Genomic DNA, 455,770 nt, shown 5'->3' on the forward strand with positions numbered 1-455,770 from the left:
CTTATAATGGGAGTGAAATTCACTGTCTTCACAGTCAAGCCCACGCTCAGAGAGGATATTATTTAGGGCATGTACCAGGGAATGGGAATATTGGGGCAATCTCAGAATTCAACATAGTACAGTCTACTCTCCAACCCCCAAGGATTCACTTACAAAATACTCTTACTCCTCCCTTCCAAGTTCCGAAAGTTCTCATCCAATTACAGCATTAATTCAACATCTGAAACATCATCTAAACTTAAAAATCATCAATTAGATGAACCTTAGATTTGTGGGTGTACTCCATTGATTCCTCTATCTGTGGACCTGTGAAACCAAAGAGATAAGTTATTTGCTCCCAACATACAATAGTGGGACAGGCATAAGGTGGCAGCTATAGGCATTCAGGTTCAAAGAATAAGAGAAAGAAAAATAGAGTCACTAATGCCAAACAGTTCTCAGATCAGGGCCCGTACTGGATTATTAGGTTTCAAAACGCAAGAACTACAATCCTCTGTAGTTCTGTGCTCTCCCTTCTGAATCTTTGCTTTGGGCCTCTGAGTTGTTAAATTTTTTCATAGAAGGTAACAGGTTCACAACTAAGTAATCAGTAGAAATTGGGGGGACAGGCTGCTTTTTATTTTGTAACAGGTTCACAACTAAGTAATCAATAGAAATTGGGGGGACAGGCTGCTTTTTATTTTTACAATAGTCTGCCCCTTTTAGTGCAAGCTGGCAGTGTTCCTACTGAAGCAGTTTTCTCAAGAGTTGTGGGGCTGGCATAAATATCCCAGGGATTCACTGTATATTAGAAGTCACACCAACAAATATTTTCAAGGTAATTCTTTCTGGACCCTGTTTTGGTTGAGATCTGTGAGACACACCATTAATCTCTTGAAAAGGGCCCTTTGTGATGCTACTCTGAACTTTTAATCTTTGTAGTTTTAGCAGAATATTGGGCAATCACAGGCTTAGCCTTCTCTCTATGTCAGACTTATGGCAGCCATTTTTGACCTTTAACATTGTATACCATCTGGAGAGGCTGAGAAATTTCAAAGTAACCAAACCTTACTTCCTTGTTATTTAAAGAGGTCTTCCTTCAATTAATCTGTTTCTTCTTGCAATTTAATAGAAGCAGTGATACCATAAAATTATGGCTTTTAATAGTTGTGTCAAGCTATCTGGTGCTATAAGAAGAAATGAGTCTCTCGTGAGAAAATGAGATTTATTACCAGGTGCACATGTAAGAAAGCAGAGGAAATCAGTCCAAGACCAGTTTGAGGTGAGAAAGGCAACACAGGTTTTTATAGCCCAAGGAAATAGAGATGGCAAGAGTCCAGAGGAAAGCAGAAAATAAAAAAGAAAATAATCTGAGTAATAGTCCCAGCATTGAGTAATGATTGCTTCATTCTTGTTTGGTCAGCACATCCTGTTATCTCATAGCCCTGCTCTCTTCACTGACTCTCAAGGCCACTAGATCTTCAAGGCAGACAGGTGCTATTTACTGGTCCATATAGGGTTTCTGGTGCCATCTCATCCTGCTTTAGGATGTTATCTCATTCCTACAAGTAAATCTGAGGAGGGCTGCTCAATGCAACTAGGAGCAGAGAGTAAACTTTTGAGATGAGATCAATAGCAAGCCATTCCATCAAGAGCTTTGAGTCAAAGCTGCTTGAATGAAGACATTATAATAAACATTTTCTAGGTACCAAAGCTAAAGTAAGCATTTTTCAGCTAAAGGGTTTTATCGGGCATCTTTCTGAGTATCCAGTTATCAGCAGCAGAAAGAAACCAGGCAGTATATTCAACACTTTAATTGGAAATCTCCTTAGTTATATCATCAAGAGCATCACTACAAGTTCTGCTCTCCATAAACCTGCAGGAGTCTATTTGCCTATGCTTTTGCCACTATATAGCCAGAACTCCCCTTCATCCAGTCTCCAATAACAGCTTTCTCACAACCTTGTGAGCACTTACAGGCTCTTGTCTTTAACTCCAGATATTTAGTAAGTCTGTGCAAGAAGATTTAAGCTTTCCTAAGATGGTTTAATACAGCCAGGGATGAAATTTTAAGAATTCATGTTTTTAACAAGTTCTCACATGCTGCTGCTGCTGCTGGTGGTGGTGGTTTGGGAGTCACATTTGCAGAACCACTTCTCTGAACATTATCTGTGGCTTCCCCCGACAGCAGTACTTCCAGAGCTCATGCACCTTTCACTTAGTGCCGTATTTGCAGGGGGTTGTAACCATTCTGCAAAGGCAAGATGGACTCCTCTCCCAGAGTTTGGTTTGGATGTTGACACTGATCACACATACGTACCTGCACACACATACACACACACACACTCTCTCCCCCCCCCCCCCCCCTTCTCTCTTCAAGAGAGTCTGGAAAGGTTTATTACATCATGAGGCTTTCTGGGTAAAGCAGTGTGACTTCCAAAGTTGGTCAGAAAATGGCGAGAAAGAGGAGACTGGCTAGGGATCCTAACATGGTTTGGGCATGAGGCTGAGGTGAGGGTTCCAGCACATTGTTTAAACTTTCCCTTGGACATCAAAGCAGGAAGCACCTGGACTTTCTTATCAAGTGCCCAGGTATGGGGCAGAAAGAGAAGATAAATGTGAGGCTTAAAAATTGTCAGCATTGGAGTAGAGATATGAATGAAGCTGTTCTGGATACGACTAAGGTAAATCAGAATACAGGGTAAAGGATGATATTGTCCATATTTAGAGACGTCAACTTCTGTGTGAGACCGAAGGCAGAGATGTTTATTTGGTGCAAAATTTCTCTTTTGAGTAGTGCATTTCCTAATTTAACTTGTATGATGAGTTTAGTCGAACACCATAAGTACATGGAATCTTGAACAAAGTGTGAGATTCTGTTAGTTTGTACCCTGATACAAACTTCTTTTGATGCTCTGATATATCCCAGAGTAATTTGGGCAGTGAATAAAGAAGTATTTGCAGGGTCCCCTTGGGGAACTGGGGAGAGGAGAAAATAATCAACTTCCCTATCTGGGGAATTTCTGATATTCTCACAGGCAGTGAGGACAACCAAATCAATAGGCTGAGCCCCAGATCTTGGAGTTTGCCCTTATGAAACTTATTTCTGCAAAGGATAGGCTAAGCCTACTTGAAATTAAGCCTAAGACTCACCCCCAGAGAACTCCTTTTGTTGCTCAGATGTGGACTCTTTCTAAGCCAGTTTAGCAGGTTCACTCAATGCCCTCCCCCCTACATGGGACGTGACTCCCAGGGGTGTAAATCTCCCTAGCAACTTGGGACATGAGTCCCAGGATGAACCAGGCCTCAGCATCATGGGCTTGAGAAAGCCTTCTTGACCAAAAAGGGGAAGAGAGAAATGAGACAAAATAAAGTTTCAGGGGCTGAGAAATTTCAGAGTCTAGAAGTCATCCTGGAGGTTATTCTTATGCATTATATAGATAGCCCTTTTTAGTTTATTCTGTATTGGAGTGGCTGGAGGGAAGCATCTGAAACTTGAGCTGTGTTCCAGTAGCCTTGATTCTTGAAGACAATTGTATAAAAATAAAACTTTTACAATGTGACTGTGTGAAAATATCTAGTAATCAAGGATCTAGGGGATTCACATGAGAATAAGTTTAAAAACAAAAATAGAAGGGATTAAATTTATGTTGGGGAAAATGAACTTTTCTTCTAAAACTGGAGAAAAGGAAGTAAGGGTTGGGTGGAAAGATAACTCATATGACAGCAAAAAAGGCATTGGTAATCATCTGACATAAGGAACAAGTGATGCTGGAGCAGAGACTTAAGAATGTAAAGGTGGGAGACAGCTGTTATGGGGAATGAGAGAACATGTAAAAGGACTGCCAAAGGAGGAAGAAACCTTAGCTGGGACAAGAAAATCAAATCTGTCCTGACTCTTAACGGTCCTCTGATGGTTGGATGCAGGTGTCAACTTGGCAAGGTGATGGTTCCCAGTTATTTGGTCAGGCAAGCACTGGCCTAACTGTTACTGCAAGGATATTTTGTGGCTGGTTGATAAACCAGAAGGCTGGTTTATTAAATCATCAGTCAGTTTATTTCATCTGTGACTTACTACACCTACAATCAACTAAGAGTATGTCTTCCACAAATGAAAGACTCCAATCAGTTGAAGACTTTTAAAGGAGAAGAGAGAATTTTCACTTTCTTCTCCAGCCAGCGAGCCTCTCTTGTGGAATTTGAGACCCTTCATCGGAGTTGCCAGCCTTGCAGCCTGCCCTATGGATTTTGGACTCTTGTGTCTGCACGGTTGCCTGAGACACTTTTATAAATCTCATATTTACATATATCTCCTGCTGGCTTGTTTCTGTTGAGACCTCTGACTAATACAGGTCTAATTTGTATAAATTCCTGAAAATATGTTTAGCATCCAGGAAAGAGCAGCAGACAGTGATACTGAGCCCAAACTGGATATTTTCAGGTCAGGTCTGGAACAATGAGGGGATAAGGACATTGAATGTTGCAAGAGTGAGAGAAATAATGCACTAAGAGATTGTAGTGAGACTTCCGGAGAAGATGGCGGCTTAGTAAGACGTGCGGGTCTTAGTTCTTCCTCCAGAAAAGCAACTAAAGAAACAGAAACAATACGAAACAGCTCCCGGAGTCACGACAGAGACCAAAAAGACAGCGTACCCCATTCTGGAACGGCTGAATATGGCAGGGAGAATCCACTGCGGTGAGATACCCGAGGGGCGCACGTTTTCCCGGCCGGGGCGGCTGGCAACTGGGGTCCCCTCCACGCACGTGGCTCCCCGGTCTGACTGGGAACATTGGATAGCGGGGCCCTCCCGTCACACTTGGCGTCTCGGGCCAGCTGGGCAATTTGGACCGGCACTCTCCCAAACCGCGGCGGCCAGCGACCCCTGCCTCCATGCACGGTTTCCCGGGCCGACTGCCCCGCAGACAAACGACCGCCACGAGCGCCACCTACTGGGCAGGAAAAGAAAAACAGAGCCCAGAGATTCCAGAGAAAAACCTTTCAACCAGCTGGGTCCCACACCCAGGGAAATCTGATCAAATGCCCAGACACCAGCAGAAAATAATGGATGACGCTCGGAAAATTGAAGATATGGCCCAGTCAAAGGAACAAACCAATAGTTCAAATGAGATACAGGAGCTGAGACAACTAATGCTGAATATACGAACAGAAATGGAAAAACTCTTCAAAAATCAAATCAATAAATTGAGGGAGGACATGAAGAAGACATGGGCTGAACAAAAAGAAGAAATAGAAAATCTGAGAAAACAAATCGCAGAACTTATGGGAGTGAAGGACAAAGAAGAAAAAATGGAAAAAACAATGGATACCTACAATGGTAGATCTAAAGAGACAGAAGCTACAATTAGTGAACTGGAGGATGGAACATCTGAAATCCAAAAAGAAACAGAAACTATAGGGAAAAGAATGGAAAAACTTGAGCAGGGGATCAGGGAACTGAACGACAATATGAAGCGCACAAATATACGTGTTGTGGGTGTCCCAGAAGGAGAAGAGAAGGGAAAAGGAGGAGAAAAACTAATGGAAGAAATTATCACTGAAAATTTCCCAACTCTTATGAAAGACCTAAATTTGCAGATCCAAGAAGTGCAGCGCACCCCAAAGAGAATAGACCCAAATAGGCGTTCTCCAAGACACTTACTAGTTAGAATGTCAGAGGTCAAAGAGAAAGAGAGGATCTTGAAAGCAGCAAGAGAAAAACAATCTGTCACATACAAGGGAAACCCAATAAGACTATGTGTAGATTTCTCAGCAGAAACCATGGAAGCTAGAAGACAGTGGGATGATATATTTAAATTACTAAAAGAGAAAAACTGCCAACCAAGACTCCTATATCCAGCAAAATTGTCCTTCAAAAATGAAGGAGAAATTAAAACATTTATAGACAAAAAGTCACTGAGAGAATTTGTGACCAAGAGACCAGCTCTGCAAGAAATACTAAAGGGAGCCTAGAGTCAGATACGAAAAGACAGAAGAGAGAGGTATGGAGTAAAGTGTAGAAAGAAGGAAAATCAGATATGATATATATAATACAAAAGCCAAAATGGTAGAGGAAAATATTATCCAAACAGTAATAATACTAAAAGTTAATGGACTGAATTTCCCAATCAAAAGACATAGAATGGCAGAATGGATTACGACCCAGCAATACCACTGCTAGGTATCTACTCAAAGGACTTAAGGGCAAAGACACAGACGGACATTTGCACACCAGTGTTTATAGCAGCATTATCTACAATTGCAAAGAGATGGAAACAGCCAAAATGTTCATCAACAGACGAGTGGCTAAACAAACTGTGGCGTATACCTACGATGGAATATTATGCAGCTTTAAGACAGACTAAACTTATGAAGCATGTAATAACATAGATGGACCTAGAGAACATTATGCTGAGTGAGTCTAGCCCAAAACTAAAGGACAAATACTGTATGGTCCCACTGATGTGAACCGACATTTGAGAATCAGCTTGGAATATATCATTGGTAACAGAGACCAGCAGGAGTTAGAAACAGGATAAGATAATGGGTAATTGGAGCTGAAGGGATACAGACTGTGCAACAGGACTAGATACAAAAACTCAAAAATGGACAGCACAATAATACCTAAGTGTAATGTAACTAGGTTGGAACACTGAATGAAGTTGCACCTGAAATATGGTTTTTTGTTTGTTTGTGTGTTTGTATCGTTTTTGTTTTTTTCTTTTTCCTTTATATATATATATATTTTATTAGTATAATTATTTTAATTCTCTTCTCTATATTAACATTCTATATCTTTTTCTGCTGTGTTGCTAGTTCTTTTCCTAAATCGATGCAAATGTACTAAGAAATGATGATCATACATCTATGTGATGATACTAAGAATTACTGAGTGCATTTGTAGAATGGAATGATTTCTAAATGTTGTGTTAATTTCTTTTCTTTTTTTTGATTAATAAAAAAAATTTAAAAAAAAAAAAAAAAAAGAGATTGTAGTGGTTTGAAACTCTGTACCCCCCAAAAATCGTGTTCTTAAAGCTAATCCATTCCTGTGAGTGTAAACCTATCATAAGTAGGTTTCATGAGGTTACTTCAGTTAAGGCATGGCCCAGGGTTGGTCTTCTTACTGTAATCTTTTGTAAGAGAGTAAAATTCAGATAGAGAGAAAAACCACAGAAGCAAGAAGTTGAAAGCACTGAAGCTCAGAAGAGAAGGGAAAGACTAGCACATGCTGCCGTGTGACAGAGGCGTCTAGAGTAGCCAGCAGCCAGTCTTCAGGAAAAAAAGCATCGTCTTGATGGTGTTTGCAATGGACATTTTCATGGCCTCAAACTGTAAGCTTGTAAACCAGAAACTCTCATTGTTAAAATCCAACCAATTTCATGGTGTGCTGGTTTGAAAGGATATATGCCCCCTAAGAAAAGCCATGTTTTAATATAAATCCCATTTCTTAAAGGTAGAATAATCCCTACTCAGTACTGTATATTTGAAACTGTAATGAGATCATCTCCCTAGTTGATGTGATTTAGTTAAGAATGGTTGTTAAACTGGATTAGGGGGATGACATGTTGCCACCCATTTGAGTGGGTCTTGATTGGTTTCTGGAGTCCTATAAAAGAGGAAACATTTTGGAGAGAGAGACTCAGAGAGAGCAGAGAATGCTGCAGCACCACGAAGCAGAGAGTCCACCAGACAGCGACCTTTGGAGATGAAGAAGGAAAACGCCTCCCGGGGAGCTTCATGAAACAGGAAGCCAGGAGACAAAGCTAGCAGATGACACCATATTCGCCATGTGCCCTTCCAGCCGAGAGAGAAGCCCTGACTGTGTTCACCATGTGCCATCTCACTTGAGAGAGAGAGCCTGAACTTCATCGGCCTTCTTGAACCAAGGTATCTTTCCCTGGATGCCTTTGATTGGACATTTCTATAGACTTGTTTTAATTGGGACATTTTCTCGGCCTTAGAACTGTAAACTTGCAACTTATTAAATTCCCCTTGTTAAAAGCCATTCCGTTTCTGGTATATTGCATTCCAGCAGCTAGCAAACTAGAACACATGGTATATGCTTTCAGTAGCCTAGCAAACTAAAACAGTTTTCACCTGGCCAAGTTGACGCATCAACCTAACCATCACAAAGGTTTAAATTGGCTAGGGAAGGACGTGAAGATATGTGAAAGGTACTCTACTGGGGAAACGGAAAGGGTGCAGGGTTGGTAGTCACAATGAAATCCAAGATTAGAAAGATTGGGATAAGGTACTGGAAAAATAAGATTATCATACTGGGGTTTAAGATTTCATAAGTAAGCCATGATAAATTCCAGGGCCTGGCCATTACATTCACAGCAGTATGAACCATGTGGTTCAGTAAAGTCCCAATATGAAATGTTCTAGATTCAATTTATCAGTCAGATCAGAAATTCAAGAAGTCCCATCTCATCAGTCTATTCACTTTGCGTGTTTAGGGCTCCGCAAGTGTTCATGAAGATTTTGAGGCTGATGAGTCCAATGATTTTCAGTTCAATTTTGGTGTTCTGACAACAACGGAAAGGCACCACTGCTGACCAGAAATTCATTTGGTAGGTTATCAACCACAGCGTTGGAAGCTGGTTCAAGATTCCCAAGAGTACTAGTATCTCTAGCTCTGGCTGGAACAGCTCCCCTAGAATAGCTTTTCCAATTCCCTGGATTATATTTGGTGTAAGGGGCTTCAAATCAAATTAAAACTATTTTGGAGAGGCGGGGCAAGATAGTAGCATAGGGAGGTGTGCAATTCATACAGGAAGTTTGTCCTGAAGGGCAGCTAGTAAATAGCCAGGAACAAAAATGTTGCCCCTCCCCCACTGGCATGGCAGGCTGTTTTGGAATCACATCACCCAGAGTAAATGAAGTAGTCTCTACTAGGAGCAAGGGAAGTAAAGCTCACGCAAGCTCCAATTGTGGATTTAATTAACAAACTCGGAATGCTGAATACAAGCACTGAGCACAGATAAACCCAGAACAAGCAAGAAAGAAACCCAGAAGTCTCCCCTGGCAGAGAGGAGGTAGGACCGACAATCAAAACAAAACAATCAGAGGTCTCTGGAGCTGAGCTCAAAAATACAGGAAAAGTACACATAGAGCAGGGTACCAACTGTGGCCCTTGATTGGTAAACCCAAGGAGATGGGGACTGGCTCTAAAAAGGATTATTTTTTTCTTCCTTTTCTTTCCATTCTTTCCCCTTCCTTTTCCTTCCTTACCTCCTCCTTTCCCTACTTTTCTCTTCCTTCCCTTCCCTTTTTTTTTTTTTGGAAGGGCAGGCACTGGGAACCAAACCCAGGTCTCTTGCATGGCAGGCGAGAACTCTGCTGCTGAGCCACCATGGCCAGCCCATCTTTCCTTATTTCTTAACAGCCCATTATAGAAAGTAGGCATTTTCAATTGTCATTACTGCCCCCAGGCAAGGGCAGAGTTAAGGTATGTGTGAGAGACAAGGTAACTAGTCAGGTGAAGGAGATAATTCCCTAAGGGGCATATCTTCCCCTAGAAAATGGGGAGGAAGGACCCAGCACAAGTGGTGGATCTTATTCAGAGAATTCAGAGCTCAGAGGCTGGAAAACAGAAACCACTTAAGCCCACCTTCCACCCCAGCCTCTGTCTCAGCCCAGCCCTGGCAGGGAGGGTCTGCTGAGAGTTAAAGGCTCTGCATCACTCTGCACCAGTGGGGCGCTACAGGCTAATGAGCGCCACCTGCTGGGCAGGACAGGGGACGCAGAGCCCAGAGGCTCCACAGAAAAGTCAGACGACCTGCTGGGCTCACCTGCAGGGAAGCTGATCCTCATCACACCCTCCTCCAGAGACCTGGGCCTGTCTGGTCTGGGAAAACTCATTGGGGTCAATCATATCTGGAAGTCAAAAAACTTCCACATAGGCAGAACAAGAACCAAGAAAACAGAGCTGAAAATTCTGATCAGTTAAACAGAACCTATGCTAGAGGTCTAGAATAAGTTGAACTGAAGTCAAAGAACAGATAGAGAACAAAGCCATCCAGCAAGAAAACCCTGGTAAAAGAGTGAAAATGACCTCCAGAAAAAAATAATCAAGGAAATCAGATGCCTAGACTCCAGCAAAAAATAACAAGTCATACTAGGAAAATCAAAGATATGGCCTAATCAAAGGAATAGACCAACATTTCAAATGAGATACAGGAGTTGAAACAACTAATTAAAGATGAACATACAAATCTTCTAAATCAAGGTTAAAGCTATTTTGAGCTCCAAAAATTAAGTTGCACTTCTAAGCAGTCATTTCCACCATGTGCTAGCCATACTGAATTGGTCAGATTGGGCCACATGCCAGTTGCCCAGAGGTGTGCAGCAGCAGTGATTCAGGCTGCAGTGAAGCAATGCTATTAGACGCCCAAGCATCACTCACAAGTGGCTGCACAAGTAACACTTATACATTTGAACCTCTCCAGAAAAAGGTGTGCTGGCAAGGGGGTGACATACCACACCTGGAGTGGGGCCTCAGGAGTGTGGGTGAGTCTTTGGCAGCATATGCACTCCTACTCAGATGTATAACCACCAAGCCAGGGGTGATGCTAGAGAGCTGCTTTCTTTCCAAAGTCCTGTAGTTTGTTGTTTTTTAAGAAAGGAAATCCCCATGTATTAACCTCACCCAAGAGGATCTTATGCCTCAATAGTCTGAAGCACCAGCTTCTTCAGTGTGTATATATATATATATATAACCTGTTTCTAGTAGCTGCCAACCTCACAGACTCAAACCATCATTTCCCATTCTCTTCCTGAATCAATGCCAGCACTAGCCCATCATGAATCAGATTTCCTTCAGTGAAACCTTATTTCAGAAGTTCCTTTGCCACTCTCTGTCACTGGGCCTAAACTCCTAACACTGTAGGAGTTTAGGCAGTAGGTTTCCTTCACTCCAAATCTTGGGCTAAGCCACTTAAAACAATTAAACAAAGAAAAAACACCAAAATGTTCTGATACGTAATCCTGGAACAATGAGGCCTTGCGACTGTCTGTACATGTGCTGTGATAAGAGACCCTCATAGAATCAAGAAATGCAGCTTCTTGCATTTTAAAATAAGCCATACTCCACCACAAGGGACACTCCAAAAATTCTTAATCTGATTTATTTGGAAAGCCTTAAAGATTAGAAAGACTTGTAAGGAGGTACTCTAGGACCTACTAGAACTAGGGATTCTCTCTCCTGTTGCCAAGAAAGTCTGTCCTTGTATTCTTTCAATTGTAAAGAGATGGGACTTAAAGGATTTCAGACAAAAGTGTTGCATGATTGTTTTCTTATAAGAGTAATACCCGGGTACTATCAGTGTGGTGGTATGTGGAAAATCACCTTGATACAATGGTGGCCTCCAGTTACAATTCCAGACAAACTACTCCAGAAGTCATGGAAAGAAAGGCTAAAATATGCCTAGGGAACTAAGTGGGGAAGAAAATGAACACACTGAAATTAGCATGCTTAGGAGAGGGGATAAGTGGGGTGGAGAGAGCCATGATCTAAACCCTGTGGCATGCAGTGTCCTGTGTCCTGTCTCTCTTTTGGCCACAGCAGGCTTCCTGTTGACAGTGGTAATTAGGACGAGAGTTCAGGATTGAGCAAGGGGCCCAGAGAAGGGAGGGGCCCCAAGCCAAGGGCAGTGGAGAGGCAGGGGCAAAAACACCCAACCATGGCTGCAGCTTGCCAATGATCTTGCTCAGCTGGTATGAGCTTAGCAATTGTTGGGCAGGACACATGGGGCCAGTATGAACGTGCCCATTGGGTGGCAAAATTAAGATGCATGAATGTTATATGTCACATATATTTCATGTGTCATGAATATAGAGGGCTTAATGAATACTAAGTGCCTTTTGTATATTTAGCACCACAGAAATATTAGATATCACTTGGTCCTTCCAGCCTGTTCTTATCTAAGTAGAGCATATGCTCTACTTACTTTATCTTACAGGTCTCATTCATTAGTAATTGAGTTGTATGTGCTTAACATATCCACTCTAGTCCTTTCTATTCTTCTTGATAAAAATGAATATTCTGAAACAATATAGTCCTGGGCTTCAGAGCTGGTGTGGTGCCCATGGTGGGTGGCAGTTTGCTCACAGAGCAGGAACGTTTCTTTTTTTTTTTTATTTAATTTATTTTATATTATCAAACCAAAACAAATACAAACATGGACATTCTTAACATACAAACATTCCATGTATGGTGTACAATCAATGGCTCACAATATCATCACATAGTAGTATATTCATCCCCAAGATCATTTTTTAGAACATTTGCATCACTCCAGAAAAATAAATAAAAAAAACTCACACATATGCTACCCCTTATCCCTCTCTCTTGTTGACAACTATTATTTCCATCTACTCAATAGATTTTAACCTTTGTTCCCCCTATTTTTTTCTGTACCCCTTACCTCTGCCTTTCATTGTTCACTAGCATTTCAATCTATTCAATTTATTTTAACTTTTGTTTCCCCTATTGTTTATTTATTTTTAATCCATATATTTTACTCATCTATCCATACCGAGAATAAAAGAAGCATCAGACACAAGGCTTTCATAATCACACAGTCACATTGCAAATGCTACATCATTATCCAATCATCTTCAAGAAACATGGCTACTGGAACACAGCTCTACAGTTTCAGGCACTTCTCTCTAGCCTCTCTAATACAGCACAAACTAAAAAGGGGATATCTGTAAAATTCATAAGAACAACATTCAAGATAACTTCTCAACTCTCTTTGAAATCTCTCAGCCACTAACATTTTGTCTCATTTCTTTCTTCCTCCTTTTTATCGAGAAGATTCTCTCAATTCCTTGATGCTGAGTCCCAGCTCATTCTAGGATTTCTGTCTCACATTGCAAGGGAAGTTTACATCCCAGGGAGTCGTGTCCCATGTAGAGAGGGGGAGGGCAGTGAGTTTGCTTGCTATGGTGGCTGAGAGAGAGATAGGCCACATCTGAGCAACAAAAGAGGTTCTCTTGGGGGTGACTCTTAGGCCTGAATTTAAGTAGGCAAAGCCTATCCTGTGTGGGGATAAGTTTCATATGAACAAACCCCAAGACTGAGGGCTCAGTCTATTGATTTGGTTGTCCCCACTGCTTGTGAGAATATCAGGACTTCTCCAAATGGAAAAGTTGAATTTTCCCCCTTTCTCGCCATTCCCCCCAAGGGGATTGTGCCGATTGAAAGGATGTATGTACCCTAGAAAAGCCATAATTTAATCGTAATATCATTTTGTAAAGGCAGCTGTTTCTTCTAATCCCTATTCAGCACTGTGTATTTGAAACTTTAATTACATCATCTCCCTGGAGATGTGACTCAATCAAGAGTGGTTGTGAAACTGGAGTAGGTGGAGATGTGTCTCTGCCCATTCCAGGTGGGTCTTGATTAGTTTACCGGAATCCTATAAAGGAGGAAACATTTTGGAGAAAGGAGGAGATTCAGAGAGGAGAAGGACAGCCATGAGAAAGCTACAATAGAGAAGGCAGCAGAACCACGAAGCAGAGAGCCCACCAGCCAGCGACTTTGGGAGATGAAGAAGGAAAACGCCTCCCAGGGAGCTGGAGAGGAATCTGGCAGATGAAGCCATGTTCACCATGTGCCCTTCCAGCTGAGAGAGAAACCCTGACCGTGTTTGTGATATGCCCCTCCATTCAGAGAGAGAAACGCTTAACTTCATCGGCCTTCTTGAGACAAGGTATCTTTCCCTGCCTGGATGCCTTAGATTGGACATTTCCAGAGACTTGTTTTAGTTTGGACATTTTTATAGGCCTAAAAACTGTAACTTGTGACTTATTAAATTCCCCCTTTTTAAAAAGCCATTCCATTTCTGGTATATTGTATTCCAGCAGCTAGCAAACTAGGACAGGGACTTCGCATGTATTTTTTTATTCAGTGCTCAAATCACTGTGGGATTTATTGGGGCATCACTCTGGACAAACCTACAAAATCTCATGCCCTATTCAAGGTTCCATGTACTTATGGTGTTCAATTAACCTGTCCATATAAGTTATACTAGAAAGTGCACTAGTCAAAATATAAATTTTGCACTAAACATTTTTTTATTTAATCTCATGCATAAGTTAAAGTTTTAAAATATGTATTACCATCTATTTTCAACACCCTGCAATGTTGACATTCTTTTGTTCTTCCTCATGAAAAAATATTTTGTAATTTGTACATTTGGTCACTATCATTGTACCCTCTAGGCATTCCTAAATTATACCATCTGGGTTGTTAACATCTATCTTTCCTTCTGGTTTCATTTGTGCCCCCAGCCCTCCTCCCTCTATCATTCTCACATTCAGCTTCATTCAGTGTACTAACATTATTGTGCTATAATTAGGTAGTATTGTGCTATCCATTTCTGAATTTTTACATCAGTCCTGGTGTACAATCTGTATCCCTTCAGCTCCAATTCCCCAAAATCTTCCCTATTTCTATCTCTTGATAGCCTCTGTTCTTTTTTTTAATTAGAATTTTTTTTTTAAACATAACATACAAACACGAACATTCTTGCCATATGATCATTCCATTCATGGTATATAAATCAATAACTCACAGTATCATCACCATGATCATTTGTTGGAACATTTGCATCAATTCAGAAAAATAAATAAAAAGAAAAAACTCATACATACCATATCCCAACCCCTCGCTCTCATTGACTGCTAAATTTCCATCTACCCAATATATTTTAGCCTTTGTTTCCCCTATTTTTTTCTATACCCCTTACCACTTCCTTTCATTGATCACTAGCATTTCAATCTACTAAATTAATTTTAACATTTGTTCCCCATTATTTATTTATTTTTAATACATATGTTTTACTCATCTGTCCATACCATACATAAAAGGAGGATCAGATGCAAAAGCTATCACACAGTCACATTGCAAAAGCTGTATCATTATCCAGTCATCTTCAAGAAACATGACTACTGGAACCTGATGGCCTCTGTTCTTAACTGAAATTCTCCAAGTTCATTCATTAATGTTAGTTCATATCAGTGAGACCATACAGTTTTTGTCCTTTTATTTCTGGCTAATCTCACTCAGCATAATGTCCTCAAGGTCCATCCATGTTGTTATATGCTTTATGCTTTTATTCTGTCTTACAGCTGCATTATATTCCATCATATGTATATACTACACCTTGTTTAGCCACTCATCTGTTAATGGACATTTGGGCTGTTTCCATCTCTTGGCAATTGTAAATAATGCTGCTAAAAACATTGGTGTGCAAATGTCCGTTTGTGTCCTTGCCCTCATGTTCTCTGAATAGATATCTAACAATGGTATTGCCAGATTATATGGCAATTTTATACTTAGTTTCCTGAGGAACCACCTAACTGCCTTACACAGCTGTTGTACCATTTTACATTCCCACCAACAGTGGATAAGTGTGCCTCTTTCTCCACATCCTCTCCAGCACCTGTCGTTTACTGTTTTACTGATAATGGATTTTCTGGTGGGTGTGAGATGATATCTCATTGTGGTTTTGATTTGCACTTCTCTAATAGCTAGGGAAGTTAAGCATCTTTTCATGTGCCTTTTGGCCATTTGTATTTCCTCTTCTGAGAAGTGTCTGTTCATGCCTTTAGCCAATTTTGTAATTGGGTTGTTTGTCTTTCTGTTGTTGAGTTGAACAATCTCTTTATATATTCTGGATACTGGACCTTTATTTGATATATCATCTCCAAATGTTGTCTCCCATTGTGTAGGCTACCTTTTTACTTTCTTGACAGAGTTCTTTGATGTACAAAAACGCATCAGTTCCCAATTATCTATTTCTTTCTTCAATACTGATTGTGGTAGTTAGGTTTAGGTGTCAAGTTGGCCAGGTAAAGATGCTAAGTTCTATTGCTGTGGACAGGAGCCAATGGCATGTGAACTTCATCTATGGCTGATTACATCTGCAGTTGGCTAGGAGGCATGCCTGCTGCAATGAATGTTTGATTTAATTGTCTGGAAGTTTAAATGAGAGAGCTTAATAGCACAGCCCAAGAAACTCAGAATACCTCATTTTAGCACTCACAGCTCAGCCCAGGCCTTTGGAGATGCAGAAAGGCATCACCCAAGGGAAAGTTGTTGGAACCCAGAGGCCTGGAAAGAAGGCCAGCAGAGATCACCCTGTGTCTTCCTGTGTAAGAAAGAATTTCAGTTGAAAGTTAGCTGTCTTTCCTCTGAATAACTACCCATTTTTAACTAAATAAACCCCCTCTCATTAAAAGCCAATCTATCTCTGGTGTGTTGCATTCCAGCAGCTAGCAAACCAGAAAACTCATGCTTTGGGTGTAAGATCTAGGAAACCACCTCCTATTAGAAGATTTATAAGGTATTTCCCTACATTTTCTTCTATAAGTTTTATGGTCTTATCTCTAATGTTTAGGTCTATGATCCATTTTGAGTTAATTTTTGTATAAAGTGTAGATATGGATCCTCTTTCATTCTTTCACATGTAGATATCCAGTTCTCCAAGCACCATTTATTGAACAGGTTCCTGTGTCCCAGGTGAGTTTCTTGACTGCCTGATCAAAGAATAATTGTCCATAGATGAGAAGGTCTATGTCTGAACACTTTATTTGATTCCGTTGATCAGTATATCTATCTTTATGCCAGTACCATGCTGTTTTGACATTGTAGCTTTGGAATATGCCTTAAAGTCAGGTAGTATAAGACCTCCCTCTGACTTCATTTTTCTTTCTCAGAATATTTTTAGCTATTAAGGGCACCCTGCCCTTTCAGATAAATTTGGTTATTGGCTTTCTATTTCTGAAAAGTAAGTTTTTTTGGATTTTAATTGGTATTGCATTGAATCTGTAAATCAACTTAGGTAGAATTGACATCTTATCTATATTTAGTCTTCCAGTCCATGAACACAGTGTGCCCTTCCATTTATTTAGGTCTTCTGTGATTTCTTTTAGCAATTTCTTGTAGTTTTCTTTCTAGAGGACTTTTATATCCTTAGTTAAATTTATTCCTAAATATTGTATTCTTTTGGTTGCAATTGTAAATGGAATTTTTTTCTTGATTCCCCCACCCCCAGATTGTTCATTACTAGTGCATAGAAACACTACAGATTTTTGAGTGTTGACCTTGTAACATGCCACTCTGCTACACTCATTTATTAGCTCTAGTAGTTTTGCTGTGGATATTTCAGAGTTTTCCACATATAGTAAGATATCTGCAAACAGGAAGTTTTACTTCTTCCTTTCCAATTTGATGCCTTGTATTTCTTTTTTCTTGTCTAATTGCTCTGACCAGAACTTCTAACACACTGTTAAATAACAAAAAAAAAGCAGACATCCTTGTCTTGTCTCTGATCTTACAGGGAAAGTTTACAGTTTTTCCTCATTGAGAATGATGTTAGCTGTAGGTTTTTTATATATTCCCTTTATCATGTTGAGAAACTTCCCTTCTATTACTATATTTTGATGTGTTGTCAACAAGAAAGGATGTTGAATTTTGTCAAATGGCTTTTCTGCATCAATCGAAATGATCATGTGGTTTTTCTGCCTTGATTTGTTGATGTAGTGTATTACATTAATTGATTTTCTTATGTTGAACCATTCATGCATATCTGGGCTGAATCCTACTTGGTCATGGTGTATAATTTTTTTAATGTGCTGCTGGATTTGATTTGCAAGAATTTTGTTGAGGATTTTTGCATCTATATTCATTAGAGAGATTGGTCTGTAATCTTCTTTTCTTCTAGTATCTTTGTCTGGCTTTGTTATGAGAATGACATTGGCTTAATAGAATGAGTTAGGTAGCCTTTCCTCTACAATTTTTTTGAAGACTTTGAGCAGGATTGGTACTAATTCTTTCTTGAATGTTTAGTAGAATTCACATGTAAAGCCATCTAGACCTGGACTTTTATGTTTTGGGAGCTTCTTACTGACTAATTCAATTTCTTTACTTGTCATTCATTTGTTGAGGCCATCTATTTCTTCTTGAGTCAATGTTGGTTGTTCATGCCTTTCTAGGAAGTGGTCCATTTCATATATGTTGTCTAGTTCATTAGCGTAAAGCTGTTCATAGTACCCTCTCATTACCGCCTTTATTTCTGCAGGGTCAGTAGTTATGTCTCCACTTCCATTTCTGACTGTATTTATGTGCATCCCCTCTCTTCTTCTTTTTGTTAACCTTACTAAGGGTCCATCAATATTATTTTCTCATAAACCAACTTCTGGTTTTGTTGATTTTCTCAATTGTTTTCGTGTTCTCAATTTCATTTATTACTGCTCTAATTTTCATTATTTCTATCCTTTGTTTTGCTTTGAGGTTAGTTTGCTGTTGTTTCTCTAGTTCTTCCAAGTGAACAATTAATTTCTTGATTTTTGCTCTTTCTTCTTTTTTGATATAGGCATTTAGGGCAATAAATTTCCCTCTTTGCACTGCTTTTGCTGCACCCCATTAAATTTTTAAAAATTTTTTTTCATTTTTTAAATTTTTTTTTATTAATTGACGGAAAAAAAGAAATTAACCCAACATTTAGAAATCATACCATTCTACATATGCAATCAGTAATTCTTAACATCAACACATAGATGCATGATCATCGTTTCTTAGTACATTTGCATCGGTTTAGAAGAACTAGCAACACAACCGAAAAAGATATAGAATGTTAATATAGAGAAAAAAAATAAAAGTAATAATAGTAAGAACAAAACAAAACAAAACAAAACAAAAACCTATAGCTCGGATGCAGCTTCATTCAGTGTTTTAACATGATTACTTTACAATTAGGTATTATTGTGCTGTCCATTTTTGAGTTTTTGTATCTAGTCCTGTTGCACAGTCTGTATCCCATCAGCTCCAATTACCCATTATCTTACCCTGTTTCTAACTCCTGCTGAACTCTGTTACCAATGACATATTTCAAGTTTATTCTCGAATGTCGATTCACATCATTGGGACCATACAGTATTTGTCTTTCAGTTTTTGGCTAGACTCACTCAGCATAATATTCTCTAGGTCCATCCATGTTATTACATGCTTCATAATTTTATCCTGTCTTAAAGCTGCATAATATTCCATCGTATGTATATACCACAGTTTGTTTAGCCACTCTTCTGTTGATGGACATTTTGGCTGTTTCCATCTCTTTGCAATTGTAAATAACGCTGCTATAAACATTGGTGCCTTTGCTGCGTCCCATAAGTTTTGATATGTTGTGTTTTCATTTTCATTCGCCTCGAGGTATTTACTAATTTCTCTTGCAATTTCTTCTTTGACCCACTTGTTGTTTAAGAGTGTGTTGTTGAGCCTCCACATATTTGTGAATTTTCTGGCACTCCACCTATTATTGATTTCCAACTTCATTCCTTTATGATCCGAGAAAGTGTTGTGTATGATTTCAATCTTTTTGAATTTGTTAAGACTTGCTTTGTGACCCAGCATATGGTCTATCTTTGAGAATGATCCATGAGCACTTAAGAAAAAGGTGTATCCTGCTGTTGTGGGATGTAATGTCCTATAAATGTCTGTTAAGTCTAGCTCATTTATAGTAATATTCAGATTCTCTATTTCTTTATTGATCCTCTGTCTAGATGTTCTGTCCATTGATGAGAGTGGTGAGTTGAAGTCTCCAACTATTATGGTATATGAGTCTATTTCCCTTTTCAGTGTTTGCAGTATATTCCTCACGTATTTTGGGGCATTCTGGTTCGGTGCATAAATATTTATGATTGTTATGTCTTCTTGTTTAATTGTTCCTTTTACTAGTAGATAGTGTCCTTCTTTGTCTCTTTTAACTGTTTTACATTTGAAGTCTAATTTGTTGGATATTAGTATAGCCACTCCTGCTCTTTTCTGGTTGTTATTTGCATGAAATATCTTTTCCCAACCTTTCACTTTCAACCTATGTTTATCTTTGGGTCTAAGATGTGTTTCCTGTAGACAGCATATAGAAGGATCCTGTTTTTTAATCCATTCTGCCAATCTATGTCTTTTGATTGGGGAATTCAGTCCATTGACATTTAGTGTTATTACTGTTTGGATAATATTTTCCTCTACCATTTTGCCTTTTGTATTATATATATCGTATCTGATTTTCCTTCTTTCTACACTCTTCTCCATACCTCTCTCTTCTGTCTTTTTGTATCTGACTCTAGTGCTCCCTTTAGTATTTCTTGCAGAGCTGGTCTCTTGGTCACAAATTCTCTCAGTGACTTTTTGTCTGAGAATGTTTAAATTTCTCCCTCATTTTTGAAGGATAATTTTGCTGGATATAGGAGTCTTGGTTGGCAGTTTCTCTCTTTTAGTAATTTAAATATATCATCCCACTGTCTTCTAGCTTCCATGGTTTCTGCTGAGAAATCTACACATAGTCTTATTGGGTTTCCCTGGTATGTGATGAATTGTTTTTCTCTTGCTGCTTTCAAGATCCTCTCTTTCTCTTTGACCTCTGGCATTCTAACTAGTAAGTGTCTTGGAGAACGCCTATTTGGGTCTAATCTTTTTGGGGTGTGCTGCACTTCTTGGATCTGTAATTTTAGGTCTTTCATAAGAGTTGGGAAATTTTCAGTGATAATTTCTTCCATTAGTTTTTCTCCTCCTTTTCCCTTCTCCTCTCCTTCTGGGACACCCACAACACGTATATTTGTGTGGTTCATATTGTCCTTGAGTTCCCTGATACCCTGTTCAAATTTTTCCATTCTTTTCCTTTTAGTTTCTGTTTCTTTTTGGAATTCAGATGTTCCATCCTCCAAATCACTAATTCTGTCTTCTATCTCTTTAAATCTATCATTATAGGTATCCATTGTTTTTTCCATCTTTTCTACTTTATCCTTCACTTCCATAAGTTCTGTGATTTGTTTTTTCAGTTTTTCTATTTCTTCTTTATGTTCAGCCCATGTCTTCTTCATGTCCTCCCTCAATTTATCGATTTCATTTTTGAAGAGGTTTTCCATTTCTGTTTGTATATTCAGCATTAGTTGTCTCAACTCCTGTATCTCATTTGAACTATTGGTTTGTTCCTTTGGCTGGGCTATATTCTCAATCTTCTGATCATGGACCGTTATCTTCTGCTGCTGGCGTCTGGGCATTTAGTCAGATTTCCCTGGGTGTCGGACCCAACAAGGTTGTTAGATTTTTCTGTGAAATCTCTGGGTTCTGTTTTTCTTATCCTGCCCAGTAGGTGGCGCTCGTGGCACACGTTTGTCTCACATGTTTGGAAGGGATCCCCCCGGTCACCGATCTCCGCAGCCTGGGGATTTCCGATCCAATTCTCTCCGTTGGTTCAGGGGCTGCACGTGGTGGGGGCGTCAGCCTCCGCGGCTTGAGGGGACCCTGTGGCTGGTCGCCAGCCACAGCGGGCCCCAGGAATTCGCCACCGGACCAGGAAGTCGCCCGCGGGGTAGGTGCTTTGGTCACCGGCCGCCGCGGCCTGGGAATTCCCCACCAGACCAGGAAGCCGCCCGCAGGGGAGGGCTGCTGCGGCTTGGGTAGCCCTCTGATCCGAGACTCGTAGCCCGACCAGGAAGCCGCCCGCAAAAGAGGGGCGCCGGCCGCCTCGGCTTGGGAAACTTGCCTCTCCGAGACTCTCAGCTGGCCCGGGAAGGAGGGAGGGAGGAGCTCCGGCCGCCACAGCTGCCGCTGCTCGGGAAATCGCACGCCGTTCGGGAATCTCACCGCAGCCGAGTCTCGCAGTCAGACTAGCCAGTCCAGACTGGGGTACGCTGTGTGTCCATTCCCTGCCGTGGCCCCGGGAGCTGTTCTGCACTGTTTCAGTTCACCTAGTAGTTGCTTTGGAGGAGGAACTAAGATGCACGTACCTTACTAAGCCACCATCTTGGCCTTTTTTTTCATTTTTGAATTAAAAAAATATATGACAGGAAAGAAACACAAACATTCTTAACATGATCATTCCGTTCTCCATATATAATCAGTAATTCACAGTATCATCATTTAGATGCATATTCATCATCATGATCATTTCCTAGAACATTTGCATCAATTTAGAAAAAGAAATAAAAAGACAACAGAAAAATAAAACGAAAACAGAAAAAAATTGATAAATACCATACCCCTTACCCCTCCCTTTCATTAATCACTAGCATTTCAAACTAAATTTATTTTAACATTTGGTCCCTCTATTTTTTATTTTTATTCCATATGTTCTACACACCTGTCGACAAGGTAGATAAAAGGAGCATCAGACACAAGGTATTCACAATCACACAGTCACTTTGGGAAAGTTATATCATTATACAATCATCATCAAGAAGTATGGGTACTGGAACACAGCTCTACATTTTCAGGCATTTCCCTCCAGCCTGTCCATTACATCTTGGATAACAAGATGATATCTACTTCATGCATAAGAATAACCTCCAGGATAACCTCTCGACTTTGTTTGGACTCTCTCAACCATTGACACTTTGTCTCATTTTACTCTTCCTCCTTTTGGTCGAGAAGGTTTTCTTTATCCCTTGATGCTGGGTTTCAGCTCATTCTAGAGTTTTTCTCAATCCCTTGATTCTGAGTCTCAGCTCATTCCAGGATTTCTGTCCCATGTTGCCAAGAAGGTCCACACCCCTGGGAGTCATATCCGACATAGACAGGGGGAGAGTGGTAAATTTGCTTGCTGTGTTGGCTGGAGAGAGAGGCCACATCTGAGCAACAAAAGAGGTTCTCTTGGGGGTGACTATTAGGCCTAATTTTAAGTAGGCTTGACGTATCTTTTGTGGGGTTAAGTTTCATATGAACAAACCCCAAGGCTGGGGGCTCAGCCTATAGCTTTGGTTGTCCACACTCTTTGTGAGAATATCAAGAATTCAACTTGGGGAGGTTGAATTTTCCCCTGTCCTCACCATTCCCCAAAGGGGACTTTGCAAATACTTTTCCACTCACTGATCAAATCACTCTGGGACTCATCAGGGCATCACTCTGGAGAATCCAAAAAAAATCTCATATCCTATCCAAAGTTCCATGTACTTATGTTGTTCAAACAACTATCTACATAAGTTATATTAGGAAATGAACTAGTCAAAATATAAATTTTGTACCAAATAAACAGTTTTTGCTTTAGTCTCACACATAAGTTGAAATTTTAAAATATTAATTACCGTCTATTTTCAGCACCCTGTAGTAATGACATTCCTTTGTTCTTCCTCATGCAAAACCATTTTTTAAATTTGTACATTTAGTCACTATCATTATACACTCTAGGAATTCCTAGATTATACCATCTCAATCTTTATCATCTATCTTTCTTTCTGATTTCATTTATGCCCCAAACCCTCCTCCCTCTATCATTCTCACATTCAGCTTCATTCAGTGTTTTAACGTAATTGTATTACAGTTAGATAGTATTGTGCTGTCCATTTCTGAGTTTTTATATTCAGTCCTGTTGCACAATCTGTATCCCTTCAGCTCCAGTTACCCAATATCTTACCCTATTTCTATCTCCTGATGGTCTCTGTCACCAATGAAATTCTTCAAGTTTATTCACTAGTGCCAGTTCGTTTCAGTGAGACCACACAGTATTTGTCCTTTTGTTTCTGGCTAATCTCATTCAGCATAATGTCCTTAAGGTGCATCCATGTTGTTACTTACTTCATAACTTTATTCTGTCTTACAGCTGCATAATATTCCATAGTATATATATGCCACAATTTGTTTAGCCACCCGTCTATTGATGGACATTTTGGCTATTTCCATCTCTTGGTAATTGTAAATAATGCTGCTATAAACAGTGATGTGCAAATGTCCATTTGTGTCCTAGCCCTCATGTCCTTTGAGTAGAAACAGCATATGGATGGGTCCTGTTTTTTAATCCATTCTGCCAGTCTATGTCTTTTGATTGGGAAGTTTAATCCATTAACATTTAGTGTTATTACTGCACAAGTAGTACTTTCTCCTACCATGTCACCTTTTGGATTTTATATGTCATATCTAATTTTCCTTCTTTTTTACCTTTACTGATAGTCTTCCTTTCTACACTCTTCTCCACACCTCTCTCTTCTGTTTTTTCGTATCTGTCTCTAGTGCTCCCTTAAGTATTTCTTGCAGAGCCAGTCTCTTGGTCACAAATTCTCTCAGTGATTTTTTTTGTCTTAAAATGTTTTAATTTCTCCTTCATTTTTGAAGGACAGTTTTGCTGGATATAGAATTCTTGGTTGGCAGTTTTTCTCTTTTAGTAATTTAAATATATCATCCCACTGTCTTCTTATCTCCATGGTTTCTGCTGAGAAATCTATGCATAGTCTTATTGGGCTTCCCTTTTATGTGATGGATTGCTTTTCTCTTGCTGCTTTCAAGATTCTCTCTTTCTCTTTGACCTCTGACATTCTGATTAGTAAATGTCTTGGAGTATGTCTATTTTGATCTATTCTGTTTGGGGTATGCTGCACTTCTTGGATCTGTAATTTTAAGTCTTTCATAAGAGTTGGGAAATTTTCAGTGATAAATTCCTCCATTAATTTCTCTCCTCCTTTTCCCTTCTCTTCTCCTTCTGGGACACCCACCACACGTATATTCATGCACTTCATATTGTCATTCAATTCCCTGAGTCTCTGCTCATATTTTCCCATTTTTTTACCTATATTTTCTTTTGCTTGTTGGATTTCAGATGTTCCATCCTCCAATTCATTAATCCTACCTTCTGCTTCTCGAAATCTAGCATTGTAGGTTTCCATTATTTTTTTCATCTCTTCTACTGTGCCTTTCATTCGCATAAGTTCTGTGATTTGTTTTTTTAGACTTTCCATTTCTTCTTTTTGTTCATTCCTTGCGTTCTTTATATCGTCCCTCAACTCATTGATTTCGTTTTTGATGAGGTTTTCCATTTCTGTTTGTATATTCTGAATTAGTTGTTTCAGCTCCTATATCTCATTTGAAATGTTGGTCTGTTCCTTTGACTGGGCCGTATCTTCAATTTTCCTAGTGTGATTTGTTATTTTTTGCTGGCATCTAGGCATTTAATTACCTTAATTATTTTATTCTGGGAATTGCTTTCAATTCTTTTACCTAGGGTTTTCTTGCTGGATGAATTTGTTGTCCATCTGTTCTTTGACATTCACTTCAGCTTTTTCTGAACCTCTAGCTTAGGTTTTGTTTAACAGAGGAGAATTTTTCAGTTCTTGTTTTCTTGTTTCTTGCCATGCTTGTATAGTGCCTTTCCCCCCCACACCCTTAGGAGGTCTACTTAGGTATTATAGACCCCAGCCAGATTTTCCCAGACCAAACTGGCCTCCTATCGGGAGGAAAGAGTCACCTGTGTCCGTTTTCCCTGAGGGTGAGACCCAGGAGGTTGAAAGACTTTCCTGTGAAGCCTCTGGGCTCTGTTTTTCTTATCTTGCTCAGTATGTGGTGCTTGTCTGCCTGCAGGTCCCACCAGCATAAGATGATGTGGTACCTTTAACTTTGGCAGACTCTCCTTGCTGGGGTGTGGTGGAGACACTGGAGAGGTTGTAGGCTGGTTTTAATGGCTTCAAATGACCAAACCCTCATGTCTGAATTCCACCTGATTGGGCTTCACCCCTCCCCTGGGGAAGGCATAGGCTCCAGACAAGCCCTCAGATGAGCTTGTTTCTGCCTATGCCTGGGGCAGTTGCAGCCTGAGAAGCTCTGCTGCTGTATCCAAAGGCAGTCAAGCCTTTCTAGAAACAGCCACAAAAACCTCTGTTTCCTTTTTCTTTTTTCTTTTTCTGTCAGCCCTGCCCCCTTGGCACCAGGGCAAAAATTAGCGACCTCCATTTTGACCAGGTTCACCTGAGCTGGGGGCCTATTTTTAGTAGTTAGAGTTTGTTAATTAAGTCCTCAATTGGTGTTTGATTGGGCTCAGCCCCTGCTGCTGGTAAAGTCTCTTTCTTTCCCCTCTGGGAAGCAGCCTGTGGGGGTGGGGTGCCGGCCACCACGGCTTGGGGAACTCACAATTCTTGAGGGGCTCGTGGCCGGTCCAGCTGGTCCAGACTGGGGTACGCTGTGTGTCTGGTCACTATCGTGGCTCCGGGAGCTGTTCTGTTCTGTTTCTGGTTATTTAGTAGTTGTTCTGGAGGACGAACTAAAACGTTTACGTTGCTTAGCCATCATCTTCTGCATACCATAAATTTTTATATGTTGTATTTTCATTTTCATTTGCCTTGAGATATTTATTGATTTCTCTTGTAATCTATTCCTTGACCCACTTGTTGTTTGAGAATGTGTTGTGGAGCCTACATCTATTTGTGAATTTTCTGGCCCTCTGCCTATTATTGATGTCCAACTTCATTCCTTTATGATCCAAGAAAGTGTTTTGTATGATTTCTGTCTTTCTAAATTTATTGAGACTTGCTTTGTGACCCAGCATATGGACTATCCTTGAGAATGATCAAAGAGTACTTGAGAAAAAGGTGTATCCTGCTGTTGTGGGGTGTAATGTTCTATAAATATCTGTTAAGTCTGGTTTGTTTATTGTAATATTAAAATTCTCTGTTTCTTTATTGATCCTCTGTCTAGCCATTCTGTCCATTGATGAGAGCAGGGAATTGAAGTCTCCAACAATTATGGCAGATGTGTCTATTTCTCTTTTCAGTGTTTGCCTCATGTATTTTGGAGCACTCTGGCTTGGTGCATAAATATTTATGATTTTTATGTCTTCTTGTTGAATTGTCCCTTTTATTAATACATAGTATCCTTGTCTCTTTTAATTGTTTTACATTTGAAGTCCAATTTGTTGGATAATAGTATAGGTATTCCTGCTCTTTTCTGATTGTTGTTTGCATGAAATATTTTTTCCCAACCTTTCACTTTCAACCGATGTTTATTCTTGGGTCTAAGATGCATCTCCTGTAAACAGCATATAGATAGGTCCTTTTTAAAATACATTCTGCCAATCTATGTCTTTTGATTGGGGAGTTTAATCCGTTAACATTTAGTGTTATTGCTGTAAGGGCAGTACTTTCTTCTACCATTTTGCCTTTTGGATTTTATATGTCATATCTAATTTTTCTTCTTTTTACCTTTACTGATAGTCTTCATTTCTACACTGTTCTCCACACCTCTCTCTCCTGTCTTTTCCTATCTGTCTCTAGTGCTCCCTTTAGTATTTCTTGCAGAGCCGGTCTCTTGGTCACAAATTCTCTCAGTGATTTTTTGCCTGAAAATGTTTTCATTTCCCCCTCATTTTTAAAGAACAGTTTTGCTGGATATAGAATTCTTTACTGGCAGTTTTTCTCTTTTAGTATCTTAAATATATCATCCCACTGTCCTCTCACCTCCATAGTTTCTGCTAAGAGATCTACGCATAGTCGTATTAGGCTTCCTTGAATGTGATGGATTGCTTTTCTCTTGCTGCTTTCAAAATTCTCTTTCTCTTTGACATCTGACATTCTGATTAGTAAGTGTCTTGGAGCATGTCTATTTGGATCTATTCTGTTTGGGGTATGCTGCACTTCTTGGATCTGTAATTTTAAGTCTTCCATAAGAGTTGGGAAATTTTCCATGATAATTTCCTCCATTAGTTTTTCTCCTCATTTTCCCTTCTCTTCTCCTTCCAGAACACCCAAAACATGTATATTCATGTGTTTCATGTTGTCATTCAATTCCCTGAATCCCTGTTCATACTTTTCCATTCTTTCCCCTATATTTTCTTTTGCTTTTTGGATTTCAGATGTTCCATCCTCCAATTCACTAATCCTATCTTCTGCTTCTCGAAATCTACATTGTAGGTTTCCATTTTTTTTCCCTCTCCTCTACTGTGTCTTTCATTTCCATAAGTTCTGTGATTTGGTTTTTTTTTTAGACTTTTGATTTTTTTTTTGTCTGTCTCTTACCTTCTTTATATCCTCTCTCAATTCATTGATTTGAGTTTTGATGAGATTTTCCATGTCTGTTCGTATATTCTGAATTAATTGTCTCAGCTCCTGTATCTCATTTAAATTGTTGGTTTATTCCTTTGACTGGGCCATATCTTCAATTTTCTTAGTACGATTTGTTATTTTTTGCTGGTGTTTAGACATTTAATTTCCTTAATTAGTTTATTCTGGTGATTATTTTCACTTTTTTATCTAGGATTTTCTTGCTGGATAACTTTGTTGTCTATCTGTTCTTTGACATTCAGTTCAACTTATTCTAGACCTGTAGCTTAGGTTTTGTTTAACAGATCAGAATTTTTCTGTTCTTGGTTTCTTGTTTCTTGCCCTGCCTGTATGGTGCCTTTTTTTTTCCCTTGTGGGGGTCTAGTAGGTATTATTGACCCCAGTCAAGTTTTCACAGACCAGACTGGCCTCCTCTCAGGAGGAAAGAGTCACCTACATCAGTTTTTCCCTGAGGGTGGGACCCAGCAGGTTGACAGATTTTCCCGTGAAGCCTCTAGACTCTCTTTTTCTTATCTTGCCAGTATGTGGTGCTTGTCTGCCTGAGACTTCTCACCAGTGTAAAGTGATGTGGTGCCTTTTGCTTCAGCAGACTCTCCCTTCTGGCCAGGCATGGTTGAGACAGAGGAGAGGTTGTAGGCTGGCTTTAAGTGCTTCAATTTTCCAGTCCCTAGGGTCTGAATTCCTTGAGGGAGGGATTCCACCTGAGCTGGGCCCCACCCCTCTCCTGGGAAAGGCATAGCCTCCAGGGAATTAACTCCTTTCACCAGACCAGCCTCTTTACCTCTCAGACAAGCTTAATTCCACCCTTGCCTGGGGTAGTTGGAGCCTGAGAAGCCTTGCAGTCATATGCAAAGAGCAGTCAAGCTGTAGAAACACAGCCACAAAAAAAAAAAAAAAAGAAAAGCAAAAAAAATCCTTTTCAAAGCAGGAAAACTTTCAGAGTACCGTTTAAGTTGGTATGTTGCTCTGCGTATCTCCAGGTCCTATGTGCCCCCTCCTTTCCTTCAGGGCCCAGACATTTTCAAGTATTTTTTGCTGTCAAATCTGAAAAAAACTTTGTTTTTTCACCGTCAACCCTGTCCCCTCTGCACCAGGGCAAAACCCAGTAACCTCTAGGGTCAGGTTGACCCTGAGCTGGGGGTCTATCTTTAGTAGTCAGAATTTGTTAAGTAATCCCACAATTGGAGTGTCGTTGCGCTCAGCCCCTGCTATCTGGTAAAGTCCATTTCCTTTCCCCCCTTGGAAGCAGCCTTTAGGGGAGGGGCACCGACCTCTGGGCTTGGGGGACTGATGGTGGTGGGGGCACTTGCAGCGGGTCCTACTTGTCCAGACTGGAGTACGTTGTGTGTCTGGTCACTGATGTGGCCCCAGCAGTGGTTCTGTCCTGTTCCTGGCTATTTACTAGCTGCTCTGGAGGATGAACTAAATCCCACTCATTGCTATTCTGCCATCTTGGACCCATCTCCGCGCTGACGTTTCTTATGGCCTCTTTCATTACTTTCATCATCTGTGCAACCAAGTGGTAGCCAGGCACACTTTTCTTTTTTCCATCAAACTCCATTTTATTTGGATTTCATCAGTTTGCCCATTGTTTTGGTTTGGTAAATATGCTGGAATGCAATATACCAAAAAACAAAATGGCTTTTATAAAGGGAATTTATTAAGTTGCAAGTTTACAGTTCTAGGGCCATAGAAATGTTCAAATTAAGGCATCCAGATACAGACACCTTAACTCCAAAGAAGGGCTGATGGGTCCAGAACACCTTTGCAGCTGGGAAAGAACATGGCTGGCATCTGCTGGGGTCTTTGGCTTCTTGTTTCATGAAGCTCCCCCACAGGCATTTTTCTGCTACACCTCCAAAGATTTCTGGCTGCATGGGCTCTAAAGCTTTTTCCAAAATGGTTCCCTCTAAAGGGCTCCAGTAAGCAACTCCACCTTGAATGGGTGGAGACACATCTCCATGGAAACCACCCAGTCAAAAGGTCCCATCCACAATGGGGTGGATCACATGTCCAACGGAAACAACTTAAAGCGCTCCCACCCAGCAATATTGACAAGATTAAAGAGCACGGCTTTCCTGGGTACGCAGCAGTTTCACACCGGCATGCCCATTAACGTCCTCTTGCTGTCTCAGGGCCCAGTCCCAGGGGCCACATGGGATTCAGAGGCCAGGTCTCCACAGTCTGCTCCAGCCTGCGGCAGTTTCTCCATCTTGCCTGATTGTTCATGACCTTGAGAGGCTCTCATCAGGTGTGCTACAGAATGTGCTTCCACATGGGTCTGCCTGGTGTGGTCTCGTGCTTGGGGGTTTTGGTGGAGAATGCCGCAGGTTAGAGGCCTCAGCACATCACGTCAGGGGTCCCCACCATCCGCCTGGTATCACAGCGATGTCAATGTCACCCCAATTAGGGTCATGTCTGCCGGTTTTGCAACTGCAGAGCTCCTGCTTTCCGCTCTCCACGTAGCTGGTTTGACCGCCAGTCACTAAGCTCGTGGGGGTGGGGTGGGAATGGTGCACCACCTCCTGGAGGGAACAGTAACTGCACACATAGATGACCTATAAGGCAGAGCTGTCTCTTCCACTCATGTGCCCATTCCATCATTTATATCAGCGTGGACCCAAGGACATTTCTTTTATACTTCATGCTGTAACCCAGTCCTAGGCCATTTGTTGTGTTGCTCAGTACTCCAGCTGTGGTCACTGGTAGCTTTTCCTATTGGCTCCTGTGTCCTGTGGCAGTTGATTTTTAAAAAAGCAACCCTGAGATATATTGTATACACCATGAAACTCAAACACATTATATAACCAGTGTTCACTGTATCATCATATGGTTGTGCATTCATTGCCACTATCAATTTTAGAACATTTTTAAACAAACAAAAAAAAATACATTTTCTTCTAGGAGTTTTATAGTACTGGTTCTTATATTTAGGTCTTTTATCCACTTTGAGTTAAATTTTGAATAGGGTATGAGAGAGTGGTCCTCATTCATTCTTTTCATTATGGATAGCCAGTCCTCCCAACACCATTTATTTAAGTCTATTTTGTCTGATATTAGTATAGGTACCCCAGCTTTCTTTTGGTTGCAGTTTGCATGGTCTTCCCACCCTTTTATGTACACCTTTTTGCATCTTTGGTTCTAAGATGAGTCTCTTGTAAATAACATATAGAGGGATCATATTTTTAAATCCATTCCTCCAATCTGCCTCTTTTGATTGGAGAGTTTAATCCATTAACATTCAAAGTTATTACTGTAAAAGCAGTTTTTTAAAAGCATTTTTTATTGTGAAATATAACATAGGCAAAAAAAGCAATAAATTTCCAAGTATACTTTAATAAGTAGTTATAGAACATATTTTAAAGTTTGGTATGGGCTACAGTTCCACAATTTTTCATTTTTTCTTGTAGCTTTCCAAGACACTGGAGATCAAAAGAAATACCAATATAATGATCCAGCAGTCGTACTCATTTCTTAAATCCTATCTTCTCTGTTATACTCCTCCTTCTCTTCTCTTTTCTTTTTTTTTTTGTGAAAAATAAAATATGTACAAAAAATCCCCACTAAATTTCAAAGTACATCACAACAGTTAATTGTAGAATAGATATCAGAGTTTGGTATGGGTTATAATTCCACAATTTTAGGTTTTTACTTCTAGCTGCTCTAAGGTACTGGAGACTAAAAGAAACATCAATATAATGATTCAGTACTCATACTCATTTGTTAAACCCTACCTTCCCTGTGTAACTCCACCATCACCTTTGATCTTTCTCCCACTCTCTAGGGGTCTTTAGGCTATGCCCATTCTAACTTTTTCATGTTGGAAGGGGCTGTCAGTAATATGGGGTAAAGGGATGGAACTAGCTGATATTCTGGAGAGACTGGCCCCTCTGCATTTCAGGACTTATCTGGAGAACCATCTGGAGGTTCTCCGTTTCTGGAAAGTTACCCTAGTGCATGGAACCTTTGTAGAATCTTATATAATATCCTAGGTATTCTTTAGGGTTGGTAGGAATGATTTTGGTTGGATTTTGGCAAGTTATGATAGGTAGCAATGTCTACCTGAAGCTTGCATAAGAGTGACCTCCAGAGTAGCCTCTCTCGACTCTATTTGAACTCTCTCAGCCACTGATACCTTATTTGTTATACTTCTTTTCCCCTTTTGGTCAAAATGGCATTGTTGATCCCATGGTGCCAGGGCCAAGCTCATCCCTGGGAGTCATCTTCCACACCGCCAGGGAGACTGCCTTTTCACCCTTGGATGTCATGTCCCACGAAGAGGGGAGGGCAATGGTTTCACTTGCAGATGTGGGCTGAGAGAGTGAGGCCACATCTGAAAAACAACAGAGGTCCTCCAGAGTTAACTCTTAGGCTATCTATAGGTAGGCTAAGCTTCTCCACTACATATATAAGCTTCACAAGAACAAGCCTCAAGATCAAGAGCTTGGCCTGTAGATTTGGGTGTCCTTAATGCTTGACATAGTATCAAGGGTTTTCCTGGTAGTAAAGTTTAATAGTTCCATATTTTTTCTCCTATCCCTCAAGGGACTTTGCCAATATTTTTGATAATCTGTGAAAAGGCAGCCTTGATTCAACCATCTTATCCTTTGGTTTTTATTTGTCTGGCCTATTTTTCCTCTCTCTCTTTTAATCCTTTAAGTTACTCTTACTAATATTCTTTAATTCTGTACCCTCCTCCAGACTTCTCTCTCCTGTCTTCTTTTCATCCAGAAGGAATCCCTTTAATAGTTCTCCTAGGCCCAGTCTCTTATTAACAAATCTCTCAGCTCCTGTTTATCTGTGAATATTTTAAACTCCCTCAAATTTTAAATTTCCCTCATTATTGAAGGACAGCTTTGCTGAACAGATAATCCTTGGCTGGCAATTCCTCTCTTTCAGTTTCTTATACTGCCTTTTCGCCTTCATGGTGTCTGATGGTAAATCAATACTTAGTCTTATTTGGCCTCCCTTGTATGTGGTGAATCACTTTTTTCTTTCTTCATTCAGAATTTTCTTCTTCTTTTCCACATTTGACAGTCTAATTACTATGTGTCTTGGATTGGGTTGATTCAGATTTACACAGTTTGGAGTATGTTGGGCTTCTTGGATTTGCATATATAAGTCTTTTATCAGGGTTGGGAAATTTCCAGCCATTATTTCTTGGATTGTTCTTCCTGGCCCTTTTTCCTTCTCTTCTCCTTCTGAGACACCTACGATGTATATACTTCTGCACTTTGTGTTGTCAATCATTTCCCTGAGACCCTGCTCAATTTTTTTTCATTTTTTCTCTATTTATTCTTTTGTCTGTTCAAATTTGGTTGATCTGTTTTCTAACTTGTTGATTCTTCTTCCTGCCTCTTCAGATTTGCTGTTGTTTGTCTCCAGTATATTTTTTATTTCATCTACAATATCTCTTATTTCCATATCTGTTGTTTCTCTATGTAGTCCTTCAAATTCTTCTAGTGTCTTCTTAATTTCCTTTATCTCTTTATACACATTTTCCTTCATTTCTTTAAATTGATTCAAAATATTTGCACATCTTTGATTAGTTGTTCCAAATTCTGTATTTCCTCTGACTTTTTGATCTGTTCCTTCGACTGGGCCATTTCTTCCTTGTGATTATTTTTCTAATATATGGTCATCTGATTATCTTTTTTTTTTTACTGTTTTTTATAAATTATTTTATTTTATTTTTTTAAATATGAGAAAACACCTAACAAACGCAAATATTCCTATTTTGATCATTCCATTCTACATATATAGTCAGTAATTCACAATAACATCACATAGTTGCATATTCATCATCATGATCATTTCTTGGGACATTTGCATGTCATATTCAAAAAAAGGAATAAAACGAAAACTCATCTGATTATCTTTTTTTTTTTTTTTTTTTTTAAGAGAGAGGGAGGAAAGGAAGGAAAGACAGAGAAGGAAGGAAGGATGGAAGGAAGGAAGGAAGAAAGGGAAACATTTTTAAACATTTTCTTGTTTTATTATATTTTGTTTTTGTTTGTTTTTTACATGGGCTGGGGCCGGGAATCGAACCGGGGTCCTCCGGCACGGCAGGCAAGCACTCTTGCCCGCTGAGCCACCGCAGCCCGCCTCATCTGATTATCTTGATGGGTCTTTTCTGAAGGTTGATTTCTCCCTGTTGTCTAGAGTGTAGTTGTTGCCTGGGTTTGTATTAGGGCACCTCTTTGACATTTGGGTCTTCAGTATTTTTCAGTCCAAACAGAGCCAGGTTCCTGTGCGGGGTGTAGACCAGGTCCGGTGGGCCTGGGTCCAGTAGGCCTGGGACAGGGTCTGGGGACGCTCTGAAAAGCCCTCAGTTCCCTGCACTTTCCAGCCTGCCCAGCAGATGGTGCTTTTCAGTGACCCAATTGTCATCAGAAGCCCTCCCCTGCTGGAGCCCAGGCAGCACCTGACCAGGTGGGGCTGAAATTGGGGGTTCTCCACTTTATTTGGGGAGCAGGACTCTCCCAACTCCCCGGCCTGCAGCTGTTCCCCAGGCAAAGACCAGGCCTTAAGTGGCTGTTTCCCTCAAGGTGGGGAAGGGGCCCTGGGACCCAGGGCTAAAGACAGTCTGTCCACATTTTCTTGGACTCTTCATCCCTTAGGTCCTGACCTGGGCCTTGAAATGTCCTCCTTGTACCCAAACAGTTGATTTAGGTAGTGTCAGCCCAGCTGTCTGCTGCTTTTAGGGACTATTCTGTAGTTCCCTCCCTGATCCTCTATTTTCGAGCTGCCCTTTTGTTTTCCACCCCCTGCCCCCAGCTTATATCCTGCCGTGGGTCCCCATGGGTCCCTGTGGGCTCGGGGCTCTGTGTCTGGATTTAGGGGGGCCTGTCTCACTGCTGTGAGGGATTTGATAGTCTGTGTCACCAGTGGGAGGCAGGAGGGGTCCCGGCTGCTGCCTCTGGGCACTTTCCAAGCTGTGTGGGACCCAGTGAGGAGCAGGGAGAGGACGGCAGGTCAGGGACGGAAGTTTCCTACCTGATGTTTTTGTCTTTCTTTGAGTCAGCATTTGTGGGCTCCTTCTCCAGTCTTTACCTTCCTCTAGAGTTCTGAGCAAGTGAGAATACTCCTTTTATTTGCTGAATCTCTGGGGAGAGGTTTTCAGCAGCTGTTTATGTCACCAGGTTGAGGATGTCACTCTTGTAATATCATTTTTCCATTATGCTCTCCCTTAATCCTACACAAGGACTTCTTTATTTTAAATGCAGGGTTTCTGACATACATAATCATCATACTAATGGTTCTCAACCTTCACTTTGTATCAGAAACATCTAGAGCTTTATAAAATACCCTTGCTTGAGCACCACTTCCAGAAATCTGGATTATTCCAAGATTGGACCTGAATGTCTGTACTTTTAATTCTTTTCAGGTGTCCCAATGTGTAGCCAAGGCTCAGGCAGAACCACTGCATTCTACCTGGGGCAATCTATTTAAACATCTCATGTGATAGGTTGGTAGATAAATTCAATCATTTTCACCTTGAAAAGACTTTCCTACGTAATTCACCTGGAATAATGTAATTTTGTCAAGGAAACTGGTGGTGTTAAACTGCATCTTCAGTATACTTGGATGGAAGGGATCACAGGGTCAGGACCATAACCGGGTCCCTGGGATGTTTTCTATATATGCCCTGATGGAAGAATTCTCAGTGCCTTCTCTTGTCTCAGCTCCTTCTTACCAAGTGTCGCAGGAGGATCCTGTTTGATCTTAGCAAATCTCTTCCTTCAACAGGGTGACCAAGAAGAAGCTTCATGGGGTGAGATAATTCTCAGTAAGGAGTTTTTTCAGATCTTGCTGTGGGCTTTTCCCACTAAATACGCCTAATTTGCCAGGCAGCCTGATCTCCATACTTTTAACAGCCGCTCCTGAAACCTTAAGGGGATAGTTATCAGTATTAGTTTCCTATTGCTGCTATAATAAGTTACCACAAACATCATGGCTTAAGAGGACATAGATTTGTTATGTCCTGTTCTGTAGGTTAGAAGTCCAACATGTTTATTACTAGCTAAAATCAAGGTATTAGTAGGGCTTTAGAGGAAAATCTACTTTCATGCCCTTTGGCAGCTTCTAGAGATCACAAAATAGGTTTGAAATTCTTGGTTCATTGGTCCTTCTCTCCACCTTCAAAGGCAGCAATGGTGGATTGAGTCCTTCTCATATCACATCACTCCTCCCTTCTTCCATAGTCACATCTCACCATGACTTTCACGCTCTTGCCTCCTTGTTTTCTCTCCCCCCTTTCACTTGTAAGGCTCCTTGTGATTACATTGGCCCCACTGGATAATCCAAGATAATCTCCCTAATTTAAGGTCGGCTGATTAGCAATTTTAATTCCATCTACAACCTTAATTCTCCTTTGCGATGTCACCTAATATATTCACAGGTTCCAGGGATTAGGTCATGCAGCATGGATACCTTTTTTTTTTTTTTTTTTTGGCAGGGGTTGCATTATTTTGCCTAAACACAGGGTGCTTAATTCATATTTTGACTACAAGTCTTAGGATACACTTTACGAAGCCCTCAGACCACAGGGAGTATTTGGGGGCATAGAAAATAAATCGTATGAATACAGACAGAGTCTTCTAAGTAAATGAGTTCTTTTGTGAGAACTGAGTTGAAGCAGTAACACTCTCATACACAATATTCAAATGAGCTTTGCTCTTCACCCCACTAACTTAATAGCAACCCACCCACCAGCCAGCCTGAAGTCCTCAAGGAAAGGGGAAAAAGAAGAAAAAAGCAAAGGGGATTAACCCAGAAAAAGGCAAAGGTGTTAGCCCACAGCGGTGAGAGTTCACGTGTTGCCATCAGGTGTAGGGCAGCTTGTTCAGCTGGCATGCGCAGACACAGAAACTATCCGCTGCCGGGGAGAGGAGGTGCTTTCTGCCTTTCCCTTCTGGCAGCACTTCCGCGGCTCTGGGAGTGGGAGGTCATGTAATGCCATTTTTAGTACTGCAAAAGAGCGTTGGGCATCAGATCTCATTTTCTTCCAGATTCTGGCTGGCACCAGTCAGGCTGCTGTGAGTTTTCCTTGAAGCAAAAAGTCTAAAGATAGGATTATTTACTGTAACAGCAAAAACTACATTCAAAAGAGTTCCACGGAAAAATAAGGAAATGAGTGCGTCTGCACAGCTCTGCTTTATGTATCTGTGAGTTGTTTCAAAATAGAACTTTGATCTTATCACATGTTTCTTACACATGGGTAAGACAGAGTGAGAAGGATTAAGATGTTTTACTAGGTAAATAGTGGCAGGAATGTAGTCTAGAGATAGCCCTGATCCCACTAGCATCAGGGAGATAGTTGGAAATGACCTTTTCTTGTCCTTTCCCTAAGAGAGAACATGAATTTATCTTGAATAGGTTTGAACTCCTGGTTACGTTTAAAAATTTTTATTGTGGCAACATATATACAACATAAAATTTCCCATTTAACCACTTCCGAGTATACAATTCAGTGCTCTTAATTACATTCACAATGTAATTGTGAAGTCTTTGAAATGGCCATCTTCTGATTTTCCTGCAATTCTTTCATATAAAACTCCTGCCTAACCATCAGTGAAACTTGTTACACTGTGACTATTTCAATTCAGTATCTTGAAGCAACTCCTTTCTCAGGCTCTGCACAGCTAATGCTCAATGTTCTGTTTTATTATTCCTAGAAATAGATTATGATCACCTTTTTTGGAGAGCTGACTCTCCTATCAACCCTTGAGGTGACCCAATCTAGAAAGCCAGAAATTCAAATTCCTGCTAGGTAGGTTTTATATATGTATATTGAGCTGGGCCTATCAGATTAAGATCCAGAAATTTAGAAAGTTGCTACAGTTTTATTTAAATCTAAACTGCAAATAACTAATAGTAAATTCAAGCTACATAGGCGAACTAGAGTAGATTTTGAAGAGCATGGCTTAAAACTAAACATTCCTCTCCCAGAATGTAGCAGGAAGGCACCTAAATGCAAAGACACTGACTTGTTAATTCCCTTGGACTTGAATATTATATATTATATATTCAAGTGGTCTGTGTGTTCTTCATATTTAAGGTTTTAGGCATTCCTTTCTTCCATCATAAAATGTTACTTGTATGTCAGGGCAGTTTGATCAAACACATATTTCTACACAAATAAGTGGTTTTTCAATAAAATTATCATTTACATAATTTAACTTTACAGACAGAAATATTCAGTGCAATTCTGCTACCAACTATTTGGTCTAGCTTGCTATCCTCTAATTGGCTTCAGCTTGCTGTCTGCTTTCTAGAAAGAACTAATGACAAAATCATCTAACATGGGAATGAATTAAAGCATATTTTTCTGAAAATTTTCTAGTAGAAAAACACTTTAGGAATACTGCTAGTCCCTTTCCGTTTGCCCTATTTACTACCATCATAATAAAGGTTTAAGAAATTTCGTTTGTTTAGACTAAAAAAAAGCACATAATATAACTTTATAACCTTCTTTAGTATCTGTGCTGAGGTGAAACTGTGCACACCTGAAAAGCCATGTCCTTTAATCCTGTTTCAATATTGCTGGGTGGGAGCTTTCTGATTAAGTTGTTTCCATGGAGATGTGTCTCCACCCATTCAAAGTGGGTCATTGACTGGAACTCTTTAAGAGGGAACCGTTTTGGAAAAAGCTGCAGAGCCAACAGGAGACCCAGGTGTTTGGGGGTGCAAAAAGAAAACGCCCCCAGGGAAGCTGTCTGAAACCAGAAGCCAAAGACCCAACAGATGCTAGCCAGGAGCTGTCCCAGCTGACAGAGGTATTCTGGACCCATCAGCCTTCCTTAAGTCAAGGTCTCTTTCTCTGGATGCCTTAGTTTGGATATTTTTACAGCCTTAGAACTGTAAACTTGTAATTTAATTAATCCCCTTTTTAAATGCCAACCCATTTCTGGTCTATCTGGCAGCATTAACAAATGAAAACAGTATCCAAGTTCTTTTTATAATCATCATGATAAAAAAATTAATTTAGTGTTGGCATTTCTTTTTTCAAACTGGAAATATTGTTACAGTATTCCCTGATTATAAAAACAAAGTGGTTTTTTTCCAATTGGGACTAGTAATGAGAAGAGACAAATAGGTAAATGGAAGAGAAATCCAGAAATAGATACAAATATATATGGTGAACTTAATATATGATAAAGGTCATATTTCAAATTTGTGGAAAAGGGAACCATATTTATTAAATGGCTCTCGCATTAGTGACTTTCCTCCCAAAGAAAACAAAATTAGTGTCCCTACAGTTAATAATATAAAAATATTTTGAAATACATTAAAGATATAAGGGCAAACACTTAGTTAAAACCTGTGCACATTTAGGTTATTTGGATAACTTTGGGGGTGAAGGAATATCTGCTTGGCAAGACTAGAAACATGAATGGCAAAAAAAGAAAAAGACTGGCAGATTTGACTGGATATAAACTTACACATTTTTCAGTGGATAAAGACACCATAACACAAGTCAAAATATGAGTGACAGAAAACACTTGTCCACAATATAACAGGTTAACATTTATATTTTACAAATTGAGAAGAACCTAACAGAAACTGGACAGAGAATGTGAAAGGCTGGCAAGTCAGAGAGGAGGAAACTCACATGACTAATGCGAAAAGTTGCAACATCATATTGGCAAAATTAAGAGTGAAACATCCAGTACTGGTGGAACTGGAAACTTTTCATACAAAGGTGTTGGGAATGTGAATTTCTTAAACTTCTGAAGAGTAATCCAGGATGTGGTAAGTAGTCTCCAAAGCTGACCCCCGTTGATTCACTCCCTTCTTGTAAGTCTTGCCTGACTTGTGACTTCTTTTGACCAAGAATGTGGCCTACATGATGCTTATATGTGAATCAGGCCCGTCTTTGAAAGGGACTGGCAGCTTCTACTTCTCCCCTACATGAAGCCAGCCATCATCTAGGGGTATGACTGCCTCATAGTGTCGTGAGCAAGCCCAAATCAGCCATACAGGAAGAGAGACCACGTGCAAGAGTGCCAAGGCAACCATCACGTGAGGGCCCCCTCTTTGACTGTCCAGTCCAGCACAGCTGCGAGCTGAAAGGAAGCTGAGTGAGCCCAGCAGACGCCGCGTGGAGCAAACGAACCACCTAGCAGAGCCTTGCCTGATTCCTGAACAAACAATTGTGAGAAATGATAAACTGTTGTTGTTTTGGGCCATTAAGTGTTAGGGTTATTTGTTATGCAACAATAAGTAACTAGAACACAGGAATATCTATTAAAATAAAAAAAAAAAACAGCATACCTTTGACCCAGCAAACTCACTTTTTAGGAATCTATACTTGAAAAATAACAATACCTTTGGAAACAATCTCTATGTTTATTAAGTGGGGGATGGTTGAATAGATACTGATACCTTCAGACCATGTGTGTTAGTTTGAAAGCTGTCAGAACCGTGACATACTAGAACTGCAATAGCTTTTAAAAAGAAGAATTTAATAAGTTACAAGTGTATAGTTCTAAGCCTATAAAAATGTCCAAACTAAGGCACCAACAAGAGGTTACCTTCACTCAAGAAAGGCCAATGGGTCAGGAACTCCTTTGTCAGCTGGGTAGTCACATGGTTGGTCCCTTGCTCCTGGGCTCTGTTATTTTCAGCTTCTGTGCTTGTGGGGGTTCCTCACTTTGCTTCTCCAGGGCTGGCTTTCATCTATTGGCTCCCCTTTGCTCTCTCCACATTCTGGCTTGCTTAACATCTCATGACAACGTCTCCCAGGCTCCAAGCATCTCCAAGCATTCGTGTCTCTGTTTTCCAAGTGTCAGCATCTGTGTCAGCTCTGCTCTGGAGGTTCTGTCACTTCTGACTCTCTCCAAAATGTTCCCTCTTTTAAAGGATTCCAATAAACTAATCAAGACCTACCTGAAATGGGTGGGCCACATCTCCATCTAACCAAACGTTTACACCCACAATTGGGTTTGTCACATCTCCATACAGATAATCTAATTAGTTTCCAACCTACAGTACTGAATTAGGATTAAAAGAAATGGCTGCTCCCACAAGATTGGATCAGGAGCAAAACATGGCTTTTTGGGGGCACATAATCTTTTCAAAGTGGCACACCATGGAATGCTAATATCATTAAAAAGAATTAGTTGATTCCTGGAGATGTGTTCATGACATATTGTTAAATTAAAAAAATGCAAGTTGCAAAATAATGCATAGACATGCTTATTTATGCTTTTATGAGCTTAGAGAAAAATGTTGATGGTTATTCGTGGGACTGTTACTATAGGTTTCAGGCAGGAATGAGTGCAGGGGAAGTATCAGGGGAGTCTGCAGCCCTTAGCTTTGTATGCCTGTGTCACTAGGCTGTTATAAGTAGCGAAGTCTATTTTTGTTGTTTAAAAGACAAATATAATAAAATATTTAAAGAAAGGGAATAAAAGAAATGTAAGAACATTCCTTTAAAATTAAGGAAAAAAAAATGATATCGAAGTATACAAGCCAGAAAGCGAAAGACTCAGGTAATCCTTTTAATCCAGGTTAAACTGCTTTATTTACTCAACTACATATCATGGGCATCTTTGTACATCAACAAATACAGATCCCTCTCACCCTTTTTAACATCATCAGGCTATTCCATGTTTGATATACTATAGTCCATTTAATCAATTCATATTGTAAAACATTTATATTTTTTCTAATATTTAATCAATTCATATAATTAAAATTTACATTGTTTCTAACTTTTTGGTTATAAACAACGTTTATCTATCTATCTATCTATCTATATAAAAATATATATCTTCCCACTTGTCCCCCAAGTGAAATTGCTGACTCAAAGGGTAGTCTCATTGCTAGCATGCCTTCTAGAAGGACCGTAGCAGCTAATATTCCCACCAACAGTTTATGACAGAAATCTAAAGAATTAGCTACAGAGGTCGATTAACCTTTCTGCATGCAAACAGCATAAAATAATTTGCTTAGATTAGCACTTGGCAATATTTTTATGTTGCTTTGCTGAACAGAGGGAAGTGGGTACAACGAGAGTGATTGTGCATTCAGATACCAAATTCCTATGGCTAACTGGGGGTGAGAGAGGTCGCAGGCAGTTGGCCTAGAAGTGGGAAGAATGGGGAAAATAGGCCTTCTGTTGCTGCATGGAAATTGAAGGGATAAACCAAGGCGGATTTCCTCCAGTTTGCAAGTTATCCAAGTTGGAAAACTTGCAGCGCCACCTTCTGGCCAAGAAGCCAAAAACATTGAATTTCCATGCAAGTAATAAAGTATTTCCTACACACAAAACTAAACCAGACTGGCGTGAGAAGATGGTCTTGGGTGTGTGGTTTGTTAGAAAGAGGAGGTGGGAGAAGAGGGTGGATTTCATTTGATCTCTGAGATCTCCGGCAGAACCTGTGATGTTTATACCACAGCTGCGTACTACAACACCTGTACAACACAAATAAATGGAGCACAACTACAGCAGCATAAAGCCACCGACCTCCAGTAGTTTCAGGTTTGGATGCCCCAGCGTCTTGGCTACTCTGGGTAAGGCAACCTCTCCTAAGGACCACTCAGGACCACAGCTGAGCTCCTCTCTTATTGCAGCTTCTGGGAATCTGATCCTAACTATCTCCAGAAGTCCTGCAGTGAAGACTCCTTTAAGCTGTAACACACTGCAAGATACATGAGCAAGTAATTTATACCCATGTGAGATGTAAAGGTATAGAAAACATTATGCCTTTCAATTTTTTTTTTTAATTTCAAGGCTTAAAATATTTCCTTGTTTTGTGAATAAAAAAGTATTTGCAAAGTCTCCTTGGGAGAACGTTGAGAAAGGAGGAAAATTCAACTTCCCCAAGCGGAGAATTACTCTCACAAGCAGTGGGGACAACCAAAGCAATAGGCCGAGTCCCCAGTGTTGGGGTTTGTTGATATGAAACTTAACCCTGCAAAGGATAGGTCAAGCCTACTTAAAATTAGGCCTAAGAGTCACCTCCAAGAGAACCTCTTCTGTTGCTCAGATGTGGCCTCTCTCTCTCAGCCAACACGACAAGCAAACTCACCGCCCTCCTACGTGGGACATGACTCCCAGGGGTGTGGACCTTCCTGGCAACATGGGACAGAAATCCTAGAATGAGCTGAGACGCAACACTAAGGGATTGAGAAAACCTTCTCGACCGAAAGGGGGAAGAGAGAAATGAGACAAAATAAAGTGTCAATGGCTGAGACATTCCAAACAGAGTTCAGAGGTTATCCTGGAGGTTGTTCTTACGCATTATATAGATATCACCTTTTTAGTTAAGATGTAACAGAGAAGCTGGAGGGAACTGCCTGAAAATGTAGAGCTGTGTTCCTGTAGCCATGTTTCTTGAAGATGATTGTATAATGATACAGCTTTCACAATGTGACTGTGTGATCGTGGAAAAAAAATTCTTTGTTTTAATCATCCAAGTATACTAGAGAAAAAGCTTACTTTTTAAGCACAATTAATTTAAAAGTTTGGCATCTCTAAGTAATTTGTCATAAGGTGGAGAAAAAAGGCCCCTTTCTCTGTGGAATATCTGTAGGACAACTTTTTTTTCGAAAAGTTAAAAATTCTTTAATTTTTTTTCCTGGTAGCGCTACCACAATTTACAGGGCAACACAACTGATGCAATGAAAAGAAAAAGCCAAAGTTACAACAGATAAAAGAGCTCAGGAATATGCATCTAAGTGGACTTCAGGGCACTGGTCAGTGCACTTTCTGCACCCTGTGGCTGTGACGGTCGTGAAGGAGGGTTTTCCTGCTCCCGCGGGGGCCCCTTTGCTGACTGCGGAGCGCCGTGCCTCCAGCGGCAGATTCTTACAGCTCCTTTAAAGCATTTGGGACGACTCTCTCAAAGGAACCTGCAGCTGTCTTGACGGCTCCCCGCTGTCCTGCTAGGAACTGTAGCCACTTTCTGTCGCTTTTAGGACCTTCTGCTACCGTATTGTGTGGGACAGAACTATAATACGCTTTTACAAATCAGCTTCTTTCAGTACGCTCTCGCCTTCAGCTCGGCCCTACGCTTTCCACCTTCACACGGCTCTCCTGCCTTGGCCTCTCCTCCCGGGATTCCTCGGTCTCGCCCGTGGCTCCTCCAGCCCACAGAGCCCCGGTCCCGCTCTCGCCCCGGTCCTCCCTCCGAGCCCCGCCCTCCCCGCCCCATCCCGCCGAGCCCCGCCCCCACCCCGCCTCATGCCGCCGAACCCCGCCCAGCAGAGCCCTCCCGTCTCGCCCTCACCCCGCCCAGCAGAGCCCTCCCGTCCCGCCCTCACCCCGCCCCATCCTGCAGAGACCCGCCCAGCAGAGACCGCGCCCCATCCCGCCGAGCCCCGCCCAGCAGAGCCCTCCTGTCTCGCCCTCACCCCGCCTCATGCCGCCGAACCCCGCCCAGCAGAGCCCTCCCGTCCCGCCCTCACCCCGCCCCATCCTGCAGAGACCCGCCCAGCAGAGACCGCGCCCCATCCCGCCGAGCCCCGCCCAGCAGAGCCCTCCTGTCTCGCCCTCACCCCGCCCCATCCTGCCGAGCCCCGCCAGCAGAGCCCGCGCCCCGCCCCATCCCGCCGAGCCCCGCCCAGCAGAGCCCTCCCGCCCCGCCGAGCCCCGCCCAGCAGAGCCCTCACGCCCCGCCCTCACCCCGCCCCATCCTGCCGAGCCCCGCCCAGCAGAGCCCGCGCCCCGCCCCATTCCGCCGAGCCCCGCCCAGCAGAGCCCTCCCGCCCTGCTGAGCCCTGCCCAGCAGAGCCCTCCCGTCTCGCCCTCACCCCGCCCAGCAGAGCCCTCCCGCCCCGCCCGCGCCCCGCCCCATCCCGCCGAGCCCCGCCCAGCAGAACCCTCCCGCCCCGCCGAGCCCCGCCCAAGAGCCCTCACGCCCCGCCGAGCCCCGCCCCATCCTGCCAAGCCCCGCCCAGCAGAGCCCGCGCCCGGCGCCCCATTCCGCCGAGCCCCGCCCAGCAGAGCCCTCCCGCCCTGCTGAGCCCTGCCCAACAGAGCCCTCCCGCCCCGCCCTCACCCCGCCCCATCCTGCCGAGCCCCGCCCAGCAGAGCCCGCGCCCCGCCCCATCCCGCCGAGCCCCGCCCAGCAGAGCCCTCCCGCCCATCCCCGTCCCGCCCTCACCCCGTCCCATTCCGACAAGCCCCGCCCCACCCCTCCGAGTCTCCCGGCCTCCCCCGCAGGCGCGCCGGCTTCCACGCGCTGACGTCACACGCCGGCGCTAGTGACGTGTCTACCGTTCCCCCTTCTTCTGCCCTCGCTGCAGTTCTTGGGCGCGGGCTGTGGGGTCCTCAGCGTGGAGTCCGAACCCTTCCCCGGTGTCCCGGGAGTTCCGGAGCCGGCGCTGCGAGGCCGGAGGACGTGGCAGGCGGGAGCCGTCCCGCCTCAGCGGCCGCAGCGACCACACTCGGAGGCTGGGAGGTGGCGCCCGCGGTTGCCCGGGGCGCGGGACGCGTGGTTCCCGCCGGAGGACACGCCTGCCTCCCTTCCCCGACTGGTTGCGCAGCCCCGCCGGAGCCCGAGGGTGGCTCGCCGAGACTGAGGTTCTTCGTCGCCCCGTGGCCGGTGAGTGGTCCGTGTGGGGCGGTGGCCGCGGTAGGGCGAGGAGACCTGGTTTGGACGCGCTGAGGAGAGGGTGTCGCGCTCGGCTCGGACGCGCCTTCCCCGCGGCGCTGTGGTCCCCCGGCAGCCGGCGCGCTCCGGAGCCTCCTTTGGCAGTGTCTTCAAGGGTCCTGGGGAGGCTGGGCTAAAGCGGTAATGGAAGTCCAGGTGTGGATGAGCGGTCGTTTAAGGTGCTTCCTTGTTATTGCTCCTGATCTTGAATTGCACACGCATTTTAAGAAGGGAGAAAAACTAAGAGGGTCCCCTAAAATCTTGGATTTTCACTTCCAGAGTTTGACAGTTTCCATACTAAAAATTTCACATCCAGGGTTCGTCATAACTCATTTTGTTATTTCTCTTTGCTTGTACAGCCCTATTTTTTTGCTTCTCTAATGTAAGATTCACGCCAAGGAGGGGACATTTTTTCCTTTAATTGCCTTGCTGAGTAACATTAGGAATGTTTGTCAGCATTGAAAGTAGTAACCAACATCAGCTAACCAGGGTTTTACTTCTGATGCTGTCACATAGCAGAGAGGATGGAGGGGAGCTGGATAGAGGGAAAACGAGCCCTTTGTTTCTGCTTCACATCTGCCTGATATTAGAGAGATGCAAATCTGCTTCATTTAAATCGTCCGTTATTCTAGGTGAGAAGTAAGGAGCCTATTTTGTGGGAGAACAGGCATTTGCACAGCAGCAGTCCACCTCTAGGAGTTTAGTAAAGACATGGGAGTTGGCCACAGGAGTTCTTTTCAGGTTAGGTTACTTGACGTTGTATTCCAGTAAAGCTTACACTGTGAAGACTTCTGCCTTCTCGTCTAACTGGTGAACACGACGCCTTTTGACAAATATTAATTCTGTATTTTCATGTTGCTAGTCTCTACTACAGAAGCTGTTAATCATCTGACTGGATTAACAGAGAAGGAAAATAACAGTCTGAAAAGTCTAATAGGAATCCCATTTCTGCTTTCTGCTTTTTCAAGTAATGAGAAATAAGGCAGGGACTTTCATCATTAAGAAGATAAATGGAACTGCCCCCATAGTTTACGTTAGTATTTATGCATTCTAAGACAACTGTATGTATCCTTAATAGCTGCTGCTTTTTTCTATCAGCATTTATTATTATTTTTTAAATTTAATTTATTGTATTTAATAGAGAAAACATACAGTTCAAAATTCAGAAGGTACAAATATTGAAAATCCCTTCCCTACATGCAGTCAGTATTACCAGTTTATTATATATTCCTCCAGAGATACTATTTGCATGCATGTATGTATTTATATATAAATAAATGTAAATATAAATACTCCTATATATATACACATATATTTCCTTTTAATATGCAGGTGGTAGTAAGATATAAATATTCTGGTCCTTTTTTTTCTTAATCTAACAGTATACCTTAGAAATTAATCCATATCAAGTTCCCTCTGATTATTTATAGATATCTTTGTTTTGCCACTACAAACAGTCCTGCAGAAAATAGCCTTGCTTGTGCATCCCCATACATATTTTTTGAAAGTATTCCAAAATACTTTAATAAATTTGGAAGTATTTATGGGGTAAATACCTAGAAATGGAATTGCTGGATAAAAGTGGTTGCTCATTTATACTTTTGGTAAATATTGTCAAAAAATACAAATGGACTATTCTTGTCGTTACCTAGCTATTAAAAACTTCTTATTATAAAACTTAGTATTTGTTCCAGTCTTTTGAAACAAATTCTTTTCCCCTTCAACACATTATTTTACTGTCCTGAGGGATGAACAATGCTGTCTTTTATGCTTTTAAATTGTATTCCTTTTTATGGGAGATTGTATATCTTTGCATTTTTAAAAAATATTTTTATTGAGAAATATCCACACATGTACATTCCGATCATATTATACTACAGTGGCTCACAATATCATCTTACAGTTGTGTATTCGTCACCATGATCATTTTTAGAACTTTGGCATCACTCCAGAAAAATAAAGAAAAAAATGAATGTATACATCCCAGACACCTTACCCTCCCTCTCATTGACCCACAGTATTTCAGTATACTCAATTTTTACCGTTTCCCCGCATTATATATTTATTTTTAAATTTAAAAAATAGTTTGTCATTAAGAAGAAATAATCCATTATACTAACATTTTTATGAAAGTTATTGAGAAAAGTGGCAGTGTTTTACATTTTTGAAAATCTCTTTCAAATAACTGGGTTCTCACATCTTCATTCTGTCTTGTGATATCACATGTCATGTAGGACTCTACGCTTGTAAGAAAATGAAAGTGAAAAACTGAAAATACCTTCATAGTATTACTATGATGACAATTTTGGTCTCACAGATGTCTTGAAAGGGTCTTGGGGACACTGAGGGTTCTCCAGACCACCCTTTGAGAACTGCTGCCTTTCAAATCTGTCTTTCTTTAGAACATACGTAGTAAATTCTTGTTGACCTTGCTCACTACCTTTCCCTAAAGTCATTTCTGCAGATAGTTGGGACGTTGGCTGTTGATAATTTTACCTTAAGTAGCCGATGGGCATATCGGCTATACTTCTTTGTTCTTGTAGCATTTTATATCCAGGCAAGGATCCTGGACTTTAATTTACATTATTCCCAGGAATCAGCCACGAGCTCACAATACCTACTTGAATTATTGATACATTAAGCTAAGTTCCCAGAAGTTTCTTCTTATAGGAGCATAAACCTTTCTTCTTTGCAATGTTACATGTGTCAGGAACCAGCTGTTATCTTTGCGAACTTGCTAGTTAAGGTATTCCTGAACTAAGGAGTATTTATAAAGCTTTTTGGTAGCTTTTTTTTTTGGTATATCCTAAAAATAACAGATGTCAGAGTGACTCAGAATAGTGGTCCTCAGAGGCTCTTTTTATTTTTCCTCTGAGAGCAGGGTTGTCAGGTTGGCTTACGGAGGAAATCAGTGTTATGTGGTGAGTGCTTGCAGTTCATGGGCCACCACCGGGCGTGTCAGCTGTAGCCCAAGGCCAGTTGCCAGCTTCCCACACCCAAGGAAAACCTAGAGTTCTTCAGTAGAACATATGCCCCCCCACCTGTGCTTTTTTTAAAATCAAATATATAGAGTTAGCTTTAGTAGTTTAACTTTTCCCTCAAAAGTAAAACAATGTATAAGAGATATGAAAGATTAAAGAAAGAAAAGCTTCTAAGTACAAATGAACTATTCTTCTCATTACATAGCTATTAAAAACTTATTCTAAATATTTTCTCTTCAAACTGCTTTTGCCTTTAATATAAAAACACCCTTTTATATGTCATTTTTTTGCCACATGACCTTTTTAAAAAATATTTTTATTGAGAAGTCTTCACATGCATACAGTTCACACATGATGTACAATCAGTGGTGCACAGTATCATCACATAGTTGGGTATTCCTCACCATGACCATTTTCAGAACATTTGCATCACTCCAGAAAAAGATAAATAGAAAAAGAAAAAACTCATAAATTTCATACCACTTATTCCTCCTTCTCATTGACCTTTAGTATTTCAATCCAATTTATTTTACCCCTTATCCCCCTAATATTTATGTTTTTTTTACTCATCTGTCCATACCCTGGATAAAAGGAGCATCAGACACAGGGTTCTTACAATCACACAGTCCCATTGTAAAAGCTCTATAGTGGAGAGAGTGCCAGGATGGCAGCACTCTCTAGGTGTGGGACGAACTAGGTGTGGGATCTAGTTCGTCCTCCAGAACAGCTACTGAATAGCCAGGAACAGTATAGAACAACTGCTGGGGCCACACCAGTGACCAGAAACACAGTATACCCCAGTGTGGACCAGCTGGACTGGCTGCAACCCCACCCCAGAACTGTGAGTTCCCCAAGCCGCGGTGGCCGGCGCCCCTCTCCCACAGAGGGGAAAACAGCAGGGGCTGCTGGGCAACTAAGCTCCAATTGTGGAATTAATTCACAAACTCGGACTAAAAATAAGCTCCTAGCTCACCTGAACCTCGTCAAACTGGAGGTTGCTGATTTTTACCCTGAGGGGGCAGGGCTGACAGAAAAACTAGAAAGAAAAAAAGAAACAGAGGCTTTTTGTATCGGATAGCACATAATACTTGAAAGGGTCTGGGCCCTGAAAGAAAGGAAGGGGCACATAGAACCTGAAGGTACAAAGCAACATACCAACTTATGCTCTTGGTTGGCAAACCTGAGGAATAGGGGTCCTGCCTGAGAAGGATATTTCTCTTTCTTTTTTGTGGCTGTATTTCTACAAAGGCTTGACTGCCTTTGGATACAGCGGCAGGGCTTCTCAGGCTGCAACTGCCCCAGCCATAGGCAGAAACAAGCTTGTTTGAGAGCTTTTCTGGAGCCTGTGCCTTCTCGAGGAGAGGGGTGGAGCCCAGCTCAGGTCAATTCCCTCCCTCAGGAAATTCAGACCTTGGGGATTGGAAAATTGAGCAATTAAAGCCAGCCTACAACCTCTCCTCTGTCTCCACCACACCCCAGCAGGGAGAGTCTGCTGAAGTTAAAGGTACCTCCTCACCTTATGCTGGTGTGACCTGCAGGCAGACGAGTGCCACATACTAGGCAGGATAAGAAAAACAGAGCCCAGAGACTTCATAGGAAAGTCTTTTAACCTGCTGGGTCTCACCCTCAGGAAAACTGACGCAGGGTACTCTTTCCTCCTGACAGGAGGCTGGTTTGGTCTGGGAAATCTGGCTGGGGTCTATAATATCTAAGTAGACCCTTCTAAGGGTGGGGGGGAAAAGGTACCATACAGGCAGGGCAAGAAACAAGAAAACAAGAACTGAAAAATTCTGCTCTGTTAAACAGAACCTAAGGCAGTGGTCCAGAATAAGCTGAACAGAATGTCAAAGAACAGATAGACAACAAAGTCATCCAGCAAGAAAATCCTAGGCAAAAGAAGTGAAAACAATCTCCAGAATAAACTGATTAAAGTATTTAAATGCCTAGATGCCAGCAAAAAAATAATGAATCATGCTAGAAGAATTGAAGATACGGCCCAGTCAAAGGAACAGACCAACAATTCAAACAAGATACAGGAGTTGAAACAATTAATTCAAAATGTTCGAACAGACCTGGAAAATCTCATAAAAAATCAAATCAATGCATTGAGGAAGGATATAAAGAAGGCAAGGAATGAACAAAAAGAAGAATTCGAAAGTCTGAAAAAACAAATCACAGAACTTATGGGAATGAAAGGCACAGTGGAAGAAATGGAAAAAACAGTGGAAACTATAATGTCAGATTTCAAAAGGCAGAAGATAGGGTTAGTGAACTGGAGGATGGGACATCTGAAATCCAACAAGCAAAAGAAAATATAGGGAAAAGGATGGAAAAATGTCAGCAGGGACTCAGGGAATTGAATGCCAACATGAAGTGCATGAATATATGTGTTGTGGGTGTCCCAGAAGGGAAAGAGAAGGGAAAAGGAGGAGAAAAACTAATGCAGGAAATTATCACTGAAAATTTCCCAACTCTTATGAAAGACTTAAAATTACAGATCCAAGAAGTATAGCATATCCCAAGGAGAATAGATCCAAATAGACGTACTCCAAGACACTTATTAATCAGAATCTCAGATGTCAAAGAGAAAGAGAGAATCTTGAAAGCAGCAAGATACACATACAAGGGAAGCCCAATAAGACTATGCATAGATTTCGCAGTAGAAACCATGGAGGTGAGAAGACAGTGGATGGATATATTTAAATTACTAAAAGAGAAAAACTGCCAACCAAGAATTCTATATCCAGCAAAATTGTCCTTCAAAAATAAGGGAGAAATTAAAACATTTTCAGACAAAAAAATCACTGAGAGAATTTGTGACCAAGAGAGCAGCTCTGCAAGAAATACTAAAGGGAGCAGTAGAGGCAGATATGAAAAGACAGAAGAGAGAGGTGTGGAGAAGAGTGTAGGAATGAAGACTATCAGTAAAGGTAAAAAGAAGAAAAATTAGATATAGGACATATAAAATCCAAAAGGCAAAATGATAGAAGAAATTACTACCTGTACAATAATAACACTAAATGTTAATGGATTAAACTCCCCAATCAAAAGACATAGACTGGCAGAATGGATTAAAAAACAGGACCCATCATCTATATGCTGCCTACAGGAAACACATCTTAGACCCAAGGATGAACATAAGTTGAAAGTGAAATGTTAGGAAAAGATATTTCATGCAAATAACAATCACAAAAGAGCAGGAGTAGCTATACTGATATCCAACAAATTAGACTTCAAATAAAATAGTTAAAAAAGACAAAGAAGAGCACTATGTATTGATAAAAGGAACAATTCAACAAGAAGACATAACAATCATAAATATTTATGGATTGAGCCAGAATGCTCCAAAATACATGAGGCAAACACTGAAAAGAGAAATAGACACATCTACCATAATAGTTGGAGACTTAATTCCCCATGCTTATCAATGGACAGAACATCTAGACAGAGGATCAGTAAAGAAACAGAATTTGAATAATAGAATAAACGAACTAGACTTAACAGACATTTATAGAATATTACATTCCACAACAGCAGGATACACCTATTTCTCAAGTGCTCATGAATCATTCTCAAAGATAGACCATATGCTGGGTCACAAAGCAAGTCTCAAGAAGTTTAAAAAGATTGAAATCATACAAAACACTTTCTCAGATCATAAAGAAATGAAATTGGAAATCAATAATAGGCAGAGTGCCAGAAAATTCACCAATGTATGGAGGCTCAACAACACACTCTTAGTAGGTCAAGGAAGAAATTACAAGAGAAATCAGTAAATATCTCGAGGCAAATGACAATGAAAACACAACATATCAAAGCTTATGGGATGCAGCAAAGGCAGTGCTAAGAGGGAAATTTATTGTCCTAAATGCCTATATCAAAAAAGAAGATAGGGCAAAAATCAAGAAATTAACTGTCCACTTGGAAGAACTGGAGAAAGAACAGCAAACTAACCCCAAAGCAAGCAAGGGGAAAGGAATAATGAAGATTAGAGCAGAAATAAATGAAATTGAGAACATGAAAACAATTGAGAAAATCAACAAAACCAGAAGTTGGTTCTATGAGAAAATCATTAAGATTGATGGACTCTTAGCGAGGGTGACAAAAAGAACAGAGAGAATGCAAATAAATAAGATCAGAAATGGAAGAGGAGACATAACCACTGACTCCACAGAAATAAAGGAAGTAATGAGAGGATACTATGAACAACTGTATACTAGTAAACTCCACAACATAGATGAAATGGACAGCTTTCTAGAAAGGCATGAACAACCAACATTGACTCAAGATGAAATAGACGACCTCAACAAACCAATCACAAGTAAAGAAATTGAAATCAGTCATTAAGAAGCTCCCCAAAAAGAAAAGTCCAGGACCAGATATCTTTACATGTGAATTCTACCAAACATTGCAGAAATAATTAGTACCAATCCTACTCAAACTCTTCAAAAAAATTGAAGAGGAGGGAAAGTTACCTAACTCATTCTACGAAGCCAACATCATCCTCATACCAAAGCCAGACAAAGGTATTACAAAAAATGAAAACTACAGACCAATCTCTAATGAATATAGATGCAAGAATCCTCAACAAAATTCTAGCAAATCGTATCCAGCAGCACATTAAAAGAATTATACACCATGACCAAGTAGGATTCATCCCAGGTATGCAAGAATTGTTCAACATAAAATCAATTAATGTAATACACTATATCAACAAATCAAAGCAGAAAAAACCACATGATCATCTCGAGTGATGCAGAAAAGGCATTTGACAAAATTCAACATCCTTTCCTGTTGAAAACACTTGAAAGGATAGGAGTAGAAGGGAACTTCCTCAGTAGGATAAAAGGGAATATGTATAAAAAACCCACAGGTAATATCATCCTCAATGGGGAAAAACTGAAAACTTTCCCCCTAAGATCAAGAACAAGACAAGGATGTCTACTATTACCACTGTTATTCAACAGTGTGTTGGAAGTTCTAGCCAGAGCAGTTAGACAAGAAAAAGAAAACAAGGCATCAAAATTGGAAAGGAAGAAGTAAAACTCTGACTGTTGGCAGATGATATAATACTATATGTCGAAAACCCCCCAAAATTCACAGCCTAACTACTAGAGCTAATAAATGAGTACAGCACAGTGGTGGGTTACAAGATCAACACTCAGAAATCTGTAGTGTTTCTATACACTAGTAATGAACAATCTGAGGGGGAAATCAAGAAAAAAAATTCCATTTTGTTGCTGACAGGGTGATATGAGAATTAAGACAGACGCAGATTTCTGAAAATGGAAGCGGGGCACTCTTGAACTTCTACAGCCAAGAGCCCTTTGCTAGTTTTGCTCCAGCTGTTTATTAGTGGTTACTTCCAAAGGCAGGAGGAAATAGCATCAAGTTAATCTTTAATGTTAAGTATAATTATGCCAATATGTAAAATACAAGAAAATGCAAAACTTTTTAAGCTAGATTGTTTATCTGTGAAATCTCTTCAAAGAATAGCGCATTCCAGCCCCCAGCCCTTTTATCCTTCAAAGCTTCCTTGTAGGAGATGAGCCACTTGCAGTGTTTTGCAAGAGCTAAGTGACCCAGTGTTCCGGGTCACTGTCTCAAGGTTTAGCCTGAAGGTCAAAAGATCTGTTTCCCACAAGGCCCCCTTTTTGTTTTTGTTTGTATAATTCTTGTAGAATCATGTAGGCTTGCATTTGTTCTTTCATAGCGATGATGTTTTGTCTTGCGCATCTGAGGACTAGAAAGAATAGAATGACTTAAGCATATTATTCCAGTAGCCTTAACATAAAATGTTTCTGTTTGTAAAATTTAATGTGTAAAGTTTGATTATTGATGTTCATGTATAGTCTGTTCCGTAATAATGTACTTTTTAGGTTCAGTGGAATTTTCCAAATAGAATCCTGTAACGTCATATGATTTAAGGATGGCCGTTTTGAGCTGAATTTTCCCCTTCCGATGAATAGATGTATTACTAGAGGTTTGAATTGAATGCTTGGTTCCATCAGCATTATTTTTTATAGTCCATAATTGTTTTGTATCACATACTTTACTGGAGTTGCATTTACCGACTGCATGACCCTTAGGGGACCAGTCAGTTGCAGTTCCATAGGAACCATTAAGTAGCAACTCCCCAAAAGATAATTGACATTTCCTCCAAAAATTCTTTTCTTTCATGTCAGTTCGTCTGGGAGAACAATAGGGCAAATGTGGAGCCCCAGTAACTATAATTGTGTGCATCTACCATGGGAATTAGTATATTCACTGCGACTGTTATAACTGTGATCATGGCTGTCATTAAATTAGGGCCATTAATTGGAAGCCCTTGCTGTTGTACTTGATTTCCTGCTTCTTCACCCAGTTTCTTGAGTTGTCCCCAGGTGGGAAGGGTTGCTTCTCCTGTTCTCAGAGTTGGCCCACAAGCTGTTGTTTTCAGGCTCAAATTTTGCATTTGAATTACAGGAGTATCATCTTCGCACTGGAATTTTCGTTTCTTTTTTGAAGTCATGATATGGTTTTATTTTCCTTGCAGGAATCCAAATGGGTGGGTGCCTTTCCATTACCTGGGGAAACAAGCATATCCTCGTCCCCATATTAGTAACTCTCCCATTGCCCATTCATTAGTTAACAAGTCCTTCCACCAAACAGGTGGCTTTTGTGGATTGCTATGAAAATGATGTTTTGTTAACTTTTCGGCAGGAAAATGTTTCTCTGCCACTATTCCTCCTATTTTATCATAAAAATTTAAAAAATTTAAGGTAAATAATGTTTTTGTTAACTTTTCATGTGGCGACATATGATGTGTGTCTCCCCCCCCTTTTTTTTGTTTCTGTAACATGTTTTTTAAAGTAGCATGGGATTGTTCCACTATTGCTTGCCTTTGGGGATTATACAGTATGCCAGTAGAATTTATGTTCCATTGAGAAAAGAAAGATGCTGATTTTTTAGAGGTATTTTCAGGTGCATTGTCTGTTTTTGTTGCTTTTGGTAGGCCCATAGATGCAAAGCAAGCATGTAAGTGTATATGAACATGATGAAAAGCTTCACCTGTTTGAGCAGTGGTAGCCCAGATAAAACCAGAAAAGGTATCAATACACACATGTACATAAAATAATTTACCAAAAGAAGGAACATGAGTTACATCCATTTGCCATAATTCATTAGGCAACAGGCCACGTGGGTTAACCCCTTGTTGAAGAGGCATCACAGAAATAGTTTGACAAGATGGACATGTAGATATTAATTTTTTAGCAGCTGTATGAGAGATGGAAAAATGTGACATCAATCCTTTTACATTAATGTGAGTAAGATTATGAAAATGACAGGCTTTCGTAAGGACAGGAAATGTCATTTTATCTGCAGCCTCGTTACCTGCTGTAAGAGGACAGGGTAGATTAGTATGGGATAGAATATGGGTAGTATAGAAAGGGGGAAATTCTTCAATGAATAGCTTGCTGTGAATTAGAAAATAAAATATATAACATCTGAGGAAGATTTGTTTTAATTTGAGCTGTTTCTATTAATAAAATTACATGAACTACACATTTAGAGTCTGAGAGAATATTAATTGGAGTTGTAACGTCCTGCAAAGCTGCAGTTACAGTGGCTAATTCAACCTGTTGTACTGAATAGCCTGGAAGATCTATTATTTTATCTTTTGGCCCAATATATGCAGCATGTCCTTTAGATGAACTGTCAATGAAGACTATTGGAGCATTAATTGATGGAGTGGAAGGTGTTATTTTTGGAAGTATCCATTGCATTCATTTTATGAATTGTAGTATTTCTGATTTTGGGTAATGATTATCAAATTGTCCGACTAAATTTGCTAATGCTATTTGTCAGGGTAAATGTTTTTGATATAAGGTGTTAATTTCTTTGAATGTTAATGAAAGAGTAATTGAATTTAAATCAAAACCATTTAATTGCTTAGCTCTTTTTCGGGCTAATGGTGGTAAGTAAAGCTATGAGATCTACTTGTAAAGTAATTGATTTCGAAGATGTGTTTGGTAAAAATAACCATTCTACGATAAGTAAATTTTACATTAAAATACAGTGGGAGATGGCAAATGGATAATTATGAGAGATAATGGATAATAGGGGTTAATTCTAGAAGTTTAGGCTTTATGAATTTTCTGTTCAATTAAATTGAGCCTCTTTTGAGCCTCAGAAGTTAATGAGCGAGGACTATTAAGATCAGAATCTCCTCAGAGAAGTGCAGAGAGATGGGATCATTCATAACTGGCTATGCCAATTTTAGGACGGAGCCAATTTATACTCCTAACAATTTTTGTAACTCATTTAAAGTTTTTGTGGTATCTAGCCGTAATTAAACTTTTTGAGGATGAATAATCAATTGTTCTATTGAATAACCTAAATAATTGACTGGCATTTGCTGGTGAACTTTATCTTTCGTTATTGTTAAAGAGCCTAGAGCGAGGAATTGTTGTAAGTCCTCAAATAGAGAATTAAGCTGGTCTTCAGTAGGGAGAGCACATAAAATTTCATCCATATAATGGATTATATAGGCCTTGGGATATTTTTTATAGCTAGGTTGTAAAGCCCGTTTCACATAATATTGACAAATGATTGGACTATTTAGCATTCCTTTGAGGCAACACAGTCCATTGATACTGAATAGAAGGAGACTTATAGAAAATAACATGAAAGCGAATTTTTCTTTGTCTGAATCTGCTAGAGGAATAGAGAAGAAACAGTCTTGTATGTCTATAACTACTAAAGCCCAATTGGCTGGAATCATATTAGGAGATGGAAGACCTGGCTGTTAAGGGCCCATAGATTGTATAACTGCATTAATGGCTCATAAATCAGTTAACACCTGACAATTTCCTGATTTCTTTTTTATTGGAAATACTGGAGAATTCCAAGGACTAAAAGATTCTTCAAGATGTCCTAAACTGAGTTGTTCCTGAACTAAAGAATGTAGTGCCTATAATTTTTCTTAAGTCAAAGGCCACTGCTGAATCCATACAGGCTTGCTAGGTAAGCCATTTTAAAGGCACTGGTGAATGTGGTTGTGCTTGAACAGTTTTATTTAATTTTGGAGAAATTTGTGCTATTTCTTTATTACCCTGCTGTTTAACGCCTAAACCCCTTTTTGGATCATATCCCATTTGTCGCATTATATTTTGACTTTGACTTTGAATTCCTTTGTACACAAGGAATTATATATTCCTTGTGTCAATTTTGGAATTGTTATTATAGATGCCCACTGTCCTAATATGTCTCTTCCCCATAAATTAAGAGGAATTGGTGCTATCAGTGGCCGAATTGTAGCCTTTTGTCCTTTTGGGCCTCCACAGGGTAATGTATGAACACTTTGCATGAAATGTTGTGGAGTTCCCAGTCCAACCACAATGCTGTCAGCTGGTTGTAGGGGCCATTTTGTAGGCCAGTGCTAGCGACTAATAATTGTTACATCAGCTTCAGTATCAATTAAGGCAATAAATTTATGTCCTTGAATAATAATTTCACACATAGGGCGTGGCTCTTTAAGATGTTCTGTGAGAAAAATTCCAGTTTGTCCTGTACTACCAAATCCAACAGTTCTTCTGACACGTTTAGAATTTCCTATGGTGACATATGGTAATAGTAATAATTGAACAATTCTATCACCTTTATGGGCAGTCCATGGCACTGTGGCGGACATAACTACTTGTATTTTGCCTTCATAATCAGGCTCTGTTACTCCAGTATGAACCTGAATACCATTTAAATTTAAACTACTATGTCCTAATAAAAGACCTCTAGTACTGTGGGGAAGAGGACCAAATAAACCTGTTGGAATTTTTGTAGGGGCTGTGTTGGGTTGTAAATAAATTTCCACAGCCGAGGTAATGTCTACAGCTGCACTGCCACTAGTAGATGGGGAAAGATCTAATGTGGAGCATCTGAGAGGGGTGGAGGAGGCACAGCTAGGTAAGACTGAGTTTTTATGGGATATGCTCCCTTTTCTGTCGGGGCTAGGAGCTTGCCCCTTTGACAGTTTCCCGTCAGTGCGGATCCATCTTTATGAAATGGGGAGCGACCTTGGTTTGCCTAGTGCCGTCCTTTTTGACATTTTGGACAAAGTCCTGGTTGTTTGGTAACAGAGTATGTAGGAGTCATTTTACTACATTCTTTTTGAGTATGTCCTGGTTTCCACATGAATAACATTTTCCAGGAGGGTAAACTTCCAGCCCTGTCATAGCTTGAGCCATCATTTCTGCTTTATATCCTTCGGTACCAATATCCTGACCCAGTCTGATATATCCAGAAAGATCTGTTTTTCTTTTAAATGCAGCTATAGCTCACTGACAATTTTTATTGGCATTTTCATAAGCCAGTAATTGTAATAAGGTATCAGAGGCATCTGGACTACTAACCTTTTAATAGCATCTTGTAAATGAGCTGTGAAATCAGGATATGGCTCTTTAGGTCCTTGTTGGATTTTTTGAAAATATTGTTCAGATTCCCCCTTTACTTTCAATTTGTTCCCAAGCTCGAAGACAACATCTTTGTAATTGATCAATGGCTTGGTCATTCATGGTAGATTGATTAATAACAGAGGAATAAGAACCACCACCCATAAGTTGTTCATAAGAAGTATCATAAGAAATATTAACATGCTCTTGCCTATTTCTATTAGCCTGAATCTCAACATGCTCCATCCAAGAAGTATGAAACTGTAAATATTCTTCTTGTCCTAATACCGCTGGGTTAGTGTAGTCCAATCAATAGGAATTAATCTAGAACCACCTGCAAGTCCTTGTACAATCCCCTGAGTAAAAGGAGAATGTATCCTATAAGATTGGATAGATTTTTTTAGTTCCTTTATTATATTAAATGGTATTGGCTCGTTTATATAAGTATATACTCCATTTGGGTGAGCAGCATCCTGCCCAGGAGGTAATTCCTCCGTTGCAAAAGGAACATCAGTCACTTCAGGATCTCCTTGCTGTCTAGCTTTTGCGATTCCTTGCTGTACTCCTGACAGGGGAACAGATTGAGCTATTTGTATATCTTTTAGGAATGAATTTGTATTATGACTTGGTAAAGGAGGAACTGACAGTTTTACTGATGAAGGCACAATAGGAGCATTCGAAAAGAAAGTTTTTTTCTTCAAATTTAAATGCATCATTTTCTGGTATTGAAAATTTATTAGGGAACTCCTCATTTTCTTCATATTGTTCATTATCAGAATCATCCATTTGTAAAGGTTCAAGAACAGATTTTATCAACGTCCATGTAGACCAAATAGTAATGGGTAAAGAAGCCCCTTTCAAATGTAATTGTTTTAATTCTTTCCCTACTCTGTCCCAATCCTACAATTCTAATGATCTTAAAGTTAAGAAACCATGGACAATGTTGATAAAAGGTCTTTAAAAGTTCTAAAATTTTTTTATTCATCCACTTTAGCTCCTCCAACTCACAATAGTGTCGAAGGAGACTAATATAAGGTCTGTATTTATGTGTACCTTTTGTATTACCCATGTAACCCTGCTTATATTCCTCAAGGGTGTTTCATACAGAAACCACTTACTCACCAATACAGAAACCACTTACTCACCAACTCGAGTTCCCATGACACTGGAAATTCCCTTTACTTCATTCAAGCAACTCTTCTGTCAGGAGCTGTAGCAGCAGTTTTCAAGCCCCATGTTGGCCACCAAGTATTGCTGACAGGGCGATATGAGAACTAAGACGGACACAGATTTGTGAAAATGGGAGCAGGGAACTCTTGAACTTCTACAGCCAAGTGCCCTTTGCTAGTTTTGCTCCAGCTGTTTATTAATAGTTACTTCCAAAGGCAGGAGGAAATAACATCAAATTAATCTTTAATGTTAATTACAATTATGCCAATATGTAAAATACAAGAAAATGCAAACCCTTTTAAGCTAAGTTGTTTATTTGTGAAATCTCTTCAAAGAACAGCACATTGCAGCCCCCAGCATTTTTATCCTTCAAAGCTTCCTTGTAGAAGAGAGCCACCTGTGGTGTTCTGCAAGACCTTGGGTCATTGTCTCAAGGTTTAGCCTGAAGGTCAAAAGATCTGTTTCCCACACATTTACAATTGCAACCAAAAGATAAAATATTTAGGAATAAATTTAACTAAAGAGACAAAAGGCCTATACAAAGAAAACTACAAGAAGTTGTTAAAAGAAATCACAGAATACCTAAATAAATGGAAGGGCATACCATGTTCATAGATTGGAAGACTAAATATAGTTAAGATGTTGATTCTACCTTAATTGATTTACAGATTCAATGCAATACCAATTAAAATCCCCAGAACTTAACTTTTCAGAAATAGAAAAACCAATAACCAAATTATCTGGAAGGGCAGGGTGCCCCAAATAGCTAAAAGTATCCTGAGAAAGAAAAATGAAATCGGAGGTCTCACACTACCTGACTTTAAGGTATGTGTTATTTATTATGAAGCTGCAGTGGTCAATACAGCATGGTACTGGCATAAAGACAGATATACTGACCAATGGAATAGAATAGAGTGTTCAGATATAGACCCTCTCATCTATGGACAATTGATCATTGATAAGGCAGTCAAACCAACTCACCTGGGACAGAACAGTCTCTTCAATAAATGGTGCCTAGAGAACTGGATATCCACATGCAAAAGAATGAAAGAGGATCCATATCTCACACCCTATACAAAAATTAGCTTAAAATGGATCAAAGACCTAAACATTAGCTCTAAGACCATAAAACTGTTAGAAGAAAATGAAGGGAAATATCTTATAAATCTAATAATAGGAGGCGGTTTCCTAGACCTAATACCCAAAGCACAAGCATTGAAGGAAGAAAGAAAGAAATGGGAACTCCTCAAAATTAAACACTTTTCTGCATCAAAGAACTTCGTGAAGAAAGTAAATAGATAGTCTACACAATGGGAGACAATATTTGGAAACAGTATATCTGATAAAGGTATAGTATCCAGAATATATAAAGCGATTGTTCAACTCAACAGCAAAAAGACAGACAACCCAATTACAAAATGGGCAAAAGTCTTGGACAGACACCTACCAGAAGAGGAAATACAAATGGCCAACAGGCACATGGAAAGATGCTCAACTTCCGTGACTATTAGGGAAATGCAAATCAAAACTACAATGAGATATCGTCTCACATCCACCAGAATGGCCATTATCAATAAAACAAAACGACAAGTGCTGGAGAGGATGTGGAGAAAGAGGCACACTTATCCACTGTTGGTGGGAATGTCAGATGGTACAACCACTGTGGAAGTCAGTTTGGTGGTTCCTCAGGAAACTAAGTATAGAATTGCTATATGACCCAGCAATACCATTACCAGATGTCTACTCAGAGGACATGAGGGCAAGGACACAAACGGACATTTGCACACCAATGTTTATAGCAGCATTATTTACAGTTGCCAAGAGATGGAAATAGCCAAAATGTCCATGAACAGATGAGTGGCTAAACAAGCTGTGATATTTACATAAGATGGAATATTATGCAGCGTAAGACAGAATAAAGTTATGAAGTATGTGACAACATGAATGGACCTTAAGGACATTATGCTGAGTGTGATTAGCCAGAAACAAAAGGACAAATACTGTATGGTCTCACTGATATGAACTGACATTAGTGAATAAACTTGGAGAATTTCATTAGTAGCAGAGTCCATCAGGAAATAGAAATAGGGTAAGATATTGGGTAATTGGAGCTGAAGGGATACAGATTGTGCAACAGGACTGAATGTAAAAACTCAGAAATGGGCAGCATAATACTACCTAACTGTAATACAATCTTAGAACACTGAAGCTGAACGTGCGAATGATAGAGGGAGGAGAGCTGGGGGCACAAATGAAATCAGAAAGAAAGATGGATGGTAAAGACTGAGATGGTATAATCTAGGAATGCCTTGAGTATATAATAATAGTGACTAAATGTACAAATTTAAAAATGTTTTTGCATGAGGAAGAACAAAGGAATGTCATTACTGCAGGGTGTTGAAAATAGATGGTAATTTATATTTTAAAATTTTAACTTGTGTGAGACTAAAGCAAAAACTGTTTATTTGGTAGAAATTTTATATTTTGACTAGTGCAGTTCCTAATATAACTTATGTGGACAGCTTAATTAACACCATAAGTACATGGAACCTTGAGTAGGGCCTAAGATTTTGTAGGTTTGTCCACAGTGATGCCCCAGTAAATCCCATAGTGATTTGAACAGTGAGTAAAAAAGTATTTGCAAAGTCTGGTGAGAAAGGGGGAAAACTCAACTCCCCCAAGTGGAGAATTCTTGATAGTCTCACAAGCAGTGTGGACAACCAAAGCAATAGGCTGAGCCCCCAATCTTGGGGTTTGTTGATATGAAACTTAACCCTGCAAAGGATAGGCTAAGCCTACTTAAAATTAGGCCTAAGAGTCACCCCCAAGAGAACCTTTTTTGTTGCTCAGATATGGCCTCAGCCAACACGACAAGTAAACTCACTACCCTCTCCCTCTCTACGTGGGACATGACTCCCAATGGCGTGGACCTTCCTGACAACATGGGACAGAAATCCTAGAATGAGCTGTGACTCAACACTAAGGGATTGAGGAAACCTTCTCGACCTAAATGGGGAAGAGCGAAATGAGACAAAATAAAGTGTCAATGGCTGAGAGATTCCAAACAGAGTCAAGAGGTTATCCTGGAGGTTATTCTTATGCATTATATAGATATCACCTTGTTATCCAAGATGTAATGGAGAGCTGGCGGGAACTGCCTGAAAATGCAGAGCTGTGTTCCAGTAGCCATGTTTCTTGAAGATGATTGTATAATGATATAACTTTCACAGTGTGATTGTGTGATTGTGAAAACCTTGTGTCTGATGCTCCTTTTATCTACCTTATCAATAGATGAGTAAAACATATGACATAAAAATAAATAATAGACTTCCGGGTCAAGATGGAGGCTTAAGAACATGCGCATTTTAGTTCGTCCTCCAGAACAACTACTAAATAATCAGAAACAGTACAGAACAGCTCCCAGAGCCACGATAGTGACCGGTCACACAGCATACCCCAGTCTGGACCAGCTGGACTGGCTGCGAGCACCCCCCAGAACCGTGAGTTCCCAAAGCTGTGGTGGCCAGCGCCCCTCCCCCACAGGCTGCTTCCCAGAGGGGAAAGGAAAGGACTTTACCAGCAGCAGGGACTGAGCACAATCAAACGCCAATTGTGGAACTAATTAACAAATTCTGACTACTAAAAATAGGCCCCCAACTTAGGTGAACTTGATCAAAGCGGAGGTTGCTCATTTTTGCCGCGGCGCCAAGGGGGCAGGACTGACAGAAAAAGGGGGAAAAAAAAAGAAGGAAACAGAGGTTTTTGTGGCTCTGTATCTACCAAGGCTTGACTGCCTCTGGATACAGCGGCAGAACTTTTCAGGCTGCAACTGCCCCAGGCATAGGCAGAAGTGAGCTCTTTTGTGGACTTATCTGAGGTTGTGCCTTCCCCAGGGGAGGGGTGAAGCCCCATCCAGGTGGAATCACTCCATCAAGGAATTCAGACACCAGGCCTTGGTAATTTGAAGCCATTAAAACCAGGCTACAACGTCTCCTCTGTCTCCACCATGCCCCCGGGAGGGAGAGTCCGCCAAAGTTAAAAGTACCGCATCATCTTATACTGGTGGGACCTGCAGTCAGACAAGCGCCACACACAGGGCAGGATAAGAAAAACAGAGCCCAGAGACTTCACAGGAAAGTCTTTCAATCTGCTGGGTCTCACCCTCAGGGAAAACTGACACAGGTGACTCTTTCCTCCTGACAGGAGGCCAGTTTAGTCTGGGAAGATCTGGCTGGGGTATATAATATCTAAGTAGACCCTCCTAAGTGTGTGTGTGGGAAAGGTACCACACAAGCAGGGCAAGAAACAAGAAAACAAGAACTGAAAAATTCTCTGTTAAACAAAACTTAAGCTAAAGGTCCAGATAAAGCTGAACGGAATGTCAAAGAACAGATAGACAACAAATTCATCCAGCAAGAAAACACTAGATAAATGAAGTGAAAGCAATCTCCAGAATAAACTAATTAAGGTAATTAAATTCCTAGAAGCCAGCAAAAAATAACATATCACACTAGGAAAATTGAAGAAATGGCCCAGTCAAAGGAGCAAACCAACAATTCAAATGACATACAGGAGCTGAAACAATTAATTCAGAATGTACGAACAGACATGGAAAACCTCATCAAAAACCAGTTCAATGAATTGAGGGAGGATATAAAGGCAAGGAAAGAACAAAAAGAAGAAACTGAAAGTCTGAAAAAACAAATCAGAGACCTTATGGGAATGAAAGACACAGTAGAAGAGATGAAAAAACAATGGAAACCTACAATGGTAGATTTCAAGAGACAGAAGAACATAGGATTTCTGAACTGGAGGATGGAACATCTGAAATCTGACAAGAAACAGAAACTATAGGGGAAAAAAAATGGAAAAATATGAGCAGGGACTCAGGGAATTGAAAGACAACATGAAGCGCACGAATATACGTGTTGTGGGTATCCCAGAAGGAGAAGAGAAGGGAAAAGAAGGGGAAAAACTAATGGAGGAAATTATCACTGAAAATTTCCCGACTCCTATGAAAGAATTAAAATTACAGATCCAAGAAGTGCAGCGAACCCCAAAAAGAATAGATCCAAATAGACATACTCCAAGACATTTAATAATCAGAACGTCAGAGGTCAAAGAGAAAGAGAGGATCTTGAAAGCAGCAAGAGAAAAGCAATCCATCACATACAAGGGAAGCCCAATAAGACTATGCGCAGATCTCTCAGTGGAAACCAAGGAGGCGAGAAGACATTGGGATAATATATTTAAATTATTAAAAGAGAAAAACTGCCAAGCAAGAATTCTATATCCAGCAAAATTGTCCGTCAAAAATGAGGGAGAAATTTTCAGACAAAAAATCACTGAGAGAATTTGTGACCAAGAGACTGGCTCCGCAAGAAATACTAAAGGGAACACTAGAGACAGATACGAAGGCAGAAGAGAGAGGTGTGGAGAAGAGTGTAGAAAGGGAGACTATGAGTAAAGGTAAAAAGAAGGAAAATTAGATATGACATATAAAATCCAAAAGGCAAAATAGTAGAAGAAAGTACTACCCATGCAGTAATAACACTGAATGTTAATGGATTAAACTCTCCAATCAAAAGACATAGTCTGGCAGAATGGACTAAAAAACAGGACCCATCTATATGCTGTCTCTGCTCAAAGGACACAAGGCCAAGGACACAAATGAACATGTACACACCAGTGTTTATAGCAGCATTATTAACAATTACCAAGAGATGGAAACAGCCAAAATGTCCATCAACAGACAGTTGGCTAAACAAACTGTGACATTTACATAAGATGTAATATTATGCAGCGTAAGACAGAATAAAGTTATGAAGTATGTAACAACATGAATGGACCTTAAGGACATTATGCTGAGTGTGATTAGCCAGAAACAAAAGGACAAATACTGTATGGTCTCACTGATATGAACTGACATTAGTGAATAAACTTGGAATATTTCTTGGTAACAGAGATCATCAGGAGATAGAAATAGGGTAAGATATTGGGTAATTGGAGCTGAAGGGATGCAGATTGTGCTACAGGACTGAATATAAAAACTCAGAAATGGACAGCACAATACTACCTAACTGTAATACAATTATGTTAAAACACTGAATGAAGCTACATATGAGAATGATAGAGGAGGAGGGCTGGGGCATAAGTGAAATCACAAAGAAAGAAAGACGATGAAGATTGAGATGGTATAATCTAGGAATGCCTAGAGTGTATAGTGATAGTGACTAAATGTGCAAATTTAAAAAATGTTTTTGCATGAGGAAGAACAAAAGAATGTCATTACTGCAGGGTGTTGAAAATAGATGGTACTTAATATTTAAAAATTTCAACTAAAAAATAAATAATAGGGGGAACAAATGTTAAAATAAATTTAGTAAATTGAAATGTTAGTGATCAGTGTGAGGGGGTAAGGGGTATGGTATGTGTGAATTTTTTTCTGTTTTTTTTATTTATTTTTCTGAATTCATGGACATGTTCCAAGAAATGATCATGATGATGAATATGCAACTATGTGATAATATTGTGAATTACTGATTATATATGTAGGATGGAATAATCATATGTCAAGAAAAATTAAAAATTTAATTTAAAAAATGCTGTATAGCTATACAGTCTTCTACAAGAGTGAAGGCTACTGGAACACAGTTCAGCAGTTTCAGGTGATTCCCTCTAGCCCCTCCAATGTACCAAAAACTGAAAAGGAAGAGTAATCTCCATAATAACCTCCAGAGTCTGTTGGAAATATCTCAGCCACTGAAACTTTATTTTGTCTCATTTCTCTTTCCTTCTTTTTGGTCACAAAGTCTTTCTCATTCCATGATGCTAGGTTCCAGCTCATCCTGGGAGTTTTGTCACATGTTGCTAGGGATATTTACATCTCTGGGAGTAATGTCCCACATAGGGGGGATGGCTGTGAGTTCACTTGCCAGGTTCACTTAGAGAGGCCATGTCTGAGCAACAAGAGAGGCTCTCAGGGGTGACTCTTAGGCATAATTATCAGTAGGCATTAGCCTCTCCTTTGTAGGACTAAACTTCACTGAGGCATCCCCAAGATTGAGGGCTCTCTTTCTGAATTTGTTGTCCACACTGTTTGCCAGAGTATCAGGGATTCCCCACATGGGGAACTTGAATATTTTCTCCTTTCTCCCCTGGGCTCCAAGGGGACATTGCAAATACTTTTTTTTCTCTGCCCAAATTACTCTGGGATATATCAGGGCATCACACTAACCTGTACAAACCAACAAGATCTCACACCCTATTCCAGATTCCCTGTAATTATAGTTTTCAAGCAAATTGACCATACCAATTAAATATGATAATGTGCTAAACAAAATATAAACTTTGCACCAAATAAACATCTTTCCCTTTGGTCTTGCACAGAGGTTGAAGTTTGAAAACATGGGCCATATCACCCTTTACCCAGTATTCTGATTTTCCTTAGTCCTGTCCAGATCACCTTTATTCATATCTCTAGGTGAAGTGTGATCATTTTTTCAACTTTTAAAACAGTTGCTGAATGGGGTAATGCTGACTTTCATAGCTTCAGTGCTCTAACTCTGAGTCTCAGATGTCACATAAATACCCAAAGTTTCAGGAAACGACCAGGTTATATACAAATAGCTCAATATCTCAGAATTAGAAATACCAGTTACAACTCTAACTGCTAAATATTTGTGACTGCTCTAAGAACTTACAATCTAGGAACCTTTACATTAGGTCCCAACCTGATAGCCCATGTTCTTACATCTTATAGTTCATCCGTAGAAGTGAGGCGTGATCATTGTCTTTCTGTTATTGACATTGTTGCAGTTTGCAAGCTGCTGGAACACAATATACCAGAAACAGAATGGCTTTTCAAAAGGAAAATTTAATAAGTTACTAGTCTACACTTCTAAGGCTGAGAAAATGTCTTCGTTAAAAGAAGTCTATAGAAATGTCCAAATCCAAGGCATCCAGGGAGAGATACCTTGGTTCAAGAAGGCTGATGAAGTTCAGGGTTCCTCTCTCATCTGGAAGGGCACATGGCGAACATGGTGTCATCTGCTGCTTCTTCTCCTGGCTTCCTGTTTCGTGAAGCTCCCTGGGAGGCATTTTCCTTCTTCATCTCCGAAGGTCACTGGCTGGTAAACTCTGCTTCTTGTGGCTATGTTGTTCTCTGCTCTCTCAGAAATCTCTCAAATCTCCAAAATGTTTCCTCTTTTATAGGGCTCCAGAAACTTATCAAGACCCACCCAAATGGGTGGAGACATTTGTCACTTAATCCAGTTTAACAACCGCTCTTGATTAAATCACATCTCCAGGGAGATGATCTGATTATAGTTTCAAACATGCAGTATTGAATAGGGCTTATTCTGCCATTACGAAATGGGATTTAGATTAAAACATGACTTTTCTAGGGGACATACATCCTTTCAAAGCAGCACAGACGTTTTATTCAGCACACTGTTCTTAAGGTTCATTTGCCTAGTTGCATGCCTCACAAGTTCATTCCTTCTTGAGGCCACTGAATCAGTCATCTGTTGTATGTAAACACCACAGTTCCCCCTTCCATTCCTCAGTCCTTGTACCCTTGGGCCAACTCCATCCATTGTGAATTCTGAACACTACCACCATAAACACCACTGTGTAATTGTTCATTCCTGTCCCCACTCTCAATTCCTCCAGGTATATACCTAACAGTAGAGTTGCAAAATCATAATGGCAACCCCACCCCTAGTCTCCTGTGGAATGACCACACTGCCCTCCAAGGGGCTGCGCCTCTCAATTTCCCTACCAACAATGAATGAGGTACGTCTTTCTCCACATTTTCTTTAGCATTTATTTCTCTCTGTTTTTTGTTTTTGTATGCTGTATTGCAGGGTCACATTTCATTCTTTTTCCATGTGAGCATCCCATTATTGAAGTACCATTTGTTGAATTTTTTGTTTGTTTTTGTTGGTTTCTTTGGGAAGTGCATGGGCCAGAAATTGAACCCAGCTCTCCCTCATGGCAGGCGAGAATTCTACCACTGAACTACCCTCACACTCCTCTCTGTTCTTTTTTTTTTTTATTTTATCTTTTTTATTGTATAACATAACATATATACAAAGCAGAGAAAGAAAAAAGCAGTAGTTTTTAAAGCACTCTTCAACAAGTAGTTACAGGACGGATCCCTGAGTTTGTCATGGGCTGCCATAACATCATCTCAGATTTTTCCTTCTAGCTGCTCCAGAATATGAGACTAGAAGGAAGAAATTTTTTTTATCACTGCAATTGACTTTTTTTTTTTTTTTGTGAAAAATAACATATATACAAAACAATAAATTTCAAAGCATAGGAGGACCACAATTAGTTGTAGAACATATTTCAGAGTTTGGCATGGGTTACAGTTTCACAGTTTTAGGTTTTTATTTCTAACTGCTCTACAATACTGGAGACTAAAAGAGAGATCAGTTGAATGACTCAGCAATCATTTTCATTTGTTAAATCCTGTCTTCTCTGTATAACTCCACCATCACCTTTGATCTTCCTATCCCTTTCTGCACCCCCTCTGTTCATTTTTTTTTTCAGAATTTCCTAAATTTTATTCCTTACGTATTCATTGATACTATGTCATGCACAATATGATTTTTTACAAATTTTTATTAATACAAATAATATACTTAGAACCACCAAAAATGTGTATCTTTGCTTAAACATAGGCACATTTAAATAAAGTATCCATATAATCATTATAAAGCCTGTGTTTGCACAGTAAGTTTTATAAACTAATTTAAAATTAAGGCAACTAGGAAAAAAATCTAAATATTGGGATAACAGAGTTCTTAAATTTGAATAAAAACTACTATAGATACCATTTGATCAGCTGTCAAAACTGTGAATGTTCTCCAAATATCAAGTAGAAAGTTTTTATAAATATCTGTATTGCTATAGTAATGATCTGTGTTACTAAATATTTTCCTGATTTCAGGAAAACATGAAGATACAAATATTTTTACAATTAACATGGAAATCTTGACCATATAAAATGAATACCTTAGTTAGCTTATCTATAGGCCTATAAAAAATATATTTAAGTAATCATTATAAAGCTTGTTTGTACAATATGTTTCATAAGCCAATTTAAAATTAAAGTAAAGGGCTGGTGCGATGGTGGCTTAGTGGCAGAACCCTCGCCTGCCTTGCCAGAGACCTGGGTTTGACTCCCAGTGCCTGCCCATGCAAAAAAAAAAAATTTAAGGAAGGAAAAAATCTATAAATACAGATACCAGAGTTACTTGAACGCTAAGTATTAAACATTATCTTAAATACCATTTGATTAAGTATCAAAACTGTATTCTTTCTCAAAATATTAAGTAAGTTATTACACATATCAACTTTGTTATAGTAGTGAGCTATGTTACTAAATATTTTCACATTTTTTATTTCAGGAATTTATTTTATCTAGTATTACTATAACAGCCTACAGCTTTTTTTAACAACCTTTTTATAATTGTATAGTATAACATATATACAAAGCAAAGACATAAAAAAGCAATAATTTTCAAAGCACTCTTCAACAAGTGGTTACAGGAAAGATCCCAGAGTTTGTCATGGGTTACCATACGATCCTCTAATATTTTTCCTTCTAGCTGCTCCAGAATTTAGGAGGCTCCCTCTGTTCATTTTTAAACAATTTTATTCTCATATCATACAATCCAACCTAGACAGACATGCCTTTACCACCATAATCTATATGGAGACATTTCCTTTCTTCTGCATAGAATCCATACCCTTACCCGGTGCCCCCCACTAGTTGAAATTTAGTTTTCACATAATGCCTTTGTTATATTCAGGGGAAGCATATTACAATGTTACTGTTGATATAGACTCTAGCTTGCACTGATTGAACCCTTTCCTGTATACCATCCATTTTCAGTCCCTTCTAATGTTGACATTCATTTGTTCTCCATCGTGCAAAAATGTTTTTATATTTGTGCATTTAATAATCATCGTTGTCCACTCTAGGCATTCCTAAGTTATACTGTCTCAGTTTTATCCTGTGTGTGTGTGTTTTTTTAAACTTTTTTTTATTAATTAAAAAAAATTAACAAGCAAAACATTTAGATATCATTCCATTCTACATATACAATCAGTAATTCTTAATATCATCACATAGTTGCTTATTCATCATTTCTTAGTACATTTGCATTGATTTAGAAAAAGAAATAAAAAGACAACAGAAAAAGAAATAAAATAATAATAGAGAAAAAAAAGACTATGCATACCATACCCCTTACCCCTCGCTTTCATGTACCACTAGCATTTCAAGCTGAATTTATTTTAACATTTGTTCCCCCTATTATTTATTTTTATTCCGTATGTTCTACTCTTCTGTTGATATAGTGGTTAAAAGGAGCATGAGACATAAAGTTTTCACATTCACTACATTTTCACGCAATTCCCTCCAGCCTCTCCAATACATCTTGAACAACAAGGTGATATCTACTTAATGCGTAAGAATAACCTCCAGAATAACCTCTTCATTATTATTTTTTTATTTTTTAAACCTTTTTTTATTGTATAGTATAACATATATAGAAAGCAAAGAAATAAAAAAGCAATAGTTTTCAATGCACTCTTCAACAAGTAGTTACAGGACAGGCCCCAGAGTTTGTCATGGGCTATGATACCATCCTCTCAGATTTTTCCTTCTAGCTGCTCCAGAACACAGGAGGCTAGAAGGCTTAAATACTTTATCATCAGACTCGACTTTTTCTCCTTTTTTTGGTGAAAAATAACATACATACAAAAAAGCTACAAATTTCCAAGCACAGCACCACAATTAATTGCAGAACATATTTCAGACTTCGACATGGGTTACAATTTCACAATTTTAGGTTTTTACTTCTAACTGCTCTAAAATACTGGAGACTAAAAGAGATATCAATTTAATGGTTCAGCAATCATACTTATTTAATTCCTACCATCTCCACTGTCACCTTTGATCTTTCCATCCCTCTTGTATTAGTTAGATTCAGTTGTCAACTTGGCCAGGTGAGCATACCTAGTCTTGTTGCTGCAGACATAAGCCAATGGTAGGTGAACCGTGTCTGCTGCAATGAGTGACATTTGACTTAATTGTCTGGTGCTTAAATGAGAGATCAACGTAGCATAGCTAAGCAGCTCGGCATTCCTCACTTCAGCACTCGCAGCTCAGCCCAGGCCTTTGGAGATGCAGAAAGAAGTCACCCCGGGGAAAGTTGTTGGAACCCAGGGGCCTGGAGAGAAGACCAGCAGAGACCATCCTGTGCCTTCCACGTAAGAAAGAACCTCAGTGGAAAGTTAGCTGCCTTTCCTCTGAAGAACCGACAAAATAAATCCCCTTTTATTAAAAGCCAATCCATCTCTGGTGTGTTGCATTCCAGCAGCTAGCAAACTAGAACACCTCTCTTTTTTTTTTTTTTTTTTTTTAACTTTTTTTATTAATTAAAAAAATTAACAAAACATTTAGGTATCATTCCATTCTACATATACAATCAGTAATTCTTAGTATCATCACATAGTTGCATATTCATCATTTCTTAGTACATTTGCATTGATTTAGAAAAAGAAATAAAAAGACAACAGAAAAAGAAATAAAATGATAATAGAGAAAAAAAAAAACTATACATACCATACCCCTTACCCCTCGCTTTCATTTACCACTATTTCAAACTGAATTTATTTTAACATTTGTTCCCCCTGTTATTTATTTTTATTCCATATGTTCTACTCTTCTGTTGATATAGTAGCTAAAGGGAGCATCAGACATAGGTTTTCACATTCACAGAGTCTCATTGTGAAAGCTATATCATTGTTCAGTCATCATCAAGGAACATGGCTACTGGAATTCAGCACTACATTTTCAGGCAATTCCCTCCAGCCTCTCCACTACATCTTGAACAACAAGGTGATACCTACTTAATGCGTAAGAATAACCTCCAGGATAACCTCTCGACTCTGGAATCTCTCAGCCATTGACACTGACTCATTTTACTCTTCCCCCTTTTGGTCGAGAAGTTTCTCTCAATCCCTTGATGTTAATTCTTAGCTCATTCTAGGGTTTTTCTCAGTCCCTTGATGCTGAGTCTCAGCTCATTCCAGGATCTCTGTCCCATGTTGCCAGGAAGGTCCACACCCCTGGGAGTCATGTCCCATGCAGAGAGTCCCCCATCAGTTTTTTTTAATTTTTTGAAATTAACCCAACATTTAGAAACCATACCATTCTACATATGCAACCAGTAATTCTTAACATCATCACATAGATGCATGATCATCGTTTCTTAGTATATTTGCATCGGTTTAGAAGAACTAGCAACACAACAGAAAAAGATATAGAATGTTAATATAGAGAAAAAAAAAATAAAAGTAATAACAATAGTAAAAAAAAAAGACAAACAAATAACCAGACAGACAAAAACAAAAAAAACAAAAAAACCCAACCAAACAAACAAAAGAAACAAAAAACAAAAACCTATAGCTCAGATGCAGCTTCATTCAGTGTTTTAACATGATTACTTTACAATTAGGTATTATTGTGCTGTTCATTTTTGAGTTTTTGTATCTAGTCCTGTTGCACAGTCTGTATCCCTTCAGCTCCAATTACCCATTATCTTACCCTGTTTCTAACTCCTGCTGGACTCTGTTACCAATGACATATTCCAAGTTTATTCTCAAATGTTGGTTCACATCAGTGGGACCATACAGTATTTGTCCTTTAGTTTTTGGCTAGACTCACTCAGCATAATGTTCTCTAGGTCCATCCATGTTATTACATGCTTCATGAGTTTATCCTGTCTTAAAGCTGCATAATATTCCATCGTATGTATATACCACAGTTTGTTTAGCCACTCGTCTGTTGATGGACATTTTGGCTGTTTCCATCTCTTTGCAATTGTAAATAACGCTGCTATAAACATTGGTGTGCAAATGTCCGTTTGTGTCTTTGCCCTTAAGTCCTTTGGGTAGATTCCCAGCAATGGTATTGCTGGGTCATATGGCAATTCTATATTCAGCTTTTTGAGGAACCACCAAACTGCCTTCCACAGTGGTTGCACCATTTGACATTCCCACCAACAGTGGATAAGTGTGCCTCTTTCTCCACATCCTCTCCAGCACTTGTCATTTTCTGTTTTGTTGATAATGGCCATTCTGGTGGGTGTGAGATGATATCTCATTGTGGTTTTGATTTGCATTTCTTTAATGGCCAGGGACATTGAGCATCTCTTCATGTGCCTTTTGGCCATTTGTATTTCCTCTTCTGGTAGGTGTCTGTCCAAGACTTTTGCCCATTTTGTAATTGGGTTGGCTGTCTTTTTGTTGTTGAGTTGAACAATCTCTTTATAAATTCTGAATACTAGACCTTTATCTGATATGTCATTTCCAAATATTGTCTCCTATTGTGTAGGCTGTCGTTCTACTTTCTTGATGAAGTTCTTTGATGCACAAAAGTGTTTAATTTTGAGGAGCTCCCATTTATTTATTTCCTTCTTCAGTGCTCTTGCTTTAGGTTTAAGGTCCATAAAACCGCCTCCAATTGTAAGTTTCATAAGATATCTCCCTACATTTTCCTCTAAGTGTTTTATGGTCTTAGACCTAATGTTTAGATCTTTGATCCATTTTGAGTTAACTTTTGTATAGGGTGTGAGATATGGGTCTTCTTTCATTCTTTTGCATATGGATATCCAGTTCTCTAGGCACCATTTATTGAAGAGACTGTTCTGTCCCAGGTGAGTTGGCTTGACTGCCTTATCAAAGATCAAATGTCCATAGATGAGAGGGTCTATATCTGAGCACTCTATTTGATTCCATTGGTCGATATATCTATCTTTATGCCAATACCATGCTGTTTTGACCACTGTGGCTTCATAATATGCCTTAAAGTCCGGCAGCGCGAGACCTCCAGCTTCGTTTTTTTTCCTCAAGATGTTTTTAGCAATTCGGGGCACCCTGCCCTTCCAGATAAATTTGCTTATTGGTTTTTCTATTTCTGAAAAATAAGTTGTTGGGATTTTGATCAGTATTGCATTGAATCTGTAAATCAATTTAGGTAGGATTGACATCTTAACTATATTTAGTCTTCCAATCCATGAGCACGGTATGCCCTTCCATCTATTTAGGTCTTCTGTGATTTCTTTTAACAGTTTTTTGTAGTTTTCTTTATATAGGTTTTTTGTCTCTTCAGTTAAATTTATTCCTAAGTATTTTATTCTTTTAGTTGCAATTGTAAATGGGATTCGTTTCTTGATTTCCCCCTCAGCTTGTTCATTGCTCATGTATAGAAATGCTACAGATTTTTGAATGTTGAACTTGTAACCTGCTCCTTTGCTGTACTCATTTATTAGCTCTAGTAGTTTTGTTGTGGATTTTTGCGGGTTTTCGACGTATAGTATCATATCGTCTGCAAACAGTGATAGTTTTACTTCTTCCTTTCCAATTTTGATGCCTTGTATTTCTTTTTCTTGTCTAATTGCTCTGGCTAGAACTTCCAACACAATGTTGAATAATAGTGGTGATAGTGGACATCCTTGTCTTGTTCCTGATCTTAGGGGGAAAGTTTTCAATTTTTCCCCATTGAGGATGATATTAGCTGTGGGTTTTTCATATATACCCTCTATCATTTTAAGGAAGTTCCCTTGTATTCCTATCTTTGAAGTGTTTTCAACAGGAAAGGATGTTGAATCTTGTCAAATGTCTTCTCTGCATCAATTGAGATGCTCATGTGATTTTTCTGCTTTGATTTGTTGATGTGGTGTATTACATTAATTGATTTTCTTATGTTGAACCATCCTTGCATACCTGGGATGAATCCTACTTGGTCATGATGTATAATTCTTTTAATGTGTTGTTGGATACGATTTGCTAGAATTTTATTGAGGATTTTTGCATCTATATTCATTAGAGAGATTGGTCTGTAGTTTTCTTTTTTTGTAATATCTTTGCCTGTTTTTGGTATGAGGGTGATGTTGGCTTCATAGAATGAATTAGTTAGTTTTCCCTCCACTTCGATTTTTTTGAAGAGTTTGAGGAGAGTTGGTACTAATTCTTTCTTGAATGTTTGATAGAATTCACATGTGAAGCCGTCTGGTCCTGGACTTTTCTTTTTAGGAAGCTTTTGAATGACTAATTCAATTTCTTTACTTGTGATTGGTTTGTTGAGGTCATCTATTTCTTCTTGAGTCAAAGTTGGTAGTTCATGTCTTCCCAGGAACCCGTCCATTTCATCTAAATTGTTGTATTTATTAGCGTAAAGTTGTTCATAGTATCCTGTTATTACCTCCTTTATTTCTGTGATTTCAGTAGTTATGTCTCCTCTTCCATTTCTGATATTATTTATTTGCATCCTCTCTCTTTTTCTTTTTTTCAATCTTGCTAAGGGCCCATCAATCTTATTGATTTTCTCATAGAACCAACTTCTGGTGTTATTGATTTTCTCTATCGTTTTCATGTTTTCAATTTCATTTGTTTCTGCTCTGATCTTTGTTATTTCTTTCCTTTTGCTTGCTTTGGGATTAGTTTGCTGTTCTTTCTCCAGTTCTTCCAAGTGGACAGTTAATTCCTGCATTTTTGCCTTTTCTTCTTTTCTGATATAGACATTTAGGGCAATAAATTTCCCGCTTAGCACTGCCTTTGTTGCGTCCCATAAGTGTTGGTATGTTGTGTTTTCATTTTCATTCGCCTCGAGATATTTACTAATTTCTCTTGTAATTTCTTCCTTGACCCACTGGTTGTTTAAGAGTGTGTTGTTGAGCGTCCACATATTTGTGAATTTTCTGGCACTCTGCCTATTATTCATTTCCAACTTCATTCCTTTATTATATGAGAAAGTGGTGTGTATGATTTCAGTCTTTTTAAATTTGTTGAGACTTGCTTTGTGACCCAGCATATGGTCTATCTTTGAGAATGATCCATGAGCACTTGAGAAATAGGTATATCCTGCTGTTGTGCGGTGTAGTGTCCTATAAATGTCTGTTAAGTCCAGCTCATTTATTGTAATATTCAAATTCTCTGTTTCTTTATTGATCCTCTGTCTAGATGTTCAGCCCATTGATGAGAGTGTCGAATTGATGTCTCCAGCTATTATTGTAGATGTGTCCGTTTCCTTTTTCAGTATTTTCAGTGTTTGCCTCACGTATTTTGAGGCATTCTGGTTCGGTGCATAAATATTTATGATTGTGATGTCTTCTTGTTGAATTGTTCCTTTTATTAGTAGATAGTATCCTTTGTCTCTTTTAACTGTTTTACATTTGAAGTCTAATTTGTTGGATATTAGTATAGCTACTCCTGCTCTTTTCTGGTTGTTAGTTGCATGAAATATCTTCCCAACCTTTCACTTTCAACCTATGTTTATCTTTGGGTCTAAAATGTGTTTCCTGTAGACGGCATATAGAAGGATCCTGTTTTTTAATCCATTCTGCCAGTCTGTGTCTTTTGATTGGGGGGGTCAGTCCATTAACATTTAGTGTTATTACTGTTTGGGTAGTACTTTCCTCTACCATTTTGCCTTTTGTATTTTATATGTCATATCTAAATTTCCCTTCTTTCTACACTGTTCTCCACACCTCTTTATTCTGTCTTTTCGTATCTGTCTCTAGTGCTTCCTTTAGTATTTCTTGCAGAGCTGGTCTCTTGGTCACCAATTCTGTCAGTGACTTTTTGTCTGAAAATGTTTTAATTTCTCCCTCATTTTTGAAGGACAATTTTGCTGGATATAGAATTCTTGGTTGGCAGTTTTTCTTTTAGTAATTTTAATATATCATCCCACTGTCTTCTCGCCTCCATGTTTTCTGCTGAGAAATCTACACATAGTTTTATTGGGTTTCCGTTGTATGTGATGTATTGCTTTTTTCTTGCTGCTTTCAAGATCTTCTCTTTCTCTTTGACCTCTGACATTCTGACTAGTAAGTGTCTTGGAGAATGTCTATTTGGATGTATTCTCTTTGGAGTGCGCTGCACTTGTTGGATCTGTAATTTTAGGTCTTTCATAAGAGTTGGGAAATTTTCAGTGATAATTTCTTCTATTGGTTTTTCTCCTCCTTTTCCCTTCTCTTCTGCTTCTGGGACACCCACAACACGTATATTTGTGCACTTCATAGTATCATTCAGTTCCCTGAGCCCCTGCTCATATTTTTCCATTCTTTTCCCTATAGTTTCTGTTTCTTTTTGGATTTCAGATGTTCCATCCTCCAGTTCACTAATCCTAACCTCTGTCTCTTGAAATCTACCATTGTAGGTTTCCATTGTTTTTTTCATCTCTTCTACTGTATCTTTCATTCCCATAAATTCTGTGATTTGTTTTTTTAGACTTTCCATTTCTTCTTTTTGTTCCTTCCTTGCCTTCTTCATGTCCTCCCTCAGTTCATTGATTTGGTTTTTGATGAGGTTTTCCATTTCTGTTCGTATATTCTGAATTGGTTGTTTCAGCTCCTGTATCTCATTTGAACTATTGGTTTGTTCCTTTGACTGGGCCATATCTTCAATTTTCCTAGTGTGATTTGTTATTTTTTGCTGGTATCTAGACATTTAATTACCTTAATTAGTTTATTCTGGAGATTGCTTTCACTTATCTGACCTAGGGTTTTTCTTGTTTGATGTGTTTGTTGTCTGTCTGTTCTTTGACCTTCAGTTCAGCTTTTTCTGGACCTCTAGCTTAAGTTTAGTTTAACGGAGGGTAATTTTTCAGTTCTTGTTTTCTTGTTTCTTGTCCTGCTTGTAAGGTGCCTATTCCCTCCCCACCCTTAGGAGGGTCTACGTAGGTATTACAGACTCCAGCCGGGTTTTCCCGGACTTTAGGCCTCCTTTTGGGGGGAAGGAGTCACCTGTGTCAGTTTTCCCTGAGGGTGAGACCCAGCAGGTTGAAAGACTTTCCTGTGAAGTCTCTGGGCTCTGTTTTTCTTATCCCGCCCAGTATGTGGTGCTTGTCTGTCTGCGGGTCCCACCAGCAAAAGATGTTGTGGCTCCTTCAACTTTGGGAGACTCTCCCTGCTGGGGGCATGGTGGAGACAGAGGAAAGGTTGTAGGCTGGTTTTAATGGCTTCAAATTGCCAAGCCCTGGGGTCTGAATTGCTTGAGAGAGGAATTCCACCTGAGTTGGGCTTCATCCCTCCCCTGGGGAAGGCTCAGGTGGGAAGCAGCCCTGAAAGCAGCCTGTTTCTGCGTATGCCTGGGGCAGTTGCAGCCTGTGTAGTCCCACCACTGAATCCAGAGGCAGCCACGCCTCCTTAGAAACAGCCACGAAAACCTGTTTCATCCCTTTTCCTCTTTTTCAGTTAGCCCAATAAGTGACCTCCGCCTTGACCAGTTTCACCTGAGCTGGGGGCCTATTTTTAGTGGTCAGAATTTGTTTGTTAATGCCACAATTGGTGTTTGGTTGGACTCAGTCCCTGCTGCTGTTAGAGTCTCTTTCCTTTCCCTCCGGGAAGCCACCTGTGGGGGAGGGGCACCGGGCACCAGCCGCCATGGCTTGGGGAACTCACAGTTCCGGAGACTCACAGCCGGTCCAGGTGGTCCGGACTGGGGTACGCTGTGTGTCTGGTCACTATCGTGGTTCCGGGAGCTGTTCTGTACTGTTTCTTGTTATTTAGTAGTTGTTCCGGAGGACGAACTAAAACGCGCACATTGCTAAGCCGCCATCTTGGCCCCTCCTACTTTGCTGAATTCTATCATGTGTGTTTTCTTCTGATTTTGTACATGCCCCCATCCCTTTACCCTCAACCATACTCACATTCGGCTTCTTTCAGTTTCACTGTACTTATATTATTGTGCTACCATCAGGTAGTATTGTGCTATCCATTTCTGAATTTTTACAATCAATCCTGTTGTACAGTCTGTATTCCTTCAGCACCAAATGCCTAACCTTGACCCTCTTTCTATCTCCTGATAACCTGTGTTCTTAATTTTAACTCTCAGAGTTCACTTATTAATTTTAGTTTATGTTAGTGACACAATACAGTATTTGTCCTTTTGTTTCTGGATGATTTCACTCAGCATGATGTCCTCAAGGTTCATCCATATTGTTATATGCTTCATGATTTTATTTTGTCTTACAGCTGTGTAATATTCCATATTATGGATATATTACAGCTTGTTTAGCACTTGTCTGTTGATTAATGTTTGGGCTATTTCTATCTCTTAGCAATTGTAAATAATGCTGCTGTAAACATCTATGTGCAGATGTCCATTTGTGTTCTTCCCTTTAATTCCTCTGAATATATACCTAGTAATGGGTTGCTGGTTCATATGGCAGTTCTATACTTAGCTTCCTGAGGAACCACTAGAATGCTTTCCAGAGCAGTTGCACCACTTTAAATTCCCACCATCAGTGGATGTGCCTCTTTCCCCAGATCTTCTTCTGCACTTGTCATTTTCTGTTTTGTTTTTTATGTTTGTTTTGATTATGGCCATTCTAATGGGTGTGAGATGATATCTCATTGTGGTCTTGATTTGCATTTCCCTAATAGCTGGTGAAGATGAGCATCTTTTCATGTGCCTTTTAGCCATTAGTATTTCCACTTCTGAAAAGTGTCTGTTCATGTCTTTTGCCCATTTTTTAATTGGGTTGTCTTTTTGTTGCTGAGTTGAAGAATCTATATATTCTGGATACTAAACCCTTATGTGGTTTCCAAATATTGTCTCCCATTGTGTAGACTGGTGTTTACTCTCTGGACATAGTTCTTTGATACACAAAGGTGTTTAATTTTGAGGAGATCCCATTTATCTGTTTCCTTTTTTCAGTGCTTATGCTTTGGGTTTAAGGTCTAGGAAACACCTGCTATTAGAAGATTTGTAAGATATTTCCCTACATTTTTTTTTGTAACAGTTTTATGGTCTTAACTCTGATGTTTAGGTCTTTGACCCATTTTGAGTTAATTTTCGTATAAGGTGTGGGATATGGATCCTTTTTCATATGAATATCCAGATCTCCAAATACCATGTTTTGAAGAAGCCACTCTGTCCCAGGTGCATTGGCTTGACCACCTTATCAAAGATAAGTTATCTATAGATGAAAGGGTCTGTTCTGAACACTCATTAGATTCCATAAAGATATATCTATCTTTATGTCAATACCATGTGGTTTTAACCACTGTAACTTTGTATTAGGCTTTAAAGTCAGGTAGTGTGAGACCTCCCACTTCATTTTTTATTCTCAAGGTATTTTTAGCTATTCAGGGCACTATGAATAAATTTGGTTATTGGTTTTTCTATTTCTGCACAGTAAGTTGCTGGTATTTTAGTTGGTATTGAATTGTATCTAGAAATCAATTTTGGTAGCATTGACATCTTAATTAAATTTAGTCTTCCAGTCCATGAACACAGTATACCCTCCCACTTATTTGTGTCTTCCAGGATTTCTTTTAGTATTTTTTTGTGGGTTTTCTGTGTATGGGTCTTTTGGATCCTTAGTTAAATTTATTCCTAAATATTGATGCTTTCAATTGCTATTGTAAAGGAAATTTTTTTTCTTGCTTTCCTCCTCGTATTGCTTATCACTAGTGTATAGAAATACTGCTGATTTTGAGGTGTTGATCTTGTGCTCTGTCACTTTGCTGTACTCACTTATTAGCTGTAGTAACTTTGCTGTAGATTTTTGGGGGGCTTCAACATATAATATCATGTCATCTGCAAACAATGAGAGTTTTTCTTCTTCCTTTGCAATTTAGATGCCTTTTATTTCTTTTTCTTGTCTAATTGCTCTGGCTAGAACTTCCAGCACAGTGTCAATTAACAGTGATGATAGTGGATATCCTTGTCTTGTTCCTGATCTTAGAGAAAAAGCTTTCAGTGTTTTCCCAACTGTGAGGTTTTCATATATTCCCTTTATCATGTTAAGGAAGCTCCCTTCTATTCCTCTCCTTTGAAGTGTTTTCATCAAGAAAGGATGTTTAATTTTGTCATATGCCTTTTCTGCATCAATCTAGATGACTTATTGATACAGTATATTACTTTAATTGATTTTCTTGTGTTGAACCAGTCTTGCATACCTGGAATAAATCTACTTGATTATGGTATATAATTCTTTTAATGTGCTGCTGGATTTGATTTGCAAATTTTTCGTTGAGAATTTTTGCATCTATATTCATTAAAGAAATTGGTCTATAACTTTCTTTTCTTGTAGTATCTTTCGCTTTGATATTAAGGTGATGCTAACTTAATAGAGTGAGTTCAGCAGCTTTGCCTCTTGTTCAGTTTTTTTGAAGTGTGTGAGGGATTGGTACTAATTCTTTCTTGAATGCTTGGTAGAATTCACATTTGAAGCCATCTGTCCTGAACTTTTCATTTTGGGGAGCTTCATAATGACCGATTCAATCTTTTTACCTGTGATTGGTTTGTTGAGGTTGTCTGTTTCTTCTCAAGTCAGTGTTGGTTTTTCATGCCTTTTGAGGAAGTTGTCCATATCATCTGTGTTGTTTAGTTTGTTAGCATAAAGTTGCTCATAGTATCCTCTCATTACCTCTGTGTGGTCACTGGTTATGTCCTCTATTCCATTTCTGATTTTATTTGCATCCTTTTTTTTTTGTCAGCCTTATAAGCTAAGCTAAAAAATCATTATTTTGATTTTCTCAAAGAATCAACTTCTGATTTAGTTGATTTTCTCAATTGTTTTCATATTCTCAACTTTCATTTATTTCTGCTCTGATCTTTGTAATTTCTTTCTTTTTGCTTGCTTTGGGGTTAGTTTGCTGTTCTTTCTCTAGTTCTTCTAAGTGAACAGTTGATTCCTTGATTTTTGCTGCTGCTTCTTTTTTAACATAGGCATTTAAGGTAATAACATTTCTCTCTCAGAACTGCCTTTGCTGCGTCCTATAACTTTGGATATATTGTGCTTTCATTTTCATTTGCCTCGAGATATTTACTGATTTCTCTTGTAATTTCTTCCTTGACCCACTGGTTGTTTAAAAGTGTGTTGTTTAGCTTCCATATATTGGTGAATTTTCCAGCCTTCTGCCTGCTATTGATTTCCAGCTTCATTCCATTATAATCCAGTAAAGTGTTTTGTATGATTTCAATCTTTTTAAATTATTGAGACTTGCTTTGTGACCCAGCATATCTGGGCCACAGTGGCTCAGCAGGCAGAATTCTCGCCTGCCATGCCAGAGACCTGGCTTCGATTCCCAGTGCCTGCCCATGCAAAAAAAAAAAAAGCACATCCTCTTGCTGCGGGGATATGATGTTCTGTAAATGTCTGTTAAGTCTAGTTCATTTATAGTATTATTCAAAAAATTTCATCTCGTTTATGTCATTTGAAGTGCTGGCAACTACATTTTGCGACAAGACCAAATGTCTAATTTTGTTTTTCTCTTTTGGCAAAATGTCACAAGACATAGATGGCTGTGACATAACCTCACTACGTGGTTATTATTTCATATAATTTATGAAATTTAATTTTCTGAGTTTAACCTGGCTTGTTGTAAGTAGTGTATTAATATAATGTATTATACTTTCATGTCCTGGAGAAATCATTAAATTCTGACTCTCTAGATAGGTATTGTAGTATGTCAGTTGAAAAACCTTGGACTTAAAAATGTGTTTGGAATGACTTGTCTTCTTTAACTTACCAGTAATGCTATAGTGCTATGATAATAGTTTATTTCTGGTTTCTCTGAACTAAAGCATTCTCACTTCCTACAGAAATATTGTAATGGTAATGGTTATAATATTTTCTAAGGTAGTGAAAGCCTTTTTTTTCTCCCAAATTTCATAAATCTCATTGATTTTACCATTGACTGGGTTCTGGACTTCATTGTGCAGGCACAGAATATTTATATGTATTTTGTCATTTAAGATTGGACCCTTTTTTTAAGAGGCAAAGTCATAATAAACAAGTAAGGTATTGTTGGACGCAAATTTTTTATTTACAATGAGATATATGGTAAAGTATGATAGGAATTTTAAGTTAGTCTTCATGACAAGTTCATTTTCTTCTTTTTTTAAAAAACATTTTTATTGAGATATCTTATCTTCATGTACCATACAGTCCATCCAAAGTATGCAATCAACAACTCACAGTATCATCATGTAGTTGTGTATTTTTCATTATGATCATTTTAGAACATTTACATCACTCCAGGAAAAAAATTAAAAGACAAAACAAAAAACTCATACCCCTTACCCTTCCCTCTCAGTGATCACCAGTATTTCAATCTGCCCTATTTTACCCCTTAACCCCCCTATTATTTGTTTATTTTTTGTCCTCATTTTTTTACTCATTTGTCCATAACCTGGATAAAAAGAGTATCAGACGCAAGGTTTTCACAATCACACGGTCACATTGTAAAAGCTGTATAGTTATACGGTTGTCTTCAAGAATCAAGGCTACTGGATCACAGTTCAACATTTTCAGATAATTCACTCTAGCTACTCCAATACACCATAAACTAAAAAGGAATATCCAAATAATGCATAAGAACAACCTCCAGGATAACCTCTTTGCTCTATTTGATATCTCTCAGCTACTGAAACTTTATTTTGACTGATTTCTTGCTTCCCACTTACAGTCATGAAGGCTTTCTCAATCCCTTGATGCCGGGTCGTGGCTCATCCCTGGGAGTCAGGTCCCTCCCCACGTTGCCAGGGAGATTTACATCCCTTCCTGTCATGTCCCATGTAGGGGGAGAAGGTAGTGAGTTCACCTATAGATTTGGCTGAGAGAGAGAGGTCACATTTGAGCAACAAAAGAGGTTCTCTGGGGGTGACTCTTAGGTCTAATTATAAGTAGACTTAGCCTCTCCTTTGTAGGAATAAGCTTCATATGGTGAACCCCAAGATTGAGGACTTAGCCTGTTGAATTGGTTTTCCCCACTGCTGTGAGAATATCTGGAATTCCTCAGATGGGGAAGTTTACTATTTCTACCTTTCTCTCCCCAAGGGGACTTTGCAAGTACTCTTTTGTTCTTTACCCAGATTATTCTGGGTTGTATTGAGGCATTCCACTAACCCGTACAAACCAACAAGTTCTCATGCCCTATTCAAGACTCCATGTAATTATTTATGGTGTTTGAATAAACTGACCATACATGTTAAATTAGGTAATGCACTAACCAAAATATAAATTTTACATGAAATAAACAAGTCTTCCTTTGGTCTCACACAGAAGTTGAAGTTTTAAAATAAAGACCATATCATCCTTTGCCCTCTGTTCTGATTGACCTTAGTCTTGTCCAGATCAGCTTCATTCATATCCCTACTTGAAGTCTGATTACTTTTTCACCTTTTTTTTTTTACAGAATCCAAGAGCTTTAATAAATTGCCCTGGGATTCTTGGTGCTGTAGTGTGCCTTTTTTCACCTTTTTAAACAGCTGCTGAATGGGGTAATGTTGCCTTTCATAGCTTCAGAGCACTAACTCTGAGTCTCAAGTGTTGCACAAACTCTTGAAGTTCCAGGAAACAACTAGGTTATACACAAATAGCTCAGCATCTCAGAATTTAGAAAATACAATTACAATGCTGGAATAGATGTGACTGCTGTAAAAGTTTACAATCTAGCATCCCTTATAATAGGCCCCAATCTGATAATCCATGCTCTCAACTTGAGTTCTCTGAGCTTGTATATTATAGTTAGTCCATATGAGTGAGGCATGATAATATTTGTCTTTTTGTTTCTGACATTTCATTTGGCATACTGACCTCAGGTTTCATTCACCTAGTTGCATGTCTCACAACTTGTCCTTCTTGCAGCTCAGTATACACCACAGTTCACCCTTCCATTCCTCAATCAGTGTATCCTTAGGCTACCTCCATCTGTTGCAAAATGCCAACATTACTGCCATAAAAACCAGTGTGCAAGTGTTCATTTGTGTTACCGCTCCCAGTTCTTCCAAGTACATACCTAGCAATGGGATTGCAGGATCATGTGGCAACCCCACCCCTAGCCTCCAGTGGAACCACCACACTGCCCTCCAAGGGCCTGCACCACTCTTCTTCCCTACCAACAGTGAATAGGTTCATCTCTCTCTCCACATTTTCCTCAACACTTTTTCTCTCTGTTCAGTTTTAGTTTTATTCACACATCATACAATCCAACCTAAGTAAAAACTTAATGGTCCTGGTATAAGCATATAGCCATGCCTTCACCCCCACAGTCCATATAAGGGCATTTCCTTTTCTTCTCCCAAGAATCCCATATCCTTCCCCCATAACCCCCACTAATTGACATTTAGTTTTGGCATGTTGCTTTTGTTACATTCAGTGGAAGCATATACACCATTTTCTTCTAAAAGGGAATTATATGTTGGAAGCCTGCTTGCTATGACTGGAAATAGAAAACAGTAAGTTAGGTGAATTTAAAGTTTACTTATTTCAGATCATAAATTCATGTATCTCCATAAGAAGATTGATTTTGCCAATAAGCAGTGCTAATGATTACTTTTGTGATAATCAGTGTTAATGAGGTTACCAAGGAGCAGGCACTTTTATACATTGTTGGCAGGAATATAAATCAGACATTTCTGTAGGACAGTTAAGCCATATGTTTGACATATTCTTTAACATGCTTATCTTTTGAACTCTAAGCAAATCCTTATCATAAGAATGTAGCAGGGTACATGGGTGGTTCCGTGGTAGAATGCTCACCTTTCATGCTGGAGACCCTGGTTCGATTCCCAGACCATGCAACCCCCACCTCAAAAAAAGAACGTGGGTGGGCCCTGGTGGCTCAGGTAGAATTCTCACCTGCAGTGCGAGAAATCTGGATTCGATTCCCAGTAACTGCCCATGTGAAAAAAAGAAACAAAAAACAAAGAATGTAGAAATGTGCATACAGAGATTTTTATCTGAGATTGTTTTATAGTAGCAAATGTAAGCAATTTAAATGTCTAATAAGGGAATTAGTTAAATAACTTTGGGAAGATTTAAATGTCTAATAAGGGAATTAGTTAAATAACTTTGGGAATATCTTAATAAGCTTGTATTCTTATTGGAGATAAAGTATAACTAACTACTAATTAATTTATATAGGAAAAAGTTTGCTTTTCCCTCCATACATTAAGTATGCACAATATTTGGCTTTTTAAACCATTCTTAGAAAATTGAGTTGTCACTGTTTGGTTTTCTCTTTTTAACCGTAATTAGATTGCATGAGTAAAATTGAGATAAAGTTTATTTAACTATCAGCAGAAAGTTTAAATATCCTTTTAAAGATAGCAAATCCCAAAGGGATAAGAATGTGAATTAAACATTATAATTGTCAGAGAAGAATTTTCAGAGAAGAGAAAAACCTTATCTCTTTTAAGGTTTACTTTTTTTGTCTCGCAGATCTGTAAGAATGCCTTAGAAAAAGAACCATGGAGAAGTATGTTAAATTACAAAAGATTGGAGAAGGTTCCTTTGGAAAAGCCATTCTTGTTAAATCTAAAGAAGATGACAGACAGTATGTTATCAAGGAAATTAACATCTCAAGAGTAAGTATATTTTTAGTCTGGTTGCACAAGTAATAATCTTGTTACAATAGAGCTCATTGTTAAATAATTAAAAAAAAAAAATACAGCAATGTATAACCTAAAGTGAAAGACAGCCATAATCCCAGAAAAAACCACTAATTATAGAATAGTGTCTGTATCCTTCAGATTTTTTCTTTGGTGTGTGCTTGTGTGCATGCATTTACAAAAATTCAGTACCACCTATTTTGTACCCTGATCTAGTTAGGACACCTTAAAATGTTTATCCTGGTAGAGTCAACTCATTCTTAACTTCTTTCTATGTTTTGTTACATGGATTGTATTTTATTGGTACTATTGTTTTTTTTTTTTTTTAATATTTTTATTGTAAAAACTTAACATACAAATGTATAAACGTTCTTGACATATAAACATTCCATGCATGCTGTACAATCAGTGGCTCATAATATATCACATAGTTGTGTATTCATCACCATGATCATTTTTTTGAACATTTGCATCATTGATTTCCTACCACTTTTTTTTTTTTTATTAATTAACGGAAAAAATGAAATTAACCCAACATTTAGAAATCACACCACTCTACACATGCAATCAGCAATTCTCAACATCATCACATAGATGTATGATCATCATTTCTTAGTACATTTGCATCGGTTTAGAAGAACTAGCAACACAACAGAAAAAGATATAGAGTGTTAATATAGAGAAAAGAAATAAAAATAATAATAGTAAAAAACAAACAAACAAAAAACTATAGCTCAGATGCAGTTTCATTCAGTGTTTTAACATGATTACTTTACAATTAGATATTATTGTGCTGTCCATTTTTGAGTTTTTGTATCTAGTCCTGTTGCACAGTCTGTATCCCTTCAGCTCCAATTACCCATTATCTTACCCTGTTTCTAACTCCTGCTGGACTCTGTTACCAATGACATATTCCAAGTTTATTCTCGAATGTCCGTTCACATCAGTGGGACCATACAGTATTTGTCCTTTAGTTTTTGGCTGGACTCACTCAGCATAATGTTCTCTACGTCCATCCATGTTATTACATGCTTCGTAAGTTTATCCTGTCTTAAAGCTGCATAATATTCCATCGTATGTATATACCACAGTTTGTTTAGCCATTCTTCTGTTGATGGGCATTTTGGCTGTTTCCATCTCTTTGCAATTGTAAATAACGCTGCTATAAACATTGGTGTGTAAATGTCCGTTTGTGTCTTTGCCCTTAAGTTCTTTGAGTAGATACCCAGCAATGGTATTGCTGGGTCGTATGGCAATTCTATATTCAGCTTTTTGAGGAACCGCCAAACTGCCTTCCATAGTGGTTGCACCATTTGACGTTCCCACCAACAGTGGATAAGTGTGCCTCTTTCTCCGCATCCTCTCCAGCACTTGTCATTTTCTGTTTTGTTGATAATGGCCATTCTGGTGGGTGTAAGATGATATCTCATTGTGGTTTTGATTTGCATTTCTCTAATGGCCAGGGACATTGAGCATCTCTTCATGTGCCTTTTGGCCATTTGTATTTCCTCTTCTGGTAGGTGTCTGTCCAAGACTTTTGCCCATTTTGTAATTGGGTTGGCTGTCTTTTTGTTGTTGAGTTGAACAATCTCTTTATAAATTCTGGATGCTAGACCTTTATCTGATATGTCATTTCCAAATATTATCTCCCATTGTGTAGGCTGTCTTTCTACTTTCTTGATGAAGTTCTTTGATGCACAAAAGTGTTTAATTTTGAGGAGCTCCCATTTATTTATTTCCTTCTTCAGTGCTCTTGCTTTAGGTTTAAGGTCCATAAAACCGCCTCCAATTGTAAGTTTCATAAGATATCTCCCTACATTTTCCTCTAAGTATTTTATGGTCTTAGACCTAATGTTTAGATCTTTGATCCATTTTGAGTTAACTTTTGTATAAGGTGTGAGATATGGGTCTTCTTTCATTCTTTTGCATATGGAGATCCAGTTCTCTAGGCACCATTTATTGAAGAGACTGTTCTGTCCCAGGTGAGTTGGCTTGACTGCCTTATCAAAGATCAAATGTCCATAGATGAGAGGGTCTATATCTGAGCACTCTATTCGATTCCATTGGTCGATATATCTATCTTTATGCCAATACCATGCTGTTTTGACCACTGTGGCTTCATAATATGCCTTAAAGTCTGGCAGCGTGAGACCTCCAGCTTCGTTTTTTTTCCTCAAGATGTTTTTAGCAATTCGGAGCACCCTGCCCTTCCAGATAAATTTGCTTATTGGTTTTTCTATTTCTGAAAAATAAGTTGTTGGGAATTTGATTGGTATTGCATTGAATCTGTAGATCAATTTAGGTAGGATTGACATCTTAACTATATTTAGTCTTCCAATCCATGAACCCAGTATGCCCTTCCATGTATTTAGGTCTTCTGTGATTTCGTTTAGCAGTTTTTTGTAGTTTTCTTTATGTAGGTTTTTTGTCTTTTTAGTTAAATTTATTCCTAGGTATTTTATTCTTTTAGTTGCGATTGTAAATGGGATTCGTTTCTTGATTTCCCCCTCAGCTTGTTCATTGCTCATGTATAGAAATGCTACAGATTTCTGAATGTTGAACTTGTAACCTGCTCCTTTGCTGTAGTCATTTATTAGCTCTAGTAGTTTTGTTGTGGATTTTTGCGGGTTTTCGACGTATAGTATCATATCGTCTGCAAACAGTGATAGTTTTACTTCTTCCTTTCCAATTTTGATGCCTTGTATTTCTTTTTCTTGTCTAATTGCTGTGGCTAGAACCTCCAACACAGTGTTGAATAATAGTGGTGATAGTGGACATCCTTGTCTTGTTCCTGATCTTAGGGGGAAAGTTTTCAATTTTTCCCCATTGAGGATGATACTAGCTGTGGGTTTTTCATATATTCCCTCTATCATTTTAAGGAAGTTCCCTTGTATTCCTATCTTTTGAAGTGTTTTCAACAGGAAAGGATGTTGAATCTTGTCAAATGCCTTCTCTGGATCAACTGAGATGATCATGTGATTTTTCTGCTTTAATTTGTTGATATGTTGTATTACATTAATTGATTTTCTTATGTTGAACCATCCTTGCATACCTGGGATGAATCCTACTTGGACATGATGTATAATTCTTTTAATGTGTTGTTGGATACAATTTGCTAGAATTTTATTGAGGATTTTTGCTTCTATATTCATTAGAGAGATTGGTCTATAGTTTTCTTGTTTTGTAATATCTTTGCCTGGTTTTGGTATGAGGGTGATGTTGGCTTCATAGAATGAATTAGTTAGTTTTCCCTCCACTTCGAGTTTTTTGAAGAGTTTGAGGAGAGTTGGTACTTATTCTTTCTGGAATGTTTAGTAGAATTCACATGTGAAGCCGTCTGGTCCTGGACTTTTCTTTTTAGGAAGCTTTTGAATGACTAATTCAATTTCTTTACTTGTGATTGGTTTGTTGAGGTCATCTATTTCTTCTTGAGTCAAAGTTGGTAGTTCATGTCTTTCCAGGAACCCGTCCATTTCATCTAAATTGTTGTATTTATTAGCGTAAAGTTGTTCATAGTATCCTGTTATTACCTCCTTTATTTCTGTGAGGTCAGTAGTTATGTCTCCTCTTCCATTTCTGATCTTATTTATTTGCATCCTCTCTCTTCTTCTTTTTTTCAATCTTGCTAAGGGCCCATCAATCTTATTGATTTTCTCATAGAACCAACTTCTGGTGTTATTGATTTTCTCTATCGTTTTCATGTTTTCAATTTCATTTGTTTCTGCTCTGATCTTTGTTATTTCTTTGCTTTTGCTTGCTTTGGGATTAGTTTGCTGTTCTTTCTCCAGTTCTTCCAAGTGGACAGTTAATTCCTGCATTTTTGCCTTTTCTTCTTTTCTGATATAGGCATTTAGGGCAATAAATTTCCCTCTTAGCATTGCCTTTGCTGCGTCCCATAGGTTTTGATATGTTGTGTTTTCATTTTCATTCGCCTCGAGGTATTTACTAATTTCTCTTGCAATTTCTTCTTTGACCCACTCGTTGTTTAAGAGTGTGTTGTTGAGCCTCCACGTATTTGTGAATTTTCTGGCACTCCATCTATTATCATTTCCAACTTCATTCCTTTATGATCTGAGAAAGTGTTGTGTATGATTTCAGTCTTTTTAAATTTGTTAAGACTTGCTTTGTGACCTAGCATATGGTCTATCTTTGAGAATAATCCATGAGCACTTGAGAAAAAGGTGTATCCTGCTGTTGTAGGATGTAATGTCCTATAAATGTCTGTTAAGTCTAGCTCATTTATAGTAATATTCAGATTCTCTATTTCTTTATTGATCCTCTGTCTAGATGATCTGTCCATTGATGAGAGTGGGGAATTGAAGTCTCCAACTATTATGGTATATGAGTCTATTTCCCTTTTCAGTGTTTGCAGTGTATTCCTCACGTATGTTGGGGCATTCTAGTTCGGTGCATAAATATTTATGATTGTTATGTCTTCTTGTTTAATTGTTCCTTTTATTAGTAGATAGTGTCCTTCTTTGCTTCTTTTAACTGTTTTACATTTGAAGTCTAATTTGTTGGATATTAGTATAGCCACTCCTGCTCTTTTCTGGTTGTTATTTGCATGAAATTTCTTTTCCCAACCTTTCACTTTCAACCTATATTTATCTTTGGGTCTAAGATGTGTTTCCTGTAGACAGCATATAGAAGGATCCTGTTTTTTAATCCATTCTGCCAGTCTATGTCTTTTGATTGGGGAATTCAGTCCATTAACATTTAGCGTTATTACTGTTTGGATAATATTTTCCTCTACCATTTTTCCTTTTGTATTATATATATCATATCTGGCTTTCCTTCCTTCTATACTCTTCCCCATACCTCTCTCTTCTGTCTTTTCGGTTCTGACTCTAGTGCTCCCTTTAGTATTTCTTGCAGAGCTGGTCTCTTGGTCACAAATTCTCTCAGTGACTTTTTGTCTGAGAATATTTAAATTTCTCCCTCATTTTTGAAGGACAATTTTGCTGGATATAGGAGTCTTGGTTGGCAGTTTTTCTCTTTTAGTAATTTAAATATATCATCCCACTGTCTTCTAGCTTCCATGGTTTCTGCTGAGAAATCTACACATAGTCTTATTGGGTTTCCCTTGTATGTGATGGATTGTTTTTCTCTCGCTGCTTTCAAGATCCTCTTTTTCTCTTTGACCTCTGACATTTTAACTAGTAAGTGTCTTGGGGAACACCTATTTGGGTCTAATCTCTTTGGGGTGCGCTGTACTTCTTGGATGTGTAATTTTAGGTCTTTCATAAGAGTTGGGAAATTTACAGTGATAATTTCTTCCATTAATTTTTCTCCTCCTTTTCCCTTCTCCTCTCCTTCTGGGACACCCACAACACGTATATTTGTGCGGTTCATATTGTCCTTGAGTTCCCTGATACCCTGTTCAAATTTTTCCATTCTTTTCCCGATAGTTTCTGTTTCTTTTTGGAATTCAGATGTTCCATCCTCCAATTCACTAATTCTATCATCTGTCTCTTTAAATCTATCATTGTAGGTATCCATTGTTTTTTCCATCTTTTCTACTTTATCCTTCACTTCCATAAGTTCTGCGATTTGTTTTTTCAGTTTTTCTATTTCTTCTTTCTGTTCAGCCCATGTCTTCTTCGTGTCCTCCCTCAATTTATCGATTTCGGTTTTGAAGAGGTTTTCCATTTCTGTTTGTATATTCAGCATTAGTTGTCTCAGCTCCTGTATCACATTTGAACTATTGGTTTGTTCCCTTGACTGGGCCATATTTTCAATTTTTTGAGCGTGATCCGTTATCTTTTGCTGGCGTCTGGCCATTTAGACAAATTTCCCTGGGTGTTGGATCCAACAGTTTGGAAGATTTTTCTGTGAAATCTCTGGGTTCTGTTTTTCTTATCCTGCCCAGTAGGTGGCGCTCATGGCACATGTTTGTCTGCGGGTCCCACCAGTAAAAGGTGCTGTGGGTCCTTTAACTTTGAAAAATTCTCTCCGTTGGGGAGGTTCGCCAGCTGAAGCAGCTTGGAAGAGTGCCAGCTGGCCCGGGGTCTGAGCGCGGGGAGGGTCGCCGGCCGCCGCAGCCCGGGAGAGCACCCGTCCGAATTTTCTAGTTGGCCCGGGGCGCCAAGTGTGACGGGAGCGCGTCAGCTGCCGCGGCCCTGGAGAGTGCACCGTTCCCAAGGAGTCACGTGTTTGAAAGGGGCCCCCCCACCCCGTCACTGTTCTCCGCGGCCTGGGGATTTCCGATCCAATTCTCTCAGTTGGTCCGGGGAGCCGCTCGTGTTGTGGGCGCCAGCCACCTCGGTTTCAGGGGACAGCCTGTCCAATTCTCCCAGCCAGCCCGGGAAGGGGGAAGGGAGTGGCTCCGGCCGCTTGCCACCCCGCCCGGTGAAGCCCACGCCCCTCGGCGATCTCACCGGAGCGGGTTCTCAGCCAGTCAGCCATTCCAGGATGGGGTATGCTGTCTTTTTGATCTCTGTCGTGGCTTTGGGAGCTGTTCTGTATCGTTTCTACTCCCCTAGTACCTGTTCTGGAGGAGGAACTAAGATCCGCACGTCTTACTAAGCCCCCATCTTCTACGGAAGTCTCTGGGTTCTGTTTTTCTTATCCTGCCCAGTAGGTGGCGCTCGTGGCACACGTTTTTCTGCGGGTTCCTCCAGTAAAAGGTGCTGTGCGTCCTTTAACTTTGGAAGACTCTCGCCGTGGGGGAGGTTCGCCAGCCGAAGTGGCTTTGAAGAGTGCCAGCTGGCCTGGACGTCCGAACGCGGGGAGGGTTGCCGGCCGCTGCAGCCTGGGAGAGCGCCCGACCGAATTTCCTAGTTGGCCCGGGGCGCCAAGCGTGGCGGCAGGGCACCAGCCGCCGCAGCCCGGGATAGTGTATGTTCCCAGGCGGACCGGGGAGTCACGTGTTTGGAAGGGACCTCCCCCGGTCACCGTCCTCCGCGGTCTGGGGATTTCCGACCCAACTCTATCAGTTGGTCTGGGTGGCCTTGCGTAGTGGGGGCGCCAGCCGCCGCGGCCTGAGGGGACCGCCTGCCCAATTATGCCAGCTGGCCTGGGAAGGAGGAAGGGAGGGACTCCGGCCACTTCCCGTCCCGCCTGGGAAAGCCCACCCCCCTCGGTGATCTCTCCGGAGCTGGTTCTCCCAGACAGTCAGCTGTTCCAGGATGGGGTACGCCGTGCCTTTGATCTCCGTCGTGGCTCCGGGAGCTCCTCTGTATCATCTCCACTCCCCCAGTAGCTGCTCTGGAGGAGGAAAGGTGAGGGTTGCAAGGCTGTCGAGGCTGGTGGCGGAGGAGCCGGTGAAGGCGGAAGAGGGCATGGTGGTGGTTGGAGAGCCACTGGAGCAGGAGGAGAAAGGGAAGGATAAGATGGCGGATGGAGTGCCGCTGGAGCAGAAGGGGAAAGAGGAGGGCAAGATGGCGGCAGTAGCGCCGTTGGAGGAGAACGGGGAGGAGGAGGGCTGGCTGGTGGCGGGAGCGCCGCCGGAGCAGAAGGGGGAAGAGGAGGGCTGGCTGGGGGCGGGAGCGCCGCGGGCGGAGAAGGGGAAAGAGGAGGGCTGGCTCGGTACTATTGTTTTTTTAACCACGCTTTTGTTTATGAACTTTTAGGTTGTTTCTTGAAGGTGTATTTTAATGTCTTTTTTCCCTCTTGTTTAAGATGTCCAGTAAAGAAAGGGAAGAATCAAGGAGAGAAGTTGCAGTGCTGGCCAACATGAAGCATCCAAATATTGTCCAGTATAGAGAATCATTTGAAGGTCAGTTCAGTTTTGCAAGAGAGTTCAAAAGAAATCCTAAGAAATATAATATGGAATAATTTCCATATAAAGAATCTTTTTGTGAATGTAGTCTCAGGAAGAAATCCTAAGCAATATAACTATGGAATAATTTCCATATAAAGAATCTTTTTATATGGAAGAAAAGTATATCATTTTTGCTTCAATATCATATGTGTTGGGTATCAGCTTGATTCTAGTATAGTACTGACACCACACTATCCCTGTCTAGTTTAAGACTAGCACATTGTTATTGTCATTGTTTGTGGGAAATGAAAAAATTTGGGACAAGGTAGCAGTAATGGAAATCTTTCTAAACTCCCTTTAAGTGATGCCACCACTACTACCAAGAAAATATTCTAATACTGAAAAGTATACTGCTCATTAGTATGCTGCTCTATACCTCATTATTATAATACTGAGGCATATGTTCTTAAAATGTTATAGTTATAATTCCTTTTTGGGGGGGAAGATATGGTAATGCAGGCACTAACTAAGCCAGGTCAAGATGCCTATTTTTTTTTTATTAATTAAAAAAATTAACAAACAAAACATTTAGAAATCATTCCATTCTACATATATAATCAGTAATTCTTAATATCATCACATAGTTGCATATTCATCATTTCTTAGTACATTTGCATCTATTTAGAAAAAGAAATAAAAAGACAACGGAAAAAGAAATAAAATGATAATAGAGAAAAAAAAACTATACGTACCATACACCTTACCCCTCGCTTTCATTTACCACTATTTCAAACTGAATTTATTTTAACGATTGTTCCCCCTTTTATTTATTTTTATTCCATATATTCTACTCTTCTGTTGATATAGTAGCTAAAAGGAGCATCAGAGATAAGGTTTTCACATTCACAGAGTCTCATTGTGAAAGCTCTATCATTGTTCAGTCATCATCAAGAAACATGGCTACTGGAACACAGCACTACATTTTCAGGCAATTCCCTCTAGCCTCTCCACTACATCTTGAACAACAAGTGATATCTGCTTAATGCCTAAGAGTAACCTCCAGGATAACCTCTCAACTCTGTTTGGAATCTCTCAGCCATTGACACTTTGCCTCATTTTACTCTTCCCCCTTTTGGTCGAGAAGGTTCTCTCAGTCTCTTGATGTTAATTCTCAGCTCATTCTAGGGTTTTTCTCAGTCCTTTGATGCTGAGTCCCAGTTCATTCCAGAATCTTTGTCCCATGTTCCCAGGAAGGTCCACAGCCCTGGGAGTCATGTCCCACGCAGAGAGGGGGAGGGTGGTGATACTGCTCATCATATTGGCTGGAGAGAGAGGCCACAAGATGCCTATTTTTGATAGGGTCCTATCAAATATCTGAAAGATATTATTACGATGAAAATAGAAGTAGTTTAAATAACTTTCAGGGTCATATCACAGACTGATTTCAGAATCTGAATTATAACTATTTCCAGGTGAATTCAGTATCTATTAAAATGCTGATTTTTTCTTTTAAATGATATATTTCAATTAAGGAATTATGTCATAAGGTACTCAATTTATTATTTTTTTATGATGACAGTGAAATGAGGATATATGCCTAATATAAAACAGTACAGTGTTAATCAGTTCTTTCACCACAAGGCTTTGAATTTCCCTTATTCGTCTTTCCCCTAGCCTCTATTCTTTAGTTTCTTCTTTCATCGTCAAGACTTTAATATTTCAAGTTAAAAGGTTTTGAATTCTTAGTTAACAAATATTTCTGCAGCCATTTTATGTTTTTGTTGATGGTTACACTTAAAACTGAGTGTAGATATCCGAATGATTCGAAAGAGGTGGCACATTCTTTTTTATCTTATTTTCTTTCTTTCTTGATTTTTTTATTGGGAAAGTTGTAGGTTTACAGAAGAGTCATGCAGAAAGTACAGGGTGCCCATGTACCCCTCGCACACGCAGTTTTCTGTGTCATGAATACTTTCTCTTAGTATGGTGGCTTTGTTACATTGATGAAACATATTTATAAAGTACAGTCCATAGGTAACATTAGAGCTTTTTAAAAATATTTTTATTATAAAACTGTAATAAATAATAACAAAAAATGTAACAAACAAACATACAAACATTCTTGACATGCAAACTTTTCTATACGTGGTGTACAATCATTGGCTCACAGTATCATCACACAGTTGTGTATTCATCACCATGATCATTTTTTTTGAACATTTGCGTCACTCCAGAAAAAGAAATAAAAGGAAAAATCTCATACATACCATACTCCTTCTCTTCCCTCTCATTGACCACTAGTATTTCATTCTAGTCAACTTATTTCAACCTTTGTTCCCCTATTATTTGTTTATTTTTATCCATATTTTTTATTCATCTGTCCATACCCTAGAGAAAAGGAGGATCAGACGCAAGGTTTTCATAATCACACAGTCACATTGTAAAAGCTATATCATTATACAGTATCTTCAAGAAACATGGCTGTCATATGGCTTTTAAAACATTTTTATTCTGGTAACATATATAACCTAAAATTTCTCATTTTAACCACTTTGAAATATGTAATTCAGTGCTGATAATTACATTCACAGTGTAGTGCTGCCATCACCACCATTCATTACCAAACGATTTCCATCACCACAAACAGAAACAGCACCAATCAAACATCAACCCCCCATTCCCTACCTCCACCCCACCCCAGGACGCCTGTAGTCTAGTTTCTGACTCTGTGTATTTGCTCATTTTAATTATTTCAGGTGGCACATGGATACTAAAACCTTCTTTTAATAAGGTTTTATTGTTAGTTACTTAATTTTAAAGGAATACAGGCTCATGGTAAACATACTGAAAAAGCAGACGTGCATGAACTAAAAGTTAAGTTCTCTATTCGTCCCACTCCACCCTCATTCCCATCCCCATTCCCTAGGGGAAAGTATTAGCAACAGTTTGGAGTTTATCCTTTACTGTAGTTTCTAAGCCTAGATGAAATACACATATAAATATAAATTTGGAAGTTTAAAAACAAATGGGGTCATGTCTGGGTATTGCTGCACCTTGTTCTGTTCACTTTATATCTCATGATATTTTTCCATGTCAGTATGTGTTGACATGCCTTGTTCTTTGCACATGTCTTGTAAAAACTGCTCTGCATGCATTGTATAGCTCTATCGTGGTGTGTTTAGCCAGTATTCTATTATGGCCACTTAGGTGGTTTTTATTTTCTCACTATTCCAAATAATGTTACACTGAACATTCTCTCACAGGTTTCTTTGTGTACTTGAGTAGTACCTCTGTAGGGGTGGAATTATTAGACTAAAGGGGATTGATGGATGTTTTTGTGACTCACAGGTTCTCCAAACCTAGGGTATAAGTTCATTCTAAAATTATATGGTATAGCTTTGTTTGGTGATTCTATGTCTTCGTTCACTGTCCCTGTTTCTGCCTTACCTGAATAACTTATCATTTTATTCTCTGCAGCCGTTTTAATTTTTCTTTAGTTTTTCATGGAGCTTTAGGGAACTCAAACACAAATACTTAATTAGTCCCTGGAATGATTAAAATAATTTAGTCACATATCAAAAATAAACAAGTCGGTTTAAAAATTTGCCAGCTTTGACAGTATTTGAATGTCTGCCATGAAAGATGAAAAAGGTGGTTTTATAGTTCATCTCCAATGAATTATTTTTGTTAACCTTGACATGGCAAAAAAAAAATTTTTTTGTTCTGAAACCATAATTCTTAGGATTTGTTTAGCCTTGGTTCTATATTTAAACAGATTCAATTGTTATTTTTAGTTCCTTTGTACCTGAGCTTCTCTATTCCTGAATTATCTGAATTCATCTCTTGGTTGGTTGGATTTCATCTTTTCTTTTTTTTTTTTTCACAAAGAGCTTATAGATGCTATATTTTCTCTATGCAATTAATATTTGCATTTCTGAGTATCAAAATGATGCCTTTATATGTGACTAAATCACAGATGACAACACATTTCCCCTTAGAAGCCCATTTTTTTTCTTCTGATAGTGAATGTTTCTTTAGAAAAGTAAGAATTTGATGTTTTCTTTATCTTTCCTTATTATCCAAAGGACCCTTTTATTTATCTTTTTGTAAGATTTGAAATGCGCCAGAATATGACTTAGTAGTAATAATTCTGAATCTCTTTCCTTTGGAACATTTTGACCTTTCTGTCTCATATTCTTTTTTTCTTTATTGCATGAAAGTTTTATTTCATTAAAAAAAAATCTGTATGTACCTTAATATAAGTTAAAATTTCTTCAAAATTGTTTGCCAGGGAGTTGCCTTTCCTTGTGAAGTAATTCCTTATGAAATCTCTCATTTCAGGGCATATTCTCAAACACTTTTTAATATATTAGATAACAGAATGCTTTTGTGGGGTAAGACTTCACTGAGTGTTAGTTTTGGAAGCTTATAGAAGTGTTCAGGCAAAATCAGTTTTAATTAAGGGGATGTCAAAGAAATTCAATAATGATGTCATAATTAGAGATACTAAACACCATTTTAAGTAAGCCTTCTAAAGGTCACTTAAAGTAGTATGGGTGGAGACACTTCTCCATGGAAACCGCCTAATCAACAGGTACCACCCACAGTTGAGTGGGTCACATTTCCATGGAAACAATAAAAAAGATCCCATCCAAAAATATTGAATTAGGATTAAAGAACATGGCTTTCCTGTGGTACACAACAGTTTCAAACTGGCACACTCTCCAATCAAAGACATCGACAGTCTGAGTGGAGTAAAAAACAGATTCCATCTATATGCTGTCTATAAGAGACTCACATTAGACTCAAGCACAAAAATAGATTGAATGTGAAAGCCTGGGAAAAGATTATTTCATGCAAACGATAATCAAAAAAGAGTTAGGGTAGACAAAGAAGAACACTATATATTAATAAAAGGAGCACTTCATCAAAAAGACATAACAATCATCAGTATTTATTATCCAAGCCAGAGTGCCCCAAAATACATTAGGAACACACTAACTAGACAACGCTGAAGGGAGAGGTAGACATCTCTGCAATAGTAGCTGGAGACTTCAATACACTGCTCTCATCAATGGATAAAACATCTAGACAAAAGATCAATAAGGAAACATTTTGAATAATGCGATAAATGAACTAGACTTAACAGACATTTACAGAACATTACTCCCCACAATAACAGGGTACACATTTTTCTCAAGTGTTCATGGATCGTTCTTCTGGATTGACCACATTTTGGGTCACAAAGCAAACCTCAATAAATTAAAAAAAAATGATTGAAATTTTGCAAAATTCTATCTTGGATCATAATGGAATAAATTTGTAAATCAATGCCAGGCAGAAGGATGGAAAATTCAAAATAAGTGGCAGCTGAACAACACACTCTTAAACAATCACTTGATCAAGAAAGAAATTACAGGAGAAATCAGTAAATATCTCAAGGCAACTGAAAATGAAGGCACAACATATCAAAATTTACGGGATGCAGCAAAGGTGTTGAGAGAGAAATTATTACTCTAAATGCCTATATTAAAGAAAAAAGAGCAAAACTCGAGGAATTAACTGTATACTTCGAGGAACTAGAGAAAGAACAGTAAATGAACCCCATAGCAAACAGAAGGAAAGAAATCAAGATTAGATCAGAAATAAATGAAATTGAGAACATGAAAACAATAGAATCAACAAAACCAGAAGTTGGTTCTTTGAGAAAATCAGTGGAGCCTTAGCTAGGCTGACAAAAAAAAAAAAAAAGAGAGAGAGAGAGGATGCAATTAAAATCAGAAATGCAAGAGGGGACATAACTACTGACCATGTAGAAATAAAGGACATAATGAGAGGATACTGTGAGCAACTGTATGCTAATAAACTAGACAACATAGGTGAAATGGATAATTTCCTAGAAAGGGATGAACAGCCAACATTGACTGGAGAAGAAATAGACACCCTCAACAAGCCAATCACAAGTGAAGAGATTGAATCAGTCACCAAAAAGCTCCCACAAATGAAAAGTCCAGGACCAGATGGCTTCACATCTGAATTTTACCTGGCGTTAGAGAAAGACTACCAATCCTGCTTAAACTCTTCAAAAAAGTTGAAGAGGAGGGAAAGCTGCGTAACTCCTTCTGTGAAGCCAACATCACCCTTAATAACAAAGCCAAAGATACTAGAGGAAAAGAAAATTACAGTCCAGTCTGTTCATGAATATAGGCACAGAAATCCTGAACAGAATGCTCGCATAGCACATCCAGCTGAGCACATTATTATACACCATGACCAAGTGGAATTTATTCCAGGTATGCAAGGCATTTCAATACAAGGAAATCAGTTAATGTAATAACCACATCAATAAATCAAAACGGAAAAACCACATGATCATCTTGATTGATGCAGAAAAGGCATTTGACAAAATTAAACATCCTTTCTTGATGAAAACCCTTCAAAGGAGAGGAATAGAAGGGAGCTTCCGCAACGTGATAAATGGAATATATGAAAAACCCACAGCTAACATCATCCTTAATGGGGAAAGTTTGAAAGATTGGGTAAAGGGCTATTGTAAACATTCCTAGTTTATAAGCTCTTACAGCAATCATATCTTCCCTTCCTGTGTGTTCTGATCTGTCTTAGTTCTATACAGATCAGCTGCCTTCATATTTCTAGTTGCGATCTGATCCCTTTTTCAACTTTTAAACACTTCATGTATGGGTACTGCTGACTTTCATAACTTCAGCACAGTTCTTTTGAATCTGTCCTTTTAATGAGAAAAGCAAATGCTTTCTCAGAAGCCACACTCCACATTTCTTCTCATGTGTAATTGACCAGAAATGCATCAGATGATCACTTCTAACTGTAGGGGAGAATAGGAGGTAGAAAATAAAGTTTTTTTTCAGCTTCTAAAGTGAGAGAAGGAAGAGGTGAATGGAGAAAAGTACTGAAAACAGCTGTTGGATTAACGAACCAACAGTGCATGCTTTTCTGTGCGATCTTATCTTAAATTCTCATATTTCTCTTAAATGCTTGGTCATTCTTTGATATGCATGGAGGCTTTGTCACTTGGCTTACAGTCATTTTGCTCTAACTTCAAACAATTTCTAGGTAGTTGTTTTGAATGATCTTTCTCCATTAGTATTTTATACCTTGTGGTAGTTAGATTCAGGTGTCAACTTGGCCAGCTGAAGGTGCCTAGTTCTGTTGCTGTGGACATGAGCCAATGCCATGCGAACCTCATCTGTTCCTGATTATATCTGCAGTCAGCTGGGAGGCGTCCCTGCTGCAATGAATGATGTTTGATTTAATTGGCTGGTGCTTAAATGAGAGAGCTCAACATAGCACAGACCAAGCAGTTCAGCATGCCTTATCTCGGCACTGGCAGCTCAGCCCAGGCCTTTGGAGATACAGAAAGGAATCACCCCAGGGAAAGTTGTTGGAACCCAGAGGCCTGGAGAGAAGGCCAGCAGAGATTGCCCTGTGCCTTCCCACATAAGAAAGTTAGCTGCATTTCCTCTGAAGAACTATATGTTAACTAAATAAATCCCCTTTTATTGAAAGCCAATCTGTCTCTGATGTGTTATATTCCAGCAGCTAGCAAACTAGAACACCCCTTTTGTGATAAAGATGTCTTATAATTCTGTATCCCTGGCATCTTTTGCAAAGTGCCTGACATATAATTGATACTCAGATGTTTGAATGAATGAAGAATGGCAAAGCAGATTAGTATTTCCTCATGGAGACAGACTTTTCTTTTAACCTTATACTTTAAATATGGATTTATCCCAAAGGATAAACAAAAAATATCTAAGCAGCAGAAAATACTACAAAGCTCATGTGCTAAAGGTCAAACATTTTACTTCTAGGACTGCTGCTTCATCCGTTTCTCAGGTCCTGTTAAATCTCCTCTCTCACTCTGTTTCCTTTCTCTCTCTCACATACCCACACATTTTTAGTTTTTATCTTGTGATAGTTTTAATAGTTCGATGTTTTGATAGATGCACATGGTTCAAAATTTTAAAATTACAAAAAAATAAATAGTAAAAAGTGCGTTTCCTATTCCTATATTTGATCTGCTCATTTTCCTTTCTTGGCCTTAACCACTGTTCCCACTGTTTCGTGTTTCCTTACAGAAAGATTTTAAGCATTTTTAACAAGCATTCATAAATGATAGCATACTTTATGTAATTTTTTGCTTTTTGGCTTATACTACATAAATAATGACATCTTGTACATATTTTTTTATAAATAGTGTATTGTACGTTTCTGTGGGGCTTTTCTTCTGTTTTCCTAACATGGTAATTGATATATTTGGGCAGTCTTTCTATTTTAGTCATGAAGAGATATACACTTTCCTAATTAGCTTAACATATACATTCCCAGTTCATTGCACATTAGAGGTAGTACATCAAGTGGAACGTGAGGATTTTAAGTGAAAGGAACACCATCAGAAAGAGCCAGAAATAAGTGCTGGTGAAAATAAGGAAGGAAGGAAGGGACATGAACACTAGGAGTAAAAGAAGTGAAAACTGGGAGAACTGGCCTGTGAGTTATAACAGTGTTACTAATAAATAGCAGTTCTAAATATTAAAAGTGATGTTTGTTGTTGTTTTCTTGAGGAGTAAGGCATGGAGGGGGGCAGTCAGAGTTGTCCTAGTTTTACTGACCCAGAGGTAAGAGGCAGAACTCCCTTTCTCCATGGACTGGGACATAAAGGTGACGAGGATAGTCGCCCACCTTTGTGTTTGTTCACAGATTATATCCAGTTTTAAAAGAGGGTAAAATAAAAGAAAGTTTTAAGAGGGTAAAAACTTTTATCTTTTTCACAGTTGAATCCTGAGTTTATCACAACACCTATTAATGTAGCTGTTTAGTAAGTAAATGATGTCAAAGATAATCAAATTGTACACTATGTATAGTTTATTGTATGTTATACCTCAGTAAAGCTGTTTTTTTTTAAATAAGTAATTGAGTGGATAAAATAAGCTGAAAATTGATTGTCATTTAGAAACTAAGATGACTCATCTCTGATAAATTGGTAAAAATACATGATCTTATAGAGGTTTTTGAAAGAAATATATCTGCTGAATGAAAGAAAGGATATCTGTCTGTGTTTCTATTTATATTCCAGAGATGTTTAGGTCAATGTAGATACCACTATGTAATAAGATGGTGCATTTTTGTTAGAAAAATCATTAGTGATGGAGCTGCCTGTTAGCTCAAGCTGTTGTATAATCTGTATGGCCAGTGTATCTTGGCTTTGCACCTGAATTCTTTTGAGCATGTTTTTATGTTATTTTTAGCTGCTTTCTAAAAGTAAATCTTTAAATACTTTTAATTTAGGTGTGTTTTGATATACATTTTTAAAAATGAAATGGAATATTTATATTTTGTAGAAAATGGTGCTCTCTACATAGTGATGGATTACTGTGAAGGAGGGGATTTGTTTAAACGAATAAATGCTCAGAAAGGCATCTTATTTCAAGAAGATCAGGTAAGTTATCATGAGATTGACTCTTACTCTATAATGTTAAGAGTATAACTGTTTACTGTGTAATGTTTTTGAGAAGTAGTTCAAAATAAAACTCATTGAAAGTTTGTTTATTTATGTATGCATTAATTTTTAACTCCAAATGATAATTATATTACTAGGGCAGTTTGGTATTACATGTATTAGCTTATCAGTTATATTTTTTGTCTCATTAGCTTCCACCTTTGTTCAGTTCCTCATCTCATTTAAAGTCTGTAATAATATTGTTGTATGTGTAATATCGTTATATCCTGTCTGTGTCTGTGTGTATACTCATTACAAATGATCAATTGTTCTATATCCTGTTAATCTGGCTTACTAATTCCTGATCATATCTTTCTAAAATGTGGCATTTTCCGGCTAACTCCAGCTCTGGAAGCTTTACACTGGCAACAGTATTAAGTCTCATCGCCTCTGTTTTGCTTTCAAGGATCTCTAAAATATGGCAGCCTTATTTTTTTCCTATTGCTCCCTGATATATGTTCCCTTTTCTCATTTATTTGGCAGATCTTTATTGAATGTGTTTGTATTAAGCACTTAGCCAGTGTTTCTTTGTACTTCTCATTGTCCTAAATTTTTGTGTTTATTCTGATTATTTCTTCAATTTTGTTAATGTGTTCCCTTTAAAACTCTTTGCTAATAATATTCGTCCATTTTCGTTAAAGCTCGGTTCAAATCCCGGCTCCTTGAAATTTTCCGTAACTATTCCAGTCATCCGTGTTCTCTTTCTTCACATCACTATTAAATTTCTTGTTATCACAGATTCTTCATTTTAATTGTGTGCTTTTACATGTTGCAGTGCAGTTCTAGGAGTGTTGTATTTGTTATGTCCTTTAATTTTTATAATCCATGGATTAGCAATTTTGTCTATTTAATAAATGACCATCTAAGAGTGGTTATATAGCTTGCCTAAAATTGTATAGTTAGTGTTTGAATCTAGTTCTGTATAACTCTAAAATTTGTGAAGTTTTCTTTTTACAAATTTAAAGCAAATTAAAAACTAGAAAGTTCAGAAATAAAATTCTTCTTTCTCTGCCATTCCATCCCTGAGATTATCATTGTTTTTTTGTGTGTGTATTCTTCCAAACATTCTCCCAAAAACATGTATTTTTGCATATGGCTGTCATTGTTTTGTATACCTGTGTTTTAAATGTGTGCATGTTATTGCATTATATTTCCTCAGTTTTACTTTTTTCCTAAGTACTGTGTTTTCTGATCCATCTATTTTGCCCTTTATACATTTGTTGCTTCTAACTGCTATATGATGCTCCATATTGCATTGTGTTCTTCTAAAAGAAATGATCAAGTCCTAAACCTCTCCCCACGCCCCATTACCTCTTCACATGACTTTTTTGGAAATAGGGCCTTAGTAGATGTAATGAGTTAAAATGAGGGCCTACTAGATTAGGATGGGCCCTCTGCTGGTTTGAGAGGATTATGTACTCTAGAAAAGCCATGTTTTAATCCTGATCCATCTTGTGGAGGCAGCTGTTTCTTTTAATCCCTGTTCAGCACTGCAGTTTGGAAACTTGATTAGATTATCTCCACAGAGGTGTGGCTCCATCCATTTCCGATGGGTCTTGTTAATTTAGTGAAATCCTTTAAAAGAGGAAATGTTTTGGAGAACACGAGAGAGCCACAAGAACCATGAGAGCCCGCGTAGCTAGAGACTTTTGGAAGTGAAGAAGGAATAATGCCCTCGTGGGAGCCTCATGAAACGAGAAGCCTGAAAAGAAAACTAGTAGATTTTGCCATGTTTGCCATGTGCCTTTCCAGTTGAGAGAAAAACCTGAACATCATTGGCCTTCTTGAACCAAGATATCTGTCCCTGGATGCCTTAGATTGGACATTTCTATAGCTTTAATTGGGACGTCTTCATGGCCTTAGAACCGTAAACTTAAAACTTAATAAATTCCCTCTTTTAAAAGCTGTTCTTTTTCTGATATATTGCATTCTGGCAGCTAGCAAACTAGAAGAGGCTCTAATCCAGTTATGACTGGTGTCCTTTGAAGAAGAGGGCAATTTGGATATACATACAGTTACAGGTAGAAGACAAATTATGCGAGGATGGAGGTGGAGATTGGAGTTATGCTGCCACAAGCCAAGGAACCCCTGGAACCACCAGAAGCTGGAAGAGGCAAAGAAGGGTCCTCATTCAGAGGCTTTGGAGCCACCATGTCCTTGCCAACACCTTGATTTCAGATTTCTAGTCTCCAGAACTGTGGGGGAATAAATTTCCATTGCTATAAGCCATCCAGTTTGTGGTGATTTGTTATAGTAGCCCTAGGAAATTAGGGCAGTTTTCATCTAAGCCAAAACTTATTTCACCTGTATCATGCACTCTCCTGAATGAATGCTGAATAATTTTACATTAGAATTGTTTTTCCAACTGGGTTATAATTTACTGTAGAGATAACTGTTTTTACAATGACCCCTGAAAGCGTACTTAGCAGAAGCTGGGTCTGTGGTAGTAACCAAGTTGGCACCACTTATTGCTGGGAACTTATAGGTTCTTGGCAGTAACTGGAAAATATGATAAAGTGAGATCATGAGTTATGTTTTAATTAAGTATTCTGGTGTAAAGTCATGTTTTTCAAGCTTTATCTCCTTCAAATCCGCTGGAAAGAGCATAAGCTACTGGAAAGAGCATAGAACTTAGAGTGAAAAGATTTGGGTTTGAGTCCTTGCTATCCTCAATCGTTAATAGGCATGTATGTACCATGTGGCCTACCTCCCTGTGACTGTGAAGGTCAGATAGTAATACATGTCAGTGTTTAAGGTGCTGTTTTTATTAGAACTCTATCAGATATGTTCCATTGCTTGTGCTTGTTTTCATCCATCTGTCTCTATTGAGCATTAAAAACTTTGCTACTAAATGCCAATACATTTCGCTATAAATTATATTGATATTCTGTAGATTTGGTTCTACAATAGGACATATATGTATACACACATAATGAATGTGCATATGTGTGTATATGTATATATGTGTCTTGTCATCATAGAAATTATTATGAAGATCTGATCTTTAGCTTTTTTATCTCTGAGATTATGATGATAGAAATTTGGCAAATCTTTTAAATTTATAGTATTTTTCTACCCTTCTGAATACAAATTTTGTTAGCATAAATAAGGGATATTATTTATTTTAAACTGTTTGAAATAGGAAGAGGTCATTTAAACAAAATATCCTATTTTAAGAGCTTTGAAGCAGGAAAACTTATAGGCCATAGGCCAGCTTTGTTTTAGACTTTAGGGTAGCATCTGTCTGAATAGTTCCATCCATTTTTAGGATGGAGATGGAAAACAAAGATATGTGAAATAAGATGGTCCTTATTTCACAAGCCATTCTCTTCAGTAATGTTTCTTTGTTTATATATCTACATGTCAAAAATCTAAAAGTTAGAAAAGTTAGGACTTTTCTGACTTTTAATCATTAAACCATGAGATGAACTAACTAGATCACCCTAGATAATCCTTGGATGGCCTTTGCCGGTGTATAATATTGAAAATATTTGCCAACAACTCTTTTTGTCCTATTTCTAAGTTTCATATAAATTTCTGATAGTCTCCTTGTGATCATAAATAATTTCCAAGTATATATTGATCTAAAGAAAGGCTGGTCTCATTAGGGTTGGCCCTAATATTTAGGTGCAGCAGGCGTGTCAATTGAACATAAGACCTTTTGGGATTTGCTCTGGAAGTCTGGAGCCTTAGAGTATTGAACAGCTCATTAATGCCATAGAATTATGTTTGGAAGTTTTCATAAAGAATCTTGGGTTAGATTTCTAAAAACACTCTATTTGCTCTGATATCCCATGGCCAGGAAACCAAACCCAAGATATTTTCCACCACATTTTACCTGCAAATTCCTTTCTTCTTAAAGGTCTCCAGATTTGCCAGGGTTCTTGGCTGCCAGAGAGTGACCTTACCAACTGAGGCACTGGGACACTGTACGTCAACCAGGCTCGTTTCCTGGCAGGGCTATGTAGGAATTGACTCCATATTTATTTCTTAGTAGTGGGCATCTTATATTTGATTAAATGAAAATCATTCTCAAATATGGGACTCTAGGTATGGCCTGGTTGCATAATCATTTATTCAGTTTTATCCTTGTAAAAAGGTGGATAGATCTCTTACTGAACCAATGAAAATGTCAGTATTCCCCTACAAAGTAAGGAGATGCCGTAAAACTACATGTTTCTGAATAATGAGGAGGTCATTGAGAATCATATCATTTAAAGGTGTTTCATTTTAGTCTACACAGGCATAATTTGTATCAAGGATTAGGAGTTAGAGATAGCTTAAGAAGAAAGAAAAAAGACTTCCTCATGCATTCTTTAAATATAGAACATTAAAAATAATACTAACCATATTCCAAACAAATAACTACAATTCTATTTTTCTATTCAGTTCCTTCAGTTCTAGTAATTCTTGTTTTCCTGGATCTTGGGTCACGTAGTCTGTTTTCATAATGTATATCTCCTGGATTGAAAAAGTTTTAGAAATCCTTATCGATCCATTGTTCAGTCTCAGTGATGTCAGCATAAAACCTGTACACGTGAGTCTGTTCTTAAAAATGTCAGCAGATCAGAGTTCCTGTTACAGTTCTTTCACAGAACCTTCAGGGAAACAGCAAAAAGCACAGACCTGTTTGAAAATGAGGCTGAAAAAATATTGTTAATTTATTATAGTAACCAATAACTTCAGAATAAAATTCTCTATTGGGGTATAGTACAAAGTATTTTATAAGGTTTGGTAAATGTTTTCCTTGAGGGTGAAAATGGGCAGCAATGCCATTGACAGATCTCTCAGACCTTCCCATAAAGCTTGTACTTTTTTTTAGGGAGAGTAAAGTTATTTAAGTCATGCACATTATGTGAGTTAGTGCAAATCGTGTAATCTGTACTCCAGAAATTCTATCATACTTTATGTCTTTACAAAATAGATTTAAAACAATTATTTACTTAAAAAAATGTAATTCCGAAGTTAAGAATTCAGAACAATATTTGCAATACCGTATATATAAGAGGTACTGGGTACCACTGGCATGTTAGCATTCGGTGGTACAGTGGCTTCTTGCAACAGAAAATGATGAACTATATGACAATATTTTCTAAAGCATGTACTTTTTTTTTTTCGCATGGGCAGGCACCAGGAACCGAACCTGGGTCTCCGGCATGGCAGGTGAGAACTCTGCCTGCTGAGCCACTGTGGCCTACCCTAAAGCATGTACTTTTAAAAGTATTTATATTAATAACATTTTACCTATACATACTTAACCAAGGAATGGCCGAATGTCTTTTCTGATTTGATAGTTCTTTCCATGCAGCTCTTAAAATACTGTTAAGCTAATTATATTTAATAGACATAGCAAGAGGTATCCTGAAATTTTTATTTTAATTTTTCTAAATTTAAGATCTGATCTTTGGGGGCGGTATGTCTGGTTTGATTCCTTTTAGCCTCCCCATGCAAAAAAAAACAAAAAACAAAAAAAAACAAAGATCCAATCTTTGGAAGGCAAAACCAAACCAAAAGAGTTGTTAGAGATTTGGTCACTTAAGATCATCGGTGCCTGAAAATCGTACTTGGTTTAATCAAAGTGACAAAATATTTTAAAATAAATACAGATGAAAGTAATACAGCTGTAAGGATCCTTAGCTCTCCCATAGGTGAGGAACCTTTGTTTAAAAAAAAAAAAAAAAAATTAAATGGTAAAGTCACCCCAAAGCAGAGAAAGTTATTCTGGTGGACATGGAATATATGCTGTGTAAGCAAATTACACAGACAGTAAATAGTGAGCTCTTTTTATATCTGTTAAGAGCTGCCAGCTTACCTATCTAATAGAAAGCCAAATCTTTTTTTTTTATTAGTAGAATATTTAGCAATAAATTTTCTCCAGCTTTTTAAAAAAATGAATAAACTCATTAAAAACCTATGAATTTTACATACTTTAGCAAAGTTTTAACACATTTAATTGCACCAGAAACCTGAGTTTTGGAGCAGATAAGGTAGATTGTGGGATTGTTTTAGTGCTCTAAGGCAATCTGCATTTTGAATTTGCAACCCTTTTTTTTTTTTTTTGGTGATTATCTTTTATTTTGATATTAGTTTAGAATGAAAAATGACATCCTTAAAATAAAAAATATGAACTAGAACTATTAAATTATTTACATTAAGATAATTCAAATAGAAAAATAAAAGATTATTTCCAAATAAATGTTTGGTGTTTCTGAATCTCTTACTTTTGGCTTATCGGTTACATCTTACAGTAGCATAAGTCATGTGGAATTATTCTCCCAGAAAAACTAGGATTTTCTATTTTAGATAGTTTTGTAACTTTGAAAATTTCATCATTTGGTTTGTATAGCAGTTAGAAAACTATGCCAAAATCGCAGAGGTTTAATACAACATAGTTTTATTTCTCGCTCATTACAACCATGTACCCATCACTAGTTGAGGGGTTTTCGGCTCCTTGTAAACCTAGGGCTCTCAGGCTGACGGACTTCAGGAACAGGCTTCCAGGATGACAAGAGCAGTTAGAAATGAAAGGACACATCACACACTTGTTGAGTTTGAAAACCTTTTGAGCAAATGAATACCATTATCCAGACAGTTTTTTGTAAATATTAACATGTAACTCATGTATAGTGATGCAAGAAGGAGAGATTCGAGGCGGAGTTGTAATTTAAGTCCTTCTTCCTAACTCCCCTCTCTTCCCCCAGCCGATTAAACTCTAACATAATAAGAGTCTGTACTGGGGTAGAAGGAATGGAAATGTAGCATTTCTCTTTATTCTTGTGCACTCCCTGCTTTCCTCCTCTGTTTGTTTTATACCTTCCATCAAGACTTAGCTCAGGAACCATCTCTTCTGTGAAGGTTTAACACCTTCAGGACAAGCTGGCCCTTGGTGCTCTGTCAGTGCTCAGAGTACTACCTCTGGAATTGCTTGCGTACTTAACTCTTCTCCCTCAATAATCTTTGATATAGGAGTCAGCAAGCAAACAGACTCTGGACCAAATTCAGCCTGCTGTCAGTTTTTTAAAATGAAATTCTAAGCTCATTTGTTCGTGGCTAACAATCTGCTTTTCTTTTAGAATAGCCAATTGAGTTGAAATAAGAGCCTGTAGAGCCTGCGAAGTCATTAACTATCCGACTCTTAGCAGAATAAATTGTCTGACCCCGATCTATGAGCTCTTTATGGATAAAGTCTCTTGCATTAGTTTATATCTCTGATTCCTGCACATATCAGACACATCATTGGTACTGAATAAATTTTTATGGAATTATAGAGAAGTGCAGGCATGGAAAATACAGTAATGGAAGAACCCTTGCTGTAAAATAGGCACAGCTGATTTCTAAGGTGTCTTGTGGCTCTACATGGACTTTATAACAGTGAGACTCAGCTGATTTTTATCTTCTTTTTGTACTTTTTCTCATCACCCCCCCTCCAGTTGACTAAGTTATCCCCTCATTATACATATCTTTGTTATAAAACTTATACATTTTTTTTGTGTGGGGGGGATTTCCATGGTCTGGGAACCAAACCTGGGTCTCCCGCATGGCAGGTGAGACTTCTACCACTGAACTACCCTTGTACCACCAGCTTATGCATTTTTGATAGCTATTTGTTTATGAGTGTATTTCTACTATTGTATGAACTCTTTGACTATAGAGAACTGTATTTCATTTTTCTCCTCATAATGCATTGCACAAATATGGAAAGGAACTTAAAAATTTGTCTACCTTCTGTAAAAATTTATTGACCTCAGCTGATAGGTTTGTTTGTTTAAGGAATGTTAATTAAAAAGATTTTTAGATTATTTTAAATATAATATTAATTCTTATAAAAAATACTGAAGAGTATGAAATGAAAAGGAAAATTTGACACCTTTTGTTCTGTTCCCTGCAAATCCACTTTCCTGAAGTAAATACTCTTAAATGGTAGATATCTGTACTTCCTTCCTTTCTACCTTCATTCCCTACTACACATGTACATACACACATTGCATACGTGCACATGCAAAAACTCAGAATTATATAGTATTCATGTATGCAATATATATAAATATACTTTTAGAAGAGTAAATAGGATTATGCTATGCATACTGTTCTACAACTTTCCTTTTTTACTTAGTGTATAAACAATATATAGAAGTGCTTTATTGTTTTCATTGGCTGCCAAATATTTTTAGTATAATGATATAATAATTTCTTTAACCAGACCCTTAATAGACATTTAGGTTGTTTCTGTTTGTTTTTTTTTTTTGCTCCACCAAAAAGTGCTGCAGTAAACATCTTTGCACATATTTTTGTCTATTTGTGTTGCTATTATCTGGAGGATAATATTTTAAAGTGACGTTCCTGGCTCAGTGGTACATAAATTAAATTTTTTTATATACTCTGCCAAATTACTGTACTTAACCTTCCCATTAACAGGCTTATTTCTCCATGTCTGACCAGTATTGTATATTATTTCATTCTAGTTGCATTAAAATTATTATTATTTTTAATTTTAAAGGAGGTTATATTTTGTGTATGTATTTATTGACCTTTTCCCCCCATGCCATCTACCTTTCCATTCTTTATCCATCTTACTTGGGTTGCGAATATTTTTTTCAATGATTTGAAAGAACTTTGTGCATATTAGAGAATTAGTAATGTATCAATTGTGTCACAGTTATTTTCTCACATTGTCATTAAACTTAATTATATACTTTGCCATACAGGTGGTTCAAGTTTGTCAGTCTTTTTCTGGTGACTTGTGGGTTTTGCATCGTGTTTGGAAAGCCTCACTTTAACCCAAGATTGTAGAAAATTAACCTGTGTTTTCTTTAGTCATTTCATGGTTTAATTTCTTTTTTTTTGAAAATCTGATTAATTTGAAATTATTTTGGTGTTGGGAATGAAGTAAAAATCGAATTGTTTTACATCCAAATGGCCAGCTCCAGAGATTGAGTTTGTATATGGTGATTGTGTGGAAAGAGAAAAAAGTCAGATATGCCTTCCAAATTTTTAGCCAGATTTTTCCCTTTTGTGATTTTTATTTATATTTAAAAAGCATATAGAAAATTGACATATGGAGAAACAAGTCACCCACCTTCATACTGTTCTAAAATATAAATTATTTTCATTTTCACTGTTCTCTTGAAGTTCCTCTCCATATGTATTCTGATTTATGAGATGTTTCCATAGCAATCTCTTATATTTTTAGAGTTAATATGTGCCCTGCACATTTTGTGTGCCAGTTGGTTTGAGTATCTAATATCAGTATTACAAATTAATAAGTAAATTATAGTCTAAAAATATGTTTAAGGGCTTAGTTCCCCTCAACCCCAAATTTTCCTGAATCCTTTTAATGGTTTAAAGAAATACTGCTTTACAGTGAAATGTAAATTTTAAAAAGAATGACAAGTTTGATTTTTACTCTTAGATTTTGGACTGGTTTGTACAGATTTGTTTGGCCCTGAAACATGTACATGATAGAAAAATTCTTCATCGAGACATAAAATCACAGGTATGTCTATCTCATCGCTAGTAAACTTCTAAATAGATAAGGACATGTGAGCTGTGTTGTCTTGGGCTCCAGATTTTTGACCCTGATGCACTGTTACCTGGACTATCTGGGTTCTTCCTTCTCTGCTCTCCCTTTGGTAGAATCCCAGAAATCCTTTTTATCTGCATCCTTTGTAGCGCTCCTGCTCAATTCCCATAGCTTCATCTTTCTTGGTTTACTCCTTCTTTGTGATGGAACAAATCCTAGAAATAGCTGTATGGAAGGTGTGTTTTATATTTTACATGTCTGAAGTTGTTTTTATTCCTTTCAATGGAATGATAATTTGAATATAAATTTCTAGGTTGGAAGTTGTTTACAGAATTTTAAGATATTCCTCATTTGCCTTCTGGTTTCTAGTTTGTGGTTTAGAAATCTATAGCCATTATAATTTACTATCCTTGTTTCTTCTGTCTAGAAGATTCTAGGATATTATTTTTGTCCCCATTGTTAAGAAGTCCCACAGTTTGCACTCCATTTACACTCCTTATGCTTTTGATCACTTTTGATCTAAGAATATATGCTTCCTTATTTCTGGAAAGTGTTCAGCTGTGTCTTTTCACATGTTGCTTCTCTGTGAGTAGCTGTGGACTTCTAGACCTTCTTTTAGACATATGTTGGAGCTTTTTAGTCTATTCATTCAAGTATCTTATTTGTTGTTTCATATTTTATCTTAGACACCTTTTGTCTTCTAAGTGAATACTTCAATCTGCCTTCCAGTTCACTTAATCTCTTGAACTTTCTGTAGACTGGTATTTTTAAAGATTTTGTTGGACTGTTTCATAAGGTTAATTTTTTTTTTTTTTTGCATAGGCAGGCACCGGGAATCGAACCCGGGTCTCTGGCATGCAGGTGAGAAATCTGCCTGCTGAACCATCCCGCCCTTCATAAAGTTAATTTTATCTGGAGCAAATTCTTCAATTCTTCTTCTGATTGTTGATTTATTGGCTCTTTTCTTTGCAATAGAGTTCTTCATGTGTTTTGAAACTTTTTCAGGGCTTCTCTGTGGGAGGTATTTTGCCCCACAGATCACTGTTACTTGCATAGTGGTTTTGTGGTTGCCTCAGTGGCCCTCTCGGTTACCAGAGTGGAAGGGTAGAGGGGGTTCAGCTCATGTCAAGGCCATGTGCCAGTCTTCTTAAGTTCCAGTAGGCCTATAAGAGGATAAACCTAGGATTAAAAAAAGTCATAAATCTCAGATGAGGAATGAGAAGGAAGTCTCCGGATTTATATGGAGTTTAGTTCCTGTTACCCTACAAACTTCTGGCTTCCATTGTTTCGTAGAACACTAGAGTTCTGTATTTATGAATGCAGAATAGTTTGGTATATTATTAGGAAATTTTAAGGTTGATCTGTTACATTTAGTCTAGTTAGGATTTTTAGGAAGTTTTTATGGGGGTTGTTTTAATTTCTTAGAGTGTTGAAGCAAACACCATGAAATTGATAGCTTCAACAATGGGAATTCATTAGTTTACAGTGTTGAGGCTGGGAAAATGTACAAATCAAGACATCTTCTAGGTGATGCTTTCTTCCTATGACTGTGACATTCTGGAACTGGTTGTTGGCGACCCTTGGTCCTTAACTTATCACATGGCCAGGCACATGGAGGGGTTTCCTGGTCTCTCCTTCGCTTATGGGTTCTATTTCACTTCTTGCTTGCTGTGGCTTTCTCTCACATCTGAATTCATTCCGTTTGTAAATGACACCAGGAATAGGATTAAGACCCATCCTGATTGAGGTGGGCTACGCTTTAGCTGAAGTCACCTCATCAAAAGGTCCTACTTCAAATGGGTTTATACCCATAGGAATAGGTTAGATTTAAGAACATGTTTTTCTGAGGTGTGTATTGCTTCAGACTACCACAGGGAGGTATTTAGTTTGTTTTTTTTTAACTGCAAATTTTATTCAGATGTATTCACACACCGTATAATCCATCCAAAGTATACTGTCAGTCTCACAGTATCGTCACCTACTCATGCAGTCATCATCACAATCAAGTTTAGAACATTTTCATTACTCCAAAAACGAAAATAACAAATAAAAATGAAAACCTGAAATACCTCATACCCCTTATTTCCCTCTATTATTGTCCCGTAGGGAGGATTTTGAGGGCAGTTTTTTAGATTCAGTTTTTAAGTCTTCATTGAAATATATTTCACATATCATAAAATGTACCTATTTGTACAATTCACTGATTTTTTAATATATTCAGAGTTGTGAAGCCATTACCATTATCTAATTGCAGAATATTTTTGAACTTATTTTGAAATAATATCAAAGTTATAGAACAGTTGCAAAAAACATTACAAACTACACCCAGATATCCAAGGTAACCCCACCCCCTTATACCCACTTCCACCAGTTTTAACATTTTTCCACCTTTACCATTTCTCTCTCTCTCCCTTTCCTTCTTTCTCTCCTTCTCCTTCCCTCCCACCCTTCCTTCCTCCCTCCCTTCTTTCCTTTCAGCTTCCATTCCCCTCCCCTCCCCTCTGTTCCCTTCCCTTCCCTTTCTTCCTTCTATATATTTTAATCTATTTTCTGGACTTCTGAAAGCAGACTGCACAGATCATAATTCTTGAACACATAAAACCTCCATGTACATTTACTAAGAACAAAGATACTTATATAATCACCTTAAGTTCAGTTATCAAGTTCAAGAAATTTGATGTTACATAAAGCTTACATTCTATATTCCACTATTTTCTATGTCCCAATAATGCCTTTTTGAGCCTTTTGTCTTATTCTTAGATCCCATCCAGTATCGTGTATTGCATTTAATTATCACTGTCTCTTTAGTTGCTCTTTCTTTTTTTAATTGTGGAAACATAGATAACTTAAATCTTCCCATCCCAATTCGTCTTAAGCATACCATTCAGTGGTGTTAATCACTCTCACAGTGAGAGTGCAGTACCCTCACTACTGTCCATCACTAGAACTTTCCCTTCACCCCAAAGAGAAACTTTACACTCATTTTGCATCAACTCCCCACTGCCCCTACCCCGACCCTGGTAATCTGTACTCTACTTTCTACCTGTTTGAGTTTGTATATTCTCACATTTTCTTTGTGGTTACCTTGAGACTTATTTTTTTTTTTCCTTGTGTGTGTGTGTGTGTGTGTGTGTGTGTGTTTTAATTGACATCTTCACACACATACAATCTATACATGGTGTACAATCATTGGCTCACGATATCATCACGTATTTGTGTATTTATCACCGTGATCATTTTTTAGAACATTTACATCTCTCCAGCAAAAGAAATAAATAGAAAAAAGAAAAAACTCACCCATCCCATACATCCTAAGGGACTTAATTTTAACATCCTAAATCTATGCCAGTCTCATTTGTTTTGATTCCGATTTAGCTTCAATAGCATACATAAAATTCCAGCTCAGCTTCAGTAGCGAATATAAACTATGTTCCTATACCCTCCATCTTCCCACCTTTTGTAGTTGTCACAAATTTATACAGTATTAGTTCAAAGCTATTGATTTATTACTACACTGTATGTATTTGCATTTTTGATCCTATGGGAAGTACAAAGCGGAGTTACAAACCAAAAATACATTAGTGTTGGTATTTATAGTTATCCATGCCATTATCTTTACCAGAGATCCTTATTTCTTCATGTGGCTTCAGTCAATTGTCTGTTGTCCTTTCCTTTCAACCTGCAGAACTCTCTTTAGCATTTGTTATAGGATTGGTGTAATGGTGACGAAGTCCCTTAGCTTTTATTTACCTAGGTAGGTCATCACCCCTCCCTTATTTCTGAAGAACAGTTTTGTTGGATACTGCATTCTTGATTATCTTTCTGCAGTCTCCTTGCCCCCAGGATTTCTGATTAGGTATTAGCACTTAATCTTATTGAGGCTTCTTTGTATGAGACATACTCTCTTGTGACTTTCAGAATTCTCACTTTGTCTTTAGCACTTGACAGTTTGATTATAACATGTTGCAGTGTGGGTCTCTCTGGGTTTATCCTGTTTGTACTTCTTTGAGCATTTTGGATATGAATATTCATGTCTTTCTAAGTTTGGGAATGTTTCAGCCATTATTTTTTTAGACATACTCCTGCTCCTCTCTCTTTTCTCCTCCTAGAACTTGCACAGTATGCATATTGATACTGTGATGGTGTCCTACAGGTTCCTCAGGCTCTGTTCACTTTTCTTCATTCTTTCTTCTGTTCTCCAGATGGGATGTTTTCAATTGTCTTATCTTCACGTTCTCTGATCTTTCTTCTTTCACTTCAGATCTGCTGTTGAACGCCTCTAGGGATTTTTTAGTTTTGTTACTGTGTTCTTCAGTTCCATTTGGTTCCTTTTCATTTCAGTTTCTTTGTTGATATTCTTTTTGTATTCATTTCTCATTTTCTGGATTTTCTTTAGTTCTTTGTCCATGTTTCCCTTTAGCTCTTTGAGCATATTTAAGAAATTCCTATCTGCTATATCTATGTCTGTTCTTCTTTATTGGTGGTTCCTACTGCTTGAATCTTCTTTGTCTGGGTCATCACTTACTGTTTCTTTATATGTTTTGTAATCTTTCTTGAAAGATTAGTGCATATTCACTGAAATTTAAACTTTGAGATGTCTGTTTCTTAAGCTGGTATCCAATTAGTGTATGACAGAGCTTTCCTTGAATGCCAGGAGCCAACAAATAGAAAGAGGGAAAGAAAAACAACTTTCTCATTCTCTACAGATTGACCTTTGTGCCTGTTCTTAAGAGCTTGTCCGTACAATGAGTTTGGAGAATAGCTTCAGGTCAAAGCATAGGGGCCTCACTGATCTTTTCTGTTCTGTGAATGCATCTTGTCTTGCTTAGGTCATGTGATGGAATTCCCCCATTTACACAAATGTTCCCTCTTCCCCCTAGAAAACATTTTTTTCATGGTCTCGACTGCATTGTATGTCCTATAGCTAGCAGTCCCTTGCGCCAGGAATCCACTTGACTCTTCTGCAGTGTTCTGTCGGAGACCTCTGAGGACTGTACCATATGCAGTGCAAGTTCTGGGACAGTGAGTTCCTCAGGCCACCACCAGGCAGGTTGTGCCAGACACACCTGCCTCTGCCTCTGGGGACATAGGCTGCCTTTGCTGGGCTGATGAAGGTGGGGGGGGCCTATCCAAGGTGTCAGGAGATATGATCACTTCTGAGTGGCCTTTTCCTTGATGTGGTTCTGTGTGTTGCTCTGTAGCACTCGCTGCATTACACTTGATAACAGCTTTCTGGAGCTTTGACAGAGATGTTTCTGCCTGGATTTGCAGGTCATTCAAAGCTTCTCTGGGTGGATGGAGCCCCAAAACTTCTCATTCTGCCATATTTTAAAAATATTTTTATTGAAAATCTTCACATACGTACAGTCCATTCATGGTGTACAATCAGTGTCATTGTGCCATCTTTATTTGGGCCGTAAAGGTCTAATTCCAGATTGTTTTCACCTTTCTAAAAGAAACCCATTAGCAGTTACTCCCCAAATTTCTTATACCCCTGAACTTGATTATTACTAGTTTACATTCTGACTCGAGGTTTGCCTATTCTGGGCATTGTTTATGAAAGAAATTGTACAATATGTCCCTTTGCCTATTTTAAATTAGATTATTGGTTTTGTAATTGTTGAATTATGACAGTTCTTTATAGATTCTGAGTACAAGTCCTTTGTCAGCTTTATGAATTGCAAATGTTTTCTCCCATCCTTTTCACTTTATTGATGATGGTGTCTTTTGGTGCACAAAATATTAGATTTTTATGAAGATTGATTTTTTTTTTTTTGTCACTGCTGCTTTGGTGCCATTTCTGAGAAACCATTGCCTGACACAAGGACATGGAGATTTACTCCTGTGTTTTCTTCTAGAACATTTATAGTTTTACTTTGTACATTTGTGTCTAGAATCCATTTTGAGTTAATTTTGTGTATGCTGTGAGATGGGGGTCCACATTCATTTTTTTTATATGTAGTAAGTTGTTGACTGAAAACCAGACTGTAACAGTATTTCCTTTTTTTTTTTTTACTGTCTTTTCCAGAACATATTTTTAACCAAAGATGGGACAGTACAACTTGGAGATTTTGGAATTGCTAGAGTTCTTAATAGGTAATATGGTAATATATCTATCTATTTTAAACTTTGATTTGATATAATTTCTTCAGTGAAATTTGTATCCGTGATGATGTATACATAATTGTTCATAATATCTCTAAGTATTTTAAGCTTCTCCAATAATTCTCTCTCTGTTCTAGCACTGTAGAGCTGGCCCGAACTTGCATTGGCACCCCATACTACTTGTCACCTGAAATCTGTGAAAACAGACCTTATAATAATAAAAGGTATAAAGTGACATTCATTATGTAATGTATTTCCATGAAATTTTTCTCTCATACACTTTATTTATTTAACCCAAAGAATATTATTCTAGAGTCAATAATGTACATAGTGTGTATATAGATATGTAATATATATATTAATGTATGTTGAGGGAAGTAGTAAAAAAGCTATTTCAGTATCTTGCTGAAGATATTAAGTTATGATTGGAAAAAAGGTGCTCTCTTTGAGCTTTCTCTTTGTTATGGTAATTTCCTAGTGAATTATAATACCTAATACTTACTGTAGTATTTCCCAAGACCTGTTTTTAATGGTTTTTAAGTGTAACTCTTTAATCCTCACAGTATTCTTGTGAATTGAAAGTATTAATGATTCCTCCTTTCACTATAAGGAAGCCAAATGCGGCGAAAGGTAAGGTAACTTCCTGAAACCCCTCGCCCGAGTAAGTAGTGGAGCAAGTGTCTAAACTACAGGGTCTGGCTCCCAAGCCTGCTATCGAAATCACTCAGCTATTCTGTGGCTGGCAGGTAGTGCAACGTGTGAGTGCTGAAAGGAATCCTGCCATTGGATTCCAGTTACCCTTTATTTTCTCTCCCTTTCTAATTGTAATATCCAACCAGGAAAAAATTGGTCTTAATTTTGAATGTACCAATAGAAGCTAAAAGAAACAAGTAGCTGGTAATAATGCAAATATGCATGGTTGTTATCGCTTCTTATTTTGGGGTGTGGAGTAAGGAAGGAGGTTTGTGTGAATAGGAAGAGTTGTATTTCAAACCTTAGCAGTACAGGCTTATTTTAGATGTAATTTTAGTGAATTAGTAATTTAGTAAATTAGTATTTTCTCCATGTTATTAATGAGGTATTTTGCTTCTATAATTTTTTTTGAGTTATGGCCTTAAGCAAATAATTGAATTCAGCAATTTGACTTTGCTAAATAAAAATAATGAAATGAAATATACATAAAATTTATTGATTTGTTCTTTTAAAAATTAAATTTTTTTAAATGAAATTTTAAAATAATTGCTGAGACCATTATTTTTCTAATCTGGGACCCTGGCTTTTGTTATTTGGTTATGGTTGAGATTTGTATGGAACATTTTTATGCTGCTTTTGTTTAAAAACTTTTACGTAAATCTGACATTTAGAGGAAATTTGTCATTTTTCTTTTCTCTAGTGATATTTGGGCTCTGGGTTGTGTCCTTTATGAGATGTGCACACTTAAGCATGCAGTAAGTAAAAGTTTTTGAAATATTTGAAAATTATGCCAGACAGTAACTATAATATTTTTATTATTTTTAATCATATATTATCTTTCAAATGAATCTTTAGTACTAGAAGTTTTTCTCTGTTAGTTTTTAAATTTCTCATCTCTTTTCTGGAATCTATACTAAAATTTTTCCTTAACATGTATCCATATGTTACATATTTATTATTGTAATACTTAAATTTTGCTATCCTAATGTTAATTTGACTTACTATTAACTTTTTTTATTCAAAATTATTAACTGGTTTTAGATGAGCAAATTTTATTAGTTTCATTTTAGTGATTTCTCTCAGAACACCCAAATCATTTGAGTTTGAAATAGAAATTCTGTAAAGAATTTTCTTCAGTGTATTTATTGAGGGGTCTTATCAGTTTAAGTACTTTTTAATTCAGAGTAAATAAAATGTTCACTTTTGAGACTACTTTGAGATCACTGATGACACACCCAAAAGTAAGAATCTAGCCTCAGTAGGTTGAATGTAAATCACTTTCCATTTCAAAATCCTGCTTTTAAAAATATAATGTTTCCCTCACTGATTACACAGCAGTTTATTTTCAGTACAGAAAATTTTAGGAAGAATGTGAAAATATAAGAAGTTAATAAAAGTCATAAATACTTTTTCCAGCTGATATTGATTACTTATAATATGTTGTTGTTTCCTTTTAGGTTTTATTCTAAATTTACTTATAAAATATGTTCCTACTCCCTTCTCCCCAAATTTGATTATACTGTATAGACAGGTTTATAGCCGGTTTTTGTTGATCTTAGTTGGAGAATATGTTTTTCTTTTTCATGCTTTTCACTAGTCGCATACTCTTCTAAGTATTACCTTCTATTTTATTTTTCTCTCTTAAGGATAAAGGTGTAGACTCCCAAAGTGATACATGGTGGTGATTTGAGGGAATTGGGCAACTTTATTGTGGCACAGTCTCTTAGGTCAAAAACCAGTACATCTTTTTTTTTTTTTAATCTTTTTACCTATGTTGTTCTGTCACCATTGCTTCTGTAGTTTGGAGTTGATTACTTTTAAGTGGACGTATTAAATTACATAATTCACTAACCTTTATTTATGAAAATCTTGTCAACTGAAAGATAAATGAAAAGTCATCAGAGTGAAGGAAGAGAGAACCATATCTCTTCTGCATTTAGGATTCTTTTTTAGATGCCTAGTTATTTCTAGAAGATTGAACTGTATTCAGATTTCTGTAAGCTGAATTGTATATTTAGATGTGCTAGGAGAGCTCAACATTTAACAGAACTCTTATTATTGGTATGATTGCTGATACCTAATTTATAGTTTATTTTGTTTTCTTAAAGTAATGTACAGCTTTTCTGTACTATTTTGACAGAACCAAAAGCTTAATTTTATCTTTCAAAATGAAATCTTATTTTGATTCAAAATTGCCCCACCTTTGTTTTCTTTTGACTTCAGTTAATTGCAAATATATTGTGTTTAATCCTAAACTATATATTCCTGTTGATATGGCTTATATTCCTCTAGGAAGATTAGCCCCATTGCTGATTCCATGGCTTTTGGGAACATTGCACCCAAAAATAATAATACTGAGTGTTTGAAATGGAAATAATTTAAAGAATTACTGCTTTACTATATTTTTTTCTGCTTACTTTATTCTTAGTAGGCAGAACTGATTTCTTGTTCAGGTCATTCCATCAGGGACATAGGAGAGCAGGTTTTAAATGAGACCTACTAGTTTTTTTTCCTTTGGTTCTGTGGCCCTGATTTTTTTTTTCCCTTGGAAACATGTTTGTTTATTGGTTTTTATATCTGCAGTTATCTTCACAGGATATATTCTTTTTTCTTTTTTTACAAGATTTTTATTGATGTCTATACATGGTGTACAATCAGTGGCTCACAATATCATCATGTAATTGTGTATTCATCACCATGATCATTCTTTAGAACATTTGCATCACTCTAGGGAAAAAAATTAAGAAACTCATGCATACCATACGTACCCCTTCCTCTTATTGACCACTAGTATTTCCATCTACCCAATTTATTTTGCCCTTTGTCCCTCCTATTATTTATTTATTTTTTTAATCCATATTCTTTTACTCATCTGTCCATACCCTGGATAAAATGAGCATCAGACACAAGGTTTTCACAATCACAGTCACATTGCAAACGCTGTACTTTTATTCAATCGTGTTCAAGCATAAAGGCTACTGGAACACAGCCCAAATGTTTCAGGTGCTTCTCTCTACCTACTCCAATGCACCATAAACTAAAAAGGGATATCTATTTAATGTAATAGAATACCCTCCAGGATAACCTCCTGACTCTGTTTGAAATCTCTCAGTCACTGAAACTTTATTTTATCTTATTTCTCTCTTTCCCTTTTTGGTCAGAAGGGCTTTTTCAACACCTTTGTGCTGGTCCTGGCTCTCCCGCATTTGCAGGGAAATTTACACCCCTGGGAGTCATGTCCCATGTAGGAGGGAGAGCAGTGTGTTCACCTGCAGAGTTGGCTTAGAGAGATGTGTCCCTGATTTTGCTACTTATAGGATAAATTCTTTCACCATTTTGATGATTTTCATTATTCTTAAAAATCTAACACATATTCCATCTTACTGTATTTTGAATAACTAAGTTAATCTTATAGTGAGTTAATATCATTTTACTTTATGAGGGCTCATATTCTCTTTGAAAAGTTTGTAGATAAGCAAATAAATCTTGCTCTAGTGAACATATATTAATCAAATATTTGAAAGAGGGTTGCATTCCTCTTCTATTTTGGTAGGAAAGTAACTATTTATCATTGCTCATATTCCCACCTTCAATTTATGTATGTTTCATATATGTTAATTTTTTTCCTGGCCTTTAGTTTGAAGCTGGAAACATGAAAAACCTGGTCCTGAATATCATATCTGGATCTTTTCCACCTGTGTCTCTGCATTATTCCTATGATCTCCGCAATTTGCTGTCTCAGTTATTTAAAAGAAATCCTAAGGCTAGACCATCAGTCAACTCCATATTGGAGAAAGGTTTTATAGCCAAACGCATTGAAAAATTTCTCTCGCCCCAGGTATGTTTTTACTATATAATTAAAATTAAACTGCAGGGTTATGGTGCTTAATAGGAGATGTCCTCCCTTTTGGAGGAGAACATACCAGAACCTTGGTGGAATAAGGTATTCCCTTTTCAGACTATACTGGGGTCACCTTCCTTTCCATTCTGATGTTATTGTTTCACTTTCTTATTGACTTTCCACTTGTGAATCATTCCTCTGTCTTTTGGGATAAAAACTGTTCTTTCCTCACCTGTGAGCAGTGGAAGATTATAAACGTATCTGCATTGTGAGGTTGTTATATGAAAAGTGAAAATGCATATACAGTGCTTAATGTCCAGCACATAATGAGTGCTCAGTCAGTATACTCAATATATTAAATACTATCAGTATTTTAATTTTTTATACTAGCACAAATATTTTATAATGATAATTTATATGATTTTAGTATACTCTAATAGAAAATGTCTGGGAACCATCATTCTGTAAGCATTTATCTATATGTATATAATAGATTACCAATTCATGATTTTTTTCTGAAGTACTTGCATATACGTGCATAATAAATATTTGCTGAGTTGAATTTTAAGTTAATAGGATTTATTAGAAATCTATCAACTCATTAACCCAAGTTATTCATATAAGTGTAATCACCTGACATTGGAATTATTTTATGTTTCTGGTTAGTATAGCCTTTGTTAATTTAAATGAGCACTATTAAACTTTTCTATAAATACAATATATAGCAAAATCATATTTTTTACTTTCACATTCTTATGAGAGAAAAGAGAACTATCATATAAGTTCTAGGCATAACAGAAATTTCATGTGGACAAATACAGAAAACAGAGGGGATTTAAATTACTTCTGGAAGAACACATTAGTAAAACAGTCAATCAGTGTTTGGAAGTTAAAGGTTTATTGTATAGAACACAGCAACAATCTCTGATATGTGGGAGTCTTTTACAACTCCATTGTTAGAGCTAACATTTGTGAGGGCGCTTCTGTGATGCTGTATCTTACTGCTTTTTGGTAGCTCTGGAGAAGAAAGAATGGTTGCCCTTTATCTTGCTGAGGTGTTTGTTTTTTTTGTCGCCTCCTTACCAGCAGCTAGAACATACAGTCTCAAGACCGAAGCACTGGAATTCGATTAGTGAGCAGTGAAAGAGAAAAAAAATTGAAGTCTGAGATGTTTAAAACTTGCAATATGGGACACAAAAGGGGCAGTTTATTATTATTAACAAATGGAGTATTTGACATTACATCTTTACGTGTTTATTATATCCATATCCCTACCTTGTTACTTTTTTTTAAATGTTTTTTTATCGTATAATATAACATATATACAAAGCAAAGAAAGAAAAAAAGCAGTACTTTTCAAGCACACTTCAACAAGTAGTTTCAGAACAGATCCCAGAATTTATCATGGGTTACGATTCTATCATCTTAGATTTTTCTTTCTAGCTGCTCCCAAACCTGAAGGCTACAAGGAATTTTAATATAGTGATTAAGCAGCCATACTCCTTTGTAAATCCCATTTTCTCTTTTATACTTCCTCCTTCTTTAATCCTTTTCCCAAAATACAGAGATCTTTGGGGAATGCCTTTTCTGACTTTATCATGTTGAGAAGGGGTGTCCACACTAAAAGATAGGGGGATGTAATTAATTGATGATTCTGGAGAGGTTAGTCCCTCTGGGTTACAAGATTGATCTGACCTAGGAACCCTCTGGGAATTACATATTCCAGGAAGGCAAACTTAGTGCATGAAACCTTTATAGAATCTCAGTTCTATCTCTAGGTGTTCTTAAGAGTCAACAGAAGTGAGGTTGTTTGGGGTTTAGCAAACTACGGCAATTAGCACTATCTAACAGAAGTTTGCGTAAGAGCCCCTCCAGAACAGCCTCTTAACTCCATTTGCTCTTTCTTGGCCACTGATGCCTTACTTTATTACACTTCTTTTCCTCCTTTGGTGAGGAAGATGTTGATCCCACAGTTCCAGGGCCAGACTCGTCCCTGGGAGTCATGCCCCATGTTGTCAAGGAAATTCTCACACTGGATGGCTCCTACCTTGGTACTTTTTAAGCATCACTTAGATTTTATTCTTCTTAAAAAATATCTTATGTTTTGTTCTTTACATTTATTTTCTGTCATATATCACATATATTGTTCAGGATACAGCTAAGAAAGTGTGTGATACATTTTTTTTTTAAGCTAAATTTTAGAACAGCATGAGTTTTACTGCAACATATTAACTGTTATTTCCTTTATCACCATAATACTTTGTACTGTTCTTTTACCCATTTCTCAGTGCAATTTGCCAAGGTTGATGGGACAGTTCTCAGTTTCACACACCTTGGCAACTTCTTCCTTGATGTCTTTTGAAGCTCTGATTTATTAGAAATATAGGTAGAGCATTTCTTATCATTGAGGGAAAACACCCCTTATTTTGTGTCCAAGGAAATATCTAGAACCATGTGATTCTACAAGCTCACAATTTTAATGTCACTCATTCCAATAGTGCAATTTAGATACATGGTCATGTCGTTATTTTCTGTTCCAGAAATCTCTAATAGAAGGTGAAATTTCTATATGATGGGTATGTTATTGCCCCATACTGTTGTTTTCAGTAGTCCTGTGTGTGTTGTGAACCTCTCACCTCGGAAAGATTGAGAGCTGATGCAAGGTAGAGATGATATCTATATAGCAAGAGCCAGACCAGTTGTGTGACAGTGGCTTCCACAAATGAAATAGGTGCCTTTGTAAGTTAGTATGGCTTCTTCATAAAAGCAACAAATGTCACCCAGAAGCAAAGTATCATTCTACTCCGGGAGAACCAGTGACTGCAAATTTCACCCTGAAAAATCTGGCATTATATTCTGCAAAGATCAAAAACTTACTGTAGCTTAAGTTATGATTATATATACCAATTTCTTAGGTTCCAGAACCATTGTAGTTCATAGAATCATCTAGCAGTGTCAGTTAAATGCAGATGGTATATCTCTGTTTTCTCCCACTGTGAAACAGGGATGTATCAGCTCTGCAAGCTTAGATCAATTCCATACCCTGAACATTTGGGGTGGTTCTTCCCTCCAACTGTGTAACTGCTGCACATATTATTCCAAGTGAAAGACTCTATTAATTATTGAGTATTATCTCCCTTAGTGCTTGGTTCATGTGGAAACAGAGTCAGCTAGAAATAGTTAAGTTTTTCAAACTTTAGTATCAAAAGAATGTATCTCTGGGCTCATATTCAAGTGCAAAATTACAGGAGTTAGGTTAAGGCCCTTCATTTCTGGCGAGCTCATTTCTACTCCCCATTGAGGTTCAGTGGGCTGTGCAGAGTGTTAAGTAAGAAGAGTATTTAACAGCTGTCAGGATGCTTGCTTTATTCCCTGCAGTGTCCTATGGTTCTAAGTGGTTGTTAGGCCAATCACTGTCTTCAGAAAACAGAAGTTTAGCAATCCTGCTAGCTTTCTTTGTGATGTGACAGATACTAGGGGGTGAGAAGAAAAATTTTCAGGTTATTATTTTTATGTTCTCTGGTTCTATGACCAAGGCTGACTGAACCTTGGTTCATTAGAGTTAAAGTATGGCTGTACTTAGTAGAGACAAATGATTAGTTAAGAACATCCAACTGATGACCATCCCACTGGAGATGCTCTCGAATAACATCAGTTTGGCCAAGTTGTTCGACAAAACTCAAACATAGGTTAAATTTCTACAGACTGGAGGTAGTGTAAAAAAAAATCTGCTGACAGGTAGTTTCAGTTTGCTAATGGAAGCTTTCTGTAAAATTTCTGTGCCTCAGGTAAGAAGTCACTGGCATATGCTATGAAAACACCAGATGCTGTTTTACATATGGGAGGTATGGGTTCAAGACAGGGCTTGTTTTTTTTTTTTTTAGCTTCTTTTATTGTGTAATATAACATATATATATAAAGCAAAGAAAGAAAGAAGCAATAGTTTTCAAAGCACTCTTTAACAAGTTACAGGACGGATTCCACAGTTCGTCATGGGCCACCATGTCAGCATCTGATTTTTCCTTCTAGCTACTCCAGAATATAGGAGACTAGAAGGAATAAATTTTTTTTATCATTACAGTTGACTTTTTTTTTCTTTTTTATGAAAAATAACATATATACAAAAAAAGCAGGGGGTACAAGGGTAGTTCAGTGGTAGAGTTCTCACCTGCTATGCAGGAGACTTAGCTTCAATTCCCAGCCTGTGCACTTCCTAGAAAACAAGCAAACAAACAATAAAAAATGAACAAACAAAAATTTAACAAATGGTGCTGCAATAGTAGGATACTCACTTGGAAAAATAATGAAATGTGGCCCCGCCCTACAGCATGCAAAAAAAAAAAACAATAAATTTCAAAGCACAGCACGACAGTTAGTTGTAGAACGTATTTCAGAATTTGGTATGAGTTACAGTTCCATAATTTTAGGTTTTTGCTTCTAGCTGCTCTAAGATACTAGAGACTAAAAGAAATACCAATTTAATGATTCAGCAATCATACTCGTTTGTTAAAACCTACCTTCTCTGTATAATTCCACTATTACCTTTGATCTTTCTCCCACTCTTTAGGGGTAGTAGGGCTATGGCCATTCCAACTTTTTCATGTTGAAAGGGGCTATCAGTAATATGGGGTAGGAAGATGTTACTAGCTGATGTTCTGGGGAGGCTAGGCCCTCTAGGTTTCAGGACTTATCTGGTTCTAAGTTTCGGGAAAGTTACCCTAGTGCATGGAACCTTTGTAGAATCTTATATATTGTCCTAGGTGTTCTTTAACATTGGCTGAAATGGTTTTGGGGTTTGGCAAGTTATGATAGATAGCAATGTCTAACTGAAGTTTGCGTAACAGCAACCCCCAGAGTAGCCTCTCTACTCTATTTGACCTCTCTCAGCCCCTGATACCTTATTTGATACACTTCTTTCCCCCCTTTTGGTCAGAGTGTAATTGTTGATCCCACGGTGCCAGGGCCAGACCCATCCCTGGGAGTCATCTCCCATGTCTCCAGGGAAACTTTCACCCCTGGACGTCATGTCCCATGTAGGGGAGAGGGCAATGATTTCACTTGCACAGTTGGGCTTAGAGAGAGTGAGGCCACATCTGAGCAACAAAAGAGGTCCCCCAGAGGTGACTCTTAGATACACCTATAGGTATTCTAAGCTTTTCCACTACCTACATAAGCTTCACAAGAGCAAGCCTCGAGATCAAGGGCTTGGTGTATAGAGTTGGGTGTCCCTAATGTTTGACTCAGTGTAATGGGTTTCCTTAGTAGTCAAGTTTAATGGTTCTGTATTTTTCCCCCATCCCTCATTGCACTTTGCCAATACTTTTTTTTAAACATTTTTATCATATACTGTAACATATATACAAAGGAAAGAAATAAAAAAGCAAAGTTTTCGAAGCACCTGTCAAGTAGTTACAGGACAGATCCCACAGCGTGTCATGGGCTACCACATGATCCTTTCAGATTTTTCTTTAGGATTTCCTAGGAAAAATCTGCTAAGGCTAGTAGGCCTATATATTTTTTTATTACCACAACTGACTTTCTTTCCTTTTTGTGAAAAAAAGTGATAAATTTCAAAGCCAGCACAACAATTAATTGTGGAATATTTTTCAGAGTTTGACATAGGTTACAATTCCTCAATTTTAGGTTTTTACTTTTAGCTGCACTAAGATACTAGAGAGTAAAAGAGATATCAGTTTAATGATTCAGCAGTCATATTCATTTGTTAAATTGTGTCTTCTCTGTATTACATCACCATCACCTTTGATCTTTCCATCCTTTTCTTTAGGGGTGTTTGTGCTTTGGCCATTCTAACTTTTGCATGTTGGAAGGGTCTGTCAGTAATACGGGATAGAGAGATGGAACCATCTAGATGTTCTGGAGAGGCTGGACCCTCTAGTTTTCAGGGCTTATCTGGTCTGGGGACCCAGATAAGTTGTAGTTTCTGGAAAGTTACTCTAGTGCCTGGAACCCTTGTGGAATCTTTTCTCTTGCCCTAGGTGTTCTTTAGGATTGCCTGGAATAGTCCTGGTTGGGACTTAGCAGGTTATGATAGGTATCAATGTTTAACTGAAACTTGCTTAAGAGCAACCTCCAGAGTAGCCTCTCTACTCTATTTCAACTCTCTCTGCCACTGATACTTCATTAGTTACACTTCTTTTCTACCTTTTGGTGAGGATGGAATTGTTGATCCCATGGTACCAGGGCCGGATTCATCCTTGGGAGTCATCTCTCATGCTGTCAGAAGACTTTCACTCCTGGACGTCATGTCCCACATAGGGAAGGGCAATGATATCACTTGCAAAGTTGCACTTAGAGAGAGCGAGGCCATACCTGAGCAACAAAAGAGGTGCTCCGGAGGTGACTCTTAGGCAAACCTATAGGTAGGCTAAGCTTCTCTGCTACCTCCATAAGCTTCACAAGAGCAAACTTCAAGATCAAGGGCTTGGCATATAGATTTGGGTGTCCCTATGTCTGACATCAGGGATTTCCCCAGTGGTAGAGTTCCATATTTTTTTCCCATTCCTCAAGGAATGGGCCCCCTGTGTTTTGATTGTTTAAATGAGCTCTCTGGACAAGTTGAGTTAGATTTTGTACTACAGAAATTTTAAGTTCTAGACAAAATAAACCTGAGGTTATAAGATATAGACAATGTCTTCCTTACTCCTGTGTTCTGAATTATCTCATTCCCGACTTGATCAGCTTATTCTTATCTCTATATTTCAGGTTATAGATGTATAAAACAGCTTCTAAAAATCCAGGAATATTAATTACCACTTTGGACTAAATGTGACTGCTATAAGAGCTTACAATGTAGGACCCTGCTTCTTTATAAGTATTTTCTAAAGGAGATCATGTAATAATTGCTCTTTCATTTCTGGCATATTTTGCCTACCAAATGTCCCACAGGTTCACTCACCATGTTGCATGCCTCACAACTTTGTTCCTTTTTGTTGTAGAGAGCTTATTTTGATGATGAAGTGTTTCTTCAGAGTTGTGAAGTAAATGAGGGCATGTGGGGGTCCATAGAATATTGAGGTCATTCCAGATAGGAGGTAGTTAAATTAAATCTCTGGGATAAGTATTAGATGTGTAGTGCATGTGGGACTATATGGTGCATTAGATTAATTTGAGCTGAAAGCCTAGAAATGAATTGGTCAGATTAGGAGGGAATAGCATGAGAGGAATTTGGTGAATGGTTTCCTTGGTTTAAAGTGGTCGTTTATTTGGTAGTAGAATTGTGACTGAAAGAGGAAAAGATTGGAAGAGGAATATAAATGTTCTGTTTAATGAGGGCCTTTTTTTGTTTTGGAAATTTAACATCTTTTATTTTTTTCCCCTTTCACTAAAGCTTATTGCAGAAGAATTTTGCCTAAAAGCATTTCAAAAGTGTGGAGCTCAGCCTGTACCAGGTAAATGAAATTTAATATGAGGTCTTCTTTTACCTGTTTACAATGACTAAACATAATTTTACTAAGACATGTGTAGATGTAATAATTTTGGATAATTGTGAGATAAACTTAATACAGAGGAAATGCACCTTTAAATTAATTATAATATATGGCAATATACAACATTTTCTGATAAAATAATATAAAATTTCTGTTTCATATCTACCTTATATAAATGAAATCTGTCCTGTGTTTTTCAAATACTTAGTTGATATTCTGAGAACATTGTTGTAGAATGTTTTAAAGTATCCTAGTTAACTGCAAAATTTATGCAAAATATTTTGGGGGAAATACTACATATTCTAAAATGTTTAAGAAGAAAATTAACTTGAAATTGGACATCTTATGAAGGGTACATTTTCTTTGAAATTTGGCCAGTGGTATTAGAATATTTACAGTTGTGCATATGGTTATATAATATACGTATTTATATGCCTATGTCTGTGTGAGAGGGAAATTATATATATTTTTCCTACATATGATGCTTTTAAAATGAATTTATCAAGTCAGTGGAAATTACTTAAGACTTAAGGACTGTATTATCTTTCAAATCTAATGCTTTACATGTTCTACTCTAATTTGTGTTTGAGTAAATTAGTATGATAAATGCCATATATACCGTAACACAGAAGTGAGTCCATATACATTTGAAGTGGTATGGCCATGTTCTAGGGAGGCTAGCAGAACCTGACACTTTTTAAAGACCATTGTAGCATCCTCTCAGTGTGCCAAGTCAGACCCTGGGAAATCCACTCACTCTAAACAGAATTCAGAAGAGACTGATATATACAGTAGAATCAATCTGCTCTTTTCTGGTAGTCAGTCTTTATGAGAGAGCAAATCTTACTTAAAAGCCTCATTGGCAGAAGGCCAGAAACACCCAGTGTCAGCACATATTTTCCACATGGAATTAGAAAGTTATTTCGTCAAGTGTCGAATCAGACTAAGAGGAATTGGATGAATGAAAAGTTTAATAGCACTGGACAAAAACAAGAGTGGTGTTGCTGATAGTTCCAGAAATACTTTGTGGTCTCCAGTCCTTAACTTTAAGCTTTGTGCTAGGAATAGCCTGTCAGTTGACTTAGAAATGATCAAAAATCAGATAATTCCTTCTCTTCTCTGGAAAGTAGAAGGGAACTTTTCACATCTGTCTCTTGGGAATCATTATCTTCTGTGCATTCTGTTTTTCCTGGCATACAGATTTTTCCTTAGCTATCTTGGTACATTTAGCCAGGTTACCGTGCCGTTACTATGCTCTGATTGTGATACTACATTTGAACTCTTAAAAGGTAGCCTTTTAATCTCACATTTCCCAGTTCCAAGCCAAATGAGTTAGAGTATGTGTTTGGGAAAACTTACCCACTGCCCTCTCGTCACGCATGGTCAGCACTGATTACTTATACATATCTAGAATGCCAGCCGAGTGCTGATGTTAAGTTTTATGAGTGTACTAAACTAAACGAATAAAATATGTTTGTTATATACATTTAAAAGAAAATGAAAATTGTCCCGAATCTCAACACCAAATATCATATTTGGCATATATATTTTCTGTGATACCATAAGCATAAACATATATTGAAATTGTCTTATAAACAAAGTTCTTTTTTTTTAATTCAATATTGTATGCTGAGCATTTTCTAATACAATTAAATATTCTTTGAAGAATGGAGTTTCTTCAAATTTCATTGTGAACTACCAGTTACATTTTTTCCTTCTAAAAAAGGAAGAATATTTGTTTGAAGAGATAGATATAAACTGATTTAGCAGATAATAAAATCCTGAGACAGAGGATGGGCTGGAAGAGGAAGAAAGAAAGCTCTACTCAGGTGGTCGGGGAGTTTGAGCAGGAGGGCTGCCTAGCAAATGTGGAAAAGAGGAGAGGAGAGAGGATTTGGGGAAGGGTTGATATAGACCATACTTTTTGACCTTCTTTAATAACCTTTCAGAGATGTGGATAAATAGTAGAATTTCCTTTTAATTACTTCAGTTCAGTTGTTTTTCTGAACTTAGCATTGATTTAGAAACGGAACCTCATCTAGGCTTCAGTAAGGTTAACCAGGTTAAATGAAGCTGCTGACTTCATTCTTGTGCATAATTTTTTGTGTTTCTCTGATTATTTCTTTAAAATCAATAAATGGTCTTCATATAAACTGCCCTCCAAAAAGTTTGACTAATTTATAGTGCTGTTAGCAGTGTAGAAGGGTACTCTTTTCGTAGGATACTTTGCTATAGTAATTGTTTTAAAGAGGTTGTTCTTCAACAAGTCAGCATTCAGAGTATGGCAGAGTAGCTTTAACATACTGCTAAAACAGAATAATGTTATTGAGGTTATGTTCTTATTTTGAAAGTAGTTTCCAAAATTGTGAATTTTTTACTCAGCTTTATTGAGATTAATTTACATAGCACACAATTTACCTATTTAAAGCCTGCAATTCAATGATTTTTATTATATTCATATATGTGTGCAACTATCACCATAGTCAGTATTAGGAATGTTCTTTTTTATATGAAAAATTACAACATTTTAAAAGAATATAGCTTTTTGCTTCTTTCAAAAAGTGACTTTAGTGTAAAATGGTTATAATGAAGGCATTGCATATATTTGCTAAGAAACATTTGATGAAAAGTTTGAGGTTAAATTCTGTCAATCATGAAAACAAGAAACTGCTATTTTGAAATTAATGATTTAATATAAAGAAGAACTACTGGAAAAATTCTTTGTATCTTTCCATGTAGCCAAAAGACCAGCTTCAGGACAAGGCATGGCTTCTGTTGTGCCTGCTCAAAAAATTACAAAGCCTGCTGCTAAATATGGAGTACCTTTAACAAATAAGAAATATGGAGATGTACCAAAAAAATTACATGAAAAGAAACCACTTCAAAAACATAAACAGGTATGATCATGTTACAAACTGTGTTAATAGCAAATTAAATTTGACCTTGTTTTATTGCAGCTTAATTCAATTATCTTGATATTCATAGGATTGTTACTAAAAAACATTGCTGTTCTCTACTTCAAAAAAATAAGAATGTAGAAACATAAGTAAATATTTTAAGTAAAATAGATGGTGCAGTATAATAAAATGACATTATAAATGAAATAAATTTTAACTTTAGCAGAGTCATTTGATTTTGTGTGTAAAAGATATAAATACCTATTATATTTTTAATAAAAATCTGGAAAATTTTATATTTGGGAATTCACAAATAAATTAATCAAAATCATAGAGCTGAGAGGGGATGTGTTCCTATTCTCTACTCTGTCATATTTCAGATTAAAAAGTTACAGCCTGTAGCGTTTATGTGATGCCCGAGAACATATAGAGTATTAGTTTTAGGAATTTGGAATTTTTCTTCATGTCAGTAGTTGTATGCTTTGGTATATGGGACCTGTGTACAGATACAAAAATACATGCACACATACTTAAATATATATACATATTGCTCTAAGATAAACTTCACAGTCATAATGAACACTTACTTTGGTTAAAATCTTTTATAGAGTAGTTAAAAATGACTACTGTAAATCAGTCTTCAAGCAGTTCTATCGGTCAGCATCCAGTTAGGTGACAGAAACCATGTCACGATTTATACAGGGTAAGTTTAATGTAGGTAATTATTATCAATTTTTAGAAGGTTAACCTTTAAGGGGTAAGGAGAACTCTGAAAAAATACAGGAATAGCAGATAAGGAAGCAGTCACTATTCCTACTTTTGAGGCAGTTTACCCAAAGAAGAGAAAAATTTTGCAAGATTCAGATCTTATTGGGGATGGTATGGTTGGAGCCCATTGGGATGATGGGGTTCACGGAGGTGCCATGTTCACAAGCTGAGGATGACTAACAGGCTGATAAAACTTACCAGGATGGTGGAATTTGCTGTGAAGCTGCCTGAGCTACTGCTGAAGCTCTCTGGAAGCTCCTGGAATGCCAGTAGAATGTAATACCAGGAAGCCAGTCTGGGGGCCATTCAGTCCACTGGGCAGCCTGCTGAGGTGCTGGTGGAACTTCCTGGGAAGTGGGCTGTGGAGTTGCTGCTGAACTCTTGGCTGCTGCCTGGAATGCTGTCTGAAGCTCCGGCAGAACTTGGTGGGAAGTTGGCCACCAAGGGGCACTTGGAGAACACTCCTCAGAGCTGCCCACAACGATGAGGACATCTTGTATCCCACACGCTGCAGCAGCAAGGAGAAAGGAAGGCACACCGTCATTAGGAAGAGAAACCCTTTTCTTGTCCATTGTTCCTCACCCCCCCGAAAAACACTCATACACATGTCATCTCCTGGCAAAGCATAACATCATGCTATCATGATAGCAAAGGAAAAATAGTTGCTTTACCAGTTCCAATAGCACAAGCAGGACAATGAAAGAAATTTGGAATTCAGAGGCAGCAAATTGATAATTGGCTAATCCTGTCTCTCTTTTTTTGGTATTTAGTTATTCATTTAGTCCTAAATGGACTAATTCCATCATACCCCTTTTATCCTTATTTACTTTAGTCACTTCAGGAAGCCTAAGACTTTAGGATTTCCTTCCTTATCTGGACTGTCATTGTCATAAGGCTCTGGTCCTACCATAATCTGCCCCCGTCCTTCTGCATAGCTCTGTGAACTCTTCCACAAAGTCACCGTTTTAGTTTGCTAACACTGCCAGAATGCAGTAAACCAGAGATGGACTGGCTTTTGTAATGGGTCTTTATTTAGCTACAAATTTACTAACTTGGGAAGGCACACGGCTTAAGGCACACAGCAACGTCTGCTCGGCTTCTCTGGCTTCTGGTTCAGATGGCTTTTCCTGGGGAGGTTCCTCTCCAAATTTCTGGGTCTGAGCTGGCTCTGAACTCTGAGCTGGGTTGAACTGGGTTGTGCTGAGCTCCTTGGAGCTGTATTGAGCTATTTCTTTTTCTTCTGATCTCTCCTTTTTGCCTTATTTATTATGAAAGGCACTCCCCATAGCCTACTGCAGATGTAATCAGCCATAGATGAATATCACATGCAAAGTTCACGGCAACAGAACAACTGGGCACCATTGCCTGGCCAAGTTGACACCTGAACATTTTGCATTCATCTTATAGTACATTATCAGCAGAACATCTGTGTTCTAAACTTATAAAGATTGTCTTCAGGTTTTTGCTTTCAAACTTGGCTCATTCCTAAACACACTGTACTCCAGCTCTCTTAAATGGTGGCTTTTTTCTTTCTAATCCCTTTATGTCACTGGGTCTCAAAGTAAGATGAGGAATATATTCTCCTTTCTTCTCATTGCTGGACTCTCCCTGCTCTCTAGAACACCACAGCTTTGAGGCTTTTGCTATCAGATTGTATGAACAGCTGCTCCTCCATGGTAGAGTCATGTTTAGATTCTCTATTGTTAGAGTTTAACACCTGAGTCACTGTCACTCTTCCCAACACTGAAACAATTCTTGGTGATTTCAGTATCCAAAAAAGATGATCCTCCCAATAATTCATGAACTTTTATTTTCTTAATCACTCTCTCTTAATGATCTTGTTTCAGAACTCACAGAATTCTCATCTATGGTCATGCTATTGACTTTGTCATTGTCAACAACAGCAACTTTTCCATAGTCTCAAGTATAAGCATCACACTCCCTGACCACAGTTTCCTGTTTCCAGCACATTCCCTTAACACTCTGATTCTAAAATTTGGCCCCCTTTAGATCCATTTATTATTCTACTTTTTTCATTGCTCTTCTCCCAATTCTTGTTTTAATTTTCCTTATCTGGCTTAAATTCCATTTTCTATCCCTGTAATAATTCCTAAAACCTCAACTATTTTGCCCCTTTCTTCCTATTTTTACAAATCATCCAGCATAAACCTACCGTAGTGAAATCCAACTCTCTACCTTCTTTATGTTTGAACCTGAGCTGTAGAATGTAGCTGGAGAAAGTATAAAATAGTGCTGACTCATCTCACTTTTAACTTGTTACCAAGAATGTCAGGTGAGCACCTTGTAGCCACCCTGTTATATTACCTCAGTCCATTTCCCCACTTTCTAGGTGATTATTTCGTTCCTTCTCCTTGCTCGTCAACCTTAGGGTAATGACCTTGCTTCCTGTTTCACGGAGAAAATAGAATCAACCAGGAGAAAACTTTCCCACACTCTAACTACTACTTCTGCTAATCAGTCACGTCTGGCTGAATTGTCTGTTTTCACCTAGGGTCAAACCCACCATTTGTATGCTATCTACTTTTCTTTTTTGCCTACTAATAGACTTTGTTCACTCTCCTACTTTGTTGTATTTTTCTCTCTCTACTGAATCATTCCCGTTGGCAAATATGCTGTATCTTCACCTTATAAAAAAACCCTTCCTGGGTGGGCCATTGTGGCTCAGCAGGCAGAGTTCTTGCCTACCATGCCGGAAACTCAGGTTCGATTCCCATGGAAAAAAAAAAAAAAGAAAAAGAAACCTTCCTTTATTTCCCATATCTCCTTCAAGCTACTTCCATTCCTCTACTCCCCTTAATAACAAAACTTCTTCAAAGCGTTGTCTGTACTGTTTCAGTCCTCTTCCCGTTTTCTCTTGAATTCACTCTTCTCAGGACTTTCTTTCCTGCAGCTCTTAAGAAACCACTTTTGTCAAGGACATCAATGACCTCCATGTTGCGAAAAATCAAGGGACAATTTTTCTTCTTCCTTGACCTCAGTTATTTACTTGATTACCCACTCCTTTAAACATGTCTTCACTCGAGTCTAAATATTGCATTCTCCTGATTCTCCTCCTACCTCATTGACTCCATCTTCTCAGCCTTCTTTGCAAGTTCCTCCTTATTACCCTGGCTTCTGAGTGCTAGGGTAGGTACCTAATGACTTAGTCTGTGGATGGCTTCCTTCTCCCACCCATATTCACTTTTATCTTTAACCTGTTGATGTGATAGATTACATTAATTTCAAATGATGAACCAGCCTTCATCTGAGCTAAATCCCACTTAGTTGTGGTGTATAATTCATTTTTTTGGATTCAATTTTCTAATATTATGATGAGTTTTTTTGCATTTCTGTTCATGAGGGTTGGGAAGTATTATTTTCTGCAAGAAATTGAAGAGAATTGGTCTAATTTCTTCTTTAAATGAGTGGTAGAACTCACCAGTGCAACCATTTAGCATGGTGCTTTTTGTTTTGGAAGGTTATTAATTGTTGATTCAGATACAGGCCTATTCATATGATCTGTTTCTCCTTATGTTAGTTTTGGTAGGCTGTATCTTCCAAAGAATAGGTTCGTTTCAGCTAAGTTATCAAATTTGTGGGCATGAAGTTATTCATAATATTCTCTTTTGTTCCTCTTAATGTCTGTAGAATCATATGTGATAATCCCTCTTTATTTTTTTTTATCTGATGGAGTGGCAACCCCGCCCTTTCCAAGGACTTGTGCAGTAGCCAGGCTCTCTGGGAACACTGGGGTGAAGACCCTACCCTCTCTGAGCATCAGAATGGTGGTTGGTCAGGCTCTCTGTGAACAGGAGGGCACGGGCCCCACTATCTTCAAGACTGAAATGGGAGCACTCTCCTTGAGGGCATAAAGCCCGTGCCCTACAACATCAGAGAAGATGGACTGCCTCCTCCGAGCACAGGGGCAGACCGCATGCACAGCTGGGCTCATTCTCTTGGCATGAGATCTTTTTGGTCCAGACCTTTGTTTCCATGGATCTGCCCTTGAAGTCATTTTTCCATTAATGTGTCCATTCTCTATCCTTTCTGTCCAGGTGATCGGTGGTAGTGCTCATACATAGTTTGCAAAAACCTTTTTGGCTTTGTGTGACGTTCAGGCAGATCCAAACAATCAGACAATAGAACCTCTCATAGATCCTACCTGGATAAACTGCATTTCCAATCCTGACTTTCACTGAAATGGTTGACTGAATCTGTGTTCAGCTACATCTTCTTTAGCAGGAAGTTGTTCTGTTAAACCCTTGTATGTCATTCATTTTGTGAGCTGTGGAAACTCACTTCACAGCTACTTCTGGCCCTGGTCTCAGTGCACACTATCTGGATAGAATGAAAAATTTCCAAATTATTAATTGCTGGTTTCCTTGTGCTTAAAAGCTTAAGCCTCAGTTTATCTTTTTCCTCTTTCATTTCACTGTAAGCTGCAATGAGAAATCAGGCTTCCAGATTTAGCTTGGTGATCTCCTCAGATAAATATCCAAGCTCATCTCTTTCAAGTTCTTTCTTTTTTTCTTGGTTAGCTAGCTGGGGGGTTATCAATTTTTTCACAGAATCACATTTTGGTTTCATTGATTTTTCTCTGTTTCCTGTTTTCAGTTTCATTGATTTCTACTTTGATTTTCATTTTATTTCTTCAGCTTATTTTGGATATCATTTGTTCTTTTTGAGGGTTTCCTAAGGTGACAGCATAGATTATTGATTTTAGGTCTTCTTTTCTAATATATACATTTAATTCTAAATTTCCCTCTTAGCATTGCTTTCATTGCATCTCCATATTTTGAATAAGGTGTATTTTCAGTTTCATTTAGTTCAAATTAAAAAATTCTCTTGAGTCTTCTTCTTTGAATCTTTTATATTTAGAAGTATGTTGCTTAATCTCCAAACATTTTTGGTTTTCTAACTCACTTTCTGTTATTGATTTCTAGTTTAATTCCATTGTAACCTGAGAGCATATTTTATATAATTTCTGTTCTTTTAAATTTGTTCAGGTTTATTTTGTGGACCATCATGTTGAATTTCCATGTAAGCTTCAGAAGAATGTATATTCTGCCATTGTTGGATGGAGAATCCCATAAATGTCAACTAAATCCGATTGATTCATGTTACCACTCAGTTCACCTATATCCTTGCTGATTTTCAGCCTGCTGGATTGGTTTAAATACTGATTAAGGAATTGTTGAAATCTCCAAGAAAAATAGTGGATTTGCCCATTTTTCCTTTAAGTTCTGTCTGCTTTTACCTCAGGTATTTTGATGCTCTGTTGTTAGTACATAAGTATTTCAGATTTTGATGTTTTCTTAGAGAACTGAACCCTTTATCATTTTGTAATGCCCTGTTTATCCCTGTTCTGGTTTGCTAGCTGCTGGAATGCAACACACCAGAGACGGATTGGCTTTTAATAAAAGGGGATTTATTTTGTTGGTTCTTCAGAGGAAAGGCAGCTAACTTTCCACTGAGGCTCTTTTCTTACGTGGAAGGCACAGGATGGTCTCTGCTGGTCTTCTCTCCAGGCCCCTGGGTTCCAACAACTTTCCCCGGGGTGACTTCTCCAAAGGCCTGGACTGAGCTGCGAGTGCTGAGATGAGGAATGCTGAGCTGCTAGGCTGTGCTACATTGCGTTCTCTCATTTAAGCACAAGCCAATTAAGTTAAACGTCACTCATTGCAGCAGACACGCCTCCTAGCCAACTGCAGATGTAATTAGCAACAGATGAGATTCACCTACCATTGGCTCATGTCCACAGCAACAGAACTAGGTGCTTTCACCTGGCCAAGTTGACAACTGAATCTAACTACCACAATCCCTGATAAATTTTCCTTGTCCTGAAGTATATGCTGTCTGAAATTAATCTAGCTACTCCTGCTTTCTTTGGAATAGTGTTAAAGTATACCTTTCTCAATCCCTTCACATTTTTTTAAAACAGAAAAGTTGTAGGTTTACATAACAATCATGTATAAAACACAGGAAAGCCTGTGTTAGTGTGGTACATTTGTTAATTTGGTAATAATACATTTTTATAATTATGCTATTAATTATAGCCTGTGATTTACCTTAGCATTCTCTGTTTATGTTGTACCATCCCGTGGATTTTTTAAAAATAATTTTTGTTGTGAAATATACCAAAAAAAGCAATAATTTTCTAAATGCATTTTAATAAACAGTTGCAGAACAGATTTCAAAGTTTGATATAGGTTACCATTATTCCCAAACATTGGAAGCTAAAGGAAATATCATTATAGTGATGCAGCAGTCATACTCGTTTGTTAAAACCTATCTGCTCTGTTATAACTCCTCCTCCTTTGACCCTACTCCCAATCTATAGGGGTCATGGAGCTATGTCCATTCTAACTTTTTCATGTTGAAAGGGCTGGAGCAATATAGGATGGGGGAATGGAATGAGTTGATGTTCTTGGAAAGGCTGGTGCCTCTGGGTGTCAGGACTTACCTGGCTTAAGAACTCACCTGGAGGTTGTAGGTTTCAGGAAAGTAAACTTAGTACATGAAACTTTTATGGAGTCTCAGTTAGAGCCCTAGGTTTACTTTAGGGTTAACAGAAATAACGTTGATTGGGGTTTAGCAAACCACGGCAGTTAGCAATATCTAGCTGAAGCTTGCATAAGAGTAACCTCCAGAATAGCCTCTCATCTCCATTTGAACTCTCTTAGCAACTGACACCTTATTTTGTTATATTTCTTCTCCCCGTTTTGGTACGGTAGTCACTGTCAATCCCATGATGCCAGGAACAAGCTCATCCCTGGTAGTCATGTCCCACATTGCCAGGGAGAGTTACACCTCTGGAAGTCATGTTCCATGTAGCAGGCAGAGTAATGAGCTTATTTGCTGTGTTTGGTTTAGAGAGAGAGAGAGCAAGAGAGAGAGCGGCCACATCTGAGTGACAAAAGAAGTTTTATGGACACAACTCTTTGGAACATTTATAAGTAGTCTTAGCTTCACTATAGAAATGAGTTTTGTATGGGCAAGGATTTGGCCTATTTTCTTGGGAGACTGTGATGTTTGAGAGAGTACCAGAGGGAAATGTAATAGTTCCATTTTTTTCTACAGTTCCACAAAGGACTCTGCCAGTATTTTTGAATTATTGGCCTACCATGGTCTGGGATGTGTCTGGGTGTTACATTAAGCCATACTGAATTACCAGGTTTCCTTCCCATTCTGGATTCCATGTGTTTAGGTTGTTAAAATGAGCTATCCAGGCAGGTTGATGTAGATTGGTGTTCTAGCTTGCTAGGTGCTGGAATGCAATATAGCAGAAATTGAATGGCTTTTAAAAAGGGGAGTTTAATGAGTTTCAAGTTTACAATTCTAAGACCAAGAAAAATGTCCCAATTAAAACAAGTCTATGGAAATGTCCAACCTAAGGCATCCAGGTAAAGATACCTTGGTTCAAGAAGGCTGATGAAGTTCAGGGTTTCTCTCTCAAGTGGAAAGGCACATGGTGAACACAGCATCATCTGCTGGCTTTCTCTCCTGGCTTCCTGTTTCACAAAACTCCCTGGGAGGCATTTTCCTTCTTCATCTCCAAAGGTTACTGGCTGATGGACTCTCTGCTTCTCATGGCTATGTCATTCTCTGCTCTCTCTGAATCTCTTGGCTTTCTCTCTTATCATTCTCTTTTATAGAGACGCATCTGAATGGGTGGAGACACATCTCTACCTAATCCAGCACAATGTCTCAGGATCTAGAATTAACTTAAAACTACAGAATAAGTGAAGTTTCCTTTGATTCTTTTGAAGTATTTTTATCAGAAAAAGTGCTGATTTTGGTCTAATGTTTTTTCATCATCTGTTGATAATGGTCATGTGATTTTTCCCTTTCAATTTGTTAATGTACTGTATTACATTGATTGATTTTATGGTAAACCACCTTTGCATTTCTAGTTTAAACCCCACTTGGTCATAATGTATAATTCTTTCAATGTGTCATTAAATTCAATTTGCTAGTATTTTTTTCTTTTTGAGAATTTTTGCATCTGTGCTCATTAGGGAGATTGGTCTGTAGTTTTCCTTTCTTGTAGCATTTTAATCTGATTTTGGTGTTAGAGTGATCTTAGCTTCATAAAATGAATTAGGTCGCATTCCTTTCTCCTCGGTTTTTTGGAAGAGTTTAAGCAGGATTGGTGTTAGTTCTTTTTGGAATGTTTAAATTCCCCTGTGAGGCCTTCGGGCCCTGGGCTTTTCTTTGTAGGAAATTTTTTGATGACCAGTTGAATCTCTTTACTTGTACTTGGCTTGATGAGTTCTTCTATTTCCTCTCCAGTCAGTTTAGGTAGTTTGTGCCTTCTAGGAATTTCTCCATTTCTTCTAAGTTGTCTAGTTTGTTGGCATGTAGTTGTTCATATTATCCTCTTATGATTTTTAACGTTTCTTTAGGATCCATGATAACAACCTGTGGTAGCTAGCTAGGTTCAGGTGTCAACTTGGCCAGGTGATGGTGCCTAGTTCTGTTGCTGTGGACGTGAGCCAATGGTGTGTGAAGCTCATCCGTCACTGATTACATCTGTGGTCAGCTAGGAGGAGTGTCTTCTGCAATGAATGATGCTTGATTTAATGGCTGGATGCTTAAATGAGAGAGGTCAATGCAACAGCAACCCAAGCATCTCAGCATACCTCATCTCAGCATTCACATCTCAGCCCAGGCCTTTGGTGATGCAGAAAAGAATCACCCCAGGGAAAGTTTTTGGAACCCAGAACCCTGGAGAGAAAGCCACCAGAGATCACTTTGTGCCTTCCCATATGAGAAAGAACCTTAGATGAAAGTTAGCTAACATTCCTCTGAAGAACTGTATGGGTTTTTTTGTTTGTTTGTTTTGTTTTTTTTTTTGCATGGGCAGGCACTGGGAATTGAACCCAGGTCTCCGGCATGACAGGCAAGAACTCTGCCTGCTGAGCCACCGTGGCCCGCCCAACTGTATGTTTTTAACTGAATAAATCCCCTTTTATTAAAAGCCAATCCATCTCTGGTGTGTTGTATTCTGGCAGCTTTGGCACACTAAAACAGATTTGGTACCAGGAGTGGAGTGTTGCTTCAGTTTACACCTCTTTCATTTCTTATTTTGTTTATTTGTGCCCTCTCTCTTTTCTCTTTCTCAACCTAGCTATGGTCCATCAGTTTTACTGATTTTCTGAAAGAACCAACTTCTGATTTTGTTGATTCTATTGTTTTTTTCTTTTTTTATTCTTCAGTTCATTTATTTCTGCGTTGTTATTTCTCTTTTTCTGTTTACTGTTTTTGGTGCCCATCAGGGCTGGTGTGCTCTGCCCCCAGCACAGTGGCTCTTCCTGGCACCAGTGTGGCAGCTGCTCATGGTGCCTGGCAGAGCAGATGGTCCCAGCAGGCGACATGGGGCTTCTCATTCCCTTGGGGAACCAGCCTGCCATGCCCTTGAGGGAGGGGCACAGCTTGACAAACTTACATTTCTAAGTGAGCTCTTGTCATCCCTCCATTTCAAACTAGTGTAAGGTATGTGTCCAGTCACAGAGTTCCCCAACATTTGTTCCATCAAGTTTCTAGGTATTTATTAGCTGCCCTCGAGGACAAACTAAATTCTGCTCCTCACTATGCCACCATCTTGTTCCACCTCTCATTATTTCTTTATGCATTTCCATTTTAGCACCTGTAGGACGTAAGAAGTGAAGTTATATACCAAACAATACAATAGGATAATATGGGCATTTAAACTTACCTGAAAGTCCACTGTCCACTTTGATCCACTGTCTATAAATTGTCCTTTCTTTAAATCTGAAGAACTGATGTTAAAATTGCTTAGAGTATAAGTCTTTTGAACTTCTTCAGCTTTTGTGTACCTAGGAATACCTTATCTCTCCCAGTATTTGAAAGGAAATTTTGCTCTACATAAAATTCTTGGTTTACAGTTTTTTTCTTTCATCACTTTAAGTATTTCAACCCACTGCCTTCTTTGTCTCCAAAGTTTCTAATGAGAAGTCAGGACTTAATGTAATAGGGACTCCCTTTACATAACACGTTGCTTTTCTCTTGCAACTATCAGAGCTCTCTCCTTGTCCTTGGCATTCACTAGTGTGGTCAGTATGTGATGGGGTGTATTTTTGTACATGTTTATTCTGTTTTGTGTTCTCTGGGCTTTCTGGGTGTGCGTAATTCTTATCTTTTGGTAAGCTTGGGAAGTTCTGTCATTATTTCTCTGAATCTTCTACCCCTTTCTCTCTGTGCTTGTTTGAAATTAATGTGTACCCCCAAAAAAGCCATGTGCTGTAATCATGATTCAGTATTATAGAGTGGCAACCCTTAATTAGTTTGTTTCCATGGGAATTGACTCCACCCATTCAAGATGGGTCTTGATTAGTTTACTGGAGTTTTTTTAACAGGAGAAACATTTTCAAGGAAGCTCAGATGCTTGGAGGATGGTTGCTTCAGAGCTGACAGAGATGTGGTTATTTGGAGATGCTCAGAGTGCCAACAGAGAGAGCAGGTGCCTAGACATGGATGTTTGAAGATGGAGAGTCCAGCAGACGTTGCCACGTACCTTTCCATGAGATGCTAAGCTAAAAGATGAAACCCAGAGCAACTAAGTCAGGACCCACAGATGCTTAGAGAGGAAGCCACTGGAATCAAGCTGGAAGCAACAGAACCAGAAACAAAGACCAGCAGATGCCAAGCCATGTGCCTTCCCATGTGACACATCAACTTTTCTTGAGTCAAGGTATCCTTCTCTGGATGGCTTAGTTGGGACATTTTTATGACTTCAGAACTGTAAACTTGTCACTTAATAAATTTCCTTTTTAGAAGCCGTTCCATTTCTGGTATATTACATTCTGGCCGCATTTAGCTAACCAAAATCCTTTCTTCTCCCTCAGGGACTCCCATAATGTGTAACTGGTACACTTGATGGGATCCCAGAGATGTCTCCAGCTGCTTTCATATCTTCTCATTGTCTTGTATGTGTGCTTCTCATCCTCTCTCATTTCAGTTGATTTATCTTTGAGTTCGCTGATTAGTTCTTCTGCCAGGTGCAATCTGCTGTTGAAACCCTGCTGGGTATTTTTCATTCCAGTTATTGTGTTCTTCAGGTAGTTCTGTTTTTTTTTGTTTTTTGTTTTTTTTTGAATTGCCATCTCTTTACTGAGATTCTCGTATAGTTCATTCATTGTTTTCCTGGTATCCTACAGTTCTTTTTCTGTATTTTCTTTTATCTACTTTAGCATTTTTAAGATCATGTTAAAAAAAATCTTTATTTAGTATGTGCACAACCTGGTCATCTTCATTGGTGTTTTCTCTTTCACCGTTTTACTTTGGATGGTCCATTTTTTCCTGTTTCTTCATTTTGTACAATTTTCTTGCATGTTGTACATTTTAATGTTTCAAAATGTTAATTCTGGGATTTATTACCTGAGATGTTTGTTGATTTTTTTAACTAGCTGTTGATAATACAGAAATTTTCTTAATTTTAAATCCTCCTATCAAGACTATCTCCTGAAGGCAAATGCAGTGTGCAGGGTCCTCCCTCTCTTGCTCTGGGCTTATTTATTATTTTGGAGTTCTCTGTTAACAGGAGTTTGAATACCCGTCTACCTCCCAGGAGATAAACCTTCCTTTCCCAACTGTTTAAAGCTGGTAGTCCTTTGTCCCAGATGGTCTGCCTGTGTAGTTTCTCCTATATAGCTTCCATTGTCCCAAGCCAGCTTTTGCCTGGAGGGACATTTCTGGGAGGGAGGCACCCTGGAAATGAGTTTCCCACATCAGTTGATCTCAGCTGATACAGGGCCCGGGACCCATGAACAGGGCTCCACAGTGTTGTGGGGAGAGGATCAGGAAGGGTAGCAAGAAATTCTTCCATGGCTCCTCAAAGCTGGGCTTTCTTGACCTTCCTAGTGAATGTAGCCCTTCAACTAACTGTCCCCTGCAGCCCTTGGAAAGTAGAGTCTGTAAGTCTTCTAAGCTGCTGCCTTTGTCCAGGACACTTTGAAACAGTGGCTGCCTTATCTCCCTGCTGCCAGTGAACTGAATTCACTAATCAGAAGCCATTATCAGCAATTGACCATGCCAATCCCTGGTCTTGGGAAAGAGGATTTTTATTTCTCTTTATGCCTCCAGGTTGCTCACTAGGGACTGGACCATATGGCCACCTGCTGCCTAAGTGGGGAATGGGTGCTGGTAATCACTTTATGGAGAGAGCAGTTTACTGGTTTTTACAGAAATTTACCAGCTTCTTTCTCCTGCTCTTCCCTGGATGCTGTACACTGTTCTGCTGGTCTACAGAGTTTAAAAATAGTTTGCACAGACAGTCCTTACCTGTTGTTCTGCTGGAAGGACTGAGTCCTGAGGCTCCCTTCCTTGCCGTCTTCCCACAGTCCTTGCTGTAGTCTTCTAATATTATTTTATTTTTGGCAATTTTATATGATAAAAGCAGAGAACATCATGTTTCCATCTATCTGAACAGTGTACTTAATTTTTCTGTGAACCCTCCCCATTTTTATTCATATATGCATGGCTTGTATTTTTAATGTAACTCTGATAGTTTTCAGATAATTTTGCCTTCTCATGCTTTTATTTAAAATCACAATATACATTTTCTATATTTTTTTATTTATTGTTATCAATAGTTGCATTATATCTCATTGATATGAAATCAGTATTTTTCCATTCTTATGAATATGTTTTCTTAAAAAATCATGCCCTGGATCAAAATTTCTTTGGAAATATTTCATATAATGGAGGTCAGTGAAATATGGATTCCAAGTAAAGATATTTTATAGATAATTTTTGAGATGTTCATATATTCCTAAATAGTGTTTTTAAATGCAGTCCATTTTAAATTTAAAATATACACATGCAGGATCAATCTCTAAGTCCTACCAGGGAATGACATTGTTGTGGGGGTTAGACTGTTTTTATCCTTATGCCATTTGATTAACACGGAATTTTCACACCTGTGAAAATAGTTTTGTCTTATCTCTTAGCCGAGGTGTTTTTTTTTTTTTTACATTTTTATTGTGAAATACAACATATATGCAGAACAGTGATAAATTTCAAAGTACAGTTCATTTCACAGTAAAACTAGTTGATGCCCTAGAAAGGCCGGCCCCTTTGTGTTTCAGGACTTATCTGGCCTAGGAACTCATATGGAGGTTGTAGGTTTCTAGAAGTAATCCTAGTGCATTGTTGATCCCGTGGTCAAATATGATCTTTTTAAACTGACGTAAAATTTTTTGGTCTTTGCTTTCTAGAAGCCCACCATTTTTTAAATTTCAAATTCATAATTGTTTGTTGAAACTTCTTATTTTCAACTTTCTGTTGAGCTTGAATATAAGAAAATGTATGTGGAAAACCATAATCACTTATTGGTAGTACCAATTAAGTTTCACAGTTTTTAAGATAACAGATACTCTGTTATATTACTCAGCATATTAAAAATATTTACATGACATAAATCCTTTCTTTGTTCCAGTTTCTACAATAATCACAGTCATTTTTTAAAGACTTCTGTTCGCACAAGCAAATGGTATTAAACCACCAGAGGGAGTTCTATGACTACATTTCAGTATTTTGGCTCCTATTTTTAAAAATGAATACAAAACAATTCTTACAGTATTGATGTTCTATTTTATCATAGTCTTCTCTTCTGTGTTGAAATTTTGTTCTGAAAAATATCTGTGTGCTATCATAGGAAGAACTTGGTATTTTTATTTGACAAATACTTGAGTATCTTATGTATGAGGCAATATGGGATATCAGGATGGCTACAGTCTCTCGTGTAATTTACCTGATGCTGTGTTCAGCATTCTAGTTCTTGCTCAGCAACCATTGTGTCAAACAATTTGGTTTTGTGGTTCCCATTGTTTGGGACTGGTGCTAGAATGGCTGCATTAGAGTAACTTCTATGACTTGTGAAAACATAGAATTCAGGGATTTATGTTCAGAGATTATGATTTAGCAGCTCTTGGGAATACGTATTTTCTGATAAAAAAGTTTTCTCGAGATATAATTTACAACCCATACAGTTCACCCATTTGAGATGTACAATTTTTCATTTATTGACAGAGCTGTGCCACCATTACCATAATCAATTTTAGAACATTTCCCTTAACCCAGAAAGAGAGTTCTCATTAGCATTCACTCCCTGGTTCCCCTTGGCTCTCAACGCCATGTAGCCCTAGGTAAACCCAATCTATTTTCTCTATATATAGATTTGGCTATTCTGAACATTTCATGCAAATGGAATCATGTAGTATGTGGTCTTTTGTGATTGGCTTTTTTACTTGCCATGTGTTTTCAAGGCTGATCTATGCTGTATACATGTTATGCATGCTAATGTATCAATACTTTATTCCTTTATTCCCTTTTATTGCCAATATTAATCATTCCTTTGTATAGAAGAAATATGTATTTTTACGAAGCTTCCCTGCTAATTTAATTTCAGTATACTTAGAACATATCTTGAAATTTATTCTCTGTTATACTAAGAAGAGTATCATATACAATTGTATTTTTTTCTTGTACTTCAACAATAGTGCTTGCAGAACTCTCTTGAGTGTTTAAAGCAAACGGCTTGCCAACTGTTAGTGTGGCAAAATCATTTTAATGGGTTAAAAATCAGGGATTTTTAAAAAAGTGATAGAATAGAAAGTAGCAGACTCCACTACACATAATAGAGGTATTTTATGAAACGTGTGTGTGCGCGTGTCTTTACTGGGTTCAAATGTGAAAATTACTGTAGGTTGCTTGTGGGAAAATTTGAAAACTACTATGCTTTAAATATTTTAGTATACTCTTTATCTCATCAGGTAAGTGGTGAGAAATGATTAGCTTAAGTGAGAGTTGAATTGAAAGAACTAGCCAAAACTAGAGCTTAAGGATTGGGAACTAATAATGCAGGGAGGGATGGGGGTGTGGGATGGGCCTGGAGTCCTGGGAGCCACACTGCCGTGGGCGTTTAGTTAGGAAATTAGGTCACCATTCAGTTATCTTTCCTGAAAGAACCAACTCTGAGATTTAACACCGCTTATCATGTTGCTGATAACACTGTTGACTTAAAGCGTGGCATCAATAAAATTGATGTAGTTTAATTAAAATGCCCAAGGCATATTATAAGAAAATAATTATTCTCGCTGTAACTTCGTCAACTCATGGGATGGTATTACATATTCTAAGTAATAACATTTCATTGAACTCAAGTAATGTATGCACTAAAGTAAAATAGTTACATTTCCTAAGAAGGAAGTATACAGTTTAATAAAGTTATATATTGTGCTCTTTTTAAAGTAAGCAGAAGCTTTAAATATCTCTCTGAAATTTTTTCAGTAGAAATAAACTTACGTCTTCTTTTCTAAGAGTTCTTTTTCATATATGGTGAGTGAAATAATATTTAACAGTGACATATTTCTGAAATAAATTCCACTGATTTTATGTTGTTTGGGAATCATGCTGATTCTTTGATACTCTGAATTTGTTTCTCAAGTTCAAAATTTTAGTGTTTATCTTTTATGGTCAGTCTACAAAATCTAGAAAATGAGGTAATGATTAGTATGTAAGAGTAATTTTGTAATGCTGATTTTCTCTAAAATATAGTTACTCTTGAAATGAATTGTTACTGGAGACCTCTTTATAATTCATTCAGATGCTAGCTTATTTTAATAATAATGTAAATGATCATCAAAGTAATTTTTTTAAGTAGCAGCTGCTTCCTTTTGTATTGAAACCCCACTTACATGATTAATTTTGTACAGTGTTCCTTTAAAACTGATTAAAAATTGGGTGAGATAAAAAAGAAACAAAAACCACAGGTCAGTTTTACTTATGAGCTTACATGTAGAAATCATAAAAAGCAATTTTATTTTAAAATGTAAATCAGATTAAAAGTATGTCAAAAGAATAATTTAATAATTATCAAGTAGGGTTCATTCCAGGAATATAGGAATGTTCAGCAGTGGGGAACTGATAACTGCATTTTACTCTATTAACAGTTAATAGATTAGAGGAGAAAATGATATATAAATCGTCTCAGCAGATGCAGAGTAATAAAATTTAATACCAATTCTTGTTTTAAAATCTTCTTGATTCCAGATATAAAGGGAAGAGTTTTTAATTTGATACAGTATATGTACCAGAGACCTGTGGTAGATATTATGCATAATGATGCAAAATTGGAAGCATTACTGTGAAAAACAGGAACATGACAAAGATGTTTGGTATCATTGCTATCATTTCCTCTTTCTTATCTTGGAGATCCTGGTCAGTACAATTAAAAAGAGAAAGAATTAAGGAACATAAATATTGAGACAGAAGAGAAAACATAGACATTATTTATAGATTGCAGGGTTACCTACCTAGAGGATCCTAGTAAGCACCAGCAAACTGTTAATGAATTCATAAAGTGGCCTGATAGATTAACATGCAAAAATGAGTAATGAGCTAGAAAATGAAATAGAAAAAAAAATAGCAACAAAACTCCCAGAATATTACAGAACAGCTGTAATAAGAAAAGTGTAAGATCACTGTCATGAACCAGTATCCGTGGAATACTGTGCATGTATCAGTGAAAAGCAGGTGCGGCTCTTAACAACACGTCCAGGTCTCACAATCACGGTGCTGAGCAAAAGAAGCAAGGCGCAAAAGAGTATATATTGTACAATTCCAATAATACAAATCTCATAAACAGAAAAAATACCAAACTAGTTAGTTTAGAAGACATAAATGTGGTAGAGCCATAAAGAAAAGTGGGAGGAAGATTGTCCCTAGAGTCAGGGCAGTGGTTCCTCTTTGGAGGACGTGGGTGTCTGTGGGTTTGGAGGGGCGCACGGAAGACTCCGGGTGTTGGGTGTCTGTGGGTTTGGAGGGGCGCACGGAAGACTCCAGGTGTTGACCGTGTTCTCTTTCTTTTTTTTTTTTTTTTTTTTTTTTTAAAGGAAAGACAGATAGAAGGAAGGAAGGAAGGAAGAAAGGAAGGAAGGAAGAAAGGGAAACATCTTTAAACATTTTCTTGTTTTATTGTATTTTGTTTTTCCGTTTTTTGTTACATGGGCTGGGGCCGGGAATCGAACCGAGGTCCTCCGGCATAGCAGGCAAGCACTTTGCCCGCTGAGCCACCGCGGCCCGCCCCGTGTTCTCTTTCTTGACCTGGTTGGTGTTTGCATTGGGTGTAAACTCTGTGTGTGTTTCATCTGCTTTTCTGTAGGTGACCTTATTTAAAAGTTTAAGAAAGGATGGGTGGGGTGAAGCAGAGATGGCTAAGTAGCATAGAACTGGGAGTTGAGAAACTGACCTACTGTTGGGGCTGGGAGAATTATTGTATTATAAGTGAAGCAATTCATATTCAAATGAATGGAAAAAAAGATATATCAGCCAATAAATGCTTATGACATAGATTGTCTAGAGAAAAATTAAATTAGGTCCTTAACTCATTCAATAAACAAAAATATATTCCAGTAAAGATTAAAATTTAAAAATGAAAATGTTATTGAGTTCTAGAATGTCTTCCTAAAGAAGATGGTATATGCAAATACCATAAAGGAAAAGATTTATATTTAACTGTATACAGTTCAAACTCCTGTGCAGTGAAAGATACAATAAACAACAATCAAAAATAAAAGACAAACTCAGAAAAAATATTTACGACATGTATAACAGGCCCGGTCTAATTTTCCAGTATACAAAGAGCTCCTAAATTTGAACAACCTATTATGTGAACAATTAGAATAAATAAGAAATATAACTACCTAATAAATTGAAAAATATTTTTAACCTTTACGAGAAGTAGAAATTCAAGATAATCTAATAACACCCAGTATTTATGAGAATGTGGGGAAAATGGGTCCTTTGGTGTGAGCATTATTGGTGCAACCACTTGGAAAGGCAGTTTCTTTCAACATTTAATTTGTATTTTTACCCTGTAATTCCATGTCTAAAAACTTGCCTTTCTTGAAAAGCAATAAAAGGAGGTTCTTCATAGTCTGTGGAGTAGGAAAACATTGAAACTAACCCTATGTCTGTCCTTAGAGATATGGTTAAATTAGTCTTATCTATAATATTGAATGTTATAGTTAATTTGCTTGCTATCGTGTATAAACACAAGGACACCTTATTAAGAAAACGTTTGTTTTTTTGGTCAAATAACACATTGTCATTTTATGTAAAAAGCATAAAAAGTTAAGATTCTGTATGTATTTACATAATGTATATAAATGCATTAAACAACATCTGGAAGGATACTCGTGAAAACGTTAACAGTGGTCACCATAGAAGGTGAAGATTGAAGTAAGGCTATAATTTTTACACTTACTTGAATTTTATATAGTGAACATATATTGTGCAACTAATTTTTTAAATAAATTCTCTTCATTGGTTGGCTTTTAAAATGAAATTATATTTTCATAATATTAGAAAATGTTAAAAATCAGATCTACATCTGAGCCCAAAGCTGTTTAATTGACGATTGGAGAAGAACCTTCCGCAAGTTTTCTTTGACTCTAATGTTTCTCTGTGTTTAACAGACAACATATACAGCGTAGTGGTTCTTTATTTTTAGGGATAATATGTTTTGAAGGAGAGTTACAGCAGTCGTAGTTTTACCTTTTTTCTTTTTAACTCTCCATGAATTAGGAATTTTCAGGTTGTACCTTAGAATTAATCTAATTTATGGTTTCACTTTTTATCCAGGTCTATCAAACTCCAGTGAAGAAAATGAATCCTGGGGAAGAAAGGAGGAAAATGTTTGAGGTATAAAGACATCTGTCTCTTATTTTAAGGTTTTGCAAAAATAATTATAAAATAAAAAGCAGAATTTTATAATATAAAACCTCCAAACCTTTGTGCCTTATTTCTTTCAACCAAATGTCCCCAACTTGTTTTCTTTTTTTTTCAACCTCCCTGGGCATACCTTTGTCTTGATGTACTAATTTTTCTGATAAGACTAGAAAAAGTGGAATTATTATTGATAAAAATGTTATTATTTTTATTTAAGGAAGGAACAAGAAAGAGAAGGTTGGAAACTAATGAAAAAGAAAGGAAACAAAAGGATCAGGTAGTTTTTGTTCCTATTTTTGTTCATTTCCAAGTTGTAGATAATAATAGTTTTAAGAGTTCTAAGAAGTTTATCTTTAAAATTGTTACAGATTAGTTTAATGAAGGCTGAACAGGTGAAAAGGCAAGAAAAGGAAAGGGTAAGAGGATAATCCATTTTTCCATAATGGATTCTTCACTCTTCTCCCACACTTTTTTAAAAGAAATATTCTAATTTCCTTTTTGTTGCTAAATGTATTTCATATTAAATATGTGAAGTGGTGTTTTGTTTCTTTTTCTCAAAGTTGGAGAAAATAAACAGGGCCAGGGAACAAGGATGGAGAAATGTTCTAAGTGCTGGTGGAAGTGGAGAAGTAAAGGTAGGCATTTGATGCCGGTGCAGCTAAAGTGATGCTCCGTTTTTCTCCAGTTTCCCCTTGCCCTTCAAAATGTATGGAACTGGTTGTGTGTGTAAAATATTATAGGTAATTTTTTGCACACAAATTCTCCAGCATCTGTTAGAAATTTGTGCCTTTCCTGCATGTATTTGATATATAATGTGTATTGATAACAAATACGTGACATTATTGAAATTGCCCAAAAAACTTGATATGAAGGCCAGGATACACCATTCCTGCCAGAGGGATCTTTTAAAAATCAAATAAAATTTATCGTGTGTCAACCTGAAATCCTTTTGTACCTCCATAGCTTTTATGGAGGCTTAAGGTCTTTATAAAAACCCTTCTTGGGAGCGCCACGGTGGCTCAGCAGGCAAGAATGCTTGCCTGCCATGCCCAAGGACCCGGGTTCGATTCCCGGTGCCTGCCCATGTAAAAAAAAAAAAAAAAACCCTTCTTAATCTGGCCCCTCCCAGTCTCACCAGGCTCATCTCTGTCCATTCCTACCATGCGCTGTAGGTCATCATGCTGAACTAAAAACCGTGCTCACTATTTCCTTATGCTCTGAAGCCTGCTGGATCTTTATCATTCTTTGCACCTTTGTTTGAAACAACCTCTCCCTCTTTAACTGCACATCCGCACATTTACCCGATATGTTAATTCATATATCTCCTTTTGATGGATACAGACTTATATCCTTGGCACGTTTCATAACTTTTCAGAGCTTGGGCTTCTTCATCTTAAAAAGAAAATATGAAAAGTTCTGAGAACAGTGCCTGGAACTTGACTAGCAAGGACTCACTTTTTTTTCAACTGCTGTATTGCAGTGGTGCTCTTTTTTCAGCTTCCTGCGAGACCTCATTTGTTTTAGGGCACTCCTTATAACAGTTGGGTCGTGTTTGTTTCTCAGCCAAAACCCCAGCAGGTTCTCATGCAGATTCCAGACCTGCTCCTGTCGGTGTGAAATAGTTTTCTGGGTGGTCTTTGAAAAAGCCCTTCAATTCTCTTGTCTCTTGTACTTGCCTGTCAGGCGGTATTCTCTGGTTATTTACTCGTCCTCGGAGCTGTGGGTTCTAGAGCATGGGCTGCACCTCCCAGCTCAGGCTGACTGCCTGGCTCCTCTTCCCTCTCTTTGCCAGTCAAAATCCAGCTCAGTATGGGGCTGTGTCCTCCACTTTATCTGTGGCTGAATACACCCCTAGCTGTCTACTCTTTAACTCCCCACAGCAGGGATGAGGTCTCTCGCTGCCATTTCTCACCGGGGTGCAGGAGAACTTTCCAACCCAGGGCTGAAAACATAGCTTCGGTCCACAGTTTCTTAAACTCTCTGTCACTGACCTGGGCTTGAAATGCCTCCTAAGGGTCAGGGTCTGTCCCACTGCTGTGAAAGAATACGTATTCTGCGTCTCCCTTGGGAGGGGGAAGGAGAGGACCAGTCAGTCCAGGATGGAAATTCCCTACCTGATAGTCTTCTTCAGTTCGGGATTTATATGGTCCCTCCCCAGTCCATGTCCTCCTCCAGATTTCCAAACAGTTCAGAATTTTTCTCTTTTAATGCTGAATCTCCGAGGAGATATTTTCAGTAGCTGTTTACCTCATCATGTGGATAGCATCCAAAGACTTTTTACTTTTCCATTCTTTGTTCTGCCAGTCTGAGTCATGTATTTCCTCTTTTGCTCCTACGGCATATCTCTGTCGTTGGTAGGCAGAACTCTAAGAAGGTCTCAGAGATTCCCGACTCCTGTGTACACACCTTGTGTTATTCCCTGTCCGTGAGTGTGAGTGGGAACTATGAATGTGAATATGATGGTGTAACTGCCTTGATTAGGTTATTTCATATGGCAAATGGTGATGGAATAGCCTTTAGACTTTTTAGACTTTTTTAGATTTTTTAGACTCTTGAGAAGCAGAAGTTTTTCCTATCACATAACAATAATTCATTGTAGACTTAAAGAAATTTTAGTAATTTAATTTTATCATGATATTCAATACATGATATTAAAACCTCTTGAATGTTAAAAAACGACTGGGACAGCATTTAACCCATCCTAAAATAACTAACCCCAGGTGGGCAACGGTGGCTCAGTGGCAGAATTCTTATCTGCCATGCTGAAGACCTGGTTTCGGTTCCCAATGCCTGCCCATGTGAAAAAAAAAAGAGAGATTATATAATAACTAACCCCAAATTTTGCCTGTTTGGAAAATACAAACTTATCAAAGTGTAAGCCATCCGATTTTATTTTATTTTTATTTTTATTGACAAAAAATAACAACATACAAACACGAACATTCTTAACATATGAACATTCCATTCTTGGTATATAATCAGTGACTCACAATATCATCACATAGTTGTATTTATCACCATGATCATTTCTTAGAACATTTGCATCACTCCAGAAAAAGAAATAAAAAGAAAGAACTCATATATACCATACCCCTTTCCCCTCCTTCTCATTGATTGCTAGTGTTTCCATCTACCATATATATATACACATCTGCCATATATATATATATATATGGTGTAATATAGATATATACACACACACACATACATACACACACATACACACACATTTTTTTTTGGCATGGGCAGGCACTGGAAATTGAACCCAGGTCTCCAGCATGGCAGGCAAGAATAGGCAAGAATACCCAATGTATTTTAACCTTTGTTCTATTTTTTTTCTATACCCCTTACCACTCCCTTTTATTGATCACTAGTATTTCAATCTACTCAATTTATTTTAATGTTTGTTCCCCCTATTATTTATTTATTTTTAATCTATATGTTTTACTCATCTGACCATACCGAGGATAAAAGAAGCATCAAATGAAAGGTTTTCACAATCATGCAGTCACATTGCAAAAGCTGTATCATTATACAATCATCTTCAAGAAACATGACTACTGGGAACACAGCTCTACAGTTTCAGGCACTTCCCTCTAACCTCTCTAATACACCTTAAACTAAAAAGGGGGTATCTGTATAATACCTAAGAATCACCTCCAGGATGACCTCTTGACTCTGTTTGAAATCTCTTAGCAACTGACACTTTGTTTTGGCTCATTTCTCTTCCCCCCCTTTCGGTCGAGAAGGTTTTCTCAATTGCTTGATGCTGAGTCCCAGCTCATTCTAGGATTTCTGTCCCATGTGGCCAGGGAGGTTTATACCTCTGGAAGTCATGTCCCATGTAGAGAGGAGGAGGGCAGTGAGTTTGCTTGCCATGTTGGCTGAGGGAGAGATAGGCCACATTTGAGCAACAAAAGAGGTTCTCTGGGGGTGACTCTCAGGACGGTTTTAAGTAGGCTTGGCCTGTCCTTTGTGGGGATAAGTTTCATATGAACAAACCCCAAGACTGAGGCTCGTAGGCCATCAGATTTTATCATATACTTTCTGTTAATTGGAATTTGATTATTTGTTCTTCTCCCTTTATGTCTTCTTATATGCAATCACATTATCTTTTCCAGTGTTTTTTGAGAACTGAGATTATTTTTCAAATTAGATATTATGTGTTTAATATATTTCTGATTCACTTATAAACTTCTGTAATTTATTATAACACATGATTATAATTTATAAACTTCTGTAGTGTTTTCATAGATGGTTAAGAATTTGTTTTCCATGATTAGAACAGTTTCTGTATTTCTGTACTTACTCCTCAAGGATTTGAAATAGTTGACTTGTGCTGTTTTATTTTTGTACAGTTGATAAGGACCTAGAAGCTCAGTATAATGTCAGTCAAATTAAGGAAATTCTCGAAATGAAGGGATCTATTTTATGCCTCTAAATATTAGACATAGTTCACAGTATAAAAAAAATTACATGTGTTTGATTATTTAGCTCTGCCAGATTTGGAACTGTTTAGTTTTATCCATTTTTATGAATTTGTATTTTCAGAAAAATTGTTATGTATTCCACAGATATAATTTGCTCACATGGTGTTTATAATATGTAAGAGGTATATCTCTTGTTTCCAAATATATTGAAATACTGTTCAGCAGTAGAAGGGAGTAATCTATTTATGCATACAACAACATACATCAACTCAACAATATACAGAGTGAAAGAAGTCAGATATACTTGCACATTGTGTGGCGGAAAGCAGATCAGTGGTTGTTGGGGTCAGAGGCACTGAGGGAAGTTTGGCATTTGGGATAAGATATTAGCAACAGATTAAATAAGTGTAGCCAGTTTTATAGGAAATTTGACCACCTCTTACCAGAATTTTGTTCTGGTTCTGAATCTGAGATATACATTTTAAGAATGTATGTGAGCATTTCCTTGATGGAGCTTCTTGCCTAATTTGTTGTCATCTCTATTTCTAGCAACTTTCATTTCCTTTTATTTAAATATCTGTAATCGTTCATCAGTGTTTATCTTCCAGTGTGTGTGTGTGTGTGTGTGTGTGTGTGTGTGTGTGTTTTAAAGCATATTACAAATGGACTGTGATCAAAAGAGCATGGTCCAGTGATGTTTTTAAATGCTTTTTATTGTGAAATATGTATAAAAAAAAGAAAAAGCAATACCTTTCAAAGTACACTCCAAGAAGCAGCTACAGAACAAATTTCAGAATTTGATGTAGGTTACCATTCCACAGATTCAGGTTTTTCCTTCTAACTGCTTCAAAACACTGGAGACTAAAAGATATATCAGTGTAGTGTTTCAGCAGTCATATGCGTATGTTAAATCCAATCTTCTCTGTTATAACTCCTCCTCCTTTGATCCTTCTCCCACACTATAAGGATATTAGGGCTGTGCCCTTTCTAACTTTTTCAAGTTGGAAAGGAATATCAAAAATATAGGATAGAGGGATGGATTGGTTGATATTCTTGGAGAGACTGGCCCCACTGGTTTCAGGGCTTATCTAGCCTAGGCATCTTATGGAGGTGATGGGTTTCAGGAAATTAAACTTAAGGCGTGAACAGAGCCCTAGGTGTTATTTAGGCATGATATTTGTTGGGGTTTGGCAAACCATGGCAGGTAGCAATATCTAGCTGAAGCTTGCATAAGGGTAATCTCCAGAGAAGCCTCTCGACTTATTTGAACTCTCTTAGTTACTGATATCTTGTTTTGTTACTGGTCTTTTCCCCCTTTTGGTCAAGAAGACATTATTGATCCCATGGTGCCAGGGCCAGCCTAATCCCTAATATGTCCCTACATTATCAGGGAAACTTTCACCCCTGTGTGTCATGTCCCACGTAGGGGACAGGGTAATAATTTTCCTTGCAGAGTTGAGCATAGAGAGAGGCTACATCTGAGCAATGAATTCCTAGAAACAACTCTTAGGCATAATTATAGGTAGTTTTAGCTTCTCCACTACAAAAATAAGTTTCATAAGGGCAAGCCTCAAGATGAAGGGCTTAGCCTATTGACTTGGGAGTACCTAATGTTTGAGAGAGCACCAGGGGTTTCCCAGATGGTAAAGTTTTTTCTCTAATCCTTCAAGGGACTCTACCAATGCTTTTTAATTATTAGCCCACCACAGTCTGAGATGTATCCTAGTATTATATTAAGATATACAGAGTTATAAGGCCTCATTCCCATTCTGGGCTCCATGTGTTTGGGTTGTTTTAATAAGCTATCCAGACAGGTTGATTTGGATTGTGTGTTACAGAAAATTTAGGTTCTAGACATAATAGACCTCTGTGCCTTTGGTCTCATACAGTAGGTGAAGCTCTAGGGTACATACGTTGTCATCTTTTGCCCTGTATTCTGAGTTACCTTAGTCTCAACCAGATCAGCTTCATTATCATCTCTTGTTGAAGGCTGATCTCTTTTTTGGGTACTTTACTGTATGTAGCAAGGCTGATTTTCAGAGCTGCAGAACTCCAGCTCTGAGTCTTAGGTGTCACCGAGGTACTCAGAGTTCCAGGGAATTGCCAGCCATAGCTCAGTCTTTCAGAACCTAGAAATACACTTACAACTTTGGACTAATTATAGTTGCTATAAGAGCTTACAGTCTAGTCTCAAATTTCTTATAAGTATTTTCTGAAAGAGAATATAGTGTATTTATTCTTTTGTCTCTGTCTTACTTTGCACAACACACTGTCCCCAAGGTTCATTCAGTTCCTTGCATGCCTCATGACATCATTCCTTTTTGTAGCCATATATATATATGGCAACTATGATATATACGTGTGTATATATATCATATATATATACATATATAAAGGCAAACTATGATATATATGTGTGTATATATATATATATCATAGTTTGCCTTTTGCTTCTCAGTCTTCCAGTGATTTTTTAAAAATCTTGGTGCCCTATAAAACTGTAACAACTTTCTGTGTCAGGACGTTAAAACAAATTCTGTCTCATTGGGTTGTACTCAAGTTTCTTTTTACTTTTTGTGGTTCTAATATTTTTCTTTGTATCTTTTGTTAGCCAAAGTTTTTTCTTTATCACCTAGAAGCTCTTCCTCCTTTAATGTCTGGCTTTTATTCTCATCATTTCACACTCACAAAAGGGATGTTTTGTTCTATTATTATTATTTTTGGACGTTTTAAAGTCTTGCAGTCAACCTTAGTCATATTAAAATGTTTGTCTTATTTTCAGTACTATTTGACTTCTACATTTGAGGTTATTAATTTCCTCTTCTTAATGAGATTCTTCCACAGTGTCTTGTGCAGTATTACACACTTTTTATTTACTTTTAACTCTTATACTTTCTGACATCTGTTTTCTAACTTTTTTTTTTATTAGAGAAGTTTTGAGTTTACAAAACAATCCTGCATAAAAAACAGAATTCCTGTGTACCACCTCACCACCAACACCTTGCATTGGTATGGAACATTTGTTACTATTGATGATAGCACGTACATATATATATATATGGATAGAATATATATAATTGTCCTATATATTTTAATTAGTAGTTACTTTTGTTACAATTGATGAAAGATTATTAAAATAGTTCTACCATCCATTACTTACCTTAGGTGTATTTTTTCCCACAAAAACCCTATTTTTACCACTTTGTATTAGTATATATATTTGTTATAATTCATGAAAGAACCTTCTTATACTATCATCTGTAATCCATCATCTTCAGTAGGGTTCACTGTGTTGTACAGTCCTGTTTTATCTTTTTATTTTTTATTGTAGTGTCCTATATATGCTGAAGTTTCTTCTTTTAACCACTTTCACCTATACGGTTCAGTCTTGTTAATTATACTCAAATAATCTGCTACCATCACCACCATTCTTTCCAAACGTTTACCATCAGCCTAAATAGAGAATCTGTACAAAGTATCAACTCCCCATTCTTTAACTCTAATCTCGTTGTAAGCTATATTCTAGATTCTCACTCTAAGAGTTTGCTTATTATACTAGTTCATAACAGTGAAATCAGACAGTAGTTGTCCTTGTGCATCTGGCTTATTTCACTCAGTGTCCTCAGGGTTCATCTATGTTGTTGCATGCATAAGGACTTCATTCCTTTTTACAGCTGTATAATATTTCATTTTATGTTATGTATATACCACATTATGTTTATTCATTCATCGGCTGATGTGTACTTGGGTATTTCTGTCTTTTGGCAGTTGCGAATATTGCTGCTATTAAATTGGCATGCATATCTGTTCAAGTCCCTGCTTTTATATCTTCTGGGGATATACCTAGTAGCGGGGTTGCTGGATCATGTGGTAATCCTGTACAGCTTCCTGGGGGACTGTCACACTGTCTTCCACAGCAGCTGCACCATTTTGCTTTCCCAGCAGCGATGAATGAGTGTTTCTATCGCTCCACATCCTTCCCAACACTTGTCATTTTGTGTTGTTTTTAATATAGTGGCCATTCTAGTAGTTTTGAAATATCTCGTGATTTGATTGGCATTTCCCTAACAGCACATGATGTTGAGTATCTTTTCATTTTTTAGCTGTTTGTATTTCATCTCTGGAGAAATGTCTAGTCAAGTCTTTTGCCCATTTTAAAATTGGTTTGTTTGTCTTTTTATTGTTGAGTTGTAATATTTCATTATATTTTTTGGATATTAAACCCTTTATCAAAAATGTGGTTTCCAGATATTTTCCCATTAGGTAGGGTTGTCTTTTCACTTTCTTAACAAAATCCTTTGATGTGCAAAAGTTTTTAATTTTGTGGAGGTCCCATTTATCTAATTTTTCTTTCCTTACTTGTACTTTGGGTATAAAGTCTAAGAAAACATTAACTGCAACAAGATCTTGAAGATGCTTCCCTTCATTTTCTTCTAGGAATTTTATAGTCCTGGTTTTTATATTAGATCTCTGATCCATTTTGAATTGATTTTTGGTTATATTGTGAGATACGGATCCTCTTTCATTCTTTTGCATATGGATAGTCCATTCTTCCAGCACCATTTCTGTCCCAGTTGAGTGGGCTTGTCAGCTGTGTTGGTTTGAAACTGTCTTGTACCCCTGAAAAACCATATTCTATTAAGCCAGCCTTGTGGGGTAGACCTGTTTTGGGGTGGGACCTTTTTGCTTAGGTTAGTTCTATGGAGAGGTGGCCCTGCCCATTCAGGGTGGGTCTTAATCCACTTTCTCTGAAGTCCTGTAAGACGGGGACATTTTGGAGAAAGTACAGACACAGACACTTGACGACAAAAAATGCCCTTGCGGGCAGGCCATGATGATTCAGCAGACAGAGTTCTCACCTGCCATGCTGGAAACCGGTTTCAATTCCCGGTGCCTGCCCATATGAAAAAAAGCAGAGGCCAGAACAACTCAGTGAGCAGAGAGAGACATTTTGGAAACCAACCAAGGAGAAAAGGGCCAGCCAACATGGCCATGTGCCTTCCCATGTGACAGAGAAGCCCTGGACATGATGGGCCTTTCTTGAATGAAGGTATCCTCTTGTTGATGCCTTAATTTGGACATTTTCATGGCCTTAAAACCATGAAATTTATAATGTAAATAAATTTATAACGTAAATTTATAATGTAGTTAATCCCCTTTATAAAAGCCAATCCATTTCTGGTATATTGCATTCCAGCAGCTTTAGCAAACCAAACCAGCAGCCTTGTCAAAAATATTTTGCAGAAGAGAAATAAAGAAGAAACTGCCACACCCATGCTCTTTATCTCCCCATATGATTAACTCATAGCATTGGTATGGTGCTTTTGTTACTGTTGATGGAAGGGGATTGAAATATTACTGTTAACTGCAGTCCATAGTTTGCAATATGTGTGTTTTTCCAATATGCCCCTTGATTATTAATTGCTTGTAATAAGTACAAGGAGCAAATGTACATTTGCTCTAGTTCATGAAAGAACTTTTTTTTTTAGTACAGTTAATCATGGAATTGTCCACCATGATAGTCACTGTGACACATATTTTCACCTTCAATTTCTGGTGACATCCAAGACTCTAAACTTCCCTTTTCCACCACACTCACGCACCATTCAGCAATGTTAATTCTCATAATAATGTGCTAATATTATTCTGTCCATTTCCAGATGTTTAAGTTCACCCTTGTTAAACATCTGCACATATTAAGCAACCTCTCCCCATTCTTTGAAATTCTCCTCATTCTATACCCTGGTAACCTATATTTGGGTCTGTGAGTTTACATATTATTTACAGTTCATATTAGTGAGATCATAAAATATTTGTCCTTTTGTGTCTGAATTATTTCACTTAACAAAATGGTCTCAAGATTTGTTTATGTTGTCAAATGCTTCAGGACTTCATTCCTACTTATTGCTGAATAATATGCCATCGTATGTATATAGAGCATTTTGTTTATCCATTCGTCTGTTGATGGACGCTTGGATTGTTTCCATCTTTTGGCAATTGTTATTCTTTATTAGTATCAGTAACAAAATGTACTACTTTTCAGTTGTTAATGGTTATAACATAGTAGGAAAACATTTTGATTTAAATTGCATATGTATTAATATATTCATTTTAGGTAATTGCTTTTTCAAAGTAAGGTGTTGAAGTTTACTTTTTTCTTTTGAGGACAGTTACAAGTCTTTTTGGCCTTATGAGATAAACATGTGAGAGCTCTTTGTTTAATTCCTAGGCTCCCTTTTGTGGCGTTGGAGGGGCATTGACTCCATCATCTTTTTCTCGAGGACAGTATGAGCATTACCATGCTATTTTTGATCAAATGCAGCAACAAAGAGCAGCAGATAGTGAAGCTAAATGGAGAGGAGAAATGAATATTCGAGGACTTCCAGAAAGGTATGGCTGTGTTCTGCAGAAGTTGTTTATGCTTTGCTTCAGAAAAAGTAATGAAAGTCACTATGCATATTTATCTACAGAGGAATTCCACCTGGAGTACGTCCAGGATTTCCTAATGGGGCTGCAGGTCATCACCATTTCCTTGATGCTGATGCTATTAGAAAAACTTTGAAAAGATTGAAGGCCGTGTCTAAACAAGCCAATGCAAACAGGTTGGACTGTGACAATCCATGAATTCATCTTTGTGTGTAATTCTGTCTCATGCCACGTGTAGTTTAGGATCTACACTTTGTAGATTTTTCCACCATTGATTATGTAAAATATTTTGCCTTCTGGGTACAATAATTTTCCCAGCTGCATATTTGCCACTTAATTACATTGTGGCAATCATGTAGCTTTTCACTTCAGCCAGAATTTTGTGGCTTATTTATGTCCCACAGGATGAACATAATGTTTGTAGGAATATGTGGTAACTTACAACAAACATGTATTTATAACTATTTCATCTACTTCCTTTAAATGAATCAGAATATACATTTAAATGGAATCACACTTTATGCAGAATTCCAAAGCGTGTTTTTTTGTCTTTGTTTTCCTCATAAGTTAGTATCCCACTTTTCTTTGTTGTCTTAGCATGTTTTCTGTTCACATTCATTTTAGATTTAGAGTTCTGTCTGATTCTTATATCAGAGGTTTCCTTTTCTGCCTTTGAATTAAATTTATTAATACTGTCAATGGTTTTAATTGGCTTGGTACCTGTTTTCTTAAACATGCATATGGGTTTTCTTAAATATTCTCATTTTTTGTATACAGCATTGTGGTGGGTTATGGAAGTGCATATGGCATTTAGTGAAAATTTAGGTACATTACCTTTTCATTGTGATTTTAAGTAGAATAATTCTGAATGTTATAAAAATGTTTATAATACCCACCGATGATAAAAGATTATTAAAATGTAGTTGATGGGGAACTGTGGGACGTTGGTGGAATGGAAGCCTTCAGGAATCAGTCCTTCCACCAGAACAATTATTAAAAAGGCAGAAACTGTCTAAGTCAACTATTCCAAAACTGTGAAGTCCGATAGAAAAACACTGTTGGCATCCAGGGAAGAGCGGGAGGAAGAGGCCGGTGAAGTGTGGTAAAAAATAGTAAGTTGTTCTCTCCATGGCTGGGTTACTGGTGCCCACTTGTGCTCTCCCTTCTGGCATCAGTGTGGCGCAGCCCCTGGTGTAAACTTGCTTCTGCCAGAAAGGCACATAAAATTCCACATCCCCAAATTTGGTAGAACTGATTGGGCCATTGATGATCACGGCTTTTGATGACTTCGGATCGCATGGGGCCTGGGGCTCTGAGGGTGGCTGTTGTTCCACCCTGTCCTAGGCAAAGGCTGCGGGATAGGGTGGAAGATGGTGGGCGTCCTCGGCACTGAGGAGCGCGTGAAGGCTACTCCAGCTGCTCAGGAGCTGAGTTGAGAAAGTGCAGCTTTGGGGAGTTGGGGAAGCAGCTCCTGGCGCTCTTCCTGGCCACACCCGGGCAGTTCAGAGCTGTCCTGTGCTCTCTTTCAGGGTCCCTGGTCTGGTTTCAGCCTGGAAAGACTGAGTTGATAAACTCCTCTCCAGTGTACCTCCCCTCCCAGAATTTGCCCTATGCAAAATCAGTTTGAGAGAAAATAATTTTGAGAAACAGTGAGTTGGATTGCCTGCAGCAAAGGCTTACTTTTTTGAGTCCTGTAGTGGCAAACCCAGGGGAGGAAGGAGATCTGTTTCTGGGGAAACAAAGGAGACTTTCAAAAACCTGTACATAGGGAAACCCCTAAGGCCACTAGCAAACACATGACCAGGAAGAGACACAGGCTGAGAAAAAACTGAGACGACCCTCTACTTTGAATTTCCCTTGGGCTCACCTGCCTGAGAGGAAGGTTGAATTCTGAGCAATGTGTTATGTAAAGGGAGACTCTATTAAATTAAGTCCCAGTTTCTTATCAGGAACCATGAAGGCAAGAAGGCAGTGGGTTGAAATATTTAATGGATATTTAATATTTAAATACTTAAATATTAATATTTAGTAGTTAATTTAATTATTTAAATATAAATATTATTTAAATTTAAATATTAAATATAAATATTTAAAAATATTTTTAAAAAACCTGTGAACCAAGAATTTTATATCTGGCAAGACTTCCTTTCAAAAACTGGGAAAGATTAAGATAGTCCCATGTAAACAAAAGCTGAGAAAGTTCATCACCAATGGACTTACCCTATTAGGAGTTCTAAAGGGAGTTCTTCGGACTGAAATATAAGGACATTAGAGAATGGATCAAAATGGCATAAAAAAATAAAGACCTCTGGTGAAGGGCAATTATGAATGCCAGTAGTATTTATCTTGTTTGGTATATAACTCTACTTCTTACTCTCCCTACAAGGGCTAAAATATAAATGCATAAAAATTCAGATAAATCTATGGTCTTAGTCATACAGTATATAAAGTTATACAATTTATAACAAGTACAAAAAAAGGGGTATGGAGGGGGTATAGGAAGACTGTCTGTGTATGCCATTGAATTTAGGTTGGTATCAAATTAAATGACTGTTATATATTTGGGGTGTTGACTTTTAACCCCATGGTAACTACAAGAAAAGTATATGAAAAATATATACAGAAAGGGGTTCAATATGGTACATTACACAAAAGTAAATATGGAAATATGCATTAATGGAAGAAATAAGACATAAAAATTAAATAACAATATGGCCAAAGAATGTCCTACATTATTAATAATGACTTTAAATGTAAATGGATTAAACTCTCCAGTCAAAAGGCAAAGATTGGCAGAACGTATTAAAAACTATGACCCAAAGATATACTGTGTACAGGAGACTCACCTTAAATTAAAAAACATGGGTAGGTTGAAAGGGAATAGATGGAAAAACATATACCATGCAAGTAGTGACCAAAATAGAGCTGGAGTAACCATGTTAATATGAGATAAAATAGACTGTAAGTCAAAAACAGTTACAAGGGACAAACGTAGTCATTATATATTGATATAGTATATATTATATATGAGGGACAAACTTCTGTCATTTCAACAAGAAGATGAGACAATTATAAATATATATGCATATGAACATATGAAGCACTTACAGATTTGAAGGAAAAAATTGATGGTTCTGCATTAATAGTAGGGGACTTTAATGTAGTGTCTTCAATAATGGATAGGTCATCTAGACAGAAGATTAATAAGGAAATTGAAGACTTGAATGATACCCTAACCTAACTAGACCTAACCAGTCATAATACACATTAAGTGCATTTGGATCATTCTCATGACAGACCATATGTTAGGTCACAAAACAAATCTTGCTGAAATAAACAGTATTGAGATGATACAGTGTATCTTCTCTGACCACAATGGAATTAACAAAAAATCAATAACAGGGAGAAATGGAAAATTCAGAAATATGTGGAAATTTAAAAATGTATTTTTAACAGCCATTAAGTTAAAGAGGGAATCACAAGGGAAATTAGGAAATATCTTGTGGTGAATGAAAATGAAATATAGCATATTATGGGAGGCAGCAAAGGTGATTAAAGAGAAATTTATACCTCTAAATGCTTAATTAAAAAAGATTTCAAATCAGACACCTAACTTCAAAATTGGAGAACTAGAGAAAGAAAAGCAAACTAAAACCAAATTGAGCAAAAGGAAGAAAATAACAAAGTTAGAGTAGAGATAAATGAAATAGAGAGTTGAAAAAAAACAATAGGGAGCATTGACAAAGTCAGAAGTTACTTCTTCGAAAAGATCAATAACATTGAAAAACCTTTAGCTGCAATAAGAAAAAAAGGAAAGAGGAATAAAAATGGGGACATTACTGCTGACCCCACCAAACTAAAAAGGAGTATAAAAGTAGGTACCACAACTGCATGCCAACACATTACATAACCTAAATGAAATGGAAATACTCCTAGAAACACGCATGCTCCCTTCACTGACTTGAGAAGAAATAGAATACCTAAACAAACCAATAACTAGTAAATAACCTCCTAATAAAGAAAAGCCCAGAAACACATGACTTTACCAGGGGGCATTTTTTTTTTAATTGCATAAAAATAAAAGCTAAGGTTTATTTTTTTCAGTTTGAGTATATCACTACAATAGAGTTTAATCACGTAGAAAGCTGATATAACAGTTGTGGTTTAGCAAAAGAATAAGAGATGCGAACCCTGTAGACTTTGGAGAGAGTTATCTATATTAACTCTTTTTTAAAAAAATATTTTTATTGAGAAATCTTAACACCACTTGCAGTCCTATACATGGTGTATAATCAGTGGCTCTCGGTATCATCACATACTTGTGTATTCATCATCATGATCATTTTTAGAACATTTACATCACTCCAGAAAAATAAATAAAAAAGAAAAATCTCATACCCTTTAACCCTCCCTCTCCTTGACCACCAGTATTTCAGGCTACCCAATTTTTTAACCCTTTATGTCCTCTATTTATTTTTTATCCTTATGTTTATACTCATCTGTCCATACTACAGGGTGAGTTTTATCAAGCATTCCTGGAAAGCTTACCACCAATCCTGCTCAACCTCTTCTGAAAAACCGAACAGTTGGGCACACTATAATCGTTCTACTAGACCATCATCATCATCTCACCAAAACCAGATACAGATATCTCAGGAAAGGGAAAAGCATTGACCTTATTCCGTATGAATATAAGGACAGAAATCCTCTACAAAATACTAGCAAACTGATTGCAGCAGCACATTAGAAGAATTATATACCATGATCAAGTGGAATTTATCTTTGATATGGAATTGTGGTTTAAATTAAGAAAATTGATTAATGTAATACACCACATTAACGGATGGAAGGAAAAAAACACATGATCACTTCAACTAAGTCAGAAGACGCATTTGTAAAAATTCAGCACCTCTTCTTGTTGAAACACTTAGAAAAATAGGAATAGAAAGACATGTCCTCAACATGATAAAGGGCATGTATGAAAAACCCACAGCAAACATAATACTTAATGGTGAACGACTGACAGTTTCTCCTCTAAGATCAGGAACAAGACAAGGATACCCTCTGTCACCACTGATAGCCAATATTGTACTTCAATTTCTACCATGCAATTTGGCAAGAAAAAGAAATAAAAGGCATCCAAAATAGATTGTAAGGAGTAAAACTTTCCCTGTTTGCAAATGACTTGACTCTGTGTACACAACATCCTGCAAAATCCTAAGCAGAGGTCCTAGAACAAATCAGTAAACTCAGAAAATAGTGGTGGATGACAAAATTAGCACCCCCAAATCAGTAGTACTTGTATATACTAGTAATGAACAATCAGAAGAGCAAATCAAGAAAGCAAATTCAATTTACAATGGCAACTAAAAGAATGAAGTATCTAGTAATAAATCTAACTGAGGTTCTAAAGGACCTGTATGTGAAAAACTACAAAACAGTGCTAAAAGAAATCAAAGAGGGCATAAATAGGTGGAAGGACATTTTATTTTCATGAATTAGAAGACTAAATATTGTCAAGATGTTAATTCTACCCAAAGCAATTTATAGATTCAACACAATCCTAATAAAAATTCTGACAACCTTGGTAGAAATGGAAAAGCCAGTTATCAAATTTTTATAGCAGGGTAAGGGTCCCTGAATAGCCAGAGCCATCTTGGTAAAGAACAAAGTTGAAGGGCTCACACGACCCAACCTTAAACTTATTACAAAGCCTCTCCAATCAAAAGAGCATGGTACTGGCACAAAGACAGACATATAAACCAATGGAATCAGATTGAGAGCTGAGAAATCAATCCTCACATTATGACCAACTGATATTTGATAAGGGGGCAAAGGCCGCTTGGGAAAGAACAGTCTTTTCAACAAATGGTGCTGGGAAAACTGGATCTCTATTTGGACAAGAATGAATGTGGATCCCTACTTCACACCATATACAAAAACCACTCAAAATGAATCAGAGACCTAAATGTAAGAGTCAGAACTATCAAACTCCTAGTAGAAAATGTAGGGAACATGTTCATGTCCTTGTGTTAGGAAATGGTTTTTATATTTTATACCCAAAGCACAAGGCATACACAAAAAATTGTATCAGTAGGATCTCATCAAAATTTAGAACTTCTGTGAGTGCAGGACTTTATCATCAAAGTCAAAAGACATCCTACTCAATGGGAGAATATATTTGGATACCACATATCTGATGAAGGTTTAAAATTCAGAATTTATAAGGAAAATCTTCAGCTCAGCAAAAAGATAACCCAATTTAAAAATGGAAAAACTTAAATAGATATATTTCCAAAGAAGATATACAAATGGTCAAAAAGCACATGCAAAGTTGCTCAACCTTATTAGCTATTAAGGAAATGCAAAGTAAAACCACAATGAGATACCATTTCATTAAAAAAACATGAAAATTACAAGAGTTTGAGGATATGGAAAGAAAGGAACACTGATTCATTGTTGGTGGGAATGTACAATGGTGTGCAGCCTCTGTGGAAGACAGATTGACTGTTCTCAGAAAGCTAAGTGTAGAATTAGCATATGATCTGGCAATCCCACTACTCTGTAGACCCAAAAGTATTGAAAGCTGGAACTTGAACAGGTATTTGCACACCAGTGTTCATAGGAGCATTATTCACGGTTGTTAAAAAATGGAAGCAAGTCAAATATCTTTAAATCAGTGAATGATTAAAGAAAGAGTGGTATATACACACAAGGGAATAACAGCTATAAAATGGAATGAACTTATACTTGCAACAACATGGTTGTGTCTTGAGGACATTGTATTGAGTGAAATAAACCAGACACAAAAGAACAAATCTTGTATGAACTCACTGATATCAAATAATTAGAATAGGACTTCCGGAGAAGAGGGCGACTTAATAAGACGTGTGGGTCTTAGTTCCTCCTCCAGAAAAGCAACTGAAGAAACAGAAACAATACGAAACAGCTCCCGGAGTCACGACAGAGACCAAAAAGACAGCGTACCCCATTCTGGAATGGCTGAACGGGCAGGGAGAATCCGCTGCGGTGAGATACCAGAGGGGCGCACGTTTTCCTGGCCGGGGCGGCTGGCGACTGGGGTCCCCTCCACGCACGTGGCTCCCCGGTCTGACCGGGAACGTTGGATAGCGGGGCCCTCCCGTCACGCTTGGCGTCTCGGGCCAGCTGGGCAATTTGGACCGGCACTCCCCCAAGCCGCGGCCAGCGACCCCTGCCCCCACGCACGGTTTCCCGGGCCAACTGCCCCGCAGACAGACGACCGCCACGAGCGCCACCTACTGGGCAGGAAAAGAAAAACAGAGCCCAGAGATTCCACAGAAAAACCTTTCAACCAGCTGGGTCCCACACCCAGGGAAATCTGATCAAATGCCCATACACCAGCAGAAAATAATGGATGACGCTCGGAAAATTGAAGATATGGCCCAGTCAAAAGAACAAACCAATAGTTCAAATGAGATACAGGAGCTGAGACAACTAATGCTGAATATACGAACAGAAATGGAAAAACTCTTCAAAAACCAAATCAATAAATTGAGGGAGGACATGAAGAAGACATGGGCTGAACAAAAAGAAGAAATAGAAAATCTGAAAAAACAAATCACAGAACTTATGGGAGTGAAGGACAAAGAAGAAAAAATGGAAAAAACAATGGATACCTACAATGGTAGATCTAAAGAGACAGAAGCTACAATTAGTGAACTGGAGGATGGAACATCTGAATTCCAAAAAGAAACAGAAACTATAGGGAAAAGAATGGAAAAACTTGAGCAGGGAATCAGGGAACTGAATGACAATATGAAGCGCACAAATATACGTGTTGTGCGTGTCCCAGAAGGAGAAGAGAAGGGAAAAGGAGGAGAAAAACTAATGGAAGAAATTATCACTGAAAATTTCCCAACTCTTATGAAAGACCTAAATATACAGATCCAAGAAGTGCAGCGCACCCCAAAGAGATTAGACCCAAATAGGCGTTCTCCAAGACACTTACTAGTTAGCATGTCAGAGGTCAAAGAGAAAGAGAGGATCTTGAAAGCAGCAAGAGAAAAACAATCTGTCACATACAAGGGAAACCCAATAAGACTATGTGTAGATTTCTCAGCAGAAACCATGGAAGCTAGAAGACAGTGGGATGATATATTTAAACTACTAAAAGAGAAAAACTGCCAACCAAGACTCCTATATCCAGCAAAATTGTCCTTCAAAAATGAAGGAGAAATTAAAACATTCTCAGACAAAAAGTCACTGAGAGAATTTGTGACCAAGAGACCAGCTCTGCAAGAAATACTAAAGGGAGCACTACAGTCAGATACGAAAAGACCGAAGAGAGAGAGGTATGGAGTAAAGTGTATAAAGAAGGAAAATCAGATATGATATATATAATACAAAAGCCAAAATGGTAGAGGAAAATATTATCCAAACAGTAATAACACTAAAAGTTAATGGACTGAATTTCCCAATCAAAAGACATAGAATGGCAGAATGGATTACGACCCAGCAATACCACTGCTAGGTATCTACTCAAAGGACTTAAGGGCGAAGACACAGACGGACATTTGCACACCAGTGTTTATAGCAGCATTATCTACAATTGCAAAGAGATGGAAACAGCCAAAATGTTCATCAACAGACGAGTGGCTAAACAAACTGTGGCGTATACCTACAATGGAATATTATGCAGCTTTAAGACAGACTAAACTTATGAAGCATGTAATAACATGGATGGACCTAGAGAACATTATGCTGAGTGAGTCTAGCTCAAAACTAAAGGACAAATACTGTATGGTCCCACTGATGTGAACCGACATTCGAGAATCATTTTGGAATATATCATTGGTAACAGAGACCAGCAGGAGTTAGAAACAGGCTAAGATAATGGGTAATTGGAGCTGAAGGGATACAGACCGTGCAACAGGACTAGATAGAAAAACTCAAAAATGGACAGCACAATAATACCTAAGTGTAATGTAACTAGGTTGGAACACTGAATGAAGCTGCACCTGAAATATGGTTTTTTGTTTGTTTGTGTGTTTGTATCTTTTGTTTTTGCTTTTTTCTTTTTCCTTTATATGTATATATATATATATATATATTAGTAGTATTATTATTTTAATTCTCTTCTCTATATTAACATTCTATATCTTTTTCTGCTGTTTTGCTAGTTCTTTTCCTAAATCGATGCAAATGTACTAAGAAATGATGATCATACATCTATGTGATGATACTAAGAATTACTGAGTGCACGTGTAGAATGGAATGATTTCTAAATGTTGTGTTAATTTCTTTTCTTTTTTTTGATTAATAAAAAAAATAATAATTAGAATAAGCAATTCAAGTCAAAATCTAGAAGTTAGGTTACAAAGGTATGGGGTGGGGTAGGAAATCAGGACTTAAACCTTTTTTTTTGCGTGGGCAGGCTCCGGGAATTGAACCTGGGTCTCCGGCATGGCAGGCAAGAATTCTCTGCCTGCTAAGCCACTGTGGCCCACCCTGGAGTTAAATCTTAACGTGTAATAGAGTTTCTCTTTGTGATGATGAAAGAAATTTTTGGTTATGGGATGGTGATGATGATCATATGATGTTGTGATATAATTAACAGCACTGAATTATATGTTTGAAAATGGTTAAAAGGGGAAACATGGAAACATTAGGTTGATTTTGTGGTTAACGGTATAGAAAGTTTTTTTAAAAATCCATGGAACTGTACTACATAAGCAGTGAACCTTAAGTTAAACCATGGACATAGTTAATAGTACAGTTATAAAAATATGCTCTCATCAACTGTAGCAGATTTTCACACCAAAGCAAGAAGTTAATAATAAGTGGTGTTTTAGTGTCATAGGTTGCTTAAAGCAGATACTGTAAAATGCATTGACTTAAACAATGAGAATTTATTAGCTTACAGTTTGAGGGTGAGAAAATGTCCTAATCAAGTCTTCATCAAGGCAATGCTTTCTTCCCAAGGACTGGTTGGCAGTGATCCTTGACTCTTCTGCCACATGGCAAGGTACATGGTAGCTTTTGTTGGTCTCTCCCTTCTTTTCCGGGTTTCACTGCTTTCAGTTTCTTGCTTCCATGGCATTCCTCTCTGTATTTATTCCATTTAAAAGGACTCCAGTAGTAGGGTTGAGACCCTGAATGAAGGAGGTCATATCTTAAATGAAGTAGCTTCTTCAAAAGGTTCTACTTAGAATGGCTCCACACCCATAGGAATGGATTAGATTTGAGAACATGTTTTTCCTGGGTACATACAGCTTCAAACTACAACAGCTGGTAAATGAGAATTCTGTATTTTATGCATTATTTGCCTGTAAGACCACAAATTCTCTAATTAAAAAAAACATGTGGCTGAAGGGAGGGAAATAGTTGAGGAAAATATTAATTAACTTTATGATTTCATTATGTATTATATACACTGGCCTGGGATGTTAAGCTAATTGTAGGTTCTGCTCATTTTTGAGGAAAAAAGGCTACATACTCACATAGATGCGTATTTTATAAAATGGCAAGTTAAATTTTATATGAGGCTTTTATCTTCTGTTATTGCTCTTTCTAGTATTTATTTTGTTTGGCTTTAGATTTTAATTAGAATCTTCTAAAATAAATGGATTTAATATAAAGAAATTGGGGAAATTATTGTATACTTCTTCAGTCTGTAATCCTCCAGAATGTTTTTTAGTTCTTCGCAATTGAAATGTGTGTTAGTACATTGAAATGTGTGTTTCTCTAGAGAAACAGAACTAACAGGAGAGATCTGTAATTACGAGATTTATAAGAATGTTTCACATAACCGTGGAAATGGAAGAATCCAAAATCTGTAAGGCAGGCTGTGAAGCTGGCAGCTCTGATGAAGGGTCTGGACAAACTACACAGAGGAGGCTTGCTGCCTGAAGAAGTAGTGGAAAAATACCTCTGTTCTTCCTTAAAAGTTTTCAACTAATTGGTTTATTTGTGCAAACCATGCCTTTAGTTGAACGCAATTGTAATCAGCCACAGATGCAATCAGTTGACTGCTGATTTAATGTACCATCCAGACATCTGGTTTATCAGCCAGCCGTGAGGTATCCTTGCAGCAACTGTCAGGCCAGTGCTTGCCTGACCAGACAACTGGACATCATCACTTTGCCAAGTTGATACCAGAACCTATCCATCACAGCACACCTCTGTCAACTTACCAGCTATAGACATCACCTTGAAACAGGCTTAATTTCCAAATAGAACACAATAACATCTAACAGTGTTTAGCTGTCGTGTATACAACCAGAAATGCACTCTATCTTTCCAAAATAGGGTGTAAGTCCTTAGGTAATATTCATTCTTTTTTTTAACTTTTTTATTGTATAGTATAAAATATATACAAAGTAAAGAAATAAAAAAGCAGCAGTTTTCAAAGCACTCTTCAACAAGTAGTTACAGGACAGATCCCAGAGTTTGTCATGGGCTACCATACAATCCTCTCAGATTTTTCCTCCTAGCTGCTTTTTTATTTAGATGGCTTAAATAATTTTTTATCACCACAATCGATTCTTTTTCTTTCTTTTTGGTGAAAAATAGTATATATACAAAAAAGCAATAAATTTCAAAGCACAGCATCACAATTAGTTGTAGAACATATTTCAGAGTTGTTATATAGCCCAAACACCACTAAAGAGAGGAATAGAAAGATCAAAGGTGAAGGTGGAATTATACAGAGAAGATAGGATTTAACAAATGAATACGATTGCTGAATCACTGATATCTCTTAGTCTCCATTGTCTTAGAGAAAGAAGCTTGAAGTAAAACCTAAAAGTGTGAAATACCATGTAGCATTCACTCTTAAACTTCGTATCCTGTGACTTAAATACTATAACATGAACAGTACAACTTAAGTCATATGATAAAAGGAAAACAAGATATTTTCATATGTACAAATGCAAACATACTCAAAACAGGGAGGAAATATTCATACAGTTACAATCCTCCTTTCTATAACTGGTCACGTGGTCATAGTCCATATTTATAACTACTTTCTTCTACTACCCGTTCCATGTTCCCTTTACTGTTGGCAAGTACTTCAGCTGGTACTTATTTTGTCAGTGGTGTTAACCAAACCTTCATTCCTGAAGTTTCTGGGCAATTGGTAGTCCGGTCTGGATTGGGTTGTTGCGGTTTTCCATTGACTTTAATCACAGGGCATGGTAGTAGCAAGCGATGCCCTAGGGGATCTCCTATATTCCAGGAAAACCCTTTACCACCATTGTGTAGTTGCAGTCCTATTTCCCTTTGATAGTCAGGATCAATCACTCCAGACAGAACAGTAATCCCCTTTCATGCCCATTGATTCAGTGGTATGAGAAGCCCAAAGTGGCCAGATGACAGTTTTAACTTCCAGTTCAGTGGAATCATTGTTGTGTCTCCTTGCAGAAGCACTTCTCCATTTGGAACTAAGACCTGTAGACCAGCAGAGCTTAAGGTTTCAGGGACAGGAAGCAAAGCTTTTCTTTGTGCATCACTAGGGATAGTAGTGAGTGGTGCCACTCCCATTTCCATCCCTTTATTCCTGGACCCATGAATCCTGGCTGTGGGAGAAACAGCTCCCACGCAATGGATGCTGATTCAGAACATACACAGCCTCCTGGAGAATACTACCCCAACCCTAAAGGTATTGCCACCTAGCTGGCACCATAATGAGTCTTCAAAAGGCCATTCCACCATTCTATCAACCTAGCTGCCTCTGGATGATGGAAAACCTGGGAAGACCAGATTTCCGTGAGCATGTACCCATTCCCCCACTTCATTTGCTATGAAGTGGGTTCCTTGATCAGAAGCAGTGCTGTGGAGAGTACCATGATGGTGGATAAAGCAGACTTTTTGAATAAGCATTACATGGAAGGAAGGCAAACCCATATCCGGAGTGTGTTAGGGTTCTCTAGAGAAGCAGAAGCAACGGGATATTTGTAAATGTAAGATTTATAACGATGTCTTACACAACTGTGGAAATGGAAGAGTCTAAAATCTATAAGGCAGGCTGTGAAGCTGGCAGGTCTGATGCAGGGTCTGGACGAACTACACAGGAGAGACTTGCTGGCTGAAGAAGCAGTGAAAAAGTCTCTCCTCTTAAAAGTCTTCAGCTGACGGGATTATTGTGCTAAATGTGCCTTTAATTGATCACAGATATAATCAACTGCAGATGTAATCAGCCACAGATACAATCAACTGACTGATGGTTTAATGTCCCAGACTTCCGGTTGATCAGCCAGCCATGAAATATCCTTGCAGCCACCATCAGGCCAGTGTGCGCCTGACCAGACACATAGATATCATCACTTTGCCAAGTTGACACCAGAACCCAACATCACAGAATGACTTATAATCGGCTACATTGGATTATTTGTATTAAACTTAAAATGTTTGTATATATTTATAGTTGTTGCAAATTGACTTTAATGACTCTCATTTCTGTCTTCTACTGTTCCATCCATTCTATTCAATCTTTTTCAAAATCCACAGTCCACAACACTCTAAATTTTAGATAATTTCGTTGTTCCCAAGAGAAAGATAACCAATAAACATACCCCCGCCAAATAGGAATTCTAAACCTCCCCTTAATTCTTTCCCTCCCCCCCCCCATTTTTCACCCCTACTGTTTTGCAGGGGTACTGCTGATGTTTTCCTGCTAATTACACCCCACAGCATGCAACAGCAGCCACCCTCCCCACACCTGCACCCCAGACCCAAATACTCCCCGTCACACCCTTGAAACAGTTTCTGCAAGGACCCATTTATATTTCTAGTGTCAATCAGAGGAACACGTAGGGTCTATACAACCCCTTTCAATCTTGTTCACCTTCAATATGGTAATATTAGTTATAGACATACTAGAGAACTGCCTTCACTTCTATCCCCTTTCATCTGAGCTCAGCCTCATTAGCTAACTGTTCATCTATCTCTAGCTTCTATGTATCTCTAAGTCCCCTCTATTCTGTATTATAAGCCTCCGATTGGACCTTTACTATGGTCATAAAAGTAGAGTCATACAGTATCTATCCTTTTGTATCTGGCTTATTTTACTCAGCATTATGTCCTCAAGGCTCATTCATCTTGTCATGTGCTTCAGGATGTCATTTAATCTTGTTTGCTGCTTAATATTCCATGGTATGTATATACCACATTTTGTTAATCCACTTGTCTGTGATAGGCATTTAGATTGTTCCCGTCTTTTGACGATTGTGGATAGTGCTGCTATGAGCTTCGGTGTGCAAATGTCTGTTTGTATTCACTGCTGTCAGCTCTTCTGGGTGTATACCGAGCAGTGCTATTACTGGGTCATAGGACAACTCACCAAGGTCTTCCATAGCGGTTGTACCATAATACATTCCCACTAGCAGTGCATAAATGTCCCAATATCTCCACATACTCTCCAACATTTATACTTTCCTGTTTGTTTGTTAGCAGCCATTCTTATAGGGGTGGGGTGGTGTCTCATTGTACTCTTGAGCTGCATTTCCCTTACAGCCTGTGAAAATAAGCATTTCTTCATGTGCTTTTGAGCCATCTGTATTTGCTCTTCAGAAAAATGCCTGTTCATATCTTTAGCCCATTTTATGATTGGGTTGTTTTTTTGTTATTGAGTTGTATGATTTCTTTATATATACAGGATATCATACCTTTGTCCGATATGTGATTTCCAAATATTTTGTCCCCTTGAATTGACTGCCTCTTCACATTTTTTTTATTAATTAAAGAAAAAAAAGAAATCAACACAACATTTAGAAATCATTCCATTCTACATATGCAATCAGTAATTCTTAACATCATCACATAGATGCATGATCATCATTTCTTAGTACATTTGCATCGATTTAAGAAAAGAACTAGCAAAACAACAGAAAAAGATATAGAATGCTAATATAAAGAAAAAAAGAATAATAATAGTAAAAAATAAAAAGAAAAGGAAAAAGAAAAAGAAAAAAAAGAGAAACAAACACAGACAAAAAAAAAACCTATAGCTCAGATGCAGCTTCATTCAGTGTTTTTTTTTTGTTTTTTTTTAATTAACGGAAAGAAAAAAAAGAAATTAACACAACATTTAGAAATCATACCATTCTACATATGCACTCAGTAATTCTTAACATCATCACATAGATGCATGATCATCGTTTCTTAGTACATTTGCATCGGTTTAGAGGAACTAGCAACACAACAGAAAAAGATATAAAATGTTAATACAGAGAAAAGAAATAAAAGTAGTAATAATAGTAAAAAAAACAAACAAACAAACAAAATAAAAACAAAAAAACCCCTATAGCTCAGATGCAGCTTCATTCAGTGTTTTAACATGATTAATTTACAATTAGGTATTACTGTGCTGTCCATTTTTGAGTTTTTGTATCTAGCCCTGTTGCACAGTCTGTATCCCTTCAGCTCCAATTACCCATTATCTTACCCTGTTTCTAACTCCTGCTGGACTCTGTTACCAATGACATATTCCAAGTTTATTCTCGAATGTCCGTTCACATCAGTGGGACCATACAGTATTTGTCCTTTAATTTTTGGCTGGACTCACTCAGCATAATGTTCTCTAGGTCCATCCATGTTATTACAAGTTTCATAAGTTTATCTTGTCTTAAAGCTGCATAATATTCCATCGTACGTATATACCACAGTTTGTTTAGCCATTCTTCTGTTGATGGACATTTTGGCTGTTTCCATCTCTTTGCAATTGTAAATAACGCTGCTATAAACATTGGTGTGCAAATGTCCGTTTGTGTCTTTGCCCTTAAGTCTTTTGAGTAGATACCTAGCAATGGTATTGCTGGGTCGTATGGCAATTCTATATTCAGCTTTTTGAGGAACCGCCAAACTGCCTTCCACAGTGGTTGTACCATTAGACATTCCCACCAACAGTGGATAAGTGTGCCTCTTTCTCCGCATCCTCTCCAGCACTTGTCATTTTCTGTTTTGTTGATAATGGCCATTCTGGTGGGTGTGAGATGATATGTCATTGTGGTTTTGATTTGCATTTCTCTAATGGCCAGGGACATTGAGCATCTCTTCATGTGCCTCTTGGCCATCTGTATTTCCTCTTCTGGTAGGTGTCTATTCAAGTCTTTTTCCCATTTTGTAATTGGGTTGGCTGTCTTTTTTTTTTTTTTTTTTTTAATTAATCAAAAAAAAGAAAAGAAATTAACACAACATTTAGAAATCATTCCATTCTACACATGCACTCAGTAATTCTTAGTATCATCACATAGATGTATGATCATCATTTCTTAGTACATTTGCATCGATTTAGGAAAAGAACTAGCAAAACAGCAGAAAAAGATATAGAATGTTAATATAGAGAAGAGAATTAAAATAATAATATTAATAAAAAAAATATATATATAAAAGGAAAAAGAAAAAAAACAAAAACAAAAGATAAAAACAAACAAACAAAAAACTATATTTCAGGTGCAGCTTCGTTCAGTGTCCCAACATAGTTACATTACACTTAGGTATTATTGTGCTGTCCATTTTTGAGTTTTTGTATCTAGTCCTGTTACACAGTCTGTATCCCTTCAGCTCCAATTACCCATTATCTTAGCCTGTTTCTAACTCCTGCTGGTCTCTGTTACCAATGATATATTCCAAGCTGATTCTCGAATGTCGGTTCACATCAGTGGGACCATACAGTATTTGTCCTTTAGTTTTTGGGTAGATTCACTCAGCATAATGTTCTCTAGGTCCATCCATGTTATTACATGCTTCATAAGTTTAGTCTGTCTTAAAGCTGCATAATATTCCATTGTAGGTATACGCCACAGTTTGTTTAGCCACTCGTCTGTTGATGAACATTTTGGCTGTTTCCATCTCTTTGCAATTGTAGATAATGCTGCTATAAACACTGGTGTGCAAATGTCCGTCTGTGTCTTTGCCCTTAAGTCCTTTGAGTAGATACCTAGCAGTGGTATTGCTGGGTCGTAATCCATTCTGCCATTCTATGTCTTTTGATTGGGAAATTCAGTCCATTAACTTTTAGTGTTATTACTGTTTGGATAATATTTTCCTCTACCATTTTGGCTTTTGTATTATATATATCATATCTGATTTTCCTTCTTTATACACTTTACTCCATACCTCTCTCTCTTCGGTCTTTTCGTATCTGACTGTAGTGCTCCCTTTAGTATTTCTTGCAGAGCTGGTCTCTTGGTCACAAATTCTCTCAGTGACTTTTTGTCTGAGAATGTTTTAATTTCTCCTTCTTTTTTTTTTTTTTTTTTTTTTTTTTTTAGGGAGGAAAGGAAGGAAAGACAGAGAAGGAAGGAAGGATGGAAGGAAGGAAGGGAGGAAGAAAGGGAAACATTTTTAAACATTTTCTTGTTTTATTATATTTTGTTTGTTTGTTTGTTTTTTACATGGGCTGGGGCCGGGAATCGAACCGGGGTCCTCCGGCACGGCAGGCAAGCACTCTTGCCCGCTGAGCCACCGCGGCCCGCCCCAAATTTCTCCTTCATTTTTGAAGGACAATTTTGCTGGATATAGGAGTCTTGGTTGGCAGTTTTTCTCTTTTAGTAGTTTAAATATATCATCCCACTGTCTTCTAGCTTCCATGGTTTCTGCTGAGAAATCTACACATAGTCTTATTGGGTTTCCCTTGTATGTGACAGATTGTTTTTCTCTTGCTGCTTTCAAGATCCTCTCTTTCTCTTTGACCTCTGACATGCTAACTAGTAAGTGTCTTGGAGAACGCCTATTTGGGTCTAATCTCTTTGGGGTGCGCTGCACTTCTTGGATCTGTATATTTAGGTCTTTCATAAGAGTTGGGAAATTTTCAGTGATAATTTCTTCCATTAGTTTTTCTCCTCCTTTTCCCTTCTCTTCTCCTTCTGGGACACGCACAACACGTATATTTGTGCGCTTCATATTGTCATTCAGTTCCCTGATTCCCTGCTCAAGTTTTTCCATTCTTTTCCCTATAGTTTCTGTTTCTTTTTGGAATTCAGATGTTCCATCCTCCAGTTCACTAATTGTAGCTTCTGTCTCTTTAGATCTACCATTGTAGGTATCCATTGTTTTTTCCATTTTTTCTTCTTTGTCCTTCACTCCCATAAGTTCTGTGATTTGTTTTTTCAGATTTTCTATTTCTTCTTTTTGTTCAGCCCATGTCTTCTTCATGTCCTCCCTCAATTTATTGATTTGGTTTTTGAAGAGTTTTTCCATTTCTGTTCATATATTCAGCATTAGTTGTCTCAGCTCCTGTATCTCATTTGAATTATTGGTTTGTCCCTTTGACTGGGCCATATCTTCAATTTTCTGAGCGTCATCCACTATTTTCTACTGGTGTCTGGGCATTTGATCAGATTTCCCTGGGTGTGGGACCCAGCTGGTTGAAAGGTTTTTCTGTGAAATCTCTGGGCTCTGTTTTTCTTTTCCTGCCCAGTAGGTGGCGCTCGTGGCGCTCATCTGTCTGCGGGTCCCACCAGTAAAAGGTGCTGTGGCTCCTTTAACTTGCCAATCCGAATATCGCAGTCGGCCCAGGAAACCGCGCGTGGAGGGGGGTTCGCCGGCCGCCGCGGCTTGGGGGAGTGCCGGTCCAAATTGCCCAGCTGGCCCGAGATACCAAGCGTGGCGGGAGGACCCCGCTATCCAACGTTCCCAGTCAGACCGGGGACCCACGTGCGTGGAGGGGACCCCAGTCACCAGCCTCCCCGGCCGGGAAAACGTGCGCCCTCGGGTATCTCACCGCAGCGGATTCTCCCTGCCCGTTCAGCCGTTCCAGAATGGGGTACGTTGTCTTTTTGGTCTCTGTCGTGGCTCCGGGAGCTGTTTCGTATTGTTTCTGTTTCTTTAGTGGCTTTTCTGGAGGAGGAACTAAGACCCGCACATCTTACTAAGCCGCCATCTTCTCCGGAAGTCCTGGGTTGACTGTCTTTTTGTTGTTGAGTTGAACAATCTCTTTATAAATTCTGGATACTAGACCTTTATCTGATATGTCATTTCCAAATATTGTCTCCCATTGTGTAGGCTGTCTTTCTACTTTCTTGATGAAGTTCTTCGATGCACAAAAGTGTTTAATTTTGAGGAGCTCCCATTTCTTTCTTTCTTTCTTCAGTGCTCTTGCTTTAGGTTTAAGGTCCATAAAACCGCCTCCATTTGTAAGATTCATAAGCTATCTCCCTACATTTTCCTCTAACTGTTTTATGGTCTTAGACCTAATGTTTAGATCTTTGATCCATTTTGAGTTAACTTTTGTATAAGGTGTGAGATACGGGTCTTCTTTCATTCTTTTGCATATGGAGATCCAGTTCTCTAGGCACCATTTATTGAAGAGACTGTTCTGTCCCAGGTGAGTTGGCTTGACTGCCTTATCAAAGATCAAATGTCCATAGATGAGAGGGTCTATATCTGAGCACTCTATTCGATTCCATTGGTCGATATATCTATCTTTATGCCAATACCATGCTGTTTTGACCACTGTGGCTTCATAATATGCCTTAAAGTCCGGCATCGCTAGACCTCCAGCTTCGCTTTTTTTCCTCAAGATGTTTTTTAGCAATTCGGGGCAGCCTGCCCTTCCTGATAAATTTGCTTATTGGTTTTTCTATTTCTGAAAAATAAGTTGTTGGGATTTTGATTGGTATTGCATTGAATCTGTAGATCAGTTTAGGTAGGATTGACATCTTAACTGTATTTAGTCTTCCAGTCCATGAGCACGGTATGCCCTTCCATCTATTTAGGTCTTCTGTGATTTCTTTTAACAGTTTTTTGTAGTTTTCTTTATATAGGTTTTTTGTCTCTTTAGTTAAATTTATTCCTAGGTATTTTATTCTTTTAGTTGCAATTGTAAATGGGATTCATTTCTTGATTTCCCCCTCAGCTTGTTCATAACTAGTGTATAGAAATGCTACAGATTTTTGAATGTTGATTTTGTAACCTGCTACTTTGCTGTACTCATTTATTAGCTCTAGTAGTTTTTTTGTGGATTTTTCCGGGTTTTCAACGTATAGTATCTTATCGTCTGCAAACAGTGATAGTGTTACTTCTTCCTTTCCAATTTTGATGCCTTGTATTTCTTTTTCTTGTCTAATTACTCTGGCTAGAACCTCCAGCACAATGTTGAATAATAGTGGTGATAATGGACATCCTTGTCTTGTTCCTGATCTTAGGGGGAAGGTTTTCAATTTTTCCCCATTGAGGATGATATTAACTGTGGGTTTTTCATATATTCCCTCTATCATTTTAAGGAAGTTCCCTTGTATTCCTATCTTCTGAAGTATTTTCAACAGGAAAGGATGTTGAATCTTGTCAAATGCCTTCTCTGGATCAACTGAGATGATCATGTGATTTTTCTGCTTTGATTTGTTGATGTGTTGTATTACATTAATTGATTTTCTTATGTTGAACCATCCTTGCATACCTGGGATGAATCCTACTTGGTCATGATGTATAATTCTTTTAATGTGTTGTTGATACGATTTGCTAGAATTTTATTGAGAATTTTTGCATCTATATTCATTAGAGAGATTGGTCTGTAGTGTTCTTTTTTTGTAATGTGTTTGCCTGATTTTGGTATGAGGGTGATGTTGGCTTCATAGAATGAATTAGGTAGTTTTCCCTCCACTTCGATTATGTTGAAGAGTTTGAGGAGAGTTGGTACTAATTCTTTCTGGAATGTTTGATAGAATTCACATGTGAAGCCGTCTGGTCCTGGACTTTTCTTTTTAGGAAGGTTTTGAATGACTGATTCAATTTCTTTACTTGTGATTGGTTTGTTGAGGTCATCTATTTCTTCTTGAGTCAAAGTTGGTTGTCCATGTCTTTCCAGGAACCCGTCCATTTCATCTAAATTGTTCTATTTATTAGCGTAAAGTTGTTCATAGTATCCTGATATTACCTCCTTTATTTCTGTGAGGTCAGTAGTTATGTCTCCTCTTCCATTTCTGATCTTATTTATTTGCATCCTCTCTCTTCTTCTTTTTGTCAATCTTGCTAAGGGCCCATCAATCTTATTGATTTTCTCATAGAACCAACTTCTGGTCTTATTGATTTTCTCTATTGTTTTCATGTTTTCAATTTCACTTATTTCTGCTCTAATCTTTATTTCTTTCCTTTTGCTTACTTTGGGATTAGTTTGCTGTTCTTTCTCTTGTTCTTCCAAGTGGACAGTTAATTCCTGCATTTTTGCCTTTTCTTCTTTTCTGATATAGGCATTTAGGGCAATAAATTTCCCTCTTAGCACTGCCTTTGCTGTGTCCCAGAAGTTTTGATATGTTGTGTTTTCATTTTCATTCGCCTCGAGGTATTTACTAATTTCTCTTTCAATTTTTTCTTTGACCCACTTGTTGTTTAAGAGTGTGTTGTTGAGCCTCCACGTATTTGTGAATTTTCTGGCACTCCGCCTATTATTAATTTCCAACTTCATTCCTTTATGATCCGAGAAAGTGTTGTGTATGATTTCAATCTTTTTAAATTTGTTAAGACTTGCTTTGTGACCCAGCATATGGTCTATCTTTGAGAATGATCCATGAGCACTTGAGAAAAAGGTGTATCCTGCTGTTGTGGGATGTAATGTCCTATAAATGTCTGTTAAGTCTAGGTCATTTATAGTAATATTCAGATTCTCTATTTCTTTATTGATCCTCTGTCTAGATGTTCTGTCCATTGATGAGAGTGGTGAATTGAAGTCTCCAACTATTATGGTATATGTGTCTATTTCCCTTTTCAGTGTTTGCAGTGTATTCCTCACGTATTTTGGGGCATTCTGGTTCGGTGCATAAATATTTATGATTGTTATGTCTTCTTGTTTAATTGTTCCTTTTGTTTGTATATAGTGTCCTTTTTTGTCTCTTTTAACTGTTTTACATTTGAAGTCTAATTTGTTGGATATTAGTATAGCCACTCCTGCTCTTTTCTGGTTGTTATTTGCATGAAATATCTTTTCCCAACCTTTCACTTTCAACCTATATTTATCTTTGGGTCGAAGATGTGTTTCCTGTAGACAGCATATAGAAGGATCCTGTTTTTTAATCCATTCTGCCAGTCTATGTCTTTTGATTGGGGAATTCAGTCCATTAACATTTAGTGTTATTACTGTTTGGATAATATTTTCGTCTACCATTTTGGCTTTTGTATTGTATATATCATATCTGACTTTCCTTCTTTCTACACTCTTCTTCATACCTCTCTCTTCTGTCTTTTTGTATCTGACTCTGGTGCTCCCTTTAGTATTTCTTGCAGAGCTGGTCTCTTGGTCACAAATTCTCTCAGTGACTTTTTGTCTGAGAATGTTTTAATTTCTCCCTCATTTTTGAAGGACAATTTTGCTGGATATGGAAGTCTTGGTTGACAGTTTTTCTCTTTTAGTAATTTAAATATATCATCCCACTGTCTTCTAGCTCCATGGTTTCTGCTGAGAACCATAGTCTTATTGGGTTTCCCTTGTATGTGACAGATTGTTTTTCTCTTGCTGCTTTCAAGATCCTCTCTTTCTCTTTGACCTCTGACATTCTAACTAGTAAGTGTCTTGAAGAACGCCTATTTGGGTCTAATCTCTTTGGGGTGCGCTGCACTTCTTGGATCTGTAATTTTAGGTCTTTCATAAGAGTTGGGAAATTTTCAGTGATAATTTCTTCCATTAGTTTTTCTCCTCCTTTTCCCTTCTCTTCTCCTTCTGGGTCACCCACAACATGTATATTTTTGCGCTTCATATTGTCCTTCAGTTCCCCGATCCCCTGTTCAAATTTTTCCATTCTTTTCCCTATAGTTTCTGTTTCTTTTTGGAATTCAGATGTTCCATCCTCCAAATCACTAATTCTATCTTCTGTCTCTTTAAATCTATCATTGTAGGTATCCATTATTTTTTCCATCTTCCATATGTTCTGTGATTTGTTTTTTCAGTTTTTCTATGTCTTCTTTATGTTCAGCCCATGTCTTCTTCATGTCCTCCCTCAATTTTTCAATTTCGTTTTTGAAGAGGTTTTCCATTTCTGTTCATATATTCAGCATTGGTTGTCTCAGCTCCTGTATCTCATTTGAACTATTGGTTTGTTCCTTTGACTGGGCCATATTTTCAATTTTCTGAGCGTAATCTGTTATCTCTGCTGACGTCTGGGCATTTAGTCAGATTTCCCTGGGTGTTGGACCCAACAGGTTGTAATATTTTTCTGTGAAATCTCTGGGTTCTGTTTTTCTCATCCTGCCCAGTAGGTGGCGCTCGTGGCACTCGTTTGTCTGCGGTTCCCACCAGAAAAGGTGCTGTGGGTCCTTTAACTTTGGAAAACTCTCGCCATGGGGGAGGTTCGCCAGCCGAATCGGCTTGGAAGAGTGCCAATCCGAATCTCCCAACCGGCCCAGGGATCCAAACGCAGGGAGGGTCGCCGGCCGCTGCAGCCCGGGAGAGCGCCCGTCCGAAACTCCTAGCTGACCCCGGGCGCCAAGCATGGTGGGAGGGTGCCAGCCGCCGCGGTCCAGGGGAGTGCACCGTTCCCAGCCGGACCGGGAAGCCACGTGTTTGGAAGGGACCCCGGTCACCATTCTCCATTGCCTGAAAATCTCCAATCCAATTCTCCCAGCTGGTCTGTTGGGCTGCGCGTGGGGGTGGGGCCCCAGCCGCTGCGGCCTGAGGGGACCGCCTGTCCAATTCTCCCAGCCTTCCCGGGAAGGAGGGAGGGAGGGACTCTGGCCACGTGCCGCCCCGGCGAAGCCTGCGCCCCTCAGTGATGTCACCGGAGCGGGTTCTCCCAGCCAGTCAGCCATTCCAGAATGGGGTACACTGTCTTCTTGATCTCTGTTGTGGCTCCGGGAGCTGTTCTGTATCGTTTCTACTCCCCTAGTAGCTGTTCTGAAGGAGGAACTAAGACCCGCGCGTCTTCCTAAGGCGCCATCTTCTCCGGAAGTCCTCTTCACATTTTTGACCAAGTCTTTTGAGGTGCAGAAGCTTTGATTTTGAGAAGTTCCCATTTATTTTTTTCTTTTGTTTCTTGTGCTTTGGGTGTAAAGTTTAGGAAGCCACCTCCTACAACTAGGTCTTGAAGATGTTTCCCTACATTTTCTTTTAGAAGCTTTGTTTTCTTTGTTCTCATATTTAGGTGTTTGATCCACTTTGAGTTCATTTTTGTATAGGGTGTAAGGTAAGGGTCCTCTTTCGTTCAGTTGGCTGTTGATATCCAGTTCTCCCATGCCCATTTATTGAAAAGACTATTTTATCCTAGTTCAGTGGATTTGGGGGTCTTATCAAAAATCAGCTGACCATAGACTTGGTGGTCTATTTATACACTCTTGATTTGATTCTATACTTCTGTCTTCATGCCAGTACCATGCTGTTTTGACCACTGTGGTTTTATAATGTTTTTTTAAAATATTTACTGTAAACAACAAGTGAACATACAAACATTTTTGACATACATTCTTGATATAGTAGCAATCAGTGGCTCACAATACCATCACATTCTTGTATTTTCTTTACTCACTCTCTGCTCATGTAATTAACGTGTTCTTTTCCTTTATTTATTTGTTTTTTTCCTTTATTATTTCTTAAAGCTTTCTCCAGTAAGCCTTTCTTTACTCCTCTTAAATATTTCCTTTTGCACATCTGTTCCACAGCTCTTACCATATGTTTTTTTCTGATTGTTTTTTAAATATCTTTATTGAAGCATATTTTATATTGCATATTCTCCACCCATTTCAAATGTAAAACTCAATGATGTTTTCAGGTTGTTCCATCTGTGTACCCCATATTATTAACAGACTCTTCCAACATGAAAAAATTAGATTGGCCAGAGCCCAAACACCCCTAAAGAGAAGGATAGTCAGATGAACGCTGATGGTGGATTTAGACAGAGAAAATGTGATTTAACAAATGAGTATGATTGCTGAATCATTAAATTGATGTCTCTTTTATTCTGTAGTATCTTAGAGCAGCTAGAAGTAAAAATCTAAAATTAAGAAATTGTAACCACACCAAACTCTGAAATATGTTCAACAACTAATTGTGGTGCTGTGCTTTGAAGTTTATTGCTTTTTGTATATATTGTATTTTTCACAAAAAAGAAATAAAAACATCTAATGTGATGATAGAAAATATGTATTCCTTCTAGCCTCTTATATTCTGAAGCAGCTAGAAGGGAAAATCTGAGAGGATCGTATGGTAGCCCATGACAAACTGTGGGATCTGTTCTATGACTGCTTGTTGAAGAGTGCTTTGGAAACTATTGTTTTTTCTTTCTTTGCTTTATATATATGTTATATTATACAATAAAAAAGTTTTTAAAGATTCAATACTGTTTTAGTAAATTTCCCATGTTGTGTATCATCATAAATCAATTTAAAACATTTTTATTACCCCCATAAGATCTCTTGAGCATTTACTCTTAATTTCTGCCTTGGGCAACCACTAATCTACTTTCTCTGTATAGATTTTCCTAGTAATGGACGTTTTATGTACATATGATAATACAGTATGTATTCTTTCCTGACTTCCTTTACCAGGCACGTTTTTTAAGTTCATCCATGTTGTAGTATGTATCTGTAATATGTTTCTTTTTATTGCTGAATAATATGTGATTGTATGGGTATAACCTTATCATATATTCTTAAAAATATCTGTTTTTGTAGCTAGGCCAAGTAGAAACTTTATTTGTCTGTGTATGTTCAATGATAGATATAAGGCTGGCAAATAGTTGACATTCAATAAATATTTGTTTTTTTATATGAGTGGAAAAAAGAATTATACTGAACAAATATTACTCCAGGATTTAAGTTAGTGATTGAAAGAGCCAGTTATAAAAATGATTATTTAAACTGGCCTAGAAGACTTTTCAATGAAGCAAAACTTATAAATTATAAAAATAAATAGAGCAGTTCTTATTATTTATACGCAAATTGTACAAATCCTCCATGAAAATCTGTAAATCAAAGCAGTTACTCATATAACCAGGTTTTTAGTAAAATCATTTTGTGCAACTGCTGTATTGGCTTGTGTGAATTGAGGTTCCCACAAACACTGGACAAACACAAAATTTTAGGATGGGAAATGAAACAGTTTTATTTAAAGTTAGAGAAGGAAGTCAATGTAATCAAGATACACAGCAGAGAGATCAGTTTTATCCTGTTGCAGATGGAACTGAAAGCTTCCAGGATTCCCCCAAGGAGTGTTAGTTACCATTAGTATACAGTTCTAAAAAATATGCCTGAGGGTCTTATCAAACCTTCAGAAAGTTCATCTGCCTTCTTCAGGTCCAGCTGTATATAAATGAGGCCACAGCAGATCAGAATGCAGCTGTCCCTGTGTATATACTAGAGATATGTTGCGTCTGGAACAGTTGTACTTTACTAATCTCAGAGTTATATACTGCATAATCTGATGACTAGAGAATGGTACGTATGTAATGCAGTCATACTATGCCCAGCATTCTCAATTAACATGTCTTGGATAAAGTGAAGACCTGGATTTGATGGCCTGAAACTAGTTTACGATTTAGCTATGAAGCTTTATCTGTGAGTCACCTATAGAGATTATCTAATCCTAGAAGATTCCAGTTGTGAGAAGTTCACAAGAAGCACTTAAAGTGATTTTAAGGTGCTTAAAAACCTTAGACCACTATCATTCAGAGTTTTGGGGGAAAACAGGTTTTAAGTTTTTAAATCTTAATTTCATATTTAAAATATTTGCATGTTTCAGTAGCAGTCTTAAATGTAAAGGAAATAATCATTTGGGGTGTGAAAATCAGAAGTGCTCCAATCTTACTGAAAACCAAGGAAGGCATCATTTCATAAATTTTTTAATCTTAGCATAACTCACTTATATCTCCTAAGAGAAGCTGTAGGAAGTCTGTGTGCCTTGTGGCCAAAATCCAAGTAAAATCACAGTCCAATAAGTTACTCATCTTTCTTCTGCAACTCTAAAATGAACTTCAGTTGATACTGTACTGTGAGTTACCTGATTATTGTTGCTGTGTTATATTTATTTATCTATCTCCAGAACTTAACACTGTATCTGTTATGTGTGTATATATGTGTGTATATGCACACACATACGTATATATAATATATATTATTAATAATAGATGTTACAATAATAAAAATAATACATGTTGGTTACACATATTTTATATGTATTCTAAGTGCAACATATTTAAATTCTTTCATAATCAGAGGAAAACACAGAAATAAAAATGGAAGAAATTAGAACAAATAACTGTGTTTTTAATTTTTTCTCTAGCCTGTCCATTTCTCTTAAATGTATGTGATGTTCAAGGAATTCTGACATAGTTTTTTATGTTTTCAAAAACTCATCCTTAAAAATTAAACATTCTATTCTTTTCTTTTTTTATGTTGCTACAATTCTGTTTTAATTTGGCTTCAATACATTTGAAACAAAGTTCTGAAATGAGCTTAACTACCTGGGAACTTACTAAGGTCCAATCTAAAATAATTTTATGTCTATAAGTAGAATAGATTAAATAAATGTAAGAGAAGCCTTTTTGTGAAAGTTTGGAGCATAAATGTTACAGATTTTATTTCTATTTAAAATATTACAAAATGTGATATAGGAAATAGATGCCAATATATACGTATGGAGCTATTTCTTCATTCCAGAAAGGCTTATTTCATATAAGCTAAGCCTTTCTCTGTATTCTGAACCCCTCCCAAAAAAATTTAGATGAAGTATTGTTTTTCAGTTTTTGTAGTATTTGGAATTAACTTCTTGGAATCAATGTGGTTGACTTTATTTGTCTGAATTACTCAGGCAAAAAGGACAGCTAGCCATGGAAAGAGCTAAACAAGTAGAAGAGTTCCTACAGCGAAAACAAGAAGCTATGCAGAATAAAGCTCGAGCTGAAGGACATATGGTATGATATTTTTTTGAGATTTTGAACATGTTAGTATTCAGAATGAAGGTTTGGAATAAGGTAAGTATAAATGAAAAGAATTATAATCTAACAACCTTATACATAAACTAAGAAATACTGAAGAGTCATTGCCAAGTATATAAAACTATATATCTGGTTTCAGTCTCTCTTCTATTTGTTTTACATCAAGAGTAAATTTCTCTTGTTGCTTTCGTTAATTGGGAATAACTTTATGGTTATATCCTTCCTATGAAAAGAGTAGAAAATCTAGGTATAGCAGTGCGCATATTCATATTAAAGAAATGCATTCTGACACAGCTGGGTTCCTCTTCCCCCAATATATGTTTGATTTTAAATACTACTAAGTGGCAATACATTTTGGAAGCTAAATGGGAAATTAATATTTGAGTAGATATAGGGGTTACTATGCATTTGCTCAAAAGCAAGTTGAAACAAAATTCTATTAAAATCTCCAATTATGCCATGTAACCAGATTATTAAACCATTTATCAGTTTTCTTCTGTTGAATAGGCTAACAGAAGAATCTCTTAATTGTATAATAAATGAAGAAGGAGTATTATTTCTCTTGAGAAGTGCTGCTATTTTAACTCACATTGTCATACCATATTTATTTGTACTAATACAAAAATGCCTGCAGTTAAAAATTAAACACTTTATTCTGTATTCATAGATTCTTTTTAATGATAAACACTCATTTATTGACTGTGATATATTAAATTCTATGCTACCAGGAGAATATAGGAAAAACAGTAAGGGAGATAGACAAACCAACAAGTAAGTAATGATAACTGTTTTTTTTTTTTTTTTTTTTTTTTTTTTTTTTTTTTAAAGGAAAGACAGAGAGAAGGAAGGAAGGAAGGAAGAAAGGGAAACATTTTCTTGTTTTATTGTATTCTGTTTCTCCGTTTTTTGTTACATGGGCTGGGGCCGGGAATCGAACCGAGGTCCTCCGGCATAGCAGGCAAGCACTTTGCCCGCTGAGCCACCGCGGCCCGCCCAGATAACTGTTTTTTTAAAGATCACTATGCCAGGCATTATGTTGAGCAGTTTGTATGCATTATCTCTTTTAGTTTTCACCAAAATCTGAACTTTGATGTAATGGTCATTTCATAGGATATATTACAGTGTAAAAAAACCTAAGTATGAGGGCAATATATAAGATTCTACAAAGGTTTCATGTACTAGGGTAACTTTGCAGAAACCTACAGACTTCAGATGGATTCCTGGGCCAGATAAGCCCTGAAACCTTGAGGGGCCAGCCTCTCCAGAACATCAGCTAGTTCCATCTCCCTACCCCATATTATTGACAGACCATTCCAGCATGAAAAAGTTAGAATGGCCATGGCCCAGATACCCCTGGAGAGTGGGATAGAAGAATCAAGGGTGATGATGGAGTTGTAGGGTTTGACAGACCAGTATGATTACTGAATCAGTATGTTTGTATTTTTTTTAATTTCCAATATCGTAGAGCAGCTAAAAGTAAAAACCTAAAGTTGTTGAATTGTAACCCATACCAAACTCTGAAATCTGTTCTACAACTAATTGTTGTGCTGTGCTTTGAAATTTGTTTCTTTTTATATATATATATATGTTATTTATCACAAAAAGAAAAAAAAAAGTCTATTGTAATGATAAAAAAAAATTACTTCTGGCCTCCTATATTCTGAAGCCGCTAGAAGGTAAAATCTGAGAGGATGGTATGGTGGCCCCGACAAACTCTGGGATCTGTCCTGTAACTGCTTGTTGAAGAATATTCTGAAAATTATTGTTTTTTTCTTTCTTTCTTTGCTTTGTATTTATGTTATATTATACAATAAAAAAAGTTTTGTTTTGTTTTAAAAAATCTCACTATGAAAAAATAACTTCTGCTCAGTTTTGGAATGATGGGATAAACTCACTTTGCCCAGCTCTTTCCCTCTAAATACAACTAATATTTGATGGCTAATATAATAGAATTCTAAAAAGCTAGAAAGAAGAAGGCTAACTAGCCAGGGACCTCAGGACTTCAGGAATGAGAACATGGTTTGTTTTGCTTTGCTAATGCTGCCAGAATGCAATATACTAGAAGTGGATTGGTTTTCACAAAGGGGATTTATTAACTTACAAATTTACAGTTCTAAGACCATGAAAATGTCCAAATTAAGCCATCAGCAAGAGAATACCTTTCACTCAGGAATGGTCAATCGGGTCTGGGGCTTCTCTGTCACATTGGAAGGCACTGGCAACAACTGCTGGCCCTTCTCTCCTGGTGTGCTAGTTTCCTAGCTGCCAGAATGCAATATACCAGAAATGGAACAGCTTTTAAAAAGGGGAATTTATTAAGTGACACATTTGCATGTTCTAGGGCCATGAAACTGTCCAAATTAAAACAAGGCTATAGAAAGTTCCAATCTGAGGTATCCAGGGAAAGATACCTTTGTTCAAGAAGGCCAGTGATGTTCAGGGTTTCTCTCTCACCTGGAAAGGCACATGGCGAACATGGCAATGTCTGCTAGCTTTCTCTCCAGGCTTCTTATTTCATGAAGCACCCCCTGGGGTGTTTTCCTTCTTTATCTCTAAAGCTCTCTGGCTGTGTGGGCACTGTGTCTTTTTCCAAAATGGTTCCCTCTTAAAGGTGGGCCACATCTCTATGAATAATCAAAAAGCTCCCACCTAGCAATATTGAATGAAGATTAAAGGACATGGCTTTTCTGGGGTACACAACAAATCAAACTGGCACATTCTACACTTTGGACCCCCAAAAGACATCTTTTTCCAAATGCAAAATCCATTCATTCCATCGCAGTATCAGAAAGCCTTAAACAATTTCAGAAACAATACAAATGCAATACAAAGTCAGAAACAGTACAAAATCTCATCAGTCACCTACATGCATGGTTTTTCCTAAGGCAAAATTCTCTTCTGGCTCTTAATATATAAAACTCAGAATGAGTTATTTACTGCCAGCATATAAAGGAGGGACAGTCATAGGGTACATATTCCCATTTCCATAGGGAGAAATTGGGAGGAACATAGGGGTCACAGGACTCAAACAGTTTTGAAAACCTGCAGGGGAAACTCCATTAGACTTCAAAGTCTGAGAGTCATTTATCTTTAGGGCTTTTGAAAGCAGCAGTCCCACCCTTTGCAAGGGCCTGCATAGCAGCCCGCCTTTTCTCAACCCCACGCTCTCCAAGCATGGGGCCGCACCTGGGCTCCCTGCCATCTCTGGGGCACATGCTTACTTAACCCCTCCATGTGGTGGCAACCAGGCTCTCCCCAAACCCCAAGGAATGTGCTCCATCCTCTCCAAGGCCTGAGGCAGTACAACTCAATTTTTAAAAAGAAAAATTAACAAATTGTATACACCTTTTTTCCCTCAGAAAATGGAAAAGGAGAGAGTATTTTCCATTAATTTTATGTGGCCAGTATTATCTCAATACCAGAACTAGGCAAAGAAAGACGGCACATGAAAGACTACTATAGACTGTATCTCTCGTGAGTTTAGATGCAGAAGTCCTGAACAAAATTTTAACAAATCGAATCCAGCCATAATGAAATAGAATATTATGTAGGAATGCAAGTCTGTTTCAGTATTTGAAATCAAGTCTTATGTGCCATACAAACAGGATAAAGAAGAGAAATCACACATCATGTTATTTGATGTGGAATTTGCTCAGTTGATGTAGAAAAATCATTTGACAAAATTTCAACAGCCATTATAATAAAAATTATCAGTACAGTAAAAATAGAGAGGAGTTTTCTCAAACTCATAATAAGCAGCTACAAAAACTCAACGTCTAAAATTGTAACTGTAGATTGAAGACAATGCCTTCCCTCTATGATAAGGAAGAAGGCATGGATTTTTCCTTGTCATGCTCTTATATGTTGTATGGTACTGGAAATTCTAGCTGTTGCAATAAGAAAGAAAAAGAAGTAAGAGATAGGCAGATTTGAAAAGAATAAAACTTTATTTCCAGTTGACGTGATTATTTATCCAGAAATTCCCACGAAATATAAAAAAACTTAAAGCTAAAATGTAAATTCAGTATAATCGCAAGATACAAGGTCAATACATACAAATTTGTTGCATGTCTACATACTGACAATAAACAAGTAGAAACTGACTTTAAAAAAAGTACTCTTTGTAGGGGGTGCAAGGGTAGTTCAGTGGTAGAATTTTTGCTTGCCATGTGGGAAATCTGGATTCGATTCCCAGCCCTTGCAATCCCCCCACCGTTGCACCCCCCCCAAAAAAATCAACAAATGGTGCTACTATAATGGAATAGCCACATCGAAAAAGAATAAAATGTGACCCCCACCATACATTTATGGTGTATGGGCTATCTCTTACTTCTTTTTCTTTCTTATTGCAACAGCTAGAATTTCCAGTACCATATAACATAAGAGCATGACAAGGAAAAATCCATGCTTTTTTCCTTATCATAGAAGGAAGGCATTGTCTTCAATCTACAGTTACGATTTTAGACATAAAAATATATATACTGTTTGTAGTTGCTCCTAAGAAAATAAGAACATGTATACCATCTACATGATTCAGATGACAAAATACCAGTGAAAGAAACGAAATAAGACATATTCTTAGATTGGGAGATTCAACTTGTTTCCCACTCATCTTAAATTGATCTAAGTTTAACACAATTTCTATCAAAATCTCAGCAGTTTTTTATAGACATAACAAGCTTATTTTAAAATTTATAAGGAAAAAGAAAGGCCTTAGAACACCTAAAACAGTTATGAACTAAGGAAAATGGCAGGAATAACTTCCTAATGCTAAGGCTTACTTACAGCTACTTAATCAAGACAAAATAGTCCTGGCTGAGGAATACACATAGAACAACAGAGCAGCATATAGTACCCCAACGTAGATCCACAAAAGATTATGTCCAGTTAATTTTTGTCAAGGAAGAAAAAACAGTTAAATGGTGAAGGGATAGCCTTTTCACTAAATAGTTCCAGAGGAATTGGACAACCATAGGTTGAAAACAAGAGAAGCTCAACCTCATATAATACCTCAAAATGAATCATTTATGTAAAACATAAATCTATAAAACTTCTAGAAGAAAAGTTTGAAAAAAATAAAAGTACTGTCCATTTAAGGAAAAACTGATACAATGAACTTCATCAAATTAAAAACTTTGGTCTGTGAATGATTTAGTTAATTGGAAGAAATTTCAAATTATAGACTTGGAGAAAGTATCCAAGAAAGCACATGTATCCAGAACATGTAAAGAACCATCAAAACTCAGTATTTAAGCATACACACACACACACTCACACACACACACACACTCACACAGCTCAGTTAGACAAAAGGCAAACAACATGCCAGACATTTCATGCAGGAGGGTGTATAGATGGTAAGCACATGAAAAGATGTTCAGTATCATTATTAGACATTAGAGAAATGCAAATGAAAACCGCAATTGCAATATGACTACACACCTTTCACAATGGCTAAGATTACAAAATAGCAATGAAGCCAAATGCTGATGTGGATGTGGAAAAAGGACATGCATTACTGGTGGGAATGGAAAGTGATAAGGCCACTCTGGAAGACAGTTTGGTAATTCCTTTTAAACCTACAACTAGACTTACTGTAAGACCCAGCTATTGCATTCTTGGGCATGTATTCCAGAAAAGTTTTCATAGTACCTGTATTCATAAAAGCTAAAAACTTGAAACTACCCAAATGTCCTTCAGTAGGTGAATGGATGAACAAACTGTGATATATCCAGCAATTAAAAAGATTGAACTACTAATGTATGCAACTACTTACGTGGACCTCAAGGAAATTTACTTAGTGAAAGCAGTTAATCTCAAAAAAATGTGAACTGTATGATTTCATGTATAAGACATTAATGAATTAGTAAAGTTATAGAGATGGAGAACAGATCAGTGACTCACAGGTGTTTTAGGATTTGACAGAGAGGTGACTATAACAATGAAATCTTATGGTGGTAGTACAGTTAAATTTCTTGGTTTTTAGTGGTAATTTCATGAAGCTATGCGTGGTGAAGTTGTATAGTTACACAGACGTGCAAATGTGTGCATTTATAACTGGTGAAATCCCTTCGGTTTTTACCTGATTTTGATAGCATGTTATAGTTATGCGATCTGATAAACTTGGGAGAGGCTGGGTGAAGAGCTCCTCCCCCACTACCTACATGTCTTTTTCTTTTTGTAAATCTATAGTTCTTTCAAACTTAAAAGTGTTTCTTTTAATAACTTCAAAAAAAAAATCTATTCTTTACTTATTTTTTTCAGACACCATGAGGGGAAGATATAGTCTATATAGCTGTCCTTAAAATACTCAGTTCTTTGCCGCCCATTCTCCTGGTAACTCTGTAGCTATTCCCATGTCTTTTCAGAACTTACCCTACATCTCTTTGCCTAGCTCTGCCTATTTCCTATCTTCCTTCAGTTCTCCCACTCTCTGACCTTGTATTACAAAAGTTAAAAAACCGATTAGAAAATGCCAGGACCTCCTTGAAGAAGAGAAGAAACTAAATGGCAAAGTTTCCTATCAGGGTGGAACATGGAAAGGCTCATAAAATAATGCTTTTTGTTCTGGCACACCCAATGAAGTAGGTGGTATTATCATGCCCAGACTTAGAGCTCATTTAAGTAACTTTGCTTAAGGTCAACAGTTTTTATGTGGCACTGACAAATACCTGGTCTGGCCTGAGTCCAAAGTGCATGTTCTTACTTCTCATACCCGACTGCCCTTCCACCATGACAGTACCATGTGATGATTACTACTGCGAGAGGCCCTCATAAGGAACAGGCTGTAGGTCAGAAGAGACTCACCTAACTCAAGAGAAAAGGCTGGGCAAGGCTTTTCAGAGGGAATTTATTTGATTTAAGTTTTGAAAAACAAGTAGAGTTAGCCATTTCAAGATAGATGAAATCATGGCAAAGTCCACAAATGAGTAGAATCTGTCATATATGATCGAACAGAGGCAGAGAAGAGGCTAAAGATGACTAAATCACAAATGGCCTTACCTGCCATTTTGGATTAAACTTTGAAGTTAATGGGAACCAATGAAAGATTTAAGTGTAAACTGATGTAAAAGAGAGTTTCAGAAAGGTTACTCTGACTGCATTTTAGAGCATATACTGGAAGATAGATAGGAGACTAGAGGTCAGACGATAAATTAGATCTTTGGGAAATTCGAGAGTCAAAAGAAGAACTCCTGTGTTAAGGCAAAAACTAAAAGGATGAGTTATAGAGTTACTAGTGATAGAATTGGAAATTTAGCAGTCATTTGTATGTGGCAGGTGAGAGAGAGGAAACAAAGATAATTCTCAGGTTATTGACTTGGGTGGCCGATTGTGATCAATAAGTGAAATAGGAATAAGATCATTTGGTAAAGGGAATGATAATGTCATGTTTATAGATTATTTGAGGTACCTTTGTTACGTAAAATTGCGGTTGTCCCGATGTTGGTTAAACACTGAAGTCTAGTTCATGACAAAGGGCTGCAGTGTTCCCTTAGATTCAGGAATTGGCAGCACATGTTAAAGCCTGGGGAATGAGAAAAGGAGGAGGTCAAAAAAGAAACTCCAGAGAATATTCACATTTCTTTCCAAGAAAGAAAGGAATCTGTGGATAAAACTGGAGATTAGAAAAACCCAAGAGAGTGCTGTTATAAATACTGAAGAAGAGAGGTTTTTAATTTATGTGTAAATTATGAAATACGTATTTTATAGTGGAATATTGTGGAAATTATAGCCAGTGAAAATGATGAATACAAAAGGACTTTCAGCAAGAGAATATCAGAGCAGTAGACAGGGAAATGGAACTGAGAGGATGTTGTAAATTAGGAGAAACTTGAAGAATACTTATGTGCTGAAAGAAGAGAAGGATAATTTACAATCTGATACTTCTTTTGAAGACTATTAATTCTTTGTAGTAAGGAAATGGTTCCATGATTGTAATAAACTGTGCTCAGAAAATGGATCCATTGTGATTGGGTATGATCATTTGCAGTATAGCAACAGAATCTGCCTGAATGCAAAGAGTTTGATTTACATTTTAATATACAGTACATTTGCTCAATTCAGAAGTAGTGAGCACAAATATATTATTTTGTGTGTGTGTTGTTGTTGTTTTCCTTTGCATGGGCAGGGTCTGGGAATTGAACCCAGGTCTCCAGCTCAGCAGGCAAGAATTCTTGGCGCTGAACCACTGTTGTACTGCCCTGTGTGTATTTTTAGTACATAGACGTGTATTGAAATGGATTGGTCCTTTGTGGAGGAAAAATTTGATTTGGAATTTAGCTAATCTCCAAGGCAGTTTTTAAAATCTTAGTTTACTTAAATGGCTAATAAAAATGTAATTGTTTTGTGTTTTGAATAATTATGTTTTAGGTTTAATTGCTTCATTCTCTTCTTACTGAATATATTTGTTAAGCTGATGGAGGAAAATGCGAGAGTTTGTTATCAGGGTTTATGAGCTAGAAATGATCAGTATTGCCAAAAGAAATAAATTGGCACCTGGATATTCCTAGATGAAATTATGATGTAGCTTTAGTCATTCTTAAACTTCGTACATTAAATAATAAACAGGGAATCCTGCAAAACCTGGCAGCTATGTATGGAGGCAGGTCCAGCTCTTCAAGAGGAGGGAAGCCAAGAAACAAAGAGGAAGAGGTATGCTTCCGCATGTTTGCTTACCTCCGTCACATAGCCATTTTTGAGTTGATTGCCTTCTTTCTTTGCATGGTTTAAATTCTTAACAATTATTTGAGGATTTTGTAAGTCTGTTGATACCTATTAATATATTTCGACTGACAAACTGTGTGTCATAATTTTGCTTCATAATTGTTATTCGTTATTCTCAGTTGAATTTCTTTTCTTTTGATAAAATTAAAAAATTGTAGTTATAATTTACTTCCTTTCAGAAATAAATTGATCGAAATTAAACATGTGAAAGCTAATATTTCATTTCCATTAACCATATTTCAAAACTTTTATTTTTGTGTTCAGATTAACATTTTTTCTTAAATTGAGTTTTTTTTTTACCAGTAAAAATGTGAATAGTTTTTCTTTTAAATTAAGTTGCTGGGTTTTTTTTTTCTCTGTGTAGGTTTATCTGGCAAGGCTGAGACAAATAAGACTACAGAATTTCAATGAGCGTCTACAGATTAAAGCCAAACTTCGTGGTGAAAAGGTATGTTGAAAATAAATTAAAAAAAAAGTAATTGGATAGAGTGGGTGCAAGGGTAGTTCAGTGGTAGAATTCTTGCCTGCCATGTGGGAGACCTGGGTTCAATTCCCGATCCATGTACTTCCCAAAAAACAAACAATATACAGATTCAACAAATGATTCTACAATAATGGGATATTCACATGGAAAAATAATGAAATGTGACTTAGCCATATAGCACCCACACACAAAAAGTAATTGGATAAAGAGAGATGGTGCTGAGGGTAGTTCAGTGGTTAGAATTCTTGCCTGCCGTGCAAGAGACCTGGGTTCGATTCCTAGCCCATGTACTGCCCAAAAACAAACAAAGAAAAAAACAAACAAAAATTCAAATAATGTTGCAATAATAGGATACTCACATGAAAAAGAATGAAATGTGACCCCAGCTATACAGGATGCAAACAAACAAAAGTAATTAGGTGACATTTTTAAAAATACTTGCATTACTAACTCAAAAATAAAAACTAATGAAGACATTAAAATTGAGAGTAGAGAAAACTTAACATAGGGTTAAAGTAAATCTAATTTATATTATTTATAAGTGATAAGACTTTTTTTGCTTTTCTAGAATTCCGGGAGGAAATTTTAAGTAGTACTGATGGAAGGATCGAAGTACATTTTATGCTATTTTCTTTTTAAATTTTTTCCGTTGCCTGTAAGTGTTCATAGTTGCTGAGAGTTCAGTTGAGGCAAAATTAACAACATTGATGATGGCCCATTTTACATTTAAAATGTCTGTTTATATTATTCCCCACGGATCTCTGCACTGAATTTGAAGATTCTGTCCTAAATGTTTTGCTTATCTACTTACTTTGAATAGAAAGAAGCTGATAGTATTGAAGGACAAGAAGAGAGTGAAGAGGCTGACACCAGACGCAAAAAAATTGAAGCACTTAAGGTATTGAGTAGAAACAATATGGGTTTTCTTAGAGAAAATTGAAACCTAAGGTACAGATTTGTGTTCTTACTCGGGCATAGTTAAATTACTTTGTTCATTTGACTTCATTTCTTTCTCTTCTATCCCTCATTTTTTGATTTCTGAAAAATAGCATGTTTCGTTTAATTTATTATTTATTATTGTTATTATTAATACATTATGTATCATTTACTTATATATTTAGAAGAGAAATTAAATGAAACCACAGGATAAATACATGAAACTCTCATATGGATAACTTAAAAAGGAAAAAAATAAATGAAAATTTTATTATTGCCAGGTTTGTGACAATAAAAGAAATGAAGTCCATGTATAATAATTATTGTTTTAAATTTTTATTTCCATTAAAATGTAGCTGCATTTATTTGTTTAGATTTTTCTGAAGATTTGTTTTTTGCTTTAATTAACAGACTTTGTTTTTTAGAGCAGGTTTATAGGAAGATAGAGCAGAAAATACAGAGCTCCCATATACTTATATCTCCTCTGCTATGCAGTTTTCCCTATTATTTGCATTAATGTGGTACATTTGTACAATTGATAAACCAATATCAACAGATTAGTATTGCCTAAAGCCCATAGTTCATATTAGGGTTTTGTTGCCTGTTCTTTGTGTTGTATATTCTTTGGGTTGTGTAAGTTTTATGGGTTTCGACAAATGCCCTGCATTTATTTTCATTCAACAGGGATTTATCGAACATCTTCTGTGAGCCAAATCCTATATTCTTTGTGCTGAAGATATAGGGTGAGCTTACGTTCTTATTCTGGAAACACATGCACACACATACACACATACACACATGCTTCTTTTTTGGTTAATAAGTAAATCTTGTCTTTATAGACTGAAAGAAACTCTATACTGTACTCTCTGATAAGTAGTTTTGTTGACTCTTTTTTTCAGGCCCAAGCAAATGCACGTGCTGCTGTGTTAAAAGAACAACTAGAGCGAAAGAGAAAGGAAGCATATGAGAGAGAAAAGAAAGTGTGGGAAGAGCATGTAAGATATATCTCGTATTATTAATTCTGATCATATTAATGTTCTTATATATCTTGCTGGATAATTGAACAGCATTATAATTTTGTAAATTTTTTTCTGTTCTTTTGTTTCTCTCTCCATCTCACTTTCTCTCATATTTAATGATAATTTATGTGGAAATTATTTGGGGGTTTCATTTGAGGGAAGAACCTAATTTTATCAGTCTTTCTGTCCATCTAGCTCTCAATTTATCTACTTATTTATTCATATATTTATTTTATTTATTGCCAAGTGCTGATCTCAGTCTCAGCATCATTTAGTGACTCCAGCTTCTTTCCTCCACATACTTGAAACACTACTATTAAGACTTACTAAATTCTTGCATGTACTGAAGAAAGAATCTCCAGCATTTCCGTATCAGGCTGTGTCTTTTCTGGACACTCCATTCTGCCAGCAGCACATTTCATGTTAGTGATTGTGGGTTTAGAGCACGTTTTAATTTCTGGTAGAGTTCTTTCCCCACTTCTCCTTTACTCCTCTTTTTTACATTTGTTTTCTGTAGTTTTTTGCTTTCTTTTTTCTTTACTAGATAAATTTTAGGCTAATTTTTGTTCTCTGTTTTTAAAACATCCTGTTGGTATTTAGATTGGCATTATGTTAAGCCTGTAAATTAACTTGAAAGGAATTTTTAAATGTTTATTATAATTAGTCTTCATCCAGGAACATGTTAAATTTCTGCATTTACTCATAGTTTCTTGTACATCTCTTACACGGTTTTGATAGTTTATTTATATATATATATATATATATCTGTTGTGTTTCCTGTTAAGGTTGATTCTAGATCACAGTTCCAGTTCTGTTTTTAAAGGAATTACTTTTTCTAACAGGATAGGTGCTGATATTTGTGGAAATTGTTGGGTTTTGCTCATCTCTTATCCAGTGAGTTTTCCTTTTTACCAATATTTACCAGTTTTCTGTTAATTATCAGCATTTTCAAGCATGTGACTAACAGTAAAAACTAGTCATGATAATCGTGATAACTATTCTTCAGTTTAGAAACTGCTCATTATAGAAATATGTGCTAGTGGAGCGCCTGGTCTTCAGTGGCCGGTGATTGGCGGAACTTCACTAAAAATGGCCAAGCAGCAGCCAACTCAGTTTGTGAATCCAGAAACTCCTGGCTGTGTTGGATTTGCAAATCTTGCTAATCAAATGCACCTAAAATCCATTAAAAAAGGTTTTGAGTTCACACTACTCGTGGTCAGTGAATCGGGTCTAGGAAAATCAACTCTCATAAGCAGCCTTTTCTTGACTGATCTCTACCCAGAAAGAATCATATCTGGAACAGCAGAGAAAGTGGAAAGAACTGTCCAAATTGAAGCTTCAGCAGTTGAGATCAAAGAGCAAGGAGTCAAGCTGCGCCAGACCATGGTGGACACACCCAGCTGTGGTGACGCCATCAACTGCAGGGACTGTTTTAAGACCGTTATCTCACATGCATGAACAATTTGAACGGTACCTGCATGGTGAGAATGGGTTGAATTGACGTCACATCATAGATAATCAAGTGCATTGCTGTTTTTACTTTATTTTACCTGTTGAACATGGCCGTAAGCCCTTAGATGTGGCATTCATGAAGGCAGTACACAACAAGGTCAACGTTGTCCCTGTCATTGCCAGGGCCGACAGGCTGACCCTGAAAGAGCAGGAGCGGCTCAAGAGGAGGATTCTGGATGAAACTGAAGAACGTAATATCAAAATCTGTCTCTTACCTGATGCAGAGTCAGATGAAGATGAGGATTTTAAAGTGCAAACTAGATTTCTCAAGGTCAGCATTCCGTTTTCTGTGGTTGGATCCAATCATTGATTGAAGCCAAAGGTAAGAAGGTTAGAGGCTGCTCTTCCTTGGGGAGTCCTCGAGGTGGGAAACCCAGAGCACGGTGACTTCCTGAAAGTGAGGGCAATGCTCGTCACCCACATGCAGGAGCCACAGGCGGTGACCCAGGACCTCCACTGGGAGAAATTCTATTCCAAAGGCTCAAGAGGAGCCACAGGAAAGTAGAGAATGAGGATGCAAATCAAGACCGGGTCTTACTAGAAAAGGAAGCTGAGCTTTGTGGTATACAGAAGATGACTGCAAGAGTGCAGGTGCAGATGCAGATGCAAATGCAGGGAGGAGAGGGTGAGAGCAGTGCTCCTGGGCATCACGTATGAGGAACTGCTCTCCAAGATAACAGGAACTGCTTTCCAAGATAAAAAAAGAAAACATTTCAGAGGAGGGATAAAGTTCCCTGTTTTTAATGAGGTGGTTGGAAGATTGTCCATCCAAATTTGACAGTATCTGTGCCTGAGAATTTAATTTTGTAGAAACTTCTATATGTTTGGCATGACGTATTTTTTACTTTTGTTTTGCATTGCTGTTATTTCCTGAGGTGAACTGTCTATTTTCATTTTTCTTCCCCCTTAACTAACACTGCTCTTAGAATTGTTTCAAGGATCACTCACATGCTTAGTTAATATTCAGTTTTTCCGTTTCAGCTGGCCTAAATGTCTCATCATTGATGAGCACTCTTGATTTTTATCTAAAAACAAATTAAGATTTACTCAGAATGTTCCTGAGTATAGCAGTACCTACCTGGTGATACTGAAAGAAGAGCTGACTTATTTAGTAATAGCACTGCACAGAGACTCTGCTCACTTCCTTGCTTTTGTGTGGGAAAAACACCTAAAACCGGTTTAGCTGCTAGAATTCAACACCCTTAATTCATCTGCACGTTCATCTGTTTACCAACGAAAATGAATTAGAATTATCTATTGCTATATGTTTATGCTTAGTTTTTTTTTTTAGAACAGGTTTTTAGGGGTGAATTTTAAGAAGTGTCTGGAATTTACTGCTGGATAATTTTTTTTAATAATTTTAACATTTGTTTCCCCTATTATTTATTTATTTTAATCCATGTTTTACTCATCTGTCCATAAGGTAGATAAGAGGAAACATCAGACACAAGGTTTTCACAATCACACAGTCACATTGCAAAAGCTATATCATTATACAATCATCTTCAAAAAACATGGCTACTGGAACACAGCTCTACATTTTCAGGCAGTTCGCTCCAGCCTCTCCATTGCATCTTGGCTAAGGTGTATATCTATTTAATGTGTAAGAGCAACCTCCAGGATAATCACTAGACTCTGTTTGGAATCTCTCAGCCATTGATGCTTTATTTTGTCTCATTTCTCTCTTTCCCCTTTCGATCAAAAAGGTTTTCTCAATTCCTTGATGCTAAGTCCCAGCTCATTCTAGGGTTTCTGTCCCATGTGCCAGAAAGGTCCACACCCCTGGGAGTCATGTCCCACATAGAGAGGGGGAAGGCGGTGAGTTTGCTTCTCATGTTGGCTGAGAGAGAGAGGCCACATCTGAGCAACTAAAGAGGTTCTCTTGTGGGTAACTCTTAGGCCTAATTTTAAGTAGGCTTAGCCTATCCTTTGTGGGGTTAAGTTTATATGAACAAATCCCAAGACTGGGGACTCAGCCTATTGCTTTGGGTGTCCCCACTGCTTACGAGAATATCAAGAATTCTCTACTTGGGGAAGTTGAATTTTCCCCCTTTCTCACCATTCCCCCAAGTGGACTTTGCAAATACTTTTTTATCCACTGTTCAAATGACTCTGGGATTTCTTGGGACATCACTCTGGACAAACCTATAAATCTCATGCCCTACTCAAGGTTCCATGTACTTATGGTGTTCAATTAAGCTGTTATATTATATAATTTGTATTAGGAACTGCACTAGTCAAAATATAAATTTTGTACCAAATAAACATTTTTTTTTGCTTTAGACTCACACATAAGTTAAAGTTTTAAAATATTAATTGCCATCTATTTTCAACACCCTGCTTTATTGACATTCCTTTGTTCTTCATCATGCATACATTTTTAAATTTGTACGTTTAGTCACTATCATTTTACGCTCTAGGCATTCCTTGATTATACTATCTCAATCTTAAAAATGTATCTTTCTTTCGATTTCATTTGTGCCCGCAGGCCTCCTCCCTCTATCATTCTCACATTCAGCTTCATTCAGTGTTCTAACTTTATTGTATTACAGTTAGGTAATATCGTGCTATCCATTTCTGAATTTGTACAATTAGTCCCATTGCACAATCTTTATCCCTTCAGTTCTAGTTACCCAGTATCTACCCTATTTCTATCTTCTGATGACCTCTGTTCTTTTTTTTTTTTTTTTTTTTCACTTTTTTTTTTATTAATTAAAAAAAGAATTAACAAAACAATTAGAAATCATTCCAATCTACATGTACAATCAGTAATTCTTAATAACATCACATAGTTGCATATTCATCATTTCTTAGTACATTTGCATCCATTTAGAAAAAGAAATAAAAAGACAACAGAATAAGAATTAAAACAATAATAGAAAGAAAAAAAACAAAAACAAAAAACCTATACCTCACATGCAGCTTCATTCAGTGTTTTAACATAATTGCATTACAATTGAGTAGTATTGTGCTGTCCATTTCTGAGTTTTTATATCCAGTCCCGTTGTACAGTCTGTATCCCTTCATCTCCAATTATCCCTTCTCTTTTTTTTTTTTTTTTTTTAATTAACGGAAAAAAAGAAATTAACCCAACATTTAGAGATCATACCATTCTACACATGCAATCATTAATTCTTAACATCATCACATAGATGCATGATCATCATTTCTTAGTACATTTGCATTGGTTTAGAAGAACTAGCAACATAACCGAAAAAGATATAGAATGTTAATATAGAGAAAAAAATAAAAGTAATAATAGTAAAATCAAAACAAAACAACACAAAACAAAACAAAAACCTATAGCTCAGATGCAGCTTCATTCAGTGTTTTAACATGATTACTTTACAATTAGGTATTATTGTGCTGTCCATTTTTGAGTTTTTGTATCTAGTCCTGTTGCACAGTCTGTATCCCTTCAGCTTCAATTACCCATTGTCTTACCCTGTTTCTAACTCCTGCTGAACTCTGTTACCAATGACATATTTCAAGTTTATTCTCGAATGTCCGTTCACATCAGTGGGACCATACAGTATTTGTCCTTTACTTTTTGGCTGGATTCACTCAGCATAATATTCTCTAGGTCCATCCATGTTATTACATGCTTCATAAATTTATCTTGTCTTAAAGCTGCATAATATTCCATCGTATGTATATACCACAGTTTGTTTAGCCACTCTTCTGTTGATGGAGATTTTGGCAGTTTCCATCTCTTTGCAATTGTAAATAATGCTGCTATAAACATTGGTGTGCAAATGTCCGTTTGTGTCTTTGCCCTTAAGTCCTTTGAGTAGATACCTAGCAATGGTATTGCTGGGTCGTATGGCAGTTCTATATTCAGCTTTTTGAGGAACCGCCAAACTGCCTTCCACAGTGGTTGCACCCTTTGACATTCCCACCAACAGTGGATAAGTGTGCCTCTTTCTCCGCATCCTCTCCAGCATTTGTCATTTTCTGTTTTGTTGATAATGGCCATTCTGGTGGGTGTGAGATGATATCTCATTGTGGTTTTTTTTTTTTTTTTTTTTTTTTAAAGGAAAGACAGAGAGAAGGAAGGAAGGATAGAAGGAAGGAAGAGAGGAAGAAAGGGAAACATCTTTTAAACATTTTCTTGTTTTATTGTATTTTGTTTCTCCGTTTTCGTTACATGGGCTGGGGCCGGGAATCGAACCGAAGTCCTCCGGCGTAGCAGGCAAGCACTTTGCCCGCTGAGCCACCGCGGCCCGCCCTCATTGTGGTTTTGATTTGCATTTCTCTAATGGCCAGGGACATTGAGCATCTCTTCATGTGCCTCTTGGCCATCCGTATTTCCTCTTCTGAGAGGTGTCTGTTCAAGTCTTTTTCCCATTTTGTAATTGGGTTCGCTGTCTTTTTGTTGTTGAGTTGAACAATCTCTTTATAAATTCTGGATACTAGACCTTTATCTGATATATCATTTCCAAATATTGTCTCCCATTGTGAAGGCTGTCTTTCTACTTTCTTGATGAAGTTCTTTGATGCACAAAAGTGTTTAATTTTGAGGAGTTCCCATTTATTTATTTCCTTCTTCAGTGCTCTTGCTTTAGGTTTAAGGTCCATAAAACCGCCTCCAGTTGTAAGATCCATAAGATATCTCCCAACATTTTCCTCTAACTGTTTTATGGTCTTAGACCTAATGTTTAGATCTTTGATCCATTTTGAGTTAACTTTTGTATAGGGTGTGAGAGATGGGTCTTCTTTCATTCTTTTGCATATGGAGATCCAGTTCTCTAGGCACCATTTATTGAAGAGACTGCTCTGTCCCAGGTGAGTTGGCTTGACTGCCTTATCAAAGATCAAATGTCCATAGATGAGAGGGTCTATATCTGAGCACTCTATTCGATTCCATTGGTCGATATATCTATCTTTATGCCAATACCATGCTGTTTTGACCACTGTGGCTTCATAATATGCCTTAAAGTCAGGCAGCGCGAGACCTCCAGCTTCGTTTTTTTTCCTCAAGATGTTTTTAGCAATTCGGAGCACCCTGCCCTTCCAGATAAATTTGCTTATTGGTTTTTCTATTTCTGAAAAATAAGTTGTTGGGATTTTGATTGGTATTGCATTGAATCTGTAAATCAATTTAGGTAGGATTGACATCTTAACTATATTTAGTCTTCCAATCCATGAACACGGTATGCCCTTCCATCTATTTAGGTCTTCTGTGATTTCTTTTAGCAGTTTTTTGTAGTTTTCTTTATATAGGTTTTTTGTCTCTTTAGTTAAATTTATTCCTAGGTATTTTATTCTTTTAGTTGCAATTGTAAATGGGATTCGTTTCTTGATTTCCCCCTCAGCTTGTTCATTACTAGTGTATAGAAATGCTACAGATTTTTGAATGTTGATCTTGTAACCTGCTACTTTGCTGTACTCATTTATTAGCTCTAGTAGTTTTGTTGTGGATTTTTCCGGGTTTTCGACGTATAGTATCATATCGTCTGCAAACAGTGATAGTTTTACTTCTTCCTTTCCAATTTTGATGCCTTGTATTTCTTTTTCTTGTCTAATTGCTCTGGCTAGAACCTCCAACACAATGTTGAATAATAGTGGTGATAGTGGACATCCTTGTCTTGTTCCTGATCTTAGGGGGAAAGTTTTCAGTTTTTCCCCATTGAGGATGATATTAGCTGTGGGTTTTTCATATATTCCCTCTATCATTTTAAGGAAGTTCCCTTGTATTCCTATCTTTTGAAGTGTTTTCAACAGGAAAGGATGTTGAATCTTGTCGAATGCCTTCTCTGCATCAATTGAGATGATCATGTGATTTTTCTGCTTTGATTTGTTGATATGGTGTATTACATTAATTGATTTTCTTATGTTGAACCATCCTTGCATACCTGGGATGAATCCTACTTGGTCATGATGTATAATTCTTTTAATGTGCTGTTGGATACGATTTGCTAGAATTTTATTGAGGATTTTTGCATCTGTATTCATTAGAGAGATTGGTCTGTAGTTTTCTTTTTTTGTAATATCTTTGCCTGGTTTTGGTATGAGGGTGATGTTGGCTTCATAGAATGAATTAGGTAGTTTTCCCTCCACTTCGATTTTTTTGAAGAGTTTGAAGAGAATTGGTACTAATTCTTTCTGGAACGTTTGGTAGAATTCACATGTGAAGCCATCTGGTCCTGGACTTTTCTTTTTAGGAAGCTTTTGAATGACTAATTCAATTTCTTTACTTGTGATTGGTTTGTTGAGGTCATCTATGTCTTCTTGAGTCAAAGTTGGTTGTTCATGTCTTTCCAGGAACCCGTCCATTTCCTCTAAATTGTTGTATTTATTAGCGTAAAGTTGTTCATAGTATCCTGTTATTACCTCCTTTATTTCTGTGAGGTCAGTAGTTATGTCTCCTCTTCCATTTCTGATCTTATTTATTTGCATCCTCTCTCTTCTTCTTTTTGTCAATCTTGCTAAGGGCCCATCAATCTTATTGATTTTCTCATAGAACCAACTTCTGGCCTTATTGATATTCTCTATTGTTTTCATGTTTTCAATTTCATTTATTTGTGCTCTAATCTTTGTTATTTCTTTCCTTTTGCTTGCTTTGGGGTTAGCTTGCTGTTCTTTCTCCAGTTCTTCCAAATGGATAGTTAATTCCTGAATTTTTGCCTTTTCTTCTTTTCTGATATAGGCATTTAGAGCAATAAATTTCCCTCTTAGCACTGCCTTTGCTGCGTCCCATAAGTTTTGATATGTTGTGTTTTCATTTTCATTCGCCTCGAGGTATTTGCTAATTTCCCTTGCAATTTCTTCTTTGACCCACTCGTTGTTTAGGAGTGTGTTGTTGAGCCTCCACGTATTTGTGAATTTTCTGGCACTCTGCCTATTATTGATTTCCAACATCATTCCTTTATGGTCCGAGAAAGTGTTGTGTAAGATTTCAATCTTTTTAAATTTGTTAAGACTTGCTTTGTGACCCAGCATATGGTCTATCTTTGAGAATGATCCATGAGCACTTGAGAAAAAGGTGTATCCTGCTGTTGTGGGATGTAATGTCCTATAAATGTCTATTAAGTCTAGTTCATTTATAGTAATATTCAGATTCTCTATTTCTTTGTTGATCCTCTGTCTAGATGTTCTGTCCCTTGATGAGAGTGGTGAGTTGAAGTCTCCAACTATTATGGTATATGAGTCTATTTCCCTTTTCAATGTTTGCAGTATATTCCTCACGTATTTTGGGGCATTCTGATTCGGTGCGTAAATATTTATGATTGTTATGTCTTCTTGTTTAATTGTTCCTTTTATTAGTATATAGTGTCCTTCTTTGTCTCTTTTAACTGTTTTACATTTGAAGTCTAATTTGTTGGATATTAGTATAGCCACTCCTGCTCTTTTCTGGTTGTTATTTGCATGAAATATCTTTTCCCAACCTTTCACTTTCAACCTATGTTTATCTTTGGGTCTAAGATGTGTTTCCTGTAGACAGCATATAGAAGTATCCTGTTTTTTAATCCATTCTGCCAATCTATGTCTTTTGATTGGGGAATTCAGTCCATTGACATTTAGTGTTATTACTGTTTGGATAATATTTTCCTCTAACATTTTGCCTTTTGTATTATATATATCATATCTGATTTTCCTTCTTTCTACACTCTTTTCCATATCTCTCTCTTCTGTCTTTTTGTATCTGACTCTAGTGCTCCCTTTAATATTTCTTGCAGAGCTGGTCTCTTGGTCACAAATTCTTTCAGTGACTTTTTGTCTGAGAATGTTTTAATTTCTCCCTCATTTTTGAAGGATAATTTTGCTGGATATAGGAGTCTTGGTTGGCAGTTTTTCTCTTTTAGTATTTTAAATATATCATCCCACTGTCTTCTAGCTTCCATGGTTTCTGCTGAGAAATCTACACAAAATCTTATTGGGTTTCCCTTGTATGTAATGGATTGTTTTTCTCTTGCTGCTTTCAAGATCTTCTCTTTCTCTTTGACCTCTGACATTCTAACTAGTAAGTGTCTTGGAGAACGCCTATTTGGGTCTAATCTCTTTGGGGTGCGCTGCACTTCTTGGATCTGTAAATTTAGGTCTTTCATAAGAGTTGGGAAATTTTCAGTGATAATTTCTTCCATTAGTTTTTCTCCTCCTTTTCCCTTCTCTTCTCCTTCTGGGACACCCACAACACGTATATTTGTGCGCTTCATATTGTCCTTGAGTTCCCTGATACCCTGTTCAAATTTTTCCATTCTTTTCCCTATAGTTTCTGTTTCTTTTTGGAATTCAGATGTTCCATCCTCCAAATCACTAATTCTATCTTCTGTCTCTTTAAATCTATCATTGTAGCTATCCATTATTTTTTCTATGTTTGCTACTTTATCCTTCACTTCCATAAGTTCTGCGATTTGTTTTTTCAGTTTTTCTATTTCTTCTTTATGTTCAGCCCATGTCCTCTTCATGTCCTCCCTCAATTTATCGATTTCATTTTGAAGAGGTTTTCCATTTCTGTTCGTATATTCAGCATTAGTTGTCTCAGCTCTTGTGTCTCATTTGAGCTATTGGTTTGTTCCTTTGACTGAGCCATATTCTCAATCTTTTGAGCGTGGACAGTTATCTTCTGCTGCTGGCGTCTGGGCATTTATTCAGATTTCTCTTGGTGTTGGGCCCAGCAAGGTTGTAATATTTTTCTGTGAAATCTCTGTGTTCTGTTTTTCTTATCCTGCCCAGTAGGTGGCGCTCGTGGCACCCGTTTGTCTGCGGGTCCCACCAGTAAAAGGTGCTGTGGGACCTTAAACTTTGGAAAACTCTCGCCGTCCTGGGGGTTCGCTAGCCGAAACGGCTTGAGCCGGCCCGGGGTCCGAACGCAGGGAGGGTTGCTGGTCGCCGCAGCCAGGGAAAGAGCCCGTCCGAATTTCCTAGTCGGCCCTGGGCAACAAGCGTGGCGGGAGGGCGCCAGCGGCAGCGGCCCGCCCGAGAGAGTGCACGTTCCCCGGGAGTCACGGGTTTGGAACGGGCCTCCCCCACCCGTCACCGTTCTCCGCGGCCTGGGGGTTTCCGATCCAATTCTCTCAGTTGGTCCGGGGGCTGCGCGTGGTGTGGGCGCCAGCCGTCTTTGTTTCAGGGGACCGCCTCTCCAATTCTCCCAGCCGGCCCAGGAAGGGGGAAGGGAGTAACTCCGGCCGCTTGCCAGCCCGCCCGGTAAGGCCCGCGCGCCTCGGCGATCTCACCCGAGCTGCTTCTCTCAGCCAGCCAGCCGTTCCAGGATGGGGTACGCTGTCTTTTTTATCTCTGTTGTGGCTTTGGGCGCTTTCTGTATCGTTTCTACTCCCCTAGTAGGTGTCCTGGAGAAGAAACTAAGATCCGCGCGTCTTACTAAGCCGCCATCTTCCAGGAAGTCTCGACCTCTGTTCTTAACTGAAATTAGCTGCTGATAGTTTTTAAAATCACTATTGCAGAGAACTTGCTACTTTTTTTTAACTTTTTTTATTGTATAGTATAACATATATTCAGAGCAAAGAAATAAAAAAGCAACAGATTTCAAAGCACTCTTCAAAAAGTGGTTACAGGACAGATCCCAGAGTTTGTCATGGGCTACCATACCATCCTCTCACATTTTACCTTCTAGCTGCTCCAGAATATAGGAGACTAGAAGGCTTAAATACTTTTTTATCATCACAATCGACTTTTTTTCCTTCTTCTTTTTTTTTTTTGTGACCAATAACATATATACAAAAGAAACTATTAATTTCCAAGCACAGCACCACAATTAGTTGCAGAACATATTTCAGACTCTGACATAGGTTATAATTTCACAATTTTTGGTTTTTACTTCTAGTTGCTCTAAAATACTGGAGACTAAAAGATATCAATTTAATGATTCAGCTTTCATATTCATTTGTTAAGTCCTGTCTTCTGTGTATAATTCCACCATCACCTTTGATCTTTCCATACCTCTCTTTGGGGTTGTTTGGGCTATGGCACTTCTAAATTTTTTATATTGAAAGGGTCTGTCACTAATATGGGGTAGGGAGATGATGTTCTGGAGAGGCTGGGCTAGGTGTCAGGACTTATCTGGACCAGGGACCCATCTGGAGGTTGTAGGTTTCTGGAAAGTTACCGTAGTGCCTGGAACCCTTGTGGAATCTTATCTATTGCCCTAGGTGTTCTTTAGGATGGGCTGGAATGGTCCTGGTTGGGAGTTGGCAGGTGATGATAAGTAGCAAGGTCTACCTGAAACTTGCATAAGAGGAACTTCCATAGTAGCCTGTCGAATCTACTTGATCTCTCTCTGCCACTAATACTTTATCAATTACACTTCTTTTCCGCCTTTTGGTCAGGATGTCATTGTTGATCCCATGGTGCCAGGTCTGGATTCATCCCTGGAAGTCCTCTTCCATGTTGCTAGCGAGACTTTCACCCCTGCATGTCATATCCCACATAGAGGGGGAGGGCAACGATTTCACTTGCCGAGTTGGACTTAGAGAGACTGAGACCACATCTGAGCAACAACAGAGGTCTTCCAGAAGTAACACTTAGGCATGCCTATAGGTAGTCTCAGCTTCTGTGTTACCTACATAAGCTTCACAAGAGTAAGCCTCATGATTGAGGGCATGGCCTATTGATTTGGATAGCCCAAAAGTTTGACACAGTATCAGGGGATTCCCTGATGGTAAGGTTTAATAGTTCTGTATTCTTTCTCCCCTCCCTCAGGCCACTTTGCCAATACTTTCTGATTATCTGGGTAATATACTCTAGGATGTTTCCAGACATTACAATAATCTATACAGAATTAAAGGACCTCTTTCTCGTTCTGTGCTCTGTGTCTCAGTTGTTCAAATGAACTATACAGATAGGTTGAATTAGATTTTGCACTACAGAAAATTTCAGTTCCAGATCAAGTAAACCTTTCTTCCATTGGTCTCTAAGAGTATGTGTGGTTCTAAAATAGAGACACTGTCTTTCTTACCCTTATGTTCTGAATTACTTTTAACCCCAACCTTTCGGCTTTATTTTATCTCTAAATCTCAGGTTATATATATAAAACAGCCTCTCAAAATCCAGAAATAATAATCACCACTTCAAACTTAATGTGTCTGCTCTAAACGCTTACAATCTAGGCCCCTGTTTTCTTATAAACATTTTCTAAAGGTGACCATACCATTGTTATTTTTTTCTTTCTGGCTTATTTTGTCTCACCAAATGTCTCACGTGTTCATTTATATAGTTGTGTGCCTCACAGCATTGTTCCTTTTTGTAGCAGCACAATCTTTGTTCATAAGTATAGTTTTCGCCATTCTACTTCTCCGTCAGTGCATCATTCAGCCACCTGCATTCATCGGGCATCATGTAGAAGGCCCAAAGTCCACAGTCCATTAGCATTCTCAATTTTAGATAATTTCCTTGTTCCCAAGAGACAGAAAACCAATACACACACCCTCATCAAACCGGAAATCTAAACCTCTTCTTAACTCTTGTCCATCACCCCATTATTTACCTCTGCTCTTGCTGTGGTAGTGCTGATAACTTACTTTTGAACATAGCTTATAGCATGCAATAGCAGTTTTCCCCCTGTACTTGGACTCTTTATACAAGAATCATATCTTTGAAGCAATTCTTACAAGAACTCATTCATATTTCTACTGTGAGTCAAGGGGACACATAGGGCTGTACAACCCCTTTCAATCTTGTTCATCTTCAATATGATAAATCTACTTAGAGACCCACTAGAGAATCCCCTTCACTCATATTGATTCCCTTACATTGGAGTTCAACCTCATTAGCTAGCAGTTCATCCATCTCTAGCTTCTGTGAATCTGTAAGTCCCCTATATTCTGTATTATAAATCTCTGATTATACTTTTATGCTGGTCATAAAAGTGGAATCATACGATATCCTTTTGTGTCTGGCTAATTTCACTCAGCATTATGTCCTCAGGGCTCATCCAACTTGTCATGTACTTCAGGATGTCATTTTCTCTTACTCCTGCATAATATTCCATTGTATGTATATACCACATTTCGTTGATCTGCTCATCTATTGATGGGCATTTGGTTTGTTTTCATCTTTTGGCAATCCTGAATAATGCTGCTATGAACATCTGTATGCAAATGTCTGTTTGTGTCATTGCTTTTACCTCTTCTGGGTATAGTAGTGCTCTGGCTGGGTTATATATAGGGCAAGTCAATATTTCATGTCCTAAGAAAACATCAAGCAGTCTTCTATAATGGCTGCAGCTTATACATTCTCACCAGTAGCGCATAAGTATCCCAGGTTCTCCACATCCTCTCCAGCATTTATAGTTTGCTGTTTATTTAATAGCAGCCATTCTTATGGTGTGATGTGATCTTATTGTAATCTTGGTCTGCATTTCCCTTAAAGCAAGTGAAAATGAGCATCTGTCTCTTCATGTGCTTTTGAGCCATCTGTATTTGCTCTTCAGAAAATGCCTATTCATATCTTTAGCCCATTTTGTAATTGGATTGTTTGTTCTTTTGTTGTTGAGTTGTATGATTTCTTTGTATATATAAGAAATCAAACCTTTGTGTGATATGTGATTTTTCCCATTGAGTTGGCTGCCTCCTTCACCTTTTTGACAAAGTCTTTTAAGGTACAGAAGCATTTGATTTTGAGAAGCTCCCATTTACCTATTTTGTTGTTGTTGTTGTTGCATGTGCTTTGGGTGTAAAGTTTAGGAAGCTGCCTCCTATTACTAGGTCTTGAAGAGGTTTCCTTACATTTTTGTCTAGAAGCTTTATACTGCTATTTTTTATGTTTAGGTATTTGATCCACTTTGAGTTAATTTTTGCATACAGTGTATGTCCTCTTTCATTCTCTTGGCTATTGATATCCAGTTCTTCCATGCCCAATTATTGAAAAGACTATTTTCTCCCAGTTCAGAGGATTTGGGGGCCTTTTCAAAAATCAGTTGACCGTAGATTTTGTGGTCTGTTTCTGCACTCGCAATTCGATCCATTGGTCACTGCTTCTGTTTTTGTGCCATTACTATGCTGTTTTGACCACTGTAGCTTTATAATAGGTTTTAAAGTTAGGGAGCCGTTAATCCTCCCGCTTTGTTCTTCTTTTTTAGGATGCTTTTAGCTATTTTGGGTCTCTTTCCCTTCCAGATGAATTTGGAAGTTAGCTTTTCCAAATCTTCAAAGTAGGTTGTTGGAATTTTGATTGGTACTATGTTAAATCTTGTATTAGTTAGGGTTCTCTGGAGAAACAGAATCAATAAGGGACACTCGCAAATATGAAATTTATAAAAGTGTCTCACATGACCATGGGAATGCAGAGTCCAAAATCCGCAGGGCAGGCTGTGAAGCCGACGAGTCTGATGGAGGGTCTGGACGAACTCCACAGGAGAGGCTGGCTCACCAGCCGAAACAGGAAGAGCCTTTCTCTTCTGAATCCACCTTAAAAGGCTTCCAGGGATCAGATTAAGCATTAATCATTGCAGAAGACCCTCCCCTTTGAGATTAAGCATTACTCACTGCAGCAGACACTCCCCTTTGACTGACTACAAATGGAATCAGCTGTGGATGTAGGTGACATGATCATGATTTAATTCTATGAAATGTCCTCTTTGCAAAAGACAGGCCAGCACTTGCCCAACCAGACAGAAGGTACCACCACTTGGCCAAGTTGACACATGAACCTGACCATGACAAATCTGTAGATCAATTTGGGGAGAATTGACATCTTAACTATATTTAGCCTTCCTATCCGTGAGCAGGGAATGTCTTTCCACCTATTTAGATCTCCTTTGATTTCTTGTAGCCAAGTTATGTAGTTTTCTGTGTACAAGTCCTTTAGGTCCCTAGTTGAGTTCATTCCTAAGTATTTGATTATTTTGATTGCTATTTTGAATGAAATTTCTTCCTTAACTGACTCCTCAGCTAGGTCATTGCTTGTGTATATAAATGTTACTGATTTTTGCACATTGCTGAATTTGTTTATTGTCTCAAGTAACTTTGCTGTAGATTTCTCAGGGTCTTCCAAGTATTGTACCATATCATCTGCAAATAATGAGAGGTTTACTTCTTCCTTTCCAGTTTGAATGCCTCTTATTTCTTTGTCCTGCCTGATTGTTCTAGCTAGAACTTCTAGCACAATGTTGAATAATAATGGTGGCAGTGGGCATCCTTGTCTTGTCCCCAATTTTAGGGGGAAGGCTTTCAGTCTCCCTCCATTGAGTATGATGCTGGCTATCGGTTTTCATATATTCCCTTTATCCTATTGAGTTAGTTACCTTTGATTCCAATCTTTTGGAGTGTTTTTATCAGAAAAGGATGCTGAATTTTGTCGAATGCTTTTTCAGCATCAGTCAAGATCATCATGTAATTTTTTCCCTTTTGATTTGTTAATGTGCTGTATTATATTAATTGATTTTCTTGCGTTGAACCATCCTTGCATTCGTGGCATCAACCCCTCTTCCTCATGGTATATAATTCTTTTAATGTGCTGTTGCATTTGATTTGCTAATATTTTATTGAGAATTTTTGCATCCATGTTCATTAGGGAGATTGTCCTTTAGTTTTCTTTTCTTATTGCATCTTTACCTGGTTTTGGTATTAAAATGATATTAGCTTCATAAAATGAGTTAGGTAGAGTTCCTTTTTCCTCAGTTTTTTCGAAAAGCTTGAGCAGGATTGGTGTTAGTTCTTTCTGGAATGTTTGATAAAATTCCCCTGTGATGCCATCTGGCCCTGGGCTTTTCTTTGTAGGAAGATTTTGGATGATTGATTGAATCTCTTTACTTGTGATTGGTTTGTTGAGATCTGTTTCTTCCTGAGGCAGTGTAGCTTGTTTGTGCATCTCCAGGAATTTGTCCATTTCGTCTAAGTTGTCTTGTTTGTTGGCGTGTAAGTTTTCATACTATCCTCTTGTGATATCTTTTACTTCTTCAGGGTTTGTGGTTACGCACCCCTTCTCATTTCTGATTTTGTTTATTTGCATCCTCTCTCTTTTTTTCTTGGTCAGTCTTATTAGTGGCCCATCAATTTTTTAGATTTTCTCAAAGAACCAACTTTCGGTTTTATTGATTCTTTCTTTTGTTATTTTGGCCTCCCATTCATTTATCTCTGCTTTAATCTTTGTTATTTCTGTTCCTTTTGCTTTGGGGTTAGTTTCCTGTTGTTTCTCAAATTCCTCCAGGTTTGCTGTTAAGTCCTCAATTTTTGCTCTTTCTTGTTTTTTAATATAGGCATTTAAGGCAATAAATTTCCCTCTCAGCACAGCCTTTGCCACATCCCATTTAAGTCTGATAAGTTGTATTCTTATTTTCATTCATCTCCAGATAGCTGCTGATTTCTCTAGCACCTTCTTCTTTGACCCACTGGTTGTACAAGAGTGCATTATTTAATCTCCATATATTTGTGAATGTTCTCGTTCTTTGGTGGTTATTGAGATCCAGCTTCATCCCATTGTGATCAGAGAAAGTGCTTTGAATAATTTCAATATTTTTAAATTTATGAAGACCTGTTTTGTGCCCTAGCATATAATCTATCCTGCAGAATGTTCCTTGAGCCCTAAAGAAGAATGTATAACCTTGTGCTTTGGGGTATGATGACCTATATATGTCTGTTAGGTCTAATTCATTTATCAAGGTATTTATCTTCTCTGTTTCCTTGTTGATCTTTTGTCTGGTTGTTCTATCTGTAGATGACAGTGGTGTACTGAAGTCTTCTACTGTTATTGCTGAAACATGTATACCTCCAGTTTTGCCAATATCTGTCTCATGTGCTTTGGAGGTCCTTGACTGGGAGCATAAATGTTTATGATTGTTATATCTTCTTGGTGAATTGACCTTTAATTAGTATGTAGTGTCCTTCTTTGTCTCTTATTGTGCCTTTATATTTAAAGTCTATTTTGCCCGATATTGATATACCTACTCCTGCTTTCTTTTGGCTACAGCTTGCATAGAAGATTTTTCCCATCCTTTCACTTTCAATCTATTTGTATCTGTGTGTCTAAGATGAGTCTTTTATAAGTAGCATATAGCTGAATTATGTTTCTTAATCCATTCTGCCAATCTGTTAGGTCCGGCCATTAACATTCAGAGTTTCTGCTAAAAAGGCATTTCTTGATTCCATCTTATTTTTTATTTTATTTGTCAGCTCTATATATTCTTTTCCCTCTTTCTCTTTGTATTCTTTAAATTACCCATAGTAGTTCTCTTCAATTCTGTGCCCTCTTCCAGCCCTCCCTCTCCAGTCTTTTTTTTTCAACTGGCAGAATTCCTTTTAGTATTTCTTGTAGGTCCAGTCTCTGGTTAACAAATTCTTTCAGGACTTCTTTGTCTGTGAAAGCTTTCATCTCTCCCTCAATTTTAAAGGACAGTTTGGCTGAGTACAGAATTCTTGGCTGAAAGTCTTTCTCTTTCAGGATCTTGAATAAATCATACCACTGCCTCCTTGCCTCTAGGGTGCTAGTTGTGTAGTCTGAATAAGTCAAACTCAGTCTTAACTGATTTCCCTTGTATGTAGTAGATTGTTTTTCTCTTGCCACTTTCAGGATTTTCTGCTTCTCTTCAGTGTTTGACAGACTGATTAGTATGTGCCTTGGGGAAGGCCTATTTGGATTATTCTGTTTGGAGATCTTTGGGCTTCTTTGACTTGTATATTTATGTCCTTTAGGAGGGTTGGGATGTTTTCCCCCATTGTATCCTCAACTACTCTTCCTAGCCCTTTACTCCCCCCTTCTCCTTCTGGGACACCAATGATTCTTTTATTTTCATGCTTTGTTTTGCCTATTGTTTCCCTGAGTTCCCATTCAATTTTTTCCATCTTTTTTTTTTTGCCATTTTGCTGTTTGGAGTCTTCGAATTCAGTTATCCTGTCCTCTATATCACTTATTCTTTCTTCTGTCTCTTCAAATCTGGTGTTGTATGCCTTTAGTTTGTTTTTTATTTGGTCAACAGAATCTTTAATCTCTGTGATTTCCACTATTTTTCTATTTATTCTTTCAAATTCCTCTTTGTGCTCTTCTACTGTCTTCTTGATCTCCTTTATGTCATTTGGTATCCCACTTATTTTATTAAGTAGCGTTGTATGAACATCCTTGATTAGTTTTTCCAACGTCTATGTCTCCTCTGGTGTTTTAATTGAACATTAGGCAGGGCTATATCTGTCTGCATTCTGATATGCTTCCTGATTTTCTGCTGTCTTTGTGGCATGTAAATATCTTGATTGATTTACTTTGTGAGTTGACTTCTTTCATTAGTCTAAGGCCTTTGTTTGTGGGATGGTTGTACAGCAGGGAGCAGGGCTGTACTGTGGAGCACTGTACAGTGATTTGTTTCAGGGCCGGTATGGGCACAGGTTGGGGATGTTACATTGATGCTTATGAACCTGAGCACCCAGCAGCCAGGGAGGATGTAGCTTTGAGGGTGCACTGGTGTCAGGGGCATAACCCTGGTCGGTGCTGGTCTAAGTCATGGGGCCCTTTGTGCACATGCATAGAGCTATGGCAGCAGGTTGGCATTATGCCTTCATGCATTGCAGGCAGATGTGACCCGGCTGCACAGATTGGCACTTTCTCAGAGCTGGGAAGTGAAGCTGAGGGCTGTGCACATGTGTGGTTCTAGGACTGATGTAAAGTGCCGTTCCCAGAGCTGAATGACATGATTGGGGGCCCGTGGGCCTGCGGGTGCTTTAAACGGATGAGCCTGAGCTCAGGGAAGGTAGGGTGAGGCTGTGCGATACTATTGGCAGGGGGTGGGGGTATGCTAGGTATGAAAGTTAGTGCCCACAACCTTTATGCATTGGCAACATCCTGCAGGGAGCAGGGAAGGGATGTAGTGCTCAGGTGGGGTGCAGGAGAGGTCAGCTGGGTTACACTTAGTGTGGGGGTGTGGGGCAGGTACGTGCACTGGGGGCTTGTGGGGTGGGGGCGCCTGGAGTGTGGGGAATGGGAGCGGGTGAGGGGTTTCAGATACTTGGAGAGTGGGGTGAGTTGCTAGTCACAGGGCTGCACTGGTGAGGGTAGTGCCCAAGGAACACAGCCTGACTCACTTCCTAGTCTCAGATTCCCATCCGTGCACTCCCACGGGTTCCACACCTCCAGCCACCCTCCAGCTTTCTGTCTCGCAGTTCCACGGCCTCTGCAACTAGGGCTGCCTCATGTGGTGCAGAAGGCTCTCGCAGGTGAGCTCTACTCCCACATTGCCACCTCAGGTTGCCCTCCTGTCCCTTCTCTAACTTTTTTGTGGAGGCGGGCTAATCTCAGACTACTCTAGGTGGCCATCTTCCCAGTAGTCTCGAACATACTACTTTTGTAGCGCTTGCCACTGGTTGTGATCATGCTGTGCTATGGAGAAAATCAAAGTGGCTATTAGCTCCAATTTTCAGATTGCAAATGAGATTCTTTCCTACATGAGGTTGAGAGTCAGCAAAACTATTTTTATTCACCTTAATTTATGAATAGCTTTTTAAAGAAAATTAACAGTTGATCTGATCAGAAACCAACCATTTTGTATTTTTATACTGTTCTTTAATGTGTTTTTTGGTAAATGCATGTGTGGAAGATCAGCCCTCACCCTGGGAATCATGGGCCTCTGTAGACATGTCTCTGTAGCCCAGACCGCCTGTGGTCCTGCTCTGTGTCCTGCGCCCCAAGAGGCCCAGAGGCCTGCCCACTTTTCACAGTTCCTGTTTCTTGCTTCTGGTGGTCCCTTTTTGAATGGTTTTCTGATGAGAGGTAAGGAGCGATAATTTTATGTGCAGACTGTCTCAAGTTTGTCATTTCCTTCATTTTGTGTAATGCATGTTTCTTCATGCATCATATAAGAATACTCAAAAGGAATTTCATGTCCTAAGGACTGGATGATAAACAGGGTAAGCCCGAGACTGAGGCCCTCACCTGAACCCCTCACTCTTCCTCCTCTTAGGGTTACCCTGCAGCCTTTCTCTGTGATGCAGCTGTGAATGGGTGCTGGTTCCCCATCTCCTGTACCACGTAGGTGAGGTTGAGGAAACGCTTAATCTGAGGATGAGGACAGTTGCTTTGTTTTTGTTTTTTTTTCATTAAACATAACATACAAACACAAACATACTTACCATATGATCATTCCGTTCTTCATATATAATCAATAACTCACAGAATCATCACGTAGTTGTATATTCATCATGATCATTTCTTAGAACATTTGCATCAATTTAGAAAAAGAAATAGAAAGAGAACAGAAAAAAATTCATACATACCGTACCCCTTCTCCCTCCCTTTCATTGATCGCTAGCATTTCAGTCTACTAAATTTATTTTAACATTTGTTTCCCCATTATTTGTTTATTTTCAATCCATAAATTTTATTCATCTGTTGATTCTTATTGATAAAAGGAACATCAGACACAAAGTTTTCGCAGTCACACAGTCACATTGCAAAAGCTTTATCATTATGCAGTCGTCTTCAAGAAACATGGCTATTGAAATACAGCTCTACATTTTTAGGCAGTTCCCTCCGACCTTTCCATTACACCTTAACTAAAAAAGGTGATATCTGTATAATGCGTAAGAATAATGTCCAGGAAAACCTCTCAACTTTGTTTGGAATGTCTCAGACATTGACCCTTCATTTTGTCTCATTTTGCTCTTTCCCCTATTGGTCGAGAAGGTTTTCCCAATCCCTTGATACTGAGTCCCAGCTCATTCTAGGATTTGTGACCCATGTTGCCAGGAAGGTCCACACTGCCTGGAAGTCATGTCCCATGTAGTCGGGGAGGGCGGTGAGTTTGCTTGTCATGTTGGCTGAGAGAGAGAGGCCACATCTGAGCAACTAAAGAAGTTCTCTTGTGGGTGACTCTTAGGCCTGATTTTAAGTAGGCTTAGCCTATCCTTTGTGGGGTTAAGTTTCATATGAACAAGCCCAAAGACTGGGGGCTCAGCCTATTGCTTGGTTGTCCCCACTGCTTGTGAGACTATCAGGAATGCTCCACTTGGGGAATGTTCTAGTTTGCTAGCTGCCGGAATGCAATATACCAGAAACAGAATGGCTTTTAAAAACAGGAATTTAATAAGTTGCTAGTTTATAGTTCTAAGGCTGAGAAAATGTCCCAATTAAAACAAGTCCATGGAAATGTCCAATCTAAGGCATCCGGGGCAGGATACCTTGGTTCAGGAAGGCTGATGAAGTTCAGGGTTTCTCTCTCAAGTGGTAGGGCACGTGGTGAACACAGTCAGGGTTTCTCTCTCAAGTGGTAGGGCACGTGGTGAACACAGTCAGGGTTTCTCTCTTATCTGGAAAGGCACATAGTGAACACGGTCAGGGTTCCTCTCTCATCTGGAAGGGCACATGGCAAACACAGTGTCATCTGCTAGCTTCTTCTCCTGCCTTCTTGTTTTATGAAGATCCCCAGGAGATATTTTCCTTCTTCATCTCCGAAGTTCACTGGCTGGTAAACTTTCAGCTTCTCGTGCCTATGTTATTCTCTGCTCTCTCAGAAATCTCTCTTATTCTCCAAAGTCTTTCCTCTTTTATAGGACTTCAGAAACTAATCAAGATCTACCCAAGTGGGTGGAGACATGCCTCCAGCTAATCCAGTTTAACGAGCACTCTTGATTAAATTACCTCTCCGTGGAGACCATCTGATTACATTTTCAAACATGCTATACTGAATAGAGATTAGACGAAACAGCTGCCTTTACAAAATGGGGTTAGGATTAAAACATGGCTTTTCTAGGGTACATACATCATTTCAAACCAGCACAGGGAAGTTGAATTTTTCCCCTTTCTCACCATCCCCCCAAGGGGACTCTGCAAATTCCTTTTTATTCATTGTTCAAATCACTCTGGGATTTATCGGGGCATCGCTCTGGACAAATATATAAAACCTCATGCCCTATTCAAGGTTCCATGTACTATCATATTCAGTTAAGCTGTCCATACAAGTAGTTGCTTTGTTTTTTGTTTTGTTCAGACAAAAAGTAAAATGAAGTAAAAATATACCTATTAGAAAGATGCAGTACTTCACAAACTCACCTCGTCTTGTTTTCTGCCCTTTTTCCGCTGAATTGTGGATGGTGAAAAGCTCTATGTTTACATGCTTTGGGCAGCATGTTTACTAAGGAAAAAATGCTCTGTGACTACAGAATACCTCCATAAAAGATCAGTTATTTGAGTTATTTTGGCATTTATTAACTATGCTAAAGAAAACTGAAAATGAAAAAATCAAGTTGTCACTAAAAGCCCTGTTTATGTTTGAATAAAAGTCCTACTTAGGGCAAACTGCCACCTGATAAGTGTCCTGTGTCCTGTGTTCTGGGGACTGGGACCGAAGTTACACTTGTAAATCCCTTTCTGTTTTATTGCCTTAATAGAAATATGTACTTTTGCTAATACAAAATTGTTCTTTTACCAAGAGGTCATCTCTACATATAGAAATATATTTTGAATAGGCTTATTCCACACAGCAGTTTTGTGTCCATTAAAGCGAATCTTTTACAATAAAACACTCTTGTTTAGATATTAACTTGTAAATATATATACGTTCGTGGATTGTATGGTGTTTGACTGTATCTTAATAAAATGACTTTGAAAAAGTAAAAATATGCTAGGCACATTATAACTGCTGTGCTTCTATTGCTTTGTTTAATCTTTACAAATTTGCAAAGCAAATACAGAAAGTTTTAAAATCATACTATAAGTATAGAGCAGGAACTTGAACCTGCGTCTGTCTAGTGCCAAAGCCTTTGTTCTTGTGTGCTCTTACCCAGCTTTCCCTGGTTTCTGTGAGTTGTGCCTTTTATTATCATTTTATTAGGGCACTGTCAAGAACTTCCAAAACAGCTAGAATCATGTTTCCATCCTGTCTCTGAGGAAATGCTTCAGTGAGTTCTCTGTTACGTATGTAAAGAAGTAAATTGTTATCTCTAGTTTTTACATTTTTTTTATCAGGAATGTATTTTGGAGTTTTATTGCGTCTTGTGTGTATTTGTTAATATGATTATGTTTCTTCTTAATCTAACCATTGATATGTTTGTATTAGCGACTTATTTTGCTAAGGATTCTGGGATTTTTTTTTTTCCCCTAATGAAAAAGGGATCAATTAAGGAAGTGAGTAAAAGAGTTGGAACTCTAGGAATCAAAAATAAGTTACAGGGTTTTTTTGATAAATTTACTTTTATTTTCTGTTTAAAGTAATTTTAGATAATAACTGTTCTGATTTTTCCACACTCTGCTAGTTAGATTTTTCTTTTTAGTTTCAAAACTCCAACAGTGGAGAACTCCATTTCATTTTATTCTCGCCTTTTTTTCCTCTGAACTATAGACATAGCATAAATAGGGCTTGAGAACGAAATAATTGTGCTTATGTATCCCATCTTCCCCAAGAATTTCCAGTAATTGTCTTCTAGTCCCTTGGCCAAAATTTTATGAATCTTGTTTTTAATCAGGCTCCTTTTATTCCCTTTTCTTGTGTTTTAGAGATAACATAAACAGAGCGTGAATATGAAATAACAGCTGTCTTCATTTATCACATCTTCTCCAACGGAAAGTTGTATCAACCAAATGTGTCTGAATCAAAATAATTCCTCTTCATAGTTGGAGCGAATGATTCCTTCTATTATTACCCTTTCAGACTTAACCTGTATATGAAAAATAGTTTTGAGCCTGTGTTTGGTGGCTTCCATATACAGCAGTTAGGTGGAATCTGCTTCTGTTCTCCTGGAGTTTTATCTTCAGCACAAGAAACAGAAGCATTCCACCTTGTGCTGAGCTGTGCCATGGGGCAAGGATTCTATCAGAACAAATCGATATGAAACTCCCTGTGTGTTATGTTTTAGTGCACTTTTCTTGTGGTAAGCCTCCTGCTGTGGTCCTTGTATTCAGCTATATGGTACTGCCATTGCAAACTGTTAAGCATTCCCTCAATTTTAGTTTGTAATCCATGTCCTCAGTCTACATAGCACATGTCGGTGATTGGGATAGCCATATATTCGTTAGATAAGGTGAGCTGGTGCTTATTCTATTACAACCTCATTTTTAAAATGTGATTCATTTTTTTAAAAGGTGATTTATGTGTAAAATGACCTGGATATATCAAAGTATTTGATAATAGCAGTCTGCATGGCTTTAATTATGTGACACCCCTTAGTCCTAGAAACTTGGTCACCTACTCCACATCCACTCCCAGTGGTATTTTTTCATACACCCTATCTTGGCAACAGGCCTGTGGAGTCCACTTGCCATACTCTGTCATCTGTATTCTGCCAAGCTAGGGTTAATGGCTGTGTCTTAGTTCATATTGTGTTTGGTGTGGGTGGAACTGATTGTAGCACATTTATTAATGGGAATTGTTTCTTTTTCTTTCAGTCATGTAAGGGCTTCTCACTTGGGTGATTCAGAATGTTTTGCCTCTGACAACTCAAGTTAATTTTTCTCAGAGAACCCAAACCATGAACTTTGTCATTATGTCTCTTTCCAAAAATCTGTCCTTCGTGAGCTGAAACTGGCCCAGAGACAACTTTAAATGTGGTTTTTAGTAAATCTTGCATGGTGTTTTTTTTTTTTCAAAAATAATTCCTCAAATGGACTTTAATTTTATAGCTTGTTTCTCATTGTCCTCCTGTTTGACGAGATCATAGCTACTGTCCCAGAGCCAGTACAAACATAAATTTGTCCATTTGGTAGCCATGAAAATACTCTGCCCATTAAATTAACTGTGTCATTTCTTTCTTTGCCTTCTTATTTTTGTTAGTACTTGCCGCTTTCATTGACATCCCTTAATTGCAGTCCTGCATCAGTAAATGGAATTATTTTTGCCTCATTTTTCATTTGTCATCATATCATGAGGCCTGGCTGCATGTACCTTAGTAGCAGCCTCAGGCAATGTATCTGTGGAAGCCTATTCCTTGTTTAGGTTAGATACTATATTTTGAATGCCATGAGTTCCTTCTTTTATGACACTTAGCTCCTTTATCTTTACCTTTTCCCCATTTTTCACCTCCCATATGGGCCAGTAGGGCTTTGTCCAGGGAGGACACACTCCCCCCCACTTTGGCTACCTCTGAATGTTCTTGTCCTGAGCCTTGCCATCAGATCTTACCTACTTACATAGTCACATCATGGTATCACTTTAGAGCCCTGCTTCCTGCACTGCCACTGGACATTAACATAGCTCTGAAGAGCTCTGCAAAATATGCAAGATGGGTTTATTTGATACGAAGCAATTCAAGAAGATTCAAGAGAGTCAAGATTCCAGTGAGCCTGAAGATCCCTATTTCAGAGCTCCTCCTCTGGTGGTCTTCCTCAGATTAAACTTACTTTCCCTAAGTAGCAGGAGGAGAGATCTCCCAAGTGGTGGTGGTAGGGGGAGCACCTTTGGAAGTCCTGTTAGATTTTATATTTCAACAAATACTTATGCGTTTTGCAAATTGTGTCTAACAATGATTCAACTCCACAGGTGCTCTACATTCTTACGTATTTTTATTACTGCACAGCTATACACCTCCACAGTACCACAGTTCTGTTTCCTTAGATGACCACTTGGGATCAGACTTCTCTCCTGATAGAAACTAGAAACTGTAGTTTTCATTATACCCATCCAACACGCTTTCAGAAACATCCATATAGCTCCTTTTATCCAGGGCATGGACAGATGAGTAAACAAATGTGGATAAAAAATAAATAATAGGAGGTTAAGAGGTAAAATAAATTGGGTAGATGGAAATAGTGGTCAGTGAGAAGAAGGCGGGAAGGGGAGAGGGTATATACATTTTTTCTTTTTTCTTTTCATTTCTCTTTCTGGAGTGATGCAATATTCTAAAAAATTATTATGGTGATGAATACACAACTATGATGATATTGTGAGCCGCTGATTGTACACCATGTAAGGACTGTATGTGTGCAAAGATGTGTCAATAGAAATATTTTTTAAATAAAAAAAACAAAAATAAAACATTGATATACCCATTACAGCCTGAGAAAACCCTTCTTAAAAGTCTGTACTCGGGTGGTGTGATGGTGGCTCAGTGGCAGAATGCTCATCTGCCATGCCGGAGACCAGGGTTTGAGTCCCGGTGCCTGCCCTTGTCAAAAAAAAAAAAAGTCTATACTCTTTGTTCTCTAAACCATATAAAACCAAGCATAACATAATGTCCTGTATTTATTTTCTCCCTTTAATGTTAGATCTGTCTTAGATAGTTCTTGAGTACACACAAATGACAGATTTTATGACTGTACTATTGATAGATAATCCTAATTTACAGTTTGATCCAGCTTTGTATCTCTTCATGTTCCTTCAAAAATGTTTTTATTATGGCAGCATTATGTTATAGTTGTGAACTTCGTTTTTTCATGTACTTCAGGAAGCAATTCATTTTCATTTGGGAGAATCATTTCACTGTGTAATTTTGGTAAGACTGTCAAAGTGCCCTGCTTTCTTCTAGCTGATGGATAGGCAGGTAATTCAAAGTAGGTCAATTGAATTCTCTCCCAGGTCTTGAAACTTAACTAGAATTTCATAAGACTGGAAGATGGAGCTTATTTAATCCCATAGAGAAGCTGTTGAGATCATAAATTATTTCTGCTACCTAGTCCATGTAACCACCCTGGTTCCTGTGTAACAAATGAGGTATCAGTGGCTGAGAGAGTTCACATAGAGTCTAGAGGCTACTCTGGAGGTCACTGCTATGCAAGCTTCAGTTAGGCTTTACTGCCTCTCATAACTTGCCAAACCCCAGCCAAAACCATTCCTGCCAATCCTAAGAATGCTTAGGGCATTATATAAGATTCTACAGAACTTCCATGCACTAGGGTGACTTTCCAGAAAACTAAAACCTCCAGATGGGTCTCTGGACCAGATAAGTCCTGAAATGCAGAGGGGCCAACCTCTCCCGAGCAACTAGTTCCTCCCTGCCATCCCGTATTATTGCAGTCCCTTCCAACTTGGAAAAGTTACAATGGGCATAGCCCAAATACCCCTAAACAATGGTAGAAAGATCAAAGGTGATGGTGGAGTTATACAGAGAAGGTAGGGTTTAACAAATGAATGTGATTGCTGAATCATTATATTGATATTTCTTTCAGTCTCTGGTATCTTAGAGCAGCTATAAGTAAAAACCTGAAATTGTGGACTTGTAACCCATACGAAACTCTGAAATCTGTTCTACAACTGATTGTTGTGCTGAGCTTTGAAATTTACTGCTTTTTTGTATATATGTTATTTTTCACCAAAAAGAAAAAAAATGATGATAAAAAATATGTTCTGGAGAAATTAGAAGGAAAAATCGGAGATGATGGTATGGTAGCCCATGACAAACTCTGGGATCTGTCCTGTAGCTACTTGTTGAAAACTGCTTTGAAAACTATTGATTTTTTCTTTCTTTGCTTTGTATATGTTATACAATAAAAAGGCAAACAATCCTATTTTAAAATGGGCAAGAGATTTGACTAGACATTTCTCCAAAGAGGATATACAAATGGCTAAAAAGTTTATGAAAATTGCTCAACATCATTAGCTATTAGGGAAGTGCAAAGCAAAACCACAATGAGATATATTTCATACCAATGGGATATATTTCATACCCAATGGGATGACTATTATTTAAAAAAACAGAAAATTACAACTGTTGAAAAGGATGTGGGGAAATAGGAATACTCATTCATTGTTCGTGGGAATATAAAGTAGTGCAGCCTTGTGAAAGACAGTTTGGCAGCTCCTCAGGAAGCTAAGTACAGAATTACCATATGACCCAGCAATCGCACTACTTGGTATGTACACAGAAGATCTGAAAGCAGGGATGCAAACAGACACTTGCACCCAGATGTTCATATCTAGTATTCACAATGGCCAAAAGGTGAAAGCCACCCAAGTTTCATCAACCAATGAATGGATAAACAAAATATGGTATATACATATGTTGGAATATAATTCAGCTGTAAAAAGGAATGAAGTCCTGATGTATGTAACAGCTTGGATGAACCTTGAGGTCATTATGCTAAGTAGAATAAGCCAGACACAGAAGGACAAATGTGTAAACTCACTGATATGAACTAATTATAATAAGCAAACTCATAAAATTAGAGTCTTGAACACAGGTTATCACGGGATAGACTGGGGATAGAGAATGGGAAGCTGATGCTTAATTTAGAATTTCTATTTAGATTATTGTAAATGTTTGGAAATGGATAGTGGTGATGGTAGCACAGTGTAGTGAGTATAAGTAGCAGCACTGAATTATGTATGTGAATGTGGTTGAAAGGAGAACTTTTGGGTTATATATTTTACTAGAATGAAGGTTAAAAATAAAATGTGGGACTGTAGAATACAATGAACCCTGCTGTGGATGATGAACTGGAGTTAGTACAAGTGTAAGAATGTTCTTTAGTGAATTGTAACAAATATATGACACCAATACAAGGTATTAATAGGGTTGCATATGGGACAAAGTGTGGATGATAGTATTATTTTAATATTCTTTCATCAGTTGAAACAAAGTTACCACATTAATGCAAAGTTTCAGTAATAGGGGGGCATATGGGAAATCTGTATTTTTTACATAATTTTTCTGTACTACTATAATTTCGCTAATTAAAGAAAATAATTTAAAAACATTATGCTAAATGAGAGAAACCAGACACAAAGTACTACATATTATGATTCCATTTATATGAAATATAAATATAAATTAATCCATAGAGACAGAAATAGATTAGTGATTATATAGGGCTAAGGAAGTACAGTAGGATTGAGAGGTGACTGCTAAGTGGTGTGAAATTTTTCTTTTTGGAGTAATGAAAATATTCTAAAACTGTTGTAGTGATGAATGCACAACTCTGCATATACTGAAAGCCAACTTTGGATGGATTATATGGTATGTGAATATATCTCAGTAAAACTGCTTTTAAAAAAAGAGTGGGAGAAAGATCAAAGGTGATGGTGATGTTATACAGAGAAGGTAGGGTTTAACTAATGAGTGTGATTGCTGAATCTTTATGTTGATATTTCTTTTAGTCTCTAGTACCTTAGAGAAGCTAGAGGTAAAAACCTAAAACTGTGGAATTGTAACCCATACCAAACTCTGAAATCTGTTCTACAACTGATTGTTGCAGTGTACTTTGAAATTTATTGCTTTTTTGAATATATGTTATTTTTCACAAAAAAGAAAAAAGAGAAGGAGTGTGAGAAGATAGGATTTAACAAATGAGTATGACTGCTGAGTCATTATATTGATATTTCTTTTGGTTTCCAGTATCTTGGAGTAGGTAGAAGAAAAAATTAAAAATCGTGGAACTGTAGCCCACACCAAACTTTCAAATCTGTTCTATAACTGCTTAATGTACTTGGAAATTTATTTCTTTTGTGTGTGTGTGTGTGTGTGTGTGTGTGTGTATATATATATGTATTTCACAATTTAAAGAAAGTATATATTTGTGATGTTTACACAGAAGGACCAAGTTCTACTCTACTTATAAGTGAGTTACTTTGGCTTATTATAATGTTGCCAAATTTTGTTAGTGACCCAAAACTGCCTTTACATTTCCAATAACTTAATTTTGTTATGTGATTGTAAGAGGTATCCGGATAATCTGTTTGTCTTTGTTCTTTGGTTCAGCATCACACATCTGAATTTTTTTGTCTATTCATTATTTTAGTTCTTCTGATCTGTTTAGTTAAGGTGACCCAGGGAAGAGAGTATATATACATTTGGATCATATAACATAAGCGCTTACTGAACGCTGCTGTAGATCTTACTGAACTTTGGATCATCGATTATGTCTCAGTCATTATCCATACATACGATGAACAGACAGATTTTAATAAATTAGAATGTGAAATTTTAACAGTAATGTTTGAAACAAATCGATTTCATTTCCTTCATTTAAAAAAAGCTGTTGGTTAAAAGATTTACTTCTGAAGGTGCAATGATGATAATGATGAGTAAGTTCTAGAGACCTTTCCAATCTTAGAATAATCATAATTTGTAATGAATTTGATTATCTTTGGTCTCATTCCCTCTTTAATTTACAGCATTTTATCAATAAATACCTTTTTGTCTCTGTTAGTTTGGGCTTCTCTTAGTTTGAGGTTAATAGAGACATACCTCTATTCAGTATGCTTTACAAATTAAGAATATAAGGTCAAGAGAAAGGGTTTTCAATCTCTTCTTGTGACTTCTGCTATTCCTTAAATGAAGTCAGATCTGCTCAGTATTTCCTAGAGACTTTTAGATTTTTCTTAGGCTATATGACTGCAATTTTAGGTAGTTGTGTCAATGCTTTATGCTGTGTAAAAATTAGGTGTGCATATGGATAAGAAGGAATTGAAATGAAGTATATGTAGCAGTAGATGTATAGGTGATTTTTTTTATTATTATTAAGAGTTTTCTGAATATTCCTGTTATAGATACTGCCTCAGAAATTTTGGAAATGACTTTTGGGATAATCTTTAGACATGAAAATTGCATTATAGGTTGAGAAGGAAAGGTGGTGCTGTTCGTAAATCAGCAAAATTGATTAAATCCACATTGTCTCTCCTATTTAATTGTTCATGGATTTAAATTTTTAATCATATTTTCTTTAAATCTTAGCGTTCTTTGAATTTATAATGTAAAATATTTGTCTTTCATGTTTCTGCTTCTTCCATATACAATGCCTAAATTTTAAACTCTGATTGTAGTATAGATGGGAGGCTCTTTTTTTCCCCTAAATTCTTGAGATTAGAAACTTGTTTTATGCAGAGTACTTCGTTTCATAAGGAACTAAAACCAGAATTTTGATGTTTAGACCAAATAAGCTTATTTATATTAGAAACTAAATAACTATTTGCTGAACTATAATTGCTAAGATTAATTAGGTGCAGAGCTGTGTGCTTAATGTAAATTGTCTCATTTACACAAAGGGTAAATTATTCCCATTTTAGAGAAAAAAAATTTCAGATTCAGAGAGGATAAGAAGCTTGAAAAATCGTTACAAGTAAGTGAGAGTTTTGGGGATTTGAGTGCAGAACTGTCCTACACAACTATATTTTACGGCTTCCTTGAACAGCGAATGGCTGTTCATATACACTGTGTGCAGGCTGTTTGTATGCACCGTGTGCAGGCTGTTCGTATGCACCGTGTGCAGGCTGTTAGTATACACCGTGTGCAGGCTGTTTGTATGCACTGTGTGCAGGCTGTTCATATACACTCTGTGCAGGCTGTTCGTATGCACTGTGTGCAGGCTGTTCACATGCACTGTGTGCAGGCTGTTCGTGTGTGCTGTGTGCAGGCTGTTCGTATGCACTGTGTGCAGGCTGTTCGTATGCACTGTGTGCAGGCTATTCGTATGCACTGTGCAGGCTGTTCGCGTGCGCTGTGTGCAGGCTGTTCGTATACACCGTGTGCAGGCTGTTTGCGTGTGCCGTGTGCAGGTTGTTCGCGTGCGTCGTGTGCAGGCTGTTTTTACCACCTGACTTTGCACTCTTAGCTCTGCCTCTAGTTTTTGTTTCGTTTTGTTTTTGCCCCAAATAATTTAGCACATATCTCTTTACCTTTATTTCTCTGTAACTTACCGATTGATTTATGTGTCATATTCTTTTTTTTTTAACTTTCTTTATTGTATAGTGTAACATATATACAAAGCAAAGAAATAAAAAAGCAGTAGTTTTCAAAGCACTCTTCAAAAAGTGGATACAGGACAGATCCCAGTTTGTCATGGGCTACCATATGATCCTCTCATATTTTTCCTTCTAGCTGTTCCAGAATATAGGAGGCTGAAGGGCTTAAATACTTTTTTAGCATCACAATCGACTTTTTTTCCCTTCTTTTTTTTTGTGAACAATAGCGTATATACAAAAAAAGCTATGAATTTCAAAGCACAGGACCACAATTAGTTGTAGAACATATTTCAGACTTTCACATGGGTTATAGTTCCACAGTTTTAGGTTTTTACTTTTAGCTGCTCTAAAATACTGGAGACTAAAAGAGATATCAATTTAATGATTCAGCATTCATATTCATTTGTTAAGCCCTATCTTCTATATATAATTCCACCATCATCTTTGATCTTTCCATACCTCTCATTGGGATTGTTTGGGCTATGGCAGTACTAAATTTTTTATATTGGAAGGGTCTGTCACTAATATGGGGCAGGAAGATGGAACTGTCTGACGTTCTGGAGAGGCTGGGCTAGGTTTCACGGCTTAGTTGGACCAGGGACCCATCTGGAGGTTGTAAGTTTCTGGAAAGTTACTCTAGTGCCTGGAACCCTTGTGGAATCTTACCTATTGCTCTAGGTGTTCTTTAGGATTGACTGGAATGGTCCTGGCTGGGGATTGGCAGGTTATGATAGGTAGCAAGGTTTACCTGAAGCCTCTTGACTCTATTTGAACTCTCTCTGCCACTGAAACTTTATTAATTGCACTTTTTCCATCTTTTGGTCAGGATGTAATTGTTGATGTCACAGTGCCAGGTTTGGATTCATCCCTGGAAGTCCTCTCCCATGTCATGAGAGAGACTTTCACTCCTAGATGTCATGTCCCATGTAGCGGGAAGGGCAATGATTTCACTTGCCGAGTTGGGCTTAGAGAGACTGAGGCCACATCTGAGCAACAGCAGAGGTCCTCCAGAAAAGACATGCCTGTAGGTAGTCTCAGCTTCTCTGCTACCTACGTAAGCTTCACAAGAGTAAGCCTCAAGATTGAGGGCATGGCCTATTGATTTGGGTGTCCCTAATGTTTGACACAGTATGAGGGGATTCCCTGATGGTTAAGTTTAATAGTTCCATATTCTTATTCCCCTCCCTCAGGACACTTTGCCAATACTTTTTGATTATCTGATTAATATACTCTAGGATGTTTCCAGGCATTACAATAATCTATACAGGATTTAAGGACCTCTTCCTCATTCTGTGCGCTCTGTGTTTCAGTTGTCCAAATGAACTATACAAATAGGTTGGATTAGATTATGCACTACAGAAAATTTCAGTTCCAGATCAAATAAACCTTTCTTCCATTGGTCTCAAAGAGTATGTGTGATTCTAAGATAGAGACGCTGTCTTCCTTACCCCTATGTTCTGAATTACTTTAACCCCAACCTGTTTGGCTTCATTCTTATCTCTAAATCTCAGGTTTTTTATATATATAAAACAGCCTCTCAAAATCCAGAAATAGTAATCACCACTTCAAACTTAATGTGTCTGCTCCAAAACTTACAATCTAGGCCCCTGTTTTCTAAAGGTGACCATACCATTGTTGTTTTTTTGTTTCTCAACTTTTTATTTTGTCTCATCAAATGTTCCACATGTTCATTCACATTGTTTAATGCCTCATGACATTGTTCCTTTTTGTAGCAGCACAGCCTTCTTTTATAAGGGTACACCATCGTTCTCCATTCTACTTCTCCATCAGTGCATCCTTCAGCCACCTGCATTCATCGGGCATCATGTAGAAGGCCCAAAGTCCACAGTCCATCAGCATTCTCAATTTTAGATAATTTCATTATTCACAAGAGACAGAAAACCAATGAACACACCCTTGCCAAATAGGAAATGTAAACCTCCTCTTAACTCTTGTCTCTCCCTCCGTTATTTACCTCTGCTGTTGCTGTGGTAGTGCTGATGGTTTCCTTTTGAACAAAGCTTATAGCATGCAATAGCAGTTTTCCCCCTGTATCCTGGACTTAAACACTCTTTATAGAAGAATCATATCTTTGAAGTAATTTTTACAAGAAGTCGTGTTCATTTTGCTTATCCATTCTCTAGCACTGTTCTTGATGAACTTAATACTTCTTTGAATAGGTTGATGAATTAACTTTCATTAGATATTGTGTTTGTTTTCTCACAAAAATCATATCAGGTTTACTTCAACAAAATGGCATAAATCATTTCTTTTAGTGAATTAGTATTATTATACAACTGATCGGTATGACTTGCAGCAGAGAAATAATGACTGATTTAAATAAATAATCAGGGCGGGCTGCGGTGGCTCAGCGGGCAAAGTGCTTGCCTGCCATGCCGGAGGACCTCGGTTCGATTCCCGGCCCCAGCCCATGTAAAAAACAAACAAACAAAATACAATAAAACAAGAAAATGTTTAAAGATGTTTCCCTTTAAAAAAAATAAATAAATAAATTAAAAAAAAAAATAAATAAATAATCAGTAGAATTCAAACTCCAAATATGTTTTTCAAATAATCATTTAGGGAAATAGCATACTTTTTCTAAAAATATTGCTCCTGTTCAGAACAAATTAGAAGTTTTTATTTCTTCAAAAGCTGTGGTACCTTCTTCTCTTGGATGTATTCTAGGCTATAAAACAATCATAGAAAATATTTCAAATATTTTTATGTAGTCTTCCAAGGTGATAGGAACCCATTGTGTAAACTTCCAATTTTTTTAAGTTATTTGTAGTCACATCTTAAACATTAGTGTATCTTTTTGATAATGCTAAAGAATGAAATTAAAGCAAAGTTTCCATCTTCTTTTGGACAAGATAGATACTGGTATAAAATGAAACCCCAAAAGACTAAATATTAGAACTGTGTTTTTTTAAAATGCTCAATAAATATTGTGTATTAAATGTATATTCACCCCAAATGCTTGTTCTGATTTGAGTAAGAGGTAAAAGTAAGGAGCTGAATTCCTGCCTCATCATGACTAGTGTGCCTGCAAATGTCAGTTCCTTACATTTATTAAAGGGTCACATTCTTACTTCATATTGTTTACAGTCTAAATGGCAAGGTGAAAACAAACGTGTATGAAAATAAAAAATTATATTTTTAGTGAAGTAAATTTTCCTAGTACCTGCACAAGTCACTCTTCCATTTTCATTTCTGTTGACATTTTTATAATAGGGCTCTTATGTTGAGTGATTGATCTTCAGACTTCAAGGAACTTGTACCATGACTTGTAGAAATTCAGAACTATACGATTAATGAATAAGATTAATACTTTTTCTTCCCACCAAATGTTGTAATAAATTGCAATTAAAGTGAAAAGACTAATAATGGAATCTTTTAGAAAATAGGTGACTTGTTTTTTTAGGATCATTTTATGAAAACTAATAATGTAATGGCAGGGAATTACTTAGGACTATAAGACAGTATATGTTTACATCTGAGGCCTGGGGATTTTCTGTTCATTCATTGTTCTGTCCCCAGCCCTAGCACAGTGTCTTGCTTAGTAAATAATAGAGGAGTGAAAAAATTACTTGTGGATTTATTGGATGTGAACAGTAATCATAGATAGATAGATAGATATAGATATTTACCACTTTATTTTTTCATGTAAATATAAATTTCCTTATATATTTAAATTATTTTATTATAGTTGGTGGCTAAAGGAGTAAAGAATTCTGATGTGTTTCCACCTTTGGGACAGCTTGAAATAGATGGCTCCCCATCTAAGCAACAAATAAGATCTGTTATTTCTATGACTTCAGCTTTGAAAGAAGTGGGTATGGTAAGTTTCCTAAAATTTAGACCTCTTCAAAGTCAAAAGATTATTTAAAAGGTAATTAAATTTAATAAAATTAATTCCTAATTTTTCATTATCTTTTTCTAGGAAAAAAATAGCTTCCTATGATTTTTGTATATTTGTTACTCAGAATATTGATGCTTTACTGATCATGGATTCTATACCTAGGACTGCCTAGTACATGAAAATGTGTGAAAATGGTTCTCTTTCTTTTTTTACTTTAAAATAATTTTAAACATATAAAATGCACAGAGAAATATACCAAAAATAATGGAACAGTTTCATACCCTATCCCTCACCGTCACCAGAAATTCACTTTTTAAAACTTATTATCTCTTTGGCACTTAAATCATTAGCTCTAGGTGTGAAGTCCTAGACATGTCTGTCTTTACTCAAAGTCTTGTGGTCAGTTATTTCTTTTACCTTCTACCTCTGAATCTTTATCATGCTATATGGAGAGTGAAGCCAAGGAACACAGGCAAGTTGAAAGTTTGAACTTGGAAGTATGTGTCAGGTATCTAGCTCAGTGTGAGGACTTGTGTAGTGCAACCTTAAATTCACCGGCAGAAGGAAGCAAAGTCCATCGAACCTTTTTCCTTCCTGGTAATGGACGTCTGTGTCTTCTTTGTTGAGTTATATTACATTTTTGGAGGCAACACTGAGGTTATTGGGTACGTTAATTTTTTTAGCCTTTATACTTATATTGACTAAAAATACAATAATTATACTGAGTCTGAGTATTGTTATGAGCTCCTTAGTCATTCTCAAGAACTTCATATAAGAAACTGTTGTTCTTCAAGTAGGTTAGTCTCTTTCCGATAACGCCTGCTGGGCCACTTGTTCACTTCAACTTCATGTTCCCTTCTGCGTGCCCAGACCCACGTCTCAAGTAACTGTTCTGTCTGGGTGTAGCGCCTGCTAATTCCTGACTCCTTTACTGGGTAAAATGTTCTTTTGTCTCATCCACATGCGTTTCTTTAAAACTAACCTATGTCCTCTTTTGTATGTTTCTCAAGTATTAGACAATTTGAGGTAATCCAAAAACTAAATGTTTTTCTTTCTGTTTTCTTGGTAAATGTCGCTTACTTAAAGATTTGAAAATTGCTGAGTCTTCTAGATACCTTTGCTTTCATAGTTTTTATAGCAACTAATTTCTTCTTCTATATTTTTAAATTCTAGGTGACCTAGGTTGCTATGATTAGACTAATCAAAAGAAAAAAGTATATTACCATTAGTACAGATGACTCAGAGCTTATTTATCCTCTTCACCTCAGGAGAAAAGCCAGTTCTCATTTATGTTCAGTAGTGTCGCTTATTAGGAATATATATATGTGAAGCCTAAGGATGGCTTCAGAACAATATTGCCTGTCTTGAATTGTTACCCATCAAAATATTCCCTAGCCGTAATTATGAGAATGCGTTATTTAATTTTCTTTATTTTTTTCTACCATTGACTGAAAAAATATCAGGTGCCAAAGAGAAAGGGGAGATAGTTAAATAATAGGTGATTAGCAATCCAAAAAATGACAAAGTATTAAGAATTGGCCTTTCTATATATTAAGTCTATTAGCTGATAATATTTGAATATTTCTTATTGCCAATAATGAAGGAAGCTGTGTTGACATTTTATGAGTTAAAAAAAAAATCACAAGGAATAATTTAATGAAAAATAACAAATACCAAATTTTTAAAGGTAGACTTCTTAAAATAACATAATTTCTTACTATGTAACTATCTGTGTTTAAAGGACAGAAGTTTAATTGATACCCAGGAAACTTCAGAAGAAATACAGAAAACCAACAATGCTATTTCAGTAAGTACGATTTTCAGAGTTTCTGTCAATCATTTTATATAACCCATATATATTTTATATAACATACCAAAATATATTTTTTTCAGAGTAAGCGAGAAATATTGCGTAGATTAAATCAAAATCTTAAAGCTCAAGAAGATGAAAAAGCCAAGCAGCACTGTGCTGATACCTGTGAGGTAATTGTTCATGGAGACGCCAATGAGCTTGAAGAAGGAAAATCGGTCTCATCTGATCGTAAGAAGTGGGAGGCAGGAGGTCAACTTGTGATTCCTCTGGATAAGTTAATAATGGATACGTCCTTCTCTGCAACTGAAAGTATGTGTAAAAATTATATCTTGTTTTAGTCTAGAACACATAATAAACCTGTGGATTGAACATTCTGAAAGAATTAAGAGAGGCTGGAAGAATTTCCATATATTTTCCTCCTGGGGCACTTGAAATGCCTTCTCCACCCTACCCCTAGTAAAATATGGGGAACCTTAACAATAGAAAGGCTGTTTATTACAGAAGTGTATAATATGAGAAAGGAAACTGAGATACATGTTTAAATTGTATTACCTTAAGCCTTATACCATATCAGATTAATCTGTTATCAGAAATAATTACTGATGAGAACCAGAGTAATTAACCTTGATTACATCTCAGAAAGGTCTGTTAGGCATTTAGGAAGGGTATTAAGAAGATCTGGCATAGTTGTTCGGTCATTTAGCAAATAATTATTGAGCATCTACTATATTACATACTTTGTTCCAGGTACTAGAGATACAGTAATGTACAAAACAAAACATGAGCACTTATGGGGCTTATATTTTATAACGACAAATGTGATCACTGACTAAATAAGATTTTAAGTGATTTTTTATGGACTAATTTCATAGAATTATTATTTTTTTTAAACCCAAAGACTTGATAGTATTTATTTGGTTTATTTATTCAGCCATTCTTTATTGATTACCTGTCATATGCCATATATTCCTAAGCAGTGGGAATACAAAAATGGTTAAGATACAGTCCCCTCCCCTTAAAGAGCCTAGGGTTTAGTGGAAAAGAAGACAAGTGAACAGGCAGTTCTAGGTGATAAGTAATATACTAGGAATAGACTACAGTAAGAAAATATGTAGAAGAGTAACTTAGCATTGGGATGCGGATAAAGTGATTTCTGAAAAAAGTGATGTCCTGAAGGATAAGAAGTAGTTAGCTAAAGCAAAAGCCAAAGCAGGGTATTTTAGGCAGATAATGACCACAGCGCAGAAGTGAGAGAACATGTGAAATTTAAGGCACTAGGTATACAATTCATGCTTCAGCGTGGCCGAATGCATAGACACTCAGAATGCGAGAAAGAGAAGAGGAAGCAAGCAGACTTGGAAGAGGTACGTGGTACCAAATCATGAAGGGTTCCTGTTTCATTGGCTCCACCAAAAAGCATGGACCTTTTCTCCATGCAGAGGAAAGTTGTTAAAACAGAGATCAATAGTTGTTTTCTGTAAATGATCAGATAGTAAATATTTTAGATTTTGCATGCCATGAAGTGTGTGCTGCACCTTCTAATTCTGCCATTGTAGCATAGAAGCAGCGAAAGATAGTAAATAAGTGCTTTAGCATGACTGTGTTTCCAATAAAATTTTATTTATGGACACTGAAATTTGAGTTTCTTATAATTTTCTTTTTATCTTCTGTTTCTTTCCTCAGACTCTCTGTTTTTCCATTGTTGTCATGAGTGCTTATGATTGCTTCATGGAGCATTTATGTAATAACTGTTTAAAAATCTTTCTCAAATCCAATATCTTTGTGATATCAGTACTTAAAATCGATTGTCTTCTCCCACAGGAGTTAAGGTTTTGCTCAGTAATTTTGAAATACTGATTACTTATTAGATACTTATGAGACTTTGGGCCTTGTTTAAGTCTTATGGAGGATGTTGATATTTTATTTTAGCAGTCAGTGAACCCAGTTAAGTTCAGACCACTATTTCCTCCCCTCCTTCTGCTGGCTGTGGTTCCAGTATCAGCTCATTTTTCAAAGTCTGTCAGTGCCCTATGGATTTATACACTGCATGTGCACTGTTCCAGGACCTGGACAGTGGTCAGTGCTTTATGGATTTGTACACTGCGTGTGCCCTGTTCTAGGTCCTGGACGGTGGTCAGTGCTCCATGGATTTATACACTGCGTGTGCCCTGTTCCAGGACCTGGACGGTGGTCAGTGCTCCATGGATTTATACACTGCGTGTGCCCTGTTCTAGGTCCTGGACGGTGGTCAGTGCTCCATGGATTTATACACTGCATGTGCACTGTTCCAGGACCTGGACGGTGGTCAGTGCTCCATGGATTTATACACTGCGTGTGCCCTGTTCCAGGACCTGGACAGTGGTCAGTGCTGTACGGATTTATACACTGCGTGTGCCCTGTTCTAGGTCCTGGTCAGTGGTCAGTGCTCTATGGATTTATACACTGCGTGTGCCCTGTTCTAGGTCCTGGACGGTGGTCAGTGCTCCATGGATTTATACACTGCGTGTGCCCTGTTCTAGGTCCTGGACAGTGGTCAGTGCTGTACGGATTTATACACTGCGTGTGCCCTGTTCTAGGTCCTGGACGGTGGTCAGTGCTGTACGGATTTATACACTGCGTGTGCCCTGTTCTAGGTCCTGGACGGTGGTCAGTGCTCTATGGATTTATACACTGCGTGTGCCCTGTTCTAGGTCCTGGACGGTGGTCAGTGCTGTACGGATTTATACACTGCGTGTGCCCTGTTCTAGGTCCTGGACGGTGGTCAGTGCTCCATGGATTTATACACTGCGTGTGCCCTGTTCTAGGTCCTGGACGGTGGTCAGTGCTTTATGGATTTATACACTGCGTGTGCCCTGTTCTAGGTCCTGGACGGTGGTCAGTGCTCTATGGATTTATACACTGCGTGTGCCCTGTTCTAGGTCCTGGACGGTGGTCAGTGCTCCATGGATTTATACACTGCGTGTGCCCTGTTCTAGGTCCTGGACGGTGGTCAGTGCTCCATGGATTTATACACTGCGTGTGCACTGTTCTAGGTCCTGGACGATGGTCAGTGCTGTATGGATTTATACACTGCGTGTGCCCTGTTCTAGGACCTGGTCAGTGGTCAGTGCTCCATGGATTTATACACTGCGTGTGCCCTGTTCTAGGTCCTGGTCAGTGGTCAGTGCTCCATGGATTTATACACTGCGTGTGCCCTGTTCTAGGTCCTGGACGATGGTCAGTGCTCCATGGATTTATACACTGCGTGTGCCCTGTTCTAGGTCCTTGACGGTGGTCAGTGCTCCATGGATTTATACACTGCGTGTGCCCTGTTCTAGGACCTGGTCAGTGGTCAGTGCTCCATGGATTTATACACTGTGCCCTGTTCTAGGACCTGGTCAGTGGTCAGTGCTCCATGGATTTATACACTGCGTGTGCCCTGTTCTAGGTCCTTGACGGTGGTCAGTGCTCTATGGATTTATACACTGCGTGTGCCCTGTTCTAGGTCCTGGACGGTGGTCAGTGCTGTACGGATTTATACACTGCGTGTGCCCTGTTCTAGGTCCTGGACAGTGGTCAGTGCTCTATGGATTTATACACTGCGTGTGCCCTGTTCTAGGTCCTGGACGGTGGTCAGTGCTGTACGGATTTATACACTGCGTGTGCCCTGTTGTAGGATCTGAACAGTGGTCTGTTTGTTAGTTCAGTTCTTGAAGTCTTTGATTTGCTGAGTAGGATCAGATTCATGCATTTGCTGACAACAGGTGAGCCCACAGAATCATGAGCAACTTTGTGGGGTTGCTTTCCTGAGTTCTTTTATCTTTGCTATCTCCCAGGTGTTTTTTGGTTACTTCGAGCTCCTCTTTTTGACTATCTGGTAAGAAAAGCAATGCTTTAGTCTCATTCTGCTGAGCACTTGGAGCCAAGTGGCCAGCGATAAGGAAAATTAGCATCGGCCCCACCCTCTCAGGACCGCATCTCCACTCAGTAGAAGGTGGTCTTCGTATCTTGTCGGTTCCCAGCACCAGCTACTGCTCCCACCACCATAGGACTGTGCGAGGCCTGGGCAAGAAAAGGATGGAGAAAAACCTGGTGATTTCTGCACTCTAGCGATAGGAGTTCCCTTTCCCCTCCTCAGGTTGGAGCCAGCAGGCCTCTCCTGGAGCAGCTGTCTGACCCCGTGGACACTTCTGGATTTGCAGTGTCTTGTTCTGACAGGAGGAGGTGGGAGGGGGCAGGAATTATAAAACCCTCCCCCAGTTCAGTAGTATTTCAGATTTGAGTCTTCTTTGCCAACATGCCTGCTACTGTTTCCTTGTCAGAGTTCTCAAATAGCTACTTCATATATGTTGTCCTGTTTTTTTATAGCTGTATTCACTAGGAGACAAGGATAATAATATGTTACTCCATCTTACCTGAGACTGGAACTTTGTCTGTTAAAGAAATTTAAATAAGAACAAAAAAATTCATTTGTACTTACCCAGGTAGTTAACAGTTCTGATTATCTTCATTTCTTTTTAGATCTATATTTCTATCTGTATCATTTTTCCTTCTGGCTGATTTTTTTTAATTACTTATTTTTGTTGATATATATTATATTCACATACCATGTAATCATCCAAAGTGTACAATCCATGGTTTATAATATCTTCATACAGCTGTGTGTTTATCATGACAATAGACTTTTTCTTTTTTTGTGAAAAATGACATATATACAAAAAAATAACAAATTCCAAAGCACAATACAACAATTAGTTGTAGAACACATTTCAGAGTTTGATATGGGTTACAATTCCACAATTTTAGGTTTTTATCTCTAGCTTCTCTAAGGTACTGGAGACTAAAAGAAATTCAACAATCATAATCATTGCTCTCTGGATCCAGTCAGCACAATGTCATCATTGTAATGGTCCAGTGTGGTGGCTTGTGGAAGGGAAAGATGATCACGGTCCTTATGAACTAGATTATGGCATAGGGCTAAAGAGTTGTTATGCCCCTGAGGTAGGACCATGAAGGTGTATTGCTGGCCCTGTCTTCTGAAAGGAACCTGCTTCTTGTAGTCTTTCCTGTCAGGAAAAGGTGCCAAGAAAAAAGCATTTGCCAGATCAATAGCTGCATACCAGGTACCAGGGGATGTGTTGATTTCTTAAGCACTGAGATCACATCTGGAGCAGCAGCTGCAATTGAAGTCACCATCTGGTTAAGTTTATGATAATCCACTGTCAACCTCCAAGATCTGTCTCCTTTCTGCACAGGCCAGATAGGAAACTGAATGGGGATGTGGTGGAACTTACTACCCCTGCACCCTTCAGCTCCATTATGGTGGCTTTTATCTCTGCAGTCTCTCCAGGAATGAGGTATTACTTTTTTTTTCATCCCATAGTTGTGTATTCTTCACCATGATCATTTCTAGAACATCACTCTAGAAAAAGAAATAAAAGGTAAAAAAAAAAAAAAAAAAAGAACTCATACATCCCATACCCCTTACCCCTCCTCTGATTGACCCACATTGTTTCAATCTAGCCAATTTTTACCCTTTATCTCTATGTATTTATTTCTATTTTTTCATTATTATTATTGTTGTTGTTGTTTTGCTCAGTCTGCCCATACCCTGGATAAAAAGAGCATCAGACACAAGGTTTTCACATATAGTATCATGTCATCTGCAAGCTGGCAGTGTTTTACTTCTTCCTTTCCAATTTGATGCCTTTTATTTCTTTTTCTTGTGTAATTGCTGTGGCTAGAACTTGTAGCACAGTGTTGAATACCAGTAGTGACAGTGGACATCCTCGTCTTGTTCCTGATCTTAGAGAGAAAGCTTTCAGTCTTTCTCTATTGAAGATTATATTAGCTGTGGGTTTTTTCATATATTCCCTTTTTTTGAGAAAGTTCCCTTCTGTTCTATCCTTTGAAGTGTTTTCATTAAAAAAGGATGTCAAATTTTGTCAAATGCCTTTTCTGCATTAATCAAAATGATCATGTGGATTTTCCACTTCGACATATTGATATGGTGTATTACATTAATTGATTTTCTTGTGTTGAACCAGCATTGCATACCTGGACTAAATCCCACTTGGTCATGGTGTATAATTCTTTTAATGCGCTGCTGGAGTTGATTTACAAGTATTTTGTGGAGGATTTTTGCATCTATATTCATTAAAGAGATTGGTCTGTAATTTTCTTTTCTTGTAGCATCTTCGTCTAGCTTTAGAATGAGTTAGGTAGCTTTCCCTCCTCAGTTTTTTCTGAAGATCTTGAGCAGGATTGTACTAATTCTTTCTTGAATATTTGGTAGAATTAAACAGATGAAACCATCTATTCCTGGACTTTTCTTTTTTGGGAGCTTCTTGGTGACTGATTCCATCTCTTGTGATTGGTTTGCTAAGGTTCTTGAGTCAACATTGGTTGTTCATGCCTTTCTAGGAAGTTCTCCATTTCATCTACGTTGTCTAGTTTATTAGCATATAGTTGCTTATAGTAACCTGTCATTGCCTCCTTTATTTCTGCAGAGTCAGTGATTATGTCCCCTCTTCCATTTCTGATTTTATTTTTTTTTACATCCTCCCCCTTTTTTTTTTTGGTCAGCCTAGCTAAGGGTCCATCAGTTTTACTGATTCTCTCAAAGAACCAACTTGTGGTTTTGTTGATTTTCTTGATTGTTTTCATATTCTGAATTTCATTTATTTCTGCTCTGATCTTTGTAATTTATTTCCTTTTGTTTGCTTTGGGGTTAGTTTGCTGTTCTTTCTCTAGTTCTTCCAAGTGCACAGTTAATTTCTTGATTTTTGCTTTTTGTTTTTATTTAAGATAGGCATTTAAAGTAGTAATTTTCCCTGTCAACACTGCCTTTTCTGCATTCCATAAATTTCGTTATGTTGTATTTTTATTTACCTTGAGATATTTAATGATTTTTCTTGTAATTTATCCTTGATCCACTGGTTGTTTAAGAGTATATTGTTTAGCTCTGAGTAAAATGGAGGGGGACAAAATGGGAGTGACTTTGGGGCAGCCATATCTTTCTTGCCAGGAATTTGCTAGCTTAGTTGCTACCAAGTTGACACCACTTTCTCACAAAATTATCAGCAGCAAGCCACAATTAATATAAGTACAGCTGGTCATGTTGCTCATGGAAAATCTACAGTTGTGAAAGCAATTTCTGGAATTCATACTGTGAGGTTCAAAAATGAATGGGAAAGGAATATTACAATTAAGCTTGGATTTATAACTTGATGATCCAAGTTATCTTCGTCCAGAACATTATAAATCTTGTGGAAGTAGTACACCTGAAGAGTTTGAGTTTCCTACAGACATTCCAGGGACCAAAGGGAACTTCACATTAGTCAGACTAATGTTTCCTTTGTTGACTGTCCTGGTCACAGTATTCTGATGGCTGCCATGCTGAATAATGTAGCAGTGATGGATGCAGCTCTTCTGTTGACAGCTGGTAATGAATGTCTTGTCCTCAACTTCAAGCTTCTGAACACATGGCTGCTAAAGAAATCATGATGCTGATACATATTTTGATCCTACAAAATAAAATTGATTTAGTAAAAGAAAATCAGGCTAAAGAGCAGTATGAACAGATCCTTGCATTTGTACAAGATACAGTAGCAGAAGGAGCTCCTATTATTCCAATTTCTCCTCAGTTGAAATACAATATTGAAGTTGTCTGTGAGTGTATAGTAGAGAAAATTCCAGTACCTCCAAGAGACTTTGCTTCAGAACCCTGACTTATTGTTATTAGGTTCTTTGATGTAAACCAGGCTGTGAGGTTGATGATCTCAAGGGAGGTGTAGCTGGTGGGAGTATACTAAAAGGAGTACTAAGGGTGGGCCGGCCAGGAGGTAGAAGTCAGACCTGCTGTTGCTTCCAAAGATAGTGAAGGAAGACTCACGTGTAAACCAATCTTTTCCAAAATCAAATCACTTTTTGCAGAACACAGTGATCTTCAGTATGCTGCTCTAGGAGGTCTTTACTGGTATTGAAACAAAAATGGACCCAGCTTTGTGTCGGGCTAGCAGAATGATTGGGCAGGTGCTTGCAGCAGTTAAGAGCTGTACCTGAGATCTTCATGGAATTAGAAGTTTCCTTTTTTCTATTTAGATGGCTTTAGGTATATGCATTGAAGGAAACAAAATAGTAGTAAAGGTGTAAAAGCGGTCTAAGAATGAAGTGCTCATGGTAAACATAGGATCCTTATCAACAAGAGGCAGAGTTATTGCAGTTAAGGCTGATTTGGGTAGACTAGTTCTCACTGATCCTGTGTGCATTCAAGTAGGAGAAAAAATTTGCCTTTAGCTGAAGAATTGAAAAACACTGACATTTAATTGCTTGGGCCCAGATTAGGAGTGATTGTCAGACCAACAGTAGATGATGTTGGATGTAGTTGGAATTTCTCATAACAGTGTAGGGATATGTTTTCAAAATAATACCGGGGAATTAATTTCATAGCTCATTACCTTAGTGGAGTTTGTAAGATTATTCTCATTTGCGTGTACATGTGTGTGTGATGCATATTTAACCTCTACTACTGAAATAGTAAGGTCTGCAATAAATATTAAATTTGTCATATTGATGGAGTTAAACAAAATTTTAGCAAAAATTGATCATTCTTAAACGTTGTCTAAGTTATGCATCGATGCAGATTTGAAATGAAACTGCACAGACAACCTTTACTGTTGCACACATATCACTGAACCTGTTTAAAATAAAGTTTTCCTTCTTATAAAACAAAAGTGTGTTGTTTAGCCTCCACATATTTGTTAATTTTCTGGCCCTCTGCCTGTTATTGATTTCCAACTTCATTCCATTACGATCTGAAAAAGTGTTTTGTATAATTTCAATCTTTTTAAGTTTATTGAGACTTGCTTTGTGACCCAGCATATGGTCTGTCCTTGAGAATGCTTCATGAGCGCTTGAGAAGAATATATATCCTGCTGTTGTGTGGTATAATGTTCTGCAAGTGTTTAAGTCTGGTTCATTTATCATATTATTCAAAATCTGTTTCCTTATTGATCCCCTGTCTAGATGTTCTATTCATTGATGAGGGAGAGGAATTGAGGTCTCTGATTATTATGGTAGAGGTGTCTGTTTCTCCCTTCAATGTTGTCAGTTTTTGCCTCAGGTATTTTGGAGCACTCAGGTTCAGTGCATGAATGTTTTTGATTGTTATGTCTTCTTGTTGAATTGTTCCTTTTATTAATATATTGTGTCCTTCTTTGTCCCTTTTAATTGTTTTACATTTGAAGTCTAATTTGTTGGATATTAGTATAACTACCCCTGCTCTTGGTTGTTGTTTTTTGAATGAAATATCTTTTCCCAGACTTTCATTTCCAACCTATTTTTATCCTTGGATCTAAAGTGAGTCTCCTATAGACAGCCTATAAATGGGTCCTGTTTTTAATCCATTCTGCCAGTCTATGTCTTTTAATTGGGAAGTTTAATCTAGTAACCCTTAATGTTATTATTATAAAGGCAGTACTTTCCTCTACTATTTTGCCTTTTAGGTTTTATATGTCATATTTAATTTTTTTTTTACTCTTTTTACCTTTACTAATAGTCTTCATTTCTATATTCTTCCCCACGCCTCTCTCTCTCCTGCCTTTTCCTACCTACCTCTGTGCTCCTTTTAGTATTTCTTTTAGAGCTTGTCTCTTAGTCACAAATTCTCTCGGTGATTGTTTGTCTGAAAATATTTTAATCTCCCCATCATTTTTTTATTGTATAATATAACATATATACAAGGCAAAGAAAGAAAAAAGCAATAGTTTTCAAAGCACTCTTCAACAAGTAGTTACAGGACAGATCCCAGAATTTGTCATGTGCTCCTATATCATCATCTCAGATTTTTCCTTCCAGCTGCTCCAGAACGTAGTCTCCCCCTCGTTTTTGTGTTTTGTTTTGTTTTGGCGTGGGCAGGCACCGGGAATTGAACCTAGGTTTCCGGCTTGGCAGGCAAGAACTCTGCCACTGCACCACCATTGCCTGCCTTCCCCCTCATTTTTTTTTTTTTAATTTTTTTATTAATCAAAAAAAAGAAAAGAAATTAACACAACATTTAGAAATCATTCCATTCTACAAATGCACTCAGTAATTCTTAGTATCATCACATAGATGTATGATCATCATTTCTTAGTACATTTGCATCGATTTAGGAAAAGAACTAGCAAAACAGCAGAAAAAGATATAGAATGTTAATATAGAGAAGAGAATTAAAATAATAATACTAATAATATATATATATATAAAAAGCAAAAAGAAAAAAACAAAAACAACAGATACAAACACACAAACAAACAAAAAACCATATTTCAGGTGCAGCTTCATTCAGTGTTCCAACCTAGTTACATTACACTTAGGTATTATTGTGCTGTCCATTTTTGAGTTTTTGTATCTAGTCCTGTTGCACAGTCTGTATCCCTTCAGCTCCAATTACCCATTATCTTACCCTGTTTCTAACTCCTGCTGGTCTCTGTTACCAATGATATATTCCAAGCTGATTTCTCGAATGTCGGTTCACATCAGTGGGACCATAGAGTATTTGTCCTTTAGTTTTGGGCTAGACTCACTCAGCATAATGTTCTCTAGGTCCATCCATGTTATTACATGCTTCATAAGTTTAGTCTGTCTTAAAGCTGCATAATATTCCATCGTAGGTATACGCCACAGTTTGTTTAGCCACTCGTCTGTTGATGAACATTTTGGCTGTTTCCATCTCTTTGCAATTGTAGATAATGCTGCTATAAACACTGGTGTGCAAATGTCCGTCTGTATCTTTGCCCTTAAGTCCCTTGAGTAGATACCTAGTGGTGGTATTGCTGGGTCGTAATCCATTCTGCCATTCTATGTCTTTTGATTGGGAAATTCAGTCCATTAACTTTTAGTATTATTACTGTTTGGATAATATTTTCCTCTACCATTTTGGCTTTTGTATTATATATATCATATCTGATTTTCCTTCTTTCTACGCTTTACTCCATACCTCTCTCTTCTGTCTTTTCGTATCTGACTGTAGTGCTCCCTTTAGTATTTCTTGCAGAGCTGGTCTCTTGGTCACAAATTCTCTCAGTGACTTTTTGTCTATAAATGTTTTAATTTCTCCTTCATTTTTGAAGGACAATTTTGCTGGATATAGGAGTCTTGGTTGGCAGTTTTTCTCTTTTAGTAATTTAAATATATCATCCCACTGTCTTCTAGCTTCCATGGTTTCTGCTGAGAAATCTACACATAGTCTTATTGGGTTTCCCTTGTATGTGACAGATTGTTTTTCTCTTGCTGCTTTCAAGATCCTCTCTTTCTCTTTGACCTCTGGCATTCTAACTAGTAAGTGTCTTGGAGAACGCCTATTTGGGTCTCTTCTCTTTGGGGTGCGCTGCACTTCTTGGATCTGCAAATTTAGGTCTTTCATAAGAGTTGGGAAATTTTCAGTGATAATTTCTTCCATTAGTTTTTCTCCTCCTTTTCCCTTCTCTTCTCCTTCTGGGACACCCACAACACGTATATTTGTGCGCTTCATATTGTCATTCAGTTCCCTGATCCCCTGCTCAAGTTTTTCCATTCTTTTCCCTATAGTTTCTGTTTCTTTTCGGAATTCAGATGTTCCATCCTCCAGTTCACTAATTGTAGCTTCTGTCTCTTTAGATCTACCATTGTAGGTATCCATTGTTTTTTCCATTTTTTCTTCTTTGTCCTTCACTCCCATAAGTTCTGTGATTTGTTTTTTCAGATTTTCTATTCTTTTTGTTCAGCCCATGTCTTCTTCATGTCCTCCCTCAATTTATTGATTTGGTTTTTGAAGAGTTTTTCCATTTCTGTTCGTATATTCAGCATTAGTTGTCTCAGCTCCTGTATCTCATTTGAACTATTGGTTTGTTCTTTTGACTGGGCCATATCTTCAATTTTCCGAGCGTCATCCATTATTTTCTGCTGGTGTCTGGGCATTTGATCAGATTTCCCAGGGTGTGGGACCCAGATGGTTGAAAGCTTTTTCTGTGAAATCTCTGGGCTCTGTTTTTCTTTTCCTGCCCAGTAGGTGGCGCTCGTGGCGCTTGTCTATCTGCACGGCAGTCGGCCCGAGAAACTGCACGTGGAGGCGGGGGTCGCTGGCCGCCGTGGCTTGGGAGAGTGCCGGTCCTAATTGCCCAGCTGGCCCGAAACGCCAAGCGTGACGGGAGGGCCCCGCTATCCAACGTTCCCAGTCAGACCGGGGTGCCACGTGCGTGGAGGGGACCCCAGTCGCCAGTCGCCCTGGCCGGGAAAACGCGCGCCCCTCGGGTATCTCACCGCAGCAGATTCTCCCTGCCCGTTCAGCTGTTCCAGAATGGGGTACGCTGTGTTTTTGGTCTCTGTCGTGACTCCGGGAGCTGTTTCGTATTGTTTCTGTTTCTTTAGTTGCTTTTCTGGAGGAGGAACTAAGACCCGCGTGTCTTACTAAGCCGCCATCTTCTCCGGAAGTCTCCCCCTCATTTTTGAAGAGCCGTTTTGCTAGGTCTGGAGTTGTTGGTTGTCAGTTCTTCTGTTCCAGAATCTTAAATATACCATACCACTGCCTTCTTGCCACCATTGTTTCTGCTGAGAAATCCACACATACTCTTATTGAGCTTCCCTTGTATGTGATGGATTGCTTTTCTGTTGAAGTTTTCAAAATTCTCTCTTTGTCTCTGACGTTTTGACAATCTGATAAGTCATTGTGTTGAATTATGTCTATTTAAATCTATTCTGTTCAGGTAAGCCACATTTCTTGAATCTATAATCTTATGTCTTTCATTAGAGATGGGAAATTTTCAGTGATTATTTCCTCCGTTAGTCTTTCTTCTCTTTTTCCCCTTCTCTTCTCCTTCTGGGACACCCACAGCACATATGTTCATGCACTTCATGTTGTCATTCAGTTTCCTGAGAGCTACCTTATATTTTTCCATTCTTTTCCCTGTATTTTCTTTTGTATGTTGGATTTCAGATGTCCAATCCTCTAGTTCACTAATCTTTTCTTACGCTTCTTCAAATCTGTTGTTATTTATTTCTATTGTTTTTTCATCTCTTCTGTTGCACCTTGCATTCCCATAAGTTCTGCTGTTTTTTGAAACTTTTGCGTTGTTCTTTACATTCATGCAGAGTCTTCTTTATATCTTCCATCAATTCATTGATTTCATTTTTTTTTTATTAACGGAAAGAAAAAAAAAAGAAATTAACACAACATTTAGAAATCATACCATTCTACAAATGCACTCAGTAATTCTTCACATCATCACATAGATGCATGATCATCGTTTCTTAGTACATTTGCATCGGTTTAGAGGAACTAGCAACACAACAGAAAAAGATATAAAATGTTAATACAGAGAAAAGAAATAAAAGTAGTAATAATAGTAAAAAAAAAAAAAAAAAAGAAAAACCCTATAGCTCAGATGCAGCTTCATTCAGTGTTTTAACATGATTACTTTACAATTAGGTATTATTGTGCTGTCCATTTTTGAGTTTTTGTATCTAGTCCTGTTGCACAGTCTGTATCCCTTCAGCTTCAAATACCCATTATCTTACCCTGTTTCTAACTACTGCTGGACTCTGTTACCAATGACATATTTCAAGTTTATTCTCGAATGTCCATTCACATCAGTGGGACCATACAGTATTTGTCCTTTAGTTTTTGGCTGGACTCACTCAGCATAATATTCTCTAGGTCCATCCATGTTATTACATGCTTCATAAGTTTATCTTGTCTTAAAGCCGCATAATATTCCATCGTATGTATATACCACAGTTTGTTTAGCCATTCTTCTGTTGATGGACATTTTGGCTGTTTCCATCTCTTTACAATTGTAAATAACGCTGCTATAAACATTGGTGTGCAAATGTCCGTTTGTGTCTTTGCCCTTAAGTCCTTTGAGTAGATACACAGCAATGGTATTGCTGGGTCGTATGGCAATTCTATATTCAGCTTTTTGAGGAACCACCAAACTGCCTTCCACAGTGGTTGCACCATTTGACATTCCCACCAACAGTGGATAAGTGTGCCTCTTTCTCCGCATCCTCTCCAGCAGTTGTCATTTTCTGTTTTGTTGATAATGGCCATTCTGGTGGGTGTGAGATGATATGTCATTGTGGTTTTGATTTGCATTTCTCTAATGGCCAGGGACATTGAGCATCTCTTCATGTGCCTTTTGGCCATTTGTATTTCCTCTTCTGAGAGGTGTCTGTTCAAGTCTTTTTCCCATTTTGTAATTGGGTTGGCTGTCTTTTTGTTGTTGAGTTGAACAATCTCTTTATAAATTCTGGATACTAGACCTTTATCTGATATGTCATTTCCAAATATTGTCTCCCATTGTGTAGGCTGTCTTTCTATTTTCTTGATGAAGTTCTTCGGTGCACAAAAGTGTTTAATTTTGAGGAGCTCCCATTTATTTATTTCTTTCTTCAGTGCTCTTGCTTTAGGTTTAAGGTCCATAAAACCACCTCCAGTTGTAAGATTCATAAGATATGTCCCTACATTTTCCTCTAACTGTTTTATGGTCTTAGACCTAATGTTTAGATCTTTGATCCATTTTGAGTTAACTTTTGTATAAGGTGTCAGATACGGGTCTTCTTTCATTCTTTTACATATGGATATCCAGTTCTCTAGGCACCATTTATTGAAGAGACTGTTCTGTCCCAGGTGAGTTGGCTTGACTGCCTTATCAAAGATCAAATGTCCATAGATGAGAGGGTCTATATCTGAGCACTCTATTCGATTCCATTGGTCGATATATCTATCTTTATGCCAATACCATGCTGTTTTGACCACTGTGGTTTCATAATATGCCTTAAAGTCCGGCATCGCTAGACCTCCAGCTTCGTTTTTTTTCCTCAAGATGTTATTAGCAATTTGGGGCACCCTGCCCTTCCAGATAAATTTGCTTGTTGGTTTTTCTAATTCTGAAAAATAAGTTGTTGGGATTTTGATTGGTATTGCATTGAATCTGTAGATCAGTTTAGGTAGGATTGACATCTTAATTATATTTAGTCTTCCAATCCATGAACACCGTATGCTCTTCCATCTATTTAGGTCTTCTGTGATTTCTTTTAGCAGTTTTTTGTAGTTTTCTTTATATAGGTTTTTTGTCTCTTTGGTTAAATTTATTCCTAGGTATTTTATTCTTTTAGTTGCGATTGTAAATGGGATTCGTTTCTTGATTTCCCCCTCAGCTTGTTCATTACTAGTGTATAGAAAAGCTACAGATTTTTGAATGTTGATCTTGTAGCCTGCTACTTTGCTGTACTCATTTATTAGCTCTAGTAATTTTGTTGTGGATTTTTCTGGGTTTTCTACGTATAGTATCATATCGTCAGCAAACAGTGATAGTTTTACTTCTTCCTTTCCAATTTTGATGCCTTGTATTTCTTTTTCTTGTCTAATTTCTCTGGCTAGAACCTCCAACACAATGTTGGATAATAGTGGTGATAGTGGACATCCTTGTCTTGTTCCTGATCTTAGGGGGAAAGTTTTCAGTTTTTCCCCATTGAGGATGATATTAGCTGTGGGTTTTTCATATATTCCCTCTATCATTTTAAGGAAGTTCCCTTGTATTCGTATCTTTTGAAGTGTTTTCAACAGGAAAGGATGTTGAATCTTGTCAAATGCCTTCTCTGCATCAATTGAGATGATCATGTGATTTTTCTGCTTTGATTTGTTGATGTGGTGTATTACATAATTGATTTTCTTATGTTGAACCATCCTTGCATAACTGGGATGAATCCTACTTGGTCATGATGTATAATTCTTTTAATGTGTTGTTGGATACGATTTGCTAGAATTTTATTGAGGATTTTTGCATCTGTATTCATTAGAGAGATTGGTCTGTAGTTTTCTTTTTTTGTAATGTGTTTGCCTGATTTTGGTATGAGGGTGATGTTGGCTTCATAGAATGAATTAGGTAGTTTTCCCTCCACTTCGATTATGTTGAAGAGTTTGAGGAGAGTTGGTACTAATTCTTTCTGGAATGTTTGATAGAATTCACATGTGAAGCCATCTGGTCCTGGACTTTTCTTTTTAGGGAGCTTCTGAATGACTAATTCAATCTCTTTACTTGTGATTGGTTTGTTGAGGTCATCTATTTCTTCTTGAGTCAAAGTTGGTTGTTCATGTCTTTCCAGGAACCCGTCCATTTCATCTAAATTGTTGTATTTATTAGCGTAAAGTTGTTCATAGTATCCTGTTATTACCTCCTTTATTTCTGTGAGGTCAGTAGTTATGTCTCCTCTTCCATTTCTGATCTTATTTATTTGCATCCTCTCTCTTCTTCTTTTTGTCAGTCTTGCTAAGGGCCCATCAATCTTATTGATTTTCTCATAGAACCAACTTCTGGTCTTATTGATTTTCTCTATTGTTTTCATGTTCTCAATTTCATTTATTTCTGCTCTAATCTTTGTTATTTCTTTCCTTTTGCTTGCTTTGGGATTAGTTTGCTGTTCTTTCTCCAGTTCTTCCAAGTGGACAGTTAATTCCTGAATTTTTGCCTTTTCTTCTTTTCTGATATAGGCATTTAGAGCAATAAATTTCCCTCTTAGCACTGCCTTTGCTGCGTCCCATAAGTTTTGATATGTTGTGTTTTCATTTTCATTCACCTCTAGGTGTTTACTAATTTCTCTTGCAATTTCTTCTTTGACCCAGTTGTTGTTTAAGAGTGTGTTGTTGAGCCTCCATGTATTTGTGAATTTTCTGGCACTCTGCCTATTATTAATTTTCAACTTCATTCCTTTATGATCCGAGAAAGTGTTGTGTATGATTTCAATCTTTTTAAATTTGTTAAGACTTGCTTTGTGACCCAGCATATGGTCTATCTTTGAGAATGATCCATGAGCACTTGAGAAAAAGGTGTATCCTGCTGTTGTGGGATGTAATGTCCTATAAATGTCTGTTAAGTCAAGCTCATTTATAGTAATATTCAGATTCTCTATTTCTTTATTGATCCTCTGTCTAGATGAGAGCAGTGAACTGAAGTCTCCAACTATTATGGTATATGTGTCTATTTCCCTTTTCAGTGTTTGCAGTGTATTCCTCATGTATTTTGGGGCATTCTGGTTCGGTGCGTAAATATTTATGATTGTTATGTCTTCTTGTTTAATTGTTCCTTTTATTAGTAGATAGTGTCCTTCTTTGTCTCTTTTAACTGTTTTACGTTTGAAGTCTAATTTGTTGGATATTAGTATAGCCACTCCTGCTCTTTTCTGGTTGTTATTTGCATGAAATTTCTTTTCCCAACCTTTCACTTTCAACCTATATTTATCTTTGGGTCTAAGATGTGTTTCCTGTAGACAACATATAGAAGGATCCTGTTTTTTAATCCATTCTGCCAGTCTATGTCTTTTGATTGGGGAATTCAGTCCATTAACATTTAGAGTTATTACTGTTTGGATAATATTTTCCTCTACCATTTTGCCTTTTGTATTATATATATCATATCTGACTTTCCTTCTTTCTACACTCTTCTCCATGCCTCTCTGTTCTGTCTTTTTGTATCTGACTCTAGTGCTCCCTTTAGTATTTCTTGCAGAGCTGGTCTCTTGGTCACAAATTCTCTCAGTGACTTTTTGTCTGAGAATGTTTTAATTTCTCCCTCATTTTTGAAGGACAATTTTGCTGGATACAGGAGTCTTGGTTGGCAATTTTTCTCTTTTAGTAACTTAAATATATCATCCCACTGTCTTCTAGCTTCCATGGTTTCTGCTGAGAAATCTACACATAGTCTTATTGGGTTTCCCTTGTATGTGATGGATTGTTTTTCTCTTGCTGCTTTCAAGATCCTCTCTTTCTCTTTGACCTCTGACATTCTAACTAGTAAGTGTCTTGGAGAATGCCTATTTGGGTTTAATCTCTTTGGGGTGTGCTGCACTTCTTGGATCTGTAATTTTAGGTCTTTCATAAGAGTTGGGAAATTTTCAGTGATAATTTCTTCCATTAGTTTTTCTCCTCCTTTTCCCTTCTCTTCTCCTTCTGGGACACCCACAACATGTATATTTGTGCGGTTCATATTGTCCTTGAGTTCCCTGATACCCTGTTCAAATTTTTCCATTCTTTTCCGGATAGTTTCTGTTTCTTTTTGAAGTTCAGATGTTCCATCCTCCAAATCACTAATTCTGTCTTCTGTCTCTTTAAATCTGTCATTGTAGGTATCCATTGTTTTTTCCATCTTTTCTACTTTATCCTTCACTTCCATAAGCTCTGTGATTTGTTTTTTCATTTTTTCTATTTCTTCTTTTTGATCAGCCCATGTCTTCTTCATGTCCTCCCTCAATTTATCGATTTCGTTTTTGAAGAGATTTTCCATTTCTGTTCGTATATTCAGCATTAATTGTTTCAGCTCCTGTATAACATTTGAACTATTGGATTGTTCCTTTGACTGGGCCATGTTTTCAGTTTTCTGAGCGTGATCCGTTATCTTCTGCTGACGTCTGGGCATTTAGTCAGATTACCCTGGGTGTTGGATACCACAGGTTGAAAGATTTTTCTGTGAAATCTCTGTGTTCTGTTTTTCTTATCCTGCCCAGTAGGTGGCGCTCGTGGCACTCGTTTTTCTATGGGTTCCACCAGTGAAAGTTGCTGTGGGTCATTTAACTCTGGAAAATTCTCACTGTAGGGGAGGTTCGGCAGCCGAAGCGTCTTGGAAGAGTGCCAGCCGGCCCAGGGTTCCGAACGCGGGGAGGGTTGCCGGCCGCCGCAACACGGGAGAGTGTCTGGCCGAATTACCTAGTCCACCCGGGGCGCCAAGCGTGGTGGGAGGGCGCCAGCTGTCGCAGCCCGGGAGAGTGCACTGTTCCCAGGCGGACCCGGGAGTCACGTGTTTGGAAGGGACCCCCCCCGGTCACTGTTCTCCGCAGTCTGGGGATTTCCGACCGAACTCTCTCAGTTGGTCTGGGGGGCCTCGCATGGTGGGGGCGCCAGCCGCCGCGGCCCAAGGGGACCGCCTGCCCAATTCTGTCAGCTGGCCTGGGAAGGAGGAAGGGAGGGACTCCGGCCGCTTGCCGTCCCACCCAGGAAAGCCCACGGCCCTCGGTGATCTCACCGGAGCTGGTTCTCCCAGACAGTCAGCCGTTCCAGGATGGGGTACACCGTCCCTTTGATCTCCGTTGTGGCTCCGGGAGCTGCTCTGTATTGTCTCCATTCCCCCAGTAGCTGTTCTGGAGGAGGAAAGGTGAGGGTGGCAAGGCTGTGGAGGCCGGTGGCGGAGGAGCCGGTGAAGGCGGAAGAGGAGGGCGGGCGGGTCGGCTGCTGCGGGGCGTGGGCGCCGCATGGCGGGCCGGCGGACAAAGAGAGAGGGCAGAGGAGGGCGGGCAGGTCGGCTGCTGCGGGGCGTGGGCCTGATTTCATTTTTGATGAGATTTTGCATGTCTGTTTGAACATCCTAGATTAGTTGTTTCAACTCCTGTATCTCATTTGAAGTGTTGGTTTGTTCCTTTGACTGGGCCATATCTTCGATTTTCCTAGTATGCCTCATTATTTTCTGCTGGTGTTTAGGCATTTTATTTCCTTAATTAGTTTAATCTGGTGGGATTTTCTTGCTGGTTAGCTTTGTTCTTTATCTGTTCATTGACATTCAGGTCAATTTATTCTAGACCTCTAGCATACTTTCTGTTTAACTGTTCTTGTTTTTCTGTTTTCAGTTCTTATTTTTCTGTTTCTTGCCCTGCCTATATGGAGCCTTTTTTATTTTTTGAGGAGGGTGTCTTCAGATATTATATAGACCCCAGTCAGATTTTTCCAGGCCAGACAAGCAGGCCCACATTTCAGGAGGAGAGAGTAGCCAGCATCAGTTTTGCCTGAGTGTGAGACCCTCAGGTTGTCAGACTTTCCTATGAAGCCTCTAGGCTCTGCTTTTCCTATCCTGCCCAGCATGTGGAGCTTGTCTGCCCGTGGCTTCCCACCAGCGTTAAGTGATGAGGTGCCTTTAATTTCAGCAGACTCTCCCTGCTGGGGGCACGGTTGAGACAGTGGGTGAGGCAGTAAGATGGCTTCGTTTGTTTCTGTTTTCCATCCCCTGGGGCCTGAATCCCTTGAAGGTCGGATTCCACTTGAGCTGGGCCCAGAACCGCTTTCTTGGGGAAGATAGGCCCTTTAGGGAATGAACCCCTTTCACCTGACTATTACTTTGTCTCTCAGACATACCTTAGTTCTGCCCTTGCCTGGGGCAATGCTGGAGCCTAAGGATGCTTTCAGTTCTATCTGATGAGCTGTTTAAGAATTAAAAAAGCAAAAATGCCTTTTCGGTGCCTAACCCCGCTCCTTAGTTTGTCAATCAAGAGCTTGAGTTGATACATGGCTCTATATATTTCCAGGTTCTATGTGCCCCCTTTTCTTAGGGTCCAGCCCTTTTCCAGTATTTTGTACTGCCCAACTCTAAAAGCCTCTGGGTTTGTTTTGTTTTGTTTTATTTTCCGTCAGACCCATCCCTTGTCTCCAGGACAAAAACTCATAGTTCCTTTAGTGCTTATTCTAGGTTTACCTGTGCTGATGGTCTGTTTTCAGTAGTCAGGATTTGTTAATTAATTCTGTGATTGGTGCTTTTCACAGCTAAGCCCTTGTTGCTAGTGAGATTTGTTTCCTTTCCCCTTGGGGACCAGCCTGCTGTGACCATGAGGGAGAGTTTCTGGCCTCCGTGGCTTGGGGGAATCATAGTTCCGGGTGGGATCTCAGCTGTTACACCTGGTCCAGACTGGTGGACGCTGTGTGTCTGGTCACTGATGTCCCCCAAGCAGTTATTCTGTACTGGTCCTGGCTATTTACTAGCTGCTCTGGAGAATGAACTTGAGGTATTGCTTTTGATTTACTGTTTTTCTAAGTAGAGGGAATTCTAGTGGTTTCAACCTTTCCTACCCTGATAATCCTTACTCCACAAGTCTGGAAACCAATGTGCGAGTTTTGCCAGTTTCTGAGTATGTATCCCAGTTATGCATTCCGGTACTGGGGAAACAACCACAGAATGGTTTCAGGGACCCTGTGGACCCACTGTGTGACAGGCCTGAGCTAAAATGCCATTGATCACCTGACCACCATAATCCTTGCTCCGGTGGACCAGAGCAGCGTTTGGGGTCTCCTGAAATTAAAGACCGTTCTCTGCCAGTATCCTGTACTCCCTGAAATGTCTGATCATTTCCTCTTCCCCAAAGCACAGTCACCCTGGTAGAAGACCATCCATAGATCCCTTTGGGGAAGGCTGGTAGGAGGATTAACTACAAATTTTTGAAAATGTACTGGGGCCTTCCTGAAGGGGCCCTGTCTCCCTGCTGTTCAGGGAGTTAAGATTCTGTCAGCTGTCTCAAATCTGGGAATTGATTGAGGGAACATGACTCTCTGTTTCTGTGATTCAAGTTAGACTCTTGTTCATGTGGCCTAGAACTCTTCTGCTTATACAGACCAAGTAGAAGTTTAGTCAACTGCTTGTCTATTTTACTTCTAGGTACCTCATGATCAACTAGCCAGTGCCTTATGTCCCTGCGAGGTAGACTATTCTGATTAATGCTTTGACTTGGCTGTCCTTTACTGAAGCTGCACCCACCTAGCAGTTCAGTGCAGTCTCTTAGCAACTGCCAGCCCAGGATCCAATCATCCAGTTCACAATTCATATTGGCTTATTGCTTATCTTTCCAAAGATAGGTAGACAGACAGACAGACGGATAGATATTCCTTTTCCATTTCATTTGTTTTCAGCACATTGAAACATATTTGCACTTTTCTGGACCTTGTTTTTACTTACAATTATATCTTGTAAATCTTTCCATATTACTATTTTTTAGTCTCCTTGTTCTTTTTATAGCTTTATAATATTCCATTGTAGAGCTATATCTTTTTCCCACCATATTATTATGTTCTTTCTGAAAGGTTTTAAGATATGAGGTATTTGAGAGAAAGGAAAGTAGACGAAAGGATTGCAAATGAGCGTGCTTTATTGGCTGTGCTCCCGGGCAGAGCTCACCGAACCCAAAAGGGAATGAGGTGAGTTCGCGCATGGGCTTTGGGAGTGCAGTTTTTAAGGGCAGGGTTCAGGTGATGACATGAAAGGGGCGGCACATTAAACAAAGGATTATTATGCTAGCGGGTTGAGCATCGGGTGTTAAGATGTCCGTGAATAGATGTTTGCTGCGCAAGGACCATGATTGTGTAACGGTTCACCTCTTGTCCTGGAATGACTTCATGATTCCAGTCATAGAGCCCTCCCTTATTCACCCCGACCTAACACTTTCCCTTCTTTTTTGCTTTCTTTCAGATTAATTGATAATTTTTATGTTTGCATTTTATCTCTTGTTGCTCATTAGGTATAACTCTGCTCTATTAGTGGTTGCTTCAAGGTTTATAGTGTGCATCATAACTTATCATAATCTACCTTCAAGTGATTTATTAAACTTCGAATATAGTATAAGAACTTTACAGCAGTATACTTCAGTTTCTTCCCTCCCAACTTTTGTATTGTTGTCATACATTTCACTGATGCTACAAAACCCTACAATAATTGTAGTCATTTATTTTTAAAGAGATTTATATAATAAAAGAGAAATTGTTTTATGTTTACCCCCATGGAATTACCGTTTCTAGTGCTTTTCGTTCAGTTGTGTATCTCAGATTTCTATCTGGTATCTTCTTCCTTCTGCCTGAAGGACTTCCGTAACATTTTTTATAGTGCTGTTGTGATTGTGATGCATTTTCTCAGCTTTTATGATGTCTCCAAAGATTTTTATTTAGCCATCCTTTTGCAAAAATATCTTCTCTGAGTATAGAATTCTAAGTTGACATTTTTTTTCATTTAGTACTTTAAAGGTATTTTTCCACTGCCTTCTACTTTGCATTGCTTGTGATGAGAAATCTAAGTCATTCTTATTCTTATATTTTTTCCTCAGTATGTAATGTATCTTATTTCTTCTGGCTGATTTTAAGATTTTTCCCTTTAGCCTTAGTTTCAGTGAATTTGGTTATGATATGCATATTTCTTTTGCTTGGGTTTTGTTGAGTTTCTTGGATTTGTTAGTTTATAAATGTCATCAAATTCAGAAATTTTTTTTTTAAAAAATATCCTAGAAATTCAATATGGCTCTTGTTACTATCTTCCTTGTTTCTGCTTTTCATGCTCAACTTCTAATTTCTTGAAAATATGGAATTCTGTTATAATGACGGTTATAAATACCCTTATCTACTAAATCTAGCACTTTAGGATTGGTTTTATTGGTCATTTTTTCCCCTTTTGGTAATTTTTTGTTTAGAGACCAGATAATGTGAATTTTACCATTTTGGATGCTGTGTATTTTCATACTTCTGTAAATATTCTTTGAGCTTTGTTTTACAATATAATTTATTTCCTTGGAAAAATAGTTTGACCCTTTTGGGTCTTGCTTTTAGGATTTATAAGGTGGAATCAGAACAGCATTTAATCTACAGCTAATTTTTTCCCCATTACTGAGTCAGAATCCTTTTTGAGTAAATTATAAGGCTTTCTTTTCTGAGAAGAGGAATTATGCCTGGCCCTGTGTGAACTCCGAGTATTGTTGCCTTTATTCGTTTTAGGTGGTCTTTTTTTCAGAGTCAGAACTCAGCTGGAGACTCTGGGGGGCCCCTGTAGTTGTCCTTACTTTCTCTCCGTGTAACTTTCTACTCTTCAGTATTCTGTCCTGCAAACATTAGCCACGTTGGCCTCTAGAGACACCAGTTTTGCCACCTCAGCTGAGGGAGACCACCAGTTCCACCTAGCATTTCTTCCCTATGTCAAAGGTATCCACGTTCTTTTTTTTTTAAGTTTTTTCCAGTTATTCCGGTTCCATTTGTAAAAGAAATGTTAAACTTCTTTGCCTCCTTTATCAGACATCAGATGATTAAAGTATAGGTATATTTCTAGGTTGTTTATTTTAGTTTTAGTCATAATTTTTAAATTAGTTCTCAGTTTGTAATTGTTTGGGTGATACAGAACTGAATGTTACCTGTTAATATGCATGAATGTTCAGGGAATTAACCCATAAGAATTTTATCAGTGCATACTATATTACCATTGAAAGTTTACATAACTTATACTGTGAAATATTTTGTATTATATCCTGTCTATTTATGGTAGATACCCATATACTTCGTGTGCTATTACCAAATGTTCTAAAGATTCAATCTTCAATTAATAATTTTCTATTTTCAACTTTACTAAATTTTATTAAAATGGTTTAACCCAAATTACTATTGTCAGCAAGGAAATGTCAATTGCCTACTAATGATGTATGGCATAAAATAAGACAACTTCTCTTAGAAACACTTTCCTGCTTTTTTTTTTCCTCTGCTTTTTAATTCGTATGCTTATTTATTTTAGGATTTTTTTTCTGTTCTCAATTTCTAGAAATATAATATTAATTTATGTGTTTTCTGTTTTTCTATTTCCCAAAGTTAGGCTTTAATTTATAAGATTACTCTTGAAGTACTGCTGGTTATGGTTGCTTCTGTTCTTGCCCTCATTCATTCTTAGAAAGTCATTTTTTTTTCAAGCAAGCATCATCATGATATGCTTTTTGTAATATAAGCTTTTTTTCTCAAGAAGCACTCAATTGGATTGACACCCAAGACCCAAAATCTACCTTACAATACAGTGTTAATATTATGTTCTATCATTAAAAATTATTTCTTTGTGTCTTTTTCTTGTAGAAAATACAATAGGAGAGGTTATTAAATTAGATCCTGGTGGCTCTCCAAGAAAAGCCTGGGGGAAAAGCTCTACAGATTCTGTTCTGAAGATACTTGGAGAAGCTGAACTTCAACCTCAGACAGAACTATTGGAAAACACAACTGTCATAAGTGGTAAGGAGAAACTATTTTCTATTCTATTTAAAATAAAATTATGTTTTAAAGGTGTTTCCACTTTAAGTGAATTATTTGTAATATATTATATTTTTGTTATAACCATTTCCTAATTAAATGAATTATTACCGTATTTTCATGAAAGTTGTTGATCCAAAGGGGTAGTTTTGAGTTTTGACTTCTCATGGCCTGCAGGAGAAGAATAAAAGGAAACAGAAATTTATAGAGAGAGGAGTCTGAAAAGTAGAACAGTCAGAAAGATGTAGTAGCTGAAGTAAGATATAAGAGCAAGATATTGAGATGTGTGGTGTAAATTTTGATGTGGATTTGGGAATTGAATGTGTTAAGGAGGTATGATAGGATTTATAGGATTGGTGAGGGTGAGTTGTAGTGATCCTTGAGTCCTGTGGGTCTTGGTTTTGCAGCTATACAAGAGTGTTTAGAAAACAAATGTGTTCAGATTTAAAGGCTATCCGAGTGATGAAGAAGTACAGTGTAGTTTTTCTCTTTCGACATGTTGTCTTTAGGCATGAATGTATGTGTATGTCACTTGTGCTCTGTGTCTTTTCACAAATAATCTAAGACCTGAGACTTTCACATAATCTATATTGGAATTAGCCAGATACTGATAAGTAGCCAGCAAAATGAACCTATAAACATATCACTGAAGTGAAAAGAAGGGGTTGTTGCTATTTCCTTATCAAGGGTGAATCTTCTAACCATTAACCATTCTAGTATTTTCTTTTAAAAAAAAAGACAATTTGAATAAAGGAGTACATATAATCATATGTTTGAAAAAACAATAAGTAAGTGTCCTGTATTTCTAATTAATTTGTTTACACTCTTGTATCAGGAAATTGTGCAATTATACGTCAAAACTTAGAAAAGAATTATTAAATATTCTTACATCTCAGTCTGAACTCATTCTCAAAATGTCTAGGCTTTATTTAGGACAAACATACATCCAAGCTAAAACATTGTTGAAAAATAATCATAAATTAAATTTGAGATTATTTTATAGCATATGTTCATTCCCATTGAAACTACTATTTTATTTTATTTCTATTTTTTTATTGGTACAGGTATGTAAAATAAAAAGAAAGGTATTTATTAAATATAGATGGTATCAGTAATGCTATTTAGATTATAAATTATACATTGTGAACCTTCTATTTTTAGGTTATATATCTGTTAATATATATTGTAATTCTGTATGTGTGAAATGATAGTTTTTTTTAATCTTCTTTATATATTTTTTATTGCTATATAGTATATATTCGGATACCATGTAAGCATCTGAAGTGTGCAATCACTGGTTCACAATATTGTCATATGACTGTGCATTTATGATCAAAATTGACTTTTTTTTCTTTTTTGTGAAAAATAACATATACAAAAAAAGCAGTAAATTTTAAGTTTTTACTTCTAGCTGCTGGAAGATACTGGAGACTAAAAGAAACATCAGTATAATGATTAAGCAATCATACTCATTTGTTAAACCCTACCTTCTCTGTGTAACTCCACCATCACCTTCAATCTTTCTCCCACTCTTTAGTGGTATTTGGGCTGTGCCCAGTTAATTTTTTCATGTTGGAAAGAGCTGTTGATAATATGGAATAGAGGGATGGAACTAGCTGATGTTCAGGAGAGGCTGGCCCCTCTGGCTTTCAGGACTTATCTGGTCCAGGGACCCATCTGGAGGTTATAGTTTTCTGAAAAGTTACCCTAGTGCATGGAACCTTTGTAGAATCTGATACAATGCCCTAGATGTTCTTTAGGATTGGCAGGAATGGTTTTAGTTGGGATTTGTTATGATAGTTAGGATTGTCTAAGTGAAGCTTTCATAAGAGTGACCTCTAGAATTAGCCTCTTGAATCTGTTTGAACTCTTTCAGCCACTGATATCTTATTAGTTACATTTTTCCCCCCTTTTGGTCAGGATGGAATTGTTGATTCCATGGTGCCAGGTCTGGGTTCGTCCCTGGGAGTCCCCCTTTCGGTCAGGTGGTGCCAAGGCTAGGCTTATCCCTGGGAGTCATCTCCCATGCCGCCAGGGAGACTTTCACACCTGGATGTCATGTCCCAGTGGGGAGGGGCAGGGGGGCAATCATTTCTCTTGGAGAGAGGCCACATCTGAGCAACAAAAGAGGTCCTCCAGAAGTGACTCTTAGGCATGCCTGTAGGTAATCTAAGCTTTTCCACTACCTGCATAAACTTCACAAGAGCAAACCTAAAGATCAAGGGCTTGGCCTATTGATTTGGGTGTCCCTAATGTTTGACACAGTATCAGAGGTTTCCCTGTTGGTAAAATTTAATAGTTCCATATTTTTTCTCCCATCCCTCAAGGGGCTTTGCTAGTAGTTTTTTATTATCTGCTTAATATACTCTGGGATTTATCCAGGCATTATATTAAGCTATACAGGATTAAAGACCTGCATTCTTATTCTGGGCTATTATTTTAAAATCTTTGGATTCTGATTCCTTTTATGTAAAATTTTTCATTGCTTTGAGTATATGTAATTTAGCATACTTAATATAAAAGCAAGGCATTTATACTCTCCATATTCATAATCCATCTGTATAAAATTGGAATTGAGTAAATTATTTTATGTTTGTCCTACTTTCTTCTTAAAATCAATGCACCAACTATTTGTGGAAAACGTATTAAGTTATAGACATTATCATTTGTAAGATTACAAAGAATAAAAGGATTGTTCCTGCTCTCAGAGGAGAGACAAAAATGAAAACAAATAAATTACATTTTATGAAAAGGCAAGGATAAAAGTATGCACAAAGTGTAGAGGTAGTGCAGAGATATTTAAGTAAGTAACTTTATATTGAATAGTCAGGAAAGACTTCCCAGAGTTTAATCTGCCCTCTCATTTTTCCCCCATCTGCATTTACTTAGAAGAATTGCTACGTATTAAGATTTTAAGTCAAAGAAGGCACAGTTTTTACCATCATGGAATTTGTATGTGGCAAAGTCCATGTTAGGGGTGTTGATCTGAAATGCTGTAGGGCCATGAATGATTACTTTATCAGCACTGTACCATTTCGTTAATGGTGATCTATAAGCCTGTTTGGGTCAGAGAAAGCCACAGAGAGAGCAAGTGACTTTTAAGCTAAGCCACAGAAAAAAAGAGGTTGTTAGGTAGGTAAAGGAGAGAGAGGAATCCCGTGTGATGGTTATAGTGTATGTAAAGACTCAAAGGGTAGTTAATGTGTCTGTGGGGACAGCTTCATGTCGTAGAAGGAGACTGACCTTTTGTTCAGATTCTGACTCCATTCCTTGCTCAAAGTCTGACTTTGACGTTCTTTTTCCGTTTGTAGAATTGTAACATTATTATCAAGGATTATTTTGTGGATTAAATGAGTGAACATAAAGAGCCTGTGATGTTTTTAGTTTTCAAATCCTACTGTAAATTTTTCTTTAGTCATTTTAGTTGTCTGAAGCTCATATGCTAACAAATTCCTTAAGAAGGTCTCATGTAAACAGTAATTCTAGAGTTTTTCGGGTTCATAATAGTTTACCTTATGACTTTATTCTTGAAGGTCATTTTATGTGAATATAAAACCCTTGGCCTTCATTTTCTTTCTTTGAGCTTCTTTGATATAACTCTGTTGTCTTCTGGCATTAATGTCACTGTCAGTCTGATGACGATCTATTTTCTTTCCCTTATAAGTGACTTGGTCTTTTTTGCTTGGCTACTTAAATGATATTTTTCTTTTTCCCTAAAGTCCAGTACTTTTCTTAAACTATATCCCGGTGTTGGGTTTACTTTTCTAGTATGTAGTTGTCTTTTTTCTTGTAACTTTTTTTATTATGAATTATTACATACATATAAATAAACAATAAATTTCCAGGTACATTTTGGCAAATAGTTATAGAACATATTTTAAAATTTGGTATGGGTTACAGTTCCATGATTTTTCATTTTTTTCTTCTAACTGCTCCAAGACACTGGAGCCAAAATGAATATCAATATAATGTCCAACAGTCATACTCATTTGTTAAATCCTATCTTCTCTGTTATACTCCTCCTTCTCTTTTATTTTCTTTTTTGTGAAAAATAACCTACATGCAGAAGAGTAATAAAGTTCAAAGCACATCAGAATTACTTGTAGAACTGATTTCAGAGTTTGGTATGGGTTACAATTCCACAATTTTAGGTTTTAGTTGTAACTGCTCTAAGATACTGGAGACTAAAAGAAAAGTCGATATAATGATTCAACTCTCATACTCATTTTTTAAGCCCTACCATCTCTTTATGATTCCACTATCATCTTTGATCTTTCTCCCATTCTTTATGGGTATTTGGGCTATGCCCATTCTAACTTTATCTAATGTTGAAAGAGGCTGTCGATAATATGGGGTAGGGAGATGAAACTAGTTGATGTTCTGGAGAGGCTGGGCCCTCTGCATTTCAGGACTAATCGGGTCCAGGGATTCCAGCTGGAGGTTGTAGGTTTCTGGAAAGTAACCCTAGTGCATAGAACCTTTGTAGAATCTTATATCATACCCTAGGTATTCTTTAGGATTGGCAGGAATGGTTTTGGTTGGGGTTTGGCAAGTTATGATAGGTAGCAGTGTCTAACTGAAGCTTGCATAAGAGTGACCTCCGGAGTAGCCTCTAGACTCTGTTTGAACTCTCTCAGCCACTGATGACCTTATTTGTTACACTTCTTTTCCCCCTTTTGGTCAGGATGGCATTGTTGATCCCCCGGTGGCAGGGCCGATGATTTCATTTGCAGAGTTGGGCTTAGAGAGAAGGAGACCACATCTCATCAACAAAAATAGTCCTCTGGAGGAGGAGACTCTTAGGCATACTTATAAGAAGGCTAAGCTTCTCCACTACATGCATAAGCTTCACAGGAGCAAGCCTCAAGATCAAGGGCTTGGCCTATTGATTTGGGTCTCCCTAATATTTGACCCAGTATCAGGGGTTTCCCCAGTGGTTAAGTTTAATAGTTCTATATTTTTTCTCCCATCCCTCAAGGAACATTGCTAATGTTTTTTTTTTTAATTATCAGCTTAATATACTCTGGGAAAGAGCCAGGCATTACATTAAGCTATACAGGATTAAAGGCCCTCATTCTTATTCTTGATTCCCTATGTTTGGGAATCATCTGTCCAGACAAATTGACTTAGATTGTGTGCTATAGAAAATTTTGATTCTAGACAAAATAAACTTGTCTTCCTTTGGTCTCAAAGAGGAGATGAAGTTCTAAAATATATCCAATGTCTTTGTTACCCCTGTATTCTGAATTACCTTGATCCTGACCTGGTTGGCTTCATTCTTATCTCTAAATACCAGGTTATACATATATAAAACAGCCCCTCAAAATCCAATTTATATAAAACAGCCCCTCAAAATCCAAATAACAATTACCACTCTGTACTTAATGTGACTGATATAAGAGCTTAAACTTAGGCCCCAGTTTTCTTATAAGTATTTTCTAAATGAGATCAGACAGTGTTTGCTCTTTTGTCTCTGGCTTATTCTGTCTCACCAAATGTCCCACAGGCTCATTTACAACATTGCCTGCCTCATAACTTTTTCCTTTTTGTAGCAGCACAATGTTCGATCATATGTATACGTCATCATTCACCAGTCTACTTCTCAGTCAGTGCATCCTTCAGCCACCTCCATCTACTGGGCCTCATGGTAACTTCCCAAGTCAACACTCTGAATTTTAGATAATTTCATTGTTCCCAAGAGAAAGATACCCAATAAACACAACCACACCAAAAATGAAATCCAGATCTCCTCCTAACTCTTTTCCCTTCCTCCATTATGTACCCCAGATATTGCTGTGGTACTATTGATGTTTTCCTGTTAAACATAGCCCATAGCAGGCAGTAGCATTTTTCCCCCATACCCTACTTGTACAAGATTCATACCTTTGCTGTAGTTCATGCAAGAACTTGGGGGTTTTTTTGTAGTGTTAATCGGTGGGACACATGAACCCCTTTCAATCATGTTCACCTTCAATATAGTAATATTTCTTATAAACCCACTAGAGAACCACCTTCACTTCTGTCTATTCCCTTACTTTTAAGTTCAACCTCATTAGTTAACTGTTCACCCATCTCAAGCTTCTGTCTATTTCTAGGTTCCTTATAGTTTGAATTATAAACCTCTGATTTTACCTTTACCATGTCATAAAAGTGGAATTATACAGTATCTATTCTTTTGGGTCTGACTTATTTCACTCAACCTTATGTCCTCAAGGTTCATACATCTTGTCATGTGGCTCAGGGCATCATTTCATCTTATGCTTCATAATATTCCATCATATGTATATACCACATGTTGTTAATCTGTTTGTCTGTTGATAGGCACTTGCATTGTTTCCATCTTTTGGCAATTGTGAATAATGCTGCTGTTACTCGGTGTGTACATCTCTGTTTGTGCTATTGCTTTCAGCTCTTCTGGGTATCTACCAAGTTGTGCTATTGCCAGTTCATAGAGCAACTTGATATTTAGTTTTCTGAGGAACTGCCAGATTGTCTTCTATAGCAGCCTGTACCATTATACATTCTCACCAGCAGAGCATAAGTGGCCCAAGTTCTCCACCTGCTCTCCAACATTTGTAGTTTTCTGTTTGTTTAATAGCAGCCATTCCTATGGGTGTGAGGTAGTATCTCATTGTGGTTTTGATCTGCATTTCCCTTATCGCTATTGAGAATGAACATCTCTTCATATACTTTTTAGCCATCTGTATTTGCTCTTTTGAAAAATATCTGTTCATCTCTTTAGCCCAGTTTGTAATTGGGTTGTTTATTCTTTCGTTGTTGAGTTGAATGATTTCTTTATGTATACAGGATATCAAATCTTTATCTGTTGTGTGATTTACAAATGTTTTCTCCCATTGAGTTGGCTGCCTCTTCACCTTTTTGGCAAAGTCTTTTAAAGCGCAAATGCATTTGATTTTGAGGAGTTCCCATTCATCTGTTTTTTATTTCTTTTGTTGCTTGTGCTTTGGGTGTAAAGTTTAGAAAGCCACCTCCTATTACTGGGTCTTGAAGATGTTTCCCTACATTTTCTTCTGGGAGCTTTAGGTACTGGTCCTTACATTTAGGTGTTTGATCCAACTTGAGTTAATTTTTGTATAGGGTATAAGGTAATTCTTTCATTCTCCTGGTTATTGATATCCAGTTCTCCCATGCCCATTTATTAAAAAGAATAGTTTGTCCCAGTTCACTGGATTTGGGGGCCTTGTCGAAGATCAGTTGACCATAGATTTAGTGGTCTATTTCTGCGTTCTCAATTCTGTTCACTGGGTCGATGCTTCTGTCTTTGTGCCAGTATCATGCTGTTTTGACCACTGTGGCTTTATAATAAGTTTTAAAAGCGGGGAGTATTAGTCTCCCTCTTCATTCTTCTTTTCTAGGATGCTTTTAGCTATTCGGGGTCTCTGTCCCTTCCAGATGAATTTGGTAACTAGTTTTTCCAAGCCTTCAAAGTAGGTTGTTGGAATTTTGATTGGTACTGCCTTGAATCTGTAGGTCAGTTTGGGTAGAATTAACATCTTAACTATGTTTAACCTTCCTTTCCATGAGGATGGACTGTCTTTCCACCTATTTAGATGGTCTTGGATTTCATTTAGCAATGTTATGTAGTTCTCTGTGTACAAGTCCTTTGTATCCCTAGTTAAGTTCATTCCTAGATAATGGATTGTTTTAGTTGTTTTTTTTTTTTCTTGCGTGGGCAAGCACCAGGAATTAGTTGCAGTTTTGAATAGAATTTTCTTCCTTAATTGACTCCTCAATTAGGTCATTTCCTGTGTATAGAAACATTACTGCTTTTTGCACATTTATGTTATAACCTGCCACCTTGCTGAATTTATTAGCTGAAGTAACTTTGTTATAAAATTGCCCAGGTTTTTCCATGTATATTATCATGTCATCTGCAAACAATGAAAGTTACTTCTTCCTTTCCAATTTGGATACCTTTTATTTCTTTTTCCTGATTGATTGCTTTAGCTAGAACTTATAGTACAATGTGGAATAATAGTAGTGACAGAGGGCATCCTTATCTCATTACCGATCTTAGGGGGAAAGCTTTCAACCTCTCACCATTGAATATGATGCTGGCTATGGGTTTTCATATATGCCTTTTATCATATTGAGGAAGTTACCTTAATTCCTTCCTTTTGAAGTGTTTTTATCAGAAAAGAATGTTGAATTTTGTTGAATGCTTTTTCAGCATCAATCAAAATGATCATGTGGGCGGGCCACGGTGGCTGAGCAGGTAAGAGTGCTTGCCTGCCATGCCCGAGGACCCGGGTTTGATTTCCGGTGCCTGCCCATGTAAAAAAAAAAAAAAGAAAAATGATCGTGATTTTTCCCTTTCAATTTGTTAATGTGTTGTATTACATTAACTGATTTTCTTGAGTTGAACCATCCTTGTATTCCTGATATAAATCCCACTTGGTTGTGGTGTATAATTCTTTTAATGTGCTGTTGGATTCGATATGCAGATATTTTGTTGAGAATTTTTGCATCTGTGCTCATTAGGGAGATTGACCTTTAGTTTTCCTTTCTTATAGCATCTTTACCTGGTTTTGATATTAAAGTGATGTTAGCTTCATAAAATGAGTTGTGTGGTATTCCTTTTTCCTCAGTTTTTTTGGAGAAGTTTGAACAGGATTGGTGTTAGTTCTTTTTTGGATTGTTTGGTAAAATTCCCTGGTGAAGTCATCTGGCCTGGGCTTTTGTTTGTGGAAAGATTTTTTTGGGGGGAGGGGTTATTCTTGCTTTTATTTTTTCCATGAACATATACCAAAGAAAGGAGTACAGTTTCAGAAGTGAAATTCATGGGGTAGGACAAGTAGGGTCCTGATTACAGAGGTGGACGTGTAGGATACAGGGCAGAGCTGAGAAAGGAAAAAAAAATTTTTTTTAAACAATAGAGTACATTCATTTAGCAATATTGACTCTGCTTTTTTTTTTTTTTTTTTAAATGAAGCATCCCACTAGGCTCTGCCTTTTTCCCTAAATATCCAAGACTGGTTAACGCCTCAGCCCTAGAATGTATACAGAACATAGCAAGAGATCCAAGTCCTTGTGGTGATCTCTTTTGGTTTAGAAGTAGGTTGGGTGAAGGAGTGTGAAAAAGAAAGCTGACATCCTCAGTAAACGATAGCAGCTTCAAAAGGACTCAACTGGCAGATACTTCCCATTAGCTGTAGTTTCTACATATATACATCACTGGGGGAGACAAAGAGGTATAAAGTCTCAATTCCTAGGCCCTTACAGGAAGCTGGTTCACTCACTGGGATAAAACATACATAAAAAGGTAAATGAAAAAATAGTACATGATGAAGGATCAAATATATGGTATAGAAAAAGTTTCCACCATCCTCATGATAAATCACAAGGGATTCTTTTTTTTTTTTACAGGTGAATTCCTAACCTGGACCTCCTGAAACTGTTTCTAAATATTTATGTGTGTTTGTGCCTGTGTGCATATGTGTATTATTTTGAAGAAAGGTGCTGTAATTTCCCTCAGATTCTCAAAACAGCCTAGCCTCCCCCTTCCTCCAAGTAACAAGTGTGCACATGCGCACACACACACACACACACAAAAAAAACAATAAAGACCCTCAAAAGTAAAATATCAGAGGTGATACTATAATGTAGTCCATGATCCCAGGCAACTGTCTCACCCACCATGTTCTGATGGTAGAAACTCTTAAAAGCTTTAAACTTTGTGGCTAAGTTTATGACTAGTTTGAAGCATTTTACCACTGTTCCAAAATTTTGATGTGGATGTAACTTGGCGCTAAGTGAAGGAATTGATCATTTGGGTTGGGACTTTAACATCCAGTTATGTCATCAGGATAAGGTTAAGGTACCCAGCCCCCCAGAACTGAGGTTAGGGAGACCAGATAAATGTGTTGCTGTTGGGAGAACAGCCACTTTATGATGGATCAGCAAGAGCATGTGGAGGTTTAACTGTAGAGAAAGCACACAGAATTTGAAATGGCACTTTACCTTGCCTTGAAAATCAAAGATCAGCCACTCAAATACAGATATGCAGCTTTTGTACTAGGTATTCTAAGCACACGGAAAGCACTAAAATGAAAGCTGGTGAATGAATAAGTGAATGAGTAGTATTTGTGCTGCTAAATTCTTCTGATCTTCCTATGCAGTAGTAAGGAAGATGAAATATATAGCCCTGACCTGACCTTAAGGAACAGCTTAGATGGTTGATATACTAGGATGGCATATTGGTTGAGAATATATTTGGCTGCATGTAACAGAAGTCAGAATCCTGTGTCTTTATAAAAGGTGAATTTTTTTTGCATAACAAGAGATTTAGAGTTAGTGGTGTAGTGACTCCATTAAATCATCGGTGTCTCAAGCTTCACCTGTTTTCAAATTTTTGTCCTCATCCTTATCCTTTTCTTGACTGCCCTACTTCCAACCTGTATTGTGGGAAGGAGGGAGGAAAAGGGGAAGGAAGAAGGGGCAATGCCTACATCAAGAAAGCAAAAAACTCAGGCATCCTTAGCAGACGTTTTCTCACTGATCAGAAATGTGTTACATGACTATTCCTAGCTGCAAGGGAGTCTGGAACAGTGAGTATTTAATATTGGCATCCAAAACAAAACAAAACAGGGTCTACTGCTCTCAGAGGAGAGAACAGACACTGGGCAGAAACTAGCAACGTCTTCCACAGGTACTGTGAAAAGCGCTCTTCATCCATCCATTTAAAAAGGGTCATTAAGCACCTTTTGCCAGGCACTCTTCCAGGTCTGGGATTACAGCAGTGGACTGAACAGGCAGGCTCCTCCTTTGTTGTTTACAGTATGGCTGGCAAGTTGATGCTGGCTATTGATTCTTCTCCGTGTGAGCTCTACATGGGGCAGCTTCATCTTCCTCACAGCCTGGTGCCCAGGTTCTAAGAGGGAGCATCTCTGTCCTTCTCTGAGTCCTGGTGACTTTTCTCTTTCATAGTACCTCAGTTTCTTCCACTTTGTAAGTGTTGGAGATCATGGAGGAAGGAAATAAATATGTGCGGCCGAGCCGAGGCGAATCTGGGCGCTGGGCGGAGAGCTGCCAGCCAGTTGGCATCAACTTGCCAGCCATACTGTAAACTCCAACAAAGGAGGAGCCTGCCTGTTCAGTCCACTGCTGTAATCCCTCAACTTGCCAGCATACTGTAAACTCCAACAAAGGAGGAGCCTGCCTGTTCAATTCATTGCTGTAATCCCTCAATTTACCAGCCATACTGTAAACTCCAACAAAGGAGGAGCCTGCCTGTTCAGTCCACTGCTGTAATCCCTCAACTTGCCAGCATACTGTAAACTCCAACAAAGGAGGAGCCTGCCTGTTCAATTCATTGCTGTAATCCCTCAATTTACCAGCCATACTGTAAACAACAAAGGAGGAGCCTGCCTGTTCAATTCATTGCTGTAATCCCTCAATTTACCAGCCATACTGTAAACAACAAAGGAGGAGCCTGCCTGTTCAGTCCACTGCTGTAATCCCTCAACTTGCCAGCCATACTGTAAACAACAAAGGAGGAGCCTGCCTGTTCAATTCATTGCTGTAATCCCTCAATTTACCAGCCATACTGTAAACAACAAAGGAGGAGCCTGCCTGTTCAGTCCACTGCTGTAATCCCTCAACTTGCCAGCCATACTGTAAACAACAAAGGAGGAGCCTGCCTGTTCAGTCCACTGCTGTAATCCCAGACCTAGAACAGCACCTGGCCGCCCGGAATGGAGAGCGCTGGGCGCGAGCTGCGCGCGCAGACCCGGCCACTCCTGGGGAAAGATTTTTGATGACTGATTGAAAGTCTTTACTTATGATTGGTTTGTTGAGATCTTCTATTTCTTCTTGAGTCATTGTCACTTGTTCGTGTGTTTCCAGAAATTGTCCATTTCATCTGTGTTGTCTAGTTTGTTGCCATATAGTTATTCATAGTATCCTCTTACGATTTTTTTTTTTTATTTCTTCAGGGTCTGTAGTAATGACCCCCCTCGCATACTGTCTCGTTTTTTCTTTGTCAGTGTATTAGTTAGGGTTCTTTAGAGAAACAGAGTCAACAGGGAACACTCACAAATATAAAATTTATAAAAGGGTCTCACGTGACCACGGAAACGCAGAGTCCAAAATCTGCAGGGCAGGCTGTGAAACCGACGACTCTGATGCAGGGTCTGGACGAACTCCACAGGACAGGCTCACCAGCCGAAGCAGGAAGAGCCTGTCTCTTCTGAATCCTCCTTAAAAGGCTTCCAGTGATCAGATTAAGCATCACTCATTGCAGAAGACACTCCCCTTTGGCTGATTACAAATGGAATCAGCTGTGGATACAGCTGACATGATCGTGATTTAATTCTATGAAATGTCCTCATCGCGACAGACAGGCCAGCACTTGCCCAACCAGACAAACAGGTACCACCACTTGGCCAAGTTGACACATGAACCTGACCATGACAGTCAGCCTTGTTAGTGGCCCTTCAATTTTATTAATTTTTCTCAAAGAAGCGACTTTTGGGTTTATTGATACTTTCTATTGTTCTTTTGTTAACCTATTCATTTAACTCTGCTTTAATCTTTGTTATTCCTCTTCTTATATTTGCTTTGAGGTTAGCATGCTGTTCTTTCTCAAGTTCCTTCAGGTGAGCAGTTAAGTCCTTGATTTTTTATCTTTCTTCTTTTTTAATATGGGCATTTAGTGCAGTAAATTTCCCTCTCAGCACAGCCTTGGCCACATCCTGTCAGTTCTGATATGTTGTATTTTTGTTTACATTCATCTCCAGATAGCTACTGACTCCTCAAGCAATTTTTTCTTTGACCCTCTAGTTGTTTAAGGGTGTGTTATTTAATCTCCATATATTTGTGAAAGTTCTTGTTCTTTGGTGGTTATTGATTTCCAGCTTAATTCCAATGTGTTCAGAGAAACTGCTTTGAATAATTTCAATGTTTCTAAATTTGTAAAGACCTGTTTTGTGCCCCAGCATAAGATCTGTTCCTGAGAATGTTCCACACGCACTAGAGAAGAGTGTATGCCCTGATGTTTTAGGGGTGTAACAACTTATATGTTATCTGTTAGGTCTAATTCATTTATCAAATTGTTTAAGTTCTCTATTTCCTTGGTCATCTGTCCATTTGTTCTATCTATAGAGGAGAGTGGTATATTGAAGTCTCCTACTATTAATGTTGAAACATCTGTCACTCCCTTCAGTTTGGCCAATGTTTGTCTAATGTACTTTGGATTCCTTGATTGGAAGCATAGACATTTATGACTGTTATTTCTTCTTGGTTAATTGTCCCTTTTACTAATATATAGTGTCTTTCTTTGTCTCTTATATTGCCTTTACAGTAAAGTCTGTTTTGTCTGATATTAGTATAGCTACTCCTGCTTTCTTTTGGTTACAGCTTGTGGGAAACATCTTTTTCCATCCTTTCACTTTCATTCTATTTGTATCCTTGTGTCTAAGATGAGTCTCTTGTAAACAGCATATATAGCTGGATTATGTTTCTTAATCCATTCTGCCAATCTGTATCTTTTTAATTAGTAAGTTTAGTCCATTCACATTCATAGTTATTACTGAAAAGGTGTTTCTTGAATCCACCATCTTATCCTTTGGATTTTATTTGCCAGATCTTTATCCTTTAAGTTATTCTTACTGGTACTCTTTAATTCTGTGCCCTCCGCCAGACCTCCCTCTCCTGTCTTTTTTTTTCCAGCTGGCAGAACTCCCTTAATTATTTTTTGTAGAGCCAGTCTTTTGTAGACATATTTTCTCAACCTTTGCTTGTCTGTGAAAATTTTAATCTGTCCCTCAGTTTTGAAGGACAGTTTGGCTGGGGACAGAATTCTTGGCTGGAAGTCTTTCTCTTTCAGGATATTAAATATGATACCACTGCCTTCCCACCTCCATAGTGACAGATGAGTTCTCCAAACTCAGTTTTATATGATTTCCCTTGTACACAGTAGATTGTTTTTCACTTGCCGCTTTCAGGATTTTCTGCTTCCTGTCAGTGTTTAACAGAATGATTAGTATGTTTCTTGGGATAAGTATTTGGATTTATTCTATTTGGAGTTTGTTGGGCTTCTGTGATTTGCATATTTGTGTCTTTTATAAAAAATTTGGTACGTTTTCCCCTATTACATCCTCCACTAATCTTCTAACCCTTTACTCTTCTCTTCTCCTTCTGGAACACCAGGTTTCTTATATTTGTGCGCTTTAGTTTGTCCATCATTTTCCCAAGAACAATTCAGATCTTTCCATCTTTTTTGTCATTTGCTCTTTGACATGTTCAAAATCAGTTGTCCTGTCCTCTCCTTCACTTATTCTTTCTTCTGCCTATTCAAATCTGCTGTTGTGTCTCTAGTATATTTTTATTTGATCTACAGCATCTTTAACCTGTTTGATCTGCTGTTTTTCTATTTATTCTTTCAAATCTTTCCTTATGCTCTTCTAGTGTCTTATTGAACTCCTTTATGTCATTAGCCATACTACTGATTTTATTTAGTAGATTTATATGAACTTCTTTGATTGGTTATTCCAATGTCTGTCTCCTCTGTGTTTTAATTTGGTTATTAGACTCCGCTATATCTGTCTGCATCTTCATATGGTTAGTAATCTTCTGTTGTCTTTGTGGCATGTAAATATCTTGATAGGGTTACTCTAGATGTTGGTTTCCTTCAGTAATCTAAAGCTTTGTATTTGTATTTGTCGGATGGATATGGATCAGGATGTGGGGCATGGGGAGAGGCACGACGGTGCACTGACAGGTTGCGGTGCAGGCGTATGCACGTATCGGGGATGCTACACTGGTGCCTGTGACCATGGGGTGCAATTCATGGGGTTGTGGAGGTGCAAAGTGAGGACCATGGGGGCGAGCTGCAGCTCAGGCAGGGCTTGGTGTGCAGAAAGAGGGTGTGGCAGGAGGCAGATGGGGGGTCTAAGCGAATGTGCTGGGGCTGGTACAAGGTTAGAATGCAGGTAGACACGTGGAGCGTATGGGTCAAGGGTGTCAGAGGGTGGGGTACAGGACACAGAAATCAGGGCTCAAAAAGGGCAGTATACTGTCCTTGCACAGGGGGAGGGCTCCAGGGGGACCAGGATGTGGACACATGAGTGTGTAGGGGCACAGCACAAGTCACAAAGATTGTGGGACATGCAGCAGAGGTGGATAATGATGGGTGGGTGGGGCTCTGGTGCAGATCTGCAGGTGCAGGGGTGAGGTGGAGTAGGAGTGCCTGTTTGTACATGGTGGAAGCTTTATGACACAGGTGTGCACAAGAGTACCTGCCAGGTGTGAGAGAGGGTCCCTGTGCCATGGGGTGGGACAAGCATGTGCATGTACGCAGGGCAGGGAGTTGGGGTGCAGGGGTCAAGAGGTCAGTGCATGGATATGTGGGTGCCCGGCAAGGAAGATGTGTCTGTGCTGCTGCATGGGTCTTGGGGGACAGGGCCCTGGTGTGCGTGGGTTTGGGGCAGGGCCCTGGTATGCGTATGCACAGAGCTCAGGGGCAGTGGGGTGAGAGTTTGCCTGTGTAGGCTGGCAGTGGATGTGGCCTGGATGTGCAGGTCAGTGCTTGCCCAGAGCTGAGGGAACATGGCATGAGTGGGCCTGTGCACCTGTCTGGGGGGCCAGTGCTGATGTGCATGTTTCCAAAGTTGTGGGGGTCCAGACCAGTTTGAACGATTATGGGTTGGGTGCAAGTGGGGCCCAGGTATGACAGTGAGCACCTGCAGCCTGGATGGTCAAGTGATTGCCTGCAGGGGTCAGGGAAAGGGAGGTAGGGGTCAAGGGGCTGGCTGTGGGTACTTAGGTCTCAGGAGGGGTGGGAGGAGACTGTGCCCTTGCGCAGGAGAGGTGGGCTGGGCTGGGACAGACTTGTGGGCATCCAAGGTGCCGGGGTGTGGGGCAGGGATGCATGGGGAGGGGGTGGTGGCAGCAAATGTGTGGTTAGCGCATTCAGGGAGCATGGCTTGGCTTACTTCCTTGTCCCCATCTCCCTGCCCGTGTACTCCTGAGGGCTCCAGGGCTCCGTTCGGAAAGGGAGTATTAGGCTGATTCTGTAGTTACCTTCAGTATGTGGTTTCCAGTCATCCTCCTCTCCCCAGCGCAGCTCCCCACCCCCATGATTTCAAGAAATATTCTTAAGTAAAGTTTTTGTAGTTTTCTATTCTGTTGCTTCCATTGACTTTTTCAGGGACTTCTACTTATATATGTTTTGGATCTTCTTTGTTTTTCTTCTATGTGTTGCTTTCCCTTGAATCCTCTTTATCATTTTTTCTTTTTTTTAATTTAAAACTTTTTCCCTTCTTGCTCATCTCACATTTCTAAGGCATTATTTATTTTATTTATATGATCTTATTTTTTCCAGATCTTTCCTGAGTTCTACCATCTGCCTTATTTCTGATTTCTTTTCACATTCTAATTTGTACTGTTCTGTTATGTTTTCTCTAATGTTCTTAGTTTCTTTTAGTGAATTTTGAAATATTAGGCTAAATTTATTTTGTCTTGTGGGCTTTGAGGTAGTGGTTTAAGGTAGTGATCACAACCACAGGTGATTATGCCCCCCAAGGATCTTTTGACAATGTCTGGAGACTAGGCCAGGAATGCTTCTGGACATCCTGCAGTGCACAGTGCAGCCCCAGACAGAGGTCTGGCCTGCTATTTCCAGAGTTGACAAGCCCTTGCCAGTGAGGGCGTTATTCTACTTCTTAATCTTTTCATTCTTATAAAAACTTCAGCTCTTTCTCCGCCAGCGGCGCTTCCGCCGCCATCCAGCCCTCCTCTTCCTCTTTCTCCGCCAGCGCTCCCGCCGCCATCTAGCCCTCCTCTTCCCCCTTCTCCGCCGGCGCTCCCGCCGCCATCCAGCCCTCCTCTTCCTCTTTCTCTGCCGGCAGCGCTCCCGCCGCCATCCAGCCCTCCTCTTCCTCTTTCTCCGCCGGCACTCCCGCCGCCATCTAGCCCTCCTCTTCCTCTTTCTCCGTCGGCGGCACTCCCGCCGCCATCTTGCCCTTCTCTTTCCCCTTCTGCTCCGGCGGCGCTCCATCCGCCATCTTATCCTTCCCTTTCTCCTCCTACTCCAGCGGCTCTCCAACCACCACCGTGCCCTCTTCCGCCTTCACCGGCTCCTCCGCCACCGTCCTAGACAGCCTTGCCACCCTCACCTTTCCTCCTCCAGAACAGCTACTAGGGGAGTAGAAACGATACAGAACAGCTGCCAGAGCCACGACAGAGATAAAAAAGACAGCATACCCCATCCTGGAACGACTGACTGTCTGGGAGAGCCAGCTCCGGTGAGATGGCCGAGGGGCGCGGGCTTTCCCGGGCGGGGCAGCAAGCGGCTGGAGTCCCTCCCTTCCTCCTTCCCGGGCCAGCTGGCAGAATTCGGCAGGCAGTCCCCTCAAGCCGCGGCGGCTGGCGCCCCCACCACGAGAGGCCCCGCGGACCAACTGAGAGAATTGGATTGGAAATCCCCAGACCGCGGAGAACGGTGACCGGGGGGGTCCCTTCCAAACACGTGACTCCCCGGTCCGGCTGGGAACGGTGCACTCTCCCGGGCTGCGGCGGCTGGCGCCCTCCCGCCACGCTTGGCGCCCCGGGACGAATAGGAAATTCGGACAGACACTCTCCCGGGCTGCGGCGGCCAGCGACCCTCCCCACGTTTGGACCCCCGGGCCGGCTGGCACTCTTCCAAGCCGCTTCGGCTGGCGAACGTCCCCCACGGCGAGAGTTTTCCAAAATTAAAGGACTCACAGCACCTTTTACTGGTGGGACCCGCAGACAAACGTGTGCCACGAGCGCCACCTCCTGGGCAGGATAAGAAAAACAGAACCCAGAGATTTCACACAAAAATCTTTCAACCTGTTGGGTCCAACACCCAGGGAAATTTGACTAAATGCCCAGACGCCAGCAGAAGATAACGGATCACGCCCAGAGAATTGAAAATATGGCCCAGTCAAAGGAACAAACCAATAATTCAAATGAGATACGGGAGCTGAGACAACTAATGCTGAATATACGAACAGAAATGGAAAACCTCTTCAAAAATGAAATCGATAAATTGAGGGAGGACATGAAGAGGACATGGGCTGAACATAAAGAAGAAATAGAAAAACTGAAAAAACAAATCTCAGAACTTATGGAAGTGAAGGATAAAGTAGGAAAGATGGAAAAACAATGGATACCTACAATGATTTAAAGAGACAGAAGATAGAATTAGTGATTTGGAGGATGGAACATCTGAATTCCAAAAAGAAACAGAAACTATCCGGAAAAGAATGGAAAAATCTGAACAGGGTATCAGGGAACTCAAGGACAATATGAACCGCACAAATATACATGTTGTGGGTGTCCCAGAAGGAGAAGAGAAGGGAAAAGGAGGAGAAAAACTAATGGAAGAAATTATCACTGAAAATTTCCAAACTCTTATGAAAGACCTAAAATTACAGATCCAAGAAGTGCAGCGCACCCCAAAGAGATTAGACCCAAATAGGCGTTCTCCAAGACACTTACCAGTTAGAATGTCAGAGGTCAAAGAGAAAGAGAGGATCTTGAAAGCAGCGAGAGAGAAGCAATCCATCACATACAAGGGAAACCCAATAAGACTATGTGTAGATTTCCCAGCAGAAACCATGGAAGCTAGAAGACATTGGGATGATATATTTAAGTTACTAAAAGAGAAAAACTGCCAACCAAGACTCCTATATCCAGCAAAATTGTCCTTCAAAAATGAGGGAGAAATAAAAACATTCTCAGACAAAAAGTTACTGAGAGAATTTGTGACCAAGAGACCAGCTCTGCAAGAAATACTAAAGGAAGCACTAGAGTCAGATACAAAAAGACAGAACAGAGAGGTATGGAGAAGAGTGTAGAAAGAAGGAAAGTCAGATATGATATATATAATACAAAAGGCAAAATGTTAGAGGAAAATATTATCCGAACAGTAATAACACTAAATGTTAATGGACTGAATTCCCCAATCAAAAGACATAGACTGGCAGAATGGATTAAAAAACAGGATCCTTCTATATGCTGTCTACAGGAAACACATCTTAGACCCAAAGATAAACATAGGTTGAAAGTGAAAGGTTGGGAAAAGAAATTTCATGCAAATAACAACCAGAAAAGAGCAGGAGTGGCTATAGTTATATCCAGCAAATTAGACTTCAAATGTAAAACAGTTAAAAGAGACAAAGAAGGACACTATCTACTAATAAAAGGAACAATTAAACAAGAAGACATAACAATCATAAATATTTACGCACCGAACCAGAATGCCCCAAAACACGTTAGAAATACACTGCAAACACTGAAAAGGGAAATAGACTCATATACCATAATAGTTGGAGACTTCAATTCACCACTCTCATCAATGGACAGAACATCTAGACAGAGGATCAATAAAGAAATAGAGAATCTGAATATTACTATAAATGAGCTAGACTTAACAGACATTTATAGGACATTACATCCCACAACAGCAGGATACACCTTTTTCTCAAGTGCTCATGGATCATTCTCAAAGATAGACCATATGCTGGGTCACAAAGCAAGTCTTAACAAATTTAAAAAGATTGAAATCATACACAACACTTTCTCGGATCATAAAGGAATGAAGTTGGAAATCAATAATAGGCAGAGTGCCAGAAAATTCACAAATACGATGAGGCTCAACAACACACTCTTAAACAACAAGTGGGTCAAAGAAGAAATTGCAAGAGAAATTAGTAAATACCTCGAGGTGAATGAAAATGAAAACACAACATATCAAAACTTATGGGACGCAGCAAAGGCAGTGCTAAGAGGGAAATTTATTGCCCTAAATGCCTGTATCAGAAAAGAAGAAAAGGCAAAAATGCAGAAATTAACTGTCCACTTGGAAGAACTGGAGAAAGAACAGCAATCTAATCCCAAAGCAAGCAAAAGGAAGAAATAACAAAGATTAGAGCAGAAATAAGTGAAATTGAAAACATGAAAACAATAGAGAAAATCAATAAGACCAGAAGTTGGTTCTATGAGAAAATCAGTAAGATTGATGGGCCCTTAGCAAAATTGACAAAAAGAAGAAGAGAGAGGATGCAAATAAATAAGATCAGAAATGGAAGAGGAGACATAACTACTGACCTCACAGAAATAAAGGAGGTAATAACAGGATACTATGAACAACTTTACGCTAATAAATACAACAATTTAGATGAAATGGACGGGTTCCTGGAAAGACATGAACAACCAACTTTGACTCAAGAAGAAATAGATGACCTCAACAAACCAATCACAAGTAAAGAAATTGAATTAGTCATTCAGAAGCTTCCTAAAAAGAAAAGTCCAGGACCAGACGGCTTCACATGTGAATTCTATCAAACATTCCAGAAAGAATTAGTACCAACCCTGCTCAAACTCTTCAAAAAAATTGAAGTGGAGGGAAAGCTACCTAATTCGTTCTATGAAGCCAACATCACCCTCATACCAAAACCAGGCAAAGATATTACAAAAAAAGAAAACTACGGACCAATCTCTCTAAGAATGTAGATGCAAAAATCCTCAATAAAATTCTAACAAATCGTATCCAACAACACATTAAAAGAATTATACATCATGACCAAGTAGGATTCATCCCAGGTATGCAAGGATGGTTCAACATAAGAAAATCAATTAATGTAATACACCATATCAACAAATCAAAGCAGAAAAATCACATGATCATCTCAATTGATGCAGAGAAGGCATTTGACAAGATTCAACATCCTTTCCTGTTGAAAACACTTCAAAAGATAGGAATACAAGGGAACTTCCTTAAAATGATAGAGGGAATATATGAAAAACCCACAGCTAATATCATCCTCAATGGGGAAAAATTGAAAACTTTCCCCCTAAGATCAGGAACAAGACAAGGATGTCCACTATCACCACTATTATTCAACATTGTGTTGGAGATTCTAGCCAGAGCAATTAGACAAGAAAAAGAAATACAAGGCATCAAAATTGGAAGGAAGAAGTAAAACTATCACTGTTTGCAGACGATATGATACTGTACATCGAAAACCCGGAAAAATCCACAAGAAAACTACTAGAGCTAATAAATGAGCACAGCAAAGTAGCAGGTTACAAGATCAACATTCAAAAATCTGTAGCATTTCTATATACTAGTAATGAACAAGCTGAGGGGGAAATCAAGAAACGAATCCCATTTACAATTGCAACTAAAAGAATAAAATACCTAGGAATAAATTTAACTAAAGAGACAAAAAACCTATATAAAGAAAACTACAAAAACTGTTAAAAGAAATCACAGAAGACCTAAATAGATGGAAGGGTATACCGTGCTCATGGATTGGAAGACTAAATATAGTTAAGATGTCAATCCTACCTAAATTGATTTACAGATTCAATGCAATACCAATCAAAATCCCAACAACTTATTTTTCAGAAATAGAAAAACCAATAAGCAAATTTATCTGGAAGGGCAGGGTGCCCCGAATTGCTAAAAACATCTTGAGGAAAAAAAACGAAGCTGGAGGTCTCGCGCTGCCTAACTTTAAGGCATATTATGAAGCCACAGTGGTCAAAACAGCATGGTATTGGCATAAAGATAGATATATCGACCAGTGGAATCGAATAGAGTGCTCAGATACAGACCCTCTCATCTATGGACATTTGATCTTTGATAAGGCAGTCAAGCCAACTCACCTGGGACAGAACAGTCTCTTCAATAAATGGTGCCTAGAGAACTGGATATCCATATGCAAAAGAATGAAAGAAGACCCATATCTCACACCCTATACAAAAGTTAACTCAAAATGGATCAAAGATCTAAACATTAGGTCTAAGACCATAAAACAGTTAGAGGAAAATGTAGGGAGATATCTTATGAAACTTACAATTGGAGGTGGTTTTATGGACCTTAAACCTAAAGCAAGAGCACTGAAGAAGGAAATAAATAAATGGGAGCTCCTCAAAATTAAACACTTTTGTGTATCAAAGAACTTCATCAAGAAAGTAGAGAGACAGCCTACACAATGGGAGACAATATTTGGAAATGACATATCAGATAAACGTCTAGTATCCAGAATTTATAAAGAGATTGTTCAACTCAACAACAAAAAGACAGCCAACCCAATTACAAAATGGGAAAAAGACTTGAACAGACACCTCTCAGAAGAGGAAATACAAATGGCCAAAAGGCACATGAAGAGATGCTCAATGTCCCTGGCCATTAGAGAAATGCAAATCAAAACCACAATGACATATCATCTCACACCCACCAGAATGGCCATTATCAACAAAACAGAAAATGACAAGTGCTGGAGAGGATGCGGAGAAAGAGGCACACTTATCCACTGTTGGTGGGAATGTCAAATGGTGCAACCACTGTGGAAGGCAGTTTGGCGGTTCCTCAAAAAGCTGAATATAGAATTGCCATACGACCCAGCAATACCATTGCTAGGTATCTACTCAAAGGACTTAAGGGCAAAGACACAAACAGACATTTGCACACCAATGTTTATAGCAGCGTTATTTACAGTTGCAAAGAGATGGAAACAGCCAAAATGTCCATCAACAGAAGAATGGCTAAACAAACTGTGGTATATACATACGATGGAATATTATGCAGCTTTAAGACAGGATAAACTTATGAAGCATGTAATAACATGGATGGACCTAGAGAACATTATGCTGAGTGAGTCTAGCCAAAAACTAAAGGACAAATACTGTATGGTCCCACTGATGTGAACGGACATTCGAGAATAAACTTGGAATATGTCATTGGTAACAGAGTCCAGCAGGAGATAGAAACAGGGTAAGATAATGGGTAATTGGAGCTGAAGGGATACAGACTGTGCAACAGGGCTAGATACAAAAACTCAAAAATGGACAGCACAATAATACCTAATTGTAAAGTAGTCATGTTAAAACACTGAATGAAGCTGCATCTGAGGTATAGGTTTTTTTTTGTTACTATTATTATTACTTTTATTTCTTTTCTCTATATTAACACTCTATATCTTTTTCTGTTGTGTTGCTAGTTCTTCTAAACCGATGCAAATGTACTAAGAAACGATGATCATGCATCTATGTGATGATGTTAAGAATTACTGATTGCATATGTAGAATGGTATGATTTCTAAATGTTGGGTTAATTTCTTTTTTTCCGTTAATTAATAAAAAACAACAACAACAACAAAAAAACTTCATGTGGGATTCAACGATGCTCCCATTCTATTATTTGTTTCTATTCAAAGGTAGATTTGCTAAACTTTTAGGAGGGAATGAGAGGTCAGAGTAAGTTTTCTAATTTCACAGCTTAGAGCTCCCTCTTGTGCTGTTTCATGAAGTGTTAAAAAATATTTCTGGACTGAAATCTAATGATTTTACTAAATCTATTAAAATTTGTTGGGCAGGCCACGGTGGCTCAGCAGGCAGAGTTCTCACCTGCCATGCCGGAGACCCAGGTTCGGTTCCTCGTGCCTGCCCATGCAAAAAAAAAAGAAAAAAATTGTTACTTCCATCTTCCATATATGCAGGTATATATCATCCGTAATGATAAATCAGTTTTTGTCTACTATTTATTCTGATTATTTTATTTTCTTCTAATTGCATCTTTTAGAGTCTCAAAAGCAGTCTTTAGTAACAGTCCTGCTATTTAGGATGTTTGTTCCTGATTTTATAGCAGGAATGGCAGGATTGAATGAGCAAAAACACCGATATGATCTCTTTCAGCAGTCAGTTTGTTGGAGATGCTTGGCAAACAGAAGAGAGTAGCACTGTAGCTTATTTTCTGTTGACTTGGAAGAAGTAAAGGGCTCAACAACTTACAGATACCTGCACACCACTTTTTTTCGTAAGGGATTTAACTGAACAAGGACAGTTTTTTCTACCGCAGTAGTACAGTAGATATGATCAGGATTTACTGTTTTTCTCCAAACATTCCAGCCTTGGGTGAAACATAATAGGGAGAGAAACATAATAGGGAGAGAACTGAATTTATACAGGGCTGGGGTTTTGCCACGTGAGTACAATGACTTACAAGTAAAGGAGTTGAGAATGTATGCAAGAGAATGATTATAATCATTTTAGATGAACTATTCTAAGGATGAGGGAGAGAGAAAATGTGATAGGATCAGTGCATTGAATGTACTAGTGGGATAAAAGTGTTTTAGAATTGGGGTACTAGAGGAAATTAAGAGGAAAAATAGGATGTTAGGGATTAGAGGTTGGGATGCTTACCATTGAAAATTTTGAGGCTCCAGTTATTAGAAATGACAAGCTTGGTCCCAAAAGTCTGACCACTGGAGTGGCTGAGATAGGGTGAAGACAGATTCATTGGGATGAAATTCAAGGAAATAATAGACCTAAATTGGAGACAGTTTATTAATACTGATATAGTAAGGAGTTATGACAGTTGGTATTGGAGAGATCTGAGAGCGAGCTAGAAAGTAAAATTTTTAAGTAATGAATGAGAGTCACCTGGAACTCTAGATAGATAACTGCAGTAAGTTCTAGGATAAATCCATTATTGCCTGGCTTGCCTTGATTAAAAGGATAGAGAATTTCAGAGCAATTAGAAATAACTAGGAATTACTAGAAACAAAGAAACAAAAGTTAATAATTAAAAAGTTATATTCTTGTGGATATATATTAATTTCACCTAAAAGAAAAGAAAGTGAGCACTATATTATCTCTCCTAAAAACTATTATGTACAGTTGAAATAAAATTCAACTATGGTATATCTCAACCATTTATTAATTTTTAGTATGTAATAGAGCTTAAACAGTAATTACCTTGTAATAATGCAATTTTTGAAGTTTGTTCTAAATGCCATTACAGGTAAAATTCAGTTGTTTTGAGATCCTATCATAATTTTTCATTTTTTGTTTTTACAGGGTTATTGTTTGAAGGGGAAGTGTATGAACCTTTAATCACTAGAGAAGCACAAAGTATTTCACTTGAAATAAACCCCTCAGCCACTGCTACTGTTGATTCTCCTGTTGGAACAAAAAGTCTGAAGTTTAGGGAGGCATCTCCACAGATGTCATTGAAACCAGAAGAAAATTTGGATGGTATGTTTTAATGGGTCAAATAAGCTGTATTTGGGGCGGGCCATGGTGGCTCAGCAGAGTTCTCACCTGCCATGCCAGAGACCCGGGTTCGATTCCCAGTGCCTGCCCATGCAAAAAAATAAAATAAAATAAAATGAGCAGTATTTAATTTAATAATGCTTACATTTCTTCTTCAAAACAGGACTCTAAAAAAAATCATCAAAATGTATGTCGTGTATGTTTGGGTCATTCATTTCAAAGTAGGCTTTTAATTGCTCTTATTTTGTACTGCTACATATGACATCACCCCAAAGCTTACTGTTAAAACAACCACCATTTTATTGTGTCTCATGGTTTTGGGTATCAGGAAGTGAGTCAGGGCTTGGCTAATGTGGTTTTTCTAAACCACATGCCTTTGTGTGGGCTGACTTGGTGGTATTCGGGTGGCAGCCAGGTTGGTCCGTAGGGTCTAAGATGGCTTCACTGTTGTCAGGACAGCTGGAAGGCCTCTGTGGAATCGCACGGCCTTTCTTTGTCCTCACTCCAGCAGGACAGTCTGACTCCTTGACCATTTTCTATCATTCAGGTGAATTTTCTGGTACTGCATAACACATTGCTCTCAAAACTTAGTGGCTTAAAATAGCCGTTTTATTCTCTCACATTTTATCGTGTGTCAGAATTGGGCAGGCTTTTCTGCTCCATGCAGCATCAACCATTATTACTCAGTGGTATTCAGGTGGCATCTGGACTGATTTGTAGGGTGCAGACGTCACTTTATACTCATTCCTGGCATCTTATCAAAGTTCAGCTGGCCCACTTGTCCTTCTCTGTCTTCATTTTAGGTGTAGGGCCTTGCTACATGGTCCTTCCAAGATCGTTAAACTTCTTTCATGATGCCTCAGGCCCTAAGCTACCAAGGCTTAACTGCCAGTTCTCTAAGGCTGTGCCTGAAGTTGACATAAGCACCACGTCCATGTATTGTAATGGTTAAAGCTATCACAGTGCCACGCTGAATTGGAAGGGAAATCAGAGCCCACCTCTAGATGAGAGGAATATCATAGACTGTGTGACACATGTGACCCTCTTAATTCACCACAGTAACTTAGATAGTCTTATTCATTAGAATCAAAGTTGCTATGTATCCTAAAAGTAGATATCTTAAAAAGCAGGTATCTTGAAAGCCTAATAGTTATTGGATACTTTATAGCTTTTCTTAAAAACAACCACAAAACCTGCTAGGCGTATAATAGAGATGGTTTAGTCTAATGTAGGGATCTGCAAATTTTTTCTGTAAAGAGTCAGATAGTAAATATTTTAGGCTTTGTGAGCCATACAGTCAAAGATCTAGTTTGTAGCATTAGAATAAGTCATAATGATATGGCTTTAAGTGTTGGAGAACAGAATTTTAAAAAAAGTAAAAAGGATTTTCCCCAAAGTGTTTGCTGTGTATGAATGACAAAAACAAAAATCATTTGCATATAAGATAATAACACTAAAGATTGGAACAATATCAATTACATTTCTATTTTAACACACTGTGGGGTTGAGGGGATGGTGAGAAGGGCAGAGTATCTGGATCCAAGAAAAAAGGAGGTGGTGGTAACTTGAACAAAAGATTGTATTGATCATCTTATATGGAAAGGAAAAAGAGAAGTTAACAAATTGAAGGAAGAAAAAACTTCTAATCATGGTTGTCTCTACTTTTTGAAAATATTAACCAGGTAAAAATGAAGTTCTGTAAGAAAAAAAGAGTGGCACCCTGATTAGTAATTATTTGAGGACTTAGGTAAATAGATATAGTACTCTTCAGTTATGTTCTCAGCATCACTTTAGAAGTTCAAATAATCTTTTTATTTTTTTTTCTTGTTTGGTTGTTGAAAGATTGAAATTTTTTTGTTACTATTTATTCTCCTTCCATATTTTTCTACACGTATGTATTTACCCTTTGAACTAATTCTTATACCTTCTTTAAACCAACTTACATTTAACTGAAGTTTTAATGAAGTGAAAAATACACAAAGCATGTGATATTTCTTTTGTATTTTGTATTGCAGTTGAAATGCAAAGGGAAAATTTTGTCAGTTCAGAAAACTACTGAATTAGGGAGTTGACACATTAACAAGATTAGATAGGATGTTCATTTTTTTGTCTTTTACTTAATATATTAGCCTAGTAAACTAGGGAGTCGTTATTTATAGAAAGTTTATTCAATTTTCCATAAACTAATTTTGATTATAGACATATTTCTTGTCTTATTTTTGCTTCTCAGAGTCTGATGATTTGGAAACAGAAGTTTTACAAGAGCCAAGTGGAATGAACAAAGATGGTACCTTGCCATACACTATTATTACCGATGTGTGGATTAGCAAGGAAAAAGAAACAGAGAAAACCGAGTATGTTACCTGCTTTTCATTTACATTTTAAAACCCGGGCCCCTTTTTGGTAATATCTTTTTTTTTTTTTAATTAATGAATTTAAAATTTTTTTAAAAAATATAACAACAAACAAATGCAAACATTATTAACGTGATCATTCCATTCTGCATATGTAATCAGTAATTCACAGTATCATCACATAGTTGTATGTTCATCATCATGATCATGTCTTAGAATATTTGTATCAATTCAGAAAAAGAAATAAGAAAACAGAAAGAACTCATACTTACCATACCCCTTACCCATCCCTTTTCATTAATCACTAGCATTTCAATCTACTAAATTTATTTTAATATTTGTTCCCCCTATTATTTATTTTTTTCTTTTTGTTAATAAAACCAATCAACATACAATATGAACATTCTTCTTTTTCATCACATAGTTGTGTATTCATTGTCATGATGATTTCTTAGATATTTACATAGATTCAGAAAAAGAAATAAAAACAGAACAGAAAAAAAATTCATACATACCATACCCCTTACCCCTCCCTTTCATTGATCACTAGCATTTCAATCTACTCAATTTATTTTAACATTTGTTCCCCCTATTATTTATTTATTTTTAATCCATATATTTTGCTCATCTGTCCATAAGGTAGATAAAAGAAGCATCAGACACAAGCTTTTCACAATCACACAGTCACATTGCAAAAGCTATATCATTATATAGTCATCTTTAAGAAACATGGCTACTGGCATACAGCTCTACATTTTCAGGCAGTTCCCTCTGACCTTTCCATTACACCTTAACTAAAAAGGTGATATCTATTTAATGCATAAGAATAACCTCCAAGATAACCTCTCGACTCTGTTTGAAATCTCTTATCAGCCATTGACACTTTATTTTGTCTCCTTTCTCTCTTCCCCCTTTCAATCAAGAAGGCTTTCTCAATCCCTTGATGCTGAGTACCAGCTCATTCTAAGATTTCTGTCCCACATTGCCAGGAAGGTCCACACCCCTGGGAGTCATGTCCCATGTAGAGAGGGGGAGGGTGGTGAGTTTGCTCGTCATGTTGACTGAGAGAGAGAGAGGCCACATCTGAGCAACAAAAGAGATTCTCTTGTGGGTTACTCTTAGGCCTAATTTTAAGTAGGCTTAGCCTATCCTTTGCGGGGTTAAGTTTTGTATGAACAAACCCCAAGATTGGGGACTCAGCCTGTTGCTTTGTTTGTTCCCACTGCTTGTAAGAATATCAAGAATTCTCTACTTGGGGAAGTTGAATGTTCCCCCTTTCTTACCATTCCCCCAAGGAGACTTTGCAAATACTTTTTTATTCACTGTTCAAATCACTCTCGGATTTATTGGGGCATCACTCTGGACAAACCTACAAATCTCATGCCCTACCCACGGTTCCATGTACTTATGGTGTTCAGTTAAGCTGTCCACGTAAGTTATATTAGGAACTGCACTAGTCAAAATATAAATTTTCTACCAAATAAACAGTTTTTGCTTTAGTCTCACACTAAATTTTTAAATATTAATTAGCATCAGTTTTCAACACTCCTTTGTTCTGCCTCATGCAAAAACATTTTTAAATTTGTACATTTCATCACTATCACTCTAGGCATTCCTAGATTATACCATCTCAGTCTTTACCGTACGTATTTCCTTCTGATTTCGTTATGCCCCCAGGCCTCCTCCCTCTGTCATTCTCACATTAAGCTTCATTCAGTATTCTAACATTATTGTATTACAGTTAGGTAGTATTGTGCTATCCATTTATGAATTTTTACATTCAGTCCTGTTATACAATCTATATCCCTTCAGCTCCAGTTACCCAATATCTACCCTATATCTATCTCCTGATGGTCTCTGTTCTTAACTGAAATTCTCCAAGTTCATTCATTAATGTTAGTTCATATCAGTGAGACCATACAGTATTTGTCATTTTGTTTATGGCTAATCTCACTCAGCATAATGTCCTTAAGGTCCATCCATGTTGTTACATACTTAATAACTTTACTCTGTCTTACAGCTGCCTAATATTCCATCATATGTAAATATCACAGCTTGTTTAGCAACTCGTCTGTTCATGGACATTTTGGCTGTTTCCATCTCTTGACAACTGTAAATAATGCTGCTATAAACATTGGTGTGCAAATGTCCATTTGTGTCCTTGCCCTCTTGTCCTCTGAGTAGATACCTAGCAATGGTATTGCCAGGTCATATGGCAATTCTATGCTTAGCTTCCTGAGGACCCACCAAACTGCCTTCCACAGAGGTTGTGCCATTTGACATTCCCACCAACAGTGGATAAGTGTGCCTCTTTCTCCACATCCTGTCCAGCACTTGTTGTTTTCTGTTTTATCAATAATGGCCATTATGATGGGTGTGAGATGGTATCTCATTGTGTTTTTTATTTGCATTTCCCTAATAGCCAGGGAAGTTGAGCATCTTTTCATGTGCCCTTGGCCATTTGTATTTCCTCTTCTGAGAAATCTTTTCAAGTCTTTTGCCCGTTTTGTAATTGGGTTGTCTGTCTTTTTGTTGTTGAGTTGAACAATCTCTTTATATATTCTGAATACTAGACCTTTATCTGATATATCATTTCCAAATATTGTCTCCCATTGTGTAGACTGTCTTTTTACTTTCTTGATGAAGTTCTTTGATGCACGTAAGTATTTAATTTTGAGGAGTTCCCATTTATTCTTTCCTTTTTCAGCACTCATGTTTTGGGTGTAACGTCTAGGAAACTGCCTCCTATTATAAGATTTATAAGATATTTCCCTACATTTTCTTCTAACAGTTTTATGGTCTTAGATCTAATGTTTAGGTCTTTGATCCATTTTGAGTTAATTTTTGTATAGGATGTGAGATATGGATCCTCATTCTTTCTTTTGCATGTGGATATCCAATTCTCTAGGCACCATTTATTGAAGAGACTGTTCTGTCCCAGGTGAATTGGCTTAACTGCCTTATCAAAGATCAATTGTCTATAGACGAGAGGGTCTATATAGAACACTCTATTCAATTCCATTGGTCAGTATATCCGTCTTTATGCCAGTACCATGCTGTTTCGACTGCTGTAACTTCATAATATGCCTTAAAGTCAGGTAGTGTGAGACCTCCGACTTCATTTTTCTTTCTCAGGATACTTTGAGCTATTCGGGGCAACCTGCCCTTCTGCATAAATTTGGTTATTGGGTTTTCTGTTTCTGAAAAGTAAGTTTTTGGGATTTCAGTTGGTATTGCATTGAATCTGTTAATCAATTTAGGTAGAATTGGCATCTTAACTATATTTAGTCTTCCAATCCATGAACACCATATACCCTCCCATTTATTTCGGTCTTCTGTGATTTCTTTTAACAGTTTCTTATAATTTTACTTGTATAGGTCTTTTGTCTCTTTAGTTAAATTTATTCCTAAATATTTTATTCTTTGGTTGCAGTTATAAATAGAATTTTTTTCTTGATTTCCCCCTCAGATTGTTCATTACTAGTGTATGGAAACACTACAGATTTTTGAGTGGTGATCTTGTAACCTATCACTTTGCTGTACTCATTTATTAGCTCTAGTAGTATTGCTGTGGATTTTTCGGGGTTTTTGACATACAGTATCATATCATATGTAAGCAGTGAGATTGTGCCTTTCCAATTTTGATGCCTTGTATTTCCTTCTCTTGTCTAATTGCTCTGGCTAGAACTTCCAGCACAATGTTGAATAACAATGGTGATAGTGGACATCCTTGTCTTGTTCCTGATCTTAGAGGGAAAGTTTTCAGTTTTTCCCCATTGAGGATGTTGTTAACTGTGGGTTTTTTCATGTATTCCCTTTATTGTGTTGAGGAATTCCCCTCTTTTCCTATGCTTTGAAGTATTTTCAACAGGAAAGGGTGTTGAATTTTGTCAAATGCCTTTTCTGCTTCAGTTAAGATGCTCATGTCATTTTTCTACTTTGATTTATTGATATGGTGCATTACATTAATTGATTTTCTTATGTTGAACCATCCTTGAATACCTGGAATGAATCCTACTTGGTCATAGTGTATAATTCTTTTAATGTGCTGCTGGATTTGATTTGCTAGAATTTTCTTGAGGATTTTTGCATCTCTGTTCTTTAGAGAGATTGGTCTGTTGTTTTCTTTTTTAGTAATATCTTTGGCTGGCTTTGGTATGAAGGTGATGTTGGCTTCACAGAATGAGTTAGGTAGCTTTTCCTCCTCTTCAGTTTTTTTGAAGGGTTCGAGCAGGTTTGGTACTAATTCCTTCTTGCATATTTGGTAAATTCATATGTGAAGCTTCTAGCCCTGGACTTTTCTTTTTGGGGAGCTTCTTAATAATTGATTCAATTTCGTTACTTGTGATTGGTTTGTTGAGGTCGTCTATTTCTTCTCAAGTCAGTGTTGGTTGTTCATGCCTTTCTAGGAAGTTGTCCATTTCATCTACATTGTCGAGTTTATTAGCATAAAGTTGTTCATAGTATCCTGTTATTACCTCCTTTATTTCTGTGAGGTCAGTAGTTATGTCTCCTCTTCCATTTCTGATCTTATTTATTTGTGTCCTCTCTCTTCTTCTTTTTGTCAATCTTGCTAAGGGCCCATCAATCTTATTGATTTTCTCATAGAACCAACTTCTGGTCTTATTGATTTTCTCTATTGTTTTCATGTTTTCAATTTCATTTATTTGTACTGTAATCTTTGTTATTTCTTTCCTTTTGCTTGCTTTGGGGTTAGCTTGCTGTTCTTTCTCCAGTTCTTCCAAATGGATAGTTGATTCCTGAATTTTTACCTTTTCTTCTTTTCTGATATAGGCATTTAGAGCAATAAATTTCCCTCTTAGCACTGCCTTTGCTGCGTCCCATAAGTTTTGATATGTTGTGTTTTCATTTTCATTCGCCTCGAGGTATTTGCTAATTTCTCTAGCAATTTCTTCTTTGACCCACTCGTTGTTTAGGAGTGTGTTGTTGAGCCTCCACGTATTTGTGAATTTTCTGGCACTCTGCCTATTATTGATTTCCAACATCATTCCTTTATGGTCCGAGAAAGTGTTGTGTATGATTTCAGTCTTTTTAAATTTGTCAAGACTTGCTTTGTGACCCAGCATATGGTCTATCTTTGAGAATGATTCATGAGCACTTGAGAAAAAGGTGTATCCTGCTGTTGTGGGATGTAATGTCCTATAAATGTCTATTAAGTCTAGGTCATTTATAGTAATATTCAGATTCTCTATTTCTTTGTTGATCCTCTGTCTAGATGTTCTGTCCATTGATGAGAGTGGTGAGTTGAAGTCTCCAACTATTATGGTATATGAGTCTATTTCCCTTTTCAGTGTTTGCAGTGTATTCCTCACGTATTTTGGGGCATTCTGGTTCGGTGCGTAAATATTTATGATTGTTATGTCTTCTTGTTTAATTGTTCCTTTTATTAGTAGATAGTGTCCTTCTTTGTCTCTTTTAACTGTTTTACATTTGAAGTCTAATTTGTTGGATATTAGTATAGCCACTCCTGCTCTTTTCTGGTTGTTATTTGCATGAAATATCTTTTCCCAACCTTTCACTTTCAACCTATGTTTATCTTTGGGTCTAAGATGTGTTTCCTGTAGACAGCATATAGAAGGATCCTGTTTTTTAATCCATTCTGCCAGTCTATGTCTTTTGATTGGGGAATTCAGTCCGTTGACATTTAGTGTTATTACTGTTTGGATAATATTTTCCTCTAACATTTTGCCTTTTGTATTATATATATCATATCTGATTTTCCTTCTTTCTACGCTCTTTTCCATATCTCTCTCTTCTGTCTTTTTGTATCTGACTCTAGTGCTTCCTTTAGTATTTCTTGCAGAGCTGGTCTCTTGGTCACAAATTCTCTCAGTGACTTTTTGTCTGAGAATGTTTTAATTTCTCCCTCATTTTTGAAGGATAATTTTGCTGGATATAGGAGTCTTGGTTGGCAGTTTTTCTCTTTTAGTATTTTAAATATATCATCCCACTGTCTTCTAGCTTCCGTGGTTTCTACTGAGAAATCTACACATAGTCTTATTGGGTTTCCCTGGTATGTGATGGATTGTTTTTCTCTTGCTGCTTTCAAGATCCTCTCTTTCTCTTTGACCTCTGACATTCTAACTAGTAAGTGTCTTGGAGAACGCCTATTTGGGTCTAATCTCTTTGGGGTGCGCTGCACTTCTTGGATCTGTAATTTTAGGTCTTTCATAAGAGTTTGGAAATTTTCAGTGATAATTTCTTCCATTAGTTTTTCTCCTCCTTTTCCCTTCTCTTCTCCTTCTGGGACACCCACAACACGTATATTTGTGCAGTTCATATTGTCCTTGAGTTCCCTGATACCCTGTTCAAATTTTTCCATTCTTTTCCCGATAGTTTCTTTTTCTTTTTGGAATTCAAATGTTCCATCCTCCACATCACTAATTCTATCTTCTGTCTCTTTAAATCTATCATTGTAGGTATCCATTATTTTTTCTATGTTTGCTACTTTATCCTTCACTTCCATAAGTTCTGCGATTTGTTTTTTCAGTTTTTCTATTTCTTCTTTATGTTCAGCCCATGTCCTCTTCATGTCCTCCCTCAATTTATCGATTTCATTTTTGAAGAGGTTTTCCATTTCTGTTCGTATATTCAGCATTAGTTGTCTCAGCTCTTGTATCTCATTTGAGCTATTGGTTTGTTCCTTTGACTGGGCCATATTCTCAATCTTTTGAGCGTGGACAGTTATCTTCTGCTGCTGGCGTCTGGGCATTTATTCAGCTTTCTCTGGGTGTCGGACCCAGCAAGGTTGTAAGATTTTTCTGTGAAATCTCTGGGATCTGTTTTTCTTATCTTGCCCAGTAGGTGGCGCACGTGGCACACGTTTGTCTCAAGTGTTTGGAATGGGTCTCCCCCGGTCACCGATCTCCGCGGCCTGGGGATTTCGGATCCAATTCTCTCCGTTGGTTCAGGGGCCGCGCGTGGTGGGGGCGTCAGCCGCCGTGGCTTGAGGGGACCCTGTGGCTGGTCGTGGGCCGCCACCAGACCAGGAAGCCTCCCGCGTGGGGGGGGCCACCGCGGCTTGGATAGCCCTCCGATCCGAGACTCGTATCTGTGGACTCAAAGCCGAGACTCGAAGTCGCCCGCAAAAGAGGGGCGCCGGCCGTCACGGCTTGGGAAACTTGCCTCTCCGAGACTCTCAGCCGGCCCTGGAAGGAGGGAGGGAGTAGCTCGGACCGCCGCAGCTGCCGCTGCTCGGAAAATCGTGTGCCGCCGGGGGTCTTACCGCAGCCGAGTCTCGCAGTCAGACTAGCCAGCCCAGACTTTGGATAGCCCTCTGATCCGAGATTCGTAGCCGCAGACTCAAAGCCGAGACTCGATGCCGCCTGCAAAAGAGGGGTGCCGCCTGCCTCAGCCTGGGAAACTTGCTTCTCCAATACTCTCAGCCGGCCCGGAAAGGAGGGAGGGAGTAGCTCGGACCGCCGCAGCTGCCGCTGATCGGGAAATCGCGCGCCGCTCGGGGGTCTCACCGCAGCCGAGTCTCGCAGTCAGACTAGTCAGCCCAGAGTTTGGATAGCCCTCTGTTCCGAGATTCATAGCCGCGGACTCAAAGCCGAGACTCGAAGCCGCCCGCAAAAGAGGGGCACCGCCTGTGTCGGCTTGGGAAACTTGCTTCTCCGATACTCTCAGCCGGCCCGGGAAGGAGGGAGGGAGTAGCTCGGACCGCCGCAGCTGCGGCTGCTCGGGAAATCGCGCACCGCCGGGGGTCTCACTGCAGCCGAGTCTCGCAGTCAGACTAGCCAGCCCAGACTTTGGATAGCCCTCTGATCTGAGACTCGTAGCTGCGGACTCAAGGCCGAGACTCGAAGCCGCCCGCAAAAGTGTGGCGCCGGCCACCTTGACTAGGAAGCTTGCCTCTCTGAGTCTCTCAGCCAGCCCGGGAAGGAGGGAGGGATTAGCTTGGACCGCCGCAGCTGCGGCTGCTCGGGAAATCGCGCGCCGCTTGGGGATCTCACCGCAGCCGAGTTTCGCAGTCAGACTAGCCAGTCCAGATTGGGTTACGCTGTGTGTCCATTCCCTGCTGTAGCCCCGGGAGCTGTTCTGTACTGTTTCTGTTCACCTATTAGTTGATTTGGAGTCGGAGGAACTAAGACGCATGTACCTTACTAAGCCGCCATCTTGGATCCGCCTGAATTTTGGATTTTTCCTTCTTTTAGTAATCCTTTTAATATAACTTTTTGTCAATAGATGACATCCTTAGTTCTCTCTTTTGAACATAGTAAAACTAGCATATTTTGGGCCGTGCAGTAGTGGCTCAGTGACAGAATTCTCACCTGCCATGCCAGAGACCTGAGTTCGATTCCCAGAGCCTCCCCATGCCAAAAAAAACAAAACAAAACAAAACAACAGCAATAAAAAATAGCATATTTCCACTTAACCCTCTTTTTCTCTTTCGTATTTAGTTTTACTTTCATCAACTTCATCTTTTTCTTATTTCTGACAGCAACTTCATTTTTTTTAGCATTTTAAATTGTGTAATATAACATATATACAAAGAAAAGAAAGGAAAAAGCAAGAGTTTACAAAGCACTCTTAAACAAGTAGTTACAGGACAGATCCCAGACTTTGTCATGGGCTACCATACCATCATCTTAGATTTTTCCTTCTAGCTGCTCCAGAACATTGGAGGCTAGAAGGAATACATATTTTTTATCATCATAATCAATTTTTTTCCTTTTTTATTTGTGGAAAATAACGTATATACAAAAATGCAATAAATTTTAAAGTGCAGCGCAACAATTGTAGAACAGATTTCAGAGTTTGGTATTGGTTACACATACTAAAATTCTACAGTTTTAGATTTTTACTTGTAAAAACCTCAAATTTTACTTCTTTTCCCCTTTTTTGGTCAGGATGGAGTTGTTTATCCCATGGTGCCAGGGCCGGATTCATCCCTGGGAGTCATCTCTCACGCTACCAGGGAGACTGTCACCCCTGGATGTCATGTCCCACATAGGGGGGAGGGCAGTGATTTCAGTTGCGCTTAGAGAGACTTAGGCCACATCTGAGCAACAGAAGAGATCCTCCAGAAATAGCTCTTGGGCATGCCGATAGGAAGACTAAGAGTCTCTGCTACATACATAGGCTTCACAACAGCAAGCCTCAAGATCAAGGGCTCAGCCTATTAATTTGGGTGTCCCTAATGTTTGACACAGTATCTGGGGTTTCCCTGGTGGTAAAGTTTAATAGTTCCATATTTTTTCTCCCATCCATCAAGGAACTTTGTCAATACTTTTTTATTATCTGCTTAATACATTCTAGGATATATCCAGGCATTACAATAATCTATACAGGATCAAGGACCCTCCTTCCTATACTGGGCTCTCTGAGTTCCAGTTGTTTAAATGAGCTCTACAGACAGGTTGGGTTAGATTATGTGCACCAGAAAATTTAAGTTCCAGACAAAATAAGCCTTTCTGCTTTGGTCTCAAAGAATAGGTGAGGTTCTAAATATAGACAATGTCTTCCTTACCCCTATGTTCTGAATTACCTTAATCCTGACCTGATTGGCTTAAACTTCATCTTTTTTAATGTTTACCTTTGTGTGTTTAATATGCTGTTCCTGCTGTTACTTACTTTGTCAACCTCAGTTATATTCTTTGATTGACAACTTTATACAAGTAAGGAAATTAGTGAATTTACTTTGTCTACCCTACTTTTCTCCTTTCTCTCCCCTTTGTTAATTAAGTTATTGCTTCATCAGGACATAAATATTTATATTCAATTCTTTTACCCCGTACCCTACACTCAGAAACAGTATTACACACAGTCTTGTGCCTTTATAACTCTATAGCCTTGAGAAAAAAATGGAGAGAGATATGAATAAGGTATTCACAAAGAAGAAAACCCAAATGGTTACCAAGTAAAACAGTGTAATACTTTAGAGATTGGAGGTACTCAATAAAATTAGGAAAAATGAGGTAAAATCCCTAAGTGCTTTGGTAGATTGACTTTACTCAATGGAGAATTGTGGACCTACAAATGCCACTGCTAGTCAGATGCTCAGCCTCACTGGGGAGGAGTAAGTCAAAGGTAGATCAGGAGTCCAAAATGTTTTCCAAAGAAAATTTCCCCATGAGATAACATGAAGCCTGGGAAGAGAGGAAGTGATCATATCAAATGTTGGTGAGAGAATGGAAAATTAGGTATTTTGATACAGTGCAAGGATGTGTATAAATTGGTAGCACCAATTTGGAGATCCATTTGCAAGTTTGTTAAAGTTTAAAATATGTATATCCTGCCATACCTATTTTACATCTTGATATTCCCCCTTGAGATCCCTCACACATGGGCACAAAGAACCGTATGCAAAAATGAATGTTCATTGCAGGAGAGGCATAGCAAATAATTTGGAGTAGTTTAAATAAAAAGAGAGTATCTAAGAGTATAATTGTGTCTATAAACTGTTGTGGAATAGTATGCAGCACTTAAAAGAACAAAATGGAACTCTGTATATTAATATGGAAATATCTCTAAAATAATTAGTGATTAATGGAATTAAATAACATTGAGAAAAGCATTTCCACCATTTTAATAGAGTAATATGATAATTCTGCATAAAAATGTTATTTATTAAAGTAAATACATATGTATGTAAATTTAAAGGAAAAGTCTGATAATATAATATATACACCAACCTGGTAATAGTAAGGGGAACTGGGATTTAAGTGGTTAGGGAACCCTAAAAGGAACGTTCCTTTTTTTTTATTGAGATAAAATTCACAGAACACAAAATTCAACAGTTAAACCATGCTAAAGTGTACGATTTTGTGGCATATTATACATTCACAGTGTTGTGTGATCACCGCTATCTAGCTCCAGAACATTTTTATCATGCCAAAGCGAAACTCCTATATCCATTAATTAGTCACACCTGATTCCCCCATCACCCTAGCCCATGATTATTTAACCACTAATTTGGTTTTTGCTTGTATGAATTTGACTGTTCTGGATATTTCGTATAAATGGAATAATTTAATAGGTAACCTTGTCTGGCTTCTTTCATTTAGCGTAATGTTTTCAGGGTACATCACATTTTTGTTTATCCACTAATAGACACTTGCATTGTTTCCACCTTTTAATAATTGTGAATAGTGCTGTTATGAACATCTGTGTGCACATTTTATTTGAACGCTTTTTTCATTTTCGGGGGGTATATGTAGCTCATAGTGGAACTGCAGAGTCATATGGCAATTCTATAGTTAGCCTTTTGAAGAATCAAGGAACGTTATATTTGGAGGAACATGTTACTTGTGTACTTTTACTTGTGTATTTTTAATAAAACCTTAAAAATAACTAAAAGTAAAAAATGTTGAGCTTTGAAATGGCTTGAAAAGGTAAAGGAACACCATCCATAAAGCCGCCCCTCAGTGTACATTATTTGTACCTTTTGGAATATATACTTCCATTACTTAAAATGAAAAAATAAAATAAAATGCATGAATATACATCTATGTGATGATGTTAAGAATTACTGATTGCATATGTAGAATGGTATGATTTCTAAATGTTGGGTTAATTTCTTTTTTTCTGTTAATTAATAAAAAAATACATGAATATAGTAATTTCAGATTGTATTAAATTAAGAAGTATGAGTTCTTTATGTTTTGTCCTCAGTCTTAATATCCATGTTGTGATAGATTAAGCATTTGTTGGCATATCATCTTATTCCTTTTCCTGTACTGCACAGCATTATTTTGAAATCTCACACCATTTAGTACAAATCGTTATGCCCATTTTTTGTTGCCTTCACTGTATCAGCTTCATTCACTGCTACCATTCCACATCAATTCATATAGATCTCTCCTTTTTAACTGTGCCATGGTATTCTGTAACATTAATACAGTATAACAAGCGTCTTGTGTTTTTCGCTATTAAGGGACATTTTGATTCTTATAAAATAGTGGTTCTCAAACATTAGCATGCGTCAGAATCATTTTGGGTTTTAATAACAGACTGCTGAGCCTCACAGTTCATTGGTTCAGGCTGGAACCTGAGAATTTGCATTTCTAACAAGTTCCGATGTGTTCCTGCCATCTGGTGACTGTTCTTTGAGAAACAAAGTATGGGAAGGCAGATTATTGTGAATGATTAATTATCAGCAAAGGTTTGAGGACGGTAAAAAGTACAACTTGCTTTGGGAAGCAAGTATGTCTCCAGGTATATACAAGTGAGGAACATTTGAAACAGAAATCCGCAGGATGCTAGTGGAGCTGGGTTCCATTTTCTACATTTTAGAGTGCTTTTATTTCCAGTAAACTTTGCATTTTGACTGGTGTGCCTTCTGCAGCAGCTTGGAAGACAAGATCCCCATTGAGCAGGATGGAGCTTCTGAAGATGGAGCCCCCCTGAGTGTGCCCCAGTTTAATCTGACTCATACTGGTAGGCATCATTACAAAACTCTTAACCCCTTTCTCAAAGTCCTTAGCACCAGCCTGTTTTATTTGGGCAACATGTAAATAATAAGCACATCTTATCAGTCATCTCAGTCATTTAAAAATGTAATATGCGTAGAGCACTGGACGTGTGTTAATAAGCCGGAATTGAGTAGCAACACTGGCAGGAACGTTTTTTTTGGTCAGTTCATTTTAAAGAATGTTCAAAGTGAAAAGAACTGTTTACCAAAACTCTGCCAGTATACTAAAAATATCAGATGCTGTGTTTTTATTAGTATTCGTTAAAATGTAAGAAATCGAATTTTTCCCTGACCTATAGGAACAAAGATAAACTGGAACTTATATAAGTATCTAAATGTGTTTTCTCACATATCCTTGGGTTTGTGTCTACATTTTAGAACTATCAGAATAATCGATATATATAACAATTTCAATCTACTTCCTGCTAATAACACATTATCTTATTTAAAATTTTTTATAAGCTAATATAATCACACACAGTTTGATTTTGTTGTCTCTCTTTTTTGATAGAATCCATGTTCAATTCTGTGCCTTATCACTTTGAGCTTTATTTAGATATCGTAGTGACATCACGTAATTTCTTTTTTCTGCCACAGAACCTGTAGTAAATGATTCTCAGCATTCTAAATATGATGTAGATGAACCTTTGCAATCAGAGCCATTTTTTCATAAAGTGCCACAATCTGAAGACTTGAAAGTAGTCTCTCAAGTTCAATCCATACAGTGTTCACTTGAAGAATCCTTTCTACTTCGATCACGTTCTGATTCACCACCAAAAAATAAAAGCAAGAATTCTTTGCTCATTGGACTTTCAACTGGCCTGTTTGATGCAAACAACCCAAAGGCAAGTATGCTTCTCAAATGAAAAATGTTATCTATGTGACATTTCTGATTGATTATTTCTCTTTGAAACACCATAATGTTGAGTTTTAAGTCCTTAAAAATACGAACAGATAAAAAAATACAAACATAGGGTGGGCCATGGTGGCTCAGCAGGCAAGAACGCTTGCCTGGAATGCCAGAGGACCTGGGTTCGATTCCCAGTGCCTGACCATGTATAAAAAAAAAAAAAAAATACAAACATATACATACAGACACACACATCAAAATAAAATAAAAAAAACCTCCATCTTCCATTCTGAGATACTGAAAAGTTGTCATTGAGATTACAGCTAGGGCAAAGATGATTTCATTGGCTCCTTGTTCAGAAGTCTTTTTTTAATGGGGTCTACTTTTTATTTAAGGGAAGGGACAAGATAAAACACTAGAAAATCAAAGCAATTGGTAGCTATCTAAGGCAAGAACAGAAAGCCATCCCTGCCTATACTGTAAATAAGTCTCATTATTGGGCCGAAATAGTAAATAATCGGTTTTTGTAATGATATCCCTGAATTGCGAAAAATGGTAAAATTATATTTATTTAATCTGTTTAGTAAAGCAAAATAATTTAATCTCATCACATATTTTTTATTGAAAGTTCTTTTTTAAGATTTTTCGTTGTGTGTTTTTTCTATTAAAGTATCTCTTGTGCTTTGGGTCACAGTCTCTTTCACTGTGTAAAGAAATTCACTCCTTTAATTTTGTCACTCTAGCCTTGTTTCAACAACTTCTTTCTCTATAGCAAATCATTTCCTCAACATATACATGTTCTAATAAATCCTGTCATAAAGAACAAACGTCCCTTCAGCACATCCTTCTCAAGCTGCCACTCTATTTTTCTGCTCCCTTTTACAACCAAACAACCCAAATATGTCGTCTTTGCTGTCTTCACTTCCATTCACTCCCCAGTATATTCCAATGTGACTTTCCTCCACTGACACTGCTCATGTCAAGGTCATCGGTAGCAGTACGTAACCACATTGTCTGTATCTGTTCTCCCCCTCACCTTGCTTGACCTTTCATCTTTGCTCAACAGAGTTGCTGTGCACCTTTATTTTAAGTCACTGTGTCTCTTGGCTTCCATTATCCCATAGTCTCCTAGTTTTCCTCTGAACTCGGTCACTCCTCAGTCTCTTTGCTGGTGGCTCCTTCTCAAGCAGATCTCTTTAAAAGAATGTGTTTTCTTGTATTTGGGGGTGAGGTACTATATAAATGTCAAGTCAAATTGGTTGACAGTGTTGTTGCTCAAGTCTTCTATATCTTTACTGATATTTTTGTCTACTTGTCCTATCAATTGCTGAAAGAGGAAGATTGAAAATTCTAACTATACTTGTGAAATTAACTGTCTCTCCTTTCAATTCTGTCCAGACTTTTTCCATGTATTTTGTAGCTCTGTTGTGGGGTGAATGAATAAACACATTTAAAATTTTATTTTCTCAATGAATTGATCCCTTTATCAATATGGAAGTGTCCCTCTTTGTTTACTAGTGTTGTCCAAGTCTTCTTTATTCTTATTGGTTTTCTTTCTGTTTCCTTATCAATTACTGAGAAAGGAACATTGAAATTTCCAACCATAATTTTGGATTTTTCTGGGTTTTTTTTTTTTTCAGTCAGTTTTTTGTTTCATATATTTTGAAGACCTTTTTTTTTAGAAGGTTAGAGAATAAATTCCTAAATGCACTTCTTTGTGGCTTATTTTGAAGACCTTTTATTGGCTATACACAAATTAAGATTCTTATGTCTACTTCGTTGATTGACCCCTTTACCATTGTGAAATGACCTCTTTACCCCTGGCCATATAACCTTATTCTGAAATCTACTTTGTCAGATTTTGTATAGCCATACAGCTTTCTTTAGACTTAGTATTTATATGTTACCCATTTTTTTACACCCTTTTATTTTTATCCAAACTGTGGCTTCATATTTAAAGTAGATTTCTTCTAATTAGAATGGTTGGTGCTTCCTTTTTAAAATAGTGTGACAATCTGCTTTTAATTGAAGGGATTAGATCATTTATAGTTAACATAATTATCAGTATAATTGGGTTTAAACTTACCATTTTTCTCTTTGTTTTTTATTTTATCCCTTTTTGTTCCATCTTTACTTTTATTCTTTCTTTTGAATTTTTAGCATTCATTTTTTTATTATAAGCTACCTTTATTTTAAGTATTTAGTGGTCATTCTTGATTTTCAAGACATATCTTAACCATATCAGTCTTCCTTTAAATGAAATAATATTATATCACTTCACATATATATGCCCACTTCTCATATAACATAAGAATGTTACAGCAGTGTACTTTTTCCATACTTCTGCCTGTCTTTTATGGTATTGTTATATTGTTCTAGTTTGCTAGCTACTGGAATGCAGTATACCAGAAATGGAATAGCTTTTAAAAAGGGAATTTAATAAGTTGCTAGTTTAAAGTTCTAAAACCGAGAAAATGCCCCAATTAAATCAAGTCTATAGAAATGTCCAATTTAAGGCACCCAGGGAAAGATACCTTGGTTCAAGAAGGCCGGTGAAGTTCAGGGTCTCTCTCTCAAGTGAGAAGGCACATGGCGAACACAGTCAGAGTTTCTCTCTCATCTGGAAAGGCCCATAGTGAACATGGTCAGGGTTCCTCTGTCATCTGAAAGGGCACATGGCAAACACAGTGTCATCTGCTAGCTTCTTCTCCTGGCTTCCGATTTCACGAAGCTTCCTGGGAGATATTTTCCATCTTCATCTCCAAAGGCCACTGGCTGGTGGACTCAGCTTCTCATAGCTATGTCATTCTGCTCTGCTCTTTCTGAATCTCTCATTCTCCAAAATGTTTCCTCTTTTATAGGACTTCAGAAACTAATCAAGACTTACCCGAATGGGTGGAGACATGTCATCACCTAATCCAGTTTAACAACCACTCTTGATTATAGGGAGATGATCTAATTACAGTTTCAGACATACAATGCTGAATAGGGATTAGAAGAAATGGCTGCCTTTACAAAATGGAATTAGGATTAAAAAATGGCTTTTCTAGGGTACATATATCATTTCAGACCAACACATATATATTTTACTTCTGCATATGTTATAAGATCCATGATATATTTTATGATTTCTACTTTAAATAGTCATTTTTTTACAGAAATTAAAAATTGAGAAATAAAATATTTTGTCTATATATTTATAGTTACTGGCATTCTTCATTATTTGGTAGAATTCAGTTTTCCATCTGATATTATTTTCTCTCTACTTTAAGAACTTTCTTTCACACTTCTTTTAGTGCAGCTCTGCTGGTGATGAATGTTTTTCATCTTTGTCTGGAATAATGCATTTGTATTTCATCTTCATTTTGAATGGCTATGTTCTAGTTTACTAGCTGCCAGAATGCAATATACCAGAAACGGAATGGCTTTTAACAAGGGAAATTTAATAAGTTGCTAGTTTACAGTTCTAGGGCTGAGAAAATGTCCCAATTAAAACAAGTCTATAGAAATGTCCAATTTAAGGCATCCAGGGAAAGATACTTGGTTCAAGAAGGCCGACAACGTTCAGCATTTCTCTCTCAGCTGGAAGGGCACGAGGTGAACATGGTGGCGTCTGCTAGCTTGATGTGGCTCTACCAAAAGGGACTCTCTGCAAAATGTTTCCTCTTTTAAAGGATTCCAGCAAGCAACTCCACCTTCAGTGGGTGGAGACACACCTCCATGGAAATCATCTAATCAAAAGTTACCACCCACAATTGGGTGGGTCACATCTTTATGGAAATGATCAAAATGCTCCAAACCAGCAATATTGAATGAGGATCAAAGGGCATGGCTTTTCTGGGGTCCACCACAGATTCAGACCAGCACAGGCTATTTTCACAAGATATGGAATTTTATTGTCTTTTGCATTGCATCGTTTCTCACAAGAAGTTTGTGGCCATTTTTACATTCATTTCTTTTTACATAATATGCCTGTTTCCTCTGTTTTTAAAATTTTCTCTTTATTGCTAGTTTTTCGCTATTTGTGATCTGCTTTGGTAGAGTTTTGGGGAATATGTTCATGTATTTATCTTGCTTAGAGTTCGTTCCCATTCTTTTGATCCAATCTAGAGAAACTCTAATTTCAGATACTGTGATTTTCATCTCTAGAAATTCTATTTTCCTGTCTTCTATTTCTGTCTTCATTATGATGTTTTTTTTCAAGTACTCGATTATAGATAAAATAGCTATTTTAATTCCATGTCTGCTATTTCAACATCTCTGTCATTTCTGCTTCTGTTTCTGTTGACTGGTTTTTCCATTGGTTATGGGTTACATTTTCCTCTTTATTGGAAAGTCTTTTTTTTTTTTTTTTGATACTGGACCTTGTGAATATTATGTTTTGAGTACCTAGATTTTATTGTCTTCCTTTAAGGAGTATTGAACTTTGTTTAGACAGAGCACTATTTGTGGATCAAATATATACCTTCAAAAGCTGTTTTTAAGCTTTGGTCTTGTTTTTCAATTCTCACCTGAAATGTATCTTTCTCAATGGGGCCTTGCCACCACTTCTGTCTCCAGCAATTATCTCAGTTATTCATTTGTTTGTTTATTGTTAATCTCAGCTAGAATGTGATCCCCTTTAGGTGAAAAATTTTATTATTTAGCACTATTTATACTTTTACATATAGCCCTGGGAATATAGTGGATGCTCAATAAATATCTGTTGAATAAATGAAAATTAAATAGTAGTAGTAAGAAGTCAAACTAGTGTGCTCAAATTCTAGATTATCAAATGAATAAGCTACTTGTCCTTCCAACAGTCACATTTGCAGTGTTGCTTTTAACAGTGGTTGCTCAGTATATGGCACTGCCAAAGTCTGACATGCAGAAGTCTGTGTTCTTGGGTGATTATAGCTCTTTATAACTTAGAAATCAAGTGAGGAGATGGTAAGGTTGATAGCCTATAAGGAAAACTGACTACAAATTTACCTGATACTCTAGTCTGGATAGTTGCCCACCATTGTTGAAGGTAGATTATAGAGTAATTTCTAGGCAATGTTGGAATTTTTTTTCATGGTCAATTTGTTTTGAGCCATAGAACAGTAATTGTAAAACGTTAATGTGTATGTTATCTGAAATGCAGATTCCTACTCTCCCACATCTAAGGGTTACTTAGAATCATGTTCAGAATATATATTTTTGACATAAACTCTAACTCATTTTACTGCGTGGGGAGGGGTGTCCACAGACCTTACTTGAGAAACACTGCTGCAGGGCACAATTAACCTAAGTGTGCCCTGGAAAGTCTTTAAAGCATGTTATTATATATGTCACCCTTCATAACTATTAAAGATATGAATAGTGCTCCCAAGAAATGTCTAACTGAATGCTAGGACTTTCTGATGAACCTGCCATTATGAATGGTTTGTCAGATGTATTCATAAATATTAGTTTTCTATGTAGTTCTATTGCATATGAACCAATTAAATTTTAAAGAGACTGCCAAGGTGGTTTTTACTTTACTTTCTGATAGTAATTTAATGAACAGATCAAATGTCAATCATGTCCATGCCTAGTTTATGAAAATAAGACTATATTGTCAGAATAATATTGCAGTATACTTATCTTTCTGTTGTTATGAGCAGGGAAACATGCCTTATTAAAATGGATAGATTTGTGATCAGAAAATAGCCTTGTACCATTCACAGTTGTTGTTTGTGTCTTAGGAAACAACTCCTGCCAACTTTTTTACAAAGGAATCTAATAATAATATAGTTATACTAGTTATTAGTGTAACAACAACTAGCTAACCTTTAACAGGTGCTTAATGTATGCCAGGCAATGTTCTAACTGCTTTACATATGTGATTCATTTAATTCTCACAACTATCCTGTGAGACAAATAGTGATATTATCTGCATTCCACAGATGAGAACACTAAGAGGCAGAGAGGGTAAGCAACTTGTCCAAAGTCACATAGTGACTTAGTGTAGATTTTGAGGGGCATCAGTAAAATGAAGTCATTATTGTGCTGATGCAGCTTCATGCATATCCAGGGTATGCACATGGAGACAAAGACTGATCAAAGTACATTAGAAATTGCACACTCCTACTCTTTATCACATGCTTCTTCACAAAACAGCAGTAGTCTGTAGTGACATGGTTCTTTTCATTGCTGGTTCATATGGGAGCTTAATCTGGGAATTTATTACAGAGGCAAATAGAATAAAATTCAGGTGGAGTGTTTAAAAATAAATGATTAATGATTATAGTTGGAATGAGTAGAGAATTGTGTGTGTGTGTGTGTTTGCTTTGTTTTATTTTTTGATGAAGTAAACTGCTATGAAAAACAGTTTGGTGGTTCCTCAAAAAGTTAAACATGGAATTATCATATGACCTAACAGTTTCCCTCTTAGGCATATACCCAAAAGAAGTGAAAGCTTAAACTCAAACAAATACATGTAAATATATGTTTATAGCAGCACTATTCATAATACCTGAAAGGTGTAAACAGCCCAAATATCCATCGTAGATGATGGATAAGCACATTGTGGTATATACATACAGTGGAATATTATTCAGCTATAAAAAAAAGAATATATACTACAATGTGCTGGTTTGAAATGATGTACGAACCCTAGAAAAGCCGTGTTTTAGCCCTAATCCCATTTTGTAAAGGCAGCCATTTTTGCTAATCCCTATTCAGTATTGAATGTTTGAAACTGTAATTAGATCATCTCCCTGGAGATAGGATTTAATCAGCAGTGGTTGTTAAACTGGATTAGCTGGAGGCATGTCTCCACCCATTTGGGTGGATCTTGAGACATTTCTGGAGCCCTATAAAAGAGAAAACATTTTGGAGAATGAAAGAGATTCAGAGGGAGCAGAGAAGAATGACATAGCCATGAGAAGTAGAGAGCCCACCAGCCAGAGACCTTTGGAGATGAAGAAGGAAAACGCCTCCTGGAGATCTTCATGAAACAGGAAGCCAGGAGAGAAAGTAGCAGATGACGCCTTGCTCGCCATGTGCCCTTCCAGCCGAGAGAAAAACTGTGGCTGTGTTCACCATGTGCCTTTCCAGATGAGAGAGAAACCCTGAATATCATCAGCCTTCTTGAACCAAGGTGTCTTTACCTGGATGCCTTAGATTGGACATTTCAATAGACTTGTTTTAATTGGACATTTTCTTGGCCTTAGAACTGTAAACTAGCAACTTATTAAATTCCCCCTTTTACAAAGCCATTCTGTTTCTGGTATATTGCATTCCAGCAGCTAGCAAACTAGACCACACAATATGAATGAAACTTGAAAACATTAAGTAAAAGAAACCAAACATAAAAGCCATCTTTTGTATGATCCCATGATATGAAGTATTCAAAGTAAGTAAATCCACAGAGACGGAGAGCAGATTGGGGTTGCCAGGGGCTTGGAAGAGAAAGAAAGAGGAGCAAATGCCGAATGGGGGCAGGGTTTCTATTTGGGGTCATGAAACTGTTTGGAAACTAGATAGCAGTAGTAATTATACAACATTGTAAATGCACTAAAATACACTGAACTGTTCACTTGAAATGTTTAATTTTACAGTATCTGAATTTCATGTAAATTTTTTGAAATGGAAGCAAACTAAACTAACTAACTACATACCTCATGTGTTAATTGGGGTGAACAGGTTGGCAAAGTTTTTAGCCTTTAAGTCAGAATTCATTGAAAAGTTTGGGGGCTAAAATGCCATCTTTTATTTACTCATTCATTGAACCCCACTGATAAGACATTTAATCTTTTTCTCTACCCTCTCTGTCGCTATCTCCATTTCCCTCTCTCTCCGTCTTCTTCCAGAAGAGAACTTTGGCTCATGAAAATCAGATATTGCCTCTGTCCTTTCTCTTGTTTCACTGTTCTCTGATCTTGTAGCAATAAGTTTTCCTGCTTTGAAAGTTTCAAAAGAGTGAGGATTGGATATGTGTTTGATCACTACTATATCCTATCTTCATTTCTCACCTCAAGTCACACCTTTAGGCTGTTGTAAGCAGATTCATTTAATCAACAAATGCCTAAGTGTCTGTTACCTGCCAAGTGCCTTTCAGATGACGGGGTCACAGTAGTGGACATGAAAGGCAAAAGTCCTGTGATCATGCAGTTTATATTCTGGTTGGGAAATTGAACAATAAAATAAAACATTGCATAATAAATGATAATAAATAATCTGGAAAAACTGAGAAGGATCTGATGAAGAGAGTGTTTACATGAGCTCCATTTCTCCTTTTCCTTGTCAGGGCATGTAGCCATTAGTCCAAGTGTTGCTCTTCAGAGGTCCCTCCTGGCTGGGATGTACACTTTCCTAAGCTGGAGGCTAACAGGCTTTAAAGGGTCGATTCAAAATTTTGTGTTTCCAGGGCAGGCCACAGTGGCTCAGTGGCAGAGTTCTCGCCTGCCATACTAGAGACCCTGGTCCCTGTGCCTGCCCTTGCAAAAAAAAATGTATTTCTTATGGTTTTATAAGGAAAAATTATCAATATGTTTTATTCTAATCAGTTTTCTTAAAATTGCAACAGTTTCAAGATTTGATCAGTTTATAATCTTATGAAGCCTGACGGAGGTTGAGATAGGTAATTACGTCCTAGCCCACTTCACATTTGGAAGTTGGGGTGCAAGGGTAGTTCTTGCTAGAATTCTCACCTGCCAAGTGGGAGCCCCAGATTCGATTCCCCAAAAACAAACAAGCAAGCAAACAAATGAAAGGAAAAACAAACAAAAATTCAACAAATGATGCTACAATAACAGGATACTCACATGGAAAAAAGAATGAAAAGTGAACCCACCATACAGCATACAAAAAAAATAAATAAATTGGAACCAGCTGAGATGATGTGCTGGTTTGAAAGGATGTATGTCCCCTAGAAAAGCCATGTTTTACTCTAAATCCCATTTCATAAAGGCAGAATAATCCCTATTCAATACTGTATGTAATTAGATTGTCTCCCTGGAGATGTAACCCAATCAAGAGTGGTTGTTAAACTGGATTAGGGGAGGCATGTCTCCACCCATTTGGGTGGATCTTGATTGGTTTACTGGAGTCCTATAAAAGAGGAAACATTTTGGAGAATGAGAGATTCAGAGAGAGCAGAACAAAATGACTTAGCCACGAGAAGCAGGGAGCCCACAAGCCAGCCATTTTAAGAGATGAAAAAGAAAATCCTTCCCGGGGAGCTTCATGAAACAGAAAGCCAGAAGAAAAAGCTAGTATATGATGCCTTGCTCACCATGTGCCCTTCTAGCTAAGAGAGAAACTGACTGTGTTCACCTTGTGCCTTCTCACTTAAGAGAGAAACCCTAAACTTCATCAGCCTTCTTGAACCAAGGTTCCTTTCCTGGATGCCTTTGATTGGACATTTCTATAGACTTGTTGTAATTGGGACATTTTCTCGGCCTTAGAACTTACTTGCAACTCACTAAATTCCCCTTTTTAAAAGCCATTCTGTTTCCCGTATATTGCATTCCAGCAGTTAGCAAACTAGAACAGATAACATGAGTCAGGAAGATGGAGATCATAATATCAGTTTATTTCTGATGAAGCTAGATCAGAGAATATGACTTAGTGTAGTCCAGAATCGTGCTTCTCATCTGCCTCTAAACACCAGTCCTTGGAATCACCTTGGCATCTGTAGAACAGACTTCTTTAACCTCAGCCAGAGTTCCATGTGCACCAAGCTCCATGGTGGGAGGCACTTAGACCCATCTGGCCCCTCACCAGCCAGAAAGGCATCTCCATCTGATCAAAAGTTGACACCCACGGAGAGGGAGCCAAGATGGCGGCTTAGTAAGGTACACACGTCTTAGTTCCTCCTCCAGAGCAACTACTAGGTGACCAGAAACAGTGCAGAACAGCTTCCGGGGCCACAGCAGGGAACGGACACACAGTGTACCCCAGTCTGGGCTGACTAGACCGACTGCGAGACTCTGATGCGGTGAGATCGCCGAGCGGTGCGCACTTCCCTGGGCCGCGGCGGCTGGCGGCCAGAGCTCCTCCCTCCCTCCTTCCCCGGCTGGCTGAGAGTCTCAGAGAGGCAAGTTTCCCAAGCCGCAGCAGCCGGTGCCCCTCTTTCGCGGGCGGCTTCCCGGACCGGCTACGAGTCTCAGATCAGCGGCCTCCCCAAGCCGCGGCGGCCGGCAACCGGCGCCCCTCCCCTGCGGACGGCTTCCCGGTCCGGCGGCGGGTCTCAGATCGGCAAGCTCCCCAGGCCGCGACGGCCGGCAACCCGCGCCCCTCCCCCATAGGTGGCTGCCCGGAGGGAGAGGAGGGAGTTTCCGACAGTGGCAGGGACTGGGTCCAACCAAACACCAATAGTGGCATTAATAAAGGAGCCACAACATCTTTTGCTGGTGGGACCCACAGACAGACAAGCGCCACCTACTGGGCAGGATGAAAAAAACAGAGTCCAGAGACTTCACAGGAAAATTTTTCAACCTGCTGGGTCTCACACTCGGGGAAATCTGATTAAATGTCCAGATGCCAGCAAAAAATAACAAATCACACCAGGAAAATTGAAGATATGGCCCAGTCAAAGGAACAAACCAAGTTCAAATGAGATACAGGAGCTGAGACAGCTAATTCTGAATATACGAACAGAAATGGAAAACCTCTTCAAAAACCAAATCAATAAATTGAGGGAGGACATGAAGAAGGCAAGGAATGAACAAAAAGAAGAAATGGAAAGTCTGAAAAAACAAATCACAGAACTTATGGGAATGAAAGATACAGGAGAAGAGAAGAAAAAAACAATGGAAACCTACAATGGTAGATTTCAAGAGACAGAGGTTAGAGTTAGTGAACTGGAGGATGGAACATCTGAAATCCAAAAAGAAACAGAAACTATAGGGAAAAGAATGGGAAAATTTGAGCAGGGGCTCAGGGAATTGAATGATAATACGAAGCACACAAATATACGTGTTGTGTGTCCCAGAAGGAGAAGAGAAGGGAAAAGGAGGAGAAAAACTAATGAAAGAAATTATCACTGAAAATTTCCCAGCTCTTATGGAAGACCTAAAATTACAGATCCAAGAAGTGCAGCGCACCCCAAAGAGAATAGATCCAAATAGGCGTTCTCCAAGACACTTACTAGTTAGAATGTCTGAGGTCAAAGAGAAAGAGAGGATCTTGAAAGCAGCAAGAGAAAAACAATCTATCACATACAAGGGAAACCCAATAAGACTATGTGCAGATTTCTCAGCAGAAACCATGGAGGCAAGAAGACAGTGGGATGATATATTTAAATTACTAAAAGAGAAAAACTGCCAACCAAGACTCCTATATCCAGCAAAATTGTCCTTCAAAAATGAGGGAGAAATTAAAACGTTTTCAGACAAAAAGTCACTGAGAGAATTGGTGACCAAGAGACGGCTCTGCAAGAAATACTAAAGGGAGCACTAGAGTCAGATATGAAAAAACAGAAGAGAGAGGTGTGGAGAAGAGTGTAGAAAGAAGGAAAATTAGATATGATATATATAATACAAAAGGCAAAATGGTAGAGGAAAGTGTTACCCAAACAGTAATAACACTAAATGTTAATGGACTGAATTCCCCAATCAAAAGACATAGACTGGCAGAATGGATTAAAAAACAGGATCCTTCTATACGCTGTCTACAGGAAACACATCTAAGACCCAAAGATAAACATGGGTTGAAAGTGAAAGGTTGGGAAAAGATATTTAATGCAAATAACAACCAGAAAAGAGCAGGAGTGGCTATACTAATATCCAACAAATTAGACTTCAAATGTAAAACAGTTAAAGAGACAAAGAAGGATACTATCTACTAATAAAAGGAACAATTAAACAAGAAGACATAACAATCATAAATATTTACGCATTGAATCAGAATGCCCCAAAATATGTGAGGAATACACTACAAATACTGAAAAGGGAAATAGACGCATCTACCATAATACTTGGAGACTTCAATTCCCCACTCTCATCAATGGACAGAACATCTAGACAGAGGATCAATAAGGAAACAGAGAATTTGAATACTACAATAAATGAGCTAGACTTAATAGACATTTATAGGACATTACACTCCACAACAGCAGGATACATCTTTTTCTCAAGTGCTCATGGATCATTCTCAAAGATAGACCATATGCTGGGTCACAAAGCAAGTCTCAACAAATTTAAAAAGATTGAAATCATACACAACACTTTCTCAGATCATAAAGGAATGAAGTTGGAAATCAATAATAGGCAGACTGCCAGAAAATTCACAAATACGTGGAGGCTCAACAACACACTCTTACACAACCAGTGGGTCAAGGAAGAAATTAAAGAGAAATTAGTAAATAACTCGAGGTGAATGAAAATGAAAACACAACATATCAAAACCTATGGGACGCAGCAAAGGCAGTGCTAAGAGGAAAATTTATTGCCCTAAATGCCTTTATCAAAAAAAAAGAAAAGGCAAAAATTGGGGAATTAACTGTCCACTTGGAAGAACTGGAGAAAGAACAGCAAACTAACCCCAAAGCAAGTAAAAGGAAAGAAATAACAAAGATTGGAGCAGAAATAAATGAAATTGAGAACATGAAAACAATAGAGAAAATCAATAAGACCAGAAGTTGGTTCTAGGAGAAAATCAACAAGATTGATGGGCCCTTAGCAAGATTGACAAAAAGAAGAGAGAGGACGCAAATAAATAGGATCAGAAATGGAAGAGGAGACATAAGCACTGACCTCACAGAAATAAAGGAGGTAATAGCAGGATACTATGAACAACTCTATGCTAATAAATACAACAATGTAGATGAAATGGACAACTTCCTAGAAAGGCATGAACAACCAGCTTTCACTCAAGAAGAAATAGATGACCTCAACAAACGAATCACAAGTAAAGAAATTGAATCAGTCATTCAAAAGCTTCCCAAAAAGAACAGTCCAGGACCAGATGGCTTCACATGTGAATTCTACTAAACATTCCAGAAAGAATTAGTACCAACCCTGCTCAAACTCTTCAAAAAAATTGAAGTGGAGGGAAAGCTACCTAATTCGTTCTATGAAGCCAACATCACCCTCATACCAAAACCAGGCAAAGATATTACAAAAAAAGAAAACTACAGACCAATCTCTCAAATGAATATAGATGCAAAAAATCCTCAACAAAATTCTAGCAAATCGAATCCAGCAACACATTAAAAGAGTTATACATCATGACCAAGTAGGATTCGTCCCAGTTATGCAAGGATGGTTCAACATAAGAAAATCAATTAATGTAATACACCATATCAACAAATCAAAGCAGAAAAAATCACATGATCATCTCAATTGATGCAGAGAAGGCATTTGACAAGATTCAACATCCTTTCCTGTTGAAAACACTTCAAAGGATAGGAATACAAGGGAACTTCCTTAAAATGATAAAGGGAATATATGAAAACCCACAGCCAATATCATCCTCAATGGGGAAAAATTGAAAACTTTCCCCCTTAGATCAGGAACAAGACAAGGATGTCCACTATCACCACTGTTATTCAACATCGTGTTGGAGGTTCTAGCCAGAGCAATTAGACAAGAAAAAGAAATACAAGGCATTGGAATTGGAAAGGAAGAAGTAAAACTATCACTGTTTGCAGATGATATGATACTATACGTCGAAAACCCTGAAAAATCCACAGCAAAACTACTAGAGCTAGTAATACTGCAAAGTAGCAGGTTACAAGATCAACATTCAAAAATCTGTAGTGTTTCTATACACTAGCAATGAACAAGCTGAGGGGGAAATCAAGAAATGGATTCCATTTACAATTGCAACTAAAAGAATAAAATACTTAGGAATAAATTTAACTAAAGAGACAAAAGACCTATACAAAGAAAACTACAAGAAACTGTTAAAAGAAATCACAGAAGACCTAAATAGATGGAAGGGCATACCGTGTTCATGGATTGGAAGACTAAATATAGTTAAGATGTCAATCCTACCTAAATTGATTTACAGATTCAATGCAATACCAATCAAAATCCCAACAACTTCTTTTTCAGAAATAGAAAAACCAATAAGCAAATTTATCTGGATGGGCAGGGTGCCCCAAATTGCTAAAAGTATCTTGAGGAAAAAAACGAAGCTGGAGGTCTCATGCTGCCGGACTTTAAGGCATATTATGAAGCCACAGTGGTCCAAACAGCATGGTATTGACATAAAGATAGATATATCGACCAATGGAATCAAATAGAGTGTTCAGATATAGACACTCTCATCTATGGACATTTGATCTTTGATAAGGCAGTCAAGCCAACTCACCTGGGACAGAACAGTCTCTTCAATAAATGGTGCCTAGAGAACTGGATATCCACATGCAAAAGAATGAAAGAGGACCCTTATCTCACACCCTATATAAAAGTTAACTCAAAATGGATCAAAGATCTAAACGTTAGGTCTAAGACCATAAAACAGTTAGAGGAAAATGTAGGGAGATATCTTATGAATCTTACAATTGGAGGCGGTTTTATGGACCTTAAACCTAAAGCAAGAGCACTGAAGAAAGAAATAAATAAATGGGAGCTCCTCAAAATTAAACACTTTTGTGCATCAAAGAACTTCATCAAGAAAGTAGAGAGACAGCCTACACAATGGGAGACAATATTTGGAAACAACATATCAGATAAAGGTCTAGTATCCAGAATTTATAAAGAGATTGTTCATCTCAACAACAAAAAGACAGCCAATCCAATTACAAAATGGGAAAAAGACTTGAACAGACACCTCTCAGAAGAGGAAATACAAATGGCCAAAAGGCACATGAAGAGATGCTCAATGTCCCTGGCCATTAGAGAAATGCAAATCAAAACCACAATGAGATATCATCTCATACCCACCAGAATGGCCATTATCAACAAAACAGAAAATGACAAGTGCTGGAGAGGATGTGGAGAAAGAGGCACACTTATCCACTGTTGGTGGGAATGTCAAAAGGTGCAACCACTGTGGAAGGCAGTTTGGCGTTTCCTAAAAAAGCTGAATATAGAATTGCCATACGACCCAGCAATACCATTGCTAGGTATCTACTCAAAGGACTTAAGGGCAAAGACACAAACGGACATTTGCACACCAATGTTTATAGCAGCATTATTTACAATTGCAAAGAGATGGACTTTAGGGCAAAGACACAAACGGACATTTGCACACCAATGTTTATAGCAACATTATTTACAATTGCAAAGAGATGGAAACAGCCAAAATGTCCATCAACAGACGAGTGGCTAAACAAACTTTGGTATATACATACGATGGAATATTATGCAGCTTTAAGACAGGATAAACTTATGAAGCATGTAATAACATGGATGGACCTAGAGAACATTATGCTGAGTGAGACTAGCCAAAAACTAAAGGACAAATACTGTATGGTCCCACTGATGTGAACCGACATTTGAGAATAAACTTGGAATATGTCATTGGTAACAGAGTCCAGCAGGAGATAGAAATAGGGTAAGATAATGGGTAATTGGAGCTGAAGGGATACAAACTGTGCAACAAGACTGGATACAAAAACTCAGAAATGGACAGCACAATACTACCTAAGTGTAATGTAATTAGGTTAAAACACTGAATGAAGCTGCATGTGAGGTATAGTTTTTTTTTCTTCTTTTTTTCTTTTTTATTTATTTATTTTTCTCTCTATTATCGTTTTATTTCTTTTTCTGTTCTCTTTCTATTTCTTTTTCTAAATCGATGCAAATGTACTAAGAAACGATGAATATGCATGTATGTGATGGTATTAAGAATTACTGATTGTATATGTGGAATGGAATGATTTCTAAATGTTGTGTTAGTTAATTTTTTTAATTAATAAAAAAAAAGTTGACACCCACAATTAGCGCATCACGTCTCCATGGAGATAATCTAATCAAAAGATCCCAACCTGCATTATTAGATCAGGATTAAAAGAAACCACTGCCTCCACCCAATGGAATCAGGAATAAAACATGGCTTTTCTGGGGTACCTAATACTTTCAAACCAGCACAATATATGTGTGTTATTTATTGTTATTGCTTAGCAAGCACCTGACGAAATTGTTACAGGGTGCATATTTTGCATACTTCTGGCCTACAGTATACATCATTTGAATCATTAAATTCTGCCTACAATGGGAAACTCAACAGAATACCCTCAGTAGTACCATTATCAAGTACTTTAAAAAGCAGTGTATCTTCAGCTTCACCAATTTGTAATTCTTAACTGTTTTGGTTTGCTAAAGCTGCCAAAATGCAGTATACCAGAAATGAGCTGGCTTTTACAATGAAGATTTATTAAATTACATGTTTACAGTTCTAATTGTCCAAATCAAGGTATCATGAGGACACTACCTGGACTCTGAAGACAGGCTGCTGGTGATCTGGAACTCTTCTATCAGAAAAAGCAAGGCACATGGCAATATCTGCTGGTCCTTCTCTTGGGTTTCATTGTTTCCAGTTCCTGGCTGCTCCATCCATGACTTTCTTTCTCAGCTTTTCTCAGACTTTTTCCCATGAGTTTCTCTCTTTTTTTATTGTCTGATGAAGGACTCCAGTAAGAGGATTGTGCTGGTTGGGAAGGATGTATGTCCCCTAGAAAAGCCATGTTTTAATCTCAATCCCATTTCATAAAGGCAGAATAATCCCTGTTCAATACTATATGTTTGAAACTGTAATCAGATCATCTCCCTAGAGATGTGATTCAATCAATAGTGGTTGTTAAGATGGATTAGGTGACAACATGTCTCTACCCATTTAGGTAGGTCTTGATAAGTTTCTGTAGTCCTATAAAAGAGGAAACATTTTGGAGAATGAAAAGTGATGCAGAAAGAGCAGAGCAGAATGACATAACCATGAAGCAGAGTCCACCAGCCACCAACCTTTGGAGATGAGGAAGGAAAATGCCTCCCGGGGTGCTTCCTGAAACAGGAAGCCAGGAGAAGAAGCTAGCAGATGACGCCATGCTTGCCATGTGCCCTTCCAGATGAGTGAGGAACCCTGTGTTCACCATGTGCCTTTCCAGATGAGAGAGAAACTGTGACTGTGTTTGCCAGAGAAGCCCTGAACTTCACCAGCCTTCTTGAACCAAGGTGTCTTTCCCTGGATGCCTTAGATTGGACATTTCTATAGACTTGTTTAATTGGGACATTCTCTCAGCCTTAGAACTGTAAGCTAGCAACTTATTAAATACCCGTTTTAAAAGCCATTCCATTTCTGGTATATTGCATTCTGGCAGCTAGCAAACTAGAATGAGGATTAAGACCCACTCTGAATAAGATGGGTCACATCTCAAGTTACAGTCCTACAAATCAAACAATCCTGTTTACAATGGGTCCACACCCGCAGGAATGGGTTAGCTTTAAGAACATCCTTTGCTGGGGTACATACAGCTTCAAACCACCATACTAACCTTTTTTTCTCTCTCAGGTGCTATAATAAGTAAATTATGCTCAACTAATAGAAATCCATCCTTTTTATTCTCAAACAAATCTATCCTCTTTATTATTTTTTGCTCTCAAAGATTGTACCAATAAATTTGGCCAAGTATACAAATATTTAGCTTAATATTTTTTTCCCTACAATATCTCATGTGGGATAGGGTTCTTATCAGGGCTTAGAAGTTATATTCCCAATCTCAAGGTTTCCTTTTAGGGCTAACCCAACTTAAAGACTTAAGTGTATGGATATTTGTTTCATAGCCCTGCCCATCCATCACATTCTAATTGTTGAAAGGTTGGTAGACAGAAGTTCTTCCTATAATCCCTGAAAACTTAAATTGTCAACACCTCCACTCTGCCCTCTTGTTTTCTCGTCTCAGTTTGCTGACTTCCTTCTCACTGTACTGCTTTAAATGATCCTCAGCCTGGACCTCAGCATGCCTGTCTCTCTAACCTTCTGTTCTGATGGGAAAATTTCCACTCACAGAGAAATAATGCTAGCTGCCTTTTTTCTTTTTGCACTGATTTGAGGTCCCTGATGAGCAACAGGTGGCTGGTAAGCACCTGCTAGGATTCAGTGGTACAAAGGGCCACCAATTATGTGTGCTGGTGCTTATTGAGCTTCAGACTAACTCCAGGATTTGAGGAAGAAAACATGAAGGATTGGCTATGGCAAAGTGAGAGGAATGTTTAACAGAAATCACTATGAAAGAGTGTGAGTATGTGCTGTGCATGAGACAGAAAGAAGGGGCAATTTCTAAGCACTGCTGCTGGATTCCCATCAGATTTCCAATTTCATTCCATGTGTATCCCTAAACACCTTTAACACCTTTTAAAGATGTCCTAAATCAATCTTGCAACCCAAGCATTTTGCTAACTCACAAGTGTAGTTTCCTTGTTGAAAGTGTACTGAAATGAAATTCAAGAGAATTGGATTCTAACCTTGGCAAGTCGCTTCTAAAGCTTTTAACTCTAAATATATGAATGAATATATTTATCGCAAATTACTATTAGCTTTAATTTTCTAATTTTTCCCTCACTTTAAATTTTCTAATTCTTTTATTTTTAATAAGAAATTTGTTAACTTTTTTTAGATGTTGAGGACATGTTCACTTCCAGATCTCTCAAAGCTGTTCAGAACGCTGATGGATGTTCCCAGTGGAGGAGACGTACACCAAGACAGCCTTGAAATAGATGAAATTGAAGATGAGCACGTCAAAGAAGGGCCGTCTGATTCTGAAGACATGTGAGCATAATGTCATTTGAAAAACATCAACAGAATATCTGAGTTTGTATATATGTTCTAGAGATAGTGACTTACCTAGATAATTTTTTTAAGTGGTCATCATTTGCAAGTACAGTGATGCAAATTGTGTATGTATATCTGCCTCTAAAATAATAATTTAATCTCACTTGAGGAATGTAAGAGAGCAGTTTTTATTTGTCTTTTCACTGAACATCCAGAACTCTTTATTGCACACAGTAGGTGCCTAATAAATATTGTTTAGATGAATGCATGTTAGCAGGATAATGGCTGCTTAGTAGTGGAATGCTACATGATACGAAAATAACAATGGGAAATTGTGAAATGGCATGAAAGCTCCACATCTTTTTCCTGCCATGTATGATTTCAAAGTCAGGGCAATGGGCAATTAGCAGATGGGCTAGTCATTATTTTGCTTTTTGTGTGTGTTTGTACATATGTGTATGTTTTACATGTAATTTGATTGAGCCTACACAACGCCTTTCTTCATGATTCTTGGGGAATCCAGGAGAGAAATTTAGCAATACTGCCAAGAGTTGTGGGGAATATTCCCTTACATAGTAATCTTCCTTTACCTTCTCTGATATCACACTTTTTGGGGAAATAAAACCAGGATACAATGGAATAAAGTATTTAGAAGATGCAGTGTATTAAAAGAACCAGGATAATAAGTTCCAAAATATTAGAATTTCACTTATTTTGTGATTTTTAAGATTTTGCTTTTTACCTCTGCCTTTGAATAGAAAAAATTTGTCCTTTGATCTGATTGAAAGCGTTATGTCAGTCTCAAGATTCCCCCCTATAACAAGTGAGCAAGGACCACTGCAACTGACACATTTTATTTTCTCTTTTTTTTTATTTTTAAGCCTTGCACTCACTTCTTAAATTTCTAATCAACCTTTCTGTTTTAAAGTCTACCCCCTTTTAAAATTTTTTATAAAGTTCTGTAGATTTTTGCTGGTGACCTCTGAGATTTGGGAGAAAAAGTTATCTTTTCTCCTGTTCTGCTAAACTGTGGTCACTGAGCACTTTAAGTTTGTGTTTTTATTAATTCTGTAAGAGAATACACAACATTTCAGTACCTTTATGATCAGCAAAGTACTAAGTAATAGGTTTGTTTTGTTTCAAACTTTTATAAAATCCTCCATTTTTATCTGAGTGAAGTATAGCTTTTTTTGTGGCGTGTGTCCTTTTAATTACTAGTTGGCAGAATTTCATTTAAAAGTTTGTTAGAAATTTTTTGTATTAATTGAAAACTGGTTTTTAAGGTAAGTTATTGAATGCCCATATGAGAAACCATCACTTTTAAGTGTTTTTTTATTTGGAAATTCTTTCTCACTCTACTGCTTTAAGTGGACTTTCCTTTGGCCCAAACTATATTCAAGTTCTTATAATAAGAAACCCAACAAAAAAGGGAATTCAGAACCAAATTTTCAAGTACCTTAGACAGTTTTTGAGTGTTCATTTCATAAAAGATCTTAGTCTCATATTTTTCTCACAATGGTCGACTTAGCTGCTCACACTTGTGGAGAATACTAATTGCTCTAGGTTGTCCATTAGAAGATTCTATAAACAGGTTGATGTTTAATCAGTGTAGTGATGGTAAGTAGCAAGTATACATGATATGGTAATCTTATGATTAAATATTAAATTAAATGCTACTAGCAGAATGATCCAAAAGATCATGCTCTCTCTCATTTTAATTAGATGCTTTGCATTTCAATAGCTGCTACAAAGTCAAAGTGTACAGTTTATACATAGAAGCACAAAATAAAAGATTATTTTCTTTTTCTCTTGATGGAAGCTTTTATTGAATGGTTTTGCATACTGTTGTTTATATTTTAGTTCTACAGTAAATGTTTGCTAATTTGACTCTAAACTTTTAGATAGGACTTAGCTCTTGTATCCTGTTTAGCGCCAGTTTTCTGGTGGATGAAATCCTCTACTTGAGCATATCATCTCTTTCAGAAGTCTTCATATATCTAAAACCTTGATTACTCCTATTATTAAACTATAAACCTCCATTTACATAAGAGAAAAATATTGACAGTTATGTTTCTTGGGTACTATAGAATTGGTGAGAACATAGATTTCAATCCTGCATTTGCCATTTACTGACTTGAACAAGTGTCCTTGAATAAATCATTTAAATACTTTGATTCATAATTTTCCACGTCTCTAAAGTTTTATGCAGATAAAATTGCTTGATAAGGTACTATGTAAGTATAAGCTTTAATGTATATAAATTAGTCCATTCCAGCTTCTAAAATGCCATGAAAAATAGAATTAATATCCTGAGTAATGCCTTGGAAATAAGATTCTCCAGTAAAGATTTTTATGGTCAATATATTTTAAGAATTAAGAGAAATCAACGTATTGTGTACATTTTCAAGAATAAGCATCTAAAGATAAGGTTTGTGGTGACCATTTTGTTCACTGGAGCATCTTGCTAGCCTGAACATATAATTCCTGAGAATTTCCAGTTCTAAACATTTAAATGACCGATGGGCTTTTGTGTAGGAAGCCTTTGTGTGTGTGGTGTACAGCTATTATACATCCTCACCGAAGTTTTACTGAACTTTCAAAATTATATAAAAGAAATATATGTGAGTATTAAGTATTTGTTTTAGAAAGCAAATAGAAAATCTCTTTAGTCTGACTTTAAAATGACAGAACATTTTGATATTTAAGCAATGACTAATGTTGGTAGGTATGTGATAATTTTTGGTAAATCAGATCATTTTAATCAAGTCATCTACTGCCTTGTGTTTCCCAGTACATATATTGTGTGCTGTCCTTATCAGTAGTGTCTGTGCTCATTTCCTTTGTTAAAACTGTGTACATTTAATCAGATTTATTTTTATTCAAAGTACAGTTAAATAAAACGGAGTACATGCATATTAAATTGGAATAAAATTTAAGAATCAAGGTAAAGCTTTAGCGATATTGTTTAACTTTGAAATTTCAGTGTGTTTGAAGATGCTGACACAGATTTGCAGGAGCTGCAGGCCTCTATGGAGCAGCTACTTCGGGAGGCGCCCAGTGCCGAGGCCAGTGAGGAGGACGAGGCCGGTGGCCAGGCGGCCGGGGGGCCCACTGCCCGCGGAGTGTGCCCGGCCGAGGAGGACGACACGCCCAGCAGTGAAAGCGTCCTCAACGAGGAGTGGCACTCAGGTGTGTGAGCTCCTTTGGGGCCCTTCCTCTCATTCAGTGAGTGTGTTCCAAGTTGTCAAGTAGGTCGTATTTTTCTGATCTCTGATATGAACCTTTTCCAACTTTAGATAAAACTGAAGCCTGCTTCTGTATCTGTCTTTTATTCATCCTCACTTTTTTCACAAAATGCATATACAAAATGGAACGCAGTTGTTCATTTCTTTCCCATTAAATTAGGACATTTATTATGATTATAATTATCCCATTAATTATGACTTTTTAAAAAAGTACTTTTATTGTTATTTATCCTTCATCTTTTTACTTATTTTTCCAGAAACAAAGATAATAACTTAGTTTTTTAAACTTGTTTTACAAGAGCTTCTACAAGCCATGGTTAATCACAGGGTTAAAACTAAAAGCAGTTTTTTTTTTTTTTTAAGATATTTATTTTTTGCATGGGCAGGCACCGGGAGTCAAACCTGGGTCTCCGGCATGGCAGGCGAGAAGCCCGCCTGCAGAGCCACTGTGGCCCACCCGTAAAAGCAGTTTTTAAAACTACACTGTTTCTTTGGTTTGGAAGCTATTCTTTGTTCATAGCATTACTCCTAAGATGTATAGAAAATTTTTGTATGTCAATAAATGTATTTATTTGGGAAGAAGAGCTAATTTTAAAGAAAATACTCTCTGTAGTTTTGACTTTTCCTAGAATTTTTCAAAGTACTTTGGGCTTCTGCATGAAAGAAAACATTTTATGTCTTTCAAGGTGCCTTCCTGAAATTTTATGATACTTGTCTTAGATGGTTTGCTTCTGCATACTTGTTCATGTTATTACCCAAATTTAATATCAACTTTTTAAAAATAATAGAGCTGGTTGCTTCATTATGTGTAACATAATTTTTACTAAATTAGTTGACATATTTAGGAATATTTTTATTCTAACCTGATTTACTGTTTGTGTCTATAAAAGAAAATACTTCGAAAATAACATTATTTTTAAGACAAATTTATATATGCTTTGATTACCAACATAAATTTTATATATATATATTTAGTAATCAAGGCTATTATTAAAAATAGTCTACTTCAGTGTCATAACTCACTTTTAGAATGTTGGCCTTTTAAGGTAAGGGTTATTTTATTCAGTCTTATTTTTTTCATCATAAACTGTCTTCTCCCTGTTTACTTTGATGTTTTAGATAACAGTGATGGTGAGATCACTAGTGAATGTGAATGTGACAGTGTCTTTAACCACTTAGAGGAACTGAGGCTTCACCTGGAGCAGGAAATAGGCTTTGAAAAGTTCTTTGAGGTTTATGAAAAAGTAAAGGTAAGTTAAAGCCTTTACCCTCAACATGTGTTCTGATTTGAATACTAGCTTAATGTTGATGATCTTACTGGTCAACAGATTTGTTATAAATAAGTGAAGTCAACAATCAGAAAGCTAATATTCAAATAGTAATTTATCATTTAAATTTGGTTAGGCTATTCATGAAGATGAAGATGAAAATATTGAAATTTGTTCAACAATTGTTCAGACTATTTTGGGAAATGAACATCAGCATCTTTATGCCAAGATTCTTCATTTAGTCATGGCAGATGGAGCCTATCAAGAAGGTAAGCTTTCCTCAGATGTCTTTATATTTTAAATAATTGTGAGGAAAGAAGATGACAGCTGTGAACTGATGAATTTCATCACATAAATTTTGGTAAAATCTATATTGGAGCCATATCTAGTACTTTTAAGAAATTATAAAATTAACTCTGTCATATACTTTTACTGATTTGATACTTAAGTCCTTTAAGTCAATATTTTGTATTCCACTTTTTAGCAACATTCAAAAGAGATTTTTTTAAAACTTCTTTTTAGGACAGTTCTATAAGTTAAAGTAATTCTTACCAATGATGCCGTATTAAACTTTTAGACACGTACATTTCAAGAATATATAAAATCTTCCCTAAATAACATCAAATACATATCCTTACCATTCAGAGTGAGTGGAATTCGTCTCTAATGAGATTGAATGTAAACATTTTTTATATTGGTAAAATATCTAACTATAGAATCATCCAAAATATGTTAGAACTTATTAAATTACTAATGGGAAAATTGCTTCTTTTTCTTAAATTTAGTCAGCACTAAACATAGAGTCAGGAGGCCATTGGTTTAGTCCTAACTGCATCAGACTATTAATGTGACATTAACTGATTTTATTTTCTCTAAGTTTCAGTTTCCTTTGCTATAAAATAAAGAGATAATCCCCAATTAATGTACTGTGATTATTTCTCCGTGTACTTATTAAGTGCCTCTGCTGTGCTTAGCACTTCATTGCTGTAGGCATTGAATGACATGGTCTTTGCTTGGATGTCATTTATAGTTCTCTTGTAGAGATGAGACATAAGTATATTAATTGAAGTACAGAACCATTAAAGTGCTTGTGCTAAACTACTTCAAGTACAATTGTAATTAAAGAAGGGGAGGCGGATCTGTGAATAATGGAAAAAGATGTATTATAGAAGACATAACTATGTGGGGAAAGCTGATGAACCAATAACCAGTATGTATTATGAGGATTAAATTGACCAGATTAGAAGCTTCTTATTGAATATTAGCCTTCTTGACTAGACACGCTGAAGTGTTTGAAACTTATAGAGGAAATCAGTAAAGTTTTTGAATTAAAAGAACTGACCTGGTGAAAGGGATGTTTTATAAAATTCAGTCTGACAGTAGTATTTGGGATAGCGCAGACAATAGAAAGATTGAAAGTACAAAGATCTGTTTTGAAGCTTTAGATTTGTTTAGGCATCAGATGATGAGTCCCATTCCTGGACTTAGTGTCTATAGAAATAGAAAGGTAGTTTTCAATTTAGCTATTTCAGAGCCAGACTTTTTATTAAAATGTTTGCTAATTTTGATTATGAAAAATTTGTTTGCTTAAATTAAATTTAAGAATGTTTGTGTTATGTAGATTTCTTTACATTGATCATAAAGTTCAGCAAAAATGTTTTTTTAATTCTTTAACAGAAATGAAAGTCTTGTAAAAAGTCGAATAATTAATGTTAAATAAAAGATAGAAATCCTTCAGGAAAAGTAAGGAGTCTTATCTTAACAGAGCAACAGCTGTCAAGAGTTAAGGTCATTAGTAAAAACTCTCAGTTCCTGAGAAGCAGGTCCTCCCTCCTAGCCATTAGTGCTGCCTTTCTTTTCCTTTTGGTTTTCTTTAGCCTCCTAGTAGTGAAGGGTATCACAAATAAGCGGTGGAAACAGAATAATTTCTCTTCTTTATGGTAGTTACTATGAAACCTAGCAATAGAAACTGAGAGGCATTCTTTTCTACAGAAAAATTGTTAAGGACTATAAAATAATACCACTTGGGGGAAAAAGTGGAAAGGACTTATATATCCAAATGTATACTAGTTTCTTCCAAGAAGTGCTATATAGACTTATTCTAATGGAGATGCTCCATTACACAAAATATTTTGAAACTTGTCTTTTTAATTGCCCTTATAGCCTAAATCATGTTCTTTCGCTTGTCCTTATTGATAAGAAGTTTTTATTCTGGAAGGATTTAAATTTGGGGGGTGTTCTTTAAAGTTTCTTGAAACAAGATTTAGTGATGAAAGTGGATAATCAGAATAAATAATGTGTGGCTGTTTGTAAGTATCTCACTCTGAAATAATTAGTCTAATTATTTTAGTGAATATGTAAACTGATTCTGAATATTTTAAACAAGAATTCATTTCTGGAATATTTGTCAAAAATTAATTCTATTACTTTATAGTTATGAGTCGTAGGCTTTATCAAAATTGAGTATTTAAAATATATTAGTGCTTAATTTTAGCAATATAAATTTTCTTAGACTATATTTATGTTCTACCTTGATCCAAAAAAGTATAAGATCGCATTAAAAATATGTATATACTTACAAGATTGAATTAAGTTGTAAAAAAAAACTGTTTGGGAAAGTCAATATATGGCAAATGAGCACCAGCAATATAATGTGAAGCCAGGAATGAAGTAAGAATAGTTCATGTTCCAGAGGTTTCTACATTTGCTAAAAGTAGGTCACAAAGTTGGCACCGATTTTTCTGGCAAAGCAGTAAATCTAATTAATTACATGAGTCACAGTGTTCATGAGACAAAACATATTAGTTGCTCAGAAGGACGACTGTTTTTGGTATTGAAACCAAAGAGAGAATTTTCCATGAAAAAAAATCTGCTTTTAGAATTTTTCCTTACAAAGAGAATGGTATAATATAGTGTTCTTCAAACATGGATGTTTTGTGGACTCCAAGAATCCAAGGAGTCCATAGACCTCGGTAAGAAACTAAAGTCTTAGTATTTGAAATGTCTGTAATTTTTTAATGTAAGTAATATAAAATGTGTTTTTTATTTTTTAAAATAGAGATTATTTTAATTATCAAAATGAAAATATGAAATTTAAACATTTTCTGGAATTTGTGGATTCCTGATTTTATTATGATTTTGGACATTTTATAAAACAGTACGGTAATGAAATGAAAACTATCCTCAACTTTTACAATATTTGGATTTCATGGGGCTGTTTCACATAATAGCAAAGTGTAAGTTAATGGCATGAGGCCAGAAAATGATTCAATATAAGTAAATCTGTAGGAGAATATCAAACCATTTCTATTCGTATTCAGACTGTTACTCCTTCAGACAGTTCTCCACATTATTTCGATAATACTTTTCATTAATATTCGGCAACAATGTATTTGAGGCTTGGTTTTGCTTGGCGAGTACCTGGAAAGCTTTTATTTTATATTGCCCCTTAAATGGAGAGCTCTAATAGTCAACTGAGGCCTGGGATGGAATTGACACTTTTTTAACAGCCTAGTGGCTTAGAAGAACGCATGCCTACCTAGAAGGCTGTTGCCCCTGCTTGGCTCCAAGGAGCAGGGTAGGCTCACACACCCCTCAGGAAGCACATCAGAGTCTCGCTAGTGCACCAGTGAAATGGGAATGAGAGCCCTAAAGTTCTGTATCATGGAGCTTTACATGTTTTTCACCTAGAAAAACATGTAAAGCACACCAAGCCAAATGCTCAGTCTGGCAACTTCTAAAAACTTTTTTAGTAAAGCCTGAAAACATTATAACTTACTAATAAATCCACTAAGTAAACCGGTTATAAAGTTATGTACATTGAATTATTACATTAAATTATGAGTTGACTTGCTCTTTTGTAGTAATAACCATAAGACAATTGAAAGTTGGATAGTGATGGAATTTAGAGTAACTGTTTTGGACCCCAGATCCAGCTGCCTGTAAAGACCACAACCAGGAAATAAAGATGAAAGCATGTCATCCATAGATGATGCTTATGCACTTTTATTCTCTGTCCTGGATTGGGGGGAGGGGGGTAATGAAAGGTGAAGGTGGACAGAATTACATCTAGTTTATCCAAAAAAAGTATCAAGTCATTAAAGTACTAGTGAAAAATAAAATAATTTTTTTCTTACACTAGAAATTATCTAAATGCTCAAAGGACTGTCTCAGTTATTTCCCCTGATACTGATACAGTGCAGATTTGGTATGAGCAGCAATCAGTAACTGGAACGGTTAATAAAGTTGATGCAGCTCGACACATAGTTTGATACTATTGAGAGTCAGAACTCAAGATGAACTAATAAATGTGTAAACTATTTCATGTTATTCATAGCAAATCCCTGTGCAAGGAGATATGTGTCTCAGTGGCCAGTGTTAGAATGACAGAGACCACCAGGTCTCATGTACAGCACTGATCTTTGCACCCAAGCTTGCAGAATTTTAAGAAGGAAACAAACTTTTCCTTCATATTCATTTTAAATAGAATATTGCAGTGATTTTAGTTAAAAGTAAATGAACTCAGTTTCCATCTTTCAGTATGGATAAGCCACACAAATATGGTAAGTTTAAAAAGTGTAAGACACTGTTTATACAACGTTTCAAAACAACAACAAAAAAGTTTGTTTAGGGTGTACATGTGTGTAGTAAAAGTAAAAATCATGGAGGGGAAAAATGCACATCAATTCCAGGTTATTGAAAAGGCCTCTGGGGAAGAAGAGAGGGCAATAAGATAAGAAAGGCAACTTTTTTTTTCCTGTAATTTTTTTTTCCCTTAATAAATAATCCAAAGCAGCATAGCCAAAAGTTAATTTTTATTAATTCTAGGCACATGCTTTCGTTGTATTAGTCTCTGTGCTTTCTTGAATATTTGGAACATTTTGAAATTGTAAAAAACATGTAAATTATAGTACAGTGTGATGTGTAGCAGTGGAAGCATTTATAATATATAATAAAAATTGCATTAAATAATGATCTGGATATAATGAAAAAAGTAAAATGTCAGGGTAGGTCTTCCTCGGAGACAGGACATCTGAGCTGGATTTTGAAAGGTAAATGAGAATTTCCTCCAAATCAACATAGTACTTAGAGAGAAATGTCAAATGTTGTATGAGGCAACCTCCCAGACGGGTCCCTGGACCAGATAAGTCCTGAAATGCAGAGGGGCCAGCTTCTCCAGAACATCAACTAGTTCTGTCCCCCATCCCATATTATTGACAGCCAATCCCAACATGAAAAAGTTAGAATGGGAGAGAGATCAAAGGTGATGGTGAAGTTATACAGAGAAGGTCGGGTTTAACAAATGAGTATAATTGCTGAACCATTATATTGATGTTTCTTTTAGTCTCTAGTATCTTAGAGTAGCTAGAAATAAAAACCTAAAATTGTGAAATTGTAACCCATACCAAACTCTGAAATCTTTTCTACGGCCAATTGTTGTGATGCACTTTGAAATTTATTGCTTTTTTGTATGTTATTTTTCACACAAAAAAAGAAAAAAAGTGAGTTGTGATGATACACAGCTATATGATGATATTGTGAACCATTGATTGTACACTTATGATGATTACATGGTATGTAAATATGTAATATACATCAATAAAAGATAAATAATTTATATTCTTTCTAGCCTCCAGTGTTCTGGAGCAGCTAGAAGGAAAAATCTGAGATGACAGAATGGTAGCCCATAACAAAATCTGGAATCTATTCTGTAACTACTTGTTGAAGAATGATTTGAAAATTATTGCTTTTTTTTTCTTTGCTTTGTATAAATATTATATAATTTTAAAAGTTTAAAAAATAATTTTTAAAAAATTTGTAGGAGGGGGCTATGAGCAATTCATGTAACTAAAGAAACTTATGGAGGACAGTTGGGAAAGATGGGGTTGTGAAAGTAGATTAGTCTGTAAATACTTAGAAGCCTGTATCATAAAGTAAAGCAGTCTGGAAGGATTTATATAAAATCAGCAACAGTGATTGTCTTTGAGTTACTTCTCACTTTATACTTCTTTGTAATCTCTGCATCTTTTACAACAAGCATATAAAATAATAAAAACTACGTTAAAAACTGTATTAAAGCTCCTTTGCTTTAATGTAAAAATGAGTGAGTTCATTTTTATTAAATAAATGTGGTTTCATTTGAAACTAATTGAGTTAATTTTTTTCTCTTTTCTACAGATAATGATGAATAATCCAGACTCAGAACATTCTTTAATCCTCAACTGTATGGAAGCATTTAAATTCAGCTTATCAGAATAACAAGTTTTAGTGGGAAATTATTTATACTCTAAGGAATATCGGATTTAAGATGGGCATGCTCATTGCATGAAAAAGATGAAGAAACGTGCCATTTTTCTATTAGGATTCTAGTATTTTATTCTATTTCATTTGTTGAGTTCTATAATTATCTCCTATAGAATATATACTTTATTATATCATTTAACCAAAGCCTAAGAGACACTGAACCAGAAATCAACTTAATGTTTTTAAGGGAGATATATTATGCAGTAAGGTAAATTTGACTTTTAGCAAATGTCGTTTGGTTGAAAGAATTAACCTATGTCCGGAAAGACCTGCCCGAGCCTCACTAGTTAAGCTTGATCATTTGGTTTTTCTGGCCAGCAGTTCCAATTCAAATAACCTTGTCAAGGGCTCTATTTAAATCTTTGCAATTTTGAAGACAGAATTTTAAGCCTTAAAGTTTATACTCTCAGTCCATTTTTTCCAACCAATGTGGCTCCTGAAATAACTCAGTTGCAGCAGTCTGTGGAAAGACTCAGAAATCATTGAAAGATTTGATTATGAAAGAATAAATACATTATATTTCCTGAAATTTAAAAAGCTGGTTAATTATTTCTATTTCTCTCTAAGGACCAGAACCAGGAATATTATATCTAAAAATTAAGTCTGTGAATTTTCACATTGACCTAGAAGGCAGCATAAAATGGCCCGTTTGGTTTTAACTTCCTTTCATGTGTGTACTTCAAGGGCAATTTGAGGAAAATAGAAGAAAGAAATCATTTTTATTTTGACACTATGACAGTTTTGGTGACATGTGTCCCAAAAGTGAAGAAATGTTTGCCCCTTCTACTTATTTTCGTTATGAGAGGATTCAGGTCATTGAGATGATAGTCACAAAACTTCAATTGCAATTGGCCAAGTATTACATGATTTCATTAGAGATAACTAAAGTTCAGATGCTTTCAGTAATAAAAGCAGAACTTTTGAACATCTGAGTATAAAACAGCCTGCTTGGCACAATATAGAATTTGAAAAATAAAACCTTATCTTGCAGCACTATCAGTATGATATTGAGGTTATGTCTATTATTTCTAACAACTGAAACTAAATGCTTGATTTTTATACATTTATTTTATGATATTACTATTTAGTTTTTATTATCTCCCTAAATTATTACTGATCATCTTTTATTTATCACGCTATTCTGTATAAAATGTTTTTACACAGAGCTGAGAATATTTGGTGTTTTTGTTGTTGTTTTTGCCTATTCTGTAGTATATTGATGAAAGACCCTCTTTCTGTCCTCCTAATACAATTTTGTTCTGTACCTGTTGATTTCTGATCTTTTTTACAAATGAAAAATTATTTGATTCCTTACTTTCACTCTCTACAATACTGAAAGCTGCTAATGATTTCTCCAGTTATATGTTAATTCTTAAATAAAGAGGACTGCTGATTGCCATTTAAAAATTACAACTATTAGGAAAGCAAATGAGAATATAGTAGTAGAAAAAAATGTTTTAGAGATACATCAAAAGACTGTGTCTTTTATCCAGGAATGAGAATCACAAATGGAATTTGTGTCATTTCCAGTCAGTCATAGTGAGTGGTTCTGGAGCATTATTATGGAAATGTTGTTTATGCCAGTGGGAAATAGATCTGGTACTGCTCAGTAAGGACTGTTACAGGTGTTGGAGAAGCATTGATAGAAATTTAGGAGTATTTATAGATTCATAAAATATTAGAGCCAGAAAGGACTGGTGGGATAATTTAGCCTATCCTATGTAACAGTAAGGACTGAGTAGCCACATAAATTGTCGCTTACGTAAAGGGCCAGGGCTAGACCAGTTCTGAGTATTTAAACTGTGCTATTAGTTGCACAGTCTTTTATATTTTTTCTCTTCTAGGGAGTGAGAAAGAGTAGTTTCCATAGGAAAAAGTACATTTAGCATGAGTGTGTTAAGAATTCTACAGAGACACCCTATTTCTGCAAGTTATTCTAATTAGGTTCCCCACTGAAAATTATTTTAAAATACTGGATAGGGTGAACAGGTAGTTTAGTAGTAGAATGTTTACCTTCCATGCCGAAGACCCGGGTTCAATTCCTGGACCATGTGCACTCACACACACATCCACGCAAAAAAAAGTCATAAAATACTGGATAAAGTTATGTTTCTCCACAAATTAATATACTCTACCCTTTATCACAATATTGATGATGACTCATTCAAGATTGTGTGTATTTTAATATACACTCTAAAAACATTGAAGAGGTGAAAATATCTACTGCAAGACCAAAGCTTTGGAGAAAGCCTCCACCCAGAAATTTAACTGAAATGTTGAAGGGGAAAAAAGTCACTTTTGGCCTGAGAATATTTTGAGCTTATGAGCTAAAGGGGGAGAAAGGCAAGGACAAGGGCCCATCCCAGTTGGAAAATCCTGTAGGAAACCCTACATTAAGGTGGGGCCCCAAAAGGTTACATCCTTATATTAAGGGAGAACCAGAACTAATCCCTACCCCAACCTCAGGGACTGTAGGAGAAGAAAGAAAAGATCCAAGAAATTCCCTGAGAAATTGTGGCCACACAATTAACCTTACAAAGTGGTTTTGTGCCTTGAACAGCCATAGCCCAGGTTGGCTAGGAAACTTCAGGCATGAATGTAATCTGGGATGGCCCTCAATTGCTAGTGCCCCAGTGAACCTGGCAGGAGTCCCTGCAGGGGAAAAAAGGAGGGAAGATTTATTGTGTGTCTTGAAAATTACCCAAATGTATTTTTGAGAATAATAATGAGTATAGAGTCAAAGATGAGACAGTACCCAAGAAATAAAATAGGAAGAGGACACATACAGGCTTTAAACATTGAAATTCTCAGATATGTAAAACAACTATGTTTACTGAGTTTGAAAAATAACTAACAAGCTGGAAAATATTGGTAGGGGCAATAAAACTAAAAAGTGCTATATTTTTTTTAAAGTTGATTTTGATGACAAAAAAAATTATTCCTTCTAGCCTCCTATATTTTGGAGCATTAGAAGGAAAATTCTGAGAGGATAGTATGATAGCCCATGATAAAATCTGGGATCTGTCCTGTAACTACTTGTTGAAGAGTGCTTTGAAAACTGTTGCTTTTTTCATTCTTGGCTTTGTATATATATTATACAATAAAAAAACGTTTTTACAAAGTGTTGTATTTGATACACATGAAAATTATAAAAATCAAAAATTTAAAACTGAGTGGACATGCTTAGCTGCAAATTATTCACAGCAGAAGAAAGAATTTTAAAACTGGAAGAAGTTACCTATAATGTAGCACATAGAAAAAATGATGAAAATGCGAAAGAGAAGGTAAGATACATAGAATGAATTAGTAGGGCTAATATGTATTTGACTGGAGTCTCAGCAGGAAAAGAATGGGATAACATTGTTTAAAGAGATAAAGGCTGAGAATTGTTCAGAACTATCAGAAGACAGCCTAGTGAATCTCAAATACGGTAAAGTGAGAGGAATACATACCTAATGTCTTCCATCATAATGCCTTCAGAGGAATACCAGAAAGACGGACAGCTGGATTCTCAACAGTAGTAATGAAAGTCAGAAGACGGGGGGGCGGGGGGGGGGGGCCGGGGGACTCATCCCAAAATTATGTACCTAACAGAAATATTTCAAAAATGAAGGAAAGCAGTAGAGGAGCGAGGAGGCAGAGAAAGGGGCCCAGAGCCATGGCAGCAGTGGCAGCTCCAGTGACTTTATGGGCCCCCATCCCACAAATTTCGTCCAAGATAAATTCCACTTGATATCCAGCATTCTCCTTCTCTTCCTCTTCAGTGTCAACTGTAAAACTCTTCATTGATGGAATATCTGTTGCATCCAAAAGTGACAAATGAATTGACACCCACAACCCAGCAACCAATGAGGTAATTGTTCGGGTTCATCAGGCCACCAAGGCTGAAATAGATGAAGTTGTCACTTCCTGCAAATGTGCTTTTCCCACTTGGGCAGACACTTCAGTATTAAGCCATCATCAAGTCCTGCTCCACTATCAACAACCTTCACAAAAACTTGAAAAAAATTGCCAAGTTTATCAAATTAGAATAAGGAAAGACCCTAGCTGATGCTGAAAGAGATGTATTTCAAGGCCTTCAGGAGGTTGAGCATACTTGTGGTGTGACATCCCTCATTCTGGGAGAGATGATGCCATCCGTCACCAAAGACATTGGCTTTTGTTCCTACTATCTGCCCCTGGGTATGTGTTCAGGCATTGCACCATTCAATTTTCCTATCATGATCCCTCTTTGGATATTTCCCAAGGTTGTGGTATGTGGAAATCCTTCCTAATGAAACCATCAGAGCAAGTTCCTGGAGCAACTATGCTTCTTGCTGAGATGCTCCAGGACTCTGGTGCTCCAGATGGAACAGTGAACATCACCCATGGACAACATGAAGCTGTAAATTTTAATTGCCACCATCTGGACATCAAAGCAATCAATCATCTTTGTAGGATCCAACCAGGTAGGAGAGTACATCTTTGAGAGAGGATCAAGACATGGCAAGAGAGTTTAAACCAGCATGGGAGCCAAGAACCATGGAGTGGTCATGCCAGTTGCCAATAAGAAAAATACCCTGAACCAGCTGGTTGAAGCAACATTTGGAGTAGCTGGTCAGTGCTGCATAGCCCTTTCAATAGCAGTTCTTGTGGGAGATGCCAAGAAATGGCTACCAGAGCTGATGGAATGGCCAAAAACCTAAGAGTCAATGCAGGAGACCAGCCTGGAGCTGATCTTGACCCTCTGATAAGCCCCTGGCTAAATTGCAAGTCTGTAATCTTATAGTGGAACAAAGGAGGGACCTTCCATCCTCCTTGATGGGCAAAAAATTAGTCTAAGGCTCTGAAAATGACAAGCATCATCCCAAATGTCAAGCCAAAATATCTTGGATTTTGGTCCAGAAGGGATTTTGGACCAAAAGAAGGGATTTTTGGTCCAGTTCTTGTGGTTCTTGAGACAGAAACATTGGACAAAGTCATTGGGATTGTAAATGACAACCCATATGGAAATAGAACTGCCATCTTCACCACCAATGGGTCCATGGCTCAGAAATATTCCCACTTGGTGGGTATCAGGTAGACAGTGTAAATGTCCACATTCCAGTGCCTTTGCCAGTGTTCTCATTCACTGGCTTTTGTTCCTTCTGGGGAGACACCAATTTCTATGGCAATCAGGGCATCCAATTTTACACTCAAAGACCATCACTGCTCAGTCGAAAGAAGATGCTACTCTTTCTTCACCAGCTGTTACCATATCTACAGTGGGCCACTAGAAACAAATTTATTCCATACTCAGTCCATCATGAGTAATCTCCTTTTATTGCTGACCAACTTCACTTGCCAGATTTGCTCAGATGATTAACAGTTCTCTGGGATTAGAATACCTTCGTAACTGAGGTCTTTTTCAGGACCATGTGCCCCTTCAAAGTTACTGTAGGGAGACTCCTAGTATAGCTTTGAACCCAGGTTTTGACTTGTTCTTCATACTTCTGTTTTTGAGGTAACTGTTGTGTGAAGTGGCTATCTGGAATGAGAGCTTAGATCTGTTTTTTTTTTTTTTTTTGTAAGAATTCTCCCCTTTTCTGAAGACTGGAAAGAGGGGAAGGTTAGTACATATAAAGAAGATCTTCCAAGAATTGGAAGAATTCTTGGATGGGAAAATACAATACAAATAATTCACCCTTTGGTTGGTCCTCAAACTTGGCTCTACATAAATGCTGAGGAGGGCGAGCCCTCTGCCAGGTTTTCCTGAGTCTTTAATTTATCCCACACTGCACAAAAAATAATCTGCTTCTACTTATCCCAAAATTGGTGACAATTGCATCTTTTCTGCTAGCTACCACTTTGTTGTCCTAAAGATTCATGACCATTATTTGCCTTTATCTTGGTCAATGTTCCAACTTTTAAAATAGCCACATCTCAAAGATTCCTCAGTGTGTGTTGGGTAAATCAACTTTTGTATGTGCCAACTGTTAAGTTTTAGGATTTGCTTGAGCAATCCTTAATTAATGCTTCAGCCATTAATTAAGATCTTGAAGATGCACATTTTAGCCTCAAAATCAAGGGATGTTCCAGTCATAGAAGTGGGCAGGACTCCTGCCTTAAGCAAGTCTAATCTGATATTACTTGCCTTATTAGAATTTTATATATTCTTTCCTTTTGTATTTCTTGTTAGTGATACTTTTTAATGAAAACAATCTTTGAGTAATTGATAGGGACCTAAGAAATTTCAATGCTTTTTGTGACATAATAAAAAAAAAAATGTCTTGACAGATTCTACTGCTGCCATTAACTCGAGTGTCTGAATGTTTTCTGTTTTTTGGATACATTTAAACTCTAGGTCAGAACAGAACAGAAATTGATGTGCTAGACAGAGTAGGTTCTGTCTTTCTGATTTGGTTCACATCCAGTGAGCTAGGAGAAGGCTGGTGGCTCCGATAGGATAATCTCTGTTCCTCAACCAGATGGCATAGGTTATTTATATTTCTGCTTCTACTGCATAGGGATTATTCATTGAATAAATAATGGTGAAAAACTTTGAAAATATTTGTACGTGATCTGGACTTCAGGCTTAATACCACTACCTGCTAGCTGAATAGACTGTCAGAATCTTCAATCACTTAAAGTGGCTGGAACTTTAATAATACACTTAAAACCCTAATGGGCCACTTAGTTTTTGGATTTGCCTTCCTTTTGGTGAGGTAATAGAAATTTATGTTTTGAAAATAGAATACCCTTATTTTATTTCTGTCACAGCTGGCGACTAGTAGTGATATTTAATTCAATCCAGGGCTTGCCACAGTGACTCGGCAGGCAGAGTTCTCGCCTGCCATGCCAGAGACCCGGGTTCAATTCCTGGTGCCTGCCCTTGCAAAAAAAACTAAAAACAATTCAATCCAGTGGTTATAGGCTGGATTGAATAAAAGGTGGTATTGTCTAACTTTGAAATGAAATTAAATATAATCACAGAGACTCCTAAGTTTTCCTTACATCTAAGAGAAATCACTTTTTTAAAAAATACAAACTAATCAGAATAGTGTTGCTCTAAATACAGTCAACTTGTTTACTCATTTGGCCAACTACTTGCTGCTCTGAAGAGTTTTCTTAGGAAATAAATCTGTACAGTTATGGTCATGCAGGTAGCAATAAAAGTTCACTTATTTTATTTTTGCTCTAATATGGATTCATTTGAAATTTCTCAAATTCTACATTGTATTGATTGATTGTGAATAACAAATTATGAATTAAAAACTCCTGAAGAGAGAAAAAGAAGGAAAGGATTGTGGACGAAGACAGAGTAGGAAGTTCCAGTATATAGTCCTTCCACCAGAACAACTATAAGCAGGCAGGAACTGTATGAGAGAACTGTTTTGAAACTCTGGAGGGCAGTAGAACAATGTACAGCATACAGGGAGTAGTGAGAGAAAGAGGCTGGTAAATGACAGTGAAGACTGGGAAGTTGTTCTCTCCATCTGGTGGCTACCAGTGCCCCATTCTCCCAACAGGCCCCTGTGGTGTCCAGGTCCTGGTTAGCTTGCTGGTAACAGAAAGGGGTGTAAAACCCCTTTCCTCATACTGAAGGTAGGCACAACTGATCACTGATCACAGCTTAAATTAGCAACTTCGAATTGCTGGGGGCCATTGTTCCAACCCATCCCAGACGAAGGTAGCAGTGGAGGAGAGGAAGGAGACTAAAGTAGCCTCAGGGCTACTTGAGGAAGACAAGCCCAGAAGAGAGAGGGAGGACACTGCACCTGCTTTCCCTTTTGAAGACCTTCCTGTAAGGAGGGCTGAAGCTAAAGAAAATTTGTCTTATCGCCAGCAGTTACAGAATCAAGAAAAAGACACCTCAGGGAATAAAATCTCAGAGTTAACGTTATAAAATGATAAAATGTCTAGTGCATAACAAAAGAGTACAAGACAAAGAAACAGGAAATGATGGCCTATCCAAAGGAAGAAGTTAAATATCCAGAAAATACCAATGAAGAAGATCACTATTTGGACATACTGAACAAAAACTTTAAAAAAAAAAATCTTTAAAATGCTCCAGGAGATAAAAGAAACTACAGAGAAAGAACTAAATGATATCAGGAAAACTGAATGGACTGTATAAGAATCTTACTAAGGAAATAAAGATATTTAAAAGGAACCAAACAATGGAGTTATACAGAGAAGGTCGGATTTAACAAATGAATATGATTCCTGAATCATTGTATAGGTATTTATTTTAGTCTCCAGTATCTTAGAGCAGCTAGAAGTAAGAACCTAAAATTGTGGAATTGCAACCCATACCAAATTCTGAAATCTGTTCTACAACTAATTGTTGTGCTGTGCTTTGAAATTTATTGCTTTTTGTGTGTATATGTCACTTTTCACAAAAAGGGGAAAGTCGATCGTGATGATAAAAAATGTATTTATTCCTTCTAGTTCCTATGTTTTGGAGCAGCTAGAAGGAAAATCTGAGAGGATGGTATGATAACCCATGACAAACTCTGGGACCTGTCCTGTAACTACTTGTTGTAGAGTTCTTTGAAAACCATTGCTTTTTTTTCTTTCTTTTCTTTGTACATATTATATTATACAATTTTAAAAGTTAAAAAAAAAAAAAGAACCAAGCAGAACTACTTGAGTTGAAGACCACAATAACTGAAATGAAAAATTCCCAGGAGGATTTCAACAGCAGATTGGAGCTGGTAAAAGAAATAATCCACAAACATGAAGAAAAGACCATTGAGATGAATCAGACTGAGGAGCAGAAAGAAAAATAAGTTATAAAAGTGAAAATAGCCTAAGACAGCTATGGGACACCACCAGTTGTACCAATGTAGCACACTATGGAGTCCCAGAAAAAAGAGAGAAAGGGACAGAAGGAATAATCAAAAAATAATGACAGAGAACTTCACAAACTTAGGAAAAGGTGACTAAGCACATACAAGAAACCTAGAAAAAGCAGGATAAACATGAAGAAAAATACACACTGTTTTGAGTGTTATATTTTTAATATTGTCATGTATTTAATCACACTATTGAATATAAAGGACAAGGAGAGAGTTCCAAAAGCCGTGAGAGAAGAGATGTGTTATGTACAAAGGAGTCCCATTTGAATTGAGTACCAATTTCTCATCAGAAACCATGGAGGCACAAAGGCAGGCAGTGGGTTGAAATACTTAAATTCTGAAAGAAGAATACTGCCAAACAAGAATTTTATATCCAGCAAGACTTTCTTTCAAATATGAGGGAGATTAAGACGTTCCCAGATGAACAAAAGCTGAGGGACTTCATTGCCACTAGACCTGTCCTACAAACAACTCTAAAGGGATTTCTTCAGACTGAAAGGAAAGGACACTCTATAGACAGTGGTTCACAATAACATAAAAAAAATAAAGACCTCCAGTAAAGATAACCATTTGGGCAATTATAAATGCTAGTATTGTACCATATTGTTTGTTATGTAACTCTTCTTCTTACTTCCTACAGGTGCTAAAATGCAAATGCATAAGAAGTGATAAATCGATGTTATAAATATGTAAGTGTTAACAAGTACAAAAAAAGATGAGTTGACTGAAGTATATGCTAATGAGGTCAAGTTGGCAGCAAACCAAATATGTTATATATTTAGGATGTTAAATGTTAACCCCATGGTAGCCATAAGGAAAATATATGAAAAATATATCCAGATATATCACTCAAATGTGATGCAACACGCAAAAAATCAAATAAATATAAAAGTGGGCATTAACAGAAGAACTGAGGGGCAAGAAAAAGGTACGACTTATGAATGCTAAAGCAAAATGGCAGAAGAAAAAGTCCTGCATTATCAGTAGTGATTATAAATGTAAATGGTCCTCTTCCTACGTGGGACATGACTCCCAGGTGTGTAAACCTCCCTGGCAACGTGGGACATGACTCCCAGGGATGAACCTGGACCCAGCGTTGTGGGATTGAGAATGCTTTCTTGACCAAAAGGGGAAAAAAAAAATGTAACTAAAGTTTCAGAGATTTCAAATACAGACAAGAGGTCATTCAGATTATTCTTATGCATTATATACATATCCCTTTTTAGTTTTAGTGTATTAGAATAGCCAGAAGGAAATACCTGAAACTGTTAACTATAATCCAGTAACCATGATTCTTGAAAATGATTATACAACTACATAGCTTTTACACATGTGATTGTAAAAACCTTGTGGCTGACACTCCCTTTATCCAGTGTCTGGACAGATGAGAAAAAAATAAGGACAAAAAATAAATAATAGGGGGGCTGAGGGATATGGGATATTGTGAGTATTTTTTTTTCTTTTTTTTGGAGTAATGAAAATGTTCAAAAATTGATTGTGGTGGTGAGTACACAACTAAATGATGATACCGTGAAGCATTGATTGTATACTTTGGATGACTGCATGGTATCGATGAAATTGCATGATAATGTAAATGGGATCAAATTCTCCTGTCAAAAAGCAGAGAATGGCAGAACGATTAAGAAAGCATGACCCAACAGTGGTGTCTCACCTTAAATTCAAAAAATAGAATTAGGTTGAAAGTAAAAGAATGGAAAAAGATATATGCCATGAAGATAGTAACCAACAGAGAGCTGGGGTGCTTATATAAATATATTTTTATATATGATATATATTTGTGTATATATTAGATAAAATAGATAAATTAGATATTAGATAAAATAGACCTCAAGTCAAAACAATTACAAGGGACAAAGATGGTTATTATAATACTGATAAAGGGGTCAATTTAACAAGAAGATGCAACAAATTATAAATGTATATCCTCTTAACAACAGAGCCCCAAAATATATTAAAAGTGCTGGCAGATTTGAAGTGAGAACTTGATGAGTCTGCATTAATAGTAGGAAAGTTTAATTCATCACTTTCAATAATGGACAAAGTATCTAGTCAGTCTCAATAAGGAGATATAAGACTTGAATATTCCAAAACGACTACACCTTACACATATAGAACATTTCACCCAATAATTACGGCATACGTGTTTCTCAAGTGCACATAGATTGTTCTCAGGATAGACATACATTAGATTGCAAAACCAGTCTTAATAAATTTTAAAATACTGGAATCATACGAAGTATATTCTCCAGCCACAATGGAATAAAGCAAATAGTCAACGACAGAAGGAGAAATGGAAAATCCACAAATATTTTAGAATGAAACAACATACTCTTAAACAACCAGGGGGTTAATAAGGAAATCAGGGGAAGATTAGGAAATATCTTGAGATGAATGAAAATGGAAATACAACATACCAAAACTTACGGAATGCAGCAGAGGTTGTCCTGAGAAACTTTATGGCTGTAAGTGCTTACATTAAAAAAAAAAGTTTCAAATCAGAGGCCTACCCTAAAAGTGGAATAACTAGAAAAATGAGCAAACTACATCCAAAGCAAGTAGAAGGAAGGAACAAAGTTTAGAGTGGAGATAACTGAAATAGAAAACAAGCATTCGGTAGAGAAAACCAACAAAGTCAAAAGTTGGTTCTTTGAAAAGAATAAAATCAACAAACCTTAAGCTAGACTGACAAAAAAGAGGATACAAATAAAAAAATAGATATGAAAAGAGACATTACTACTGACATCAGTGAAATAAAAAGGACTATAAGAGGATACTATGTTTTTTTTTATTGTCCAAATGTCTTTATTTGAAACAAATAGTTTCACAAAGTAAGAGCTTACTTTCCCCACTCCAAATTAAAACAGTACAACAGGGGTAAACATTCGTTAGTCAGGACAAACAAACAAACAAAGATACTATGAACAATTGTATGCCTATAAATTAGATACCACATGAATTGGACAGATTCTTAGAAACTGACATACTACCCACATTGACTCAAGAAGAAGTAGAAGACCTCAACAAACCAGTGCCTGGTAAAGAGATTAAATCAGTAATCATAAACCTTCCAAGATAAAAGATATAGAACTATTAAACTTTACCACTGGGGAAACCCTTGATACTGTGTCAAATATTAGGGACACCCAAATCAATAGGCCAAGACCTTCATCTTGAGGCTTGCTCTTGTGAAGCTTATGTATGTAGCAGAGAAGCTTAGCCTACCTATAGGTAAGCCTAAGAGTTACTTCTGGAGGACCTCTTCTGTTACTCAGATGTGGCCTCACTCTCTCTAAGCCCAACTCTGCAAGTAAAATCATTGCCCTCTCCACTGTGTGGAACATGACATCCAGGGATGAAAGCCTCCTTGGCGTTGTGGGAGATGACTCCCAGGGATGAGCCTGGCACTGGCACTGTGGGATCAACAATGCCATCCTGACCAAAAGGGGGAAAAGAAGTGTAACAAGCTTTCAGTGGCTGAAAGAGTTCAAATACTCTAGAGGCTACTCTGGAGGTCACTCTTAGGCAGGCTTCAGTTAAACATTGCTACCTATCATAACTTGCCAAACCCCAACCAAAACCATTCCTGCCAATCCTAAATAATACCTAGGCCATTATATAAAAGTCTTCAAATGTTCCATGCACTAGGGTAACTTTCCAGAAACCTACAACATCCAGATGGGTTCTTGGACCAGATAAGTCCTAAAATGCAGAGGCCAGCCTCTCCAGAACATCAACCAGTTCCATCCCTCTATCCCAAATTATCGACAGCCCCTTCCAACATGAAGAAGTTAGAATGGGTGTAGCCCAAATACCCCTAAAGACTAGGAGAAAGATCAAAGGTGATCGTAGAGTTATACAGAGAAGATCAGGTTTAATAAATGAGTATGATTGCTGAATCATTACATTCCTATTTCTTTTAGTTTCCAGTACTTTAGAGTAGCTAGAAATAAAAACCTAAAATTGTGGAGTTGTAAAAAAATAAATAAATTAGAAATTTTTCCACCATACAAACATAAATCATGAAAAATCTAAAGTGTGTATTTCAACATCATACAGAATAGAATTCTAGACAAAGACTATTACCAGATATACAGAGGGACATTTCATATTTTTCAAAGGAAAACATAATTTTGAAATCTAATTCAAGGTAGTTTGCAATTTCACTAAATTATATTACATTGTTTTGCTGGCACCAAATCTTTGTGAAGATGGGTTTTTAGTGGTTTCTGTACTTAAAAGTATGTGTAAAAATCATGTATAACAGGGAAAGAATACCATTTATAATCACTCTGAAGAGAATGTAAAACTTAACTAGACACTTAGACAAATATAAACAGTTCTATATGATGAACATTGCAAAATGCTGATATAAGAAATAAAACATTTGAATAAATGGAGAGCCATATTGAGTTCATGAAGTTGAAAACTCAATAAAGTAATGATGCATTTTCTCCCCAAATTGATCTATAGCTTTAAAGCTCAACAATAAGAAATCAAATAACCAATTAAAAAATGGGCAAAAGGATCTGAACATACACTTCACCAAATAATATAACATGACAAATAAGCATGTGAAAAGATGCTCAATGTCATATGTCATTAGAGAGTTGAAATTAAAACAATAAGATACCGCCATGTTCCTATTAGAAATACTAAACAGTGACAGCATCAAATGCTGGTGAGAATATGGAGCAACAGGAATTCTCATTCATTGCTGGTGGGAATTCAAGAGTACTGACCCTTCAGAAGACAGTTTGGCAATTTCTAACTAAGATAAACTTAGGTTTACCATATGGTCCAGTAGTTGTGCTCCTAGGTGTTTACACAAATGTCTTGAAAACTTACATCCACACAACAATCTGCACATGAAGATTTATAGCAGCTTTATTCATCATGCCCCAAACTAGAAGCACCAAGATATCTTTCAATAAGTGAGTGGATGCCACAGAAAGATATAGAGGAAACTTAAGTGCTTATTGCCAAGTGGAAGAAGCCAGTCTGAAAAAGTTGCATACTGATTCGAACTGTATGACGTTCTGGAAAAGCAAAACTATAGAGAGAGTAAAAAGATCAATGGTTGCCAGGGGTTTTGCTGGAGAGGGGACGGGATGAACAGGTGGATCAAACAGAGCATTTTAGGGCCTTATCAAAGATCAATTGTTCATAGATGAGAGGGTCTATTTCTGAACACTCAATTTGATTCCATTGGTCAATATATCTATCTTTATGCCAGTACCATGCTGTTTTGACCACTGTAGCTTTGTGGTATGCTTTATAGTCAGGTAGTGTGAGACCACTCCATTTTTTTTCTCAAGATATTTTTAGCTATTCAGTGCATGCTGCTCTTCAAAATAAATTTGGTTATTGGCTTTTCTATTTGTGCAAAGTAAGTTTTTCGTAATGCATTGAATTTATAAATCAATTTGGGTAGAATTGACATCTCAACTATTTTTAGTCTTCCAATCCATGAACACGGTATGCCCTAATATTTATTGAGGTCTTCCATGATTTCCTTTAGCAATTTCTAATAGTTTTCTTTGTATAGGTCTTTTGTATCCTTAGTTAAATTTATTTCTAAATATTTTATTCTTTTGTCTACTATTGTAGATGGAACTTTTTTCTTAATTTCCTCATCAGATTGCTCAACATTAGTGTATGGAAACACTACTGACTTTTGGGTGTTAATCTTTTACCCTGTTACTTTGCTGTACTTATTTATTAGCTCTAGTAGCTTTGCTGTAGATTTTTTGGGATTTTTAACATATAGTATCATGTCATCAGCAAACAGTTTTTACTTCTTCCTTTCCAGTTTGGATTGCTTTTATCTCTCTCTTTTTTTTTTAATCTATTTGCTCTGGCTAGAACTTCCAGCACAATGTCGAATAACAATGGTGACAGCTGGCATCCTTGTCTTGTTTCTGATCTTAGAGGGAAAGATTTCAGTCTTTCACCATTGAGGATGATGTCAGCTGTTCTTTCATATAGTCCCTTTATCATGTTGAGAAAGTTCCCTTCTATTCCTATCTTTTGAAGTATTTTCATCAAGAAAGGATGTTGAATTTTATCAGTGCCTTTTTTTTTTTTGCATCAGTCGAGATGATCATGTGGTGTTTCCGCTTTGACTTATTGATATGATGTATTACATTAATTGATTTTCTTTTGTTGAACCAGCCTTGAATGCCTGGAATAAATTCCACTTGGCTATGGTGTAGAATTCTTTTAATGTGCTGCTGAATTCAATTTGCAAGTATTTTGCTGAGGATTTTTGCATCCATATTCATTAAAGAGTTTTAAATTTTCTTGTATTATCATTGTCTGACTTTGGTATTAGAGTGATGTTGGCTTCATAGAACGAGTTAAGTAGTTTTCCCTTCATTTTCTTTGAAGTGTTTGAGCAGAATTGGTACTAATTCTTTCTTTAATTCCTGGTAGAATTCACATATGGAGCCATCTGGTCCTGAACTTTTCTCTTTTGGGAGCTTCTTGATGACTGATTCAGTCTCTTTACTTGTGATTGGTTTGTTGAGGTTGTCTATTTCTTCTTGAGTCAATGTTGGTTGTTCGTGACTGTCATGGTTAGGGACAGGTGTCAACTTGGCCAAGTTGTGGTACCTGTTTATCTGATTCAGCAAGCGCTGGCCTGTCTGTTGCAATGAGGACATTTCATAGGATTAGGTCATGATCACGTCAGCTACATCCACAGCTGATTCCATTTGTAATCAGCCAAAGGGGAGTGTCTTCTGCAATTAGTGATGCTAAATGTAATCTTGGGAAGCCTTTTAAGGAGGACGCAGAGGAGACAGTTTCCATTCCTGCTTTGGCTGGTGAGCCTCTCCTGTGGAGTTCATCCAGGCCATCCATCGGAGTCATCGGCTTCACAGCTTGTCCTGTGGATTTTGGACTCTGCGTTCCTATGGTCACGTGAGACACTTTCATAAATATAAATTTGCAAGTGTTCCCTGTTGATTCTGTTTCTCTAGAGAACCCTAACTAATACATCTTGGTACCAGGAGTGGTTCTTAAGGAACAGAATCTTAAAAATGGGTTTTTATGAATGGTTTTCTACTCTGACTGGACTCAGAGACACTAAGGACTCTGATTCCCATAATCAGAATGACACTCCCAATCCATGGAGTGAGTTGGCAAAGGAGATAGTCAAAATATCATCATTCGATTCTCCTAATGCTTCGCTTGTACGAAGCCAGACTCTGGGGGATAATGTTTTTGACACCTTTACAGAGTTTTATAGAAATAAGAGTTATAGAGATGTTGGTTGGTTGTTGTTAGATACACTGTCTACATTAAAGGGTGAAAGGGATGGGCTTAAGGCTTCAAACGAGAAGCTTAAAAAGCGCCGTCTGAAAGATGTAGACGTTTCTATGGGTATCCTGAAGGAAAATCTTATTTCCTGTAGCCGTAGACTTGAGATCTCTGAAAATCAGACTCAGAATCTTATTGTTAGAGTAACAACTTTACAACGTAAACTGAAATCTCAGTCTTGCATGGTGTCTGCCGTTAAAGTGAGGGCATTGATTGGAAAGGAGTGGGACCCTGAAAAATAGGACGGTGACATATGGATTGATAATGATGTTGGGGGTGAGGTTGAAACCCTAGACCATGCTGAGCCTTCTCTAGATAACCCTGTAATAGTCTGCCCTGAGGACGTAGCCACCCCACCTCCAGCCTGCCTTGAGGAATTGGCCACCCAACCTCCTCCTGAAGGGATTAGCCCTAGAGTTATTAATCCTGTTTCACCAGATGAATCTGCAAATGAAGGCCCTGAAGCAAGTGGCTTGGAAGATATTTCTAATTCTTTTCATGACCCACCCCCACCACCCCTCATTTCTTCTAGACCTATAACTAGACTAAAGTCCCAACAGGCCCCTAAAGGTGAGGTACAAAGTATCACACATGAGGAGGTACGTTATACTCCGAAAGAACTGTGTGAGTTTTCCAATTCATATAGACAGAAATGAGGGGAATATGTGTGGCAATGGATTTTAAGAGTGTGGGAGGAATATAAGGCTGGATCAGGCTGAATTTATTGATATGGGCCAACTAAGCAGAGATTCTGCAGTCAATGTTATAGCTCGAGCGGTTAGAAAAGGTGTTAACAGCTTGTTTGGGTGATTGGTTGAAACATGGATCAAAAGGTGGCCAACATTACCTGAGGTTGAAATGCCAGAACTGCCCTGGTATAATGTAGATGAGGGGATCCAGAGGCTTAGAGAGATTGGAATGTTAGAGTGGATTTATCATGCAAAGCCTGCTCTTACACCCCAGGAATGTCCAGAGGATGCACCTTTTACCAGAACAGTGAGATATAAGTTTGTGAGACTAGGACCATCATCCCTCAAGAGCTCTGTGGTTGCACTTCTCTGTAGGTCAGATATTACTGTAGGAACTGCTGTCACTGAGCTGGAATCCTTAAACACAATGGGGATGACAGGATCCCGAGTTGGCAGAAGCCAGGTGGCAGCACTTAATCACCAAAGACAGGGTAGACGCAGCTATTATAATAGACAACAAACTCAAAGGAGGCATCAAAATTATATGACACGCAGAGATTTGTGGCATTGGCTAGTAAATCATGGGGTGCCTAGAAATACAATAGAAGGGTAGTCTACTAAATTCTTGTTGGAGCTGTATAAACAAAAGAGTTCTAGGTCAAGGGAACAGAAGTCTAACCTGAATTACAAAAACACAGAGTCACAGCCCCTTAATCAATTTCCAGACTTGAAACAGTTTACAATCCCAGAGCCCCTTGAATGAAGGGGAGGCCAGGTCCCTATGGGGGAGAAACCTGTTACACTGCCACAAATTTATACTGTTAATCTTCCTCTAAGTCTTCCCCAAGGAGACCGACGGTCTTTTACCAGGGTAACTGTGCATTAGGGGAAAGGAAATGATCAGATATTTCGGGGATTATTAGACACTGGTTCAGAAGTGACATTAATTCCAGGGGACCCAAAACGTCACTCTGGACCACCAGTCAGAGTGAGGGCTTATGGAGGCCAGGTGATCAATGGAGTTTTAGCTCAGGTCCGTCTCACAGTGGGTCCATTGGGCCCCCAGACCCATCCTGTAGTTATTTTCCCAGTTCCAGAATGTATAATTGGCATAGACATACTGAGCAACTGGCAGAATCCCCACATTGGTTCTCTAACTCGTGCAGTGAGGGCTATTATGGTGGGAAAGGCCAAGTGGAAGCCACTAGAACTGCCCCTACCAAGCAAAATAGTAAATCAGAAGCAATACCGTATTCCTGGAGGGATTGCAGAGATTACTGCCACTCTTAAGGACTTGAAAGATGCAGGGGTGGTGATTCCCACCACATCCCTGTTCAACTCTCCTATTAAGCCTGTGCAGAAAACAGATGGGTCTTGGAGAATGACAGTGGATTATCGTAAACTCAACCAGGTGGTAACTCCAATTGCAGCTGCTGTTTCAGATATAGTATCATTGCTTGAGCAAATCAATACACCCCCTGGTACCTGGTATGCAGCTATTGATCTGGCAAATGCTTTTTTCTCAATAGCTATTAGTAAGGACCACCAGAAACAGTTTGCTTTCAGCTGGCAAGGTCAGCAATATACTTTCACTGTCCTACCTCAGGGGTATATCAACTCTCCAGCCCTATGTCATAATCTTGTTCGCAGAGACCTTGATCGTTTCTGCCTCCCACAAGACATCACACTGGTCCATTATATTGATGATATCATGTTGATTGGACCTAGTGAGCAAGAAGTAGCAACTACTCTAGATTTACTGATAAGGCATTTGCGTGTCAGAGGATGGGAGATAAATCCAACAAAAATACAGGGGCCTTCCACCTCAGTAAAATTTCTAGGTGTCCAGTGGTGTGGGGCATGTCGAGATATCCCTTCTAAGGTGAAGGATAAATTGCTGCATCTGCCCCTCCACCCACAACCAAAAAAGAGGCACAACGCCTAGTTGGTCTTTTTGGATTTTGGCGACAACATATTCCTCATTTGGGTGTGCTACTCTGGCCCATTTATTGAGTGACCAGAAAAGCTGCTAATTTTGAGTAGGGACCTGAACAAGAGGAGGCTCTGCGACAGGTCCAGGCTGCTGTGCAAGCTGCTCTGCCACTTGGGCCGTATGATCCAGCAGATCCAATGGTGCTGGAAGTGTCAGTGGCAAATAGAGATGCTGTCTGGAGCCTTTGGCAGGCCCCTATAGGAGAATCACAATGCAGACCCTTAGGATTTTGGAGCAAAGCCTTATCATCTGCTGCAGATAACTACTCTCCTTTTGAGAAACAGCTTTTGGCCTGCTACTGGGCCTTAGTAGAGACTGAACGCTTAACCATGGGCCACCAAGTTACCATGAGACCTGAGTTGCCTATCATGAGTTGGGTGTTGTCTGACCCACCAAGCCATAAAGTTGGGCGTGCACAGCAGCACTCTGTTGTAAAATGGAAATGGTATATACGAGATAGAGCCAGAGCAGGTCCTGAAGGCACAAGTAAGTTACATGAAGAAGTGGCACAAATGCCCATGGTTTCCACTCCTGCTGCCACATTACCTTCTCTTTCCCAGACCAGAGTTATGGCCTCTTGAGGAGTTCCTTACAGTGAATTGACTGAGGAAGAGAAAACTCGGGCCTGGTTTACAGATGGTTCATCACGATATGCAGGTACCACCCGAAAGTGGACAGCTGCAGTATTACAACCCCTTTCTGGGGTGTCCTTGAAGGACAGTGGTGAGGGGAAATCCTCCCAGTGGGCAGAACTTCAAGCAGTGCACCTGGTTGTTCATTTTGCTTGGAAGGAAAACTGGCCAGAGGTGCATTTGTATACTGACTCATGGGCTGTTGCTAATGGTTTGGCTGGATGGTCAGGGACTTGGAAAGACCATAATTGGAAAATTGGTGTCAAAGAGGTCTGGGGAAGAAGTATGTGGATAGACCTTTCTGAGCGGGCTAAAAACATGAAGATATTTGTGTCCCATGTGAATCCACACCAGAGGGTGACTTCAGCAGAGGAAGATTTTAATAATCAAGTGGATAAGATGATCCGTTCTGTGGATACCAGTCAGCCTCTTTCCCCAGCAACTCCTGTTATTGCCCAATGGGCTCATGAACAAAGTGGTCATGGTGGTAGGGATGGAGGTTATGCATGGGCTCAGCAACATGGACTTCCACTCACCAAGGCTGACGTGGTTACAGCCACTGCTGAGTGCCCAATCTGCCAGCAGCAGAGATCCACACTCACCCCCCGATATGGCACCATTCCCCGAGGTGACCAGCCAGCTACATGATGGCAGGTTGATCACATTGGACCACTCCCTTCATGGAAGGGGCAGCGATTTGTTCTAACTGGAATAGACACATACTCTGGACATGGGTTTGCTTTCCCTGCATGCAATGCTTCTGCCAAAACTACCATCCATGGGCTTACAGAATGTCTTATCCATCATCATGGTATTCCACATAGCATTGCTTCTGATCAAGGAACACACTTCACAGCAAATGAAGTGCAGGAATGGGCACATGCTCATGGAATTCTCCGGTCATGCCATGTTCCCCATCATCCAGAAGCAGCTGGATTGATAGAACGGTGGAATGGCCTTTTGAAAACTCAATTACGGTGCCAACTAGGTGGCAAAAACTTGAAAGGCTGGGGTAATGTTCTCCAGGAAGCTGTGTATGCTCTGAATCAGCATCTGCTATATGGTGCTGTTTCTCCCATAGCCAGGATCCATGGGTCCAGGAACCAAGGGGTGGAAATGGGTGTGGTGCCACTCACTATTACCCCTAGTGATCCACTAGGAAAATTTTTGCTTCCTGTCCCTGCTACCCTGAGTTATGCTGTTCTACAGGTTTTAGTTCCAAAATGGGGTGTGCTTCCTCCAGGAGAAACAACAGTGATACCACTGAACTGGAAGTTAAGATTGCCACCTGGTCACTTTGGGCTACTTATGCCTCTGGATCAACGCACCAAGAAGGGGATTACATTATTGTCTGGGGTAATTGACCCTGACTATCAGAAGGAAGTAGGACTGCAACTACGTAATGGAGGTAAAGAAGAGTTTTCTTGGAATATAGGAGATCCCCTGGGGTGTCTCTTAGTACTCCATGCCCTGTGATTAAAATCAATGGAAAACTGCAACAACAAAATCCAGGCAGGACTACCAATGGCTCTGAAACTTCAGGAATGAAGGTTTGGGTCACCCCACCAGGCAAAGAACCACAGCCAGCTGAAGTGCTTGCTGAGGGGAAAGGGAACATGGAATGGGTAGTGGAAGAAGGTCGTGATAAATATGAACTTCGACCATGTGATCAGTTACAGAAATGAGGACTGTAATGCTGTTTCGTTCATGTTATACTATTTAAGTTGTAAGATATCATAAGAATGAATGTTGCCCAACAATTTGCACCCTATTCTGGAGAGATTTAATGTGTTTCCAGTTATATGCAGGACAGTTGAGTATTGTTAGGTAAAAGAAAAAATGTGTGTTTTATTGTTTTTATTTGGGAATTGGGTATGGTTTAAGGTAATATATATAGCTGCCAAGTTGACAAGGGGTGGACTGTCATGGTTAGGGACAGGTGTCAACTTGGCCAAATTGTGGTACCTGTTTATCTGATTGGGCAAGCGCTGGCCTGTCTGTTGCAATGAGGACATTTCATAGGATTAGGTCATGATCACGTCAGCTACATCCACAGCTGATTCCATTTGTAATCAGCCAAAGGCGAGTGTCTTCTGCAATTAGTGATGCTAAATGTAATCATGGGAAGCCTTTTAAGGAAGACTCAGAGGAGACAGGTTCCATTCCTGCTTTGGCTGGTGAGCCTCTCCTGTGGAGTTCATCCAGGCCATCCATTGGAGTCATCGGCTTCACAGCCTGCCCTGTGGATTTTGGACTCTGCGTTCCTACGGTCACGTGAGACACTTTCATAAATTTTATATTTGCAAGTGTTCCCTGTTGATTCTGTTTCTCTAGAGAACCCTAACTAATACAGTGACTTTCTAAGAAATTGTCCATTTCATCTGCATGTCTAGTTTATTAGCATATAGTTGCTCATAGTATCCTCTCATTACCTCCTTTATTTCCGAGAGCCAGTGGTTATGTCCCCTCTTCCATTTCTGATTTTATTTATCTGCATCCTCACTTTTTTTTTTGTCAGCCTAGCTAAGGGTCCGTTAATTTTATTGAGTTTTCTCAAAGAACCAACTTCTGGTTCTGATTTTCTCAATTGTTTTCAAATTATCAATTTCATTTATTTCTGCCCTGATCTTTGTGGTTTCTTTCCTTTTGTTTGCTTTAGGGTTAGTTTGCTATTCTTTCTCTAGTTCTTCCCAGTGAATAGTCAATTCCTTGATTTTTGCTCTTTCTTATTTTTTAGTATAGCCATTTAAGGCAATAAGTTTCCCTCTCAGCACTGTGTTTGCTGTATCCAATAAATTTTGATATGTTTCATTTTCATTTTCATTTGCCTTCAGATATTTACTGATGTCTCTAGTAATTTCTCCCTTGACCCACTGGTTGTTTAAGAGTTTGTTGTTTAGCATTCAGATATTTGTGAATTTTCTGGGCCTCTTCCTGATATTGATTTCCAACTTCAGTTCATTATGAACTGAGAAAATGTTCTGTATAATTTTAGTCTTTTTAAATTTATTGAGACTTGCTTTGTGACCCAGCATATGCTCTATACTTGAGAATGATCCATGAGCACTTGCAAAAAATCTGTATCCTGCTGTTGTGTGGGGCAATGTTCTGTAAATGTCTATTAAGTCTAGTTCATTTATCACATTATTCAAGATTTCTGTTACCTTATTGATCCTCTTTCTAGAGGTTCTATCCATTGATGAGAGCAGGGAATTGAAGTCTCCAACTATTACGGTAGAGGTGTCTCCTCCCTTCAGTCTTGTCAATGTTTGCCTCATGTTTTGGAGCATTCGGACTAGGTGCATAAATATTTATGTTATTCTAGTTGAATTGTTCCTTTTATTAATACATAGTGTCTTTCTTTATTCCTTTCAATTGTTTTACATTTGAAGTTTAATCAGATATTAGTATAGCTACCCCTGCTCTTTTCTAGTTGTTGTTTGAATGACCTTTATTTTCCCAACCTTTCACTTTCAGCCTATTTTTGTCCTTGGGTCTAGAATGAGTCTCCTGTAGATAGCATATAAATGGGCCCTGTGTTTTAATCCATTCTGCCAGTCTATGTCTTTTGATTGTGGAATTTAATCCATTAACACTGTTATTACTGTAAAGGCAGTATTTTCTTCTACCATTTTGTCTTTTGGATTTAAATGCCATACCTAATTTGTTTTCTCTTTTTACCTTTACTGATAGTCTTCATTTCTACACTCTTCTCCAGACCTCTCTCTCCTGCCTTTTCCTATCTGCTTGTAGTGCACCCTTTAGTATTTCTTGTAGAGCTGATCTCTTAGTCAAAAACTCTTTCAGTGATTGTTTATCTGAAAATATCTTAAGTGCCTCCTTTTTTTTTCAAGGACAGTTTTGCTGGATAGAGAATTCTTGGTTGGCAGTTTTTCTCCTTCAGAATCTTAAATATATCAGACCACTGCCTTCTCGCCTCCATGGTTTCTACCAAGAAATCCACACATAGTCTTTGAGCTTCCCTTGTATATGGGACAGTTTTTCTCTTGATGCTTTCAAAATTCTCTCTTTGTCTTTGACATCTGACAATCTGATTAGTAAGTGTCTTGGAGTATGTCTATTTGGATCCATTCCATTCAGGTATGCCACATTTCTTGGATCTGTAAATTTAAGTCTTTCATAAGAGATGGGAAATTTTCAGTGATTATTTCCTCCATTAGTCTTTCACCTTTTCCCTGCTCTTCTTCTTCTGGGACACCCACAACATGTATATTTGTGTACTTCATGTTTTCATTCAATTCCCTGAGGCCCTGCTCATATTTTTCCATTCTTCTCCCTATATATTTTGTATGTGCCAGATTTCAGATGTCCAGTCCTCCAGGTCACTAATCCTTTCTTCCACCTCTTCAGTTCTGTTGTTACAGGTTCTCATTGTTTTTAAATCTCTTCTATTGTGCCTTTCAATCCCATAATAGCTGTAATTTGTTTTTACAAACTTTCGAGTTCTTCTTAACATTCACCCAATGTCTTCTTTATATCCTCCCTCAACTCATTGATTTCATTTTTGATGAGATTTTGCATGTATCTTTGAACATCCTGAATTAGTTGTTTCAACTCCTGTAAGTCATTTGAAGTGTTGGTTTGTTCCTTTGACTGGGCCATATCTTCGATTTTCCTAGTATGACTCATTATTTTCTGCTGGCACCTAAGCACCTGATTTCCTTAATTAGTTTATTCTGGAGGTTGTTTTCACTCTTTTACCTAGGGTTTTCTTGCTGAATGGCTTTTTTCTCTATCTGTTATCTGACATTCAGTTCAATTTATTCTAGACCTCTGGTATAGGTTGTTTAATCAGAATTTTTCAGTTTTTTTTTCTGTTTCTTACCCTGCATATATGGAGCCCTTTTTTTCTGAGGAGGGTCTCATCAGATTTTATACACTCCCATCAGGTTTTCCTAGACCAGAGAGGCCCATGTCTCCCTGGGAAAGAGTAGTCAGCATTAGTTTTTCCTGAGGGTGAGACCAGCAGATTGTCAGACTTTCCTAAGAAGCCTCTAGACTCTGTACTTTTGCTATCCTGCCCAGCATGTGGCACTTGTCTTCCCACAGCTTCCCACCTGCTTAAAGTAATGCAGTACCCTTAATTTCAGCAGACTCTCCCTGCTAGGAGCATGGTTGAGACAGAGGAGGTAGTATGATGGCTTTAATTGCTTCTGTTTTCCAAGCTGTTGGGACTGAGTCCCTTGAAGGAGGGATTCCACTTGAGCTGAGCCTTGCTTCCCTTTTCTTGGGAGAAGATAAACCCTTTAGGGAATTAATCCCTTTCAACTCACTGGTTACTCTTTCTCTTAGCCAAACTTTATTTCTACCCTTGCTTGGGGCAGTGATGGAGCCTGAGAGTGCTTCTGGTTCTATCTAATGAGTTGTTAAGAAGTAGAAGAAAAAAAAAGGAAAAATGCCTTTTCAGAGCCAGGGCCCTGCTCCTTGGGTTTGTCAATCAAGAGTTTCAATTGGTATGTGACTCTCTGTATCTCCAGGCTCTATGTGCTTCCTTTTCTTGGTGTTGAGCCCTTTTCTGGTATTTTGTGATGATGTCCAACTCAAAAGACACTGGTTTTGTCTTATTTTTTCCATCTGGCCCCCTCTCTGCCAGAGCAAAACCTCCTGATCCCTTTAGTGCTTACTGCAGATTTCTTTGTGCTGGAGGACTGTTTTCAGTAGTCAGAATATACTAATTAATTCTGCAGTTGGAGCTTGGCTGAGCCAAGCACTTGCTACTAGTGAAGTCTGCTTCCCTGCCTTGCCTGTGGGGGAGAGGCACTGTCCTCCACATTTTGTGGGCCCTGCAGTTCTGCATGGGATCTCAGCCACTGCACCTGTTCCAGACTCGTGTGTGTGTGTGCCCAGTTCCAGATGTTCCCAAGCAGTTGTTCTGTTCTGTTACTGGCTATTTACTAGCTGCTCTGGAGGATGAACTAAATTCCATGCCTCACTATACTGCCATATTGCCCTGCTCTCAGAATCAGTGATCTTGATGATGAGACAATTGAAATGATTCAGGCTGGTGAGCAGAAAGAAAAAAAAATTGAAAGAGCAGACAGAGCCTGGGAGACCTCTGGGGCACCATTAATCATACCAATATATGCGTTATGGGAGTCCCAGAAGGACAAGAAAGAGAGAAAAGTGCAGAAGGAATATTTAAATACATAATGGCAGAAAGCTTCCTAAACTGAACAAAAGACATGGATATACACATTAAAGAAGCCCAACAAAATCCCAATAGGAAAAACTCAAAGAAAACCATTCCCAGACACAGCAATCAAACTGTCCAATACAAAGGACAAGGAGAGAGTTCTGAAAGCTGCAAGAGAAGAGCAACAAGTGATGAGTACAAAAGAATTCCCATAAAATTAAGTGCCAGTTTCTCTTCAGAAACCAATGAAGCAAGAAAGTAGGTGGTACTAAATATTTAAAAGTGCTGAAAGAAAACAATCGCAAACCAAGAACTTTATTTCTGGTGAGACTATCTTTCAAATACGAGGGAGGCAGGGATGAATCCAGACCTGGCACTGTGGGATCAACAATTAAAATCAAAGGTGATGGTGGAATTATACAGTGAAGATAGGGTTTAACAAATGAATATGAATACTGAATCATTACATTGATATCCTTTTAGTCTCCAGTATTTTAGAGCAGCTAGAAATAAAAACCTAAAATTGTGAGATTGTAACCCATGTCAAAGTCTGAAATATGCTCTACAACTAACTGTGGTGCTGTGCTTTGAAATTTATAGTTTTTGTGTATGTATGTTGTTTTTCACAAAAAATAAGGGGAAAAGGCGATTGTGATGATAAAAAAATGAAAGCCCTCTAGCCTACTATGTTCTGGAAGAGCTAGAAGGAAAACTGAGATGATGGTATGATAGCCCATGACAAACTCGGATCTGTCCTGTAATCACTTGTTGAAGAGTGCTTTGAAAACTATTGCTTTTTTATTTATTTGCTTTGTATATATGTTATAATATACAATAAAAACATTTCTAAAAAAGTATATGTCTATATGTTACCATATTTTAAATGCTTGGAAATCAAAACTAACCAATTATGGCTGATTGTATAATCTGTACAGATGGATGATAAAATTAAAATGCAGAGGAAAATAAATAAAAATTGTACCATTAAAAAAAAATTTTTAAATTAAGGAATTAAGTATGGCAGAATTCTTGCCTGCCATACTGGAGACCCAGTTTCGATTCCCAGTGCCTGCCCATGCAAAAATAAATAATAAATAAATAAATAAGGAAGAGCAAAAATTAAGGACTTAACAGCTCACTTGAAGGAACTTGTAAAGAATATCAAACTAACCCCAAGGCAAATAGAAGAGAAATAATGACTAAAGCAGAATTAAATGAACGGGAGAACAAAAGAACAATAGAAAGAATCAATAAAACCAAAATTTGGTTCTTTGAGAAAATAAATATAATTGATGGGCCACTACCAAGACTGGCAAAGAAGAGAGAGGATGTACATAAACAAAATCAGAAATGAGAAGGTGTGCATTACCAAAGGTGCTGAAGAAAGAAAAGACATCATAAGCTGCTACTATGAACAGCTATATGCCAACAAACTAGACAACTTAGATGAAATGGACAAATATCTGGAAACACACAAACAAGCCACACTGACTCAGGAATAAATGGAAGGTCTCAACAAACCACTCCCAAGTAAAGAGATTCAATCAGTCAGCAAAAATCTTCCTACAAAGAAAAGCCTAGGGCCAGATGGCTTCACAGGAGAATTTTATCAAACATTCCAAAAAGAACTAACACCAATTCTGCTCAACTTCTCCAAGAATTTGAGGAAAAAGGAACTCTACCTAACTCATTTTATGAAGCTAATACCATTTTAATAGCAAAACTGGGTAAAGATGCTATAAGAAAGGAAAACTACAGCCCAATCTCCCTAATGAACATAGATGCAAAAATTCTCAAGAAAATACTACAAATCAAATCCAACAACACATTAAAAGAATTACACACCATGACCAAGTGGGGTTTATTCCAGGAATGCAAGGATGGTTCAACACAAAAAAATCATATTAATGTAATACAGCACATTAACAAATAGAAAGGGCAAAATCACATGACATCTTGATTGATGCTTTAAAAGCACTTGACAAAATTCGATATCCTTTTCTGATAAAAACACCTCAATAGATAGGAATCAAAGGTAACTTCCTCAATATGATAAAGGGCATATATGAAAAGCTGATAGCTTTAGAAAGACAAATTTGCAAGCATTTTTAGTGAGCTACAGTTCATGAGATATTCCCACAGACATTTTCTCGTTTGACAAAATCGCCCTGCAAACCTCACTTTGCAGTTAAATAACTGAGACTTAACTAGGTCAACAGTGTTAATCAAATGCCAAAGCCAAGCTTGGGATTCAGGTCTTCTCACTGTGCATGTCCAGCTGAAAAATTCAATGGGCATCTCAAATCTCTCAATGTGCATTTTGGGCATTACAGTCGCAGGCATGACCATGCAGACCCACGTCTGGTGGCCGCAATGTGATCAGCACTGTGGGTTAGAGCCATTTGTTGAGCTTAATTAGTTCTGTAACTTTGTAACCCTTTAGACAAATCCAAAACCTTGGCTCACATTTAAGGCAATGTCCTATACATCTAACTGTAAGTAGGATAATTTGACCTGGCTGCCCTCAAACTCAACAACTCAAAAATTAAACTTATTGCCTTCCCTGAAAACCTGCTTGTACACTTGTAAAGAAACTGGCCTCCCTGCCATTACCCCTGCACACCAGGTATGGCCATGCTATGGTCCACAGGGTGCTGCATCTCCTCACCGTAAGTAACTGGACAGGGGTGGATGTTCTGCCTGTGTCTACAGCATGGCCTGCAATACCTTATTTGTTTTTCTGGCTCAAAGAGATGAGTAAGTCTTATGACATTCACCCTCTTGGAGATGCAGAATAAACCAGCAGCTGTTTATGGGTGCTCAGACTGAAGCACCCATAGAATGAGGGTCTAAAGTCATCATTTTAGAGCCGAAGACTTATACCTCATGCCAAGATCTCAGGAGCACTCAGATCCATTCAAGAAAATTTTCCATGATGTTGGGTAGGCACTGCTTGTCATCTCATGACAAGAGCCCCTAAGGAGGTAACTAGATGTGACTTCTGATAACAAACATCTCTGAATTGGCAGGTGTGGGGACCCCAGAAAATCATGCTCTTAAAGTTAATCCACTCCTGTGGGTGTGGACCCACCGTAAGAAGGGCCTTTTGATGAGGTTAACGTCAGTGAGGGGGTGGCCCACCTCATTCAGGATGGGTCTTAATACTCTTACTGGAGTCCTTTATAAATGTGTTGAACACAGAAAGGGAGAGAAAAAAACATGGAAACAAGAATCTGAAAGCAATGAAACCTGGAAGAGAAGGGAGAGACCAGGAGACGCCACCATGTGCCTTATGTGACAGAGGAGCCGGGATGCTGGGAGCTGGCCTTTGGAGGAAAGCATCGTGTTGATGATTGCTTGATTTGGACATTTTCACGGCCTCAAAACTGTAAGCTAATAAATTCCCATTGTTTAAATTAATCCACTTCATGGTCTCTGCTTTAAGCAGCCTAGGAAACAAAAAACAGCAGGTTTACTAGCTTGTCTTTCTGACACAGAGAATGGTTTTGTGACTTTTCATGGGATGTGGATTGTTACAATATTAGGCATGTTTATGGGCAAGAGTTGATAAGGTATTTTAATAGAATGTGATTACAAAAATGTTGCAACAAGAGATGTTTTAAAACCAATATAAAATGTGGTCAGAATGTATTTCTTAGACTAGGGCCTAGGACACTACATTGTCCACTCCTTTATGATGCTGGTTGGAATCAGTCAAGTCTTCCTAACCTCTGCAAACCTGACTTTTCTCTGCAGCCTACGAAGAGCATGGCTGGAAGGGACTGGAGTCCTGGAAGAGATAAACAGTATTTAAATATATGCACTAGTTTGCATTGGAACTTGATTTTTTAATACTCATTTAAACATGGATAAAATAATAGCATAAAACATTAGAGGACCACTGCTTAGAATACTTAATATTTTCAAGTACTCTTAAGCTCTTTAGAAACCGTATTTACTTATGCTTAAGAGGATTGCCTCACAATCTTTTCTAGTTAATAGCTTTTTGTCTTGTTTGACTTATGGTATATAGTTGAGTGCAAAACACTAAAAAAAAATTCTCCCCTATTCTGATGGTTAGGTCCTGTGTTGGCCTGGCCGAATGATAGCATCCAGTTGTTTGATTAAGCAAGCACTGGCCTGATCTTCACTGTGGGGACAGTTCATCAGTAGGTTGATTTTATCTATGGCTGCTTACTTCTACGATCAGTTGAGGAGATTGCCTTCAACACAGAGAGTTCCATTCAATCCTTTGAAGGTTTGAAAGGAGAAATGATTTCAGCAGTCAGAAGGAAGAATTTCCTTGTCTATTTTAGCTAGCCAGATGCTCCTGGAGAATCCATCAAAAACCTTCATTGGAATTTGCAGTTTGCAGTCTGCCCTACATAATTTGGATTTGCACATCCCCACAATTGGGTCAGACAATTTTTATAAAAATCTCATAATATTTACAGCTATCTCCTGTTAATTCTGTTTCCCTAGAGAACCTCACCAATACACCTACTTACTGTGAATTAGTTACAGAATTCCCTTTTTAAAAGTATTTCACCAAAAGTACATGAAACTTACCTGTACAGTTTATGTGCTGGTTACAAAGGAAACATCTGTGTAGTCACTTGCCTAGCACAGTTCAGGCAAGCCAGAAATTACCACCCATTTCTGATCAATGTGCTCCCTCTCTGATTACAACCCCTCCTTCTTTTCTATGAAAATTTATTTTCTCACTTTGCTTGCTTCCCTAAACAATATCTGTTTAAAACTCTGGATAAATGGAATTCTACTAGATACATTTTTTTATCTTGCTTTTTCCACCTAATTTTTAAAAATTTATCCATGTTCTTCAATGTCATGTAATACTCCTTCATAAGGAGGTACTACAATTTTGTCATCCATTTTAATATTGATGGACTTTTGGGCTGCTTAGAGTTAGGCTCCTAAGAACAGCACTGCAGTAAGCATTCTGTGCGTGAACCTAGTGAACACAAACACACATTTCTGTTCTTTATACGTGTAGGAGTGAACTTGCTGGGTCATCAAATATGCATATCTTCAGCCTTAGCAGATCATGTCAAATTGTTTTCTGAAGTGATCAGCCAATTTATACTCCTGCCTCAAGGTGTGAGAGTTCATTTTGCTCCACAAAATTGCCAACAGTTGGATTTGTTTGGCTCTTTTCTGTCTGATGGGTGTGTGATGGCATTGCATTGCAGTTTAATGTGCATCCTCTTGTTAACCAGTGAAGCTGGTCATTTTCTATCATTTGCTTATTGGCCATTTGAACTTCCTCTTAAGTGCTTGTTTAAGTGTTTTGGCCAATTTTCTAGTGGAATATCTGTGTTTCACTTACTGATATGAAGGAACTCTATAAATTCTGGATACTAGTCAAAAACCTTCTATTCTGTGGCTTGTCTTTTCACTTTCATTATGGTATCTTTTGAGGAATGGAAATTCTTAGCTTTAATATATTGAATGTATCAATCTTTTTTTTAACTTTTTATTATTGTATAGTATAACATATATACAAAGCAAAGAAATAAAAAAGGAATCTAGGCCCCTGTGGGGAAAGGAAGGGAGAGGTGGTGCTCGGGAGGGTGCAGGAGAGGTGGGCTGGGCTGCACTTGGGGTGGGGGGGTGGGGCAGGGACGTGCACTGGGGGCTGGTGGGGTGGGGGCGCTGGGAGCGTGGGGAGTGGGAGTGGGTGACGGGGTTCAGGTGTGTGGGGTGTGGGGTGAGTCCCCAATCGCGGGGCTGCGCTGGTGAGGGTAGCACCCAAGGAACACTGCCTGGCTCACTTCCTGGTCCCATACTCCGGTTCGTGCATGCCCACGGGCTCCGTGCCTCCGCCCCAGGCCCCCGCTTTCTGCCCCCCAGTTCCTGGGCCTCTGCAACCAGGGCTGCCGAGTGTGGGGCAGAAGCTGTCCCAGGGCAGCCGCACTCTCGAATCGCTGCCTCTGTCGCCCTCCTGTCCCTTCTCTAACTTTTCTGTAGAGCAGGGCTAAGCTCAAGCTGCTCTAGTCAGCCATCTGCCCCAAAGTCCTGAATGTATCAATCTTACCCTTTATGGTTAGTGCTTTTTGGATTTTGCTTAAGAAATTCATCTCTACTCAGGTCCAGGAAATATATACACATATTGATTATAATAAGCCTAGTTATAATTATGTCTAAGAGTCACCCCGCCCCCTCCCCCCCCCCGAGAACCTCTTTTGTTGCTCAGATGTAGCCTTCCTCTCTGAGCCAACTCAGCAGGTGAACCCACTGCCCTCCCCACTGGGGGGGGGTTGACTCCCAGGGGTGTAAATCTCCATGGCAACATGGGACAGAACTCCTGGCATGAGCCAGAACCCAGCATCATGGGATTGAGAAAAGCCTTCTTGACCAAAAGGGGTAAAAGAGAAATGAAAGAAAATTAAGTGTCAGTGTCTGAGAGATTTCAAACAGAGTGGAGAGGTTATCCTGGAGGTTATTCTTATGCATTATATAGATATCCTTTTTTAGTTTATGGTGTATTGAAGTGGTTAGAAGGAAATACCTGAAATTGTTGAGCTGTGTTGTAGGAGCCTTGATTCTTGAAGATGATTGTATAATGATATGGCTTTTACAATGTGAGTGTGATTGTAAAAACCTTCTGTCTGGTGCTGCTTTTATCCAGGGTGTGAGCAGAGGAGTACAAAAAATATGGATAAAAATAAATGAATAATAGGGGGAATAAGGGGTAAAATAAACTGGGTAGATTGAAATACTAGTGGTCAATGAAAGGGAGGGATAAGTGTTATGGAATATATGAGGTTTCTGGAAAGTTACTCTAGTGCATGGAACCCTTGTGGAATCTTATATGGTCTTTCTCCCCTCCCTCAGGGGACTTTGCCAATAATTTTTGATTACTTTAATCTTTTATTATCTGCACAATATACTCTAGGATGTTTCCTGGCATTACAATAATCTATACAGGATTAAAGGATCTCTGTCTTATTCTGTCCTTCCTGTGTTTCACTTGATCAAATGAGCTATACAAATAGGTTGATTTAGATTATGCACAACAGAAAATTTCAGTTCCAGATCAAATAAACCTTTCGTTCATTGGTCTCAAAGAGTATGTGTGGTTCTAAATTATACACACTTCCTTACCCTATGTTCTGAATTACTTTAACTCTAACCTGTTCAGCTTTGTTTTATCTCTAAATCTCAGGTTATATATATATATAACAGCCTCTCAAAATCCAGAAATAATAATCACCACTCCAGACTTATTGTGTCTGCTCTAAAAGCTTATAATCTAGGCCCCTGTTTTCTGATAAGCATTTTCTAAATGTGACTATACCTTTGTGTTCTTTTGTTTCTGGCTTATTGTGTCTCACCAAATGTCCCACATGTTCATTCACATCGTTACATGCCTCATGACATTGCTCCTTTTTGTAGCAGCACAGCATTTGTTCTTAAGTGTACCCCATAGATCACCAATCTACTTCTCCGTCAGTGCATCCTTCAGCCACCTGCATTCATCAGGCATCATGTAAAAGGCCCAAAGTCCACAGTCCATCAACAATCTCAATTTTAGATAATTTCATTGTTCCCAAGAGAAAGAAAATCAATGAACACACCCTCGCCAAATAGGAAATCTAAACCTCCTCTTAACTCTTGTCCCTCCCCCCATTATTTACCTCTGCTGTTGCTGTGGTAGTGCTGATGGTTTCCTTTTGAACATAGTTCATAGCGTGCAATAGCAGTTTTCCCCCTGTATCTTGGACTTAAACAATCTCAATACAAGAAACATATCTTTAAAGTAATTCTTGCAAGAACTCATTCATATTGCTAGTGTGAATCAGAGGGACACATAGGTCTATACAACCCCTTTCAATCTTGTTCATCTTCAATATGGTAATATTACTTCTAGACCCACTAGAGAATCACCTTCACTCCTATCTATTCCCTTACATTGGAGTTCAACCTCCTTAGTTAACGGTTCACCCATCTCTAGCTTCTGTGTGTCTCTAAGTCCCCTATATCTGTATTATAAGCCTCTGATTATACCTTTATGCTGTCATAAAAATGGAGTCATATAGTATCTACCCTTTTGTGTCTGGCTAACTTCACTCAGCATTATGTCCTCAAGGCTCATCCATCTTGTCATGTGCTTCAGGACGTCATTTTGTCTTACTGCTGCATAATATTCCATTGTATGTATATACCACATTTTGTTGATTCACTCGTCTGTTGATGGGCATTTGGTTTCTTTCTATCTTTTGGTGATTGTGAATAATGCTGCTATGAACATCGGTGTGCAAATGTCTGTTTGTGACGTTGCTTTCAGCTCTTCTGGGTATGCACCAAGTAGTGCTATTGCTGGGTCATAGGGCAACTCGATTTTTTAATGTCCTAAGGAACCACCAAACAGTCTTCCCTAGTGGCTGCAACGTTCTACATTCCCACGAGCAGTGCATCAGTGTCCCAGTTTCTCCACATCCTCTCCAACATGTATTGTTTCCTGTTTGTTCAATAGCGGCCATTCTTACAGGTGTGAGGTGATATCTCATTGTAGTCTTGATCTGCATTTCCCTTATAGCCAGTGAAAATGAGCATCTCTTCATGTGCTTTTGAGCCATCTGTATTTGCTCTTCAGAAAAATCCTATTCATATCTTTAGCCCATTTGTAATCGGGTTGTTTGTTCTTTTGTTGTTGAGTTCTATGATTTCTTTGTATATATGGGAAATCAAACCTTTGTCCGATATGTGATTTCCAAATATATTCTCTCATTGAGTTGGCTGCCTCTTCACCTTTTTGACAGTCTTTTGAGGTGGAGAAGCATTTGATTTTGAGGAGTTACCACTTATCTATTTTTTCTTCTGTTGTGTGTGCTTTGGGTGTAAAGTTTAGGAAGCTCCCTCCTATTACTAGGTCTTGAAGAGGTTTCCTTCATTTTCCTCTAGAAACTTTATGGTGCTAGTTCTGATATTTAGGTGTTTGATCCACTTTGGATTGATTTTTGTGTGGGGTATAAGATAGGGGTCCTCTTTCATTCTCTTAGCTACTGATATCCAGTTCTTCCATGCCCGATTATTGAAAAGACTATTTTGGAGAATTGAATGTTCACCTCTGGGAGAAGATGGCGGCTTAGTAAGACGCGCGGGTCTTAGCTCCTCCTCCAGAAAAGCAACTAAAGAAACAGAAACAATACGAAACAGCTCCCAGAGCCACGACAGAGACCAAAAAGACAGCGTACCCCATTCTGGAACGGCTTAACGGGCAGGGAGAATCCGCTGCGGTGAGATATCCAAGGGGTGCGCGTTTTCCCGGCCGGGGCGGCTGGTGACTGGGGTCCCCTCCACGCACGTGGCTCCCCGGTCTGAGTGGGAACGTTGGATAGTGGGGCCCTCCCGCCACGCTTGGCGTCTTGGGCCAGCTGGGCAATTTGGACCGGCAGTCCCCCAAGCCACGGCGGCCGGCGACCCACCCCCTCCACGTGCGGTTTCCGGGGCTGACTGCAAGATTCGGACTGGCCAGTTAAAGGAGCCACAGCATCTTTTACTGGTGGGCCCTGCAGACAGACGAGCGCCACGATGCCACCTACTGGGCAGGAAAAGAAAAACAGCCCAGAGATTTCACAGAAAAACCTTTCAACCAGCCGGGTCCCACACCCAGGGAAATCTGATCAAATGCCCAGACACCAGCAGAAAATAATGGATGACGCTCGGAAAATTGAAGATATGGCCCAGTCAAAGGAACAAACCAATAGTTCAAATGAGATACAGGAGCTGAGACAACTAATGCTGAATATACGAACAGAAATGGAAAACTTCTTCAAAAACCAAATCAATAAATTGAGGGAGGACATGAAGAAGACATGGGGGGAACAAAAAGAAGAAATAGAAAATCTGAAAAAGCAAATCACAGAACTTATGGGAGTGAAGGACAAAGAAGAAAAAATGGAAAAAACAATGGATACCTACAATGGTAGATCTAAAGAGACAGAAGCTACAATTAGTGAACTGGAGGATGGAACATCTGAATTCCAAAAAGAAACAGAAACTATAGGGAAAAGAATGGAAAAACTTGAGCAGGGGATCAGGGAACTGAATGACAATATGAAGCACACAAATATACGTGTTGTGGGTGTCCCAGAAGGAGAAGAGAAGGGAAAAGGAGGAGAAAAACTAATGGAAGAAATTATCACTGAAAATTTCCCAACTCTTATGAAAGACCTAAATTTACAGATCCAAGAAGTGCAGCGCACCCCAAAGAGAATAGACCCAAATAGGCGTTCTCCAAGACACTTACTAGTTAGAATGTCAGAGGTCAAAGAGAAAGAGAGGATCTTGAAAGCAGCAAGAGAAAAACAATCCGTCACATACAAGGGAAACCCAATAAGACTATGTGTAGATTTCTCAGCAGAAACCATGGAAGCTAGAAGACAGTGGGATGATATATTTAAATTACTAAAAGAGAAAAACTTCCAACCAAGGCTTCTATATCCAGCAAAATTGTCCTTCAAAAATGAAGGAGAAATTAAAACATTTATAGACAAAAAGTCACTGAGAGAATTTGTGACCAAGAGACCAGCTCTGCAAGAAATACTAAAGGGAGCACTAGAGTCAGATACGAAAAGACAGAAGAGAGAGGTATGGAGTAAAGTGTAGAAAGAAGGAAAATCAGATATGATATATATAATACAGAAGCCAAAATGGTAGAGGAAAATATTATCCAAACAGTAATAACACTAAAAGGTAATGGACTGAATTTCCCAATCAAAAGACATAGAATGGCAGAATGGATTACGACCCAGCAATACCACTACTAGGTATCTACTCAAAGGACTTAAGGGCAAAGACACAGATGGACATTTGCACACCAGTGTTTATAGCAGCATTATCTACAATTGCAAAGAGATGGAAACAGCCAAAGTGTCCATCAACAGACGAGTGGCTAAACAAACTGTGGCGTATACCTACGATGAATATTATGCAGCTTTAAGACAGACTAAACTTATGAAGCATGTAATAACATGGATGGACCTAGAGAACATTATGCTGAGTAAGTCTAGCCAAAAACTAAAGGACAAATACTGTATGGTCCCACTGATGTGAACCGACATTCGAGAATCAGCTTGGAATATATCATTGGTAACAGAGACCAGCAGGAGTTAGAAACAGGGTAAGATAATGGGTAATTGGAGCTGAAGGGATACAGACTGTGCAACAGGACTAGATACAAAAACTCAAAAATGGACAGCACAATAATACCTAAGTGTAATGTAACTATGTTGGAACACTGAATGAAGCTGCACCTGAAATATGGTTTTCTGTTTGTTTGTTTGTTTGTATCTTCTGTTTTTGTTTTTTTCTTTTTCCTTTTTATATATATATATTTTATTAGTATTATTATTTTAATTCTCTTCTCTATATTAACATTCTATATCTTTTTCTGCTGTTTTGCTAGTTCTTTTCCTAAATCGATGCAAATGTACTAAGAAATGATGATCATACATCTATGTGATGATACTAAGAATTACTGAGTGCATGTGTAGAATGGAATGATTTCTAAATGTTGTGTTAATTTCTTTTCTTTTTTTTGATTAATTAAAAAATTTTAAAAATTGGATAAAAAAATAAAAGCACATAGTAGATTCAGGAAAAAAATAAATAAATAATAGAGGAAAAAATGTTAAAATAAATTCAGTTTGAAGTGCTGGCGATCAATGGGAGGGAGGGATAAGGAATATGGTATGTAAAAATTTTTTTTCTTTTTCTGTTTTTGTTTTATTTTTCTGTTGCCTTTTTATTTCTTTTTCTGGATTGATGCAAATGTTCTCAGAAGTTATCATGATGATGAATATGCAACTATGTGATGATATTGTGAATTACTGATTATGTATGTAGAATGGAATGAGCATATATTACGGATGTTTGTGTTTCTTTCTTGTAATTTCTTTTTAATTAATAAAAAAATTATTAAAATAAAAAAAATAAAAAAATAATAAAAAAAAGAAAAGACTATTTTGTCCCAGTTCAGAGGATTTGGGGGCCTTGTCAAAAATCAGTTGATTTTGATTTGGTGGTCTATTTCTGCACTCTTGATTTTATTCTATTGGTCAATGCTTCTGCCTTTGTGCCAGTACCATGCTGTTTTGACCCCTCTGGCTTTATAATAGGTTTTAAAGTCAGGGAGTGTTAATCCTCCCTCTTTGTTCTTTTTAAAGATGCTTTTAGCTATTCAGGGTCTCTTTCCCTTCCAGATGAATTTGGACATTAGTTTTTCCAAATTTCAAAGTAGGTTGTTGGAATTTTTATTGGTATTGTGTTGAATCTGTAGATCAATTTGGGGAGAATTGACATCTTAACCATATTTAGCCTTCCTATCCATGAGCAGGGAATGTCTTTCCACCTGTTTAGATTTCCTTTGATTTCTCTTAGCAATGTTATGTAATTTTCTGTGCACAAGTCCTTTATGTCCCTAGTTAAGTTCATTCCAATGTATATGATTCTTTTGTTGCTACTTTGAATGTTTTTTTTTTGCCTTAACTGACTCCTCAGCTAGGTAATTGCTTGTGTATTGAAATGTTACTGATTTTTGCACATTAATTTTATGTCCTGCTACCTTGCTGTATTTGTTTATTAGCTCAAGTAACTTTGTTGTAGATTTCTCAGGATATTCCAAGTATTATCATATCATCTGCAATTACTGTGAGTTTTGCTTCTTCCCTTCCAATTTGGATGCATTTTATTTCTTTTTTTAATACAGTTTTATTGAGATACACTCACACACCATATAAACTATATGAAGGATACAATCACTGGCTCACAGTATCATCACATAGTTGTGCATACATTCCCGTGATCAATTTTGGAACATTTTCATTACTCCAGAAAGGAAATAAAAAATAAAACCCACATCCTCCTGCTCTAGTTTGCTAGCTGCTGAAGTGCAATATACCAGAAATGGCATGGCTTTTTAAAAGGGAATTTAATAAGTTGCTAGTTTACAGTTCTAAGACTAAGAAAATGTCCCAATTAAAACAAGTCTATAGAAATGTCCAATCAAAGCCATCCATGGAAAGATACCTTGGTTCAAGTAGGCCAATGAAGTTCGGGGTCTCTCTCTCTCAAGTGAGAAGGCACATGGCGAACATGGTCAGGGCTTCTCTCTCATCTGGAAGGGCACATGGCGAACACGCGTCATCTGCTAGTTTTCTCTCCTGGCTTCCTGTTTCATGAAGCTCCCCAGGAGGCGTTTTCCTTCTTCATCTCCAAAGGTCACTGGCTTGTGGGCTCTGCTTCGTGGTGCTACAGCGTTCTCTGTTCCCTCTCAAGCTCTCTCATTCTCCAAAATGTTTCCCTTTTATAGGACTTCAGAAACTAATCAAAACCCACCCAAATGGGTGGAGACATGCCTTCTCCTAATCCAGTTTAACAACCACTCTTGATTAAATCACATCTCCAGAGAGATTATCTAATTACAGTTTCAAACATGCAATAATAAATAGGGATTAGAAGAAACAGCCACCTTTACAAAATGGGAGTAGGATTAAAACATGGCTTTTCTAGGCAATTTTATTTCTTTATCCTGCCTAATTGCTCTAGTTAGAACTTCTAGCACAATGTTGAATAATAGTGTACTCCATTGAGTACAATGCTGACTATTGGTTTTTCATATATTCCTTTATCATATTCAGGTAGTTACCTTTGATTGCTATCTTTTGGAGTGTTTTTATTGGAAAAGGATGCTGAATTTTGTCAAAAGCTTTTTCAGCATCAATTGAGTTGATCATGTTATTTTCCCCTTTTGATTTGTTAATGTGCTGTATTAGATTAATTGATTTTCTTGTGTTGAACCATCCTTGCATTCCTGGTATAAATGCCATTTGGTCATGGTGTATAATTCTTTTAATGTGCTGTTGGATTTGATTTGCTAATATTTTATTGAGAATTTCTGCATCTATGTTCATTAGGGAGATTGACCTGTAGTTTTCCTTTCTTATAACTTCTTTACCCGGTTTTGGTATTAAAATCATATTAGCTTCATAAAATGAGTTAGGTAGAGTTCCTTTTTCCTCAATTTTCTGGAAATGTTTGAACAGGATTGGTGTTCGTTCTTTCTGGAATGTTTGATAAAATTCCCCTGTGAAGCCATCCGGCCCTGGGCTTTTCTCTGTTGGAAGATTTTTGGTAACTGATTAAATCTCTTCACTTGTGTTTGGTTTGTTTAGATCTTCTTTTTCTTCTTGAGTCAGTGTAGCTTGTTTGTGTGTCTCCAGGAATTTATCCATTTCATCTAGGTTATCTAGTTTGTTGGCGTGTACTTGTTCATATTATCCTCTCGTGATTTCTTTTACTTCTTCAGGCTCTTTGCTAACTCACCCTTTCTCATTTCTGATTTTGTCTATTTGCATCCTCTCTCTTTTTTTATTTGTCAGTCTTGCTAGTGGCCCATCAGCTTTATTGATTTTCTCAAAGAACCAACTTTTAGTTTTATTGATTCTTTCTATTGTTTTGTTTTTTTTTCTCCCATTCATTTATCTCTGCTTTAATCTTTATCATTTCTCTTCTATTTGCTTTGGGGTTAGTTTTCTGTTCTTTCTCACGTTCCTCCAGGTTTGCTGTTAAGTCTTCAATTTTTGCTCTTTCTTCTTTTTTAATATAAGCATTTAGGGCAATAAATTTCCCTCTCAGCACAGCCTTTGCTATATCCCATAAGTTCTGATAAGTTGTATTCTCATTTCCATTCATCTCCAGATAGTTACTGATTTCTCTACCATTTTTTTCTTTGACCCACTGGTTGTTTAAGAGTGTGTTATTTAATCTCCATATACTTGGGAATGTTCTTGTTCTTTGGTGGCTATTGAGATCCAGCTTCATCCCATTGTGATCAGAGAAAGTGCTTTGAATAATTTCAATATTTTTAAATTTATAAAGACCTATTTTGTGCCCCAGTATATGATCTGTCCTGGAGAATGTTCCATTAGCACTAGAGCACTTTAATCTCTCCCTCAGTTCTGAAGGACAATTTGGCTGGGGACAGAATTCTTGGCTAGAGGTCTTTCTCTTTCAGGATCTTGAATACATCATACCACTGCCTTCTCACCTCCAGGGTGCTAATTGAGTAGTCTGAACTCAGCATGATTTGGTTTCCCTTGTATATAGTAGATTGTTTTTCTCTTGCTGCTTTCAGGATTTTCTGCTTTTCTTCAACATTTAACAGACTGATTAGTATGTGCCTTGGGGAAGTCCTATTTGAATTTATTCTGTTTGGAGTTCTTTGGCATTCTTTGATGTGTATATTTATGTCCTTTAGAAGGGTTGGGAAGTTTTCTCCCATTATATCCTCAACTACTCTTCCTAGCCCTTTACACCGCTTTTCTCCTTCTAAGACATTAATGATTTTTATTTTTGTGCACTTTGTTTTGTCTATCATTTCCCTGAGTTCCCATTCAATTTTTTCCATCTCTTTTTCCACTTGGTATTTTGAGTCATTGAAGTCAATTATCCTGTCCTCTGTATCCCTTATTCTTTCTTCTGTCTCTTCAAATCTGGTGTCATGTGCCTCTAATATGTTTTTTATTTGGTCAACAGAGTCTTTAATCTCTGTAATTTCCACTATTTTTATATTCACTCTTTAAATTCCTTTTTGTGCTCTTCTACTGCCTTCTTGATCTCCCTTTATGTCATTTGCTATCCCACTTATTTTATTAAGTAGAGTAGTACGAACATCTTTGATTAGTTGTCCCAACGTCTGTGTGTCCTCTGGTGTTTTAATTTGGTCATTAGGCAGGGCTGTATCTGTCTGCATTGTGATATGCTTAGTGATCTTCTGCTGTCTTTGTGGCATGTAGATATCTTGATTGATTTACTTTGGGAGTTGATTTCTTTCAGTAGTGGAAGGCCTTGAGTATGCAGGATGGTTGTGCAGCAGGGAGCAGGACTCAGGTGTGGCACTCAGTATGGTGATTTGTTTCAGGGCAGATATGGGTGCAGGTTGGGGATGTTATGCTGATGCTTGTGAATGTGGGTGCCCAGTGGCCAGGGATGATGTACCTGTGTGGATTCACCAGTTTGGGGGGTGTAACCCTGGTGTGTGCTGATCTAAGGAATGGGGCCCTTTGTGCACATGCATAGAGCTGTGGCAGCAGGTCACTGTTATGCCTTCATGGATTGGGGGCAGATGTGACCTGGCAGTGCAGGTCGGCACTTTCTCAGAGGTGGAAAGTGAGGCTGAGGGCTGTGCGCATGTGTGGTTCTAGGACTGCTGTAAAGTGCAGTTCCCAGAGCTGAATGATGTGATTGGGGGCCTGTGCACGTGTGTTGGCTGAGGAGTGCCTTAAATGGATACACTGAGCTCAGGGAGGTCAGGGTGAGGCTGTGGGACACTATGGGTGGGGGAGGGGGCAGCCTAGGTATGGAGGCCAGAGCCCGGAGCCTTTATGTGCTAGCATCAGCCTGCATTGAACAGAGGGGGAGGCAGTGCTCAGGAGGGTGCAGGAGAGGTGGGCTGGGCTGCACTTGGGGTGGGGGGGGTTGGGCAGGTGCGTGCACTGGGGCCTGGTGGGGTGGGGGTTCCTGGAGCACAGGAATGGGAGTTGGCAATGGGGTTCAGGTGCGTGGAGTGTGGGGTAAGTTGCCGGTCACGGGGCTGTGCTGGTGAGGGTAGCGCCCAAGGAATGTAGCCTGGCTCACTTCCTAGTCCCGGGCTCCAATCTGTGCACTCCCGCGGGCTCTGCGCCTCCACCCCAGGCCCCGCTTTCTGCCCCCCAGTTCCTCGGCCTCTGCAACCAGGGCTGCCATATGTGGTGCAGAAGTTCCCTCAGGTCAGCAGCACTCCTGAATTGGCACCTTTGTCGCCCTCCTGTCCCTTCTCTAACTTTTCTGTGGAGCAGGGCTGAGCTCGAGCTACTCCAGTCGACCATCGTCCCGGAAGTCTCTGCCTTTATTTTTGAAATATATTTTTGATAGCTATACAATTCTAGCTAATAGTTGCTCCATTGTCTTCTGATTGCTATGGTTTCAGAGAAGAATCTGCCATAATTTTTATCTATTTTCCCTTGTACATAATAGTATTTTTCTATGGCAACTTCAAAAATTTTCTTTATTGCTAGTTTTAAGCAATTTGATTTTTACCTGCCCTCGCATCATTGTCTTCGTAATTCTTGTACTTTCAGTTTGTTGAGCTTCTTGAAACAGTGGGTTCGTAGTTTTCATCAAATTTGCAAAATTTTTGGCTTTTATTTCTTCAAATATTTCTCTTTCTTACCATTTTTGCTGTTTCTGAGACTCCAGTTACACACATGGTGCATTCTCTCTGTGGAGCTCTGCCCTCGCTTGTCCTCTGCCCTGTCAGGGCTTGCCTCCGCGGATCCCCATCCATCTCTCTGCGTGAGTGAGGCAGTGCGCCCCAGATGGGCTCCTCTCCCTGGATTGCAGCCTGAAGTCCCTCTCCAGTCATGAAACTGAGATCATTGTAGGGCTTGCTTTGTTTGCTTACCATCCCTCAGGTGTCACTGTCCCCTTTTGCCTGATGTTCAGTATTTTTAATCCATTGTTTTGTATGTTTTCTCCATTTTTCTAAACTTGTTTTATGGAGGAGGTCCCTTTTACTGCATCTTGGACAGAACCTGTGCTGTCCTTACTTTTTAATTTGTGTGGTTGGTTCATTAATCATCATCCTTTCCTGTTTTGTACTATAGGCTTATATGACTGTTCTAGTTTGCTAGCTGCCAGAATGCAATATACCAGAAATGGAGCAGCTTTTAAAAAGAGGAATTTAATAAGTTGCTAGTTTACAGTTCTAAGGCTGAGAAAATGTTCCAGTTAAACAAGTCTATAGAAATGTCCAATCACAGGCATCCAGGGAATGATACCTTGGTTCAAGAAGGCTGATGAGATTCAGGGTTTCTCTCTCAAGTGAGAAGGCACATGGCGAACATCATCAGGGCTTCTCTCTCATCTGGAAGGGCACATGGCGAACATGGCATCATCTCCTAGCTTTTTCTCCTGGCTTCCTGTTTCATGAAGCTCCCCAGGAGGTGTTTTCCTTCTTCATCTCCAAAGGTCACTGGCTGGTGGACTCTCTGCTTCATGGCGGCTGCAGCATTCTCTGCTCTCTCCAAATCTCCATTCTCCAAAATGTTTCCTCTTTTATAGGACTCCAGAAACTTCTCAAGACCCACCCAAATGGGTGGAGACATATTGTCACGTAATCCATCTTAACAACCAGACTTGATTAAATCACATCTCCAGGGAGATGATCTGATTACAGTTTCAAACATATTGAATAGGGATTATTCTGCCTTTACAACTTAAAATTTTTATTAAAACATGGCTTTTTTCAACTTTTTGACCAGTTGCTGAGTGGGGCAATGCTGACTTTCCTGGTTTGAGTGCTCGGACTCTGAGTCTCAGGTGTCAGTAGATACCTGAAGTTTCAAGGAATGGCCAGGTTACACTCAACAGCCCAGTATCTCAACATTTGAAATAACAGTTACAACTCCTGAATATGTGTGACTGCTGTAAGAACTCACAATCTGGGACCCTTTACAATAGGCCCCAAACCCCATGCTTTCAACCTCAATTCTCTGAGTTTGTACATCACAGTTAGTCCATATGAGTGAGGCATGATAATATTTGTCTTTTTGTTTCTGCCATTTCATTCAACACACTGTCCTTAAGTTTCTTTCACCTCGTTGCATGACTCACAACTTCATTCCTTCTTGAGACCACTCAGGCATCCATTGTACGTGCTCACCACAGTTCCCCCTTCTATTCCTCAGTCACTGCACCCTCAGAACACCTCCATCCATTGTGAATCACGAACAGTGCCACAATTATTATATTCTTTACTTATACAATTTTTGTTTCTGTTTCAACTATGTCTGAAAGTTGAAAGACATGCATGAACTGAAGACAGATTTTGCATATGAAAATCAATTCAAAATCATAATTACTGAAGGTTGTATAATGCCCAACAGTTTAGAATGCCAACTTTAAATGTAAAGGTTTCTTTAATCTCACAGCGATCTTATGAGGTAGTGGGAATTTATTATTACCTTCATTTTGTGAAAGAAGAAAGTGACCTTCAGAGAGGTTGTGCACAACAGCACGGTGAAGCCGGCGTCAGATGTAGATTTTCTGTGTGCTCTGTGTTCCTTCTCTCACTCTTCACTTCAGGGGCTGACGGGAGGTCAGATATGCCAGCCATGCAACAGTCCGGATTCTACTATCTGTTAGTGATGATAAAATGTTGTTTTTTACACATAAAGATCTTTGATTATAATTTACCAAATACTTTAGATCGTTAGAGATGACCAAGGTAGATTAGGGATGGTTCCTTTCACCATCATGTATTTATTAATGAAAGAGTCAAAACAGCCATGCTTACCCAAACGTGACAGACATAGGTAGATTTATTCAGCTGTAGAGAAAAGAATTAGAATTGCGGGAAGCAAAAAAAAAGCTATAAAAAAAACTGTAGTTTTTTTTTCTTCTTTTTTCTTTTTTTCCTTTCTATTATCGTTTTATTTCTTTTTCTGTTGTCTTTCTATTTCTTTTTCTAAATCGATGCAAATGTACTAAGAAACGATGAATATGCATCTATGTGATGATATTAAGAATTACTGATTGTATATATAGAATGGAATGATTTCTAAATGTTGTGTTAGTTAATTTTTTTAATTAATAATAAAAAAAATTGTGAAAAAAAAGAATTGCGGGAAGCCTCTGGGCACTCTTTTGCACTTCACGCAGCACGTTTTTGTGCTTGCATCTCGGTCCCAATAGACACGGGGCCCAGCGAGGGGAAGATAAGCAAAGTTCCTTCGGAGCAAGGCTTCCGGTGGGCAGCAGTGAGTAAGCAGACAGACAAACATGTGTGCATGTCCATTTACATACATAATTGCTTATACATATAGCTACATATATGTAATTATTTTAGATAGTTATAAGCCTATTAATAAAAATGACCAAAAAAATCATAATTCCTAGGAACTAATAAAACTTGTTGGAAGACAATTGCTAGATCTTTACAAATCTTTTTTAAAAAGGGCAGGAAATTCATTTTCCAATTTAAGGAAAAGTAGTCGTGTGAAAATGGGGTTCAGTGTGGGCAGGCGAGAGTCAAACAGACATGGTCTAGAGAGAGCAAGACTTTGGGGTAGAAGACAACTGCACAAGAACTGATGATAAACAAGTTAATACCAATGAGATAGCTAAAAAGTGAGACTTCTCTGGCAGTCTGGAGAATGGGTCTCCTTATACAGCCTGTCCTGAGAAGGAGGTGAAGGCTCCGCCGTGGAGCTCTGTTCTCGGTTTAGCAGAAGTTGGCACATAACTGAGTCGGATTAGTGTCTCCCAAGCATGGGTACACAGAGGCACGTACACAATGTATTTCAGAGTACAAGGATGAGCATTTCCCCTTTTTTCTGGGGGCGGGGGGAGCTTTCCTTTTTCTGTTGTCTTAAATCGAGTTCCTCAGAAGCAGAATCTGAGAAGGATTTGCGTGCAGGCGCTTTACTAAGGTGCTGCCCCCCGGGAAGATGGGTCGGGAGGAAGGGGGTGCACGGAGGGCACACTCTAAAGCAAAGGTCCACAAGATAACTCAGCAGAGCCCCGGAGGTGGGAGAGTCAGGCTTCCCTACTCCGCCTCCGCAGCGGTTAACCCCCCAGGGCTGGGCAGCCAGTGTCCAAAGCACAGACACAAGGTGGACTACTGGCACCTAACGCAGAAGAGCACTGAAAGATGACTGGAGGGGACCTGGGCAGAGCCCCCACATTGTCCCAGCAAGCACTGTTGGAAATGGGCAGCTAGCACATCAGAGACTGAATAGAAATTTTTCAAAGTGAGTCATTTTAAAAACAATATCAAGTGGCTAGTCATATAAATGATCTATAGATAAGGTAAAGTTTCGAAATCGGCATAGAAAGGACTGAAGTTTGGCACACGCTGCCTTTGGTCGTTATTTTCATTTATAGACTGTATCAGGAGATGATTTTCCATTTTGTGGTGGCCACTTGAATCTCCTAGGACCTTCTCCTATCCCAGGATAGTCAGTTCCTCCTTCCCCTGTGAATCCCTCAACGCTTGATGGTCATGCACTTCTTACATTGTAGGGAAATTATTCTTTTACATATTCCTTCCCTGAAGGCTTCGGGAAATTCTTAGGGTGAAGACTGTGTCTTATTCATCTTGGCATTTCTCGTGTTGGGCACGATGTTTGGCTTATAGTAGGACTCAACAAATGTTTTATTGAATGGATGAGTAATAAATCCTTGACAGCTTATAGAAATTCTAGAAAATAAATTTTGTCTTGAGTGTAAGTCTGATTTTTTTTTTTAATTAAAAAAGCAAGACATTAAAAGAGCAAACTCCCTCTAGCATGCCAATAGTTACTGAGCTCATCAGATAACTTTTACCTTTGGCAGAGTTCTTACCTGAAAGTGGAAACTTAAGATGCTGGTCAAAAGAAGCATTCTTGATAAAGAACACTTGAATAAAAAGAGTTCGTTGCCTCTTACTGGCTGAGAGATTTCAAACAGTCGAGAGGTTATCCTGGAGGTTATTCTTACGCATTATAAAGATATCCCTTTTTAGTTAATGGTGTAATGGAGTGGCTGCAGGGAAGTACCTGAAACTGTTGAGTTGTGTTCCAGTAGCCTTGATTCCTGCAGACAATTGCATAATGATACAGCTTCTACCACGTGACTGTGTGATTGTGAAAACCTTGTGTCTCATGCTCCTTTTATACAGGGTATGGACAGACGACTAAGAAAATATGGCTAAAAAATAAATAATAAGGGGCATAAGGGGTAAAATAAATTGGGTAGATTGACATACTGTGGGTCAATGAGAGGGAGTGGTCAAGGGGTATGGGATATATGAGTTCTTTTTTCTTCTTTTTTCTTCTTTTTCTGGAGAGATACAAATGTCCTAAATATGATCATGGTGAAGAACACACAACTATGTGATGATACTGTGAGCCACTGATTGCATAATATGGTTGGATTGTGTGTGTGTGGATATTTCTCAATAAAAATATTTTAAAAAGAAATGCTATAGGTTCATCAATGAAAAACAATGCTGCTTCTATATAGACCACAGTTCTTTTATCCTGCCCTAGTTTGACCTCTTAGCAGTCTCGGCTCCTTGCGCAGCCCCTGCCCGACACCCTGGGCAGACGTGATCAGCTAGTTGGCTGCACGGCCTGGTGGCCCTCACTGTCTCCAAGCTCTGAGGCCTGCAGCTCGATGGACTCACAGTGAGGTTTTAATAAATGAGTCGATTGGTTTTTCCTGATGGCACAAAAAGGCTTCTTCCTACGACATTGAAACGTAGGAAAATTATACTGGAAAGCATCTGTTTCAAGATGACCTATAGATGTTCAGAAGAGCAGAAAACACACTTCCTTGGATAGGATGAACACTTTTGATTTTTCTCTCCAGATTAACTATGGGAAAGGTTTCTGTTTCTCTGACTTTGCCTCTCCCTCTCCGATTTGGAGTCCCTGACAATACATCTGCTGTTCTCCGCATATGACTTACTGCAGCTTCTCACAAAAGTGGAATCTGTCTCCTAGGCCCCTGAACTCACGTCCTTTTTTCTCTTCCTCTGAGAGTCAGCGCTTCCTTCCGCCCCTGTCTACTGGCGCGCCGCCCGCTGCCCTCCGGAACAGCTGCCCTGATTTCCTGGCTCAGGACCGAGCTTCTGTGGTCCAAGGCGATGCCTATTCAGGTTGGAATCTTCATTTATATATCCACGTCAATCTATCAGTGGTCATTTTTTTTTAACTTTTGATCATTCTGTTCTACCTATATAATCAGTAATTCACAATATCATCACATAGTTGCATATTCATCATCATGATCATTTCTTGGAACATTTGCATCTATTCAGAAAAAGAAATAAAAAGAAAACAGAAAAAAATTCATACATACCATACCCCCCAGTGGTCAATTTTAAAGTTATTTTAGGTGACAGTCACTCAAAGAAGCAAATCTGTGTAGATTTTAGGCCCTGTGGTAGAGAAGAAGGGGGGACCACAGAGGGGAGTGGTTTGGGGTCCTAGCTTAGGCATCACCCCTTCTTCTAAAAGTAAGAGCTTTTAGCTTTGAAGGATTAAAATTTTTAAATGGTCAGATGATTCATGTTATCACCCAAAGATCACTACAAAATACAATATATTCTTTAAAGTAAGTAATACAACACAGAATAAAGAATTGTGGACATAGAAATTTATAACAAAATTCTCAAGTTTATTTTACATATACACTCAGCTAATCGAAGCATTGTAAGGGACAACTCACTAAACTGAGAGTTCTTGTCGGGTGGGGTGGGGGGAGACGACTATGTTTAGTTCTATTCTATTTCCCGAGGGTGACCAGGATACGGCGCCAGGAAATCTTCGACATTTTATGAATATTCTTAAGGCAAGTAATAATAATAATAAAAAGGCTTCTTTTGCGCCACAAACTTTTACATAAAGCAGTAACATACTCCTGTAACGGGTGCCCTGCTCTGCTGCAGCTGAGCTCAGTCCAGGCTCAATAGTCTCTAAACTAAAAGGACTTACAGACGAGAGGTAGGAATGAGTAGTACAGGTTATTAAAGAGACGCACACGTTAGAGAGGCTAAGCGTTAGGGCTAGGGAGGGCAGTGCCCTGAGTGGGGAAGGCCAGAGTGTGTTACAGAAAGGTTTGGTTGGCAGCAGGTCTTCTTGGTTCTAGAGGAGACAGCTAGCAGAATCCCTGGTTTGCTCTAGGAGAGACACTGGCAGAGTCCCTGCTTTGTTGTCACACACCTGAAATGTGTCTTTGGGCAGGCGGTTGACACCCTGGATGGCCCTGTGCTTCCTATTAACTCCGAGTTTGCTTGGGGCCCAGAATTTTACAAGCTTTGATGGGTCGGGAGGTTTGGGGGCTTTTCCTCCCAGGAAGTTTGCAGCTCTGATCAGTTTCTTTGGGGTTAGAGAAGAAACAAGGGACTTGCAGTTGTCTGTTAACTCTTTCAGAGCTGAACAGGTAAGCAGGACTTATAGTTGTCCTATTTTATCCGGCTTCACCCTGAAAAAGTCCCCTCGAGCAATGGAATTTGCTGCAGAGAGAAGCCATATCGAGCCGGTGACCTAGCTCGGTGCTTGTCCGTCTGCACACCTCAGAGCTGATGTGACACGGACAGTGTCTCACATAGTTTCTGGCTCACGGGAAGCACCCAGTTCGTCGCGCTTTCCTTTTCTTTTCTTTCTAATTTAATCTTGAACAGCCGCTGTCCCACCTGACACAACAGAAGACGCGTGAGCAAGAGCAGGAGAAGGTGAGAGACACCGCAGAAGGCGGGCTCTGCGGACGCGTCTCCTTAGGGCACTGAAAGCATCCCACAGCCCCTTTCTGTTGAAATGTGTGCTCATTTTATCAGACCACACGCTACCAGTGAAGGTCCTCTGGGGAAAAAGGCAATCCATTCTTAATATTAGAGAAATATTTCTCACAATCAGCTTGTGTTTTCCTTGAACTACGAAATTGCATCATTATACATTTTTCCTTCTTCCTGTTGACTGGTAGAAAGCTTATCATCAAACTGCTTGCTGAATCTTTAGCATATCTATAGGATTTCATTGCATATAATGCATTGCCTTCACTCCTGGATGTGTTTCATGCCTCTCAATTGCTTTCCCCTTTGCAGTGTATTTTTACCTACATTTAACTAATGTGAGCTTGGGATATTAAATATTTCTTTATAAGCTCTCTTAGGTTCTTAGGAAGAAAATAGGAGACAGAGAAAGAGAGGCACAAACCTATTATCTTCCATGGCAGCAAATACGGGTTGGAAAAGGAAATTAGAACAGAACAAAACCAAACCACAGCAGCTGTCCATTGCCTCTGACAAACTTATAATGGAGGGTTTCCCTGCGCTGTGTGCTATTTTCCACCCGAAAGTGGACCCGTCCAAGTTGTCTGCATAACTTTACTGTTCTTGCTTTTTTATTACAAGTGGAGAAGAATTTGTTTAAAGGATTTGAGGTGGCCACAGAGGCACTGAGTGCTGGAGCCATTCCTGGTAGACGGTGAAGGCCCAGGGCTGGTGGTGGGGACCACAGCCCAGCTCTCCCCCTGGGAGGGGGGACCACAGCCCAGACCTCCCCCTGGACCCTGCGGGACCACAGTCCAGCTCTCCCCCTGGACCCTATGGGACCACAGCCCAGCCCTCCCCCTGGACCCTGCGGAGACCACAGTCCAGCTCTCCCCCTGGGAGGGGGGACCACAGCCCAGGACCTCCCCCTGGACCCTGCGGAGACCACAGTCCAGCTCTCCCCCTGGACCCTGCGGGGCCACAGTTTGGCCCTCCCCCTGGACCCTGTGGAGACCACAGCCCGGACCTCCCCCTGGACCCTGTGGGACCACAGCCCAGCCCTCCCCCTGGACCCTGCGGAGACCACAGTCCAGCTCTCCCCCTGGGAGGGGGGACCACAGCTCAGTCCTCCCCCTGGACCCTGTGGGGCCACAGCCCGGTCCTCCCCCTGGACTCTGCGGGGACCACAGCCCAGCCCTCCCCCTGGACCCTGCAGGCAGACCCAGCTCCGGGCAGGGGCACGCGGCCCCCCAGCGCCTCCACCAGCACCGGCCCCGCTGCCGGCAGAACAGCCTGTCCAAGTCCTTCCTGTGTCACAGCTCCCGACCCAGGGACCTGGCTGAGTGGAGGCCGTGATCAAACGCAAGCGAGGCGGGAGGTGAGTAGCTGCCCCATCCACCCGGCGGAAGGAGGGCTCTGCTGCTGCCCGGAGAGGGAATGAAGGCGCCCATCCTGCGCAGACGGAACCCTGAGAGGCACCTACTGCCGCCTACCCCCCTGCCTGCATCGCATCCACCAAGCCCCTTTCTCACACCCGCATTTTGTTAGAAGACTGTTCATCTCACCAAGCACGCACAAAAACCACGCTTATCCTCTCCCTGATGAGATAACCCCAAATCTGACCAGTCACTGCAAATAGCTGCATGTTAAGGACTCCGGGGTGCTGTAGCTGCCAGATGCCACACACCAGGGGCTTTTAAAGAGGGGATTTACTAAGTTGTAAGTTTCCAGTTCTAAGGCTGTGAAAATGTCCCAATTAAGGCAAGGCTATGAAAATGTCCAAACTAAGACATCCAAGAAAAGTTACCTTGGCTCAAGAGGGCCTATGCTGCTCACAGTTTCTCCTCCCACTGGGAAGGCACATGGCGACGTCTGCCAGCTTCTCCAGGCTTCTTCAGCGGCTTCCCTGGGGGCGTTTTCTTTCTCCATCTCCAAAGGTCTCTGGCTATGTGGGCTCTAAAGTTTTTTCCAGAATGGTTCCCTCATAAAGGGTTCCAAGTCTCCACCTTGAATGGGTGGAGACTCATTTCCATGGAAACCATCTAATCAAAAGTTACCACCCACAATTGGGTGGGTCACATCTCCATGGAAACAGTCAAAACGCTCCCACCCAGCAACACTGAATGAGGATTAAAGGACTTGTCTTTTCTGGGGTCCACGACAATTTCAAACCAGCACAGGGGGTTGTGCATCCCTCTCCAGATTGGACACAACCTTGTCCCAGGAATCTACACCCTATTTAAGTTTCACTTTCCACAACACACACTGTCATGGTCAGGTTCATGGGTCAACGTGGCCAGGTGGTGGTGCCTGTTTGTCTGGTTGGCCAAGTGCTGGCCTGTCTGTTGTGATGAGGACATTTCATAGAATTAAGTCATGATCATGTTGGCTGTGTCCACAGCTGATTCCATTTGTAATCAGCCAAGGGGAGTGTCTTCTGCAATGAGTGATGCTTACTCTAACCACTGGAAGCCTTTAAGGGGGAATCAGAAGAGACAGGTTCTCTTCCTGCTTCAGCCGGCGAGCCTCTCCTGGGAGTTCGTCCAGACGCTCTGTTGGAATCGTCAGCTTCACTGCCTGGCCTGTGGATTTTGGACTCTGCATTCCCACAGTTATGTGAGACACTTACATAAATTTTATATTTGCAAGTGTTTCCTAGAGACACTGTTTCTCTAGAGAACCCTAATACACACACTATATAAGATAATGTAGGAAAGGCAGAAACTTTCTACAAACTTCATTAAAATAGATAAATATATATTCATGCTGTTGAAAAGAAATGAGAACTGTATTCATTCTACAGATTCTATAAAACTTTCAAGCAAGCTGAAGAAATTTTGATCAATGTAGAATTTTCATATTCTGTTGAAATACACACACATACATAGAAAAAGACTTCAGAATTGTTCATTTCCCCATTAATGTTAGAATAATAACTCAAATATGGTTAACATTTATCAACAGAAACATATGCCTAAGCTGCAGTTTGTTTTTGACAGAATGTTAGGTTTTATTGGGTGCTTTAGTTTGCAAATGCTACCAGAATGCAATATACCAGAAATGGAGTTTTTAAAAAGGGAATTTAATAAGTTACAAGTTTACAGTTCTGAGGCCATAGAAATGTTCAAACTGAGGCATCCAGAGAAAGATACCTTGACTCAAGAAAGGCCAGTGCCTGTCACGTGGGAGGGCACGTGGCTGGTGTTTGCTGGTCCTTGTTCCTAGTTCCTTCTAGCTTCTGATTCCAGTAGCACGTGGCAGGCATCTGCTGGCCCTTGTTCCAGGTTCCATTACTTTCAGCTTCCAATGCCAGTGATTTCCTCTCTAAGCATCTGTGGGCCTTCACTTAGCTCCGTGGGGACACAGCTCTGGGATATGGCTTGTCAGCATCTTATGGAAAGGCACGTGGTGAAGTCTGCTGGGCTCTGCATCTCCACACGTCCATGTTTAGTTGTGTGCTCTGTCTGTCAGCACTCCAAGCATCTCCAAATAACTGCATCTCTTCCAGCTCGAGGCAACTGTGTTTTCTCAAAAATCGCTCCCCCTTTAAAGGACTCCAGTAATCTAATCAAGATACACCTTGAATGGGTGGAGTCACATCTCCATCTCATCAAAAGGTCACACCCACATTTGAGTGGGTCACTGTCCATGGAAACAATCGAATCAAAGTTTCCATCCTACAGTATTGAATCAAGATTAAGGGACCTGGCTGTTCTGGGGTACACAGCAGTTTCAAACCAGCTCATTGGGATTTACAAATTCATTAATCTCACAGATGATTTAATTATGGAGTATTGAATATGTTTGGCATAGAAATTTTCAATAAGCAGGATTTCTGGTATTGTAAGTTTTCAAAATGAAAACTGAAGTTTTTGAAGTATAAATCCCATTTATATGATACCTATCTCCACTGCATTTGGCCACTTAGAATAAAACAATAAACATCTCTCTAATGTGGACAGTAAAATTTATTCTTAAAAATTCTCCATGGAATTGACTAGAACAGAGTTTCGACTTTTTTGTTTGTTTTGCTGAGACGTGCAGAGAATTTCTATTCACCACGTATGCCCGTTGAACCCATTTACGTGCAGGACCCTGGTTTGCTTCCCACTGGCACTCCCGGCAGCTCCCCGCCGCCCGCCGCGGCTGCCTTTCAAACACGGAATTCGCAGACGCACCTCCATGGCCCCTCTAGGAAAGTGCCATCATCACACACACTTGAGTCCCTGTGGTGAGTAAAATAATGCCTGGGACCCGTAAACATTAAAGCGTGGGGGGCCCACCGGGATGTGTCACCTGGAGCGACTCTCCTTACAGGTGGGACGGAGGCCTCTGGGAGGGGGTCGCTCCCCCCCGCCCCGCTGCGCCTCCACAGCCCCCCTCGCCCGCGGCGTCGGGACCGATTCACGGGCGATCGCAGGCGTGAGTGACTGCGTGGGACGGCAGCGCGCCTCCCAGAGGAGTCTGGCCTTTCCGCCTGCCCGGGGGGGTGCCTAAGGGGGGGCCTTTGTTTCTCGTCATGGGCCCAAGAGCGCACCTGGGGCCTCAGGTGTGCGCCGCCTGGCTTGGAGCGGGCACGTGCGCTGGCCGCGCGCTCAGAGGGCCTGGCCGGGCCGTGCGGGCAGCTGCGGACAGCCGGGAGGGGACAGGGCCGCCGCCCGCACCCACCCGCCAAGGCTCGGCCGGCGTCCGGGATGGCCAGGGACGTCCACGCGCGGGAGGCACTGCGACTCCGCGGGGAGCCGCGCACGCCTGGCCCCTGGCCCCGCGCCAACGCTGCCGCGCGTGTGAGTAGCTCGCCGCGTCCGTGCGTGTCTGCGCGGCTTCCAGTGAGTTACCAACCCGAGGGGGGGTGAGGACCCCCGAGTCTGTCACCAGCCATTCAGGCTCGTGGTTGCGGACGTGGGAGCGTCCGGGGTGCCAGCCTGTGACCTCCGCCCTAGCCAGGGCAAAGGGGAGAGCAGGCAGCGCCCAGCCCCTCTAGACGGGTGTCTTCTGCCTGCGCCCCATTTCCCCTCTCTAGCCCCTAAGGACCTGACCGGTGGACATGCTGTGACCCTTGGATTGGAACTGAGGGGGCCCACGGCCAGAAAACATCAGTAATGTCTTACTCTTTTTTTTTTTTTTTTTTTTTTTTTTTTTTTTTTAAAGGAAAGACAGAGAGAAGGAAGGAAGGATAGAAGGAAGGAAGGAAGGAAGAAAGGGAAACATTTTTTAAACATTTTCTTGTTTTATTGTATTCTGTTTCTCCGTTTTTGTTACATGGGCAGTAATGTCTTACTCTTGGGAACAGAATCCAATGTTTTATTTAGAATCACTGGCAGTGTTAGCCGAAGGGTGATAAATAGCCAGACTGGTGGTTCTGGAACAGGGCTGTGGAGTGAGGTCAGCTGGGGAGCTTTAAAAGCCACTGATCAGATTTAACTGCCCTCAGCTGAAGCCGGCACTTGCGTGGCTTTCAGACGTCCCCAGATGACTCTAATGTGCCAGTTTAGGAACCACAGCCAAGGTACCCCCGCCTCCCCCCTCCTGCACATCCGTAGTGCAGATGACGTGAGCCTTGGAGAGTCTCTGCCCCTTACTCATAAACCTGGGCGGGTCGCGGCACTGAGTCAGCCCACGGCCAGGGCCTCCCCTCTCCCTGGGAGCACCGGGCCAGCCACAGCCTGGACGAGCCGGCACACGGGGCCATCTGTGCCTGGGGAGCCAGAAGCACCAAGCAATACGAGCCTCGTGATTTGACTAAAGCATCTCTGAGGTTGACATGAATTACTCCCATTTAGTGGAGGATAAAATCACTATTCAGATAGATTTTCATAAGGTCATCTAGTTATATTCGTTTCTATGGGAGAGTCTGAATAAAATCCTATTATAATTACTTCTAAATTACATTCAAATTATTTTGTTATATGATTATAAATCATATCCCTTGTCTCAGGCTTGAAATTAAATTGATGCCCAGGCTCACTCATACATTAAATGAAAGGAAGCATTCTTCACATAAAAAGAAAACCATATTAATGCGTGAAGGCATGTATACTTTTACCCCCATGACCATCTCGGGGTAATGATGTTTTCATGCCAATAACTTATTTGTAATAGCATTCCTGTAAGAGGATTTTCTTATAGCAAAATCCCACAGGAAACATAAAATCTAATAGGAGATATTGAATTAGCATGAGTAAAATATATGAGATCAGATCATATGTAAATAACTGCATTTATAAATCCTATTTTTAGAGGGGAGATGATTAGGGTTTCACTAGGAAGGCTTATTGAGCCAGCCCTGACCAGTCCGTCCACTGGCTTCCCGGTGCTGGCAGCAGGCGGCCCCAGTAGCTGGTGCTGCGGCTCGAGCCTGGCATGGAAGGGAAAGGGCTGTGCCGAGCAGCCTCTGCTTGACCGGGTGGGTGGGCACAAAACTGTGGTCACCCGCGGCTGCCTAACCCGCAGTCACTCAGCGTGACCTCCGAAGAGAGTCATACATGTCACACCGCTGATTCTAAAATCTTTTATCTTAGGCCTAATACTGAAAACTGTGCCCCTCTGGGAGAGCACCCACATCCCCACCTCTCTACCCTCCTTCCAACTGCTGGCCAAACCCACAGGCCAGTGGACTTGCTCGTCCTTCAGCCCTGGCTAACTGGACGTGACAGTGGCATCATGCCAATGCCAAGGTCAACAACAGAGCAGGGGCGGGGGGTGGGGGCAGGGTATGAGTTCTCTGTGGAAGATGTGTCCATATAGAATATGGTGCTGAAGGCATGGCTATTTACTTAGGCTGGTTTGTATGATGTGTGAATAAAACTTTTAAAATGAACAGAGAGAAACAAGTGCTGGAGGAAATGCAGAGAAAGAGATGTGCCTATTCACCATTGTAGGGAAGCTGATAGGTGCAGCCCCTTGGAGGGCAGGGTGGTGGCTCCACAATACGCTATGGGTGGGGTTGCCATCTGATCCTGAAACCTGTTGCTCAGTGCATGCCTGGAGGAGCTGAGTGTGGGGACGCAAATGGACATTTGCACACTGGCTGACTGAGGAATGAAAGGGGTACTGTGATGTACAGATACAGTGGACTGAGCAGCACAGGAAGGAATGAAGCTGTGAGGCACGCAGCTAGGTGTATGAGCCGTAAGGGCTGTGTGCTGAAAGAAATGTCAGAAACAGAAAGAATATTATCATGCCGCAATCGTATGGACTAACTGTAATGTACAAACTCAGAGAACTGAAGTCGAGAGCGCGGGTTATCAGATTGGGGTCTTTTGTAAAGAGTCCTAGATTGTGAGCTCTCACGGCAGTCACGTATATCCAGGAGTTGTAACTGATATTTCTAAATTCTGAGATACTGAGCTGTTTCTATGTAACCTGGTTGTTCCCTGAAACTTCGGGTATTTATGCAACTCCTGAGACTAAGAGTTTGAGCTCTGAAGCTATGAAAGTTAGCAGTAGTCTATACAACTACTGTTTAAAAAGTTGAAAAAGGGATCAGACTTTGTCTAGAGATATGAATGAAGCTGATCTGATAGGACTAAGGTAAATCAGAATACAGGTAAAGGATGGTGTGGTAGTTAGATTCAGTTGTCAACTTGGCCAGGTGAAGGGACCTAGTTCTGTTGCTGTGGACTTGAGCCAATGGTACGTGAACCTCATTTGTTGCTAATTATATCTGCAGGCAGCTAGGAGGCATGCCTGCTGCAATGAATGATGTTTGACTTAATTGGCTGGTGCTTAAATGAGAAAGGGTAATGTAGCACAGCCCAAGCAGCTCAGCATACCTCATCTCAGCACTCGCAGCTCAGTCCAGGCCTTTGGAGGTACAGAAAGGAATCACCCAGGGAAAGTTGTTGGAACCCAGAGGCCTGGAGAGAAGGCCAGCAGAGACCATCCTGTGCCTTCCCACATAAGAAAGAACCTCAGTTGAAAGTTAGCTGCTTTTCATCTGAAGAACTAACAAAATAAATCCCCTTTTATTAAAAGTCAATCTGTCTCTGGTGTGTTGTATTCCAGCAGCTAGCAAACTAGAACAAATGGTATCCTCCATATTTTAAAACTTCAACTTCTATGTGCAGCCAAAGGGAGAGACGTCTATTTGGTGCAAAATTTATATTTTGGGTAGCGTATTACCTACTTTAACCTGTATGGTCAGTTTAGTTGAACACCATAAGTACGTGGAATTTGGAATAGGATATGAGATCTTGTTGGTTTGTACAGGTTATTGTAATGCGCTGATATATCTCAGAGTATTTGGGCAGAGAATAAAAAAGTATTTGCAAAGTCCCCTTGGCGGTCTGGAGAGAAAGGAGGAAATATTCAACTTCCCCATTTGGGGAATTCCTGATATTCTAGCAAGCCATGGGGACCACCAAATCAGAAAGCTTGAGACCTTATTTCTTCATAGGTAAAGAAGAAGGATTGAGTTTCCTAAGAGAAACTATATTTAGTAGAAATTGGGAAAGTTAAAAAGATATGGCTAGTCTGGAAATGAGCCCACACTATTTGTGGCCAATTAATTTTGACAAGGGTGCCAAGTGTGTTCAATGGGGAAAATATAGCATCTTCAACAAAATGGAGCTGGGAAAACTTTGCATATCCATATAAAAAAGAATGAAAGAGAATGCTATATGAAAAAATTAAGTCAAATGTATCAATGACCTAAATATGCGCTAAAACTATAAAGACTTAGAAGAAAACATAAGGAATATACTCAGGACCCTGTATAAAGCAGCAGATTCTTAGACTTTACATTAAAAGCATGAGCAGCAAAAGAAAAGATAGATAAACAGGTCTTTATGAAAACTAAAAGCCTATACAGCTGTCCCTGCTGCAGTCCTAAGGCCCCGGTCTTGCGCCGCCCCGGTGCTGCCGGCTTGCCTGGTCCCGGGGCTGCCTGCGGGCCTGGTCTCGTGGCTGCCGGCGTGCCTGGTCCTGGGGCTGCCTGCGGGCCTGGTCCCGGGGCTGCCGGCGTGCCTGGTCCTGGGGCTGCCTGCGTGCCCGCGCGTGCCTGGTCCCGGGGCTGCCGGCGGGCCTGGTCCCGGGGCTGCCGGCGGGCCTGGTTCTGGTGCTGCCGGCCTGCCTGGTCCCGGGGCTGCCGGCGGGCCTGGTCCCGGGGCTGCCTGCGTGCTTCCTGTCTGGAAGCGGCGCCGAGGAGACTCCGGCTCTCGCCGTGGCTGACTGAAGCCCAGGGCAGGAGTCAAGACTGAGAACGACGACGATATTCATTGGAAGGTGGCGGGAAAGGACGGTTCTGGGGTGCAGTCTAAGAGGAAGAGGCACCCACCACTTAGTAAACTAACGAATGCCTATTGGGGACGGCAGGGTGTGTCAGCGAGGTAGCCCGTCCACGGGATGGACACACCTGTGCAGGTGGGAAGGGGCATGGAGACACAACTGCTGAGTCCCAGCAGCAGACAGAGGTGCCTATTAAAAGGGAGCCTGCTCCGTTCCTCCAGAGCTCTGTCCCTACACACCACGGACACTTTCTCAATTAGAAAACCGCGATTTGGTTCCAGCACATCTGACTACTATGGCATAGTTTTCTCTGGTCTTTCTTTCTACCCTTCCCTGTTCCTTTGTTGTACATAAAGTAACCGGTGTATGTGCACAAGCATGCTGCTTTTTTTTAAATTTTTTTTTTACTAAATGGCCAATGGTATGTTTTAATCGACATCAGATGGAGATGGGATGGCGAAAAATATTGATTCTGTGAAATTACCCCCTCTCTCCATTAGTGGCATGTTCATTCAACTCTTATCTTTATATTCCATTAAGTTATTTTGCTCTCACTGTTTAACAAAAACCAACACCATAAAAAAAAATCCTTGCATACCTTGTCCAGTTGGAGAATTTTAATGCTTTTCATTTATCATTGTAAAACCAAGGACAATTTTATAACTTTTTTGTATGTAGCTGTTACATGTAGGGCAATCTGTCTTTAAGTAGGGGTAAATTACTCTAAAAGAAATGAATCCTAGATAGTTTTCTCTTCAAGTAAAGTGTCTTGTTATTTAAATAAAATTCTTGCTTTAAAAAAGAGACTGTGCGTCAGAGAACGTTATCAAGAAAGTGAAAAGGCAACCTATAGAAAGGGAGAAAATAGTTGCAAATCATATATTTGATAAGAGTTTAATTGTATGGGCCCATGTATAAGGAAGTTTATACTTTATACATGGGACCATACACTTGATGAAAAGACGAGCAAAACCACTAAAAAAGGGCAAAGGATTTGAATAGACATTTCTCCAAAGAAGAAATACAAATGGCCATGAACAGTCAAAAAGTGCTCAGCATTATTAGCCATTGAGGAAATGTAAATAAAACCATAGTGAGATAACACTTCACTTCATGCCCACTAGAATGGCTATTATTTTAAAACTGGAAAATAAGAAGTGTTGAAGATGTGGAGGAAATTAGAATGCTCCTTCATAGCTGGTGGATGACAGTGACTATTACTCATAAACTTAAGTATGAAATTACTGTGTGACCTGGCAATCCCACCGCTAGGAGTATACCCAAAAGAACTGAAAACAGGGACTCAGGCAAATGCAAATATTGTACGTCCATGTTCATAACCACATTATTCATACTAGTTAAAGGTAGAAACAATCCAACTGTCCAACAACAGTCGAATGGATAAACAAAATGTGTTCTATACATGCGATGGAATGCTATTCAGCTATAATAAGGAATGAAGTTTTGAAACATGCTACAACATAGATGAACTTTGACAACATTATGCTAAGTGAAATAAGGCAGACATGAAAGGACAAGTCATGAATCCATCTATATGAAATATCTAGAATGGACAGATTCATAGACACAAAAGTGAGTGAGAGGTTATCAGGAGGTGAGAGGCCAGGAAAATAGGGAATTAGTTCTTAATGTGTACAGAGTTTCTGTTTGGGATGATGGAAACTATTGGGTAATGTATGGTGCTCACGGTAGGACAGCATTATAAAAGTGATTGATGCCACTGAATTGTATATGGTAATAACGTATGTAAATAGTTAAAATGGCAATTTTATGTTATAAATATGTTACTACAAAAAAAAAAAAACTTTTAACATTATTGCTGGCTATAAAAAAGCCTGAAGCAAGTAGAAGGAAAACTTGAAAATGTGGAATGGTAACCCATACCAAACTTTGAAATCTCTTCTGTCACTACTTGTTAAATTGTACTTTGAAAATTATTGCTTTTTTATGTATGTATTTCACAATAAACACATTATTTCACAATAAATGCAGTGTATGTGTGGTATATAGATTCAGGTGTCAGCTTGGCTAGTGTAAGTGTCTACTTCTATTGCTGTGGCCATGAGCCAATGGTACGCGAACCTCATCTGTTGCTGATTACATCTGCAGTTGGCTAGGAGGAGTGCCTGCTGCAATGAATGCTGTTTGCTTTAATTGGCTGGTGCTTTAATGAGAGACTCAACGTAGCACAGCGCAAGCAGCTCAGCATACCTCATCTCAGCACTCACAGCTCAGCCCAGGCCTTTGGAGATGCAGAAAGAAATCACCCCGGGGAAAGTTGTTGAAACACAGAGGCCTGGAGAGAAGGTCCGCAGAGACCACCCTGTGCCTTCCCACGTAAGGAAGAACCTCAGTTGAAAGTTAGCTACCTTTCTAAAATAACAAAATGGTAGAAGAAAGTCCGAAGTGCTGGTTTGAAAGGATTGTGTACCTTAGAAAAGCCGTGTTTTAATCCTGATCCATCCCGTGGAAGCAGTCATTTCTTTTAACCTCTATTCAACATTATAGATTGGAAACTTGATTAGATTATCTCCACGGAGATGTGACGCGCCCAATTGTGGGTATTAACCATTGATTACATGGAGATGTGACTCTACCCACTCCAGGTGGGTCTCAATTGATTTACTGGAATCTTTTAAAAGAGGAAACATTTTGGAGAATGCTTCAGAATGAGAGCCACAAAGTCACAAAACTATGAGAAAAGAGAGCTATGAGAGCCCACACAGCCAGAGACCTTTGGAGGTGAAGAAGAAAATGCCCCAGGGGGAGCTTCATGAAGCAAGAAGCCTGGAGAGAGAGCTAGGAGATATTTCCATGTTCACAATAGGCCTTTCCAATTGAGAGGGAAAACCTGAACCTCATCAACCTTTCTTGAGTGAAGATAACCTTTTGTTGGTGCCTTAATTTGGACATTTCTATAGGTTTGCTTTAATTTGGACATTTTTGCGGCCTTAGAACTATAAGCTTGCAACTTAATAAATTCCTCTTTTTAAAAGCAAAAAAAAAAAAAAAAAAGAAAGCTGCCTTTCCTCTGAAGAACTATACTTAACTAACTAAATAAATCCCCTTTTATTGAAAGCTAATCTGTCTCTGGTGTGTTGCATTCTGGCAGCTAGCAAACTAGAACAGTATGTATTTCACAATAAAAAACGTTTTTTAAGAAAAGGCTGTTGGAAGGACCAGGTGGCAATGAAAATGCTCTGTATGTTAGCCATATCGGAGTTCAACACTGCGCCAGCTGTCACTGTCAGGGGAAACTGAGTAAAGGGCACATGGGACCGCTCTGCATTATTTCTTACAACTGTGTGTGAATCTACAATTATCTTAAAATTAAAAAATGTGGTTTTAAAAAAAGCCCCCAAAGATATTGCTTTGCTATTTTTTAGCAGAAAGGCTTCATCACTATGACCTATCTTAGAGTCATTCTGGTGAGGAATGTTTAATATTCTCTCATCATGATTTTGATGATAAAAATTTTGGTTGCGATGTGTTTTTTTAACTTTCTTTATTGTATAACATATATACAAAGCAAAGAAAGAAAAGAGCAAGAGTCTTCAAAACACTCTTCAACAAGTAGTTACAGGACAGAGCCCAGAGTTTGTCATGGACTGCCACACCAGCCTCTCAGATTTTTCCTTCTAGCTGCTCTAGAACATTGGAGGCTAGAAGGAATATATATTTTTTTATTATCACTTATTTTTTCTTTCTTGTGAAAAATAACATATATACAAAAAAGCAATAAATTTTAGAAGCACAGCACAACAATTGTAGAACAGATTTCAGAGTTTAGTATGGGTTATAATTCCACAATTTAGGTTTTTACTTCTAGTTGCTCTAAGATATTGGAGACTAATAGAAATATCAATACAATGATTCAGCAAACATATTCATTTGTTAAACCCTACGTTCTCTGTATAACTCCACGATTACCTTTGATCTTTCTGTTCCATTATTTAGGGGTGTTTGTGCTATGACCTTTCTAACTTTTCCATGTTGGAAGGGTCTGTCACTAATATGGGGCAGGGAGATGGGATTATCTGATGTTCTGGAGATGCTGGGCTAGGTTTCAGGACTGATCTGGTCCAGGGACCCATCTGGAGGTTGAAGGTTTCTTGAAAGTTACTTGAGTGCATGGAACCCTTGTGGAATCTTATAAATTGCCCTAGGTGTTCTTTAGGATGGGCTGGAATGGTCCTGGTTGGGGGTTGGCAGGTTATGATAGGTAGCAAGGACTAACTGAAGCTTGCATAAAAGTGACCTCCTGAGTAACCTCTCGACTCTATTTGAACTCTCTCAGCCACTGATAACCTTATTTGTTATACTTCTTTTCCCCTATTGGTCAGGATGGCATTGTTGATCCCACAGTGCCAGGGCCAGACTCATCCCTGGGAGTCATCTACCACTCTGGCCAGGGAGACTTTCACCCCTGGATGTCATGTCCAACGTAGCGGGGAGGGCAATGATTTTTTGCAGAGTTGGGCTTAGAGAGAGTGAGGCCGCATCTGAGTAACAAAAGAGGTCCTCCAGAAGTAACTCTTAGGCATGCCTATAGGTGGGCTAAGATTCTCTGCTACCTACATAAGCTTCAAAAGAGTAAGCCTCCTGATCGAGGGCTTGGCCTATTGATTTGGGCATCCCTAATGTTTAACACAGTATCAGAGATTTCCCCAGGAACTTTAATAGTTCCCTATTTTTTCTCCCATCCCTCAAGGGACTTTGCCAATACTTTTCGATGATCTGCTTAATATATTCGAGGATGTATGCAGGCATTACCCTAAGCTATACAGGATTGAAGGCCCTCATTCTTATTTTGGGCTCCCTTTGTTTCAACTGTTCAAATGAGCTATGCAGACAAGTTGAGTTAGATTATGTGCTACAGAAAAATTAGATTCTGGACAAAATAAACGTTTCTTCCTTTGATCTCAAACAGTAGGTGAGGTTCTAAAATGCAGACAGTGTCTTCTTACTCCTGTATTCTGAATTACCTTAACCCAACCTGGTTGGCTTCATTCTTATCTCTAAATACCAGGCTACACACATGTAAAACAGCCCTCAAAATCCAGAAATAATAATCACCACTCCGGACTAAATGTGTCTGCTCTAAAAGCTTACAATCTAGGACCCTGTTTTCTTATAAGCGTTTTCTAAAGGAGACCATACAATAATTGCTCTTTTGGGCGGGCCACAGTGGCTCAGCAGGCGAGAATGCTTGCCTGCCATGCCAGAGGACCCGGGTTCAATTCCCGGTGCCTGCCCATGTAAAAAAATAAAAAATAATTGCTCTTTTATTTCTGGCTTATTTTGTCTCATCAAATGTCCCACATGTTCATTCACATCGTTGCATGCCTCACGACATTGCTCCTTTTTGTAGCAGCACAGCCTTCATTCATAAGTACACACCATCGTTCCCCAGTCTATTTCTCCGTCAGTGCATCCTTCAGCCACCTGCATTCATCAGGCATCATGTAAAAGGCCCAAAGTCCACAGTCCATCAACACTCTCAATTTAAGATAGTTTCATTGTTCCCAATGAAACCAATAAACACACCCGCACTAAAAAGGAAATGTGAACCTCCCCTTAACTCTTGTCCCTCCCCCCATTATTTACTTCTGCTGTAAGTGTGGTAGTGCTGATGGTTTCCTGTTAAACATAGCCCATAGCATGCAATTGAAGTTTTCCCCCTGTAACCTGGACTTCAACACTCTTTGTATATGAATCATACCTTTGAAGTAGCTTTTGCAAGAACTTATTTATATTTCTAGTGTTACTCAGTGGAACACATAGGTCTATACAACCCCTTTCAATCATATTCACCTTCACTGTGGTAATATTGCTTATAGACCCACTAGAGAATCACCTTCACTTCTATCTATTCCCTTACATTTAAGTTCAACTACCTTAGCTAACCAGTCACCCATCGCTAGCTTCTGTGTATCTCTAGGTCCCCTTTATTCTGTATTATAAGCCTGATTTTACCTTTACCATTGTCATAAAAGTGGAGTCATACAGTATCTATCCTTTTGTGTCTGGCTAATTTCACTCAGCATTATGTCCTCAAGGCTCATCCATCTTGTCATGTGCTTCAGGACCTCATTTCATCTTATTGCTGCATAATATTCCATCGTATGTATATACTATATTTTGTTCATCCACTCATCTATGGATGGGCATTTGTATTATTTCCATGTTTTGGCAATTATGAGTAATGCTGCTGTGAATATCAATGTGCAAATGTCTGTTAATGTTATTGCTTTCAACTCTCCTGGGTATATACCAAGTAGAGGTATTGCCGGGTCATAGGGCAACTTGATATTTAGTTTCCTAAGGAACCACCAGCTGTCTTCCATAGTGACTGTACCATTATACATTCCCACTAGCAGTGTGTAAGTGTCCTAATTTCTCCACATCCTCCAACATTTTTAGTTCCTGTTTGTTTAATAGCAGCCATTCTTATAGGTGTGAGGTGGTATCTCATAGTAGTCTTCATCTGGATTTCCCTTACAACTAATGAAAATGACCACTGCTTCATGTGGTTTTGAGCCATCTGTATTTCTCTGTAGAAAAATTCCTATTCATATCTTTAGCCCATTTTATAATTGGATTGTTCTTTTGTTGTTGAATTTTATGATTTTTTTATGTATTGAGGATATTAAACCTTTGTCTGATGTATGATTTCCAAATATTTATGCCCATTGAGTTGGCTGCCTCTTCACCTTTTTGACAAAGTCTTTTGAGGTGTAGAAATATTTGATTTTGTGGAGTTTCAATTTATCTATTTTTTCTTTCGTTGCCTGTGTTTGGGGTGTAAAGTTTAGGAAGCTACCTCCTAATACTAGGTCTTGAAGATGTTTCCCTTCATTTTCTTCTAGAAGCTTTATGATGCTAGTTCTTATATTTAGGTGTTTGATCCACTTAAGTTAATTTTTGTGTAGGGTGTAAGATAGGGGTCCTCTTTCATTCTTTTTGCTATTGATATCCAGTTCTTCCATACCCATTTATTGAAAAGACTGTTTTGTTCCAGTTCAGTGGATTTGGGGGCCTTGTCAAAAGTCAGTTGACCATAGGTTTGGTGGTCTGTTTCTTCAATCTTAATTTGATTCCAGTGGTCAATAATTTTTTGTGCCAGTACCATGTTGTTTTCATCACTGTGTCTTTATAATAGGTTTTAAAGTCAGGAAGTGTTAATCCTCCCACTTTGTTCTTCTTTTTTAGGATGCTTTCAGCTATTCAAGGTCTCTTTCCCTTCCAGATGAATTTGGTAACTAGCTTATCCAAGTCTTCAAATTAGGTTGTTGGAATTTTGATTGGTACTGTGTTGAATCTATAGATCAATTTTGGGAGAATTGACATCTTAACTATATTTAACCTTCCTATCCATGAACAGGGAATGTCTTTCCACCTATCTAGATCTTCTTCATTTTCTTTTAGCAATATTATATAGTTTTCTGTGTGCAAGTCCTTTATGTCCCTAGTTAAGTTCATTCCTAAGTACTTGATTCTTTTAGTTACTGTTTTGAAACAAATTTTTTCCTTAACTGACTCCTCAGGTCATTGCTTGTGTATAGAAATGTTACTGGTTTTTGCACATTAATTTTATATCCTGCTATCTTGCTGATTGTGTTTATTAGCTCAAGTATCTTTGTTATAGATTTCTCAGGATTTCCCAAGTCTAGTTTCATGTCATCTGCAAATAATGAAAGTTTTACTTCTTTCTTTCCAATTTGGATGCCATTTATTTCTTTTTCCTGCTTGATTGCTCTAGCTAAAACTTCTAGTCCAATGTGAAATAATAGTGGTAACAGATCTTACACTGGAGGAAACCTTTCAGTCTCTCTCCATTGAGTACGATACTGGCTACTGGCTTTTCATATATGCCCTTTATCATATTGAGGAAGTTACCTTTGATTCCTATCTTTTAGAGTGTCTTTATCAGAAAAGGATGTTGAATTTTGTTGAGTGCTTTTTAAGCATCAATCGAGATGCTCATGTGATTTTTCCCTTTCTACTTGTTAATGTGCTGTATTACATTAATTGATTTTCTTGCATTGAACCATCCTTGTATTCCTGGTATAAACCCCACTTGATAAACGGTGTTTAATTCTTTTCCTGTGTTGTTGGATTTAATTTGTAGAATTTTGCATGTATGTTCATTAGGGGGATTGGCCTGTAGTTTTTCTTTCTTATAGCATCTTTACCTAGTTTTAGTATTTAAATGACATTAGCTTCATAAGATGAATTAGGTAGTGTTTTTTCCTCCACTTTTTTTTGGAAAAGTTTGAGCAGGATTGATTAGTTCTTTTTGGAGTGTTTGATAAAATTTCCCTGTGAAGCCATCTGACCCTGGGCTTTTTTTTGTAGGAAGATTTTTGATGATTGATTGAATCTCTTTACTTGTGAGTGGTTTGCTGAGATCTTCCATTTCTTCCTGAGTCAGTATAGCTTGTTTGTGTGTTTTTAGGAATTTGTCCATTTCATCTAAGTTGTCTAGTTTGTTGGCATATAGTTGTTCATATAGCAGCTTATGATTTCCTTTATATCTTCCGGGTCTTTGGTAATGCACCCCTTCTCATTTCTGATTTTGTTTACTTGCATCCTCTCTCTTTTTTAATTCGTCTGCTTCCTAGTGGCCTATCTATTTTACTGATTTTCTCAAAGAACCAAATTTGGGTTTTATTGATTTTTTCTATTGTTCTTTTGTTCTCTCATTCATTTAACTCTGCTTTAATCTTTGTTATTTCTCTTCTTCTATTTGCCTTGGGGTTAGTTTGCTGTTCTTTCTCAAGTTCCTCCAGGTGAGTTGTTAAGTCCTTGATTTTTGCTCTTCCTTATTTTATTTATTTCTTTCTTGTGTGGGCACACACCAGGAATCAAATGTGGGTCTCTGGAAATGCAGGAGAGAATTCTGCCACTGTGCCACCATCACAACTGCCCTACTTTTCCTATTTTTTTGGGGGGGGGGTGCATGGTCTAGGAATCAAACCCAGGTCTCCCACATGAAAGGCGGGCATTCTGACCACTAAACTATCCACATACCCTTTCCTTATTTTTAAATATAAACATTTACAGCAATAAATTTCCTTCTCAGTACCGCCTTTGCTACATCCCATAAGTTCTGATATATTGTATTCTCATTTTCATTCATCTCCAGATAGCTACTGGTTTCTCTAGCAATTTCTTTGACCCACTGGTTGTTTAAGAGTGTGTTATTTAATCTCCATATATTTGTGAAAGTTCTTATTCTTTGGTGGTTATTGATATCCAGCTTCATTCCATTGCGATCAGAGAAAGTACTTTGAATAATTTCAGTGTTTTTAAATTTATAAAGCCTGCTTTGTGCCCTAGCACATGATCTATCCTGGAGAATGTTCCATGAGCACTATAGAAGAATGTATATCCTGGTGTTTTGAGGTGTAATGACCTATATGTGTCTGTTATGTATAATTCATTTATTAAGTTGTTTAACTTTTCTTTTTCCTTGTTGATCTTCTGTCTGGTTGTTCTATCTATAGAGGAGAGTGGTGTGTTGAAGTCTCCTACTCTTATTGTTGAAATATCTATCACTCTCTTCAGTTTTGCCAATGTCTGTCTTATGATCGGGAGTATACACTTTTATGATTATTATTTCTCCTTGGTGAATTGTCCCTTTAATTAATATATAGTGTCCTTCTTTTTCTCTTATGCTGTCTTTACATTTAAAGTCTATTTTGTCTGATATTAGAATAGCTATTCTTGCTTTGTTTTGGTTACAACTTGCATGGAACATATTTTCCCATCCTTTCACTTTCAATCTATTTGTATCCTTGTGTCTAAGATGAGTCTCTTGTAAGCAGCATATAGCTGGATTATATTTCTTAATCCATTCTGCCAATCTGTATCTTTTAATTGGTAAGTTTAGTCCTTTAACATTCAAAGTTATTACTGAAAAGGCGTTTCTTGAATCCACCGTCTTATCTTTTGGATTTTGTCAGATCTATATATTCTTTTCCCTCTTTCTCTTTTTATCCTTTACGTTATCCTTACAGTACTCTTGAATTCTGTGCCCATATCCAGACCTCTCTCTCCCCTGTTTTTCTTTTTTTCAACTGGCAGAACTCCCTGTAGTATTTCTTATAGGGCCAGTCTCTTGTTGATAAAGTCTTTCAGGATTTGTTTGTGTGTGAAAATTTTAATCTCTCCCTCAATTTTGAAGGACAATTTGGCTGGGTACAGAATTCTTGGGTGGAACTCTTTCTCTTTCAGGATCTTAAATATATCATACCACTGCCTTCTTGCCTCCATAGTACCAGTTGTGTAGTCTGAACACAGTCTTATGTGGTTACCCTTGTATGTAGTAGATCATTTTTCTCTTGCTGCTGTCAGGATTTTCTGCTTCTCTTCAACATTTGACAGACTGATTAGTATGTGTCTTGGGGAAGGCCTATTTGGATTTATTCTATTTGGAGTTTGTTGAGCTTCTTTGACTTGCATATTTATGTCCTTTATAAGTGTTTGCAAGTTTTCCTCCATTATATCCTCAATTACTCTTCCTAGCCCTCTACTCCTCCCTTCTGCTTCTGGGACACCAATGATTCTTATATTTGCATGCTTTGTTTTATCCATCATTTCTCTGAGATCAACTCAAATTTTTCCATCTTTTTTGCCACTTGCTGTTTTGAGTATTCAAAATCAGTTGTCCTGTCCTCTTGTTCACGTATTCTTTCTTCTGCTTCTTCAGATCTGCTGCTGTGTGTCTCTAGTATGTTTTTATTTGGTCTACTGCATCTTTAATCTCTGTGATATCTGCTGTTTTTCTATTTATTTTTTCAAATTCCTCATTATGTTCTTCTGGTGTCTTCTTGATCTCCTTTATGTCATTAGCCTTTCCCATTTATTTAGAATTGTATCAACACCTTTGATTACTTGTTCCAATGTCTGTGTGTCCTCTGGTGCTTTAATCTGGTCATTAGGCATGTCTGCATTGTGATATGCTTAGTGATCTTCTGCTGTCCTTATGGCACATAAGTACCTTGAATGGTTTACTTTGGAAGTTGACTTCCTTCAGTAACCTAAGGCCTCATATTTGCAGGATGGATGAGGAGCAGGATGCAGGGCATGGGGTGGCGAACAGCAGTGTGGTGATGCATTGCAGTGCAGGGACAGAAGCAGGTTGGGGTGCTACACTTGTGCCTGCGGGTGTGGGCATCCAGTGCCAGGGAGGATGTGGCTTTTCTGGTGCACCAGCCTGGGAGGCAGGGCCCTGGTATGCTCTGGTCTAGGGTGCAGGGCCCTTTGTATGCATGTGCTGAGCTCAGGGCAGCAGGTCGGCACTGCACCTGTGTGGGCTGGGGGGCTGTGGCCCAGCTGTGCAGGTCAGCAATTGCCCAGAGCATTACTGGGGGCTGTGCACATGTGCAGATCTGGGAGTGCTATAAACTGATGTACCCGTGTGTGGAGCTAGGGTGGGTAGGGTGGGACTGTGAGACTGTATGGGCTAGGGACAGGTGTGGGCTGGGGGCAGGCATGGGCTGGGGACAGGCGTGGGCTGGGGGCAGGCGTGGGCTGGAGGTAGGCGTGGGCTGGGGGCAGGCGTGGGCTGGGGGCAGGCGTGGGCTGGGGGCAGGCGTGGGCTGGGGGCAGGCGTGGGCTGGGTATAGAGGTGAATATTTCAGCCTTTATGCACTGGTGACAGCTTGCAGTGGGCAGGGAGTGGAGTTAGGGCTCCAGAGGGGCAGGCGAGACTGTGCTTGCGCAGGAGAGGTAGATTGGGCTGGGGCAGGGGTGCGTGAGTCTGGGGAGGAGGTGTGGGGCAGGTGCATGTGCTTGGAGTTGGTGGGGTGGGGGTGCCTGGGGCTCGGGGAATGGGAGCAGGTGAAGGGGCTCAGGTGTGCAGGGTATGGGGGACTCTGGTCATGTGGCTGCACTGGTGAGGGGAGTGTGCTCAAGGACTGTGGCCTGGCTTACTTCCTAGTCCCTGTCTCCCTGTGTGTGCATTCCCGCGGGCTCCGCGCTTCCACATTAGGCTGTTTGCACCAGCTGGACAGTCTCCAGTTTTCTGCTTCTCAGTTCCTCAGCTTTTGCAAGCAGGGCCACCCTTACGATGGAATTTGTGGCATGAACACGAGGTTTGAGGGACAAGAAAACCAGTTCATGGTGCTGTCCTATAGACACACCAAAGCAACAGGATCAAACTGGAGAATTCTGCCAACCATCAGCAAAGTCTTCAAAGATCCAGATACAGATGAAGTCACTGTTATAGCTTCCCTCACTCAGGAAAGGCCTGATGAAGTTCAGGGTTTCTCTCTCAGCTCGAAGGGTACATGGCAACGTCTGCTAGCTTTCTCTCCAGGCTTCCTGTTTCATGAAGCTCCCTTGGGGTTGTGTTCCTTCTTCATCTCCAAAGGTCTCTGTTTGAGTGGGCTCTCTGCATTGTGTTTCAGTAGATTAAGTCACAGAAATACATTTCTAAATGATTGTGAATAATTGGAAGAGTATTCTGTCACAAAAGTATGCCTATGATTGTAAACAATTGGAAGTTTTCTGTCACAAGAGTACATATTATTAAGATGTGATTCTCCGTAGGTCTCTTGTCTCCCAAACTTGCTGCTGGTGCCTGAAGGAAATCTGTAGAGGGTTGGTCTTTACCTGTGGAGTCTGGCCTGACTCCAGATAGGCTGGGACAGAGTTGAATTGGATTGAGTTATTGCAGTATTCGCAGTGGCGGATAGAAGCTTTTGGTACCCTTCAAAGCGACCCAAAGAAATGCAGATAAATTCTTGTGATCAGCCCTAAAACCTGGAAAAGTTGTGTGGATACATGGTAAGAGTTTAAGAGATAATTGTATTGGCAGTAGGTCAGCAGATGCCCTGAACTTAGTTGGACACCTCAAAGAAAGTTTCAGTTTGAACCACACATGAGTCAGACAGAGGGTTTGTGTTCCATGGCCCGAGAGTCAAGAGTTGCTAAAATAAATGTGCAATTCATCAGGACCTCACTACCCCCTGTAGAGCATTGTGAGTTCCAAAAGCATTGAAAGGTCATTGGTCTGAGCAATAAGCCACTGCCATGCAAAGTCTTGTTTAACGGACAGAGCCAATCTCTCTATTATTACTCTGATTCTTTCCTCTCCGTGTACCCTGACCTGAACTACTTTAAGCAGAAAGACACATAGAGGTGAGGCTGAGCTCTTCTTGTCTCCAAGGGGGAAGAAAGTCCAAACTCATCTGTCCAAATATACTGGGAAATTTGGGGAAAAGGAAGAAGGGACCCAAAAGTTGTGGCTGTGGGTGGGCCATAGCAGCTCAGCAGGCAGAGTTCTCGCCTGCCATGCTGGAGACCGGGTTCGATTCCTGGTGCCTGCCCATGCAAAAAAAAAAAAGTTATGGCTCTGCTGGAAAAAGGTGCCCAAGTTACTATCCTACCCTGTCCTATAAAAGGAACGACCTCCCAGCTCAACTGAGGGAGACTCCCGTCTGGACTTTGTGGACACTTACAGTTCATGCATGTAAAACTTCAGTAACCGTTATACATTCAGCAGTGGACACTACAACATCACATTGAGTTAGCCCAGAGGGCCATGGCATACGACAATGTTAGCTTCTCTTCCCCATTGCAAAACTAGCTCAAATCCCATTAAATATAGGGAAATTCTAGTGGAACACATACACCACTCCCCACCCAACCACCCTGTTCCCTCTTTGGTGGTCCCCTCAAAATAGTACAGAGTCCCAGGAGAAGAGTGTTGTTGACTAAGGATCTAAAGGCAGCAGGGCTAGTAGGAGATGCAGTTTCTCAGTGCTACAGTCCTGTATATCCAGGGGCTGGAGGCTTAGAATGCATTATTGCCAGATGAATTCATTTGTTGATCCCATAACTCTAGCTGTTCCAGATATTGTGACTATAACTGAATCTATTGCCCAGAAGTAGGGCACTTGGCAGGTCAGTGCCTGCTTTTACCATACCGTTGGCACCTGAGGACCAAGTACAGTTTGCATTCACATTGCAAAGTCCTCAGTATACATCTGCAATGCTCCTAAATTCCTGGACCAGTTACCACTAGTGGATTCAGAGTATAGGACAGGTGCCTCCACCCTCGGGCATCCTGTGCTCTCATCACACAGATGATATTCTCCTGGCGGACACATCAGAAGCCTCGGTCTCAATGGCTTCCACTCTGGTGTCATCATAACCCTGCCATTTGTATTCCCACTAATTTCAATCTCGGTCAGCTGAAGAAACTGACAGAGAAAAACCCAGATAATTGAGGAACTTGCTCACCAAGTCGAGTTCCTTGGGACTATGTGTCAAGCTGACAATGTTCAGTTGCCCCAGCAGTCAAAGAAAATCTTCAGTCTACTCAGGCATCCAAACCCCCCCCACCACCACAAAGAAGCCCAGAATCTTAATGGATTCTTTGGGTATTATAGACCATATGCACCCTGTTGATTAGTCTACTTCATCCTCAATATTAGGATTATCCATCCTTTGAGTGGAACCCAAACAAAAACAAACACATTGCATTCAAAGCTGTCCAATAAGCTGTCACACTCCTTTTGGGACTCCACCATCCTAACAAACCCTTTGAGCCATAAGTCTCTATGACTGATTATTTTTGCTGACTGGAGCCTCAGGCAAAGGGAGGCAGCGCCTTCCCAGAGGCAGTCCCCATGGTTTTGGACTTATATCTACCAAGGCATGGTGCCCAGTTATACCCATTTTGAAAAGCAGCTATTAGCTTGCTCTTCTCAAAATGAATGACTAACTTAGGGAGGCTCTGTGGGTGTGAGTCAACTTTCACTCAACAACTCACAAGGTGAGAAAGGACCAACAAGCCTTGCATGTCGAAAGGAAATGGTATATTGAAGAATGTGGTTGGCCTGGCCCCAGTGGCATCTTGGTTTTACATGAAAATGTGCCAACTATTCCTTTGGGGGAAACTTTATTTCCACTCCACCGTCTAAGCTAAGCTTCTGGCTCAGCAGGGCCCTGATTCACAGCAGTTCCCCTAAATACCTGGGGCTAGTTCCCTGATGGTTGGATGAGCTGAAGCCGGATGGGGTCTGCCAGGCTGCTGTGTCTGTTCAACCTCAGCATCAGATGGTTGTACATGCGGAGAGAAATCAAGGGTATTCACATACCTCTGGCTACGAGTAAGAAAGAACTCCATGTGCCTGTGGTAGATCCCCAGAATTGGTAGACTTGACTACCTGGCTAATTGTTTTTTATTTATTTATTTATTTATTTATTTATTGTATAATAGATAAGCAGATCAAAGAAAGAAAAAAGCAAGTTTTCAAAACACTCTTCAACAAGTAAACTACAGGAAGATCCCAGAGCCTGTCATGGGCTACCATACCATCATCTCAGATTTTTCCTTCTAGCTGCTCCAGAACATTGGAGGCTAGAGGAATAAATAATTTTTATCATCGCAATCGATCTATTTTTTTTCCTTTCTGTGAAAAATGTATACAAAAAAGCGATAAATTTCAAAGCACAGAACAACAATAAGTTATAGAACAGACTTCAGAGTTTGGTATGGGTTACAATTCCACAATTTTAGGTTTTTACCTCTAGCTGCTCTAAGACACTGGAGACTAAAAGAAATATCAATGTAATAATTCAACAATAATACTCATTTGTAAACCCTACATTCTCTGCATGACTCTACCATCAACTTTGATCTTTATATCCCTTTTTTTTATGGGTATTTGGGCTATGGCCATTCTAACTTTTTAATGTCAGAAGGAGCTGTCAATAATATGGGGTAGGGATAGGGAACTATCTGATGTTCTGGAGAGGCTGGGCCCTCTAGGTTTCAGGACTTATCTGGTCCAGGGAACCATCTGGAGATTGTAAGTTTCTGGAAAGTTACCCTGGTACATGGAACCTTTGTATAATCTTATATATTGTCCAAGGTATTCTTTAGGATTGTCTGGAATGGTTTTGGTTGGGTTTGGCAAGTTACGTTAGGTAGCAATGTCTAACTGAAGTTTGCATAAGAGTGACTTCAGAGTAACCTCTCAATTCTATTTGAATGCTCTCTGCCACTGATACCTTCTTTGTTTCACTTCTTTTCCCCCTTTTGGTCAGGACGGAATTGTTGATCCCATGTTGCCACAGCCAGACTCATCCCTGGAAGTCCTCTCCCACACCACCCAGGAGACTTTCACCCCTGGATGTCATGTCCCATGTAGCGGGGAGGGCAATGATTTCACTTGCAGAGTTGGACTTAGAGAGACTGAGGCCATGTCTGAGCAACAAAAGAGGTCCTCCAGAAGTAACTCTTAGGCATACCAATAGGTAGCCTAAACTTTTCCACTACCTATATAAGCTTCACAACAACATGCCTCAAGATCAAGGGCTTGGCCTATTGATTTGGGTGTCCCTATTGTTTGACACAATATCAGGGAATTCCCTGATGGTAAGGTATAATAGTTCCCTGTTTTTTCTCCCATACCTCAAGGGACTCTGCCAATACTTTTTGATTACATGCTTAATATATTCTAGATGTATCCAGACATTACATTAAGCTATCCAGTATTAAAGGCCCTCATTCTTATTCTGGGCTCCCTGTGTTTTGATTGTTTAAATGAGCTATGCAGATAGGTTAAGTTAGATTATGTGCTACAGAAGATTTGGGTTTTGGACAAAATAAACCTTTCATCCTTTGGTCTCAAAGGGTAGGTGAGGTTCTAAAATATAGACAATATTTTCCTTACCCGTGTGTTCTGAATTACCTTAATCCTGACCTGATCTACTTGGTTCTTATTTCTGAATACCAGATTATACACATATAAAACAGCCTCTCAAAATCTAGATATAACAATTACCACTCTGAACTAAATGTGACTGCTATAAGAGCTTACAATCTAGGCCCCTGTTTTCTTATAAGTTCTGATAAATTGTATTCTCATATTCATTCATCTCCTGATAGCTACTGATTTCTGTAGTAATTTTTTCTTTGACACTGGTTGTTTAAGAGTTTGTTATTTAATCTCCATATATTTGTGAAAGTTCTTGTTCTTTGGTAGTTGTTGATATCCAACTTCATTCCGTTGTGATCAGAGAAAGGACTTTAAATAATTTCAGTGTTTTTAAATCTTTAAAGACCTGTTTTGTGCCCCAGCATATGATCTATCCTGGAGAATGTTCTATAAGCACTAGAGAAGAGTGAATATCCTGGTGTTTTGGGGTGTAATAACCTATATATGTCAGTTAGGTCTGATTCATTTATCAATAGTTTAACTTTTCTATTTCCTTTTTGATCTTCTGTCTGGTTGCTCTGTCTATAGAGAAGTATGGTGTATTGAAGTCTCCTACTTCATTGTTGAAGCATCTGTTGCTCCCTTCAGTCCAGTGTCTTTCTCATGTACTTTGGTGCTCCTTGATTGGGAGTATAAACATTTCTTATTGTTATTTCTTCTTGGTGAATTGTCCCTTTTATTAATATATAGTGTTCTGCTTTGTCTCTTATGATGTCTTTACATTTAAATTCTATTTTGTCTGATATGACTGATTTCTTTTGGTTACAGCTTATGTGGAACATTCTTTTCCATCCTATCACTTTCACTCTATTTTGTATCCTCGTGACTAAGATGAGTCTCTTGTAAGCAGCATATAGCTGGTTTTATATTTCTTAATCCACTTTGCCCATCTGTATCTTTTAATTGGTAAGTTTAGTCCATTAACATTCAAAGTTATTACTGAAAAGGCATTTTTTAGATCCATCATCTATCCTTTGGATTTTATTTGTCAGATCTGTATATTCTTCTCTCTCTTGTCTTTTTATCCTTTAAGCTACTCATACCGATACTCTTCAATTCTGTGTCTTCCTTTAGACCTCCCTCTCCTGTCTTTTTTTTCAACTGGCAGAACTCCCTTTTGTATTTTTTTTAGAGCTGGTGTCTTGTTGACAAATTCTTTCAGTACTTCTTTGTCTGTGAAAAATTTAACCTGTCCCTCAGTTTTGAAGCACAATTTAGAAGGATAGAATTCTTAGGTGGAAGTCTTTCTCTCTCAGGATCTTAAATATATCATACCACTGCCTTCTCACCTCCATAGTTCCGGTTGAATAGTCTGAATTCAGTCTTTTGTGGTTTCACTTGTACATAGTAGATTTTTTTTCTTCTTGCTACTTTCAGGATTTTCTGCTTCTCTTCAGCATTTGACAGACTGATTAGTATGTGTCTTGGGGAAGGCCTATTTGGGTTTATTCTATTTGGAGTTTTTGGGCTACTTTGATTTGCATATTTATGTCCTTTATAAGTGTTGGGAAGTTTTCCTCCATTGTGTCCTCAACTAATCTTCTTAGCCCTTTACTGTTCTCGTCTCCTTCTGGGATACCAATGATGCTTACATTTGTGTGCTTTGTTTTGTATATCATTTCCTGGAGATCCAATTAATATTTCCCATCTTTTTTGTCATTTGCTGTTTTGAATGTTCAAAATCAGTTGTCCTGCTCTCTAGTTCAGTTATTCTTTCTTCTGCATCCTCAGCCTGCTGTTGTGCGTCTCTAGTATGTTTTTATTTGGTCTGCAGCATCTTTAATCTCTGTGATATTTGCTGTTTTTCTATTTATTCTTTCAAATACCTCTTTATACTCTTCTGGTGTCTTCTTGATCTCCTTTATGTCATTAGCCTTTCCCATTTATTTTAATTAGTAGAGTTATAGCAACATCTTTGATTAGTTGTTCCAGTGGCTGTGTCTCCCCTTGTGTTTTACTTTGGTCATCAGGCAGGGCTTTATCTGTCTGCATTGTGATATGCTTAGTGATCTGTTGTCTTCACGGCATGTAAATATCTTGATTGGTTTACTTTGGGAGTTGATTTCCTTCAGTCCTCTAAAGCATGTATTTGTGGGATGGCTGTGGAGCAGGATGTGTGGCGCAGGGTGGGGCACAACAGTGTTGCACAGGGGGAGAGTCCAGAGGGCCCTGGATGCAAATGTGGGAGTGTGTAGCAGCGGGCACGGGCCACTGGGGTTGTGGCACGTGGGCCGGGGGTGGGGGGTGGTGTCGGGTGGGCGGTACCCTGGTGTGGATATGCAGATATGGAGGGGGTTGGAGCAGGTGCGTAGGACTGGGGCTCTGTAGTACAGATTTGCCTGTAAGCACCTGCCAGGTGTGGGAGCTGGGCGTTTGTGCCGGGGGTGGGGCAAGTGTGCACGTTTGTGGGGCAGGGGTTGGGGTGCAGGGGTTAAGGAGTCAGTGCATGAATCTGTGGGTGCCGGGTGTCGGGTTGGATGTGACTGTGCAAGTGCATAGGTCAGTGGCAGGGCCCTAATGTGTGCTGGTCTACGGCACAGGGCCCTTTGTGCGCATGCGCAGAGCTAGGGCAGCAGGTTGGTCTAACACCTGTGTGGGCTGGGGGGGCGTGACTGGGGGCCATGCATATGCACAGATCTCAGAGGGCAAAACTGGTATACCTGTGCGTAGAGCTGAGCGCGGGTGGGGTGGGGCTGCGCAACTGTATGGGGTGGGGACAGTGTAGCCTGGGTATGGAGGTCAGCACCCTGCAGCCTTTATGAGCTGGCGACAGCCTGCAAGGGGCAGGGAGGAGGAGGTAGAGCTCAGGAGGAGTGGGGCGAGACTGCACTAGTGCAGGAGAGGGGGTTGGGCTGGGGCAGGCGTGTGTGTGCTTGGGGTGGGGGTGTAGGGCAGGTACATGCTGGGGGTTACTAGGGCAGGGGCACTTGGAGCACAGGGAATGAGAACGGGCGATGGGGTTCAGGTGCTTGGGCTGTGGGGTGAGTTGTGGGTCACTGGGCTGCACTGGTGAGGGTAGTGCCCAAGGACCACAGCCTGGCTTCCTAGCCCCCATCTTCCTGTCACTGTACTTCTGAGGGCTCTGGCTTCTGTGTTGGGCTGTTTGCCACAGGGCCTCCCTATATGTTGTAGAAGACCCTCCCAGGTCACTTACACCCTGGAATCGCCGTCTCACTTGCCTTCTAGAACCTTCTCTACCTCTTCCTTAGGTAATGGGTAAACTTGACCTATCCTATTCTGCCATCTTCCTGGAACTCCATGATCAATAGTTATTTTAAATGTGAATGGGTTAAACTCTCCATTGTAAGGGCAGATATTAAAAGAATGAATAAAAAAGCATAAGCCAAATGTATGCTGTTGATAAGAGACATCTCAAATCAAAGACACAAGTAAGTGGAGAATGAATGGATGGAAAATGTATTCCATACAAGTAGTAATCAAGAGTAATCAAAATCCAACTAGCTATATTAATGCCAGATGAAATGGACTGTAAGTCAGCAAGTGTAAAAAAGGACAAAGAAGAGCATGATGTATTGATCAAAGGGTCAATTCATCAAAAAGATATAAGCATATATGACCTATGAACATAGCCCCAAAATATGTGAAACAAACACAAACAGATTTGAAGGGAGAAACAGACATTCTGCATACAGAGTAGGAGACTTCAATACACCGATTTCAGTAATGGATAGAACACCCAGACAGATGCTCAGTAAGGAAATAGAGGGCACCAGCAATACTACACACAACTAAACCCACGGGCACAGAGCACTGCATCCAACAAAAGCAGAGCACACATCGTTCCCGAGTGCACAAGGGTCATTCTCCATGCCAGGCCATGTGTTAGGTCACAAAAGAAATCTCAGAAAATTGACAAAGGTTGAAGTCATATGAAATATCGTCTCCAGCAAGATTGGAGTAAAGCTAGAAATCAATGACTAAGGAACTGGAAAATTCACAAATACGTGGAAATTAAACAGTGCACTCAAACAAAGAATGAGACAAAAAAGAAATCATAGAGGAATCTAGTAAATATCTTCAGATGAAAGAACACTAGGAAACATGCAAGAATTATGGAATGCAGCAAAGGCAGTGCTGTAAGGGAAACTTACATCTCTAAATGCTTACATTAGAAAGAATAAAGATCAAATCAGAGACCTAGCCTCACAACTGAAGGAACTAAAAAGGAGAGCAAAGCAAACCCAAAGTGAGCAGAAGCAAGGATATAAAGGTTAGAGTGGAGATAAATGAAATTGAGAATAGCAAAACAATAGAGAGAATCAACAGAATCAAATATTTGTTCTCTGAGAAGATCAATAAAATTGACATTAAGCTAGAGTGGCAAGATAAAAAGGGGACTCAAATTACAAAAATCAGAAATGACTAGGAGAGAGAGAAAAAATAAATAATGGGAGCAGATTGCTCTGACTTTACTGTGTTAGCAGGGATTATGAAAGGATATTATGAATAATTTTATACCAACAAATTAGATAATCTAGATGAAATGAACAAATTCCAAGAAACACACAAACTACCCAAACTGACTCAAGAAGAATTAAGTCTCAACAGACCAATAGCAAATAAAGAGATTGAATCAATAATAAAAAACCTCCCCAAAAAGAGAAGTCCAGGACCAGATGGCTTCACTGGTGAATTTTACCAAACATTCAAGGAAGAATTAAAAGTAATTCTTCACAAACTCTTCCAAAAATCTGGAAAAGGAAGGAAGTTTCACTACTTCCCTCTGTGAGACTAAGATCATCCTAATATCAAAGCCAAATAAAGATATCACAGGAAAAGAAATAACAGACCAATATCTCTTATGAATAACTATGCAAAAGTTATCAACAAAATGCCAGCAAACTGAATCCAATGGCATAGCAAATGGATTTACACCATGCTTGATAGGGATTTATCTCAGATATGCAAGGTTGGTTCAACATAAGAAAAGGAATGCAATTCACCACATAAATAGAATGAAAGAAAAAAACCACATGCTCATCTCAATTGATACAATACAGGTATTTGACAAAATCCAGCACCATTTCTTGATAAAAATGCTCAGAAAAATAGGAGTAAAAGGAAACTTCTTCAACATGATAAATGGCATATATGAAAAACTCACACTAACATCTTAATCTTGAAAAATTTAAAGCTTTCTCTCTAAGATTAGGAACAAGATAAGGATATCTGCTATCACCATTACTATTTCACATTGTACCAAAAGTGCTAGACAGAGTAATTAGGCAAGAAAAAGAAATTAAAAGCATCAAACCAGTTAAGAAGTAAAACTATCTCTGTTTGTTGACAAAATGATCCAATACATAGAAAATCCAGAATAATCTGCAAGAGAGCTACTAGAACTAATAAATAAGTTCAGCAAGTGGATGGGATACAAAAATCAGTGGTGTTCTAGTCACTAGCAAGGGACAATATGAAAATGACATCAAGAAAACAATTTCCTTTACAATATGAACTAAAATAATCAAATATCTAGGAATAAAATGAATAACCAAGGTTGAAAAGGACAGGTACACAGAAGACTGCACATCATTACTGAAAAAAATGGAAGAATACCTAAATAAATGGAAAGATATTCTATGATCATGGATTGGAAGACTTAATAATATTAAGATGTCAGTTTACCTAAAGTGATATACAGATGTAATTCAATCCATTCAAAATTCTGAAGGCCTTCTTGACAGAAATGCAAAAGCTAATCATCAAATTCATATGGAAGGGCATGGGCCCCAAATAGTCAAAATCTTCTTGAAAAAGAAGAACAACATTGGAGAAGGCGCATGTCCTGATTTCAAATCTTACTACAAAGCCAAAGGAATTAAGACAGTGTGGTACTGGCATAAGGATGGACATAGGAACCAGTGGAATGGAATCGAGAATCCAAAATTGAATCTGAACATCTATGGCAATTTGATTTTCAAAAAGATTGCCAAGTCCATTCCATGGAGAAAGAACAGTCTCTTCCACAAATGGCACTGGGAAAACTAGATATCCTAATGCCAAAGATGAAAGTGGAATGCTACCTCATCCTACATAACAAAACTAACAAAAAATTTATCAATGATCTCAAGTAAGAACTAAAAGTATAAAATTCTTAGAAGAAAGGATAAGGAAATATCTTCAGAAACTTGTATTAGCTAATGGGAATTCTTATGCCTTATACCAAAAATACAAGTAAGAAAAAAATTAGATAAACAGGACTTTATCAAAATTAAAAACTTTTGTGAATCTAAGGACATTATTAAGCAAGTGAAAAGATAGCCAATAGAATGGGAGAAAATTATTGGGTGCCATATATCTGAAAAGAATCAACTATCAAGAATATAGGGTGCATGGGTAGTTCAGTGGTTAGAATACCCACCTTTCATGCAGGAGACCCGGGTTTGATTCCTGGGCCGTGGACCCCTGCCCCCCAAAAAGACTATATACTGAAATCATACAACTCTATAACAAAAAGATAAACAACCAGCCCAATAAAAATTGGGCAAAGGACAAGCTTAGACATGTCTCAAAAAATACATATAAATGGCCAATAAGCACATGAAAACATATTCACCTTCATTACTCACTTAGGAAGTGCAAATAAAACCACACTGAGATACTACCTCCCACCGATTGCAATGGCTATTTTGAAGAAAATGGGAAATAACAAGTGCTGGCAAAGATGCAGAGAAATAGGAATTTTAGTACATTGTTGGTGGAGGTGTGAAATGGTGGAGCCACTGTGGAAAATACTTTGTTGAGTCCTCAAAATGTTATAAATAAAAGTACCATATGGCGCAGCAATTCCACTAATAGGTATACACAAGTAATTGAAAGCAGGAACTCATCCAGATATTTTTAGTTCATAGCTGCATTATTCACAATAGATAAAATGTGGAAACAATTGAAATGTCCATCAGCAGATGAATGATAAAATGTGGGTTATCCATACAGCAAAATACTATTCAGGCTGAAAAGGAATGAATTTCTGATACACGGTACTCCATGGGTGAATCTTGAAAGCATCCTGTTGAGTTAAATAATGGGCAGATATTGGATGATTCCACTTATATGAAATAGCTAGAATATGCAAACTCCTAGAGGTGGAGAAAAGAATACAGGTCATCAGGGGTGGGGTGAGAGGGGATGGGCATTATATGGGAGGTGTTTGGGGTCAAATGAGAGTTCTGGTGATGACAGTGTGAGGGTAACACAACCTTGTGACTGTGATTAATCTACCCCATAATGTCCTTGGGAGTGGTTGAGATGGAAAAGTTTGTGATATTTGTTTCCACAATTAAACAACAATAGCAACAACAACAAAAAAGAGTGACTAAAAAGACAATGACAAATGCAATTCATGATCCTGGGCTGGATCTGATATTAGAGGAAAATAGGCCCAACAGGACATTATTGGGATATGTGAAAAAATTGGCTTATAGACTGTAGGCTGTGTATCAGTGTTAAATTTCTTTAACTTGATAACTGTAATAAAGGAGGTTACATAAGTGACTATCCTTGGTCATAAGAAACGTACATGGAAGCATGCCCTCAGATATTTAGAGACAGTGTGGTGGTTAAGTTCATTTAACAACTTGGCCAGCTTATGGTGTCCAGTTATTTGATCAAACAAGCACTGACCTGATTGTTATTGTGAAGGCATTTCATGGACTTACGTCATCAGTAAGTAGATTGCATCTACAGCTGATTACATCTACCATATACGGAGGAGACTGCCTTCAGCAATGGAAGAGTCTCAGCTAATCAGCTGAAGGATTTAAAAGGAGAAGTGATGATTTCAGCAGTCAGAAGAGAGTATTTGCTTCTCTACTTCAGCCAGCAGCTCCTCCTGGGAAATTCATCAAAAACCTTCATCCAAGGTCCCAGCTCGCAGCCCACCCTATGGAATTTGGACTTGCCTGACCCTACAGGTGTGAGAGACAACTCTTAGGAAGATCTCATAAGAGTCACAGATATCTCCTGTCGGTTCTATTTCCCTAGAGAACATGACTAACACAGTTTGAATGATAGATTTTAGATAGAAAGAAAAAGAAAGATAGAGAGGAAGGGAAATAGAAAGATGAATAGACAGATACAAAGATATGACAAATATAGCAAAATTTTAAAAGTTGATAGAACTGGTTACCTCAGTGGGGGGGTATGTTGGAGGTTTCTGGATGGGTTTAATATTATTTTTGCAACTATCCTGTGAGTTTGAAATTATTTCAAAGTACAGAGTTTTAAAATGGGGAAAAAACAAGATACCTATGTCAGCCTCCCTCTTTTCATCTAGGCTCACATGGCTTAGTGGGGCAGATTGGCCAGAGTCACTTCTTGACTGCTTCCTAGATACTTTGACAAGAGGGACAGAGGGTTACATGCATTTTTAAACTTTTTTATTACATAGTGAAGACTACAATACCTGAATCATACTTTAAAGATTCACAGGCTGTCAGACTGTACATTACTGTTCAACTAAGGAAGAAATGACAAGCAAGAAACCCCAGTTCAGACAAGTAGACTTAAAACCCCAAGAGTGGGGTGTGAGGGGAGTTAGTTCAGTGGTAGAATTCTCACCTGCCATGCGGGAGACCTGGGTTCAATTCCCTGTCCATGCACTTCCCAAAACAAACAAAAAACCCAACAAAAACAAACAAAAAATTCAACAAATAGTGCTGCAGTAATGGGATACTCACATGGAAAAATAATGAAATGTATGTGCAATATTATTTATTTTTTATTTTCATGCTAATTCACCATACAGCATGAAAATAAAAAATAAAAAAAAAAACCCAACCAACCAAACAGAAAAAACCCAAGAGTATACTGATGAATGCATGATGCCGAGGCCTCACTTTCCAGTGCTGCTCTACCATTAGCTCGTGGTACCTGTCTGAATTAAATATTGCACAACAGCTTGAATTTTTCACAATTTCGCAGAACCTAAAATAATATTTTAAAAATTACTTCAAATCTGAATTTCAACAATCTCCAATTTTTTTTCCTGTCCCTTGAGGAATCTGGACAACATGAAGTTGCTTTCTTTCCCTAAGTATTCCAGTATGTGCTCTTAAAAGTATGTCTTTTAAAAAAATATTTACATTGAGAAATATCCACACATACCATCCATACATGGTGTACAATTAATGGCTCACAATATCATAATATACTTGTGTATTTCATTACCATGATCATTTTTAGAACATTTGAATCACTCCAGAAAAGGAAATAAAATGAAAAAAAGAAAAAAAACCCTCCTATATCCCATACCCCTTACCCCTCCCTTTCATTGACCCATAGTGTTTCAATCTACCCAATTTTTTACACTTTATCTCCTCTATTATTCATTTATTTTTTATTCATCTGTCCATACCACAGATAAAAGGAGCATCAAACACAAGGTTTTCCCAATCACATGGTCACATATAAAAGGTATATAGTCATACAATCATTTTCAAGAATCAGGGCTACAGGAACACAGCTCCATGTGCGATTACTAATACATCTTGCTTTCCTGGGCTGATGTAGAAAAGTCAACACAGAAACTTAAAGAGGAAGTACGGGTTTTGTTCACCTTAGGCCTGGGGCTCTGGAGGGGAAAGTTGAGATCAACACTGCAAAGTTAGCCTCAGCTTGGCTTCTGCTCACAGTAGCCTTAGCTAAATGCGGTCTGAGACAAGTTGGGTGGATTTGGTCTCAGCCTCTGTTGGTCAGATGGAGTGGCTGATGGCGGGTGCATGTGTACAAGGGAAAACTTTTAGAGGCCGAGATGGTGATAGTGGGTCAAATGGCGGCTCCCCAAAAGACATGCCCCTCTCCTAGATGCAGATTAATTAGGGAGATTGAGATAAACTCATCTTGGATTATCCAGCTGGGCCCTAAATCCCACGACAAATTATCTTTTAAGGGACATACAGAAAAGGTAAAAAGACATACTTTTTAAGGGACCACAAAGGAACGAGGAGGAGAAGGCCACGTGAAGACAGAAAGAGATTGGAGTTCTGTAGCCGCAAGCTGAAAAAGGCAAGGAAGGAGCCTCCACTAAGGGCCGTTGGAGGGAGCATGGTCCTGCCCACAGCCTAGCTGCAGATTCCTGCCCCTAAAACTGAGAGAATGAATGTCTGTATTTAAAGCTACCCAGTGTGTGCTAATTAGTAATAGAGCCACAGAAAAATGAATTCAACAGTGATATGAGGGTTGGTTATTGTTTCAATATGCTAAAGCTGATGAAATGCAATATACCAGAAATAGACAGGCTTTTAACAAAAAGCATTTATTAGCTGACAAATTTAGCTTAATTGGGAAGTGTCCCAATTAAGGCGTCAAGAGGAAAATACCCGCTCTGAAGACAGGCTGCGGCATCCGGGACACCTCCAACAAAGGGGAAGGCACATGGCCAGTGTCTGCCGGTCCTTTGCTCCTGGGTTTTGTTGCTTTCAGTTTGTGGTTCCAGTGGCTTCCTCGCTGAGCTTCTGTGGGTCCTCTCTTAGCCTCTCTGGTGATTTTCTGTATGGGCATCTCTTAAATTCAACTATTCTGACTGCTGAGGTCATCATGTCTCCTTTTAAAGCCTTCAGCTGATTGCATGAAACGTCTCTCAGTGCTGATGACACTTGGCCTTAGTTGATTGTAGATGTAGCAGCCACAAATGCAATCAACTTACTGATTTGATCTGGACAGCATTTCCCGGTCAAGTTGATATGTGAGCCTAACCATCACAGATATTGTTGAGAAGAATTTTTCCAAAGGTCGCATATTTCTGTGCAGCTTCTGAGCAAGACACTGACTGCCCTTTGTTCTAAGTTATCATTTCAAGGATGTTTGTTTAGCAAGTAGCCTTGGATGACAGAGAGAGTGTTTCCCTTCCAAGCAAAGGGCAGGTGTGCTTCTTGCCCGTTATGAAACACCCTGATTCCCTAGGCTGAGGGCTGCTCTCTGTATGTTTAGGTGTCTTCTGGCACTTCATGCCATCCTTGGGAATTGGGGTTCATGGTATGAGTGCAAAAAATGCTGATACTTTGATTTCTGCTATTACTGTCAGTAATAAGTTGTCTTTTCTGTCCAACCCCAGCATCTCATATCTTCTACCAGTATCCATAAAAATATGGAAGGTTAACTTACTAGAGTTCGGTTAGATCTCAGACTCCTCACAGTCATTCACAGGTATTACTCTTAAATCTCCTGTGATTAGGCCACTTTAGCTCCCTCTCAGTCCTGTAAATGCACAATTTCACTCTCATTCCTTCCCTTACAATTTTCTAAAATTACTTGAACATTATTGGCCAAAGAAGCAGATAAGTTATAAAGGTATTGCTCTAATATAGCATTCTGCAATATCAACAGTTAGAGAAAGGGAGTAAAGAAGAGGAAAACTTTTGCATCGGAAAATCTGTTGCATTAGGGAGGGAAGATACTGACAGACATATGAACATTAACAAATTTTATTACATTTACAAAGCCATATGCAGTCAAGAATATTTTAGTTAGAATGTATCATCCTACTGTCACCACAAATTAGATGGCAATCTGATTTATTGACATTTCTTCAGGCAACAGATACATATCCTACTCTCCATTTACTAGCCCCAGCAAGCTAAAATAAGAAAATGCATTGGTGCATGTAGAACTTAATGAAATGACTAATTGGTACCATTTGTGGTTAAATGTTGTAAACGATCATATCAATAATGCTGTCATTATAGGAAGAATAGTGTAGCCAACAAGTCTCAGCTGGTCAGAGCAGACTGCAGGCAAAGTCAAGAGACTGTTGCAGTCTCTCCTACACTACCCACTCATCTTGCTTTTGCACCTTTCCTGGAGATCTTCTCACTACCTCCCAGCTGCTTCAGGCACCATCTGCAGTGACAAAGCTGGGTCCTCCCCCGAGCCCTGACATACCACCCAAACCCACCTGCCTAGGAGTTTCCAAGTTGTTGCCTTTGTGAGCCACCAATGCCCACTCATCCTTCCTTGTTTTCCAATTACATCTCTTGTGGAGAGCCATTAAAAGACCCAAACTGGCAACATTATAGACTGAAAGCCATATGTCCAATTCTAGGAAACTGCATCTTTGATGGGTTGAACTGAGGAATAAATTTCTATGTTGTGCATCCTTTATCTTCGCATAAAGAAAGAGAGAAGGCCACAAGGAAGCAGAAAAAGCTTTAGTCCTTGCTGTCATCTTCTCCAAGCTCTGGGGTAGGGACAGCAGGCAGGCCTGCAGAACCTGTGGGGTACAGCAAGGGCACAGTACACACTGGGCGGGAGTCCCAGAGCAGAGGAGAGAGAGAAAGGAACAGAAGGATCATACAAAGAAACAATGACTGAAAACCTCCCAAATTTCACAAAAGGCATGATTACACGTATCTGAGCTGCTCAAGGAACTCCAAACTGGATACCCCTCAAAAGATCTACACTTGTTATAAACCAAACTATGAAATGCCAAAGATAAAGAGGGAATTCTGAAAGCCACAAATGCAACGTGTCACCTGTAGGGGAGCCTCAGTGAGATTAAGGGCCAGGTTCACATCGGAAACCGCGGAGGCAAGAAGGTAGTGGGAAAACATATTTGAAATGTTGAAAACAAACAAACAAAAATTGCTGAGCAAGAATTCTGTTTTAGGCAAACCTGTCTTTCAAAAATGAGGGAGGGGGCAGGCCACAGTGGCTCAAAGGCAGAGCTCTTGCCTGCCATGCTGGATAAATGGGAGGCACCCCTATGTGGGACATGATATCCGGGGCTGAAAGTCTCCTTGGCGACATGGGAGATGACTCCCTAGCGATGAATCTGGCCCAGGCACCGTGGGATCAACAATGCCATCCTGACCAAAAGGGGGAAAAGAAGTGTAACTACTAAAGTATCAGTGGCAGAGAGAGTCCAAACAGAGTCGAGAGGCTACTTTTACATAAGCTTCAGCTAGATATTGCTATTTACCATGGTTGCAAAGCCCAACCCAAACAATTCCTGCCCGCCCTAAAGAACACCTAGGGCTCTATCTGAGATTCTACAAAAGTTTCACACACTAAGATTGCTTTCCAGAAACCTACAACCTCTAGATGGGTTCCTGGACCAGATAAGTCCTGAAATCCAGAGGACCCAGCCTCTCCAGTACTTCAACTAGTTCTATCCTGCTATACCATATAATTGACAGCCCCTTCCAACATGAAAAAGTTAGAATGGGCATGGCCCAAATACCCCTAAATAGTGGGAGAAAGATCAAAGGTGATGGTGGAGTTAGGCAGAGAAGGTCAGGTTTAACAAATGAGTGTGATTGCTGAATCATTATATTGATATTTCTTTTAGTCTCCTGTGTCTTGAAGCATCTAGAAGGAAAAACCTGAAATTGTGAACAGTAACCCATACCAAACTCTGAAATCTGTTCTACAACTAATTGTTGCAATGTCCTTTGAAGTTTATTGCTTTTTTGTATATATGTCATATTTCACAATAAAAAAATGTTTTAAAAAAAGGAGCAGAAAATCACCATTTGCATCCCCTACCCCATAATGTTGATACCTCTTCTCCACATGAAGAAGTCAGAACAGCCATTGTTCAAATACACCTGAAGATTGAGAGACAGACAAATGGGAAGGAGGAGCAGAACAGGGCAGTTAGGATTTAATCCCAATGAGTATGACTGCTGAATCATTATGTAGAAATTTCTTTTTAGTTCTAGTGTATAAGAATAGCCAGAAGGAAATACCTGTAGTTCTGGACCGTAACCTGTCCTATACTTGCTCTATAACTTCTTCTTAAACTGTACTTTGAAATTTATCACCTTTCTGGATATATGTTATATTTCACAATAAAAAAGTTTAAAAATAAAAAAATGAGGGAGAAAAATGAAAGAATAATAATAAATAAAAGGGAGGCATTCGAACATTCCCAAACAAACAGAAGCTGAGGGGCTTTATCACTAGACCAGCCCAACACTAAGGGCTGAGAGGAGTGGACAGGAAGCAACTAACCACATGAAGGATAAAGTGGAGATAGTGACACGGGCAAATATAAATCCCCGGAGTACTGTATTTTTGATTTGTAGCTCCACTTTTTACTTCCTCTAGGATCTAAAAGGCAAATGCACAAATTTGTAATGATAAATCAAGGATGTGGGACTCAGTGGATAAATGCCTAATTTGTGACAAGAACAACATAAAGGCGGGGGATGGAAGGACGTGGGGACATAGTTAATGTGCTATTGACGTTAAATCGGCATCGAATCAAATGAAATTGTTACAGATCTAGGATATTACATTTAAGCCCCCTGTTAGCCACAAAGAAAGCGTCAGCGAATGTGCAAACTCTCAGAGACAGAAGGTGGAGCCGAGTCTCCCAGGGCTGAGGGCCCAGGCGGTGGGGTGGCTCTGCAGGGTGGGTGTATGGGGCCTGGGGCATGGGGAAAGTTCTAGAAACTGATGGTGGTGAAGGCACCGCAGTGTTGGGAGGTGTCAGTCTTAGTGAGTGGCATGTGTGGAGGGTTGGGCTGCAGAGACTCGCATTATACACGTTTCCAGAATTAAAAAGTAAAGAAACAGGAACAAAAGAGATAACGACAATTAGTTGCAATATATGGGATACTGGCTGGGATCTTAGAATGGAGGAGAAAAGGTCCAAAAGGACATTATTAGAACATAAGAAAAGTTGCAATATAGAAGGAAAGTTTGTATCAATCTTAAGTCTGATGAACTTGAGAGCTGTACTTAAGGTGGTTACACAGGTGAGCATCCTCACCTGTAGAGAATGCCCATGGAGGTGGTATGTGTTTGAGGGGTGTCACTGTACAGCCTGTTCTCAGCGTTCAGAAAATAGAGAGATGGCAGGCAGATAAATGCGTGATGGATAAATGGGTGATGGATATGGCGAGAATATGGCAAAAGTGGCCAGCTGTTGAGATTGATAGATCTGGGTATCTGGGTGGGAGAATATGTTGGGTTTGTGTTATTTTGACAACAGTCCTATAAGTTTGTAATTATTTCAAAATAACCAGTTTAAAAGCACGGGTCTATGGACTCGCATAGCGGAGCCGGGAGTGGCGCTCACGTCAGCGGCTCGCGAGGCCCGGACGATGTCAGACCGGTCCTGGAGTCTCCACGCTCCCCCTCTGCGGGCCTCTGCGCCTTCTTTCTCCTCCGGTGCATTAGGTGTCGCTCCTGTGATGGGGCGCAGAGGCCCCGCGCCTGTCATCTCAGCTCAGCAATTCCAGAAGGAAGAGAGTGGTTCCCTTTAAGTGCTGTACAACCCAAGGATGGCCCCTCTGTTTGAGCGCGGCGCCCGAGTCCATTTGGGACGCTCCTCTGACCCCCGCGTGGGCAGGCCTGGCCACGCGGAGTCAGGAGGATGAGGGAGGTGGCTCCCCAGCAGGCTCTCTAGGATGAGGGGACAGGGCCTGGCAGGAGACACACGGTGTAGGCAGCACGTGCGACAGTGCAGGGCCTGCTCTCCCAGCGCAGATGGTCGGAGCTGACCCAGATTTAGCACAGACAGGTATGGGCAAGACGGTTGGCAAGCGTGGGTCAACAGCTATCCATGTACCCAAGGCCGCACAGGGTCTAGATGGTTTCATAAATACATTCTGCTAAACATCCAGATCCTTTTCATCACATGCTATGGAGAACAGAAAAAAAAAGGGAAAGTCCCCAACTTAATTTTGAGAATATCTTATCCTCAACATTAAAACCAGACAACAGGGGCACCAGGGTGGTTCAGTGGAAGAATTCCTGCCTGCCATGCGGGGACCCCGGGTTCAATTCCCAGCCTGTGTACTTTCCAAAATGTGCCTGTTTGAAAGGATGTGTGTACCCTGGAAAAGCCATGTTTAACCCTTATCCCATGTTGTAAAGGCAGCTGTTTCTTCTAATCCCTATTCAGTACTGTATGTTTGAAACTTGAATTAGATCATCTCCTTAGAGATTTGACTCAATCAAGAGTGGGTATTAAACTGAATTAGGTGGAGACGTGTCTCCACCCATTCTAGGTGGGTCTTGATTACTTAACTGGAATCCTATAAAAGAGGAAATATTTTGGAGAAAGCTAGAGATTTGGAGAATGCAGAGAAGGAAGACAGAGCCACGAGAAAGCCACAACAGAGAAGGCTGCAGACCCCTGAAGCAGAGTCCACCAGCCAGCGACCTTCAGAGATGAAGAAGGAAAATGCCTCCCGGGGAGCCTCATGAAAGGAAGCCAGGAGAGGAAGCTAGCAGATGCCACCGTGTTCGCCATGTGCCTTCTCACGTGAGAGAGAAACCCTGAACTTCATCGGCCTTCTTGAACCAAGGTATCTTTCCCTGGATGCCTTAGATTGGACATTTCTATAGACTTGCTTTGATTGGGACATTTCCATGGCCTAAAAACTGTTAACTTGCAACTTATCAAATTTCCCTTTTTAAAAGCCGTTCCATTTCTGGTATATTGCATTCCGGCAGTTAGCCAACTAGAACAGCAAACTAGAATGACAAAACAAACAAGCAAAGGAAGAAAGAAAAAACAAAAACAGAAGTTCAACAAATGGTGCTGCAATAATGAGATACTCACATGGAAAAAGAATGAAATGTGATCCCCGCCATACAGTACACAAAAACAAAAAACTAGACAACGCCAGAGAAAGGAAAACCGTAGGCCAACATTACTGATGAACATAGATCTTAAAAATACGAGATAACATGTTAGTAAACCAAATCCAGCAGTGTGTGAAACAATAACACACCACAACTAATTGTAAGGATGTAAGGACAGTTTGACATTACAAAATCTAATATAACATAGTAACAGATTAATCAGATAAACCATATCAATAAAGCAGAAAACACACTAACCAAAATTCAGCATTCATTCATAATTTATAAAAAGAGAAATTTAGTAAACCAAGACTAGAAGGCAATTTCCTTCCACTGACAAAAGATATCAATCAAAAATCTGTATCACATTTTCTAAAACAGATTTTCTCACACTGCTCCCTGCCCTCCCAGTTTAGAGACCTCCTCTGGCTCCCCAGTCCCCACAGGAAAACGTCCACATTCCTAAGCAAGCCCAATCTTGCACATCATCTCTTGCTATTTTTACTAAATGCATCTGCCCTCTAGCCACCAGAGTGTTTGTTTTTTTTCCCTGAACATAGCAAATGCTTGCAGGCCGTTTTCTCACACTGCTTCCTCTGCAGGGAACAACAGCCTTCGCAACTTTTCCCACCAGCAAATGTCTTTTTCAGTGCCCAGTTTCCTCCTTTGAGTAGTGTTTCGTGACTATTTTATACTGAAATAATCCTTCCCTTACTATGCTCGTTTTTCACTGTGCATGTCTGTTACTGGATTTATTACATTGCATTAGAATTTGCTTCCTCCTCTGGAATGTGGATTGATCCAGAATTACTCATTCATTTTTGTTTTCTTTGGCCCTCCAAAGCTGACTATCACACCCAGGACACTGGCACGCAAAATTAAAGCGGAAAATAAAGTGAAATAATGTCTCAGTTAAAAAAATCTGCATCACACATACTTAATTGTTGAATTGGTACAGCGTTCCTTTTAAAAGTCAGGCACAAAAACGCCAGCTATGGTGACTTGTACTTAGCATTGTCCTGGACTCTCTGCAAGGTAGGACAAGGGGAACCGCGGGAGGGATGAGGACTGGGAAGGGAGAAAGCAGACTGTCAGCTCCCACAGGTGTGGGTTTCTCACAGAAAAGCCCAGAGGCGCTGTGGAGAGCTCGCTGGTGGTGTTCGGGTGTCTGTGCTGCGTGTTGGGGTGTGCGCGCGCGTACCCCACCTGCAGACACTTACCCACTAGTGCCGCCGCCGCTCTCGCCAAGGCACTGAAAGGGGTACAACCCCCCGCCCTCCCAGCCCCATCTAGGGAAGGAGGCAGGTGTGTAAGGAAGGGCGTGGGGGGGCAGTGAGAGGTGGCCTGGTGGGGGTCCTGGGGCTATGGCCGGGCCCCCGACCTGGAGCCGAGGGGCACACACGCCTCCCCAGGGGAGCTGCGCGGTGCTCCGGCTGAGGCCAGGCAGTAGCTGGGTGCCCAGCAGGTGCACGTGCGGGGCCGCAGGGGTGGGTGCGGCGGGGCGGCCGCGGGGCAGCAGAGTGCCGCGGGCACGTACAGGGCCTGCTGGCTGCACGGGCCACCTGCACGGGCACAGCTGTCCCATTGGGAGCGCTGGGCACCGGAGGCACAAACTGGGGCTGAGCTGGGGGGAGATGCTGACGGCGAGGCGAGGGTGAGGCCACGGGGAGTTGGGTGCATTGGGGTGGGCCTGAGAGGGGCCAGACGCGGGGTGCGAGGAGCAGGCGGGGCGCGGGCACACCGGGAGCCCCGGGAGCCCTGGAGCCAGCGCGCCTGCGTGGGACACGCCCATCCAGCTGCGAGGGCGCCGGGATTTCTGTTTTCTTCATACTTTTTTACTCTTAAGCTTTCTATGACATGGTTGTTACTTTTATAATCAAGGAAGCTTCCGAATACCTGTTTTCTTGTCCCTGACACTGATTCCCTAGAACTCAGCCCTCCTCCAGGAAAACTGCTATCACCCATGCAACACAGCCATGGCTTAGCCACGTGCTCTTTTCCTGCGCGAGATATCTTGGCTTTCTTTTTTTGGTGTTGGTGTGTAAGCGCAATGTGTAACCCCGAAGGACTGCACATTTTGGTAGCTAGTGAATAATATGGAGAAGGAGGAAGGCTCAGGGTTGGTAGGAACAGAGACCTGTACAGAGAAAGGTCCAGCAATCCTGGGAAAGTCACCCAGCGCCTCTGAGAATGCCACCTACTGCCTCTGAGTGTGATAATGAGTGTGCAAGCACCTGGAAGCCGCGGCCAGGCCTTGGCCTGCTGCCCCTTTACAGAGTGAAGTGCAGACTCCATCCTGACCCTCCAACAGGGCCTCTAAACATTTACCGGAATTAACCTTCAAGTTCCAACTTGCCACATTTCACTCCCTGCTGCTCTCTCTGAGCCTCCCCCTCTCAACCCCTCGTGCATTCGAGGATTTGCAAACCCCGAGGCGCCAGGGCACACCCGTTCAAGATGACGTCCTACAGCTTCGCTGCCCGCGTGTCCGGCGCCCTGGCCTCTCCCCAAACCCCCGTTTCCCCTCGACACAGGCGCCCTGCACCACGACCAGCGCCCCCAGCTCCAGGCCTGCTCGCCCCATAAATTCTGCAGGACTTTGGATTCAGTCCTGTGGGGCTCAGACCTTGTCTCTGAACTTCAGTTCACTCGTCTGCTAATTGAAGGTAATAATATCTACCTTGTAGTAATTATGAACCATATTCCTAAAATGACTGCAATGTTTAAGGTGCCCAATAAATCATTTCATTATTTCAGAGGTACTGTTCTAATAGGCTGAGTCACATCTCTGTGGAGATGACCGAATCAAGTTTCCAACCTACACTATTGAATAGGGATTAAGAGAAGCGGTTGCTCCCGCAAGATTGATTAGGATTAGTACATGGCTTTTAGGGTACATAAATCCTTTCAAACCAGCACACTTTCTTTACCCCAAATCTTCACCTGACACTTCAGAAGATGTTATTTCAGCCCTTCCATTAAGCATGAAACTAAACTCAGCTCCCTGTGGCGCACACCCAGCCCCTCCTTGGGTCGGTGCCTAAAAAGAACCAATGAAAAGTGCAGCTCTGGGCCCCCTGTCTGCACCACACAGGGAGACCCTCCAGGCCCTGATGATGCCGGGACCTCAGGCTGCTCCTCCTTCTTTGGAGAACATCTGTACTCGTCTTCCTTCCGGGGGGAATGCATTTCACAATAAAAATTTGAACTGTAAAATAAAAAACAAAAACAAAACAAATGATACACCAGAAATGTTCGAAAGCACGAACCTAAGCCCCATTGCCTTAGTTTCCTGGCTGCTAAAACAAACACCACACAGTGGTTGGCCTAAGGACAGGGATTTCCTGGCTCAGGGTTGGAAACTCCAGGCTGCTTCCTTCCTGGGTCTGCTGCCACACATCCCCTTCCTTCTCATCCCGGGTCAGTGGACTTCTAGCCCCTGGCTGCTCCCGAGGCGTCTCTCTCTGTGTCCGATTTTCCTTACTTATGGGACTGCAGCCTCATTGGACTAAGGTCCACCCTCACGCAGTTTGTCTCACTTTCCTTAGCATCTTCCAGGTCCTATTTACAAACGGTTCACACCCACAGGACCGGGGCTGGCACTGGACATGCCTTCTGCAGGGCCAGGCTCAGTGTCAGCTCCTTCCTGTGCTCAGCACTGCCAGAAACACTGACAAACATTTATAACTGTAAAATATACACATAATTCTTACAACTCAACAACAAAAGTCAAATAACCCAACTAAAAATGGCAGATAATTGGAATGACATTTCTCCAAAGAAGATAAATGCATGAAAGATGCCCAATGCCTCCAGCCACCAGGGCAAAGCAAACCAAAACTACAGCACGGTGTCACTTCATGTCCACGAGGATGGCTATAATTTAGATAACAGCAGCTGTTGGCAAGGCTGTGGAGAAACTGGAACCTTCGAACACTGTTGATGGGGATGTAAAACAGTGCAGCCTCTTGGCCGTTCCTCAGGTCGTTGGACACTGAGTTACCACACGACCAGCATTGCACTCCTAGGTATGTACCCAAGAGAAACTAAAGTGAATGGCCGCACGAAAGCATGTACTTGAGTGTTCATAGAAGCATTATTTATAGAGCCAAAAATGTAGAAACAACCCTGACGTGCATCAGTGTTGTGAACAGAAAAATCAAGTGTGGTCTATCCGTGCAATGGAATATGATTTAAGATCAGAAGGATTGATGCTCCGATACATTCTACACAAGGGAGAACCTTGCAGGCTTTATGCTCAGTGAAGGAAGGCGGTCGCAGAAGACTCTGATTCTCTGTGATTGCATGATGCGATTTATATGAGATTGCCAGGGTCTGTACAGACAGAGACTAGATTAGGCCTGTGGATGAGGGGGTAGGAGGGAGAGGTGGAGCGTGACTGCTGATGTGAGAAGGTTTATTTTGGGGGTGTTGAAAATGGTCTAAAATTGATCATGGTGATGGTTGCATAACTCTGTGAATATATTAAAAACCAGTAAATTGTACACTTTAGGTTGCATGGTAAGTGAATTATATGTCGATAAAGCTGTCACAACCAAAACAAGGCTACAAAGTGTGGTCCCTGCCCTCGGGGAGCGTCTAGTGTGGCTGAGGAAACAATGTGAGAGGAGCTGGCAACGGGGCTTCCCGAGCTGACTGCAGGGCTGCAGCTTGATAATATCTATCCTAAGTTTTAGAAAAGAAGAGGATGAGTGGGACAGCATAAGCCCAGAAAACTGTGAATCAGGTGTGATTTTAGAGGAACCTTGACATGAGTAGGATTTAAATGACTTCCCTGAGGGGTGTGAAGGACGTGGAATTCCCTGGAGACGCCCCAGCACCTGTGCTGCCTTTACTCCTGGGTCCTGGCCTCGGCCTGCGGGGAGCCCCGGCTTGTAGCCTCGCCTGAAACCGCCTGCGTGATGGGGGCAGGGACTTTCCTCAGCCCTCCCATCTCCCCTCTCCCTTCTGTGGGCTGGGCAGCCAGGGCTGGGCTGATGTTGAGGAGGGGCAGCTGCCCAGAGAGCGCAGGTTCCAGGTGGCCCCCAAGCCTGTGCTGTGCACCGAGCGCAGGGAGCGGGAGGTGAGCTCGGTTCCGGACGGCCCCGCCTGGGTCTGCGTGTGCTGGGCCGGACTCACCCCGCTGGGGAGAAGAAAGACCTGCTTTATTTCCTGGCTCTCTGTGGCCCAGGGTAAGATGCTTCCCTGTATCTGCAGGAGCTGCTGGTCTCCCCTTCTTACCTGTCTGCATTTCCCATCAGCCCCTCAGCAGCGTGAGGACAGAAGCTGTGCCAAAGCACAGTGTTGGGCACAGAGTGGGCCCTCATAAATATTTTGTTGAGTGAATATATTATTCACACTGTTTCTAGCGCTTAGGCACTGACCTCTGGTATTATTTAATATACCCACATACTAATTCCTCAGTTCTGAAGAAAATGCAATAGATTCTTATTGTAGAAGATTATGAACATAAATCTTGATAAACTATTTTCTTATCATTGTACAAAGGTCAAGTAAAAAACCACGATACATTAATAATTGATTTTCAGTAACGCTGTTAATGGTCCCTGAAGGCTGTTGCAGTCGTAGTATGTAGGCTGTCATTGCAAACGGTACCGTGCCACTTGTCCCCTTCCTTCCAAGAATAATCCGGTTTTTTTTGACAAGCTGCATATAAAAAACGGGCAGGAAGCAACTCACCACCCTCCCCCTCTCTACGTGGGACATGACTCCCAGGGGTGCAGACCTTTCTGATAACGTGGGACAGAAACCCTAGAATGAGCTGGGACTCACCACCAAGGGATTGAGAAAACCTTCTTGACCAAAAGGGGGAAAAGCGAAATGAGACAAAATAAAGTGTCAATGGCTGAGAGATTCCAAACAGAGTTGAGAGGTTATCCTGGATGTTATTCTTCCACATTTTATAGACATCTCTTTTTTAGAGTATTGGTGGCTAGAGGTGTATTAGTGGCTAGAGAAAAGTGCCTGAAACTTAGAGCTGTGTTCCAGTAGCCATGTTTCTTGACGATGATTGTATAATGATATAGCTTTTGCAATGTGTCTGTGTGATTGTGAAAACCTTGTATCTGGTGCTCCTTTTATCTCCAGTATGGACAGATGAGTAAAACATATGGATTAAAAAATAAATAAATCATAGGGGGAACGAAGGTTAAAATAAATTGAGTAGATTGAAATACTAGTGGTCAATGAAAGGGAGTGGTAAGGGGTATGGCATATATGAGTTTTTCCTTTTTTCTTGCTTTTGCTGGAGAGATGCAAATATTAAAAAAAAAATGACAATGGCGATGAATACACAACTGTGTGATGATACTGTGAGCCAGTGATTGTAACCATGACAAGAATGTTTGTATGTTTGTTCATTGTTTATAATAAAAATATTAAAAAACAAAACCCAAAACAGGTCAGAACTTCTCAAACTTAACCAAGGATTAAAATACCTGGGATATTTGTGTAAAATGCAAACTCCTGTCCCTCTTTAGAGATTCTGATTAATGGGTCTGCCTAGGGCTTAGGAATCAGCATTTTAAAGGAACATCAAAAGGAATTCCAATGCAGGTTCATAGACCACTCAAACCGCAACAGAATCGCAAAACTGAAAATCAGGATCCAAAAGAAGGAAGCACAGAAGAATGGTCACTGAAAGGGCCAATACATTTACTGTAATTTAGCTTAAATCTATATTGAGGTCACTGGCAACAAAGAGAAAGAGAGTGATAATTTACACAGCTCTCATTATTGGAAAAGTTATAGTTCCTTAGAGGAGAAAACATTTTCTAAACACAGGCTACTAAAAAGCATTTCTTCCGCGGTGTCTTAGGGAAGCGAGTTCCCTGCTGGGGCTGCTGGGCACAGCAGTGCTGCCTGTGGGTGGGAGGCCGCCCCAATCCCCCCCCGCGCGGGCGTGCATGGCAGGGGCGATGGCAGAGCCACATACGCATAGGTTTTCTTGCCATTTACTGTGTCAGACACTCTGCCAGATGCTGGTGAAGCAGGGCAGGATAGAGCCCTGCCCTCGAGGAGCTGCTGACCAAGTGATGCAGGGCTGGGGACACCAGGGCGCGTGACTGGGCAGGAGCTGCTGCAGCCGGCGGCAGAGGTCAGGCGGGGGCGTGGGGCGGGCTGGTTGGCAGTGCCGCCAGACGGGCCAGCCGGAAATGCAGACCTGTGCTCTGCGGCGGGAAACTGAGTCTCAGCTGGGCGGGCTTTTCAGCTGGGGCTGGCAGGAGCCACACCAGGCCAGGGGCCACCCTGAGCAACGATGTCCGGTGTGATTGGCCTTCAGCATGATTTAGGTTCCAGATAAGGGAATAAGAAAAAATCACATTGGATCAAAATTACCCTTGTTCATTCAATTCCGTTGTTGTCCCTGAAATGAAGGACATCCACACACAACATATGTAGAAATATGCAGTTTGTAGTCAGTAGAACATGTGCAAGGTATAATTATACAGTTCTTTACATTCCATCATTTAAATGATTTCCCTCCTCCCTCAGTCCCCAAGCACATACGATTGCCTCAAATAAGTTAAATGCGTGAATGATGAGCTACCACTGAGATAGATAATGTCTTCTACAGGACTTTTCTTTTTTTACACTAGATGCAAAATCAGATGTCATTTCAGTGGTACTTACAATTATCTTCAAAAAAATCTGAATGCTAAATATTAAAGTGTAACTCAGCCAAGACCATCCTAGCACTCAGCGCTGAGTTAGTGAGGTTTACAGCAGTGTTCAGTGGGCTAACTGGAGCCAAGCTGGAATTCACAGCCCCTAGAATTGCTGAATCCGAGCTCCTTCATCCCTGGTGGTCCCCAGGCTACCCTCCTGCAGAGCTCTTTGTAAAAGTTTGGTTGGCAGCTTCTGCTGACTGCATGCCTGTCTTCTCTAGTTCACACTGGCTCCTCCTGGAAAGCCAAGGAGGAGATTGTCGAGAGGCTGTTCAGGTACAGGAGGGATGCGGCCTACCCTGGCCTGTGTGTGTCAGGTGGAAAGTATCCTGCATTCTCAAATAAGGCAGCCACACAAATACGAGTTTTCCTCACATACAACTTTGAATCCACCCCAGGACTTAAACAAATGGTATCCTGAACCCCAAAGTTCCTCGTCATATTTTTGCAATGTAGAAATAGTTTTGGTCTGGAAGTTGTTAAAGCAAGTGCTATTGGCTGCTCACCATGGACAGAGAACGCATGCTGGCGTGTACTGCCTGGTGGTCAGCTCAGGGTACATTTTAATAAGCTGGGGGCACGGTGTACTGCATTTCTGATCCCAGCCTGTCTCCAGCTTGCTTTTACTTCATGGCTGAATTTTGGCCTCACGTCCTCACTCTTCCTGACAGCTGAGCCCTGACAGCCTTAGTTGGGGTCCCCCTTCAGTGTTGACAGCTCATAGTGACCTCACTTTGCTCAACAGCAGAGACAGGCTGGCTTCCCTCAGCACAGTCACCTGTGAATGAAATTCCAGGACAGGGTGAGCCAGAGGGCAGAGAATCTCAGACGTAAGTCCCAAACAAAGTTTCAGCCACCACAGAGCAAGTCGGTTACTGTCACATATTATTCATACCAGTTCTCCATTGCAACATTACCTTACCCTGACAACAAAGAGTAGCTGTTAATTATGATTTGGCTTATGTAAGAGGTTTACTTTATTATTTAATTTGGGGAGAGTATTCGCTCAATTTGCTTTCACATACGCATTGTTTTAGATGTGCACAGGGTGGGCTACCTTTGGAGTCAACTCGCCAGTCCTCCTAAAGGGGGAGGTGCCTTGGCCCCCGCTCTGAGGCAGTTCTGGGGCTTCAGCTGGCAGGGCCCCTGAGCCAGTGTCCAGGTAGAGTCTTCCCTGGCATATAACCTAATCACACGTGAGACTAGTTCAGCCCAACAGGGCAGGTCTTGTCAGAAGTGGCGTGTGGTGGTTCTGAAGCCTTAAGCATTTTTTCCCTAGAGGTCATCACACTTTAAAGACGTTGTAAATAGGATATGGGGCCAGCCTTCCTGCAAAATAGCGAGCACACAGGGTCTCTGGATTGGCCTCTGCAAAGCTGAGCTGAATTAGGTTCCTCTGGAGCAGACGAGTGCCTGGAGCTGCTGGACGTGGCGTGGGGTCCTCTGGCCACAGAGAGCCTACAGCCCACCTGCGCTGAGCCTGGGAGGGACATGAGCCATGATCATCTACTGAACTTCATTGGCCACATGGGCCGCTCAGTCCCTCACGTGCGATTCACTGAACCTGAAGACGTGTGCGCGCCCATCCTGCCTAGAGGCCAGGAAACCGAGGCTCCAGAAGCTGCCACGTACCTGCTGTCTGCGCAGGGTCAGGGCCGAGCTCTGGCTCAGTGTGACCGCGGTGCCGCCCATCTTCCGGGGAGAACGACAGAAATGAGAACTAAACCCCACCTGCCAATTCTAATAAGAAGCTAACACGGAAGAGTGCGTTGGCGGGTCTGTGGTGAGCCATCGAGACACCGCCCGTCGGGGAAATGTCCTCCTCGCAGGTGGGCACGGGGGTGAGAAATGTTCCTCCAGCCTCAGCTGTGCCAAGATCGTGACCGAAAACCAGAAATACCAGGGGGCTTCGAGCCAAGGGGAGGCACGGCGGCAGCCGCGCTCACTTTTCACGCGCAGACCCAGGCAGCAGCACGTGTGCAGGCAGGGGTTTACTTTCTTAGTATCTGTTTGGTATAAATCTCTATTTGGCTTGCTCTTAATTTTTCTTATTGTTTACAGTATAATCTAGTTTTTCCGGGGGAAAGCATTACTGTTATTTTGAGCAAAATGACTCCAAATACATAGTTTTATGGCTTAGTTTACACTGATTTGTGTAATTTAAGTAGGTGTCAACACAGAAAACGCGGATGTTGCAACTACTACAAGTTAAGGCAGTGAAAGGGATTCTTTTGCATTTTATTCGTGTAATTACGTAATTTCCTATAGTAATTACAAATTCCTGTTGTTCATATTACCAGTTGGAGGCTTGAGCTTATTTTTCCAATGGCACTGCTGTTGATCATTCATTACAGCAGCTCATGTTAGCAGGGTGCTCCCCACGTGCTGTGTTCACCATGTGTCCTTCCAGCTGAGAGAGAAACCCTGAACTTCCATCGGCCTTCTTGAATCATGGTGTCTTTCCCTGGATGCCTTAGATTGGACATTTCTATAGACTTGTTGCAATTGGGACATTTTCTCGGCCTTAGAACTGAAAACTAGCAACTTATTAAATTTCCCATTTTAAAAGCCATTTTGTTTCTGGTATATTGCATTCCAGCAGCTAGCAAGCTAGAACAGAACCAATTATGCACTTACAGGAAGAAATGGAGATATACTCCATATAACACACACATGCATACACATATAAAATATGTTTTTCCTCTCCATTCAAAATTATATTTTTGTTTTCTTAAGCTGTAATGAGCAGAGATAGGACAAAAATGGGCACTCAAGTTTTGAAATGACGTATTTTGGAATCTCAGAGTCTGACTTTGAACAGAATGTGTTGCGTGGAGTGACCTTCACATTTGTCCCCTCTCGTTCCTGAGAGCCTGGCTTGGTTCCAGGCTGACTCTGGGGACACACCTGAGCCGTGGCCGCACCGAGGCAGATCCCCGATGCGGACAGCACCAAGCGACCTGTCCGCATTTCAAATAGAAGTTGGTTGGACTGTCTGTCTCTCACCATGTCCTTTCTTTCTCCCGCTCTCTCCTGCCTGCTGTCCCTCTGCGAGTTCCTCCCCACCGGGTCCTGCCACCTCCCCCCATTTCCCTGACTCCTCTCCTATCAGCGGCAATGCTGACGCCCCATCGCCCTGCACCCTGCTCCTTGCTGTGCCCGCTGCTTTTCAGGTCCCATATCCTCTTCCTCTTGGTTTCCTCCCTTCTTTGCTTGAGCACGCATCGCATGACTTCTTCAGTAACATACTTAAGTGGTAGACCACCTGAGTGCTTGCAGTTCTGAACATATTTCAGTCTGTACTTGATTGGACCCTATCCCTGCACTGTCCTCCCTCCCCTCCCCTCGTGAGCCCAACGGACACCCTGGCTGAGGAGGGGCTGTGGCGGCCTGGTGGGGGGGGACGGCCCAGCACCAGGGGCACAGCCTGGGCGATAGGATGGCACGTCCCCTGGGGGCAGCCGGCAGGAGATGCAGAGGTCGGAAGGGTAAGCAGGATGCTGAGGGCAGCCCGGGGTGGGGGGTTGGGGCGGAGAAGGTGGAGGTGCCTGCGGGGGGAGGGGCCAGTACTGGGGGGAAGGAGGGGGAAGGAGGGCACACATGGGGCAGGTCGGCCGAGGGGTCAGAGCCTAAGCCGGGTAGGAGGGCATTCTTGGGGGGCAGGAAGGGACAGTAAGGGCACAGGTGGGGGGTTCTTTAATGAGGAAGAGCCAGAATAGGGGATGGGAGTTTGGTTTCATGCGGGAAGACTGACCCAACAAGAACTGTATTAAGGAAAATGGGAATCGGAAGAAGGAAGTCTTAACTACGGAAAGGAGAAAACAGACCAGCCCTGCGGTGTTGGGTTGTAATTAGAAGTTTCATGATGTCATGGACTTCAGCACATACAGAGACACTGAAATGAACATGCACATAAGTGTGTGAGTGTGTGTGTGTGTTCTCACCTGTCTGGTGAGAAGGCCTGAGAGCAGATACTCCAAAAGCAATGCAAAGACTGGTACTTGGATGTTAGTTTCTAAAAGCCATTCTCCTCTAGAAGGAGCCAGGACTCCTTGGAGAAATGAAGGGTTCCAAGCTGGAGCAGGGAATGTCCAAGGGGAGCCTGGAACATTTCCAGTGCTGGAAGGCAAGGACCTGCTCAAATAGTCCTGCTACTCAGGATATACCCAGGAGATCTGAAACATAATATAACTACATGTAATTATAATATGTAAACCTACAGACAGCCGCAGACAGACATCTGCATGTGGATGTTCATAGCGGCATCATGCACAATTCCCAAAAGGTGGAAGCACCTCAGGTGTCCAGAAACAGACGAACGGTACACAAAACGCAGCACAGACATCTGATGGAATATTACCCAGCAGTAAGAAGGAGTGCTGTCCTGAAGCAGGTGACACCATGGTGAATGCTGAGGATGTTATGCTGACTGAAATAAGTCAGACACAAAAGGACAAATATTGTATGATCTCACTAATATGAACTAATTATAATACATAAACCTAGAGACTGCAGGTTACCAGGGTATAAAGTGAGGCTAAGGAATGGGGAGCGGTCGCTTTATACGTACAGAATGTTTAATTAGGTTGCCTTTAAACATTTAGAAATGGGCAGAGGTGATGGAAACTGAGCGTGTGTGAGCACGGTGGAACGTGAGGACGGCGAGTGGTGCTGGGCATGTGTGAGCGCGGTGGAACGTGAGGATGGCGAGTGGTGCTGGGCGTGTGTGAGTGTGGTGGAACGTGAGGACGGCGAGTGGCGCTGGGCGTGTGTGAGCGCGGTGGAACGTGAGGACGGCGAGTGGTGCTGAGTGTGTGTGAGTGTGGTGGAACGTGAGGACGGCGAGTGGTGCTGGGCGTATGTGAGCGCGGTGGAACGTGAGGACGGCGAGTGAGTGTGGTGGAACGTGAGGACGGCGAGTGGTGCTGAGCGTGTGTGAGCGTGGTGGAACGTGAGGACGGCAGGTGGTGCTGAGCGTGTGTGAGCGCGGTGGAACGTGAGGACGGCGAGTGGTGCTGAGTGTGTGTGAGTGTGGTGGAACGTGAGGACGGCGAGTGGTGCTGGGCGTGCGTGAGCGCGGTGGAACGTGAGGACGGCGAGTGGTGCTGGGCGTATGTGAGCGCGGTGGAACGTGAGGACGGCAAGTGAGTGTGGTGGAACGTGAGGACGGCGAGTGGTGCTGAGCGTGTGTGAGCGCGGTGGAACGTGAGGACGGCAGGTGGTGCTGAGCGTGTGTGAGCGCGGTGGAACGTGAGGACGGCGAGTGGTGCTGGGCGTGTGTGAGCGCGGTGGAACGTGAGGACGGCGAGTGGTGCTGAGCGTGTGTGAGTGTGGTGGAACGTGAGGACGGCGAGTGGTGCTGAGCGTGTGTGAGTGTGGTGGAACGTGAGGACGGCAGGTGGTGCTGAGCGTGTGTGAGTGTGGTGGAACGTGAGGACGGCGAGTGGTGCTGAGCGTGTGTGAGTGTGGTGGAACGTGAGGACGACGAGTGGTGCTGAGCGTGTGTGAGTGTGGTGGAACGTGAGGACGGCGAGTGGTGCTGAGCGTGTGTGAGTGTGGTGGAACGTGAGGACGGCGAGTGGTGCTGGGTGTGTGTGAGTGTGGTGGAACGTGAGGACGGCGAGTGGTGCTGAGCGTGTGTGAGTATGGTGGAACGTGAGGACGGCAGGTGGTGCTGAGCGTGTGTGAGCGCGGTGGAACGTGAGGACGGCGAGTGGTGCTGGGCGTATGTGAGCGCGGTGGAACGTGAGGACGGCGAGTGAGTGTGGTGGAACGTGAGGACGGCGAGTGGTGCTGGGCGTGTGTGAGCGCGGTGGAACGTGAGGACGGCGAGTGGTGCTGAGCGTGTGTGAGCGTGGTGGAACGTGAGGACGGCGAGTGGTGCTGGGCGTGTGTGAGCGTGGTGGAACGTGAGGACGGCGAGTGGTGCTGAGCGTGTGTGAGCGTGGTGGAACGTGAGGACGGCGAGTGGTGCTGAGCGTGTGTGAGCGCGGTGGAACGTGAGGACAGCGAGTGGACGGCGAGTGGTGCTGGGCGTGTGTGAGCGTGGTGGAACGTGAGGACGGCGAGTGGTGCTGAGCGTGTGTGAGCACGGTGGAACGTGAGGACGGTGAGTGGTGCTGGGCGTGTGTGAGCGTGGTGGAACGTGAGGACGGCGAGTGGTGCTGAGCGTGTGTGAGCGCGGTGGAACGTGAGGACGGCGAGTGGTGCTGAGCGTGTGTGAGCGCGGTGGAACGTGAGGACGGCGAGTGGTGCTGAGCGTGTGTGAGTGTGATGGAACGTGAGGACGGCGAGTGGTGCTGAGCGTGTGTGAGCGCGGTGGAACGTGAGGATGGTGAGTGGTGCTGAGCGTGTGTGAGCGTGGTGGAACGTGAGGACGGCGAGTGGTGCTGAGCGTGTGTGAGTGTGGTGGAACGTGAGGACGGCGAGTGGTGCTGAGCGTGTGTGAGTGTGGTGGAACGTGAGGACGGCGAGTGGTGCTGAGCGTGTGTGAGTGTGGTGGAACGTGAGGACGGCAGGTGGTGCTGAGCGTGTGTGAGCGCGGTGGAACGTGAGGACGGCGAGTGGTGCTGGGCGTATGTGAGCGCGGTGGAACGTGAGGACGGCGAGTGAGTGTGGTGGAACATGAGGACGGCGAGTGGTGCTGGGCGTGTGTGAGCGCGGTGGAACGTGAGGACGGCGAGTGGTGCTGAGCGTGTGTGAGCGTGGTGGAACGTGAGGACGGCGAGTGGTGCTGGGCGTGTGTGAGCGTGGTGGAACGTGAGGACGGCGAGTGGTGCTGAGCGTGTGTGAGCGTGGTGGAACGTGAGGACGGCGAGTGGTGCTGAGCGTGTGTGAGCGCGGTGGAACGTGAGGACAGCGAGTGGACGGCGAGTGGTGCTGGGCGTGTGTGAGCGTGGTGGAACGTGAGGACGGCGAGTGGTGCTGAGCGTGTGTGAGCACGGTGGAACGTGAGGACGGTGAGTGGTGCTGGGCGTGTGTGAGCGTGGTGGAACGTGAGGACGGCGAGTGGTGCTGAGCGTGTGTGAGCGCGGTGGAACGTGAGGACGGCGAGTGGTGCTGAGCGTGTGTGAGCGCGGTGGAACGTGAGGACGGCGAGTGGTGCTGAGCGTGTGTGAGTGTGATGGAACGTGAGGACGGCGAGTGGTGCTGAGCGTGTGTGAGCGCGGTGGAACGTGAGGATGGTGAGTGGTGCTGAGCGTGTGTGAGCGTGGTGGAACGTGAGGACGGCGAGTGGTGCTGAGCGTGTGTGAGTGTGGTGGAACGTGAGGACGGCGAGTGGTGCTGAGCGTGTGTGAGTGTGGTGGAACGTGAGGACGGCGAGTGGTGCTGAGCGTGTGTGAGTGTGGTGGAACGTGAGGACGGCGAGTGGTGCTGAGCGTGTGTGAGCGTGGTGGAACGTGAGGACGGCGAGTGGTGCTGGGCGTGTGTGAGCGAGGTGGAACGTGAGGACGGCGAGTGGTGCTGGGCGTGTGTGAGTGCGGTGGAACGTGAGGACGGCGAGTGGCGCTGGGCGTGTGTGAGCGTGGTGGAACGTGAGGACGGCGAGTGGTGCTGGGCGTGTGTGAGCGTGGTGGAACGTGAGGACGGCGAGTGGTGCTGAGCGTGTGTGAGCGTGGTGGAACGTGAGGACGGCGAGTGGTGCTGGGCGTATGTGAGCGCGGTGGAACGTGAGGACGGCGAGTGAGTGTGGTGGAACATGAGGACGGCGAGTGGTGCTGGGCGTGTGTGAGCGCGGTGGAACGTGAGGACGGCGAGTGGTGCTGAGCGTGTGTGAGCGTGGTGGAACGTGAGGACGGCGAGTGGTGCTGGGCGTGTGTGAGCGTGGTGGAACGTGAGGACGGCGAGTGGTGCTGAGCGTGTGTGAGCGTGGTGGAACGTGAGGACGGCGAGTGGTGCTGAGCGTGTGTGAGCGCGGTGGAACGTGAGGACAGCGAGTGGACGGCGAGTGGTGCTGGGCGTGTGTGAGCGTGGTGGAACGTGAGGACGGCGAGTGGTGCTGAGCGTGTGTGAGCACGGTGGAACGTGAGGACGGTGAGTGGTGCTGGGCGTGTGTGAGCGTGGTGGAACGTGAGGACGGCGAGTGGTGCTGAGCGTGTGTGAGCGCGGTGGAACGTGAGGACGGCGAGTGGTGCTGAGCGTGTGTGAGCGCGGTGGAACGTGAGGACGGCGAGTGGTGCTGAGCGTGTGTGAGTGTGATGGAACGTGAGGACGGCGAGTGGTGCTGAGCGTGTGTGAGCGCGGTGGAACGTGAGGATGGTGAGTGGTGCTGAGCGTGTGTGAGCGTGGTGGAACGTGAGGACGGCGAGTGGTGCTGAGCGTGTGTGAGTGTGGTGGAACGTGAGGACGGCGAGTGGTGCTGAGCGTGTGTGAGTGTGGTGGAACGTGAGGACGGCGAGTGGTGCTGAGCGTGTGTGAGTGTGGTGGAACGTGAGGACGGCGAGTGGTGCTGAGCGTGTGTGAGCGTGGTGGAACGTGAGGACGGCGAGTGGTGCTGGGCGTGTGTGAGCGAGGTGGAACGTGAGGACGGCGAGTGGTGCTGGGCGTGTGTGAGTGCGGTGGAACGTGAGGACGGCGAGTGGCGCTGGGCGTGTGTGAGCGTGGTGGAACGTGAGGACGGCGAGTGGTGCTGGGCGTGTGTGAGCGTGGTGGAACGTGAGGACGGCGAGTGGTGCTGAGCGTGTGTGAGCGTGGTGGAACGTGAGGACGGCGAGTGGCGCTGGGCGTGTGTGAGCGCGGTGGAACGTGAGGACGGCGAGTGTGAGCGCGGTGGAACGTGAGGACGGCGAGTGGCGCTGGGCGTGTGTGAGCACGGTGGAACGTGAGGACGGCGAGTGGTGCTGAGCGTGTGTGAGTGTGGTGGAACGTGAGGACGGCGAGTGGTGCTGAGCGTGTGTGAGCGCGGTGGAACGTGAGGACAGCGAGTGGACGGCGAGTGGTGCTGGGCGTGTGTGAGCGTGGTGGAACGTGAGGACGGCGAGTGGTGCTGAGCGTGTGTGAGCACGGTGGAACGTGAGGACGGCGAGTGGTGCTGGGCGTGTGTGAGCGTGGTGGAACGTGAGGACGGCGAGTGGTGCTGAGCGTGTGTGAGCGCGGTGGAACGTGAGGACGGCGAGTGGTGCTGAGCGTGTGTGAGCGCGGTGGAACGTGAGGACGGCGAGTGGCGCTGGGCGTGTGTGAGCGCGGTGGAACGTGAGGACGGCGAGTGGCGCTGGGCGTGTGTGAGCACGGTGGAACGTGAGGACGGCGAGTGGTGCTGGGCGTGTGTGAGCACGGTGGAACGTGAGGACGGCGAGTGGTGCTGGGCGTGTGTGAGCGCAGTGGAACGTGAGGACGGCGAGTGTGAGCGCAGTGGAACGTGAGGACGGCGAGTGGCGCTGAGAGTGTGTGAGCGCGGTGGAACGTGAGGACGGCGAGTGGTGCTGGGCGTGTGTGAGCGTGGTGGAACGTGAGGACGGCGAGTGGTGCTGGGCGTGTGTGAGCGCGGTGGAACGTGAGGACGGCGAGTGAGTGTGGTGGAACGTGAGGACGGCGAGTGGTGCTGGGCGTGTGTGAGCGCGGTGGAACGTGAGGACGGCGAGTGGTGCTGGGCGTGTGTGAGTGTGGTGGAACGTGAGGACGGCGAGTGGTGCTGGGCGTGTGTGAGTGCGGTGGAAAGGGGAAGTTCTGAGCCGCGTGTTGTCACCAGAAGCTGGAGGGTAAACCTGGGAATGCATAGCACAGTGACTCTTGCGGGGGACGGTGTCCGCGATTAAGGGTACAGTACTGAAGCTCCCCATGAACTAGCGCAGACGTGCGACAGCGCTACAAGTAGTTACGAATCCAGGGTGTGTGGGAGAAATGTACCTATCACAAACTATGGACTGTAGTTGACAGTAATATCTTTTTACTTTTTTTTTTGGTGCATGGTCCAGGAATTAAACCTGGGTCTCCTGCGCGGAAGGTGAGCATTCTACCACCGAACCACCCGTGCACCCAACAGCCACATATGTAATTTTTTTTTGCACGGGCAGGCACCGGTACTCGTACCTGGGTCTCCGGCATGGCAGGTGAGAGCTCTGCCTGCTGAGCCACCGTGGCCTGCCCCCAACAGTAATATTTTAATACTCTTTCATCATCTGTAACAAATGTACCACACCAATACTATGGGTCAATAAAAGGGGAGGTTAAGGAGTATGGAAGGATTTGGGTTTTCTTTTCTCTTTTCGTTTTTTTTCTGGAGTAATTAAATGCACTAAAACCGATCCTAGGGTTATGTGCACAACGTGTTTGATGCCGTGAGCAGTGACTGTACACTTTGGATGGTTTGTATGTTGTGTAACTATATCTCAATAGAACTGCATTTTTTAAAACCCTCAAAATGTATGAAAAAAATCCCACAATTATTTGTAACTAGGAGGAGAGGGATAATTAAAAATTGAATTTAAAAAATGGGTGAGGAGGTGGTGGGTAGGAGAGAAACATTCCAAATGTAAGAGTCCAGTTGGAAGGACATCGGCAGCCAAGGACGTGTAGAAGATTTAGGATCAGATTCCCACAATGAGAATTACACAGAATGGAGGAGGGTCTGGAGCGTGGTGATACTGCAGGAGACTTGGGGTGGGCCTGCATGGACTCTTGGTGCACAGGCACTTCCAAAGCAGAGCCATTAAAGGTCTGGGCAGTCCAGCGTGGGCCATGGCTCCCGGGAGGAGCTGCGACCCGGCATCACGGGATTGAGAACGCGTTCTTGACCAGAAGGCGGGAGAGAGAAATGAGGCAAAATAAAGTGTCAGTGGCTGAGAGATTTCAAACAGAGTCGAGAGGTTGTCCTGGAGGTTATTCTCATGCATTATAGAGGTACCCATTTTTAGTTTATGGTGTACTGGAATAGCTGGAGGGAAACACCTGGAACAGTTGAACTGTGTTCCAGGAGCCTTGGTTCTTAAAGTTAAGACGTTATAGCTACAGAGCTTTTACAGTGTGACCGTGTGATTGTGAAAACCTTGTGTCTGATGCTCCTTTTATCCAGGGTGTGGACAGATGAGTAAAAAATATGGCTAATAATTAAATAAATAATAGGGGGAATGGGCTAAGATAAATTGGGTAGATTGAAATACTAGTGGTCAATGAGAGAGAGGGATAAGGGGTTCAGGATGTATGGGTTCTTTTTTTTTAATTTTTATTTCTTCTGCAGTGATGTAGATGTTCTAAAAATGATCATGGTGAAGAATACACAACCATGTGACGATGTGGTGGGTCACTGATTGTATGACATGGTTGGACTGTACATGTATGAAAATTTCTCAATAAAAATGTTTTAAAAATGTTTGGGCAGCTTCTGGTTCCTATAGAAGGGGAAGAAGGAGAAAAACCGAAAAGGATAACAAACAAAAGATCTTAAAATATAGAAATCTGGTATCATGAAGAGAAAAATGCTACTCAGTACTGCAAGGTAAAGTAATTAAGCCAATACTAATGCTGATTTTTAAAAAAATTTATTTATTAATTAAAAACTAATGCTGATTTTTAATACTAGTGTGAAGCTTTCCTGAATTCTGAGTGCCGTCGAAATACACTAAGCACTTAGATGTATTACCTCTTTTAAGCCTCACTACAAACTATGAGGTAGATACTGTTATCCCCATTTTAGAGATGGTGAAACTTGGGCCAATGGAGTTTAAGTAACTTCCTTAAAGTCACAGGAGTAAAAATTCTCAAAGCCAGGACTCAAACGCAGCTCTTTCTGACTGCACGGTCTTAGCTACCCTGTTATGTAATAACTGATATTTATAATGGTGACCTGGAGTCACCTATATTTAATCATTTTTTTCAGGGTCTTGTAGTTCAAAAGTCAGAGGTAATTATACTCTTATATTTCAAATATTTACATCCAAACAAAAGTGGGTTTTCTACAGTGACCCATTCTTCAAAGATTCTAGATAGCTGAAGCTTTACCATACTTCCTAGTTCCTTACTAGATTTTAGTAATTGGAGCTCTACAAATTGATTAAAGTTGAGTTGCAAATAAAATTTTTATGAAATGTCATAAAATATATGGGCTGTAAATTCTGAGTACTGCATAAATTCTACTGCATATCTTTGTGAACTTCAATTAAATAAAAGCTTCTCTAATGTTTTTGGCGAGTTTTTAAAAAATAATACTTCAATTTGGACTTCTTCTTGGCAATCCATGTGATTTCCTGGCGTTTCCTGCTGAGTATACACTTACTATATAAACATAAAACTTGATTCTCCAAGTAAAAGCATCAACTGTCTTCACGTGCCAATAGGCTTTATAAGGAATTTGCAGGCTATGAGCAAAGGTCATCTTCTCCACGTTTTTTCTCAGCCTTGTAGTCTGGGCCACAGAACCTGAAACTATTTCTGGACTTTTCTTTAAGACCCTCCTTTTAAATAAATATTCCTTCATTTTCTTATAGAAAATTACCTTATTTAAAGACTCTAGCCAGCGAACTTGATCACATTTCCTCCAACACAGTCAACTTTGCCGTAACTGCTTTGAACATCTAACCTTTCCTTAACCCCCGGCACATTCATACAACTCCACATAACAATATATACAGTTCCTTTTCATTTATCAAGAGAAAGAATCCTTTGGAAATAAAGATTTGACAGCTCCTGTTACAAGATAATTGTAACACTTGAAAAAAAGAGAGAAGGAGAAATGAGACAGATGGTGTACACTGGAGACGTGGAAGTTTGCTTGGAAAATAGCTTCAGAAATTCAATTGAGGCTGAAAAGAAATTATGCAAATCATCATTTTTTGCATAAAAGCATCATGGAAAACAAGGAAATTACCTTAATCCTCAGTCTTCTATGATCTTGTCAAAGAGAAAGACTGTCAACTGGATTGATAGGACCTCGGTTTCCCATTTTGAACAAAACTACAGGCACTCATTTTGAATTACAGGGGAAAGAGATTATTTTGAGTAAAATTGTTAAAAACAACATTATCTTCTATATTGCTAAGCTTAGGTTTAATTCAATAACATCAGCCATTAATATATTTTTGATGAGTTTCTCAGAACTATTTTACATATTGTATAATATATATGGTGAATGTTTCACAAAAGTTAATTAGATAGTCCATCAGATTCATTTATACAGCGTAAAAGATAAATTTCTTAAAAAATTGTTTATTTTTAAAAATTTTCAAATTGCTCTATTAAATTTTGATATGCTTGCCTGATATACACATCACACAAAATTTTAAAAAAAGAAAGAAAGAGAAGTTCAAGAGCCTATATAGGATGGAAATACTAAGGAACTACAGCTGAGAAGAAAAAATTGATTATAGAGAGATTGTTAGGATATGTTGTTCATGTAAAACTGCAAGGTACAGAATGGAATATATACTATGATAGTTTTCATGTAAGGGGGATGAGTTTGTGTTCCTTGTATATGCATGTAGAAATCTTAGAAGAGTAAATAAGTAGCTAATAAAAATGGTGACCTACCTAGTAAGAATGGGAATGAGGCTTTTTATATATAGTTTTGACTTCCAAACTGCATAAATGTATTACTTATTCAAAAAAAATTAAATGTTTTGAAAATCACAACCCACATTAAAGTTAAAATAACTGAGGTGCAAAGGTATAAAAGTTTCTATTAGATTTAGATTCAGGAGTGATACTGTTGAGTCTTAGCATGTTCAGCTTTTTGGATAATAGCAGTTTACCACTATTTGCCAGGTTGGATCCATTTATAATTCCACCAGCAAGCAAGGGATGAGAGAGTACTGATTGCCCCCCCGCCCTCGCCTGCCCTCATTAAATATTTTATCCTTTCAAAAAAAAAAACAAACAAGTTTGCAGCAGAAACATTTGTAAGTGGGTTTTGGGGGGAATGAGGGGCAGGAAGGTAGTAAGGGAAAGGATTTCAACAAAAGGAGGATTGGGCAAGTTTTCAAAAACAAGGTTGAAATACGGCATGATCAGTACCCGATGTGGTAAGTGTGCTTTTAAGAGCATGAAAGAGAGGAAAGAATTAGCTATAGAGGGATGAAAATGTTATGCTGGCGTCCGTTCTACTCACTGAGGGTCACAGCCCCCCGATGCAGTGCACGGAGTCCTCTGTCCCATAAACACGTGTTCACGTCCCAAGCCTGGCCCTGCAGATGTGAGCTCATCTGTCGGTTGGATCTTAAAGGGCCTATTAAGATGAGCTCAGGTGGAAGCAGGATGGGCCTTAATGCACTACACCCGGGGTCCTTGTACACAAGGGAAGTGTACACGAGGGAAAGAGAAAGCATGGAGGAGAGCAGAGACCACAGTGTCACGCGATGGAGGCCGAGAGTGTCCGCAAGTCACCAGAAGGCCGCAGATGACAGAAGGCATGGCCTGCTGATGCCTGGGTTTTGGATAAATCCTGTACTTTAAGCCAACCAGTTTGTGGCATTGGTCATAGCAGTCCTGGCAAACTAAGACAACAGGCTTGTACTTGGGTATGCACGGGAATTAGGGTGGAAAAATTTAGAAAGGCCACATATTTTGCCCAATAATATAGTGTAAAAAAAAAAAATCCTGTAGCACCTAGTGAATTCATGCACGTGCTTTTGCTGTGTGTGCGTGCATGTGTGGGCTCTAAGCTGGCCTGTTTAGACGCGTTGTAAAGGTCCATCTTTATCTTTTAAGTTTGACCAGAGAAAAAGAAGTTTGAAAAATTGATAAGGAACCTTTAATATACACAGATGGGTTACCAAGAAAGATGATGGGATTTCATTTCCTGAAGATTGTTAGATGAAACAATGGCCATTTAACTATTCTCTAGTGGTTTGGGTTGGGTAAAATCTGACTGATGATAGAAAGACTACTTCCATGTTTAAACTTTTAAACAAATAATTGTAATTAGGCAAGAGAAAGTATTTTTAATAGAAAGGGGAAGAAATCCTATTATTTTTTCCTCATAGGGGTTAAATTTATCTTTGAGTGAGCATGGGTCAGAAATATGCCTGGGGATTCTAATTTCAGGCACATTTCCCTTGAAGTCCAACAGCACTAAAGCTGCAGAGGGTGATCTGAGCTCCTGGGGCTGCCTCTGCTCACACTTGGGTGCTGGCATGGCCAGCTTTATGGGTTTCTCTAGGCAGGCTAGTACCTTGGCTCCCTTTTAAACCAATATTCTTTAAAAATCTGCCCAGCATTTATTCCTAGGAGAGGCAGAGCCCTGCACAGGGGGTAGCAGGGAGGTGGGACCCCGAACGCACGGGGTGGCTACGCGTGGTGGCACTCCTGTCGGCCCTACACAACCAGCGCTGCCGGGCACTCGGGATCTCGCCGTCCTTCTCCACGGGAGTATGGTCCATGTGTCTCACGGATGCGCCCCGTGCCCAGACCCTGGTTAGCTCCCTGCTAACGTGCCTCTGGGTAACTCTATCAGCCTTTCTCAAATTCTGGGCCGAGGGCCACCTATATGGGAATCACTGGTGCACCCTACCCTGGAGTGCGGATCCTAAGGGGACAGTGGTGCACGCACACTGGGACGTATTTTGCAGGACACCCTGATTGCATGAAACCTCAAAATCCACTCCCGAGGAAGGCCAGGTTTGAATTGGTCAGTTGTCCTCAGATGTTCCTATGACAAAGCAGGCGGTTCCTGAAGGGTTCAGACCGGTGTCAGGGCTGGACGGAGATGCAGTTTGGTCACCTCCTACTCACCAGTCCGACTTTCCTCCTAGCACGCATTCTGATGGAACTCAAATCCTCAGGGAGTGCCTATAAATACTCCATCTGCTCACAGTTCTTTTTTTTTTCGTACCAGACAGTGGAGCTTGCACCACCTACCCACTACTGCAGACCTACCCACTACTGCAGCCCAAAATAGCTTCTCTGGGCTTGCCTGCCTGGCTGCCCTGCGCGCGGTCTCTTGAGCACGGCACCTTATGACCAGCTGGCATTATAAAGGGGAAGTCCTGTTGCCCTCCGATGTCCTTTATGCGGGAGCAGAGAAATAAACTTTTAAAGCTGGAAAGAACCTTAGAGATTATCCATTCTATTCCTTAATTTTATGGAAATTGATGCAGGCAGATGCCTGGGAAAGAAGGCAGGAAGAAACATTTTATTGAGTCACTACTATGTGCTGTGCTGGGTTTTTCAACTAGAGTTTTGTCATTTATTGTTTCCAATCAGCTTCCAAAGTTAGCACTATTATTTCCGTTTGCATATATGTAGAAGTTGAAACTCAGAAAATTAAAGAAACTCAGAAAATAAAGTCATTCCTTTAACAGGTAGTAGATCTAGGATTGAATCTAGGTTTTAATAACAATTACATTAACCATTATTTATTAAGCACCTACCATGTGCTAGGCATAGTTCTACGCATTTTAATTTCATTAATTTATGTAAAATGTATAAACGTCTCTGGGGTAGGTGGTATGATTCTGTCCATTTCACAGGGACACTCGGGCACAAGACTGGAAGTGTGTCTGAGGCGCCTCTCTGGGTGGAAGCTCTCCCAGGCAAGGGCACTGTGCTAGGGAGGTGGAGACCTACGGACTGAGAGATCATAAGAAAGATCTGGGGTTACTTGGAAGTCTGCCTGCTCTCCTACTTGGAGGGGAGTGAATTACTAAGTAAATAGGCAGCCTTAGGATGGTGAGAAATATAACTCTAGACTCGATGAGCTCCTTATTCTGAGAAATATTCACTCATGCCCAGGAAGTGCTGTGTCCCCTAGACTGGCCAGGAGGACTCGATAGTGGAGATGGCTGCAGCTCCTGCCTTCAGGGTGCTGCATTCATGTACAAGTGGCAGGCTATAAACAAAGAGTCAAACATTAGATGTGAAAAGCGCTGTCAACGATAAAAGTGGGTGCAGTGATCTAGTGAGACGGCATACCCAGGGTCTCCTAAGATACCAAAGGAGTTTGATCCTTGTCCCGTGGAGGATGGAGGAAACATGACTGTTCAGCCAGGGAGCCACATGCTCCGTTAGGCACGTTTTTGTAGCTCGTTCTGTGAACCACTTTCAGGGAAAGATTGTCGGGGGCAAGAGTGGAAGCAGAGAAGCTGGCTAGGAGGCCTCAGGAAGGCCAGTGGCAAAGGGCATAACCCTTAAAATAAACGTGCAATGGAGGCAAAGGGAAGGGAATAGAAACTGAGTTATATTTTGGGGGTGGCTGACAAACCTGTTGATGGAGGGGAAAAGGAGAGCAAAGATGACCTCTGGGTCTCTAGTTTTAACAAATGGGTAAATAATGTGGCCATTTACCAAGACTATGGCAGCTGAACCAGGAGCAAGTTTTGGAGGAAAATGATTATCAGGAACACATATGTACGTGCAAGCGTGAGCATACCGAGGGGTGTCTGTGCTGGGAACTTAAAAGCCTGGACTGTGTTATAAGGCTGTCACTAAGGGCAGTCACTTTTCTACATCTCCTTCTTTTTTCTCATCTACAGCATGGGGATAATTATATCTGTCTCTGCCTCCTTCACAGGGATGATGAGACAGTCCATGAGATAATATATATGAGAGTACTTTGAAGTTTTGGGAGGATAAGAACTGTATAAATCCAAGCTATCATTATGTCACAGGGTGTGTTTATATTTTTCATGCATCTACTCAGAAGCCAAGGGGGTCATAAGTAAAACATGCTTGCATTCTTTCCTTCATGTTCCGTTCCCAGAAACGGAAAGACGAAGATGCTTTCTTTCCCCAACTGTTTCTTCCAATTAGTGTTCTCTTGATAGAATTTTGGTTTTGATTTTCACTGCAATTAGTGTTGTCCCAAATTTTTTAAGATCCTGGGAACAAGGAATCTTGCCCAGTACAGCTCTGGGTGGCTCTTGGCAGATAATCAGATGATGTCTTACTTTAATAGAGATGTACCAAGACCCAGCACGTTGTTTCATTTAACCCTTCAACAACACTGTAAGAAAGGCATTGTTTCTTTACAATTTGACAGATGAGAGATGGTTCTAGAGGTTAAAATAACTTGCCTAAAACTTCTGCAAAAATTCCATTTACAGGTGGTGTAACTGAGACTAATAAAGGAGGTGTATTAGAAAAAAACATGCTGAACTAGCATCATGGAAGTTTCGAGAACTGTAGTGATGTCCCAGGTAACTGTCAGTGGGATCTGTTATTGGCTTCTTCGATCACTGCAGGCTTGGGACACCTTGTCTTTGGGTCTTTGGAAATGGGTTTAACTACTGGGTTTTCTAGCATAGGGTTTCAAGAGCTGCACCATTGTACCCATGACCTTGTGGTGCTCTCTCGAAAAAACAAAAGTGTTTGCTCTCCAGAGTAATTACACGATTAATCATTTCTTATTTTCCTGGGAGGAGGCATATTCTGCTGTTTTTCCCAGAGTAAGGGATATGATGGTGATGTACAAAAGAGAAGGCTTTGAAATGGTGGAAAGAGTGCTGGGCTTGGAATCCAGAAGCCCTGGCTTGAGTGTTTGACCCAGCATGACCTTCTGTGTGACCTGGGGA

At 39.2% G+C, this 455,770-nt stretch overlaps 1 protein-coding gene, 1 long non-coding RNA gene and 2 pseudogenes across 19 annotated transcripts; 3 read left to right on the forward strand and 1 right to left on the reverse strand.

The window, feature by feature from the left end:
• The first annotated feature begins 45,010 nt into the window (after window positions 1-45,010).
• NEK1 (NIMA related kinase 1) lies at window positions 45,011-340,250 on the forward strand. 18 transcript variants are annotated; one of them, XM_077144462.1, is made up of 36 exons: window positions 45,011-45,360; window positions 87,246-87,391; window positions 95,036-95,132; window positions 104,498-104,595; window positions 114,065-114,148; window positions 120,204-120,271; window positions 120,418-120,504; window positions 121,674-121,728; window positions 124,611-124,811; window positions 132,163-132,223; window positions 135,002-135,159; window positions 154,594-154,653; window positions 154,898-154,957; window positions 155,049-155,096; window positions 155,241-155,315; window positions 165,340-165,500; window positions 165,581-165,712; window positions 193,243-193,345; window positions 201,938-202,021; window positions 202,458-202,541; window positions 203,398-203,475; window positions 204,413-204,508; window positions 240,235-240,366; window positions 242,129-242,194; window positions 242,281-242,509; window positions 266,814-266,966; window positions 290,354-290,476; window positions 291,837-292,013; window positions 294,262-294,385; window positions 306,696-306,787; window positions 307,419-307,666; window positions 326,183-326,334; window positions 329,321-329,526; window positions 330,702-330,832; window positions 330,987-331,119; window positions 337,028-340,250. In XM_077144462.1, the coding sequence occupies exons 2-36, from the start codon at window positions 87,275-87,277 to the stop codon at window positions 337,039-337,041; spliced, it is 3,987 nt and encodes a 1,328-aa protein (XP_077000577.1). In that variant the 5' UTR covers window positions 45,011-45,360; window positions 87,246-87,274; the 3' UTR covers window positions 337,042-340,250. The 18 variants fall into 18 exon arrangements, 17 of the variants coding, with proteins under 17 accessions (XP_077000577.1, XP_077000580.1, XP_077000583.1 ...); XM_077144465.1 differs by having other exon boundaries at window positions 306,699-306,787; XM_077144463.1 differs by lacking the exon at window positions 45,011-45,360 and adding an exon at window positions 57,547-58,331.
• LOC143669883 (uncharacterized) lies at window positions 125,701-149,696 on the reverse strand. Its single transcript, XR_013169105.1, has 4 exons — window positions 149,526-149,696; window positions 136,126-136,435; window positions 128,983-129,027; window positions 125,701-125,932 (listed from the first exon to the last, which is right to left on the reverse strand). It is a non-coding gene; the product is annotated as an uncharacterized LOC143669883 (long non-coding RNA).
• Window positions 247,633-251,799, forward strand: LOC143669882 (eukaryotic translation initiation factor 2 subunit 3, X-linked pseudogene; annotated as a pseudogene).
• Window positions 340,251-340,811: 561 nt separating the features above from the next.
• Window positions 340,812-344,285, forward strand: LOC143669995 (methylmalonate-semialdehyde/malonate-semialdehyde dehydrogenase [acylating], mitochondrial pseudogene; annotated as a pseudogene).
• Window positions 344,286-455,770: the final 111,485 nt, after the last annotated feature.

Source organism: Tamandua tetradactyla, chromosome 26, assembly GCF_023851605.1.
Source record: "Tamandua tetradactyla isolate mTamTet1 chromosome 26, mTamTet1.pri, whole genome shotgun sequence".
Lineage (NCBI taxonomy): Eukaryota > Metazoa > Chordata > Mammalia > Pilosa > Myrmecophagidae > Tamandua > Tamandua tetradactyla.

Bases quoted from the DNA above. Each gene is read 5' to 3' on its own strand.
- NEK1 (XM_077144462.1), top strand. From the start codon at position 87,275: ATGGAGAAGTATGTTAAATTACAAAAGATTGGAGAAGGTTCCTTTGGA. The intron at 155,097-155,240 runs GTAAGAGGATAA...TTTTTCTCAAAG, and splicing joins AAAGGCAAGAAAAGGAAAGG to TTGGAGAAAATAAACAGGGC. The intron at 204,509-240,234 runs GTAAGATATATC...ATTTTATTATAG, and splicing joins AGAAAGTGTGGGAAGAGCAT to TTGGTGGCTAAAGGAGTAAA.